Below are 576,716 nucleotides of genomic sequence, written 5' to 3'. Positions count from 1 at the left end.
CAGGACCTCCTGCTATTTCCTAAACTTGTTATCCCTTGCTCTATCCTGCAAAACTCATTCAGCAGCAACTGAGATGTGTCCCTTGCTCGAAAGCTTGTCTTTTTTAGATTTAAGGTATCTGCTGGTGACAACAGAGCCAGAGGGACTTGCTGGTGGGAGCAGGGACATGAGCTTCTGAAGCTCAGAGTCGTGTGTCATTAAAAGTACATTTACCACAATACTGATATTTTGCTAATCTTTTTTCACTCTGTCAGACAGGCTGATTTACAGATTTTGTTTCACATCTCTTTGACCCAAACAGGAGCCCCAGGCTGACACTGGTGCCAGCATGAGTAGCCCAGCAACACATCTCCTGGATGGGCACAGTGTCAGTGGCTTTGCCCAGCAGTCTCACAGGGGCTCAGCCTGTGAAAAATGAATCTGGGGCATCCAAATCATGCAGCAGCAGGTCATCTAATGGAAATGCAGTTTAGGCAGAGTGAAGTATTTGAGGTCAGTCCAGCAAGACAAAATTTACTTGGAAAACTGTGAATATTTCCTTTTACCATCTCCCAGTTTCCCAGGACTTCTTCAATTCTATGCCACATTATATTTTACAAGGGTTTGTGTGGTTTTTAGCCCAATTTGGACATGCTTGTTTTCTTTCTTGATTCAGGAAATGAAATGGGAGCAGAGCAGGACAGAAGAGATTTGCCTTTTCCTTTCCAGAATGTGGCCACAGCACTCCCTGACTCCTGCACTTTCAGTTCACAGTGATTTGTGCAAATCAACTTTATTCCTCCTGAAGAAAACCTTGGAAAAGCTAAAACGGTCTTCAGAGGAAGAAGCAGCTCCATACAGTGGTAACTTTTCAGTGAAACAGGAGCATAACACAGATGAATTTTAGCCACTTTTTTGTGCACATACTTTTATCCTGCAGAAAAGGCTGTAAAAATTTAGTCACAGCCTCACACATCACTGGTGTGGATCCATGTTCCACTTAAATTAGTGGGTGTTATCTGCACAAAACTGGACCCAGGCACCCAGCAATTCTCTTCTAACCAGGCTAAAAGTAAGAGAGCTTTTGCATGAAACTAGATACAAATGGATACCAGACAATAAATCACCGACACTATGGCAGGAGAAGAAAATGGGGATTGAAGTCAAGCTCCAGATTTATAAACTATGGAGGTAAAAGATCTAGCAGCTGTGCAGAAACAAATGGGTATAATTGACTGCTTTGTTCCATTTGCAGATAAACTTTGCAATTGCAGCTCCAGCTAAATAATAATGCAGGAATACTTAGCTGTAAGCACAAAGGGAACAATAAAACAGCAAAACATCAAAGTCAACGTGCACAATGGAAGATGGAAGTTGATGCACCAGGGCTTTGCCTCCTCCTTCATTTGGCAGTACTGTCAAAGTGGTATAATGATTTAGAAAATAATGAAGACATAACTAAAACTGTGTCAGAATAATCAGGAAGAGAAAAGCCATGGTTTTGTTACCAGTCTCTCTCACTACTAATTGCTGATTTGATAGCTTTGCATTTCTTCACAGGTAACACAGAGGAAGGGGAGGGGAAAATGTTTTATTCAGTGCTCAATAAATGCACTGCAGCTTCATCCTGACATGGCACTCAGGACAAAAGCACTCCACTGTGCCATCAAGAAACTGAACTTCTAGTCCTGACTCATCTAAAAAAACCAAGTGAGGTACCCCTTTTCCCAGTCAAATGACACGTTAGTTGCTGCCACTGTTGTCAAGTTTGAGTTATAATGATAGCATTACAGGTAGTACAGCCTGCAGTCAAACCAAACAGCATCAGAGAAGGAGGCTGCCAGAAAGGTGCAGTCCAGCCTGATCTGCCTAGTGAGCAGAATAATGGGTTTTTTGCAAAAGATATTTCCCAATGAGCAATGATCCCAGCAAACTGCCCTGAGAAACACCCAGCCCTTTCTGACCCATCTCCTTTTTATTCTAGGGATACAATAAATCAACCTTCACATCCGCAGCTGATAACAGTATTTTTCCTAGTCAAACTGAGACCATATCAGGCTTTTTCTGTCACACTCAGCCTGTAACAAGCCATACCCATTGTGCTATGTTTTGACACAGCCTCTTGTGGGAGATTTCCAGCCCTCTCGTGCTACAATCCAGTTTTGACCATATAGCTGAAAGTCATGAAAGCTGCAGTATAAAAACTAGCATGCTGCACAGAACATCAGCCTTCACAGGGCTTTATCTTTGCCCTAATAAAGTCAAGATTATGTCCCAATAGGATTATTGTCCTGCCATGCAATTATTGTTGTGAAGAGCTTCATTTAAAGGGAATCCATTTTAATTTTCATCTGCTTTCTTGCACTTGTTCTCTCAGCACTTTCAATTCTACCAGACTGTTTGAACGCCCATTAATAGGCCTCAATTTCTTTCCATTCTGACAGGCAATATGTTCACAGGATGTTTGTTTGCTGACAAACTGGAGCTTGCACCTGGGTTTCCATGCCCCTGGCAAACAGCTGCCCAAGTTCTGTCTCCTCCTTCACAAGCCTGTGGGTACATGGAACAGGCAGGGACCAGCCTCATGCCTCAGCATCACAACAAGCTGCAGCAGCAGCAGCACCTTGTCAGAGAATCTGTACCACCGAAGCTCATTAAGGGAAAACAAGCATGGAGTGCTGGGGAAGGATCTTGTCATTGTTAATAATGTCAGACCCATTTCTGGCTTGTCTTTTCATGTTAAAATTTTCAGAAGAACATGAAGTCACACTTGACAGGTCCTAGAGTACCTTTGATATCCTGATCAAAATCGGCACCTACCACTTCATTTCTGGAGTAAATGATCTTTGGAGCTCATAAGTACATCTCATATTAGCATATATAGCTTCTTTATATTTATCTGATACGTATGAACGTGTTTTGTTGTATATGGATACACAGCTACCTATTCCTCAGCCTATTTTGATATCCAAGGGGATTCTCAGGCAAATCCCCATGAGACTGGCCTCAAGGAATGTACTTTTCTACACTAGAGAGCCACAGCAGTTCCTCTGAACAGCTCATTGTTCTACCAAAGCATTAGGTGACTCCTGCTAGTCAATTACACAGACTGGCTATTTCCCCTTTTCCCCTTCTGACAGATAAATTAACCAACATATAAACGTGGCAGTTTTCCTTTAAATTCCTTGGCAGAACGCATCCACACATCACAGCAAGCTCTTAGATTTGGATACCTTTCTCTCATGAGGCTCAAACCACCTTCACTCTCAAAAATTAGGTCCCTAATAGGTACCAATGTGGTTATGGTCATGTACAATCCACTCCCAAACACAGCTCCCTTGCATTGTTTCCCCAGCTCATGTCCTGGGCAGCACAACTGGGGTCCCAAAAGAAGAAACAGTGTGCCTCTTACCTTTGAGATTTTGATCCCTGACTCGCCTGTGAACCGCATTAACTTTCTTGTGGTTTGAGATTTTACCTCTGGGGCCCTACAATCTCTGCCATATCGACTGAATGCAGCAGAGTGGTGCTCTAAAGCACGTGCCACACCACCTGCAAGCACTCGGCTGAAGGAACGGCTGGGAACGTGCCTGCACCAGCCTGCAGCATGTTTCTGACAGCACACATGAAATGAGCTCTTCAATGAAAAGACTGACACATGAGTGTTAGCATGTCTAGCAGGTGCCACTAGCCCCGGGTAGAACAGCCTTCTTCCCTCCCTAGGATGCCTGAACTCATCCTGACATGCCACTGTGCATCCTGCTGCACTCTATAAACACTCTTCAGCTACTGTGCAGAGTATAAAAGAGAAGTTTTGCTGTCAATCTCCTGTTATTTTTTTCTGCAGATGTAAGGAAAGGTTGATTTAACAAGCACACCCAGCAGTCTCAGAAGGTGCCAGCCCCACAGCCTGCAGCCCTCATTCCTCTACAGTTCAAGTGTTTAAATGTGCCTCTCCAGGCACCCCTACAGCACTCAGCTTTAGCAAGTGGGTCACAGTGGAAGGTGCTTGCTCACATACACACACACCCACAGAGAGAGAAATGCTGTAGCTACTGATTTTCTGGTGCTACAATGACCTGACTTAGTCCAAGTTTCATCAGGTTGCTCCAGGGCATGTATTTCCTCAACATTGTCACTGGAACTATTAAAACGCTGGGTGACGTTTTCCCTTGTTGCAGCGATTTGCCCACAGGGAACTCATCTGAAATCTCCAAGACCCCCAAACAGCACCAAGCTCACTAACTAGATATCATCCAAAACCTAAGGACTGCCTATGGTGTTCCTCCAGGGCTGGCAGCTCCGGCTGCTGCAGCCCCCCTCCCTCCTCCAGCCATCTCACCTCCATTGTTAACAGTCAGGAAACCCTTATTTCTGTCCAGAAGTCTCAAATACAGTGGAATTGTCTCCCCATCTAGCTTATATTACAAAACAAATTAGTGAAGTGTGTTAATCCTGTAATTATTATGGTAATAATGAGGCAGTTTAATGATCTTGCTAATTGTCTGTTCAGCCAGGCTGGATTGGAAAACATTCCTTACCCCCATCCACCCTTTTAGTTCTGCTCAAATCAGATGTTTCCCATAAGTGAAGAGGTGTCACTACGGGTATCACTACCCATCACCAAACTAATGTTTAAAAACTGCTGCAGGTCTGCCCAAAGGCCAAGTATATTGTAAGCAATGTCTACGTGGCCACAGTCAGTAGCTATTCCACTATATATTAATTCACACAAGATTGCCAGAGGAAGTAAGAAAAGAAATAAAACATCTCCACGAGTACTAAAATTTTGCTTATGGGTTCCACGTCAAAGGTCTTAAAATTATCAGCTGAAATAAGCTGCCTGAAAGCTGTATCTGCCTAATCAACTCCCTCTCCTATTCACTCCATTCTGCTGCAGAGCACCATCCTCAGTGTGTCAGCATGCAGTTAAAGACAGGGACTGCCCCAGAAACCACCTGCAATGCCCCAGGACTATTACAACTCATGTTCATCTTGGGAGTAAAACAGGAGCCCCTCTATGTCTGGTCAGAGAACCATTAAAATGATCTTAAAAAGTGAACATAATCAAGAATAGGTACACAAAGAAGTTATTGTTAGCTACTGCAAAGCACATATTTCCAGCACATCAGCTTCTCTGCAGGAGTTGTGATACATATGCTAATCCTGGAGTAAACTGAAAGTAATTTAAAGCCTAAAGCAGTAATTCACCCGATGTTTACCATAACACAGCTGTACAGTCAAGCTTTCCCTACTATTGTTTGTTCAAAAGCCCACACCACTTTATCTTTCCAGCATTCACAGCTATTAAAAAAGGTGAACTATCACAGGTTAAAAAAGTCAACTATAGGTGAACTATCAGAGGTAAAATTTATCAAGTAACTCAATGTAGAATTCCCAATTTGAGGGTAACCCAAGTAAACGATTGCATGAGAACTGAAAAAGAATTAAGAATGCCCACCACGAATCTACTGAGGCAGCTGGCTATCAGGCCTCTCTGAGGAGGGGGAACCCCTACCTCTTGGCCTGCTCTTCCAAAGCAAAGGTGACTTGTCTTCAAACCTGGTAATAATAGTGTTATGAGCAGCCATTCAGAGGTCAGATTTAAACCAAATCAGTGAAACTGCATTGGACATAAAATATAATGATTTGCAAGCAGTGGAGTACCCAGGTACAGTGTAGTTTACACTGCACAGGTAAACATCCCAACACACATAGGCTAAACTACTCACCACTGCATACAACTGACAAAAATCTGTAGTTATCTCTTATTGTAACCATATTATAACGCTTAGTACCTACCAGATAATGTTTCTAGAACATTTGACACGCTACAGAAATAATGAATAGTAATTAGAATTAATCATTGCAAGTTCCAGTGCAATTAAAGTGGTGTTTAGCATGCCAATTATTTATGGAGACAGAAGTGACACACTGGATCAGCCCAAAGATTTAGCTAACCCACTGTTCCACTTCCAGCAACTGTCAGCAGCAAATGCCTAGAAATATGTAAGCAGAACATGGCAGATACCAAGCAATGCCTTCCCTGAGTACTCCTCCAGCCTCTAACGACTCACAGCTCAGGAATTTCCTGAGCCAGATACAGTTTACAGACATAAGGCCAAGTGGATCCCCAGAGCAGGCCTTTGATGCTGCATAAGCTGTGATTCCTGTGGGAAGGTACCGCAGGGCTCGGCGCTGCACGAGGGATCACCTCAGCACGGGGTCCTGCACCTCTGAGCAGCTGTCACCCAGCAGCATCCACAAACTCTCATTTTGCTCTGCAGAACATCACTGCCTGCACCTGAAAGGGTAGACCCCAGAGGATATTTATTTGAGATACAATCCTTCTCTCAGCATCATTGCATGATTTCAAAAGAGCACGGGGCTGGAACACTCCATTAGGCAAGTGCTGAGCATGAACAGTTTGAGGGGAAAAAAAGGGCTCACAAGTGAGATGATTTTCACAATAGCCTGGTAATAAATATACCATACTCTAATGATTTTCCATAGCTTTAAAAAATACTATCACTGCAGCATTTGACTACGATTGCCTAAGGATGCAATCGGGAGAAGATTTGTAGATAAGCACAGGGTTTCATTAAACCGACCAACAGAGATTAAAAATAAATACAATACAAGCTTATTAGGACACAAGTTCTCTTCCCAGTTCTATCAGTTCTGTTAAACTGTATCACCTCTCCCCAGACATGTTCCTTCACTGAGCAGGGAATGGAGAGAGCACAGCAGGGAGCAGGTCAGGTAAGTGCCTCCTGGAAGGCCATTGCCCCCCCCCACTCCCGTTTCACAGCAGAGAGAGAAAGGATGGACTCCTGTGTTGAGCAAAACCCAGGACTGAAAGTGCATTTACCAGCAATGGGAAAAATATTCCCTTGACAAGAAGGCGAAGGGTCAAGTCATGGTGCAATCTGTTAAATGAGTCTATGTGTCTTACCATGTTCCAGGGGATAGAAGGGAAACGGTGAAGACAGTGGGTGGAATCATTGGCAAGATGAGAATTGAGCACAGGCACTCTGCAGGGAGATGGGTAAAAACAAACCCCAAGGGGATAAGGCTGAACTCATTTCTCTCACACCTACAACAGATATTTTTATTCTGTGCAGCACATCCCCTATGGCACAGACACAGCCATTCGTGGGGGGTCGAACCGCAGTGCACTCAAGTCAAAGAAAAGTTATTCAGTAACTTCAGTCAGGCTTTGGCTTCAAGTCCAAAAGCTCTTCCTGCTTAGCTGTGTAGTAGCCGCTTGCAAATCAGTTGTGGTACCTGTAGAAGGTAGCCTAGTGTGAAATTTAAAGTAAAATACATATTGATTTCCAGACATAAGTTACAGCAAGGAAACCACTGGAGATGATGGAGAGTCTTGTTTTGTTGTTTGGGGGTTTATTTGGTTTGGTTTTTTTAAACAAGTTTACAACAGCCAGCACTCCAGAACAAGCTGCCACACATCAAGTGGCAGACTCAGTATTACTTTCTAAACAAAACAGTTTCTCATTGTGCCTTAAAAATTATAAGCCCCTTGATTACAAACCCTCAGTCTCAGAAAACCTCAAATTAAGAGGTACCTTGCTGCCAGTCAGAGATGAGCAGTAGGTCAAATGTTATCAGTATCATGAGATCCTCATCAATATATTAGCACTGCAAATGAATTTGCATATCATAGATATTTGGGGCCAAATACAGCAGAATCTGCTACCCATTCCTGAGCTGCAACACGGCTCAAACTGTGCTTCTACCTATCATTTATTAGTCCCGCCTTCACTATGAGCAACTGACAGGAAGTTTGGGGTAAAAACTTTGCAAAGACGAATTTAAAGCATAACCAATATTTATTCTGAGATTGTTCCGCAGTCTCCTCAATCTGCTCCCTGGCTCTCTACAATAAATCACTTGGGTTCCCCATATACTGCACCACGTCAGATCTCAACAGCGCAGATCAGAATACACAGCTGTGTTTATGTGAAAGAGAAACTAATAAATGAAAAATTATGAGTGGAAATTGAATCTGCAAGATGAATGCTCAGCAATAGATTAACATATGCTGCACTTGCAAAAAAAAATAATACTTTAACTCCAGCTTATATTAAATATTGAAATAGCTGAGTTTTCCTCAGTGTTCTGCATGTCTTGATATATTGTAAGAGAGCATATTTCATTAGCTGCACATATCCATATCTCTCTAATAACTTTCAAACTCCTGGACTCCTGTCATTTGGACTTATATTTGAAGAGACACTTGAGACCTATAAAAGAAAGGAAAAAAACCTGAAAATCAACACTAAAAGCAATGTGCTTTCACTGCTTTTGTCAGTGGAAACTTTCCTTTGAGCTGTATAATTGAAAGGCAATGCAGTAGCACAAAATATTATATGATATGAGGAACATTTCAGTGACAGACTCACAGCCCACAAACCAAAACATAATGCATTGTTTATCACAGATAATTGCAGGCTTTCCATCCCGTTTTAATCCTTTTGTCACCTTTTAAACAAACTCCCTGTCCCAATTTTAGAGACAGGAAATAAGAAAAAACATTTGCATGCTCTTCGGGAGAATATTCATTATCCAGGGTAACAGAGAGAATAAACTGGATCTTCTGCAGAATATACTACCCTGCTCTTGGTAGCCACCCTTTGCAAGATAAGATACAAGCCAAGGAACCATCACAATCTGTTTTCTTTGTTTAACTTGTAGGAGGCTGCAACTAAGCTGTAAGCTTCTCTGTTTATATCCCTTTGCTGCAAATTCATTTGCTTCCTAATCTTAATATTTTCCAAATTAAAAAACAAGCCAAAGGCAAACCCTTTTGTGTGGATCAGGATGCTAGGAGGCAATTCAGTTGCAGATTTCACCTTCAGAACAGGGACTAATTTAACCAGACATATCTCCATTTTTAACCATTTTTTACAGCAGAAGGGGGCATTTTCCAGTGAGGTATTTTCCCTCCTGCCTGGACTGCTTTGAAAAGCAACCACAGTCTATGTAACACTTGAACTCCTGAAAAGTCCACAAGAAAGTCACAAACTTAATTCTGAAATCAATCTTAAAGCCTAATCCAGTCAAAGGAGGAAAAAATAACCAAAAAAAACCCTCTCAAAACAAACCAAACCCAACCAGAACAGTGGTCAAGAGCAAGAGAGAATTTTAGTAACCCAAAGGTGCAGCTAATTTCACGGACATCAGTGTTGATGACTATTCTTATTTGCATTTGTACCATATCAATGGGTATTCATAAAAATTACAAAGGAATGAGAATTTAGTATCCAAGTGTAGTACCAGGGACACAGGTAAATGAAGGTAGGTGAAGGGTAGTAGAGTGATACGAGGCAGCACTGTGAGCGTGGCCACATTAGTTGCCTGACGGTCACTGAGGAGGTTGCTGGATAAGGAGCTGTCAAAACAGACAACCAAGACCTCATTTTTGGCAAGCAGACAAGCGAGCAACCCCTTGGCAACATGAAGAGTAGTCAGGTCTTGCTAAGGCAGTAGTCATGGTGGGATCCCAAGGGGTGCTCAGTCCCAGTGGATCCCCTCCTCGCTCAAGGGGCTAGGCCAGCTGCCACCAACTTCTATCTGCTTCCTTTGCTCTTCAAGGACCCAGAAGGATTGCTTATTTTTCTTATTAGAATCACAGAATCATTTTGGTTGGAAAAGACCTTCAAGATCCTCAAGTCCAACCACTCACCTCACACAGTGAAGCCCACCAGTAAACCATGTTCTTCAGCACCTCAGCTACACAGCTTCTCGGTATCTCCAGGAGTAGATAATTCTCCAGACTGTGCCAGTGTCTAAGAACTCTCTCAGGGGAAAAGAAAAATCTTCCTAATGTCTAATCTAAACCTTCCGTGGTGCAACTTGAGGCCATTTTCTCTTGTCTTATCTCTCGTTACTTGGGAGACCAACCCCCATCTCACTACAATTTCCTTTCAGGTAGTTGCAGAGAGCGATCACATCTCCTCTCGGCCTCCTGTTCTCCAGACTACATTAGTAAACTGCCATTGCTGTAAAAGCTTGCTAGTTAAAGCCTTCCATCAGGATAAAAGCCAAAAGGTGTGGGTCTCTCATGACAGAATTCATCACAAACCCAATTTTTAATGCAGCCATCACAAGTGCATGGCCTGACACCAATTCTTGGACTGTTTATTATACAGTCATACGTAAGCTTTGTCTCCTGTGATATCTACCCAACAAGTATTATAGGCAATCCACAGAAATATGTAATTTCTCTCAAAAAGATGGGAATTGACACCTGAGATCTCACTCCTTATGCATGTATCCATATCCTGAGTATCTGCATGTGTGACTGATACAACAATCTCATGACTATATGGAGAAGCATACATACTGTGAAAAGTTCAGGTTTTCAAAACACAAACCTCATGTCTCTAGACACCTGTTATTTACCCTCAGAATTAATGAATAATTCCCAGAAATAAGAATAGACTTTCTTATTAGGTTGTTTTTAACATATCCCTCTGTTCTACACTGAGGCAAAGCAGATGACTGACTGTGCTAAGACTGCTGCTGTCCCAAATTCAGACACGGAGAAAGCCAGAAAGTACAGCAAAACCTAGATCCAATCTTAACTTGCCCAAGGTGTAGAGATATTTGAAGGACAGCTCAGAGAGGATAACAGACATTAAGTGTCTCAGTCATTGACTTGACACTAAGTAGGACAGCGCAAGGTCTAAAGAAGTAAATTGTAATGCAGTCTTGGTCTCCAAAGAAATAGTACATGTAGGAGGATAAAACTCAAACCCTTGTGCCTTGAAGGCATGAAACTCCTGCTGCTGAAATGAAGAAGGGACAGTCCTGGAGTTCTTAAAATACCTGATCCAGCAAATATTTCAAAAGGCAGAAAAGCACAGAAAACAGCAATGCAGAATCACAACACAGTTTGAAGTCACGGCTTTGTAAAATTCAATATTAATCATGTTAAGTTACAGCTTGCTACTAGAGACTATTGCTTTCAAGTTGTCTCTGTTGGTGTATTTATTAATTTGGGGGTTTTAAAACATTTTCTGCACAAAATAAGAGATTGATTTAGGCTTTTGGATTACACCCTGTCCTACTTTACTCGCTCTTTCCACTGAGCTGTACATAGGCTAAACTTGTGAGAACTCCAGACTGAAACTGTTCAAAACACCAACTATGCTTTTGGCTCCCAAGATCAATAATAACGCACAAACAAGGACTCTGAATTTGTAACTGAGACATTATGTACTTGTAACTTGCATCTTCCTGCCCAGAACCCTTAGGGAACAGCTCTGCCGCTGGTAACACCACCATACACAGCAGCCCTGTCATATCCCCTACTTAAGACTCACTCTCTGCATCAGAGACAGGTGAATATTGCCCTCTCACACCAACAATCTGAATCGATTGCAAACATTTCTACTTGCTCTAGCAGTATGAAGTTGGAACCCATGAGCGAGCAGAGCAATTCCCACTGCAGCTGGATAAACCTTCCCTTCTCAATCTGTTACAGTTGTAGCAAGATATATGTGGAGAAATAATGTTGATCAAGGTGGAATAATATTTAGAGCAGAATGTCAGCTTCAGCCACAAATAGATTCGCTTGTGGAAGCAGCTGCTTCATCCATTAGAATTTTCTAATAAACTGTTATGAAGACTGACACCTTGGAAGTAATTAAGTACTAGGTATTTTTAGGTAATTACTGCAGCAATAACAGAAGACGTGCTCATTTTCAGAATGAGGAATTATCTGTAGCTCCCGTTGCTGTGCTCCTTTTAATAATTCATAATAGTTTTGACACCAATGATTATTTTTGATTACTCCATCTTTCCAACTTTCCAAACAAACTAATCAGAGTAAGAGAAACTGTTTACAGTCTGGGGGAAATCCCATCAGTTTAACTTCAGCAGGTTTTTGTGGACTTCTTGGGGAAAGGAGTGCAAAGAAGGCAGGATAACGATGCAGTGATGAACAGCGAGAGTTTTTCAGCAGCATGGTCAGTTCATCAGTGTTGTTCACAGTCAGGATTTACAGCCACTGCCCTCCTCAGCCACTCTGGCAGAGCTGCTCATCAGGAAAGCTTAGACTCCTCTGCAAAGATGGGAATACTTGTGCTTGGGATTGACAGATACAGGTTCATTCCCACTTTGTCTTCGTTTGCTCCCATCACACAAAAGGCAGAAATACCTATCCTTTGCCCAACCCCATCAACATTTGGTTACAATAGGGACCAAAGGAGGCTGTAGCAGCTCCTCACTTATTTTAAACTGTTTCCATGTTTGTTTACAAAATACACCATCTGTGGTTCCACCATGATGTGTTAATGAAGCACAGCTCTTGGTTTTTTTTAAGGCACAGAAGTGATTTTGAATGCATCCATAGCCAGGAAGCTGAACCCAGTGGCTGCAGCTGCTCATGCGCTCCCGGGAAGCAGCACCGGAGCAGCAAGAGGAGAAAGCACATCCAACTGCCACCCTTCTGCTGGGGACAGCTCATCTCCACAGCTGACAGGAGCTTTCTGGAGAAGGTTGTGCTAAACACATCAACTACATCCAGCCTCTTTCACAATTAAGACATAATGAGGCCAAAGAGATTTTAAGTATCCATAGATTCCAGGTAATGGTTGGATTCAAACAGCTGGAATTGAGACACGCTCTCACAGATGGTTCTTGTGTTTGTTTTAACCAGCAGACTTTGGGATAAATGTTTCTTCAGAATCCCAAGGCTCTAATAAAGTTCCATTTCTCCTCAGCTCTATTTTTATTTGCATTGCTGCCTAAGGTACCTTGGCATCTACAAGACAAGACAGACAGACTTTTAAAGTGGATCAAAGCGTAGGATCAGGACACAAGTTGACTCTTCAGATAAACATACAAAGCCTGTAACTCAACTGTGCTTTGGAGAGAAATTTTACAATGTATTAAATCTCTGTTTGGTGCTCTCTGCCAGGGGGTACTCCAGGTAGAAATTCCAGATTTCTATCCTGCTTAAGCAAGCAGCAGAGGTAGTTACATTCCAGACAAATTCTCTCAGACCAGAGTCTTGCAAGCGCATCTCTGCGGGAGATAACCCAGACTACACTAACTGCAGTGGATTAACTTCGTGTTCCTCAAATGGTAATGCTGTTAAGAATAACAGTATTTAAAAATACAAAGCCAAATGACACTGTCTTGGCTACTGAAAGCCCATCAGTGCTGTGCAAAGATTATTCTTATTAAATAGTAATATCTCTGCTCAGAAATTACTTTCTTCGGGAGGAGCCAGAAAAGGAAGAGAGGGAGGAGGAAGAGAGATTGATTCAGAGGCTTTAATGTCTGCCTCTAAAGCCATTGTTCTGTGTGGTTTTACGTGATACAGTTGTGTCTCTAAAGAGATAAAGAACTGAACTGAGTGTCAGTAGTTTGCCTTCTGCTGAGGAAGGAGCACTACCACATATTTCAACAATCCTTACCCGTAAGGTGAAGCGGTACCATTTATCATGGGAGAAACGTAAATAATGATGCTTCATGATCAGATCAAAAATTAAATCAGCTCTGAAAAAGGAAAATATGAGAAGCTGCATGCAAAGTTCTATTCCACATTAACGAAACAAATCTACTAAAAACCAGGAAGGAAAAAAAGCAGCTTGAATTATGCCTGAAGAGGTTTTGGCCATATGTGGTGCAGTATTCAGAAATTTCTTATTAGGCTGCTATGGCAGTGTTCCATTTGTTAAATTATTTTATGTTAGTGAGAATGATTAGGTTTCTTGTGCAGTTATTGGGACCCGAAAGGCACCTTTATTTACCTCATTTATCATGTACAGCAGCATTCAGCTGAAATGTAGAGGTAAACAACTTTAAATAGTGATACTCTTGCTAGAACGCAGTCATCTTGACCACAGGAGCTTTGGAAAAATGCAGATTTAAACTGCTCACATTACTGTTTTATCTGCATTTCACTCAGAATTACTAACTTATCACCAAGCTCAGCAATAAAGAAACATGGAGGGAAGATATTAAATATTTATGCCTGCAGTACCTTACAAGTTTTCATCAAAATATTAATTGTAAAACAAAAGCACAACTGCTCCAGCTACGAGGAGTGGGAAAGGCAATACTTAAAGGCAACCTGACAGTGCCACGGCCAATTTAGTTTGGAGTGCTTAAAGAACTGTTAGCTCAAATTAAATTTGGGAAAGAACATGCTTTGAAAATATATATTGAAAATAATTGTCAGTCGCTCTGGAAACAGAATCCGCTAGAACTGTTAAATTGTTTGAGTGTTACAGGACAGCAATAGACTAGAGACATATCTCCCCACCCTGAGTCCCTGCTGTTACAGAACCACAGGATCACAGGATGGTGGGGTTTGGAAGGGACCTCTAGAGGTCATCCAGCCAATCCCCTGCTAAAGCAGGTTCCCGTCAATCGGGTCACACAGGAACACTTCTTGTTTGGAAAACTGCAGAGAAGGAGCCTCCACACCCTCCCTGGGCAGCCTGTGCCAGGGCTCCCTCACCTCAACACCAAAGAAGTTTCTCCTTATGTTCCAGTAGAACTTCTTGATTTCCAGCTTGTGCCCATTACCGTTTGTCCAGGCACCACAGAAAAAAGATTGGTCCCACCCTCTCGACACCTGCCCTTTAAGTCTTTATAAGTGTCGATGAGGTCCCCTCACAGCTTTCCCTTTTCCAGGCTGAACAGTTCCTTCTCCCACAGCCTTTCCTCATCAGAGAGATGCTCCAGTCCCCTGATGATCTTGGTAGCCTTACAAAGATGAATTATGCTGAATTACCGTCACAAGTTACCTCAAAATTCAACCTCAGTAATACCCACTTGGTGCAGACTACAATCCCAGAGCTAGGTATCCCACAAATGTTTGCACAAAATCCAGGTCAAAGTATCTGTCGTGGTCTCTGCTTGTGCCCCAGGCAGGATGAGGGGTATCCAGCACAGACTTACACTCAGTCTCTTGGTAGATGCTGCCAGAGGCTGCACTGAGGTCCACAGTGCCAACATGCCTGCAGAATTCAGCATAAGCACAGCCAGCAGCCCCTGCTGGTGGTCATAACCACCAATGAAGATGACAAGAACTCAACATCTCCTTGCACTTCATCTCTCTAACCATCACAGTTATCACCTACACCGCCCTCAGACAAATCTCCTCTCCTTCCTCTCCTGCTGTGATATCTGTGGGGCATCTCCTGTTTACTTCCCAAGTCAATTCTGGCTCCCATCCTTTCTTTTTTTCTGCACTTTTTGATGTCTTGGGCATGAACTAGAGAATTATTGGACAACTGCTCACTCCTGTGCTAGGACTGACTAAAAGCACACTTAGGATAAAGGGTCTGGGAAGGAGGAATGTTCTAACACCTCTTTTATAAATATCAGTTCTGAGGTTTACAATGTCTGTAATTTATGGTGTTATAGCTCACAGTGCTGATTCCTTCCCTTGTCAGTACCCTGCAATACTCCACCAGCATTACTGCATTTACCTTCAGTTTATCCAGTAGAGCAAAACAGTGCTGAAATCTGTTTTCTCAGACATCAACAAAGAACTTGACTCACCAGAGGTCACTGGCACAACCTGAGCAGCAAGTCTCTCATCCCCAAACCCTGACCCACACCCAGAGCAGCAACTCCCCCTTCACAGTGCCCACCTCAAAGCTCCAGGCTGTAATCACCTCCTCACTTTGGAAATAACAGATCATCACCCACACTTAGGGCTCTCTGGCAACTTCTGGGTCACCACACCTGAAATGAGGAGTGGATGTAGCTCTTAAATTGTGTATCATCTCCAGAAAGAGTGCTTCCTCATGTGTGCTCCAACAGCCTTCCATCGGTATGGTAAAAGGTGCTGGAGCTTCTGCCCAGCTGGCATTGCCATAGATCAGCCCTGTTATTCAGTCAAACAGTCATCACAGCCTCTTGTATATATGAGATACATCCAGCCAGCACTTTCCCCGAGGTATAAACATGACAGGGTCTGAAGAAAAACACCAGTGGAATCACAAATATTCCAGGAGATCTCTTTTTCCCGTGCTGCTGCAGCAAACCCAGTTAAAGGACATACAACAAGCCATTAGCAAAACATCACCCAGACTCTTTAAAATGTTAGCAACACTTGGCATTGAAAACAGATTTCTTGGTTGCTAATGAATAAATATTATAGAAAATGCTAAAAAAATTAAATAACCTCTAGCATCATACTAGCTTGAAAGAGAATATATTAAAACATGTTTGGGGCATGTATTAGTTTGTTCTGTTTATTAACTCTGAATGCTGGGTCATTCTTTGGAAATTATTATGTACAGACAGGCATCTGGTAACAATCCAGAGAAATCAAAAAGGCCACATATAAAGCCTATGTAGTTGGAGACATTTTTTTTAGCTACTGTTTTATAATGACTTGTGTGCCCAAGAGAAGCAGCAAAGACCAGGGTAGTGGGGAGAAAGCACAAGGAAACTTGAATGCAGCCTGGATGAACACCAACAGCTATTTAAAGGCTTTTTTCAGATTTGCTAAAAAGGACTTAAAAAATGCAAAGGCAGGAGAGAAAATGTCTGTCTCCCACTGTTCAGCTCCTGCCATGCTTAATAAAATGGAACTTTATGCGTTCTTTTTAAGTAAAAAAAAGTGCATCAAAAATAAATGAGGCCTTTCATGAAATTCCACTAATGGAAACAACCCACACAACTCCGTATCTGACCAGCTGCTCAGATCAGAAAGGGCAGCAGTAGACTGCCAGGCAATACACTCCATGTTATTCTCTTCTTTTGGCCCCTGACTTTTACAAACCTTTGGCAGCTGTAAAATCTTCAAACTTCACTCCAGTTTCTCACATAGAACAGCAAAGATCCAAAGGCTGTGAGTGAAATTTTGGAGTCATTGTCCATCAGCCAGCTTGTCTCTGCTCCAGCAAGATGCTGAAAGGGTAAGGAAGCAGGATTGGACTTGTAATAAGGAGATTTTCATAAACTACACCTTCCACTGAGAAAACAAGCAGCAATGGAAATCTAAAGTAAGGACTACCTAAAACAAGTGATCCATTGTCTACAATGGGGTCCTATTAAAAAAGATATGTAGGGGGAAGAAGCAATTTTCTTTCTAGGTACACTATTCCAGTACTTTAAAATTAGTTTTCTTTATGATCATTTTATAATCAGTCTCATTTAAGCATTCTGTACATCTTTCTGTTTACCCTGCACTAATAATTTTGATCTCCATTGCCCAATTTCACTGAAATAACACAAAGGGTTTGAACCCAAATGGCTGTGAAGAGACAGACTCTGCTAGCTTCATCAAGGGAATGAGGATTCTATGGACTTTGCCTCTCAGATACCAAAATATTTGTAGAAGAGAGAGATTAGAGATAAAGAAGCCTTCAAAATTCCATATACACAGGGGAATTTCAAACACAAAATACAAATTCACAGAAAACAAGGCTTCATGAATACTGCTGTTTACAGAAATCCTGGTAGTAGTAGTGAAAGCCCCATTTTAGACTCAGTTAAGAAATCCCCAAGCGCTTTGCTGGTTGAGTTTATCTTGGTCTGGTGCAGATCTCAACAAGCTATGCCACCAAAGAGACTTTGCCCAGCATAAAGACATTCAATTGGTGTGTTGGAACAGGTCAGCACACACAGGGGTGTACCTACACACACTGGCAAGTATCTTCTAGCCCAAGGCTTTGTAGCAGACTTGAAAGCAGGGAGCAGATGCAAATAGCAAATTAATTCACTGTGATTCTCTACAGCTTCACGTGCATACACAGATGTACTGACACATTAGCCCAACGTGGGCTGGGGACGATGGTTATAGCCAAGCTGGTACCCCTTTGTATCAGCCACAGCAGGGACTGCAGCTCTTCATCATGCTATTTTCTTAAAGGTGGTCTGTTCAATCAGAAAAGGTCTCTTACAGTGAGTCACAATTATTTTTTACAAGAAATAAAAGCTTAGTGCAATCTGAAAGAAATAAAGCTGGTCTTTGCTGAGAAAGCTTATTATAAAGGCAACCTGTGTGGGTGAAGAGGGGAGAAAGGGAGAGATGCCAGCTAAAATGGGCTGAAGAGAAAAATCAAAGAATAGTTGGGATAAATGAAGTGCAACCTCTACTTCACAAAGACTAAATTATTAATTACTCCTGAAGAAAGCCCTGTGTTTACCTCACAGATGTTCAAGGCCTTAACAACGGCCACCATCAGCACTGCATTGTAACAGCACAGCACACACTGAGCTGGAGCTCAGGCTTATTGCATTACAGTGGATTTTAAATACTGCTGCTCCTCAAAGGCAATGATATGGGGTCAAGAACATAATACCCGTTGCAGAGAAATCTAATTCCAAAGCTGGGAAAGTCTCTTCCCACCCCAAAATGGCTTTAGGTATTGAAATGAATCCCATATAACAGCCCAGCTTTGGTCAAAGCAGAAATTCTGACAGATTTATTACTACCTTATCAAGTGACTTTGTGGTTTCAAAAAATACATATATTCTTCTAAAATCCATTTATCCAGACAGAACTCAATAGTTGCATGAAGTATGCTCATTTAATTGAAATTTGCTCCTAGCATGTGACTCTGGGGTTCTCTCCATCTGCAGCACCCCACTGGCGCGTGCATCCTTTTATTCTTGCCACCTATCTTCCACATTCACAGGCCCACTTAAAATCATGTTCAGGCATTTCCCTTTATGCCTTTACATTCTCAGAAAATTGCTTTTTAACTTGGGTCAGCTTCAATTTTAACTTTATTTTCTAGGAAATGTTTTTAATCTGCAGCAGCCCAGCATTCATACACCTCATTTTACAGCGCTGCTCTTGAAGAAATGAAGGAAGTGGCTGAGGCCTCGGCACCCCAAAGCAGCCAGCTATGTTCATCACATCAGCTGTGAGGCTTCAGGGGAGGCAGAGCAAATAGTTTTCAGTTTCAGCTTAGGTCATCCGCAGCCCTCAACATGAGACAAAAATATTGCTGGTAATGCTGGATTGTAGGACGTGCTGTCCAGCACACACATGTCCATAGGCCCGTTGGACCAGTTACTATCTCAAAATGTTTTACTTACAGAAACTTACTGATTAATAAAGAAAGCTAAAAGCCCTTCCAAGAGCTAAAGATAGCCCTGGAGGAGAGTAGGCAGAAACTGTAACTCAGCTAAAAGCTTTCAGTTGCGCTATTACACATCTGAAATAACTTATTCAACTCAGGTCACCTCGAAACAAGCTGATGAGGTGCCAGAGGAGGCTTGAGTAAGCAGGGACTCCATGAGGCAGCTGTACCTGATCCCCTCTAGCTGCAGGTGAGGTGACATCAGGACTGTGGGAGCACTCACAGACAGTGCAGGAGGAAGAGAAAGGCCTGGCAGATGGGAAACCAGAAAGGAAAAGTTAAGAGGTCTGTACTGAAGTGTTGAGTTTGTTGCAAAATGCATTAGTATTTACAATACACTTCTTGGCAAGGGATATAGCAGGGCCATTACAAAGAATAATGCTTGATGTGGAGTAGCTGCCATTCCCACTCCTCTCAGCACAATACACCAGCAGATACTACATCCACCATTTAGCAGAATATATTTAACATGGCTTGCTCTGTGTTAGAGACAGAGAAGAAAGGAGTCTAGACGTGAGAACAGGAGAGCAGCTGTAGTTCCCAATCACTTACTCTAATACACTTCAAATAAACATTTCCTATCAGGATCAAACAGACAGTGCTCCTCTTTGTTTCAGATTCATAACAAGCAGATATTTATTGCACAGAAATAATGCAGAATAAGCAGAGATACTAAGAAACTACTGTTGCATATAAATGAAGGAAGACTCCAAACATAAAACAAAACTTCAACTAAAACTGCATTACAAAAGAAAACCCTGACAGCTGTACAAATGATTGAACATAACTGATTCAGTGATGTAGGCTACAGACTGAACTTCTAGAAGTTAACTAAGACGCTTTCTAAATTGTACTGGGTTTGGTTCCCATAATACATTATTAATGTAGAGTAGCTGATGCTTCATATTTCTTTTTGTCCACTTCCAACCACAGTGCCAAGTGCACTTATCTGAAGGACATTATTTTAATGAAGTCATTTATGTCCTTAAAAATTAATATGTCAGAGCAGTTAAAGTCTAGTGACTGTAACCAAACCAAATAACATATAATGGAGAAATGTAATGAGAAAAAAATACAGCCTGAAGTCAAGGTTAAGTAGTTAACCTCAGGAAAAAAAGTGAGGAGGAAAAGAAAAGCCAACAACAATTGTATGTCCCCTTGATGTGCCATAAAGGACACCATTGCATTGTCATCACCTCACTGTATACAGATGTGAATTGCAATTTTTAACTATCACTGTACTGCACACTGGAGGCACCATGAGTTTTATCTTCATTTGAGGAGATAAAAATGATGCTTTTGTGGTCTAGAAACACTTGACCTAAGAGAGGCCTCTTTAGTAGCACAGTATCAGAGCTTGTCATAGAGCCATCACTAAAACTGTCCCTTTTGTAGTAAAAAGTTCCACAGAAGCTCAATACAAAAAAGGATGAAATATTCACTCTTCCTGTTCTTTAAGCTAAATCATACAGGAACTGCTCTTTAATTCCATCAGCACATGAAAATATTTCATTCATCATTTGCATAAAGCCATAAGAGACTGTTACTGCAGCAGTTCCTTACACTAGAACAGCTACGAGCCTTTCAATAATTCAGCTTCTCCCACATTCAGGTAAAACTAAACCAGGTACATCTTTCCAGTCCTAAAATTACCAACACCACAAAGTACACCTGTTGATATGCTACTACTTAATGTGCTTTCTTGCCATGAAATTGTCTTCATTGAATGTCATCATTTGACTCGTTATTACCAGATTTAGTCCCGTGTGAAACGAAAGGAAGTGTTTACATCCAGAGCAGCGGTCCCTCCCTGGAAGCTCCAGCAGATGAATTCACTGCCTTCAGAGCTGTGCAAGGGGATTCCTAGTTAAACATGCAGGAAATCTAAAAACACAGAGAGAGATGGAAATCTGGTTCTCTGTTCAGGTTTCCTGATACCTAACATCCCCTACCCCACTCCCAACCAACTGACAGTATTCTTCTCTAGTGCAGAGAAAGACCATGGCCGCTGGAATCTCTGCATCTGTCATCAATCTAATACTACAGCAGTTCACTTAAGCTACTGTTCATAGAGGGCTGATTTTCTTGTTATTAGCTGCAAACGTTTCCAGACAAGAAAAGCATTGTCACACTTGCAGAATCCATCAGACATTTAAGTGCTCTTCTTTGCCCATGGAATTTACTGGTTTGATCAACTTCCTTCCCTTTCAAAGCAGCTTAACAGCCTCAGAGGTACATCTCCAAACTGAGTTAATGTAGGTCCAGAACATTCATCAGGTAAAGAAATGTAATTTAATTTGTGATTGCACAAATTCCTTCCTGGAAACCTAAGAAGCCTGAGTTTTCATTTCTTTCATGGCAGACATTTAATTATATGATAATTACTTACAGCTTGCAGCTCAGCTTCTACTTTTATGAAATATAAATTGCACTTCACTCAAAAGTGCAGGATGAGCATTTAAAAGGCTTCATTAAGTAGGTTTTAAGATTTTCCTGACGACTTTAAGCTGTGGAATGGAAAGCAGATGTACCTGTAAACTGAAACTTGCTTCACAGAAGAACAAAGCAGAATTGTAAAACCAGGATGGATGAGTTTTTACAAGGAAAAAAAAAAAACCACTTTTAACAAATACAGTTTTTTCAATAACAAACAAAACACTTCTGTCAGGCTGCATGATAAAAGGGACCAGGAGGGAAGAAGCCAGCTTTCAGGTACGAATAACAAGGCTTTTTACTCCAAATTTCCAGTATTTGGAAACCTAAGGTTGTGTCAGACCCACCACTGTCATTAAAGCAGATAGATCAAAAACTTCAACTCATTTGTAGCTTCCTAAAAGCTTAGAAAACAGGAATTACAAAAGCTGGAAGATGAAGACAAGAAAAATAACCTCACCTGAATTTATGTATTGAAATTCTGTGACTGTTTTGACCTCCCTTTTGATTTTAGAACACTCAGAGGTGATCACACTGGCATTTCTGCTCTGTCATATCTTCACAGTACTGCAAACTCAGACCTAGAAGGAAAGTATGAAGATACAAAATAACCAAAGGCAGAGGTCTTGGCTGCTACAAAACATTGTGCAGGTCTTACCCTCAGCTGGTGGCCACACCAATACCACACAGTGATGGCAGAAAAGTGTCATTTGCTGCAAATCCTGAAGGAAATCTTTATGCAGCCTTATGCTGCAAGGTTGTGGCTCTTTGCATCCCAGGCAGCAGTGGTGAGCTACGAAAGGTGGTAGGATGCAAGCTCTAGCTTTTGTACTTCCAAAACAATGTTTTTCTTGGTTTAGTTCAGCAGTGGAGTATGCCCAACCTGTTATCTACATGTCGATTCATGAAACATGAATATACAAAAGGAGATCATAAAACTAATATGTATGACCTCTCTAAATTCTAGGAATAACTTGTTCCTGGAGAAAAGAATGGACAGAACTGCACCAATCCTCTCTGAAACTTCATCAGGATGCTCTAGGAAAAGCAATCAAGGACGATCAATAAAATATGCCTGTCATTTCCAAAGAGTGAAGAAACAAAGATGATTTAAACCCCAGAAGTCTAAGTCATCTTTTGAAGGAAGGGCAATAAAATATTTGTTAGGAACAGAAGTTATAAGACTGTGTAAAAGTCACAAGCAAAGTCCTGCCTACCAACAGCTGAAATTTATTCTTCTGCAGTAACATGACCAAGACATGCCCTGCAGTCACACAGGCACACTGCAAGTCAGAACCTGTCCTGAACCTTCTCCCGGCTCTAGACAAGGACAACAGACTGAAAAGTCCCTTCTAGCAGCTTACAACAGTTTCTGCCAGCTAGAACAATACATCCCAAACAGACATAGACAGAGCTTCTTGTTTAAATGAGCCACATTCTGGATTAAATGTCACTAGGAGCTGTTAACGGCATTAGGCACAGGAATAGATATTTGCATAGGAATTATTATATGGTGCATCCCACTCCCTGTAATGATGATGGTCTCCTGGTGACTTTTTCAGGAGCTTTTAATTGATTTGTTTGGAAGCAGATCTAGATAGCACAATTGCTCAACTGAGGCACCAGACTGAAAACAAATTGTTGGCTGCAGCTGACTTGGAAGGTCTATAAACACCTACACTATTTTGTAGTAGCTAAGTATGTTTAGTCTTGACGTGTTAAACTTGGGATTCAATACACTGACAAAGCAGTTCTGTGCTTCTGTGTATTCCATATCTAAGAGTGAACAATTGCTTAAAATATGTTGTCCAGCATCTTACTCTCATCAGCAAACCAAAAGGTTGAGCTCCAGTGACAGCCTATTGCAGAGAAGTATGGCAAGCCAGTGGAGAAGTTAAATTCCCTCTGAAACAAAGGAACACAAAACTGGGGACTTGCCCAGACCATGATACACTTAAGAAAGCTAATCAGATCTAAAACCAGAAATTGAAAGGCCCAGGTAGACTGCATTAAGTCCTTGTATGAACATTCTCACTCAGAATTAAAGTACTCTGAATTCAACTGAGGTTTAGTAATTTCCAAGGGAAAACTAAGCTAACCAAAATTTTAGTCACTTCCATTCTGAAGAAACAAGTCTACTCAGAATTTGATCAGTTGGTTTAAAAGCTACTTTGGATTAATTTGCTTAAGGGCTCTCATGTAGAGCAGGCATTTGCAGACTGTGGTGTCTTTACAGACTGCATTACTGAGCACTCACATTACTCAAGAGTCACCTTTGTGCAGGAAGTGAATTCAGTTTACTCTGTTTTTCCTTCTACTGGAGATGATTAACCCCAAAGAGACACTTAAGGCTGACCATGGGCCAGCAGCCCCACAGACACTGATCTCTAGGTAGAGGCTGTGAACAGTGCTCCTCCCTCACTACTGTCTGGAGTCACCCACCATCCAGTGGAAAATACAAGAGCCTACACCCCACAGCAGGGTGTGCTTTGTCTGGAACAAGCAGAGAAGTTCATTTTTATTTTATATGGTTTACAAAAGGGCATAAAATACCACGCCATTTCATTCTGAACAGCTTCTTCCATTATCTACTGCAACACGTAGCACTTAGCTGCTAAATAACCGCAAAGGAAGGAAATTAAGAAGTATAGAGGAGAGAAAGGAGTTGCATTTCCAGCTGAGACGTGAAGTGAATCAAGAGACAGCAAAAGGCTGCTTTGTGCAGGATTGAACATATCTTCTGTACCCTTAATCACACCAACACAGTTTGCTGGGGTCAGGCTCTCATATACCCTCATATTGATCAGTAATGTCTCCAACTGTGGAAATCAGCTTAACGGTGAAACAAAAGCTAACTGCTGGGATGCAGCATATAAACATTTGAAGATATTTTGTGAGCACAAAAGCTGCACTGAAGGGTGGTGGCCCTGTGAGCCTGGAAGGGCCTTTCCCACACGGGGAAAAGGGCACTGAGAGCTACTGTAGGACCTGGCATACTTTCATCCGCACACATTGTCTTGAAGGGGGATGATGACTTGGAAGGAAATCTGTGCAGAGGTCCATGTCTGGAAAGTCCCTGTGTATGACAGCAAGGCTGAGCACTGGTGCCTGAGGAAGGACCCCACAGCCACCCCCAGGCTAGAGCTAAAGCCTAAGGGCACAAACACATTGCAGGCAAGCACCTCTCCAAAACCATATCTTACTCTTCTGGTGAAGCAAATGCCTCTACAAGTACTTTGTCTTCTAGATCATATCACCCTCCAGCCACTGTTGCATTCCCTCTCATGGCTTCCACAGCCACTTTTCTGAACTTGTCTCAAGCCCAAAGAGGGAAAAGGTGGGTCAAGGGACAAGCAGACATCACTTCCTTCTCTGTCCTGGCCACTCTGCACTTCTCCTTTTTCCATCGTAGCCCATGAATACATGACAAAACTGATCCTCCACCAGAAGGATCACTCAGTGAAATATTTTTGAAGACAGTCAGGAGGTAAGGAGAAGGTCACACAGCCCCATAAAAATAAAAGGTTTCTTTTGATTTCAGCTGCTGCAGTTCCATTAAATCTGATTGAACTTCTGCATCTGCAACAACTGCACAATTAAGACTGTAAGAGATAAAGCAGTCATTTAAATCTATAATTAAAACAAGACTTCTAAGGAGCAATCTTTTATTCTCCCCAATCTGTGCTTCTAACTTTTTATCAGTTCAAGGTACTTCTAAAGCCCCTTGCAAGACATAACGCCACACCGTTCCCAGGAAGTTAAGTGGCAGGGCCTCAGACATCTGCGATCAGGCAGGTGCACTTTGTGCTCCACTGAAGAATGTCCCATTTTTCATAGCTGGATACTGCTGGGGAACCTCATTAGAAACCAAATTACTACCTGCATCAGGTTTACACTAATGTATTGACATCTACAGCACTTGTTAAATGAACCATAAATCCAATACACTAAAGTAATTTTCAACTGAATCAAATCAGGTTTCAGTCAAAAGAATTACAATTGTTATATACTTAATGCTTGGCACTTTCCTGGTGTCTCCAGCTAGATCATTTCAGACACAGAGAGAAAATTTTAAAGCTATGAAACAGTGCAAGCTAAATTAGACACACTCCAAGCATACTAAACATGGTGCTAGGAGTTTAAGGATGATAATTGGCTCTAATTGACTAGTTGGTAAAGCTATCCAGGCATCCATGGGCATGCTCCTTACTAATCTGTTTTCAACATGTTATTTTCTTCTCCTTAGTTAATTAATACTTTCTTATTATAAACCACATTGTTTGCATTTCCCAGAATCTTTGCTTTTTAAATCATTAACTCTTTGTTCCCCTCAGAAGCAATGGTTTTATGGGAATATTGTCCCAGCTGTAATACAGAAGGAAAAAGCAGAGCAGCAGCACCGTGCACAGCCTTCCTCAGACCACTTCAGTGTCAACAGAAATCAAGATACCTTCCAGGCCTTGGGATGCAAATTCACACTTGGGTTTTGTCTCCTCCTCTCACAGTCAGGACTGGACTTCTCTTAGTACTGACTTAGAAAACCTTGATTCATGTCTAAGGACAATATTAACCCCTTGTTGCCTTTTCATTCGAGACAGATGGTTTCGCAGTAAAGCCAGCACTACAAAAACAGATGCCAGCAAAGAGGACAGAAATAGTTTCCCTCTGCCCTGCTACTTCAGCCTATCCCCACAGCCTGTTGAAACAAAGGCATCTGAAAGATCCAATTAAAATTCAATATGGCTATGAGTTTGAACTAGTAGATTTGTCCAGCTAGATTTTCCTCCAGCCTCATACAGACACGTTTCCTAAGTGGCCTTAGTTCTGCTTAATTTGCTTCCCAGAAATAGAAAACAGCAAAATGGAAATGAAAAAGGAAATATATATGAGCCAACTCCTCTATCAGCATAAATCCATCCTGGTACAAGTGAATTACACCAAGTTTTGCTGTCTGAGAAACCAACTCATGATCAAGAGTTTATAGAAATGGAATTCACTTACTAGTCCAGACTCTAAACAACCTTGTCTTGCCTATTGCTCTCTAAATCCCAGGCAGATTATCTGATCAGACCCATTCCTCCTCCCCTTTGCTTGGAGCAGTGCTGTCTCCATAATATTCTCCAGTAATAAAAAGGTGCCTCTTAGAATAAAAAGAATAAAAGGCCAGATTAGATTCATGCAGCCTGGAAGAGGAAGGGGAAAGAGTTTCAAACTAAGTAACAATGAAAGGCCAATATCAAGAAACTGAGGTTTCGATGCAGTTACAAAAGCTCAGAACAGAAGGTGGCTATAAGGGACTTTAAAAACTAGTAGCAGATCTGAAAATCAAAGCAAATCTTAAAATACCTTTTAAAGGAAACACATGAAATCCCTCACATTGTAACACGTCAGAAAGCTTGCTTCAGTGCAGAGCTCTCCAAATGTAACACAACAAAGAAGCTGTCCTGGAAGAGTCAGGATAGATTCCTTGTAGTGCAGTGCCTGTGCACAACCACAGTGCAAACCAGACAGAGCCAACACATCGAGCCACAAACAGTGCAGGAGGATCAAAATAACTTCCTCCTGGATGGAGAAGATGGAGGCTTCTGCCTGTTGAATTAGCTGCTATGCTTCAATTTATTATTTTTGATGACAGTCTTTTGTCTTCATCGAAACTAATGATGCCTAAATCAATGGTAATAGTAGATTTGGCATTGATTATCCCTGTAGATGCTCTCAACTTAAATTGTCCTTTTGCATATAGATAATTCCCTTGGCTATCTCCTGACAGAGTATCGATACCTGAGCATTTAACTGATTATTTATATGTACATATCATCACTGGCATTTGATATAAACTGCAGGAGTACAAACAGCTTCTCCCTCCTCCATTGCTCAGAGACATCAGAAGATGGGCTCCTTTAACAGTGAGCTACTGTCTAATATTTCACTCATGTACACATTCAAACTGTGCTGTGTTCCTAAAATCAGGTTCCTCTCAGTACAGACCCTGTACTAGGCAAGGTATCCAAGCATTTGTGCAGTCTTACCAATATAAGACTAAATCTACTGATGAAATAAAGCAATGTATCTACATTAACCTTACCAGAGTGCCAACAGTTCAAAAATCTGGAAACTGTCAGGCTCTTGGGCAAAGTAAAAATACTTCTGCAGTTTGGCAGCTGCCTCTAACTGCCCACCTCTCTAAGTCTTCCCTGACCTGAAATACACACTAGATTCTGAAAGAGAAGCACAGTCCATAGTGACTGGGATGCCAGATGGGTCCACCTGATGGCACGTCTACCAGAAACTTCAAAAACGTAAAAGGAGTGTGTGGCATTTGTGGGCATGACTGGTTATTGTCTGTTCCACCTCTAAGCTAGCAAAAAAAAGAAGTTGTCTATTGAAAGTGAAAGGCTTCTACATTCTCAGAGGGAATTACTGTTGGCCACCTTTTTGCTCATATATGTCAAGTAAGTCAAAAGCACCCGTGTGAATTTTCACAGATTAAAACAACCAGCAGATGCAAAAAAATATCATTTCTAACATTCACAACCCAGAATGTAAAAATAGCCTCAGATACTCCTAAATTTGAAAATTGTGTTTACTTCTGAGACAAATAGGATTAGTCTCAGTGACAGATTAATTTGCTTTTTGATACAGAAAAAGTACTCTGCAGGATGAACACAAACACTCTGAAGGCTCCAGAGGATTGCAGCAGTGCATTTCACCTCCAGGGCACCGGTTCAAATTCTGCCCGGGGGGTAGGGACTGAACATTTTTTAATGTCTAATGGCTGTTCAATGGCCCATGTGAAATGAGTTTTGTAGTTATGCCTTCACTCCAAGTAACACTTCTGAGTGTCTTAGCGGTGAGGCCAAGGACTGGCCAAGCCTCATGCTTCCTGAGAGTTTCCTTTCCATAAGGGAAAGTCTGCTCGAGCTGGCCATAATACAGTTGTTCAGAAAATAAACAGAGGATTTCATGGCATTAAGGCTTATCAGCTCACTACTTGCTACGAGAATTAAAGTTGTTCTAAGTGAACATTCAAGTCCACATTCATAACCCAACAGCACCTGTTAAACACCAAGGTCCGATTCAGTGGTGAATAGGTTATTCCCCTCAAAGTTTCTCCTTTTTTCCTACTTCCAGATATTTCAGTTTCACACAATCACAGAATCACTCTAAAGAAATATGTACAGTTCCAAAGCCTATGAGACTGCAGTTTTGGAGCATTTCCAGATGCACCAGACGAAATACATTGCACCTGCAAAGGTCAGCTGTGGGCAGATGGAAATAAGCAATAAGCCATTTTTCCTTTATGTAGTCTCACACCACCAATAACACTGCCCAGAGGCCTCATTCAGTACCTGACATGCATAATAAGTTATTTTTACTCCTGTGAGACAACAAACTTACTGTTTATTAAAGGCAGAAAGCTACTTGAGATTTTCCAAGTAGGAAAACTGATTTTAAGGCAAGAACTTGAAATGCTTTGTCTTACAGAGAAGATCACTGCTCTCCTGAAAGCTTCTTGCCCTAAACTTTGCCCATAACATGGGAGAGAGGAAAAGAAAGGCAACATTGCACTTTACCTGTAATGGATAAAGGAAGCAATAAATGAACTTACATTGTGTCCAGATCTTGCCATAATTCTACATAAAACAAACAGCAGATGGAGAAAAGGTTCTCTTCAGCTACCCACCCATAACAATTTATAGCACCTGATTTGGGGGCATTAACCTGTACACACAAAACGTGCCAGTTTGTATTATTCACTGTAAACATGTCATAAGCATGGAAATATGCTCTGCAAAGCTATTGAGGCTGGTACTGATATTGTAAACAGCCCATTAAATAGAAGCTGTAAATACTCCTAAGCACTGTAGATCTTGGTCAGTTAAAAAGCACTGGACAGGCTTTAAACCTGAAAAAAAAAATACCTGTCTCCATCTAAATCTCCTTCTTGCAATCCAACCTGGCTCTGTATTGCAAGAACTTGAGGGGAAAAACAAGCAGGTAACATCCACACGGGACAGAAATACACTAGCACTTCAATAACTCCTGTCTTCTAGAGCTAACACCAATAGTCAACATGAAAAACAGACTTCACTACAAGTCAAGAAAGAAGTGAAACACAGGCAGGGGATATCAATGAACATATAACCTTTTTCTGAACAAAAGTGTATCCAGGTCAGTTCAGGGAGTTGCAACACTAAAACAGAATGCTCCATTGGTGGTAACCGGTGATTTTGGACTGGAACACAGGACTGTGTGGGAGGCAGAAACAAGGACAAGCCAGCAAGACAGTGACAAAGGAGAAAGAAAGCCCAGCATACACAGAAATGTCATCAGAGAAGCCAGAGTAAGGACTCAGAAAGAGAGTTTGTTGGAGAGTTTCTGGGCTGCCAGGAGGCTCAAGGCAACACTACAAAACTCTGCATTCCTTGTCCCACCATCAATTTCCCACTTGAATGTATACAAACTCATAAAACCTCAATTTCTTTGGCTATCAAAAAGAGTAAAACCATTGCTCACGTCTCAGCAGTACTGTGCTCAGGATAGATGCAAAACAGAACTGCAAACCTGCTGTGAATGCGAACAGCAGAGCTGATTTCTTCTGCATGTATCCACAGTGCTAACAGGGTCACCTGAGTGCCAGCTGTGTGTTTCTAGGAGTTTCTGTTTCTGATGGGCCTCCAAACACTCAGAGCAGCCAGCCAAAGCCCCATAAAAAACTGACAGGACTCTTCAATGAGGTCATCTTTGTGCACCATATTACGCCAAGTGCTTCAGACCTACGTTCAGCTTTAAATGACTTCCCTTAAGGGCACATACACTCAAGCTCTTTTCCCTCTTTCCCTCTTTGTTAACTGCAAGTATTTTCCAGCCATAGAAAAGCCACATTGCCTTACAGTTTCTTTCTTTACAATAATTCTTTTACTTATCACAGAAGTAAAACCACCCATGCTGGGGATGTTCAGGGTGGGCTAAGCTTTGCGTGTAAGATTCTGCATCAGTGCAAAGCTGGCGCTCCCACAGGGGTCCTGGGACACTGATGCTGGTGCCAGACCAAAGCCAATTCAGCTTACCATTCCCAATGCACAGTAACAGGGACACTTCAGAATCTAATACTTTGTGTATTTATGCACTGCTCTTAGCTCCTGTGTAACTCATGCCAAGTTAGTTTACTCGGATTTTAGCTTGAGTACTAGGCTTAAGTTCCAGCTTACAAGAATGATATCAAGATGAGTAACGGACACAGCACTCTGCAATTTTAGCCTGTCTTGAGCACACCTTTGTTTTTGGGAGGTTGAGATGCATGGTACATCTGCTACATGTAGCTCAAATAATTTCTTCATTTTAAAGTTGCCCACCACAGGGTTATTTTTGCCAACAAGAAAGCACAAACATGTAATGCAGCTGTCCTTGTGTAACCCAGTCCACAGACCAGTACAGACACTGGGACAGGATGGGGACCTGCATCTTACCACTCAGAGGAAACACCTGAACTGATTTTTGTAGGGCTGAAATTCAGCCGTGCCTCATGATAATTTACACTCCTTTCAAGGACAGAAACCACATGCTGCTTTCTTTACCAAAGACCACAAAACCTCATTTACTCCCCTGATTGCATTAGCCAATATGAGACAAAGTAATTTTTAATAAAGTGTGCCATGGCAGAGAAAAATTGATACAATCATGGAGCCGGTATAATAGGATTTAATTCTGCTTCAGATGTGCTAGTTTTAATAAAAAAGGATTGAGCAAATCTAAAATAAATTACATTGAAAGGTCAGGCTTATTGCTTGTACAGTTATGTTAACTCTTCCACAGACATTTTTACAGACTGTATTTATGAGACCTTTTGATTTTCAGAAGAGGTATAAAATACATCAGCAATTTTCCCATTATTTGCAGCAGTGTTTCTCCTACAAGTGTCATTTCTCAGTGCTTCAATACAGATTTCTTTAACCAACATTTATAAAAAGTGATGAGTTATTTATGGGGTAGTTTTGTTAAATTAGTGAAACTGTAATTCCCCAGGGAAAGTTAAACCTAACTAGAAAAAAAAATTGTTAAGGGAATGATGATTCCCATTTGTGTGCCAGTGACACTCATGATTTCTTATTCATTAATCATTCCACCAGCATGTCATTTATTCAATAGGAAGCAAATCAATTGCTTATTTTTATATGTAGCTAAGGCCCTGATACCATGAAATATTCCAAACAGACGTGAATTGGAAAGAACTGTAAGCACTGAATCTTATTACAAGGCTTTTATTAATATTAGAGCAGTACCTAGAGACCATAGCCAAGATTGTAGCCCACTTCTCATAGCACTACCAAAACACAGATAAATGTCCATCCTAACCCTGAAGGAAATATGCAGCACAGACCTTAGCAGAGGAGATAAAGAGCAGAGAGTCTGCAAATGAAGGAGCTGGCTGGGGTCACAGAGGAGCGCCAGAAAGGCTGGATCCAGTGTCCTGGATCGCAGTCCTGCTGTGCTGCTGCTCTCCAGCTTTGCCTATGCACAAAGAACACAGAAATCCTGCAGGAACAACCAGGGACCTTGCAACAAGTTGCAATTCTACCTATTTTGGTCTTAAGAGTTTCTTGTCATTGCCATGGCTGTACAAGTCTATCACATGTGAACACAGATGTTCTCTGCTGTTTCTGTGTTTTGTACGTGAGACTCTCACAATTGGAAAAGAAACTACGAGTTCTACATCAATCTTGAGATAATACCTGGACACAACAAGCTCAATTCACTACGGCCATTACCAGAGAAATTCTGCTAAATTTGATCAACGGAACTACTGGAATGAACAGAAAATCCAGTCTACTGTTGGTATCTGTCTGTATCCACAGTCCCAGGTAACCTCGGTTTAAGTCCATAAGCAGTGAGCATAGGCAAAGTAGACTCTGTGTCATCCTATTCAATTTTACTTTGAAGTCTTGGATTCACTGTAGAGTTCTGCTCAACACTCTTCGGTCAATTAAGAGTAGCTTCAGTGGCAGGAGAGTGCACACAGCCCTTACTGGCAGCAGTAGGATAATGAAGACCTGCAACAGTGGCAGAGGACTTCCTCGGGGGTTCTTGGGTTTTGAGAATCTGTTTAATTCCAAAACATTGATTTTTATTTCATTCAGGTGAAATCAACAAGAAGTGATGGCCAGCCATTACCATTGAGGAGCAGAGGTGATACCCACTTAGTAGATCAGATGGACTTTAGGCCACTTGAATACCACCATACATAATTGTCTACAGAGTTTTGTATCTCAGAAAGTAACAATGCAGAAGATGCTATTTACTGATTCATTTTTTTTGCCACCTACAACTCAGCAGCACTGTACTCCTGCTTACAGTGAACTACTGCCCATCATCTCTGTTTTCTGCCCCTGCAACTAAGATTAAGCCTCAGACACTCCTTACTTTGTACACAACGCACACAAATGCCCATGGGCCTCTGTAAATGGTAAAACTGAAATGGTGGGCAACATACAGCAAAGCACCTGACACAGAACTACAAGAGTCAGTATAAAAATATTGAGCAACACACTAGGTAACATCTGACTCTAAAGAGTTCTTAGCAGACACACTTAGTACCCATATCAGAGAAGCAGAATCAACATTGCTCATTTTAAACACAAAGTGACTGTGGCAATTGGTCACTATAAACAAACCATTAGGGTTGGAGGTAGCTCTGGAGTAGGAAAAGAAGAAAAAATACCAGTGGAACAAATGCAGCAGTCAAATTGATGTCTGTGTCCTAACTCCTGCTACAGATTCCCCATAAAACCACTATTCCCATCTTTCCAGTTCAAATCGTATCCATTAGTTAAATGAAACCTTATCAGAAGAAAGCAAGCTCTGACATAGCATACAGGACCTCCTGGTGCTTTTAAATACCAGAAAAAAAATTATTATGCAACCACATTCTGGTTTTCAGTTGGTTTTGGCTGATTTCTTACTCAACCATCAAATCACTACTTGCAAGGATCCAAGGAAAGCAATGGCCACACCTGTTGGCACGAGACTCATTCCCTCCACCTGGTAACAGCCCCAGTTGATAGTAAGGGTACTCTCATACTTCTGATGGGCAATTTTCTGCTCTCCAACACCATCAGCAGAAAGGTACGTGCACTTCAGAGAAAGGTCAATAGCTAAGGTAAGACAGTCTCCAGCACTACTTGACTTTCCCAGTCTCACAGCTACAGCATTTCAAGGGAAACAGTCGTCTCCTTCAGCCAGTATCAGGTTGAGATATTGTCCATAAGATCAGGAAGAGTCTGAAATCAGCCCTGAACTACTGAATCAGCACAGCATGGTCATGGCTCTACCAGCATCTGTAATTAATTGAGCAAATTACCATAAAGGGCACAAAACCACAATTAAAAGGATTGTACACAAGATAACTTACCACTTTTCAACCAGTCCCACAGAAGACTGGATGGACTGGAGCTGTGATCAGACAGCAAACCCTTACACCCCAAGTTTCTAAACAAACCTCTAAAATGAAACACCTGTCAGTCAGCATTTTAAGAAAATCCTACCAGCATCTCAAGAAATATACAGACTAACATTATTCTTGTGTTTCTGATTGTGCTTCAGGTTCATTACAAAGTAACTTGCAGCTCAATAAACTTTGACATGTTTTCATGTTCTAAAAACAAAGACACAAACTTAATTATTCACTTTTTACCTCATACATCCCAAATCAATAATTGCACCTATTGATCGATGACATAAATTCAAAACATTCATTTACATTGAGTACTGTAACCTAATAAGAAGGCAACAACTGAATTTGTTGGAATCGATTTCTAGTTTGTTTCCAACAGAAAATCTTCAGGCCCATAGAATAATAAGATGCAGTGCAAGGAGCAGTTAATTATCAATGAGTATCACAATTTCTTTGTTATTTTAATATGAAAAGAAAATGTTGAGTCTCCAGAGCTGATGTTTAAGTGAAAGGAACTTCTGGAACCTCTTTCCCATGTGCTTCAAGCAGTTTGAATCATGGAAAGGTGAAATGCAGTTTGTGCTAGAACTTCTTCATAATGTACATAAGTAAAATTATGTCAGAGATCTATAACTGCAGAAGCTACAGTGTAATGCTGGAACATTTTGAAAAGGTTTATTGTTGGAGGTTTTTTGTGAAGTTTTGGGGTTTTGGCCTTGTAAGGTTTTTTTTAATTCCAGCAACATAATTTTAACAGTAAGTCATTGAAGAAAAATCCTGTGGCACAAACTGATGCTCCCTTTTGGGGTGCAGAGGCAACTGTCTTCAGTCAGCAACTGAATGCACATGCATATGGTCAGCACAGTTCCTGCAGGCTGGCTCTGAGCTGCTCTGAGTGCCACACGAGCTAATAACTTAGTTTAAACTTCAGTAGAGGCCTTTTAAGTCGCACATAGTGCAATTTTGGGCAGGGAGACATACTCAAATCACCTCCCATGTGGTAACTAGCCAGCCAGCCTGCCAGACACTTTGCAGATACATTTGGTAAGGACTGTCAAACCACAAGAAGACAGCTGGACTATAGCCCCATCAAAACAAAAATCTAAGCAATTGTGGAGAGCACCTCAGCTTTGCCACACCACCAGCCCCATCTACATGCAAAGGGAGTAATTCCATCCTCAGATTTCCTTCAGATCCACCACCAATACCTGAGGTCTGAAGAAGTAAAAGCATGAAAAGGAGATGCAGGAGAGGAGAAAAGCTGAACGCTGTCTTCACAAGATATACTCCATCCCAAGGCACACAAACAGCTCCAGCGCTGTTGGTGCCAGCCCCACTCACTCAGCACCAAGATACAGTGGCTTTACTTTAAAAAAATAGATTTAGCCATCAATCTCCAGTTAATGACACAGTTTTCCAGCTCCACTCCAGCCTGGCAGGGGCAATTTTTTCAAGATTCAACCTTTTCCCTCTGCATTTCAAATGTCAGAAGAGGAACCTGCTGCGAGAGCAGCGTTTGCACAGTAGCTGTGAACTGAGCCGAGACACTCAATCTGTTAATTTCCACAGGTTTCCAAGGAGTCTCCTCATGAAAATATCCATGATGTCAACTGACCCAGCAGGATTTGAAATAAGGCCTAGAAGCAAAGGCTTCCTCTCAACCAAGAGCCACGTTTTTATTAAACTCATCACATGCACCTCTGCAACCTCCTGCTCCTTATGGGGAGTTGATCACCCTTCTATCCAAATGCCAACCAATATTTAAAGCGGTTTACAGTAACAATTTGCAACTTCTTGTCTCTTCTCCATTTTCCAGCCTTGCAAGGAAGGGAAGACCAGACAAGCAACAGCCCCCTGTGTGCCAGGGTACAAGGTACTGAATGAAATTACTAACCCAAGTATTTGAAACCCTATGAGGCACTAAAGTTTCCAATGAACCACCTTGATCATATTCCAGGACCAGACACAAACATCACCTCAAGACAAAAGGGCAGTTGCTAACCTAGAGGGCTTCTCCTGCCATCCAGAGCAAAAATTAAGTTGGCACAAGCCACATCAGGTTGAGTTTTTATGAGAGCTGACTGAAAGAGAAGGGAAATGGTGAAGAACAGGCAGGGGAACACACACATGCTCATACTGACAGCCAGGCTAAAAGGTCCCTACAGTGTCAGGACTCTTGAAGTAGACATCTTTCTATATCTTTGCCCAAGTTACATCACATCCAGCTGAAACAGCCTTCTAAGTCAAGCACAAGCACCCAGAAAACAGTTGGAAATATCTAACTGCACAGTGACAACACCTAAATCAATCAATCAGTGTTCCAGTTTGATATTGCTGAAACAAAGCTAAACGTGTTGAGTTAGGACCCCAATTAGTTGACACTAAAGTACTCAACTTGGAGTGTTTATCTACAACAGATCTCTAATGAGTAGCTTTCCTTTCACAAGAGAACAAAAGCACTTCACTCACAGTATCTATTCTGATAACTTGACTAAATAAAAGTAAAGACTTCATGTCAGTCAAGAGCTGAAAATTAACTTCTATTTTTCTTTGCTGTTATCATGCCTACTACCATGGAACATGAGGTCACTTAATAAAGCATTAGTCAATGAAAATATTTCAGGCAGAAAAAAAGGGTAAAGTTGTAATCTAGTATTGATACAGATAAATAGTACAAGAAAATTTACGATATTTCTGACTTTATTATCAAGATGATAGTATCTGATAGCCAGTTCCCCAAGGTGAATGAAAAATTTGTAACAGCAAATTTCTTTAGAACCCTGAACTGTAATGAGTCACTACTTGAGCAAAATACTGTGTTATATTTATTTGTGAGGGCTGACCACTAACAGCATGGACATCTCCTTGGACTTTTGCAAGAGTTCCATGAAAATTCATAAATAACCATTGTGCCGCACAGTTTGCACCATCTTCACAAAATCTCAGCTACAATTTTATGAATCCTTAGAGTTACTTTAATAATTTCAAATAGTCAGTAGACAACACACTTTTTTTCCTTTCCCTAAGCCGAAATGACAAAGTAAAAGGCCAAAACCAAGAAAAGACCACAAAAATCCTCAAAACCTGTAGGAATAAAGACATGAGAATGGAGGGATCTATAAATTCAGAAGGCCATCTTAAGAAAATGTGAAAGCAACAGTTCTAAGGAAAAAGAAATAACAGAAGCCTTACTGGACTCTAAACCTTTACTGTGGTCTCCTGAGGAATATCCACCTACTAAGCTGGAGAAAGAAGACACATAATGAACACCATTTACCAAACCGTCAAATTTAAGATTTTGTGACCTTCAGCAGCACCCACCTAATTAAGAAATGAGAAGATAAATGAAGATGACTTCAGTCTGTTTTCTTATGGCAAGAACTGTCATGCAGAAATTAAAAGGTCTGTTCCCTGAAAAAGATGTTTATAGCCTGAGCTTCCCTAAACTACTGAATGCATACAGTGAAGAATCACCATGTGACAATACCAAACTCACCTGCAAATTCCAGTGCTAGTGAGTAGCTCAACAGACAGGATCACTGTTCCCATTAAAAGCCCTGATGTTTGAAAAAAACATCTCCTCCAGAAGAGTTGGCAGGTACTGCTTCCAAGAAAACCTGAAAACAGTAGGCTTCACTGCTGGTAGACCACCACAGAGAGTATATAAGAAGTAGAAACTAGCTATGGGGTCAGGCTCACCCTGGCAGGAAGCAAAGCTATCTGGAAAAACTATAGTTCTTGTAGTGAATCCAACAATTGTTTTGGCCTGCTACTGAGGACAAGGTAAGGTCATCTACATCTCTGTTCCCAGCTCCTTTTTATTGGTCTATGTGTCTGTCTCACCTGAAAAAGACTGAGGTCTATCAAATGTCACTGTTAAGGAAGTAGAATTGCTACAGCCAACACAAGGATAAACTGATCTTCTAGAACTCCTTACTGTATCTCCCATTCTCCTAGGGAGTCATCCTAGAAAAAAGTGGAAAACTGAGAATTCCTTTATAGAGCATGCACCTCTCCAATCAGAATATGTAGCATGTCTACTAGTATAGTAATCAGCAGCTGCAATGACAAAATTAATGGTCCTTACCACTCCACATCTCCTAGACTTAATCTCCAAAGTATTTTACTTTAGTAACACACCAGAGGTATGGAATAACAGAACAACAGTAATATACTTTAATACAAGATCAACATACAAAGTGTCACATCATATTAAGAGACAACACAAGCAAGGCTGGCATGGAAATACAAGCACTACTAGTACTTTATTTTAGATTACAGGAAATTAGAAAGTTTTAAAGCAGATGTGGAAGAGCCACACACACACCTCTTATATTGAGCTGCTGTAGGCTGAATTCTGAGAGGTACAAGAGCAATGAAAAGAAATCAACCTATTTTGAACAGTATCCAAGTGCAGGGGCCCAAGTTTACCGGAGTAGAATTACCAGAAGACTGCAGGTTTGTATTAATTTTTATTTTCATATAGGTACAACTTAAGAAATGAATCTCAAATTTTAAAAGCTCAGCAGTTATCTTTAAACAGCACAATGCAGACATACCTTTGAGGCAGCAAACTTTATTCCTATTAAGGCTCTTATGAAAGGATGGATATCATGCAAATATAATTAAAGAGTACATTTCAAAATATGAAAACCAAGTTCAACTTTAACTCTTTCAGAAAAAGAACATATCAAACATTGTAACTGTGACCCACCAAAGCATTTACATACATGCTTGAAGCTACAAGGACTAGGTAAGTTTAAATGAACTGTAACAACTGTAACACTGTCTTAACCAGATCAGAACTACAATCAGTGATCAAACCCTTCAAACGTCACAAGCACCAATATCTGCACCAATCATGTCATTTTACATTCACATAAACTGCTGCTTTTTCAACCTGTAAGGCCCACACGTTTTTTAGCTTTGGCATTAATTTGTCATCACTTAAAGTATGTCATCCCTCCACAGAACCCAGAAGAGGCAGGCACGGAATGTGCCTGTAGCACAGCAGTGCACAGCAGGAACTGCATAACAGAAGTTACTGTCATTGGGCATGTAGACAGGTTCTGGTTAATTTCCATATACTATACCCCTTGCTTATGATATCAAAAAGTGAAAACTGGATTATTTTTTTTGAACAACAACCAGCAGTAGCACCAAATCAAACAAGCAATGATAATCTATAACAAACAAAATCTTACATTATATTTTAGGATAGTGATGCTACTTGTCCAAACAGTATCTAAAGATGGTTTAATATTACCAGCAGGGAGAAAGCTTCATTCCTTCTCCATATTATTACAATACATTGAAATGAAATATAATGAAGATTGTCAGCTGTGTGACTTCTCCATTGTCATCACTAACATAACTCAAAAATAACCAGATGTATAATTTCAAAGCAGTGAATACGTGAAAAGAAAAAGAACACAACAGTTGTGACCTCTCCCAGGATGTTACGGGCACTGCATGAGATGTGAAAGGTGCTAGATGATTACTTTTTCTTTCTTCTAGCCTAATGTCAACACAATCAAGTTTTACTTGTCTACTCAAACAGAAACAATACATTATTTTCAAAATTCTCTCACATGTTTTTTTTGGCAACTATCAAATTGCCTAAAGGCCTAGACTTCTCAGAAGCTTTGTATTATATGACATTCAGTGCTTACGAATTTCTTACAAACAGTATTCCTCACCTAAGAAAATAGCAGTTAAAAGTAGGAAGATTCCTTTATTTCAGTCCATCTAATTTTGAGTCATAGCAGCATATCATTTATATCTTGCTAGGCATGTACTCTGTGTATATCTGCAACCAGAAGAAGGAAAAAGGTAAAGAAAGATCCATTTTAATCCTTCCCAGCAGCTGTTAACAATTTTCTTCAGTTATCACTGTGAGGATGTGATGGATGGGAAGACTCAATATTCTGAGGGCCTAGTATATGGCGTACAAGTGCTCTCAAGGACTGTTGTTCAACAGTACATTCAGTTTAACTAGGAACTACAGACTCTAAGAGAGAACAGATAGTTCCTGGGAGCCATCTATCATTCTTCAGAGAAGCTTCATGATCAAGAGGATAATATTTGGAAGAACAATTGCATGATCTTTTGCTATATAGCTAGTATATCATGTCATTGAAGGAGAAAAGTGAGCATTAACTCAAGTGGTAACTCAAACCAAGAAATCTGCATAAAAGAATAAGTTGAGATATTACCATTTTAAGACTTTCAATTTACTTTGCAACACAGAGAAACTGGATACACAAAAACATGCAAGTCAAACAAAGCTAATCTACAATAAACAAACCCAGAATACACTTATTTCAAGACTTAAAACATTTAAATATTCACTCAATGCTAAACACAAGCAATGGAATAAGGTCTAGACCTAGCCAATGTAATTCAGTAAAAATTTACTTGGCTCTTTCAGTCTTTATTTCCCTCCTCTTTTTTACTTGTTTTTGTAATTTCAGGCCAGAAACTTACTGAATGACACAGGAGCTGAAAAGCAAATGTAAATAAGGCATCTTCCTCTATTAATAGCAATACTCCAGGGACTTGTGATTATATATGTATGTAGATGCACAGTCTTCTTCTAGCCCATAATTACACAGGATGTCCTTCTCTCAAGGATAAAGCAGATGTCAACTAGTTCAATAACAAATGTTATTTGGAAAGACATACTCCTTTTCTGAGCAGACCTATCTCATCCAAGTTGCATACTCATTTAAAAGCGACAGAAAGTTGTGTCCCATCATTATCAGATTCAGCTCTCAACTCAGATGAATCTCAACAGATGAATACCTCTTTTTACAAGTCTTACAAACAAAAGACCAGAGAAATAATTAGCAACTTGGTGCCCAAACAAAAGCTCCATTCCAAAATATTAAATCAAACTGCTAATCTTTCAAAGTGCTCAACCAAGTCACCACATCAATTTTGCACCAAACCCTAAACACAGACTATCAAGAAAGGCTGGAAATCACTCATCAAGTTTACAGAGATTAATCCCAGAAACTTCAGACATTTCAATATATTTTCAATGATGTAAAAGAATATAGGCAGAACTCTGTCCTAAGATTCAAGAACTTCATAAAAAGTCCCAAATTTTACAAATACAGAAGAAGGTAGCCAATGCAAAGCACAAAATACAAAGAGCTTAAAGAGAGGTTTTTTTCATCTTAAAACATCTCAAACCACAGAAGGAAGCAAACTGCACTAGAAGAAATTTACAAGTAGTCTTCAAGGGAAGTACCATGTAAAGCACACTGCATTAATCTAGACTTGACATTATGAGGGCATGTCTCACTGTAGCAAGGTCCATACTAAACACCAGAGACAGAAGATTAAAGTCTCATCAGATGTCACAGTCACTGATCCAGGAAAGGCAGAGACTCCAAGGTGAGCAGAAGTATGAACCTGGTTAATAAAGGCCATTCTTGCAAAGTCAAAAAATCATACATCCAACACTTTCATCCCTTCATTAAAACAGAAATACTAAAAAGGAGCACTCCATAACATATCCCCTTTGCTTCTGACTGACGTGTTGCATCAAAGGCAAGAGCAGAAAATTAGCAGAGATAATTAGAGCAAAGATCTTTGAGCACAAGGCAGCATTTCTGAGCAGCATACCAACCGGAAGATAAATGCTTTTGTATGTTACTTAAAAACATAAGCTGTTGACTACTTCAGCTTATCAAGCATAGAAGGGCTTTCATCTAGAGGTCATTCTGAAAAACACCTCACCCTGCATTTAGGCATGTATGAAGCCCAGCAGAAACCAGTCATAGAGAAGAAAAAAAAAAAGAGATGTTATTATTTACTGGCTTTCCTTCTGAAGATTTTGGAGAAAAAATGTCCTTTCAATGGTGTCAGAAAACAAGGATGTCAGTCTAATTAGATTTTTTTTGTTCTGTCATGCTCCTGATTCTAAGTACTCCTCTGAAAAAAATCTGATCAATGATGAAGGCACAATTATACAACATTCATCTAAATGCAGCTACGCAAAAAAAGGGAGAGAGGGTAGGGAAAACAAAGGTGAAGTATATTTCTCTTCAAATAATTAAGTCACTTTATTTTCCAACAGCCATATAAATTTAAAATATGAAACAACAATAATACAGCTATAGAATCTAGGTTTTCTTTCAAAGCAGCAGCATATAAAACATATAAAAGCTAAAACCTCAGCACAAGCTTCAAAAAAACAAGGACTGAGTGAATTTTGCAGAAGACAAGAAACTCACAAAATACAGTACACAAAAATACTGGAATGCATAAGATAGAAAGCTACACATTTTAGGTAAAGAAAGACATTGTAAAGTATACAAAATTTGCAAAAATAAATGATGGGATTTGGGGGAGAGTACCATGAATACAAAGAAGTTGGCAATTAATACTTGTAGATGGAGGGAACAAATGGCAGTTTTCTATTCAGCATTCAGTTTTCAGGTTTACGACTTCACTTTCTTAGCATCCTTTTTTCCAGAGTTCTCAGTCGCCAAATCTGCTTTTCTCTTCTGTGACTGAAAAGGAATCATTTATAAACTCAATTAAATGGTGGCATTATACACAAAAAAAACCCCAACCCTATTTGACTATTTAAAAAGAAGCTAAGTGACATTGATATATTTATATTCCAATCTGGCTTTTTAGGATGGAACAGAAGGTCAAACAAAAATCCCAAGTTTAGACACTTAATTTTATTACCATTTTTATCTTCTTGAAACCTTTACGTGGTCTCAATGGTACAGGTACCAAACATATCATGAATTGGATAAAAAGATCAGGACCTTGACTTATATACGATTTTGTTCTAAAGATTATAGCTCTTCAAAACAAAAGCAGCAGTTTTCATCCTTTCTTCTTCCAGGAACTACTATACACGGCAGGAATAACAATCTGAGATTAAATTAAAGTAAAAATATAATGTAAATACTTAGGTAGAAAAAGGGCAGTGCTACATTTTCTTTAAAAGTGTGTTCCTCTGCTACCTAAACAAAGACTCTTGTTAAAAAAAAGTCCAATATACTAGGAATTGGGAACACCTGCACAAAATCTAGAAGAGCTGTGAACAGACAAATATGTCAGCTTCACCTCTCAACTCACGGTTTATACTAAACCAATCAGTGCCTACAGTTATCTTTTTCCTTTTCTAAGAAAATAAAATTGAATTTTGTCCCAGAAGTAAAGTAAGTGCTGTTAAACATACTGCTGTAACTTTTGCTCCTCTTTTCTTCTTTTCAGCTCTTTCTTTCTCCTCAATTTCCATATTTTCTTTTTCTATTAATGATATCAGAGTATTGCAGCGTCTCTGAAACTCCTGAAGAAACAGAAAACATCAAATTCTCTAAATACATTACAGAAATTCTCTCCTTTCCATAAACATGTTCACAATTCCTGAACTCCAAAATACTTACATTTTCAAAAAAAAACCCCAAAAAGTTCAATGTTCATGTACTAATAAGATTCACTAGTTATTGTCCATCTGTCTTTACCTTAGTGTAATCTTCTTTATAAACACAGAGAGATTTACTGAAATATTCAACTTCCTGACAAGGAGTTTTGAAAACTGTCTGTATCTTCCCAATCAACAACCAACCTAAAAGACTGATCTGATCTTTCATCTCATTGAAATGACACCAAATATAGCCTGCCATCACGGCACGCCAGTTTTTGGGAACAGAGATCTTCAAGGTATATCTTTAAAGCAGAGAGAAAAGGAATCAAACCTATCTTAAGCAACACTTTTCTGTGGCACACAGACTAGCTTTTCGCAATAAGCCATTGTAGAGCTCTGAACTGCCAAAAATCTATACAGTCTTCAATCGTGAGCTCACTGGTTTTAGTCAAACAGCACCCAAAAGGTAGCAGGTCCTAAATGCTTTTAGCTTTAAGACTCAGTTAAAGAGATTAAATGTCATAAGGTCATTTACACATTAATTTTCAATACGACTCTAAAAGTATCTGTGTTATAGTTGTTACATGTGGCTTGGTTACTAGAACTCGTCTGACTGGACAGTTTCTTGTATCCCATCTCAAAAAAAGATCTTTTCCAAACACATTATGGTACTCATTTTTACCATAATTGCTCAGTATGGTCTATGTACACTGAGAACAGTTATTTAATAGGCTTTTCTTTCCAACCCAAAGCAGGAAGTTTTCTTCTGAATAAAAGAAAGCCAGAAAAATGTCTCTTATCACTATTAAATTCAATGAAGCAATTTTTTAACCACAAACTATCTTAGAATTACCTAGTAGTATAAATCTTAACTTACAATTGGTCTATTTGCAATGACGTGAAGAGGTGACCTTTTTGCCCAGGAATTAGTCTCTATTTCCTCAGCATCTGTAACCTGTATATTGACTCAGTCATCACGTTACATGATGGAAAATGATGAAGCCTGCATGCTTTTGTGATCGTGAACATTCTGTTACAGTCAAGCATATGACTCAGCTGTGAGATGTTCATACCCTCAGGCTTAACCACATTCCTTAAGTCCTAGTATTTCCACAAATTCCTCTATGAAGGGTGCTTCATGGCCTTGAGTGGAAGCTATCTCATTCAGAATGGACACGGAGAATCCTGCTACCACATGAATCTTTTTTGTCACAAAAAAAGAAACCTTTCAGGACCTTTTTCTTTACAGTTCTCTACTGGAAACATTCCAGTTTCATGCAGGTACTTTTGAAGTACTGTAATGAGTAATTTCTACCGTATCTGTGTAAAAGTAGTCCCACATCCCCCAGTACAGTTTCAATCACAAATTACTGTGTCATACTTTGTGCCTTGGAAAGTGATTCACTCTGCAGGAGTTAAAATACTCTCCCATCTCACATCAACCAACAAAAAAACAGACGATAGTTTTAGATAAAAAGGCACCAAGTCTGAGAAAACTTGAGTGCAAGCCATCGCAACATACATTGCATCCCCAAACACATAACAAAAAGAGAGCTTCTGTCCCAAAAACCTACACTCTGTAGATGAATAGAGATGATAAAAAAAGACAGAAGTAGAAAGATGACGGTAAATATGTCGGAGGCACTTTACATCATTTAAATTTATGTACGCTGTACTCAGGAGCTGTAGGTAAAGACTGATGACAAGCTACTCCATAATAACAATCAGCCAGATCCTTTCTAGTATGAGAAACAGGTTTGTGTTAAATTCAAGACAAGCAATTAATCAGAAAGGACTAAAAAACAACATTGATCTATTTGCCTAAGGCACTAAGAAAAATCCTCCTCTTTCCTGCAGAAAAATGCCTGCATAAATACATACATTTATCAAAGTGTACGGGTTCGTGGTTAGGCTTTCCAAATGGACTACTAGCCCAGAACAACATGGACAGAGGATGGACTCAAAAGACAATTTTCTCTTGAGAATCATAGAAGCAGTTGACAGTAAGATGTGACATACAGACAGGTTTCTTCTACGGCTGCTATGAGAAAGAATCTGCATGATAAATCCTGAACTGAGCCCCTGAAATTTCAATACAGATCGATCTGTTACATTTTATGAGTAAAAAAATACACTTAGAGTTTAAAATGCCTTTCACCTTTAGAGATGAGATTTTATTCAGTGTGGCTTGATACTTTTCTCTTTAGGATGGAAAGAGATAAGATGTACTTTGCTCACCCCTTCATAGCTATAAAGACAGGTATTGCAATAAATAAGATGGGAGCACTGAACCATCACCTTCTGCATGACTGAAGGCAGAGATGCTGACTTGGGAGTGAAAGTAGCCCCGAGCTCTGTCAACAGGCCTGTATATTCCTGTATTTACAAAGGAGTCATTTGTCTTATACTGGGTTGGGTTTGCAGAAAGCAAAAAGAGAATATGCATAATTTATGACTTCACAAAACAGATATATGATTCACTACTGCCATGATATTTTGCATTCTTCCTGCAAGGACAGAAATAAAAGAATAGCTAAATATAAAAACTTAAACCTCTGTGTCCAGTTAAAAAAAATAATTACAATTTTAGGTACTCTGAATCTCTTTGAAAACTTACATTTTGGACAAACCATCTGGCTTTGGAATAAATAACTGAAGCATAAATATTTTCAGGACAAGAAATGGAAAGAAGAAGATGGAAGATAAATTACCTATTTATATGGAATTCAAGAGACATCTAGTGGTTAGTAAAACAAAAAGTTTTCTTGAAGAGCCAGAACTATGCTGCCCTTTCTATCTTGTTTCCTATCAGTTTCAATGTAATAGAGGGTAATCTTGAGATCACATGTGAATTTCAGTATTTTATCTACAGGGGTAAGTTACTATTTAGCCCTTTGTAAAGATTTGTATTTGTACTTGCTTCATTATCCTTGGTATCAATGTCTCTCCAGCATATTTCTTCATAAAAACTACCAAGCTTGTGCAAAATAGACACATAGAAATTCATACTTTCACAAATGTCAGGATATTTGAACACATACTATGTATCAGCAATTGGCAGTTATAAGCTCCTAAATCAGACATATCATGACAGTTTAAAATATTTAAGAAAATTAAATGTACATTAAAAGCAAAAGATCACTTTAGTTTGTATTTCTATATTATTATTTTTCAACTATGTAATAGCAAAAAAAAAATATGAATGGATTAAAACATGAGCAGATAGAATTTTAGGAGAAAACATAAGCCAAAAGATTTACTACATTCCCAGTGTCTCAATTTCAGCATTAGACACCACAGAACATATCTCTACCTTCTAGCAAATGCTTTCTATCCCCTTACACAGCACATAAAATTACACAGAACATAAGGACCTGCAAGAAGATTTAAAACTGAATATATAAGTCTTCCCCTGAATTTTAAAGTTCAGTATCTCTTCAAACAGACATTTTAGCAAGGAAAGCCTGCAATTCTTTTTATTAAGGGTTAACTGCTGCACTATCCAGAAATACTTTAACCACTGAAATATCAAGTAGAAATTATATTGCATAATTATAAGTAGCACTGGGAAAAGTAAATATTCCCACCTGTTCAAATACACACTTTAAATATTTTATGTTTTATTTATACTTAGTACGGTACCCTTAAGTTTGAAAGAACATTTTTATCAACAAATCCCAAGGGCATGAAATGAAGACAGTAAACAATAATGCACTGTGGTTCTACAATTGCTAAGACTAAGCCACTAAAACATCCAGATTTGTACAGAAAATGACATTTAAAGTTACATGACTGCAGCATAGTGCTTAGAAGACAATAAGGAGAATCTTTGACAGCTGTGCAAGGCACAGTGTGCTCCACTCTTTTGTATCAGCCATAACCAATCTGGTTTTGTATTTTAGCATGAGTCCTGTATTCTGACATAGGTACCTACATACTTTATTACTTGCTACCATCAAAGCTTCTGTTAGTGTTATCTCTTCCCACTTAATGACTAAATTAAACAAGAATGTCTCTGCTCCTCAGACAGACAGGAAAAATACAGCTGAAATTCAGAGTAATAGCCTAAACTTTATATCAAGCTTGTATTATATTCTGTAAGAACAAACAAAATCTTTACAAAAGTATAAATAAAAAAAGTAAGGATTTGCGTGGGATTCATTTCTTTATTCACAACTAAAACCTTCATTTTAAACCAATTGCTTCAATGTTTAATCCTTCCATAAATTACTAAATATCCTCATGCTTTCAGAAATAAAGTACCAGTACTTAAAAAGTTGGTTTTTTCCTCTCAGTTTATAATTCGGATGTTTTCAGTCCAATCATTCTGAAAAGCAGCCATTTTCAGAGACATTGTTTGGTAAAACTTTTAGTTTGCCATAAAAGTTACAAGGATATTTGTAAAGACAGTCTATCTCTGCATTAATGCCTTTGGGTAATGTGGGACTTCAGCTTGGCAGGTTTTCTGATCTGTTTGTTTCAGCTGTTTTGTGTTGTTTGCTATACTGTGGGAAAAGGTTATTTTATTAAAAACTAGAGATGAGAATAAACCCCAAAGTTACTCTTTCAACACTTGTTAACTGGACTACAATATTCTGGCACAAATCCAAGTATTACATGATGGTGCTTAAAAAAAGGAACACAATACTTCAGTTAATGACTCAGTTCACGTAACTGGTACCTACCATTGCAGTTCTAGATTTGATAAACCAGTCAAATCTGAACTGAGGAGCATTACGCACACACTGCCTCAGCTCCTCATACACATTCTCTTTGTCAAAGCCCATCTTGTGTAGCATGCATATCAAAAATCTGTCTTCCTCTTCTGTGTAGTTTTTGCCTTTGTTTGTTCCATATTGAATACGCAGCTGATGAAAAGGTGCTTTATACCTTGCAATCTGAATGCAAAACAAAAATAAAGACTATTAAACATACAGTTCTACATTAAGGATTTTTTAGTGTAGATTACTGATACATGGTATACTATACACACTATACAAAAAGATGGAACTCCCATTCCCAACTATTGCTTTTCTGAAGCAATTTGGAAGAAGTCAGCTGCAGAAAACAAAAAACCTGCAATGATTACTTTGGCATCGAGGGCTTTCTTGATACTGATCCTCCGCTGAATTCTTGCCTCTCCTCGTTCAATTTGAGCCATAATCCTCTCAATGTCCTGCAGTTCATTACAACGTTCCCAGAAAACAGCTAAAAACACAAAACACATTTTGTAAAATAAAATCTTTTCCTCTATTCTTACTAGTGTATTCATTGAGGCACTCCAGCAAAATAAGAAAAGCAGTTTGTGCTTCCATTAAATATTAAAAGATTTATCAATAGTCTCCCCCTTTTACTATGCCAGCCAAGAAATCAACTTGCACAGATCATTTATTCAACATTAGCTACAAGCAAAGTTTAGTAACAACTGTAATAAAGTTTACGCTAAACTTAGTTAATTTTAGTCATGTGAAACTGAAAACACAACCTTTAAGGTTAGCTTTTCATAACAATGGTGAAACAGGTTAGAGCTGCTAGTCTAGCAGTGAAACACTCGTATCAGTTTTCGCCAGCTATCTCTAAGGTCAGAGATTACTTAGTCTATTTATTACAAAAGCATTAGCTTTTTGTGTATTCTCCAGACACATCTTTTAGCCAATCCAAAATAAATTCACACTTTCAAGGTAACTCTTACAGAGATCTTCCTTTTTAAGCTATAAGAAGAACATTGCAAAGTCATTTAGTAACATTAAATCCAAGGATGAAAGAAGAATTCTGTACAAACTAAAAAGCATTGTGTAAACACAAAAGACAAAGATACAGTGTACCAGCTGAAAAAGCATATATACTCACATAATGTTACCACTATAAGGTGACTTCATGATTCCACAAGACCATGTTGCCAATGTTAATTAACTATGTCAAGTTCTAAATTAACTAAGTAGAGATAAAGGCAGCTGAAGGCATATTTATATGCTGCAAATTCAATATTTTTAATAGAATTAAGTCATCTGAAAAGGACCATCAGGCACCTCTAAAATAAAAAGTATTCTTACACAACCAAATTCTACCTGTTGTAATTTTAAAAGAACATGTATCAAAAATAATGGTGATACCATAGGCTTAAGGAATATATTATGAGAGATCACAAACCTGAATACTCAATGACCTCCTCAGGTGACTTTCCCTCCACCTCACGGGCAATATTGTCTATATCATCACGACCGTATTTCTCATTAGCTTTAATAAACTGGTTAAAATCTCTTTTATTCCAGTTTGTAAAACCCTGTAAGCAGCAACAGATCAAGAAGGTATTACTAGGTAGAAGGGAAACATTTTGCAAAATTTTGTCATATGTAAGTATCATCTGCCCTAGCTGGCAATGCCTCTGCAATGGCACATAATTACAGTGTTTAATGGTCTTTCAGGATTTCCATAAACTTGTATTAACCGGTTTATTACTGAATCATTAAAAGTCCAAAGAGTTATTTTGATGTATGTCACCACATCCACTCATAAGAGGTTTTTACTCTTCTTTCTTTTAAAAAGTTTATGTGGTATTTCTCCACAGAGACAAGCTCAATGACAGATTCCTGGAATTTTATTTAAGTCACTCTCAGGAAATAAAAGCAACAAATGTCTTGGGAGTACAGGACGCAGCAATGCAAGTATCCTTACAAGTTCTTAGAATAATGTAAGCATCTGAAACAAAAGCTCTGGCTTTGAACATGCACAAACTTTGACCAGACAAACAGTTGTATGAAAGCGTAAGTATGTCAAGAAACAATCTCTAGTCCAAAAAGATGCAATCAAATGGAAACTCTACAGCACTGTCACACAGAAAATTTGTTATGTACCAAGGAAATGAATTCAAAACTGAACAACAGTTAAGTGAGGTGCAATGCATGAAAACATCATCTAAGAATGAGACACTGCAATTGAAAGACAGGGAAAGCAGAAAACATCAAGAACAAACATACAGCAAAATCACACAACTGAACAGCAATTTGTAGTGCACCGAGTTTCTTTCATCAAAGAAACACATTTACAAGAACTCTGACAGTTCTCCAGCTGAATAATCTCACTCCACAATTAGACAGCATCTTTACAACAAGTCTAATATACACAGTACAAATATTTCTTTCTAATCATTACCAGCAGTAATGACATGCATATCAGCACCAGCTTAAATATTTCCTCTGCTACCAACAGGTGCAATTAATAGTTGAACTGTAACCTCAAGGTACACTATGTCCAATTCTCTCACATAAAGTCTTCTGCATCTAAAAATCCTGTTACTTTGAGACACACTTTCCTTCATAACTAGCTTTTAGTAAGCCTACTCAGAAGAATAGCCACTAACAGGGATTCAGTTCCAGTATTTAAGGTACATGCATAAACATCCAACTGGGACAAAATTAAGAGATGTAACATATTGTATACATCTGTGTAAATTCTGAGCATGTTGACAGAGGCTTCTCCTCTCTATTCAAACCTTTTGATGAAAAAGATGCAAGGCAGATGCATATATGAGAAGCCCACTGGTTGGATTTTCTGCCTGTATAGTAATGCACCTACTATACAAGCCCTTGCCTCAGAAATGTTGCTGGCATTCAAGGAAGTAATAAGTGATTGAGACAAACTTGTTCAAGGACGGGAAAAGTCCCTCAGTAAAATCAAGCAAAATTGTTATACATTGTGTGCTTTCTTCTTTCTATAACACCAGCACAGCTTCCCTGTGTGTATTTATCATTACTTATATTTGTATTCCATCCTAGTAAAAGATTCATAATTAAATACTTCAGATGGTTTTATTTTACCTGTGTTAGAAGCTTTTCCTTCTCTTCAGTTTCCTCAGTATTCAGAGGCATAGACTCATCTATTTTCTTTTGCTCCTCTTTTTGTACCTGAGCTGCATTTGGGAGGTCAGGATTCCTGGGGACCTAAAATCAGGGGGTTTAATAACATTGCTGCACTACTTTCACTTTTCTATCAACCTTGGTTTACAATTTATAAGCATGTGTTGGGTCTCATGAAACTGACACAGTCCACATCCACTAACCATTTGTTGTCACAGAACAAAACACACCCCAAACTCAAACAACAAAAAACCCAACAGCCCACACCTTGGCTTTCCAATAAAAATATTATTTTAAAATAAGTACCAGAATATTTTCATCAGTATCTACAAAACTGTTGCAAAATTTAAAATAGTATCCTCCAAGACAAAGTGATGTTCAAATGCTATCATTTCTCTGTTTGTTCTTTCTTTTCTCACAAGCTCTTAGTGTAAACTATAGCTTCACCTATAACCACAGCCTTATTCACTTTAAGAAACTTCAATGAAAAACAGTGTAGAATATGTGCAAATGGTAAAATACCTTTTATCCAACTATTAAATATTCCAGTACTGATCTGTACAATAATTCCCAAATGAGTTTTACCTAGATCCAAATCTTATTACTTGAACTCTTCCTCCCAAAAACAGGACTAAATTTTGTCAAACGTATAATTGTTATGCCCTGAACTCACCATTCCTACACATAGTGACTTCGGGATATTCCAAGAGGCAGAGCCTCATCTAACATAAGCTGTCACAGTTCACTGATTTCAGTGGCACTTTCCAGTAGTTCAGGATTTGCTCTCTTAGGTCCAAAGGTCTCTAGTGTTTTATAACAACAGTACAATACTAAGTTCTACCGGGTCTACTGTAAAGCTATGCACACTGACACAGTAAGGACCAGACAGACAACATTATGTAAACAAGGTCTAGAAATATTTTATCTGTCTGTCTCTACACTGATATCAACTTAATATTTGTGACCTTTAAACTGTATTGCAATTCCATACCCCACAACAGTAAACCAGTATCCAAGTAAAGGTTTTGTAGACCTTACATATTTCTGCAGCAAAAGACAAAGAAAGTTAGGAGCTGCTTTTAACATCTAAGAAATTTTCTTGGCTTTGGTGGCTTAAGTTAAGACTGACACATAAAGTTTGGTCTCTACCTGTTTAATACTTTCTGATATTGTTTATGGCTGCATATTTTCTTATGGAAAGTTACACTTTCCTTCAAAAGAGAACAAACTTAATCACTTCCACCACCAGTAAACAGTCATACTGTTTTTCAGATAGCAAGTATTCATGTTCAACCAACCCAGTCTGACAGATTTCATTAATAGGACTGAAACATCTCTCTTTTTACATGCATGTTGTCAACATGAACAATTCTCTCGTCCTTATTTGTTGATGCATTAATTGAACAATTTTTTTTCCCTAAACTAATTATACTTTCTCCAATTCTTATCTTAATTCTATCCTGCCATCTACATAAAGTTCTTTTTGCTTCAAACTAGACTCTACAATACCTTTTGTTTTTTCTTTAAAAATAAAAATTTTGCTTATACTAGTTCTACTCTTCTGCAACACCAGTTTCCTAACCATTGCTTTGCATGACAAGTTTATATTCTCCAGCACATTTTACATGTGATTTCTTCTTGCTGCAATCTGCCATGAAACACGAGGCTTTTAAAAGTTCCATGTCTGGAAGAAGGGGATCCATTTGGTTTACTCAGCCAATACTGGCACAAGTAATGACAATAACATCAAAACAGATGTCCAGTAATGTCAGCAGGGAAGGTGGAAATATGCAGCTAAAGCATAGTATGAAAAAAAAAGTCTTTTGCCTGGTTTTCTTTTTGTTTTAGTAACACAGACTTCTCCACACCTTTAAACATTTTATATCCCAACAAAATGCAAGGAAAATTGATGGGGTTTTTTTACGTTCATATCAACACAGTCAACTTCAATATTACCTTTAGTTACTTTCTGCACAAGATATAAAAAGGTATAATCAAAAAACCAAAAATCATACCCTGGAAGGTGATGTTATATTAGCCAAAAAATCATGTTCTCAATTTAAGCCACATATCACACTTTTTGTTTTGAGGAACAGAACTGTCTTTTTTTGCCTGCTCTATTTTATTGGTAGAAATCCACCACAGAACAAGGCTACATGGGTAAGAATTTTTTAATGAAGCAAGGACTTATAGATGACTTCTGTTCTACAGTGAAACAGAATCGGGAGATTTGAGGTTTTAAGCCATTTCCTTCACTATGAGAAGCACTTTGCGAAAAACAAAATCAGAATGCTATAGTGTTCAGCTGCCATCTCATTTACTTCATCTACCTGTTGTCAAGGTTGCAGTAAATCTGCAAAGAGGAATACAAATACATTTCACTAATTTGAAGAGGAAAAAAACAGCTTTACCTTATATCCTATAGTCTTACGATAATAGAGAATTTCTTTTTCCAGAAGTTCAAATAACCGTGGTGGGAAAAATTGGAAATCCTGAATATTTGGTTGTTTTGGAGGTCGTGGAGCCTTCAAAAATGCAGACATTAACATTATATAAGCTTGATTATCATGCAATTAAACTGCTATAATTCAGCAGCAGTTGCAACCTATCACTTTGTAAATTCATTCATTTTATTACCAGTATAGGTGAGAGCAGAGGATGCGTCGTGGGAGAGGAGGAGAGTAAAACAACAACAGAAAATGCCCTTCTTACCTTTGGGACTTTTGGTTCGCTGACACGTAGAGCTTCTCTGAAATAAGCATCAACGGCGTAATTAGCTTTACGTTCTCGTTTCGGAGGCTCTATCCATTCCATCATGCTCAGCTACACACAGAATTGAATAAAAAGATATTAAAATAACTATGCTTTCCTGAAGTCACAAAAATGATGATGATTGGGGCACTGCAAAATAGGACGGTATTTTTGTTGTGCTCAACAATTTGGATATTACAGAGCTCCAAAAAAAAATCTATAAATGATAGACAATTATAACACAAATTTAAACACAAAACAGCTAACAAGACAGTGCAGTAAACACAGACATTCTACTTCAGACACTTGATTACAGCTGTGATTCCTTCTATGACTCCATCTACTGAAACACAACAGAAGGACTGGGGACATGGGCTCTGTATTCTCTAATATCTTGTGACATAAATGAATTGCTTCTTCTCTAAATATCATATTGAATAACCTCTACAGAGGCTACCTTCTTGGCTAAAAAAATTAAACAACCTTTAGCAGCAAACTGATCTTTAATAAAGTAGTTGAATTCAAGTTAGCAAAGGATACTTTCAAGACCTGGCTTCTTATAACAAAAATATCAACAAAAAGAGAATCTCATGTGTATATATATACACATTCTACTCTATTCTCATCATTTTTTTTTTGTTTCCATATGTTTTGTCAAAACTGATCACAAATCTGGGCTAGAACGGCATTCTGTAGTTAAGTAAGTTCATAGATCTGATTCCACTCAAGAAATTCAGGATATCCTGACTACATGTTCCATACAAAAATGGAATGCAGAGCTAACATTGTGAGACTCTGAGTAATATCTCTGTTTGTATGATCCTTCTATAATTAGGCAAATAATTTTGCAAACAGTCCACATTAAGTCCAAGTACCACATATAAAATCATTATCTGGTCTGGTTTTTCCCCTTAGTTATGTCACAGTAAAATAATACTGACTGCAGCAGTATAGTAGGATGCCACATTGTATTTTTGCTGCTGAAAGGATAAAATTTGAGCAATATTATCAGATTTTTACCATCAAGAAAAACAATAGGGCTGAAAGCTAATTTCACAAAAATTCAGAATACCCATGGTTCTGCAGAGCTACGTGATTCTTTCAGTAGGTCCTTATTTGTCAAGAATAACCTTTGCATTGGCCTTTATACTTGCACCTCTATAGTCTTAAAGGTCTTAAGAAAAACTACCTTTTGTTTTTCTCTATAGTCTTCACCTTCAAAGTTGTATAAGCTCATCTCTGTGTCCATAGTGAAATTTCTTAAGGAGCTCTCCCCCATTTTCTGCAATCGTTCGTTCATTTCAGCTGTCTAAAAACACAGAAAGATGCTGTTAGCCTCACTCACATGATTTTATCTTTTCTGAAAAAAAACCACCAACTTTCATCATCATTAAAACATTCTCAATGTCTTTTTCTGTTTTAAACTTTAACTTACATTTTTTTTCTTGTAAGGACAGACATTTATAGTGCTCTTCAATTTTGAACTATCTGACTTCAAGACTCTCCATTAAACTAAACTTACTATGCCAGGATGCAGCTCCTACAACTGTAGGATCTAACTTTTAAGTTTAAATGAAATTTATGCCCAACTCTTTGGAGCTGAAGAGGTAGTTTATTTTTTGACAGAGCTACTTCTTCCCTAATAAAGTTCCATAAAGGTTTTGTGTCCATTAAAACTGGTGGCATAAAACTTACATCTTTCTAAAAGCTCACAAAATAAACAGTTCTTAAGATATGGTGCACACAGTCTCAACTTTGAAAATAATTATAACTCGCTAATTCTATTCCTTCCAAATTTTCATCCCTTTAAAATATTTACAGATAATAAATTAACAATTGGGCATAAAATTAGATTCAGAAATTAAATCTGATTATGTATTTTATGCATAGATAGTTCATGTCCAACACATTTGTAAATCCATATGAAGCTCTTCTCTAACCTTCTTTTCACCTCTTTCTAAAATAGTGGTTATGTCTTCTTCTGTCAGTTCACTGTCTTTGGAAGCAAAAACATGTGTGGCTCCATGACGGATCATCTGCAGCATTTCATCTTTTGCCAGTTTGTTAGACTGTTGGTCTATGAGCCTTCCTAAAATTACAAGAAATGTTGAAAGTTATAACCCAAGAATTCTAGTAGGATCATGTAAACAGTGGATTTTTTTAGTTCACTGGTAGAATAACAAAGTGAAAACAGAAGAATCATACAGAAAATATTACATTTCACTGGAGCTGAAAATAAACGGCAATCGGGACCTTCAGGGAAAATTTTAAAAACAACATTAGATCAAGCCATAACAAAGAACGTTTCACGTTCAGATAATCCAAATGTTATGTTTGAGATCTTATTCTTACAAAGTTAGCTGAATTTTAAAATCAAAATCTTATTGCAAGATGAAAAATAGCAAAGTATTCTATAACAGCCATTAAGAAACACCTAAGATTTTTCACATCCACTTCACTGCTTTCTACCCAAATCTCTGAATATTTTTCCTGAAGTTTTAATTTCTGTCACAACATTTCACTTACCCTATCTCATCTCTTCACAGACCATCAACATTTTGAATATCATCCTTTCCACAGCCCACTCTTTTAGAAATACAACCAACCTTCAAAACTCAGCTTAAGAACTTTAGTTTTTAACTAACTCTGCTTCCAAGGGCTTCTAAGCAAAGACTTAGAAAGCAGTTTTAATGCTCAGCAAACCCATCTGTGGCAAGAAGCTCATCTATGTAACTATTTTTATCTGTCATTGGAAATATCTTTTTTTCTTTTTTAGCATATTATAAAAACCAAGGAACATCTATTCAGCTGTGGTTCACTTCCATCAGAGTCTTAACATAGCCTATGTTAAGAAAAAAGTTCCATCTGAACAAGTGAATAACTTGAACTCAGAGTTCCTTAGTGTACTGCTATTATACACAAGGCCTGCTTTCTCTATACTGTACATGTGTACATGAGTACAGAGTGTATTTAACCCATACTTTAAGGGGCTGAACATTTTGTTGCAGACAAACATATATAGCAGTTGATACCTTGTTGTATAACTATAGAGTCCAGTCTCAGTTTTATTTCAGCTCTTTCTACAATCCTCTCTTCAACAGTATTATCAGTGATAAGTCGAAACACCCGTACTGGTTTCTTTTGACCAATACGATGCGCACGATCCTAACAAACATAAATCAATGAGTATTCAGCAATAAAAACTCACAAGTAATAGACAGTTAACTTGCAGACGCAGCAGACTGAAACTAGCATATATTTCTTGGTTCCTTGCTTATTTGAGAGTATATAAAAACAGGAAAACAGTGCTGTGATATTTACTTTTAGCTGGCTATTGCACCTTTTAAGTACAGATTGTTCTATAGGAATAAATGCATCTACCTCACTGGAAATGAAGATAACTGAAAATCTGTCTAGACAGCAACTGAGAAGTGGAGATACAACAGGACATACATGCACACATCTGCACTGCTTTCAAACTAATTCTCTCACTTCACATAGGTATTGAAACTTTGGCATATTAATTCCATGGGCAAAGTCCATGTAGCCACAGCTTCAATACCGTAGTAGTCTCAAACTAGCTACATTAAAGCATCAACATAACACAAGTACAATACACAGCAAATGAGGTTATATGACAAACATATTGTACTTGTTTGTACTGTAACTTGTGCTTATTTTCTCTGGAAAACACAAATAAATATTATTTTGTCCTCTTAAATTGAAGAAGTTAAAAAAATGGCATTTGAGCTGTCAGTACCAAGATTTTCTGACTGTCCTGCAAATGAGAGTCATTAAATCTTTTACTCCCCTGTATAATATTCATTTCTTCCTGAAAATTCTACTGAAGCTCACAAATCACACCTATCAGCTTACAGGAAGTCAGGCTACTACTGGAAGCCAGCATGCTTATCGAAAGGATGAGTTATTCACAGTAAGTATTTTATTTATCCAAGTCTATTAAAAAAAAAACACCAAAAAACTAAAAACTGCACAGAACAACTAATCCACCCTCCAATCATGCCAGAAGCATCATGTGATTTTTATTCCATGTGAAACAAATCATAAATTTGATTTTTTTTACATCCAGCACTCAGAAAAGATATTAGTATCTTTAACCCAAAGGTAACATTTTTTTCCCCTGGCAATACCAACAAACAATTATGCAGAAAAAGGCAGATTGCAAAAAGTTGCCCAAAAGGAACAAATATCAAGCTGCATGCTATTAATTTGGCAACAGTCCTCTTATTCATTTACTGTTGTCTTCTGGAAAGACAGAATTAAGAATCATTATATGGAAAAATAATACTGATGTAGTATCATGACAGAAGTAATCTTAATTATAAAAATCATTAAGACAGATATCTACAGAGAAAAATCTACAGTTTCCACAACAATCTTGTTCATGCCCTTTTTATTCAGTTCCTTAGTTTCTGGATATTAAATTCAAAAAGTGAAGAAAAACAACAATGATAACTTAAACAAATGTGTGTTAGGGAGTTAACTTACCATGGCTTGGAGATCTACTTGAGGGTTCCAATCTGAATCATAGAGAATAACCACATCGGCAGTTGCCAAATTAATTCCAAGACCTCCAGCTCTGGTACTCAGCATGAAAATGAATTTACTGCTGTTGGGAGCATTAAATGTGTCTATTGCTTCCTAAAAGAGAGAATTGTTATTCAGAGTTTCCAAGCTTCCAACAGGTTGATGGTTTTTCCATTAAATATTTTTTAATTTAACAGAATTTTCATACCAAAACCAATTTTCTATAGAACTAAGAAACGGAAGGTTTGCACAGGTGGAAAAATCCATTCTGAGTCCAGAAGCTATTACATTTTTCATTTAATTGAAAAAAATTCAAACCTCCTTTACTGTGAGACTTTGGTTAGGAAAAACATATCCTCCTAGCAGCCTTTTTTGCTTTTCTTGAAAGAATCATGTCACAAGTATATATCTATGCAAATCATAACTAAACAATCTAATATGTAAATCAGAGACATTTCTTGTTTATACACAACTTTCTTACCTCTCTCTCTTCATGTGGTGTCTGCCCATCAAGTCGGCAGTACTCATATCCACGCCACATGCAATAGTCTTCCAAAATATCCAGTAAGCGAGTCATCTGACTAAAAAGCAGAACTCTGGAACCTGACAGAACAACAAGGTTGTGTTGTTGGGTTTATATTTGCACATCTATCTTATCATAAAGCTTACTATAAAGCATGAGTAAGAATTCATGTGAAATACTCTGTATCATGCCTAACTTACTCAAATAAGTCTTCTGAGGTTACTCTTCTGGTATTTATTAAATTTCTCCTCAAGAGAGGTTATTTGATATACAGAACAAAGACACAGTTGAAGAAACAGAACACTTAAAACCATGGTAAGATAATTAGCTGACTACCCATGTGCACAGACAAACTAATCTTCTCATTAGAAATTTTCTTCAAGACAGCAGAAGTTCTGCTCTTCCTTTCCTTCTGCTTACCCATTATAAGCCTTCCTCATCATTCCTGTAAGATTTCCTTCCTTCCATGTGCTCAGCTCTACAGAAAAAATTCTAGAAAAACTTCACTGAAAACACTGAATGCATTTGCTGGAGGAAGGTCAAGAATACAACTAAGCAATTTTTGGAAGGTAGTTTTTCCCAGTACAAGCATTGAGGTTGCCACTGTTCATAAACAGTACTCACCTTGCTCTCTGAGTTTTGCCAGCAGTTTATCCAGAACTAACATTTTACCACTGTTAGTGATGAGATGCGTGTCAGTGGTGTAAGGAGGGCCCGGCTCAGCACCATCAAACAGATAAGGATGGTTACAGCACTTCCGCAGCTGCATCAGAATGTTCAGCAGCCGCATCTTATCCATTTTCCCAGCTGAATTCAGGATATCAATATCTTTCATCAGGATCCTTGTATACCTAAAGTTTTACAGCAATTTAAACAACACTCTGGTTTTATTTTACATTTAAAACATGAACAAAGCCCTGCAGTATCCCAATAACTTGTTTCTGAATGTGGAAGTTTGCTTTGTTTACCTAATAATGAGCTATATTATTATTAAACGTTGCAAAAACATCTAACAATAAAGAGTTACAAAACCATACCTAAAGAGGAAAGGCAGTTTGTCTGTGAGCAACAATAATCTGTCACTTACTGGGTCATCTCACACTTCCATTTTAGGGCTACAAAGTGGATTAAAGATAGTATTTATTTGACTGAAACAGCTACACCAGACCCAGCTCCTTTTCTTACATCTCTTCTCATTATGTATCTCCTCAAGGTTTTATTTCAGTTTCAGCCCAGACTTTTATCAATGCATGTATACTTGCAACAAAGTAAACTTAGTAGGTACATGTATATGAAACTTAGTAGGCACAGTTTTTTTCTAACAAAATTAAGGAAGAAAAGTTGTTCATGCTCTCTTATTCCCACTCCTTTTCCTTACCCTTCTTAAACTCTTTTATAACTTGTGCATCTTTAAAAAAAGTCCCCAAAACAGCTATAAATAAGTTTCTCCATCTATCATAACATGCAATGACAAGTGTTTTTTTCTGATAAAGAAACCTACTTTGATGACAATAACTCACCATTCTCTCTGCATTTTGCTGAGCCCAAGATAAATTTTTACTTCCTTCTTTGGAGGCAAACTCTTTTCTACTTCAGCTTTTATGCGACGTAATAAAAATGGCTTCAAAACCTACACAAATTAAGAGGTTTTGCATAGATCAATTACTAAAATGGATTGTTTCAAACACCAAACTGATTCAATTATCTGATATTTATTCATAAATAATCAGCACTTATTGCTGTCACGGTGATTCCTTGAAGAAAGGTTCTGCTCAAGTCTGCAAAATGAAGTTCTCCGCTAGTAGGCAAAGTTCACAAGTAAATATGTAACACTACATACAGATTGCCGTATTCATCCCAGTTATTATCCCAAGTAAGGGCCAAACCCATAAGCTTATAACATCTGTTTATTACCTTCCAACATAAGCTCTGTTTCATTTCCACTAGCAACATATAAAAAGCACACCAACATTTCAAAGTTAAGCAATGTACGTTCCTTCTGACTTGCTTTTTTACTGCATGATGAGAAATGTCTTTTATCTCACACACAGTCAAAGGTAAAGGTATGCCTTTATTCAGACTACTGTGACGTCTGCCAGTGTACTACTCACAATAAATGGTTTAAAAAACTTTTCACATTTTATGTATACAATTATTGTTTGAAGCAGACAAAAGTTTAAAAAAAGCCTATCTATAAGTTCCAACATTTTATTCATGAAAATTCTGTTGGGCATTTCTGAAAATCAATCCTTCACATTCATCTGCTCAACTTCAAGATAAATGAAAAAATAATCTGTTTTTCACATGGTGTATGCTAACGATGGCATGTGATTACAGCTTTAATTACTTACAGCATGAAGTCTTTCTACAAGTTTCTGATCACCAAGACAATTTTTAGTGTCGAACCATGAATCAAAATCCTGTGGTGAGAAACAACACAATTGGTACAAACACTTTTATCATCTGTAGTTTTAACAGACATGTATTCACTCTCACTTCAGAGTGTGGCATAAATCTTGAGACAAATGACTTCTATGACTGAAAGAAAGAAATCGGTCTGCAATTCTGTGCCAGCTCCCCAGGACTTTATAACATTTAAGTCAACTGAGCAACTCCACAAACAAAATACTATTTCTCTGCTTAATTTACAGGGGTTTTCCATTCTCATTACTGCAGTGTCCAAGTTCTTCCCCTTAGTGCTTGTGTAATGATGATGTAAAAAGGGAAAAGAAAAAGAAACCAGAATCCATAAGTAAATGAGATGGACAACAGAGCAAAAATAATGGAGTAAACAATACAAGTGCAAACAATGAACAATGAACAGCAGAAGTGGAGAAAGATGACTGAAATTTTACATGAAATAAGGGCTTACACCTATTTGGATGCTTCATTCTCTATTGCTTTCACAAATTTAGTTCCACTCTGCATAATTCTTGCACTTAAGTATTACATTTGCTATTTTTGGTCTGAGGTCTTATCTGCATCGACTTTATGCACTAACTAGGTAGAGAAAAAAAAGTAGTCTACAGTTAGGTAAGTCACACAGCTTCAATCAAATCCAGGTCCTCCACATGATATGTGTCTTACTAAGCTGGTCATCCTTCTCTTCTAGAGGTAGCAGCCTGGGAATCAAAATAACAAGACTGTACTTCCCAGCCTCAACTTACATCTGCAGAATTGAAGACATCGGGTAAGAGAAAATTGAGTAATGCCCACAGCTCATGGAGGTTATTCTGTAAAGGAGTTCCTGTAAGCAGCAATCGATTTGTTGTCTTGAACTCACGTACAATCTCTGACAACTAGAAATACAACAAACAGTTATCACCAGAAAGTGCATTTAAGCATAACAAATTTTCATCAGTTTCTGAAACCTGAAACAATGTCAATTAAATTCAAGATACTGAGCTACCTCTGAAATTCATATTTACCCCCAACAGCTTACAGCTCATACTTTTTTAAAATGTGCTAAAATCAGATGGAATCTTTAGTGCCAAACTGTCTTCAAACTATGAAGCAATTTTGAATTTACCTTTGACTTCTCATTCTTTATTCTGTGGGCTTCATCAATCACCAGGTATCTCCAGTTAAATTTTTTGAAGACTGATTTCTCTTTAATTACCATTTCATATGAGGTAACACAAACATCCCATTCACCAGGCATCATAACATCACGGATAAAAGCAGCCTAAAGCAGAACAGCTGAATTAATAAACACTTCAAAATATGAGCAATTTCTATGGAATTCAGTCAAACTTATCTCCAACCAACACTCCTGATGCACTAAGCTAGCACTCAAAAGAAGATTTTGAAATACCTTTTCAGTAATTGAAAGTTGCTCTATGAAAAGAATTCAATCCTTTGTACTTCAAGCAGACATGTCATCAGATAGAGTTAAGCAAAACACAGATTTTCTCCTATTCAAAATTAAATAGTTACTCTTCAATATAGTTTTTCTGTAATTTAGACACAGTACATACTACCAATAGGGGAAAAAACATCTAAACCAACTAGTCCAAGCATGCAGTCCACTCATGTAGCCCAATCCCATATTCTCTCTTTCCTAAAGATCTCCCTCCTCTGTCTCATCTCTATTTTGTAAGCAATGCTTATCTAGGCATAGAAATCATTTTACATTTAATCTTACGGAAAAGCCATACATGCAAGTCTCCAAGAACTTACTTAGTTTGGTACACACATCACCCCAGCTAGTAGAGCTGACAGAAATGTTGAGGTCCATAGCCCTGAAGAGCTACCTAACAAAGGAGTGTCCTGTACAATACCGTGCACTGGGTTACAATGCAAATGTAAAATCAGAGGTGCTTTAGCCACCCACCACAGAACAGAAAGATTAAGTAGAAAATGAGGAAAAGTTATGATAAAACAAACATAAAACTCTGAAAGCAAAGAAAGTACAAAGTGAAGGTGCATGCTTCCTTTCAACACAATTCTAATTACGTTTCACAGACCAGCAATAAACACACTGTGGTACAAATGTTATCAGACTTCAAATTACAACAATCTGCAAATGCAGTACAGTCAAATCCAAGGCTACAGCACTGGAAGGAACTGTCTAACTTACTGGCAGAATCAGTAGCTCCACTCACCAAATCACAGATTCATTTAGATGGGAAAAACCCTTTAAGATCATCGATCTTGTCCCTTTTGTTGTGAGGGGCCCAAAACTGAACACAGTATTCAAGATGCTGCCTCACCAATGGGGAAAAATTCCTTCCCTAGTCCTGCTGGCCACACTTGTTTCTGATACAAGCCAGGATGTTATTGACATTCTCGGCCACTTGGGCACACTGCTGGCTCATATTCAGCTGGTTCTCAACCAACACCACCAGGTCCTTTTCCACCAAGCCGTAGTACTACAGATAGCCATGCAGTCCATATGAGGAGCCACAGAATTGAAAGGAACATCCAGCTCGCTGGCCCCCTTCAAGTTAGAAACACATCCTATATCTGTTTTAAGGCCTTCACTATGAAAATTAAAAGCTCTACAACAGAATCCCAGCTACAAGGCAAGGCATGGACATAAGACACAAGAAAAGACTGGCAGAAGTCACCTAAAAAAGGTGGAAAAAAAACTTAACAAAGTGAAGGCAGTAAAGGAAAAAGAATCAACACTGCCACAATGTAAACACAGAAGAAAGAAAAAAATAGGTGCAAAAACCAAAGAGGAAGACAACAGAGAAAGTGGTAAGTCAGGCAGCTGTTATTTTGGCCACATTTTATTATTTCACTTATTGATTTGCTTTTTTTTATCTCGTAGTTACAAGTATAACATTTTGCATTTCAATGCCAATATAGCTAAAGATTACTAAAAAATTTTGCAATGAAAGAAGTAGCTTAGGCAGAATTCCACATACCCAAATGCTCTTTTTTGGCAAATAGCATATACATCTTTGAAATGCAGAGCACTTACTCTGGCATCTTTATCTCCAATAAGGCAAACAGCACGTAATGATGGAACCCAGCGCTTGAATTCGTTCATCCAGTTGTGCAAAGTTGATTTTGGAACCAGGACCATGTGTGGCCCAGGAATGTTTCGGTAATGCTTCAGATAGCCTAATAATGCTATGGTTTGCAGAGTCTTACCGAGACCCTGCATTGACAAAGAGAGGGGGGAAAGAAACCTGCTGAAATGCAATACCATGCAGAAAGTGTCAAACAATTTTCCTGCTACATAATTCTACCACTTAAGTTGTTTAAAGCAAATTGCACAGCAAATGTTCTCAATATGATTTCTTTCATTGCATTACAATTCCAGTTGTGAAAAATCTGTCATAGAATGACGTACACTACTGCACATACATTAAATACTACAGGCACTTTAATGTTGAATGTGATTCAGTGATTTCCATAAAAATTTGAAAAGATTACTGCTTACCATTTCATCTGCCAGAATGCCATTAACACCATTTTCATACAATGAGATCATCCAGTTCAAACCTCTAACCTGATAATCTCTTAGTGTTCCTCCTTTCACATCTGTAAATGTAAGATTTCTCTAAGTAGAAAAATACTAATTCTAAATAGAAAATTTTACTTGCTATTTCCTTATATCTAAGCAATCAGAAAGCCTTCAATACAATACTTACATGAAGGGGACTCCTCAAATCGAATACACACATTAGATGTCTTCCGACTCTCTGACAACAGCTCTTCATCTTCTTCTTGCTCTGTGCGCCTGTGACGATAACTGAAGAAAGAATCCAAGATGCATGCTTATATGAAACAATTTCAAAACACTGACTATACAATCAAGAGAAACAGTTATTGACCTATAATGGGTGTGTTCTAGTACCCTGATCAAAATCATAGTATCCTGTTAATAAGATATCCCTTATGGTTAATTCCAGCTTTAATTAAAAAGGCTGATATGAAGCTCTCTCCTGCAGAGCCATAACTATAATCTGACAACAAATATCATGAGCTCTCTAATGTCCTGTTGAATGAGCAACACAAAAATATAACACACATCTCAGTGGTGGCCTTAGAATCAATGACTTAATAACTATGGCATTACAAATAATCACATATTCAGCTAAAAAAACTCATTCAAAACTACGAAGTAATGGCATTTTGTAAATGTTCAACAAAAACTAGCTGCTTGTTGTGACAAGTCCCCTCAGAAACACCACATGCAGGCTATGCCTGCATTACTGATTAATATAGACTGGTAGAGTGAGATACTTCGTGCTGAGGATCCAACATCCACACTACATGCACGTTATCTTGTTTTAACTTGGTCTAGCTCCACTTTGGTCCTACTGATGTGTCCACTAGCTGCTGGAGCATGTCAGGTACATATCTGGAATGCATCTTCTAGTTCAGCATCATGCAAAAGAAATTCAATTAAAGCAGTCCTCAATACGGACCAAAGCACAGTAAATGGCAAGAATCAGGGAATTTACTTTAAAACTGATCCAAGGTCATACTAACAGCAATGGATCAGCACACATACACCAACCAGCTTTTAAAGAAATTATCATACACCATTAATAGGAAAAGTTCTGGACTTACTTAAAGCACAATCTCTACGATACTAAGTGGATAATGTTACCATGCATAATTTGTTTGAAAGAATAAGAAGTTGGAAATAAAACATACTCTCCAGCTGAAATCAGACTCTGTTTTTCATCTTTCTTCATCCGTGGACGACCCAGTTTAACTTTCAGTGGAGATGTTGGTGATTTTTGTGCTGCAGGCTGAATAAAATGTGCAAAAAGCTCTGTCTGCTTCAGGAGGAATTCAAATCTTTTTGCTCGGTCTGCTTTCTAGTTTGCGAAGTGGGGAAAGAAATAAAAGGAGAAAAATCAAACATTTGTTAAATTCATTAAAAATGTATTTTTATTCAAAAAATACAATTCAGATACACCTGAAAGCAATTTATATGCGAAAAGACTGACAAGACCATCTGCCTATGGTTAGCCACCTCAGAGGGTTACAAGCATCATGAAATAGGTCTTAAGCAGCTTCAGCTTATAGCTAAGCATGAATTGCTTCAAAGCACCAATGGTAGCACATGGTAGTTCAAATGATCCTTTGTGAATACCACAGTGATCTGGAAGATGCAGTAGGACTTGAAAGCCCCATCCCAGCAAATTAACCTCATTCAAAACTCAAAGATTAGTAAAATAACTCAAAAACAGTTTACTTGTATAGATTGCTTAAGTCTGCATGGCATACCAGTGACTGAAGAGATGCTTTAAATGACTGTCAATAAAAGATAAAGAAAAAACTAAGGTTCTGACTTACAGTAAGCAATGAAATCCTATCCCTTTTCAAGTTAGCAGCAAATCTTCCATCAGTTTCAAGGCTATCAGGATTTGATTCAAGATAACAATGTGAAAGCTCTGGTTTTAGAAGTATGACTAAAGCATTGGATGCATGAGCTCCATACTGTTTTCAAGGAAGCTTGCAAAGTTTGAAGTCAGATTTCAGATTTGAAACATTTCAGTTTTGCCTTATCAATGAGCTGCATGCACTTCACTATATAAACACAGCAAAACATGTCCTTCGCTATATTTAGAAGACATGTTTTATCATTTTTAAGAAAAACATAACATGCAAATGATGACTGTAATACTTTAATACTGTACTACTTAAAGCAATTTTCACATGATCTCATTTACAGATCTTGATGTAAGCTACAGAAGTGAAACTGTTGGTCTGTATCATAATCTTTCTAAGAAATATAAAAAAACAGAAAGCTTTTCTGCATATAACTTCTACATAAGAAAAAGCACTTTAACGGCAATAACACCAATCAAAGAAAAGGGCAATAAAACTGAACCTGATATGCAATACATGATCTTGCCACATGAGGGCAATGCACTTCTTTTAATAGTGCACCAACAGCAAACAAACATCTTTACAAGACTCTCCTGGAAAAAAAATACTATTATTTTTCCCTTTTGTTCATAATTGGGCCATTAGTGTAAATAACTCGAAAACCAAATAAATTTCAAATATCAAGTAAAACTTCTATGGAAAAAATAATCTGAAAGCAGGAGAGAAGATGTGGATGTTTATGCTCATAAGGATAACAACAAATCCATTCAGAGGATTTATATTAAACTAACAGTATCTGATGGTTTGGCAAGCTAATCATAACCGGTAAGGTCCAATATTTAACGCCACAATATACCTTTTTTAGCTTGAAAGATTATTGACTGGGTATAAGTAGCATGCCTTGACAAAAGCAAAGGTCTAGCTCACAACTGCACAACTGATGAAAGGTAGATTTTGACACTTACACCGTTTGACTCTTAGAACCACTAAACTAATATTCTAAAGGGGAAATACACAAATTCACCACATATTACTGTGAATCCAAGTTTCATTATTTACTCAAGTGTCTTGGTTTCATTGATAGTTAATTTTCTTCCTAGTAGCTGCTACAGGACTATGTTTCAGATTTACACTGAAAAGGAAGCTAATAACACAGGAACATTTTGACTATCACTGAGCAGGGCTTGCATGGCATGAAGGCCTTTTCTGCTTCTCACCCTGCCCTTCCAGCAAGCAGGCTGAGGATGCATAAGAGGACAGGAGGGAACATAGCCAGGACAACTGACCCAAACTAGCCACAGGACTATTCCATATCATAGGACATCATGGCCAGCATATAAACTGGGGGAGGTTGCCCAGAAGGGGCAGATCACTGCTGAGGCATTGGTCAGCAGGTGGTAAGCAACTGCATTATGCATCACTTGGGTTTTCTCCTTTGTGTTTTATTTTTCTCACTCTTTGTTGTATTTCTTGTCATTACTATTACTATCATATATCATGATTATTGTTATTATTATATTCTATTTTCATTTTAGTTAGTAAACTGTTCTTATGTCAATCCTGGAGTTTTACTTTTTTTCCCCTCGTTTCTACTCCCCATCCCACTGGGGAGGGTAGTGTGAGCGAGCAGCTGTGTAATGCTTAGTTGTTTGCTGGGGTTGAACCATGGTATCAACTCTTTCTCAACTAACAGGTTTATTTGAGCGACTTCTCTTTGGCTAAAAAGTATTTGTAAAAGTAGGTATCAATGGTGCTACTCCCTTGGCTTCTATAGTATCCAATCCTTTCAAACTGTGCTGTAACAATTAGGTATCCATTTAACGTTAAAACTTTTAAGAAACATGTAGCAAGATACAGATACCAGCTTCAGCCAAGAACTTACTGTATGTATCAGCCAAGAACAGGTCTTAAAGTATCTTCCTGGTTTCTGCTTCTTTGTAATACAGAAGTTATCCTGTTATCTCTCCAACACTCAAGCTCCCTTCCCCTTTTGTATTTTTATGGCCCATAAATTATGAGGTATGTCAACATTTAAAACCCTTCTGGTTTTATATTACAAGAAACTGACAGCTTCAGTATTTGTGTCATTTAAGAAGTAGCTTAAGGATGCCTCTGTCATGACTCAAAAGAGTCACCACATAAACTAGCAGACTCAAAACCAAAAGATGAGAGTTCTAAATACGAAATGGTATCTAACAGGAGGGTGTGGACAACTAAACATAAAGAAGGGGAAAAAAACCTCACAAGTAGACAAATCCATGGGGGTGAAAAAAACAAATAAAAAAAATCCACTGACAACTACCAAGTATGAAAAACAGCCTGCAACTCCAGAAATAATGCAGACAAAACCACTTGGGACAGTATTTACTAGAACTATCACTATTTGCTTCCTGTTTTCATATTCATCACTAAACACCTACTGTGAGAAACACCACAGTGGACAGACATTCACATGAAACCTGATTTGGTTTTAATTTTCTAACACATCCCAACTGCAGTAACTCCTTGTAACTGTGTTGATCTAGTTCAAGCAAACATACTTTATAAAAAGCTGCAGTATCATGCAGTCATGAAAATGCTTACCATCTTCTCTTCGTATTCTGGGTCAACTTCTTTTTCAGGTCTAGCTGCCTTTGGAGGAAGTTTCAGTTGAAATGGGGGATCATTTTTCTGGAATTCAAATTTAAAACACTTCATAAATCTGAGGGTTTTCATTTACTAAAGCAAAAAGATATTGAACTGAACAAACCTACACACTACATTATAAGTATGCTACTTTGTAAAAATAATTACTTCAGAATGAAGTGGCTGCATTAATTGTATTATTTCACCCAAAATAGAACCTAATACCTAAGATGAAACTAAAGAAATGTGACTAGAAAACACGTAAGTTGAAGATTTGTCTCATCCTCATGTTTATCTCTACAAACAGAATCCAAGCTGAACACATTGAAAGTACTGAAAGAAAATGAAGCTTAATCTTTCATGGAGATCTTGCTTTAAATGCATACATTTAATATCTTGAAAAGATACTTTAAAAAATTGAATGTGATTTCTAAATATAAAATTCCTAACTAAATTTCTGGCACTTGACAGAAAAATCCACTTAGGTTTTGTTTGTTTTCACTTCTAGATGAAAAGTCACCAGTTCATTTGAAAATACAGCTTTCACTACACTTAGATATCTATCTAGGAAGAGACACAAATTAACCAACCAAATCCACACATCAACTGCTGCACGGTATGCTCTTAGTTAACAAAGAACTACCTTATTTGCTATAAATCAAATAAATTAAAGAAATTGTAACAAAAATTACGACTTTTGTAGTTCATGAGATTCATTTCTGTGCTCAACTGGGAAGTTCCAAGCAAGCTTCCACAACTTCAGCTGTTACATTGCTATATATGAAAAAAAAAGCTGTCAAAACCCATGATATTGGCAAAATATCTTTTAAAAATAGAATCATGGAAGAAAAGTTTGGTGGATTTTTTTTCCTAATTCAGTCCTTGAAATATGTCTCTTTACATAACTCTTCCAAACAATTTTTTTAGATGAATTACTGTTTTTGAAAAGCACAGAAAAATCTGAAAGGAACTGCCAGAGCGCATGTCTGCATAAAATGTAACAGAGTCTTCATTTGAGAAGTGCTTTAAGTATCAGCTTATTATCAATACATTAAAATGAAATCATAATTAATCTAAACTATTCAAAGTCTAGTAGCAAAACCACACCAAAATGGTAAAAGTCTGTCAAGTAACAGTACACTTCAGTTTCAGAACTGTTACTGAGAGATACATATGCCAACCTTCAAGCACATCATGCAAATGGGAGGAGTGTTTTCTGAAGTCAGATATTACTTTTTCAAGTTTTGGCCCAAAGGCATAATTCTCTGCAAAGGTGAATAACACTAAGCATATTGTCAATAAGTTTTTTGACAATTCAATGATTTTACAAATGCAGGAGCTCAATTTTTCAAGGCCAAATGATTATGTTGCAAATAGGTAGCATTAGAAATGTTCTACTCATAGCTTCTTTCATCATATAAGCAATCAGCTCATCTCAAAAAGCAATGTTAGGACTGTTACACCAATGCACCAAAGAGCAGGTCATATATACCAGTACATTCACATCTCCATTATATTACTATATAACATACACTCTAGTAAGAGAAACTGACAGTGTTAATATTAGGCCAAATTCTTGTTATTAAAGTGACAACATACACCTTCCTAGAGGAAAACAAAATTGCCAGTAGGCTATTTCAGATGTCTCCCTCACTTTCCCTAGAAATAAATTACATAGGTATGGAAAAACATTTATGGTAAGTATGAAGTTTCTCCTGGGCACAGCAGAACAACTCAATATTATGATAATCTTTTTTCATTACAAGTTTTCCAAGTAAAATGTAATACAGTATGATCTTTTTAAGCCTTGAGGCAGATGGCTCTAATGCCAGTTCTGACCTTGTTCAGACTTCCCCAGAAGAAAACTTACAATGTCATTAAAATAAAATCTATTTGGAAAACAGTATTTTGTAAATAACATACTCCAACTTAAAGAAGCAAATGAACTGACATGTAAGTTACTGTTGGCATCACGCTACAAAATCACATCTGACACCTTACTTTCCAAGACAAAAGTTTCCCTGCCTGCCCCCTTGCCTCCTCCTCATTGCAGTGTTTCTGTTTAACATTGATGGCTATAAATTATTAGAAATAACAAACAGGAGACTGTCAAAAGATGATTAAAGAGACAATATATATGCATATCAACACCCTTTTTACTCACAGCTTACAAGGGAAAAAAGTATGCTGTAGTTTCCCTAAAATACTGATCTGCGCTGGTGGAGCTGGATGGGCAGCAGGGACAAATGTCATATCCAAACTTGCTTCTCCTTAATGTTCTGAGTCATAAAAACCTAGACCTTGTCAATTATTAATTTCTGGTATTCTCTCTTACTACCAACTGGATCACATACTTAGTACAACACACAACAACAAAGTATTTCATCAAATCTGTGAGATTTTTACCCTAGACAATTTACACAAGGCATTTTTTCACTGCTTAAAGCAGTGACAGAAAACAGGAGGATTGATCAGCAGAAGTCTCACTGCGAACAGTTAATTAACCAACAAAAGAAGTACTTTGTTTTAAAGTACTTAAAGTACTGGAAGCTAGCTGGTAACAATTTGTCTCTACCACTAAAAAAGTTTCTATTGAAGATTAAACCCCAGGTAAGTCCCCTAAAAACTTGTTTAATTTGAACACCTTACAAGAAGCTTGACCATGTAGCATTTTCGTAATATATAAGACTTCAAGTATTCCAGGGATGCAAAATACACCTCTTGAAATCTCCACTAACAGGGCTACTAACCAGGCTGAGAGATGTTTCTACCTAGTGAGTGGAACAGTTAGTCCTAAATTGGTAGGTCATGCAAACACCTAAATAAATGACTGGTAAGAAAAGCTTTAGTTGACTTTACTCCTGTAACCTGTGCTATCCAAAAGTTGAAACAGATGCATTAAGAACATTTAGAAGAATCCCTCCGTCTTGAACTCACATACATAAAGTAGAAACACACTCCAAATAGTCATTAAGACACTGTTTTAGTACTACTACGAGACTATTTACAGTGAAGTAAAACAGAGAGGGTAACAGAGCACAACAGGCTGTGCTACATGCCGTTATTATGCAGATTATGTAACTAACAGTAAAGCAATGTAAGCAGACCTGTTGTCCAAGGTGAAGTGCAATGAATACAATCTCAAACAGCATTTTTTTTTCTCTTCAAAAAAGAGTATGGCACAGTAGCATAATGTTGGTAATATTTAAAACTATCGACTGCTTTCAAATGATTTATCCAGGCAGGCATTCTTCAAAAATTTAGTGTGACATGCATAAAGTTTTGCAGATTAAGTTGTATCCAACATGGAACTAGCCCTTACACTCTTTTCCCTCAACAATCAGGTAATGTTCAAAATCACACTGTACTGTATCTTACATATTTGTATACATTAGTAATAAAATGAAGAATCAACAGTTCTTTTCAGGTAAAAAAAAAAGTGAATTTTCATCAACTGGAATTAAAATTCTGTTTGCATTAATATCAGCATTTCTCTGCTTCCTCCAATACCATAAGTATATGCCACATAGTCATGAGTCTTACTAAGTTTTTGTAATAGCCATTCTTCGAGCTAAATCTTGTTCATTTCCCAAGGATATCTGAACATGTCACTTTTTACATTCCTTGTGTCCTAGCCTGTAGTCTTTTTCTCAAAAAGCTAAAGAGAGGAGGCTGGCAGCCATACGTGCTCTTTGAAGGTGTTTATTCTGTAATATGGTTGCATTTTAGCCAGGCAGAGGGAAAGCTGAAGCCCTTTGAAGTGTGCGGGCTGGGACAGACCTGTTCAGCCGCCAACTCTCCAAGCCGCCACCGCGACACTCCCCCGAGGGCTCTCGCCCCGTGTGCACTGTCCTCATCCCGCTCCGAGACAGCGTCACCCGAGGACACGGGGAAGGAAAAGCACGGGGCGGGGGGCACTAAGAGAGGGGGCCCTGCAGCAGCGAACAAGCTGAGGGGCTGGCGGAGGGGCGGTAACGGGGCAGAGCCTGCTGCGTGGCACAGGAGCCCAGGCTGCATGGCCAGTACCGGCGTGCCCGGGCTGCATGGCCGGGAAGGAAGCACGGCAGGGTTGGCCGGACCGTCGGGACGGCGGCAGCTACCGCGGCGATGCTGAACGACAGAGCAGGGCGCCGGCCTGCACGGCGGGGCCCAGGGGGTGTGTCAGGGCGGGGGCCGGCCTGGAGGGCCGCCGCGCAGGCCAGGCCCGAGGCTCTAGCCCGGCTGGGCTCTCATAGACGCGCTACCAGCGGGCCGAGGGGCCGAGACGGCGAGGCCCGAGGGGCAGCTGCAGGAAGGGGCGGCGAGACCGGGCGCGCTCGTCCCCGGAGGCTCCACCGCCCGCACGGCAACCCCCGCCCGACCCCGGAGCGGTACCTCCTCCACGCCGGGCTCCTGCGCAGAGGCCGCCGCGGCGGAGGTGGAGGGCACCTCGCCATCCGCCCGGGCTGCGCCGCCGGGGCTGGTGTCCATTTTGAGCGCGGCGGCTGGCGGAGCCACCGGGGGGCAGCGGAGAGGGGGCAGGGGGCGGCCCCAGAGCCCCAAACAGCGCGCGGCCCCACCCCCCGGCCGGCCCGCCCTGCGCGGATCTCGCGATACTTCCCGCGCCGCGCGTTTCCCGCCCAGCGCTGGCGGGGTGTGTGGCGGGACGGGCCGCGCCGGCGACGGCCGTGCGACAGGGCCGGGGAAGAGAGCCAGGCCCTCGGTAACGGGGCCTCAGTGGAAGCTGTCGGGACCAGTTCCGCTGTTCCTCACGGGGTGCTGCACATCGGGCCACCTGTGGCCCACAGAGGTCCCACTGCCTCCCATTCTCTCGAGTAACTCCACAGCTCAAGAAGAGAAGGCAGTTGGGGCTGCTGCATATACAAGCGGTAGCTCAGGATGGGCCCGTGAGCTGCGTGATGATGTACTACGCTGTCTCAGGGCCTCCCAGGCATCTGCTGTATTTCGGAAACAATGCTGGCTTTGAGCAGGATGAACTGGTTCAGCCGTTACTGAGGTCCTCTCCACATCCCAAGTGCCACCTTTGTACTCTGCAGAGGGCAACCAGCCTGTGTCTCACGTGCCAGCACCAGGATGCGTTCTCCTTCCCAAGTCTTCCCAGGCAGCAGTCCCTGTGGCTCTGGCATAAGCTTGTAGGGCACACGATCTCTAGACCTGTTGTAGAAGGAGGCACGGATGCTGCCATGGAGAGCTGACAAAAGGATAAGGTGTGGCAGGAGCCAGACAAGACAACAAAACGGTATGGAGCTGAAAACTGTATACTTTTGAATTCATTTTCCTTGGTTCCAAACCTTGCTGCAAATAGCAAGTGTGTTTCCCTAAATGCCCTAGGCTATATTAGAGAGAGAATTGTCTCTTAACATCTGCAAGGATAAGAGGCACCAGTGAAACTCCCAAAGCAAGAATAGCTTATGGGAAAATCTATTTTTTTTCTTAAGCCATTTCAAATTCATCAGTGTTTGTGTATCTCATATTGAAAATTGCACTAATGAAGCCACTCAGTTTAGTTACCATCAATACAGACATTTCTGACTGTCCATGCAAGACATTCAGATTCTCGGTTGCTGAGCTATAACTTTGCTCATACTGCTAAAGGATTCCAAAACGACCCTTGAGATGAGCAACTTAAAAAATTGAGAGCTCCAAATCAGCCATTTTACCTGGTGATTACTTACAAAGGCAATATTGTGAACATTTTGTCCAGAGAAATAGATGAAACTCAAACCAAATAGTCAGAAATAAAAGCTTCTTCATTCCAGTTAAAAGCTCTGTATCTGTTATCAAGATCTTTATGCATAACTCAACAACTAAGCTGAGTAAATGGGTTGTATCTCTCATACACTGCATTTAGAAAGACCCCTGAGACCTTTTTTCCATCCATACACTGACTCCAATAAGGTGCCATTTTTTGAGGAGTAAGTATATGTCTGAACTGTTTCCATGGCTGCCTGATTACTCTGAACTTCAGTATGTAAATTATGGTTCAACATAGAAGATTTAAGCTCTAAACTCCCCTTTTTCATGCTGTGAAGCAGCTGCAAAACAGTAACGATGCTGTTCCAAATTATTTATCAGGCTATTGCCTTCCGTGTCTGTTGCGTAGTTTGCAACAGAGCAAGGCCCACAGCATCTGCAGTTGCCCTTCCACATGATTTATTTTTAAAAGCTTTGAGGAGTAGTTTTTCATAGCACAATTGAGAAGAGTGGCATGACTCGTTTTGAAAGAGTACTCCAAATAGCTTTTCCAAGCAGGGCTATCTAGAAGATGAAGTTTACCGTTAGCTATGTGAAAGGTCTCTAAGGTGGGAAAATTCCAGTCTATGACGTGTTTGTTCTTAACCTTTACAGAAAATAGCTCACTAACCATTTTTAATATTTGGTTTTCCTACTCCAGTTTCAAATGCTTGTAGCTTCTGTTTATGCAAAACACTCTCAAGTGTTTGTCACAGCTTGCTTTTTACTCGAAATTCACAGGAACATTACATGCTGTACAAATAATCAAGCTGCTGCTTTCATGAAAGATCCCCTTTGGATATTTTTTGCTTGTGTATTTAACATTTGCATTTGACACTTTGCATAGATATTCTTAGTTACTGCTCTTAGTCTATGTTATACATTCGTGTCGATCCACAGGCCTTTGTCTGAAAAAATCACTTAGTCATACAATGGCAATAATCTAATTAATGTGATAATCTAATTAATTATTTTAAAAAAGTAGTGATGTCTTTTTTTGTACTTCCTTTCTGGATTATTTTTTGTACTCGTATCATTTCTGTTTGCAAAATTCCACAGAATTTCTCCCATTATTTTTTTTAACATGACAGCCCCGAGGCAGGGGGCTAGTTGTCGTGTTAAGTTGTAGATTTAGCTATTAGCTCTTTGTATTATTCATTGTTTTACAGTCTGCCAGACACAATCACCAGGGCTGCATGTGTAGTCTCCTACACACTAAAGTTTCATCACAGCAATTAAGGCCTCCTCCATCTGACTTAGAAGATGCACTTGACATACTGTATGATGAGAAATTATATTTTCTTGTCAGACGCAAGAAGAGAAATTGTTTAGGCTCACTGTTACCCACTTTTATGTTTCAGACATTGCTGAAATATGTAAGCAGTTGGTGAGATACAGACCCAGAGGCATTTTCATTACTGCCCAAATAAGACCATAAGATTTTTTAAATGTTGGACTGTGGCTACTCAAGCTTTCCCAAACAGGAGACTAGTTGTAGTGGTTTTAATTTCTCTAGCACAGATGCATTGGGTTTCAGTAACTTTTTAAAATAAATGTTACTATTCTGTGGAATTACTTTGTAGGCCAAGTTCTTACAAAAGCCTCTTTTGTGTGAGTTTGTGTGGATGAAGAAAATGTTGCCAAAAAGCAGGGTAAAGTAAGGAATAGTACAAGCTGAGAGACAGTGAGTAAAAATCCCCCAAGAACTGATAAGCTTTAGAGACCAGTAGACTTGGTGAATTCACAAAAACAGATAAACACGGTACATCAAGAGTCTACCAGACCCATGCAAGGCCACCAGCACCCACAACCGTCAACGAGCTGTGTGACCCAGACCACAGCTAAAAGCAGTTGCTATGGCTGCTAAACGCAAGTGCATAATTAAGATTCAGTTCATATACGCACCTGCTGAAAAAGAGGAGCCTTTCAAAAACTTTCTGAGCTCCTTAGTAAGCAGGTGGCGTTGGCCTCGCAACTGTCTCACAGACCAAGTAACTTAGTTGCCACTAGGTGGCAACACCGACCTGTACTCGCCGGGGGTCGGCTGCAGGAGTCCGAACTTCAAAGTGATCCGGCAGCCTGTGAGCTGTTTCATGGGGATGCTGCTCATAAAACTGATTTGATGGAGGATTAAAAAAACAAATTAAACCATCTTTTACTTGCAGTTGCTTAATTGCTTCTAAAACAGTATCTTGTACATTCCGTACCTTCCTCCAGAATGGCAAAAGTGGTTTGTAAAGAAGGGCCTTGGTTTGGTAGTATACTCAGACTTTGGGATATGTTCACTCCCTTGTGCACATTCAGGCGTCTCTCCATTAAATGTCATAGTCTAAAATCCATGTGTACTCAGCTAGTCATTTCTAGCTTAAATGTATGAGTGATAAACCACCACTGTGTAAAACATGTTAGCTGTAAGCAATAAACAGCTTTATAGCTCAGAAACAAACAAGATCTGGGAGTAATAAAAGTGCTCTCTCTGAGGCATTTGCGAGTTGACTCACATAGCTGCCACCTTTACCTCTGTACCTACATTAGCCTAGCTCAAGTGTGAGCAACCATAGTGCACTATGCCTTACCCTGGCTGCATGCAGCCTTACAATCTTGCTTGAGTTGTTTATATCAAGTGTTATTATTGCTTATATTAAACATTTGTCTTGTCATCTTGGTTGTTAACTGGTTCAGAGTTTCACAGTTGCCTTGGTTAAAAGGACATTGGTGGCAGGGCTGAGGAACCAAGTGCTCAGAGCCCAGAAGTACCTTGGCCACCTTCCTTGCCCATGGGGGCCATGAACCCTTTTTAAACTCAGACCTGAGCCTTGAGTCTGAGCTAACTCCCAGGGTACAGCAAGGGGTACCAAGTACACTGACATGGCCAACATGGCAGAGGCTTCACCAGCTAGTGCCCAGCCCCACAACACCTGAGCAAGGAGAGCAAGTCTAGAAATGGGAGCCAGGTTCCACTGACAGTCTGGATCATCAGGTGAGTTTGTGGTAATAAAGCAGATCCAAGGTCAAGCCAATCCAGAACCACATATAGTGAAGGCAAGCAGGATCAGGCACAGTCTGGTGATCAGCAGGCAGGTTCAACACTAAGCCAAGCTGAAGATCAGTCCTTCTACAGCACAACTCAGGCAGACTGAAGGTTCAGATCTGAGCCCAGATGGGGCTCCTGGGCCTACAGTCAGTGAGTGTGAGTGAAGGCCCCAGGTGAGGCTGGCCAGGATTATTAAGGCTTGTTAGTGCAGTTGGGCCACTAGCAAAATCATATGTCACAACACAGCAGAAAAGAGGCAATATTTTCCTTCCCTGTATTTCAAGCATCATCCAGACAGTACTGCTCCCCAACAGCTCCCCCTACGCTTTTTCTGGCATTCATGCAGGCTCCTATGAATGTGCCAGAGATTTCCTTATATCTTTGTCTTGTTTCATGGTGTTTCTGCCTCGTATCTCTTCCAAAATGTAGTTTACAACCCAGCTAATCTAGCATCAGTGAAAAGAGTGGTCTCGCTGTCTTCTCCAAGTGGGATCTTGCTCTGGCCTGTGCAAGCAGTGCCATTCATCTTAACGTAAGGTGAGTCACATCACCAAGGCCAACCGGGCAGAAAACTGTTTCTCATCTTTTGTAATTTTGCTACTGGTTTAATGCTCTAAACAGACTTGCTATGTAGTCACAAAAATACCAGAATTGATGGAAGGAAAGCTGTGGAAGGAGTTCATACCCAGAGGCAGGAAGGAGAGTGAGGCCTCCCTTCTAGCAGCAGCTCTCTGCTGTGATGTTAGTAACCCAGACTAAGTTCACATCCTGGCACATAATCAAACTCCATCGACCACCATTATCACTATCTCTTAGTCAACTCACAAGGCAAAGACCTTCTTCCACACATCTCTTGCACAGTTTTCCTTATGGCCTGTGGTTTAATATGTGCCTCGTTTAAGTTGTCTTAACCATTTATCTCCTCCTTTATTTGGCCTGAGGTAAAGGAGAACACTGTACAGAGAAGCTGTTGTCCAGATCTCCTAGGAGGGACTTCTTTCAGTGAAGAAATTACTGTTGTTTCTATGAAGTCCTCTACCTGGCTGGAGTACTTTGTTTCTGCCAGCTTCTGTTTTATGTCTTCTGTTGCTGAGAATTCAGAAATGCTGCCTCTCTTTGCGCATCAGAGGTTATGTCCTTACAAATAACTTTGGTTATGTCCAGCAGCACATTTCAGTGCATTCTTGCATTTACCTCTGCAACCCTGTTTCATTCAGATCCTTATTTCATAGGTTGCCTTCCAAAGTTTATCCAGTTTAAGGTTCCAGCATTTTTGCTTCCTCATAAGATCTGGAGGTCTCCTCCTATAGAGCTTACAGCATAGAAACTACTTCTAAAATGAGATCTTGGTTTATGTCTCACTCATTTGTAACCCAGCTTTTACTGAAGGTGTCATTTCCAAGGATGTCCGTTGCTGCAGAGCTTTGTGGCAGCTGAGCACGTAAGAGCAGTCCAGCTCCTGCATGGCACAATTCATGGCTACAAACAACAAGTGATTACCTGATTCTGCCTCGGTTACAGGCACAAGCACAACCAAGCAATGTAGTATAGTGGACTTGACATTAAGTATGCTTATAGGATTGGGATTCTTTTTTTTCAGTGAAGGCTTTATATTCACTCAACATTCTTCTGTATTGAGTTTTCATTTTACCCAGCAGTCTCTGGAGTTGCCAATACCATTTGCAAATACAAGACCCTGTCCAGCACTGCAAAGTCTTAACAAAATAGCCAATCTATACTTTGTGTCTGGTTCAAAGAGCTGATTGCTGTACAAATACTTATAGTTTTTTCCCATCTTAGGTGAAATATTGCATTTTTCATTCCAGGTTTTAGCAACCAAAGCTTCACTGTGATACTGTAAAGGCTTCTGATATGGCTGTATTTCCCAACTGCACGATATTTCTGCTAAACCTTTTTCACTTGGTATACACTTGGGGTTTTTTGGCTGTATGTCATTTTTTCAGTGGGAGAGCCAGGAGCTCTCACAGTTTAGTACATTATGAAAGTGAGAAGACTGTTAGCTCTCCATGGATGCCATGAGCCAGGTTTATGTGATGACATTAGAATGTGTTAATTTGCTGAGCCACATCAGGAACTTATTGCAAAGATACCTTAGTCCTTTGCAACTTTGAAATTAAACAGTGAGTGGCTCCTTCTGCCCACACCATGCTTCTGTGTTCTTGACCCCTTGCACTGCTACTGGTGTTTCTGCGGGTGAGAAATGGGTTAGTTCAAGTTTCTAAAAAGCAAAAATGGAGCCCAACAAAGAGTTACTATTTTTTTCTCAGATCAGCTCATCAAAACAAGTCAACTACCCACACATCCAAGGGCCAGTGCCAATACAGCAGGGAATCAGACACATGGCAAGATGGAGGGTGGGATTGAAGCCACACTAATTTGTATCAGTTTAAGCTACCATAAACCAGACTTTAATAAACACTGTTAAAACTGTGTATTCTGTCATAAACTCCAGATTTTGCCCACCTACAAACAATGATGTCATGCAGATTTAACAATGATCAGAAATTCCTTTGCAGTCATACAATAATTCCTGATGCAATAAGATATGACTTTGCCAAAACCTGGAACGTTGTGTCAAGCAAGGCTCTGACCAGAAGAGATTACGTTTTTTATAGATATTTTAAAAGTTATTTTAGATGAAAGCAAAAGCTGTCCAGAGAGGTCTTTCCAACTGAAATAAATCTGAAGCATACTTTGCTGCTCACTGTAATGCCATTCTTTTCTCCCCTAACCTATACAGTGGTTTTGCAACATTGAAAACCTGTAAATAACCTGCCTGAAAGAGAGACAGAATCTTATAAAATTTTGAATATTTGTGAGTATCCAGCAAGCAGGCCAGTGCAGTATAGCCTTTAACTCTCTTTAATAATAGTTTAAATTCTTTCATCACAAGTTCTCTACCTAAAATAATCTCTTAAGCAAAAGCCTGTTTCTGTGGGTTTGATGTCACACCATTATCCCTAAGCTGATCACAGACTATTTGTAAATGTAACAGCTCTTGTTCAAAGGTTTTAAAGTGCACCAGGATTTCCTTTAAACACAGGAAATGCACAGAAGGATGCTGTGAAGTGCTGCCTCCATTAGCCTTGCAAACGTGGCAGATGCATTGCAAAAGCCAAAAGCCATCACTTCAGTTGCCACAGGCTTTGTCCTGCTGTGAAAATTCTTTTAATCCTGTCCTTTTTATCCATTTTGACTTGCCAACCTCTACTCTCTGTGGAACACTAGACTAAACCTGTTACATTTTCCAGAGTACTATCAATTTCTGCTGAAGGATGTTAAGCTAGAGTAGCTGGTTTTAATTTGTCCTTTCCCCTCAGTCCCCTATTTTTTTGCTATTCTGCTCCTCTGACTGCCTAGGCCTTCTTTCTTCCTCATCCTATAATGATTCTTCCTTTTTTGTAACAGTCTCAAACACACAGCTGCCATCAAAATAATTCTTCCTTTCCTGCATTTACGTTCTTCAGACAGGGCAACCTTTTACACAAGTAGTTCAGAAAACTGGTCTGTTTGCTGTAACACCCTCTACTCAATCATCATTAAATACAGTAGTGTTTCTTCTTCCTTCAGTTGCAGAGAAGGGGAAGATATCTTTTTCACTCACTGTTCTGCCATCTGCATGAAAATTTCTCACAAATCACAATGTAAGAGGTAGGGTGCCTGTAACTCAGTAACACATTTTTGGGCAACGTAGAGAACAGAGGCAGATGGTGTCCCATGTTAATTTTTCTCTGTTCATTTTCTCATCACTCCGGAGTATTCTCTGGTCTCAGTAAGAATATTTTAGGGAGGCCAAGACCCATTCTGCACTTCATGACAAGGCATCCACATTTGTGAATCTGCAAATAGCTAGGCAGAATTTTTTCACTTACCCATAAAACTACAGACTGCTTTTTCCAGCTGTTCCTGCAGACCTTTCTTTAAGCTTCTGAACTTCAGGCTGCTCTGGATAGTTTGGAGTAAGCTGGTTCCAGCAAATTCTCATTTTCAGGAGACTGAAATTTAATAATATACTGCCTTTGATCTGGAAGAGGCATGTCATAAGCTTGATGTCAAACAGGTTATTTTAGATTTCTGGCTGTTACAGATTTGACTATGTCACATCGCCAGAATCCATCAGCTGTGCACAGGTAAATTCCTCCAAATTATCACATAAAGTTAATCAGTAGATCCACTCACATGTGGGCTTAGTAATATTCAGCATTGTTATATATGGGGGAAAAAAAGGAAGTAGATTTTTCTTGGGTTCTAAAAATAATTAAGACATTTAGTAAATAAATTTTGGCTCTTTAAAAAAGCCACCTTCTCTACTTCTGTACCTCCTCCCTCAGAGCAAAGATTATTTGCTGACCCTGAGGGGCCGTTTGGTAAAACTACCCTACAAGGAAATCCTCAGAAAAGGGTTGATACTGATGTATATGTGGAGAGTAACAGCCACAGCTTGCCTGACTGCCTATGTAGTGATGGTAAGATTATCTACTACTCCACAAACAAAAGCCAAAAAGTAGCAAAAGTGCATTTTTTAAATGATTGCTTCTGTGTATGACAGAAAGAACACCATCTTCTGGCAAAATTGTCAGACGAGAGATTTGTACCAAAAGTACTTTGTACCAAAGTGGGTATCTGTTTGTTACCACCTCCAATTTAGAAAAAGGCAGTTGTATATTTGCAAATAAGCAGAATGCCAGCTCTTCCACCAGTTATTTTCCTGAATGGGAGACTTTCCTGTAAGATTCTGGACATCTGCTGCTGTTTCCCAGAGATTTGTGCCACAGGGCGTTGGTCTGTTTTCTGAAACAGATTGACAGAGATCTCCCTATGTGTCATGAAAGCTTTTGGTACAATTACATTCTGCCCTGTCCATAACAATAAAGGCCATACCCACATGCAGCATACACAGTTCTTATACTTCCTGGAGCAAAACCACAGCAACGTTCAACTGTCTGTTTTCTTTTTTTATTTTCACAATGGCCCCTGCTTTCAAAGCAGGTATCTGACCGTTGTGTCCTACAGGCATCAAGAGCCTGTAGGTGACCAAGCACACAGCCTGCTTCAGGCAGATTATATTCAATCAGCTAAACAGTGTAGTGCAGACAGGGTCAGCATCATTCTCTGCCAGTGGTCAGCCTTCAATTTTTGTAGTAAATTGTTTAAACAATGATGACAAATCATGTTGTTCTGTTGATCTGTGTGTATTCCTCTTTAGACCTGATTTGTGTGGTGAGGACAGGCTACTGAAAGGAAGAGGGGAGAAGGGGCTGAATTATCCCCTGTGACTTTGCTGAACTTGTCCTTGTGAATAGAAAGAGAGTGAAATATTTGTCTGCAGGGGGGAGCAGAGTGGTAACTGTCAGAAACAGCTGGAACATATATACTATGTCATGTCTTTTTGTGGTACTGAGCTTTTCTGCTTGCTGTGGGAATGCCGCAGAGGCATGTTAGCATTTTGCTGAGTAAGTGTGGTGCGAGCTCCATATGTAAACAGGGATCAGTCAGTAGATGAGAGGAAAGGGCTGTTCTCCCTGAGCTATGGCTGTCTCTTGCATGCACCTCAACCTTCACAACCCCTGCAAGATTTTGTAAACTAAGTGCAAACCTAGATTCTGGGAAAAATATATATGCTTCTGGGAATGTCAGTCTAGACGAGTCCAGTGTCTCTTCCTGATTTGTTACCTAAAAATTTGTGAATGAAATAAAACCTCCTGATTCTTCTCCTCCTCTCCATCCCAATTATTCCTTTTTCCACAGGGGAGCAAGGACTTTCACTGCTCTCAATATTAATAATAACACCACCAGTTGCTCTGCAATATAGTGTGCAAATAGAACACATCTTGAAATCAATTGCCTGTAGGATCATGAAGGAATTTCCCATCAAATGCAAGTAGTCAATTTATTCCCTTCTGTTTTATTAATAGTCAAGTGTTGTTTTGCTCTGAAACATCAAAAGCCTAAGTTAGGAAAAGAGTAGACCAGTACTTTCATGAAGAGCAGAGAATTCCTCTTAGGTATCTGACCAATGTGAATTGCACATTCATTCAGGGTCAGATTGATCCTGCTTAGCTCTGATCTTTGCTGGTGGGACATATGAGGTTAGTGTGTTGAGGACAAACAGTCTGGCATGATCCAAATAAAGACAGATTCTTGAAATTTGATGGAGACATGTCGGAACATAAGTGACCTGTACTTTTTCTGTGGAATGATTTTACCTCCTGGGGTTTCAATTTTATGTTTTACTTTCTCTGTAATCATGTCTACCGTTCATATCCATGAAGGTTTCTCATCTTATGACTTTATTCTAAGGAAGTGTCACAGCAAGAGAAAAATTCTCTCTTGTCAGGCTCTGAAGATTTGTGAAGGCTGGCTCTGATCTCATATAGAAAGAAAGAGAATTTTATGGAAATGATTTTGATTTAGGTTTTTTTCAGTGGTCAGTCACTTTTGAGAACATTCCCGTGGCAGTGCCTACAGCAGATTTGGAGACACAAAATCCACCATCTGATGTTATTGTTACCAAGCAAAACCTGCTCTCTTTCAAGGAAACTACGCCTTATGAATAAAATAGAAGCTTAAAAAGTGAGACAAGCCCAAGCAAATGTATGTACTTTTACACTTTCAAACCTTTTGGCGCTGCAATACTCCTAAGAAAATAATTTTTATTTTTAAACTTTTTTAATTGGGTTTTGCCAGCATATCTATTCAAAACATACTTGAAGTCCAAAACTAAATGCTAATGGATAAAAGCAAAAGCTGGAAGTAAAATACACCACCTGAAGCGTTTTGCAGAAATGTTCAGCCAAAACCAATTTTTCCTTGCTCTTCTTTCCCTTCACTTTCCATTCTGTTTCCAGCCTCAGCTCACTCTGTACAAATGTCTTCAACTGGGAGATTTTTAAAACAAAGACCCTATTATTCACCATCATGATGAATTATTTAAGTAAAGAATTTTATAATGTAGAAGTGGTTGAAAAAATTGTGTATGGAGCAGAACAAAAGTGAAATCCCATTTCTTCCATCGGGGCTAGATGCGGTTCCATTTTAAGCCTGCTATCCTCACGTATGTGAGTGACTTGTTATCAGCAGAGTGAAAATCATTAGGGTAAGAAAATAACTTTATTTGTTCTTTTAATGTTTGGAGCTCAAATACCAAGAAGGCACAGCAGCTTTCAAAACAAACATGTTAACCCCCACATGCTCTGCTTAATTATGATTTCTGGCTTCCTGCATTTCCCCTCAGGCTACTGGCACCATAAGTAAACTGGCATAGATTTTAATTATTCTGAATATGCTGAGCTGCAACGTGCAAGTAGTTCGGCAGGTGCTTCACAAGCAGCTGAGGCATTCCAGCAGTGAGGACAGGAGCCCTCTGACAGGAGAGAAACATCTCTAGCAGGGAACAGAATTGCTGTACCCCTCCCTGTCACCATGGCTACCACTCAGCAGGCATTTTTTTGGGCACAAGTGCCAATTTAAGCAACTGCTGATTTCTAGTTACAGCGCCTGCATCAGTCCCTTCGTTGGTCAGATATGAGTGTGTAGTAGGCCACAACATTTATCAGATGAGGAAACTAGTCCAGACCAGCTGGGAAATACTCTCTTTTTCTTTTTTTTTTTAATTTTGACTCATTCTTTTCCAAACAGTCGTTTTTCTGATTCAGTTCATCGTGTAGCCACACAGATACACAGTGCCTGTGCGATGGAGACGATGGCAGGAAGGCAGGGAAAAGTGGCTTAAGAGATGGGAGACTACTGGTGATTTAAGTAGCATCATCACTGAGCTCAAGCAAAGAGGGAGCTGGAGCTCTCTTTCAGGCTGTGGTTTGCTACTCAGTGTTTAGGTCCATTTGGCAGGCTTGGTTCCTCACCACCCTGTCTCATCCCCTTCCCACCTGCTGCCTTCTTGCAGGTGGTTATGCAGCTGCACAAGGAACGTAGCAGGGGAACCCACCTCTGAGGAATGATCCAGTAAATACTGGGTGTTGCTATGACACTGCATGGATAACACATGAAGTAGATCGCAATTTGTTTTATTTTGGCAGACTAATATTTTAAAGCCTCCAGGTTTGAGGCTATTGTATCTGTCAGTGACACAATCAAGTCACATGTGGAAGGAAAGTCACACAAGTGTGACTTTCCTTCCCTAAATGAGTCCCATGGCTGGATGCATCTCTCCTAGGAGAAGTGTTACAAAGCCTGTTCACAGACCTGCTATCAAACATGCAGTTGTTCAAATATCGATACGGATAAAGGATAAATGGAGCCGAGTGTAGGTGGTTGTGGAATGTATAGTTGGGAATTAAATAATATCACAAGGCTGCATAAAAGTCACTCTCAGACAAAAACCTATCTAGAGAAGTCAGAGCACATTTGAAAGAAGTTGCTTATCATTTATTCATGACAGTTTTCTTTTATGGTAAGATTCTTTTAAGACCAGCAATAATACGAAGCACTAGCAACAGGGGTGTTATGAGTTTATGCAGATTTATTTATATCCTTATGTAAACGTGCATAGGACTTATGTATTGTATGCCACTTATATTGTGTATTGTATTAAATACAATAAATACATATTGCCACAATATTTTTGCTCAGAATCTTGAAAATAAAACACAAACTTGGTTTCTAGTTTGTCAGATTCCAGCAGTGACACTGCAAGCCATTGCGAGTGTGCCTTGCCCAAGAGGTCCAGCACAGATGGGAGAAATTCTGTGAAAACATTAAACCCTTCCCCAGGCTTGAGAGTGCTGTCCACACCTTGCAGAGTCAGGCTCCGCTGCAGGGTCTGTGCCCGGGCAGAGGCGCGTGAGACTCCTCACAGACTACAGACTTGTAAAACCCAGCGAAGAATCACTGTGTCCGCTTTAAGTCAAACTTGTCAGCAACTTCTTAAAAATGAACACAACCTGCCCCGTCCTTAAAAAAACAGGAGTTTCAGATCCCAGCCAGAGGCACTGACTCCAAGGGTATCAGCAACGTTATGCAGTGGTGTTTTTGAAGTTGTGTCAGCGGAACGCCAACCTGTCTCCTTCCCTCTGCTTCTGAAAAGTTCTGTTTCTAAAAAACCTGCAGTGATGTGACCTTAAAAAAATCAAGTTTATTCGTAGTAGATTCATACAGAGGACCAAACGCAGCTGGAAAAGCTTTAAATCCCCAAACTAAAGAAGTTTGGAAGCAATGGCTCAGGCAAATGGTGGATGCGGGAGAGGAGATTTCAGGGCGGACAGAGCACGGCACCACGGACGCTCCCCCGGCGCTGCCTGCGCCTCCCTCGCCAGGCCAAAGCCCTTCTCCGGCCCCTGAGGGCAACCCCGTCTGGGGCTCGGCGCGGGCCGCCGCAGTCACCGCTCCTCCCGCAGCCCAGCCGCGGGGCTCGCTCGCTCAGCTCCCCGGGACCGCGGGCTGTCAGCGGCGCCGCGCACCCCCGCGCTGTCCGGGGCGCTGCGGCGGGGCCAGGCGCGGGGGCCGCGCGCTGGCGGCTGCGTGGCGGCTGCGTGACGGTGGCGGTGGCGGTGGGTGTCGCAGCCGCCGGCTGCGTGGCGGCGAGCCCCGGCCGCCCATCACGTGCTCGGTGTGTTGCATTGTGTTTGCGGCGGAGGGAGGGCTGGCTGTGTCAGTGATCAATGTCATGACTTCCTCCTCGGGCTGGAGCAGTATCAGAGCACAGCTGAAGGAAGCTGATTACTGCTGGTCTCAAATTGGCTGGGAACAATACACACACACACGCACACGCAGCCCGCACCCTGGCTCCCGCGTCGCCGCTCCGCGCCGGGGGGGAAGATGAGCTCAGGGGACGTTGTTTGCACTGGATGGCTCATTAAATCACCCCCCGAGAAGAAACTCAAGAGATACGTAAGTGCAGAGGCTCTGCTGATATTTTTCCTCGCTAAACGCATTTCGGCATGTGCTCGGGATCTTACTCTTCTTTTGAAATGTATCGCCTGATTCGGCCTCGCCTTAGACTAAAACAAAAAGATTTACAAGTCCCTGCGCTTATGGAGCATTTTAATTTTCACCGATATTCTCGTGCCCTTTAGAATTAACCTTACCCGGCTCGTAAGGTTATAATGCTTCATTTGTTATGCAACATATCTTAGGTTAAAAACCACATTTCGGTTTCAGTTAATGTTGCCGTAACTGACAGAATTGTTGTAACAGAATTTCAGATGTCACTTTTCCAGGGAAGGACACGAACCTTATGAACAAAACCAATACTTAAAATTCAGAGGCTCTGCTTTGTTAAGATGCTCTGTAATTTCTGTGACACTTGCTGAAGGCAACATCTGCAAGAGTTTTATTTAGCGGTTTAATATCCCAGCTGCAGTTAGCAGAAGAAAGCTTTACTTTGTGTTTGTGACAAAGAGCTGCTAGAAGATGCCATGCTGTAAAGTTCCTGGTAGCTGAAAGGTGCAGGGAACTGGTGAGAAGAAGTGAGCGCTGCATGCATGGAGAGCTGCAACTGCAGTATATGTAAAGGGGCCCCCTGTTTCATTCTCTATCTGCCTGCCTGGGTTTGGAAAGAAAAAAGTGTGTTGCAAACATAGGAAACTGTATCACTGCAGCGAGGAAACACGCCGAGTAGAAATAAATGACCCTTTAAAAAATTGCTTGGGACAGCATTAAAAACGTGAATCCATCGTGGGCCATTTTGTATGCTCATTTGTGATGGTTGTTCATCAGGCATGCTCTTAACTGTTGTTACACTTTTGGAGTCGATCATACTCGTTTGAGTCATCCACTTCTAACCTAACGTACCTCCAAGCAGTCCCTGAACGAGAAGGATGCCGTGTCCGTCACACTCCGAGCCATATGCGTAGCTTACACCCTTTGTCGTATTCACTTCTGTTTATCAGCGTTTTTTTCTGGAGTGCTGATGTTAGCTTTTTCTAGTAATTTGAGGAATAACTGCCTTGGAAGAATGTAGTAGGTATCGTTTGGCAGTGGCTTTTTTTCCTTGCACGAAAAACTAAGAGAAAAGATAATTTACTGATGTTAGAATTTACTTTTAACTTATTCTAAGCCAGACTTGCTTCTTTTAGATCACAATGTTGCATTGAAATGGCTGAATATTTGCTTTGTTCAGTTAGCATTTTCCAATTCTAAAATCATCACTATGATGTGTGTCAAGGGAGCTGCAAATGAAATACGGGTATCTAATTTTTGTTATATTTTGTAATAAGTGTACTAATAGCACTGTATAGCAGGCACTAGACAATGTAAGAGCCACTGATTCACTCAGCTGGTATCATTAGTAACTCTGTCAGTGAAGCTATTTTTGATGACTCAATATTCATAAAAGGGCAAAGTAGAGAAAACAGAATGTGATAAGGCTGGGATTTGAAAGCCCCCATTATACAGTCAAGATAATAGTCACAACAGGGGCTCTGATCATCTCACGAGACTACTTGCAGTCTGGTCTGCTCAGATTTTTCACTACAAAACCTACAGAAATTGGGTCTATGTTATTCTTCAAACACCAAGCACTAGATTAGCCAGATCTCTGCAGATTAGGCTTTGTTTTCTGTTTAGGAGGATAGACTACTTCTTTGTCCATAATAAAGCAGAAAGAAATCTGCTGCAAGTACAGCAAAGATTATTGTCCTTTCTCATCTGACTGGTTACACAGTGGGTGCTACAAACCAAATGGAAAATATCTCGTATCTCTTGTGAACTATGTTTTCCCCACTTTTTATATAGTTGCACCAACATGGTAGCTTGTGCATCTGGCACTGAGGTGGTAGATGGCTCAGGCTGAACCACAATGACTGCTTAAAAACAACACAAGCTTTAAAACAATGACTGATTAAACTGACTTCAGTAGGTGTCAAGTGTCAACCGCTTACAGGAGAATGGTGTTTGGCTCTGGTTCTCAGCTGACAACATACATAAATCCCTAAGCTTTACACCACCCTTTGTGTTCATCTGGCAAAACCCCCAGTCTGAGCTGAAGCTTCGAGGGAGCTTCAGACGCGAGCTTGGTCTACTGCACATGGGGACCTGTCTTGCACTGAGCAACTCGGTTGCTCTCATGGGGTTGTCTCCCAGTTTACATTTTCCTGAGTTCAGCCTCCAGCCTTTGGATCTCTTTGGGCCTAAGGATCTCTTGTTTTATACACAGAAAAATTCTTAACTCTTGATATAATATAATCACTAAGAAAATCAAAGTAATTTCAGTGGAATCTGTAATTAAGAGACCAGACAATGATGAATTCAGGTTGTGAGACTGGGAACTGCAGATAGTCCCACAGAAGCCACTTAGAATATTTACAGTGTTTATAAAATTCAACAAATACATCTTTGCAAGACTGGAGCCTAAAGACCAAAGTATACTTTCGGTTATTCTTGTTCTCTGATGAAAGCAATTAGGGGTTTTTATGCATAAACAAGTCAGAATTTGGCTCTAGGTAAGGAAAAACGTTATTTTCAATACTTCGAAAAGCAGGTGTTAAGAGTCTGTATTTTTCCTGTAATGTCTTACAAAGCTGATGCTCTTAGCAGCACTATTCTTAGAAGTGACTTATCATTCCCTAACAAAGGCTCCTCTCTTACATGTGCAGGAAACGAACATGAGATTAATTACCCAAGTGTAACTTTCTGTAAAAACAGAGCTTAATACTAAATGCAGGGGATTCATTAGAAAGCAGAGGGAGCTTCACTTCAGCAGGCAAATAGTCTAATAGTGGTTTAATAGCATGCACAATGCTTTTCCCTCTATCTGATACTTGAACCATGAATCCACCACGTCAGCCTCTCTAAAGAGACAGTTGTGCAAGGAGTCTCCTGGGAGAGCATTTGGGGTGTGTTGCAGTTCTTTGTCCCCTAAGTGTGACCTGAAAGCTGTGCTGCTCTCGTTTCCCCACTTGGTTTCAGGTTTTCTCACCAGTCAGAGCTGTGTGGCCTGAGGGGTGCTGGGGAACCCCTGAAGCTCTGGGGGAGCTGGTTATGGGATGGGGACGGGAGACGAAGAAGTTGCTGCCAAAAACTAGGAAGTGGTTGGTGGTGGTAAAGGTGAAGTCCATCATGCTCTAGACCAAAAATGCTAAATTTCAGGCACAGTTTGACACTCAGCCCCATGGGAGGAAAGCCTGGCCCCGCTGGAGATTTTTGGTATTGATATTAGTGTATTACAAGTACCAGCCTCTGGAGGAAATGAAATGTCTTGGGAGAAGCTGCTTCAGGTTTGATGAGTTTCTCAGTGTGTTATAGTAGTGCTGAATACATCCAGCCAAGGATTTGGATGAGGCATTCAGTGCCACAAGGGAGAAAAGTTTTAATTGTTAAAAAAAATGTAACAATTCCAAAGGCTTGCAGTGGTGTCATCTGCATGTCCCAATTCTGTAATGTCAGCCTTGAACAGCCAGCTTTTTGATACTTTTCATATGGAAATAGATCTGCTTGCTGACTGGTTGTGTTTGTTTTCTGTTTATTGGAAAGGAAGAGAATTGTTTCATGGCCCAGAAAACAAAGAAATTACTAGAGCCAGTTCAAAAAGTCACTATGAAGGGAAAAAGACATGAAAGAAGGCACAGAGAATGTCTAATGAAATGAGAGACTAGTGTCATTGGGGATATACGTCGTTCATGTACTGAGAAGAATGAGATGGGATTTTTAACAGGCTGCTTATTTCAACCTATCTTCAGGTCGCTGTCCTGTACTTTGTCGAACCTGTGAGGAGCAGCAGCCCACCGGCTTCCACACACCTGTATTTACTTCCTGTCAGTGTTAAGTTACATGATTTGCAATAGTAAGGGGCTATATAGTGATGTTTGCTTGTTGTGAGTCAGTGCAGCTCCATTGAAGTCAACGCTGCACAGCTGTACCCCAGCTGGACAGCTATTTTTAATCTTCAGTGCTATACAAATCAATGAGGGAAGACCACTTGCCCCAAAAAAGGCAAGTTTCCCGCTTAAGTGATTGGTTTCTTCAAACATTATTGAAAATCAAAATTCCCTGTCAGCATCTCTAGAGCAAGAACCCAAAATAGACCTCACCTCAGAAAATTTAGCTTTGTACTTCTTATCACACTTCTTGGAGTGTCTGGTCTAGGAAGACAAATAGAGGTGGAAATTAATGTAGTAGATGAAAAAGCCAGTAAAGCAGTGTCCATTCTTGCTGTCTTTGTGCAAGGAGCAGTAAGTGCACTCAGAAGGGCACAGCCAAAAAGAGTTGCAGACAAATATCTGTGACTGTTGAGAAGATCTGCCAGAACTTGACCACAGCACACCATTGCTAGGGTTTTACGAGATAAGGGAATCTAGACGACTTCTCCATTTTTAGCTGAAGTTCTGGTATTTATCAGGAGAACAAACAGGAAGTTACTGGCCACTGAGAAGAAAAAGTAAAGTAGAATTATGGAAGAGTTTTCTCAAGTAATAGGAACAAGAGTCCCACAGCACTGCTAGGGGTGGGTGGGATGCAGTTTTTGTCCATAAGCCTTTTTACTTCCAATGCTTCCTACAAGGCCTCACCTCTTTAGTTCTTTTCTCTCTGAATAGAGTTACAGCCACCTTTCATATGCTACTAGAATCAACATCCTGAACTTTCATTGCAATAACTGAGTTTATTTAACCAGTTTGTCCAGATTTTTGTGTCTCTACTTTATAGGCTGGGAAGGAATAGGAGTCCCATGTGACAGAGTAAGTTAACAGAGGCTTTTAGCTGGGTCAAGTTGTAAGTTTTGTACTTTGTTTTCCCCACTGCTACTTCATTTTAAAATCCAGTGTATATTCCATCTGATTTGGGTATTAAGGAAGAACTCAGTGTAGAAAAAATTCAAACTTTCATACAGAAGCTCCTGTGCTGCAAACTGTGTGTCCTCTTCTCTGTGAGATGCCAAGCAAATTGATCTCACTGGCAAAATAACAGCAGTAAATCTATTTTCGGGTGGAGTTTCCATCATCGGAGTTAACATTTGAAATTAGCAAAGCGCAAATCAAACCGTTTTCCGCCACTTGACCTTGTTTTGGTAGGTTAAGTGTGATGTTTATTCTAGACCATTTTCTTCCATTTTAACCATGTTTTGGTAGCTTAAATGCAATGTTTGATGAGATAGGCTGACTTCTAAGAAGAAAATAATTTCTAAAAAACACTGCTGTTCTTGGCAACCTGTGTATCAGAGTGTTAAGCAGAATAATTTCCCTTGGACTATTTATTTGGGTGGAGCCGTAATGGCCCTGAAGCCCCAGTTTAATCTTTGACTACATGTTTTCAGTGCACAGGAATGTCCAGCTATTGGTTTGTATTCAAAACAGAAACCATCACGTTATCAGGTCTTTGCACTCAAAAATAGAGACTTAAAAAAACCCCATGTTAGTTTGAAATAGAGAAAGAAATGTTAACTGGAGTGGTATTTAAACTTGTGATGCAATCAAATGTGTCTTAGAGGAAAAAGCATTACAAGTAGGATTTTGGTGAACTCTTTGTTGTAGCATGAAAACTGTAACATGGATAAATACATCACTTATAGCAATCATGCATTAAAATGCTGTGAATATGTATTATGCCAATTTGATAGGGATTCAGAGAAAGAGGTAAGTTTACTCCTATAATGTTACTCAGTAGATAAATGGTTATTTTATTTGCTTTTGTGTCCTCTTCATTTGAGTTGGAAATGAATTAGTAATGTCATAAGACAAGGAAAAAATGCCATCTTTGAAAGAAAATTTGCATGTCAAAACATTACACTCAGCCAGATAAAATAGATTTTCCTTTTTCTCATTTAATGTTGAATAAAATGCAATACTTAAACTTTTTTTCTGTTTTACAATAATATCCTTGACTTGTTTGTGTTGCATCAGAAAAAAACCAACCAAATAACAAATATATAGTCATGAAAAACTCATTTTTAAAACCTGCTGTAACTTGATATTTGTTAAACCAAAACTGATGTCTAGTCTTCGTGGCAGAAAAATGCTCCCTTTCAGAGGCTAACTCATTTGTAGCATTGTAATTGTTAGAATGAGACAACTGTTCATAGAGATTTTGTTATTCCCTTCCCCTCTATTGCCAGAAACCCCACCTGACCCCTGCAGTCAAAACTTCATTGTAGCTTTCCACAAAAGCCTTGAACAACGTATTTCAGTTATTCAATATCCTTTCCCATACAGCATTTTACAGAAAGGCAGTAAAATCTCATGATTAGTATGAATTTAAAAGGACTGGAATTAAGGTGTTGGTTTAAATGGTTTCATCTGAAAGTTTTTTACTCCTTTTTTTATAGTGCTTTTTAAAAGACAATCTATGAGTCCTGTTAGTGACAAATATTATTGATCCTGTGACTCCCAAGTCTCAGGAACTGAGGGTTATATATTCATATTTCTGTTGGAAAGAAAAATGGCCATAATGAGATCCTTTCTAAATCTGCAACTGTTGTAATCTCAGCAGAGTGCATAGTTTGTGAACACTCTGTTTTTACATACCAGACTTAGACTTGCAAACTGTTTGTAGAAGTTCAAGGATTTTACAGTTGTGAAGCCATTTTTTCAAGCTGACATGAGCTGGTCATGCCAAGGAGAAGGAAACAGTTCAGAGCAAGCATGAACTATGTTTTACTTGCAAACTTTACAAACTGCTGTAAAGCCACTAGGTTTTCAGAAGTATTGAGTTTATAAATGCTGGGAAAGCTGAACATGAATGCCTGCTGTATAGCTGTGCTTCCAAGATCTGCTGCCGATTCCACAGAAAAGCCACTGGCATTCAGAGGTGACTGTGTGCTGATCAAATCACTGTGAGATGAGAAAAAGCATCTGAAAAGATGCCAGCTGAGTTTACAGTAGCAATAAAGGAACAGTTTCCCAAGAAGTCATACGCTGCTTCATGAAGTGCTCGCTGCTATTCCAGCTACATCTGTATTGTTTACTAATATTTATGGTGGAAGCTTTGCAAGCTTAAGAAGTTTTATTCTTAATAAGCTCAACATTTTGAACCCATTGATTGAGTTCTCACTGAGGCCTTAGGTTTAAAAATAAGAAGCACTTAAGTAGCTCAGGGAATTGCTTTTTTGAGATACTTAGCTGCTTTGCTCTCACTGAAATAGGATTTGCAAAATGTTCTCACTGGATGCTCCTTTGGTTCCATGGCTGTTTTTACAGGACTTCACTGGCTAACTTTCTCTGTAAAACTGTGGGATTTGGACCATCAGCTGAAAATGGGGCTGTTACTCCACTTTGTCCTTTTGAAAATGTTCCTTTTTGACAGATAGCTCTGATCATCGTGTCACCATTGAGATATGGATTATAAAATGATGGTGAACTGTTTCTGAGAAGCAAGAGAAAAACACCAGCTAAATCCCATCATTATTTTATTATCCTCCCCAAACTCCCACTTTTGTCTGTGCTGCGCCTGAGAAATATTCAAGATGAAACATCATTAAGACAAATAAACAAAAAGATTAGGGGACAGTCTGATTGGCATAGGAAGGAGAGACTTCATGCCAGTGACACTGTTTTGGTTCTCCTGTGCATCCTTCTGCATTGGGTTTGCAAACATAACCTAATAATACTGGCTTGTAATGGGGAAAATATAAGCATTTATTGAAGTGTTACTAGACTGCAGTACTTTAACAATTTTCTTATGAAAAATATGTTCTTCTTTTTTTTTTCAAATTCACAACCAAAAGTACTGTTGCTATGTTACTGTAATGGTGTGTAGGCTGCTAAATAAATACAGGGAGTTTAGTCCCTGCCAGAAATAGAAAGCCAGGTCAGAGGTGACATTTGGGACATGTTGAGAAAAAAAGAGAATATATAATTATTTCTTTCCTTCCTATCATTCTCTTCAGTCTCATTAACCCCAGACTACTTAGAAGGAAATTGCAACAGAATTTCTGGACATGTGAGAGTACTAAAAATTGACGCCTCTGGAGTTCTTCTGAGTATTTTGGCTTTGTTTTTTCTTTTTGCAAGATCTAATTTTGCAAGGGTACCTGGTAAAACCATGGCACCTCACAAACTTGTGAATTGAATAGCTACTTGATGGTATCACAGGGCATGGGGAACTGGTGCAAATTCGTCCTGCAAAGGTGTGCTCAAATGGGGGAAATCTGACAGAGGGAATAAGCTTTGAGAAAATATGCTCCTGTGAAGCCAGAAACAGGAAATTTGAGTCCATTGTCCTTTTTGGGGTAGCCTGGCAGGTTACCAAGGACTAGATATACAAAAACAAACTTAGGCTCTTGTGCAAGTAGCCCTAGGTACCTGCTTGTTACCTTCAGCTATTTAAACATCTTTCTAAACCTGGCCTGTGAATGTGCATGGGTGCCCCATTTGTACAGCAGGGTCGTTTTTATCCCTCTTCTGCTCCCTGCATATGCTGCTCATGTACAGACCTTATCACACGAGCTCTCATTTAAGCTCCAGCAGCTGATTCAGTAAATAGTGGGAGAACTGCAAGCCACTAATGTGAAAACTAGAGCCCAGTCCTCCTTCTTCCATCTATGTCAGTCAGAGCAGAAGCAATCCTTGTGCTAGGACCTGCTTCATCAGGGGCATTGGACTAGATGATCTCTTGAGGTCCCTTCCAACCCCTATCATTCTGTGAGCCCGTGATTCTGTGAATAAACACTGCAGCTTTTTTACTTACAGATAGCAGCCTCTCACTTTATTTCCAAAATGTTATTGCAGATGCTGGCTGCCCCGGGTTGTGTTCTGCTGGCCACAAAGCCCCTCAACCCCCTCCCAGCCCCTCACAGACATTGCTGCGGGTGTGATGCTCCAGTTCTGCCTTGCCCTTGGCACTGCTGCTCTCACACTGCTCTTGCTTGAGTATCTTCAGCCCTGGGCCCATAGCAGAGCAGCTGTGTGCTGTCAGAGCTTCCTTCTAGCAGGAGGTAGGACACGGAAATGCAGAGCAAGCTTGCTCACGTGGGAGATAATTTCATGGATTTTTAATTAATCTGGAAGATCTTATCTTTAAATACATATGTTTACTTGTAAACAAATTATTAATGTGGCACAATACAAGGCATCTGATTCCTTTGTGGATTAGGGCAGAAGCCACCAGCCATAGCCTACACCAGTTCAGTGCATACAATCCCATTAGGGATTCCTTTGTGGTATTTTTGTAGTTCCACAAAACTGTTACTTTCCTACAAAGAAACAATGTAAACAGGCCCCCTACCAAAGAGACCTTTGGATTTGAGGTATGCCAGAAAATCCCATATTTAACATGAAATGTATAGAAGAGGATTAAATTAGAGAGTTCAGCAAGAGAGGATGATATTAAATACAGTTATTCTTGTTCCTAAATCACAAGGCATTTTAACTTTTATTTTGATTTGTTAACAGTCCTTGAATTAAGAGCTGGAATTTCAATGGCTAGGAGTATTTCCTAACACAATGGATATGAATAGCTGGTTTAATAAGAAGCTTTCCTAATTTTCAGCCACAAGCCAACCCCTAGTGCCTTAGACCTTGAGACATGTCTGCAGAATGTCTGAGGTTCTGTGTCAGAAAATGAATGAGGAGTTCAGGATCCATAAGGGTTGTTTATTTACTTACATTGGGAGTTTGCTGCTGCAATTGGAGATGTTTCTTGTTCTCTAGCACAACTGATATCCATCCTCAAACTGAAGGACAGGGATGTTGAAGGCTTTCTTATCCCTTCGGGAGTTCAAACCCTTCTTTGGGCTCTGTCAAATCCTTTACCCTTGCCAAAGACTGCATTTATCCTAGACCCTAAAGAGCAATTATTATGATTTATCTGTCTTTAGAGTCAATAAGATTTTACCAGGCATTTTCTACACAGAAATCACCAGCTAGGGGAAGTGCAATGTACAACCTGTCCTTTCCAGGGCTTTGTTGCCCATGCTCAGCAAATTGCCCAGTTTTAACCAGCAGCAGCAATGCTACATGGATGAATTATACCCTCTGCAGTTCTGTTATGTTATCCTCCTAAAGGACCCATTTGTCTTTCATTATATTTCCAGGTCCTTTGTGCTTCAAATTATCTTCTAAACTTTATAAGTAAATTTGGTTTGCTGGCTGGTAAATTAAAGTTGTTTACCCATTAGAGTATTCCAAGTGGGCTTCAATGACATTTGGCTGTGCTCTTTGTTGGGGTAAACAGCTCAATTGTTAAAACCAAATGAAATTATGTGGAGGCAGAAGACAGCAGACATGGCCAGGTTTTAGATAGGTTATAGTTAGCTAGGTGAGGATTAAGTACCTTTACCATGCTTCTTTAAATCCCTAAGGATTCTCCTCATCAAAGCACTTACCTTGTCATGTTCAGTGATGCTTTAGTGAAATTTGCTATTCAAGCATGGGCGACACAAGTTTGGGAGGTGAAGAGCCAGAGCGAACTTGCACGAAGCAGTAGCTGTGTTGTCCTTTCCAGAATACAGTGATGGAGAGGGACAGTCATAGAGATGCACTGCAATGATCTGTCTCAGGAACATTTCCAAGCAAATAATTTGCATGTAGTTTAGCAACCTGAGCTACATGAAGATTTCAGCAGCAGCAGCCGTGTTTCTCATGTACTCAAAACTTACTGTGCACCCACAGGCAGGTTTCAATTTGACTCATTCCTCAGGTTTACTGGATTTGGAAATGGAACTGGGATCTCTATATGAGAATATCATTGTAGATTTCAGTTCAGAGATGTTTTTCATTTAAGAAAACAACTGTTTTGTGGGCCACCCATGCATAGGAGTAAAAAGGAGCAGAGGAAAGCACTGAGCTATAAGGCCTTGTACTATTAATAGTCATAAGGCCTAGGATCATTTTTTTGCAGGCTAGCTGGTCACTTCTGGCTTGCATCTAGGGTTGCTGCAGTCTATGTACCTGCTCTGAGTGGAAACATGGTCATGCGGAATCATTTTAGATTTAGTTCATAGTGCCAGTTTAGGGCAAGGTCTTCATGCTTCCTTGCTGAGGCTGACATAAAAAGGCATATGACCTGACACAGCAATAGCAGCAAGTAAGTATGGTGATGTAGCACAACTGAGTCTATACCAACTGAGACTATATCAAAGCAGGAAACTTCTCACTTTCAAAATAAAATGCACCCATAATGGAAAGAAAGGCCAAGTAAACACTGGCTTTAATAAGCTGCTGCAATTGAGCAGGTGTTCAGTCAAAATGGAAGGTTAAATATAAAGCTTTCATTTGCATTTATCAGTTTGCACATATCTGCTTGGCATACCTCATTGTCCTTTCTTAAAAGATTTCAGATATATAGTACTTATGCTTATCAGAAAAAAAATATCCTCAAATAGAAATGGCACCTCATGTTCTCTAGCAATGCAAGAGTTTAAGGAGAAACCTGAGGCCAAAAAAATCTAAGCCATTGCAACCTTATTTATTTGGAACATTTAAATAATCTGGGCTGTTTTCCCTACATATTCCTTAGTCCTAAGAACAATAGCTTATGTCTTCATTAAATACTGAATATCAGAGTTGAGCTTCAGGGTTTTCTCTTTAGCTTTTGTATCAATTGGCTGGATGCAGATCAAGCATGGTCATCAGCAACAAGAGAATGGGAAGAGAAAGGCAGGCAGGAGGATTTTGCCATTATCACAGCTCTTTATAGCTCCAGTATAACTGGGAGAAGTGGTATGTGGTATGGGAACTGCAGCATTTGCCAGCTTATAATTGGAAACTGAAGACAATGAATGGATAAGAATACATTAAAATGCACAATTGCACATTATTTTGTGTAACGTCTTTTGCACAAAACTTTCCACTTAAAGAGATTACAGGCAGATAGAATTATGGTGAAAAATAAAAGCAGAGTTGCAGAGAAACTGATAACTTCTTAAAAAGAGTAAACTGTCACTGAAAAATCCCACTTTCTATTTGAGAGATAAAATCTATGCATGCTGCAGCCATTTTTGCTTTGCCTGGCAAAAGATTTGCATGACTCACAGCCAGCAGCATGTTGAGGACCTAGAAATGCAGAATACAAAAGCAGATGCTGGCTGCTGGCCGCTGGTTGGGGAATTCCCACACCATCTTTTTATGATAGTCCTATTTGATGGGGCAACACACAGAGTGCAAGGCAAGTGCACATGATGTTTCTCCCCTAGGTGAGGTAATTAATCTGAAGGGTGAGAGACAGTCTGAAGGCTGCTGAACACCTACTATCGTAGCAGTCAGTCCCAGCTGGTGAGGATGGGTGATGTAATGGATCAAGCAGGAGGAGAAAGTTTTCAAATGTAAGGGTGTCAAATTTGAAAGGCTGCATGTAGAAATGAAGAGTCGCAGTCCTAATTTGAGTACTCAGGCAGCTCAGCAGATGGCCCATCAGACGAGTTGCTATGCACCACGGTATGTGTGTGAACATGAGAGTAATGGTGAGGCTTCAGGCAGAAATAGAGCCCTGCCCCGCACATGGTACAAGGTTACATCAGCTGCCATGTTCCTTACCCCAGCTGGGCCCTCCATCTCCCATCAGGGTGCTTTGTTGGCTTGCACACCGAGCTTTCCACAACAGCATTTCATATTGCTGTTCTACATTACAGCAATTTCTTCCCCCATGCTTTGCCTTCTCCTCAAATATAGCAAGAGCTATCTCCAGAAGTGTGGGTTCTTGTCTGTCACACTAACAATGACCTTACAACACTAACTTCTCCTCCTGCCTTAGGCTGCAGCTGTCAGGGTGAGCTGGCATGTCTCTCAAGGTGGAAAACCTTTGCAGAACAGCCTCACTGGGATGTTTTGGGTTTATTTCCTACCATTACAGTTCCTCCAGCAGTGGAGTCCAGAGAGATTTCATGTGCATCCTGTGTGGCCTCCGCCTTCCTTAATAACTGCAGGGAATTTTAGGGAAAAACTTGAGAAAATCTCTAAAAATCTATTCTTTGCTTAAGAACTGACCAGTTTGCATCTGACTTTCTCTAGCAGATCTGTTTTGCTGCTTACTGTTCATGAGACTTTGGGGCTCCATTTGTAAATCACCTATGGATTTACAGCTAGATCCTGGAAAAAGCATCTCTATCACTAATAGCTTGGAGTAGCCATTGCCACCTCACAGTCACATTGTGCTGCCACTAAGCATAGTGGTGTTAGGAGCTTTGGTTTTTCCAGTGGTTTTTTTTCTTTTTAACAAATCTCTCTTAACCCAGAGCAAAATATTCACATGGGAAATTCCAATAATCTGTGTTTAAATTCAATTCTATATGTACAACAGCCAAATAAAACAAGAAAACCTTCATGTCTCTATTCACTGTTTGTAAAATAAAGCTCTCAGAAGTGTCTCCCAGCATAAGGACTATGAGTCAAAGTGGAAGGTTTTATGTTAGTAAAACTAAACATCATCATCTCTCTTATTGTAAAGAAGCAGAAGGATGTTAAAATCTATGTTATACTGGCTCATTTTTTTTCTACATAAATGGAATTTTTGGGCATCATACATGCTTACAGTAAAACAGTTAAATAGGAAACAGTGAAATCCACTATGATTTTTATGCAATCTTTTCTTTCATAACATACTTGTGCAATAGAGTAGTAAAAATGCAATAATCAAGCTATGTTTTTTTCATACTTGAACATTAGTGGGCATCTGGAAAATTGCATGCTACCTATATTCAGTGAATTGTCTGAGCAAGGAAGTCACCTCCAAGGAAACTAAATTAGTTGTATGTGTTTAGGCAAGTTAACTTTCGTCAGGAAGAAACATTAAAAGGACCAAAAAAATCTTGTTTGCCATCATTCCTCCTTGGAGATGGTGTCAGTTGGCACTGGGGTGCTAACACTGCCCACAGACTCAGCCTGCAGCCACCTTACTTGTTCAGGGACTGTCCTCACATGGGAATGGTGGCAACAGGCCTGACAGGTTTTTGGTAAAGACACTGAAAGAGCCTCCAGAGCAGCAAAGAGAAGTGCCCAAGTGTTGGAAAAAAGAGGAATCTTTTGTAGAGAGAGATCTTGTAGGAAAACACTGACCACTTTTGACAAGGGTTCTGCCGTTGCAGATACCCTTCTGCCTCTAGCACTTAGAATTGTAGCACAGCAACTTCTTTGAAAAACTTTGTCTGAAACAGCCAGTTATCACTCTGCTAGTGCAGGGTGTTGTCTCTTCTCTTCCCGGTAAAAATGCTGAGCCACAGCTGTGGATAGGTCTGTTCTTCAAACCTACAGACACTCTCATTAGTCAGCAAATAGCAGAGCCCCAGGGCAGGGAATCAGCAATGGGTAATGGGGAGCAGGGAACACTTTCAAGGCCTGTTGGTAATCCAGTTGTTAAAAAATAAGTGTTGACTTGATGAACATCTAATCAAAAACCTGTTATGTCAGAAGGGGGTCTCTTCTAATGCTCAGCTCCTAAGGTCAGTGGTGTAACATCTCAGCTAGGTGGAAAGAAGAGTTGAGCTGTCAAAACAGTCACCTAACTACACAAGGACTTGGCAGCTTTGACCCTCTATTCTTTTGAACTTACTATTATTCCTGGATTTGCACAGCTTTTTGGTGAAAAAGTCATTTATTACTAATTCAGTTCAGTGGAATAGGAAAAAGTCTAACGGTATACATGTAATGCATTTAGTGGTTTCAGTCCTTAGCTAATAATTGCTCTTTCCTGAATACAATGCTACTGGGAAAATTCTTAGTTCCACAGTGTCAAGCCAAGGACCAAACCAGAAGCAGAGCACCGTGGAAAGGATTCTTAGGTATCAAACATCTGTGGAAATGGTGCCTGGCCGTGGTTGGGGAACTTGCCTTCCATTTACACGGTCTCCTGTCTGCAAAAGCAATGCTGCTACTTTTTTCCTGCACAAAGACATGGTGCAGCCACTGAATGAGTCACAGGTCTGCACTTAGCTGTGTCTGACACACAAAACTCTGGAGCAGGAAAGTGGCAGCAGTCTTAAGAGTCTTATGCTCAGTGCAGACCAAGACTTGAAGGTCTCTTTAGAGGCCTTTAGCTTTGCTGCTTTTGACTATGTCTAGCCAGCTTCACCTCTTCTGCGTTCTTTCTGGTGGTTTTCATGGCTAACCCTCAGCATTCGTACAAGTGCTTCCCTGGCCTCCTTGGATGGCTGTGACGCATGCCAACCCACAAAAAACAAAGTAGCCACAGGCTTAGTGCATGACAATCAAACAGAAAGATCTCTCCTTGCTGTTTCTCTCCCTTCAACTGCAGCTTCTTGAATCACACGCTGCAAAATGGATTGTAGAGACGGGTCATTTCGGCTGTAAGGCTGTAGTGCTGGAGCTCTAGAGGAGCAGATCTTCTTCTCTCAGAATACAGAGCATGTGACATCTATCACATAATGCCATGACAAAATGATGTTATAAACTATAATGGAGAGGAGACTTGGGTTACAAGAGCATTCAAAAAGATGGACAAAGATGCCCTATGACATATTTAAAATACCAGCAGCCTAACCTTCTGCTGAAAGATGAATTCCTAGATGGGCTTAAAACTGTCTTCAGGGTTTTTTTTTTCAATAAATTGTTGTGTAAATTATATATATGATAATGTCATGACAGTAGCAGTGCAGTAATATTAGTAAGCACTGTAACTCTCAACTTTTTATGAAGTAATAAGAAAGTCACAGAAAAAAATATGAACATATGTGATGGGTTTAAAACAATGAATTTGAACAATCAGTAAGACCAGAAGCTCTGTAAGTGCCAAATTATTGTTGCAGAAGTATTCTTTTTATCTATGGGTCATGATTTCCAAGAAATGAGTGAAAAATGTAAACACTTCCAAGCATTTGTCCCTTTGGGCACAGGGTGTATTAAACAACAATAACAAAAAATACTTCATAGACAGAAAAGAATTGTTGGCCAGGGCATTTCGGGCAGAAGCCAATAATGCCTCACTTAGTGAACAAGCAAGAAGAAAAAACATGCAAATGGTTTTACTGCCTGATTCGTGGAAGTTCTCCATTCACCTGAGTTTTAAAATGAAGTCTCCTTAAAATTTAAAGAAACAAACTGGAAACCTTTTGCTGTAACAGCATTTAAAGCAGGAGATGGTTGTGGTAATTACTGGCAAGCAAATAGTAAATACTCTCAGAGGTGAAAACCACAGAGCTGGAAATCGTGCCTCTGCTAAGCTGGGTCAGATTCTGTGCTTGATTACACTGCATGAATAAATTATTGGAAGACACCTTTCAAGCTCTTTTTTTCAGAAATGAAGAAACAATCACAATGATTTTTCGGCAGAAATAGGCTGAAGAGTGTGGCATCATTAGTTGGCTGCATTACTGGTTTAGGGTTGCCCTTTTGAGCAATACAGGTAAAAAATGCCATTGATCCTTGGCTAGATCATAGGATTTGTAAGATTATGTAAGTTATTTAAGTATCTAAATCCATTTTGTTTCCTGTGTCAAATCTTTGATCTTGGTTTGATCCTACATCAGAAAGGTAACCGATGTATCAAAGGTAGGCTGAGAATCCATATTGATAGAGTGAATGAAAATCAGCAGCACCCAGTCTTTTTTTGATGCTAACATTAAATAATGGCACTAGGACTGTTTCATCTAAAATGAGAAACACATTGAATGCCATCATAATCAGTAAGGTTGTTTTTTCTTTAAAATATCCTGGAATTCAGCTGAGCAAATACTGTCACATTTGGGGCTGCTGGCTGGCAATAGTAATGCTTTGCATTTCACCTCAAGTCTTCATCAGTCCAACTTTTGCTCTGACTGCACACAAAAACAGTTATGTTGGTGCCACAGGAAGGATTAAAGTCAGAGCTAAATTCTTTTGAGTTGTACCTGGTGTAAACCAAGACCATCAGAAACCACAAATTTCAGGCAGTGTTGAGTGCAAAACCAGAAAGTGGCCAAGGCGTTTCTGTCTGTTGCAATCCTTGAAATTTCCCCAAGAAATCCAGTTTGCTGGGCAAGGAGTCATGGTGTAAAAATGTCCCTTGTCTTCTTTGGAAGCTTTTTCATTTTTCCTCCACATTTTGCAGTCAACCCATCAGCTCTCTGGAATGGCTAGTTTGAGGCATTACATGGTATCACTTATCTTTACCATGCACTGTATGGGTGGGTTTTGTATGTGTCTGATTATTCTTGTAACCTGCTGAAATCAAAAAAAGGAACTTTTCCCCTTGTTTCACTAAGGCCAGGATGCCATTCATCACCTTCCAGTGTTTTCTCCCTCTATGATCTCCCTATATGTCAGAGTCTTCAGGAACAGAAGTGGCATTTCCCTTGGCATACTCCTGGGATACAACTCCCTGATATTTTGCAATACCTTGTAACACAAACATCGAGACAGCACCACCAGGTGATTCTTCCTGAACCTTGTAAACTATTTTCTTAAAAACTCTTTTCTATGTAGGAAAGGCTTTTCTATCTGCAGGAGAATTTGATCAATCATTAAACTTTCTTGAATGTTCATGTGTATGTTTGTCTTTCACCATCTCTCTCTGCCCATCTTTCAAAAACCTAAAAACATCAGCACCATGCCAATGTCCTCTGAACAGCCTGCATCTGTGCCACAGCCACACTTACTCACTGGCTGAAAAACATCCATAAACTTAGATTTTTGAATCCACTTATTTCTGGCTGATTTAGCAATATGTGCTTTTGTAACACAAATCTTTGTCCTGACCAGGGGGTATTTTACCTCCCAAATGGCTTCACTTGAATCCAGCAGTTAGATTTAACATTTTAGTAACTGCATCAGCAGCACACAACCTGGCTGGGTTATTGCCTGCAGCATCCATGTTACTTTTTACACTGCATCCTAAGAAGTTGCATTTACAAACTGCTTCTCTGAAAAACATGGTAAGAAAGAATCATAAGCAAAGAAGAAGAGTAGGAGTAATTCTGCATTCAGATCTAAATTTGTGTCAAGTGTGGGATGAAGTTTAAAATAAGAAAAGATAATAGTTGGTGTTCTCTTGTTTCTTGCCACCTCTTTGAAAAGGCATTTTTGATCATACTCTTTACGTCTTAAAAAGGTAAATTCAAGTGGTGGACCTTCGCTAAAGTGTTTCATGAGTTAAAATTAACCTTGAAAGTTAGCAGAAGCTGTTACTTGCTCTGCCTACTTTATTTTTTCTTATCTGACAAGAAACGGGTAGCATGCAAATGTCTCTTTGTGGTTTAAACAAATAAGCCCTGAAGCCTAAAAAAGGAAAGCAGTTACTGCTTTCTGTGTACAACCACTACTTTCAGATATCTCTTTTGTATATGCCTGTGACTGTGGCTACATTTTTTACTCAAAAACATTCTGTGTTGTTGGGGTATTAGGAATCAGAGGAAGGGGTTTTACTAGTTTGGTTTTCTCCTTGAAGAGAACTCCTGCAGTATCCCGCTCCAGATAATCTGGACCTGGGGAATGGCACAAGGATGAACCTTGCCTTTACCTGCAGAATGTGAAAGATTTGTTATTCAAAACATCAATTAATCCACAGCAGAAAGCTGAAAAGGTTCCAAATACAGTGCCCATCCCCGAATGCCCCAGACAACATCTGTACTTTTAGCAAGGTCCTTTCTATCTGTTCTTCTCTGCACTTTAGCTGTGTGCAACAGCCAGATGAGGGCAACACCTTAAATGAAAATCTGTCTTCACCTGTTCAGGGTATCATGTGCAAGAATTACCTTAGCCTTCACAGGACAGAATTTCTCTCTTCTGTGCAACTCTTTCTTCAAGTCTGGAGACAGCACTTGGCATTGGTATGTTTTAATGAAAGCCAGAAGAAAACAATAATCTCATTGTATCTTTCCTTTTCCTCTTTAGTATATTAGGTTATTTTTGTCAACTTTGAGCTTTTGAACTTAATTTAGCTTAGATCATTTTCAATTAAGAGAAGGCACATGGCTAGTGAACTGTGAGCTCTCACCAATTTAGGTTTGCTACTCTTGCTAGACATTTTCTTGGTCCTTGCTCTGCTGGAAGATTTGATGCTTCCAGACTGGAATTTTTCTCTCACGGTTTATAAGTGAATTATAAAGGTCTTCCTCCACTGTATTCTGATCCATTTTATTTACTGATGGTACATACTTCATCACCCTCTAGTTTAGTGAAATTGTTTATGTAGAGAATAAATAAACACAACTGACAGATCAATGGCCATTTTCTTTGTTTAATATATATATATTATCCCCTATATTAAAAAATGTTAGGCATTCTTTGCACATTTTGCAGGTCTCCAGAGATCAGGTCAGGCATTTATATAATTAAGAGTTTCCTAAAGTTCAAACTGATTTGTTCTTCATTTGTGATTAATCTGGTTTCTCACAATAAACTTTAGCCTTTCGTTTATGTACTTGAAAAATGTTTGTTTACTGAGCTGCCTTTCTTTAAAATACTGCAAAAATCAAAATATAGGGTAAATTTTGACCTTTTTTAGAGAGGGAGAAGAGTTGAAGAAACCCAACGTGCTGAAGCAGCAACACAGTACAGTCCTGCATAAGCAAATGTATTTTGGTAAAAAATAAATGTAAAGTTTTTGAGACATGAGATAATGAATTTGACTGCATTTTGGCTTCTAGAAGAGCTTGCTTCTTCCAACTTGAAGTTTCTGATTACTGACACAGCTGACAGAGAACTGACTGCTGCTGCAGGCATAGGAAGACTGGAAGTGTAAGGGAGGCCTAGAGCTTGAAGGAAATCTTTCTTGTAACTTAAGAAAATAACAGTGAGAAACACTATAAAGAGCTCTCGAAACATTCGGATGATAAATACACAGAAGAAGAAAGATCACTTCACAACATTCATATAGTCCATTAGCCTCAAGTGGATTTACAAAGCCTGTCTGATGATCTTCTGGTTGAGGGCTGCCTGTAATTCAGGGGAGCTGTGCAGAACCCACCCCTCAGGAGCATCTCCTGTGGAAGGAGTGAGTGTCTGTCACCATCTGTGCTGAGCTTGGCTGACTGAGCATCTTCTAAGTAGCTGGGAAATGTTCTGTCTTGTTGTCCAGATTGAAATTCCTTTTTATAACTATAGGTAAAAAATAAGTGTGTGATTCAGAATCTGGCTTCAGATGACCCATGGGTTGAGCTGCTGTTGTTTGTTGTTGTAATTTCTATGGTTACACTGGAAGCACTCTGGGCATTTAGGTATTTTGACTGCCGAAAGCCAGAAATAACTAGTTGGAATAAAAGTGTTAATAGTCTAATGGCTGTGTGTGAGTCATAGCCACTGTGGCCTTTGAGACAAAAGAGAGATTACTCTGAGTACAGCAGTGGAGAAAACCCTTCCTCTGTGCAGCCTTGCACACTCATTGCAGGTCAAATTTAAACTTCCTTACTCAGAGCACAAACAGCTCTTCTATTTACACAGTCTGAGCTCCCATAGCCCAAGATCTCTGTATCAAAGAATCATTTAGGTTGGAAAAGACCTTTAAGATCATCGAGCCTAACCATTAACCAGCACTGCCACAGCCGCCACTAAACCATATCCCTCAGCACCTTAGCTACAGGGATTTTAAATACCTTCCAGGGATGGGGACTCAAGTACTTCCAAAGAAATGCTTAAGGGGTCATTGCAAGGCTTGCAGAAGCAAACTCTGCCTCAATCTTGCTGCTGAAACCCTATGAGACTTCTTCTCAAGCAGCTCCTGGACAGGGACAGGTTACTTGTACCTGCTAGTTTTGCATGGTCCACTTGCAAGTCAAAATTAGTGGGCATCCAATGTTGAACACCCCAGAAAATTTCCATGTACCTCTCATGATAACAATCATGTATGATGTTTACTTGCCTCTCTGTGATACATGGCTTTTGCATCAGAAGAGGAAGTGTCCTCTCAGTTTCATACTGTACACAATGTGTATATTTCAAATTTTTCAGAAAGAAAACCTTCACTGTCTTTGAAGTGAGAGGATGGTTAAATAGAAGCTTTTCACTTAGTTGGAATAGGATTCTCACTTCATCTTACCAGGCACTGCTCAGAGTTTGGGCAATGAAAAGCGACAGGGAGCACTTGGACTAAAGCCTAAAAAAATGTGGGCTCAATTCCTTAAGGTATGTTTAAATGAGGTCAAAGCCTGTTCCTGAGCTTGCTGCGAAGCCTGGGCTAAGTACCTTCTGGAATTGGGATCTGAACTTTGAGGGCAAATGATTTGTTTCTAAATGTTTTGGTGCTTTTTTATGGCATCCTGGAACAGAAGAGTTTCTGTCACATTGAATTTCAGAGGTTAAATACTGCATTTATCCTTTTGGACTTGAGAGATAGGGCATTTTCTATTCATGCTAACCATGCTGAAGTCTCAGGATCAAAGTGCTTAAGGGTGTTTATTTGTTTGCTCTTTGCTCAAACTGCTCTTATCTCACATCACTTTTTGTGGGATTCAGTTAGCAAAAACAGTGACTGTGAACTTCACGCTTCTGCTTAGAACTCCTGGCATGACCATTGCTCTGCAGACAGAGCAGATCGTGTTGAGTTTCATTGCCAAGTGTGAAGATGCAGTACCAGGGGCTGTGGCACTCTAGAGGTGCAGCTTCCTGCTCTGTGGGCAAGCCTGGAACTGAGTCAAACAACAAAAGCGAGTAATTGTTGAAGTATTAGAAGGTATGTATCTTCAGGAATGGGGCAGGGGGCTCTCAGCTCTGCAGACCATTTTTTGCAAAGATTTCCAGGAACTTCATGAGAATGCACATAGAAATTAGGGACAATCTAACCTTTACACTGACATGAAGTTTGCCTGTTACCCTGAGAGAGCATCTCAGTGCAGAAGGACCGCACAGTGCCATGGTGTGGGACGCCTGGCTGGGCTTGCATTGCAGGGCAGTGTGCCTATCTGGGGTTACGTCCCAAGAGCTCTGGACAGAGAAATAAACAAATCCTGGGATGCTTCATGATAAGGAATGAATCTGTGCAGAAAAAGAGATGAAGTCTGAAGCAAGCCTGAGCAACAGGCTCTCTCTTGTGGGGCTTTGTTTTTCTGACATAACAGCGAAAGAGCCAAAACCTACAGGGAGATGAGCTGCAGTGTTTTGCATTAGTTTTTTCAGTGTTGTTGATTTTAGGGATTTTTTTGTTGGTTTGGGTATGATAAGACTTCTCTCACACCTACACACTGCATTATGTTATGCCTAGATAGAGACACTCTCAGCTGGCCTACTTAACACTTGCTCACCACAGTGCAAACTATTACATATGCACCGTGACCTGGTCTTTTTAACGGTGATAACACACATATTTGTTCTTAAATAAAGTTCTAGATGTGTCTGCCTTGTGACTGCAGTCACCATCTCAGAGTCTGCTAATGGTGAGAGTTGAGGGGGAAACCCACGCATATGAGAAGCTCAAAAGAATCTGTTAACATGCATTACTCTCATGGTCCTTGTGAAGATGTATGGTGGCTTCTTAGGGTATAGCAAGCAAAATGATTGGGTGGAAGTGTTGGAATTAAGGTGTGGTGAGAAAGCTAATCATCCCTCAGATATCCTTTAAACTGTACGTGAATAGACAGCACCAGGCTGTGACAGTCCTGGTCCATCACTGTGGTTTTGATCTACATGACTGGGAGTAGAAAAAAAGCATTGCATGCAGCACCATTGATTACAGGCTACAAGTTTTTCTTAGTCTGGGAGAATTAATAGCTTTATATTTAATTCCAACTGCCCCCCTCATGATACTTCCCCAACCAGTCTAATCACTTTGAGGAAGTTTTCCTATAGAGAGCATTAGTTCATGTAGAGCTGTGATATCACTCAATTTTCTGATCATTTACAGGAGAAAATAGAAATCTTTGAATTAAATTGTAATTTCTTAACCTTATGTTTTGCACAGATACTTTTATTTCCTTGAATACACTTTCATTAGTTACTGTGTAATGATTTACCACTAAATGGAAGTTTTAGAATAAATGTGGAACTTATTTTTGCTATTAGGCATATTCACAAAATCACAGGCTCCATCGTTTTGTAAAAGACCTTTAAGATCATCAAGTCCAATCACTAACCTAACACTGTCCATATCCATCCAAATATCTAGGCACTTGTGTAGCTTAACAGTTACTCGTGTTCTTCATGTTACAGTTTTGATAGTAAAGAGGTACCATTATGGAAAGCTTTCTTCCCCCCAGCAGGGATTATGTTATGTGATTTGAAGCAAGCTGCATTTGAGTGGAACTGGAACTCAGTAAAAATGCACAAAAGCATTTACAAACTTTTTAAAATGTTTTAAAATTAATTAATTAGGTGAAATTACCTACAATTAAGATAGATGGGCTTTTCTGTGTTAAACTTTTCACCCTGTTTTGATTGCAGGGGTTTTTTTACTATTCAAATATAAAATCCCCGTTTCTTTGACACTACCTATTTAGAAAGCAGTAAGTGAAATACACGTAGGAGTCAGAACTTCAAGGCAATCTGATAAACTGCACAGTCCACAGTCCACAGATGTTACCCTTCCCATATTATACAATTATGTTATAAAGCACATACTCTGATACATATCAATAACATGCCTGAATTCCTTTCAAGCGGAAGGACCTGTGCATGGTGTCCAGGCATAGAAGCGTTAAGTACATTGAACCTGTGTGCTGGGGCTTATTTGCAACAGAAATGTGACTTGGCTTTGGGACAGGTCTGCTTTTCCTGGTCAGGAAGAGCCAAATCTTTCATTTCTTACCTGCTATGAAGCATGTTCATGATGAGAAATGGCACAAATACAACCACTAACTGCAGAAATGGAAGAGCTGTTGTCCCAATCCTGTCCAAGCAGTGCCAAGCAGGGAAGGCTGACGACAGCAGCAAATATCTGCAAAGAGCCAACCAGGAAGGGCATGGGCCTCATAGCTGGGCTGGCCTGGCTATGTCCAGGGGATCCTCAGCTGGCACTGCTTGGAGTTTGTTGGCCAAAAGAATACAAAACTGCCTTTTTCAACCAAGGATCCTGACAAGTTCAGTTGTTCAAAGGAACATCTTGTATAAAAGGCCAGGATCGTTCCTACTCCAAATTTTAAGGAAGACTCAGCAACCTGTTTGCAGGTGAGTCCTGCAGGAAAGTACTACCACACATGACTTGTACATAGTGATTTTGCCTACCTATGAGTACAATACAATACACAATTAAAAGCTTGCTTTGAAAAGCCTTTGTTTGAAGTATATGTTTCCTAAATTCTTTGGGAGCTCCCAACAGAACTGCTGAATGACTAGAGACCATCTAGGTTAGGTCCTACCTTGCCATTACCAGCAGTGGCACTGAGTATCAGGGGTATGTAAAAGGACAGTAACGACAGTTTGAGCAATGAACAGTTGTGTTAAAGCTTTATCTAGGGCTTAAGATGGAGAATGTCCTGGTTGTGCAGCTTGGCTCTCATTTACCTGGGAGTAACTGGAGCTTTTGCAACTGCCATTACAAATTCCAGTGCACTGGTTGGGATTGTAAACCCCTTGAATCAAAACCTGTCTTTTTTTGTTTTAATGTTGTCTAGTGCAACAGGGTGATGGATGAAGGACATCATGGAGTACTACAGTTTTCTCAGAGTGTAGGCATTAGTGTCTTTCATGGTGGCAAGAAAGTGATCCAGCGCTTTTCTCCAGGTATCCCCCTACCTCCGCCAGTGCCAGAGGCATCAGCCTAGCAAAGGTTATGAGGCTTCTCCTCCACTTCAGCCAAACAGTTGTGCTGAAAACATCTGACTTGGCAATGTCACTTATAAAGGCTGCTAAAAGTCAGTTAAAGAAGTAACAGAAAAAATGCAAGAGACTGTTAAAGATGCAGGGAAAGCAAAACAGCCCTCCCTCACCTCTGCCTCAGCATCTGCCCAGCGTCACTGACTGCGCTGGCTGTGGAGGTAGAAGAAATCTGGAGGAGGAGGGGGAAGCTTGCACAACTATTACTTGCTCTCATCATCCCTAAGGATCAATTTTCAGACCATTACCTACTTTCCCACACATGCAGACACACATAATTCACTGATCTGGAGAGGATTTATAAGTTAGCATCTGAGGAATAACTATCAATATACAGACACCATTTGCTTTAGGGGTTGTTAGTGGTTCTCCAGTAATGGCTAATGCCAAAACCCAGAAGCAGCCAGGCCCACTTGTCCTACTAGAGATAATGTACAGTGCTATCAGCTTATTTTTCTCTAAGGCACATGTGGAGTCTTTGGATCTTTTAAATCTTTCTTCAGCTTAGTCATAGAGCAGAGGCTTTCTCCGTTCCTAAGCCAGCCCGACAGACACAGCTATCTAGCAAGCCAGACTAGCCTTCTCCAGTACAATCACAGGAAGTTATTCCAAGCCTCAGACAAATCCCATTTCTATCTCTGGAAGAGTAAAAGGTCAAAAAACACCAGGCTGTAGCTCTGCCAGCAATAGCAGCCCTCACTGCTGCAGCACTGCAGCGGGGCTGAGCAGAGGGAAGTGTGAGCCCAGCCAGTGTGGCTCACCATGGCTCTACCCTCCTGGCAGGCCTAGTGGCCCCTGCCCACGTCACCAGGAGGAGTGGAGGTGTGTGGGGCTCCAGAAGGGCTTCATAGGCTGTGTCAGTCTTCAAGCAACCCCAGGAGAGTAAAGAAGGAAAGCATAACTGCCAGGTTACCAAAGCAGACTTTCTCTGGGAGTCAGCAGAGTCTTCTGATCCCGCCTACCATATTACTGTTGGCATCCAGCCACATCCCCATCCTCTCCCAGCAATAGGCAGCTTAATTAGCACAAGTCTTGATTAGCTTTTGCCCTCTGCTTGCAGTGTACTAGCAAAACAGGAGGTTTCTAGGGCTCTTTACAATTCTTTTGCAGCAGCAGCCAGGTGCTCCAGAGCCAGCTCTCTGAGCTTCCCTGGCCATCCCTGCCACACAGTGCTTTGGACATTTTGCTGTTGCAGTGACTGCTCCTGCAATCAAAGCAGTGATGTGAGGCACAGCCTTTCATCATTCCTCACTGATGTCAGTAATGGCCTCTTCCCTCCTGTTGCTTTGCTGGCTTTTCTGCTTGGCATTAGCAAAGAAGATACCTCATAACAATGCATACAATGGCCAGATGATTCAGAGTGTAATGGGGCTACTCCACCCATAGTAAGAACTTGGGTGTGATTTTGAGAAACCCTTGCCTGAGGAGCTGGGAAGATGCATCTCCCTCATCTTGGGGCAGTAGTTTGCTATCAGCTCTCTGTGGGTTGTAGTCATGTGAACTGGGGACAGAGTTGCTCCTTGCTGAGGTTCTTCCTGCTGTGCTGAAGAGCCCAGTCTTTTCTCTGCAGGATCCCCACAGTTTGGCTTTGATTTGTCCTTTTTCCTTCAGCTTTCCTGCTCCTCCCATTCCTGTCCTTCCAATCTTCTTGCCTGTTTGGAGCTCCCCTACTGTCCCTTTGTATCTCTCACTTTAACTCTTCCTTTGAAAATTGTTGTTATTTGCTCCTAGACTCCTGCTTTGCCCCTAGAACATAAACACCCTTGAAATGACCCCTGTTTAATCACAGCCCCCATCACTTTCCCACTACCTGCAAACTCCAACGAGCCTGTGATACTCACATGCTGTCACTCCTAAATTAACCAGGCAGGAGACTAAATGGCACAAACAAGGGGCAAAACATTATTTGCCAAAATAGTCGTGGTATTTGAGACCTGGTAAAACAAATGCTCTGAGCAGTGGGTTCTTTAACAGTGCAAAGGCACTGACTGTCAAGGGTCTGCACTCTTTGAAGCAAGCTGAGGGCAAATTGTTGGGCACAAACCCTCAGTTATTTAATCATTCTGCAGCTGAGGCATGGCTGGTGGGAGGAGGAACATTTGGCTTCAACTGGGAAGGGGGTGCTGTGCCCCCCTTCACAGGTGGGAGAGCCCTGAGGATTAACTTTGCTAGTACATTCAGCTGATCAGGAAATGGTTATATCTGTGGACAGTTCTGAGTTTTTATTTGTCCACTTTGTGGTTTGAGCAGATTTCAGTGTATAAGGCTGTCCTGTCATTTCTGCTGTTAGTTCCTTCGTGGATCTCTCCCATGGGATACGAAGCAATAAAGCACACTTAAAAACTGGAAAGGAGGTTATGTGATTTCAAAAATCAGCAGAGGAACTCCAAGCCAGCCTGAATTTCACTTCAGCTGCTGTTTTGCAGTTCAAGTTGACAGTGTCATGTTAGCAGTAGCATCAGCCATGTTTACATTCGCTTCCTTCAGAAGCATATGTAAGATCAGCAGACGATGCTGAGGACCGTACACTTTCAGTTTTGAAGATTTACGGAATTTGGGCTGGGTGAGGTATGGTTTTAAGACCAAGAGACAAACTCTTCCCATCAGAGGAAAGCAAAACACAAACTTCATGGTCATGAGGTCAAGAGAAGGCACTTCATCCCAGTGCAGCCTCGCCAGCTGCTGGGATGTGTTGTCCTAGGCAACCCTGCAGCCTCACCAGGGCTAGGGCCAGATATGTGTCAGGTGCCCCAGATGTGCTTCAGATGCTCCCCCCATTTCAGGACATGGGGGGAGCAGAGGTACAGATGTTTACACTGGGGTGGAAGACATGTAGGTGGTATTGCACAGAGCTAGTGGCACTGACCAGGTCTGAGGGGCTCCCCAAGGCACAGGGGGCTGTGAAGGCATGGTGACTCACAGGCACTCGGGTGAGGCAGGGTAACGGGGAGAAAAGAGGATAGCCAAGCAGCTGGTGGAGCTCTTCATATTCCTCACTTTCTTAGAGCCTTCACATAAGAGAAGGCGACTGGCTGGGGGTGTGACAGGCTCTGCCAGCCTCACACTTGCAGGACACAGCAGTCTGGATCTGAAGGATCCTTCATTTCTTTAGCTGCAGACCCCAGGAAGGTGCAGGGAGGCACCTCTGCCTGCAGCAGCATCCCATTTACCTCCAGGGAGCACCAATGCCATGTGTTTCTCCACCATCAGTTCATTCAGTGCCAGCAGGAGACTGGGTGGGACATCTCCACACAGCAGCGCAGCCTTGATGCCTTTCTGCCTTTCTCCTCCTCAGTCCTTGCCCTGTCACCCCCAGGGAGCCCTAGTGCCCCCACCCTGACTGGGGCATTCAGCTGGAGGCAGCTGAGCCAGCAGCACACACGCAGAAAGTGATGCATTCACAGACTGCATCCATGTCTTTACTGCTCCTTGGTGACCTCATTTTCTGGGTGTAGCTCAGAGTACAAAAGCCACAAAAAGAGAGGATAGGGAAGGGGGGTGGGGGGAGAAGAGAGAGAGAAGTTACAGAAAAGCAGAAATAAACGCTGCAGTTTTGAAAATGACTGTGGAAAAACCCAGCTGGCTCATTATCCTCACTTTTGTAACAGTAACATTGATCCTATTTCACCATCCCACAAGCAGATACTCTTCCAATAGTTTTACAGTTCAGAAAAGACTAAGATCTGGTTGAGCTGCACAGCACCACTGCCTTCAACCACATTTACCAGCTTACATTTACTAAGAATCTGGCTTTTGGTGTTTCATAGATTAGTGTTCTGACAGGTTGAAAAATGATAGAAAGGGAGCTATTACCCTTCTCCCACATTGCTCATCTTTAAGATATTGCTGAGCATATTAATTGCACGTTGTTCCCAATAGATGAAGCTGAACTTTCATTTCTGAAATCTGTTTTTGCTCCCAAACTGTTCCACTATTTGTGGAGTTTGGCAGAGAGTTTTACTCCTGTACTCACAAAAAATCTGCATCACAAAATACTGACAAGTGGCCGAATGTAACCCCAAAGAACAAGCACCTGCTCAGGAAAGCCAGCCCATCCTTTTGGAAGCCGTAGCTTCACAGAGGAACTGGCACATTTTGGCTATGCTCGAGGAGCATGCTTGCCAGGTCCCTCCAGCCTGGGCTGCTTTGGGGCAAACCCCACCAGTCGGGTTTGTCATGAAGTGTCATCAGAGAAGTGTCATCGTGCCAACAGTCACCTCACAGCAATGAATTGCTCTGGATATGAAACTCATGAATTTCTGCAGAAATTAGTAGGTTTTTTTCTTTCTTTCTCTCCAGTCCATTTGGGGAGACCGCATTGCCCTCCCTGGCACCCAGCAGCCCTCCCAGGATTTCATGCCTGTGGGACCTGGCCCTCTGTGGCACGGGGGGGGACCATGGCCAGCTGGCGAGGAGCAGCCCTGCTCTTCCCCTTCCCTTTCCCCATGGCTGGAGTGGAGAAGCAAAAACGTTCTCACCAACACAGGGTCGGGGTGGATAGTGGGGAGGCAGAGGCAGATGTGCAGCCAGGCTGGACAACACATGACATTGCACCCCATCATTTTAGTGCCACACTGATCTGGGGTTTTCTACACCATGGAGACAGCAGAACACTACCCAGGACTAGGTTAGGCATGCTCCTGAGCAACATCAGTCTGCTGTTCACAGGCCAGCAGGTAGGAAGCTGGTTTGGGGCATCCTGAACTTGCTGTCTGGGTTGTGCACTGCTGTGGCCACCTAAAACCCAAGATGTCCAGGCAAAGCTGGTGTTTGGCAAGTCCAGGGGATTTCCTAGGAAATTAATCGTGGTACACAGTTGTTTTTCATGCTGGTGTGATCAGAGTGCAAGCCTGTAAATATGACGGGGTACCAGAATTTGGAGCGTTAAGGAGAAAGTGTGCAATGTGCCAAATGTAATTGTTTTCCTCTTGCAGCCCGTTATATTCAGATGTTAAGGAAATGATTTAATATTTCTGAACATGTTGTGATTTCACCGTTTGGTTCAGCAAGGGAAGTTTGAGAAGTCATGCAAATTAAGAAAAACATTACTTTTTTTCTGTTAGTTCTTTATTTGCCATGCTGTGTTTTTTCTATAGCAATGCTACACAGGGCATGTCAGCCCAGGGCATTTAGATGTCTTCATGTTGAGACAAAAGTTGCAGCAGTAACAGGGGATTGAAAATGCTTAAACTGTAAGTGAGTCACAATCGTAGGGACCAGTCTCAGGAGGCGAGAAGAGAAAGGACTGAGGATGAGCGACACAGCTCAGGACTCAGGCAACAGTCCTGAACCTGTGCCAGAGGCCACTGGGTTTGCACCCTGGTGCTCATTCCCATCTCTGTTGGAGCTTTGTGCTCCACAGGCCAATGTGAAGTAGGCAGAGCATGAAACAATACACTGAGAAAAAAAGCACAGGTCTGCAGAATTTCACAGGCAGCACTGCCTTCCCACAGCAGAGTGGAGAAACGTGCAGTTATCATCTCCTAAGCATGGGAAGTTTACACGGTGAATGTTTGGATACTCGAGCTGACTTTAACCAGCTGACTTTGTGAAAGGCACCTAAAACGTGAAGGAAAGCGGAGCTCACAGGGTGTTATTTCTTCAGACCCTTGTCCCTGAAAACCCTGCTCTCTTGGATGAGACACAGGGCGCAAGAGCAACAACAAAAAATCTGACAACTCAGAGAGAACTCTTAAACAAAGGAAAACCTGGCACAGGGAGCCTTGTTTATATTTTCCCTAACATTTATATATTTTAAAGTAAAAAATGACAGGCAGTGGATGCTGTACATTATGAGCCATATGAGTGATGACCACTTTTCTGCAAACTAAGGAGAATGAAAAAAAATAAGTCTAAAACTGTTTAAAAAGCAGCTCAGCCTCCTCTGAAGTGCAAAGCTGAGATTCATTTGAGACAGGTTTTCAAGAAGAAAACCTAGCTCTGGAAGTGTAACACTGCCTAGCAGAATACTTAAGGGTAAAACAGTGCAATTTAGTTGATGAGAAGACAGCTGAAAACAGCAGAACTGCAATCAAAATAGACTTTTACATTCCTTAGCATAGCTGTTTTTCCAACATTGTACTTTGAAATGAGCACATGGGTGTAAAACCAGCTATTGAGTGCTTCCAGCCTCGTTCTGTGCTGCTGAGGTTCAGCTCAACCCCCTCTAGAGCTAGCATGGGCCACTCAATATACCCTGTCATACACATATACCAGTGATACGCATTCAGACTTACCCATATGCAATACAGAAACAGACTTCATCCAACACATTTCAGCATGTGTTTTGGTTTGTGTCTTACCCACACTCTTAGCGTACTCTTTAATGCAATTATGCTATTTACTAAACAGGTCTGACAAATCACTCTTAGTTTATAATCTGGTTTGTTTTCTGTAAATATCCAGTGAGGGAATCTGGCCGGCGGTGACTGGCTTTGGCTGAGCATCTGAATCACACAGCACTCTTTCCAGTTTGAGACTGGAGAGACCCAATTTCTTGAATCGTGTTTCTGTGACAAATACAGACCTTTCCAAATCCCAGCTTATTTCATCATAAATCATTAGTTTGCTGGTCGTATTCTGACAGCTCTCACAACATGCCACTCTCTGCTCCCGCAGGAGACCTGGCAGCCTGCCCGTGGCACCCAGCCTCGCAGGGTGCGTGCCTGATGAAGCCAACAGCACTGCTGGGAGCCAAAATCCCCCACTGGCCCTGCCCCAGGTCACTGTAACAGCCAGTGTTTGCACTGCCTGACCTGGCCAGGCATGCCCATGTTAACAGCTATGGGGACAGTCTTTCTTCCCTCAAAACAGGGTCTTTTACCAGGCCTGAAGCCACCAGCAGATATTTGTTCTCTGGCTGGAGAAAATTCTGTGTTGAGGGCAGCCTGTGTGTAACCCATAAAAAGCAGGCTAGACCCACAAAGGGAGAGTTCGTCTGATGTGGTTGATAGGGAGGCTTCCCATCAGTTCTGAGGCAGATTTGCTTTATTCAGATCATTCCTTCATATTGTGTTTCCATTTTTGGGAATCTGTGCTGTTCTCAGAGCTTCCTGTCAAGTGTTGGACCTGGCCCCTTCAGAGCAAGTGGGAGCTTTGCCATGTGCATCAGTAAAGTTTAAATGTCACCGCAAAGGCCGGGTGGTTCCCGTGGGACTGATTTCAAGTCAATACACAGATCCCAACAGAGATGTTCAGAGTCTGTATGCTTGGAGTATGCAGTGAGATCAGTGCCCCTCTCCACATGCCTAAATCCAGAGCTTATCTGGATACAAGGTAGTTGCTGTTACAATATTGAAGCTACTTCTGTTTTTCTTTCTGTCTTCATACACATGGCCAGAAAGGCTGGCTCTTATTTGGAACAAACACGACCTGCTCTCTAAGACAAGTCCTCCCACATATGTGCGCCTCCTCCCTGTTTTTCTGCTTGCCTCCTGCACACTTCCTTTCTCCAGACAATTTTAGGAGTGAAATGAAGTGCAAAGGTCAAAGCCTTTGCAACATGTAGCTGTGAATTCAATAAGGGTATAAAAAAAGAACAGTCCGGGTTTGGCCCAAAGTGGATGTGGAGGATATGTCTTTTTACTCCTGTGTGCACCAAGCTGGGAGATCAGCTGAGCTGCTGAGCAAAACCCTCATCACAGCTTCATTTCCCTACATTGAACCACATTGTTATGAACAGGCAAAAGTGTTACAGCGTAAACATTTGCGGCTTTTGTTCCTATCCTGCTGGCTACTCTGGTTTTCTTCATTAGGTCTGACAAGCGTGTTGTTGAAGAGTTTAGTTTGAAAGAAAAAGCAGTGTTGTGGTCCCCTACTAAAAGAGTCCCTTTGCCCAATTTCCTGTTTATGTTCCTTCTCTTTGAGCATCGCATCATGTGAGCACCGACAGTTATAGATAGGCTGCGTGACTGTTGCTGACCTCACACCACATGTTCAGTTAACAAGGTGAAACAGCAAATTCTGTTCTGTTTGTGTAAAGAATACTGAGAAAACTGCTCGTTCCAAGTAAAATAGAGGGACTCCCGATAGCTCGAGGCAGGGTGCAATCTCCCAGCAGTTAGAAAGAACTAGAAAAGGTCTTTAACTGCTTTGCACATCTGTATTTACATCATGCTTGCGAGTTACGAGACAAGGGATTAGCCCCAACTCTATCTATTTCTTTCCTTAGCAGAGCACGTTTGGAGTCCTTCCATAAAAGCTATTAGTTTAGCAAATTTGCTCAAAATTTGTCCAAACTTTAGTCCCTTAGGTATATACATTTTCCTATACTTGCTTCCAAAAATGACCGAAAACTCCTGTGACTGGTAGCTTCAGTTATCCAGCAGATGATTATGCCCAGCATTTCTGTTTCAGAATTGTTCCTTAAACAACCTGGCAGGAACCTCATTTTTATTAAGATCTCGAGGACCCATGTAGAGCTTTCTAAAAACCCTTTGGGATCATGCAAGACTTTTGGATTAAAGCCATTCTAAGAAATTGAAATTTACTTTTATTCAAGATTATATCTTACTACTATGTTGGTGTTAAAGAATTTCTCGTGAATGAGTCAGAGAGATCTTAAGGGTTTCCAGGCCATTTCACACAAGTAGTTTTCATGTAACAGTAGAAATCCCTATCATATGGTGGGAGGTTTCAGTGGCACTTTTCCCACTAATAGAAAATGAAATTACGTTGTTAAATCCAAGAAGACCCATGTTGATGTCTTAGTTTCTACTTTCTCCCTGTTTCAACGTAAATTCTGGGGGGAAAATAGCCCAATCCTGCATCCTGAGAAGTCAGAATTGTGTTTTCTAACTGACCAGAGGAGTAGCACTAAGCCAAACCAGCCTGTCCATCAACCCCTGCCACCTTAGAAAGATAAATAAGGATTTCAGGTGGAAAAGTTGCACTGTAGATTGGTTGAAGCTAAACACAGAGCTGTGAGTGCATCCCTGAGGATAAGCACCCTGATGACCAGGAACTCAGCATAACTTCAGAAGCAGGTGTAACCCTGTGACAGGTGAACAAATCACAACTTATGTGGCATGTAACGATCACGTACCAGATGTCGAGTGCTTTAGGATTTAAAGGTGAAAAAAAGCGCTCCACAAATTTAAGCAGTGTTCAGGATTATAATAATGTAATTTTAGATACTACAGATAAACATGTCGTGAGGGAATATGGAACTAAAACTCTTGGCTAACTGATGAGGCTGTAAACATCCTCATGTAAAAAGTCATGTCTGTAAGTCTTCACTGTCAGGGAGCTTAAATGCCTTCAAAAATGTGGCAGCAGTCATAAGGTGTTGTTTGGGGGCCAGCTTAAAGAAATTAATGTTTCACTTTTGCCTGCCCTCAGGAAGGAAAAAATGTGTCGGAGGAGAGGAGGGCTCTGGGTGGGAGGAGATCCTTCAATGCTTTTAATCATTTCAGTGCTGTCTTCTGCTGCTGGGACCTCTACTCTGAGCTGCAGCCTACTTTATATCCCCATTAAAAGTGAAAAAGACAGAATGAAACAGAAAGGAGAGTATGAGGATGTTGACAGTGTGAGTCAGTGTCCACCCCTGACTGCCCCAGCAGCTTGATACCCTTCACCCAGTGTCAGGGCTGCTCAGGCTGCAGCATGCAGGGGATCTAAGCGGCATGGGGGTCCTCCTGCACGCCCTGGGCAGAGGCAAAGCCAGCTGGCCAAAATCAACTTCCCTCTACCTAGTGCTTTTGCTCACCCATCACAGGACCATTTTGATGATGCTGGTGGCCCAGTGGAAGTGCTGGCAGCCCAGGTGGTAGGTGGCCAGCCCAGGCTGAGGCTGCACTAAGAGCGTTGCGGCTGCCTGGGCTCTGTCCCACCTGGAGGCTTCCCAAGCTTCCTTGGACCTCACACCACAGCTGGCTCCCTTTTCCTCAGCTTGATTTTTCACTGGTTCTCCAGATCCCTTTGGGCACTGCTTGATAATGATGCCGAGTCACAAAAAAATGTCAGTTGTTTCCTGAAAGTGTGTGAGACTGTCTTTACCATCTTGTTAGGCGCGATGAAACACAGCCAAGTGCAGTGGGGGAGTACTTCATTTATTTATTAATACCAACTGTGTCTCTTTACTGGCACCCTGCAGATGCTGTCAAGATTTCTGGCCGGCCCTGGTCCCTTGGTGCTCCTGACAAACACCACTCGGCCACAGGCCTCTCCCTGGGAGGTGCAGCTCTCTAGGGCACAGCTCGGTTTCTGCCCTGTGGTGGCAGTTAGCTGTAATTTCATAATGACTGATCCTTTTGCTTTCTATAAATGAGCTCAAAGGGGCCTGCACATATTCACAGGGCAGCTGTTAACAAGAAAAGCTTCAAGCTTTCAGCACTACTGCTGTCAAAATAGGAGGAAGAAGAGAGAAGTCATGCCCCGGGATGACAATGGGGAGGGTAGCTAATTCACTTCATGCCTGTGACAGGATTTCACTGTAAAATGAATCCACTGAAATAGGATTGCCATCCTGACATCCCTGTGGTGTTTTTGCTATGGATCTGACAGGGAAGGCTGTATTGGCCACGGGACACTGGGAAGCAGTGAGCTCTGTGAAGTGTTGGTGGGGACAGTCCAGCCCTGCCTGCAGTGCATGCCTCAGGGCAGAGCAGGCAGGCAGCCCTGTGAAGCCATTTGACACAATGCAGGACCCCTAGGTGACATGGAGCCACAGCTTCTCTCTGGTGTGGTAGTTTGTTACAGCCAAGATCAAAATTAGGGAATTCTTCCCCTTAGGAAGATCTTGTGGGATGAAATGCCCTGTCAACATTGTCCCCTGCAAAGCTCAGGGACCCATCCCAGGATCATGACAGCAGCACCAGCCTCTCTCTTCTGTGGGAAAGCCCCTTGAGACTCACCTTTGAGAGCCACGGGGAAAGCAAGGAGAGGATGGCAGCACTGCACTACTTCAGCCAGCAGCATCTTGTCAAGGAATTCCTACTTGCATGGGGAGCAAGAGGATGCTCTGTCACCTCGACAGCATCCTTGGAGGAAAGGTCTAATCAAGACATTTGTGAGTAGCATAGTTCTCATTTCTTTACTGCTCGTACAACATGAGGGGGACGTGAGTGAAATGGTATTTCTCCATCCAAGCATCTGCCTCCTTCTTCCCTTCCCAAAATGCAGTGGTGGTATCATTAACTTTACTTTCAGAATTCATTTTCTTATCTTCCATAAGTTTTTTAAGAATTTAGAACTCCCAAGTTTTTGGGTCACTATGACTTTGACCCTTCAAACCCAAATGAACCCATTAGCTTTACAAGGAATCTGCGTGTTTATTAAATAGCAGTGACTCATTCTGCTGCAGATGTTTGTATATGTAAAGCACCATAAATATTATGGATTAGGATGTAGACCAGGCAATGGGAATGTGTGTAGGTTAGCAAGAAACATACAGCTCTGGGAGTTTTACTCTCTTGGTTTTTTTAGCGTGTCTCATTTTTCCTTCACAAACCACAGGTTTCTTGTTGTGAGAAACAGAAACAAAGGAAACCTCTCTGCTTCTATAGGACGTCATCTCAGATGCTTTATTACAAAGCTTTCTTTGCACTTACAGTGCAGGAAATTTTTCAGTTAGTGTTTTTAGTCAATTAATATACCTGTACCACCTTGAAAGGAAGAAGGTATTTCCCCATCAACTATGCACCCATTGCATCTCCCCCAAGGAAGACTGACTCTTGAAACAAGGTTTATTTAGAGTCATAATGAAACTACCACAATCAGAAAGACAAGTGACTCGACAAATGACTCACGATTTAGCAGATGGAAATACAGTGTTGGGCTGTAGTCTGCCCTGAACTCAGTGTACGATGGTCCCTCGCACAGGGTGAGCCAGACAATTTGTGCTAGTCTGGGTTCAGAGTTGTTTTTTATGGGAAATTTGTTGGCTCAGAGCTTTTTCCCACCATAGCTGGGCCCTTCTCTTGGGAAAACAGAGCTGTAGTGGGCATAAACAGGCACAAGGCAGAGACAATCGATGCCTTTTCAGCACCATGGGAGTGCACCTCGGCTTCCAGGCACCCAATCAAAGAGAGAACTACTGCAGAAAATTTCTCCTTCTGTTCTCTGGGTGAAATGGAATTACATCTCTGTGGAGGCAGAGGAAGGCCCTAAGGGAGGAGTATTCTTCTCTGAAGTCAAGTATTTATTGATTTTTCTTTCTGAGCCATGAACCATGAGTTTCTCACTGCTGAAAATGTTTGTGAGATCTGAGTAGAAAATAAGGGAAACAAGAGTGCAAGGGAGACAAAATCCAAGAGTAGCATTAAACCAGAAGGTGATGGGCAAGGAGCTCAGCTGCTCCCAAAGTGCTGCACAGGGACACACTAGAAGGGACAAGCAGGCAGCCTCATTAGGGAGTGATTTACTATGCAGAGCTGATGGGAGCTGCTGACCAACAGCCACAACTGAAATAGCAAAACCATCACTCCAGCTGGGGGCCAGGCTGGGTGGTTTAAGAGGTCTTCTTCATCTCAAGTTTCTGTGAGTGAGTTAATTAAGAGCAATGCAAGCTACTGAGAAAAAGGCATGAGCCTTTCTGCAAGGGTCTCAGTCTGAGGAACATGAGCTGCTCAGGCCTGGCCCACTGGCACTCTTGAAAGAGTGGCACAAAGAGCTCCCAACAAATGTCCTTTGCTCTTTGAACACAAGGGTGCTTGCTGGGAGCTGGTCCCCAGTGCACAAGTCCCTGCAGGGACTGTACTCTGCAGTCCCAACACCTCCCGCTCTTTGCAGGCAGGGGAAACTCTCTTAATTTTTATGGTCTTAATGTGCTTAAACATCATTTGCTTATAAGCCTGTCTACATATGAATTTTAACTTCCTCTTTTAAGTCATTTATAGGAAATGCTATAAAGTTCCACCTAAGTTTTGTGGGGTTTTTCCCTCACAAATATATGTTTCAAAATTGTGGGTTTTTTTTAAAAGACAGCTTTGCAAACCTGTGTCCCAAGTGCTGGCACTCCTGTGTGACTGTTCCCTGCAGCTCTGCTAGCCCCAAGGGTGCCTTGTGCCTCAAGGCAGGAGAACTGCAGCAAGTAGCAGGAGGAGCGCTGTGCTCCTAGCCCTCAGCCATCTTTGGGAGGGAAGCCAGGCCAGAACCTTTCTTGGTGCCATTTGCTGCTTTCTCTTTGCAAGGGAGTTTGTGGAATGAGAGCAACCCTAACTGTCCAAACCTTTCACAGTCGTCCCCATCACTGAGCTCTCAAACTCTTCTTTCAGCATCAGACCTCCCCATAGCAGGCCTGAGGATGAGCACATGTCCTTTACCCAGAAGCATGGCTGCAAGGCCACCAGGCAGGCGAGGAGTCAGTCCACTGTCTGTTCTTCCTCTTGCCATCCTCTTTATTACCTTCTGTGAAACAAAGATTATCCTCCTGGGGGAGTCACGAGCATGAATTTAGCTGGTAAAGAATTTCAAGTTTGTTGGCTATTCTATGTTTTGTCACACTTCAGACCAATTTACCTCATTTAGCTTGTATGTGCTCTAATTAATTATTTAGCTCTCTAATACTGGGTATTTTATACATACAAGAACATGGTCCTTAGACAGAAGGTAAGTGATAAAGGTCCTTGGTAAACCTTTCCCAGGCAGCGCTCAGCTCTCATTCCGACCTTGTTTACCAGCCCACTGTTCTTTCAGCACATAATAGGCTTGCTCGTGGCCTGTTTTATCTGACATTGCCACGGTGCAGCAAGCATTTGCATGTAGTAGCAGCCCTGTTTAAACCCCACACCACTTACTCAGCAGAAGCTCAGACATCAGATTGTGGAAGTAGTGATCGCTTTCTTAGGAACCACACTGAAATGGAAAGAGACTATTCCTCTTCCCTTCAGAAGAGGCTCTGGAATTCCCAAAGTGAAAAATTCAGGAGCAAGACAAAAACACTGATAGCCTGTGTTTCACAAAGCAATGTACTGGCATCCTACCAACACTGCTGCAAATTCTTTCTTCCTTTTGGCACCAAATTATTCCACTTATGAAGGGCAGATGAAAATTGTTCTCAATTTATGTTGGCTCTTGTCTTATGTTAGTTGTGCTTTTCTGATAAAGCCTTCTCTCTAATGCCAACAAAGCTTTGGGGGACACGTAAACGTATCATCATTCCTTCATCAAGAAGGAACTCATTTGAGGAGGACCCCAAATAAATGCAATATTTATTCCAGGTGCATAGATCAGTTGCACAGAATAAGTGAGGCGCTTAGGCTGAATCTCAGGGATCAGTTCCTACTTAAGCATGTAAGTTACTTCAGCTCAACTATGGGAGATCAATCTTTCACCCTTAAACTGATCCAAATGCTCTTGTAAATTTGGCAGTGTGCACAGCTCCAGACTAAATGTTGTAAGATTTTATTGGCCCTGAACAGCTGACATGAATCCCTCCTTGCCGTAGCCCTGCTGCTCTGGCCCTGCTGCCTGCTTGGGTGCCACCAAAAACTTGTCATATTGCACACTCAGCACTGCAGGATAAGAAAAAATGTTTTGGAGTACACCACTCTGTGAGTAAAGGCACACACCAGTGAGTTTCAGGATGGAAAGGAGCGATGGGGGGGACACGGTGATGGGACTGGATATGTCAAATGAGAGATGACGTCCAAAAGATGGTCCTTCAGCCCCATCCACACAGCTAACTATGTCAGCAGCCAATGCTGTCTTCCTCCTAGAGAGCAGAGGGTAAAAAAAAAGAGCCCAGAGAGGCAAGGTGCAGGTGCACTGTATGTGTGTAGATGCAGTTTGATGGTGCAACAAAGCTGAAGTTAAGAGAATCCAAGGAAGAGCTAGTTTCTTCCCTTCCCACTCTCCTGCCCCCTTCCTGGTGCTGGCCTACCTGTGCTTAGGCAAGGCCGGGTGCTGGGGCCCTGGGCTGGCAGCATTCTCCATTTCCCAGTGTGGGATGAGGTGGTTTTTGCTGGTGTTGCCCCCTGGGAGGCTCCCCTTGGCAGTAGGCAAGGAGGAGCCCAGGCAAACTCCCCATCAGCCAGGCTGTGCCATCCCCCTGTTCTGTGCCACTCAGCTGTGGCACCTGCACTGATATCAAGGGAGTTGAGTGCTTCAGTGTCTTTGAAGAGCTGAGCCTGTAAGTGCTGATTCACTCACAGTGCTGACTCAGGCTGTGCATACTTAAGAGCTGCCATCCCTCTTCCTCCCCTCCAGGTCCCACAGCAGGTCAGTGGCACAGGCAGGGTATTTGCCCTGGTCCCCTCAGCTCACAGCAAGATATCACCATCAGTTTCAGAGCACATTAATATTTGGGGCAATCAATGGCAGCAGCCAAGGGCTGTTAGCTTACCTGAGCTTGCAGTATCACCAAATAGTGATAGCATACTCCATCTCTCTCCACTCCTCACCTTCCTGCATGTTTCCTACAGCTCATGTGTTACCCCCACAAGAAGAAACCTCTTTGCTTTTAGCCAGACAGGGCCTGGCTGGCTGCACCAGCCCAGCTGTGAGCTTGGGGAAGGCGCTGAGGGTGGCTGTGTGGGACATGGAGAGGGGAGGCCCACCCTTCCCAAGGACACTGCAGATTTGGGTAGCTACCTGGCATTAATTCCCTTCAGCTCTGTTTCCATGGCTGCCCAGCTATGATAGCCATTGCTCTCCTCTCCCATTGTAAACCACACTGACAGGACACGTCTCCATCTCCAGTCTCGTGGCATCAGCCAGATGATAAGCCTGATCAAAGTGTGTATCTGCAGGGAAACAGGTTATCAAGCACCTTCTTGACAAGTAAAAAGCCAGACACTGCAGAGCCAGAGCCATTCACAGCTCACTGAAGACAGCCTTTGCCTCTGAGATGAGGAACCGGGAGCTTTTCTGCAAAACACAGCTGCAGTTGTTTTCTCTTGCTAAAACTACAGATCCCTTTAGACTCATGAAAATTAAAATGTTAAGAAAATGAGGATAGGTATTGTTTAAGGGTGGTGGACCAGCCATGGGCAGGTAGCCCTGAGCTGGCCTCAGCCTTGGGGATGAGCTCCTACCTCCCTACAGCTGCATGGATACCAGCTAGACAGAATGTCCTGAGCTGCTCCCCTCTCCAGCTTGCTCTTAAGCAGATTATTTCCATCCAATTTCCAGGTGTATTTAAGCTGCAGGGCTGGGAGCCTTGGGAGAGGAGTGGTGTTGCAGTCTTATGTGAAGGAAGAGCTAATAGCACCCTCTCTGCCTTGGTAGCCTCCTTCTCTGAGAGGCAGAAGAGCAGGTCCCATTAGGCTTACACTTCCTGAAGCATGTATTTTGTTATTTAGGGATGAGTATGTGTTGGGGGATGTGACTTTTCTGACTTGGAGTATGTGTTGTGTGTTCGTTAAGCTTGTGTAGCGCTTGGATTGCACATAGGAGATGTAGGCTCTGGGAATAGCCACGTGAGATACCTGCTTGTCTGCATTAAGCTTGCTAGTCAGGAAAGTGTTTGTCCATTATCTTTTTCCCCCTTTGTTTCTGTTGCATTTGAGAGGGATGTGTGTTCTTTCCCCCCCCCCCCCCCCCCCCCCCGGCTCCCACAGAATTATTCTTGTCTGAGATCTCAGTGATCTGTTACCTCTAGCTACTTTCAACAGAGACCAAATCACTTTCAAACCACAACAGGTCACAATGGCAGCACTTAATTTTCTTTGTGCAATGCACTTTGCACCTTATTTCTGCTTCCTGTTTATTCCTGATGTGCCCACCTCCCCCGCCCTGAAAACCGCTCCTGTACACACACTGCTCTGTGCTTGTTCAGCCTTGCAAGAGCTCCCTCTATATTTCAGTTTCTGGTCCCTGGGTATTGGTTTTGAAGAATCTTTTGCTTTCAAAACGATATTAAGGCACTGCTAGGCTGAGCAAGCTTATGTCTAGATAAAGTTTTGGGTGAATATCAGCAGACTGTGAAAAGCTTGCTGCACTGCAAGAAAGTCTCTTTTGAGTAGAAGAACTATGTTTTTTGTTGACAAATGATTGTTGCTGGTTTTTTGATGCTCACTTTAACTATCAACATTCCCATGGGAACTCAGCATAATCTCTAGTGCCTTTATTGATCCTAAACTGTGCCAGTAAGGACTCTTGCATCTTGGTGAAAACATCCTGAACTCAGTTATTTTGCCTTAAGGCCAAAGGTTTGCCTTCTTTAAACTAACAGATAGAGCCACTCTTTGCAAAATGACCGTGATTTTTAGCTGGATCAAAAGCTATCACCCTTGTTTCCATCAGTGAGACAAGTCATTTTGCAAAAGAGCACTTGAATGAGATTCAGGTAGCGAGGTTGTAGTGATTGTTCAGATGTTTCTTTAATAAGCTTTCACGAAGGCAGTTAAAAGCGCCCGTGGATGTGCAGGTATTGCAGGTACCTGGGCAGGGCATGAGCCCCTGCACCTTTCTCGGGCTGCCATCAGAGCTGGGGCAGCTGCAGCTTCAGCTTCAGCTGCTGTCTGACAGCTGCCCTGACCTTTACTGGTTGGGGCATGACTTTATCCAACACAATTTTTATGGAGTTTGGTAAGGGAGAAGCTCCCAATGTCTCATTTTGGCTTTTCTCTGTGGAACAGAGCTCAGGGTGGATTTCTGCTGGCCCTTGAAGAGTGTTGGTGACAGCTGTGATCAACACAGAGGCGCTTATACTGTTGATGAACAAAAACAGCTGCTAGGAAAAGGGGAAAATATGTTATTTTGTTCCTAGAAACTTGAATATAGCTTTATAAAGTGATGCTGCATCTTAGCCTTTCCAGGACTTCATTTAAGCCTGTGTGGGACCCATACCTTCAGTCACCAGAGTCTAAAAGACATCAGTGCTTACCAGTTTGGTTTGGGTTGACAGGCACCAAAGCAGTGGCTGTGTAAGCAGACATCCTTTCTGTAAGGTTTGGAAGTTTCCTGGTTTTTAGCACTACAACTCCCCGAAGGTTTGTTCTGGGCTTTCAGAAGTACCTGGCAACTCATTAACAGCTTTTTGTTAGCACTGAAAACCACGGGAGGGAAGCTGCACTGGCCTTGTCTTTGCTAGGCAAAATGTACCTGTTGTTAAGCATTAGCTCACATACAGCAACACAGGGTGCAGTCCTAGGTGTCTTCCTTTCACAAAGAAAAATGTGTTATAACTTCTATAAATGAGGTGGTAAAGTATCAGATCAGTTTGGTTACACTGTGCTGCTAGGCTGAGGGTGAGAGAAGGGGAGAAGTCTCGTTCCTCTTGACTTCCAAAGGGAGAACCCTCAGCTTTATTTCCTATCAAAATGCAAGTGGGTAGCAAGCACTTTAAATCAAAGTCTCAGCTTGGCCATTTTATCAAAACAGCTCTGAAACCTAAAGGAAATGATGCATGTGTGGGCTGATTGCTGTGTGATGTGGTTGGCACTGAAAGGGCCGTGTTCTTGCCATCTGCAGGCATGGCGGAAGCGCTGGTTCGTGCTGCGCAGAGGCCGCATGAGCGGGAACCCCGATGTGCTGGAGTACTACAGGAACAACCACTCCAAAAAGCCCATTCGGATCATCGACCTCAACGAGTGCCAAGTGCTGAAGCACTCGGGGCCCAACTTCATCAAGAAGGAATTTCAGAACAACTTTGTCTTCATTGTGAGAACCACCTATCGCACCTTCTACCTGGTAGCCAAAACTGAGAGGGAGATGCAGATCTGGGTGCATAATATCACCCAGGTCTGTAACTTTGGACATCTGGAAAATGGCACAGGTAGGATCACGCTCATCGTGGTGGTTGGGAGGATGACCATTGTCTGGCCTCCTCCACCACAGCACCTGAGGGAAGTACAGGCCGTGCTGGTGGGTTAGACTGGGTGGTGATGTGAGACTTTGTCTCCTATAGCTCCACACAGCACTGAGGTGCTGCCAAGCTCTGATGGAAAATTATCAGGAATCTCACTAGTGATGTGGAGAAACCAATGCTGGCCTCTTGGTCTCGCTTTGATGAAGCAACTCCTGCTAGAATAAACAGCAGGTCCTTAATAAGAAAAGGTAGTGTTTATGTGAAAAGCTGACTGTTATCTTCAGGGGCCGTTTATTTCATTACATATCCCATATTTATTTAGTTTGGTTTAATGTAAGACACCTGTTCTTGGGAAGTATCCTGCAAAACTCGTAGTTTTTCAGGCTTTGCTGGGTGAGGAATGTGCATGGAGTTGGGTATATAAGCATATGCATAAATCAATGACAAAAATACTGAGCTGTCTTAGTCTATTAATGAAAAGAAAAATAAAGAAAAGGCAGAGGGCAGGAGAGTGTTAATAGTGTGTGTCTAGACATAAGAGATGGTCCTGCCAGTGAAGCATAAAGTCAGCCTGTTTTGCCAGGACCTACACCTGTACATACTCAGTAGGGTAAACCTTTTGGAAAGCTTCCAAGAATTAACCACTCCGAGATAGATGCATCCAGTAATTAAAGTCAGGACCTGTATCATCATTAACTTACCTTTCAAACGAGACAATCGGGCTCAAATAACTGCAATCTGTCTTTCCCTTGACATTTCCAAGGGGCAGATACAGCAGCAATTTGAGAGCTTCATAGGAAATGAGTCAGAGTGAAGTCCTTCACCGTGATAAAAGGTAGTGCAGGAGCAGAAGAGAGTGGTGATGGGTGGGAGGACTCGATCCCAAGGGCAGTAATATGTTTTGAGAGTATCACAGTGTGGCTAGACAGATTATCCTGCCACTGTCCTTGTGCTGCTGCATTCAGGCTGCTATTGGTGTCTGCAACTGCTGCGTAGCTGTACCATTACCTTGTAAGTTGAAAGGAAATGAAAGGCCATGGTGAGATGCTTTACTTTAATCTATCATGATTCCTCACCTTCTTTTCTCTTCAGTAATGTATTCTGAGGGATTACAACTGAAATGGGAGTGGAAGGAGCCCTGCATTGGTCCTGTTACAAATCTGATGTCTGCTCTCTTCCCATTTACTAAAGAGATCAAAATGTGCTGACATAGTTTTATGTAGCAATACAATCTGCCCATGAATGCAACCTGCAAACTAGAGCTGGTAGCTTTGAGGGACTGAAGTTAATAGCCTTTTGTAGCTTGGATGTAATTAGGGATATGCAGCAACCCCGTTTTTACTGGTCTGCCCTCGTTGACACTGCGGTGTTGATCTTGGGTTGTTACTTCTGGTGCAGCACTATGTTAGTTACAACTTTACCAGTTACTCTGAAATGAAGAGGAGTCTTTCCATGCAACACAGAGAAAAAGAGAAATCATTTTTGTCTGTCAGGTGTGTATGCAGACTTCTGCTGGCACTGTGGTGAGGGTGTGCAGGGGAGGTGTGATCTGGGGCAGAGAGCTAAGGCAGTGGCTGTCCCCAGGATAGATGCATTTGTTCGGAAAAAAATGTTCTATAATGCTGGTACAGCACAGCATTGCTTCTAACAGTTACACATGGCAGTACTCAGTATTATGCAGTGGTATTCTCTCCCAGCAAAGACTACTAGTGTAGACACTGATGGAGAAGTGGCAGCTCTTGCTGCAGCATCTGGGGAAGCTGACATCCCAGCTTTCCACTCCAGTCGAGTTGGATGTTATCCCCCAAGAGGTTCAACAGTGCAGACCATTTGCCTTGGTTCAGGATGAAGTCTAGCACCTGAACTTACAGTCCTCATCACAGGCTGTGTAAGCTAAGCTGCCAGACATGCACTTATCCTGTCTCTAATGGTAAATAGCTCATAAGATCTTCTACTCATCCTGCAGTTCATGCCAGTGAGGTCAGGTCTGAGGTGTATTCAGGTCAGGCTGCTGGGCAGGTTCTGATCTAAATCTGCACAGGTTGCACATCACATTTCAAACAGTTGCTAATTGTGTCAGCTTTTTGGAAGCACCTAAATCCCCCAAGAGCCTGTAGGTTTAAACAAATTACCCTTAAAAATTAACATAAGAAGAGAAAAGCTCTATTAAATGCCTTGTGCTTTTTAACTATGTAAAAAAGAAATACTCTCTGAAATGAATTGTCAAAAGAAAGACACATCAGTTGCAGGATATTTTAATAAGCTGCTCTGTGTATTAAAATGCATCTCAAAGCCAATCTTATATTGGGAAATCAATCACTCTTAATCCTTGCATCTGAAAATTTGCTGTGACTTTGAGGCCAAAACCAAACCTGCTGCTTTCTCTGCTTGATTCACAGAAGGTGCAGCCACAGGTTTATGCAGTGACTCAGCTGTAAACACCATCCCATTGTTCCCAGTTAGTCTCTTCCAGTAGCAAAGGAGCTGGATGAACAGCCAAGTCCCGAGTCATCAGAGGCCTCCACTCCGACATGTGAGCAGCCAGATGCAGACCTAAGTTAGCAAAACCACGGCTGGCCCTGTGAGGACAGCTTTGTAGTCAACAAGAGAGGAGATGGCTGAGAGACAGAGGCGAAATGGGAGCTCCAGGCAGATGTCAGGAAGCACCTGGGAGGGCGGCTGTCGGGAAGGACTTGCCAGCAGCAATCATCACACTGCAGCACTCGGCTGCCACGAGAAACTCTGCTACTGGCTGTGCTGAAAATGACAGTGGAGCTGGCACCTTCAGAGGAGTCAGCTGGAGGAGAGAGGAAGAGGCCCTCCCTCTCTATTTTCTTACCATTTTGGTCTAAAATCTTGCTTCCACCTCTGGTGAAGGCTCCCAACACAGTAGTTGTTTCACAACCCCACGGGACCCGTAGCCATGCAAGGCATTGAGAGGATGCTTGGGCCAAGTGGCTGAGCAGGGGAGGGGATGAAATGCAGTGGCTATGGGACACCATGGGTACACTTTATCCCATATGCAAGCTGAAACCTTGATTAGTTAACACAATGCAATATAGCAGCTTTTGGTTGGAGAAACAGCTGTGAAAGTTGTTTAGCCTTTTCCGTTAGGAAACCTTAAAGACTGTAGCTGTGTGTTGAATGCTCCCCCAGGCCATGCCTTGGCAGGCAGCTCTTCAGCCCAAGAGGGACCTTTTGTCTTGTGTGCCCTCTCTGCTTCTTCCACAGACTCCAGGTATTTTTCCACATCCCATGTTAATGCCCTTGCTCCTTCTGGATGTGGCCCTTACCTGAAGGTCCCTGCTGATCTCTATCACTCCCCTGTTGCTCTATTCTAGCACACAGCACACAGGGCCTGATGTCCCTGGGAGGACTCCTCACTGGTGCCCTCCCTGCATGATGTATGGACCAGGAAGTTGGCAGGGTCACCCTAAGTAACGGGGTACCCTTGGGTCCCTCTTGGCAGCTGGCAGTTGGATTAGAGCACTTCTGCTCCTCCACCCCTCCCTCACCTCTGGTTGCTGGACCTTATCCCTTTCTGCCTATTCCTCTAATAGTTTCTTTGTCTCCTTAAACATCTCTTTTCTTTTTTTCCTTTTGACAATGTGCACAGACCCCTTTCCCCTCCCATGGCATGGAAATGGTTTGATTCCTCATGCCCTTGCTGCAGTCATACTCCCACAGCCAGGGCAGCTTGCTGGGACCATTGCACTGAGGGGCTATCTGGAGGGACTTTGCTATCCTTACATAGACACTTTCTCTGGAGTGTCTTCACTTAATTTTCCCTCTGTGTTCCCTTAGAAAGCCAGGCAGGCAGCATCCTGGCAGGCTTGCTCATGGCAAGCCGTGCTGGGACAGGCTTGCTCCCTCCACGCTCCTTTCTCAGTGGGAAGAACTCCCTTCTCCACCTCATGGACTCAAGACTGCTCTTTGAATGTCAGGCTCTGGCTCCTGGCCAGGAGGGGTAGGTGGCATTTCTGCCTCCTTGGTATGGCCATGCAGCCTGTGGGGGAAGGTCGCTGTGAGCAGGATCCCCCTGTTTCACGTGTCCTTGCGCTGCTGTTGCACCGTAACAATTTTTGGAGAGTTGGCTGTAGCAGGAGGGAGAAGCTCTCTGTTTCTCCAGCCAATGGCCCTACATCAATGGGGAAAGTCACAGCAGAGGAAGCTCCACATCCTCTGTGGTGAATTTCCCCACTGATGCAGGGCAGAGATTTTTTGGGTTAGTACCATCAAAACAGTTATTTTGACAGCCGAAGCCTCCTGCTGCCTCTCTGGCAAAGGGGAGGGCAGGCACAAACCTATTCTCTGCCACCTCACTGTTGCAAGTGGCCATGCATAATTTATTCTACCCAGCTGCTGTCACAGTACGACTTTAATGCACACTGATTCAGTTACCAGCAGAGCTGGCAGGGACAGGGACAGTCTGTTAAGAGCTGGCTGCAGGTCCCTGAGCCCCTGAAAGGTTAGAAAAGGGCAAGTCTGCACTGTCCCCATCCCTCCCTGCTGCTCACAAGTATTGCCATGTGGTCTGCAGCTCACAGCCTTTCCTGATGGGATAATCCATGACTAAACCTTGTGAGTACCAGATGGAGTTCAGGCCTGTTCGTTCTCTGTGATAATAATCTAGAATGTCATTAATTTCTTTCTTATGTGTTGTGGCAGTTTTTAGGGGTTTTGATGTTGTCATTTTGTGGAGGTTTTTTAAATATGTGGTCAGATGGTGACATGAACATGCTTTTCTGAGATCCCTAGGGAGTCAGCCTGATGCATATTTGATCATCCTCAGCATGCAAGACAGCTCTCTGAGTCCAGGATTTGAAAACAAGAGTTACCATCTGAGCCAGTACAATGAACAAGAGAAAAGTTATTTTTCAGATGGGAAGGCTGCAGCCCTCAACTCAGCTTCTCAAATGTGAAACCCTGTGAAAAACATTCCTTCCAGATGCTCACTGCTGAAATCCTGTTGGTGTAAGCACCTGCTTAAAATTAAGCAAATGCTGAAATTACAGTATGTGCTTTGCTGGCCTGGGGTCCACCACTGCACCAGACCTCCAAAGCTACCAGGAGGATGCAGCAGTGAGTCAACACTGGTAGATAGGAAGGAAAGAGGCAGCTCCCTCCCCTCACTTTAAAGGGATGAGTTCTGGGGTTGTGCAGGGAGTGGAGATCAGCTATTTTACTCTTCTTCTGACTGACATCAGGAAGATGACGGCGTGAAGCGCACTGTGGCTGGTATGGAAGCCTGAGTCACTAGAGGGTTTCGTTTGTGTTTAGTGATATTGCTGTCTAACCACTCAAGTCTCAGCAGCCCTCTCCATCCCTCCTGACCTGCTTGCACCTCCCAGGGTTGAGAAGTGACTAGAACAACCCAGTGTAGTGCCAAGGCTTGTTGCTGTGTTTTGTTGAGGACTAGGTAGAACCTGTTGGAGGATCTCAGTCAAAATGCCTCAAAAGCTGGGCCAGAGGCTGTGCTTAGTCTTATCTCTGTGTAGCTCAGCCACCACTCCTTCATCCCTCCCACCCAGCATCTTCAGCTATCCATCAGTGACAGAGAGTGGGAGAGCAACAGAACCAGCCCTCTCTGCTGCCTGGCGATGCTCAGGCTGGTATGAGTATGAGTAGCTCAGCCATTTGCTGTGGGTGAAGGGTGGCTTTGACAGTGAGAGGTGAAGCCAAAGCTGGTCCAGGGAAGGTGGCACTGAGTACAAGCTCCCCTATGCCTTGTGGCCTCCAGAAAATTAGTGGCCCTTTTCTCAGCAGAGCCAAAGAGCCTCCATCTGGGCAGTAACAGCTACACCACAGCTCCTGTGGCTTTCATCTCCAGCCTAGTGAGGCATAAGGCGTTTGCAGACAAGTTCAGAGGTGCAACAAATACAAATACTCCATAAGCCCCAGAGCTCAGGTTTATCCACTGAAAGTGAGAGGAAACCAATCCCTTTCCTTGTCACCATTAATTTGGAGTATTGGAGATTAATAATTAATTATTTGCATTAGGTCATAAAAAATACTTGATAAAACAGACTGTGCCTCAGCACTTTCCTCAGCAGTCTCCAGTACTGTCTGCAGGAGAGCAAAGGGGTCTGCAGCTCCTGCAGCCCCTCAATTTGGCATCTGGCTTGCCCAGCTTGGGCAGGAGCAGCAGCTGCAAAATCAGGTTCTTTTTTACCCAAAATCAAGTTTTTTGCCTTGACCCATTGCTGCTTTGGTGTAAAAACATCCCTGGTGCAAAAGCAATATGGCAACGGCCAGGAGAGGCAGCGGGACAGGGTGAGCGAGAGCTGCCCCTCAGCCCTCATCCCTCCCCCTCGCAGGGTCAGTGGAGAGCCTGTCACACACGACCTCGTCCCCGCAGCCGTCGCCAGCCGCCTCCAGCCATGCGTCCCGCATCGCCGACCCCGCCTTCCCCGTGGACCACGCCGCTGCCGACGCCTCTGCTGCGGAGGAGACCCCCAGCGAGTCGGGCTCCGTCTTCCTCCCCGACTACCTCTTCCTCTCCAACTGCGAGTCAGGCAAGCTCAGCCACAACAGGTACGTCTGGGTTCCGCCTCAAGACACCCTCTGCCTGCCCACCGATGCCCTGGGAGACTGGGGCAAACTGCTCCTTGAGCCCTGCCACTCAGGCTCCTGAGCACCACAGAGGACCGTCACCCTGGTCCAACCTACTGGGGGTTCTTGATAGAGCAGATTAACAGTCAAGCCTCATGTGTTGATCCTGTCCCTTTCCAGGGTGGGTGGCTTGGGGACCCTGCAGACACCTTTTCTGCATGCTACTGCCCAAAGTGCTTCACAAAGTGCCCTATCCCAGCTCACAGCCATAGGGAAGGGCACGTTTTGCCCAAATCTGTGGGGTTGTTGCTGTGTACTCACTCAGCTGCAACCAAGAGAAAAGGCCAAGTGCAGATGCTGACCTCTGTCTCTGTGCAGGTGTGACAGCTGGTCAAATTCAGACAGATCTCTGGAGCAAACCTCGTCGGACGATGTTTTTGTCGACTCCTTGCAGTCCCAGCCCTCGTTGTATCTTGTACAGCCATCCAGCACTGGCACTGTGCACCAGGATGGGGCCACGTTGGCAAATCCAAGCACTGTGTCCAGGAACACAGACATTAGTGGGCCACCCAGTGACTTTTCCTCCTCTTCCCCGCTGCTGGGGACACCGCTGACACCAACGTTTCAGATGGACAAGAGCCAGAACGTGCTGCCCTTTGGTGTAACCCAGCTGGATATCCTGTCCAACACCCCCCCGCCACGGCCGCCCAAGCCTACACACTTCTCAGACAGGAGAGGGGACGAGGTGGGCACTGGAGCCCTCCAGAACGGGCACGTGGGGAGCACCTGCCGGGCTCAGGTTGCTTTGGTGCCTAGGAGGATCTCCTTGTCCAGCTTAGACAACGTGAGGAACTGGAAAGGTGAGTGCATTTCTGCACGTGAGGGATGGAGCTGTGAAGAGTGAGTGCCTACCTCCAGCTGCATCTCCCTGTCCTCCCTCCTGCAGAGTCATACACCACCCAAAGCAACCCAAAATGATTGGTTTTGTTTCACATTAGGGAGCAAGATTCAGACCTGTCCTTCATATACAGCTCCTGCTCTGTAAAAGCCCCTCAATGTGTACACATGGGCAGTTATTTGGTTGTGATCTCTTCAGGGTGTCTCATGACACTGAGAGGGTTGTCAGACACCGTCCCAGGCTACCCAGGAAGGTGGTGGAGTCCCCATCCCCAGAGGTATTGCAAAGCCTTGGTGCTGAGGGCCATGGGTTAGTGGTGGGCTTGGCAGTGTGAGGTGAGGGGTTGGACTTGATAACCTTAGAAGTCTTTTCCAGCTGCAATGATTCTGTTCTGTGACTTGCTTGTTTTCCTTGCCTCCTCTCTATCCAAAACAAGAAAGCATCAGAAAAGCAAAAATAAAAAGGCAGCCACTGAACGAAGCAACACAAAACTCTGTATTTATACAGTTCAAAATGTGGTCTTGGACTTGAGAAATGCTTTTGTAGCTGTGCTGCCTCCCTACATCCAGTCCTTTCCATAACAGCAGTGTGTCCTTTCGCAGCTTAAAGAACGGGAAGACAGAGAGACACTGGGAAGGGGATGTAGTCCTGGTTGAACCAGGGACTCTGTCTGTCCTTGAGCAAATCCCACACTGTCCTTTTCACTTCAGTCAGGGCAGCGTAAAAAACCTGCTGCAGAGCAAGGCTCTGCTGCAACACAAGTTCTGTTCTGAGCTGAAGGGACTTTTCCACTTGTTCTTGAAACACCATCGTGGCAAAGGAAAATAAGTCAAAACCCCAGAACATCACAGTGTCAAAATCCAGCACACACAATATGATAAAAGAGGGAGGCAGCTGAAATACCTGTCTGGAAATCATCAAGTATTTTGCAGTGATGTGTCATTTTTTCATAAGGAAGAAAATGTATGGGTGTTCAGGACAAGTGTCCTTTAGACTTCTGTAGTTTGAATGACCAACTGGTATTTGGGGCTGTTAGATCTTGTTCTTAAGGCTCAAAAGCTAAAGCAAGGAGAGCTCTGTCTAGCCTGTTTATCAGTGTACAAACAATTCTTGGAAGGTCTCTGGAGAAACACCCATCAGTGGAATTGGTATTCTTAATTATCAGTTCCATTTGGTTGCTCCCTGAAAGGTGCAGCTCTTGACTCTGCATACATGCTGCTCTAAACAGTTAATGTTCCTTCAACTCGATTCACACCAAACTGTTTTTAAGAGGATTAAGTGGCCAAGTGTCATGTTCTGCTGCCATGCTGCAAGGTTATCTCTGCCTGACAGGGGGCAGCAATGAATTAATAAGTGCTGCTATTTTTTCTTACCCTAAGTGCAGCTGAAACTATTTGAAAGGTTAAACTCTGAATTAAAGTGTGTTTAACAAGAAAGATCCAAAAAAGAAACACAGAGAAAGCAGCTATTCCTCACCAGCTCCCAGAGTGAGCCTACTTGAGTTATTTACTTCAATTTTTTTGCCCTTGGCAACCTGTAAAAGCTGAGCAGATGTAATTAACCCAGGGCAACAGCAGCGTATGCTGGTTACAGTGCCACAAAAGGGACAAGCCATACACATGTAGGGCACCTGTACCCTGGCACGTGGCAGGGAATTGTGCCTGAATTTCTCCCAAGATAATAAAAAAATGGAGCCATCCCAGGACAGGGACTGTGTCTGTCTGAATATATATCCATACTAACGATATTGCTTTGTTCTTGTTTAGCACTTTTGCCTTTTATGCTGATATCACCACAAAGGCCCCCAGTTGCAGTGCAGTATTGACATCTCCACCGTAACAGCACAGAGTGGATTAAGATGGTTGGAGGGTTTTAAGGCATTCCCCCAGAAAAGCTATTTTCTGCACAGAAAACTGTTTTCCAGAAAAAGATGGTAGTTGTAAACATCTCCCACTGCTGATCTTCTGTGAATTGGGTTGCACTGAATATGCTGGATTTCAGGGTGTTTGTCCTTTGCTTCAAAAATAAAATTGACCTACACCAAGACAAAGGCCAGCCAGCACAAAGGGACACTGTGACTGCTGACCCTTTCTCTGGCTGTTTGTTCCCCATCAGCTTGAGCCACTTGCATCACGTCAGCATTTCAAGGTGACAGAGAGAATTTCTCTCTTGCCATTAAGCTCTCCCAAGCATCCTCTGTACAATAACGTGTGCATCTCTGGTACCTTACATACGAGACTCCTAAATAACTTCCCAAACCACAATGGATTACTATCCCCTACAGTCCCTTTTCACATAATTTCCCCAGTTTGACAGATGTGAAAACACAGTGGGACTAGAGCAGGAGGTGTGTTTAAGTTTTCATTTGCTTGCTTGCTCTGCACACGGGTCTTTCTTCCCAACTGCTTGTGTTACAAGAAGCATAAGTTGCAGTTGGATTATACATGAACGTATTCCTTGATTTCATCATACTCAATATGGATGTAATCACTCTTGAAATGCTACGGAGTTGGTTCTGGTCTTAAGTGTCACTGGATTTCCTCATCTAGGGTAAATACTAGGAGTTATGGAATCTTTGTAAAGCTGTATGCTCTACTCCCAAATCATCTCCATAAGGTTGCACTGCCTTATCACATTTGTAATCACTTGCTTTGCCTTGCAGCAGACATGGAAGGCAGTTCCTTAAGAAGTCGGGATAAGAGGCTTAGCTTGAATTTGGTAAGTACGCTGCTTGCATAAGTTTAAACACTGGCAGATGATAAACTTCAGCGAGTGAATCATTTCACATCCTGATATTCAATCGTTCTCACAGCAGAAGAATAAAAATGGAAGAATCACTTGGTTTTGGGCAACTTCCAAGCAGCTTATTCGTGGCCACAGGAAGCCTTTTTAAGAGAGAAAGGATGGGAAGGCCACATCACTGTTTTTAAAGCAGTTGAAGCCAGGCCTGTTGTGACCAGTAGCCTCAACAATTAAACTGTTGACCAAGAGCATCTGAGCAATCTGCTTCTCTCTTGAAAAAGAGTCTAAAAAAGCCTATTGTTTCATGATCCTGAAGGGTGTCTCCTTTTTGGGACCTAGGAAAATCTCTGCTCTCAAAGTGCCCGTGATTCAGAGCTCTGTCAGTCCAAAGCTTCCTGATCAGCTTTTGACAGACATAGTCGTAAGTAGCACCATCATACATCACATAAGCAGTCTGCTGCTGGATCCTTTGTTGCCTCTATGTAAGCTCTGGTGCTGGTTGACTTACATTTCCCTCCCCTTTGATAGTTTACAAGGTTTGTAATCAATCCCTCTCACCACTCAGCCAGCATTAACCTGCATGGAATGAGTTCCTAGTGTTTATTCTCAGCTACCAGAAGCAACTTGTAGGTCTGTGGGTTTGCTCTCTCAGCTTCCACACTCACAAAAATCTAGTTCATCAGATGTTCTGCTTTCAGGTGTTGTTTTTGCATGAAGGAGCCTTCTTCATTTTATAGGTCAGAACTACTGCTGGGAGAGGCAAGTGCATTCTCACATAACCTACTTAAGTCACCAATAAGTTTGGTCCTAGTTTCCAGCAGTGACTTGCAAAGTTCAGCAGTGGTCCTCTCCAAAGATGGAGTGTGCATCTATATCTGAACTCATACATTTGTCTCATGTCTTTGCAGCTTGTGATGCTCAGAAAGGTCACGTCAGGACTTCTACTGGCCTAGGCCTCAGCTCAGACCTGTTGCCAACTCACAGTATCTCCTGGCTTGCTCATTTATTAACCTGTTTCTCTTTCTTTGCCTCTGAAGCCCTGTCGGTTCTCCCCACTCTACTCGACCACCTCAGACAGCACAGAGGACAGCTACGTGCCCATGCGCCCCAGCACCTCTCCCTCTGCACCTGGCTCTGACTGTTCACCTGATGGCTACATCCCCATGAGCCCTGGCTCAGCCACCTTCACCTTCCCTGTCGTCAGCACTGAAAAACTCACCAGCCCCTTACCTGAGCTGCCCTCGGACCTGGAACCGCCTCCGGTGAACCGAGACCTCAAGCCTCGTAGGAAATGTAAGCCCAGACCTAAAGGGCAATTAGCAGCCGAGAGGTCCTGGCACCAGGGACAGGGGTGACCTCCTTTGCTAATGTCCTTGGCACATTTTAAAGTGCTTGATTGAATGGCTGCATAAGTGGCTTACAGTGCTGTAACATAGGATGCATCTGCAGGGTGGTCTGTGGGCAGAGAAAGAGTGTCCAGCCTGCTTTTGCAGTTGAAGGCTAGGTGGCTGCATTAGAGTGGTGCATGGCTTCAGATCCACTCTGCCTGCAGATGACCAAGTGGACATAGCCTTGGAGAGACAGCAGAATAAACCCTGCAGCTCTGAAACACATCTACTGCTGTCTCACCAGCTCCCTGACCTTCCAGGAACCAGACATCCAAACACTTGATGTGTGGGCTGTTGGTTAAACCTCTGTTGGGTAGGTGCAGCTGTCTTGGTTTAATTAAGAATTTCCTGCAGATGCTTTTGCTGATGGTCATTTGCCACTCCTGCTTTTCATGGCATCTCCAAAACCTGGGTTGCACTTTCAGAGGATACACGAGGGAGGCAAAATTCAGCTCTGAAGCGGAGAGATTACCTAAACCTAGACAATGCTAAGGCACTTTGGGCTGCAGAGCCACGGGGCTACTCAGAAATTGGTTCAGGAAATGCTGTGTGAAATGGAGACAGAAATTTAGACCATTGCCAGGAAGTAAGTCAAGCTCAGGACCTGACTTTAGAGGGTTTTGAAAATGGAGTGGAAAATACATATTGACTGGTGAGAGGAATGATCTTGATCTCCAAGTGTAGGACCTTTTGGTTTAGAAAGAGCCCAAAACAGGTTTCGGGCTGTAGGCTGAACTGGCCTCTCGAAGGCAGCCTATGCAGAGTGGATTTGAGGCAAGCACACAGATCTGGTGGGGCATTTGCTCTTCTTATGCCTGTTCTATTTATTCTGTTGTTTTAGAGTAAATGAGGGACTTTACTTTCTAGCTCTGACTGAGGTGGTCATTCATTACTGATTTCTGTCCTGGTTATAGCAGCTGTGTTCCATGAAATACTCTGTTACTTCCTTGCTGTTAATATAAACCTGTTTTTTCCTAAACAGTCTGTACATTTCATTAGCTCTGCTCTTGGAAATGTAGTTCCTTTTGTATCTACTTGCAGCACGGCCACCTCCTCTGGACCTGAGGAACCTCTCCACAATCCGGGAGCATGCTGCCGTGACCAGAATGTGGACTGTGCCTTAGTAAGTCAACAAGAAACCTCCCATTCCAATCTTTTAAGCATTAACGTTGTGGAATGGAGTTAAAAATAACTTATCACATCCCACAAGAAACACTTTCCTGGCAAAGTCCACAAACAAAAATTCCCCAGGACTCCTTCCAGCATCCCCCAGGCTTTCTCTGTCTCTCAAAGGCAAGGCTCCCTTTCATGACGGGCAGCTCCAGTGTGTTCAGCACCATGCAGTGATGCTCAGCCTGTTTTGAAGGCTTCTCTTGAAAAGTTGAGCTGGTCTGCACTCTGCTGGGGTGCTGTGATGGCCAAAAGCTTCACATGCTTTTTTTTTTAATCAAAGTGATAGAGCTATTTTTTGTTCCTAGAAATTAATATAGCAAAAGAGAACCAGGTAGGATAAAAATCTGCCTGACTTGTAGCCTGAGCATAGCTTTCTGTACTGCCACACAGCAATTCAGACTGGGTCTCTTCATGTGACCTTTTGTCACTGGAAGCCAGTTGTGAGGTAAAACAAATGCTTTTGGTCCCAAAGCCCAGGTAGTATTGAACAGATGACACTGGTGGGATTCAAGGGCAGTGAAAGACTCATCTTCTTTGGGGAAGTCATGAGCAGGGCAGGACAGCAGCCTTCTGGCTGGGAGCATCTTGACATTATGAGGAAGGCTGCCAGGAGAGCCAGCTGTGCTGAAGTGTGCATGCAAAAGCCAGGGATGCCCACCAACCTTTAGGCACTCAGAAAATGCGGGGGCTTTGCTAGCATGAGTGCCAGACAGGGCATTTCTACTCTCCTGCCTCAGGTAGTCATTTGGAAGGTAAAAGGGACAGGAGATGGGCAGTTTCTCTTTGCAGACCACTCTCTCAGCAGTACAACCCAAAGCCAGTTAAGCCCTTTGGCACTACTTGACAAACACTGCCTGTGAGGGAAACCCAGTAGCCTGCCTCCCAAGCCTCCCTGCCAGAACACTGTGGTTAATTAGTGCTGACACAGTGCAGAGTCCTAAAGGATAATGAGCTGGGAGGGAGTTTGCATGTTTTACATTAACAAAGCTAAAATAAAAAGAAGTATGCCCAGAACTTATTAATAAAGCACAAGGAATGACACTGTTCATGCTGCACAAAGTGGCTGTCTGACTTCCTAATATCTAACCCTGTTGTGCCTGCAGTAATTCACTCATCATCTACCTTTGACAGTTAGGTTAGTGTATAAGGGCTGTGCAGCTGTCTCCACAGCACAGAGAGCATGTGTACACACTATGTTCAAAGGCAGACAAGTTCCCCTGCATGCACCTCCAGTTGCTGATGAATTCACATCAGCCTCAAAACACGAGTACCTGCACAACAAAGCGACTGCCGTGTCGGCACATCTTACCCAGATGAATGATATCCACCCCTGTGCTCCTTAGTGGAGAATTGCTCCAATGTTTTACACTTTCTGTCATACCAGAGGTGGCAAACTTTCATAATCCCAGTAAAGGAAAGCAACAAACCTGCTCCTAGCAATATAGCACACTTTCTCCAGAAGTAAGGAGTGGTTTTGGACATCCTCTCCATAAAGGCTGCAGCGTTAGTGTGACTTTATTCACCATATGGACTGTGTCAGGCTTTGGCTTCGTTTCAGAGCATCTGTAAGATGCTTCCTTAACCTCTCCTGTGTTTTTCTTCATAGCAATCGAATGAGCTTTATCTCACCAGAAAGAGACGGTATTAATTCAGCAAGAATATTTGCCAATTCAGTTTCCGGAGAAGAGGAAGAAAGTTACATTCATATGGTAATCTTCATTTTCACACAGCCATCCTTTGCTTTATTCTGCTCTGTCACATTGATGGAGAACGCAGAAGTTTGTTTTCTAAGAAAAAAAATGTTGAGGAGATTTGTCCTTTGCCTTCTGGTTTTTTGAAAAAATGATGAAACGTTTTTGAAGCAAAGACACTGGCACCGATTTACAGAGAGATAAGGGAAGCCCTTCTTCTGCTCTGCAGAACTCAGCTGTTCACCCACGAATGTTGCTGAGCAGTTCCAAGAGATCACAGGGATCAGCCATATTTACATGAGAACTCATTAAGGCAAAAGGAAAATGAAATCTTTTCACCTTTGAGAAGTGTGCCCGGCACAATCTCCTAGGAAATGACAGAAAGCCGTTAGTGCGCTTCCTAAAGGAACACACCAAATATTGTGCAGAAACAGAACTCCCATTAAAGTCTCTTATTGCTTCTGCTTTGGCTGGTGCCACTAACCCCACTTCCCATCCCATGAAAGAAGAACATCTGGCTTTGTGGCTTCCTTTTTCTGCATTTACTTTTTAGCCATATCTTGCAAAAGACCAGAATCTCAGTTTCCTTTGATTTTTTTAGATGGAAATGGATCTCAAATCCCTTGAGCTGAGCCAATGTCTACAGATTTGTCTCCATAGCCAAAGCCCAATGGCAATGGCTACGTAAATGTATTGCAAAACTGACAACAACCTCCATAAACCACAGTCTCAAATTTTAACCCACACTTCAACTAGATCAAAACCTGCTCAGGAGGACAGTTCCAGCTGTAACTCTCCCCCTCACCCCACATTTGATTTATCTAGTCAAAGAAAACCTTCTATACCTTTGTGGTCATCTAGGAACTGAGAATTCATTTTCAGTTGCTAGGTTTGAACAGAACTCTCACCATTTCTTCAAATTCGTAGAATGATGGTGGCTCAGAGGGCACTCCTGCAATTCTGAGCTCTCCAAGGGCTTGGGCTGAGTAGCTGAGGAGCTTGGACACAAGTCTTTCCTGATGACACTGAATGAAAATCAGACTGGTTTGCTTGTTTTGCCCTAATTACCAGGAGGGAAATTCTCTCTCAGTGTAATTGTGCCACAGTTAATCAGTATTATTTTGAGATTAATCACCAAATGCACCCTGGGCGTAGAAAATGATGTGGATGCTGACCCTCCTCACTCACCTTCTAGCAGAGGAGTCTCCCACGTCACAGCTGTAGTCCTGCTTCCTTTTAGGATCCTGTTTTAAGAGCATTAAAAGTTTCTCTTCTTTCTCGACAGGAGCACAGACAGGCAACATCTCCATACAGTGGTGCTTTCCCATGGACAAGAAAATCTAACCTTGATTACTTAGCATTGGATTTTAATTCTGCTTCCCCATCCCCTGTACAGAAGGTACGAGTCACCTGAAAACCCCCCAGTCTTTGTGTCACACTCTGCCAGGTGCCCTAAGTATCTGATGAAGCCAGTCGTGTTTCCAGCTGACTCTATTTGTGGCAGACTCGAGATTAACATAATAGAAGCACTATTAGGGTGATGAGAGGATGTCCTTCCTGTGACTCACAGGGATGCCATTAACAGGAGCTCGGTAGAGGGCACTTGACTGCACCGGGATGTGCAGCCGACAGGGCTTGTGGGCAAGTTTGTTGGTGCTTGCAGGACCTCTGCATGCGCTTTCGTTTTCATCAAGTCTCCACAACCCCTTTCCTGCTAGTTTTCCCCCCCAAATCTCTTTTCAGTAACAGATTTACAGCCCGTGATAAATTCACAGGGTAAAACCCTACTGTCTCTTGTAACACAGCAAAAATGTGCATCTTGATCCTTGCATCATCAAAAGCATTTCCATTTCCTTAACAATGCTTGGAAAATACATTCCTTGTTCCAAAGAACTTCTAACCCACCCAGGGGGTACTTAGCTACCACTGCAAAGCAATGAACTCCTGTCAATTTGGACTATTTTATGTCCTCCTTATCATTTTCCCCACCATCTAATGCTCCTGGATGCAAATGACTCAAGACTCCTAAGCTTTCTTATTTAACCCCCTCCTGTGGTTCAAATGCAATTAGGTTATCCCTGCAGCAGGATGAGAAGAGGATGATTATCTGCATGGAAATAGCCAGAACAGCACGTTTCCCTCCTAGCTGTGCAGGGGCTGAGTGACAGGGTGACAGATGGATAATTACAGCTAAGGCAGGCTGTAAAGCAATGCTTTTGTCAGCTGATGTCACTGTGAGCTTCAAGGTGAAGTGAAGCAATCAAGGAACCAGGGAAAGGGAAAACAGAAAATCAGACTAATTTTCACCAGCATCCCTTTTCAACCCTTAAATTAATACATTGGGGTTTTTTCCTCTCTCTCCCACAGAAACCTTTTCTCTCCGAGGAGCAGAGAGTGGACTATGTCCAAGTAGATGAACAGAAGACTCAAGCTTTACAGAACACTAAGCAGGAATGGACAGATGAGAGGCAATCAAAAGTCTAAAGGAGGAAGATTTGGGATCTGGAGGATGAATTTTTTTGCACTGGAACCACGATGTTAATGAAGCAGCTATCACAGTGGAGTTCAAAGGCAGAGAGGCGTAAGACGCAGGGGAATGGCGTTTTTCACGGCAACCTTTGATTTCAGCTGGAAATAGTGTGTTGAATGAGTGAGTGGTTCACTGATGATAAAGAAACGCATTACCCTTTTTACTGCCCTTACCAGTAAGCTACATGGTACCATTTCCTCGCATGATCCTGGGACGAATCATATACTAAACATTAACAAATCCACTACATGTTGCATTAATCTAGTTAGTCCTGCCTTCTCCTTCTGTTGCATAATTCCTAGTGGCTAAAGCTATTTTCTGATGTTCCTACAAACCCTGCAGGTGCTCCGAGTGCTGCTGCTGTGGCAGTGGGCATCTGACGGGTATTGGTGACTAATCAACTAAGGGCTAAAATACTGAAACAATAAAGAGAACTTGTTGAACATATAGTGCTTCAGCAAAGAGAATTTTGGAAAGCATCCTTTTTTCCCCCGGGGTTTAGAAGGTCTGACTCTGAGCTGATGCTGTCAGATGCTCAAACCAGGACTACGTACCGCTGGGACTGGAACGTGTGGTCTTTGACCCTTTGGACGAAGGTCGTCGTATTAAGCTTCTTCTTTCCGTTGTGGCTTATACTTGTTGCCTTTCTGTCTGATTCCTACTGATGTTTTCTCCCCTATCCTGAGGAGTGTCTTCAGCACAGCACAGCTGCTCCTCTAGCAGGAGACTGCAGGCACACAGCTCTTGGCTGGCCAAAAAAATAGAAAGGGAAGCTGTGAGCCTGTTTCTGCAAGTCTTGGGAGAGCTGGCAAAGGATCAAGAATGCTTTCATCTGAACTGCAGAAGAAATGCCATTGGAATTGCTGGTAGCAGTCGTCAAACTGATTGTTTAACTAGACCCCACCCCCAAAAAAAAGAGAATTAGGAAGTGCAGTGTGCTCCGAGGGAGGCTCCTGGGCCTGCCAAAATCCAACAACAATGTGCTCGGCAGCATGAGGACCTTGGAGCTCAGGAAGCTGATCTGCCTTGGGACTTGTTACAGGCACTATCTCAGGATCACATATGTGTATAGTTTATAATGTGTTTAACTTTAAAAGCTTGGCTGCAATCTTTATTTTAAGGTGGCACACAGCCACTTGAACCATGGAAGTTACGGAGTACTGCTGAGTGACCCACTCTGGATTTGGTCTTGCAGGCTTTGCTCGTGCACGTGAGTCCCACTGGCCGTGAGAAGCCTGACCCTGCCAGCAAGGCCATGCAACTAGTCCCCTTAGGAGAGATCTCCTCTTTGGCAGTGCCACGTCACCGGCCTCCCTTCACGTGCCTGTTGCCACGTTGTATTACTGTAACCTGACATCCCAAAAATGCTGGTTTACCAAAAGGAGGCCGTGGAAATGTCATTGCAGAAACCACTGGCATTTCAGGGCTCTTACTCAGCACCCTCCATTCCATGCCCCGTTTCAGCTTCGGCCCCTGGGCACTCTGGAAGGCCGAGAGCCACGGACGAGTCGCACGTCCTGCTGGGAGAGGCAGCACAGCTACATGAAACACCTTTTTTTTCTCCTACCTCAAGAGAGCACAAGTGCTTGCAAGCCTCGCTGCTTCTTTAGAGCAAATATAAATCTGGGGATCCATGGTGACCAGGCTCTTAGTAGCTGACCCTAGTGAGGTTCACTAGCACCTTTATTGGGGCAAAGTGGGCACCCACGCCTGTGGGCATAAAGTGTCCAGAGCTAGAGCTGCTTGGAAACCCGGGGTTTGTACTGCAGCTGGCTGACCAGCTGTTTGCTCCTACTCTGCTCCCCCTCCCCAAACTGAAATGAAAGTTAACTTTCGTACAAGTTTGGAAAATGACTCAGACTTTTCTGTATCAATTTTGTCTGTTTGTCGTGAAATTCGTTTGTTGAAACCCAGTTGTTTGGTCTTAAAACTGTCTTATGAAAACTGGTTTAGGAGAGCTCTGAGCAACCGTGCCCTGGGTGTGGTATTGCTACAGGGGAAGTGGGTTTGGGGAGAGGCAGTGGAGATCTGAGGTGGTAGAGAGGGGTAGGCAGGGAAGGGCCACAGAGATGCTTGCCTTTCTGTGCACAAGAGTTGCCTTTCTTTCAAGATGTGCAAATAACACATGTCACTGGAAGCTTTTGGTATCTGCTGCAGTGCTGGAAGAGTTAACAGGCCATCTGAGACCTGTGTTGCAGCAGCAGTACTGAAAACATCCACAAAGGGCAGGTAAAATTCGGCAGTACTGCAGCTCCCAAATTGCAGCGAGAGGGCACAGCAGGCGCGGGTGGCGATTGCAGCAGCATACAAACCCGCTCGTGCTCAGCTGGAGTGGCTCTTCTCCTGCTGTCAGAAGGTCTGAAGTGGAAAAACACACAAGTTATTGGAGACAAGTGACTTGCTTGTTATTCTACTTTGTTGTAAAAAATATACTTTGGCAAACCTGTCTCACGGATCATTCAGAAGTCTAGAAAAGAAAGAAGTCCTTTGGTAACTCGGTGGGGACTGTCCTTAGAGGAGAATGGGCCTTTTTCAGCTCCTGTGTGTCCCCAACCTGCCCCCAGCACTCCCTTATCTCCATCAAACGATGTTCCTTGGCTTCTAACTTTCACTTTTTAACTGAAGGCTAATTTTGAGGGTTTATTTAGACTTTTCATCTAAGGTCTGTTTTTACCTGCTGCTCCAGGGTCCATGGCTTGCTTTTGTGGCATTCTTGTGTAAGCACACACACAGAACAGGAGCCACTGAAAAATACAAACAAACAAAAAAAAGGGGGTTTTAAAGCAGAGCAATCCTCCCCCAAGGCTTTGTATGTATTTGTTTTAGTCGAATTCCCTAATCCTCCAAAGAAAGTAAAGAGGAGGAGGATTTGGCTGTGAAGGGAGCCCCAGCAGCCTCTGCTGTAGTGCAGGACTGATGTACCCAACTGTGGCCCAGGGCCAGCACCCATGGGACCTGCTGGTGGGAAAGGAGGGACATCAATTAAGACTGTTCTTAAACACTGAGCCCTTGGCCAAAGAGGGAAGAAAATGTGTGTAAACACCTTGAAAACTAAGTCAGCTCTTGACAGCATCATGTCCGAAAATGGAGCCCAGACAGGAGCCGTGGGGCAGCACTAGCTGTGGGGTCAGCCAGGAACACTCCCGTAGTGTGTTCTTTTTGCTGTGGGTCTGGTCTGTTGTTATTTGTACATATTTCTTTAAAAAGTATCACGAAAGCTGATGCAGAAAGAGACTCTGCACCTAAAAGAGCATGGGTTGGGCAGTGGCCCCTCCAGAAACTCTTGTCTCCCGGGGGAACCAGCATTGCACAGCTTGGCATTTGTGCCTTCTTCAGCAGCTCTGGAGCTTCTCATTCAAACTGGAGAGGAGTGCTATCTGGGCACAACAGGATAGTGCTGAGTTTGCCATGTCACTCTGTGGAGCTGCCAGGCAAAGCTCAGAGGCAGGACAATATGGAAACAAACAAGCTCGATGGTTCGAGTTGGGTAGTTGGTGTTGGGGCCATCAGCTGCGTCCACCCCAGGGGCGAGACGGAGTGTCGGCACCGTGGCGCGGGACGGAGGGAGTAGCTCAGAGGGGAGATGAGGCTCTTATTGACACTGCCTGTGGCCACTGAATACAAAACCAGCCTGTGTCCAACATCTGCTTGAAATAAATCCAAAAGAGTCATAAAGAAAGCAATTTGATCAGAACGTCTTTCCTGGAGCGAGCAGCGTGTCAGTCCTTACTGGCAGTTACAGGCATTCCCGAGGGCTTTGTTCAGTTTGAGTGTAGGTTGGCCTTATTCTGCACTCTTTCCTTGCAGGAGCCAAGCCCCGTTTGCTTTTTGATCTAAATTGTGTTTTCCGTTTATAACTCCTTTATTACAGGAGGCAGCATTAAATTCCTTGCTGGCAGATAGGAACACTTTACCTGAGAAATAACAGCCATTTAACTGGGGCCAGATGTTTGCAACCAGCTCACTCCCCACAACGCACTTTTCCACGGATGATGCCATCCATGTAGATTTCGGAGCTGCATTCACTCAAAATGATTCAGTGGTTTAGTCATTCAAAGACCATCAGATGCTGTGATGAGAATGAAGTGCAGGGCAATGCCTTTCCTTTGTTCCCCCCACCCCCCTGTTCTGCAAAACTTGCTCAGGTTTATTCTAACAACAAAAAAAGCCACCAAAACAGCAGACTTTTGCCATGTCAAAGCCAGAGTAGTTTTTGTTCAAATTAAAACCAACTTTTGTCTTGTGCAGATGAAGCATTATACATTTGTTTTGTATTTGTAAATCTGTGGGGAAGCATTAAACAGTCATCTCTGTTACGAAGGAGTAAGTCATTGGTAGAGGGAAGGGGCTCACCTTCCCCATGTTTCATTGTAATGTTTGTTGTATATATTTGCACATTAAACTGTGTATCTTTTTTTTCTAATAAATTAATATAAAATGTAGCTGTGACCTTTGGTGATGTTGATACTCCAAGGTGCTGGTGAGGAAGGCTTCCTCATTTAATGCTTTTTCTGCTTCTTGTGTCTCTTTTTAGGCAGGGACTTGTTTGTCTGAGCTGCTTGGGTGCAAATGCAAACAAATTTGCAAGCAGATTTCATACACCTGTGTATCAGGAGGATTATTTGCAGGTGACTCGTGAAACAAAGAGTGATGAGGTTGTGTGGTGGGCTGATGCCTGCATCCTCCTGGCATCATCTTCCTCCTCAGGTCCTGCCATGGTCACAGCCAAGGGATGGGAAGAGGCTGCACTTACTAACCAAAGACATAGAGCACAGAAACAGATTTGTTTAGCATCTGCTCTGGGCTTGGCTACAGTGACTCGTTATTGTTATTCAGCCTCATCCTTTAATTGCTCCATGCTGAGGAGTGTGGTCGCTGTTAGTGGCGTTTCCAGATGCAGTGAGCTGGGGCCACGGATCCTATCGGCACACGCAGCCCAGGGTTGGGAAGGACCCACTGCTAAGGAGTGAGGAAGTTTGGGAAATAGTTGATTTATTGCTTCAGGCAGGTGTCCTTTCTGGATCTGCATGCTTTGTAATCCTGGCTGCATCCCCACTGCGCTGAATTGAAGGACTTGTAGCGCTGAAAGAGCCGTGCATGGAAATTTGGCTGCAGGACTGAAGTGCAGACACGTGTCATTTAGATAAGCCTTCGCCTGGGGGCTCCGTACGAGGGAACAGCATGACATTTGTGTTCAGTCTTACAGGGAGGGCAGGTCAGATAAGTAAAAGGTCAGATAGAGTTTGAGAGCCTGTTCCCAGGCTGCTTCCGTGTCCTCTCTCCAGCAGAGATGGGAACAGCCATTTGGGCAGGGAGTACTCCCTAGAAACGTGACCTTTCTCTCCAGCACCAGCTCCCAGCCCCTTGGAGGGAAGGAAGCTGTGCCAAAACCACCATCACAGAGGGTCCCAGCACCCAGAGACAGTGTGGCCCACTGGAGCCAGCACCCTCGGAGCTTGAGGTTGAGTAACTGGGCTCTGCGAGTAGACGCTGCTGAAATGGAGCAGTATGAGGCTGCACAGAACTCAGGGTGCTCTCTGGCTTCTCACACCTCTGTGCAAAGTGCTGTGGCAATTAGACAGTAATAATTAGGTGTAAAACCTGACAGCTAGAAGTCTGACTGTTTAAACACTTGGTAGAGGTCAACTCCTCTAATCACATCAGCAGCTTCAAACTACATAAAACACTTCCCAGAAGAGCAGCCACCCAGTTACCAAACCCAGGGCATCATCACAGGGTGTGAAACACAAACCTCTCCAAGAAGGCAGCAATTCCCTATTGCCCCAGTGCCTTCTGCCTCTCTAACTTTTGGTTAAGAGTGCAATTGCTTTGGTCTTTTTTACCCTGAGATGCTCAATGGATCACCACCTTCCAGATGGGCATTCCCATGTAACTGTATCCGTGCTGGGGACTGCATCGATGCAATGATACAGGCCTTGGGCCACATTTCTCCCCAGTAGATCTCCAAGAGCTTTGGTGAAGAGACCTTTCTTCCTATGTGCTTTGAGGGACTGAGATTTCCTTCATGCCAGTGGCAGCCACAGAGCCAACACCTGGGGCTGCAATATCTTAGTCCTGCCCTTTCATCAGCAACCAATGCTGGCTGCACGCTGTGTTTTGATAGGTCTTAAGAGCTGCATTTCACTATCAAACAACATCTAAAACGCCTCTTCCAGTTGTTTGGGGCAGAGAGTTCACTGCAGGTTATACATATTTATAGGAGCACATGGAGTGTCAGCAGCAGCATGTCCAGCACTGCAGCTCAACGGACAGGGCTAGCTGAAGCTCAGCCCCTTCCCACCCAGGGAGCTGATCCCGGATCCTGTTGTCATGCAGGAGCAGGCAGGGAGAGACCCAACCTTTCATTCATGGTCCTGTTTTGTTCTGCTTTGATACTTGATTTTCCTTTCACATCCAACTTTAGGTAAGCTCATTGTTATACAGCCCCAAGTGCTCTGCACTGACAGCTCAGGGATCTCAGGGTTGGCAAATCCATCACTCCGAAAGAGCCTGAAAAGCTCTTGCTCTGCTGGTGGGCTCTCACCAAGGGCTTTAGAGCTCAACATAGCTGGGGGGTGGGGGAAGTGTCCTTGCATATGTCTGTGGTAGTTGTTGTTGCAGTTTGGTTTGCTTCTTCATTCAAAAAATGTTCAGTGCTTTGTCTGGGAGCTACTTGGAAATGCCTCTGGCTGTGCTGTTATCTGGAGACATTTGGGTTTGCTCCTGCTGCTGTCATTTCTTTAGCTTCCTTCCCCACATGGGCAGCACAGGGCAATGAGGACAATTACTCTGTATTCTTCCCCAGAAGATAAAAAACACAAGTCCCTCAAAGGAAAGCAGCAGTTCTGCTGCCCACCCCAGGGGGACACCGCTCTGCAAACACCTTGGCTTTCTCTGGGAAGGCACTGTGTAGAGTTCTGGGGTGAAGGAAAAGGCAAACCATCAAACAAAGGCAGTGCTGGCAGGTGGCTGCCAGTGCTGGATGAGATGCCAGAAGGCAAATATAGCTTTTGCCTTTAGGTTTCCAGATCAAAGTCCAGGATGAGCTTTCAGTGCAAACTTTTGTACAGCCTGAGAGAGAGGATTCCTCTACAGAGAGAGGGTTGAGCAATAAAGGGATTCGTAGAATCTCAGAGATCTCAGTAAATCCTTGGTCTCTGTTTTGTATTAACAGCTCTTTTGGGAAGCAGCCAGGCTTGTCAGGCAAAGGGAGCCAAGTTTCAAACAGGAGTCCAAGTGGGGTTTGGGTGCCTCTACTCCTGGGACATCCAGCTGAGAAGCCTTCCAAAATCTGGGGGCTCAGAGACACTTCAAGACTGAACTGCCTTAGGATGTGCCTGACCAGTGGCTGTGTTATCCTGCCATGGCTGTATCCTTGGTGGGCAGCTCTGGGGGGACTGCAAGGACAGACCCTCTCCATCCTCATTCTACTGCTGCTTCTCCTGTGGAGCAGCCTCATCGCCCACCAAACCCCCCAGGGCTGCACACAGGCCTCTTGGAGCCCCAATAATCCAGAGTGGCAGAGACTGAGAGATTTGCCCTTGGCCATGGGAGCAGCCCTTCATCATTCACATCTTGGGATGTGTTCTTTCAGGCTATGAACTATTTATTTCGAAGCACTGAGCAAGCCTGATGTGCTGATGCTGTCAGATGAAGCTCCCCAAAGTGGGTAAGGGCTTCCCAACAGAAAACGCATCTAATCTTTGGTGCCTATTTTATCCACGAACGAGGCAGTCAGCAGGGTGGTAGGCAGGCTGTTTACAGTTCAAAAATAAGAGATGTCATTCTTAAAGTGGTGAGTTGTTTTGTTTAAATCAGAAATGAAAGATTCATCATTTCTTTGGTTTGACTTCCTCCTGAGTTAGTCAGAAATCATCAGGAAATGCCACTGAAGGAAATCCGTCCTGTTCTGCCTGATCAGCACAAGGAACATGTGGGATGAGGAAGGAGGATGGGGAAGGAGGGGGGCTCTGACTCTTCCCAGGCAGAGACGAGTGATGCAGCAGAGACAACTGAAGAGCAAACTTATATGAGATATAAAGTAAAAATGACAAGGAGACAAAATAAAGATGGATTTCCACAATCAGCACATCCAGAATCTGACTTTTGCACAGAAGGAACATTTGGAATAACTCCAGCAATGTCAGCAATATTTGTTTGCCATGTTTATACAGAGCACAAAAGCATCTTCTACTATCCATACACCTCTTCAGCTCTGACTGTGAAATGATCCACAAGGCTCATCAAATGGCTTTATTTCCATTGCAGACTTGCCTGTTTCCCTGCGCTCCTCTCACCACAGTGGTGGCCACACCACTGGTCCCTCCACAACCTCTAGCTGGGCTGGCTCATGAAGTGCTTTAATGTGGTTACTTACCTCCAGCCTCTCTGGATCAAGTTGAGAGAAAGGAAAGCTTTGGTGTAATTCCATCAGGTGTGGCACCCTATACACTTGTGGCTGTAAAAATGGAGACATCTAAGCAAAAGCACCATTTTTTTCCCCCATGGGCATTATAATCCTCCTAATGAGCTCTTGCTAGATCTGCTGACTGCAGCTATTCATTGGAAAAGTAGAGGGAGGAGCCAGAATGGCTGGTCTGTATGGAGAGGAGGTGAGAAACAGAGATCTGCAGGAGTTTGAATCACAGAATCCCAGAATGGTTGGGGTTAGAAGTGACCTCTAGAGCTCATCCAGCCCAGTCCCCTGCTCAAGCAGGTGCCCCTCAATCAAGGGCCACAGGAACACATGCAGGTGGGTTTGGAAACCTCCAGAGAAGGAGACTCCACACTGTCCCTGGGCAGCCTGTGCCAGGGCCCCCTCACCTCAGCACCAAAGGAGTTTTTCCTTGTTTTTAAATAGAACATTTTAATTCCAGCTTATGCCCATTATCCCTTGTCCTGTCACTGGACACTGCAGAAAAAACTGTCACCCCATCCTCTGAACACCCACCCTTTAGGTACTTATAAGGGTTGATGAGGTCCCACCTCAAATCTTCCTTTCTCCAGACTAAACAGCCCCAGGTCCTGCAGCCTTTCCTCACATGGAAAACGCTCCAGTCCCCTGATCATCTTGGTGGCCCTGTGCTGGGCTCTCTACAGAAGTTCTCCATCTCTCTTGAGCTGAGGAGCTCAGAACTGGACACAGGACTCCAGATGCGGCCTCCCCAGGGCAGAGTAGGTGGAGAGGAGGATCTCCCTTGACTTACTGCCCACGCTCTTCTTAATACAGCTCACTCTTTGGAGTGACAAGAGGAGCTGTACCCACGAAGTTTATTCCAGTCTTCTAGATGAGATGCTGCATAGAAAAGGTGAGGCAGGCGAATAACCCCAAGACTCATTTTGACATGCTAGTACAAAAACTCTTGATCTATTCTAGAAAGAGCTGTTCTTATTCAGAAGAGAATACTGGTACTGTGCTATTCTGGAGCAGTGAGTAACACCAGAGTAAGGCAGTGACACTTCCTTATTGCATCGTTATCTGCCTGCATCACTCTTTATCCCACTCAGCTGAGCCTCCCCAGTGCAGATAGATGCAGTCAGGCTCACTCAGGGCCTCCTCAGGGTCCCAGAGAGTAGAGCCCTGCCCATGCTGGCAGCTCCCCAAGCTCCTGCAAGACAGCTAAGAAAAATAACCTCACAGGCAGAGAAGCAGGTGTGTCCCAGCACTGCAAATAGCACATCCACACAGTCTGTGAGCAGACAGAGGAAATGCCTCCAAATTGTGTTTGTTTGGGTTATTTGTCCTACAGATGCCTTTGATGCTGCTTCTCAGGTCCCAGGAGCTCCAGGGCATAAGGAAATCCCAGAGGCCCTTCTGTGGGGAACGCCTGGGTAGACCCAGCCGTAGGGTGGCACAGAGCCTGGCCTGGGGGATGGCTTCATGGCCCCGCAGTATGGGGGCATTGGCTTTGTTTGGCAAATACATAAGCTGTCACTTTAGCTTGAAAGCCCTGTGTGAGCTCCTTTTGCTTCATGGATCAAGAGAGGAACAGAGCCAGCTGCATGTGCCTTCTCCCTTTCTAAGCACTGAGAGTGTCAGACTCAGACCTGGGGCAGGAAAAGCTGCAGCCTCAGAGGGAGCGAAGAAAAAAATCCCCCTTAGCCAGAAAGTCTTGCCTACAAATACTGTACCTTTGGCAATATCTCCCATGCCATTCTGAACACTCAGAAAAGACTTAAAAATTGGACTTCCCTGGTAACTCTGACACTTGCAGCGAGGCCAAGAGGAGTCCTCTGCCTGGAAAACACTGACGCAAAGGCTTCCCAGCACCGCAGAGCAGCGGTCAGCCTGAGAGGGGATCAGTAACTCCAACCCAGGGTTGAGCAACCTGTTTATCAAACCACAATCTGGCTGCTTCCCAGGGCGGTGCTCACTTCCCCTCCACCACAGCCACTGCAGTACAAAGGACCAAGGGCAGGGCAGGCGGGGAGAAACGCAGCCAGGAATGCTGCTGGGCACAGGGTGAGACTTGCTGGGTAAAAGTAAGCCCAACCCTGCTCTGCCCAATACCTACCTGCGGCTTCCCCGGGGAAATTACAGCCCAGGAGCCTCCAGAACTTTGAATTAATTTCGTAGGAGGTTGGCAGAAGGTTCAGGACACACACAAGGTGCCCAAAGGTGTCTGCAGCTGCGCGGGTGGGAGCTCAGGGGAATACAGCTTCCAGTGCCAAAACATTACCTTTTGGTTTGGCTTGGAAAGCATGCAAATAGCTGTCCTTCAAAAGGTCTGGAGCCTCTCCTGTGCTGTTCACACCGTGCATGGTCCCACAGCCATCATCCCAAGCGGGATGGGGTAGAAAGGGAAACCATTCTGGTGAAAGAAGCCACTGAAGATGCTCAGTGTGAGCACATGGCCCCCGTTAAGATCTTCACTTGTCATGAGATTTACTTTGATTGCTTGTTTTTTTGATAGCCAACCTCAGGAAATATCACAAGGTAACCCAGGAGGGAGAGCCAGGGCCAAGATCTGGGGAATGCAGGTAACCTTGACATGAATTCCTGCTGCTGCTGAGGCAGGGAAGAGGAACGACTGCCGCTGCCTCCGTAACGGCCGACCTTCCGTCCTGACTTGTGAAACCTTTCAAGGGGAAGTGGTCGATCCCCAGCTGTCTTTTGGAGCTATTTTCATGGAAGTCTCCAAATAGATGTTATGCCTCAGTGCTGAAGAGGGCAGTTTTCAGGAAAATAAACATAGTGCTGTTGCCACAGACCACATTTTGTGGAGGACAGTACCGAAAGTTCAGCTGTATCCCTCTGCTTGCTTTCGCACATGCCCATGGCAGAGAGATGAGCTCAGCAGTAACTTGTGCTGCAGAACACGAAGCAGAGGGGACATCCAGGACTTAGACCCTCACGTAAAAGCAATTCACCTGGATTTCTTCTTGTAAAAGGATGTTGTTACTCAACTAGTTGGTAATGCTGAATTGACTGAAGAAGCCACTGTCTGCAGTTGCCCTTTCCCAACCCCTGCAGTGACCACTGCTGAAGTCCATGAGGTCCACGAGATCCAGCCCACTTCTGCCACCACCACCGTGTCCAGAGATGGGTAATGAAGATGATGAAGGGTTTGGAGCACAAGTCTGATGGGGAGTGGCTGAGGACCCTGGGGGTGTTCACTTGGAGAAGAGGAGGCTGAAGGGAGACAGGAGGCTGTAGTGAGGTGGGAGTCAGTCTCTTCCCCCCAGTGACAAGTGATGAGAGGTCCTGCTCTGGCAGGGGGGTTGGACTAGATGATCTTTCAAGGTCCCATCCAACCCTTAAGGTTCTGTGGTTCTGTGACAAGAGGAAATGGCTCAAGTTACACCAGGGGAGGTTTAGATTGTAGTTTTTCCCTGAGAGGGTTGTCACACTGGCACAGGCTGCCCAGGGAGGAGGTGGAATCCCCAACCCTGAAGATATTTAAAAGCCATGGAGCTGAGGTGCTGAGGGCCATGGATTAGTGGTGAGCTTGGCAGTGTGAGATGAGTGGTTGAACTTAATGATCTTAAAGGTCTTTTCCAACCAAAACAATACTGTGATTCTATGAAATAACCCAACTCTTGGATTTAACAAAGTAATCCAGGATTTCTGATGTGGCTTGTTCTTCTGTAACACCAAGTTAGATATGTAGTCAAGAGCTTGAGAAGGTTGGCAAGCAGGACTCACCTCCCCAGGACACTGCCCTGTGCCTCATACTGCCAGACACCTTCCCCACGTGCTTATTCTTCACTTTACAGCCTCCCAACCCCAAGGGGCTGCCAGTGCAATAGTATGTACCTGAAATAAAAAGCAAACACACCTGTGTCTGTGTAAAAACTATATCTGCCTGGTATCTGTTCCCCTGTGTCTGTGCACAGCAAAACCTAAGCGACTGTGTCCACACCAGCAGCTCCTGTGCTGACAGAGAGAGCAGAGTGGGGAAGAGGACAGGAAAGACCCTTTATGTAGACCCATATCACTGTCTTCTCTGGAAGATTAAGGTGAGCTATAGGTTACAGAAGTCGACAGTCACCTGTGATGATTTTGCTTCTGTTTCCCAATCAGCTCAGTGGGTGACAGTGGCCAGACTTTCACTCATACCCACTCACATGCTGCCTCTGGGACTTACTGCATTGCTTGTCATTGGTTTTGGTTTGCCAGAAGTGGGTACAAACATACTAGTCGCTGCTGTGCTGGGACGGGGGTGGGGACAGTGCAGGTGCTGCTGCCCAAGCATTCAGGCATGCAGCAGGACAGAGGTGTGAGCACTGGGTGAGCTGGAAACACAGGGCGACCTTGGTACAAATATCACCCCTTCAGGGCCTGGGCTTCTTGTCTTGGGGAGATAACAGGGCCAGCAGTATCTGGCTCTGCCCAGACACAGGGCTGCTCTGCACTTGTGTTGGCAACCTGCCAACATCCCGTGGCTTCACGGTGAAGGGGCTTTGAGCCACAGTGCAGCCATCAGCCCTGGGACCCTTCCTTCTGTAGCGAGGTCAGTTGGTGAAACCAGCTGTTTTACTGCTGTTTTGTACAGCCCTTGTGTCCTCTGGGATGCTGATGGCTCGTGTAAAAAGGTAAGAGCCCAGAAAGGACTGTGGCACTCTCTGCTTGGCAGACTTTGTAAAGATACCGTGCATAGCTCTGTCATCCACATGATGGGCACCACAGCCTTTCCCGTCCCTCCTGAGCTGAGGGGAGCTGATTTTCAGCTTCTTTTTCCTCTAAGGTCACACTCTGTGTGTCCTCCCCCCAGTAATTCCTGAACCCTCTGCCCACCTTACTCTCAAAGGAGTGAATGTCTGGAAAACATTAAGGTCTTGCAAATTTTGTGAGAACAGGTAGTCAGGCTGAGAAGAGAGGCACCAGAATGAATTAAACCCTGGGAAAAACCTTCATGGGAGTCTGCCTTATTAGACACCAGAAAATCCACCCTTTAGTCAAAGTTTCTCTCTCATGTGGATTCTCTGGTATTTAATGAAGTGTGAATTCCCATTAAGGCTTTTCCTGTGGTTAGGACATTCACAATGTGTGGCTTCTCTAATGTCTTATAAGCAACAGAGTTATGCTGCAGCCTTGGAGGACTCTGTCAGTCCCCAGGCACAAACACAGAGTTATTTTCTAGGTTATTTACTAGTTCTCTGGCACATGGGGCTGCTTGTCAGATACAGCATTTTCCCATAAAAACAGGTGAAAGGACAAGAGGGAAAGGTAGGGACCCACCCCGTCCTGCAGCACACAAGCCTAGGTAAAGGGTATGTGCTGGTTTGCCTTTCTCTTCTGTTTCACTGGCACACTCATGGAATTTTATGTGTTTTGAGATGGCAGGTTTTCCTTTATTGACTTCTGCAGCTTTCTTCCTCTTTTTTCATGTTTAGCCAAATGTCTCATGTTTATTGCCATTTTTTGTTCCCCTTCATTTATTTGGTACAAAACTAATGCTCACTGGGCTGTAATTTCCAGGACTGCTTTAAGCTGATTTTAATACAAGATTGGTTTTCATTGGCAGTGTTATATGCTTTTGGAAGCTGTGCTGCTGGCTCCTTCCTCTGTTGCCATGGCACAGCCCAATCAGTTCCTCGGCCCCAAATCCTTCTTCCCAAAACCAAGTATGCTCCTTGGCAGGGATGGAAACACTGTGGATCCTCTTTGGTCCCCAATTTGTATCATTTTATTAGGCTGATGATTTTAGCTTTCTTGCTTCTCCAGGTTTATTGAGTCTGTAGTTAGAATGGTGAGTGTTACAGCAGGCAACAGCTCTTCTGGTCCTGATCAAGGTCTTCCAAGCTTCAAATCTTTCCTCTTAAGTACTGACAGTAAGCAAACAGGCACCTTAAATACTGATATCACTAGTCAAACTAAAAATGTCCCTGACTTAAACAAGGACTAATCTTCCAAGACTAAACTTCACATCCTGAATTTGCTCTGGCTCATCTCAGTCAGCTCTGACCTTTCAGAGCCTATGAGCCCTTACTAAATTAATAACATCACAGACTAAACTGGAACGGGTTCAGATAATGATGTTACACTGATTACATTATAGCATGGGTTTATTCTGCTTTATCTCCAAAAAAATCTTGACTTGCAACATGAGAGAAGAAGTGAAAGAAACAAGACTTTTGTTAACCTTGGTCAAGTGCTCAGCAGTAAGAATCAGAACAGCTCCTTCACCAAACAGAAACACTTGTCCAGGGAAGTATTTTGAAGATATTACAGAAGTCTTCTGCCACATGCCATTGTGGAGAGCAGCACGCCTGCAGGGACCGCTGCGAGTCGGAGGGCAGGAATGGGCTCGCAGAGGGAGCTGGGGAGGTCCTGCCTTTCTGCCTCCCAGAACCTTTGCAACTATGCTATAAATCCAGATTGGTTTGTCCTTCCCCTTTTTTCTTTTCCTCTTTCTTTTCTCCCTCCTTTAGACAGAGTCAGCAATTTAAAACTGAAATTCCACCAGCAGTTTGAGAGGTGGAAGATGTCTGAGAGGCCCAAAGCTCCCAGCACCAGGCACCAGCTCTAACCTACCCACGGTCAGAGCTGGATGGGGGGAAGGGGCAGGGGAAGAGGGACTGACATACATGTGGCAGGAGATGAGAAAGCTGATGTGTGGCTTTTACTAGTCATACACTGTTGGACACAACCGTCATGTCTATGGGGCACTTGGAAAAGGGGCTTAAAGGTCTCAGAGGTTGTGTATGATTTTGTGCATCTTGTGGGGTTCAAAACCAGCTCTGAAACAAACATGATGGCAGCTCAGGGTAAGAGTTAGTATTGAAACTCCTTCTGGTTTTTGTTTTTCAGCCGATGAGCATGTCTCATTTTTCTCCCAGAGACCTCCACATCCAGAAACCAGTTTCAGCCACATCTCACAGCAGTAACGGTCCTCAGAGCTTTACTGCAGTGCCTTACTGTGCTTTGGCAAAACTCATGGAAAACAAAGAGCCAAGCAGAAGGGACTACCAGTGCCCATGCAGACAGAAAAGCTGGGATAGAGATTCATCTTTTGCTGGTGACTGTGCAAAACACTTCAGTGTTCTCAGTGGTGTGAGAAGCAGTTTCACTTGCGGCTCACCCTTCTGTGGAGATGCCTTACTGTCCACCGGGAAAAAGCCAACGATTACAGTTCATTCTCTCAGGTTTGAACTGGGATTGAACAAGGCTGATTAAACTTGGAGTTGCATGATTTTTAGATCACAATCATGGTATTAAAAAAAACCCCCAAGCTAGTGATTTTCATCTCACTTCTATGCAGCAGAAGACCAGCCACTGCTAAGGTAGCTTTGCCACATTTTGGATTCAATGCTGTCGAGCAGATGGTATTTATTGACAAACCTGCTGCTAAACTGTTTGCATTCCCAGGGCTGTAGGTGCAGCCAGTCCGAAGCACATTCACTACTCATTGCTAAAATACTCACTTCCCTGGAAAACCATCTGTGTCATTCAGTCATGGCAGAAGCCCAGAAACATCCCATTCCCTCCGCCACAGCCACCGCCTCCTTGGCACTATTTATACACATCCATGCCTGGACTGTATTTCCTCTCTCCTTAACCGCCCTAGAGTAAACACAGGGCAGCAAGATGGATGAGGCATAAATTGTACATCTCATCTCCAGTTGTTCACCCTTACAAATACAAACCATAGCCTGTAAATGCAGGAGAGCAGTTGAGAGCAAGAGTTGCTAATGGAGCAACCTCAACTCCGGTGTGCAATGATAGAATCACAGAATCACAAACTGGAATCATAGAATCACAGAATTGTTTTGGTTGGAAAAGAACTTTAAGACCATCAAGACCAACCCCTCCCCTCACCCTGCCAAGCTCACCACTAAGCCATGTCCCTCAGCTCTTCAGCTACACAGTTGTGGAACATCTCCTGCCTCCAGCATTGCAATAACTCCACCACCTCTCTGGGCAGCCTGTGTCAGCATCTAACAACCTTCTCAGGGATCTCCAATCTAAACCCCCACTGGTGTGACATGAAGCTCTTTCCTCTTGTTCTGTCAGCCTCCACCTCACTACAACCTCCTGTCAGGTAGTTGTGGACACAGATAATGTCTCCCCTGTCTTCTCCAGACTAAACCCTGCCAGTTCCCTCACCCACCCCTCATGGGACTTGTGCTCCAGGCCCTCCCCCAGCTCGGTTGCTCCTCTCTAGACACACTCCAGCACCTCAGTGTCTTTCTTGTAGTGAGGGGCCCAAAACTGAACACAGTATTTGAGGTGCAGCCACACCAGCGCTGAGTTCATAACGTACTGCTTTCGTGCCAAAGAGATGAAGGAGAGAGAGATGGGCAAAGAGTATTACAAAGAGGTACCACTGTGGTGTGAAGACAAGAGCTGCAGCTGCCTCATGTAAGAAGCGCTGTTGTTCTGTCTGTAGTCTGCCAGAACCACAGAGGCAGTGGCCAGTGGCTTGGATGGCTCCTGCAGAAACATGCAGAACCTCGACTTGCTCAGCCACGCTGTGAGGGTGAGGTGAGGGAGAAACCTCAGCCCTAAAGACATCAACACTTCCTCGTCTCCTTGAGACCAACGGCGTGTTTGGTACTGGGACTGAGGTGGGTGAGGTATCTTTCCATCACTCGCTGGGAGCTGTTTACATATCTTTCAATTACGTTTCTATGCAACAATTTGCGTAGCTAATTGTGCATCTTTTATGGTGTCATGGCACAACCCTCCATAAATACATCTTTAATTTAGGATGATGAATGCACCTCGCCACTCCACCCGAGAAGCTAGTAGCTTCGACTTCTTTGTCCTTATCTGATTCAAAAGATGAAGAATTTCACCCAGACACGTTCTCTTACTAACAAAATAAAGCTCTGCATTGCATCAGAAATGTAGCTGTGTCTCCTAAGTGGCAGAGATGATGGCCTAGACTGGCTTGTCATGGATTACTTCCTCTACTGACAAGAATTCCTTCTCCTTCACTAACAGATTCATAAGACATCAGATGTCCTATTAGTCTCATATCTGCAGAAGTCTTGAAAAATGTGGATGATACCAGATGGATAATGGATGTGAACACAGAGGTTGCCCAGAGAGGCTGGGGAGTCTCCTTCCTTGGAGATCTCCAGTGCTGTTCTGCTTTGAGGTCCAGCTGTACCACATCACCTCTGGGATTCCTTCCCACGATATACTTTCCTGTGCTTCTATGACCATGGCAAATGGATCTGTGGTACATTTTATGATGTAGAATAATTCTTTTGAGTATCCTAGCTCAGTGCAATTTATTGTCTGGAATAGGAGTTACAAAAGCACTCTAATTAATGAATTAAACCAAAGGAAGGCACATCTATATGGTACTCCACTGATATGGCCTGAACAACAATCAAAAACTGACTTGCATTTCCTACTCCTTGGCTTTCAGTCTTTACAGACTGTGCTCAGTTTGTTGTGTTAGCCTGGGCAGGTGTTGGGGCTGAAGGGTGTGACTTACAGCCATCCATCCTGTGCACAGGCTGAAACATGGTGCAAGTCACTGCCCTGACTGAAGAGGGACATTCAAACTCATCTGTGGCCCTGACTGGCACGTTGAGTAAAGACAGAGCCATACCAATGGGAAACACTCAGCTCAGGTACTTACATGAGAAATTCAGGTTTTGTGAAGCAGAACAAAATAAGGGAGTCCCTGCTGAGGGTGGAGGTAGCACAGAATAGCTGCTGTGCTTCAACTCACACCCTCACTTAGTGCAAAATATCTTCCCTGTTTAGACAAGCCCTAAGAGATGTAGACATTTATAATGTGCATTTAATCTTTCCATCTCCTCTTTTCTTACTGTTTTGATGTTTCCTCAGGCTTTGAGGATTCAAGATAATTTTTTTTTCTCAGAAACTACAAGTCTTGAGGCAAAAATAAGGCAGCTAGAAATTACCTGCTGCCAGCTGGACTCAAGAGTTTGTACCTTTATCCAGTACAAGACATTTTCTATCTTTTAATAGCAGTAACTATGTTTTACTGCATATGCATTTTACTGCCTTTGAACTTATAGAAATCCTTCACTGACAACACTCCTCACCCCAGATCACAGGAACACTATTATTTGTTCAGATTTGGAGCCCTGCAATGAACATACCAAGGCAAGAGGTATATACCCACCAAGATGGAAACAACCACTGGTTGGCTAGAAACGTGTCTTGAAAATCATGCCACTGCCTGAAACACCATCATTTGCCTTGAAAGGCAAATCTGTGGCAACATGGTGAGACAATAAGACTCATTTCTGAAATAACCTTGTAAATTCCTGGGCTAAGAAACACAGCATTGAATGTATCACATCCCCTGTCACCCACAAGCCTCTGGAAAGACTGGGAGATAAAGCAGACTGTCAAAGACTATGTTGACAGCATTGGACAATGGAGCATGGAAGCACTGGGAGAGCAGTTTAGCAGAAGCCACTTGGCTGGTTAACAAGAGAGGATCTGCTAACTGTCCTTGTCCTGCCCAAATAAAACCCTCACATCTTGTGGGAGGAGATAAGGTCCCCTGTAGTGCACACAGGGAAGTGGCTGGGGAGGGTGGTGCGAGTTCCTTGTCTCGTGGATAAACCCATTTGTGGAACTGTCTTTGCTCAAGGACCTGGGTGTATTTAGTGTGTAATGTGGAAGGATGAGGAGACTCGGTGTGTGCCTCAAGGAGATTTAACCTCAAGGGGAAAATAATCTGTGATATGAGTTGTGTGTTGTAGGAAGTGATGTAGCAGGAACGACCTCAACCAACAGAGAGTGAGTTTGCAAGGAAGCAGACAGTACAAGGATGACACACACCAAGTCAGTGTGGGTGGCCAACAATTGAACATGATGCTTCTCCTGCCCTGAGCACTCATCTTGACAGATGAGGCCCAAGTCACAGCCTGGTCTCATGAACGTTTGGAGGAGTGGAGGAAACTCATGGAATGGGAGAATATTATCTATCTGTTAAAGGACAGGGGATAGTAGCCAATGAGAGTGCATAAATCTGTATGTTGGGTATAAAGATGGCTTAAGTATGGAATAAGCTCTAAATGTTGGTAAGAAGACATGCTCATTCCCTGTGGTCACCTAGTTGCCTGTAAGGAATGTGTAGAAGCTCTTCATAAATGTTCTCTGTGTTGTACAAATCTTACGAAAATAGAGGCATTTTTAATGTATTTGTGAAAGATACAGCACTGTGGATGCAAATGCTTCCTGCTTTATTGCTTTCATACTTGTGATGCAATCACAGACAGTTGGGTGTTTGGCAGTCTAGCACACATACTTATGGAGCATCTCACTTTGGAGATAATGTCAGGAATAAGGCTTTAAACAGTACCTTAAAATATGAGTTGACTGCCAGAAGCTGATAGACTTTTTGTTTATAACACTTGCATTAAACTGCCTCCTTATTACTCTACTTTTTGTAGTTTTACTGCAAAGTTGTAACCTAAAATAACTGGTACTGTGTTCATGGATCTTCTATGTATATGAGTGTTCACACTTAGATTAGTGTGCTATAAATGCAGAAGTTAAAAAAATACTCTTTCATGAAATGGCATGGGAAAACTGAGTGTTCTGAATGAGTAGTGGTCATGCTGCATTTCTTTCCTCACTGTATCAGGTGAGATGGAGTTAATTTTCCCCATGGCAGCCCTCACAGTGCAGAGCTTTATACTAGTAGCTAGAAAGGTGTTGATAACACACTGGTTTTAGGGCCACTGCTGAGCAGCAAGGCTGTCTCTCCAACATTCCATCCTCACCAGTACACTGGAGAGGACATAGCCAGGACACCTGACCCAACCTGGCCATGCCAAATGACATTTGCTCAGCAATAAAAGCTAAGGGAAAGGAGGAGGAGGGGAGGAGAGCTTGTTATTACAACATTTGTCTTCCGGAGCAACCACTACACCCAGGAACTGACTGGACATTGCCTGCTGAGGGAAGTAGAGAATAAATCTTTTGTTTGCCTTTGCTTCCTCACAAGGCCTTTGCTTTTGCTTTGTTAATCTGCCTTTATCTTAAACCACAAGTTCTGCTCCATCTTATTTTCTCCCCCTCCCTCCCCGTTCTGCTGAAGAGGGGAGCAGTAGAGCAGCTTGTTGGGCATCTGGAAATCAGCCAAGGTCAACCCACTACAAAACCTTGTTTGTATTTTTAGCCCTGTAATAAGCTGGTACAAAGACAGTCAGGCTAGGAGGACCAGAGGGAGTTGCAAAGCCCATCATTCTAGGCTGTTTGTTTAACCCAGCTTGCACGGTACCATTAACATGTGATTGATGGTGGTTTGAAATGCTTTCCTGGTAACAGTCCAGCTGCAGTGGGCCACTGTCCCTATCAGAGAAACCACTGTCACACCTGGCAAAAGCTGTGCCCTCCCTCCTGTTTGCTCTCTGGAAAATGGCAAACAAGTGAACACACACACACCAGGCAGACATGGCCACTTGCTGCAGTTTGACAGGTTTTCAGCCTGCCCCAATGCAAATTGTTCCCCCTCCAGAGGACTTTCTCATGAAGCTCTTCAGCTGTCTCTCAGAGGAGGAGGCACCTAACCCAGTCTCTGGGCACAGCCCAGGAAGGGGTCACTCATAAGCAGAGCACGCAGTAGGCTCAGTGCTGGGATAGGTTTTGGTTGGGGTGGTTAGTTTCCTTCACAGTGGCTGGTACAGGGCAGGGGTTTGGATTTGTGTTGAAAACCGTGCTGGTGACACAGGGGTGTTTTGGTTACTGCTGAGTAGTTCTTGTGCAGAACCAAGGCCTTTTCTGCCCAGTGAGGAGACTGGGAGTGCACAAGGAGCTGAGAGGACACACCACTGGGATATTCCAGATTATATGGCATCATGTATGGCAAATGAAGCTGAGGAAGAAGGAAGGGAGGGACATTTGGAGTGATGGTATTTGTCTTCCCTAGTCACTTTTACCTGTGACGGAGCCCTGCTGTCCTGGGGATGGCTGAGCATCTGCCTGCCCACGGGAAGTGGGGAATGAATCCCATGCTTTGCTTTGCTTGTGCATGCAGCTTTTGCCTCACCTATTAAACTGTGTTTCAACCCATGATTTTTCTCACTTTTACCCTTCTGATTCTGTCCCACATCCCACCAGGGAAGGAGAGCTGCATGATACTTAGTTGCTGTCTGAGGTTTAATCAAAACAGGCCTTTTTGGTGCCCAGCGTGAGGCTTGAAGGGTTTGAGATAATGAGTGCTTTGATTGGCACGTGCTAGATTGAATTTACAGCTGTTATTCCTCATTAGCTATTAATTGACAGGCTCCTGCACTTGCCATGGGCCTTGCCTGCTTCACTGTATATTAGAGTCTAGTGCTAGTGTTTAGTTTTAGCTCTTGCTGCTTGCTGTGCTGTTGTACTGCTTATCACCTCACTCTGCTGTGCCTGGGAACACTGATAACAGCCATAGTGATGTGCCTGGGCTGGCAGATGGCCGGGGCATCGCTGCTGCTTCTGTGCTGCTTTACTGGACAGGCTGGAACTCCAGCGTGAACTCGAGGCGAAAGGACATTGACCTATGGATGAGTCCACACAGAAGCAGGACACTCCAAAGCATCTGAGGCCATGGATAAGGCCACTCCAGAGCAGGTACATCTCAGAGCCCCTTTGCCTGTGGTTATGTCTGTGTTGCAGCAGGTAATACCACTGAAGGGATTGTGGCCCAAGGATAAGTCCACACTGGAGAAGGTACATCTCGAAGCTGTGCATGAAGTCATGCTGGTTAAACCCGATGGTCTGGTCCAAAGGCACTAGGGGAGGAGACTGTAATGGAAAATCCTTTCAGGAAGCTGTAAACCATGATTTGTGTTGTATATTATAGGATTTACTATAACAGGAACCACCTGAAACAATGGCAGACAAACCTTACAAGCAGTGCAAGTGCAGCAGTGACCTAATCTGAACTGCCTTCAGTGCCCAGTAACTCCACACAGCACACCACCTCTCCTGACCTGAATGACCACCACAGCAGATGGCACGGGGCTGTGTTTTGGATTTGAGCTGGAAATAGTGCTGATAACACAGGGATGTCTCAGTTACTGCTGATCAGGGTTTACACAGAGTCAAAGGCTTTTCTGCTCCTCACCTCATCAGGGAGGAGGCTGGGAGAGCCCGAGAATTTGAGAGGGGACACCACTGAGCCAGTTGAGTCCAAGGATATCCCAGATCACAGGACACCACGCTCAACAATAAAACTGGGGTAAGGAGGGTATCTTTGGAGTGATGGCATTTGACCCTTAGGCGTGCTGAAGCCCTGCTTTCCTGGGGACGGCTGAACACCTGCCCATCGGTGGGAAGTGGGGAAGGCATTCCTTGTTTCACTTCGCATGCAGCTTTTGGTTTACTTGTTAAACCGTCTTTATCTTAACCCACGAGTTTTCTCACTTGTACCCTTGATTCTCACCCCGTCCCATGGTGGGGAGCAAGTGGGGCTGAACTGCTACCTGGAGTTAAGCCGGGACAGTCAGGAAGGGATGCTGGGCTCACTCTTTTTTACGGATGTTAGTTCTGCAAGAGAAGAATTTTCCTCAGGAGCTTTTATTCTTTCTCCACAGCCCGCAAGAGCACGAGTTGCCCTGTGATGCGCTGTCATGTGAGGCCTTCCGTACCTGCAGATGCCAGGTGCCACTGAACTCACCCCGTCAAAATCTGACCGTTACATCACCTCCCCCACCACGCTGAGGGTGCACAGACACCCTGGTGCTCCGGCTGTACTCCAGGTACCACGGGAAACACCACGACCACCGGCCACTTTTTACTTAGTCTTATAAATCCGTCCAGAGAACAAAGAGCCGATGGAGGAGGAGGAGGGAGGAGAGCCCCGCGCTGCCGGCGGGTGGCCGCCGAGGGCCGGGACCAGCTCCGGAGCCGCCGCCGCCGGTGAGCGCGGAGCCGCGGGGCGGCCCGGCCCGGCCTGTGACGGAGCGGGCGGCGGCCGGGCGGGGCGGGGGCGCGCGCGGCGCGGGGCGGGCGCGGCGCGGGGGGCGGGCGGTCACCTGACGCCGCCGCCGCCGCCATTTTGTCTGGGAGTGTAAATGTGAAAGGGAAAGCCGGCGCGCGGCCCGCGGACGGAGGCGAGCGGCGGGGCCGGGGACGCGAGGGCTCGCCGCCGCAGCAAGGAGCGGCGGGAACAGCCTCCGTTCGCCGCCGCCGCGGCGGAAAAAGGGACTCGCCGGTCGCTTTCGCCGGCGAAGCATCGGAAGGGGGCCGTCGGCGCCCTTCCTCCGGGGAAGGCTGCGCTCGCCCCTCTCCTCCCTCCCCCGGCCGCGGCGCCGCCGCTCGCCCCGGCCTTGCCGCCCGCCGCGGCGGGTCCGCGGGGGGAAGCGCCGCCAGGGCCGCGCCGACGATGTCGGGGCAGTCGATCACGGACCGCATCACGGCGGCGCAGCACAGCGTCACCGGCTCGGCCGTCGCCAAAGCCGTCTGCAAGGCGACGACCCACGAGGTGATGGGCCCCAAGAAGAAGCACCTGGACTGTGAGTAGGAGCCAGCGGTGGCCGCCCGGAGCCTGCGCCGGCGGCGGGGGGTGGCTGGGGCCGGACCGCGGCTCGCCCGCCCGGAGCTGCGGGGCAGACGGAGTGGCCCCTCTGCCCCCGGGGCCGTGTGTGTGTGTGTCTTATACAGCTGGGTGAACCTGACCGGTTTGCTCTTTAAAACTTAGTTTACACGTGGAAGGAGCGAGCTTTGTACCGCCCTGTCGCGCCCAGGGAGCAAAAATACTCCAACCTTGTGAACTCTTCCCGATGAAAGCCTCTTAGTTTCTGTGCTCTGGATACAGCAGTGCTTATTAATCAGTCACCTGGGGAAGAGGTGGGTTAAGTCGTGTGAGTTTACTCTTGAGAGCGAGAAGTTAGGTTTTTATCCGTCTGTGCGTCTGGTGGAAGGCAGGCGTTTAAATCATTTCCCGAAATGCCACAGCTTTCTGTTTTACAGCTGTAAAAAGACTTGAAGCGAGGTAAAGGGAAGGGCGAAGGTGGAGCGGTACCTCTCTCCAGAATGAGAGTACTTTACCGTCGATACATTTAAGCTTAATATGTTAAAACTCCTTTCTGTATGTCAAAAGATGCTGAAAACTACCCGTGATAGCTGCAAAAGTATCAGTGGTGTTGCTTTTGCGTCAGGTTTTTTGTAACTGGATAGCAGTTGAAGTTACTGTTTGACTGCTCAGAAGTGCAGAGAGCTTCAAACCATGTACATTGGGCAGTATATCCGTTTGCTGTCTGTTTAAGGTGAAGTAAGTGTGTGTGTTCCTCTTGGGGAGAGAAAGAAAACAAAGCTTTATGCTGGTTTCTCCAAAGGGAGCAGGCTAGTGGTTCTACAGAACTCGTTCAAGTTTTTGGACCTGAAGTCTTTTCCAACCAAAATGATTCTAAGTTGCTGGTACTAAGGAGAGTCTGCTCATCAGGCTCTGAGAAGTGCTGGGTTAAGCTGTTTGGGGATAATTTGGCTGTCTGATGCTGTGGCACTCATCTGTTGATACAGGCTTGTGTGAGAGTCTTTGCTGTGGATCAGCTAGTTAAAAAGAAGCAAATATATATCTATATATAATTTGTTATTAATCTGAATGAGTGGTATCCATCTGCAGTGGTGAATACTGCAACTGCTCTGTTGAAACTGAAAGCTTTGAGTCAGAGTGTCAATTTCTTTTTTTAAAGATACCTTTTTGAAGTTACCTTTATTTTGAGTTGTGTTCCGAGTGCAGTAGAACAACTTAATGAGGTAACCCTTAAGTCTAGAAACAGCAGCATAACAGGAAGCCAGAAAGCGATGATAGTTTGCTCAATAGTTTGAAGGCTGCTAAAGCTTAAGAGATGTAGTGTGTTGTCTAATGTCACCTAGAATAAGTTACTCTCACCAAATAAGAAAGTAGGAACCTGGAAAAATTTATGGTACTTTTGAGAGCAGCATAAATTGAGGTTGCCTTTTGACTAAAAAATTCCTTTGAATATTTTTTTGATACAGACCTGTTTGTAGCTGTCAGTCTCCCGAAGGTCCCCTTCTGTGCCAAATGAGTGCTGTGTCTCGATGAAATTCACTTTCTCAGACTTTGGTCTAAGACAAACAAAAAGCTTGTTCTGAGTTGATATCTGAAATAGAGGAACACATCAATGGGGTGAGGAAAAGGTGATGTGAAGTATAGTACCACAAATATCTCTGTAAGGGGTTAAAAAATCCCAGTAAACATTCTCCAGTCATCACTGAATGTACCCAGGCACTGTTTTTCTAACATCTGCAAACCTTGGTGTGGCACTTCTTATTTTTTTTTCTTATACACAAAACCTACTTGTGTCAAATGAAAGCAGATAAGATAGTAGTGTAAGTGCTGTGATCTTTGGAAGAATCACACAATGTATTTTCAAAGATCCAGTGCAAGTACATTACAAATTAACTAAATTATGAAGGAAAATATAGCTTGGACTTAATGCAAAGCGCTGCTAGTTGCACTTTGGTTGCTACATGTGTGTGTCATTCAAAATGCTACACCATCTGGTATTACTTGTAATTGCTGCTCAAGAAAAAGCTTCACCGAGAACATGTTTTTTGAGAGCTGCTGCAGTTGTATTGGGGATTGTGCAGGAGTATCAGTATGTGCACTCTATTTAGAATAATTATTAAGATGCTCTTATTGCCAGGTTTCCTCTAGGGGGAAAAAAAAATCCTGTAATATTACAACATGGGTATTTACGGGAAGATGCTGCACACAGAGTGTGTTGAAGAGTCTTGGCTTCTGTCTGGCTACTAATTGCTGAGTAGTATAGTCATGTTTTTCTTGAGCAAAAAAGAACGCACACAAAACCCCAAACCCTCATCAATGTCAATGGGAATACTAGGGATTTTTTTTTCCTTTTAAAGTAGGTCACATTGTCCCAAAGAAGTCAGCTGATCTATTTCTGTAGTATTTAGTAATATTTTAGGATCATATAAAATGTTATGCAGGGCCTGATCTTTTTTTTAGTGGAGCACCTGAAGGTCTTGTCTCTTCATCCTCAGTGTGAGTTCTCTGTTTTCTCCTCAGCCTCCTGAGTTTGGGTTACAGTAGAGTGAGGCTAGATGCTGCTTTTGGTAACATGTCATGCTAACTGTTGAAAAGTCATAATCAAAAAATAATGAAGGTGTGATCGAGTTGGTAACTGGCAGAGTGACCAAAAAATTCCAACTCATATTTAACTTGTATACAGCCCTCTTAAGAAGCAGAGGAGGAGAAAGGAGTTGTTGCTACTCATCAAACCTTAAACTCCCTGTACATATACAAGCTTTGGAAATCCTGCACAAAATGATAATTCCAGTCCTGTAAAATTGTATTATGTAACAGAATTAGCTCTTAAGCCTTTTGCTTTAGGAGAAAGTCCAAGTTTCTCCAAAGTCATTGCAAGCTTTTTAAGTTTCACTAATAATGTCACTTTATGACTGTCACAGTTTTGGGTTGGTTTTATATCTGCCAGCCCTTACTTTTGGAAGCTGGAGTTGATGGCTCATGGGTGGATGCTTATGCAGTGGGTTTCTTGCAGAGATATGTTTTGATACAATGTAAAGGAACCCTCTTGAGCTCTTCCACAGGCGGTGAGGTTGGAGCTCGTTAGTAAGGTGTGAAGCTTTTCAATGCAGTTGTCCAGGACATTTTTTATAACCTGTAAATGTAGTTTTAATTTAGAAATTACTTAAAGCTTTTGAAAAAAACCGTTATGGACTTTCATGTATCCTGGTTGAATGGGAGAGTGGGACAGAAGAGCTGAATTGCTTTGCTGCTTGTAAAGTAACTCTGAGTTCAGATTTAAGTATGTTATAAATGAACCTTAAGGGTGGCTATCAAACACACACTCTAAGAGCACGTAGGCATAAAGGTACTTGTGTCATTCAGGCACTGTTTTCATTCATCTTCCATCAAGAATTGTTTCATTCCTTAGGCTGCACTGGGGAGAGTTTGCTGATGTGACTCTTCTTTTTGATGTTTTTCTGATCCATAGTTGACAGTGCAACTTCCCAAACAGAAATGTGGGGTCTTGTTTCAAGATTGCTGGGGTTAAGGGAAGTGGCCTTAATTTAAGTCTGCCTTAGAGCATGTTCAGTCTTGTGATAAAATGGAAGAAATACAGGAAAATTAAACCATTATGGTGGTCTTTAACTTCCATTTTCACAATTCTCCTGAGAGGCATTCCTGGATCAAGAATTACGACTTTTTTGTTATTTGAAAGTTGAAAAGTATGTCGGTTTCTTTCAGTGTCTGGCTGAGAATTTTCCAAAGGCCTGATATATGTGATTTTTAATATCTGGATTTATGCATGCTGTTCTCTGAAGAGCTGTATGATTTTTATAGACAATGTGCCAGTATTTCAGATGAGCTGTGGGAGAGAATTCCTCAGTACTCTTCTAGGCAGTAAGGTTTCCAGAGCCCTTCCAGACTGCTCAAAAACCCAAATGGTTCTCTTTTGGTTTAAAGCTGTTTGATTTGTTTTTTTTAATGTTAATATGTTTCTAAATTCAATCCTAGAAATAGCACCATAGTTTCACTTGCTGTTTAAATGGTTCCTATGGGTAACTGTCAAAATGCTTTGAGTTGTAAAGTGGCTATATAAGTAGCATGATAAGAAAATGAGCATCGCTTGCGCTACGCATTTCATTCCACTTTTTGCTGCCAACAGCCATGTTAGAGTTGCCCAGCTGTCAGTCTCAGGTGCATGTGTTCCTGTACCCTCCCAGAGGTATGGGGTTGATAGCCTTTTCCTCCTTTGCTGCCAGCTGTGACAGAGCCATACAGTTGTTCCTGTATAGCTATTCCTACTGCAGACTTGGAAGAACTGTATTAGAGAAATGACACTTGCATTTTATATGTATCTCAATTGCTAGAGTTCAAATGTGATGCTAGTTTTCTTGTTACTAACTGTAAAATATCTTTTGATTACCCAAAGTAGCCTTATTAATCTTTTTAATCTTACATTTTTGCAATACACTCTGAGGAAAGTCCAGTTTTGACCTACAAAACACACTGACGTTTTTTCAACCATTCATCCTTAGTACAGTGTTTTAGAGACTTTTAGTTTGCCTTTGTGTTCTTGGGTATTGACACCTGCAGATTATCTGTTTGCACGTTCAAGGAGATTTTGAAGCCAAAGATCCCATTTGTGCTAAGTGCTGTTAATAAAAATTGTCTTCAGGAGAGCCCCAGTACATGTCTGAAGGGCATGAGACTTGTGTCTCACTCGAGTCCTCTAACCTTAAGCACAGCTTGAATTAAACTGAGTAGCCCTACATATGTGAAATAATTTCCTTTTGTTTGCCTTTTAAAATGCTCGGACTCACATCTTACAGAAGCAGGTAGTACATGCTGGAAAACCTTACTATCACTTTTACAGAGAACAACACTTTTCAGTCACATGGAACCATGCTTGTAGAATAAAACAGCAACATAGAAGTTTCTCAGATGCTCCAGAGGTCTAACTTCCACTCTGTTAGTGTAACTTGACAGGAGACTCCTTTTAGTTTTGTGTAGCAAAGCAGAAGCCAGTTACTGCCTTCTGAAGGTAGACATCTGGATGGCTTTTTGAGTGATGGCAAACCTTCAATGGAATAATAAGCCACAGCTTCTTTTTATGGCTTAAGGAGAGGCGATACACCGTTTGACATAGTTGCCAACAGAAGGATATCTATCACATCGTGCCTGAGAAGCACTATAAGATCATCTTTGGTATCAGTCTTAGATATGTGCAAGGGATATCCCAGGTGTTCAGCATTGTTAGGGCCTACTGGAATGTCTGCTGGTAGATCTTAGCATGAAGGAAGGTGACAAGATTGAAATCTGTGGGTGCTGGCAAAATGAATGAAATTAGCTTAGCTTAATTTGACTTGAGAGCAGAGAGTATTTTAGTTTTAACCTGGATTTTCCTACCCAATTTCATCTCTTATTAGATAGATATTCTTAATATTGGCAGTCTTCAGTGAAAAATTTGACTCGCTTAAATGGTCGTGTGAAGGAAAAGGACTTTGTGCAGAAATAATATTTTCCATAGGCCATGTGGTCTTTGATCTCAGCAGATCTGTGGAATTTCTTTAAATGTTGCTGATATTGCTCTATATAGAGTTTGTTGGGATTTTATTGATTATTTTTTTGTTTGGCTGCTTTTTTACAAACTGAGGATAAGACTTGTAACAGTTCTGTAGTGTTTCTGTGCTGGTTACAGAGGCTTCAGTTACGTGGAAAACACTGAGCAAGATCTATTGTCTTTATAATACTGAGAAACCAATTGGATTTCAGAAGACTTTTTTGCCTTAATGAGTTCTGAGATAATTACAAATGTCATAACAATGTTCTTATTCAGCAGTTGGAGTTGTTAAATTAGAATTCAAGTTTTCTCTAGGTGTAAATTCTGGAATTGGGACTTGGTTCATTGTATGGGGCAATAAATATCTGTGGACTGTTTGGACCTCTAGAAATTGTAATGTACTCAATTTGACAGAGCACCTGATGATGGTAGAGCCATGAGTGGTGAGCAGCATCTATCAAATGACTTTTCAATATTTACAAATGTGAAGATTCTAAAAAAAAGTTTAAATACTACTGGACAGTAAGGTTTTCGTGTATAGTTTGCTTAAAACTTATTTTCAGGGCTCTTCCTGTGCAGTTATTTCAGCACTTTTTTTGTTTTACGTGTAAGGATGAAAGTTTCCACCCCAACTTGCATGTTTTGTCCCTATTTGGAGACCTTTGACGTCAGAATGAAATTAGTAACTTATTAGAATTTGCATTTTATAGCTTTCTACCTCACAAGATACTATCTAAAACTCTTTACTCTGTTGAAATTACTCTGGTTATTAAATTATTCTAATCAGTAATCCTTAATCAAAGGACTTTATGTTCTTAATAATCAGATCTTTAATTAAGATACACCTGTAAAATATTCCATGCACTAGAACAGATAAATTCTAAGTGCAATATTTCTATCAAGTACTTTGTCCTAAACTATCAATGTGCGATCTCTAAGTTCATGTTCAGACTTCTCATGATAATGTAGTTTGTCCTTTACATACTGCTAATAAGGCAAATAAGTTGGTGCCAGTGCCTGGCTATTGGGCTGCTGCTCAGCATCCCGAGCACCTGCCCTTCTTCAAGTGCTTACACAGGCAACCCACACAAACAGCAGCGCTGCGCTGCAGCCAACAGCCTGCTCGCAGGCTTGGCTTAAAGGAGAGGCCACAAAGGAAGCTTTTCAAACTAGACATTTGTTTTATTGGCCTTGCCCACTTCTTAAGGTGTACTTTGATTATTCCTGAGCCAAATTCAACTTGGTGAGAGAGTAAGTGTCTAAGTTGCATGTCCAGAGGGCTTTAGCATAGTCCTGTGTTCTGCTGTCTTCTCAGCAAGTATCTTTGCTGGTATTTTCAGGCAGACTCTTTTCCCGTGGGTCTATTGGAGCCTGTTCTGGTTTTGTACCAACACACAGGCAGAGACTTGAAGCTCTCTGACCTCGCAAGTTAATGTTCTACTGTTGAGTTTATAATTGGACACACAGAGGCTTTTTTGTACAAAACCCTGAGACCTGCGGTGATCTGCTGTGAGATACTCAGTAGGCTGGTGGTGAGGTTATTGTAGCTAAGTGGAAAGGTGGGTAGGTGCAAATTGTTTCTCTTAATTTTTGTAGAGAGGAGGCTTATTACAGCTGTGTAGTGTCTTGTTTGGTATTGTGTGTCAGTACTTAGGCTTAGGTCAGAGTTAGAGTACTTACTGTTGTTTTCTTGAGGCATGAGTGTCTCAGCTTTTCCTTGCTTTTTGAAAGATCATCGTTTTTTTGAGTGGCACTGAGCATCCAGAAGGTCTGTGCTGGCTTTCAGACAATAATTTGGGCATAGAGTTTCTCCTGGAGCAAATTATTTATTGATGAGCTATTGGGACTCCCTAAAATCCTTGAAATGACTTTGAAGTTATACTTGTCTTTCAGTGAATTTGAGCAAGGAATGTGAACTATCTCAATTATTTTTTTTTTTAAACAAAGAACCAAAGTTAATGCTTCCAGTTTGAATTTTCAATGTAAAACCACAAAATAACATGATCATCCTCTCAGAGCATATAACTCATTGTAATGCTTTGATTTTTTTTTCTTTACTTTAGATCTCATACAGTGCACAAATGAAATGAATGTGAATATTCCACAGTTGGCAGACACACTCTTTGAGAGGACTGCAAACAGTAGCTGGGTTGTAGTGTTCAAAGCTCTAATTACAACACACCACCTCATGATGTACGGAAACGAGGTAAGACATGATGAGTTCTCTTAAAGCCTCCTTGATGGTTTTAAAAAATGGTCTTAATCTGTGAAGCATTAGATATGTTCTTCAAAGGTCTTTGTTTTTCTTCCACTGATGGCTGTAAAGTACTTCAGACAAGTAAATATTCCTTAATTATTTCAGTACCAAAAAAAAAATACCAGTGTTTGCAATTAGCTGCCTTTACCTGAGTTGAGCTGTGAGGGAATGAATGACCTTTCTGGAATGAAAACCTGAAAAACTTCTGATGAGCTTTACTTCATTAGGGTAGTGCTTATCACTAAGAGCACAGTAAAGGTCTTGTTAGTGCTCCATAAATGTGCAGCCAACCTATTAACAGATAAAAGCACTTACAGAAGAGGGGAGGAATATGGTGGCTAGAGTATTTGATCTTGCAAATCATCATCTCATGGGCTAAGTCCTCATGTGTTGTTGCCATTGACATTCTTCCGAAACAGGTTTCTATTGTATTTCGTTCACTAAGTTATTTCATCACTATTTATGAAAAGCTTCCCAGGGAATACCATGGCATTAGAAATGCAGCCTCTCTTATACAGTCCTTCCATTAAAACTAAACTTTGTCAGGTGACATTTTAGTCCTGAACTCGTGTGTAGTCATTCTCCTAATAAATGACTGTTGACTACTGTTGAATATTGCAATGATTATTCTTAAAGGTACTGCTTCCAGACATTAAACTGCTCTGAAAATTTAGTGCTGTCTCTCTCTCCAAAGCTCTGTAAACTTAATTGAAATGGGCTATAAAACAGTGTGCTCTTTGTGAACACTTCTGCAAATTATGTATGTACTTAAACTGTAGTTTCAACAGCTAATAGGGTGAAATTAGAGGTTAACACGAAGTAAAATTCACTGCTTGGAATTCACTACTTATTCCAACTATAAAGCTGAACCCAGTGCTGTCAGTTTGTATATTTTAGTCTCTCTTCTTCCAATACAGTTCATATCAACACACTGAAACTTAAAAAACAAGGAAACAACTGAACCACAGGAAAAAAAATCCAAACGTGGAGTTGTGGGCTACCAGTCAGTACCTGTTTGCCTATACAGTGTTCTGTGGAGTTGGGGTTTTTATGTCTGTACCAAGACCGCTTCTCAACTTTGAATGGATACATTTGAGACTTGAGAGAATTCCTTGAATCTGCTGAGTTAACATGTCTGGAACGCTAGTTCTGTAATTTCAGGTGGAATGCAAGTGTACTTCTCACTCTTCTAAAACATTAAGAGGCCTTTTTCTTAAACAGAGAAAAAAACATTGGACTTCTGTTATAAGTAAAAGTAAATATTGCACAAGGTCAAAATGCTGTCTGAGTGATTACAATCTTGCAACTTCTTGTTCAATGTGATTACCTATTTCTTGTGAAGAAGTTTTGAGTTAAACAGGTTAGAATTCCTGTTACCTGTGCATTGTGCAATGCAAGACCCCTGACATCTGGAGAGTGAGAGTTAGCCTTGGCCCTTTTAAAATGAGATTCAGAACAGTAGCTGATTTTAAAATGTGTATAGACACTTTTTGAATATCACTGTTCTGTTCCTGATTGTGTTCCATCTGTTTCTTCTATATCTCTTTGAATTCAGTACTAAGATGTACAAAGACCAGATAAACCGACTGGAAAACAGAATAAGAAGTTAAAACAGTGCCAGAACTATTGGTAGGCAAGCTGCATGTTGTAGGGTTGTGTGAATTCTGTAGCTGTAGGGTGAGAACACATGGAGTTACTGATGAGGTGGTACGTGACAATTTGGGGGATCATTTGGACCCCATGGAAGGTAAAAGCTTTCAGTTTTAATAGTACTTGTGAGAAGAAATTTCTTGTTGCTGTGCCTAAGCCCTTGTTACAGCTCTCAAAGTACAGGGAACCTGACTGAAAAACTACTATTTTTGAGGAGTGTGGTAGTCTAAACCTGGCAGCCAGGTGGATTTACACCATGAGGGGTGAGGGAACAAGCCCTGTGTGCTGTGGTAGCAGAGAGATTCAGATCTAAGGTGTAACACGTCTCTTAAGCTGTACTCATCATAATCCCCTTCTATGGACTAAAATGCATACAAAGAAGAGAGAAAGTCCAGAAATGCCTGTTGTAGGAGATCTTGCTATCTGGATGTATTTCTCTCTTGTGTGTTTGTGGAGCCAGCTATTATTTGTCAAAAGTTAAATAATGTTTAGTCAGATCATTGCATTATAATATATATATTCTACATATATATGTACATTAAAAAGTAATTATAACCCCAGTGCTGCTGCTCACAGCAGTTCCAGGGGTATTATTCTTGCTAATTACTCTTAAACTTTGTAACTAAGCCTGTCTCCCACTTCTAAGGCAGCAGGAGAGCTGTGCAGACTTCAGGAGCTTGCATAATGTGTTTTCCAGCTCATCTGTTCTAAACTATGAATTTAACCTAAGCAGGTTCCTCTAGGATTGTTGGTTTTTATTCACAGACAGTGGTGCCTTTCTATTGAAACTAAATTTAACTTTGACCAAATTGAGTTTTGGGTTTCGGAGCCTTTTGCTAATCAGTAGTTTCAAGTTTTCCATAAATTTTTCACTTTTATCTGATTTCTATTGTTACTAGAGATTAGTAGAAATGATCACAAGGTAAGTAGAGTTCTCTTGTAATATGCTAAGTATTTTGGCTCTCATAACAATGATATTCTCAACTTTTTCTTCACCAACAGCGCTTTATCCAGTATCTTGCATCCCGAAACACTTTGTTCAATTTAAATAACTACCTGGACAAAAGTGCCATGCAGGGTAAGGGTATTTTACTGAAAAAAATAGCTCTGCTGCTTTTCTTTTCCCATGTGATAGTGCCTATGTCAATGCACTCTAGGAGACAAATGACATGTAAATGAAAGACTGTGGTGGTTTATATTGCATGAGGAACCAAGGAATGTCCAGCCAAGAATGTAGACACAAGGAAAGTGGGATTCTGAGTTACCTAGCAGAGTGCTAGAAATGTGTGTGTACTGTGTGTATCCTGTGCTTACACAGCTGGAAACTTTACAAGCAAACTCTTAATGTTGACTGGAATAAACCTGATGACTGTTAGCACAGTGATATGTTTTTAATATTGCATTTTAGTGTCTGAGGAGTAAATGCTTACTGTTAAGGTGCATGAAACTGTAACTAGAATGTGCTGTATAAATAGTGAGAACTCCTTTAAGCCTCTGAAGTCATTTAACTACTTGCCAATGGTTGAAAACACTTTTGGGTCTTTATGTGGTTTTTGAGGCATTGCAGATAAGTTACCAAAGTCTTCAGCATTTTAATACAAATATATTTTTAATCTCACTTCAAGAACATGTTAGTAAGAACTGCTTGGTTCTTGCCTAATATTTTAACATGTTCAGGTGTTTATTCTCATAATTGCAATGAATGTTTTTCCTAATTTTGGCAAGTTGGGAAGAAACTTGAACATCACATGTCAAGGTGAAAAATAGTGAAACTCAAGTCTCTCTGAAGCGCCTATGAAAGGCTTTTTTATGCAAGTTGATGTAAAATGGGCTAGTAGGAAGAATGTTCTTGAAAAGAACCTACAAGAAACTGCATCAGTTCAAAATGTCTAACTTGCAAATGCTTAATTTTTAGGCTATGATATGTCTACCTTCATTAGGCGATACAGCAGATACTTGAATGAAAAAGCACTTTCGTATAGACTCGTAGCAGTTGACTTCACCAAAATGAAAAGAGGGTAAGACTGCTACTGCTTCTTTTGTTTGGTCTTTCATAGTGAGGAGGGCAATGTTCTTGGGCTTGTCATAGCTTAGTGTCCCTTTTGATGCCTTGGAGCAAAACAGTAGTGTTGAAAGTGCAAAAAATGCTGAATTCTCTTGGTGACTTGTAAACGTGTGTCTTGTATCGTGTAGGATAGATGGAGTGATGAGAACCATGAATGCTGAAAAGCTGCTGAAAACTCTTCCAATCATACAGAACCAGCTCGATGCACTCCTTGATTTTGATGTAAGTAATTTAAGCTCAGTGTTAGGTACAAGCCTCTCATTTTGAAGTGAGTTTCGTTACTTTATTAAATACTAATTTACTTTCTCGTTGCTTTCTACACAGGCAAATCCAAATGAACTAACAAATGGTGTTATAAATGCTGCCTTTATGCTCCTCTTTAAAGATTCCATTAGACTTTTTGCAGCATACAATGAGGGGATTATTAATCTTTTAGGTATGTGAGATTTTTTTTTTTAGCTTTTGAACTTCTGTGAAACATATTGAGAGAACTGAACAATGCAGACAATTTGTGTGAAGTTTCCTAATAAGTTGTTTCTGCTTCATTACCTTTACATTAAGCCTGTCTTATTTTCAGTGACAACTAGCATAGGCTTAAACATAGGCTTCTACCTTGAAGAATACATCTGAATCAGAAACTGAGATGAGAGTGTGACTGGTGAGACTGAAAGATACCATAAATGTGCAGTGGATAACCTTTGGCAGTTGGACTGTAAAAGTCTTAGCGAGGTACCTGGTATTCTGAGTATTTAGTGTAGTCACAGTATGACTGACTGCTTGTTTCCATACTTTCTCTATAGCTTGACTGTTCATTAACTGATACCACTGGTACCTGTTTCTACATGAGCCTAATAGATGATCTTTAGGGTTTTTTGCTTGAAGAGCCATGAGCTCTTAGCAGAACCATATAATGACAATTCAAGCAAATTTTTGAATTAGGACATCTGATTAGTTCTGCTAATCCATTCATTTTCACTCAACTAAATATCTATAAGTATATATTGGCAAAACCATAAAAAGGGAAGGATGTGGTTGATACTCCTTTAGGTAGGTCAGTTCAGTAAATGTACCACTGCAGTAGCCGTTCTGGAGCCTTCTGGATATTGGACTCATTTACAGACTTCAAAACATATTGATACAAAGTCTAAGAAAGTAAATACATTCCAGAAATATTTTTAAATTATAAAATAATTGATTTCATTGCCAGCTAATAAGCTGACTTCTTGCAATTGTTCCCCATGATACCTAATTTCACAATTGGAATGATTCACATCCATGCTTAATAAAACTTTGCCTTATATTCTAACGTACTTAAATACAAAAATCCATATTTTTCTGTTGACTAATTTGCTACAAAAGGTGCCAGATAGTCATGTAAACTTTAAAGTCTGAATAGATTTGAGTTACTCCTGTCCATTCTCTCCCTGAAGCTCGTCTTTAACTTTTGTAATACTGTGTCAGCTTTTTGCTGGGAAGGCTGTTATCTTACAAGAGTTTTATTTGCATCCTCAGAAAGATATTTTGATATGAAGAAGAATCAGTGCAAAGAAGGCTTGGATACATACAAAAAATTTCTAGCCAGAATGACCAAACTGTCAGAATTCCTCAAGGTAGCAGAGGTAAATAAACTACATCTATGGAAAGGGTATAATTTAACTGTATGTACTGGTACCGTAGTCTGTATTCTTAAAAATAACTTCACAGACATTAATGTTTGCTCAACTTTGCTGTACAAGAAAGTGTTCTCCAGCTTAGTTGTTCTAAAGATTTTACGTGCTCATTAACATGAAATTATATTCTTGGGTATCACTTTTATTAGCCAAACATAGTAAACTTTCTGAAATGATGTTATAAATTTCATGAGTGGTCCATAATATATGAGCTGAATCTTACAGTGTGCATACAATGCTTGCCTTCACTGTAACTGTTAAAAATGGAGATGTGGTTCCAGTAAGCAATGTGGGTTTTTAATGCTCCCTTTAAGCTTTTCTGCATTTAAAAGTGAGGCTGGATGAAAGGTTGGGGTTGCTTTGAGATGCAGTTGAATGCATGTGTGTTTTCTAAGGTGTGTTCCTTGTGAAACTCCCACCATTTCAGAAGGTTGTGAATATCCCTTGTTAAAATGTTTGTTTCTGTGTAACATTGACATAACTGTGGTTTATTTCCAGTCCCACTGCATGAAGTAATGTACTTTTTGTTTTTTCTTTTGTGAACTCAGCAAGTTGGAATTGATCAGGGTGACATCCCAGATCTTACTCAGGTCAGTGTACATTTCATATTGATTAACCCAATTATTTTGTTCTTTGTGTTTTAAACAGTTTATGTGTATTATAGGAATCCTTCACCTCTGGACTGTATTATCTTCTGTGTCTTTATATATGGGAAATGCATATGGATTAAATGTACTCACTGCTCCCACTTTGAAGCTCTTAGATTTTTTTTTTCATTGTTTAAAGCAGCAAAACCACAGAATGTGTTTCAAAACCTCCTGTTTTTTATCACAGAGGATTCACTGGCATGTAAGCCACAAACATTTTTCCATGAGGAAAACCTATTTTCACTGTAGCTTAATGTCTTCCAACACACTTGGAAGATTACAGGTAGCTAGTTCAATCAAGAACTTTTTTCTTTCCCCTGAGATCTGAATGGATCTCATGTTCCTATATCAGCAGTTCACTCTGGCATCCATATTACTTAGTAGCATGAGGGGCATGTGCAATAAGGGTTATGCTCTGGAAAATTGAATTTAAAAGGTGGAAGGCAGGGGAACACCTAGTGAGAATAAATTCAGGAGCAGAAAGGAGATGAGATTGTTTGATCAGATGAACAGGAGACACTGATTGTGCTCTTCTGTGGACTAAGTTATTCTTTCCAAGTTCCTCCAGTTGATAGGGACGTTGTATTTCTAACCTGGGACCAACCCAACAGGACAGAGGTGTTTCATGTTATTTCTGTAGCACAGAGTAACTGATGGGTAGAATAAATGGCAGTCTGTCAGGAAACTCGTGCAGTAATTGGGTGCCTTAGAGGTCTAGAGTACTGAGGCTGTTTGTGTGGAGTCAGTGTTAAACAGTTAAAATCTAGTGTGTGAACTTTGAACAGTCTCATCTAGTCCAACACTACCTTCATGAAACGAAATTCCATGGGTTAATCACGAAAACTAAATCCACTGTGAAGATTTGAATCAATTTTGTGACTTTTAAATATGGAAATCAAACCTAAACCATGAACTTCTGTTGTCAGTGTTGTTCATGACTACCTACAGGGTGATTTCCATCTGAAATATTCATGTTTCAAAGGATAAATCTCAATACTTGCTCCTAGCAATTAATATTAACCCCTTTAAGAATTTTTAAGCCTTTGTGGTAGTAAAGAAATATGACTGTAACCAGGAGAATAAGAGCAGGTAATGAATGCAAACACTGATTTGATGTTTTCTATTGATGTTTGTTTTTAGCATCTTACTCTCTCTTTTGAGTAGTCCTGCAGTATTTGTCTGGTCTATATTATGCTAATCAAATTATACTCAACTCTGAAGTTATACTTCACTAGGCTTGTGTGAACTTGTCCAGTTAATTGGGTCATTATAAAGCTCTTCAAAGGAGGGGGTTTTTATATACTGAGAATACAGGATTTAATTTAACTTTGCTGCTTTTACATCTGAAACTTTCAGAGAGCAGAGCCCTTGATATCTACAATTCTCATAACATTTTTTTTTAACAGCTCAGCTGTTTTGTTGCAAGTGCTTTTAGACATGTGAAAGACAACTCTCTGAACTGTGGTGGTAGATGTCAGTGTCCTGTATATTTTGGCAATTGCAATACCATTGTTAAGCATTCCACTTCCACAGTTAACCTCATGGCATTGAGTAAGAGTTAGATAATTGTATATCCATTTAGTGCCACATGAAAAGAATTTGCTACAATTTCTTCATACTAGGCTTTCACAAAAACTTATTTTTCAATATGCTTGTCTCTGAAATAAGTTCTGACAGGATCATGTCTTTTTTTTCTATTCTAGTCTAGGATATCTTCCCCCCCACCCCACAATACTTTGTGTACATTCTGGAGTATATTCTGTTCCAGGACATGCATATTTCAGCATTTCTTTAGATGTTCCTGACAACAATGGTTCTATCTCTTCAGAAGTTTATTATTACTGCTGCTTTGTAACTGTTTTTCTTCCTTGTTTCTAATCTTCACACTGCTGGCATTTTTGCCAGATCCTGTAGAGAGATCTTTCCTTTACAGGTGCCCTGTTTCACAATGATGTTGCTTACTTAGTGTTTATAGCTGTCACTGTGTTTCACAAATGCAACTGGCTCATTTTCCTCTGCATGGATGTTAGCCTATCTGATGTCTTTGGGTGAGGAGAAGTAGCAGAGTCATAAAATAGTGTTTTTGGAAATCCACCAAAACCCAACTTTATTTGAAATGATGTTGCTAGTTTCTGATGTTTTAGGCTATCAGAGGCTTGGGAGTAATTGGGTTAGTTTATTGTGCAGTCATGTGTTGAATAGCTACTGAGTCTGCAGGAGTATTGTTGAGATCAAATTGGATTTGATTGGCTTGTTATCAAACCTAATGTCCTGCTGAAGTCAAGTGTTTCTAATGCAAGCTTTTAACTATAAATATTTGAATGGAAAGGGTTTGACTTTTAGTGGCTACTGGGGAAAAGGGATCAGAGATGCAAGTTTAAGGGATACCGCTTAATCAGCTGCGATTATTGGGTTAATCTTAACGCAGCAAATACTGTTGCCAAAACAAGAATGCAGCTTGCATAGGCAGCTACTCTGGGGGAATCCTTGTTGTACCATTGTGGTGCTGCTCCTTTTGAGGAACTGCAACTGCGTAGATAGAATCCAGGTGTGCAGGATGGCAGCACAACCCAAAGGCACAGTTACTGGTGTGTGAGTTTTTGTTTGGTTATAGTGGATGAGGAAGCTAATCTGTGTAATAAACAGTGATGTGTGTCTAGAAGCAATGTTTTATAAATACTTCAACTTTAGGCACCCAGCAGCTTGCTTGAAGCACTGGAACAGCATTTGGCTTCTGTGGAGGGAAAGAAAACAAAAGAAGTCTCTGCTGCCAGCAGGTGAGCACCTAATGAATTACATCAAGGCCTACACTTAGGATTCGTCATCTTCATACTAAGGGCTTTTCAGTTATTTGTTGTTTTGAATTTTATTCATCTTCCTAGAAGTACAAATGAAGCATCTTCTGAGTAGTAGTAGCTTAGTTGCATTTGAACTCTAGATATGTCTACCTGTGTCTCTAACAGACTATACTGTAATAAACCACTGAGATAAATTGTGTGTGTGTGTATATATATATTATTAGCTTATTTGAAGTCCATTGCCTTTTAAGACTTTTAAGGTGTTTTGAGGCTCTTCTTACCCAAGATAGGATGATATTTATCTTCATTGGCAATTACCTTTTAGATGTCGAGTTTATCTTAATCTGCTTACAGAACTTCTTCAGTCCCTTCTCAGATCAGCCAAAGTAGCTTAAATACTTTGTGCTGACAGGAATTGTGTTGTTCTTTGTCAAGTACAGGATCAATATGTGTGAACAGTACTTGACTGGAGAGAATGATCCCTTTTGACACAAGCATTCTCCCACAGAAACTTGGTAACTACTGATCAGTGTGTCAGTGTGAGCAGCATTCCTCAGTTGCTGTCTTACTCCTCAGATATTTTGTTTTTGCAAGGATCTGAAGATTCATTCCCACAGTATTCTGCTAAAAAGTATGCTCTGTAGGGAATGACTTCTAGGCTTTGTTTACTTATACATATTATACATATTTAATATGTACAATTTTTTCTGTGCCTCTGCCACTAGAAGGGAATAGAATTTCAGTCTAGTCTATTTGACCTTAAAGAAAATAAACCCCAATAGCTGTGTTCTGCACTTTCCAGTTTCTACTCACTGAAACTTGAGGGACTAATCCTGTGTACTGATACTGCTTTTTCACCCAACTCCTTCATTATTGGTGTGTCTGCTTTTCTGTACCAGACAGTAAAAGAAGAAAAGACTGCAGTGGAAGGGGAATGACACATAATTAAGGCACTTGCTGATTATACTCTAAGCAATGTATACCTGACTCTTTTTCTTAATACCTTTTTTTAAAATTCTTACTGATTTTAGAGCTAGTGCCCTCTCCAGTGCTGTTTCCACACTTGCCAATACAGGAATGTCATTTAGCAGAATGGATGAGAAAGAAAAGCAGCAGGCATTGGAGGAGGAACAAGCTAGACTGCAGGCACTAAAGGTACTGTATTTCTTTAAAAGTTTCTATTGCTTTTTAAAACTGGATACAGATGAAAACCAAGATTGGCTTAAAGTAGTGCATGGTGGGGGAGCTCTCACCTTTAGAGGCTAAGGCATGATACTGTAGGATGCAGGTGTGGTGGCTGACTGTGTGGTGATCTTTTTCTACCAGAAGTATGATTTGAATAGCAGACAACTGGTGTAAATAATTTATAGTCTTCCTTACGAGACATTGTTATTTAACTCAAGGTTTCTCAAAACGAGTATGCCACAATTCTAGGTTACATCTCAGTAGCTGAACGTGTACAGCATTGTTGGTTTTGGACTGGTTATTGGGAGAAGGGAATTGTTTTTCCCTGTGATGTATGGAATGTGGTTTTAGTGTGATTCTTCAGTCATGTTGCTCATATTGAAACTATACACTAGAGTTCTGCCCCTGTTTACTCTTCTATAATTTAGCTTGAAAAACTATTTGAAATTGCACAGACTTGAGTATAATTGACTGACTTTGACTAATAAAACATTTGAAAGAAAATCAGCATGTTCTCTCTTGGTTCCTTAATGTGCTTTCCTTTGCTCACTGGTACGTGTTGAGTAGTCCTCTTAGGAACATCCCTCTCGAGGCTTGAATCCTGGTCCTTCAGGTCATTTTAACCCATTTATCACACTTCCTGAGAACATGCATGGATGCTTCCCTTGCTAAAGTCTAAATCTGTAGTTCTATCATGTCACAGGCATGTGAAAGTGGAGCAGTTGGGGAATTTTTCTTGTGTTGACTTAACATCTATAGGCACACCTAAATGATGAATCAGGCCTGCTCATGTCATCTGGAGGCCACACCGTATGAGAGCCTTAGAACTATTTGTGGTGTGAAAACAAACTTTGATTGCTTTCAATCAAATGCCACACAGAGTTGAGCTTCATCTCTGGAGTCACAGAGGTCTCTTAAAGATTTTCTTCTTTCCTGTCTTGGTGTAAAGCATGTTTTTCAAATCTATGTGAAGCAGTTTTGTTGCTATTAGACTACAGTTGCAGTCTGCCTTGCTGCTTGTTGCTGAAAGCCTTCACTTCAGTCTTAGCCAGTGGTGTGATGATGTTTGGCTTTTCGGTTGAGGTTTTGTTGTTTGTTTTTCAGGAGGTGCATCAGATGTCTCACCTCTTCACAGTCCCATTCCTAGTATAATAGGACTTGTAGCAGCTGTAACTGAATAATTAAATTAGTTTATATGAATTTTCATGTGGAGGGTGAGGAAGCTTGTGAATTCACTCAGCGTTTTTCTTGAGGAATGTAAGCAGTTTAAAACAAACACCTGTGCTTTGATCTGTGCTGTATAAGTGCAGTGGGCATGTCTAGAAGTGACAAGGGATGTAAATGCAAAATTATCATAAACTAGATTTTTGTTTTCCTAGTTTAAGATCGGCACCACATGGATATTATGAGGATGCACATGGTCAGTCTGACTTCAGAATATCTGAATTGAACTAAGAAGAGATCCCAACAGTAGAGAGGGATGGCTTTTGCTGAACAAAGGCCCATTGACTTTTTGTCTCTGGGTGACTCTACAATATGTAGCTTGAAGTGTTTTACTTTTAGGCAGTTTAGAGTTTAAAAGAATTGCTGTTCAAACCTCAAGTCCCACCTCAATTTTTTGTACATTTTTTGTTAAACACTCCTATCTCTAACACCAATCATCTTTGTTTTCAGAACTTCACAGAAGAATAACTTTTATTTATTAATAATATAATTTAAATGGTGTTAATAAATGAATACAATTAAAATACAAAGTGCATGTCTCATCTTTCAGGAGCAGCGATTGAGAGAGATTTATGTAGTACCAAATTCCACCTCCACATCAGCATCGCCAAGCACCTTATCAGGAAAAAGTGTGAATACCACTGTAGCTGTTGACCTCTTTGCAGTACCAGCACCCACCACAAACAGGTGAGACCCTTGACTTTCTGAAGCAAGCAGAAATTACTGCATTGGTCTGTAGTTCCACAATCAACCACCAAGCAGTGGTGCTTGTTACTTCTTCAGTACCTTTAGGAATAACCTTTTGTTTGTGCTTTCCTGGTGTATTCAGAGGAATTTGGGTATTAGTCAATCAGAAGTTCTTAATTACTAGTTTTGTTTTGTACTACTAGTATCAGTGGGCTATTGGTGAAAAGGAGAAAGTGAGATTGGTATGAGTGTTTGTATGACACAAGAATACAATGCTTATTACTTATCTTCATATTTCTCTCCTTATTCAGCATGCCCAACCTTTCTAGTGATCTTTTTGATCTTCAGCCTGCATTTGTTCCAACTGTGCAGAGTACTCCAGCTATATCAACATCAAGCAGTGCTTGGGGAGGTGAGCTGATAAGATGATTTGACTGTCTAAATGATGAATGAATTCTTAGAATACAGGGATAAAATACAGATTCATACTTAATTGAATCTACATCTTAAACCTTTATTACTTTACCTCCATACATTTGTGGACGCTTGACAGAAAGTAATCGGAAAGCTCTGGCAAAGTGTTACGGAAAAGTTAGGGGTTCTTTTAACACTTAGCAGTAATGTCAATGTGCAGTAGATGGAATGAAGGAGCCAAGTGGGCAGGTAGAAGAAATGGAACTAAAAATCAAAGTTAAAAAATGCTGGGAAGTATAAACTGAGCAGATGTAACTGAAGTGCTGGACTAGTATTGCCGTGCCGTTAAGTGATATTTCATATATTTTTCGTTTAGGAGATGTTGGTAACTTCAGAGTTCTTACAGCAAAGCTGTGTTCTCAGAATCTTAGGCACAGCATTCTCTATACCCTCATTCATCCTTCCAAAGAGTTACCATGGTAAATGTCAAAGAAATGTCTTAAATAGCAAAATAAGGCATTGTTAACACCATTGTAAGTGTTGGTATTTTAATAGGTGGAAGTGAAATCCTCACGTGTTATTTAAAAGGTAGATTCTTGAAGCCAAAAATGTAGTATCTAACTTTTTTGATTGATAAACGTTCTGTCATTTTCCTCCTCCCACCCAATAGCAATACTAGAATTATTTTCCCTAAATAGAGAGAGCTGTTAGGAATTTTGTCTGAGAATTTGTATCTTTAATGGGCTGATCACTAAGTGGAATATTTGCAGTCTGATTTTTGTCTAGAGATTCTCATGTTCTGTCATTTCAGTCTGTTTTTTCTTTTCCATTATTTGTATTCTGTATTCTTTCCTTCACTTCTGCATCTGAAAGGTCCTTTCTCGTCCTCAAATGGTTGTGTTGGTTCACCTCATCTGGACATCTTTGACATGAAGCCAGTTGAAGAAGCTGTAAAATCTGCCACCCCTTTCATCAATTCTACTTTTTCTTCCAAACAAACGGTGGAACTGTTTAGTGGTAAAAAACAAACAAAACCCATGTTAATTTCTTTGCAACTGGAGATAATAATGCTAATAAACTGGGCCCTGTCATCTTTTTTTGTGGTTTGGACCAATCTTCACTTTCTATTAACAAGTGAAAATGGTGCATTAATTCCACATATAGTAAATGATACATTTCCTTAAAGTTTGCAGTTGAAATAATTTCGTTCAGCTTGCCTAACAGACATCTTAAAACTTGCAATGTTAGTCCATTTTTGCTGATTTCCTGCAAACTGCAGCTTCCTTTCTCTTTTGTAATGGGGAATGCAGGAATTACTTAAGACTTTCAAGTTTGTAAATAAAAATAAATCCTTTTTTTATGACTAAAGATTCTTAGTTTTTAACTGCAGACTTAATTTTTGGGTCTTTTCTTTCTTTTTATCTTTTAAACTGATCTTACTTTCTTCTCTCTTTTTACAAAGATGACTTTAGTGGTCATAAACCTACATATGCTTCTGTGTATCATCCTCTGACTGTTGATGGTAATTTGATTTCTTTTTTTTAACTTTCCACTTTCATTTTTCTGAGTGGTGTTACTCCATGGGTTTATTTGACTTAATCTAAATTCTTTTTTTCAGGTTTTCCTCTTCATTCAGCTCCTCCAAGTACCACCTCTTCAACAATTAATGTGGACTTTGATGCTGTTTTTGGAGGAAAATCTACAGCACCGGAGTACAGGACCACAAGTGGTAAAAACTACCTTATGACTAATTTATATCCTACAGGCATCAGCTGCTTAACAATTTAGCATGATTGCTACTGCAGTTCAAAACTTAATAACTTAATACATTTGCAAGCTGATTATAGGGCTGAAAAGATAATAAGCAATCAGTTCAGTTGTAGTTATTTACTTTAAAAACAGCTCTGCCTAATCTCATGTGCTGTGTAATAACAGTCTCCTCTCTTTTTTGGGGAATGAACTTTGAACGTGGTCCACTGGATATCTCTTTAACGGGTAAGCTTACGTTGATCTGTTTTCAGTGTTTGTCTGCAGTGTTTTTTCTTGGTACACAATGAGTTCCCTCCAACTTCAAGATGTGTTGTACTTGGGAAAATGCACAACTAGTTGTGTATGTAATGCTTGAAGAGCTGAGTTAAGGTCTCTCTAGCTGCTATTTTGCTATATATTCAAAATCCTTAGGTACATATAGTAAAGGGCTTCATACGTGTGTTCAGGATATGAGCAGTACACTGGAAGTTCCTGCTATGTTGTTTTACAAGAACACTTCAACTATCTTTAACAACATTATTTTCATCTTTAGTTTTAGAGGAGATTCATCTTAATTTAAAAACACCATTATTTACTACTGAAGTAAAATTAAAGGTTCTACTGGATTGGTAGCTACACTACAGTATCCCACAGAACCCCAAGAATTTAAACTGTGCTTCTATCTAAGCCTTAAACATTTCCAGCCTGTTGAACCTCCACATAGAAATACTCAAACTGCTCAGTGTTCTGTAAAGAAAATACCTTCCTGGCTTATGGATGTCTCTTACTAAATGCAATTGTAACTGTTTTGTTAAGTCACTTTTATGTTCTTTGTTTAGTGTTTAACTTTCCAGATGATGTATTGCAACCCACAGTACCACCACCAAGTCAAACAGCCGCTGTACCTGGCCAGCAAAGTGGAAAAATTTTGGCAAATGACCTTGATTCTTCACTTGCTAATCTGGTGGGAAGTAAGTGTGAAGCTTTTAAATTTATTTTCCCATTTGTTACTGAAAACAAGCTGGTTTTCTTTCCTCCTCAAATTAAACATACTTAAGGATTTTGTCTTTCTCTTCCCCTAGATCTTGGCTTTGGAGGAACTCCATCCAAAAAGTAAGTGCAAATATGTACTTACAATTTTCTCAAGTGACTATTTGATAGTCTCTGGCACAGTTTACCAGCACTAACATGGCAAGAGACTCAACTCTTGAAAGCAGTCTGGTACCAAGAACAGCACTGAACCTTAACTTACAGAGGAATTCACTTAGCTTTGCAGTTGCTGTATTATTTTAAGTATTTTTAGGAAGCACCATAAAAGATCTTGTTACATAAAACTTCAGCTAATTATTTTACTGTACAGTGCAATAATGATAGTTTACTTTTAGCACAAAACAGAATCCCCTGAGTTCATACTTAGTGAAACCCCTAGATTTCAGCTGTGTACATGTATTATGGCACATTTTTGTTTTCTGTTGTGTTATTGTTGATCTAGATGTTGAGTCTCTGTGAAAACTAATACCCCAGTTTCATTTTTAGATCAGATATGCAGTGGACCCAGCCTACAGAGAAAAAACTTACTGGTGGAACAAACTGGCAAGCAAAAACAAGCACATCGACCACATGGAACCCTACTCCCTTACCCACTATTCCACATATGGTAATTTCTGTACTGCTGGTATCAAGCCTCATTCTAGCAAATGCTACTTCCTTGCTTGAGTTAACTTAATAACAAAGGCTGTTTGGGACAAGACTGGAGGCAGGGATAATGCTTGTAGAATCACTTCTCAGGCTGATTGAGGTAGAGATTTTAGTTTGCTTTATTTCCCCTCACTGTCAAACTTGTCCATTAAAGAATTAAATCACCAGTCCTGCACAAACATTTTCTTAATAGAAACAATGTGCACGTTGGAGAGAATCACACACACACACACACACGAATCCTAAAGATGTGATCCAAGGGCAAAACTGCATTTCCTTCCAGCTTTTGCTCCTTTTTCAGTTTTATCACATGGAACACTGCTGCAACCCCTGCAAGGCACTCTAATGATCAGAGCAAGCAGCACTTATGAAGTTGCTAATGAGCATTGTCAAATTTTTAATACCATACAAAATACAAAGTGGATGTTCTGTAGTTATTTAAATGAAACATTTTAATATCCTGGAGGGATTTTTGTAGGGAACTGACTTGTCCTGTGTTTTTAAAGCCATTTTTCAAGTACCTTCTATTGATACATATTCATACAGATACAAACCACTTGTGAAATGTAGCTACCTTAGAGTGAAGTGGAATGTTCGTCTCAGTTATATGTACAGCTAGGGTCTAATTACCACACTTGCCATAAATTTTTTGACTGCTCTTTGACTTTTATTGTGCAATAAGAATACTTTTACCTGTCGTGACAATTTTCCTCAGCTTACATGAGAACATTCATTCAGAAGTGTCAGAGTAAGGTAGAAGTTTAAATTCGGCATTGGACTCAAATTGAGATGGGAGGATGACTCAATTGTACAGCACTCTTGTGTGAGAATTTTCAGACCATAATGTCTTTTTATCTCTTCTTGGTGCTCTAGAACATGTTACTTTAGCAATGCTGATGCATTTTTATCTTTGAAAGATAGAGGGCACCTTAGCACATGTTGATCAGTGTGGATTTGAGTTGTGTGGTTTTATTTCGTGTGGTCATGTTTAATACTTTCCGGTCGAAGCATTTGAGTCCTTTGTGCCAGATATCTGCTCGCTCATCTGCTTGGCAATGAAAAGAACTTGCTCAGCTATGGGCATCTTTAAAATCAATGCCCCAGTATGGCAAAGGTTTAGCTTGGTCTGTGGCATTCGGAGTACTGATTCTCCAGTTCATGTATAGACACTGTTTCGTAGTGAAGTATTTTAACTAGCACTCCATTTAAAATGTAATTAGCACTATTTAACAATGCATAGCAATATGAAATGTGTGTGTCACTGTGCCTATGAATATCACCTGAAGATGCTCTTCATTTTTCTTTTCTCATGTTGCAGACATCAGAGATCAGTTGTGAGCAACATTCACTTGATAAAACATCTATTGTTATTTGTTTCTTAAGCTGAATGGTTTCTGGTTTCCATGGGTTTTTCTGTGCCCTTCTCACACATAATGGGAGGAAGAAGGAATATTGCATGCCCTGCCCTCTGGAAGGATCTCTCACAAATGTTTATGCAAGCAGTATGCTCAGTCTGGTTAGATTAGTAAAATATCTGGTTTTGTTGTACATCTTACTAGTGACAGCTTTCTAGATAGGGAGCATATGCAAGTTAAGAGGCTTAGCTACTCATGTCACTGTCCTCAAGCCTTTTTTTCCCCCTTATGCTTTAATTGTTTTAATTGGTTAAGTGTAGTTACAGTTATGGTACTGGACTTGAATCCATCCCTTGGTTAGAATTTCCAGTTAGAATACCTCTTAAATAATTTTCTGTCCTTACTCCTTTTGCTGTGCCAGAATGGAGTACACTATCCTGGATATGTAAGTCAATTTCTTGTAAATACATTGGTTATTTTAAGTATTGAATACAAGCTCCATTTTTCATAGTTTTATATATTACTGACATGTATGAGCTTATCTAAAATACAGTAATGTTTTCTTGTTTGAAGGTACCTGCTCCTATCACATACCCATTGCCCACACCTCAAGTGCCTGTATATGGAATGGTAAGAAATGTGATGGGTTTTTTTCTTGTATTCCTGAAAAACCTAGTTGTTTCCTCCCAGTGGGTTTCATGACAGGTGCTGTTATGTTGTAATCGTCCTGCACCTTACCTATACCATTTCATAAGGTCAGTAGTGTGTGAAATCTGATTGCTTTTTCACACTCTGCTTTGGAGGAGTTGAGTCTAAATTTTATACAGCAAATTGTTTTTAAAAGCTTTGACTTCATGTGTATGTGTCTCTTTGCTTATGTTCTGCTATACTTATAAGTGAAAAGATGTATCTTGTAGAATTATTTTGAATCTTATATACCTGGTTTGTGGGTTTATTGTTCTAACAGGTACCTCCTCAGATTGGAGCTGCTCCTTTGATGGCACCCCAGTCAATGATGTATACGCAGCCTGGTCTAAGGCCAACGAATCCTTTTGCACCTGTTTCTGAAACTCAGGTGAAACGTTTTATCTTGAGACTACATTGAAACCTTAGTCTTGGTAAAAGTAACAAATGGTGCAAGAAGGGCTATTAATGCATTTCTGCATTTGAAAGTGAGGGAGTTCCTCATTTAAGGGCAGAAACTTTTGCTGAAGAAGCAGCAAATCCAAATGGTGAGTGTGCAACTGTAGGAAGCCAAGGAGAGAAGTTAAAACCAAAGATCTCATGGCTAACTTGTGACTGTATCAACATTAAGAAAATGTGAGTGGTGAAGATGTGTGGAACTTGGAGTTCTATGACATTAGCTGGGTATTTGATTTACTGACTAGAGCAGTGGTGAAAGGTTTCTCGAAGGATCAGGTAGTAGGCCAGTTAAAAGGACATGGGCAAGAGACATACAAGTTGGAGAAACTGTGTACTCCTGTCATCCAGATATGCTGGCCTTCGTGTTCTTTGCCAATTCTTCCTTTAAGTGCCAAAACCTATAGTTTTAACTTGCAAGAAATAATGTGAATGTATAGATTCATCGTTATAAAACACTGAGAAACCATGAGGCATGTGAGTGGCATTAACATGTAACCTCTGCTTCACAGATACAGTTCATGTAGAGCCGCCAAAGCAGCAAGATGTGAGAGCAACCAAATACTGGTAAAGAAAAAAGACTGAATTTTAATCTTTCCATGATATGTTCCTGAACAGGGCAACTGTTTCCTCCCTGTATAATACAATATTATTTTGAATTGCAATGCTTTAGAGATTCTTGTTTATAACAGTCACTGCAGTGTGAAATCATGTTTGTTCACTGACTTTTAAACTGCTCGGCAGTAAATTGTATCTTATTGAGGTTGACTCAGAAGGAGCAAGCTGGATTATCATGGTCAAAGCTGAGAAGAGGAGTTACATGATTGCTCTGGAACCTTATTCATCAGTGGATTACCTTGGGAACTTAACTGAGGATGTCAAAGCTATTTATTTTCTCCATGAATTCTGTGGCTGTTGTAACGAGGACACAACACAAATGAAGTTGAGCAATAAAATTTTTTTATGTGCTCTGATAAATTCTGATAGAGCAATGCTTGCATTATCATAAGGCCAATTTGTGTGAGATCAGACAGCTTTTTCACATTACAGTAGCTTATAGTAATTTGCAGACTTTATAATGTGAGTTTGAAATGCTGTGAATCAAGAAGATATATACATATTGCATATATTAGAGAGTAAAAAAATCATAAGTTGCTCCATTGGTATGTCAGTGTTATGTGGCTACTTGGAAGAGCCAGGCTCTGTGGGCTGAAAGTCTGGTGGAATAGGGGAGACAAGTGTGTTACAGAACTGCATGTGCAGCCTCCGAGAGTGGAGAGCAGCCCCTCGAGTATCTTCTCTGCAGATGGCATCTTTCATGGCTCAGGGAGCCAGTCAACGTGGGTGTTTCCAGGGGCAGCAGTTGGAAAACCTTGTTGCCAACTGCAAAAGATACAAGAGAACCAATTTTTTCTTTAAAAAAAAGTCTATTAAGTCAGAAGAAGTAAACCTTGCAGCAGTGCTGACACTTGTGAGGAGGCGACTATATGGGAACTATCCAGCTGTACAGAATAGCTTGTGCTGCTTTTCTGAAATAAGACCCGAGTTGTAAACCATATCAAAGTAATTATTTTTAAATCTGTAAATACATGAAACCTTTTAGATAATCTGTTCTTTAATGCTGCAGTAACCTTTTTCTTCTGTAGCAATTTCAAGGTATGTTAAGAAATCCAGATTCTTTTTGAGAGAAGTATCTTTTAAATCAACTAATTTATGAAGTGTGCTATTCATGGTGGGTCAGATGTGTACGGACTTCTGGCGTGTCTTTTGTATTTCACAGTCTTCTTTCAAAACTGAAATTGGCTAGGAAAATGCCTTACCTTGTATTTTTCAATGTCTGATAAAAAGTGATAGCATTAAAAAAATAAATGGAACTGGGAGCAACCTTTCTCCCAGAAGCTTTGTGGCAGAATGCAATGAAAGGCTCTCCTGTACAATGACTTCCAGTGAGCAATGTTAAAGCTGAGTTTTCAAGAAAAAGAATAGTTTTCTACTGTTACAATAAACAGACCTCCAGAGCAGTGTGGGGTTTTTAAAATCTTTTTGGGGAGTCTTATCATTGCATAAAAATCTCTGACTCTCCCTAGAAATGCCAACAGACCTGAGATTCTTGTCGAACTGTCCTGTAGCGATCTTCTAAAAGACAGCGCTTTCCTCACAGTGGGAACAAGCCTTCTCTTTTTCTAAATGCTTAGTTCAATCCAAAGAGTGCAAAACTAGTATTTCTTAACTCCGTGGAAGTTATTTTTGCCAAGTGAAACAACTCAAAAGAAACAAGATAGAAACCCACCCCCCACCCTTGGAAGCTGTAACCACTGACTTCTGGGAAAAGTAACCTTGCACAAATTTCAAACTCAAGAGTTTCTGAAAATGTATTGAATTTCAAAGAATTGGGACCAGAACATAGCAATCTAATGTTCACATTTGAATTACGAAGGGCTTCAAGCTTTAATCCACCTTTATGGTGTTGAACAATTGTACATTTTTAAGCCAATGAGTTCTTCAGTGCCTGTAGTTACCCTCCACGTGATGAGGGAATAGATGCCATTTAGAATGAGTCATTGTGTTGAGGGGACTCTAAGAGATAGTGAATGCTATTGATTAATTCAGCAGTGAAAAGTCTTGAGTTCAAACTCGGACCAGTACATGCAGGAATAAATGTCTGGGCATTAATGGCAGAGCTGAGAGCGCTAAAATCGGGCAGTTTCTCGCACTGTGTAAGCTGTTGGGTCTCTTATACCGAGTTGGACAAGTAATAACCCATATTTTAATCAAATATGCAAATAAATGCCTGGCCAACAGTGTATAGTTGTTATAACTTCATTGCAGAGCATTCTGAATACCTGGAATGCAGTTCACTCAGAAATGGAATCAGATTAGTAGTTTGCACTAGTTCTGATTTGCTCTGGATTTTTTTAAGGGTCCTTTGATCTGCTTTCTTGTAGCAAAGCTGTCTGATACCCAATGTATTTAGTATTTAAAAAAGGAGAAACAGCCACAAAGTACATCCTAAAAGCTTTATAAGCTACCACCTTTTTAGTCTCGTTCAGAATGTTTGATACAGCAAGACACAGCTTTCAGATTTATCCCTGTGAGGAAAAGATTGTGTTACTTCTCCGCACAGAAGCGCACAGGACTGCTCTTTGCCAATGTCTTCCTTGTGCACATACCAGAACACGTGAAACAGCAGAGTGCTGTGTTGTAAACAACATACTTCATACATTGGAAGTCAAGGGTTTTATGGCTCGGGACTTGTTCTCCAAAAAAAACACTTTGAAGACAAAGGTTGTTCCTGAGGGTGATTTTAACCACCCTCCAGAGGGGTGAATATTAGTTGTGATGAGTTAAACACTGAAGAGATGTGTATATAAATGTGACTTTCTCTTTTATTTCCTTCCACCTCCTTTGATCAGAATCCTGTTCTGAATATTTCAGAAAGCAGATATCTAAGGTATCACTCCATGTTTGTCTGAACAAGGAGGAGGGCTTGAAGTACCCTGTGTGCTTTGCGTTGTTGTACTTTAGTGGGTCATTCAAGCCTAACTGTCAGGCCTTCATGCTGCTACAGGGAGGCTGTTTCATGGGAGAGACTGTAAGATAACCTCGGGGGGGAATTTGGAAATGAGGATTATGTTAGACCTGTTGGACTTGAAAGTGAACCTCTTTTTAAATAACTGGGGGTTTCTAATGCTCTCTTGGTAGAGTTTGATTTTTGCCTCCAAGAAGTTATTGAGTTTTTTTTAAGACTTTGGACACGTGTGCTAAGAGAAATCTCAGTTCTGGTCACGTGGTGGTGAAACACTTGTAGGGAAAAACAACACATGGACGTTTGTGTTTGAAAAAAACCAAACCCACACCAAAAAAAAACCCCCAACAACAAAACTCCTTCTAACTAGGTGATTGAATACAGGGTGTATCCCCAGCTGGGTTTTTTGATGTGTGGCAGGGAGGGAGAGGAGGGCTGGTGTTACAGTTAGAATAGTCTGCACTGTGGATCGGTGCTGAATTTGTACATAAAAAGAAAAACTTTGTTTTGAGTAGTTTGTATTGTAAGGACAACATCTAAAGGCACTGTGTATCAGTCATTTACTTCCATTTAAAAGATTATATTTTTGAGCAATGGAAACTGTACATGTTATCATTTATACATTACTGATAGCTAGGAACATAGAGAGCCTGTTGCTATTACTCTGAAGACGTATCTGATGTGTCACTGATATAGACATCACTACTTCATGTGGATTCTCACGAGCGTTTATTTAAGGAGATTGTAGTAACTGGTACAGTTACAACAGGAATTGTAACATCTGATCTTTGAGTAGGTCTCAAATATGTATCCTTGTGATTAAGTTTAATCCTTTACCAAATGTTTGGCTGGAATTTTGTCTTGGAGCGATGACAAAGTAAGTGCTGGAACAGATTTCCCTCACCCCAACCCACACTTTATTTATTTAATAGGTCTCGGTTTTGTATGTTTTTCCCCATAACAGGTTTGTGCCTTTTATTGGATATTTATTTGAAAGGAGCTCCTATGATTTAGGTGGTTCAGGCTTTTTTCAGATGTATTCTTGTACAGCTGTTCCTTTACATGAGTTCCTTCATTTTATAAGAATACAGAATGTGTGGATAATATCCTAGCCACAAACTGGAAACAAATTTTGAGAGGCTATGTTCTATGAATAACTTTTTTAGAAGAAGCCTAAGCACAAGACTGGCTGTGTTGTTGATACTGAAGCTGTGGAACTTCACGATTTATTGATACACGAACTGTTTGTTTTTTAAAACTGCTCATACCCAATTATTTGATGAAACAAATTTTGGAAAAAAAATAAACTTTGGCACATGCAGTGTCTGTGTGTTTGTGATCGTTCTTGAGTCCTCAGGCTTAAGGCAGCAGCTAGATTAGAGTGCTTGGTGAGCTTGTTACTCGTTCTGCGTTTACATACCACATGTTTGGATTATCAGTGCAGCTTATCTGCTTCGATTATTGACAAGTTCTCCGTCCATCCTCCTGTCCGTGGCTTTGATTGTGGGGGCAAGGGAGGGGATGGCAAAGCTATGTGTATCATACGGTGGCAGGACCAGGCTGTCTGCTGAGCTGTCTCGCTGCTGTCAGACCGCAACATTTGGCTGCCTCGTGGTTTTTGTGCTTCGGGAGGCGAAGTTTAAATGTTGCTTTCTCAGCTGTTACACTGCCTCAAGGTCAGAAACTGGCAGTGTGACACAGTGGAATGTCTCTGGCTTGTGGCAGCCCAGGAGCCTTCTGGCGGCCCCGGGCTGTTTGGGAAGGTGTTTTGGTTTTGCCTTTAGCTTAGCTGAAGTTAGATAGGCCTTGAGCAGGCAGCAGTGCCGCCGCGGGGTTACGAGCCTGGCCAGAGCTGCCGGTTGTTCTGTTTCCCCAGCAGAAGGCTGGAACGGCAGCGTAAGAGCCGCGCTGCCGTCGGGCCGAGCCGTAGCGGTGGGTGTCAGGGCGGAGCTTGGTCCTGCTCAGGGACACGGCGCCGCCGCGGGGGGGCGCTGCGGCCCGGCCGCGCCTCGCGCCGCCTGACGTGCTGCCGGCGTGCTGACGTCAGGCCGCGGCGTCCCGGCGCCCGCCGCGCGCGCAGCCTCGGTTCCCAAGATGGCGGCGGCCAGCGGCAGCGAGGCGGGGCGCGGCGCGGCGGCGGCGGGCGAGAAGCGCGGCCCCCTCGGCATCCCCGAGGCCGTCTTCGTGGTGAGAGGCTGCCCCGGGCGCCGGCGGGAGGTCGCGGGAGGGGAAAAGGGGCCGCGCTCCGTCTGGCGGGCCCGTGCACCGTTGAGGCGGCGCGGCCGCGGCCTGGCGCGCGGGCGGCGCCTGGGGAAAGCGGGCGGCGGGAAGGGCGGCGGGGCTGCCGCGGCCGGCCCTCCCCTGCCCTGCCCTCCCCTCCCCTCCCTTCCCCTGCCCTCCCCTCCCCGCGGCTCCGCGCTGCTGACCCGGACCCATCCCTCCCGGCCTCGGCGCTGCCCCGGGCCGCCCCCGCCCGCCGCCGCGGGTTTGTCCCGCTGGCCCGGCCCGAGCCGCTCCACCCGCTCCCGAGCGTTTCGCTGCCTTCCGAGCCGGGCAGGGTCTTGTGCCCCGAGGGGACAGGGTCTGGCGCCCCGAGGGGACAGGGGGTGCCTTAGCCCTTAGGGCTTCCATGGGGTGAGGCGCTTTGCTTGGTTTCTCTTTTAGCGTTGTTAAGTATCGATGTATTTCATAGCAAACTCAACCCCGTGTTCTAAGCATTATCGTGTTATTTCGCTGGCCAACTCGCACGCATGTCACAAGGGAACCCTCCTGCCACACACCTGAGTTCCTTACGGTGCTTCCTCCTGCGCAGCATTGTCTCTCCTGTTCTGTCCCAGGTCATGCCTTACAACCCTCCTGGCACCTTCCCTGCGTCTTCCTCTCATCATCAAGTTCTTGCCTGTGGAGCAGAATCGCTCCTCAGAAGTCACTGCAGTGGCCAGCAAGATTTCCTGACTAATGGAAAACCAACAAATGTGTCTCTTTGGGCAAACAGCCTGAACTTGTGTAGCTGACTTCCAAAACTGCTTTACCAACCCTCTACTAATTCTGTTGATAGGTCAAAAAGGATTCTTCCACTTACACGGGGTTACATTGTATTCTCTGTTGTTCACTTTCTGCTACAAGCTAGCTCTTGGTGCATTGCTGCCTTATTCTGTCTGATGAGTGAGCATTGACAGACTGGCTGTACCTGGCTGCCTGGGTGTCACCCTGGAACACCAGCTGCCTGCTGTCTTTCCCAGAGCTGTTGGGACTGATGAGGTGTGACTGTACCCACTGAGAGAAATGCGGTGCCCTTGCATTGTGGTGTTTGTAGGCGCAGTGCCTGTTACTCATGTGTCTCCCTAGGACGTGGCCCTGGGCAGACAGGTGCAGTACACAGCTTTCACTGCATCCAGACCGTGCCTTAAGCTTCTTTAACAGTTGTTGGGATCTGGCAAATTTTCCTGTGCTGAGGAGCCACTGCTAGTGGCTGGCTTCACTCCTTTAGGGTAGACACGAGCAAAAGGAAAGGCCACAACTTCAGCTACCCTACGAGACCTGGATCATTGTGACAGAGGAGAGCTTGGCTCTGTCCTGTGGAGGCATCCTCTGCCCTGGAGGCAGCAGGGAGCAGCGGATAACCACCCACAGCAACCACTCTGAGGGCACCTCTGCCACCCTCATGTCCCTGCTGGTAGCTGTCCATGCAGTTCTTGTTCAGTTCCACCTTGTTCCCTTTTGATACTTCCGTCTGAAGTCTCTCCTGTGCTGCATCTGGGAGAGTCCTGGGGGCTGTGGCTTAGCTCTGTGTTTCTGTTCAACTCTTTATAAGCTTCTTTCTGGATATAGAGCCCGCTGAAGTTTGCCAGTTCTCAGTTTTGAGAGATGCTCTAATCAAATAGTGATCTCTGCAGAAGAGATCCTCGGTGCTGACCTTGGAGTATTTGGGTGTAGGTGTTAGGACAGACATTCTTTTATTCAAATAACCATATCCTAAGAAGCTTTTAATGGTATTCTGCTCCACAAAGTGAAAATACTTGTGTCTTGAGGTGGTTTATTACAGGTGTTCGTCTTCAGAAAACAGGTTTCTGTTTCAAAAGCACCGTGTGCTGTTGTGGCAGCAAAGACTCACTGATCACTTGCTGGACATCCCCCCCACCATATGCCCTGGGGTGATCTTACAGGAGTCTTGTCTTCAAGCGTGCCTTCTTTCAGTGTCTTGAGTGAAAAGAGGCTCTTCAAACAGTTTGTAGTGCCTTTCCCTAGGCATTGAGGAGTGGATTCTCGTGCCTCTCCAGATTTCCAGGGCCATTAAGCACTAGCTCAAGTCTTTACAGGAATTTAAGGACTACTCCAAATAGAACTTTCAACTCTGTTTTCTTTTCAGCTGTTGTCCAGATGTTGCCAAATGAAATTTCATCTTCCCTCTGCCCTCCTCAGCATAGGTGGGAGTAAGAGGCCAGGGGATGCAAATCTGGAAAGATGTCTCTGTGTCTGCCCACAGGTGAAGGGTCTTTGCAGAAGGAGAGTGAGTTTCTGCAGCTCTTTGTTTGAGTCATCACTCAAAAGACAAACACAAGGCCCATGGGAATGTGCTGTCCTCCTCTTGTTTCAGGGCTTTTACAGCGTGTTCCTATGGCTTGGCTCGAGGTTTGCAAGGGCTCTACATTACCTTTACAGTGCACAACACTGGCATTGTGCTGGTGAATTTCCTTCCAAAACAGACAGAAATGAGTTTGGGCAGCTCCTTGCAGAGCCTGTAAGGTAATTCTGCAGACAAGGTCCTGCAGGACACACCACAGAGCACGGATCTGAGAGAATTGACACTTGGCTCTGCTGCAAAGCTGTTCTGTCAAGCTCAAAGGAGAGACCATATCCCAGCCTTGCAGCTGGGTAACAAGGGCCAACAGCCCAGCCAATAGGGCTTGGAAGTTGCAGTTTGAAAAGCTGGGTGGTAAATCTGAGCCCACCTTGGGCTGGGGCATCAGGTAGAGGGAGGAGATCACCAGTGCACCAGAGCATCTTTGTTTCAGGAGGATTTGGGATCTGTCTTGTCTGTCTGACATTGGCTAAGGCTGAGGTTGGTGCTGGGCTGAGTTGTTGCCCACCCTCTCTTTATTTTTGTCTTGGGTGATGTTCCTAAGCTGGAAAAAAATCTAATCCTTGGGGGTTGTTTGGTTAAAGTTTCTCCTCCAGCTTCCTCGGGAGGTGGGAGTGCTTCTGGTGCCAGCGAGGTAGCTGAAGGCGTTACTGTGGAATGCAGTCTCTTGAGTTCTGTTGTACCGCCTGGATCTTCCTGCCTTCTGAAGTCTCTTGTGAAGTTCATATGTCTACTGCAGATGTCCTTAATGATAAGGAAGGAGGGCAGCTTCTTATCAGGTTCAGGAATTTCATAGTACATTTCTTTAGCCAAGAGAACTTGAAACATAATGAGGGGAAGCTGCTCCCTGACTGATGGTACTTTAAGTAATGTACTAAAGTCTTTTTCTGAGGTGAAACTACTGGAATGGAAAAGGAGAAGCTGAAGAGGCCTACAGAAGGCTTCCATCAGGTTTTACAGAGCTATGTAGGCAAACAAGGACAGGATGACCACTTTGGGGAATGTTGTCATCCTGACTTGTCCATGTGAGTGTTGGGGGGGGGTCAGAGCCGTGGGGCTGATCCTGGCCTTCAACGAGGCCGATGGCCGGCCCCCAGGGCGTCTGAAGGAGACACTGGCAGCACTCAGCATCCTTCCCTGCTCAGGCCTGTCTTCAGCTGCTTTCCCAGTCCATGGTAGGACTGGCTGGAACTGTCCTCTGGAGGTTTCGTGGCTTCCTGCTGACTATAGCAGGAGCATTTGAAGACAAACTCTTCCCTGCCATAAAGGCTGCCTGAGACACTTTTCACCCCTTCACCTGCCATAGCACACTTCATCAGACCGAGATTCTTTTTGTCATCAGTCTCATCCTAAACTGTTCATAATCTGATTAGCTGCAGAGAAGTGTTATCCCCACTTTACAGACAGGAAACCAAAATTGAGCCATGGCCTGAGGATTCCCATCCTGTTGGGTGTCGTTTGGCATTGGCCAGGACTGAAAGCACCACGAACAAGGTCCTAGCAAATACAGTTATGAAGTGACCTGTGCACCTTTGCTGTAGTTCTCTGCCAAAAATAAAGGAGGGAGGGGGAAGTGAAGAAGGTGACACAAAGGAAACAAATTGATTTTGTACTTCAGGAAAAAAAAGAGAAGTTTGTTTCTGTATAAAGCCCCCTCCAGACTTAGCTGCAGTAAGCTGAGCATGACTGTCTGGGATTTCTGTACCACTCTTCTAACATTGAGGGTTTCTCTCTCCCTTTAAAGGAAGATGTAGATTCTTTTATGAAACAGCCTGGAAATGAGACAGCAGATGTAGTTCTTAAGAAGTTGGATGAGCAGTATCAGAAGTATAAGTTTTTGGAACTTAATCTTGCTCAAAAGAAAAGGAGGTAAGTCCCTGTTTTGGCAGAACTGGGAAATGTTTAGCACAGTTCTGTTTTGTAAAACAATAAGTCTAGCTTTTGGAATATCCCAGGAAGTAAAAAGTTGCTGTTAGGAGAGCCAACATTTGCAGTACTTTCAGGAAAGCTCAGGTGGGTTTTCTTCTTTCCCCTTCCTGAGAATGACGTGCAAAAGAATTTACAGTATTGCTGAAGTGGTCCTTAGCCCTTGAGGCCAGAAAGTACTGCTGGAGTCTCTGAATTCTGTCAGCCTAATGTAAATAAGGAGATGGTCTTGTCCAATTACTGTGTCAAGCCTGTAACTTCTGGGTTGGTAATCTCATCTTTTTGCAGTAGCTTCAGTCTTGATCTGAAGCCAATCAAGAAGCAAATGTTTAAATGCTAAGAGCAAAGCTTCAGGTAATGTTTTCTGACAAATATCCCTGCTGATTGCCCCCAGAAGCTGCTCTGGCAGGTTGTTGGGGAGGGCAGTGGGATCCCCACCTCTGCTGAGCTGCTGCAGGGTAGAGAACTTTCCTTTAATAGTCACAAGTCTTACCTAAGTCTAAACTGTTTGTTAGAATCCTTTGTGGACCTCAGAAGACTAACACACTTGGGTTTTATCTGTATTTCTGCTGAGGTTTCCCTCTTCTCCGTGGAGATCAGGAATATGCAGAACTGCAGCATTTTAGCATGGGAGGCTGGGGGGAGAATGGGAGTGTGTGTGTTCCAGTGTGAAGGCTGCTCTGCTGCTGAGAACCCCTGAGCCTCAGGGCAGGAAGAGGCAGGTGATGCTGTCCCAGAGGTGCCTTTAAATCTGCATTTGTAAGCCTGGAAATCTATTAAGAGTTTTGACTTTGAAAATAGAGGTTGGGTTGTGTAATGAACACTTGTTTAGGAAACCTTGTGTCTCTGTAAAATAATCAATTATGACTGTTGTTAATTCACAGGCTAAAAAGTCAGATTCCTGAAATTAAACAGACATTAGAAATTTTAAAACACATGCAGAAGAAAAAGGTAAACTATTTTGCATATCTACTGAGTATGAGAAAAGCTAACCACCTTTCCACCCTGACAGAGCACATTGCAAGAAATGTTTTGGAGAGCACACTTAATATGCCTTTATAAATAACAGACTTGTTTGTAAAGGTATGTAGCATTTTTTGAAAGCTAGTTAAAGTTCCTGTTTGTAATGCAAACTTCACTTTGAATAGTGCAGAGATTGCAGCTGAGCTCTGACTTCATCTCCACATTTCTGTGCTTTTAAATGTGTCTTTTATCCTTGTATGCTTTATCCCTGGAGCTTGAACTTCTAGTATTGAAGTAAAATTACACAGAGTTCCACTGAAGTTAGTAGCATATCAGTGACAGACAGCAGACTCGTGTGCTTGTGTGCTCTGTACTGTAACTTTTGTGTCTTTGACATAAGTTTCCAGTGAAAATAGCAACTTTAAGTTTTATCATTTGTCTTAAGGATTCCACAAATCCCATGGAAACCAGATTTTTATTGGCAGATAATCTCTACTGCAAAGCTTCAGTTCCTCCTACAGATAAAGTTTGTTTGTGGTTGGGGGTAAGTAAAATGGAACTTTCTCTGAAACTATGTGATTTATAAAAGGCTCTTAAAAGATGGTGTTTGGTGCTGCCTCATCTGTGTTTCTGGTGACTGTGGGCATAGTTCTGCTCCTGTGGGCATAGGGAGCTGTGCCCTCTCAGCAGGACAAGCCCAACAAGACAGTCTCAATGCCTTACTGAAGGTTTCATGTTTGATTTTATTTGGTGCCTGACAGTGAGACTTCAGAGAATTGCAATTTTACTGGATTATTCTTCCCACAAAGCACATTGATGAATGTTTTCCTTGTCCCTTCTGTCATTTTGTGGTTCAAATTGTCATCCAGCATCTCCTGGCCTGGGAATGTACCCAGCAAAGTTGCTTAGGTTGGCAAATAGCTTCCCATTTGACAAGTAGCTTCCCATCTTCTCTCGGTGCCTTGCTTTCCCTTTTCATGCACGTTTTTAGGGAAGGGTGGGGTTTCTGTTAGCCACAGGTAGCTGCTAGCATTCAGAGTGGAATTTGTGCTCAAGACTGGTGGGATCAGAGCTCAAAACACGTATTTCTAAGATATCAGCAGTATCAGGTTGGGATATTTAGTATTCAGAAGCTTCCTTTACATGTGGAGACAACCTGCTAATGTTTACTTTGAGGCTTCTAAATCCAGGGTGTTCCCACATCCCTTCTGTTTGCTGCCAACCAAAGCCACTTGGTTAGGACGTTGTTGGCATGTGCAGCATCCAGACTGATGGGGCAGCTCTCCCCAGCCTCTCCCACTCTGTCAACAAGAAGAAAAGATTTGTCTGATAGCCATTGCTTTTGGGAGGCTGCGTCAGAATTCATAAACGTTGACTGGCATGGAGCATCCCAGGTTTATTTTGTACCAGGAAGTGGACAAAGTTCATCCTATTGATGGCTTGTACAGAGAAGCCATAAAAGAAATGGCCCAAGTGATTTGTTATGTTTAGGTGTTCTTGGCCTTCTGCCTTTTCCCCCCTTGTTCCTTCCCATCAGCACTGGAGAAACGATGCCTTCCAGTTATTTAGAAAGAGTTGATCTCGCTCTTACAGCCCTGCAGGGTTCCCTGGTGAGCAGCCTGGCTCTGCTCAGTGCACACTTCTGGAGAGGCACAGAGCTTCACTGGTGCATCTTCACTCAGTACTGCTTTGTGTCTAGCCATGTGGCAGCTTCTTCCTGAAAGAAAGATCTGCAGATTAACCTCTCCACAGGGAATGGGGCAGGACTTTTATCCACACTGTATCCTTGACTACCCCTAACACTTCTTGTTAGTGAGCAGTGCCATTAGGCTGTTTGCCAGGGTTCCACATGCAGATCTAAGGTTCATCTTGACACAACAAAAATTGTTTGCAGAATTGTGTGGCATTCCCAAGGTGCTGCTGAGATCCGAGAAGCCTCTCGCTTTCCTGATCTGCTGGAGATCCCAAATACCTGTCAGGCTGAATGCAGTCCCCAGGGACAGAGATCCCCTGTTGCTTTGCTGTAGGATGAGAACTTCTGAGGTCGCCAGAGGGATCTATTACCCAGTTACTGACAGTGGGGGAGGCCTCGAGGGGATTCTGGCATTGGTAGCCCTGAGGCTTGTTGCCATGGCCTGTCAGGACAACCTCCTGTTCATAAGTTGTAAACAGCCTGAAATCAGCTTGTGGTTGCTTATTCCTGACAGACAATGCAAGAGTAAATGCTTTTATCAACCTTTTTTTTTCTAGGCCAATGTCATGCTTGAATATGATATTGATGAAGCTCAGGCTCTGTTAGAGAAGAATTTGTCAACAGCCACAAGAAACCTTGATCTTCTAGAGGAAGACTTGGATTTCCTTAGAGATCAGTTCACCACTACAGAAGTCAGTATCCTTTTTATTTGCGAGGGGAGGAGGCTTGTGTGAAAGCAAACATACAGGTGATGACATACAGTGTCCTGACATGGTGTTATGTTGTACTGGCTGCCCTTCAAATTCTGTAGCACTCCAGGAACTGAAACCTTTTGTAGCAGAGAAGTGGGGCGTTGTGTTCCCAGTGCAGAGCTGAGGGTTGGTGTGTTTGAGATTGTATCTGGGGTTGGGTCCCCGTGACACCCACGGCGGTGGCTGCAAACCCTGCCTGGGAGTGGGCTGGAAGCGTGGGCTGGTGGGTTGCTGGCCAGGTGGCCATCTCAGAGCAAAGCCACTCGTCCTTCCTCTCTAGAGCATCTGAATAGTTGTTGGGGCCCTTGCTGACTGTACCAAGTTCAGCTGCCATTGCAGTGTTCTCCCCTCTTGTCATGGTGAGGGCAGCTGTCGACTGAGGCCTTAGAGTTAGTAAATGAAGGCACAACTAGCTGTTTTTCCAAGTTGCTCCTTAGGCTTTCTTAGTGTTGCAGGAAATGGGCAAATAGAGCCCATCTGAGTGGGTTGACTGGGACTGGAAAAGAGCAGCTGTCAGTAAAACTGAAAGTGTGTGTCTCTGTAGTATCTTTTTTGGAGGTTTTTTTTGAGCAAGTGGTGTAAATGCTGCAGTTACCACCAGTCAGTAGCAGTCCTGTGTGTTAAGGCTCTGCTCCAAGTCAGCTCTTTCACTAAGTGGTTTCTATATTGACTCTTCTAAGGGAAGTGGGACTGACTGTGGAACCTGCTTTTACCCTTCTTTCTGTCCTTCTTTGCATTTTCTGAACACATGAGCTATTTCAGTGTGAGGTGAGGGAGCCCTGGCACAGGCTGCCCAGAGGGGTTGTGGAGGCTCCTTCCCTGGAGGTCTTCAAGATCCACCTGGACACGTTCCTATGCGACCTGATCTAGGTGAGCCTGCTTCTGCAGGGGGGTTGGACTGGATGATCTCTGAAGGCCCCTTCCAACCCCTACCAGTCTATGATTCTATGATTCCTTAATCCCACACTCTCAGATATGGCTAGAGTTTATAATTGGGATGTAAAGAGAAGAAACAAGCAAGACCCCTCCAAAAACAAAGCATAGTTTTGCCAATGTGGTTCCAATTTCCAAATATTTTTTATTTAAACACCCCTCCCAAAGTTCATTCTTAAGGGACTGAGTTACTTTAAGCATTTCAGTCAATGGTAAAAGATAGAAAAACTAATGGCGAGCACCATTTTATTTATTTGTAAACTCCAAATTGGGTTTCATGCATGCTTCATGAAATGAATTCTTGGAAAAGGCACCACCCAGTCCAGCAAAGGACGTAGGATTTGATCAGACCCTCCTGTCACAAACAAATTTCCACCTGAGAGCTTGTCTGAGAAGTCGAGGGGCGTGTATGAAATGGAGTCTGCCTGTCCACAGGTTAAGGTCTTGCAGGGGTTTACCTCTTTTTTTATACAGCTGATCAAGTTAAAGTGGACCTGAGCTGGGAAGACACACAGCTGTCAGTCTAGGAAACTGCAAAAATACAGCCAAGGCTTGCATTGTGTTTCAGTCAGTTCAGCTGGCAGCATCAGGCCCCACATGGCCCAGGGTGTCCACTGGGGATAAACGTGGTGGCTTCCTTCCTGCCTCTTCCTGAGCTCTCAGCACTTTGCTACAGCAGCTTGTGACTTGTCCTCAGAGAAGAGCAGGGGCTGAGGAAACAGACCGCAGCTGACCTCACCCCGTTCCCTTCCATACACTTGCACTCGTTGCTGACTTGAAGGAGAACACCAAAACTCTCGAGAGCCCATAGATGAGAAACGTGCCCCTCTTCACCGTCCCAGACTGCCATCCCCCCATTACCAGCTCCCATGTCTTAACCCACCCAGGCTCCTGGGTGGTGGAACCTGGCCTGGGGTAAGGACGGGTTACCGAAGCCCCTCCGGCCTCGGCGGGTGGAACGGGGCTTTTCTGGTTCTTACCAAGCCTTGCAAGATTGTTGCCTTTTTACCTCTGCAGTTTCTTTCTAAAATGAAATGCTCAGTGGTGATGTCAGTGGCTAATCTTCACGTTCTGTGACTGAGAATACAGGTTTCGCTGCAAAACGTCAACTGTTCAGTCCATGTAAGAAACGAGATACCTGTAAATTTTTTGTACTTTTATTTCATGATATTAAAATAGTAAAACTAAACACTTGTGGCAAACACCTGATTTGTGCATCTTTCTTTGTGGGAGAGAGTCCAGGCTCTGATGCGTGGGCTCAAATAGCATTTCCCTCCTTTAGTTGGGAGTGAGGGGGAGAAAAAGTGAAGCAGCAGCTGAGAACAGTGGCTGGAGTGGAAGGAGGAGCTGAGGCAGCACAGGGCAAGGTGGAAATGCAGGTGGGGGGGTGGGTACAAGCAGCATGGGCAGGGCAGAAAGCAGGTACATCCTTACCCAGGCACAGGGACAGACCTTTCCCAGGGCACGCTCCCCTTACCCTCAGGAGCAGCAGCACTGCTGGAAGGCAGAAGCATGTTTCCCCAGCTGCTCCCCTGTGGTGCCCCAGCAGCCCTGGCCCCCGGGCACTGGGCCCGGCCGGACCGTGATGTGCTGCAGAGTGCGACCACCCTGAGCCCGAGGGGTGCCAGGGGCAGAGCTGGAGCTGCTCCCTGGGTTGAGGTGCCTGGCATGGGGGCAAGGGGAGATGGCTGTGGCCATCAGAACTCTTGGTTCGGCTGGGAGTTTTTTGGTAAGTAAATAAAAGCCAGAAACAAACCTGCAAGACAAGAACTCCAGGTTCCTGTGACTGCTCCCGGTCCGCTCGTGGGCTGGCCTTTGCTGGGAGGTCTGCTGCTCAGGAGCCAGAATAGCAGAAGTCTGTTATTCTGTTCTGTTATTCACCTGATCGAGGGGAACCTGCTTTAGGACTGCATGAACTCTGGTGCTCCCTTCCAATCCCCACCCTGCTATGGTTCTGAGGAAGAGCAGAAGCTGGTGCAGCTCTGGTGACACTAAGCCCTGCTGGCCCCTGGGCCAAGGGGGCACTCGGGCTGGTCTTGGCTACTACTGCAGAGAGCAGGGCTTCTGTTTTGTTTTAGAATGGCATTTCTAAAGTTGTTTCTCCTCAGCAAGGCAGCTGCCTGCTACTGAAGATCCAAGCAGGTGGCCTTCAGAGATCAGCCCAGGGTGCTGCTGCAGCCAGCCCGTGTGAGGCTGCCTGTGGAAGGGGCAGAGGCAGCAGCCAACTCACTGCTGAAGAACAGGGAAAGGGAAAGAAAGAGAGAGAGGAAAAAAGAAAAGAAACCACCCACGTTTCTTTACAAGTTTTGAATTTCACATTATCACATAGTAACCAGTTTGCTAAATACAAGCATAGTTGCAGTCACATACAGACAGCTACGAACAGCATCATCGTCACATCTCGTTACAGAGCATAACAGAAAGCGAGGAAAGTGGATAGTAGGCTTTTATTCTGGAGGTTCTGAGCAATTGCAATCTAACATGCAGATTGTTTTTAACATGTGGCCAAGACCACTCAAAGTTAGCTGCTGTTTCTTTTTCCTTTTGTCCCAGAGTAAAAGAGCTCCAGCCCTTTGTCCTGTGAAAGGCATCACCACCTGATTTCTCTGAGTCCCTCTTGCACTAGAACTCAAAGCATTAAAACCGGTTGTTAGAAAAGAATTCTCAGCGTGTCCTGTAAGCTCTTCATCTTACAAAAAAACATTCCAAATTTTGTACAGATGAATCTACATTTCCTACATTTTAACAAGCTTTCTAGAAAATGCAAGGAGTTAGAAAAAGAGAATGACTTATCTATCATTGAATATGAGCATTTATTACCTCTAAGCGGTTCGGACGCCGTACATTTCCTTCTGTACTGTTCCTCTTTACAGTAACGGTGCTCGTATTTTTAAACTGAAGATTTACTCTGAAGGCCTGAATGCACTTACTGGTTTAGGCTTTCTTGGAATCTCTCTCTCTGGGAGCAGGGAAGGGGAATGTCCAAAACCCATTAAATAAAATACTGGTTGGCTCGTGAAAAAGTGTTCCGGGCCGGCCAGTTCCTGCACAGAGAACGACAGAACGTTACTATTGCTAAAACACCCTCTGATCCAACGTCTTGCTGCCTGTTGGTGCAGCCAGGCAGCCCACAACCCTCCTGGCCACCAGCTGGACCTTAAAAGGCCAAAGTGGGTGCTGAGTGGCCTTTCCAGGCAGAGCAGGAAGGACCTGCCCGGCCACACAGTGAAACACAACTGCCAGTCCTGCCCTGAGCAGCCCCAGGCTCTCCCTGGCGCCTGCTCAGCACCAATCTGACCCACTCTCCTACACAGTTTGTAAAAGGAATTGTTAATCTTTCTTTTTGTAAAAAACACAACTGAAGCTGCTTGGGATTCCCCACACAGGCCTTGAGACACCGCTGCTCCCCTGCAGCGCCCAGGAACCCAAACTGCTCCTCCAACACTGAAAACGCCAACGTCATTCACCTCCAGGGCTTTGGTGGCTGGGTTGGGGTTGGTTGGTTTTCTTTTTTTACAGCTTTAACAGACCTGTCCTTGTGCTGCAAACCCTGGGAACAAGTTCTAAGGCAGAAATAGTCTGAACTCGACAGCAATCGAGGACCCACACTGTCATGGATGGGGTACCTCAGCAAGCTACTCTACTTAAGAGGCCTAAAATCAAGCACTAGAGGCTTCCTGTGGCTTTTACGTACTCCCTCCCTCCTGCCCATGAGCAGCTTGGTATGCAAAGCCTGCAAACTGGAGTTTAAAAAGTCACTGCAGTTCTGCTTGTTTGCTTTTAACAAAGCTGCACTCCCCTCGTTTGCTCCAAGAGCGCAGCCACCCTGCGGCACTTCGACAGCTGCAGCTGAAACTCGGCAGAAACAAAGCCTCTGAGTGGTGACTGGCACTCCCAAAAACCCACCTACAGCTCCTGGAACACGACCACCAGCCCATCACCACCAACCTGAGATACCCTCTTTTGTCAAATTAAAACATGGAGGCAGAGAACGTTTACTCTTGAGCTCGCCTGGTGGCTTTGCTTTCCACCTGCTCAGATCCTTCTGCCGTGTGCTCCTCCTTCCCAGCGCTAGTCCTCTTCTTCCACAGACACCAAGAAAGAAAATGACACTTTAACAGCAGAAAGTACTGATGGAAGCTGTTGCTCTCCATGCTATTTCCCTTCTTTAAAAGCAAATCTCACCTTTGACAATGGCTGATGCACCTGAGTTAAGCTTTCAAGTCTTTTATTTCACCGTGTTTCTTCCCACCCCCCAGCCCCTTTCCATTCCTCCTCGTGACCTGACTGGTAAGACACCCAAAAGGTCAGCACAGTGCTGGTGGCAAGACAGAAATGGTGTGTCCCATCTGGCTGCAACACTTCAGCCTTCAGATGTAACCCATGAGGACACGATTCTCTCTTTATGCTCTTGATGACTTAGTTCCAGTGGAAAGCCCTGAGCTCAGGGTACTTTCAAGGCAGTAAATGCATAAAAATGCATCAAGTAACTACTACTGGAGCAGGAGTAGAATCCCAGTTCAGCACAGCAAGAAAAGCACTATTGGGGTGGGGGGAAATAACTTAAATCTTAATTACCAATCCAGTCACTACTGCTTTCCTCTTTAAATCCCACAGAATATTCTTTGCTATGGAACTAGGTTCAAGAACACAAGAAAGAAGATTCAGAAGAGTGCAGACCACGTCAGTAAACTCTTCCAGTGGAGTTGGCCTGATGAGGAAACCGTATCTGTGCTGCCTTTACACCTTCCTGGTAGTAAACAGCCGACACAAAGATGTCCTCTTTCCTTCTCCCTGTCTGCCCAGTTGTCACACTACAGCCACACCGTGGCTTCAGTACCCAGTACAGAGCTATGGATTTACTTACAGAGAACAGGTACAGTACCCTGGCACGTGCCAGCCCATCCAGCTCTCTCTGCACTCTCTCCTGGCTCCTGCAGCCCCTCATTTGGGCTTCCTGTCTCCTTACAACATCGACATGCACCCTCACTCACTCTCCCTTAGATCTGTAAGCCCCAGTTCAGAAAGGTTATTTGGAACAGAACATTTCTCTCCAGGGTGTGTTCTGGTGTCCAAAACAACGTGGGAGGCTGTTCACGACAGGAGTGTTGCTCTCCCTTCTGTCACACCGAGTTCACTTAGTAAAGGACGTCTGTTAGTAGAGTTCATTGCCACTTGCCTCACTAGGAGAGCTCAGCACAAGCATCGCCTATCTGATTTCACCACTTCTTCTGAAGAGTGCACTACGTTTGGGACAAACCCACTCTTTACCCCTTCCCATCCCTCCTGGATTGAGATTTCCCCCCTTTTAACAAGCTCGTAAATATCTCGAGTCAGATCAGTGAAGGCCTTCTCCACGTTAATGGCGTCCCGAGCCGAGGTCTCAATGTACTTCATACCATAAGCAGCTGCCAGTTTCTCAGCCTCGTGCCTGGTGACCTGCCGTTGCGTGTCGAGGTCACACTTGTGCCCTACCAAAACAAAGACGATCTGGTAGGGCTGGACGTGCACCTTGGTCTCCTCCAGCCACTCATGGACGTTCTGGAAGGATCTGCGGTTTGTAATGTCAAAGAGGAGGAGTCCACCAACTGAGTTCCTGTAGTAGGCTCTGGTGATGGACCTGGAAACAGAAGAGCCACAACGCAAGTGTAAGGTACGGCTGTGTGGGAAGGCTGGCCAGGCAGAGCGAGTTTCACATGGGGTTTTATGTCTTTGGGTTTTTTCTTGAGCCAAATGTAGCCCTTTTTAACACGGATTTCCATCTAAGAACACAGCATCACCATTCCCCTGCCCACCCTGCAGGGCAAAGGCGGCCATTCAGGCCACGTTATCCCAGGTACAGCCTGCCATCCAAAAGGGCACCTCATCTTGGCTTCAGGATGTCACCCCTGGGTAGCTGCCTCACTGATTTATTACAGCTCTGTCCAAAACCTCCACCACCATTTTCAGTCTCTGTTTTCTGTCCTGGACCTCTGTAAGCCCTTTGCTGTTAGAGTGCCATCCCCTGCCATGTGCCTTCTCAGTACCTCGTCTAACCCATCAGTTTAGAAGCACTGTAACTAATTAAAGGATTCATTTGAAACCGACACCCGCTCTCTGACAGAAGGAGGAGGCCACAGATTTGGGGTTGTAGCTCCCCTCCATATGCCCAGGCCCTTAGCACAGGGACATCCACTGAGCCCTATGCTCTGCCCACTGTGCCTCTGGTCAAATTGATGTTACAGAGCAGCCAGTCCCACCCCAGTTACAGCAACACGACCAAACAGCTTCCCAGAGGCATTTGCATGACTAGTGTCTTGCTCCTACCAAACTCTGACAGCATTAAACCAACAAGAGCCCTGACCCTTGGGCTGAGAACCAGAGCACATCCTCCCCAGCTCCTCTGAGCAAGGGCAGACTCCAAGGCAGCCAGAAATCAGGTAACACAGGGTGACTGTGATGCTGAGCAGAGCGAGAGCTCAGTGACTACTGCATGTGGGAAAAGCAGGCAGCTGTGTAACAGTGGTGTTTCTGCAAAGTCACTGAGTCCTTCTACATCCAGAGGCAACGATTGATCTTCGTCCCTGGAGGAACTCACACTCAGGCCTGAACTCTCCTTGCTGGGAAATGTAATGCTGCATTTTTACCTTGGGACAAGTCCTTTCTTGGCCAGGCAAGGCTGTTGTCAGGGGTTGTGTGGTCCTGCAGTTGTCTGTATCTAGTGAAAATGCCCCAAGAAAGGACCAGCTGGAGTTTTGAAGGATTGCTTTATCAATAGACATGCAGGGATGGGTGAAAATCCACTGCCAAAACTGAAGGCAGAAGGAGGGGGGAAAGATAGTTGGCTGCATTTGGATATTTCTCTTCTCCCAATTATCTGGCTGAGGGACAACAGGAGTTCTGCACATTTGGCACTGAGGGAATTAGAACTGCCTTTTGCTCTCCAGCCAGCTGCAAACAGATACTGGCGCTCTGAATTCACCCCCACGCTGTCACAGGCATTTCTGCTTCTCCCCTGTGTCCCCTGCCACCAGCCCTGGCCCCTCCTGCCAACACCAACAACGCCTCAGGTACTTCTGAAAGACGTGATGGGATCTAAGCTGAAGGCTGCTTTGAGCTAGAACTAGGTGAAGGTCTCAGTGCCTTTTCTTAAGGCCCTTCCCACAGACTGGAAGCAAACTGTCCTGCCTTCACGCTGCATGTCGCTGCCCTATTCCTGCTCCCACCTCCCCTCCTCCCGCCATGCTCACACAGAGCAGGATGGGGATTTGCACAAGCTTCAACATAAAGGCAGGGCCTCTGTCTGGGAGCTCTGCCCTGCTCTGTACCCAGGGTGGGTACTCTCCCCTGGGCTGCATGCCTGTTCCTCCGAGTCTTTCCCTCGCAGCTGAGGGAGGGCTGCTGACGAAGGGAACTGCTCTTCCCTCAGTGCTGGTACCCAGCCCCAGGCAGTGAGGGCTGCACCTGCTTTTGCTTTTCTTAGTGTTATACAACAGCACATTTCAGACCAGGAAATCGCAGCGTCTGAGGCACTAAAGATGGGCAAAACCCACTGGATCCAAGAAGAATCAGGCTCTGCTCTTCTACAGCGCCAAAGAGCCTCAGTGCTGGCCCGGGCAACACATCTTGGGGCCTGATTTGGCAAAACAGAAAGGCACGAGTTTAACTGTAATTTAAGCCTTGACTGCACAGGAAATTGCTTCTAATTTATAGAGAGTTAAAGAGCTCACAACGGGGGTCAGGAAGAGCAGAAATGCAGCACAGCTGCAGACCACAGAACGCCAACAAGGTGTCTTCAAAATAACTACAGCGGTTTCTTCCTCATTGGGCAGCTGTTAAACTATGCAAAGCAGACTGGAAACGCTCAAAGACAGACCTGGGTGAAAAAGCAGAGCTCATTCTCACAGATTTCCTTCTTAAGAAATCCCCAGTGCTATGACAAAAAAGTTTAAGGGTTCAGGAGAGCACCTGCACCATCCTGCTTCTTGCCTGGTGCCCACAACTCTGAGAGGCTTCAGCTTACTGCAGAAATAAACAGAAACCAGAATTTTTGCCTGATTTTTTTTGGTATCTCAAAGTGAACCATGAAGGCACCTGGGTTTGCTCACCTCCCCCTGGCTCCTCACATCAGCAGTGCAAAGGCACTCCAGAGTGGCACCATGTGTGGGGGTTGATGTCAGTCGCTGTTCCAGCCCCTTACACTCTTCCTGCCTTTGCATGCAGCCTGCCCTTGCACTGAAGGTCAAGCAGCCCAAGCACCAGGCTGGGTCAAGCACCAGCACCGAGGCCAAGCAGCCTCCAGGCCCCTGAACTTCCCAACGTGCAAAAGAAAGGCAACTGAAGCCATCCAACAGCGTCCGCTCTTCACAGCAAAGGGAGAAGCAGGAGATGGCACTCGGGCGTGTTTTGCACAGACCTCGGCCCAAGAGCCAAAGCTGGAAGCTGATGCAACTGCAAGCTAAAGCACATCCTCTGTCAGCAGAATAAAGCACCAGGTCCTCACCCTGAGAGGCTGCACATCCTGGGCCAGCTGACAGCACCACGGATGTGAGGGAAGGTGGTGAGAGGGGTGGAGGTAGGGGAGGCTTCACCTCTCAAAAACAACCAAAACATCCCTCAGCAAGCACGGAGGAAGAAGCTGCTGTACAGAGATGTAAAGCACAGAAAGTGCTGTCAGAGGGAGCGGGATGAAAGAGCAGCCGAGGGTTAGAAATGCATGGAAAAGAGGCAAAACAAGAGGCAGGGGGCAGCGGGTCCCCTCACAGCCTTCCACACCAGCCCTGGCTGAGCAGCACGCAGCCCCTGACATCACCAGCCCCCTGTTTTGCTGGGGCCCAGCCATCACTGCTGCTCTTGCCACAGCTCTGGGCCAAACTCTTGGCACGGTCCCACGCGCCACCTTGATTTCTCTTCGTCGACTCTTGGTTACTGGCACTTAAGCTCTCGGGGACCAGTCTCCACAAAGCCCTTGCCATGCCGGCGCAGCCCCAGCCCGGGGTTTATCCCGGCTTTCCCCAGCCCTACGCACAGCTGAGCTCCGCTGCCGCCGCAGAGAACCAAACCCCGCGTTCCACCGCGTCCAGCGAGCCCGAACGCCCGCTCAGCTGCGAAACAGCCGGGTCACCGCCGCCGTGCGCCCGCGGAGCCCCTGACGAGCGGCGCGGCCAGCGCTAACCCTCCCCGCAGCTCAGCCCCTGACGCGCGGCGCGGCCAGCGCTAACCCTCCCCGCAGCTCGGCCCCGCACACGCCGCGGGCGCACAGCGGCGCCGGGGAGCAGGGCCGCGGTCAATAACAGCGGGGCAGGAAGAGCCGCGTCTTTGTCCGCCCGGCGCCGCAGCTCCCGGCCCGCCCGCCCCCGCCGCGGCGCTCACCGGAACCGCTCCTGCCCGGCCGTGTCCCAGATCTGCAGCTTGATCCTCTTCCCCGGCTCGATCTCCACCAGCCTGGAGAAGAAATCCACGCCCACCGTGGGGTCGGAGATGTGGGCGAAGCGGCCCTCGGTGAAGCGGCGGATGAGGCAGGACTTGCCCACGGTGGAGTCGCCGATGACGATCAGGCGGAACTGGTAGAGCCAGATGGCCTCCATGCCGCCGCCGCTCCGCCTCAGCGCCCGCCCGCCGCCGCGCCGCCCATGCCCGGCCCGCGGGCCCCGGGGGCGGCCGCCGCCGCCGCTCCGCCCGCCCGCAGGGGGCGCGCCGCTAGGCCGGGCCGGCGGGGGCGCCCCGGGCCCGGCGCCGCGCTCCCGGGCCGCTGCCCCGCGCGCCCCGCCGCCCCGTCACCGCCGCCGCATCCCGCCGGGCCCCGCAGCGCGCCGCCGGGCCGATGCGCCGACCGCGGAGCCGGGCGGAGCGCCGGGCTCGCCTCTGCCGACGCGGCGGCCCCGAGCTCGCGGCCCCGACGCGGAGGCTCCGGCAGAGGGGGGCGTCGCGCCCCCGCCGCCTCCCCCCGCTGCCGCGGAGCCCGCCCTGCCCGCGGCGGCCCTTCCCTGCGGCCCCGCCGGAGCCGGGATGCGGGATGGAGGCGCGGCCGTGATGCAATGGCGGCCGCGCTCTACCGCACTGCCGGGAGGAGCCGCCACCCCCGAAACGCCGCCGCTGCGGGAGCCGGGCGGGGGCGGGGCGGGGCGGGGCGGCGGGGGCGGCCGGCGGGAGCCGGGGCAGCCAGGGGAGCGGGGGGCACACGGGGCGGAGCGGGACGGGAGCAGAGGGCAGCCCTGGGGCTGAGGGGGATGCCAGGGCTGAGGGAGGCCAGGGTGTCCGTGAGACGTTAAGCCGAGGGGAGCTGTGCCATGCCCAGGGCCGCGGGGGAGCAGATCAGATCCCAAAGCCGAGGGGTGCGGGCCAAGGCTGACCTTTTCCAGCTTGTTCCCCTGGCGAGGGAGGTCCCGCTGAGCACACACGACCTTTCCCGTGGCTCGTTTCTGGAGAGATTCAGGCTCTTCACCCCAGTGTCGGTGGCTTCATTCTCATTGCCATCTAACAGGAGGAGCCCGAACACTCCCAGCGCTTTTGGAAGGGCTCCATACCACTGCTCTGGGCACTGGGTCACTGGTTTATGCCTGTTACAAGCCTAAGTTACAGGCTTATGCCTATAATTGAAGTTACAGGCATTAAATACCCAGCAAATTCAATACCAAACCCAGTTTCCATCACTGCTCAAGTGCGTTCTTGCAGGGCGAAGCAGCGTTAGGAACCTGCGTGCCAGCCAATGTCACACAGCGCAGACACAGGCAGCTCGGGCTGTGTGTGTCCGTTTGGAGTGGGCTGTCCCAAACGGGTGCACTGCCATCGGACTCGCTTGGCTCCCTGGGCTATGGCTGAGCCCCAGCACCTGCTTGTTCAGCATTTGCCAGAGCAGGGTTTTGATCTCTGGAAGGGAAAATGAGCATGTCCATTATTAAAAACAGCGACTAAAGTGTGTGTATTGTCAAACATTAAAAAGAGGGCTACTGATGATTGCTCTTAGAATTTAGGAAAGCAGTGGTGTTTTTTTTAAAGATGTTTTCATGAAGAGCTCCTGCCTGAGCACTGTTGAAATAAACACACTCACAGTGGTTAATACATTCATTAAATCCTCAAAAAACCCAGACATTTTAGCAGGATGAGCTAGTTAGCCAGCTTGCAAATTGGACTAGGACATTAGACCATTGCAAGTCTCGAGGAATAAATGGCAAGGAATTTTCCCCCAATATGCTTTGAAATACAATATATTTATTTAAGAACCACAGCCCCGAGTGATCCTATTTCCACACACCTCAGGATGGGAAAGCAAAACTTGGTGAAGCAATCTGCACGAGAAAAGGGTGCAACAGAAAAACATGAAAGCCGTAAATCCGCATTAGCAGCACATCACGCAGTGACCCGCTGCCAGCGATGCTTTGTGGGGATCTGCTGCGCTTTGCCGTGTGAGTTCTGAGTGTTCAATGCCCATTAGTTCAAGGGTGCCACAAACTCTGGTTTCTTTTCATTGTTGTCCCCATGCACGTGGTCTCCCCGTTGCCTTTCTGCCACTGATGGGACTGCACGAGGTGCTCAGTGACCAGACCCGCAGCAGCAGCTCCAGGAGGGAGCTCAGAGATGGGTGTTTCATGGCAGCACCCTCGCTTGCAGGGCTGTGAGGGGTCAGCCGGTGCCCAGCAAACGCTGTTGTAGCGAGAGGAATTCCTGGAGCGTGGGGGATGCATTTCCCTCAGCAGGTAACCCTGCAGATCCCGTGGTGCAGGTGTTCTTGTCGCTGAACACGGATGAACGCCCGCTGCGTGACGAGGCAGCCACCATATTCATTAGCAGCAAATGAGATCCTGGGAGAGCCTTTGTTCTGGTGCTGGTTTAGAAAAACGGACCAATCTGATGTCTGAGACACAGAGAGTAACCTAGATTTGCTGCCAAAGCAGGTTTGCTGGCTGGGGATAGAGGGCAGCAGGTGCTGGTGTAGAGCTGAGAAGACAGCAGTGCCGGGAGCCACCTCTGCGGGCCGTTGCCAGCCACAGAGCAGGGGCACCCTTCAGCGCTCCCACCCCTGGGCCGTTCCAGAGGAGCCTCTCTCCTGGCAGCTGCTCACACTGGGGAGAAGGGCCTGGAACAACCTTGGCAGGGCTGACCCCACGCTGACACAGGGGCTGAGCTCCTGCGTCTGCAAGCAGCGCTCATGGGCCGCCTCAGTCTCCCAGCAGCGGCTGGTGGGGCCGAGGGGAACGGCACTGGTGAGGAGCCACACGTCTGGCACTGGAGTGGGGAGTTCATACTTAGGAAAGGCAGGAAACCTGGGTCAAAGGCATGAGGGCTGGAGAACAGCTCCTTTGCTACCCTGTGCTGCCTGTATCCATCCCACAGTGATACTAACTTACTCTTAGATGGTGAAGCCCTGAGCACATACTGAGGAGGGGCTATTGCAAGCCCAGTTCCAGCTGGAGGTTTCCAAACCCACCTGGACACGTTCCTGTGCCCCTTGATGGAGGGGAACCCGCATTCGCAGTGGGGCTGGCTAGAGGTCCCTTCCGACCCCTAACCATTCTGTTTCTGTGATCCCAATGCAGGCTGGTGGGTGGTGAGTGCTGTGTGTGCTCCAAATGGCAGGAACTGCTGCCATACAACCCTGTGTTAAGAGCCCAGCACCAGCCCCAGGGCCAGGGCAGGATGGGTTCCGAGCAGTAGCTCCCCTGGGGCAGGAGCTCTGTGCCCAGAGGCCACAGGGAAGGTACTGAGCCACGGTCAGGAGTGGGCAGGAGTCAGACACGGGCTGGGCCGTAGCACTGGGATTCACAGAGGTCTTTCCCTCTAAATGTTTTGCCAGTCAGTTGTAGTTTAATTTCTCTCCAAAACCAGTCACTGCCCTTTGTAGCCTGTAGCTGGCAGCTGGAGGCTGAAGCCATCTCCAAGCCCGTGGCAGCACTACAGGGAAGGGAGAGCATCAGCACTGCACGCACCATGCAATTTTAATGCCCTTTCAGTTTCCAAGGATACAAAACCCAATCAATCAGCCACAAGCCCTCGCTGCGGGGCTGGCTGCACAGGGGCCGCCCGAGACGGCCAAGGAAGCTGCACTGATGGCAACGTCTGTGATCCTATGAACACACTGGTGACACAGAGCCCCTGAACTCACAAGCTGATGTCCCAAGCTGAAGCTCCCCTCTCAGCCTTCCCTTCTCCAGGTTAAACAGCCCCAGGGCTCGCAGCCTTTCCTCAGTCAGAGAGATGCTCCAGTCTCCTGATCACCTCGGTAGCTGCAGAGCCAGCCAGGATTCATGCCCAGGGGAGAATGGGCTAGAGACACAAATGCAGAGAAATAGCAGTGCTTCAGGGCAATTTTTAGCATCTACTTTGCAACCTGAATGGACAGGGAATACTAAACTCTCATACAAGGGGATGCACACAGGTGAGTGTGGGCAGAGAAGATGCTGTCCCTGCATCCCTGCAAGTGGCAGGGCCACCCTGGGGCCAGCCAGCACCCCCGTGGCATAGCCCCCAGCCCCAAGGGCTGGCACTTGCCAGCAAACCAGCTGGGCTTTTGAAGAGATGTAAAACGTTTGTACCACGTTTCCCTGTGACCATAAATTAAACATCAGCTCATTACCATGAGATGGCTTACTCCAGATGCAGCTCCTGGTATCTTATTTCAGATTATGATCACATTAAAATGGTCATGCATTGGCCAGTCAAAAAAGGGGGGCTCCCATCAAGAGATCATTCTATCTGCCTGCCTGAATCCCAGAACAGATCCTCCGCTGGGAATATGATGTCTTCATAGCTGTTCAAGCCTTCCCAGGAAGAGAAGAGGATCTGCTTTGGGCAAATAGAAGCCACTACAATCAGGGTAACTTAGTAATGGTGAGGAGGAGAGAGAGGAGGACAGGCATTGTGATTTTTCTTGCTACAGAATGGGTATCTGAGCTACTTACGTTGCCAGAAAACAGCTCCCCAGCTTCCCCTCTGAGTCCAGAGCTCAGGCTGCTTGCTTACACGTAGCTCAAGAGCTACTTAAGATTGTTAACAACTAGCAGGATGGCATTATGGGCTGTTAGATGCATGAAATCTGATTTCTGTTCCTACTGGTAGCATCTCAAGTTGAGTGGCAGCACAGGCAGGTCTGCACAGCGAGAAACAGCAAAATAGACTCACATTGCTCTGTTCAAAACACGTGCCTTTTCACCAGCAGCTGCAGTGGCTGCTGAGGGCTAATTGAGGGGGTCTCTGAGGTGCTGCAGGGGGTAGGACTATGGTTCTGTGCTGTTGCACATTTCCATTTTGTAAAATAGAGGATGTCAAGTCATTTACTAAACCTTTGACTGCAGTCCTGAGAAAACGGACCTGCAGAAAGGCCTTCAGTACTCAGGACTCCTTCCTTCCCTCCTCAACCCATCTAGCAAAGCAAAGCTGGCTTAGCTACTTTGAGTCTACAATGGAGGTTGGATTGCTGCAGCTCAGAGAAAAGTCCAGCCATAATGATTCCATAGCATTTTAAAAAGCAAATACCTGCCTGCATAAGTGAGCACCTATGTCACAGGTCGCTTGCAGGGAAACGGCTGTCCCACCATCAGCCCCACTCCAGCAGGAATGCTAACAGGAGCAATCTGGTGTGACCAGCAAACCTGGCAAGCTCTGCCCCTGCTCCTGTTGGTGTTTTCCTGCTTCTCCTAGGATGCTGCTGCCTGCAGACATCTTCACCCAACTTTGTTCACATTTTACTGTCTGATACGAGGCATTTCAGCTGAGTGAATGGGAAATTAATGCAAAACCAAAAGGGGCTTGGTGTAAGGCTGCTGACAGGGCCTCTGGAGGAGCCATTTCCAGCTCTTCACCATTGCCATCCCTCTCAGAGGAAACACATCTCATACAAGCCATTTATAGCAATTTCTCTATGGGCTTCCCAGAGGTCAACACTCAACTTTTGTGCTACTGTGAGCTGACTCGGCACCCTCCAATCAACCAGTCAATCTGTCCAGAAGGGTGGGAGAAGTTGGCAAACACCCCAGAAGTGGGAAAGGCCACCCTGGAGTTCCTTGCCCTTGCTCAAACCACATTGCTACAAATCAGCCATTTCCTGCTGCCAACAAGCCAGGAGCAAAACACGCTCAGAGTCCTCTTGCAGCCCCCACACACTTCACCCTGACCCTCACTGACAGCCAGCAGCGCGTGGAGCCTCTCAAAAAGTGCTCCAGCCACACATACCTCAGTGCCTTTGCAAACATGTATTTGCACAGGACTTTCCAGGCAGCTTCTCAAGGTCTTCCAGGAACCTCTGCAAGAGCACACAGGACATCTCCGCTGGGACATGCCTTTTAACAGTAATAGCAGATGACCAGGACACCTGAGGGCTGGAAAGCAAGCAAGTGGAAAAGAAGGATGAATCCATGAAAGAGACTAAAGTACAAACCAGACAATTAAAGCAACTAGCCAAACCTGGTGCTGAATACACTCACTCTGAGTTACCAGGAACTGAGTTGTGCTTCTTTATTCAGTTTTTGATACATTTGATACAGTTTTTACTTAATAAAGATGGAAAAATGCAGCATTTCTTATTTCAGTAGACCACATTATTACATGGATTTATTCAGCCAGAGTAATTTTCTCCCCAAATCTCCACAGCACTTCATTTTGTTTTTCTTGTCTTGGTGAAGCATAAAGCTGAGCAAATATTTAGTAGTGGATAATTAATTCAACCACTCCTTTTCCATCTCCTCTGAGACACCCATTCGCTGGATGTTGTTCAGGATTCAACAGTCCTTTTCTACTTTAGTTGGCTTCTAAACTGTTTTCAGAAGTTTCTGGTACCTGTACTATGAGCAGTTCTGGATGGACACAGGCTACAGTTTGTATTTGCCTAATGGGGCAGAAATACTTTCCAGACTTTTGCTTGGAAGATTCCTGAGGAAAAGTGACATAAATAAGACAAAAGCTCAAAGGAAGCACATTCACTCACTCTCAGGTGCAAAACACTCATGGAAAGCAGTTGCCCAGCACTACTGAGAGACTGAGCTTTGTATTTTATGTTAAGAGGACAGTGCCTAAGGGTGCTGGCCTGTAACTCCCCATTTCCCAGCCCTGCTCAGTCCCTGGGGTCACTCCTGTACCCAGCAAGAGCTCAGTGACCACAGTTGGCTCCCACTGCAAATGACATAAAGCACACTTACCATGATCATGAGGTCTCACCTTCTTATGGAACTCTGCTTAACCCATTCCACAGTGAATGACTAAAGACAGCCAAAAACACCTCCCACCTGCTTTTTCCTTTTACCAGTTACAACTCCACCCACGTCATCCCTGAGGCCCTGTTACCTGTAGCATTCACAGACATCAAATATCAACATCATGAGCAACACAAACAGGCCATTAACCAGATACTCACAGGCTCCTCCACTCCACGGATCAAGTGCCTTAAGCCTTCTTGATTCTTTCTGCTCAGGAAGCGAAACAGATAGGGCTCAACAAACTTCCCAACCTCAGACACAGCTGTGTCACACATGTGTGTGTGGTTTGGCAGGGTAAGCTTTGATAAACCATTCAATGCCAAAGAAAGCTTCTTACCTTAATCAGGGCTTAATTGAAATAAACAAGCCAGCAAAAGATTAGCAAAAGTCCTCAATGGGATCTGAATGCAAAAGCAGCCTGTTTGCAAAGCCACTGCTCTGGGGTGAAACTGGCCCACTGACCCCCTTTTCCTCCTCTTATTGGCACCATCAGTGAAAAAAGATGTTACAACCACTTCCAACCCCATTGATGCCAACTGCAGCTTTGGCAACATCATCACAACTGCTTGTGCTAATACTGCATGTGAGGAGGAGGAGGAGGAAGAAGGGGAGGGGTGACTGTTTCTGTGATGGAGATGAGTCAGCTGAACCCTCCAAGGAGAGACCCAGCCCTACCCAAGCACAAGAGAAGTGCTCAGGGTGAGAGCAGCAGTCCTCAGGGGAACTTCACTGCAACAAGCCACCACTCTGGTGAGCAGGAGGCTCGTTATAGGTATGTGTAAATATTCACATGGTCAGCACATAAACAGGTAAAGGTAATAATTAAAAAAGCCTCTCATCTTAGGCCTAATATTGTTATTTTATCCCACAAAGGTAATAAATGACCAAACCTTCCTGAACAAAGCATGACAGGCTGGAGTGCATACAAAATAGCTTTGGGCTGACACACTATATACATCAGGTTCTTCATTAGATGGTTGTTATTTAATTCTCTTGCTGTACAGACTCTCTCTTAGTGCTTTCCCTGCTATGGCTGGTATATTTTCAGGTATTCTCTTTTTACAAGTGCAAAATTCTCTATTTTTTTCCCCCATGAAAGCTGTTGATCATCTCCCAAATGTCCTGATTTCATGGAAAACTCTTGTTCTTTTAGGCACACCTTTTTCCATTCATTTATTTACAACCATCTTTGCCAGATGAAAGTTGACGCCAAGCTTGAGTTAAATAAGATCAATACATGACAGAAGAATATCAGAATATTCACAGAGTCCAAATCTAGGGTAGAATAGCTACTAAAAATATTCCTCCATGACATTTGACTTGCCCTTGGGCAAAACCAGGTCATTTTGACATGACGAAATTTTACACCTCTTCCACTTGCTTTTTCGTTACTTGGACCATGCTGAACATAGGTACAAGGAGACCAGCTGATGCCTAAAGAAAAACATTCTATTTAATCACAACATGTGCATCCAAAAGAGAAATCACAAAGCTGCGTCTCAAATTGCATTCACGATGCCTCTCTGTCAGGGTGCCAGATGCAAAGTTCTTGCAAGCTCCTGGCAAAAAGGAGAGTCCAGGCACCGACAGCTTGGTGACAGGCATTGGCTGAAAGATGCAGGAGACCACCCCAGCCCCTGGTTGCAGAATCCCACAGGCTGCAGGACCATCACTTCTCTCTTTCATATTAAAGCAGAAAGAAACTAATACATTGAATCCCTGGCTGTTATCCTCCTCACATTGCTTCATTTTCTTCTTCAAATAGTCCTCTCCTCCTTTAGATTCACCTTGGGTCTCCGTTTTCCTCACGTTAGAGACGTGTTATCACCAGTGACAAATGCAACGCTCTCATTCTCAGGCTGTGCTGCTGGTGACTTGGAGCGATTCTACATCAAGTACAAAGTGTACCACTTGCAGGGGAATATCAATAATGCCATGCTGCTGCTTTAGTAGAACTACAGCTCTGCACAGGAAACAGTACAAAAATAAAACTCTCTGGATCTCCTTTTCCTTCTGCCAGTGTTCCCAGGGCTTCACACAATTCAAAGACATTGAATATAGATGATTAAATGAAAAGGCAAATGAAGTCTCTTCTTGGTCAAAATAAAGTACAGCATCAGTTTGGCATCTTCCATGTCCCCTGTCAGGGGATTAGCACTTAACATCTCCAAAGTGCTGTCCATCAACTGCCTCATTAACATGACACTTGCCAGCCCCTGTCACCTCTTGCAGGAGGTTTCCCAGTTCTAATGGCCACACTCAGCCTTTCTGTGGCACCACTGCTGGGTTATTTCAGTTTTTTCCTCCCTGCCAGTGAGCGCAGGGGCAGCCAGCCCTCAATCCATTCATTGGCAGCTGACATCATCTCCTGCCAAAAGGCCACCTCCTCTTGTGTGGAGTCCATCCAGTCCACAGAGATGCCATAGCTCAAACCTGAAAAGAATGGGAAAACGTTGGGAACTACACACAGAACTTCTGCTCCATGCAAAACCACTCAACGGGCTGGGACTGCTGCAGGCAGTGTTGTAACATAAAGGTGCTGACTTCCCCTCAAATGGCACCCTAAACACCTCCAGTTCTTCTGCTAATGCCCTCCATTTCACACCAGAGCTCAGAGTGAAGTCAGTGGAAAAACCACAAAATGCAAGAACCCTCAACATAACTGCCAAGGAAAAGAATATTGGGCTCAAGTGCTTTCTGCATCTCTTGGAATGGTGAAGAAGGTCAAAAAGGCTACATTTATATAGGAAACAAACTTATGATAGCAGAAAAGTGTGTACATTAACTACCAGCCAATTATTCAACCAAATTTTTACATGCCAAGTATTTGTCAGTGAGATAAAGGTCTAAATTCAGACCACCATTTATCTTGAGCTTGGCATTTTTACATCTTGCTTATGTGCTTATTCTTGTCCCTTCTCACTGGATAGTTCACAGCCCTCCTGGTGCCGTGGTAGAGACTGAAAATAGAGAACACACAAGCAAATCCAATAACCATGAGTGCACCTGCAAGGCAGATCTTCCAGTTGCTATGAGCCTTTTCCCAATACCCTCAAGGAACCTCTATTGCAGTGTTCCCAAATCTTCTGTTTGCCTTTCATCTCTCAGAGAGTCCTCCTGCTTAACAATAACCAGAGATATCCCACTTACAAAAATACAAATGTGTTGTCTGTCAAAGCCCACGTATGGGGTACTGCTGACAGCTAGGACAGGATGTTTAGAGGGACAAACCTCAATGCTGGGCAATGGGAGATGGTCCCATCTGCTCTTAACAACTGTGGCTTAAAAATAATAGAATGTTCTTAACTTCATGGATGTGTAAACCCACTGAGGTAAAACGCTTCCAGCTAAGGACAGGTCTAAGTGCTTCTCTGATCTGGAACCTCATGCCATCAATTCCTGAACAGTGACTGTCTCTCAGTGCAGCAAAGAGCACATCTGATGAGGTCTTTCAGCACTACATTGCCTAAATAAAACCAAACCAGAACCCCAACATCTTACTCTACACTCTGACAACTTCATTCTCCAATTAGTGGTTTAACTCCAGCTGAGGCACTACCAGATCCACCAGTGCAGCTCGCCCTGGTGTTTCAACACTAGGTATTCCTGCTACCAAGGCATTCCAAGGAGGAGGTGATGTGGACTGTCACCAGGTGGTGCTGTCCCACATGGCATTCCAATTCATCTCTCAGCACTCCCCTGGGAAGAGCAGCAGAACAATGACTTGTAACTCAGTCTGTCTTCCTGCAACGGTGAGAAAACTCGATGATGGACCCAAGGAGACCTCAGAGTTTTGCCAGACCTCAGAGCTGAAGTCGACAGAAAATGTGGGATCAGAGAGTTGCTGTCACAGTACCAGGGCCTCCCCCTTCCCAGACACAGTGCAAGTACCAAGACTCACCAGTTATTGAAACACTCCATCCCTCGTTTCTCCCCAACAGCAAAATGTTCTGTGGCTTCCCATTATATCTTGTAGCTCAGCAATACCACAACAGTATTCATTTCATGTCAAGGAAACCACTTACCTGTTCCAAGGCCCAGCCTGATTCCTCCCAGGAAATGGTTGGTAAGCTTCTCATGATCCCACACAGTCAGCTCAACACAAGCATCCTTTAGATCCTCCGTATGAAAGCCATCATATACAATAGTGTGATTGAAAACAGGATTTGTGTCTCTTTTTATGACTCGGGTCTTTTGGTAACTCTTCTTGCTGGTGTCTGGAAGCACATAGCTTTGAGGGAGAAAAAATACAGCATGTGGTATTGAGTATCACCTGACATTTGGATCATTCCTACAAAGTTCCTCAGTTTTAAATAAGCCTTGATTCTGAAGAAAGGAGGAATTGGGTCCTAACACAAGAGATCTCTGTAGATTTAATGGGAAATATTAATAATTCCTGGATGAAACTTGGGGGTTTTTTTTGCCAACAAAATCCATTTTAAAAGTAAACTTTGTCAGAAAGGAGGGTAATTGCTTACTTCGTGCTTTCATAGAATCAGGGAATGGTGGGGTTGGAAGGGACCTTTAGAGATCATCCAGTCCAACCCCCCTGCAGAAGCAGGCTCACCTAGATCAGGTCACACAGGAACGTGTCCAGGCGGGTCTTGAAGACCTCCAAGGAAGGAGCCTCCACAGCCCCTCTGGGCAGCCTGTGCCAGGGCTCCCTCACCTCACAGTGAAATAGCTTTTTCTTAAATGGAACTTTTTGTGTTCCAGCTTCATCCCATCACCCCTTGTCCTGTTACTAGATACCATAGAAAAAAGGGCTGCTGTAAACTGCAAATTTCCATTAAAAGATGGACACTACTTTGACACATTCCTGTTCAAAATGGCCAGTTGTGCTTCTTGAGCAGTACATTTCTGCAGGAAAAATCTGTAAAGGTTTAAAGTACATAAAAAACATAGTCATCACTTCAAAGGGCTGACAAAAGACCTCAAAATCCCCTTACAAGGTTTTTCATTTTGGAATTGAATTGAATTCTGGAATATTTGCAGCACCTTCTCCCACACAACAGGCAGAGCTGATGTTGCAGGCTGCAGAAAGCACGCACATACTCAATTCTGGAGAAGATCCAAGCAGGATCCATCCATCTTTATGCCAGTTCTGGCGAGTCCCTAACAGATTCCCAACCTTTGCATGCAAGTGTCAAGGCACAACTTCAGGTGAACACACTGGGCTGAGGTGCAAGGCTCACATATTCCTCTCACTCAGGTGTTATTGAGCCAAATCACTGACTCACACAGACAGGGATTGACCAAGAGCTTTACCACAGCACAGAGTTTCCTAATTTGGTCACAAGGGATTAATGAGAGCAATTCTTTCTTACAGAGTCCACTGCAGCACAAAGACTTTACAATGTGGAGGCACAGTTAGGTGAGCCTGAGAAAAGAGGAGCAAAGATACAGGTGTGTGGAGGCACAGAGCCTGAATCAAAGCCAATGCCACACTCATACACTTACCATTTCACAAAGGAGTCAACGCCAGAAGGACGCAACTGCAGCAGGTCCTTGACATCTTTGACCCAAATGTGAACTTCACCAGATGGAGGATTCTTGGGGCCTGCCATTTAGAAGAGAAAAACTGTCAGGCCAGTCCTTACAATAGCTAGCAAAATGTCAGGCTTCCTCTCCAGGGACCTGAGGGAGCAGCAACGTGACTTCTCAGTGTACTTGCTCTCTCGTGAGCTCTGCATCCCTCTGCCTGGTGCCGCAGCACTACTGCCAGCCCCTTATGGCAGCTGCAGAGGCTCCTGATACATCATACTGGTGCTGCTTTGAAACAGGAAAGCAGAAGGAACTGCTGGGCAAACCAATCTTGTGCCTGCCTCACAGTAAGAGGGGCTGTGTGTGTGGCTACCACGTCACAGCACCCTACTGTGCCCACAGACTGAGGCTGTTGAGCCCTCCCTCTCTCCCCAATGCTTTCCCAATAAATCCAGATGTGAAAATCAGATGTAGGCTGCAGGCAATGCTATCAAGCACTGCTGGTTGTGCCTCTGTGCTGACCTCTTCAGATGTTGCTCTAATGAGATTACTCTTGAATCAGTCCTTCAACAGATGAGGCATTGCAAGTCAAGTGTCCACACAGGGGCAACATTTCTTAGTGCATAAAAGACATTTTACCTAAGCTTCCTGGAGGGACATACTTAATAGACAAATTCATCACTCCTCGATGGTCCACACCATTAACAGCAGAAAGGCTCTGAAACAGAAAGTTATGATTGACTAAACAAGGGATTGCATAGACATAGCAAGGCCTTTGAGTTCAATGGAGGGGCACAGATGTGCATGGCTGGGGCAGCCCCTTCTCGGGGCAGCTCCTTTCTTTGGGGCCTTGTTCTCAAACTGAGTCCCTCAGAACCAAAAGCCTGAGGATTCAGAGCAAGGCTGGCCTTCCAGGCCTGTCCAGCTGGACAGAATTAAGCATCTTAGTTCTGAAAGACAAATAACCTTCATTTTCTGAAAAGGGAGCTCAAACCAGACCTCTGAACCCAGAGGCATGAAGGAAGCTGCAGAGGCTTTACAAAAAGTGGCACCTGAATACTTACCTCTGGAAAGCATCATCAGCTGCATCACCAAGGACCCTGCTGTCTGTTTTTAAGGGAAGGACTTCTGCCACCCCTAAAGGCTTCAGGGTGGGCTAGGATGAGGGACTGCAGCTGAGACACACTTACCCGGGGCTTCAGCGGGTACCAGTTGAGTTTCCTGTTGCTCCAGTCCCAGCTGGCCAAGTCAACTTCAATCTCTCCTAAGAAACTGTTACGTCCCAGTGGATCATTGTGCCAAACAGAGAGATTCAGTTTTTGGATGAGCAATACCATTTTCTCTATTTTATACTAGAGGAAGAAAAGAGAAGCCAGGTTGTTCAAATTTATTTTCTGTTTCTTTCACAAGCAGAAAGAAACTACTCAAGAGCTTCAACAAGCTCTGAGACACTGAAATCCACCCCACATGGGCACTAATGGGCTGGCTTCCCTCTGAACGTCCCTTTTTCTGTCCCACAGCAATACTACTACCCTGACAAAGCTTTTCTGCTGAGCACAAGGAAACCCAGTACAATCACAGGGCAAACTCAATATTATTTCAAGAGTTATTAACACAGGCCCAGGCACTGTTAAATAATCCTCTAGGCTGTGATAAGTAAGATCACATTACAATGACCTTTCTTGCTGCACGCTAGGGAATGGAAGAAGAACACTTCTTGCTCTGGCTAAGGGCAGTACAGGCTGTAGCTCCACATCTCATCCAAAGATCTGTGCAGTTTGGACACAGAAACCTTGGGTGGCACACAGATGGGTGCAGAGAAACCTTTAACATCTCTACCTTCCCAAACTCAAGGGGAGAGCAGTGCAGCACTGGCAGGAGGCACACAAAGAAGCCTGGCTAAGAAGGTGAGATCATTCCAGCCCTGGCCTGGGTTGGGAGACTGCTACAACACGGGTTTTCAGAGCACAAATTGGTTCTTACCCGTAACACCTCGTTGTAAATAGGATTCACTGTCCTCTTCTTCACTGAAGTTTTCCTCTTACCCATTCTAGCTTTATCTGGGAGCAGGTAAGTTTTAACATATCTAGAAAACAAGCCAAACTCCAGCTGGATATTGTTCTGCATCACCAAGCTGTAATAAGCAGGCAGCACTGGTGAACAGCACCATGGAAACAAAAGGCCCAGAGCTGACTCTTTGAAAGCAAAACTAATTAAGAGACTTGGTAGGATACTAACTTGGCTTGCATGTGAAATTGTAAATCTCACTGGAGATGGGTGGGTGCCACCAACATTAAGAACAGGCACCTGTCCAGGCAATATAGGAAGCCAGCAGGGCCATGTACCCATTTTCTGCCATACCCATAACTACAGCATCCCTGTGCAGTCAAAACCAGGGTGAAGTTAAAGAGGAAGAAAAAGGTGGAAGGTCTTTGAGTCTCTCTCGAAGTGCTCAAATCCAAGCTCCTGTTGATCATCTTTCAAACCTGCGATCCCTAACCTTTGTAAAACTTCCACTGGGCTTCAACAGCCCTTCTTTATAGACCTGGATTTCATACAGATATACGTGTGCATCACCAGAGTTATTACCAAAGTGTATTCACCATGGGCAGAGGAAAGTTTGTATGGATGCAGAGAGAACACAGTCCAGTGATAACAGGAACTGTCTCTGTAGTGGTCAAAGCTTTCTCAATCTGTTTAAATTTAAGCCTGGCAACATATTTACTGATGCCAATGGCTCCAGAACCATTTGCTAAGAAGGTCCCAGCAGTAAGTATGCACCATAGTCAGAGGAAGAAACATTTTAAAGAGAGAACATAAGAAAACCCCTCCAGAAAACAACATCCAGCACTGTAGAAGCCAGAAGGCACCAAAGTGTCACTTACGGGTCAGATCTGCCCTTCTTCTCATCCACAACAGCCAAGTCTTTGCACTGGGACACATGAACCTGGAACTCTCGGTTCTTCTCATCATAGTCTAGAGCAAACTCCACAGTACCTTGCGCATCCACACTCCCAAAATCCCCACTGTAGACGCTGAGCACACTGCCACTCACCTGCCAGGTGGAAGAGCAAGCTCAGTGACACTGAAATAGACACCCTCTTGGCTTGGTTTCTGGATAAAGGTGATAGTCTGAAAAGTGCATTCCCAGAGGAATCATCTGCAGTTTCTGTCCTTGTGTAGTGTTGTGTCCCTGACACAGAAACAGCCCAAACCTGCAGCTGTGCTCAACCAACCAAAGGCTGGGGAACCCAAAAAAGAGTCTCACAAGGATGTGCTCTCCCAGACCAGGACTTACAAGCACTCTTCTCCTGAATGCTCAAGAAAAGCATGTTTTTCACCCCCAAATCCCAAAACTTTAGGAAACAGCATCAAATATTACTGGGGTGAAGTGGCACACAAGTCTCTTCCCTGTGCTTACAGGACAAACAGCTGCTAACCTGACCCAGTCTCATTGAGACAGACATTGAAAGAACTTGAACTACCAGTATACAAACTTACTGTTTCAGGTATAATCACCTAATTGCTCACTCATCTTTAAAATATCAGACTAGAAATGGTGGAAAAACTATTTTGTTGGTTGCTCACAGTGTGCATGGAGCTGTACAAAACAAATAGATGTAAGCCTTGCCCTGAAGAGCCACTGTCCCACCAGAGGCAGCCCACGTGCAGCTACTTGCCACAATGGCCCATGATGTTTCTAGAGGTATATATCAGGAGCTAGTCACTTCTTTCCCAGAAGAAAGTGAACTTGCACATGTGTTTTCAGCTTCTTTTTTCAAGGCTCTGTCTTTTACTGGTAGAAAATGATGAAGCAGAAACAAAACAGAGCTCCCAAAAGATGGGAGAATTTTCTATTGCACCAATCACTCACGATTCCTGATGGGATAATGTCAAAGTTAATGCTCTTTAGGAAAGAAATCATTAACCCTCTTGGCACTTTCCTGTGGTACAGTCATGAACATTTATCAAAAAACTTTCCTACTGGTTAACTCAATTCTTCTCTGTCTCCTCCTACTTCCTTTGGTCGAGAACTTCATCCTATTATAACCTACATGAACCTGCTACACATCCCTTCTCAGTCCTTGGAGCTGCATTTACCATCCCACCAGGACCCTCACCCCTGAATGAGCCTTCCAGAACAGCTGTGTGACTTGGAGATGAAAGGCTTATTTATAGCTCCCAGACTCACAGAAGCACTCAGGTGCCTCAAACTTCAGCAGCTTTTAAACATATGTATCTCCATTCACAACCTCTCCCTACCAGCTTTGCTTCATACATACTCTTTCAACCTCACATACGCACCTTAGAGATACCCATAACGGCAATAAAACAAATTCAAGCACTTTTAAGCAGCTCCCTACAAAACACCATCTCTAAGGGATGTTTTAAAAATGCTCAGCTAAGCACACTCAGCTCTTTTCAGCTTTCCTTAGAGCTGGAGCTCTAAAACAACACTTTTGCTGTCCAGCTCTCGGATTTGCTGAGCAGGTAGAGGATGAGCTTGCAGAGGACACCCCTCTGCAGTCCCAGCTCTTCCACAGCTGGACCACAAACATATCACTCCATAGCTGTGTGCTTCATTTCCCCACCTACAAAAAGGCTCTTTCCCCCTCTCCCTCTCTGCAGGCTGCACCTGCACTTCAGTTGCTTCAGACCCACGATGACTCAGTGGGTCTCCAATTCGAGACGGTGCCTGGAGACCCTGCTTTAATGCAAGTAAGTAATTAACCAACACTGTTCTTTCAATAACACACCACACAGAGACCAACAGGATACCCCACAGGCTACATCATCAGTATCAGCCTAACAGCAGCATCCCTGCACCCGCCTGAGAAGCCCTCCCCAGCGAGACAGACGCACTGGGTACCCACCGAGGAGACAGATGCCATGTCGGATGAGTGGCTGCCAACGCTCGGGCTCTTTTTGTGCTTGTTACACTGGAAGCTGATCTCTGAAGCTGTGTCTGATTCGGTCTGCTCAGAAAATAACAAGCAACCTTTTAAGCTCTGCCCTATGAGCACTTTGCAACACTACAGAGAAAAGCCAATAGCTCAGCAGAGTCCCATTAAGCAGCGATCAGGTCGGAGAGAGGGGGAGAGCGCAGGGAGTCTCCCCAGAGGCATTCCCTCCGACCGGCAGCCAACGTCATCATTAACTGCCTCCAAACAGAGCTGCATGCAACTGCCTGGGCTCTTGGGAAAAGTGGGGTTTGAGACAAAGACTAAAACTCCTCCAGGATAGAAGGGTTGGGCAGGATTAGTGGGGGCTTTTCTCATTTATTGCTGACATGACCAAGGCATGCTGTGGTGCTCGAGTACTGTTGGTCTGGGAGAAACGCTCACGAAGCCGACTGCCATCCAGGGGATGCTGTGAACATTAGTCCAGCTATTTCTGGCATCTAGCCTACCTCAGACAACAGGAGAGGAGAGGATCTGCTCAGCTCTTTGACTCTTTCGGGCTCAAGAAACTGCTGGGGTATCAAGTGAGGTTTATTGTATGCTGTAGGTACAAACAGAAAAGGCATCGAGATGTCTTGTCACAGTCGGGAAAATAGAAGACAGTCACATTTTTGTTTAAAGGCACAAGGAAGGAGGAAAAGCTTGTGGGGGGCAACTGAGTACCACTTACTTGCCCCATCTCTGTCATCTACCACTGCAGTTGACCGTCCCTCCCTCAGACAAAACTTGCTAGCTAACGTCTTAAAGTGTAGGAGTGTGCAACCTCCCTCCAGTGGCCAATTCCATTCTCTTAACTAGCCCAAGGATGTGAATCTAGTTTGCACCACTTTCTTTGTGTAGATGTAGTTTAGACTAAAACCATGCTGATCTGCCTCCTTGTCAAAGATGCCAAACAGGCTCATGTTTTCATCTCACAGCACATTGCCCTGTACAAGAGCTGTAAAATATTGATACCTACAATTTCACCATTGCATATACCTCTGAAATACTCTGCTAGAGGAAGACAATAGCCAGGTATCTAAAAGAAAACAGTCAGAAAGCTTCATATCGACTTAGAAAGATGGTTACTGGACTGCTTAAGTGTTTAATTAAAACCTATTTGTTGTATCTTTATCTTTTCTCCATAAGAAGAACTTGTTTTCAGAAGACACATGTGCATAAACATGCATGCACACGGACACACTTGTTTAGTGTGCTAGTCATGCCAATACATTCTTCAGTGCTCAAAATGCCCCAGGGCTTCTTCAGCATTTCCCTTTTGTCTGAGTTACCATTCATTTGATGTACACTTTTTTATTTCCAACCAAGAGCAAAGCCACGGAATCCGTCCCTCTTCACAGACCACTTGTTACACTGCAAACAAGCAAGTGTTACTCTGTAGAGGAGGGTTTCCAAGGATGAAGTTTGTGATTCTAAATAAGGCCTAACAAAGGGAGGATAAAATCTTGGTAATCTGTGCAAAAACTACCTGACTGAACAGCAACACATGTAGGACCTGGAGCCTTGGGCCATAATGCCAGGTGACATGCTGCTCCACCAAACACAGGGCAAGCACTTGGCATGAGGCTACCCGACAGGGTGGGCAGAGTCCCAGGGTGATGCAGCATGCCCTGCCCACAGTCTGCCTTTGACACAGCTCCAAAGGGGACTCTCCTCCTGCCTGTAACCAAGGGTTGAGTTTAAATGAGTTCCACCACTTCCTCTAAGCAACTTTACCCTTCCTCAGGCATTGCCTTCCCAGCCTTCTCACTTCAGTCCTGGCAGCCTTAGCCTTATTACTTTTAGGCAAGCTCTGAGCTGTCTCTTGGGCTTGCCAGTTTTCACCCTTTGGGGACTATTACTGGCTTTCTTGGCCTTCTTGGTGGTATAGAGAGGTTTCTCACACAGAGGCTCCTTCAGGTTTGCTGCTGCTTTTTGGCTGCCTTCTCCTGTGTGATGGGAGTGTGTGGTCTGACTTGCACACTGGACCCGAGGACTAGCACTGTGATTAGCCCCCTGCACAGGCTGCCACGCAGCTCGCACAGTACTCAGGGAGGGGAACAGGAGAGATGGGTAGGAGCTTCTTGCCAAACCTTTGAAGCCCTTGTGTCCTTTGCTGAAGACACTACGTAACATGCCATCAATCTAGCTGCAGGTTCCTGGCTCTGCATTCAATTTTAGGCACTACAAGCTCTTTAATTTAATGATGAAACAGTATGTCATTTTCCTTGCCTGCTACAGGCACAGAAGCACCAGAGATGCAGAGCTCAAGCACAATGTATTACCTTCAGTGCATGTAAAACAAAAAGGAGAAAGGAAGACGTTACTCACTCTCTGTGGTTGTGTAAATGTTCACCATGCTCTTTGCAAGATTAATGCTATTTGCTCGGGCCAGTGCCTGAGCAGCAGCAGAACGATCCCCATCTTCCTCTGGAATACACGAAAAGCCAAACCAACACGGTCAATAAACAAACACAAGCAGGCAGTGTGTCAACAAGCACCTCCGTGTGTGTGTGTGTGTGTGTGTGTGTCTCCTGGTTTGTCCACTCTTCTCTGAGCACATTGCAGTCATATTACACAGGGCTCAGTGTGCTTTACTGTCTCTCCCTCAGAAAAACTCTTCACACTGTGATGGGAAATGTAAACACTGGATTAACTCAGTCCCTAGAACACACCAGCACTTGCAAAGAGCTTCCACTGAAACACAGCCATCTGCTAATACCATCCTGAAATGAATACAATAATAAGGCAAAACCCCAGAAACATAAGAATGATCTGGTATGTAAAGGAAATGTTTGCATTTATCTGAACTGCAACCCAGGACTGTCACAGAAGTGTTACATGAGGGAAGAAATAAGCCAAGAAATGACAGAGTTAAAAATGAAAATCAGGTGAGTCTATGGAAAATCCTCTTGAACAGGTCTTACCCAGCTGCATGAGCACAGGACATTTGGAAAATGGTGATAAGAAGCTCTCTCCTCCTAGGTCTTTGCTTGGCAGAGAGCACTGCTGTGGGCAATCAGAGCCCATTTGGAAAACGCATTGTAACAGTAACTTTTGTTCACAGTAGCAGCCGCATCAAACCCAGAGGAAGAGGGGGACAAAGTGGTGATGCTACTGACACCATCCTGGTTGAGAACACGCTGTCAGAACCCAGAAAGATCAGACTCCTTGTTCAGTCCACTCTAGTTGCAGTTTAATATCCAAATTCACTTGTGTATCCCCAAAACACCCCAAATGTCATTTAAGCACTGACAGCCAGTGGCTACATTGAGGTAGCCTAACAGCCAATATATTTATTAAACATTCTGCTTCACATTTTATTTCCTCTATTTATGTCAGACTTATCTCTATCACCACAAAGGATTCCTCCAGCCCCACACATGAAGAAAGCACAGTCTTCCCAGAGAGTGAAATAAAGCAAGCTCCTGTCACCTGCTGTAGGTAGTGCTAAAGAAATGGAGGGCTGTCCCGAGCTGAGGTGTTTGCAGGTGAGGCAGGAGGGCTGGTGGTGGGGGGAGAGGCCGGGGAACACAGCACTGCCCCCCTCACGCTCGCACCGCGCTACACAAGGTGTGTTTCCAGAGCTGTCTGCTAAACACGTTCCACACATGCTAACTCTGCATGAATTGCAACACAACATACATGGACAACTGAAGAGAATGTGCAAAATGCAGAAGGCTAAGGAAGCAAACAGGCTTAGGGATCGCTCTCTATCAGGATTTCACAGGGTGCAGTTACAGCCCTCGGTACCTGAGTGAGCAGCCGAGTCCATTCCATGAAGGGCTTCCCTCCCTTTGGCTGGTTCTCCGGGTGCTGGTTTGTCTGAAGACTCACAAATCTTTTCCTCTGGTAGCTCTCCATTTATTTCCATGTTGTCACGAGTGCCCAGATCAGACCTTTCCTCTTTCTCATCACCGTTTTCACCATCTGTAAGCACAGGCTCGATCAGTATCTGCACCCTGCTCGACGGGGAATTCACTGCCTGCGCGGGCTCTTCTGCCACCACAAACTCCTCCGTAGGCGTCTCTGGCTCCACTGTGCTGCCAGACACTCCTCTGGTAGGCGACTCCATTTTGGCAGAAGGTGCTCGCACGGGCAATCTGGATTTCTTGGAGCAGTGCTGCGTTGTTTTCTCTTCCTCCGGCCCTGGCACCCTCCCATTGCTTTCACTCAGAGAGTTGCTCCTGGTAACCAGGCCGCCTTTGCTCTTAGCATACGTGGCTCTAGGAACGATGGAAAGCGAGCCCTTCCTTGCAGGTGCCACATAGCTTGGCTCCTCCTCACTAGAAGACAAGGTTATCGTCCTCTTGTAGGGGGCTCTTGTTTTAGTGAAGACACCAGGTTTTCCTTCACTGCTCTGGCCTTGCCCAGACTGCACCGAGAGCGAGCGGCACACCCTGAAGTGCCTCCCATCTGCCTCCCCCCGGCTGGAGTCCTCTGGCTCCTTTGCCACAGCCCCAGAGTCTGCTCCCTTCTCCCAGAAGTTCTTCAAGTTCTTGAAGTGTTCGCGGTCAAGGCCGATATCCTCCTCTTTGTTGCTCATTGGTGAGATTGTATAGTTTGTGCCTTGCTTCATGGCCTGGCTGCTCTCCCCCTCTGAGGCCAGTGGTTTGGGGCTTGCCAGCAGACTTCTGTTTGTGAGGCTGTTCTCTGCTGGCCCCACGTGATTCCCAGACTGTTCCAATCTAGGGAAAAGCCTGCTTGGTTTCCTCTTAACTGGTATCTTGCTGGGAGCAGAAGTGTCTTCAGGTGGAGTTTTTGGCCCCGTGGTGGTGCCAGTGGCTTCTCCTTCAGCTGCACTGCTGGGCTGAGGCACAGCATCCTCCGAAAGCTTGGTGGACAATGGAGATACTCCATGGCCTACAACAACAACAAATGCTTACAGCCTGTGCCACCACATCATATAACCTTTCCCTGGAAGGTCTGGGCTGCAGCTTCTCAAAAGGAAGCTGGGAGAGGTCCAGAAACCACCAATATGTTCCTAATTCTCCCTCATTTTGAGACTCTAGCAAGCCCCGTTCCATCTGAAGAAAGCCCTGAAAGCCCCAGCCCTTCTGCCTGCAACAGGTCATGGAAAGATCCACTGAGCTCTAAATTGTTGCTATGAGTTTGGGATTCATTTGCAGCTTTACTTTCAGCTTGACAGCTTTCCTGCTGGCTATTTGCTATGCACCAAAAATACGCCACACATTCAAGGCAGGAAAGAGAAGGTAATTCGGATGTGTGGGTTAAGGAGTTCTGAGCCAAGCACTCAATTTAAAATGTACTGAGAGGCAGGAGAAGTTTTAGTCATTGCAATTTCTTTTTTTCTTGCTCCCTGCTGCCTTGGACATAATTCATATGAACGTTGGCAGCCTGTTCTTATGTGCCAAGGTAAGAAATACTCTCTGTTATTCATCTGTACACACACAAAAAAGCATCTTGGGCCTTGGTGTTTGCTGTTGAGTCACAAAACCACCAATGGTCCACTGAACAAAAACCTTACCTTTTCTAGACAAATGCAAGCTGTTTGTTGCAGCCACAAATGGACTTGTTCCAGTGTCACTCTCTGAGGAAGAGACATCGTGTATACTGGATCTCTGCATGGAAAACAAACCCTATCAGCGTATATAAACTGGCAAGATTGAAAAAAAAGGTCTTTTATTAGAGCACAGACAGCAGGGCATGCAGCCTGTGGAGCCCCTGCCAGGAGGGCAAGGAGCAGGGGGATAAAGTGCACAGGCTGTGCCTGTACTACCTGGTGTGATGCAGACCACATGACAGGAAGCCTCGGCTTCGGTTTTGGTAAGATTTTGTGCTCCTCTGGGGTATCAAGAGCAGTTGTGCTGGATCTGTGGGACAGGAGATCAATGGTAATGATGTGCCTGGTAGGGTGGTCAGGCAGCCTTCAACATCATCTCAGTTCTGCTCAGCCACTTTGCCATTTTTTATCTACTGACACAGTCCGACATAAGGCTGTCCAGAGCTCGTGCCTTCATTTATTTTCTCCATCACTGCTTGGAAGGACTAAGGAACATGTTAAATGACCTGCACTTGGAGGAAGGACTGCAGTTAGTACACAACTTGCTCAATAAAAACAACGGTGTCAACTTCTAGGTTTATTCAGACCTCTCCCTTCTGCAGTGAAAACCACAGGAAGCAGCTGTGCCAGAAGAGCCTGTGCAGGAGGGAGATGCATTTCCATGCTATGGCACAGCAAGGAACAGACCACACCTCCCAGCTCAGGCCAAAGCCACAACCAGATTTATGGAGGATTTGGAAATTACAAAAACGATTTTGACACCACCAGTTAGGGCAAAACCATAGTGCAGGATATAAATCTTCATGCTTTGAATAGAAGTTAATTACAAACTGCCTGGAAAATAAATGGAAGAAACACACATCACAGGCAGTTTACTTGTTAACCATCTTTGGGAGTGTCAAGTGGTGGCTGCTCTCCAGATGGAAAGCAGCAGGCAGGGTGGTGAGATTTCATATGGCAATAATTTGTGCTTATGGTTGCGTAAGAAAAACAAAGCAAGCTTTTTAATCAACCCCCAAAAACCATTAGGACCATTGGATCCTTCATTAAACAACACCTGAAGATCGGCTGCAAGAGGTTTGGAAGTGTTGTCAGGGCTTATATTCAATATTTAACTGGAGCAACTGCCACCTGTGAGAATGGAGTCTCATTGTGCTGACAGAAAAATGCAAATGAGATGGGAGCAACAAGAAATGAACCTGTCAATATTTTAATGGCTTCTCCATAGTCCACAAATATATTGAGTGAGGTCACTGATTTGCTTGTTGGAGTGCTTTTAGTGGGTGTTTCTGCTCACTCAGCACAACGTGAACTCTCACCAAGCCTTGATGGAGACTGCTGAGCACTGGACACTGGCTGGCACCAGTAGGAAATGAGCAGTTTCCTCAGGCAGCTCATTTTGTTAGTGTTGCTCCATGGCAAAAATTAAACAAACAGAACCATAATCACTTTGAAAAAACTAACCAGAAAATCCTGGCATTAGAGACAGCTTCCATTTTCCTGAGCCCTTATCAAATCAGGCAGGAAAAGGCCTGCCTGGGATAAGCACATTAGTGCTTCGTTATTAGGGGAGGATTGATATTCTGACAATTCCTGGAAAAAGCACTTTTTAAATATCCCTATATAACCTATTACTTAATACAGCCTTGCAAACTCAGTTAAAGACCACAATTTAATGAGCAGCATCAATTCCCATTAGAAGCAAGAGCAGCAGCAGTTACCTCTCCTCTGCCGCAGCAGCAGCAGCGGGCTCAGGGAAGGCAGGACTCGGGGCAGCTTTGCTTTCCAGACCCCTTTGGATGTGCTCGTTGGCCTCATCTGTAATATAACAGAGGCAACTGAGAAAGGACACTGAATTAAACTTGCAATGGTCGGTGTGTTTTGTTTGGGGAAGGAAGAGTGAGTCCCACCAGCACAGACCCTGGGGATTGAGGAGGAGATGGCTGACGGGCTTTCCCCACACATAGGGCAGCGTTGCCACATTCTCCATTCAGCAAAGGCATCTCCAGACCCCATGGATCCCAGGGACTGAGGGGAGCTGCCCAACTATGCCAGGCACTGTCATATCACTGGGAGCCGTCCCAGGACTCTGCCTTGGCTGTCAATAAACCTAATCCATTCCAGGATTGAAATCTGGCCATTTCCCGTTTTGACTCAAAGTCATCTGATCTTAGCAAACAAAGGAGGAGGCCAGTAGAGTCAATGAGGAGATCCCTGTTATTTTCACTGGCACAAGGCTTGGCTGTGTCTTCTAAGGTCTGAAAGACCTTCAAGAAAAAAAACCCCAATAGAAGACAGTAACCTTTACAGCAGCCTGGCCGGGTGTAAGGTTGCATTAGATATTTTGCTGGCAAACAGGCTTTCTTGCTACTGCAATTCCAAAAGGATTAAACTCTCCAGCAGTGATGAAACACTAAGCTTAGTCTGGTCAGCAAGATCTGCACATGCTTATCCATGGGTCTGTTTTAAAGAGTAAATCTACTTGTTACAAAAAGGCCCCATCTCTTTAGCATGTATTTCATCACACAATATAACAGAATGACAGGCTCAAAGGATTCAGGTGTGACGTTAAATTATACAGCCTCACTTGTTATCTGGTTAGAAAACTGCACTAATCTCAAGAACAGACCAGTCCTGTGGATATCCATGTCCCTGCAGACCAGGGCTGGGACGTGAATGTCCCACCAATGCTGCCCGTGTGGTGCCACTCAACACAACAGCCGGCTGGGACCAGCACCAACACAGCCCGCTGGGAACAGGGGTGTCTGAAGATGAAGATGGAGCATTCTTCCTGAGGGAGGGAGGTGGCAGTAGGTAGCTGCTCTGGAACTAGAGGAACCAAACACAGAGTTTGCTGTGGCTGGCATGATTGAAAAGGCCTTGACACCCAAAGACTGTATTAACTTCTCACCTCACTTCCAAAAGCACTGTGTCATATTTGCTTTTCACTGACACTTCCCCCCCAGGCAGAGCTTCCCACTCCAGCTGGCAGAGGCAGGGGCAGGAATTTGCTTCCTCCCATCCAAATCACCACCCTTCCAAATGGCTCGAGCTATATCTGGCTTCTAGAACCCCAAACAAATGGGTTATTAGTACATGATAATCCATCAAGACAAACAAATGCCTTTGCTAACTTTAGGATGAGACAGAGTAAGAAGCAAATTTCAGCAGAATTAGTAGTGGCCTGACCAGTTTAACTTGTCCATTCATATGTTTATATACATGTGTATACAGCCACGCCTGCTCTAACACTGTAGCTGCTATACCACTCTCAAACAAAGACACTCAGTGCCTGGGGAAGAGCACAGATACCTGTGCCATCAAGGCTGACTGGCCTCCACGATTCTTTACCTCTCATCCCTTGCACACAAGGAGAAATTATCACCAAATCCATCCATCTGTGCTGCTCTTTAAAATGTAGTTTAAATACAGGGTATAGATTTGTATTCCTGCTGATGACTAGTGTTTTCTATTATAATCAATACCAACTGTGAATACCCTTAGGGATCCACACAGGCCTCCTTTCTGAAGGTTAAACCCCTCCTCCAGAAAAGGTCACTGGGCATTTTCCTGTGCAGGCACAAATTTGCACCGCTCCTCAGCCCATTTGGCATGCAAAGGGCATGCCAGCAATTATCTCAGCAGCGCTTTTCTGTGCAGAGTTTCACTCCCTAAGACAGTAATCAAAGACTTAAGTCAGGATTAACAGCCCTGGAGGCATGAACATGTTACACTGATTTGGCTAAATGATCACACACCCCTACATCACCTTAAAAGCCAGCAGAAGGTGAATGACTCTGATCTTTCCAGAAGAAAAAAGGGTGGCAAGATGGCAACCAAAGGCCTTTATCTCATCTGCTGCAGATTGAATGTGAGCTGCACAGCCAAACTATTTGAGAAGAGGCCTCATCTTTGTTCCCCAAACAGGCCAAGCACTGCTCTCACCGATGCAATACTCCTGCTGACAAGTCAGTGAGAGAAGTGCTTGCCCTCACATGTCAAGGGAGACAATCTACACAGCAATCACTGCAGGAACTGAGCATGCAATAGGCAACAGCAAAGTGAAAATGCTACTTGCAGAATCTTCAGCCTCAACCAGTGCTGTAAAATGGCAGTGGGAAAAGTAAGAGGCAGCAATGGAGGCACATGTCATATCTCACAGGTTCTATCTGTGCTTTACCAAGATAAATAAGTTACATTACTACTATATTAATGAAGACATTGTTTCAGATGATAACCTGAGACCACACCTCATATGTGAACAACAGGAGTAAAAGTTAAATCCAAATCCAAATTTTGCTTTCCTGAAATGGGCTGCAAGCTGAGGATGCTGATGCCTCTGGCAAGACCAAAGGCAGATGACTGCAAGCCACTGTTGGGCTGCAGATGGCAAAGCACTTGTCTGACCTGGGCCCTTGCAAAGGGAATGCTGAGGCATCTGTCTCTTCATCTAGAGAGTGCAAGCACTAACACACATCCTCAAAGAGCAGAACATGCTCTGCAGAAATGGCCAGGCAACTCCATCGAGCTGGCAAAGGTTTTATATGCTTTAGCATTCTGTAGGGATGATAAAATAGTAAATTTAATGACATCATGAATCCTTAATACCAAGGATAAAAGCAACTTCACGTGAAATATGATGGGCCAGTTCTGCCTCAGAGTCTCCAATGAATCCATGCTGTTATGAGAGCTGTCAGGGTTAAGTAAAAAGCAAAAAGAAAATGAAGCTCTCAGTCAAGTCCCCAGTCAGCATTTAGCTTTGAGGATGTGTCTAAGTAATGTGGAGCTAAGAGGGGCACACTAAACCCTGGTAATTAACATTCCAGAAAGATCTTGCCCAACAAGGCCTACAAAATAAAGGGGTTGCTGCTTCCACAGCAGGAATGGGTAGCTGGGCCCAGAAACGGGGCTGAACTGTTGGAGGGGTCACTTGGGGTTTGGACAGGTGGAAGACAACCCTTTATCTAACAGCAGCCTTTCCTGCAAAAGAACAGAAGGTTATAGGGTACTTAGAAGCTGTAGTAGACTTTGCTTTGAGCTCTGTCAGGACCATGGCTTCCCCAGAGCAGCAGCAGCCAGTAACTCACCTCCTGTGTCTGAGTACCTGTGATTATTACCCATCCTGACAAATCCTGTCCCACTATTTCCCTGCAGTCAGCTTGCTTGTCTTCATGTTTGGGACTGGAGCAGAATCATCTCCAGTTCTGCTTTGAAGTGCCAGCCCCACGATGGGTACATTTGGACTCAAAGCACAGTCCAGGTTATTTCACACGAGGCTGATCTCTTCTCCTCTGTGCTCTAAGCTGACAAATCTGGTTTGATGTTTTATACACCACCATGAGAGTTCACCTGTGTGTCAAACAACATGCAATCCACATCTGCTTCAAATAAGCACATGGTCCCAGCTGTACCCTTGACTGGCACAGCAGCCTGGGGACCATTCCGAATTGGCCCCAAAGCCCTTTTTTCCTTGAAAACTACACAGTGCCTTGAAATGATTCTCACAGAAAAGCTAGGCATGGACCCACTCAAGTGAGCAAATAATTGCTTGGAGAAGGGAGAAGCAGCCCCTCCCTGGGCAGACTGATCTCATTACCACCAGGACCTGTGAGAGCAGCCCCTGTCTGGTTTCATCAGACCACTCTAGGAATTTGGGAGGTGTATTTGACCCACACATATCAGTCTATGCCAGAAATTGCTCTGTGTCATCCCCTTCCCTTTTTGCTTCTTGTATGACAACTCACACATAATCATTCCATGATTCTAAAGAAGTGATACCAGTGCCCTTTGACAAACAGACACTTTGGAAGGAAGAAGCTGAAGTGGGAAAAAGGCATTTACTGCATGTAGCCTGTGAACAGCTCTTGCCTTGGTCCTCTGCCCACACTGTAATTTTTCCTTTGGGCCCTGATTTTGATAATCAGGTATTTTTTTTCTGAAGGCTTAGTTGAGAATGCACTTATCACAACACAAAGGCTGGTCCCCAAGAGGCTCCCATTGCCTGCAGAACCCCACACTTGACCATTTTTTTCTGGACCATCGATTTGTTTTTTAAGATGCACACCAATATACTTACTTTCTAGTTTGCCCTTTTTCCTTCTAATTGATGCCCAAAGCAGATCTGGCCCCTCTAAGTCTTCCTGAAACCGTTTTGCCTTCACTTCTGAAAACCATTCACCTGTCACAAACTTCTTCTTCTTTTCATCCTTGATGGAGCCTTGTATCCGCCTGAAAGTCAATGACAACGTTACACACCAGGAACTTCTCCATGATTATGACTGAGATACTTTTGGAACGGCTGTCCATACAGTTCACTGTCCATACAGTTCACCTGTCTGATGCTATGAAAGACCCAGAGGTTATTCTCTGTAATCACAAGAGCCAAACCAGCATTAAAACAAGAGCTGTCTTACTCTGTACCTGAAATCAGAACAGCACCTCATAAACAAAGGCCTTCATCTCTTCCAAATCCAAATCAGAGTCACCTTGGCAAGGAGATTTATCCATTTGCTTTGCAGCTCTGAGGGTTTGGGAAGGAATGGGGCTGTTTGCAGGTCTTGCCCTTCTCCATTTTATTTGTCTATTAATCTCTAAAACCTTTTGGGTCAAATCTGATGCAAACCACGGAAATAAATCACGTTGTTTAGGGGAGCAACCTGAACCTGTCCCTGCAGCATTCTCCCCTGGACACTGCTTCTCTCCCTGCTCCTCCCACCATGCCAATTTTGACTCTCAGTTAGTTCTCCTTCCTGAGCACAGCTTCTCCTACTGTAACTGGCTCAGGCACACCCAGGGCTGGTTTTTGGCACCTAAACCCACCAGTGCTGTGTTTGCTAGCCTGTACTTTTAACCCTCCTCCAGTTATTTTGGTTTTATGCCACAGCTTGCTGAATTAGCAGCCTTTCAGCTGGCACTGCCTCCCACAGCTCACCACGATTCAGAGTCCCTGTGAGACCTGAAGGGCAAAAGGAAACTCCCTCCTCACTCCAGTTCTCAGCAGGAAGGGGGGGCAAAACCCCAGGTGCTGGACCGGAGGAGATATAGGAACACATTTTAACCTTGTTGACAGTGTAATATCATTGACTTCATTTTGCAGGTTGTGCTGGAGCCAAATGTGTCCATAAAGGCATCAAAGCTCTTACTACAATAGCAAAGGGCAGTAGGCACCACCTGGGTCAAGATGGAACTCGCTTTGCTTCCAAATGAAAGCCTTCAGTGCAGCAGCTTCCCAAGAGAAGTGGAACAAGCCCAAAATAACCCAAACCCTCCTTTTCCCAAACCTCCACTGCAAAGCACAAATTTTAGTGCATTCCAGAGAAAGGAAAAAAAAAGAAAAGGAGGCAAACGAGAGAAAGCCTTTTTGAAGCTGTGTTTCAATGCAGAGATGTCAGAGCAGGCAGACACATGCAGCTCAAGCCCGAGCTGCCTGCGTGCCACCACCTAGCTCTCACCCCTGAGCAGAGGCCCAGGCACGTAGGCTGCCCAGAGCCTGCTGCAGAGCCACCCACTCCCCCTTCAAGCCTTGAGCATTCCTCCTATGTGGGGCTTACTCTTTTTTTTGGCTCAGCAGCAAATCAAAGACTCATATCTTTAACAGGGTTAAACTGGCACAGTGCCATTCACACTGCTGGAACTACTTGTTTCTTGCCTTGGAGAGTTTGGTGCCAGCTTCCTGAGCCTGGTGCATGCTGCCAACCCAGATGGTCTAATGGCTGGCATTTAAAAAGGGACAGCAGCAACAAGCAATCTCCACAACCAGACCTAAGCTCCAGGATGGCTGGGGGCAAGTGAGCTGAACTGAGAGAGATTCCTGGCTCTCACATGGCTCCCCACAAACCTTTGGCAAATCCTCTTCATACACAATCATCTCAGAGAGCACTAGAGGGACACAAAGCAGAAATGGGATGTAAAGTCTCATTTTTAAATACCCAACAGGTTTTCCGAGGAAAACAAGGTAGCAGCTTGTCTGCTCAGACCTCTGATGCTGGGAAATCAGCATCTTTCTCCCCAGAGCAGGAAAGGGATGATTTCCCTTGCCATCTCTGAGGGCTGCTAATTAACTCCAAAGGAGAGTCCAGCCTTGCAATCCTGCAGAGAGAGCAGGATGACTGAGAAAGCAGGAGGCAGGAGCAGTGAAAAGATCTGTGAGGCTCTGAGCAAGAAGGAACAGCACTGTTGCCCCCTGCATCTCTCCTTGTTGCACACACATATACAGACACATATACACACACACACACTCCTATCTTAAAGTAACCCCCCCCCGAGGAAGCTCATGTCCTACTGTTATTGCACACCCCCTCACCTGATGCGATCCCCATCCTTCTTCTTCAGCTCTGCATCTCTCTGCAGAACCTTCATCAGCTTCTCATACTCTTCCTCGGTCAGGAAGCTCAAGTCCAACATCTTCCCTGCAATGCTTTCCTGTTCCTCAGACAGCTGAAGCGATGGCACGACAGGAACGGCTCCAGCCCCGACTGCCACAGGCAGCCCCTGTGCAGCCCGCCCCGTGTGCTGAGCGGGAGGCAACCGGAGAAGAACTTCACAGCACCATGGCTTGGGTAGAAGTTGCCTTAGCACCTGGACTTGCACTTCCAGGCTCCTGGCTGGCACGTTTCTCCACACTGCATGCCTTCCCCTGCCAGGAAAACTCTCTCAGCAAAACGATGCTCCTTCGCTTTGCTTCAAGGCACAGCCACAGGGACTTGGAAGCCAACGCCAATCAAACAGACACGGCACAGCAAGGAGAGAGCTTGCCCCCGCCTCGAAAAGCTCATCTCCCCACAGCAAGCTCAGCACCTCTGGCATGTGCTCCCTTCAGCACGGCAGTGTGCCTCCACCGACTTCAGGCATCCCTGCAAAGAAATAACACCGAGATGCCTTTTGTGATAAGCTCGACATATGGCAACCGAATGTGTACATTGGGGGTTTGTATTTGTTCTTCAGCACAAGTTCCAAAACAAGCTGCCCTGCTTTCCTCCCCCTCCTACAGCTCCTCACACAGTACCAACCTAACCAAGACAGTGTTTTGTTTTAGCAGCTTTCCTACTAACAGGTAAACAGCTGACTCAGCATGCTACAAGCAAAACAAGCAGCTCAATTACCAAACTGCTTGCTTGCTTTCCACCTCCATTCTTCCTTTCCTTACTTCTTTCTGCCCTGAAGGAGACCCAGGATAAACAGATAACCTTTGTAAAGCAATCAGAAAATGACAGAACAGCAACCTGCAAGTGTTATTGCTGCATGTTGTGCTAGAAAACACCACAGGCTGCTCGTTTGCTAATTTGTGTGCACTTTGCTTTATGCTGCACTGATATTTGCTATTCAAACACCACGGCTGCAGATCACTTTGTTTCAAGAGGCACCAAAAATGGCCAGAGGCTACAGGGCGTGGAGGAAGAGTAAATCATGTGTTGTTTTGCTACTTTATTCCTTTCCCTCTCTCCTGGCCAACTTGAGGGCAGTGAGGCAGACCTCTGAGGGAGCAGAAGTTCTGCTCCAGTCCGGGTAGGCAGTTTCTACCTCACCAGATGGGATTTTTCCACTCTTTCCAAGCCCATCAGGTGACTGTGGGTTTCATCATACTTGTGTTTTTCTCCCAAAGCCACAGCCTTGGGAGTCAGGTTATTAAAAATTAATAAATCCCAGCTTTCAAGGCAAAAATGATCTGAAGGTCATCAGACCCATCCCCTAACCTCACAGCCTGCATCACCCCTGCTCTGTCTAATCTGCCCCTTTGAAGGTGGCAACCACAGCCCTCCTGGGACACATACTTCAGTGCTTCACTGGCAGCAAGCAGCTTCTTCCTATTGCCCAGCCCAGGTTTCCCTGATTGATGTCAGCCTGTCCTGTGTGCCATGGGGATGCTCCATTTGCAGCCATCCTAACAGGGTTTTACACTTCAGCCTCCACAGTAACCTTTAGGTTCCTCAGAGCTGGGCTCTGCATCATTTTTGTCACTGTTCTTTGAACTGTCTCCACATGGTGCGCCTCTTACTTCAACTGGCACAAGTATTCCAGCTGAACTTTGCTCATTTGACACTCTTTCCCAGATTTACATGGCTTTATGGATGATACATTCCTAAATGTTTTTCATAATGGTGTAATGACACGGTAGAAGAAGGAACAGGCATCTGACCTCAGTGCTTACAAAGAAATACCACAGAATACCACATTAAAAGGCTTGTAAAAGGAATGGATATTGTCATAAAAATGCTGTTATTTATTTGAGAGAAAGAATTTGGAGGGAAGGAAACTTCACATTTCTTTGAGGCAAGTATGGCTGTGCTTGTCACACCACAATTAAAGCCTTTATCATCTGAGAAAATGTCAATAACCACTCCAAATAGTTAAAACTGAGAGAGTAATAAAAAGCCCTGATGAATGTCTACTGTTAAACCTACATTTCATCCAGCTTGGCACGGCTCTTCCATGCTTGGTTCCAATCAGCTACTCTCTGGCTCCTGGGCACAATCCTACTTCTCCAAAGACATTTACAGAAATTTCTGGGACAGATTTGATTTTCAAAGAAGTATCTAGGGGACACAGTTTTCACAGTGTTTGCTTCCCTAGAACTTTATTTTTAACAAACCCATGACGTGTGGGCTGAAAGGACTTCACAAATATTTTCAGCAGAGACTCATATTTATTCATCAGCATGGCAGTCAATTAGAAAAACTTAGTTGTAAATAGCCTTTTTCATTTTTTTCCCCTGAGAATGTTTTCTCTTACTGGAATAGTTACATTAGAAGGGAAAGGTTAGCAGAAACCAAACAGCCAACTCCTTCTTTTGTTTAAGATAGTTAAAAATCAAACCACTGAAGGCACTGGCTGTGGGAAAGGGAGCTGGTCCAGAACATTGTTCCACCTGGAAGTTCTGCTGGCAGCCTCAGGAGCTGCCAAGCTGGTGGTCCAGGCCCACAGGAGTGCAGAAGGGTAAGAAATGACCCTGGATGGGCCACAGGGCTGTCCCTGCTGTGACCTGGGCTTTTGCAGCCTAATGGGCTGCAGAGGCTTGAAAAAAGAACTCCACCATGAACCACTCAGGTACATGGTGATAAAGCAGAGCATATAATTTGTTTACTTGTGTCTGCAAGTGCCATAGATTAAGGATAAGGATCAAGTGACATGTCACAGGCAGGCATACTGCTTTGTACCTAACCACCTCCCGCCTCCTTCTGCAGCACCTCGCAGCTTTGATCTGCTTTGTTGGACTGCACATAATCCTCTCCCCTCTCAAAGCCTTGTTAATAAACAGCTGGGAGAGCAGGGGGATGATACAGTACAAACACCTAAACAGATTGATCTGTAAGAAAGCAGGACCCTAGGAGTCTCACACAGACTGGGTCACTTTCCGTGTGTCCTGCCCAGCCCTCGCCTCATCACCTCTGCAAACAGCAGGGAAGGGAAAGGCAAAAGCCTTGCAGATTTGTAGGGCAATGATGGGCATCATCAGGCAGCACTGGGGCAAGTTTTACCCTCAGCTGTGACCTCTTAAGTTCAAGCACCTTTATTAGGCTGATGATGTAAATTGGTTTTGCAGAAACTGTGATAAGCAAAAAGAAAACTGCACTCCTCTCCTGTCAGTGGGAGACTCTTCCTAGCTCACCATTGCTCTCTGGCAAGAGGAACAAAGCAGTCGCCAAAGAGTGAACTGTTTGTGTCTGGATTAGCAGCATCTGCTTACAGACAAACACTGTACACAACAAACTCAGCTGCTCTCAGGCACTGCACCACCACAATGGACAGCCCAGTGCAGGGGGACAGCCCAGTGCAGGGGGACAGCCCAGTGCAGGGGGACAGCCCTGCTTGGTCCCACTGCTTGTCACAACAAAGCAGATGAGCTAAATGGATCGTCATGGCTACAGTAAAGACCATAAATCTGAGCAGAGGAGCACAGGGGATGTCCAAAGGACTTTTTTCCTGCTAACTGCTTTTCTGGGGAAGAGAATATCTCAAAGAGATTGACTACACCAGTCAGCTGTGTTGACAAATGCTGGGTGTGGAGACAAGCAGCCCCATGGTAAGTCTTGCTTCTAACTGTCTGCACCTCTTAGTGTGATAGCTTTTGATTTCCCAGGGCTGCCTCCCCAAGAAGAAATGACTGCCTCAGTCACTGGAGATCCCTGGCAGTACACTACACTGCTGTGCAGCCTGTCAGACCCAGAGCCCAAGCACAGGTGCAGAACTGAAGCCTGTTCCATCAAAACAGCACACTGGGATGTGTGCATCTTGTCTCCCAACACATTTGCAGTGTCCAGTTTAAAAAGACAGGAAAGGCCATACACAACTAGACTGAAGGGCCTGGAACACAGCAGTTCATCTTCAACAAGGGCTAATGGCATATGGCTAGAGAGAGTACAGTGAGCCAACCTGCATTCCCCCTGTGAGAAACAAAACAGCCTTTCTCACGAAAGACTCGGGTCAGACTGCAGTGAAGCACTTTTATTAAGTGTTCTTGCAAGAGGGTGTCCTAGCTAGCAGGCACACCTGACAGGTACAACATTTGCCTTTTTATTCCCTGTCCTGGCCCAAGGTCCCTCCCTTGTTTCTCCATTGATCAGGTACTCCAAGATTTACAACTTCTCCAGGCACCTAAAAATCCTCCCCCGAGGATGTCTGGTTTTTGTATCCTATAGTAGATTTCCCCCACCCAGTCCTAAGATTTAAACTCTAATTAACACTCAAACAAACAGATGTTAGTTGCTACACAGAAACAGATAACAGTCCCAGGGCCAATTCACTGATTTACACTACCCAGAAAGGGACAAAGTCAGTTTGCTGATTAATACCATATAGAAACAGATGACAGAAAAAAACCCAATTATTTGTCTTCATTTCTCTTCTAATTCTGCAAAAACAACATGAGCATTTCTCACACCCCCTTCCTGCAAGGTGCAGCACAGGGACTCCCCACAGGACCAATGTCTCTGCATTTCACAGATTTTCCTAATTACTTTCTGAACTCACATTAATTTTAAGCATTTGCAATGCAAAGCCCCACAGTCCCACAGCCTCACTATGCTTTGAATGCAAAAGCACCTGCCCTTGTCTTGTTTTGACCTGCCACTTGCTTGCTTCATTTGATATCCTCAAGCATGTTATCAGGAAATCCAGTGAGGATTGCTCTGCATTCCCCTACTCCACTTGCTCACTTTGCTGTGTCACAGCCATTTTTTCTCTTCCAGAGGAAGGAAGTTTGGTTTGTTTATTCCAAGATCATACTCAGGGAGCTTTGATCATTCCTCACACCCTTCTCTGCCCCACATCTAGTTTACTACAGAACTCCAGAGCAGTTTAGGTGCAAAAAGGCTTTTTCCAATGAGATGGGTTTTGCAGTGCCAGGAGAGATGGTAAAAGCTGTGCTGGCTCCAGGGAGACAGGCAATACCACGGGGCACTGCCAGTCCTCCAGGGAGAGGATCGCCCTGACCACCTGCAGAAAGGCTAAGAGGGATACTACTAGAAGAAATACACTCCCCCTCTGTCAGCTGCTTGGACTGTGCACCACCAGAGTATTGCCACTTGGGGAGAAGAGCAGTTGGACATGGTTTGGAGCTGACAGACAGAGAAGGGCCAGATGCTGAGCAGAGATGCAGGGAGGCTCCCATTCATGCCAGCTGAGACGTGGAAATTTGTGACCTGGCCAAAACGGCCCCTCTTCCCCTTCAGCAAAGCACCAAGCAGCAGAATGACACACATTCCCCTAGCACCAACCCAGTATCCTAAAAGTGAAGAGGCAAATAAGCACCAACCTTTCTCAGCAGAGCTCCTGCTGCAGGGAGCGTAGGTGGGTCGGGGTGCAGGGAGGGAAGGCGCGTTGCCAGGGAAGCCTGCAGCCTGGACAATGCTCATTTCCTCGTTCCTCAGTGCTCTGCAGCATGTCTCCACACGTGTGACCAAAACCAACTGAATTACCTGTGCTGATGGTCCTGCCTCCTCTCACCACTGGCCACAAAGGCCCTGGGCACACAGCTGAACCCGCAAGGAAAAGCTCGAGAAGGTGTAGTTCTGCAGAGCTTTCCAAAATAAATAGTTTGACTAACCCCATGTAGAGGTTCACAGCAGTTAAAAGCTATTTATGAGAGAAGGTATATTACAGACCTCTCCCCTGAATTAATAACATTCCCTCCAAGTTTTTTTCTTCTGGTTCTAGTGCAGAAAGGTGCTGTTCAGGGAGTTGTTTGGGTTTTTTTAAGTAACTCTCTTTCAAATAGTTTTATCAGGTGAAATTTAAAAGCTTACTCAGCAGGCACGAAACATAGCCCTTCTTGGAAAGGCAGATGTTGGACCTGCCACCTTTGTGCTGTGTTTTCATTTTATTTCTGGGAGGTTTAACTCAGCTCCAGCTCAAAACAGAACTATGTTAATGCTCTTCATAACTAACCTGAACACAAATGGCTGAGGTGGGTGGTACCACCTCAGTGCTCTTGCTGGCATCTGCCTAAAGAGAGGAATTATCTCTAGACCATCTGCAGGGCACTCCAGCCTCAGCTCTGATCTCTCAGCGTGCTCCTTTCCTACTCCATGCTGCACATCTTCCTCTGTGCTGGGATGTGCACGGATTAGTAACATTCAGCACAGGCCAAGCAGATGTCATGGGCTGGACACTGCGTTGCATGCAAAGAGAGTAAATTTAAGAACTTTAATCTGCCAATTTGATAGTCTGGACCCACAAATGACAACGGTATTTAACATCCCAATTTCAGAACCTATGTCGGTGTAGGACCATCCAGACACATCTCCCCCTTTGAGACCTGGAGCTGCACATAGGTCCATGTAATGAAGATATGGAAACATCCCTACCCAAAACATGACAAAACCCAGAACAGATAAATACTGATTCCACAAGGTTATTCACAGCCAGATGAAAATAGCAGCAAGTCGGACAGGCTGCTTGCCTCTGTCCATAGCTCTTTATCACATATCCTGTCACAATCTAAGGAAATAACCTCCTTTTGCTTTACAATGTGTGGATGCTTCCCAATACCTTCATTAGTCAAGCCAGCTCTTGTAGGGCAGGTCAAAACCGAGAGTAGCATTGTTGAGAATGATGGATGTAGTCCTGGCACCCACAGCCACGCTGCAGTTCCCAATACCTGTGTAGTTAACAGCACCAATAAGCCTTAGCACCAAAACTTCCATACCTGTACAGAATCCTCTCACTGGCTCATGCTGGAGGGTCCAGCCCCGTTCTTTCTCCCATCTGATTTCTTCTGCTGTCAGTACTATAAAACATGCAGTGGTATTGCCATTATATAGGCAAAACCTGGACAGACAATAGAAGGCTCAGAGGCATAAATGTTTGATTTATGTCCTTTACTAGCAGAGAAGAAACAAAAAGCAAACTATAGAGTGGTCTTTCTCTTGGGGAGGCATAGGCTGAAAACCAGCATAAAACCTCCTGTCCAGGGTCTGAGCTGTGGCTTCCTGCCCCAAGTCTGGTGTTGCTTAGACCTGTGGCAGCTCAGCTGATATAAGTGCTCCCTTTTACACATGAACAAGCCCTCAAGGTGCAGTAATACACATAGGAGCAGTATTGCACAAGCCTACAAACATTGCTCATAAAGCATCAGCGAGTGCAGTCAGCGTGCAACCCTCACACCGAAATGCAGATGCTCCTGAGGCACCTGAGGGCTGTCCTGCTGAAAAGCCATAGGGTTGAACAGAAGACACCCTGAGCCAGGTATATTGTGCCTGTGGCTGCAATCACACCACTAATCCTCTTTCTCCCTCTACTGTGCTCAAATGTGTCCTCTAAATGGGATGAAATAATATATAACATAGCTGCCTTTTGGCCACTCATTGAGAAGCAAAGCTCCACAGCAGCTCTTCCAAGGGGCACCATTTGCCCTTGATTTGCAACATGCTACTTGCAGCTCTGAATGGTCTAGTCCTTCCCAGACCAAGAGCAGCTGTGAGCTATGAGAACAGAGAATATACTTCATACAATTGTCTTCAGAAAAGCTATTGCACTAAGAATGCTGTGGCTGCACTGTCTGCAATGACACTTTGTCTGACTTGTTCCAGTGAAAGAGAGAAAAGAGGTCTACTGTTCCTATGCAAAAAAATAAGCAACTAAGTCATAAATGGCCTTCAGATGAGAGACAGCTGATAAGATAAAGAACTACTTCACAGTGAGCAACTGTGGTCTCCCAGAGCAGCCCATGTATAAACACATCTGTTACCATCACACAGGGAATGTCAAGGCCAAATTCTAGCAACGCCAGGCTGCTTGGTCTCACCCATCTCTAAATGCTACAAGTACTCAAGCTCAACTAATCACAGCCCTTACACAGATTCTCTCTGTTCAGTGAGAGCTGTACATCAAAGAATGTGCTGTTCCCACCTCAGATCCCTCTGAGCCTAGTGATGGCTTTTCACTCGGACCTGCATCCCAGAACAAAAACTACTGCTCAGTTCATTGTGAGCACAGCCTTGGGTGGTTTCTCTCAGTTTCCATCATTGTCTCACATTACACTTTCCAATAATGTCCAGCACAATAATGTTTTATTAAAATCTTTTTCCTCTTCCTCGCCCTGGGCAGCTTTAGCAAAGGACACCCATTAATCAGGAATGGCCCTGGGATGCTCCTACGCAGGAATTCAGCACAGCAATAAGGTCTCCAGCCCAGCCCCAGTGAGAGGAGCCAGTAGAAGATATTTTAGAACAATACAATGCTAAGCCAGAAAACTGGGTAAACTCCCCCATTCAGCTCTTGTGGGGAATGTGTACCTGAGGAAATGCTCGACTGACCACATCAGAAGCAAGTGAAATCAGCTTGTTTACACTCAGCCTCAGAAAACCCTCTGCTTCTGGAGGAGGTAGGAGGCCTACAACATTACAAAAAGTTCTGTTACAGCTTCAGTTTCCTTTTGTAAAGAAATGATGCATAAGCATTTTTCTCTCATGCACTTCTACCCAACACAAGGTTAAGTCAGCAATTATCTCCACTGAACCCTGCCCATCTCCTTCTAACAAAGAACTGCACAGGTGGAATTTGCATTACATACAATTTACTTCCTATTATCCATTTTTAATTAAATGAACCATCCTGCAGTTACCACCTAGGGTAAACAAAAGGCTGAGCTTCTCAATCCTAACCATTACTTCCTAGAGCCAGCATCACCAAAAAAAAAACCCCATCAGAGAAGTGTGAGTCAGACTCCTTAAGGTCGACAAGGCCTTTCACTGGTAATAAACTGATAATCCAGTTTAAATATTTGAGTCTGTTTATTTCATAGGTGGGGACTATTTGCAGATCTTGCAGGATGTAGCTCATTGTAATTCTGCAGATTGCCAGAACACAAATAAACAAGCATAGCCCCCGGGACACAAAGAAGTCCTCTAATATGCCATTGAACAAGGACGGCACTGTCCCTGCTGCAAGAGGAGATGCCAGTATTTCAGAGACCTTGCTGTGTCTTGCTTCATTTCTGCTGCACTGACATGCCCATCAGAGAAATATCCTTGTAGCTAGGCTTCCCTCATCTTTAAAGAATCCAGTTGTCCTGCTAGCAGTGTTTTTTAGATGCTGTGTGGTATGAGAGTTACTGCTGAAAGCATCTTCTCAGCTGTTATACTTGAGAAGGCAATAACATAAACATATGGTAGGTGAAAGTGAGAAATTAGCATCTTAAAGTCAGGCTACTGCAGGTGAAGATTATATATTTAGATTGATCATCTCCCTGTCTCCATTTGTTACTCACTCATCCTCAGAACCTGGATATTTTCAATATGAAAAGGGACATGGAAGATAAGCTTTGGCTGAGTTCAAACAAAAGAGACTACAAGACTGGGAGAAGAAAAAACCAACCACTCGTGGGAACATGTGGCTTTTATTTTTGACCCTGAAAAACATTTGCTGACCTCAACTTTGCTTCCTTCCAAACATAATTTCTCCATGTTTGCCTCCAGTGGTGACATGTCATAAATTGCTTTTCTGACCCTGCTCGTTATGCCCCAGCAATATTGAGCTTACAACACCTGCCTGGTCACCTGTCCCTGGTCAGGAGCCCTCGGGACCAGAAGGCATGTTACTGAATGAAAAAAAAATAACAATCCCCAGACTGGCTGGTTTTGTAACACTGTGGAAGCAAAGAAGTCAAAGTTACATGGGGCCCAATCCCTTTGTACTCCTTTGTCTGATGGCACGAGGCAGAGCACAGCACTAAAACCCATGGGAAACTAGTGCTGTTTGTTTAGGAAACTTTGCATACTGAGGGATCCTTCCTTCTGCTCAACAATTATTTTAAGCCTCAGCCACGCCTGGATGATTCTGAAATAAAAATGGAATGAAAGTAACTGCAGAACAGCGGGGTACATCTCCTCATTGCCTAAGATGAGGTGTGTTTGGAAGGTATAATTCCCTCCAGTATCTGGGCAACAGAAAGTTTTGGAAACAACCTAAGAAATAGTTTCCTGATCTGGAATTTCTAGTTTGTGATGCCAAAACATAGAGGGGCTACATCCAGGGTCTGGGGTCAGCCCCCTCATTATGAAAGGGAAGAAAAATGAAGCTCGAGTCTGTGCCTGATTGGAGACTCTTATCTCCTTCCCTTCTGATTTCCAAACACATGCTGTGCCTCGTTTGAGTACAGAAATGCACTGTGGTACCATTTCAAACAAAGCTTTCTTATTTTGTCACCCTCAGACACAGCCAAAGGAAACTCCAAGGAAAGTAATCTCTTTAGTAAGGCTGTAACTTCACCTTCTACCACAGATCTCATTCCACGAGAAACCAGATTCATACATGGGAATATTTTGAATCAACTGGCCCTTTTTCTTCCAGGAACAACACAACTTTCCAACACAAGTACAGACTTAGTCATGGATATGCTCTAGGGGCTGGATGACTTGAGTAGGACAGAAGTGATCTCTGATAGTACTTGGTATCTACAATAAGAAATACAAGCACCTGCTTCCACTGTCTGTCCCCTGCAGTCCTCAGACGTAGGTGAGAGATCTGGTATTTAAGCCTTCTCAGTGAAGGGTGATGTACAGCACCCACAGATGTGAGACAGAGATGGGCAGCCTGAAGTTAAAGTAAATGAATTACTTCAACAAATCAGATGCCACACTAATTTCATCACAAAGGCACAGTTCTCATACCAGGTTTTCTCTACAGAAGAAAGTTACAGTAGGTTAATTAGCATCAGAGCTGGCTATAAACAAACAGATGTACTTAAACTAGCACAAATCCGCACATGGACCTATATAAAGTGTAGGTAACCTCAAGCAATGAATCCAAACACAGACTGAACTATTTTAATTAAATCATTAAAAGTCAGTTTCAGATGATCATCTGGTACCATTTTCTTGCACAGACAAGGTGTTTCTCCCATCTGTGCAGCTCCATGAATACTCAGCAATCTTCCAGTGAGGTGTGAAAGACAGACTTTTTTGGATTAGAATAACAAGATCACCTGCACTATTGAATAATGTAGTTTTATTTCTAGGTGGTCAAGCTGAATAAGATTTGGAGCTTTTACATGAGCAGTGACAACTGTAAATCTGCCCAAACATAACCATACGATGACACTGATGTGTGGAATGCAGATTACACTGCAGGAGGTTAAGATATCTGTCCAGGGACACTCCTGGCTACTGACTGCTCTGCTTTGCAGTGCCACGTTCAACCTAACAAGCTGCATGCATACCACATCCTCCATCAGTGAGTTCCACTGAACTGCTGTCCCCATCCTGTCTGGTTTCTTTCCTCCAAGATGAATTGTACCACTAGGTTTAACTTGCCAAAAGGTAACTTGATTTCGATTCATGAGTCACTAGTAGGCGCTTATTTCTCAATGCTGCCTGTTGACACTCCCCTCACCCTGGACAGCTACATGCTCCTTTCAACTTTATTGCAAACATTTATTCCTGTTCTTTCTCCCTCCCACGTCTCTGAAGCGTAGATAACAATATTGATTGCAATGCAATCAAAGCGAGCCCGTTGGACAATGAACACTTGGCCCACGTTGTGCCATACCATGGCAAGGGCTGCCTCTTTCCCAGTGGTGGAGGCACATGAAAGGGATGTGATCCATGCAAGGGCTGCCTCTTTCCCAGTGGTGGAGGCACATGAAAGGGATGTGATCCATGCAAGGGCTGCCTCTTTCCCAGTGGTGGAGGCACATGAAAGGGACATGATCCAGGAGTTCAGGAGGAAAAAAAGCAAGTTTGTGCTTCAGTTATGGAATTGTGCAGGAGAGCAAAAACTTGGGTCCTCAGAAGGAGTCTGTCTGATATTCCACCAAAGGTGGAACAGGGGAGGGGCAGTGAGGAGGGGAGGGTAAAAGGAGCTGAGTTCAGCCCTCATAACCAATTGATCCTTGCCTGCTGACATCCTCACAGAAATCTGACACATCTGCAGCATCCTGACCATCCCCTGGGGGCAGAGATGCAGGGGGGCACAGCATGGTCTATAACAGCACTAGGGAGGATCAGCTCTGCTGCAAACTATTTTATTAAAAGAAAATACTCACTACCAAAGAAACCCAAGAGAGACTTAATAACTGGAAAAGAAGTGACCACAGGTTACCAGAGCTTATACAACAGCATCGATCACATTGGAGAGCTGGCTGCAAAGGGAATAGAAATTAATAAATACTGCTCTTGTTGCTATGACAACTACTGAAAACAATGAAACATGAATAAGGAAGTAAATAAAACCAGAATGGCAGGGGGGTAGGGAAATACAGACAAAACACCTGGAGAAAGCACAGGCAAGTGACGCTTCACATTCCAGGTTTTCACAGTTAACTTCAGATATAAAGGTGAGAAACAGTAACAAAAAATATGTTATAAAGCATCAGAAGTGCCCCAGTTCTGTAGGATCTGCCTCTTTTTTCAGACGTTTTTCACGTCAGATCTTTTCTACAACACAGCTGCACCCTTGGTACCTCCCTTCTGAAAACCAGCCGTCGCTCACAGGCCCCAAAACCACCCCACGACTCGCTGCCAAAAGCCTTGACAACACAATTCACCAATACAAGACAAAATACACGTTTATTTAGGCAACACCGGGCTCAGGAGCATCCCTATGAGAGGCAGGGCACGGCCAGGCTGCTGTGGCACAGGGCCACGTGGAGCTGGTCCCCAAGGGCAGCGGCAGGCGCATCTCCTCATTGCCTAAGATGAGGTGTATTTGGAAGGCATCATTCCCTCCAGCACCTGCGAAATGGGGAGTTTTGGAAACAACCTTCTAAGAAACAACCTCCTCATCCGCAATCTGGAGTTTGTGCTGCCAGATACAGAAGGGCTCCGTGCAGCGTGTGGAGCCAGCCGCCTCATTACGAGGGCTCGCTTTCCTAGAGCGTTGCCCACGAACAGCTCCCGCAACGCTCCGGGACGCGGCTGGCCGCGGCCGCCGCTCGCTTTGCCACCGGCCTCGCAGCAACAGGGAGAGAGGGGAGCGGTACCGCGGCCGGGACAGAACCGCCTGCCGCCGCTCTCCCCGCGGCCCGCCGCCGGACGCTGCCGGCTCGCCCCGTCCCGCGGCTCTCGCCCCCCACCGGCGCCGCTCAGCCCGGCCAGCCCAGACCCGGCTGGAGGACTACGCTCCCGCCCCCCGCAGACACCGGCCGGGCGCCGTGAGCAGCGCTTCCCCGGCAGCCCTTACCTGCCCTCGGCGGCGCGGGGCGGGCGGCGGCGCGGCGGGGGCGGTGACGGGGGCGGGGCCTAACACGGGGCGGTGACGGGGGCGGGGCCTAGCGCGGGGGCGGGGCCTGGAACCGGGGGCGGTGGCAGGGGCGGGGCCTGGCGCGGGGGCGGTGTCGGGGGCGGTGCCTGGCGCGAGGGCGGGGCCTGGATCCAGGGGCGGGGCCTGACTCGGGGGCGGGGACAGGGGCGGGGCCTGCTGCGGGGGCGGTTACGGGGGCGGGGCCTGGGTCCGAGGGCGGGGCCTGGATCCCGGGGCGGGGCCTGACTCGGGGGCGGTGACAGGGGCGGGGCCTGGCGCGAGGGCAGGGCCCGGATCCGGGGGCGGGGCCTGACGCGGGGGGCGGTGACAGGGGCGGGGCCTGACGCGGGGGGCGGTGACAGGGGCGGGGCCTAGCGCGGGGCGGTGACAGGGGCGGGGCCTGGAGCGGGGGCGGGGCCTGGGTCCGAGGGCGGGGCCTGGATCCCGGGGCGGGGCCTGACTCGGGGCGGTGACAGGGGCGGGGCCTGGAGCGGGGGCGGGGCCTGGAGCCGGGGGCGGGGCCTGGCGATGGGGGCGTGGTCTGACGCCTGACGCAGCTCCGCGGAAAACCCGGCGCGGAGTAGCGGGCGGCGAGAGCGGGAGCCGGGATCGCGCGGGTTGCAGGGGGCTGGGGACACGTGGGGCGGGCGGCAGTTTGTGTTTGGGAGGAAGGTTGGGGTTGGGGATCCTTTCAACTTGCCCAAATATCGGTTTTTCAAACTATTTTAGCTTGTCAGTGGTCCCAGGACAGGACCCAGCTCAGAAAGGCAAGGTGTTCGGAGAGGCGTAAGGAGTTAGGAGGAGCATAAAGTGTTATGAGAGATGTAAGATGTCAGAGCAGCTGTAGGCAGCAGCACGGCCTGCCTTAGCCCCAGCTCTCTGCCCTAGGTAGCCCTATGGCACAGAGGAGCCCCGCAGCTGGACCAGCAAGGCAGCACCTCAGGAGCCACCAGCCTGCTCATAGCTCCTGCTCATGGCTCCCAGATGTAGACTTGTCTGCTTTGGAAACAAAACCCATCTGTCTCCTCTTGGTCCATGCCCAAGGAGTAAAAGAGTTGGATGCTGGGAGCCAAGAGGTATTCTTGGGGCAGATAAAGACCACCGCAAACCTCTGTTCCAACCCGCGACAGCTAAAATTAAGCTTTGATTTGAAGCTGTTTCCCCGGGAATTCCAGTTTATTTGGATTACAACATCCTTGCTATGTACCTCTTCAACATAGTCTAGATAAGTGATGTTACACTCCATCCCCTTAGTGCCTCACCAGTCTCCGTCCGCTCACATCAAGGCACAGCCATCATGAGGAGAAATACAAGGTACAGTAACAGATCAGACAGCAAGGAAAAATCAAGAGGCTCTACAAGACCTGGGTAGTACCCCTAACTTGCTAGTTTGGGCTATGGTAGTCTACAATGTGGCACATTAGGGAAAAAAACCAGTGCAGCCCTCAAAGGATTTAGCACCCAGATGAGAAAAGGGCATTGAGGGCAACACAGGGTTATTTGCAGTACATGCTGTCCTGAGCTGCTGCAGATATGGCAACTCCCACAGCTTTTGTCTTCTACAGCAGATAAGGCTAAAAGCAAGACTAGTCACACTTTCACACGTGCACTCAGTTTCTGCTGTCTGCCTGCTACACACAGACTCTTTTACATGGCTGTCTCTATTTTTAAACCAGGAATATGAAGAATGCAGAGTGAAGCACCTTGCCCCAAAGTTCAATTTGTCCCCAGCAGCACCATTGACCTCTCCATGAGTTCCAGCCCTGAGATGAAACCCATTGGTCTGCCCAATGATCCTGGGAGATCCTCAAGTCGCCATACAATGAGGTTTAAGCTTTTTTTTTTTTTTGAAAAGGGTAACATTAAGAATTCAGGAGATGGGAGTATTTGCAATTATCTCAATTAGCTAAGTTTAGTGTTAGCTCTGTATTTCCTCCAGGTCAGGTAAACTGAGAACTGAGGAAACAGACAGTTCTGCAAATGACATTCAGCTCCCTGGCTTACTGTGTTCAGCAGGGAGAAGAGGAGACTTGAGGCTTTTTAAGCCCTCAGTAGGTTTTAAAGCAGCCTTGGGCTTGCCTGAAGACAACAGTGCCTCTGCAATAACCCTTAGGCGCTGCTGCTCAGGCAGGGATCTGTCTCTGGGGGCACTGCCTTCCCTTGTGCCATGGCTGAAGCGACAAAGGTCTGTTCACTCGTATTCCAGTAAGGGAAAAGTGTCCCTCAAAACCTACACAACCCCTCAGACTACTCTTTAGATCAGGTGCACCTTTGAGTCAGATGAACAGCCCTTTTCTTACCTCACCTCCACTGGGCCCTCTGGAAGTACAGCCATAACACACTGTTCTCAGTCATTTTCTTTCTATGTTTTTTCTTAACTCAGATCCCATTAAGCCTAGAGTGTTTTCAGTATTTTTAGCTGTGACTTTCAAAAGGCTGCCAAAAGATAGCTGAAGAGTACGTAGCAGTGTGATTAATGCTCTTGGTGTTACTTCATGATTCATCTCAGTGTTACAGGAACCTGAACGTGGAAGCATGACACAGTCACCAGCAGCTGTTTGGCTGTGGGTTTTCATTCAGATTTTTGCGACCCCAATGGGTCTCTGTAACTTTCCTCCACAGCTATAACTGCAGTGCTCCGATTTCTGTGAGCACCAAGGGAAGAATGCGCTGCTTGTAGATGCCTTTTGCTTCCCACTGTCTTGTCACAAAGATATTATATGGAGAACAAACAGTTTTGTTTACTGGATGTTAAATTTTAAGTTTACAACATGCCAGAATAAAGAAACAGATTAAAAAAATCCAGAGTCCATCAGTGCAAATGCTCCAGCAGCAAGCCATAAACAGAAACGTGGACTCAAAAGGAGAAATAAAACCCCCCAAAACAATAAAGCTGTGTATGAGCAGGATCCTACTCACACCTGCAGGAACAGTGAATCTAGGACTGAACAGGTACACAATAGCAATGTGTCTCTTCAGACACATTGCTTGCAAGTCTGCTGTATTTCTGTCTTGGTTAGAGAAGGAAAGTCATGTAACTGCCAAAATGCAGCAAGTAAAAATCAGTGCAGGTCAACTGAAGCTACATGGAGCTCGTCCAGTGTAAACCAGCTAAGAGCCTGGCTGTATTTTATTTGGCACTGTGGACCTCAATTTTAACTGACTAAAAGCTGAACTGTTTTAATTGAAAACTGAAGCTCTGTGTCCTTTCCACTGCAAGGTATAAATCTGTACTGGTTGGCAGTGAGAAGTATGAAAGGTTTTTGATACTATCTTGTTCAGCACTGCGTGCATTGTAAGAGATTATATATATCTTTTTAATAACAGTCTTAAAAGAGAAATTGGCTCATGTTTCAGAGAACTTTTGAAGAGGCTTACAAATCATGTGGCTCATGGGAAAGATGTTACTAATTGCTTACAGCAAAGCCAACAATTTCCATAGGGCTACATTCATCCCAGCTACCAGTGACAGAGTGGGATGGCCAAGTGCAGGCAGCCACCCATGGCTTGAGTGATCCAAGGGGCTTGAGTCTGTCCCCAATTACTGGGGCAAGGTCCAGACTCATACCAGTGAGAAGAGCTGGTTGCTAGAGGTGAGTTTTGTGTGTAGAAATGGAGGAATATCCATAGAGATGAATCACCCCATCCTACAATAGGTGAGGAAGAGTGTGGGCCTCCTGCCTGAGGAGTCTCTTCTTTCACTGACTTTGTGAGGAACTGAGGTGACATGGCCAAGCAGCCCCACTTCAAAATGTTGAGAGCAGTGCTACAACAGAGGGAAACCATCACAGAAGAGGAACACACTATGCAGCTGATTCTACCACCACTGTCACTCCAGGTTTGCTGGGCTGAACTCAGGATTCAGACAAGATATTTAGTGCCTGTAGCAAAAAGCATCCTGAGAAGTCTCTTCTCTGGCTTCCAAGCTGTGCAGCAATTCATTTTACAGCAGAAGACAACTTGAAGCAGAAGGTAACTTCTGAAAGAGAGGCAATTAGCAAAGGTTTACTGTTTTCAGACAGAAATACGCTGTTGATGGTTAAGTGATAGTGCTTGACATCCCTTCTGCACACTGTCCCATCCCTGCCCTCTGGATGCCCTGCATGCTCCCTTCACATCAGCAGGAAGCCATCAGAAATCCTTGTTTGCTGCTAACTGGCTTTCATAATGCACTTTGCTGTAAGAGGAAATAATACAGTCTCTCCTGTTGGGAACACATCCTGGCATGCCTTTCAAAACAAGCAAACAATAAATCTTCTTTTTACAGAGGTTTCTTTGAAATATCAGTGATTTTGCTGCCCTCTCGCAGTCCCAGTCACATTTAAAAGTGAATTTCTCTTTGGTTCTGACAGGGTGACCTAAGTGAAGGCTGCACTCATTTTGAACTGAAAGGCTGCATTTTTCCAGTGGATTTTAAGGACAATAAGTAGACATCTCTCTTGAGAGAAGTCCCACTGAACTGCCAGACATCAGTGCAAGAACTCCTACTCAAAACAAACAGGTTTCAAAACTGCTTATAACCAGAATTTCAAAGGACAAAGTGCATTTGGTATTTAGTGCCTTGGTAAGCAGCCTGAGCAGAAAAGAGAATTCTTCAGAGAAAGGAACACTAGTTTGAACATTATTTCTCATTACAAAAAATTAGGAGAACATTTTGTCCTGTTGCCTTACAGCAGAGCAGGTATCTGTTCCTTTCCTCCCTTGTTCCCTTCACCAAACCAAGCAAGGCTGAAAGGCTCCCCTGTACGTATTCCTGTCTCAATGATGAGGTTTTAAGCTACTAATGTACACAAAGCTTTTGTGTTGCTGTAAAAGATAGCAAAATAGGTTGTTTGCTTAACATCCATGGAATAAACCAGGACTCTGACAGAATGTTATACCTGGAGGAAGTGTTGCTTTTGCTGTATTGCCTTCAGGGACTACTGCACAAAATGAGTTTGGTTACAGGAATGAATGAGATCACAAAAATAGCATTTTCTAAGGAAATGGGAAGGATTTGCTGCATGTTCTTTGGAACTGCAAATTAAGCTGCTACAATGAGGGATAACACATTTATGGTATATAAAAAAAATGTCACATGGATTTGTGTTCAATCACAATTAATGAAGTTAATTTTCATGGTCAAGAGCCAGTGATGAACTCCTACACCATTTATGTTTATTCCTTTGTTGAGTCCATGCTCTAAAAAAGAAAACATTTGCAAAAATGAATGGCATTTGAACTGCAAGGGAGATTGTAGTATTCAAATAAATTTCTTTCTAGAAATCATCTACTCATTGTAAATGTTGTTGTGAATGCAGAAAAACTGGCAGGAGGCATTGTCCTGTTTGGCTGTGAAGTCCTAACAGAAAGAAGCTGAAAATAAAAATCTTTTCTAAAGCCATATGCTGCCATATGCTGCCATAACCATGGGAGCTGTGTGTTTCACTAGAGCCACTCCACAGAGTAAAAAAACAGGAACAGGGTCATAAAAATAATGACAATATGTTTAAATACTTGTTAAAACAGAAGAATTATGTACATAGTTGTTTTGCTTTCTCGGTTTTGTTCCTTTAGAGTATATTTGGAACTATTTAAAGATTTTTTGCATGCAACCAAAAGGATAGAAACAGCCTTTCCTTAAAGAAAGAGTAAATATAAACTGACTTTTGCTGTCATTACCCGCTGCCCCACGCAGAGGTCAGGATTATGGGGAAACCTTTAGTTATTACATGGTTGGTGATAAATTTAACAATCCTGGTGCACCTTAGGCCACTGTCTCCCCTATGCAACACATTACCATGATGAAACAGAGACTAAATAGCAGCTTCCCACAGTACATGAGCTCAGTGGTGGCCTCCTCCCCTCAGCCCTCAGCCCTCAGCCCTGCTTCCCCAACCACACATGTGCCGACTCCAGTGCCGCAGCAGCCCCACTGACGCCACAGGACTGAAATCAGGGCTGCAAAGGAACGTTTGCAAGGTCAGGGTCTTGCTGTCCCAGGAAGGCACTTTAATTCCATGTAATTACTGTTAGCAGTGTGCAAACACTCTAATCCACCTGATACAGGTCAGTTGTCAGCTGGGGCGTGACCTGACTCCCAAAATCCCAGTGAACCGAAACCAACTTTGTGTAGAGATGCAAAGGTAGTGACTGCAGTGGATGCTGAATGGAACAGGCCCAGGTGGATACACGACATTAACCTGAACGACAATAACCAGAATGAAAAGCTAACACTAATTCAAAGTGTACAGGCCTGTACAATCCTGTGGCTTTTTGCTTTCTCCCTGTGAGAGCCTGGGAATTACAGGGTACTTTACAAATCACAATGTCGCCACAAGCTGAGTGCTCTGAGGCAGCCCTGGTGAGGACAAGCCTGGCTGGGTGAGCAGAGGGACCTGCTCAAGGAGCCTGGATGGAGGTCCCCAGGTGCCTATGGGTGCGGGGTCTTGCAAGGTGGCACACATGGTGCCTGGGGCTCTGCAGCGTCTACCAGCCTGGGCTGGGGGAAGCCAGATATGATGTGAGAGCCAAGATGTAGCCGGGCAGGACACAGGCTGGAGGCAGCGGGAGTCAAGCATGCTTCCTGCCCAAGTGAGCTCTGCTGCAGGGCCAGGGCTGGCACAGAGCGTGCCACAGCTCCTGGCCATGGATCAGTGGCTTCTCCACACACAGGACATGTTTGCACAGCTGCAAAACCCCACTGCTGCGAGTGAAGGCATGACAGGGATGTCACAGTGCCAGGCTGGACTGCCCCACTGCTTCTATCAGCTCGTTTGAAGCCAATTGCTGTGTACAACTGGATTAGACAGTTGTTCTTCAAAGGTTACACCCTGCATGCTATTCAGATGCATGTGTTTTTCAGATGAAGCCATCAGAAGAATTTCTCTCCCAGCTGCTCCCACAATGTACAGGCTGCTAACAGTTTCATTTTCCATTACTTCCCTCCAGTTGCAAACTCACTGCCTCCTTGATCACCAAAGGATGACCAGTACTTCCAAAGGTGACCTGCTTGTACACAGTGTGCAACAAAGCTGCCGGGCTATAGGATCTGAGTCCTCATCAGTTGATGAACAACTTTAGTTGCCTGCCATAAGCAAATCAAAGGCATGACAAAAAAGTGCTCAGGCTTATCTCAGCCAGTCTTCTGCACTGTTTTTTATTCAGGATAGCAGCTCAAAAACTTCACATCACGACACCATTTCACTGTCATAATCACTCTAATTAAAATAATTAAGACAACTCTAATGAGATGATTAACAACACAAGATAGGAAGCATCGTATTATTATCCCTGAGAATTAAAACCAACTAAACAAGTAACCTCCCAGTATGAAGCTCCTGGGGATTAAAAGGAAAAGTCTCATCAAAACCAGGCACTAAGCAAGCAGTCTCTCTTGGCTCACTTCACATCAGCTTGTTGAGGCTCACCTCAATGTGCTGCACCATTCTCAATGGACTGCCCGGGGTGTCCTGAGGAAAGCATCCCATCACATCCCACCTCGAGGGGCTGGTGGTGGAGCAGCAGAGGAGAGGTGGCTGCTGGCAGTCAGGCTCAAGCTGCCACCAGGGACCCCACAGCACCCACACAAGGAGCAGGGCAACTGAGGAGAACAAGCTATATAACCATAAATTAATAATTAATGGCATATACAACTACTGTTCTGCCTCTCCAAAAAAAGAGGCCATGCAGTCTCACTGCAGTTTGGCTCCTTCAGAGGGCAGCCGAGATGTGGAGCCTGAAACAGCTTCTCCCAGATACTTCGGTTCCCTCCAGGAGCCAGTTATGAGAAGTGAAATGCAAGACATTAGCATCTAGGAAAAGCTTGGGCTGGCAAAGCAATGCTGAGACACCAGGGCTGCTTTAGGCTCTTTCCTAAAAGGGAGCATGGCAAAAGCAAAGAGATTTTTAGCAATTCCTCCCTACTCTGAGTAGGGAGCAGCTGAGGTGAGTGCTGAGACCTCTCTGTCCAAGCATTTCCTCGAAGAGCTGAGAATGAAAAACTAATTTTAAAAACAAAGAACGAGATTGCCTTGTATTCATTTGACAACATGAACTGGGACGTTTGAAAAGGACCAAACACTAAGGTTGTTTTAATGTCTATCCACCTAAACCCTCCATTTCATAGAATCACAGAATCTTAATGGCTGGAAGGGACCTTGAAAGTTCATCCAGTCCAACCCCCCTGCCAGAGCAGGACCTCAGAAGCAGGTGGAAAGTATAGAGTTCAGCCCAATTGCATTCATTTTATGCCAGGTTTTAGTTTGGCACAGTAATCTTAAAATCACATTATCATACCTCTTGAGGCAAGCAGGCACCATATAAATTATACAGTTACACACTCTTAAGCTGAAAGCATTTTTCGTTTTAGAAAAGTACCACCAATGTTGCCAAACTCAAGGAACAAAATCACTTGACAGTTTCAGAAATTGTTAACCTATGAAAATGTAAACCATGATTAGAAAAAAGACCTTTCCCTCTGAACAGAGCGACAGACAGTTTGCAGAGATTCTCACTGTGACTTTTCCCTTTTTGTTGTGGTTTTTTTTTGCTTTAAGTAACTTTAATTCTGAAACTACATGAAAAAGAACAAGGGGGGCGGGGAAAGAAGGCACAACAGTGAGAGTTAATCACACACAGTGAAAAGGTTCTGCAGGCAATGCAAATCCAAGAACAGCAATTGTACAAAGACAGAACCATTTCACTGTGGTTTATCACGCAGCAGAGAGCTTGCTTTGGTTTTGACACCCAAGCCACAGCGAATAAATGGATTCCTTGATGGTGGCACTCTTTGTTAGAAAGTCATTCTTTAGCCTGCATCAGCCAGAGCACTCGTGCTACAGAGCTCACTCACCAAATGATGGGTAAAACTTACCACCACATCACTCTGCTAAACCAGCACTGTGCCTCTGCAACAAAACTCTTTCCAGCACTCCCCTTGTTCTAGTCCAGCCCAACCCAGGCAGCCCAGTCCTGGGTCAGGGGATGCTACCCCAGCATCCTCAGGATGTCTAGAGCTACATCATGAGCAGCTGCCTCTCTGTTGGGGTTTTATTGTGCTTTTCTCAGGGCAGGAGGCAGGGAAGACAGGGAGAGTGTTACCATCAACCCAGAAGGCATGAGTGAGATCCACAAATTTATCCAGGTGCTTACATTTGCATCGATTTCACATGGGAGCTGTATGACTAAATAAACACTGCTGTGGGTACAGGTGTTACAGTTCTATTGTGGTGTGTTACACACAAACAAATCCCTTTGGCTGCAGCAGGCACCAGCTTCCAACAGCCAATACAGGAAAAGAAAACCTCATACATCTTCTGTGCCTGTCAAAAAGGCCAGATCAGACCACAGAGGTCCAGCATTTTACATGCTCTTAGCAAAACCCCACTGAACTAACTGCCAGTCAATTTTTGAGCCATCTAAAATGTCCAAGCTACCCCAACTGCAATAGTCCAGAGGTGTGGAAACTGTCAGAATAAGGTTTCAGGCCATTGTGAGCAGCGAGTGGGTGCCAAAGCCCATTTTCTCCCACATCCTGCTCCTGACAGGTGTGATTTTCCTCACAGCAGCACAAATTGTGGGCAGACTGGTACAAGGAGTCACCCACTTGGAACAAGGTTTGGATGTCTGCCAGGGGACTGCACTTTTGTGGCTGGGTAGTATTTATCCTCTGCAGCCTTTACAGGGACACAATTCTCTTGGATTCCACAGTTATCACCTGGGATGGGCACAATTCCTTGGCTTTCCTCAGGCAACCTTTCTCTCTGCATCATTAAACCCCAGCCAACTGGAAGCCTGTTTATTTGTTTCCATTTCCAACTGTTTCAGTTACAGCTCCATGCTGGTTTCCTTTTCTTTTGTTCCCTCCTGAAGAGGAACAGTTGTCTGCACAGGGGAAATCCTGTGTCTGCCAATCTGCTCTTTTCCTTTGATGAAAAGACAGGTTTGATTTGGGTTTGTGTCTGGCTTGGTTACCTGCTTGTACACAGTGGATTCAAAAACACACTGAAAGTTTTCATCCTGCTGCTCCTCCTTGGTTGGGAAGAGGACAAAGATGGAAGGGTATGTTGCATTTGATATTGTTGTGAAAGCTTTCAGGCTGTATTTCAACAGTGGGCTCTTTACAAGTGTTCCTCCACAGACAGCTGAGGACAGCAAGTGATGGTGTGAAGGCAGCCTTCTCTGAAGAGCAATTTTACAGCATCCTCTGCCATAAGCACAATGAACCATTGTGTGCAGTATCAGCAAAGCCATCACAGTGATAGAGGCAGCCTGTCTGCACCCAACGAGCAGGCAGTGGAAAGTGCTTATATCCACCCAAAACTGCAGGAGACAGACAGACAGACTGACTCTCCCCAGCTAGGACAAAGCCAGAACACTGCAATCCACACTTTGGTAAAAATGGGGCTCAATGTTTGAATGGCTATTTTATTTCAGTAACTTTAAGGGAAAAACTGAATACTTCAGGCACTCATGAACACCCCAAACTGGACCCTGAGCTACTGACTTCAGCACAGACTCACCTATCATATCAGACCTGTGCCTTGACAGATCACTTGACAAATAGGAGCCCCATAGAGCAAGGGAGATCTAGCTGGAATTCAGCATAATGCAATACACACTACTTATAATAAGGCAAAGTTCCTCTCTGGGGATAATGTTACTAAATGGCAAGTAGGATAGAAAGGAGGGGGCTGCTAAAACCACAACACCGACCCAACAGCTTTTATGCCATCCTCAGGACACAAACCTGCAAAGGCAGCACAGCCAGATGGACGTGTGAGCCCATGCTGTGCCATGCCAAGCAAACCCACCTCAGACACTGGCTAGCAAAGAACTGTGTGAAGGAAGTCAGAACACCCACTAAATCAGCCCAAAGCACTGGGGTCTGGCCACGCAGCCCTCTAATCACCCAGCAATCAGTGACCTGTGTATCTCATTTCAGTGCTTTTGTGTGTGTGTTTCCCCTCAGAAAGAGCAAAGCTTGTTGGATAAAGAGTTTGCTCTAGGGGACCCTGCATTTTGAATGGTTAAAAGGAAAAAAATGGTACTTCTTTCTAAAGTGAGAAAAGGAGAAAGCATAAAAAAGCCCAGCCCAGCACCCTCATAAGGAAATGGCATTGCTCTTTTTGCTAATACACTGTGCCCATTCTGGGAACTGGAAGCAGAGGATTAGGTGTATTTCTGATCAAGTTATTTTGAGGTGAGAAGCCAGGGTACTCTCCTCAAAAAAGTTTATGTTATTGGTACCTTTACAGACTTTCACTCTCTATGTGCTTGAAAATAACAGTGGGTTTATGCACTAACATTTAAGCAGAAGAAGCTTGTAACTATGTTTTAGACAACAAATGAGGCTGTGCAATAAACAACCAAATTGTAAAGTGCATTTGAAACTCAACCTAATGATGGATTTAGAGGCTTAAAGCAGCTCTTTTACTGTACTTGTTGGAATTTTAAATTACTCTTCTCTTTATTCCCAGCAATCAGATGTGACACTGAACTAGAGAGCTTTATAAATCACTTTGTGTGCCTTTGAACAATCACATATTTAGCACAGCCCAGATGACAATGGGGTTGAAGTGCTGCTGAGCTTTGTTAAGTTAAACATTGCATTCTATATGAAGTTTTTGCATTGGGATTCAGCCCTCAAATCTCACAGCAGTGCTTGACTGGGCCATGCTGCCTTGCTCTGGGTGTGCCTCTGGGCTTCATTTTTTTAATGACTGACACTTCTATTTATAAAGTGAATACAAAGGAGTTGCTTGGCAGGGAACATTTCTGAATATGTTTCAGTGTACACAGATTTGAGTCACAAAGTCTGTTAACATACAGTTCCTGGTACTGGCCCCTTCCATTTTATCTTGAGATAATAGTCTTTGCTCCACCCGTGGCAAAGTGACTGCTGCCTTTGCTCTGTGCTGCTCTCACCTCTTAGCCAAGGGCCAGTGGTGCAAGAGAGAGCTTCATCATCATCCCACTGCAACTTAAACCTTAACCATCATCCAACCAAACAAGATTTTGCTTTCTGTGTTCTTTTGCTAAGGTGACACTTGAACAAGCAGTGCTGCTCTCTAGTAGCAACGAGCTAGAAGTAAAACCAGCAGCTGACAGGTACCATCTGTTACCTTCACGGGAGAATAATCCTGGATGTCTTGGAGGATTAGCCTTAGGGTATATGCTTCTGATTTGACAATGTGAAATAAGCCCCAAGCTGTTAATAGTCAAAAGGCAATGCTACTGGCATTCAGTATCCTCTGTAAAACAGAATTGATGGCTGTGAGATGCACCTGCTCTGTAACAGTGAAGTCATCCCAGCCCTACATCCCAGGCTCAAATGGGTACAAATCAGTGCAGTTGTTGGCTCCTGTTCCCTGGTCAAACTGAGCATTTCACCCTCCAGGAATGTTGTTCTGTCATCTTCCAGAGACTCCACTGACAAAAAGCAAACATAACAGGGAGAAAATGTATATTAGCTGAGTGTGCCTCAAGTGTCAGAGAAAGGCCTTTGGTTTTGATAAATGAGATTAGAGGACACACTGATATGGTGGTAAAGACACGGGATCATGCAGGTGTGTGGTGACCTGCAGCACGGAGTGGCAACGTTTTTGGCATCTTCCTGAAAACTGCTGTCTTTTGCAAAGGATCAGTGCTCTGTGACCTGCTCAGTCAGACTCCTGGGTATTATGGAGCTTCCACAGACAGTCACTGAGATGGGTCTATAGATTGTGCTCACGTTCAGATTGTTTGTGCTCATCCAGAACTAAATGACTGGAAAACAGCAGCAGCTCCCATTTTCATCTGACCTGGGGAACGCCAGCGACAACTTCCCACGTGCACATGGGTTCCCTCCATACTTCTGTAGTGAAGGTGAATCTAAATGCTTTTCACTTTTTGGCAGAAATGTGAATTTGAATTTCAGTCCTTCAAAGTACATCTTCCCTTTTGGACTCTGCATCCTTGGATGAGACACTGAACTGTTCCAAGTCTTGTCCGCCCCAGCGCTTGAAGGCAAGTGCTGCCCACCCTGTGGGAATGCTGTCCAAAGTGAAGGCAGTCAGAACTGGGGAAAAGACATCTTTTACAAATCTTTTGGACATGGCTTCTATAAGAATATAATCAACCCTGACATCTGCCCAGAGATTACTCAGGCATTTGCCATACACAGAAATATCTGGCAGAATAACATTCACCTAAGTCTGTAACCCTGATCCCAATAGCAACCAACACAACCAGCAACTCTCTCAATAAAGAGAGCAAAGCTGGCTCCTGCAAAAGGCTCAGTACCTTCAGTTCCTAATGAGCTTCAGGACAAGAGGAAACAGCTGCAAGTTGCACCAGGGGAATGTTCAAATTGGAGACCTGGAAGAAGTTTTTCCCCGAGAGGGTTGTCAGTCCCTGTCCCAGGCTGCCCAGTGAGGTGGAGGAGTCCCCAGTCCTGGAGATATTGCAAAGCTGTGGAGCTGAGGTGCTGAGGGCCATGGGTTAGGGGTGGACTTGGCAGCGTGAGGGGAGTGGTTGGACTAAAGGTCTTTTCCAACCAAAACAATTCTATGATTCTATGCTTTGGATCCTTAGGGAAAGCCTTTTGCATCTAATAAGGACAAAGTAATCTGCTACAAGTTACTGTGATTCATTCTTCAAGTCCTAACCTTCAGCTACTGGTTTTTTTCATGATATAAATCAGGTATTAACATTTAACTAAAAATTAATATGTTCACCTTGTCATTTTTTATTAGTAGTATCCAGCCTCATGGATTTAAACTAGATGAAACAGATTTTATTGTCAGTTTAGAAGCTAATTTTAGTTTATCTTTGTTTTGGTGTGTTATTTTATGGATGAGTTCAATATGAACGTTTCAAGGCAATCATCAGTCCCATCAGTTCTGTATTAAACTGTGTGAGAAATATGCTTTAAAATGAAAATGTACTAATAACCTATTCTTTCCACATGCCCAATTTAAAAATGAAAGGTTAGAATTAACAGGAAATAAAGATTCCTTATTCATACTAGGTCTGACTCCAACACTGGTCATCAGGTTGACTGTTAAACAGCTCCACAAATGCTTTTCTTGTACTCAGTGGAAGTAGCCTATGTAGGCAAATACTGCTGGGCTCTGGTAAAGGTGGGAGAATCTGGGGTTCTCTGATTCAAAGCTTTATTGTTAACAAAATCATTGGTTGCTCAAACCCCATGAAATGGTTTCAACTGAACAGTCACACCAGAGTCAGAGAAAGGCACACATGTGATAAAGGAGAATGAAAAGCTTATTGACGTGTCGAAACACAGCTGATAAGGAAACAAAACCCACTTAAAAAAAACCTAGTTGAGTTTTAGTCAAGTCAGAAGCAGCATCTGGTTTCTTCTCTCTCCCAACGTCAAGAAGATGTTTGCAATGATGCTGAAGATATTTCCAGTTCTAGCCATCCTTACAGGTAAGAATAACAAACCGATCGAAATAGCCCTGGAATAAAGGAACCTGTTGGAATGAGAGAGCAGGTGAACCTGTCAAACCAGGAGAACAGTCAAGATTTCTTTCAGGCTGTCATTCTGGAAATCAGCAAGCTGACCACGGCTTGGTAAGAGGTTTTGGTGGGTTTTTTTGCTCAAAACCTGAATTTTAGCTTTGGTAAATTAATGCTTTGCTCTAAAGCCAGGAAAAGGCAAAGAGCTCTCAGTGTGTCACATGGAGCGTGTCTCATGTAGTGTGTTAGGGTCTTTCAAGGCTTTTGAGGCCGGGTTTTCTCACATTTGGCTTTGTCTCCCCTTGATAACAGCCCTGGGAAATGCTGCTTTGGTCCCACCCCCACCAAAAAATGTTTGGGAATGCTTAACTTTAAGCATGGAAATATGTTTTGGATTTCTCTCAAGTTAAGTGAGGATGTGATACTTCTGGAATCTAGGAATTATATGGTGTATTAGAGATTATATTATCCATGTTTCAAGGACATTTCATTGTGCTAAGTTTCCTTTTTGATATGTACAGGAGCAGACATTTTAAGTTTAATGCTCCATGGAGATGAACAGCCTCTGTATCCACTAAAGGAAACAGAAGTTAGTTTCCACATTTTCTTTTCAAGATGGAATTATCTGCTTGGGATGCAAGAGAAATACTTTTAATAGCTGCTCTTGGTATTTCAGTGTTCTCTCTCATTCACACACACACATAAAGTGCACAGATTTTTTTTGCCTTGGAAATGAAAACTAATTCAGTGTTAGTACCAACACTTCCCAAACCAGTGTGCTCTAATTTCGAAGTTGTGGATTTAAGACTAGTAGTGTGTCCATATCACTGGGCACCACTGACTGGGGGTTTCTGCGGTGGCCAGGAAAAGATCAGCAGACTTGGGTTTGTTTAATGGGCATTAAAAACTGCATGGGACATTGGGGAATGTGGCTGATTCCCAATTAACTGCAAGGACTTTGTTGTGTAATACTGATGAGTAAAAGACACAGATCAATCATTTTTAACAAGTGAAGGACTTGTTCATATCAGCTTATTTTTCACTGAGTTACTTCTTACTCATGTGCTTTTTTCCATTTAAACCAAAAGGCCTGTATGTATGAAATGGGATTATGAGATTGAAACTGTAAACAGTGAGCCAACTGCACAGCAAAACTCCCATTAACTTCTGTGGTGAGGAACAGGCTCTGTGAGTCCAGTTTGCTCCATTTGCAGTCAAAAGCTCCATCTTACAATTAGTGACAGCTTTAATTCAACAGCCCCTCTGGCCACTGCGAGTTTGATAAGTTCTGGCTTTATACTTTTGCTAAATTGAAGCCTCTTTCAACTAAATGTATTTTTTCAGGATGCACAGCTTTGTGAAAATTCAAATGCTTTGTGGAGATGTTTTTGTTAAAATGAATTCCTTCTGGAAAAGCACAGAGCTGCCAGGCCCTGTGGCACTCCTGACTCCAACACTGGGCAAGGAGAGAGCAAATACGTGGAGCAGGCAACTGGAAAATGGATGTTTTCAGTAGAGTGATGTTGTGTTGAAAGATCACAGTTTTAATCCTGCAAAGAGCAGAAAATAAATACATGTAAATCTGGAAGGTGGCAAGAAGCTGTCATCCTCTGGCCAGTTCTTAAAGCTGAGAACTGTGGACTGAGACATCTAAAATAATGTTACATGGCTTTTACATTAGATCTTGGTAAGAATTAAGCTGCTGTGAGCAAGACTTGCAGCCAGCACTGAGATCTCCTCTTTCCTTGAGGCAGGCTTGACATATTTAGGTCAGTCCCCAGCCATTCCCATGAGACTGTCTGCAAATACAATGTAAATCTTGCTGTAGATTGAACCTGCTACTTCTCATCCTAGCCACCACCAACATAGAAAGCAGATTATTCTCCTCTTCCTTGCAGTGAGCTTGTACTATTGAAGCCATGAAACAAGGCAAATAGACCCCAAAGAGTTCAGACTCCAGGTTCAGATAGGTTTGCAATTGCAGCAATTAATGAATTTGCACTATTTACATGGCTAATAATGTTTTAAAAAGGTTACATTTCCTTTTTAAACAATGTTTTCTCTCATAGGGATGATAATTTGAGCAAAATACACTTTTGGTGGAACTGAAGGTCCAGCTTAAAATCTCGAAAGCAGCACATGAACATAAGATGCAGATACTCCACTGAGGAGAGTATTTTGTATGTTCTGCCCCTATCATTCATGTGTGCTATAAGTCCACATGAAAATCATCATTATTATAAGGTGAATTTCTCACCTCACCTCTTTTGCATAGAAAACTGCAAAAGACTAAGTTTTCTATCACATTCCAGAGAAACATATTCTCCTCCAGAGTCTTTAGATTTGAAACTGGACTCTGCTCTGACAAAGCCCTGAAATTCAGACTCCTTTTTCTGGCAGCTCTAGCTTAGTTGCTGTGTGTCACCACTGCCAGCAACTTATATGGAGGACAGAAACAGATATGATGGTGCTCAATTCCCTTCATTCATATGGCTGGTAGCCAAGACTGATGGAAACATTATGGCAAAGGGCTCATCAGTTACGTTTGCTCCCTTTCTGCTTTGAGCACAACAGGAAGGGTTGACCAAGTAATCACAGAATTCTTCATAAGCCACACAGAAAAGCAGCTCCAAAAAGCTTAGTTTGAGGTTTCCAATATAAAAGCATTGAAAAAGAACAGCTTCTGTGTGTAATCCTTAAGAAACCTAACCAAAAGCAAAGTAATTAGCAAAAGAAAAGCAGATAAAAGCTTCTGGGCTCCAGCTAGAGGAAACCAACAGTTCCACCGAGTCCCAATCAGGACTAAGCATGTAAGAACAGACAATGCTGTGGGAGATGGTGATCCATGGTAGAAGAGAGCAGACATCTAAAGGAATTACTGCAAAAAAAGAGGGCAAGAAGAGTGTCAAAGAAGGCCAGAGACAGCTGTGATTGAGAGCACAAGGTGCAGGCGAGCACCGTGAGTGCAGGAGAAAGGTTTGGTTTAGCCACAGGCTCTTAGTGAGAAGACAAGTCTCTGCAAGTGTGGACAAGGACACTTTTAGGACCTTTGCTTTCTCAGACTATCATTTGTCATAAAGGCACAGGTATTCTGGAGGATTTATTCATTTGTTAGCTTCTACCCACACCCAGCTTGTTATCATTGAAATTCCCACACAGAGCCCAAGGGAAACTGTACTGGGAAGAACTGGACATGTCCTAGGGGTTTCTCCACTGACGCAGGGGGCACAGCCGTCCTGCACAGCTCCCAGGGGCAGCCCTGGCTGATCTCTGCTCTCCTCACCACTCCTATTGCCCACAGGCCACGTCAGCAGTGTTGTGGTGACCGTCCCTGAGAAGATAGTGAATGTCACGGTGGGTGGAAACGCGACCCTCCTCTGTACATACACAACCTCTGGATCCCTGGGCAACTTCTTTATCCAGTGGAGCTTTTACAGTGCCAAAGAGAGCCAACTGCATACCGTAAGAGATTTACTTCTGATGTTTGAAATACCCTTAAGTCCTTAAAGAATCTTGTTGTGTTTGATAGTGTTATCCTCACTACAGACCAGGGAGGCAGAAAATGTTGCTGTTCCCACTCTAAGGACAAAGGAGTGAGGTGCAATGAAACTTAGGCACAGATACACATTATCTAGGCTCCTAGTTCCTGCTGGTGTGCCTGAATTCCTTTAGAAGTTTATGAGAAGGTATAAAACGGATTCAGGTGCTTAAATGATTTGCTCCAAGTCACAAAGGAAGTGCAAAGCAGAGCAAAGACCAGGTGTCCAAAAACCACACAACCGCTGCAGCCCCTGGACCAGCTCCCTTTTCTCCCCTCTGGCAGATATTTCCTGCCATTGTGAAGGCTGCTTTCCGGGTGAGACGCCCTTGCCTATGACAATGTGTCCCCCATTTAAGGGTCAAAGGAGAGCTCCTTGCCTCAGCTGCTATTAGGTGGCTGGGTAAGAGGAGTGGTGCACAACAATAGGCTCTCTGTGCCCAGTGAGCAGAGACTATTTTGGCAGGACTCTAGAAATTTGTCACAGCAGGAAACCTGCCACAGCAAACTTGCATTGGTATTTCACAGCATCCCACGGGTGTCTTTGTGGCTGCAGAACAATGACAGATAAAAGTTAAATGCTCCCTGCCCTTCCTGAGACCCTGAGAGGCAGCAGAGCCAAACAGGATCTCCCCCAGGGGTATAAGGAGACCAGGGGGGAGGTTGAAGCATCAGCACGGGGGCAACATGGGGTCTGTGAAGGACACCAAGTACCAGACAGCTATGTGCTGTAACCGCTGCCTGAGCCTCTTCTGTGGCTGTAAAGAACTTGCAGAGCAGCCTGATCTGCCTGGAAGGAGTCAGGGATGGGATGTGTAGCTTCCTATACATACTCATAACACTGCCCAGTCCTCAAGAACTGTCCATTAACCTTACTTTTTTTGGTGGGGAAACGAGTCCCCGAATCTCACTCCCAGCATAACACGCAGGGTATGACTTCCCATCAGTCCTGACAGGTGCTGAGCAATCAGCAACACCTTCTGTGCTGATTAGAAGTGTTACCGCACCCTTGAAGATGCCTGTGATGGTTTTTTCCAGGCCCTAGTGTCAGCCTTGTGCCTGTTAGACAATTACTCTCTTTTCTTTCCCATTGTTTTTATCCTGTTGCTAACACTTCTTTTTTCTCTAAAAGTTCAGTCCTCCTGCCTGGTGTTATACCTGAGAGTTCATGTAAAGAGACTGGACATGGAAGAGTGTCCCAGCCCATACTGATGATATTCTTGTCACGTTCACCAGTTACTATGATGTTAGGGGGTTTGGAACTGCTGATAGTTATACTCTCAGTTTGGCTTATCAACCACAGCAGAATCAGACTGTAACTTTCAGAATGCACAGCATGTAACACATTTGGCATCGAATGGCAATAGCCAGCATGTAAGAAACAGCAATGTGAACATAAGACTGAATTGCTCACCCTCCTGCAGTATATCACAGCCTCAGATAAAGGCTGCCAGTGCTAACTACAAACACTGGGCCCAGCCCAAATTCTGACCTTAGCTGGGTGCCAGACTGACATCTGCACACCTTGCCTGACTAACTGTATGAATAGCTGTTACTCATCATTTGCTTTTTTCTACTCAAAACTACTTTATTAAATTAAGAATTATTGATGAAAGGGTGGTAGTTGCAGGTTTCTTAAGTAATTTGTATATAGTGCAATATTATACCATTTTGATCCAGTAGGTTACATCATAAATTAGAATCACATGTTGTACAGCATCGAGAGAGGATTGAGCTGATCTCCAGATTTGGTTAGAGGCTCTTGGTTTTACTTGTGTCAACTTTTCCATATGTCAGGGCAACAAATAAAGTGCATTTTCTGCTCACAACCAGGAGAAATGAGCAGACTGTAGTTGCAAGTATTTTAGAGGGGGAATCAGACAGTTTCAAGAGATTCAGGAGCACAAGACCATTTGTAAACTGTAAAATACCCCTCAAGGATTATAATTATACATTACTGTGGGTGGCTCAGAATATGCTCAATGAGAGCTAACTGATGTGAGGCTACTAAATGTCAGAGAAACCTCTGGATCAGTCCCTTCAGCACTCACTGCTGCTGCAGGCAGTGGGAGAGCTGTGACCTGAAGGACTGTGAGAAACACGACTGGGGAAAACTGCGTCTCATTTTCTCCCTGTCTGAAACTCATTTCATGGTAAATTCTCTTTCACACAGCAACATGCATGTATTTGTAATGGATGGTTTGCATTTCCATTAAGCTAAGTTGGTTCAATCTGGAAAGGGCACCGGTTAGTGACTAATGCTGCTCTCCTTGAGGTAAAATCTCCTCGGCTCACAGGCTTGGTGAGGCCTGAGGATGCCCTTGGCTCCTGGGAGCCCGCTGACGTTCCCACAGGGTGCATGTGTGTGAAGAGCTGCAGGACTGGGCAAGACTCCTTGTAAAATGCTTTCAGCAACTCATTCAGTCCTGTATTACCTGACCCTGTATGCTTTTACCACAACATGGCAGTTCTTTACCATTTTGAGCTATCCACAGCAAAGTTAATCGTGTTAAAGCAAACACTGGAAAGAAAAGACTGTGACTGCTGTGGAAAATAGGGTTTAAGAAATTACACAACACAGCTGATCGTGAAATTGGATTTTCAGCCTCCCTCTGAACCCCCAGCAACGTGCGGTTGCTATTTCTATTTCAGGCTGGTGACTTCTGAGTTTCAGGAAGGACTGAGTGCCTGAAAGCATGTGTGGCTTTCTCCTACAAGTTTAAACAAAAATAATCTCTCCTTCTACAAATCTGGCTTTGTCCTGGTTGCTTGGCACGTAGCTAAAATTAAGCTTCACATTTTGTTCCAAGTAGGAAATATATGCATGGCAATGGAGGAGACTGCCAGCTTTGGCTTTCATTCTTTAATCTGAATAATACTAAAAGTCCAGTCAAAGATATATTTCATGTACTGGTAAAATGATAAAACCAACTGAACTCAACAGGCTGGCACCAGACCTTACTGAAAACCAGAACAGCAGCTTGTGTTTTAACTGGGGTAAAAGTATTACTATTCTATAAGACATTTAGATTCATATAAAATGTCAGTAACAAACAAACAAACGAGCAAGCAAACACTTCCTTCTAAACAGGCTTACAAGCTGGGTTTGTTTTTTGTTTTTTAAAGGCAGAAAACACATTTTCTTACTCCACCTGATACAATTTCAAATACTCCTGGTATCTTGGTAAATGTTAACTGCCTTGATGAGCCTGTAATTCACAGGGCTGCTATACTGGCAATAATAACACTATGCAGGAAAGATGTTCTCCACAACAACTACAGGGGAAAAAAATCTTGATTCTAATAAATTGTGTTTATTTACATGCTAAGGAATATAGTCCTTTCTAGAACATATGAGGTTCCAAAAAAACCCATAAGGAAAAACTTCTTCACTGTTGAGGTGAGGGAGCGCTGGGTGAGGGCTGTCCAGATGGGCTGTGGAGTCTCCTTCTCTGGGGACATTCAACACCCACCTGGATGAGTTCCTGTGTGACCTACTCTAGGTGGACTAGATGATCTTTCCCTTCCAACCCTTAAGATTCTGTGATTCTCTCTACAGTGGCAGCAAATAATAGAGCAAGCTGTAGAATGTTAGAATTAAGGCAAATTGATGCCTTTAAGATGCCTTTGGCTTGAAGCATTAATGAATGTGAGCTTTAACTCTTGAGATTTTAGGACTTACATATAATAAGCACAGAGGACATTGGTACCCTTCTTAAGAAGAGTGTCAGTATTTTCTACTGAGACATTATAGATTTCAGTGTTTTTGAGATGCACAGGCTCAGGTACAGTCTTGTCTGGAGTGAAATCAGTAAGATCAGGATCAGAACTAGTGCCACTGCTAATTTAACACCCCAGAGTATTCAGCAACAGATTGTACCTCACCTCAAGGTGAGGCAGTGCTGCTCATTAGTCCACAGACCTGATGCAGATCTGCCTCCCAGCACTGGCTTTGTGAAGCTTTTGCAGTTTGCTCTGGTGCTCTCACATCCTTCTCTGCATTGCCCACCTTACATGGGGCTGGCGCAGGTGCTCAACACTTAAAAGTCAAGGCAGTTACACCCCAGAGGATAAAATACCACAAACAGGCTCTTCACAGGCAGTGTGATGAAAAAGGGGCAGCAAACAGCTGAATGGCAGGTGTTTGCAGTGCTGTTTTGTAGATAGTGCAGCTATCTATAGTGTGCAAATATAGACCTTTTTCCTAATTGGAGCCTAACTCTGCTCTTCTCCTGAGAAGCTTCTCCAGTGGAAGTCATTTACCTGATTCAGACTAAATAATGTTAAGGGCACCTCATGGAAAATAGGATGCCATGCATATTTTTGGCCTTTTCCTCTTGCCATTTACCCCTTAGCAACACATGTTTTCAATGATGAATTTACTTTGTCATAGAATCATAGAGTGGTAGGGGTTGGATGGGACCTCTAGAGATCATCTAGTCCAATCCCTTTGCTAAAGCAGGTTCCTCTTGACCAGGTCACACAGGAAAGGTCCAGGTGGGTTTTTAAATAACTCTCAACCAAGGAGCTTGAGAACTTTCCAATACTGAACTCTTTTACATATAGACAAACTGAGGCAAACACTACTTACTCAGCTCACCCAGGGTAACAGGGTGCATCACAGCCTGGCCTGATTCATAAGGTAAAAGTCTCAGCTCCTGCTAAATCTACATCTGTGCTTCATTTCATACTCTGAGTCACTTGGCTGACCTTGGTGTAAAGCACCTAAGTAAATGTAAGATTGAAGTCTGCTGTTGACTCTGCACAGGCGAGGCTACAGCCTTGCAAAGCTAAAAATGACTCCTGAATCTAACCAAGGCCACACCTTGAGCCTCCAGTCCAGGCCACCCACAGTTGGAGTGAGTGAAATTATCAGAGATGCTGTGTGGCTACTCAACATACACCCAGGGCAGAATTCTTAACTGAAATTTTAAATTCACTAAGTGAGTAAAGATCAAGAATGACTGTTACACTGAACCACTGATAGGCTTGAAATATTAGCAAACAATGCCTTTGACACTGCTTTGGTAAAAGTACTGATGGGCAACTGAGAGGCAAAGAGTGTTAGCAGCATGTAACAGCAAGAATAGCTTCCATTTATTTTATATATTGGCCTGCCAGAGCACTGGTTTTTTCTCCTATATGTACTACTGAGAAAGAATCACTGAGTGGACAGGGACAAGGAACATACAAACACATACAAACATATAGAAGAGGAAGACAGCACTGGTCCCTTATGAGCAAAACCTTCACGAGAGTGACCAGGCTTGTGTCTTGTAGTTCAGGAACAGGCAACAGAGTGGTAGAGCCCAAGGAAGGAAAGAGATGCAAGAAGAGTAATCCGAGCACAACTGTGTCTGCTCCTTTCACCCTGTAACCCCAAATTCAGATTAGCAGTGGCCCCAAGGCCAGCACAAATCTGCTTCCCCCACAACACAAGGCACAGAGCATTGGGCTACCATGGGACAGCCAGGACCAGACAGCCCTGTAAGTGTGGGGTTCCCATAAAAAGTAATGAAAGAACAAATCCCTCCCTGTGTAGTATGAGTAGTTCCTGAGACACCATCACGTGCTTTCAGCCACAGAGAGCCAAGATCATGTAGTGCACAGGCTGTCAGTGCTGCAAGGGAGCAGAACAGTTCCTTCCAGCCTGTGAGCAGGGATGAGCCTCCTGAAGCAGCACAGGAAAACATCCTGGAAAGGGCCTCTCTGGTACAGAAGTATTTCTTTTTGCCTAGAGGTGTTTTTTTAAATCAAGTTTTATCTAGCACTTAGATGATTGAGCAGACACTTAAAAGGAATAGCTTCATGGAAAGCAGAGGCAACACCTCCAGTGCAGAGGCCTGGATACATTGCGGTCATGTCATTGCAGTCAGAGTGCCTCCTTGCATGTCACTGGGATTGCTGTGGACTGCCTGTGGTTACCTCTGGCACTGGGGTGACAGTCTGCAGAGAGAAATGAAACCCATACACTGAAGCAGACAATAGTGAGAACACAAAGGAAAGTGGAGACAAATAGAAAATGGTCAGTTTGCAACTGGTGTGTTTGGAGCAAACATTGGACTTCTATCTTAGTTTGCCTATTTTGGGTAAAACTTAGAAATAAGATTGATTGCATCTCACTGTTGACAAAAACTTGAGATATCGTCTGCAAAAGGTGCTGAACACGAGGCACCCAGCTCTTGTGAACAGCAGGTGGTACTGATGGGGACCTGTGAAGAGAACAGGTTCTTGGATTTTGGGGGAACATTTAAAGTCTCATTTAACTCTCAGATCAGCACATTTTTACTCAAATACAGCACTCCCCGTGTCACGGTATTCTGAGTATGGATGAAAAGTCAGTCAGTCATTGTCAAAAGATGGTGTATGTGACAGATGCACGGGGAAGATGTAGCTGGAGACACAAGGTAAGAAAAAAACCCCCACAATATTAAGAGAAAAAAGAGCTAAATAGCTTCTACTGTGTTTATGCTGTTGTGAGACTTGTAATCATGTTCTAGACTGAAATCTTAAAACCAGCCCTTGACTGAGACAAGCTGAATCAGATGCATCATTCAGCATTTTTGACTCCTCTTTTTTTAATAGCATTTTCCTCTATATTTATTTTGGATGTAGCTGTTGTGGTTTTTTTCCCCACAGCTATTCTGGGTGGCTGAACTAGCATCTTCAGGAATATTCTACCCAAAGGGTTTCTGGAGGGCATGTCCACACACCAGGAGCTGGGCTGAATGAGAGCGAGTGTGGATGGCCCAAAGCTGGGGCTGCATCATTCACATAGAAAAAAAAAAGAAGAATTCTGAATCTTCTTTCTAGGACAAAACAACATTTTGAGATGAGATGGATGCAGAGTGACACTAAGCTACCTGCTGAACTGGCTGCCTCTCAGCTGTCAGCTCAACGTCCCAGCCATAATCCATTCCAAAGTCTCTTTGTAGTGAGATTCCTGTCTCACCATGAAGTACAGGCTACAACCCAATGTACACTGGGGTCTGATAATAATAATAACTGCTGAAGGACAGTTACACCAAATGCACTGGGAAAACATGATTGTGCTTGATGCACTATAGAAATGATTCACTAATAGTTCAGCCACAAGAATGATACTGCGAGGACATGAAAGAGCTGCTCCTCAGAAAGCATTTTGTACCAGTTAAAGCTGCTGAATGATTAATCCTCTAAAGGCTTCTGACTCCATCCCTTTCTTCTTCTTCCAATGTGCATTGTGACAAGCTGCTTCTAGTCCTTATTGCCATCCCCAGTTACCCACACAAACATCCCAGCCATGCAGGACATCACATCCCTGCCACAGTCTGGCACATCAGAGTTTTGAGGAAAACGTGTGAAAAGAAGCTGTGGATGAAGAAAGGCATTTGAGGCCAGACTCAGTCACATGGCACATGCCAAAGAAATGGATGCATGTGTGAGCATTTGCTTTCTTATCTAGTCCAGCTCAGAACGGGAGCCTTGGGCTTTAATTAACACTTTGAGTGTGAGGCATGTGTTCTCTAATTAGATGGTAAGATGCCTAAGGGAGTGATGAACTTTTTTCCTCCTTGTTGTTATTCTATGAATTTTGCCTGTACTCAGAATTCTAAAGGAGTTCATGATCTCAAACCAGCAAAGTTGTTAATGTCCTCCCTCACGTTTACTGGTGAGAAAGAGACTTTAACAGCTCTTTTTTCTAGTAGCTTGTACAAATGTCAAACAGAAAATTACAAAACAATCCACTGATGGGGCCCTCTGAAGGCTCCAAAGGCAAAGACTGTGAATCGGATGCTGAATGCATCAGCCCAGAGAAATGTCACTGAACAAGATGCTATGGGTTTGCATTTGCTGGGGCTGGAGGGAAAGTGAGAAGGGGCTGGGAGAGGGAAGATGGGCACTGGAAAGGAAATGTGGGACATTTTGTAACACATCTTTCAAAGACATCTCAGCTTACAATTTTGATATCCAGATGTAGTAGGCATGTATGTGCTGCAATGTGATGCAATGACACAAGGAGATGTAGGGTGAGAGGAATATGAGAGGAATATACTAGCCCAAATCCTTAGTTGCAGCAGGAACTGTGACTGTGGAAATGCAGTGTAACTCTACCAATGCCTCAGAAAGCTGGGGATGGCTGCTGGCATTAGCAGCTTTAGCCACAGCCTGACCCACAGGTTAAATAACCAACTGAACCACAATCCTTTTCTAATGCCAAAGAGAGGTTTTCTGGGCAGCTTCGCTGTTTTGCAGAACCTGGTGTTTCAGATCCTGGAGTTAATAGGGACAACATTTGTAGGAGTGATAATCTCCACTCTTTTTTTTCAGTTGGTTGATTAGTCATCCCAGGCAGCTGCTCCCATGAAATGTGAAAAGGCATCATTATATAAAGATTTGCATGAGCCAACTAGCTGGTAAGGAGAAGCAGCAACCATTGCTATATCCTCAATATAGCTTTTACTCTGGTAAATCACCAGCTTCATTAGAGCTGCCCATGATTTGCTTAAGGAGATTGAAAAATCCTCTTTCTCAAGAGCAACGTGGCAGATTTCTTTTGTTATGTTTTTATATTCAAGATGTTGTGCTTTAAACATATTTATCACATCAACTTAAAAAGGCTTCCAGGAAAAGTCTACCATTGACTAAATTTACAGTTTTCCCACACAGATATTTTAGGGCCATTTTGGGTAAAATGGAAAGAAATGTCAATGAGATGTGTGTCTGTGGGAGGGAACATGAGCTCTCAGTTGCCCCAAAATAAAAACCCTTCTATATCTTCAACAGAAGACAAGTATTTTACTTTAGAAATGGAACAGAAACATGTTTGCAAAGACTTCAATTTCAGCTTTTTGAAGGCACAAGCATCAGCTTTTCAAGGACACTTTGAAGAAGGGTTTCAAATACCCATGTTGAGTGTATTGTTTAAAATGGGCTCTGAATTCACAGCCAATTAGCTGAACTGTTCCTCAAATGAAATTTCCTGTGTACACAATCCAATCACACCTCTGGGAGGAGATATACACTCAGTAATTAATCACAATATTACTCAATCTTTTTTAGTGTTTACCACCTTCCTTCAGGCAATAAAATCCAGAGCTAGTGAGATAAGCATCAGGCAGGAGAACAGGTAGGAGCCTGCAGAGGAACTGAATGCATTTCCTTCACTGCCTTTATGTTCACAACTGGAAAAGAACAACTGAGAAAGATTCTATTTCAGTCCATGCACAGAACACATGAGTAGAATTTACCCCCTTTTATTTCCAGTGCTGAGGCCTTTTAAGCAGGATATAATAGGCCTGCTTCTTTTCTTATGCTGCTGCAAGTCATGCATTGCTTCATTTAAGTCATTGTACAGCATTATTACATGTTAGTGAGAAGAGCTGCTGGAAGCTTTTTCCCTGCACCACTCAAATAGATAAAACTGATAGAGAGGAGATGCAAATCCCGCCCATCACCACCTAGATCTATATAGGAACCTCAGTGTAAGAGGAGCCTGAAGTCAGAAGTCACAGTTCTTGTAAGCAGTGCATAACACTGTCCTTTCTCATACTCAAAAAAAATGCAGAATGAGACAAGTTGTGGCCAGGGTGGCTTTGTAATTACAGTAGATCTAGTTTTTGATGAGGGATTTACTTAAACCAAACTCCCTACTTTGAACCCTCTCCTTCCTCGGGGAACTCGAGGGTGTGCATCCAGTCTCCAGCTTTGCAATAGAGGTCTGTTTCTAGACATTTTTAAAGCCCAAAATAATCTTTTAAACTGATGGTATTGTGTGCAAACAGTGGGAAGTGGAGAGTCTATCCAGCTGTTCAACAGGCTTCCTAACCTGCTTTGGCCCTGTAATGCTGGGCCCCAGGCCTCCCCACTGCAACACGATGGTACTCGGAGCCCTGCATCAATGGTACCTGGTGTTTGCAGGGAAAGATAAAGTCTGGCTGGAAAGTAGGCAAAACTGCACTTGAAATGGGGCCAAGCTGCAGTACCAGAGCTGCTGGTGCTGTGCAGTCTGGGTCTGACCTTCATTTCAAAGCCTTATCGTTGCATAAACCAGCTGTGCTCTGGCAGTTTTGGGGTGTAGCTTGCCTTAAGCTAATAAAGGCTCTCAGATAACGTTGCTTAAAGACTTCAGTCAACACGGTATCAGTGTGGATAAACAGAACTAAGAATAAATATTCTTAATTCAAAATGTGGTCAGTTGATCTGCAAAAAACAAATCACACTCCTTGCCTGGGGATCTGCAGAGTCCCTGCTGGCACAGAACCTTGACCAAGAGGAAATTTTGATACTAGTCAAGTGTGAATGGCATTTCATAGGAGTCTGTAAACCTTTTTCCTACAAGCATTTTCGAGCTCCTCCCATTAAAAACCAAGCTGCTAGTCCAGCCTCAATAAACAGATATGTTGCTAATTCTGGAACACTGTCAGTAGGAATGATATTAAATCAATATATTTGGGTCCCAACCTGTAATTCCATATGGTTACCTCTCACCAGTTTAAAAACATGACAGAGTACTGCTCACTTTGCCAAGACAAAGGAGTTTGTGCATGTAGACATTGGGCAACATACTACCTATCCCAAAATCTATCACTTTTACACAACACTATCATTAACATCTGAGAAAAATAATTAATGCTCCATAGCTTTCTTCTTTGAGGTCTTTGTTCTTTCAGATCTTGGTTGCACAGCAGAGCTCGACTGGACAGAGCATCCACACTCCTTCAGAACTATTATATTTACCTCGGAGCAGATGAGATACTGCAGCTCCTAAACAGGCTCAAGAGCCAAAGTCTCATACTACCAACCAGGCTTCACATTCAACATGGTTCTACCTCTCCTTTCAGTCAATAGACTTAAGCTTTGGGCTTATAAACTTATGAGGCCAGTTCTACTCCCCCACTGCTGCTGAGTACAATTAGTGCTACCGAAAACTTAGTGAAATCAGTCAACGTTAAGTAGCAAATTTTCATTTGGGAGGCAATGTTGCATTCCTTAGAGACATTTATCCTTACCATGGCTATAATTCTGCAAAACTGTTTACTAAAAGGGGAACTTCTTGATCCCAAATAGGTGTCCCTCCAAGCACTGAGGCCGTAGGTATTATTGACTTCCACCTATGGTATAAACTCAAAAACCTAAGATAGTCCATGACACTTGTCTCTGACCCTGATGACACAAGAACAGCACAGTTGCTCTAACTGCATGTGTGATGATTCTGCTGGTGTTCTTGTACTGCATTTTTATTGCTTCCAAACTTACTGCCAACAGATCAGGCATGTTGTTTGCTTAGACCTATGTCTTGTGGATTCATTTCAGTTCCCTGTTTGCTAGCTTCTGTATTTGGAAAGCTCTGCAGCCATCCATTTTTTGCAATGCAAAGTCCATTCTTATGACAATCTGCTACTGAGCCACTTAATTATATCACAAATTATCAGTGCTTCAATTAGTACCACTATTTATTGTGCACAACTTAGCATTTTTTCACAGCATTGTCATATGATGGTCAATGGTCTCACCTTTGTTTTTATAAATGCATCAGTCTGTGACTCCAGTATCTACAAAGAACTAGCTACTGTCCATTCACCTAATTTAAAAATCCCATTTCTGAAAAGCTTGTCTTTTAAGAACCACTAGAAACGTATACTCAAATGTACCACGTTTTCATCTTTGCTTTTTTGGGAGTGGGGGCAAGAAAGGGGTGACACAGCTTGGTTTAATCAGAAAGCAACTCTATTCCAATTATCAGCACCAAGCATAGCAGTATAAGGTCTCTTGTTACTCAACTAACAATTGATTCTTTATCACAGATCTATTACTACTCAGGAGGCCAGTCTTACTCGTATGGAGAGTTTAAGGACAGGATCACAGCTGCAACAGGTCTAGGGAATGCATCAATAACAATCTCCAACATGCAGCCCTCCGACACCGGTTCCTACACCTGTGAAGTTTTCAGCCCCCAGGGTGATGCTGGACAGAGTCAGAAATCTGTGATTGTCAATGTGCTGGGTAAGCACCTTCCCTCTCCCTTGCTGCACTGTAGTTTTCTTCCCTTAAGAAACACCAGACTCACGGCTCAAAACACGTAGGACCAGAGGGAACGACACAAGTGTGAGAAACAAAGCCCAAGATGCAGAGAGAGGGCTTCACTGGTGCACTGCGGGATGTTCTTGCCGAGAGCTCGGGAGCAGGCAGAGCCTCGGGTGCCCTCTAGCTTCCAGCCAAAGCAGGTCTGAGACCACCCCGCACCTACCCTTCCTTCACCTAGTCAAAGCTCATTTCCCCATGAGCACCCTTCAGGTTCACTTTGTGCTCTCGAAACGTGGCCTAATGTAAGCAGGCGAGTGAGCAGCTGGAATGACCCAACTTCAAGACATGTTTTCAAGCTGGAAAGCAAAGTGGAACAGCCTTGATTAAAACAAAAAGCCCTTTTAGCAGGAAGCCACACTTCTCTCTGAATTTATTGCTTATTTTTTAGGATGAGCCAGCCCCAGCAAGGATCAAATCTTTACTACTTTTACCTAATGCTGATCATGGTGAGTTGCATAAATTTAGGGAGAGGCAGCAGTACAGCCCAAGGGTTCTGGCTCAGCCCCTTTCCCAGGAACACTAGAAACTTCGCATGTGGTGGATGGAAGTAGTGCAAAGTCTGATCTGGAGGGAGGAAAGCAAGAGTTGAGCCACAAACAGGCAGGACAGAAAGGATGAGTGACAAACCACACTCATTCCAACATCATTTGCCTATCTACCAGGGGTAAGATATCAAAGTACTACTGTTAATTCTCATCTAAAATTCCCCAAACAAACTGTAAATCTTGGAGCAGGTGAGTAACAGATTGTACTTTTCACATGAAAACCAAGAAAGGTCGTTTATTTAGGCCCATCAAGTTGGGCTGTGTTAATTGCTGGTCTGGTTCCAGGGACAGTGCTCCACAAAAACACAACAGCTTATCTATAGGTAATGAAAAATAATAGGTGTAAGAGAAGACAGAATCTTCCCCTGTCTGCCAAGTGAGGAAATGCTGTCAAAACAGACGTATTTTTTTAACAGAACTATGGTTAATTTATTTCCTCCATGACTGCAATACATTGAAGAATCAGACCTTGATCCTCCCTGTGCAGAAAAGCTCTGTCCCTAAAGAAAACTATCCTGCTGCGTGGCAGAACGGTGTGTGACAAACAGAGATTGGCCCACTATAATCAAAGTAATGGAAGAAAAGGTAATGAAAATGTATCCTGGGCCACATACATGTGTTTAACGTTACTCAAATCATCAAGGGAGAGCCTTTGGTCACATCCACACACAAGAAATGAATGAGACAGATGGGGTTCGATTCTTTACTTCTAGCAGCACAGCACCAGAACTGGAGGTGGATGCTTGCAGCCCCAGGTATGTACTCATGATGTGTCTCCTCTCCTCATTTTTATTTTACAGTCAAACCATCAAAACCTTTCTGCAAAATAGAAGGAACACCTGAAAAAGGCCACCTGATCTACCTCTTATGCAGATGTGAAGAAGGACTGCCTCACCCTACCTACCACTGGTACAAAGTAGATGAGAATACTCTCAAGCCCGTGACAGAACAACTTAGTACGTAACTCCAGGACTACCACACAGTGTGCAAGATCTGGGATTCCACAGCCCAACCATTCCAAACACTCTGTGCCACACAGGGAAGTTAAAACTTCTCCTCTTCTGATGGTCAATGTCTCCACATTGTGTTTTTACTTACCAAATCCACTGGCAGCCGTCCCAAACACAGGATGGTTTCCTATTTTTTCCAATGAAAACTGTGTGACATGGTCAAGTCTTGGCTGTGCCATTACTTTAAATGGTTAAAATGAGAGGAATGTTTATGCTTTTACATTTCCCTCAAAACGCTGAGTCAGCCTGAACTCACAACAAGTCAGTGTGTCATTCAGGTGCCCCCGTCCCAAAGTTCTTCAGTACCCGTTACATTTTCATTTGTGAAGTTACACTGGCATCAGTATCAATGGGGGTAAAGCACCAGACAGACTGAGGTGCAGAGTAGGGGCCTACTTCTCACATTCTCATCCACTCCTGCAGAATCCACCACAGTCATTTGCCAGGAAGGTAAATGTTTTTACTTAAAGAGTATAAAACCCCCCAAATGAATAATCAGAGAATCCTGTTTATAATCTCATAATAGCTCTCAGTATTAGCAACAGCAGAAAATTGTTTGCCTCTACAGTATACAAAGGGTAAGCTACACCTGCTCTCTGTCTGTTGCAGACCCAGACACTGGCATTCTTTACATTGGCAATCTCACCACCTTTGAGACTGGCTATTACCAGTGTGTGGCCAGCAACAGCCTGGGCAACAGCACCTGCGAGCTCGACCTGACTGCAAAGCGTAAGTAATGGCAGCAGCCACACATCTGATGGATGTCATGCACAGTCTGCAGGAAAATGCTGTCACAGCTTTAAAGAATTGTTTGGTTTTGTTTTTCTCAAGTACAGAATGGGCTTTGGAGAGCTCTGGAGTTTTCATCCAGGCATGCCCAGAATTTGCACTGACCTAGACGGCCGATATAACGCCTCCAGCTTCATTTCCCACTGAGAGCAGGAGCTGCACCTGGCTCTAACTACAGAGCCTTTCCTGAGAACTGACAGACATAGAGCTTAGAGCAATTTCTTACAGACAAGAGTCCCACTGAGGTGTCCTCAGCCAGAATTTACAGCCACCATTGAAATGTGGTAGTGCAAAGACTGGGGCACCACAGATATGTTCAGTAGCTACAAATACTGCAGTCATGGAAAAACCCCTTATCCTGACTGCCCTCAAGGAGTGATCAACCACATCTGCATCCAGATTTTTCATGTAGTCAGTAACATTTAACAAGAGCAAGTATATATTGTACAACCAGCCAGAAGAGATGTGCCTGAAACTGTCACTCTGTCACATGGTCTATAAAATGAGAACTGCAGGTCACAGCTAGAAGCAGTGGAAATAGAAGGTTTGGGGGCTCACAAATGATCTGAGCATACATATTACACCTCAGGTGAAAGACAGAGATAAAGGCAACATGATTGTCAGAATTTGTTTGCAAGGACTGAAGAGCACAGGCTTTCAACTATTGCCAGTGTTAACAGCCTGAAGTGTCCCTCAGCCAGGCACAAACACAGGGTTTGTTTGGGCAGTGAGCTAACCAAAAAGAAAGGAGGCAGCAGAGGTCTCAGCTCACACCAAGGAGTGTATCTTGCTACCCCTCCTCAGACACTGCTTGCCAGCACCTAATTTCCTGCTCTGCTTTCTGGGCCCAGCATTTAAACATACTAAAATCCATTTTAATGTAACATTTATCAAACCAGTGATACAGATCAGTCTTACTGTCTACAAGCACAGTTCTCTTTCCGAGACAATCTTTGACCTCCTTCCTGGAAATACAGCTGTCAGTCAGTATCTTAGCTCTTTGAATCCCATGCCTTTTCCTGCTAAAGGCTCCTCCACTACATTTCCAGGGGCTTTTGCTATAATAACACCTTTTAAAAAAGCCAAGTAATGTTTCCTGTCTTTTAACCTTTCCAGATTCAGAAAGTGGTATTGTTGCTGGGGCATTAATTGGAGCAATTCTGGCTGCTGCTATCATTTGCATTATCGTCTGGGTCTTAACCAAGAAGGCAAAGAAGAAGAAGAAGTCATCGAGTAACGAGATGCAGTAAGAGTTTGTGTTTGCTTCAGTTTAAGACAATTACTTCTGTAAAGCACTGCTGATAATCCAGAACTAAAGTAAAATGTAATTAAACATTTTTGAAGGGTAAATAATACAGGTTGTGAGAAGACCTCCAGAGTGGAATATTTGCTTTTGTGTGGCTTTCAAGCTGCTGCTCAACAGAAGTTGGCATTCCCCTCTTCCCTATGTTTACAGGCAGCTACCACTTAGCAGGATCTAAAATAGTGAAGTAAATGCTTTTTTAGACAACACAAACTTAAAGTGGTAAGTTGGTAAAACAGGTTTTAATGTTTAAAAGTGAATGGTGACTGTAATGGAAGGTGGAGGTAGTGAAAAAAGGAATAGCAGCTAAGGCTTGCCTCAGTAAAGTTACCAGGACTGTGTTTAAACCCAGTAACATACAGAAGGCTCAGTTCAAGCACTGCTTGAAATGACAGAGGACCTCTAAGGCATCTCAAATGGCAGGAGACACAGAGATTAGGCAACAGAATGGAGCCCAGAATGACCATTTCAATCTTGCTCTGGAAATGCCTTTTCCCTCTGTGCTTTGGTTGCTCGTTTTCCCCTTAAATCGCAAGATCCTCAGAACTGGGATAATCTCATACAGTACACAGGCTGTATTTAGTCCCATGATGATAAATGTTAAATGAATACATGCAGCTGAGGCCAGAAAAAGATAATATTATGTCACCTGGACACTTGCTGTAGCATGGATCTAAGGCTTCCTGATACAGAACTCTGCTAATCCACACCAGTGGCTGGTCGCTCGTGCACCTGGTATCTGCTTTGAACTGATGTACCACTAACATCTGTCATTGTGCTTGGATCCTAGTAAATCTAACTACATTAATCCACTAGCATCTGGTATTTCTTACCTCTGAACAGGATTAAATATTGAGGGATGGTTTATTATTGAGAAGATAAATGGAATTCATACCCCTTACTAAAAATGATTTCAGCCTCTCTCTTTCTAATGCACTTGAATAGAACTCTAGATCTGCATGGAATTTCCCAGAAAGCTCACACCAAGCAGCATGTTTTGCTACTCCATCGCTGTTTGCCACCACCCAGCTTCCTATTCTGCTTTCCTGGCCCAACACTTAAACATCCTAAAATCTCTTTTATTCTAACAAGATCACTTAAAACAGTGATGTGGATCAGTCTTAATACCCAACTGTCACTCTTTCTGTCTTAGCAGCAGTGATGCTGTAACCTTTTCAGGTGCTTTTGGAACAGAGTTGTAATAATAAGGGGGTTACTGTCCAGGCAACGCAACTACAAAGACTCATTCTTTTGAAAGACTCTGGTGTAGATGGGATTTCATCACACGAAATCACAATCCTCATCCTGTCTTCCTGCAGAGAAATGGCTCAGAAACAATCCAATGCAGAGTATGTTCAGGTACCTAATGAAGAAAGCATTCCCGCCGCTGCAGTCCCACCAAGCAATGCAACAAACGAATACCCTCATGCTGATGAAACAGCAGCCTCTGGAACACCTGAAAATGAAGAGATGCAAGAAGCAGAAAAAGAAGAAATAGCCTAGAGTGTTAATGCAGATTTCCTGGTCAGCTTTGGACCCCCAAAAATGATTGTCATTGAATTAACACAGCAGCATGACTAAAACTTAAATGGGCATTTGTATTGTGAACCACTGGAGATTGAAAAGGGTCTGTTACGTGCGCACTTTGGGATTTGGCCTTTCAAGTTAAGCAAATTGCATTGACTTTTTTTCTAGTTATAATTATACACAAATATCATTAAAAAAATACTACAATCCCCATTTATCCAACCTACTTTGCAAAACTGACCAGGAAGTAGGCTAAAGCCTTTGACTCTACCCAACTATCAGTACTGCCGTGTGTGTCCACGCAGTTCTGAACCACATTGTTCTCCTCCACATTGTTGTTCACCCTTGAGTTTCCTGTGAACTAAGAACAATCATGAAGCCAACACATTGCAGGGCTTAAAGGATCTTATTTTGCACCTTTCATCAATACCATCAGAGTGCAGATGAAATCTTGTGGGTCTGAATTCCACTTGAAGGTGAAAAAAAGAGATCCTGAAAACTTCCACCCTGGTGCTGCCTGACACAGAATATGTTTTGACAACAGTGACCACTTTGGCTTTAAAGTTCCCAAGGTACCAGCGCTCCAGAGTTGTGTGTTTCAGCAGTTCTGGTTTTCAGTTTAATGGAATGATTATTCAGGTACTCAGTTCACACAGCAATTGACTGGTTTCCAGACAACAGGAGCTGGAAATCTAAATCCCTTGCAAGACTTGTTACAGTAATAGGTCCACAGAGTATCAGATTCCTGGTGACATGCAGATACAGCTGCCTTCAAAACTTAGAAGTGAGTACTGCCTACTGAATACATGCTAACTTAGGCTGCTTCCTCTGCCTGAGATGATTTAAATCTATTTCTAGGCAACTGCCCTACCCACTAAGCAATAAACTCAGGCTACTTTTCTGCTGGTCTCTTTAGCCCAGAGTAATTTTGACTATTTTCTATAGCTGAAAGCATCAAGAGGAAAAGAGAGTAGTGCATCCACACCAATAGCCAACAGCTCCTCTTGGAAGGAGGAAAGGGAATTGTCACATACACTGTGATTCACAAGACACCTCTTCTCTCTGGGCCTCATTTCTAAGGTTAAGCAAACTCAGTACTTCAAAGGGCAAAGATACCTACTGTCAGAAGAGCTCAAGAACCACAGAGCTCAGCTGAATACAGACACACAGCCTCAGCAGATCTCTTCTGAATGACATGAGGCAGATAGTCACTGACACAAAGAGACACTGGTTTCAGTCTCATGTACTGTAGAAAAATATATCTGGCTCAGGGATCTGGAACTTTTTGGCACTGAAGTCTTTTATAGAGGATCTAATGTCTATAAATCCTTTGGTGACTGTTCCTAGCCTGCAAACATTGGTTATATGTAACAGTTATGCATGAGGTGGTAATTAAGATTCAGTTTGGATCATTAAGCATAACTGTACTTATTGTCCTTTCTACTCAGTTTTCTAGCTTCCAATATTTGTCTTTGATACGTGTGACCTAGTGTTTAGCTTCATTACAAAGTAAAAGAGCATTTACAGCGTTCTTATAATGTTGCTTTAGCTAAAAAATTGCTTGTGCCTTACTGTGAGGGTCAAACATTTCCTGATACTGTCATACTCTACCAGTTCATTGTCACACTCCTCTCCCTAGAATATTCAGGGTAACCCTTCAGTCACGACCTGTAAGAAAGTCTCTTCTTAATCAGACATCTCTTATTGTTTGTCAGTTTTGTAACACAAAATCCACAAACTCACATCCTTTAATCTAGGGTTTCTAAAATGACTGAGAATTTCTGATGTTCACTCCTGAAGTTTGGCAAGCACACAGAACTACAGTATTAAGCGTTCTCAGTAACATCAAGAGTAAGCAGTACCTACTCCAGCTTGGGTGCCACTTCTTACCAAAGGTGTTTCCTGATGAGATAATTCAAATCAATTACTGGTTCAAGGGAGCCCACAACTAGGGTGACAGTGGCATTAATTTGAAACAATTTCTCCTCTGACATTCCCAGCCATTCTTTCACTCTTGCCCTTCATGGGAAAATGTAAACAACTCTCCTCACAACACTGCTGTGGTTGTATTAGTTCTTCTAAAGTTCTCTCCTACACATATGTCTTAGCTACATTTATCTTACTACAACAGCTTTCCAACTTTCATATCTCTGCAACAGCATTATCTCAATTGACAGGGGAGAATATATTACATGGTCACTGTAATAATTTATAGTCTTTCCTTAATCTCACCTCCACCAATTTCTTTGGATGTACTCCTTGCATTACTTGCTACAGTGTGACAGGAGTTTGTTCTGGGGAAGTTGTAATTACCTTTTATAGCTAACACAGTCTTCCTAGAACACCAGAGGTCTTGTATTTGCTAAAAAAGCAGGAATTGCTCAAGTTATGTTAATGTTTTTCACATGAAAAGAACAAATGAATACAAGTTCCAGACTCATACTTTTAACTGCCAGTGTGTGACACGTAATATTTCTTCCAAGAAGCAAAAATAAGATGCAAAGCAGATTGCTGGGGGTGAGGAGGAAAGTAAGAAAAATAACATTTATTTGCAGTTTCTTAACATATTGAGATGTTTCTGTAAACCTTCTGGCAGATGTTTGTTCTCCTTGTGAAGTTTCTCTCATGTAAAACAGTTCATTAAAAAGGATAGGGCACTGTTCCTGGCTTTCCACTGACGCTCTTGGCAAAGCACAAGCCAAACGAGATATTGATCCACAGGGTACAGCTCAAAAACCCTGCAGAGCTATGCAGATGCAGAAACATCTTTCAGAACTTGCCTCAGATGTTCTGACAGTCTTTGCTGCATGGCCCATTTACTTTCTCCTGAGGGAGCAGGGAGCATTAACATGGAAACCAGATATTAAGCCAACATTCAAGCCACCATCTCCTAGGGAAGTGGATTTACAGAGCTACAGCAGGGTTTTCTGCTATGTCCAGCACCAAGGATGAACACAGAATTCTAACTTCAGCTTTTCTCAAGTTTTCAGCAGTGCCTGAACAATATGCAAGAAACATTTACTCTGTCACTCTGTCAGGTTCCTCCTTCCAGCAAGGTCTGCATGGTCAGTGCTTACTGTACAGGCGAGTTCTCCCTCCTGCTCTCAGCAAGATTTAACCTGCATTTTGCTTTCTAGGATAGACTTAAAGTGCTCGGTGAAGATATTTGCTTGGTTTTAAGTTTCTGTCTTGCTTATCAAAATAAATTGCATTACCTTAATCCCTACAAGTCAAACTGAAGACACTGTCATCTTCCATTTCAACCTTTCCTTGCAGCTGAAGAAGAAACACGTTCTGTTTCCACACTGTGTAACGGATGGCAGAGTTTCATGACTTGTTGTTCACATCCCAAGTGTAGAAGCTATTTAGAAAACATTGGGTTTGTTATATACAAGTTTAATAAAGTTTTATAACACCAAAGACTGCTGTTTAGGAAAGTTCTTTATTTCACAGAATTTCATCAGCATCATTACTTCAGAAGGGGGAAACCTCTCTCACCAGTGTCAAAAGTGACCTTGCCAACATCAGAACAAAAGACCACTTTTCAGACTCAGTCTCATTAGCTTTGCTTCCAATACCTTAATACCAGGATTTGCTATGAGTAAACAACAGATCAAACCACAGCCTTCTGTTTTAAAATACAATGGTAAGCTGTGAACGCCAGTGCTACAGGAGTCAAACAGAACAGGAAAAGAAATCCACAAGGAGCAAGAGGAAATAAGACCCCAAGTGCATCCAAGAGAAGCATCCAGAGCCATCCATTACTTAACAGTGTATTTGCAGAGGCAACCCTGAAACTGAACCTGCATCCTGCAAGCAGTCCAGTGCACTTCACCACATACATGTGTTCCAAGATAACAATAGGTAACAACAGAAAAGCTTTTAACACTCACAGCTCACATGAACAGATTAACAAGAGTAAAAAAGGACACAATTATCCAAGAAACTGAGCAAACAGCATTCTACAAAGGGAGAGGTGTAGTTTAGAATAATTTGAAGGAAAAGAACTAATACCCACAAAAAACAAACAACTCCCCTCCAAAAAAAACCAAAGGAACAAAAGAAAAGGCTAGAATAAGCTTCCAAAATAAAACTGACTTTAAATGGTTACAGTATTTTTGGTCCTGTTGTTTGATGGAAAGAATCCTAAACTAGGTTCTGAAATAGCAGGAATGACCACATTTATACAGATCATCCTGTCAACTGAAAGAAAACTGCATGATACTGAAAAGTACTTTAAACCTGGTGATCTATTTAGCTAACAGGAAGTACAAACAGTTCCTTTTGGCACTGTACTCAAAGGAAAGCTAGAGCTGCACAGTTTATTACCACGCTGATGCCCACACAAGATATCCTGGTGGAACTATCAAAGTAAGAAGTTTGCAGTCTTAAATACAAGTGCGACAGGAGAGAGCCTCAAGCCAGAAGTCCCCACTACCCTTCCACCATTCGCTTCAGTATGGTTCCCAGGCCACCTTTGGCCACTTTCAGGGGAGTCAGTTCTTCTTTATTCTCAATATGAATACTTGCACCATGAGACACCAGCAGCTTTGCCTCCTCCACTCGCTCTTCATCACAGGCTAAATGGCTGTAATAAGAACAAGAAACCCACAGCCCCTATTAAACAGGCCAAGCTTATAAAGAGCAGTAATTATACCTTGTTAAAACGACAGCCTGAAGGCCCAGGGGGAGATACATCCTGGAACAACAAAACCACACACAACCAACTGCCTACACAGCTTCCACAGGCTGCTGTCCAGTCACTCTGTTGTCGTGAGCAACTCGAGAATACTCTTTCTGCTACTGGCCTCACTACATAAAGACACTTCTTCAGATTGGGGTCTGGCTTTGCAGACTCCAAAGGTGAGGAGCACAACATCCACAGTGAAACTGGAAAGTAGGAATCTCTACTTGAATCAAAACTGATAAACTAAATCATATGATGCTTAAAAATAGCCAAAGTAAAGAGTATCTTGAAAATGTGTGTGTGTGTTCCAGGACGACACTGGGGTTTATGAATAGCTAAAACATAGTGCTTGATCTTACAGCAAAATCTGGACTCCACTGTAGATAAGGCAGTTTTGCCACCAACTTCTGAGCAGCTATGGTTTTGCCCTTATAAACTCAAGCTGATCTCTCAGGTAATATCAAACATTAGACTGATTGCACTTAAATTGCAACTTATTTTCCTTAGAGAGGTGAAGGAAATTTAAAAGTACTGTTCCCAAATGAGTTCTTGCTTAGCAGGGCAGCGTGGGCCAGGCCAGCCTCCAAGGCCAGTCTCCTCTGGCTTTGACGCCATTTGCTCACCTTGTGCCCTCTAGTGGCAACCGAAGGTACTACAACTTGTTACAAAAGGTTCTATGCTGTTCAGTAGCGGTAGTAACACAATCTGCACGCACGGATATACTTAGGCTGAACACTAAGTATGATTTTCTCGAGTGCTTTTTAACTGGGAATCAAGGGAGTATTTTGAGGCAACAAGAAATTAAAAGAAACTGAAGGAATGGTGTTTCATCTCATTGATGTTATGCTATATTAAGCAAAAGAAAAATGTAAAATGACTTACAGAGGAGTGTTTCCTTCAGAGTCCTGTATATTAACAGATGCCTTGTGCTGCAGAAGGATCCGTACCATTTTTAGGTTTCCTTTGGCTGCTGCTCTGTGTAGTGGAGTGGATTCAAAATGATCTGTTGCATTTGGATCAGCTCCATTCTCTAAAAGCATGATTGCAATCTGAATGTGTAGGAAGAGAAACGAGAGAGGGAGGAGAAGGAAAAGCTCACATAACTAAATACTTCTTCCAAGGGCAACACTGCCTCCAGTAGCACAGGCAAACATACCTCCTGCTTATTTTTGGAGGCTGCATAATGCAGAGGCGTGCAGCCGTTCTGATTGACAGCATTTACATGAGCACCTTTGGCAATGAGGGCTTTCACAATTTCATCACGGCCTGCCGAGGAGGCAATGTGTAAGGGAGTCCAGCCAGCCTAGACATGCAAGAAAAAACCCACGTTAGTCAAACCAGGAGTTTCAGGCAAAAAACAAAACCCCATGGCAAAGTATAAACACAGACCCAGACTTGATCACTCATTAGTCATACGGCATACACTCTTATAACTGCAGAGCTAATCTTGACTGGTTATCACGAGAGACAAGTGTCACATCCTTTCACATGCTTTCATTCAGTACCTAACAAAAGCTGCCAGTTAAAAGACAGAAATCCCTTCTGCTACGCATATGCACCTCACCCCTGTGGAATTAACAGTAGCGTTTTCTTAAGAACAAGTAAGATGGGCAGAAAAGGGTGTTCAAAAGTTTCTGCAATCTCTTCTGTATCTCATCCTCTAATTAAACCGATGGAGTCACATTTCCTTCTTTAAGGACGATCTTTAGAATGCTTCAAAATGGATGAAATGACTTCAGCCCTTCCTCTAGAACACTACCAGAGCATCTCCTTTCCAACTGCAACATCACTGAGCCTGTCACCTGCTCTGTAACGGCTTCCTCAACAATGAGGAATCTTTAGGGCATCTCATGACTTGGCACTACATTATTTAAGACGATGACACCGAGATAAATGTAACATGAGAACTCTCCATAACAACTCGAAATCCTCTGTTTTTGCAACTTGGTTCATAACAAGAGTTCTCTTCAAACCATGAGCAAGACTCATCAAGTCTCATTACCCCCTCTGCCACATAAACAGTGAAATGCTTCAGCCTGTCATTCTAGGGCACGCACAGCAGTCCGTGCTTTTCACAGCCTCCTTCAGCAGCGCCAGACTGCTGCTAAAGGCTCTTCCGCGGCTGAACCGTGACAGCAAAGGCTCCGCGGGACACCGCGCAACCCGATTCCCCACAGCACTCCCTCAGCCTCCCGCGGGCAGCCCCGAGGGGTCCCGGCAGGGCCGCCACACTCACATCGTCCTTATCGTTCACAGGCACGCCGAGGCCAAGGAGGAGCTCTGCGACGTCCGTGTGTCCCGCCGAGCAGGCCCAGTGCAGCGCGGTCCGGCTGTCCTGCGGGAGGGAAGCAGCGACGGGCGGTGAGGGCGCGGAGCGGGGGCTGACAGGAGCCGCCCCGCGGGAAGCGTCCCCTCGGGCCGCTCGGCCTCGGCCCGGCGGGCAGGAAGGGCCGCGGCCGGCTGACCTGGTCGGCCTTTGTGGCCAAGGCCCTGTCGCGCAGCAGCTGCGTCCGCAGCTCGTCCAGGCGCCCGGCGTAGGCCAAGTTGCAGACCCCCACGTCGGACACCGCGGCCTCCATGCCGACCACCCTCTCGCCACCTCCCCGTGCCGCCAGCGGCGTGCGAGCCGCCCAATCGGAGGCGCGCCAGGGGCCGGCCCAGCCAATCGCACCCGCCGGCCCGCTCCTCTCGCCCCTCGGGGCGCGGGGGCTGCTGGGATTCGTAGTCCGTCGTGCGGGCGGCGGCGCGCTGTGGGCGGGCGGCGGGGCTACAACTCCCAGGAAGCCCCGCGCCGCGGCCGTGTTGTGCCTCCGTGTCGGGGCGAGGAGGATGGTGACAGCGGGAGGATGGAGTCGGGTGAGGGGCAGCGGCGGAGCGAGGCCGCGGAGGGCGAGCGGGGCGATGCTGGCGGCGCAGGGCCGAGGACGCGGCGGCGGGCCGGCAGCGGGGCCGCGCCGCGGCGGGTGGTGGCCGCGGGCTGGGGGTCGAGGCGGGGCGCAGGGGAGGTCGCTGCTGTCCGCCGGGAGGGGCTCTCGGGCCGGGAGGGACGGGGCTCCGCGGCCGCTCCCGGTGGCGGGGGGCAGAGGGGCGGCCTGGGGCCGGTGTGAGCCCCGGGCGGCGGGAGAGGCCGCTGCGGCTCTGCGCGGCGGCTGGGCAGGGCAGGGATGGGATGGGAAGGAGACCCCAGGGGCTGTCTCCCGGGCCATCTGAGAGCGCATGTGGCAGCGGGTGAGCGACAGGGACGCGGCCGCCGAGGGGGAGACGCAGTTCCCTCCGGCGCGGTTTCGAGGAGTGAGAGTGGTCAGCCCCAAAGCCTGGGGATTTACCCTGTGAGTGTAACGAGGGGTGAGAAGGCAAAGCACAGTGTAAGAGGTTCTTTTGCTCCGTAGACGCTGTTGAGAAAGTTTACCACGCTCCTCGGCAGCTGCAGAGAAGGTGCATCCGCAGCGCCTTTGGTGGCGCTGGCCTGGGGTCGCTCCTGGTTGCTATAAGGGATATTTTTATGCGAAATGTTTGTGTGTGTGTGTGTGCACATACCCAGTGATAATTCATTCTTTTTACTGGATATATGCACTTACTTGAGGAGCAAAATACGAGTCTGTTTACTTTCGCTTTCAACCCAGGATATTTTTCAGCAGGGTATTCCTCACACCCATTAGCTAAAAGAAATGATTTTACGTTGCTTTTACACTTGAAGGCCTGTTTCTTTCTTCCCAAAAGCCCTGCTGTAATGATCTAAAAAAAATGATTGAACTGCCTTCTTGCAGTATTAATCATCACTTGTTATTTTACACTGAATAGATCTAGTGTTGGATAATAAGACTGTTTTGTTTTAAGTGTTTCAAATCTCCAGTTAGGAAAGTAAAGCCCAGTCTTGCTAACACTTCTCACATGCTTCCCATTAAGCACAAGGCTGTAATTGCTCTGAGTAGCAGTTATTTGTACATTTAAGATGGAGCATGGGCACATATGCTGTGATGCCTAAATTGGGCTTTTTTTCCTTTCCTCGTTTCCTGACTGAAATCTTCCTCTCGCCACAGTCATTCTGAACTTTGCTGCTGGCTTTGGTCAGACTGTTTCTCATCAAGGTGTCAGCCATGTTATTCTCTTAGCACTTGCTGAGGATTAAAACAGAAACCAGCTAAGACATTGGGTATTTCAGTGACAGAACAGCTTGTTAAAGGAGAAGACTGAATGCAGCGGGCAGCACCGGTCAGCAGACCCAAAGACAAGCCGCAGCTCGTTCAGGCTGAGCTCAAAGTTGTGCATAAGAGAATAAAGGGACAAAGGAGTTTGAATTGTGTATGTTCCTGTTCAGTTTTATCTAGGTATGAAAACCAGATCACTATTTTGTCTGACTACTTAGAAGAATTTCCAGAAACTGATGAGCCTGTGTGGATTCTTGGGAGGCAACACCACCTAAACACAGGTATCGTTCCAGTGAAAACGATCTGTAGAGCGTTCCCTGATTCACAGGCAGCTGCAGCTCCTGCTTCCCTTATATTCTCTAAGTGTCTCGAGAGAAGTTTCTTTTTCTCCATCAAGAAGAATCTGACCATAAGCAGCAGCGTGTGCCCTACAGTGAATCCAGAAGTTTACCATAATTTGCCAAGAGATTGTAGTTGTAGCAAAGGCTAGTCGGGTATGAGGCTGGTGCTTGACACTTCAGTAGCAAACATTCTAAGTGACAGGCAAGGGTGGCACATACAGCCACTGATGGGCTGAAGGATCCTTTGAAGAGGCCAGTCAGTCTGAGCCACAGCTCGGAGAAAATGCCACAAATAAGGTACTTAAGCATTCTTCAGAGCCTTTGGGAGATTCTGTAGGTGCATGTGTCGAGGTGGGAGAAAAGATGAATGTTATTTATCACTTTTTCTTAAAATGACTTTGAGTGGTTTGAGATAATGCACAATCCCATCTTGGTTTGCTTGTAGAAATTTTCACTTTTGCTAACTTGCTTTACCAGTTCTCTCCTGAGGACTGGTTCTCCAGAGTTGTTTCGTTCAAGCTGAGCATAGTAATTCCAAACACCTTGTAAGACTTCATTGGCTAATAATTATTTCATCCTTAAGAAGTAAAGTTTAATTAGCAGCCTGTGAAAGCTCCCTGTGTTTAAACAGCTACAAGTGTTTTAAGTGTTAAGGGTCTGCTATGTAGAATCTGTCAGGAGCCTTCCATGCAATCTGTGTATGGATTATACAGGGAAAAATAGATCTTTTTCAGTTGTAAAAGCCTATTTTAATATCTTTTTTTCCTTTTGAAAATATTCCAGATAAATCTAAGTTATTGTTGGATATAAGTGCTCGTCTCTGGTTTACATATAGAAGGAAGTTTTCGCCTATTGGTGAGTATGCAGCAGATCAGCTGCCTTGTTATAAGGGATTAGTGATGATATCATGGGCTGAAAAAGGTTTTTTACAGCATTAAAACATTTTGAGCATTAATAAAATATTTAAGGAGTGTTTGCTTGTACCTGCATTTAGTCAGGTCTCCATGTCTGTAGAGCAAGCAGTAAAGTTAGACCTGCAGTATGGAAAGAAAAGGTCTCGCTCAGTGCCCTTTATCCACAGGACAGTTGTTAGAGATTTTAGCTCTGAAGTTCATTTTCTCTGTGGTGCTGCATTCAGAGTCACAGGGCAGTTTAGGATGAAAAACGCCCTTAAGATCAGCGCTGCCATGGCCACCACTAACCCATGTACCTCAGTGCCACAGCTACATGGCTTTGGAATCCCTCCAGGGACGGGGACTCCACCACTGCCTGAGGCAGCTTGTGCCAGGGCTTTGACAGCCCTTTTGGGGAAGAAAATGTTCCTAATCCCCAATCTAAACCTCCCCTGGCACAACTTGTGGTTCTTTCCTCTTGTTCTGTCACTTGTTACTTGGGAGAAGAGACTGACCTTGCCATAACCACCCTTCAGGGAGTTGCAGAGAGCGAGAAGGTCTGCCTCCTTTTCTCCAGGCTGAGCACCCCCAGTTCCCTCAGCCACTCCTCGTCAGACTTGTGCTCCAGACCCTTCCCCAGCAACTGACTGTAATGGGCTTTTTTAAAAGGGGGCACGGGTCCGTCGTCTGATGCTGGCTGGGGCTGTATGCTGCGCTGTGGGCAGATGATGCTGGCACAAGCACTGATCTGCAGACACTTAGGAAGAGGTGAGTGCTGTTGCTGAGTGAATTTCTGTTTGGAGACTGTTTAGTTTTCGTTGTAGTTTTCCATGAAAGCACAAAACCTAAGTTTACTAATGAAACTTTCTTTGATGCCTTGATAGAAGTTACTGGTGAATTATTCTTGTCTGACACTGCAAAATCAGCCTTAGGCAAAGAAATAGAAGGAGAACAAATAGGGAATCCTATTGTCATTATTTTAGAAATATTTTTGAGGAATACCTGGGTTGAGGCCAAAGGAAAACCTGCAGCCATGGGTCTGAGTCCTTACCTCTCTCTTCATTGCTTACATGGCCACCAAACGCTGGCACGTGGTGACCGCGTGAGCAGTGCCATAGCGATAGGCAGCACACAAAGCTCTTCATGGGCACTCACTCTTCACCAGCCTCAGGTCCAAACCCCACAGCAGAACCCAGGAGTACAGCTCTTAAGGCTGTACCAGCACGCCTCATGTCTTACAGCCCAGGATGGTGGGTAAGTGCCACAGCTCTGGTGTGTAGCTGCCCCACCAGTGACATTATAGTTAAGCCCGTCATTACATCTTGTGCTGCTGTGCTTTCCAGGGCAGCACTCTTTGTGCAGTTATTTGCTTTAATAATGGAATCCACAGAAGGATTTATCCACTTTTATAACTGAAAGAGCAGACCAAAAAACTAATTACTACAAATGTACTTGTAGTGTGCAGCCACTTCACAGTGTCAGCCCTATGGGTGTGCTTCCCTGTCGGTAAACGGGAGTAACTCCCTTAAGGTAGACACAAGAGCATATGTTGCAAAGGTGTGGCCAGCACCACGTTTGGGCTTTGTTTTATGGATCTTACATCATTATCTTACAAATCTGAACAAGATGGAAACAGAGTGCATCGTTTTAAACCTTCTTGGCAGCTGGCATACAGCGCTAGGTATCGCTTCCCAGCAGCAATCCCTCAGAATGTCATTGCAGTTGACATTTTTATTCTGTATTCCCAATGTAGCCAGTGATAACAAAGGACAGCTTCATACTAAATGACAAGCTGTGAGTTCTGGCAACTCTAAACAAAATGTAAATATTAGAGATGAGTTGTCCATTAGTCTCTTAAGGTCTCACTGTGTGGCCTTCTACCGTCCAGAACTTTGATCGAGATGATTGGTTTACTTTGTTTTTCCTGTAAGACTGGCAATGGCAGAAACACAAAGAGCAACCAGAGGAGTATCACAGAATCTTACGGTGTTTTCTAGACAGAAAGGATTGCTGTTATTCCATCCACCAAATGGGTAAGAACACATATCAACTTTCTTTTTCCCCTCACTGAAATCCTACTGTGTGGAAATGTTCTAATTTGAAATATGCTTGCTCAATGTTTTTTAAAGGTTGTTATGAAGACAATGTATATGTTTGTGTGTAAATAAAGATGCATGCAAATGAGTATGAAGTATAATTATTTAGAAATGTTCTCCACTAAGACTAAAGTAAATCTGTATACTACAGTCTAGCTCTTGACAAAGTAGCCTTGGGTACCAGAGTCAGTAGTATTCAAACAGACAGTCACAAGGCTCCATTGCTGTAATTTGTAATAAAGGGCAGTAATAGTCGAAATTCTTACCACAGTTTGGAAACTGTTTGTAAAGGAACTCACAGCCATTAAGATCTGAAAAGAGTGTAAATTGAGAAAATGGCCGTTGCAAAATCCAGTTTGCAATTGCTCTAGTGTATGACATAATATTTGTAGGTCATGCTATTTGACATATCATAGTGTGATCAGACTCTCTGTATGTTTTCCCTGATAAAAACAGCACAGATGGGTGTTGGCGAAGGGAAATCGATTGGAGAATGGTTTGGACCAAATACAGTTGCTCAAGTACTGAAGTAAGTCAAATCACATGGTCTTATGCAGCATGTACTCCCCTGGGGCAGCTGAGCTCAGCAACCAGGAAAAGGCCCAAGACATGGATTTAAAGGCTGATCTCCCCCTCTCAGAGTCAGGAGGGTATGTGCCACATGGCTGTGTGGACTGTGATGCTTGAGCCTGGTGGGCAGGTGCTAACCTGGAAATGGGGAAGTTCTAAATTTCAACATACTGAGGGCTTGGGGAAGACCTGCAAGACAGGCTGTCTTGCTATGCCATCTCCATGCCCTCACCAATGGAGATATCTCCAATCACTGGAGATATGTGGTCCTCCTTGCCACAGAGCGGCACAGCTTTGACAGGTCCAGCATGCCACCGTGCAGGTGAGAGTGAAGCTACCCAGGCCACTGAGGTAACCCAACTGCAATTCCTCCCTGAGCTGCTGTATAAAACCTGGGCAGTTCCTCCTAGTCTAGAAGCCACACCTTCTGGGAGTTGACTTTGCTCTGTTTCTGAGGGATGGGTGGAGGTGCCACATCTCAAGTGGAAGCCAGACTGCAGGTTGTGAGGACTCAGCAGCAGCTCTTTGCAGCCCTGGGGGAGAGAGAGAGAGAGGGGAGCTAAAGCATGCTCTGGCCTCCAGCTCCTTTCACTGGCAAATTCTTTGTGTCAGGGTGCTCACATACAAGTTTTTCTGGCTTAATTTAGACAGCTGACGCTGCCTGTGCAGCTTGAGAGTGTAGTTCCCCAGTTTCAGATTTCACATAGGTGGACAGAAAGCTGTGTGCTGTAATGGCTCCCTCCTAACTGCTGAGTGCCAAAAGTCTTTAGCTGTTTAACACCCTGAGTCTGCTGTCCACACATGCACAGAAATAGTTCCACTGAATTTAGTGGAACTTCTTAAGCAAAAAGTAAGTGCAAAACTGGCACAGGAATGTTCTGCCCTAGATAGTGGCAGGCACATGGGCAGGAGGTTGTTAAGTGCAACAAAATGTACTAAACCTTTAATTAGTTATCCTTTTATTGTGTGGAGACTTAAAAAAGCCAACAAGTAAGTTTTTCCAAAGAAACGATTGTTTTGTGTTAAGTTCTGGTGTGAATGAGAAGCTGCTGGGGTGCTCCTAATCAGTTCGTGTTCATGACTGTGTTTTCCAGGAAGCTGGCTTTATTTGATGAGTGGAATTCATTAGCTGTTTATGTGTCTATGGACAATACAGTGGTCATTGAAGACATCAGTAAGTGAAATATTAGTTCTCTGGGTACAGCATGTGATTTGACTTCACTTTTCCTGAATGTATCCTAATATGAGCAAGGTATTTTGGGGCCATCCTTACTTCTTCCCAGGGTAAGAGAAGGAATAAAGGAGAGGCAGAAAGGGTATCCAAACCTAAAGCTGGCACAGGACAAAGTAGCCTTTTTGGTGGCCACCTTAACTTACATACTGTGCAGTCTGAGAGAAGATGGGAGTTTGGTCTGTGCTATCTGAACTCCTACCCCAGAAATTAAGTTGCAGTATGTAGAACTGGAGAGTTTGCCTGAGAGACCTGCTTTTGTCAGGCAAAAGAGAAACCAGGGGCAGATCCTAGAGAAACACGTGGCCAGGCTTAATTCTCAGTTGTAAGGAGGGTATTGGGGCATGGCCTAGTTCTGATTTAGTCCCCACTTCTGCTTAATTTATGTTCACATCACTGGAAGTGAGGAGTTCCCTGCAGAGCTTCTACTGCCACCATCTCTGCCATTCCCTTTCCCTGACATCTTATGGTAAAGTTTGATAGTATTCATCATGCCAGTAGTAAACGTAACTTCCATCTTCGATTTTCATCCCTCCCTCATTTGCCTCGTGTCTCACTGACGTGCCAGCACACGGTCTGTTATAGTTACCTCTACTAAATAGTTCTGATTTCCACACCCTGGAAACAAACTGTCTTAAAACAGGAGTTCTTTAAGGATGTCTGGCAATGCAGCTTAATTCAGCACGGAGAGGCAGGTCCGTGCTGCATCCTTTGTGCATCCAGTGATTTCTGTCTTTATTCCCACAGAGAAAATGTGCTGGTGCCCTGCCCCGAGCAGCAGCGCGGCCCACGGCAGTGCCCCCCTGCACAGGAGCGCTCTGGGCTGCGCCAGGAGCGCAGCAGGGTCCTGCCCAGGCTGGAAGCCCCTCCTGCTCATTATACCTCTGCGCTTAGGGATAAACCACATCAACCCAGTCTATATCGATGCATTTAAAGTAAGAGTGGGGCTTTTTATTCAGTGAATTGTTTGTTACTGTGAAATAAGTTCAGGTATCTGTTATGTCAATAAACAAATCGGCCTCAACTTCCCTTTTTTTCCCCTTTGAACTCCTAGGAATGCTTTAAGATGCCACAGTCTTTGGGAGCATTAGGAGGGAAACCAAATAATGCCTATTATTTCATAGGATTTTTAGGTAAGGAAAAAAAAAAAGCTTTTTCTAAATGTGCAGATGGTCTAAACAGAAAAGGGGGGTTTTGGAAGAGGAAACACATGATTTAAGCACGAGAATAGAGAAGACAACATGAAGCACCTCAAATAGTTGAACAGTATGATATCCTTACAGGAACAGAAGAGTAGCAGCAAAGGTTGATGTAAAAATACTGATGAGCAGTAACAGTGCACTAAGAAGAGTTGATAGCATTGGACAAGTGACAAATGTCACCACTGCTAAGATTCTTTCCCCTAATCATGAATACTTCCTGAGGAAGGGTGTCATGGTTTATTCTTTTACTTCCCTGTTTTATTGAATTATTTTCTCCTATTTCAAGCTTTTCCTGATAGCAGTGTCTCTTTCACTTCCTTCCATGACTTCATTAATTAAAGCACTAGCTAATACCAGAACCAGTCTTTCACTTTTCACCCCAGTTTGATCCATAATTTTATGGATTTTTTTTCTTCTTCCTTTTGTAAAAACTGAACTGTTGGAGTCAGACTTGCTCCAATGTCTGAACAAACTCCTGAAGGGTTACAGAGGACATTTGTAGTCCCCTGTACCTTTTGGTCTGTGGAATGTTTGGGATTAAAATGGCTGAGATTAAAAAAAACCCCGTACTGGACGTGTCTGTGACAAGGTAAAACAAACCAAGCAACCAATCTGCAGTAACAGCTCACAGCAGAAAATGACACTAAATCCCCTGTGGGAAACTCTTGTATCCAACTTTCCCATTCTCCTACAGACTCCCTAGCTAGAAAGTCTAGATACGTCCCTGATGTACAAATGTGGATGGAATGGGTGCTTATTAAAGTCTCTGGCTTGTTATCAACATACAGATTTTACCCCCACAGGCAATGAGCTGATCTATTTGGACCCTCACACCACTCAAAGTTTCGTAGATTCGGAAGAAAATGGCACAGTTGATGACCAGAGCTTCCACTGCCAGCAGGCCCCACACAGAATGAAGATCATGAATTTGGACCCTTCAGTAGCTTTAGTAGGTGTTCAGAAATAATAGATGTGTGTACTTTATTTCAAAGCAATACCTCTGGGTACTGATATGAGCAGTAATTCATTTCCTTGAGCAGAAGCAAGATCACGGGGCAGTCTTCTACCATCCAACACGTGGCAGTTAATATATAAACTGCATAAGAGATGTTAATCATGGGCCAAGCAGGGAAGTGACTGTATCCTGAGAAGCCAATGTATTTTCTTTACTGAGCAGGATTTAGCTTTGGCAAGAAGTATTTTGAAGGTCAAAGCGAGGATCTGAATTGTGTTTCCCTATTTCATTCTCTCACTACCACCTACGCGTGGTCGCTCTGAACGAACCTTTAACTGGAATCACTCAGAAGTCACCCAGTCTGTGCTACAAGAATACTGTGGTGGTTGAACTTAAATCCAAGCCTCTGCCAGTGTCCTTGAGTTGGGTTATGGGTGATTGTTGCACAAGACACACATTTCTAGTGCTTTAAACGGTGCCTAAAGATCCCACAGCATCCTCTGCTCATGGACATACTGTTAGTATCTAATAGTACTGCTGTATGTCTTTTTTCCTCAGGGCTTCTTTTGCAAAGAAGAATGTGATTTTGATAACTGGTGTAGTCTTGTACAAAAGGTAATAATACTGTCTTGATCTGCCCTGTATGAAATTGTGTCTACTTTTTTTCTTACTGTAAAGAAGAAGAAATTGTCATTGCACATGTCCCTCACATCTGTCTCTGCGTGGGACTTAAATGAGCCATAGAGAATGTAGCAGGGTGAGCCAGTAGCATTGAGCTGCTGCCACCTGGAAAACCAGTATAAATGTAGACCCCTAAAGTTTTTCTTTCTTTAGCACTACTGTGTTACTGGCTGAAACTTAGGCGTTTGCTGAGAAATAAATGGTAAAAGTTAAGTTTTAAACACCACATGTAGCAGTTTGTTTATTTGCTTCCTGATCCTTTTTTGTATTATGACGTGTTCTAATTATGGCTGTTAGTCCCTGACACCACAAAAGTGCTGAATCCCTCCAGCTCCTGCTCAGCTGCAGGTCACTCAAAAGGTGATTCCTGCTACAGGGAGAAGACTTCAGGACAGTCTGCATGCTGTTGGTATGCTGAGCCACAGGAGTATGAATGTGAAGCAACACCAACCTCTAAAGGCATTTATTAAAGAAACAAAGGCTAGAGAAAGCAGTTTGTGAATAACATATACAGCACATGATGTAGCTTACCTGAACAAAGAGGAGTGGAATTTGGCTTCAGTAACAACTTGTTTCTCCTTATCAAAACCTGTCTTTCAAAGTCTGTTAGGTATTTTGGAGCTGATAGGTCTGTCTTTTGTTCCTGTTGATCAATAGAAAACTTGAAGCCTTTACTTTTCAATAAACAGATGTAATAAAAACTGTGCTTAGGTAAGCAAATGTCTTTTGTGTTTGAAGGTGCTCTTGAGGCATCTTTTAAAATGAAACATTCTGTCCTCAGGAGATTCTAAAGCAACAGAGTCTACGGATGTTTGAGCTGGTGCAGAAGCATCCACCACACTGGCCTCCTTTCATACCTCCAACGAAGCCAGAGGTGACAACCACAGGCGCAGGTACCGGCTGCAAGCGCTGTTGCTCAGAGTAACAGCCCCAAGAGGAGTAACTGTGCTGTCCTCCGTGTCCAGCAACCACCTGGTCATTAAATGCCTGATCCTTACAGAATGTCAGTAGTTACCCAAACAGGCCAGGTACACTTGTCAGCATAGACAGACATTAGGGGTTGTTTTAATCTTACAAACTATTTTGAAGGACACGTTCCAGAAGAGTGGTTTGGTTTCCTGTTTTAAGTAAACAAAACCGGGGATGCCTTTAGATTCTAAATGGTTTCTTTTCTTTTTTTTTCCCCCCAGAACTCATTGAATCTACTGACAAGCTCTTTGAAATGGAAGAAGAATTTGAAATCCTGAGTGTATGAAGGAAACTCTGGTGACCTGAGTGTTGAACATATTGCTAATGTTATTGCATTGACTTAAACAGCCATGTTAGCCCCAAAGTGCCTGAAATTACAGATAACAGAGCACAAAAAGCCAGTAGCATCCGAATCTCCAACAATGACAGTTCCTTCTGTCAAAGAGCTTCCCCAGATGAAAGGGCGGTGAAGGATCCTGTAAGAAGACCCTTAAAGGGAGAGTGTCTTTCCTGAAGACAAATGGACCTTTGAGATTAAGGCAAAAATACGTACATCGATGGGCTGTGTGTTTGGAGAAAGGGATAAGAAGAAACGGATATTTCTTGCTCTCATATAATGCAATAGTTTAGTTCTTAGGGCAAAACAGTCTTCAGTTAAGGAGGATGTTTACTTCTGTTCCCTCCTGTGGGCTGCATCGTAGAAAAAATACATTGTCTTGTTTAAAAGATCGACTGGATCAGAAGAAAATTGTTTCCTTGTTAAATATTTTAACATGTATTTGAGCAACCACACTTTATTACAAAGATGTTTCTGTAAAAGGAACTATGTCTAATGTCTACATTTTGCAATAGCCTTCCTGTTCCTGGGAAACCTCAAGAGGAGCAGGAGACTCAAATAGCTGATACAGATCACAACCACTGTTATAGTTATGAGATATTTCACCTTGACCTTAAAATTGAAATCATTAGAGCAAAGGCTGACTTTTCTTTCAGAGCTAAAATGAGTCAAAGGTCGTTTAACTGTACCTTATTTATTTTAAAAAAGATTTACACACGTTTCTCTGTTACAGCACTTTATCTGTGCATCTAATAAATTTCTTAAGCTTTTCATAGGTTGTATGCTGCTATATTTTGTTAATTTGTGTGAACTAAATAAATATAAATATAAACCAGGTTCTCTTAAAAGTTAATATATAGCCATACACACATTTCTTAATTGTTGTTTTTTGACTTACTGCCTTTTGAAATCTCTTGGTAGAAGTGCCTTCATTCCAGAGCTTTATCTGAACAGCCCACGTGGTTTTCTTTCTGAGGCACAGTATCTCTCTAGCAGCCATAAGAAAACCAGCTGGGAGTGATGAAAGGCCAATCTTTTAAGCCATTCTGCAGCTCCTTTTTACAATCAGCCACTGCCTGTTCTGGTTGTTTTGTTGTGGCAGTGTAGCAGACACAAGTCGCACTGATTCATCTTCACCAATAAATGACAATGTAGAGAAACACTGGATGCTGTCTGCTCTCGCTTGCACTTCTTGATCACACTTCTAGTCTGAGAGAACAAGTCTTCTGAGGGCCCTGGAGGTGTTAAGTCTAGAGACAAGGAATCTGATGGGAGACATGATCACTCTCTGCAACTCCCTGACAGGAGGCTGTAGTGAGGTGGGGGTCGGTGTCTTCTCCCAAATAACTGAGTGACAGGATAAGAGGAAACAGCCTCAAGCTCCACCAGGGGAGGTTTAGATTGGAGAGCAGGAGGGATTTCTTCATTGAGAGGGCTGTTGGACACTGGCCCAGGCTGCCCAGTGAGGTGGAGGAGTCCCCATCCCTGGAGATCCTGCAAAGCCGTGTAGCTGAGGTGCTGAGGGCCACGGGTTAGGGGTGGGCTTGGCAGGGTGAGGGGAGGGGTTGAACTGTGAGCTTAAAGGTCTTTTCCAACAGAAACAATTCTGTGATCAGGGCCAGTGTGATTTCCAAGAAAATATTTGACCAGATCAGATTTCATCTCATTTACCTTCAGTGTTTATTAACCACTGTTTGGAAACTATACATTTAGAAATATACCATTTTCTTCCCCTCTCCATGGATTAGCTGCATGGTTTTTTAAAAACAAAGCACTAAAGTCATACATGAACTTACTGTTCACATAACACCACTTATAGCCCTCTCCTCCTCACAGACACGAGAGTGAAGCCCTTGCTCTGAAACTCTCAGGCTGGAGCAGTGACTGATAAAAAAAAGAGGCATCCAAGTTAAAAAATGAGAATGAATGGGTGGAGTACAGCACACTTTTTCCTCATGTCACTTTTAGCTTTCATGTAAACACTCTTCAGAGAGGAGGTCTTGGCCCTGCAGAGCTCTTGGAGAGGTGCTCGTGGTGGGGGTAAGCAGACGTGTGACAAGGGGGCTGGTGATGGGGATCCCCCATTGCCTGACAGCAGGGGCCAGTGTGGGGAAAGGTCCTGGTGATGTGGGGGAAGTTTGGGCATGGGTGGCAGTGGAGTGAGGCTACTGCAACAACACTTCCCTAAAGACAGTGGTGCTCAAAATGCATAAGGCTTGGATCCTGGGAAGAAATAATCGTATGCACGTGTTTCCATGTTCAAAAATAAACACAAGTCCCTGCAGACACAATACCCAATCGACACCTCTTTTTATAGCACCATTGGAGACCTCTGGCTGAAAAGTTTACTGCAGTTTGCCAGTTACTGACACAAGTTTTCAAAAAGCAGTGAGTTTCACTGCCTGCACACAGCATTTCAAAGCTGCGTTTGCAGAAGCCGAGCTGTAAATACTACGGGATCTGTCTGTGCTGGCACAGCCAAGAAGTAGATGGGATATTCTGCACAAAAGGATTGCCACTCAGGAGCATTAAAATGCCTTAAAGCTATTTGCAAAGTAGATCCAGAACAGCTGCAAGTCTCTCACAATAAGTTAAATGAAAGACTAAATAGTTTTTCACAAATTCTCTGCTCATTTCCAGTGTGGTTCTGCTCTGGAACGTGCAGAGCTCTCTGACTCCAATCGAGTAGGACAATATTATATTATGCATGTGAATAATCATTACAGGTAAAAATGTTATCTGCTTAAGAGTGGTCTTAAGTACTTTGCTGGACAGAGCCTGGTAAAGAAATAACACTTTCAAATCTCAGTCTTGCATTAATAGTAATTTTCTTCACAATTTTGTCTTAAAGATTTTTAAGCCAAGGTGATGTTGTATTTGCAAGGCACTTCTTTCACATATGCTGGAATGCCAATATATATGGATATCATCTGCGTCACTCAAGAGAGGTTGGCAATAACTTTAGCCCAACTAAATTAATCCATTATATATATTAGCATACCTTTTTCATGGCTTTCCCTCCATATATCCAAGGATAATACAATGACTGACACTTCTCTTTAATTGTGCCCTGAAGGAAAGTGTGACTAGTTAACACTGTATGCACTAGAAATACAATCTTTTAGACTACCAGAAATAAAGCCCAGAGGAAGAGGCGTATAACACATCATGCCTGTAGAAGTAAGCAATGGACATCCCATACTGCTTACTTCTGCTTCTGCCTAAGTTTGTGTGCTACCTAGTAAAGCCTCTACTTTTCAAATACACACAGCTTGAATAACTGTAAAACAAGTGTATCAAGGCTACCTCAGAAAGGAAACGTATGGTAATAGCAGTGAAATGTCTCTGGTGGTTACACATCACTTGACTGCAAGAAGATGAGCCTGAAAGACCGTGAAGTAGACATTTTATATCTGGAATATATCTCAATGGAATATATCTCAACGGAAAGGTAAAAGAAACACTAGAGGTGGTTTGGGTTTATCTTCACATTACAAATTGCATTTTTCACTGGGGTAGCTCTTTAAAGTCAACCATGGGTGAGAGTCTGGACTAGCACTGGTTACCTGTCACTGCAGGAATGAACGTCCAATCTGATGAGCAAAGCAAAACAAATCAATCTTTGAATCTTCCTAAGGAAGCCAGTTACCAAGCAGTAATGCTTAGTGTTTCTAAGCCACCTACAATACACTGATAAATTCTAGCTAGGTCTGTATTTCATAGGAGAATGCATCTTCGTTCCCTCACACCAGACCAAATACTGTTTGCACAGAGGCTGATGAGGCATAGCTTTGGCAAAGTCTCTCTCTGGGTGATGAGCAGCACTTGGCCTGGACAGAGCAGTGTCCTAATGGGAGACATTGGCTGCTATTTGGTCTGAGTAAGGAACCTGCAGAGACTTTCTGAGGTAGCCATAAACGAAGGGGAAAAAAAATCCCATTGAAGTAAAAGCATAGCACCATGTTCCATAAAAAAAGAGGTTTCAGAGCACTGGTCTTTCCCTCCCCTGTGCGTGGTCACTCTCCTGGACTTGAGAATCAATTTCTGCAGAAGTCTGTCTTATTCACCCATCAACCACATCCAAACCAGGTTTACGAACTTATCCTTCTTCACATCAGTGAGGTCTAGTCTTAGGTAACAAAGACTGTTGGTGTCACTACAAGTTCTTCATGCACACCTGGCAGCGGCTGACCCTTGTTCGGAGCTGCCCTGCTTTCAGCGTTTCGGAGGGAGGAGCACTGACAAACTGCTGCGACTGCTCCACTGTCGTCAGCCAGAAGCTGTATTTGTTTGCAAAGTAATGGCAGGTTCCCCGAGCCCCGTTGCACTCAATGAAGGGAGTGGCACGGAAATCCTCCAGGCAGGAACCGGGTGAGACGAGGGACTGGCCTCCGCCTTCTGCACCGGCCGCAGTGTGCTGAAATGGAGAACCGGAGGTTAACAGGGGAGTCCTCCAGTGACACCACTAGAAGGAGTAAAACAGGCAAGCAAAATTATCCCCTGGATATATGTATGTTTTTTGAGTCAGGGCTAGAGGTGAAGAAGCAAAGGAATGTACTTGAGCTGAATATACAGGCCTGGTATCACAGAAAATCATCCTTTCCACTTGCAAGCTGGGAAAATTTTGAAACAATCTCACACTCATGAGGTGCTGAGGGACACAGTTTATTGGTGGGTTTGGCAGTGTGAGGTCAGTGGTTGGACTGAATGACCTTAAAGAACTTTTGCAACCAAACAGTTCTATGACTCCATGAGCTTCTAGGAGAGTGTAATGGAAAATGTTCTACTTCTTGCACTGAGAGAGGGTTAAGGCAATGCTGTCTTAGCTTAATTACTGCTTCTACGTTTTAAAGGTTTGAAGAAGAAGGAGTATCTGTGGCAATACAGAACTACTGCATCACTGTTAGTACTGAGCTTGAGCAGTACAGGCCAGTGAAACACTCAGTCAGCAGCAGGCAAGCTGATAGAAGAAGAAATGCACAAGGGCAAGAAGCTACAGGGCTCTAGTTTCCTGTAAGCAACTCACAGAATACAGTCTCAGTCCTCTGATCAAAGAGAAGGCAATCTAGAAATGTTTAAAGCCGCCTCAGCAGTTGTGTCCTTACCATAAGGAAGGAGTATCCTATCCATAGGCTGCGCCAACCAAGGGGACACTGTGGGATGGTGATGTCCTGGCTGTGCACAGCCACGGCCTGGGAAGGCGCCTCACACACGGAGCAGCGGCTGATGTACTGCGGGATCTGAAGGCTGTCCACTGGCATCATGGGGATGGGAGCAGTGGTGGACAGCCAGTAGGACTTGTCGTTGCGGCTGGCATAGTAGCACACCTCATTGATGTTGCAGTAGATGAAAGGCATGGTGCTGAAACGAGGCAAGCACGAGCCGGCGAAGCCTGGAAGCATGGGAGATATGGTCATACTGAGCACCCGCCCCACGCTCCAATGCACACACAGTGGGTACAAGTGGCAGAGGATGGCACAAGGGACACTGCTCCCAGGACAGAATCTGCCCAAGCAGACTCCCACCACCTCAGCCACAACCGCTGAAGATTGCTCATTCCAAATGGGATTTGGGCTTTTATGCCTGAGAGAATTCCATCAACTCACCAAGGTCCTGGTTGTGTGACTTTTCCTGCCCCTCCACATACAATAAGCTGTAGCCGTCCCAGAGCTTATTCATTCCTATGGGACAGGGTGGGATCTGGTCTGACTGACTGTGCTTCACCAAAGTGTACCCAACGCCCACGCTGCGACCAGGCATTCCCGGCAAACCAAGAGCGCCTGGCTTTCCAGCAACCCCTGGAAGACAGAAAAGGAGTCACTGATTCACAGTGCACACATCAGCTGGCTCTAGACCAGATTGTGGATATGTGTATATTGTGTAGATGTCAGCCTTGCACAATGAGGAGCCCGAGTCTTAATGGCTGTTATATGCATAACTAGATTTATCAGCTCCAAAAGCCATTATTTCACAGTAGCATCCGTTTCCTACCTCATTTAATTTTCCTTATTTGCCCAACAACTCTGGAGCCAATGTGTTAGCACATAGTTCACTGTACAATAATTCTGAGGATCTCAAAGTGCCAACCTTACCCTAAACAATTAATTTTGCTGCAGTGTTCCTCATGATGATTTTCCTTTGACACGGAAAGGCCAGAAGTTGTACAGCAAGGGAATCCAAACCTTCTCTCTCTGACTGTGCCTTTTCTCTACTATCAAAACCCTAAGAGTGAAATAACTGCGAATACCATTTCACTCTTAGATTTTCAAGATGACACCCACATTCACACTTCTGAACAAAAGCTGTTCAGAATTGTACCTAGGGGAACACCATCAGTGACAGACAACAATGACATGTGACATAATCTTCCTTACTGAAGATTAAGTTTACTTCATTGCAGATGCAAGACACAAGACCATGTACATATCTTGGTCTTCCTAAGGTAACCAGGTGTTGTGGAGGGCCTCTCCAGAAGGCGTAAGCAAAGTACTCATCAGAACTCTACTGATGGCTTCTTTCTGATCTGCGCTCCTCAAATCATAAAATTACCTTCAAATCCTTGTGGTCCTGGGGCACCTGAAGGTCCTGGATCCCCAGCTATGCCAGGTGGTCCAGGTAAACCATCACGCCCTTTCAAACCAGATCTTCCTGGCAAACCTTTGGCACCTGAAAATAACATACAATTATGACTGTAATTATTTCCTCATATTAATGCCTTCACCCCTGCAGTCATATTCCAGGACAGAAGTACACTGTCAGCAGCCCTGCTGAGAGCTTGCTCTTCAACAGCTGTGGTTACAAACAACTAACTCCATATGGGGATTCTGCACAATTTCTGTTAAAGGATCAAGAGGTGCAGCTGAACGTTAGACAAGGCTGAAAATGCAGCACTGGGATCTGAGATATGCTACAGATTTTAGTTTGAAGCCACATTGAACCTAAGACTCAGGTTTGAGTTTGATGGCTGTGGGTCTTGAAAGATTCCTGCCACCGTGAAAACAAGAATCCTCTGGTATAATGATGCAGCTGTTGTATGCTGAAGAAAGTTGAGCTACCTTGCTGAAATTTTGCTTGAGACTTAAGTCACTTCTTTAGCCTGATTTCAGCCCTTTTTCAAACCAGAAAAATTGATGTTCAGCCTTCATACTACGCAAAACTAGAGCCACTGACATGAACTGGTGCAGGACTCACCAAAGCTGCTTTGGCAAACAGTATAAATTGATGAGCAAAAGCAGACATACAGAAGGGAAAAGCCTGAGAAAGTTAGAAAGACATGATTCACCATAAACTAACACCATGATAAGAAACCTCAGCTCACTGGAATTCAAACCACTTGTTAGTAAAGGCCTTGATACCAAGATTTGGGGTCCCAGCAGTAATATCCTCAGAGGCCCTCATTTTGTGGCCAAAATTACCCAACAAATTAGTCGGGTTCTGGGGATAGATTGGCAGTTGCACACTCAAAACCACAATGGCACAGGCTGAAGTTCCCAGCACCTCTGCAGTTACAATGTTTCATCAACAATTCAAATAATTCTCAGTGGTGAATCATGAGCACTACACCTCCTAGTGCCAAAGATGGTTATCAGATCAGCTACATCACAGGCTGCTGCAACTAATTCTGGAAACCAAATTGAAGGCCACTTGTGCATGAATAGAATGTATCCAACACATTCTAATAATAACAAAGCATCATATTTGTATGCATCTTGCTGGAATTATTTCCTTCAGCAGAAAAAGCTGTAGAGCCTTCCTATTGCATTTGAGAAAGCAGTGGTGTTCTTCCAGAAGGCCAGCATTGCATTGCAGTGAGCTGAGTGTACTTGTTACCTGGTTTTCCAGCTGGGCCCTGGAATCCAAGCTCTCCATCGAAGCCGGGGACACCATCGATTCCTGGCAGGCCCGGTAAGCCCGCAGGGGCTGTGATTTCTTCTGGCTGTGGGGTTATACCTGGAGCCCCTTGTTGCCCAGGGAGACCTGCACATGGTGCACATGACAGTGTAAGCACCCCCCAAAAAACCTCACAGGCTTGATGCTAATACTGACACAAAGGAGAAGTTCTGTTAAATTAAGAGTGCCTTAGTACGTCAGCACTGGGAATCTTTGTAAGAAGTGGTATGTCAAGCTCTTTCTAATTTATTTCAATATCTTAAAAAGTAAGAGTCACCCAAATAAGCCCATTAAGGGAGCTCTGGCATCTCCCCCAGCCCAAACCATGTGCCATGAAGTACAGCTTTTCAAAGCACTCACCTCGACGGCCCATTTCACCTTTCAGCCCGGGGTACCCAGGATCCCCCGGAGGCCCATCTTTACCTGGCATGCCCATAAGGCCAGGCTCACCTCTCACACCTGCAAAGACACACAGCTAAAGTCCTCAGGGGCTAAGTGTAGGGTCCTGTTCTGACTCACAGCTGGGGCACTGAGAAACACACTGATGGCAGCAATGGGAACAGCATTTTAGCTCTGAGATGAAGGGGACCCTGACCCTTAAGGAACTCTGTGCCCATTGGAGTCCAGAATGGCTGCAGGGACTTGAGATGAGAATTTCCACTGCTACACAATTCCAGTTTATTGAAAGCCTTTGTCCCCTTCCTTGGACAATACAGGGGAAGTGTTTGGGGAATACATGTCTTTTCTATTTGGAATGTCTCTATGCACAGTACAGAGGGTAGGAGATCTGACAGCCTTCAAAACCAGCATGTAGTTCTTCACCTGGCAATGGCTCTCCATCCTTTCCTGGCTTTTGAGCAGTGTAGTTTCTTTGAAACCTTGCTATGGGAGTTCTTATTTGCAACTCCCTTCTAGTCTCCTTTAAAAGAGACCAAAAAGAGCAACCTGCTTCCTGTCTTAGCCCAGAACAAGATCTCTTAACTCCTACAACCCTCTTAGCCTCTGTGGAGATGTAAATCCACCACACTATGCCTCTGAACATACATGACAGGTGGGATGAAACAGCATCTCCAGATTTTGCTTAGACAGCATATGCAAGTGGGTAACTGTAGTTGACAAGCACAGCACCATTGCACATGGACACCACCTACTCAGAAAAGAAAACAAAGGAAAGAGAAAAAAAATCACTAGGAACACAGTAAAGAGCACCTGGATGTGGCTTCACTTTGCTGCTTTTGAAGTCAGTAGGTAAAACCTGCATCGGCCAAAAGGGAAGACTCAGACAACAGACTCAGCTGTGCTTACATCTGAATGAGGATTCATTTCACACTAACCACGTGACAGTCATTCATCCTGTTGAGATGACAGCTGCCTAACCACACCAAGACCCTCTCAAGGTGAGATTACCTTTGAATCCAGATGCTCCAGGGAGTCCAATTGGACCAGTGGGTCCCACGTCACCCTTAATGCCTCGCAAGCCAAGAACACCAGGGAAACCTGGATTGCCTGTGTCACCTTGGTCAGAAGCTGGGCCAGGGGGCCCTTGTGGTCCTGGAGGACCTGGAAGACCTAGAGACAATAGGAGTAATTAGCACAATCTGCTTCTAGAGCAATGCAAATGCTGGGCTACCCTCAGCATGTCTCTCTAGAGCACTGCCATTGTTTGCATGTCTGTATTTTCAGGGCTATTTTCCTCCTGAAGGATGAGAACCAGACACCACCCACTTGGGTCTTATAAACTTCTAAATCCTTTTAAACACAGTAATTTAGCTTCAAATCCTGAGCCTAAGCACACTTGGTAGCTAGCCTGGTGATTCAGACACTCCCCAGCAGAATGGGAGCAGTGGCTTCAAATCCTTGGCTGAGGAAAGGCTCAGTCTCTGACAAGGCTGTGAGGTATTGAATGGGAATCAATGTCGTGACAAAGCTTTCACATTGTATGTGCTGTAAACCCAATGCCAAGGGCCTCTAAGCAGTAATGAAGTTTTGCTGCCTCCCAGCTCCCACAGGATACTTCTTTACATGGGGTCCATGCTTACAGCTGTGGAAACCACACTGCAAAATGGAGTTGCTGTCCAGAATTTAGATACACTTCACTGGACTGAAATACCTACCTTAGGGCCTGGGTCTGTGTTAGTACCACAAAAGGTGGAATGAACATGGTCTTGAGAGTGTTAACAACAGCCTAAAACCAATCAGGATCAATCACATGAGGACAAAACAGATCTCCTCACTCTCAGTCCTTGCTCTAAACCCCAGATAATGAAAGTGACACCACTCATCCAAGTCACTTCCCATCAGCGCTCTTCAAAGGAAGCACGTAAAAAGAAACAAATCTCCTTGGCTAGTCCTCTCCCCTTAAGAGGCCTCTCTTCATACCTGAACTCCCATCAGTTCCTGGATGGCCAGCATCCCCAGGTCTCCCACGTATATCAGAAGGAAGAGAAGCTCCAGGTGTTCCTGGCAAGCCAGGCAGTCCCACAGGACCAGGAGGACCTAGGATAAGAAACCCAAAGTGAGAGAGTACTCAAAACTCTTCAGTGATCTTCACAAACGTGGACAGAAGTAGTAGCTGAGAAATGTTTATACTGAGAAGAACAAAGAGACATTTCTCTACATGAGGGGGAAAATTACACTTTCTGTTCAGGACACTGTAAGAACTGTGTAACCAACTGTTTCTCAACTATATAGCCAGGCCATTTACCTGTCAGACTGCCAACCGGCCCTGTGGCTTCAGGAGTTCTGCTGACCACACAACCCATTCACCTGAGCTGCAATACATCGTGCTGGGCTTCCAGAACAGAATATTTACCCACGTCTCCTGATGAGCCTTTTGGCCCAGGGAATCCTGGAGCTCCTCTACTCAAGCCTGGAGAACCTTCTTCACCCTTTGGACCTGGGAGACCTGCAGGGCCATTCAGTCCAGCTTCACTCAGACCTAATTAAACAGGGTTAACAAAGATAAGAGAGCCTATTCAAATTGCCCAATAGCAGTTATTAGACAAACTGAGCTGTAATAAAAATTTGGCCATTTACTAATCTCTCTCCTAGTTTCAGTAGAGAAACAGGAAGAGATTTGGTGGCTCATGTGCTACTCTGGTTGGGCAGAGTGAATTTAAACAATCTGCAAGACACTGTGAGAGAAGTGTATGACTTTTCTGGTCTTCCCACAAGCTCTTGCACAAGGCTGTGAACGTAGCAGTCCTGTGACAGGATTTGCCTGCCAGCCTCAGCCTGTAAAGAGGATACAACACAAACTCAAGCTTCTAGTCTTTAAATGATCTAGAGGGCTTCATGCTCCAACATGGAGAGAGCAGACTGCACAGGATGCTGAAGAAGACATCTGAGGCACCAGTGGTGCAGGTCAGAGGCTCTCATGAAGAGCTGCAGTGAGATGTTCAGCGTGTTATTCTGGGAAATAACAAGCAGCCCTCTCAGGAAAATTGTGGAGGATTTATATGCTGTAAATCATTACCTGCCAATAAAGAATGTTTGAAATATGGGTATCTTTTGAGCTGTACACATGAAGACTGTCCATTTTCATGTATAAAATGTCTGACATTTTTTAAGTGCTATGACCTCTCCTTTACCTGGTGTTCCAGGAGATCCTTTTGTGCCTGGCAAGCCATTCAGACCATTTAAACCTGGAAATCCATGAAACCCTGAAGAGACATTTGGAACACATAAGTGAGCAAATAAGCAAATAATCTAGTTAGGTGTATGAGATGTCTCAGAGAGACAACAACATGTATGAGAAACCTGACGCACAGGTGGACACAGTATCTAAAGTCTTCCTTAGCACAGTCCCCCCTTCATAGAAACTCTTCTCACTGCTCTCACTAGTTTTACTCTCAGTGAACACCCATCAGTGATCCAGAACAAGTGAGAGCCTCTCCCTTTCCAGCCACTCCTCTGCTCATTTCTAGCAGCTGGTTCCTGCACTAACATTGCCAAGAAACAAGCTGATTTCCCACGCATAGCTGGCCCACACATTAGAGTGCTGTCTGCCTGCTGGGATATACTTGGCTGAAACAATGGCTTTCTGAACCAATTTCTTCCCCCATGTGCAGACTCCAGATATACCTTTAGGTCCTGCTGTTCCACGAGCTCCGGGGAATCCGACAGGTCCTGGCTGCCCCGGAGGTCCCGGTGGCCCAGGGACTCCTCTGAGCCCAGCATTTCCAGGGATTCCTCAAAAACAAACACAAAAATTCCTGCACTACACATCCAGGCTGGAACAGCTCACAGCTCCATCTTACAGCATCTGTTCCTGCACTGAACTGATAAGAGAGGTGAATAAATTACTACTTAGATAAAGCAAAACCAGATCCAAACCTCTCCTCACTGCCACTGCTGGCAAGTTCACATACTGAATAACTAATTAAGCTGTTTTACAAATAAAGTATTCCTACAACAACTTTCACTGTTCTCCCATATTTAATCTTGATAGTAATTTGAGAATCTACCTGCTAGTTACACCACTATCCAAAGAGACTTGCAGCCATCCTTCTGGGTAGGTTTGGCTCTAGAGAAGGAATGGACAGAAGTGGTGCAATGGAAGATTTTAGAGCAGCCGTGTCCATAAGCAGCTGCAAAGAAGCTGCTACTGCTTGTGTCTGAGATCTTCCCTAATTGTTAAAGGAATTCCTTTAGGTTACAATTGTGCAGGATGAACCACATGGCTGACTCACAGAATTGGTCACATCAGGATAAAGTGGCACCTTAAAGTACTGTCAAAGGGAACTTGACTTTCTGTTAACGTTCTTGCTGAAGCCTCAGCTGAGACAGACCAAGGAGGGCCAAGGACACAACAAGATGAGGTAGTTCCAGTCACAGCATGAACTGCAGAATTTAGATGCCTAGTCCAGTACCTGCTGGTCCTTCTTGGCCAAGATCTCCTGGTCCACCTTTGGGTCCATTTATCCCAGTGTTTCCTGGGTAGCCTGGTTCACCCTTAAGTCCTTCTCTCCCTCTCTCCCCTGAAAGGATAAAAGCACACAGCACACTAGAGCACAAGTGAAACTGCAGGAAGGTGTCAAGAGAAACACATGCACTTGTGTCAAGGCCCTGGACTGGATTCCCTGAATGCCAAATACCAGTGCAAGTTCACAAGTTCCTCCCCAAGAAGTGAAATGGAACCCAGCATTACAATTGGTCTATTCTCAGACAAGCTCATTATCACCCAGATTTGTGGCCCACCTGGATTCCAGACTCCTCAGATCTTACTTCCAGGAGAGTAAGATATTTAAATGCATACATTACAAAAATACCCAGATTGGGCAACACTATCTGGTTTACCACTAGAATTTTGCAATCTTAAGGGATGCTTTACCTGGGAACCCTGGGTCCCCTGGCTCTCCTTTTGCTCCAGCAAGGCCAGGAACACCAATGGACTCTCCCTGGTCACCTGGAAAAGAAAGAGAAAGTGGGGATGCCATTCCATAACTGACTGTGGGAAGCAGTTTTCAAAGCTCCTTAATAGCCTTGTTTACGAAAATAAATCTTGTCTATACTTCAAATCCTTGGAGCAAACAAAGGAAATGGTAAGTGAAGTACCTGAGTTTGAAAATACATATAAACAGCAATGGATGCAAATCCATTTATGCAAAAGCATGACAAGACAAACATTTCTGGGTAATTCTACAATATCCTGCACTTCATACTTTTGACACAAGGAGATAAGAGAGAACGTGTTTCACACTGCTGTGGCCAGCCTTTCAAAGGACCATAAAATCCTCATCTGAATGAAGCTCCTTACAAGGTGACGTGTGCTTTGGAGCCAGTCACTGGAGAGCAAATGGACACTTCTAGAACATTACTCATTCATTTTAGGCATGAATATTAGGACTATGTGTACTGAAAGACCATGTCCACTACGAAAAACTTCTTACCTTTTGGACCAGGGACACCAATAGGTCCTGGGAATCCAAGTGTTCCTGGGATACCATCTGAACCCTGGAAAAAAGCCACCCAAAATTAGTCTTAGCTTTTTATTCCTGCTGTTCTAAGTTTGGTTCACGTGGGATTACAGACTGCAAAGATGTAGGAAGAAATACTATCCAAAGTGGCTTTCGACAGTATGAGGCAAACAAAACCAATGTGGACATTTTGTAGGAAATATCCTGATAGCTTCTGCTGCTTTGCTACAGAAGAGCCAATTAGAACACAGGATTTTCCTAAGAGCATTTGGAGAAGATGAAGATACTTAAGAAGGTATTTACCCTCTCTCCCGGCATCCCTGGAAATCCTACGATACCATGTGCACCCTTCTGTCCTGGTAGCCCAGGCTGTCCAGGTGGGCCATGGAAGCCTGGGTCACCATGAAGACCTTTCTCTTTGCTTGCTGACCCAATGGGACCAGGGAGACCAGGCTGTCCACGGCTTCCTGGGATTCCTTTATCACCTGGGTTACACAAAAGAGCGTAGTTTCATAATCCATTCAGCTCAGTTGGGCCAGCTGATCTGTTAGCTGAAGCTCCCCATAATGAGGAGGAAGGGCATTAGCTCTGCAGAACAGAGCTTCAAAGGAAAATTGTTTTCTTAAAATTTGTAATTGCCATATGCAGAACTTGCCAGAATGTGAATGACAGAACAGAAAACATTAATACTGAAGGTGCTGTCAAAAGAAGAGGCTGTGCTTCACTGAGAATAAGCAACAGTTACTAAAGAACTGATACTGGCGACTAATCAGAATGTTGTGTGATACCTCTAGGTCCAGGGAATCCTCCAAGTCCAGCTAATCCAGGATCTCCTTTGTCTCCTTTGAATTGCAGTGCCTGTTCTGGAGGCCCAAGAACAGGAAGACCAGGCGGACCTACATCACCTCTGTCCCCTGAAGAAATAAGCAGTCAGGAAATCTTGCAAAATAATTTTAACAGAACAAGGGTGTAACACTAGAAACTGGCAGACAAAACCAGACCTTCCATGTTTCGTGATGTAAATTCACCACTAAGTGCTCTCTGCACCTTTGACAATCAGGCCAATGGATTTCATAAGGAACATTTCACATTATTTAGAAGAAAAGATTATATGTGCAGACATCTCGGAAGGGCCTCAGCAAAAGCTTGTCAGCTGTTTCTCACCTTTTTGACCTTGGAGTCCCACAGCTCCAGGGCTCCCTTTTCCTCCAGCTGTGCCCAGAGTTCCTTTAAACCCATCCAGGCCAGGGACACCAGGCAGGCCTGGCATGCCGGGGAAACCAAGCAGGCCAGAGGATCCTTTCTCACCTGTACAGAGAATTTGAGGAATAGAAAGGGAAAATTAGTCTCTTGTAGTACACCACATGCTCACCTAACTGGTAAAGACAGCATGGCCAGCCACCAAATCTGAGTAGGAAATGTGAAGCACTGCACCATAACTTCTCTGAGTTATGAGTCTTCACTCGTGAGACTTTCAACCAGTACTTTTCAGTTCACTGTTGAGAGCCTGGATCTGCTTCCACTGGGGAGCAAAACCCAAGCAATTTCTAAGAGAGCAACATGCAGTTTCATAGATCTACTGTGCTCTGCCTAAAGTAACACAGAATCTCCAAGTAACTAACCATTGTATTGGTGTTTAATGACCATACAGAGGAGAAATTTTTGCTTCCTGTTTTGTTTGTGTTTCATTCTCTCCCACAAATTTCATTCACTGTTTTTCTTCAATTTTGTTGTCTTTTTATCTTGACTTACACATTCCCTTGTCCAGAGGGGCCCGAGTCCTTTAAGATGGATCTCCTCACGACTATGATTTGCTAAGTAAATCCATAATTCATAACCCAGCAACAAAACAAATGCATTCCAACACTAGTTGGGAATTCATTCTCTTCTGACAAGTTGAGTCTAAAATCAGTATTATTGAAGTTATTTTTGGGGGTCACAGTTAGACTATTCCCACAGTCAAATACAAACCTTTTGGCCCAGAAAAACCTGGACGTCCATCCTGACCAAAAGGCCCAGGTGGCCCTAAGAATCCTCTTTCCCCGGGAGATCCTGGAGCACCATCAAGACCTGGGAAGCCTTTCATACCAGCAGGGCCTTGTGGACCTACGTCGCCAGTCAAGCCTTTGACTCCAGGAAGTCCTGAATCAATACAGAAAAGAACTCAATAGATTATCTCCCTCGAAACCCAGAACAATTTGTGGACATCTTCCCAAACTCATTAAACACAGCATTGTTTTTAATGACAAATGGACCTTATGGCACATGCAGCCTACTAGAAGGCATAAAGCTTAGAATTGCAGAAGCATTAGTCATCTAATAATAAAATACCTATGAAGAGGGTTACTGCCTACGTCACTACACAACTGGCAAGAGTGAAACCCCTTATGATGTATCCATTTTTGTCTCCTTTACCAGACTCTAAACTGTAGTGCACCAGTCTTACCTTTATCATAAGGCAGCCAAACTAGATGAGGAGCATCATTAATGGCAGCTTCTGCTACCTACCCAATCCTCTGGGTGAAGCAGAGATCAATTGGTGAGGTTGGTTTTGACAAGTTTCTTTTCCATCTCGGTAGTTAGAGTGTACTGCTCAAGAGCAAATTGCTCACTAAGGGAACAAACTTCTGATTGTGCTGTCACAAAACCAACACCATATGCACTGTTTTGCCTCTAAATATTTCAAAACTCTTTCCAGCTGAAGCTTTGTAATGGTTCAGAATTTTACATAAAGGCTCAAACCATTGAAAACAGAATGCTCAGATCCAAAGGGAGGAAGAGAAGAAAAAATCCAGTGGCTTCTGAAAAATGGCATTTGCAGCAGTAGCACCCAGTATTTGAGCTTTGTTATAGTCAGGGCTTAAAACTTTTAAGCTACAATCCAGTCTTTTTTAAAGCAGAAGATGAAATGGCTGCTTTATTTAAGAAGACAAAGAAACTTAGACTCTGTAAAGGATTTCCTTATATGCTTCAGGCTTGGTTACTGTCCGAGCATTCTCACTACAATGGTTCTTTGCCTTCTGGTTTGATTAGCAATAATAAGGGGTATCACCTACAGTCAATGCAATTCTTGTAGCATTAAAAGCTAGGTTGTTAGTCCATGAGCTTTTATGCTACACTGCATTTTCTCACCTTGACAGCCTATGTGAAGAACCCATAACCAAACAGTGTGACATCAGAAATGGAGAGGTGATGATAAATGGAATAGAAACATGGTGAAGGAAAAAACAGACAAAATATGTAAACAGAAAGAACAAGGGTACAAAAGAAATTAATGATTCAGAGAGGCAAAGGTGGCAAAAAACTTCATCATTTGGAGTTTATCATCCTAGTGATGGGGGGGGGAGGTTAAAAACAGTTGAGGGAGAGCCATACATGGCATACAGTCCAAAACTGCAAAACAATAGAGAGGCAAAAGGAATAAAGTACAAAGAATTTTAAAACTCTATGATTTTAATCTCAAATGATGTTACTGCATTCATCTGTTGTCACTGTGCTTCAGCACTGTCATTCTGCATGGCAGAACAGTCAAGTTATGTCACAGAACATTATCTACTAATTCCCAGGTCCCTCTTTGCTTGGTTCTTGTCTTGCACATATTGTTATCATGAAACACTTCAGTCAATGCAGATTGTAGACACACTGCTGTACTCAAGTGATGGGTTTTTTCCCCTTAAAGTGGAGGGACACAAAATTCTGCCCCAGTGAAAAGAAAGACAGAGAAGTCAAGTGCTTGTTCTGAGAAAGCCAATGGTTTTCCAGTCTACTGAAGTCACATTTCAAGCAACCTCATACACTGGAAAAAAACTAATTGTCATGAAAACAGGAAATGAAGATGAGTCGATGATACAGCCAGCACCCAAGAGCAGAGACATTACAAATATCAAGACAGTTAATATGCTTTCTCCCATCTTTCTGCTGTACTTCTTACAGCCTTGGGGTAACATTTCCAGGCAGGAGCCATCCAGCAGTCAGGGGCAAAAGGCTCAAATTCTGCACTCGATTACCCCTAACCAGAGGTAGGGGCTCTCTCTTAGCAAATGCCAAACCTCTCCCACACTTCCTCAACCTTGCAGTGTTCCCCTTAGCTAATTCTCTTCATTTGAAGACATTACATACCTGGTGCTCCTGTGAGGCCAACTGACCCCAAGGGTCCTGGTCTTCCCTTAATGCCAAAAGGACCTCCAGGACCAGGAGGTCCCCGCAGCCCAGGGACACCCGAATATCCCGGGTCACCCTGCTCGCCTTTAACACCCAGCAGGCCCGGTCGTCCGTCCGACCCTGGGAACAGAGAGGTGGGACTTTTAATAAAAGCCTTTGAGTTGCATTAAATTTTAAAGAGAAAACCAGAAAATTGCCACCTGTGAGACTTAGAGGACTGCTAACACAGTATAAAGAGGTTGGAAAGAAGAAAGATTTTTGGAAGAGAAAGAGTTTGATATTCCCAGATACAAGCAGTATCAGTATCAGTGCTCACCTTTCGGTCCTGGAAATCCAAGATCACCTGTAAGCCCTTTATCACCTGGGAGTCCAGGTCGGCCACGCTCTCCAAGAGCTCCACTCTCAGCACCAAATACATCTCCAGGAGCTCCTTTCATTCCAGCTAAGCCTGAAGCACCCATTTTCCCAGGCAAACCATCTGTCCCATCCAGTCCTGGAAGTCCTTGTGACCCTTGCTCTCCCCGAGGCCCAGGGAAGCCTTAAATAGAAAAACAGTGATTGTCACTCAACAGAAGTACAGAATACCTGTTTCCAATAGCATCTCTAACAAAATCCACATTTTAAACATTTCTATACAAGAAAAAATTCTTTGGAAAGTTGCAGAATGTTTCAGTACTGAATTCAAAACAATAATTGGTGACCAAAAGTGATGAAACTGTTTAAAACAGTTAAAATGAGTATTGGCAAAATTAGTATTTTTCTTTAAGAAAGAATCTGGGAGCTGCAGCCAGTCACAGCTTTATGAGCTTGGTTTCACTAGATGGCAGATTAGGCAAAAAAGACAAAAAAACCATGAGGAAGATGGTTGTTTCAAGCTACAGAAAGGTAGTCTCTTACCTCCACTATCAACCACAAAAGCTGCAAAGATTTTATATTCATCATCCCTTTCTTACTTTGTTGTCTGTGTCAGACTGCTTCTGGCACTGTGGGGCAGAAGATACTGGCAGTCTTGGTACAAGGAGGACTGGAAAGTGCCCTCTCTTTACCAAGCAGACACTAAACTGCACTGATGTGGGGATATGTCACACTGCTCAGAGTAATATAATGAAATCAGTGACCCTATGAAGAGGACATCCCCCTTTAATGTAGTGAAAAGATAAGAGATTTCTTCAGCCACATCCAGAGAAGTAACACAGCAACCAAGTCTTAGGAAACTTCCCTCATCACCTCTGCTTCTTGCTTTTTATTCACACAACCATCTGAAATTTCCACAGCTAAAATGGGTCCAAACACTGTGTACAGAGTGCCTTTACCAGACTACCACGTGGCTTAAACCAAGTTTTACACTGAGCTTGTACTTAACCTAAATTGTAACAAAGCACACAACAATGGTCTCTGGAGAAGCAAATTGTGTCGCTTTTCTTCTTTTCTTCCAGCAGTAGTATGATATTACAGGCAGGTAACAAGTATCTTGAAGATTTCTTTTGCACTCCTCCAAGCTGCAAACATTTGCTTGCAGAGACTGCACAATGGAGCTCTCAATGGAGCATTATGACTGTACCGAGCAGAAAAGGGGTCTAGAAGGACAGACAACTCTTTTGATAATATGTTGTATACATTAATCAGACAAAAAGAACTCCAGTGACTTCTCTCTTACCAGGTTCCCCTTGCAAGCCTATTATCCCTGGAGACCCTGGCTGTCCTTTTGACCCATGCAATCCAGGTTGGCCTGGGATGCCAGGAAAGCCTTTGCTGCCTTTGGGACCTGAGGGCAAAAATATGTTAATAAATAATATTAATGAATGAATGGTGGAAGACAAAAACACAGCACTAGGAAACAGGACTAGATCTTTTCTGCAAAGCCAGTGCTGAAAATACTTGCTGGATACACAACTTAAGCTAAGTAAAGTCTCAAAGCTATGGCTGTTTCTTCAGCTACATAAACACATTAAGAGAGGGTTTGTGTTCAGAGGCTATTTGAAAGGGAAAAGCCATTATGATCCTCCATGGGATTTAAGCCTAGTGTCTTTGGGAAAAAAAAGAACATTGTTCTGCTGTTAATTCTCTGGAATAACTATCACTTGGAGATGAATTAGCAGGAATTATCACCCTTGAGGAACAAGTGCTTCTTGGTAATCAGTTAGTGCATTACACTCAGCTTGTCTCCCTACCTGGCAATCCTGGGAAGCCAGGAGTCCCTGAGGGTCCATATGCTCCAGGAACTATGCAGGGCAAGGTGATACCTAAACCAAAGAAACACTGAGGTTACACACAGGCCCTTTCAGAAGAGGAATGGTCAGAAGTGGAGCATTTAGTATCCAAATGTTTTCTACAGGACATCATTAGCAGTTGGAGTGAACTCACCTACATAAACAGCACTGACATCTCAAATCTGTGTTGTTAAAGAAAAGGCATTCAGAGCCTGGCCATTGTCTACACTCATCTCTACTACTGACTTACTGTATGACCAGTAAATGGTTGCAACCACTTCTGTGGACTGCCTGTAGCATGATATTCATGGCTTCCACTCAGCAACTGTTGCTCCCTAAGGTAGGGGCTCTGCAACAGGTATTGCAAAGGCTGTCTGTGACTCAGAGAGCTGAAGGTCCAGGCTGAGAGATTTCAAAGTCAGTGGGAGCTGACAGGTGTTCCCAACTTGTAAAAACTGAGGAAGTTTCTAAGCTGTACATAAACAGTATGCTACAGTTTGAAATTCTAAGAGAAATGTGCACATATAGGATAAAATGCATATCTAGGGAACACTGGCAGGTGTTTAAAAGAACCTATTGCTCAAGAGTTTAGGCCAGAGGGATGCATGGATGGAGGGTGGAATAGAAAGCATTTTTTTTACTTCAGCCTTACTCTCCATCTGCTTCTTCTACAGTCTGTCACACTAAGAAATAATCACATGGCTTAAAAGTTTATTAGCAGCAAATAAGGCTCAGCAATAGCAAAGCTCTTTGACTGAATTCCATACCTCAAAATAAAAGACTCTGTTTGCACTATCAATCCCTCTTCAGCAGAATGAAATTGATGTGGCATTATCAGAGTTGCTAAGCACATCAGACTCACCTGAAAAATCTCAAAGACTTCCAACATTTTCTACTTCGATGTGACAGAACCAAAGGTCAGTTCTCAAGTCACTATTTTTATCTTGATGTAAGACGTCCACTGATAGCAAAAATGACTACAGTCATGACAACATATCTATACAGAGCTGCAGTAACCCTTCCATTCTTACACAAAGCCAGAGTGCTCTATTTTCCTCTGTGATAGCAATTCATTTTCATAGCCACCACTATCTTTAAGGATAGAGGTTCAAAACTAAAATAGCCATGATCCAATTTATGCTTTGAATGGATATGAGCACCAAAGACCATGATTGTAAGATCTAACTCACACACTGCTGCCTGCACTTGGGTACACTTTGACAGGGCATTCTTTTGATAAAGTAAAAGTAAAGACACAAAAACTCCAGTTCTGGTCTTCTGCAACCTTATGTAAGCCTGATGCTGAATGGTTCATCACAGGAAACATTGGGGTCAATCATCTCTGAGACATTTTCTTCCTCAGACACAGTACAATAAAGAATGACATTTTTCAAAAAGCAAACATATGAGGCAGCAACCAATATGAAAAGGAAAGCTTAATTAATACTGTTGCATTCACATTCCATGAATTTAAGGACTGTCTTACCAGAGCTTTCAAAAAAACCCTCTCTAAGGTAGTATATTCTCTATTTTACACTATTTGCCAGCAGTAGAATACTTGAGAAATGAATATTTCATGTGAGGATAAATGAAAAGCAAATAGCACCTTTTCCTTGTGTGGTTTGCAAAATGATGTAAGCAAAGTTTACTGTAAAAATTATATAAGCAAAACTTAAGTGTCCCCAGCTACTTCACCCCCTACATTATCTGAGTTTACACAATAATATCCCAGTATCGAGAAAATGAAACAATTCTGAAACTGTCATGTCAGGCATAAAAGCAAAATATAGGTAATTCCAACATATTTGAGTAATCTGATAGTGCCAGGTAACATCAGTCTAGCTTTTTATAAAAGACTGTGCTACACTTTTTCAAACCAAGCCTTTTCACCCTGCTTTACTGCACATGGCAGGAACTGGAGCAAAATTCCTCACTGGTGTCTTTGACATGGTAACTCCAGCAATTCACAATCTCTTTTTCAATGTGTTTCCTCATTTTCATGACAAGGCCTTTCAGTCTGGGCAGTATAAGAAATTATTATTTCCTCTACCCACATACATTTCTTTAATATAGATGAAGATTAGTACATCAAAGGGTCCTTAATGTATGCAAAATGTTTCCTAGTATGGAGGGAATGATGCATTCACAGGTTTTCTTACACATTTCTACAGAGGTGCAAACTGAATCAGCTAATGAATTATTCTCACTTTCCCACATATTTTGACTATAGATACTCTTCTACAAAGGACCATTCATTGTTAGCAAAGCTTTGATGTGGCATACATAATAAGCTGGCTTCTGATGTGCTCTGCAGAATATCTAGAGTTCACATCATGCACAGAGCATTTTACTTTTGCTTATCTTACAATCCAATTTTAATTTAGTGAGTTTTGTGAGAGACAATTTACCAAAGAAAGATGTAAGCATTCATAGCTATGAATTAGTAAAGCTTTTAGCTTTTAGCATGTGACTTGAATTGGAAAAAAAGCTTGTGTAGACTGTTTCAGGGAGACATTAATGCTAGTTGTCTCCTCACCCCGTAACAACAACCCAGCATGACACTGATGTGAGGTAACACGGTGTCCAGCACGTCTGTGTAACCTTCCCACTGCTGTTCTGGCTAAGCGTCTCTCCTCTCCCTGGGTTTAAGATTCCTCTGCCAGCTCCTCATACTGCAGAGGTATTATCAACAAGGTTTTTGAACTCAGAACATCAGTTTATCAGTCTAGAGACCTATGTAACACTATTATGCCTGCAAATATATTATTGACTCTGCATTATCAATACTGCCAGAATGACACACCTGGAAGCCCAAGTATACACAGAGTGGAAAATACACTGAAAATCAACAACAGCAAAGAAAAAATACTGCTTACCTTAAATTATATTTAAATTGCTGATGTTAAATCAAGACACTGAGATTAGTTCTCTGCAGTCAATTTGTTACAAAAGTATTTTCTGTAAACGTTTAGACTTTCCATATAACTCACTTAGAAAATGAACATAAAACATCATACACAAAACATTATAAAACCTATGATTACAGACTTTATCAGTTGTTTTTAAGGCATGCTTTAGGTAAATACAGGGACAGAACAACAGAGCCAAACTCTAGTATCTCAGGAAGCGGACAGTCCAGAGCTGGTTGCACCAGTTATAATTGAACTGCCTACCTGACTGACCTGGCAATGTTTCATTCTGCAGCACCTGTTCAGATATCCAACGTACCAACAGTAGGCTGTGTTTTAAAAACCTCATTTTATCAGTCATCCTAACTACCTTTGGTGTAAAATAGTTCTCCAGCAATAGACAGTGAGTGGCCTCCTACAACACTGTTAGTATTGGAGTACTATTTGTGTATTTGTTGTTTGTTATGTGTCATTCTGAGCATGACAAATTGAGAAAGCTGAGGTCTGATGAACCCTCAATTAATTTAAAGAGCAATTTTTAATCTAATGCAATCTTCTGGCCTGGCTACAAACACAGCAGTAAGTTGAGTGCTATTTCACTTGCAGTAGCTTTGCACTTTTTCAAAATAAGAGGAGCCCCAGCAACACCTACCTGGAGGGCCTGGAAGACCTGCTTGTCCTGGAAACCCATCCATTCCTGGGTCACCTGGAGGCCCACGAACTCCGCTGGGACCAGGATATCCAACGCCAGGAGAACCAGTTTCTCCACGATGGCCCTTGGAGCCAGGTAATCCTGGGAGTCCCTTTTCACCTGGGAAACCCAGTCCACCATCACCCTGTGCACAGCAAAGACAATTACAGCTGAAAATCAAAGAGATGTAGAAAGAATATACACCACTATCAGTTTACCAAAGGCATAAGAGTTTGGCTGGCTGTGTGCAAGGTTCAGATGGGCCTGGGAAGGTACATGGAAACCACTGTAAATTATCCAGCACTACTTCAAAATGCAGGAAAACTCAGTGACTAGTCAACATATGTTGTAGTTGCCAAAATGTAAACGTTACACCTTCTGAAAGATGTTTGCCTTCTTTTTAATTAAAAAGGTTCTGGTGTGATTTTTTCTATTCCAAGGTTTGGCTCATAATCTACAGTGTTTTTAATCTTTTAGGACACAACAAAGAACAGCATTAGGGTCTACTCCACTACTGCAAGTTTATCTTTTGACTGGGTAGCCACAGTCATAATGAGGTCCAATTATTAATGCTGATCAAAACAAACTTGTGCTAAGGGACTCTGAGTTTATTATGCATTTAGAGACTTATCACAGGGCAAATCAGGAATTCTGAAGCATTTCTGCTAAATTAGTCTAAACTTACTGGAGGGCCTGGGGGTCCTGGCAAGCCTGGAAGTCCATCTCTGCCAGGAGTTCCTGGGATGCCTGAAGGTCCTCTGGGTGCTGTTGCACCACGGTCACCACGAGCACCTCTGCCTGTTGCATAGGACGGAGCCCCTTTTTCTCCCTTCAGGCCTGGAAGGCCTTGTTGACCAGCCAAAGCCTACAGACCAAAAGATGAAAAAACAGGAATACAAAGATGCAGAGAAAAGGCTTTGCTTCTTAAAAATGTCACACAATGACAGGTCACAATGCCGGGGGCTAAAAAGATCCTCCGAAGGGTTTCCTACTGTGTACATCATACCAAAACAAAGAAAAGAGGCTTGATTAATTCCAAATGTTTCAATCAAACCACTACAGCTTTACAGTGGCAAGTCAAACCCTGGTATATAGCACTATAGCAACAGTAATCTTGGATAGCATATGGAAACATTACATCACTCACAGTATAATAGGGTCTAAGTATTGAATTTTCTTCCCTATTACTTGGTGTGTGGCATTTACTGATATTGATAAAGATATCCTGAAGACAAAAGACTGTTATCTTCACGGATTACGATTTTCAAAACTAAATACTACCAATGAGCAATGCTCAGCATTGGAAGATCTTGCTTGTTATGGCTGCTGTTTCATAAAAAACATAGCTCTCAATTCTCACTAATGCATTCAGCATTCAGCAGTTGAGGAGACTGCACGTATGGCACGTGGTTTTTTACAGCTCTGAGCAATGATGTGGAAAGATCTTGCCATCTGATTTTTCAGGTCTCCTCTCTGTGCAGAGGTAATCTGCTTGCCCAGACAGTCCTCATTTAGGAAGATCCCTGGGTCTAATCCATGTATGCCTATGGCCAAGAAGCCATAGGGATGAGTAACTGTTACTTTTCTTCTCTTGACTGCTGAATGTCTCAGAATTTAAGAACCATTTCTCTTCCCATTTTGTTCAGGTGCCAATTTCTCTTTCAGTTTCTCTTCACAGAAGCAGTTTGTGGTAGCTGCTTTTTTAAAAAAAATCCAAACAACTAGAAAAACAAATGAAAACAAGGTGTTCTGCTTTCACTGCAGTCAACACTAGCATTTGCACATGGGCATCTTTTCTCCTTTATTGCATGACAACCAACATAAATAACTCTTCCTGCCTTACCGGAGGGCCTCGCAGTCCTGGTGCACCCACAGTGCCTGGGTCTCCACCAATGCCCTTAATCCCAGGCACACCAGGGCTTCCCGATGGACCTGGTGGACCTGAGATGCCTTTTACACCAGCTCTTGTAATTCCTCCATCACAAGCACAATCACCTGCCTCTCCTGGAAAATACAGTCAACACTCCACACTCAGTTTCGTTTGGGTTTCAGCTGCAAAAGCTCCAAAAGCAGTATTTGACTCAATTAGGGCAAAACCGTTCTCATATGATTTGGTTTTGTGCCTAGTCTGCTCAGATGGTGTGACTGTCAAGCAAGTGAAGCCCAGGTTTTGTCCAGGTTAATTTCTATGTAATACCCATCACCAAATTACCAAGTGCAGCATGAACCTCAGCACCAAAGGTTTAGACTCTCCTGAACAGACCGTTTTAGGAGAATTTTAGGACAGAAGTCTTGTGGGGTTTTTTAAAGAGATGTTATACCAGAAAAAGCAAATCCATGCTCTCACTCACAGTAGGTTACAATGACCCTCAGCTGGATATCTTTGCATTTCACTGAATCATAACTGGCTGTGGATCCAAGCAATCACAAAGCACAGTGATGTCTGCATCATCGTGATTTTTGCCACTGCTTCTGTAACACACTAAGACCTCATCACTTTTAGCACAGAGGGGAATCAAGTTAAGTTTCTGTGTCATTTCCAGCCTATACTGCAAGAAACAGTGAACAAAATTTTATTTCTAAGTCTCATTATAACTTATTTAAAGTAACTTAGATAATTTTCTGGGTATGAGATGTTTGTCTGTTTATTTGCCTGGGCAGAGTAGGAAACTGAATTTTGCTGGCAGTGCTGGGCACAACTTTCTCTAAACTGTAAAGTCTGATGGCTCCTTTAATCCATCTCAGCCTGCTTTTGCCATAAAATGTGATTTGTCACAAAGACACTTCTACCTCATCCCTTCAGATATTAATCACATGTAAATATCTCTCTGAGGCCCAACGACTGCTAAAAGGCTCCCCTAAAACAAGAGTCAATTACCTTTGTACCCCTTTGGACCCAAAGTTCCTGGTAGCCCTCTTTGTCCAGGCTCCCCTGGGGCCCCAGTCCTTCCATCTAGGATTGTGTCTGGAGAAAATGAAGGGGCTATATGCAGAAAGAAGACAAGTAAAAGCCATGAGAAAACAAGATTTCCAGCTCATTAATTACTTAAAATGTCAGTTACCCAACTGTCAGAAATGGCACTGGATCAAACTGCAACTATGGGAGTTACACAAGGAGATGGAGCTTGTTTGGAATAACAGATTGCAGTCCTCTGCATTATGTTTGCTTCTAGCTTCTCATACAGAAAAGCAAAAGCTCTCACAATGTGGATGCAGCAGCTTCATTCCTCTACTGCTCTACCACTGCACTTCTTCAAAGACTTAACAGCTTGATGATGAACTAACCACACTGTGGATAGGCTGTATAAAGAAGGGCAAATTATTTAGCTCATGGCAGATGTGCCTTTACTGCTCTGGAAGTAACTGAGACTTGTATGGATATAAGTCGAAGGAACAAGTCAATGTACTGGTGATTGTGACGACTGGCTATTGTCTCTTTTGCTGGCACAGAAGCTATTACATATGAGCAGCATCTCCTCTGCTGCTGGCATGGTAGAGTCATCCCCAGGGCTACTGCAGAGCTCCACAGCTTCTCATTAAGTTGCTGCAGTTCAGGAAAGTAACTAGATGTCAAAAAGTTTAAGGGGACCTTCCCTGTCCCTCACTTTGTAATTGAAGGATTATTTTCTACATCTCTTTATATGCTGAATAGAACGAAACATGAGCTGAACGAAACATGAGCTGACAGAAACAGCAGTGGAAAGTGATCTAACAACCTAAACCTACTGTGTCTGAAAGCCCTTCCCCTCAGTGACAACAGTAAGATGGAGTGCTGACAGCACCCGTCTGATGTTCCATGGAAACAAACTGCAGCTATCAGCTAAAAACAGCTACAGGAGCTTTACAGACTCTGCAGAAAAATAAACTGGACCTGACTAGCAAATAATTATTGATAAGAGAGCATTTATTTCCTCTTCACAGAAAATCATTTGATGCTCATTGGCTCCATCATCAGTGTGCCCTGTTTTGAAAGATTGGCTCTCAAAAATCAAACAGGCTGTTTGAACTCAGTTTATGGCAAAATAGTTTCACAAGTTTGTGTAAAATCAAACCTTCTCATGCAGTAATTTCTGAGGAAAAGAAAACAATGCATAATGAATCATCCATACAAATGAACCAGTGAAAACAAACCCAGATTTCCTTGATTCTGAAAACTGTCTCTTCAGGCACCCTATCTGCCTCCTGGTACCCAAAATACCTATTCACAAGACTAGACATTTACCACAGGTGTTCATAAGGTCATGGTCCATTCTTTATCTAAGCCAGCAGGAGACTAGCCTAGAAATTCAAAGTCCCTTATGTCATAAATTGTGTCAACACAACCTGGTGCTTCAGTCTCTCAGGCTACTGCTATAACATTAACTAGCTGTGTGCTGTATTTTCTTACTTCAGAGTGGTGGCTGATGATATATAAGTTAAAGCTTGTGAGTTACAATCACAATGAGGTGTCAAGTGAACATTAAAGATTTACAGTTGAATAATCTTCACTGGCCAAGAAGTACATATAAAAATGATTAGATGTCTAGTTTCACTCTGAATCCAATATACAAATAGATGTTAAAAAGATACATACGTGGTGAACCAGGCAGTCCTGGTGCTCCTGGCAGACCTGGTAAACCACCTCTGCCGGGGGTGCCTGGTAATCCAATTGTTGCTCTTCCTGGTTCTCCCACTTCACCTTTCACACCTGGAATACCTGGAGACCCTCCAGGGCCCATTCCATCTAGACAACAATGACACGATGAGTAGCTCTCTGGCAGTAAACACATTCTAGTAGTTTTCATGTTATGAAAATTGATTGTGCCCTGAACTGCATTCATGGTAGTGCAGAGCAACTTATAATTGCATACAAAGGAAAACTTAGTAATTGGATGCACCAGCTGGCTCCCATTCACACACTCCTTTCGTCATCCAAAAAAACTTCACCAGGCTGCATTTAAATCCCAGTGATTGGTTAGACAATTAGCCATATAAGATGGGTTTATTAGCCAATAAACTGATTTCCTTTGAGTGAGATACTTTCTTTTCTAGTAGTTCCTAGTCTCTGGATTATTGCAGGCTGGGACTTCACAGATCACATCCAAGAAACTTTCAAGTGACATCTTTGATGTGACAAAAGGGTTCTATCTCCAGTGTGTTTATCTAGCCAATCTACTAGCTCTAATTGTAAATATGAAAAGTTATTTAAAAATAACTTTCAAAACCATTTTTTATTATTTAAAATGTAGGAAAGCTTTTGCCAGTTCACTCATTTGAAATGGAAACCAACCAACAAACCTCCAGTGTACACTGCTACACCAAATATTCACACTTGAAGGCTTACTTGGGCTTTAATCATGGTGAGATTAATTCTGCTCCAATCCAAGTCAACATACTTGGTTTCCCTGTGTGTCATCCCTGCCTTCTACGTCTTGTATTAGCAGTTTTCAAATCAGCTAGCTGAAGGAGCTGGGAGAGGCTTGCTCCAATACCTTCACCATCTCTAGGCCACTACCTAGAGTCTTCTTAGCAACAAACACAGAAAACAGCCTGCTAAAGGCACTGTGAGCCACTGCTTACCTCTCTCCAGGCCAGGAAAGCCTGGAGCTCCTGGAAGGCCTGGTAAACCACTGATCCCTTCATCTCCTGGAGGACCAGGTATTCCTGGCTGCCCAGGGTCACCTGTGGCACCTATTAGACAAATACAGAAAAACAAGGAGGAAAATCTCATGAGAATTTCTGCTGAAAAACTCGGTCAACCATCCTGGTGGCCACTGATCTCACTGACAGCAAAGGCTGCAAAGCCATTAGCAGTAAGCCTGGGAAAAATTCCTCCTGACCTGTTAGAGGTTGTTTCAAAGTTGACTGCAAGTGAAGGAGAAAGAACAGGAGAGATCATACAATTTATCCCCTTACCTTTATAACTTCAGAGACTGCTCCCCATCCAGGCCTCATTCTGTTGTGGTATTAATTAAGCTCATGTTCTCAACAATACCTTATCCCATTGAAGGAGAATAGCAGAATGATATTCAGAGAACTGAGTACACTGAAGACAGATAGCCAGGTAGACACACAGCACTTCCCCATGCTCACACACAGTCAGCCTCCCAGGGACTAAATTTCATTCTGCCTTGAAACATATCCTTCTCCTATGTGGGGATGAAAGGTTTATTGTAAAGTCTAACATTATAAACATGGAACTAAATGTATTTGTACACTAACAGTACAGAAGTTAAAGTAAAAATAACAAGTGATGGGTTAGATCCAACAGACAACATGGAAAAGTGGTAAAATATAGTTAGAAGCAAAGTTGGATGAGAAAAAGTGCTCTAGATGAGTTCTAAAACAAAATGGAAATGTGTACCTGAAATGACTACACCTTCCCTGTCAATAACAATAGGAGGGCCTGGGGGACCGATGTCACCTAATTCACCCTGTAGAAGAAAAAAGATTCATGCCACGTTGAGATGGGTAATCAAGGGGAAGATTGCTTGTCAGGAAACAGACTAGTGTGGTAGCAATGTCCATGGTTCTTCTGCTATTCACAATCAACTGCTGTCCTGACATATCTGCTTCCTGTCTGATGAAACCGATGGCTGCTTCAGATGGTGTTTGCTACTATCCAGCTGTCTTCTGGAGGGATTCTGTTACCTCAATAGGAAGCATGGACATGTACATACCATGTGTACTTGAGACCAGTTATCCTATCAGCATATTCACCAGTATCAGGTAGATCATATTTGTTCACCTCATGGTAAAAGCAAGAGAGCTGCTATGAATATTCCCATTTTTAAAAAGCATTCATCACTGCAACTATTTGTTGCCTTGTAATCCTGAATTTCAATAACAGGAGCTTCCAGGAAAATGGATTCCTCCATAAAACTACTCAGGTAGAACAAGCAAGTCCTGACAAACTGTAGTATCATTACTTCTTCTCACTCTAACACAGTATCATATCCCTTTGAAACAGCCACCCTACTCCATGTAAGAAGCTGTACTACTACTTCTTCCATATGCTCTGCACAAAAAAGCCCTTCAGTATCTGCATTTCACATGTCAGCCAACAATATACCAATCTAGGTGACAGGTGTTTTTCACAGCCAACTACTATCCAACCGTCTTCCACCTAGTTTCCAGATACCTGACTGCCAAATTTGTCAGATACCTGGAAAATGTCTACCACGTGTTGCCTATCTCCAGAATGAGAAATTGAGCACTTGTAGATCTGTGATCTGAGACTTTAGATAGCCTTGGCAGCTACCTTGATGTCCATTTGTTTCCATCTGATCCTGCCACATTTGTCCAGTAAATATGGCATTAGTGCAAGGATAAAGGAGACCTAAGAGACTACACCTACAACTGCAAGTCATGAAGTTACATGAATTAACTTTGTAGAGGTATTAAAATATCCCAGTGTTCACAGTTCTGTAACCCTTTGTTTTGCTCCTTAACAATAAAGTAAACAAGGAACTGAAACATACTGAATATTTATTCATGCAAATATCTTTAAAAAAGCAATGCTTTAGTGTTTTGATGTGAGGAGTTTACCTTCATGCCTTCGACTCCATCAAGCCCTGGATAGCCTGGAACACCTGGATGACCCTGTAAAGTCACACAGGAGAACACTGTTACACAGTCAGACAATAAGATAGTCACAGTATTTATTATCTGAGACATCTGTGGTGCCTGAACTTAAATCACAAATCCAATTAATCATCCTACTGAATATCTGTAGAAGAAACAAAAATAAAACTGTTGGCATCAATTTCTCAGCATTCACAAAATGCTCCTTTAGGCCTCCTTCTGCCATAAAGATGGTAAGAACGTGTGAGCAGGCATGTGGGTGCTCAGACCAGGACACCTTGGAGTTCTCACAGAACCACAGAAATGCTTGTGAAGTGAGAAGTCCAGAACATTATCTTTCTTCCTCATCCCCCACACTTTCCCTTCCACTCTGTTCTCCCACCAATAAATTACTGGCACGAAAACATTTAAAGTCACACTGGGAGATCCAGCATTCTGTTTCCTGGTAGCATTCTCAGGGACAGCAAAATTCCTCTTCTGGGTATGTGCCTACACAAAACTGATTTACTCTTCTCAACCTGGCCCAGTATGGATTACAAATCCCACTGCCACTGCAGACAATATGGCATATTCCGAGAAGTCTGGAGCAGGGAACCATAGCTTTAAGCCTTGGCTGTGATTCTGAAGCCTTGGACAGCTGTCAGCCTGAATCTAGTTCACACATAGTATTGTTGAGAAATTTATCACAAAGAGCTTGTTATTAACAATATAATTTTAATATATAGATAGGAATGAAATGATGTCAGATACCATCACTTTCAGTGTCTCTTGAAAACAACATACACAGCAAACAAAATATACAAAAACATCTCCTCCTCTGGAGGTTTCCAAAGCCTGTCTGGCTGCGTTCCTGTGCAACCTCACCTAGCTCGACCTGTTTTGGCAGGGGGGTTGGACTAGATGGTCCCTTCCAACCCCTACCATTCTGTGATTCTGTGAAAAAAGTGATTGAATTCCAGGCTGCAAAATGAAAATTGTATTTCTGAAAGTTGCTTTCTAGAACAACTTCCATTGCTGCATCTGCAAATGGAAGTGCTTTAACACATTTTCACACACTTGATCACCTGGCCATTTCCACTCTCAAAAGGTGAAAAAGGGGAGAGCTCATTGTTCCAGGAAAGGATGCACAATTTCCTATCTGTGGAGGTGGTCTTCTGAATATGCTGGCATAATTCAAGAGGCAACTAAAGGGAACTAGAGTCTTATATGGACTTTCAGTTAGCTCTTGCTAGTCTAGTAAGGCAGGTGCATTCATCGATCAGAGAACTTGGAGGCACTAGATAAGGAAGTCAGTAGATCTTAAGCAGTTTGATGGCATCTGTAATTGTAAATGCAGTAAAAAATAAAGGAAATTCCACCTTCCTCCCTGGAATCCCATCAGATCCATCCAGTCCCAAAAGACCCTAGAAGAGAAAAAAAACCACATTAACTTTCAGACACTTCATCTTAATCTTGTCTTATTGTATCAGACTCCAAATATCTCAGCATCAAAGAAGAAAAAGGTAAAAACTTTGGAAAAGGAGACAATTTATTGTGCATATGCAGAGCAGAATGCCTTGGTCTTCCTTGTATAGAAGCACGTCTCTGCAGCAACACTGCAGTGGTCTGAAGAATCTATGGCTGGTGTGTGACTGAGCATGCTATTCACTCCCACATTCATTGACTAGTTAGACCAACTTCTGTTGCCAGCTTGCCCATTTCTTCCCAAAATGTCTATCCATGTTTTCTCATGGCTGGTTCTGGCACTGGTTAAAAGCCCCCTGAAAGGCCTCATTATTATCTTCATTTGGAGCTCATGCCAGCTTTGTTTTCTGTGAAGCTTTCAAAAAACCTGGAAAAACACAGGCCCTGCAGTATCCAGGATTGCTTTGTCTGTATCTTTCATCTCACTTTTATTGGTTCTGTTGTCATATGGCGTTGGCTATTACAAGACTTAGTCCTGTGTCTGAGGCTCCTACATGCTTTGGGAATGTTTCTGTTGATGAAAGGCCCATTTCATGTATTTGAGAACAGGCAATGCAGGACTTTGTAAAGTTACCTACCCTGCCACCTGGTAAGCCAGGAACACCTTTTTCTCCTTTCTCTCCAACACCTCCAAAGCCCTGAGGAAAAACGTCAACATTAAATCTGTGATCTGCTTGGAATTGAACAGCACAGCCCTAAGACAAAATAAGCACAAACCCATCTATTCACATACACAGTACAACAGAGGGACAAAGAGAACTGACTGTCTCTGCTGAGACTTTTTTGCCCCAGAAATATCAATCAGGCTTGGCACTATGTACATTATCTTTGTTTCCCGTGACTTCCATTTATTTAAACCATGGCACATCTCTCAGTAGCAAATGCAAGTAACCCCATGATAGTGCTATACAGTACTGCTACTCTATATTGCATTCTAAGTTTAGACATTATTTCCAATATCATTTATTAACTGCTCTCAGAGTACCCCTTTTCATTTCTAAAGCCTAACAATGACACAAAAGTAGCATTTTCACGCTCAGCATTTGGAAATGTTTGGTGGTTTTCCCAGTCAGCAAGAAGTATCAAACCCAGAGACAAACACCAGGATTTAATTTCAGCAAGAGTTACATTAGTTAAGCAATTTTCAGGCTTCAATCTTGAAATATCTTATGGTTGTGGTTAAGTTCACACATATGTTCAGCCCCACCAGCTCCAATGGGCCTCTTGTGATGCATAAAGCTAAACATGCACATAACGGAACACGTCCAGAAAGGCTAATAACAAACTGTACTTCATGCAGATTTTTCTTGCTAAAAACATCTACTAAGAACATCTGTATGTTGAAGAAATTGGCAAACAATTTATGTTTTTAGTCAGAAGTTCCACAAAATATTTATCTTCTAAACCTACCGAAATGATCTGTGTTTACAAAAGGTTATAAGCTGGGAAATAGCTCTCTGGAATCCAGGGATAAATGACTGGTTTTGATACATACAGAGAAGACGCTACACATTCCACAGTTTATGAGCACTAATGTTAAACAGCCCATTTTACAACTGGATTGATACAGACAGATCTGCACGTGCTTTATAACATTAAAGTAAAATAACAAAAAATATGTTTAGACATATTTAAAGGGGAAAAAAAAAGAATTTGAAAAAAAACTATGTCTAGCCCTGTGTGGGACATCAAGAAACACTGCCATCAAGTGTTCATGTACAGGGCATGTCTACTGCAGCTCCTACCTACTGAAATGATGCCTGCTTTGTGAAGTCCACGGTACAACACTATTATCTTTGTATCTCCTGGACCAAAACATATCTGATTACAGTTGCAGGCTTCAAAAAAGTCTTGTGGACAGTTTAATGAGATTTTTTAAGTACTCTGATGCCTAGAAGATCCTGTAAAAACCTAATGAACTATTCACAGGGTGTTAAACCATGTGACTCATACTAGGCATATGCTAAATCTCTCTGTCCTTACCGGCACGCCAGGCAATCCTTTGTCCCCAGGCAGTCCTTGAGGGCCTGGCTCACCCTGACAAGGGAAGAGGTAAGCACAATAAATCACGATGCCCATGAAATCAGGACTTTCCCAAAACACTCATCATGCTGCTGACTCCTACACTAAGGCCTTGTAATTTCTTTGTCAGCAAGCATGCTTGATTTGTGGTATCATGTAAGAGATGTAGCACCTCTCAGCACAGTGTCACTGCATGCAACGGATCATCTGTGATCACTTGCCATGGCTTCAAAGGCCACTCCTTGGCAACTGCTGTCCTCCACCGCTAGAATTCAAACTGGAAGGACTTCACATGATCAGTTAGGGAACTGGAACATGCACAGCTTCCACGGAAAGTGATGAGATAGCACAATGTCTTCATAATCCTTCTTAGAAATTCAAGAGTGAGCCAAAAGGAATGGCTTTTGTTTGAATCTCACCTCGCATGAATGTGACTGCCAAATAAGACAGCACCCCTCATGCAGAGGCTTAGGCAAGCTTAGACTGGGCTGTCAAACCAGGCTACATAGGTCCCAGATTAATTCAGTATGCCTAAACTTCATGCATGTAAGAGAAACTTTAACTCAAGACCCATACAAATTTTGAGCTCAATATGTATCTCAGGACATATAACTCCAGGATAACAAAGGAGAGCAATCTGGTTATGTCAGAGCAGTGTGCATTATAGCCAAAAAAGAGATGCAGCTATATTTTTTTTATTAAATCAATTCAGGTGTTTTGCTCCACTTGATACAATTTCACAGGTCCAAGAGAAATAAACCAGTTTATTTATTTTTAAGATGAATGGTAAGAATCTTTAAATAGTTTTCAAATTTCTCCTTCTGACAGGTAAGGATTCTCCAGTGGTCCACAATGCTCTCAGCCAAGAATATTTTTATTCAATAGCCATCTGGCAGATAACACAAATACAGAAAATGATTTTGCCTCACTGTCCAGTAAAATTTCATTCAGCCTTGAATGATGGAGTATGGGGAGGGTTTGTAAACTGAATTTACAGACCTTTTCTCCTTGTTTCCCTTTTGGAAAGCCCATGAATTCCAGTATTCCAGTGGATGGGGGGGGACCTGGAGGGCCAGGCAGCCCTACATCACCCTGTTGTGAATCAGAAAAGAGCCATTCTAATTATATCCCATGCACAGGAAACCATTCCAAGAAAACTTTGGGGAGAACACAAAAGAAAATAAGACAAGAAACAAGTAGAAATGTAGAATGATGATAACTACTTTAACAGTAGCAGAATCAAATCCTACATTGAGAACTTTGTGAAGCCCAGTGTAAATTCTCACACAGACTGCAGCACACTCATTTAGGATAATGAGGCTATAAATTGCAAATCAGTTGACCCAAAGAACATTATGAAAGTCAAAATAATGAAGTCCATAGAATAATTCAACACAAGAGGTGAGAGTCCAAAGGAACTCAAAGATGGAGATTCAAAAGTTGTCAGAGGACCTCATGTCTCAATAATAATGAAAGCACTCCACTGAACTGAGATTTTTCTCCTTCTCCCTTTTCATGTAGAAATAACTCCTATCCTTTTTTAGTGTACCAATAGACAAGGAACCAGCAAGATTCTTTCATATTTGGACTGTGGCTCAGTCCAAGAAAAGGAAAGAAAAAGGAAGAGACGAAAATGCTAGAATATAGTCACTTTCTAGAAGATGAAGCTATGATAGAACACTAGAATATTATTACATGCTCTTTCCATTACAGAACAAGTTTTTCTTACCTTTTCTCCTTTCTCTCCTTGAAAACCTAATCCCATGTTACCCTAGTAGAGAAAAAAACAACCGCAGCATCACTGTCAGCTCGGACCACAGCACTGATAAAGAAGCCAATAATCAGGTGCATAAAGAAGACAGGAAGGGTAGCTTAGTACTTACTTTTGGACCCGGTGGCCCAGGAGGCCCCACTGGACCCTAAAGATGAAAAAGATTAAGATTTTATTTCCTTTGACCTAATGAGGATGCATACAATTGGAGCAATGCCAGGATCTGTACTGAATTTTCACCTCTTGCTCCCAAAGAAAAAGTAAATGATACACATAATTCTCAAGTCTTCAGATCTGTAATAGACATCGTAGTCCTTTCGTGCTGTGCTTGATGAAAAGCAAACTTCAATTTAAAAGCCACAAACATAGAGTTTGTTTTCACCTCAGCCCAAGGGAAACTATCTTGTCATGTCTTGAAAAAGCAACTCTTCAGTGTATTTAATGATGACAAAGGCTCTGAACATGCAGAGGTCAGCATATTCCCTCTAGTCCTGAGATGAGGAAGTGCTCAGAATAGTGTAATATTTGTAGACAGCACTCTAATGCTTTACTGGAGCCCTCATGCATGATTGTTGCTCTGAACATTGCTCTAGAGAGAAGCCTTCCATCTTGTGATTAGACTAAACCACCTAAGTTTAAGTATTCCATGCCTGAAGTCAGTTGTTCTCAGACCTTTTAGATACACACACACTTTTGCTCATTGTCATGACAAAAATACAGCCAAGGAGAGAAAACTATTGACATCTTGAATTGTTCTGTTAATAAGTGCAACAGTTGAGGTCTCTTACCTGCAAACCTGGCAATCCTATAGGGCCTGCAGAACCTATTGGACCTGGAAAACCTTTTGGGCCCTGAAGAACAGCACAGGACAAATAAAGAATGTGTAGCATCCCATTAAAGATAGAATGAGTCTCAGGACACATTAAGTAATGTCTCCTAATTAAGGATGATAATATAAATACTATAACAATCCATTTCATATTATTAGATGTATTCTGAAAATCAAAGTCACAGAGTTTAATGGTAGAGGGCAGTCTGGTTTCAAAATGGAAAATCAGAAAAGATAACAGCAACTTGTGACTTCCTCTACCATAGCGTGGGTCCACTTGTACCATCACAAAGCTAGATTGCTCATGTCACTGGTATCACACCTGTGAATACATTGCTCACTAACGGTTATCAAGTGTCCTTGAGAGCAATACAGGAAAAATTACCTACTTAATATTCTTTAAAACCATGATTTCCCTAATTAAATAACTTACAGAAATTCCATCCAATCCAGGAAGACCATTTTCTCCCTAAAAATTAAAAATGTAAGAGTAAAAATTACACTACATTATTGCAACAAACTATAAGGAACATGAAGTTTTGCATAAACAGAAATATTTGCTGTTAGTTAATATTAGATCAAGTGCAAATAGGAAACTATTTTGACACCTGTGCTTCCATATTTAAACTGGATAACAGAGAGATTCCAAAACTCCAGAGAAATTCCAACTGTTTTATTTATGGGTAACAAGAGAAACTAACGTGACATGAAAAAAAATGGTGTTATCTGTAAAAACACACTACAAACCCACTACAAAATACATTAAAGCATATCATAATTACATTAAATTATCTGTATTTCCCATCAATACTGGAGTAAATAAAGATCTATTTAACTTTTCTCAATGTATGAGTGTATATAACATAGGTAGAATTTTAGAAGAATTCTTAATTTTGACCAACAAAATCAGTATGAGGAGCCTGATGTGACACAATACATTTCTGACTATTTTCAATGTTTAATGAAGCATGAGGGTGCTAAATATGGCTGAATTCAGTACCACAAGAAGTACTGAATACTCTGTAGATTTATTCTAAATTTAATACTTCTGGCAAAAATCAAGATCATGGCAAGATGATGAGTATTTGTTTCTAGGCACAAAGAACCAAATCTTTTACGTGACCATATTCAAGAACCCATTTATTGGTCTGAACAATAAACTGACATTGATTCTCCATAATTCGTATTTTCTGTACAGAAAACCAAATTACAGATTTGATATAGAGTTTTCAGGGTGAGCTCCTTAATAAATAAAATCCTGACTTCATAGCAGCAGAAGATGGAATACTATGAGTGGGATAGTCATGTATTTAAACCAAGAATATGACCAATTACTTACTAGTACCTCTCAGTACAAAAACCACCAGGAGGCAGCTGAGATCCCACAGTAGAAATCTTAACATGCACTTGGGAGTTTACTGAGCTGTTATTTCAACAGACCTGGCAGATTCAAAGATGTCAGCTACAGGAAAGCTGAGACTCTCTTTTGCTACATCTGCTCTACAAACACATACGTTACCTCATGTAAGTTAGAATAAACTTATAAGAAATTCCTTACACCCATGGTTTGACACCATAAATGAATGGTGCTAGCTCACCAGAAACAAGTGAAGGACCAGCAACTACACTGAACAGTAACAGGATGAGCAATGTCCCTGCTTCCCAGTATGGGATGCAAAGACCAAGCAATTCCAAGTTTGAGAGTATTCTGTGTTACTAATGAAGTTACTATGAGGCCCTTTGCACAGCCCTGCGTTCAGACACACCCAGCATACCTATGTCTAACATCATGAGCAATCTAACCTGCAGCATCAACTCTGCAATCTGTGGGATATCTAAGTTTTCTTAATACTGCATTTTCTCCTATGTGATGACAACTCTTACCTTCATTCCTTTGAGACTGCCTTGAGCAAACACAGGTTCTCCTTTAAGGCCTTTTGGGCCAGGACGACCCTGATTTGGAAAAACAAAAAAAAAGAAAAATAAATTTCTGGAAAATCACTGATTTAGTTTTGAAAGAAGTTATATTCAGCACAATGGAGAAGGCAAACTCCTGTCTCCAGTAAACTGCAAAAGTACCACTGCAGCTTTGTCAGGAAGCTGTGGAATTATGAGAATTTTAGACTTTTGTGGCTTTAGAAAAACAAGGTTCTGCAAAACACTTTCTCTGGTATTTTCCTGTTAATATTAGATTTAATATTAGACTTAGGGTTACTGGGTTATTAGGGTTCTTCTAAGTGCTTGGGAGTTACTTTGCCAAGAATGGCATAAAACCAAGTTCTGGCGTAGTGATTGTAAAACACCACACTCGAGTCGGGACATACAGGCAGCCCTGGTAGGCCAGGAAACCCATCTGCTCCAGAAACACCAGGAGTCCCAATGGTACCATTGCAGCCATCGAGGCCAGGCAGACCTCTAGGTCCAGATTGCCCAGGATGACCCTGTGTAAAAAGGGAAAAAAGAGAAAGGATGCATTATTTCATTAGTAACAATGTCCCAGAATACTGATATCTTCCGAATGGCAACGTAAAACAAAGAAACACACAACTCCCACTCAAGTTCAGTGTATGGCAGATTGCAACAGAACTAGCTGCCTCGGCCAGCATTGCTTATCCTCCCCAAAGTTTGAATCCTAGAACATTGGCTGTATTCATTTAATTACTTTTTTCTCCAAGGGATAATTTTCTGAAGTACATAATTTGTGCATGAGTAGGTCCCAAAAGGGCAATACTCATCCCCCAGCAGTCTGAAATATATGGCATATAACACTGTGAAACAGCACACAGGGGTGCACCTGACACTAGGAATGGAAGTCACTCCTGTGAAAACAAGTGCAGAGGCATGCTCAACAATACTGAGCATTTATAAGTCCAATCTTCTTAAAGTTTCTGTGACTTCTCTTCCTCTCCAGCGTGGGTTCTTTCCTTTAATAGTTCAACAGATGTTGCAGCTCCAGCACTAGGCCATTTGAGAAAACATCTTGTTATATGAAACATAAAACCTTAGGCAAGGCAACTGTGAGAAAGACTTAATTAAGCTAACAGTATGTAAAAGAAAGTATTTGTAATAGTCAATTATTTATCAAGCAGACTAATTGTACCTAATTTTGATTTCACATCCCCTTTGCCCTCTCTATTAATTTGCTCTATTAATTTAACTGGAGTTTATTCAGCATGGTACTGGTGCAAAGGAAATCAAAGTTCCTTTTTACTTTGGTGTCATGAGTATGTGTAGGCAAAACACAGGAAGGCAGAACTGTCAGTCACATTACCCAAGTTTCAAACATCTCCATATTCTATCCTCCTTTTCATAGAAATGAGTTCTGTGGCACTCAAAGACAGTGTTTGGTGGCAGGAAGAAAAATGAAACTCACAGAGATAGTATCAGTAACTGACAGTTCTCTCCATCCCCTCTGTACACCCTGATCTTGACTCATCCCAAAAGTACTTGTGTTTGATCCCAAAGATTTGTCCTTCAGATATGGCATTAAACAAGCTATGACTCACACCAAGAAAGTAAAAAAATAAACATGGATAAAATAGAGACAAAACAGAACATTTAACAGGCCCTTCATGCCTGACACTTAAAATGAAACATATTTGTGTTGCTAAAGGTCTTCCCAGTCCAAGCCAATAGCATATCCTCGCACCAAACTCTATGAGAACTTTGCTGTAATGTAAAGTCTTTTATCTAAGGATCTTAAAATGCCTTGCAAAAATGTGGCAATGCTATAATCTTCATTTTCTGGATGAGAAGCTGGGGGCACACAATAGCAGAGTGACTTTCCCAAGGAATCAGAGCAATTTAGGCCATAATTACTTAAGTACTCAAGCTGATCACTGGCACGTTCCACGGCACACTCCTGCTTGCTCACACCTACCTCTTCCCTGTGCTGCCATAAGCACAGGCAGAACAGGCGAGTTGAAGCAGTAAACTAACACAGCAGAGAAATAATTGTTCTGTTTCTTAATGGGGTAATTTTTTAGTCAGATGAGTTCCTTGGTCCAGCTCACTTGGCAACTGCCTTGACATTTGTGCCAACAAAATGGAGAGAAGGAGAGAGCCCAGAATTGCTCTCTGTCAGTCAATAAGGTGCAAATTGAATGTGTGTAAAGTGTGTCTTCACTAAAGGAACAAGGCAGCTCAGCCAGACAAGTATAAATCTGAGATTAAACAAGGCCTGAGGACATGGAATGAAGTCATGCCAAAGCATTAACACCAGGCACCACTGTGTACTTAGTACCCGTTGCCCTGATGATTCAAGTTTGTTTGTAAAAACACTCACACGTGGTGTGCAAGCAGGAACCTGTTAGGCCTTGGTGAAGCAACAGGAGAAGACTGAAGCACCAATCTATTGCCACTTGTGTTGGTCTCTTAGAAATGATTTCATTCATTTCCCAAAGCTGCAATAAACCAGAGGCAATTCACTCGCCTCCAGCCACATCGCAGGATGTCATAGCCAAGTGCAGCAAGTCTCTAATGGCAGAGGCTGTGACTACAGAGTACTTGATGTTTGGTACCAGGTCTTTTTCTTTGTTTATAGCACGAATAAAACCAGAAGCTGTGTGGGACAAGTGTACATGTATCTGGTTACAACATAAGGTAACCAGCTGCAGGGTGTAGTGAAGCTGAACAGCCAACATCTGCCCTTCAGCACGGGACAACCACAGAGTTAAGCTGCTAAGCCTTTAGTGCTGGCCAAGAGCCAGCCTATGGCAGGCAGCTGACTGGTAGCCCCATGTCTTGGGAAACACTTTGGGTGAGATCTCTCAACTCTTGGACCAACACAGTCTGTCAGCAGCCCAAAGGATTTTGGTATCCTCTTAATATGAGAAGAGTTCACAAAGAGAGGACATAAAATATGCTGACCATAGTGATTTCTTATGCATATATAAATTTGTGGCCCTGTCACTTAATCCCATAGCACCCAAGTCTGTGGTTCTGAGCCAAAGCATGACACAGTCACACACACAAGCATACAGGCTATTGCTGTAGGAAAAAAAAAAACAGGATTTTATAATTTCTAGGTAATCTGTTATCAGAGTTCACAAGGTTTTGATTTCAAAACTTTACCTGAGGTAGTCAATAGCCACAAATGACTTCCTTGAGAGTCATAAAGTTCTGTCATAAATGAATCTTTTTTTCCCAGGGATTTAAAAAACTGATTAAGAGCTGTTTGACCTGAAAAATGGTGGCTAATAGCTTCACTGTTCTCACCTCCTCCAATTCCTCTTTTGACAGATGTGCCAACTGAACACAAGCACCTGTATTGTCTAAGGCAGATGATTTTCACAGGTTTTACTTATGCAGGGCAGGGTGACTAGTTTACAGACCTGAGTTCACACATAAGCTAGAGAGATCGCTTGTGCTCTCTGTTCTCACAAAAGGAGACATTCCCTGTGAGACAGATAAGGAAACTTGAACTGTTCATATGGGCCCTTGCTTTATCTGATTCTTGCTCATACACTAACACCATGATCCCAAGGGGCCTCTTTTCCAAATCAAACAGCACAAAGGCAATCTCAACAGGAGAGCTCAACACATATTTGAAAACAGGGAAAAAAATACAATTAAGGGTGAACACAAAGCTAATTGAATAGGCAGTTTCATGGATTGCCACAGCAAAATGGCCTTTTTACAGCTATCACCAACTGCTTGTAGTTCCTCTAAAACGGTCACAAAATAGAGAACTTTGCCTCTCCACGTAGCTCTAGCTTTTATGGGCTCACTTCTCATAGAAATACTTCCTTTTAGAACTCCTTGGACAGTTCATGTTCCAGTCTTTGCCAGAGATGTCCTTGAATTTTGTCCTATAGGAAAAAAAAATCAACTTCCCCAGTAGGGCCAAGGATTTGTGGGTTTCTTCTACACTGTGACACGAAAGGCCAGCGATGAACAGATGGAGCTGCTGTATTTACTATGTTAAAGGGATTAGTCAGGCCAGCTGCAACAACATCATTTACTTACCACCAGCATTCCCCAAGGGAACTCTGTGGAACACCACCTCCCTTAAGGTCAATAGTGGGATTCCCCTCTGAATCACAGCCCTGCAGTCCTCTGGCCATGACTAAAATTTACCTGCACACACTAACAGAACTGCATACTGCAAAGACTCTCTCTATACTTAGATGTGAATTCTTGCACAGAGAGCGCAATATATTTTTACTTCTCTTTTAGATGTACCGGCATACACATTCTTTCTCCCCCTTTGCTCTGCATTTCACACATCCATATCATATGCATATGTTTCTATACATTGCACAACAAACCGAGGCGACTCCCTTTCCTGAAATGCCACTAGCAAAAGTATAAATATTTTCTCAAGCAGTAGTGGTTGCTATTTTCACCTTAGAATGGAAGTATTTATCTCAATGGCTAGAATGTAAACAGTATTAACTAGTTTCCCTTCCCCTTTTTTCCAACCTGCCACAATGGTGAACACTTTGCTGCTTACAAACAGCAAAATCTGCCTCTTTCCCATTTGCCCACCTGAAGAATACTACAAAGCAGACACAGCAGATCTGTGTATGCTTGCGGGTTTGAATCCTGCCCTCTGTCTCCCCTGCTCTCTCTCCTTGGAATGCTGTTGCTGCCAACTACCTGGCATGACTGTTGCTGTATCTCTGCCTCCCCTCATTGTTGGGAATCCCCTTTCTACAGAGCCTTATCTGAAAAAATACCCTGAGAACAGCACGTTCCCACAGTGTGTTCAATTAAATTAAGTATTATGGGAACAGCTTGTTCTCTTCAGAGCTAGAGAGCTGGCTGGTGGGAAAAGAAAAAACAGCAGCAAGGGAGTAGAGCAGGAGAGAAAACAGGCAAGGATGAGCAAAGGGGAAGAGAAGAACAAGGGCCAGGAAGGAACTGCAATCAAGCAAGCTCCCTTTACAGGGCCAATCGTGCATTTTCAGCCAATCTATCAAAACAATTCAGTTTTTGATAGGAAGTAAGGAAACACAGCTCAACTGTTGGATCTCTTGGCCAGCTGAGGAAGTAGGGAAGATGATAAAGAGTATGAGTGTAGTCCGAAGGCACAAGAATAAAGAAGATGGGAAACATTATCAAGAAAAGAAAGAATTCCAGAAGGGAAAAGCAGGATGAGCTAAACAACGTAGAGAGAGTAAGGAAGTTTGAGGCAACTTCTAAAGTGGGCCCAGCTAAAACTCCCCTGAGGTGAATTGTCTAAGACATCTTTGCAAAAATCACTGGGGAAATTCAGAGCAAAGGAAAGCTAGTCATAACATTCTGGACACATATTTTTTTGCATGGTGAAGGAAACAACGGTCATTAGTATGGTAAAGTTCTAAAGAATGAAAGATACAAGCAAAAAAACCCCCTCTGATGCTCAGGGAAAATGATTACCTATGTTTACCACCTGGAAAACACAGCAATTATCTTTCCTGTCTTATGTTTCTGAAAGGCTCAGAGCTGAACTAGAACTAGCACCTAGTGAAGAAGCAAGGATTCTCTGGAGGGTCTCAGATCTGATCACTATTTTCATTTACGTCCTAGCAAAAGAAGGTTGAAGGAGACCTGGGAACAGTTAACACGTACAAGGTTACTACAAAGTAAAAGGGAACAATCTGCTCTCTGTGTCCATGAGTAGATGAGAATTAGGAGGTTTAAACTGCAGAAAGAAGACTGAGGTTAGGCACTAGCAAAGCCTTTCTAATGGAGAAACAAAGTTTTAAGAATTGATTAGGAAACAAATACTAAAACAGGCCTGAAGCACAGCTGATCATGTCTGTTCGACTAACTGAAGTCCCTTTCAATTTGGTAAGTCTATGATTTTATGATATGGTATTTTCTAGACATGGTGCTTAGAAAACATGGTGCTGAAAGAAAGCTTATCAATGATGCAGTGGATCCCCATGTAGCTCTGGCTCACTTCCTGATACATATCAACTTCTTATCTTCACATAACAGGATCCAAACACCTCTTACAAAACAGCATGGGATCGCCACATAAACTAACAAACACTGTCATTTACCAGAGAGAAGCAAGCACCTGCAAAATACACCATGCATGTGCTAGGACAGTCTCATTGTGCTTACGTACTTTTGGTTGTAACATTTTGATGATTTATATTTACATGTGCAAACTTACTGGGATCCCATTGATGCCTTGAAATCCTGGAACTCCCATTGGGCCCTGCAGAAAAAAAGAGTTATATTTCACTTAAACAATCTGTATATTTCACTTACCTGTGAAATACTTTTCACTCCAGCATTTTCAGTCTTGGACTTCAGCTTTCAAAACTAAAGGAGCAAACTATCTCATGCAGATGCTCTCTGACCGCAGGGGTCAGTGAAGAGAGGAACTGAGCATCTGAGCTTGACTGGATGCCAAATGAGTGTTTCAGGAATGTTTTAATCAGGCAATTTAAAGTAAAAATATAATCTCTTGCTGCACATCTGGGGAAAATGAGATGTCAGGAAAATAAACAATCCAGTTTAAGCTTAACTCTCAGTGTCACGCTTGACCTTTCAGGAGTTCCTAAAGGACTTATGGGTTTTTCTGTCTACACTTGGGCAGCAGCACCCAGAGACATACAGACCACTGTATTAACTGCAACTGCAGACCACCCCTGGCTGAGCTGCAAGTAATTACCATTTTGTTGGTTCAACTGCTCTGCTCTGGATAGTAGCAAACACAGATTGTGGGAGCAGAATATCCAGCCTACACTGGTCTTGCTTTGGAAAGGTAAAGATTATTGCTTCCCCAAGAGATAAAGAGATGGAATCTTATGGCACATTGTTATGGCACATGTATCCATCTTAACAGATGGAAATAGCAGTTCTGGAGTACATACAGGATTTTTTCAGTGGAAGGAGATTGATTCCAATCATTAAAGGCCAGTTCCTATCCTGGGTTTCTGTGTCTTCCAAAATACAGGTTTAATGATTTCAGTGTTATCTGCTAGAATCATGAAAACACCATCACTCATACTGGCACAGGATCCTCTAAAGATACTCGTGAAAAGCTGTTGTGTTCTCACCCCAGGCAGATAGTCCAAGATTATCTTTATTCATTCAAAAATCTCTACAAAACTATAGATCTATTGTAGAGACAGAAAAGTCCCTGAGGAGCCTACCTTGTCACCTTTTTGTCCAGCTGGTCCAGGAGGGCCCACTGCTCCTTTCTCACCTTTTGCTCCTGGCAAACCTTCTGGGCCAGTAAATCCAGGTGCACCTATTGGTCCTTGAAGCCCAATTGGTCCTGGTCGACCCTAACATACAGTTAAAAAAGAAGTCAATATACCATGTTCACAAGCTCTTTTGCAATTACTCTGGCCAACTCAATATTTAATGCAATTTTATATCTCTCGGAGTACCTGGGATATCCTAAAGTTTTTCCAGTACATCCTGAGATAAGGAGCTTTCAGAGGTTATTTCAGGCAAGTCATGGGTAACAGGAAGAAATATTCTCTTTTTCCTGGAAGATTTATTATATATATTATATTTATATTACAGTAGGAAGGGACAGGGGAAGACAACAGTGTTTTGAGATCAAACTGGTTGCTGCTTCTTGAGTTTCACCTACTTCCAAGCTGCCGAGGGCAAAAAGACTTTGCTCATGCTTTAGACCAAGCACAACAAAAAGAAAATACAAGACCCAAGAAGTGCATGAGTCACACGCAGCCCAAAAGCACACTTTAGGGTGTTGAAACGACTATAATGGTTGACCCAGGAATGGGACTGATTCCACCGTGCTCTATTTACCTTGTAGTCGGGGTGCAAATTTTGATTTCTCGAGCACAAAAAGAAGGGTGCAATGACTGAGCATTGCCCGAAGATGGCAGCCTATGCTACAACTGCGGAGACTTAGACGGGAGCGATGAACTTCAATTAATAGTCTGGTGCTTGTTCCTAAAACAAGCCAATGTTCAGAAAGTTTTGCATCTAGGTGCTCTGATTTTTTATTAGCCTCAGAAGCTGCTTCTGGCAGTGGAACGCTTAGTACAGAGTTTTGTGTGAACATTTTCATATTTTTCATGTGTTTCATTTTGAGATCATCTGAAAGACATCAGCAGTTTCAGGTCCCAAAGTATCAGTAGAAAATGGCAGTTTAGGGCTATGTTTTCTCCTGGCAAGAAAGTCAGTGGATTACATGAAATTATTCATGCAAAGAAATCAAGCCTTATGTTGAAAATACAGAATGGAGGAGGAAGTTAAAAAATCACATAAATCCCCCTCCTTTCAACTTTCCTCTACATGTGTGTCCATGGTACTGTGTTTCCCTTCCATTTCCCTAACTCTTTAAAAGAGCAGAAGGAATGTAGCTCCCTGCTGCAAGTGTTTTAGTAATCTCAGCTGGAGACATACAAAGTCCTGACTACATAGTTTGGCAGGTAAAAGACTTTACAGTTAATTTAAAAATGAATGTTTACATGCTAATCATCCAGCAAAGTAAAACAGATTGTAACTGAATAAGAAAATATCTTTTTCCAGGATCATTTTTAGCACTTGTTTAGGCTAAAACATGCTTTTCCACTACTGGAGCAGTTTTCTTTTAAAGTTCAGCAATTTGCCTCTGTCACTCTTTCTGATGCCATTATTTCATCCTGGCCTTTTAACTGAGGTCAAGTGCATGTTTTATATTTCATACCTTTTCTGTCTAGACACTGTCCATACTGTGCACTTCCAGAGGCACAGACTCCCATCTGAAAAGGCTGTTCTGTTGATTATGTTTAGCTTTCTTCACTCTCGGCTAATTATCAATGGAATTCTTTATATTTGGAAGCATATGATCATAAACATTAATCCCCAAATCTTCAGTAGTCCTTGGCAACCGTACACAACAAAGAACTCGCTACAAAAATCACATGCTTTGCTCTCATTTTCAGTGGCAGCTTTAACTTTTTAATTTCCTATAGTCATAAGCTATTAAGAATATTTTAGGTAACATCTAACTTATCAGGCATGAGTTGTGCACTGTTTACCTCAAAATAACACAGCATCAGGCAGATATACTCTAAAAATGGGCATATTACTGTTATAGCCAGCCACCACCCACAAAAGCAACAGCATCCAAAAGTTCACCAAGGTTTCTAAAGAAAACACACTGTGAATTCCGCACTTGTTTGAATTGCTAACACTTCTGTATTCAATTAGCTTGATTGCCTGGTTAATGACAGTGTTTCACACTGACTGGAACTGATAGGATTTAATATTTTAGGAAGCTTTTGTTTTGCTCTGCTGCAGGTCACTTTGAAAAATTTATCTAGACAGTAAAAGCCAGTAACCACATATTTTACTCTTGTTCTGTTTTACAGCTGACAGAAGAATTATACATGCTTCTCCATAATTTCAGGGCCAATAGGTAAAAAGCTCTCTTTTGCCTTAGTGCCCTCTGAGAAAGTTTTTAACAGCACTTTAAGATTTTGTCCAGTGCCTTAGAGTGTCACTACATCATAGACACATGAAGTGCCTCTAATCTCTCTGATAATGTGATTACACCATGATAATCAGGCTCTCAAGAATTTCTACTGTTTCTTTTGAAGTCTGTGTGGATGGAAATCATGTTTTCTATGCTGAAACAAAAGACCTGCCTCCATTGCTAAAAAAACCCATTTTTTTGTCCCTCAGTAGCACTCCCATGAACTGTCCCAAGATAAAAGCATTATAGAGAGCAGGCATGGTGGTGTGCAGGAGCAATTCCAGGACAAAAGCACAATGAAGACTCAGGTTTTACCACAAGCTAAACTTACAGGGTTCAGCCCCAGGTGGAACTACTCTTTGACCTTTGAATGAGTTTACCTTGTGGTGAAAAGTTAAGTGCCTAGGCTTTATTGTGCTTTGGCAACAGGACTGCTCTTACTTATCCAAAGGATAAAAAGAATAAAACATCTCTTAGCAGTGAGGACAAGCTCCAATACAAAATGTGGATTACATCAAACACAAACTACAGTGAATACACAAAGCTCCCTATTCTGAATCTTTATTGTTCAATATATATAGTCTAGTAGCCTGTAGAAAAGCCACTAATAATTAACACAAAAGGTGTAATTTTGGTTCCTGGCTGCAAATCAAATATTTGCAAAAAGAAAAAAAAATACTGAATGCTAGTAACACCAAAACAAGGACAAAGTCTATGAAATTACTGTGACTTGTGAGAGTTTTCTCAAATGCCCACTAGAATGTCATACATTTGAAAACCATGACTTACATTCTCAAATGTATTTCGGCACCAGCCACACGTCACAGGCAGCATTAAATGAGACACCTGTGTCTCTATAATGAACATGATGCTAGTAACAAGTGGCATTATTTCGTGGCATACCATGGCGTGTCCACAGATAGTATCAGGATTTTTACCAAGTTTGTGCACGAGTCATATGCACTTCTGTCACACACTTAGTCATTGCAAACCATGAAACTTACTGAGATGTCTCAGATATTTAGGTTTCTATTCTCCATCTGCGGTAATCAAGAGGAAAAACTGGATGGGACAGGAACCTCCCATTGTTTCTGAATCACCACACTGCAGAATGGCCTGAAAATGTAATCTGATGGCTGTGTCTTTCAAGACAGAGAAAGCTCTGCAACATGTGCCTTCTTCCCTCCACTCTTCCCAGGGCGTCATGAGGATAGGCCAGTATGGTGGGTAATGATAGGGACTCTATACTGGTACACAATCATAGAATGGTAGGGCTGGAAGGGACCTCCAGAAATCATCCAGTCCAACCCCCGTGCAGACGCAGGCTCACCTAGATCAGGTCGCATAGGAACATGTCCAGGTGGGTCTTGAAGACCTCCAATCAAACACATCACAGCTTCTCTGTTGTCCCTACCCCTTTTGCCAACTCTAATATCCCACATAAATTTTCGCCCACTGAAGCAGAGCTGCTACACATAGCACTGCAAATTCCAAACATTCCTTTTTTTCCCATTGCCTGTGTGAGCTTGGAGAATTAAGTGCAAATCTATTTGATTTGTCGCTGTGCAAAGGAGCACGTGTGGCAGTGGTATGGAACCCCTAGACATGCTCCTTATTTCAGGGACAAATAATGATACAAGCGCTTACTTATCTGGGGGGCAGCTCTGCTAGTCTCACGCATTATCAAATACTACCTCAGTGATTCATCATCAAAAAGGGATATTGGAACTCACAAATGAGGTAAGTTTAGCAGGACTAGTAACTAAGCAGAATACTACTGATCAGGTAGGGCAGAACTGATCCCTGCTTTAGTAGTAAACTTGTAAGCTGTTGTATTTCAAGCAACAATGTATTACTATCATTTTTCTAAACGACATTAAGGCCCAGTGTATGAAAAGAGCAACTCAATTTAAAGATGTTCACATTTTCTCAAAATAACATGTAGTTCCTTGAGAATTCAGCTACCACATTTTTAAAAAGGGTCTTATTCATGCTCTCTTCATCCATTATTTCCTCCGTAAACAATGTTTTATTGACATCAAAAAAATTGCAAGTGACAGAGATTTATATAAGCAAATGCTTTGTAGGCTGAAGCATCTTATACTTGGTTGATTACACTGAGGCAAATCAGAGACAACCATAAATCATTATGTCCTTAAAGCAGTACGTTCTCATGTATTGCTCACACTAAGCAAAACATAGCCCAAAACTTTCAAGGAAGATCCACATACCAATTCTGGTGTTGTACAGGACAGCTTGCACAAGCTACTGATCCTTTGAGATGCTCTGTCACACAAGCAAATAGCATCACCCATTTAAATCACAGCCATTCTCTCTGACCAAGGATGTCATGTTACAAAAGCAACTTGTCGTTGCAAGGCAGCGGTGTCCCTTAGTGAGCAGCATGATCTTGGGCTAACCACTTCTACTTTCTACCTCCATTTCTTCCATCCTCCTCTTCAGTTTGCCCTGCCTTTGCTGCAAAATTCTGGCAGCAGTGGTTATCTCTTGCTGGATAGACAGCGCCCAGCACAAGAGAGTCCTGGTCTCAACCGGGGCCCCATAGTTCTACTGTAATAATAATAATTACTGATGAAAAACCCTTCACTATTTCCCTAAATTACAGGTCAGGTATCCAGTGCCCTGCTCACATTCCAGAGTAAGTAATTATTTTTCCTACTGAAAAATGCTTTGTACTTTTAAATAAAACTATTCTTTAGTTTTTCTTCTAAATACTTAGAGAAAGTCTCACTCAAAATGGCTTCTTTATTTCTGTCATAAAATTTACTATTCTTCTACACAGTTTTTTAAGCACACAGCATGAGCTGAATACTCGAAAGTGTAAATATGCACAGAAATCATGGACTGAAAAAAACATTCTGGGCAACAACTCTCCTTTATTCAGCACCTTCCAAAAAATCTCACCTGTTTTTATCCTTTGTTCTCTGCTTTTTTAAGGAAGAATATCAGGGTAATAGGGTTTTTTAATGGTATTTTTAAGAAAAGACACAAATTAATCTTGTACCATGTGAAATTCATTAATATCATAATTCACTGTAGAAGTTTTCTGTTTATGTGAAGCAGCACTTGGCATGCTCACACTGCAGACTGTCAAAGTTGCTCTGGTCATCTCGGGAGCAATCTTTTAATGTAGTAATGAGCAACTGCAAGGCTGTTTCTCATAATAATTTCCAATTTTAGTTCATGAAAATATATTAATTTTCAAAAAATACTTCTGCTGTTTCCACTAAACCTGACTAGACATGACTGCAAGCAGAAAATCTAGGTGATAAAAATGTGTGGGTACACATATAACTCATTTATGGGTTTATACTCTATTTGAAAACTACTTAAAAAGAACATTAATGACATTTGAGTCCATAAACCATTTGCTTCCTGGTTCCTGTACTTCAGTAACATAAATAAATAAACCTTCAATTGCAAATTTATTTATTATCTATATAGTCTATATAAATCTAGAATTATATAAATATAGAACTGCACATAAACCCAGGGCTTTTCTTAAAATCTTTATTTTTAAACTGGATATTTAAATCATATTTAAATCTCTGACAAGTTAGTTAGTTCTTTAGAATGCTCAATTTCCAGTTAAAAACTTCCATGGAACATCCTGATCCAATCAATTCCACATATTTGCTATTTCCATTTATAGCTCATCAAGAGACCACATACTGTTGTCTTTTTCCCCACCACAGACAATGCCAGGAGTGACTCAGTGTTAAATCTGAGTAATTATTTCATTTAATACTTCATAACCTTTAAAAATCCTACTTTAAAAAAAAGAAGAGAATCAAAATGGATGTCTTACATTGCTTCTTTGCTTTGATGTGCTGAAACATCCAAGTTGGATAAGAAAGGAAGAGCATGTGGAAGGGCTCCAGGCCACAGAGAACACAGATAACATGAAAGTAAGTGAAAGTCATTTGTGGGTTGTAACATCTGTGTGAGCTGCCTTGAGTAGGTGACAGCTTTCCTGCACTGTGCTCCAGAGAGAAGGGGATCCATATGTACCACTGAGCCTCACACAGAATGATGGGCACTACAGAAATATAAAAATATTATCCATGGATATTTTTCAAAAGAAAGAACAAGCAGCAGGATTTACGAAGCAAAGCAATGACTTACGTTGTGTTTCAATTGAATGAATAGCTGTTGTAAGAAAATGATGAGTTAAAGCTTATTCTTAAGGAGCTATGCTATATGTCTGAATGACATTTATTTCCCCTCTTCACAATCACCACTCAGAATTACACCTTTATTCCACCAGAAACTATGTGAAACAGTTATCACGAGTGGCAGAGACTAGATACTGGTGAACTGTGTCTCGGAGTATCACTGCAGCAGAGGTGATCACCCCTGAATCTGCTGCTTACCCACTGTTTGTTTAAGCTAATTGGCCATGAGGCTCAGGTGAAACAGTCATCTGAGAAGAACTTTTCATTACTTGCCACAGCAAAAAAGATGTTTTTGCTAGCTTGGCTGACACTTTGAAGGGCAATGCCAAGTTCATACACAAATGGAGAGCCATTCATGCAGATAGCACACCAGACCAGTACCTGGCACTATTCTGAAACCACACTCAAGTGTAAGCCTGACTTAGAGGCAACTGATGAAATGAGGCACAGAGTCAACAGTAGGCAGGAATTGCTCCCACACCTCATGTAACTCTGGCATTACAGTACACTCATCAACATTCAAAACAAATGGCACCTATTGGAAGGTTGGATTACATGATTATGAAATCTTAGCACAAATGTTGCAGCAAGTGAGGTCTAACAGACTTCAATTTACTTACAAACTAAGCACTTTGATTTTTTTAAACAAAAGACTACAGTACAGCCAAAAGTTTGAATGGTTTATGAGATTTTATAGTCTTTTGCAACCTCAGTTCATCTTCTCCCCCTCAAGTCTTTGGTGCCTAATCTCTAAAAAATGTTTTAGAAAGTTTTTACAGTTCCCCAACCTGTTCACATTGGACAGCAGCTGTCATAACATTTTCCTGCCCTTAACGGAGGGAAGGGCTCTTCTGAATTTTGTGTATGTCTCCTGACAGCAGCACAAGTCCTGAGCTGAATTTTCATACAAAAGAATTAGTTATTTCAGAAGAAAACATGGGGCTTCTCTAGGACTTCTTTCCACTTTCCTGATGGCTGTACAGGAAAGTAGACAAGGTAGCATATGCTAAGCATTTTTTTCCCCCAGAATGCACATAAGACATCTCTGGCAAGAGCATGGCAGTAGAAAATTATCAAATGACAGATCCTCGTCTGTCAGTTCCCAGAGCAGGAGGCAGACTGAATGAAAAGTGAGGCTCATAGCCCCTGATTCTGATGGATTTGGTTGCAGGGCTTTTCTCTAACCAGGCCTCCAGATGCCACTGGATCTATTGATAAATATTTTTTGCCTTTTACAGGCCAATAAAGCCTTTTACAGTGGTACAGAAAAACATCTCTATCACCATTGCTCTAGCAAAGCATCAGCTAATTGGTTATAATTAGTTTTCATGTTTACTGAAAATTAAAAGAAAAATTAAAATTGCTCAATTCTTGAGTATCCCATAGTGATATGTAAAGGAAGGCAGCTCACCATCACTGCCAGCCTCACTTGGCTCTCTTCTTCAGCCTTCCTGTCCTTACTTCTGGCAGTACTTTTATTGCCCTCAGAAATACGTTGTAGTCAGCATTTACATTTCTTGATTAAAGTTGCCTCTTACTCAATAAGTTATTTGTTTCAAACAGACAATCAAATGAGATCACTTGGTTGTTTCTCACATTTTAATTATTTCTATCTGTTGCTTTTCACATTGCAAACAATATGGATGAACTTCAGAGAGACACTAGAGCTTGTTAACTGAGCTTGTACAATTTCCAGCACCTTGCTACAGGCCTTTCAGTGTGTACTGTGTGTATCTATACACATATATACAATATACATATGTGTACGTATATTGTCTCTGGAACAAATTTGCTAGGGTCAAGCATACTATTTTTCACAATTTAAAGGGGTTTTACCTAACTTATTACCAAGGAAGACATCACACTACTTATAGATATTAGATAAGTTCCTTGGGGAAAACTGATATCAAATCCTAGTGCCCTCATGGGCAGTCACACCAGCGCTGCTACCCATGAAATTGCAGCTTCTTACTCTCCTTAAGATACACCTTGTAACACACAACTTTTTCAGGCATCTGCCATCAGTTCATGAAGAAAGATGAACACACAGTGTTGTGTTATTTTCCTTTCCACTATACCTAGCACCCTACAGAACAAATCAAAAAATCCCAGTGTTTCTAAAGAACTGTTGAAGTGAGCAGCTACAATGAACTTTTTGCTACCTCCCTCTCTGGCTGGCATTTCCAAGCTGCCTTCTTCACGGGCTCCAGTGACAGAAGCGTCATTGTTGCAAAAAAATGTTGTCAGGAGAAAATTAGCTGTATTAAGTAGTGTACTGAACAAGTGAAATCTTGCCAGTGTCAGGCTTGTTAAGACTATTAAAGGGACATTGTATCTAGAAAGGCAGAGAGGGTTCAGCCACATGCTGAAGCCGAACAGACTCCAAACCTCCCCAGGGTCTGCTGCGTCCAGATCTGTTAATTTGCTCTGGGCTCCTCTCCAGTTCGTTCTTTCTCTCTCAACAAACCCAATTTTTAATTTCTAATTCCCGTTACAAACAAAAGGCTGTGAAAAGTTTCCTCAGAGACAGAACAGGGATGTGGGCAAGCAGTAGATCTACAAGAAAGAGACTGTTCCTACCAGAGGTTTTCCAGTACAACTATTACTTCCCAGATAGGATGGTTTGGTCTGCCCTGTTGTACTGTGGGGCAGAGACACCTAATTTCATGTATCCTACAAACGCACTGGCTATGAGAGTTCAGGCTGTCCATTGAGAAAAAAGCAGCTCAACTCTTTAAGAAGCAAAGTAGTGGGAGGAACTGCACATTTCATTTGGAAACTCGCACTTCACAAACAGAATTCTCTGTCCATCAGCCTCTACAGCACTCATCAAGAGCTGAGGGATTCTGAAAATGGAAGACCGAGACAGGAAAGAAGGAAATAGGGAATTGAGGCTCACAATTTCTAATAACACACTATAACTACATTTGACTGCTTTTCTCTTTCTGCCTGGGAACTGGAAATCAAGCACTCCCCTCAATAACACAGGGAGAAATAAGAAGATAACTTGGAGATAAGGAACAGACCTAGAAGCCTGAGACAGAAAAGGAGTTACGGAAGTGCCTCCTGCTCTGTGGATGATACAGAGCTTTCCACTTCCCTCATGCTGTGGGAACAGAGAGCATCCTCTTGCACCAGAGCTTCCCCAGACATGACATTCAACCAGTAAAGAAAGGAACAAGAACAAAGAAATCAGTAATGAAAAACAAAAAAGTCTTGAGGTTTCCATGCATGGAAACAGTTACAGAGCTCTAGTAACCATTTAATCTACATGATGCATTCTTGGCCTTTCTAAAGGGCTTATGCTATAGACAAAAATTAGTTCACAGAACTTTCAGAGAAATTTAACTCACTGGAGCTCTTTATTGCAGCTCCAGCAGGCAAGCTATTCTCAGCTTCTATCAGCAGCTAAACTGAGTGCTCAGTCTATTTACATCCTGGCAGCTATCCTGGGGAACTCTTTTCTACAAGATGCATCTAAGACCAGTAACTTAGGAGCACTTCTATAGGAACAATCACACAGAAGTACACAGAGATGTACAAGAACAGTTGTGAAAACGTTGGTTAATGACTTCTAGAAAAGATTTATTGCCTCATGTGCTTCTAGAGAGAAACCACCCACTAATCAAAAAGTGTTTTATGCTCACCAGCTGTATTCTCTGCTGTACACTGGAGTGGATATGCAAGATCCAGCCCTATTTTTTTTTCCTAGCAGTGTTGCCTCTCTTGGGGCAATTTTACACCCAGAACTGAAGTGTGCAGCCTGGGCTAGGCTCATCCATTCCAAGATTGCTGCAATGTCAAATCAAACTGAATTTTAATTAAATAGCTTAGAGGGGTTTGGTCATTCAAAGAAAATCCATACAATAAATTATCTGTTTAGTTTGCATAGATTCAAAATCATCCAAAATGTCTTCTAACAAGCAAAATGCTTCAATCTGAGTGGGATACTTGCATAGCTCAGAAAAACCTAGTTCATCACAGCTACAGCAAACTGTCTTGTTTTGATTCCAAAGACTGTGTTAGTTTCCACTTGATTTGATACTTTTACTTCAAATGTGGCTATCAATGAATTGTATTGGTGAACTGATAACAGCAAATGGCATTGTACTACAGTTTATCTGCACAGATTGTAGTTAAAGAATAGCTGGACGTAATCTGAGCAAAAAAGTTATAATGTAGCATACGACATCTCAAGAGAGAAGGATTATTTATTTTCCATGGTAATTAGAGCAACAGCTTCTCTCAAAGGATCATTCCTGAGGACCATTTTAATGGAAATATCATAATAATATATTAATTTGTTAATTAGCAGCTGTAGCTCTACCGAGGCTGCTAGTTTTCACACTTCTTATGGAAGTTTCCTGTTTGCTGTATTCCAGCTAAAGCAGAAAAACTTATCTTGGTTTAAATGGTGCAAAATTATCAACTAAGAGAATAATCTCCATATTTAACAGCTTGCTTTTGAATCTTCATAAAAGTTGCTCAATCTTTTATTACCCTTCATCAGCAGATATTCTAGCTAGTAATGTAGCTGTATTAGAGTGATATTAGTTTGTCTTATTGTATTTTATAATAATTTTTATATTGAAGTGAGTTGATTTCTTAATACTTAATACTACCTAAAATAGCACAGATTTATTTTAATACTTGGAATAAACTGGAGCTGCCTCACGATCACAGTCCCTGGTCCTCATGGGGAACTTCAACCACCCTGATATTAGCTGGGATAGCCACACAGCCAAGCACACGCAGTCCAGGAGGTTCCTACAGACTGTTGATGCCAACTTCCTGTCACAGATGATCAAGGAACCAACAAGCAGGGGTGTGCTGCTGGACCTGGTGCTGACGAATAGAGAGGGCCTGGCTGGGGATGTGAGGTTGGAGGCAACCTCGGCTGCAGTGACCATGAGATGGTACAGTTCACGATCCTGTGTGGATCTTGATTCCCTTCTAGAATTAAATGTAGCCAGGGATGTTAAGGATGGCAATGAGGCATTTTTCAAGTACATCAGCAGCAGAAGGATGGTGAGGGGGAATGTGGCCCCGCTGCTAAGTGCTGAGGGTGCCCTGGTGTCTGAGGATGCAGAGAAGGCCGAAGTACTGAATGGCTTCTTTGCTTCAGTCTTTACGGCCAAGGCTGACCCTCGGGAAGCCTTGTCTGGCAAGGATAAGAGGATGGCCAGGACAGCAGAGGACTTGCCTTGGGTGGAAGAGGAAGACGTTAAAGACTTGTTGGCCAAGCTTAAGGCTCATAAGCCAATGGGTCCTGACGGGATGCATCCTAGAGTACTGAGAGAGCTGGCTGATGGGATTGCTAAGCCTCTCTCTATCATTTTTGAACAATCATGGAGGACAGGAGAGGTGCCTGAGGGACTGGAGAAAGGCCAACGTCACTCCAGTCTTCAAAAAGGGCAGGAAGGACGACCCAGGAAACTACAGGCCAGTCAGCCTCACCTCCATCCCTGGAAAAGTGATGGAACAACTAATCCTGAATGTTATCACTGAATATATGAAGGATAAGATGGTTATCAGGGGGAGTTAACATAGCTTCACCAAGGGGAAATCCTGTTTGACCAACCTGATACCCTTCCAACCCCTACCATTCTATGTTTCTAAACCATAGCTGTGGCTTTTCACATGTTAATTAATATGACAGTTAAATAAAACATGACTTTTTAATGTTTGTTATCGTATTCTTGGCTTCTGCAGAGTGTAAAGTGACTCACTAGAATATGAACAGTAGAGATCTGGATTACAATCACAACACTGGTATCCTAATAGATTCATAGAATCATAGAATGGTAGGGGTTGAAAGGGACCTTTAGAGATCATCTAGTCCAACCCCCCTGCAGAAGCAGGGTCACCTAGATCAGGTTGCATAGCAAATTTAAATGCCTGTACCCAATCAGGAGTTTCTCACAATTTGTCTCAAGTTCCTGAGAGAACAAGCCTGTAAGATGCTGAGATAGCTGAATTTAAAATTGAACCCTTCTTCTAACTTACTTTGCAGTCCAAGTCATAGCCTAACTTACTCTGGACCGTGATCTTCAGACTTCTTTTTTGGCTCACTTTTATCATACTGGAACATCCACTTTTCTATTGAATTTCACTGTTACACAGAAAATGCGTATCCTGAAATTGCCACAAGTAGAGCAATGTTTCAGAAAAACAATCTTGTTTTTTTTTCCTTTGCTCTTTCTGATTCTCCTGTCAAATTTCCAGTGTTTGTACTATTACAACCAAATTTTAGTACTTAGTACCGAGTAAATCTGAAACCAAACCTGAAACTGGCATCTGATCAATGCAGCATGGAGCTACCTCTAAGCCCTATTACCATACAGTGTATTACATTATTCATCTAGTGAATAAAGTAGCCTTTTTTAGAAAAGAAAAGGAAAAAAAACCCCGAACCACAAAAAACCACAGATACATTTTAAAAAATATCCATTTTAGTCACCAGACCATGTTCACATGCTAAACATTCTGTTTATAACAGAAAAACACAGCAAAAGTTCTCATTATCCACTAAGGTCATTTAGCCCCAAAGGATGCTTCTAGTTAGAAGGCAGGCCGTGAAAGTAGGCCATTCACAGATTTGTCCAGTAAGGGGTCAGTGGTGAACAATAGATTCTCTGCAAGCAGTTTCCCCTACATTTTGCCTCCCATAGCCTTCCCAGCATGTTCCTGGCACTTGAGAAAGGTCTGAGCAGCTTTTCTTGCACAGGGCTCTGCTAAAAACAAAATTATCTGTTGGAACAGATAATATTAGTCAAGATTTAAAACTCAGATGAGAACCATTTGCTCATTCAAGATAGCAGACTTAGAACAAAAACTCTTCCCGGAGACCTGTTACACAGCAGAGCTGAGGGGAATTTTGCAAACATATAAACAACTCACTTTAAAGGGAAAAAATTTGGCCTGTGAATTCTCATCTACACATTGCTTAGAAATATATAGACCAAAGCAGAAGGAGTGGAGGGTAGTAGAGGCCTGCAAATCTACAAACATAACATTTGACAAGATTCCAGTTATCTCTAGAGGCTTAAGCAGAGCAGGTCCAGGCAGAAATTTACTGCAGTGACTGATAACACGAAGCACCAGTTGGTCAGTGGCTAGTTTACTTGGCAGTACAGAGAATAAGCTGCAATCAGTAAAAATAACTGCAAACTCTATTCAGGATGAGAAAAAAAACAGAGGATTTTTCATTTCTCCTACTAAGTGTTGTATATTGATCACGATAAGGACGGAAATGAACTCTTCACCTACTTGCATTCCCACTGGCTAAGGTATATAGAATAAATGATTAATTCCAATGTTGCTTGTCATCACATAAATTGTATGTTTAAGTCCTTGGACATTTACTACGTGGCTGTATTAACACTCCAAAAAGCTTCATTCATTTGTTGGTATAAACTACACTTCCAGTCTGCTTAATCTTTGACAGACAGGTCTCATTGTCCCCAAAATCCCCTGCTACACAATACAACAAAGGCTTAAATGACTCTGTAGGCCTGCCCTGCTACCCACACTGCTCTGCGCTTCCTGCCCATATATCCCCGGAATTCATGACCATGCAGATTACTAAATTACACACTAGGCCAGGGATTAAGCATGGCTCTTTGTATGGGAGCATCTGAGGTCTGGAAGAAGATTTTACCTGTCACGGTCTGTGCTCATTGGGCCTTGATGAGAGGCAGAAGGAAGCGGTGCTGCAGAAGATCACAAACACTGGTGTGTGATAATCAGCGATCTGTATATGATGACAGGATAACCTGACTGGTGCTGTCCTGCACACAGGTCTAGGGAGCTTTAGACAGACAATAACCAGCCCACTATTTCAAAAGCAGCTCAGCAGCTTCTTCCCTCTTAAAATAAAAAAAATATTCCCTGTTCTGACAGACCACAAGCTAGATAAGAGTCTTCACTGTAACCAAGCAGAACTGAAATGTGTAAGGGTTAGGAATGTATCCTGCAGTTAAGCAAACATACCAACAAGCCAAAGGGAAGGGTATGGTAACTCATCAGTTGTTTTAAGTTAGCTGCTAATCAAAGTTGGAATTGCTTCTGATTGTTTCCAGTATGCTTAAGAATTAAAAAAAACCCCACAAACCAAGAAAAAAGGGCTTGAAATATCAGCATAAATTTAAACACCTCGAGGACATTGAATATTTTTTATCCATATGTACATGCAAAAGTCACATTGCTTCTCACTTGAAAAATCAGAAGTGTTTAGAGTCCATAATCTAGGCAGGACAGAGTGGTCTTTACAACTGGAAGTTGTAACTTAAAGATGTCTGGCATCTCCAAGCTGTGGCTCAGTCTCTTTAGAAGTTCAGTAGTTTGAAAGTTACTGTAGTCAGTACACTATAATGATGGAAATCAGCAGAAGTCTGTAGAAAGAGACAGCTCATTTAACAAAGTAGTTTAAAAAAAAAAAAAAGGAAAAAGGTAGTAAATGTTACCACCTTGTCTACTTTTCTTCTTTTTGCATGCATATTCTTCATTTCAAATAGCAAATACTGACATTTTCCAGAGTTTATCAGTTTTGTTGATGGTGGTCTGAAAGATAATATTGCGTTCCTTGTATTTTGCACTCACTTGAAGCTCAGTGAATGACAGGAAGTATCTAAGGCCTGAGAGGTACCAAGTCCACAGCCTACTCATGTTTATGGGTTTGTTGCAGACAGCAAACTCTGCTAACAAAACATACCTAATGGGGACTAGTACACCCCAATACAGTGATGCTTTGGTTCAGCATCCTCCAATTACATCAAAGAGCAGGGTTACTACAAGCCAACATGATGACAAGTCATTTCAGAGGAACCCAGACTGCCTCAGATCTGCAAATAGCCTCCTAGCAGCTCATAAAAAAATTGCAACCCCCTAGAAAACCTGGGAGGACAAGCACTGGAAATGGATTTGGTCTGCACAGACTCAGCAGGACTCTTTGGAAGTTGCTGCCAGTGCTCCTTTTGCAGCCAGAGCAGCCACTGTTGAGCTATACAAACTACTCTAAGCCCTTTCCCTAGAGCCATCAGCTAGGGAACAATCATCAGACTGCTGTTTGAGAAAAATAAGCAAAGCATACTTTAAATGAATAGAGAAAAAAGAATCGTCTATTGATCACTGCTACAAACTGGCTTTGTATTTCCCTTGTTCATGAAGTGATTCCAATTTCAGTTAAACCACAGCTATCTACAGCAATGTTTGTCCCCAGGATATTTTTTTTAAAGCCTCACACCATGCTGTATTTTCACAGTGTGCAATAAGCTGTGCCCTCAGCCACACACATACACACCAGCTTCCTTCAGACACTAGATTACATTGCTCATAATCCACACAGGTACTTCTAATGGCCTATCTTTTAGCTTGCAAGGACAGCAAACAGTGAGTATGAGTTAATGCATTCTCTATATCTATATCTCTGAAGAAACATTCACTTCTATGGAGTTTTAGATCATATGGAGACTCCAGTCTTCTCACTAATATCAATACAAATAATGATTTCAGTGAAGTACAACACTGATGTCAGAAGAATCAGACCCAGTATGCATCACTCTTTCACTGTCATTGCTCTTGCCAACACAGCTGATCTTTGCTTATCTGAATCAGCATCAGCAGAAATGTTGTCTTAAATCTGCCACTGGCAAGCATCTGCAGAACAAAGCCTGAGAGGAATCGTGTCACTGAGGAAGGCTAATGCATCAAGGCTTAAAAGCATAATAAAGGAAAAAGAATTTAGGAATCTAGGTGGACCTGCTTAGGCAGGAGGGTTGGACTAGATGATCATTAAAGGTCCCTTCCAAAACCTACCGTTCTGTGATTCTATGAATTTGAAAAATAAAAGAAAGAAGATAATGATAAGAAATACCAAGCTCTTAAACATCAACTGGAATAACAGCTATTTTATCCTAGGGAAGTAAAATTTAACCATCCAGGAACTTTGCTGACAAATAGATTTTAAAAAAAAAGAAGGAAAAATACATTTTCCATGTCTACATGTTACTGGGTGCAAGAGTAAGTAGAAAGAAATCTGGGACTACTTCTAGTCTTCAGATCATGATGTACCAGTATTGAATCAGTATTACTAAGTTTGATAGCAGGCTCTTTTCTGTCACTGCATCACTCTAGTGTTAACAGTTCATACTGTATTTGTTAAAAAAACAGCTAATCATTAACACCAATCAGCAGCTTCAAAGGCTTTTTTCAGTTATCTCCAAGTCCAGCAACCTTGCAAGAAAACAAGAGAGACAAGATTCCCACCTGTATTTAGCACTTAACATACCCATGCTGAGAGGGGTAATACTATTTTGAAGATATCTTGCACCACTGACTGTAAGGCTATCTCAGTGATGTGATCTACATACATTCAGCCATCCAATAAGGGGGAAATTAGTGATCTATCTTTCTTTAAATTAAACAAAAGAATGCTAAAACTTGATTCATGCTCTGATGACTAGAAAGAGCTTCTTGTTGTGTTTTTATGGCTCCTTAATTCTGTTGAGAGCCTGCATGCTCTGAGATCACGTTTACCTGGTCATTTATGGACAGTTATATGCTGTCTCACTCTCCATCAAGCCTAGAGTCAGCTCCAGGGTAGAGGTCACTTAAACTTAGGTGCCTGGCTGGATTAGACTGTACCAACATTTTCTTAGGTATCTTTTCTGGCTGATGGACCTAGAGCATCTAACCCTTCAACATCGTTTGTGTATATACTAAGAATCGTTTCACTTTAGACTGTAGATCCATTACGTGGATGTTTAAACATCCCTATTACATCTGCAGTGAACGCTAAGTCCAAATGCCCCGCAGTTGGAAGCAGATGGATGAAAATCCAGATTGGCCCTTGTGTCCAGCTACAGCTTGGGACCGGTCCATGGTTTTGTCCCAGCTGTGTACTTCTCTCCAAAAATCGTAAGTTTAATGCTTAGAAGAAAAGTTCTTTGTTGCAGGGCTTTTTTTGTTGTTTATATAAAGTACAACTGACCCTGATCTGTAACTGAGGCCCCAGGCTCTGGCCTACCATAAATATTGAAAACAATAATGAGACCAAAGAAACTAGAGTCTTTGCAAAAAAGCTTCTTTTAAAATGTGAACCATTTGGACAGTGTCTTCCAATTCTGCTGGAAAGAGTATTTTACTTCCCACGTTAATATAGCGGTTCCAGGACAAATATATTTCTAATTTACTGGAATAATTTGATTCTTCTGCAGAGATAGCGTAAGAAATCTCTGTCGTAGTATGCAAGTTCAATGCAAGGAAAAAGTAATCAAGTGATAAGCAAGTAAAAAGCAATTGATGTAAACAAATCTTTTCCACAGTTAAATTTTATGGTTGGGTTTCAACAGAAAAGTATTAGGAAATGATGATATTTTTACACTGATGTATTGAAAGTATAGTATCTCAAACAGTGCTTTGCATGGCAAGAAGCATAGAAATTAAACAACTCAGACAATTTGTAAATATACTTTTTGTTTAGACTGCAATGCAAATTTTATACAGCACATACCACTTTCAAATCCCACCCAAACAAATACAGGGACAAAGCAGATTTGAAGAGTAGGTACCTGGAGCTGTAAGTTTTGTTTGCTTCCAAAACTTGTGCAAAATATTTGGAAATTAATTTAAACATAGGAAGCATTAGCTCAGAAAGACTCACCAGAAAAAAAAGCCAAAGCACGTTATTAGTCACAATTACACTACATTAGTTCTTCATCTTGCAAGAATAAGGCTTCTTTGGTCTCAGAATATGGTGGTTAGAACATTAACTCCTTAAAGCTAAAGTCAGACCAAATGCTATATGTTTAGCAAAAAGGTGTAAACCCTACTAGTTCTGACAAGCAAGTGGTGCTTCCTCTGGTTTTGGAAACCCTCCAAAGTTTGTAACTTGAATAGCTAGTTGTGCTTAGAAAGAATTAGAGTAGGGAGTTTCTGATATGCAGTGGCATTTAGGAGCAAGCAAAGGGCACTAGATCTCAGAAACATGTGTAAATTTGTTCAGAGGCCATTTATATGCAAAGCTGCTTAAGACCCCAGGCCACTGCACTCAAGAGAAACAGTTAACATTCCTTTATGTTCACATCTCATGGTGAAGTGAGCAGATATTTGCTGGAGGTGAGTGCTGATCAGACAAGCTCTTGCTAGATTTGCAAAAGGACTGGACAGCAGCAGTGCTTCCAGTGTTGTACAGACGATTAAAGAGCACACAAAAAACCCCACCGGCAATGGCTTAAAACTAGTGCTTCCTAGTCTAAGATAATGTACAACCTCGCAAGGCTACACATAGATAACTAGCTTTCATTTTTAATAGCTATAGCTTTTCTTCTACAAATCAGTTATGCTTTTCACTCACACTTTTGGAGCTTCGTGAACATTAAGTTTTTTGCCAGTTTCCTCAGTGATACAAGTGTTAAACATACCGACAATCAGTGTTTCAACACCACGAAACGAGATTGTCATCTGCAAAATAAATTCAGGCTTTCTTTCTGCTTTCTGCCTAGTCAATTAAACTGTTCTCACACTAGTGTCTGCTTCTAGATACCAGATTACATATGCTGAAAGATGGAAAAGAAGGCTCGATCTACAGTCTCTCTTAAGAAAATGATACTTTACATAGCCAGCACACCTGTAACGCTATGGTCCAGGACCCCACTCATTTACTTGTTTTACATAAATCTAGAGTAGCATTACTGAAGTCGGCCAAGTGACTTAATGATAGCAACTGGTTTCCACTATTGAAAGAACAGGCCTCCAACAAAGCTAAACCAGGGGAAACTCTCTAATATTTTTGATGCTTCTCTATCTGAGAAGTGTAAGAATGCAGTAGAATCGGAATGAAAACAAGATCTGGCATTCATTAGCATTTTGATAACCATAGTTTTAGAAAAGTACTTCTAGACCGGATTCTTCTCCATTTAAAACCTCCTGTCATACACTTGGTAATTCAGTGAGCTCTTACTCTTTAATTTGGAAAGTTGAAGCAAACTTTCCTTAAGACCTTACTAAAACCCAGGTGTTCTGGATCTTCCCAATACAACTCCACTAAGAGGTGCAAAGTAAACAGTCTAGTCCATATATAAATATTTAATAAGATGCGTGCATCTGGATAAAAAAATGGAGCTGAGTTAGTGTTCCCCATTTATAACATAAACAGATTAGTTGCATGACACAGTGTTAGTACAAACTTCCCTTCACTGTAAACATTTGCTGATGTATTTCACCAATAACATAATGTATAGGAACAAAAGGAAGATTTGCTCTGAAGAGCATATGTGGATAAGGTCCAATTTTGTAGCCCTCACCTGACAAGACCTTTTCCTGAAGGCTCTTGAGAAGTTTCCTGTGCAACATACTCTTTTCTACTGGAAAAGGGGAAAATTACCTGAGTTTAAAAAATCAGACACCAAGAGAAGATGCTGTTGTGCCTCATGTATTCCCATACAAAACAGATGCTACCACACTCACAATATTCTGCTTGCTGAAGGACTCCCTCACCAGCCACTTCAAACAAGGACCTGCAAATCAGATTTCTTAAAACTAATTATATCAAATATGTTCACAAACTGTGTGAAGAAAAGTTTGTTCCAAAGACCATATCCTGCAATGTTTCTGTGTCTTCAGCGAGGCTGTCAGTTCTATTACTGGATTTGCAACTAATATTGATGCAAGCAATGGTAGGAAAAGCAGGCCATTTTATCTTCCTTCTCCCCTGGTCTCTCTTTGTATTTATGTTGCAAGTTTGAATGTCTCCTCACAGTTCTTGTTTTTTACAATGCTGAGCATTCACATACCTAGAGACTTTCACATCAGTACCCAAGTCTGAGTGCACTATACCTTAGCAGCAGTGTTGGAAAGTTTCCCCTGTGCAACCTGGTTGTATTCAGCTGTTGGTGTTGACTCAATGCCATTCAGTTGAATGACCAGTTCCTCTTTTTGCACAAGTGATGACCACAGAGTCTATTGTCTTCAGTGCCATAGGGAAGGAAATAAAAAGGATCCAGGGTAACAGCACACACTGAATTGGCTGGGACAATCAACTGGGAGATCCCTTCAGAATACACAAGTGATGAATCCTACCCCACTCCCCAGAGGTGACTGGTACAAGGCGCACTTCCTGGTCACTCCTGCATCAGAAGAAATGAAATAACTACACCTCTCACAACAGGTTAGCAGAAGACCACTGATATTTAGAGATCCAAATCCCATTATTATTAAGAAAAAGGAATTCAATTCATTCAATTTCAGAACACTTCTTAGAAGGTTCTAAAAAATCTCAGCCTCAAGTCACAACAAGCATTTGCTAAAGACAATTCAGATGGTACCAAGAGCAGTCAATAACTTTGAGGTATTAAAAATGTACTGTTTCCTCCTAGAAGAAACTTCTCATTCTCATGTTATTTTCCTTCAGGAAGAGACCACAGAAAGGCAGGTGGCAATACATTTCCAATCTCTTTTATTAAATCTATTAATCTCCTATAAAATCAGAACATTTTTGTGGGGCCTTGTGACAGGATAAAAAGGCAGTAATTCTGTCTGAGCTTTTTCACATGCAAATTTTCATGTCAGAAACAGTAATATAGTAAAACCACATTGGCCACAGGGCTCCTGAACTAATCAAATACTGAAGAGAAGCAGCTTCTTTACAGGAGATATCTCGATTGCTGATCTGTTGAAGGAATGGAAAACCAGCTACAAATCCCATTAAAGCATAAACGTCTCATAACTCTCCTGTTCACAGTTTACTTTACATCTATTCTTAGACCAACATTTCCACACATAAGCATGTGAGAAATTATTTAAACTCTTTGTTGAAGTGAATCAACTTAAATTTAATACCCCAGGGATTATTTTAAGAAATAACAAGTAGGACAGGGAGAAAGTAAATTATTTGCACTGACATGCATCTTGAACAGGGCTAGTCAGTCTCCTGGGGATAGCCATTTGTCACTTAAAAAGCCAATGTGTGCCCATGAGTCAATTTAGTTTGTAAAGTCAGGACAGAAGCATAAATTATACAATTATCAGCAACTGCAGCTCCTTGTTTATTAACAGAATTTCTAGCCTCAAACAGGATGAGGCTCTTCTCTGAGCTAACTCCATCCATGTATTCTGCCATCTTGAGTGGCAAACATATAACACAAATCAACACTGTACTTTGAGTGTAGATGTGATTTGAAGCCCACTCTCAGCTGGCATCCAAGCAGGCAGATGCACATGCCTGCCTATCTGTAGTCTACAGACTTTTGGTAAGTTTGGGTACACATCAAAGAAAAATGCCACGCTCACTCCCATGCAACCTGGAAGGGACAGGGCCAAGTTTCTTGCTTAAACCACAAAACTTAACTCTCCTTGCAGTTACATAGCCTAACTGGAGCGGGAAATAGAAGCAGTTGCAGGTCCTCTCTAATAGAAATGGCTTGCGGAAAACGAACACTAATGGGACTCATGGGTAACCTGTATTCATGGTGACCTTACCATAGGTGTGCTAAGTCACACTGCTGCCTTGGGTAGTCTCTGACCTATGTTCCCGAAGACAATCGAGACAGCCCCAGGATAAACAGCTGAGATTGGCAATAAATGGAAATGGAAACAGTCACAGCAACATGAAATGCCTTTTACAAGGTAACTTTTTCCCAATGGTCTAAGAATTCTATGGCCAAAGTCTAAAGCACTGAAAGCAACCCCTATTAACATAGCTGGCTACCAAGATAATAATTGGAGCTGTCCTATTAACAATGCAGAAATAGTTTTCAGTGTCTTCACAATCATCAAATACAGAACTATGATACTTGTTTGTGCTCACATACTTAGCAGGCAGAAGCCACTTGCACCATATACACTTTCCAATATATAACAAAAAAGCAATTAAAAAATTCCTACAAACAGGATTTTAGACTTCAAGTCAAATATTTTTAAACTATTAGGTTTTACTCATTAGTAATCCCAAAGTACAAAGAGGAAATGCAAACCAAATGCTGACCTTGTTAGTAAAGCATAAGTGAAAAAAGATTAATTATGTATATGCCAGATGGCTCTTGTCAGAGGTAAGTTAGTATACCTTAAGAATCTTTATTTTTATTTGTCACAGTTATTTGGTTTTATGTCCAGTTAAAACAGAGGACATTTAATTAAGTGCAGGATTATTTAACAAGGATAGGTTTTTTTAAATGAAACATACTCCCACTTTGATTTCCCTTGTGCCAAGAGATGCACAAGGGAAAAAAAAAAAACTTACTGTAAAAGTATAAGATGGGAGAAAAAAAAATAAAGACTGTGTAAACTGCATTTTTCTCTGCAGGCCTTTAAACATTGAAACATCAGTGAACCAGAACAACAAACACCACAATCGCTCAGAAGTCATTAAGACATTTTACAAAATAACAATAGAAATCCCAAACCCATTTTGCAAGGGCAAGGGAACCACTTTTAAATGCTTCTCCTGATGTGGCTTCTCCTGATGTGGCATCGCAAGTCACAGCCTGGGAACATAGCAGGATTATGCTGCTCAAAGAGGAGGTCTGAAAGCGATCATATATCTGGAGGTTTCAAAGAAGCCTATTGCACAAGATGGACCATTCAAGCTTCACCACCCTCGAGGGACACATAGCTTGCTTCTTTTCTGCAGGGTAAATTACACTGTGATACACTAAGAAAGGGGAAAAAAACCCCAATGTTCCTTCCTTTTCCCTGCCCATTGCTGTTTGTCCATCTGCTGAAAAGAAAATCTTCACCTCTTTGAAGTGATGAAAAGTTCAACATCAGAAACTCGTATGTGTGTGTTTTCAGTGCAGAGCTGTTCCTGAAACCTCCTCTGAAGGTAATGTGCAGCACTGGAACTCATGAAACTATGATGGACACTGCTCTGAAACGCCACAGCTACCTGTCATGGTCACAATTATCATTCGTAAAATAAATTCAGTCTTAAGTTTTGCAAAGGAGAAGGAGTCTGGATTTACAGAAATGCATATAGCTACACTAAATGTAGCATTCACACAGCTTCTTTTAAACAAGCATGAAGAAAAACTTATTGGGAGGCATTTCTCTTGAAACTGCTCCCCTTACGCAAAAATCCCCATAAAATAGCCCACATAAATGGTTGTCTGAGCAGTCATTCTTAGAAGTCTAAAGGCAATCTGCTTTAAAGGTTTGAAAATTAAAACTCTGGTTCCTTACAGCTGATGGGAAATCCCTCAATACCCCCCGTGGAACACAGCTTTCCTCTTCAGCATTCACAGCAGATACTGTCTTGTCAAACGAAATAAAACTAAAGATATCTAAAATGTGGTACACCTGACATGTACTCATGCAAGAAAAAGTAATACAGAACCCAGCTGCTACATTAATGCCGTGAAGGAAACCCTGACTGCATTTTGTCACCCAATGCACAAAATAAAGCCACTGGAAGCAGAACTATTATTCACCCAAATGTTCTCAGGAGTTAGCACACATTCCAGCTGATAAAAAAAGAAGGGAATGGTTAGAATAGATTAGTTCAGGTTTTAGTCCTGATGTTAGAAAAACAAGTGAAGTTTAATTACTTCACTGCTCTGGAAAAAGTCTGGAGATAACACTTATGTCATTTATTGTTTCAAGAGAAAACATTAAATCTCAGGAAAATTTCCTTTAATGTCCCAGGAACACTGATCCAAGCCCACAAGGAACCACTGGGTGTCCTGTTGCTGGTTTTGTAATGCTTTTGGATTTACAGCTCAAGTGCAGCTGGAGTTATACAGGGAATGACCACCTGCTGCCTTGATTTTTCATGCAGACTTTATTTATTTATTTTGAATTTGCCGAGAGACAGGCTGGGCTATATTTCCACTGTTAGGGATATTCCAAAGGTTAAAATCCTCCAAAAACATTTTGTACTCTTAGGACAACATGTGCTAATTAAAATGAGACAGAACAATCTCTTCTGCTATCTTCTATTTTGCATGTCTGGAAGTTTAGCAAGAAAATATATTCCAGAAGAATTAATTAACTACTTCCAGAGTTACGGAGTGTTAACTGTTTTTGTGGTTTATTCCAAAAGATCTTAAGTAACCTACCTCCCTAACAGTACAATTCAGTAAGTACAAAATTTCTTAACTAAAACTTGAGAAAACATGTATCTGAAGTAATTCTCACAGGGTACCAACTGTGTCCTATGGTATATGTGTAACTGCCTTGCACTGCAGGACTTCCCCCAGCTCAGCTGGGATCCTCAGTCATTAGTCATCACAATAAAAGGAATGCCACAACAACATCATGTAGATATTCAGAATAGCCAACATGGTGGGTAAGTATTAAGAGAAAACAAGCTTCACAAAAAAGAACATTGTTTAAACATTTACTGGAAAATACCCATTATCTATATTTCTCATTTAAGAATATCCTGATTTACATTCCAGATGTTCACAAAGTGTGATTTGCAACAAGCAGTCCTCAATGTACTTGTGCAGCTACATTAAACAGCGTATCCAATGAAAACACTACTGACAAGCATGCGCTGTGATTCACAGGAAAGGCTGAGGGTAAGCATTACTGCACCACTCCAAATAATCAGGAGCTACTATGCTGTACATATCCCAGGAAGTATCTGTCAGAGTATATAAGCTACAACTTCTGCACTTTTGAGAGTGATGTCACTGTTCATCAATCCAAGAGAGCCACCACTGCAGTTAGGGTTTCAAGCTAATTCAAATAATAAACTCATTATCAACAAACAAAACCCCAAACAGGCCAATCCTCTGTTGAAGAGGATTATTTATGAATCTTGCAACTGTAGAGGAATAGGACACCTAAATCCAAGATACTTCTTTAGCTCTATGACCTACATTCATTATGTCCAACGCATGGGTTTAGTCTAAAAATACGCTATACAGGGAGTGCCTTGCAGAGCATGGCTTCTGTGTGTGAACTCTGAGAGCTTGCTTGTAGATTTTACACCAACATCTACTCTCTAAGCATAGCAGTTTGCAGCACATATAGTTTTGGCAAGAATATCCTGGCTGATGCATTTGGTGGGTTGTTGGGTTTTTGTTTTTCACATTTGGAAATTTTGGTTGTACTTCTGGAACTTGAAATGGAAATACCCAGACACACAAGCAGGCAGAGGTTGCTGGTCAGGCAATAGAGATGTGAGCAGAACAAATTTGGTGTTGAAGTGGGTTTGCTACTGTGCTAATACATACATCAGCTTCAGGAGCAGGTGGACAGGACACAACTTAACTAAACAGCAAAACAAGTTCTGCTATATTGTTCCAGCAGAATGTGAGGATATGAACACAAATCTAATATATCTGTCTTATAACAGTTTTATCAAACTTGAAAGACAAAATTAAGTGCAGAATTGCATCACCCTTCATACTGACAAGAGGTACTACAAAATTCTTCAATAACTGCACACTGAGAATTTAGCACACACTGTGTCATTTTATTAGAGGACTTTCTTTGATCATTTTAAAAAAAGTACAAAAACCTTAAAAAGAAATCACTGGTTTCTCTGAATTAGTCTTTCAAAACTGTGCATCATTTGTGCTGTATTTATTATGAATTAAAACCATACATTTAAAAATTACATTGAGTTTTGGTTTATTATTATTACTTTTGGCATCACTCTGCTTTAAAAATAAATTTTAGAAAATCTTTCAAAATCATCCATTATTGATAGCAACATTTGTATATGAACTACTTTTCAGACTACTAAAATGCTGCTTTTTCTAAAACAAATAACTGGATGAGATACCTGTTACGACTGACGAATGTCCTTTCTTGTTGCAGTACACACCCTTCCTCCAAGTTTTCTATGTTGGTAATTCCACAGTAGGTCAAAGAGTACGAAATGTATCACCCATAAAATCGTGAGATAGCTGTAAAAATATGCTTTTTCTATCTAATGGATTTATTACTTATTTTGAGCAACAATTAAAATGTCCATAATCAACAGCCTAAAAGGAGATTACCAAACATCTCAGTTTTTTCTCCTGTTTTTGCAGGATCAGGTTGAGGGGAAAGCCAATACTCTTCTTTCTTTATCTCCAGAATCTTACAGGTGATTCTAAGAAATGCAAACTAATTTTGAAATAAACTTTTTTGCGCCAATAATGCACACATGGCATTGTGATTCAGATCCGCTTTTCTTCTTGAACCTTTTCTTCCTGTTTTATCTTTTCCAAACTCAGAGAACACTTGTTTATTTCCATTAAAGACACAGAGGTAGTATATAGCAGAGCCAAAAAGAAGCATTAATCTCCAGTTACTCCACAGAAACTGGTTCTGCTATGTTTTTGCTATAGATGGACATGTCCTTTTCTATTTTGAGATAAGTTTACCATGGAAAGTTGAGAAATGTCTGGATGGTCTCTTCTGAAATCTATAATTTCCAATCAGGAGAAGCTACAATTTACACCAAAAACACTGCACATTTTCTCCAGAAAAGGGGGATTGACAGGTAGCCTGGAGAACCCACACACTTGGCTTTACTTCCACCTAATTGGCACTACAGCCTTTTACCACTACAAACACAGTTTTGCCTGGTTAACCGTCTTCATTGTGCGCTTTTTCTGGCTGCAGGCTCCATGACTGGCGTACTTCCTGCCTATCTGTTGCCTAATTAAGTTTGCTTTGTAGTAATCCCTGCTGTCGGCTGTTTTCCTGGCTCATGAATTGGCTCCTAACCTGACTGTCAGCCAAATCTCCTAGAAATGGGCCTTGCTCATAGATTGGTTCTGTGATCCTTGTGTTTCCAAGAGGCTGACTTACTCAAGAGATCACACTGAAAATCTCTGTCATGTCTTTCACTTACTGCCAACGGAAACTCTTTTAAAAAGACTCTTCTTTCTCCAGAGGGCAACTCTTCTGATTTTAAGAAGCTTAAAAACATAATAGTACCAAGAATATTTTGAAACAATCACACCTAATTAGAAGATGGGCAAGTTTTGGGATGAGGTGAGTGGAGAGAGGTACAAAGAAAGAAAGGTATTAAATAGAACTTAACCTGGAGAAAAAGGCTCCTAAGACACAGTCTAGGTGGTGTATCCCATACGGAATGTGATGAAAGAACGTTCCAAGAATTCACGTCAACATTTGCTTTTCCTGTCCTGGGCAGGACACAGGGAATTTATCTTTCTACAGGAATTCTTAGTTGTCTTCTGACTGCAAGGTGAAGTGGCTGACAGAAAAAGATGTTAAGAACATTAACAACTCTTCACCTACCGTGAATAAGCAAACGAACAAGAGAAACGGAAGGGTTGATGTTAATTCTGTTCTAAGGAGTTATATGGCAAGTAAAACACCATGGATTCATCAAACACGCCATTCTATAGCCAAGAAAGACTTCACAATTTGTATATAGAAAGAATTTGGATAGGGGGATGTTTTTACTTTCCAGTATTTAGGAAGCAGAGGGGGTTATGAAGAAACTGTTGCTGAATTCCCTGTTTTTTTCCATATGGATCAAATCTGTAGCACAACTTGTAATTTTTTGGTTTTTAGAAGGTGCCACAGACACGGAGCTAGAACAGAAGGCCAGTTGTAGCAAGGCTCCAAAGGGGAAAGAAGAAGGCTAGTTTGGTCCCATCTTCCCATCTGTCTACATACATAAAATGAAGTTGGTGGGAGTGATGGTATCAGCTTCAAGGGTAACGGTATCTACCCGGATTGTCAATATTAGCTGTGCAGCCGTGTAAGCAAGAAATCATAAAGTATCTATTCCCAGGGTAACAAGTCTGCACCCTCAGCTCACAATGCCAGCATCAGAACAGAGAGAATCATGCTTTACTGTGTCTTCAAATGAGGAGGATGTATCACAGCACATGGCAGAGGAATCTGGTTTTGCCACCAGCTGACTATATGACTTCCAGCAGTCAGCTTAAATTCATATCAGTAACATCACTTTTGAGAAGTTCAATTTGAGAAAACAAAAAACCTTTTTCAGGCTAGAAAAGTGACATGGAAAAGACATACATTTGGTAGAGTGAGACTACATAACATCTTCTAAAGCTAAGACAACTCACAGCATTTCAAGATTCAGCAAGCAGCTTTTTAAACGCTCCATTTGCTCCCAAAATACTGGATAGACTTTTAAGTCCTGGGTTACAATTCACATGAAGCACAATTACTTGAACAGTGACAGTTACCTCTTTGCTGGGCTTTTCCAAGCCATCTGGAAGTGCTCTATGGAGTGCAGTTTGAGGACCCATGTTCTGGTTGATTTCTAAAGTAAACACAAGTCCCCACTGCAACTACAAAACAGGCTGCCCTTGCAGGCAGATTTAGAAACAGTTTCAGGTCATAGAGTCACCTCAGTCACCATCCCAGCGAAACAGCAGTGCTACAGCTCCTGCTTAGTTTCCAAAGCTATGGAAATCTTCTTGGAGGGATGTGTTTCCTAGAATATATTAAGCCTCATTTAGTGCAGACATCTTTTTCATCCAAACTGCAAAACAAATCACAGAAAGATGATTTGCTACCAGGGACTCCTTGGTTTGCCTGTGTAAATACAGTTGTTCACTGCTGAATTCTACTCTGTCAGTAAGATAAAACAGGTGACTGTCCTCTCAAGAACTCTTCACAAATGTACTTGAGAGTATGTGAGATGATGTAAAACTGTACATATGAACAGGTTTGGTCTTGATATCCATTGCATAAGGGATACATTCAAATGCAGCGAGATCTCTTTTATTTATGTTGGTTTAGTTAGTATATGGTGTGGTTCTCATCAGAGGGTTAGGTTCAGTGTATTTAGGTTGGATCAGGAAGACACGTACAATAATTGCTTAACTCCACATTTGGCAAAGTTCGTTTTATAAGTTAAAAGAAAAAAAAAATCTTGGCAGTTGTTAAAAAAGCAGCTGGCACATAAGTTGTTTGACTTAACTATTACCTCATTTTCTCTCAAAATATTGCCAAAACTTAATGACAGTGAACAGATGGTCAACGTTTTCAGTGTTATAGACAATCCTCTTCTCAATTGAAATGATGGCATTTTATTTGTTTAACCAGAAGGGGATTTGAACAAGAATTAGACATCATTTACATATATTCCATGACCAGTATTTACTAAGGGTGAAAATACTGCAATATTGTCAAAACTGAAACACATCAAAATGATTTAAAACAAAGTATAGCTCTCATATTCACATTTGGAGGAGAAAGATCTGGTTCCTGGCAGATTACTAGTGCTGAGAAGGCTTGGTAGACAGCAGCCTGTCAGCCTTCCTAAGTTGCTGTGCACCTTCAGTTACACTGCAGTTAGTCCAACTTAGAGTTCGACCTAAGATATCATACAATCACCTGGTATATAAAGAAGGATGAATAAAGGAGAGGAATTGGAGAGGCTGATGAAGTCTTTTACATGAGGTAGACATATGCAAAAGTACAAGATCTTTCATCTTCAGATATGACTAAAAGATAGTAAAAAGACACAGAGATGAAACACAAAAGCAGGTCAGAAACCATTTACAAGCAACACTTCCAGACATCAGTCAGAAAGGAGAGTACAGATTTTTCTGCTGCAGCCAGAAGAAAGTGACTTGAATCGTTGATGTGTAGACAGAGTTAAAGCTATTGTAGAGAATATCAGAAATTGGTTATAACTTGGACAGTAAGACAAATCAAGAGTGACAACTAAGGTAGCTGATTGAAAAGATGCTAATGTTGGCAACAGCAAAGGGAACAGGAGGAAAAGGAAGACTTAGTTAAAAAACAGGACACTGGCTCTGGCAATGCAGAATTCAGTAAACATTAATAAAAAATACAAGTTGTAATTATTGTCATGTCATAACAAAGAAGAGTCAAACAATCTTCAACTAATTATCACAAGAGAGGTACTTTGTACAGCCAGTATTAAGTTGGGGGGATTATTTCCAGACAAAAGTTAATCTAAGATCTCTTGCCAATGCGACATTAGTTTATGCTAGATAACAATTAGATTAAATCACCCAATGTTCTGACCTCTGGTTATGCTATTCAGTGCATGGATGCTGGGGTTCTGTCTATGTTTTCTAGCTTGTTTGATCTGCAGTAATTCTATCAGAAACTCTTTGATTGCCCACAGATAATTTACACTACACTTGCTATCATATTAACTTCAGAGAAAACCTGTGCAATCTCATGTATCTCTGGGTGCACTAGCCTTTAATTCAGATAGCGACTGCACTCTTGAGCACAATCTCTCAGTCTTACTCAATCCTTCTTACTGTGGGAGGATAACAGGATTTTTTCAGTGAGGCTAGGTCAGGAGTTGGGCTCCATGGCATACCTGATGCACTCCAGTGGTCCTTTCAGTTCATGAGACCACACTGAATTTAGTGTAAAGTGTCCATCACATCCTCAGAATCAACTGACTCATTCTACAGATATGCTCCTTTCCAACTACACCAGTTGCTAGAAATAGCCTCCATGCATATTTTTCCTGAGACAAGAAAGAGGTTCGACAACATCATTAATAGTTTTCTAATTGATCATATCATCCTGTTTTAAGAGGACCTAAAGAACACATGATGCATAAGAAATATACACATAATTTGACATGATCCTGTAACACAGGAAAAAAAAAAGAAATATCATGGCTAACATCAAGTTCTTCCCATTTAGAGCAATTCTAAGCTGTAAAAGCTGTCTGAGACACAGTTCCTGCCAAGTAATTTGTGAAGCTTTGGAAACGATGTCAAAGTGGTTTTTTCCTTAAAATTCTTTTTTTGGTGGAGGTGAGGAGAGGACTTAGAGTGAAAAAAATGAAATACTGGTATCAGCTGAAGAGCTCCAGCACATGTTAAAAACCTTAAAACAAGCCCTAATATTGTTATAAATTCCAAGATAAGTGAACAGGCATCAGGAGAAGATACACATGCAACAAGGACTGTGTCTGCTAGTTTATCTTTGTGAGTGTTTGAAAGTAGATGACAGTATATGAAAACAAAAAAGCCAGCACTATCGCAAACAAATGCAAAATGAGCTGCAAAGAAGAAAAGATGCAGGCATCTACTATTTAGTGCTTCTTTAAACTCTGCAAATAGGGGAAACGCTCTCCTGGTTACCACTGACTTGCCATGTGTTTCTTAGCAAGATAGTCATCAATACAGCAGGAAATTTTCAGAGGGCACAATCCCTGCCCATAAACTGTGCATCAGTGAGAAAGGGGAGTGAAAAACTTTTAAATATAGTAATTTCTTCTGACGGTCTCCAAAACGTTCTAGCTGTAAATCACTCCCGTTGGAACTATGCACATTTGAAACCCAGTCCTTCACTAGATAGAGACTAGCGTCACAATTTACATTCACTTCCTCATATTATAATTTAATACAATTGCTCTTCCCACCTTCCCTCTCATGCTTCATAGTTTAAAGGGGTTTTTTTTCCATCTAGCACTTGTTGGTCTGAAAGAGGACTGTATGTAAGTTTGTGCTCAAGCTGTCTCCCTTCCCAAAAAGACTGCAGTCATGAGGGTACATTTGGGTATCTACACTATCACATTTCCTTTGAAAATCACCTTACACTAGTTTGATAGCTGATATCTTAGCTGGCCAGAAGAACTGGAGGGACACAGAGATTTAGAAGTCCCACACACTCACCTATAGACTCCAGCTGTAGGTAGGGGCTCTCATAATCTCTTACGATATTACCTGGTGTTTTCTTTGCACAACATTATGTTAGACTTCATATTTAAGTCAGTATAAATTCTAAATGCAGTTAGGGGAACATAGCCATATGCAAAATTCACAGGTTTATAATTGGATGAAATCAGTTTGGTGGGCTTCTCCTGCTATTATATTTACTCTTAAACTGTCACATCACATGCAAACTTCACTAACTTCTTGTATGTTTGAGTAATAAGAGTCACAAACTCAGTTTAATCTTTCATTTGACCTCTGAGAAAACCTCCTGAAAAGGTCCCAGCTGCGGCCTTTCATTGAAGGTACACTTCTCCACTAAGAACTGGACTTCTGCAGAAATCAGTGGATTGTTACCCATGAATCCTTACAGGAACTCATAAAAAGATAAAGCTGCAATGTGGCCCAGCAGTTTTGCCACTGAATTACACAGAGCCCAGGTTTTCACTATCATTAGATGCAAGGATGAATTCTGAATCAATGGCTAAGATGAAGGATGCTTACACAACAGTTTTCTTCTTGTGCAGGCTTCACAGTAAATGGGATCATATTAAACTGCACCAAACAACCAAAAATGGGTACCAGCTAGCATCATGGCTTTTTGGAGATAATGCCAGCCATTGGGACAACTATCAGAAATAAAATATTGCTCTTGTAGGAAATGTGCCTTACCACTCTCCTAGAAGAATTCTTTAAGTGGCTGCTAGACTAACACCATACCACTTTTCCTTCTAAAAAGATGCACAACCTATTTTGTAAAGAGCTGACTTGCTTTACAGAGATTAGTCTTCTACCAAGCAATGTCTTAAAGTTATAGTTGTTTGGGTTTTTTTAATATCTTGCACATGCACTAACACTCTATAGCAAAAACAAGAACATGGGGATATGGAGGTTCTACATGCCTACATCCCATTTCTAGAAATATCTTCTACTGGTCAGGCAGTAGGTCTTAAGTACTTCTGACATTTTATTATCTAAGTAATTTTTTTTTAAGTATCTAGTCAGAAATAAGCTAATCACAGCTTGATCTGATCAGGAGTGCACCCAGGGAGGAGGACATTTAAGGACACTGCCAACATTATTTTTATTGAGCCATCAGCTTACTGTCATTTTCCTTGTGCTTTTTAGCTATTTCTTTCTTTTAAAAAGAAAGCTTAGCTTTATTCTGACCTGGTTAATAGTGCAAAATTGACAGAAGAAATATTTTTTTAAACAAAGTATGGACTCAAGGCATTGGCAAATCTCCCACTTGCCTGTTTTGAACTTAAAGGTTTTGCAGCAATGGAGGAGAAGCTAGGCAGGAAGCCAAGGAATTAGCTTCAGGCTGTACAGTCTCCTCCAAGAAACAAGCTGTGTTGTAGGATATATAATCACACCATCCCCTTTCCCAGTTCAGCCAGTCACCTCCTTATCCTTTGGCATGGCAGGATTCCAGTAGCTGCCTGCAGATGTCCAAGAAGGTGTCATCAGGACTCAGTATGGTTTGATGGAAATAGTGTTGTAAAAGGGAAAGATTACCACTTCTATCAGACAGTTTACCCCATGGACAGGTCTTGGTAGGATAGAACACATGTTTGAAGGACTGAAAATGCCTACCAATAGAGGTCACGTAAGAAACCAGCTAAAAGCCAAATGAGTTCTCAGGTCAGCAATGAAAACAGCCTAAAATCTTTGTGACATCTTAACAAAAGAGATGCCAAGAGCTCAAACTGCAAGGTCAACACTGTTGCGGCCAGTTCAAACAATCAAGCTGAACCTCGGGAATGTAAAGAGACAGAAGAATGATGCTCATTGCTATCTAAAGGTCAAAGCATTTACAGGATATTGTGTTCCAGAACCAAACTAGGTCTGTCCCTTACTGTATCAAATCACAAAAGGTGTTGAGCAATTGCCTTCAGCTCATATTCTAGGTTATGTTGAGAACCTCCTTGCAAAGTTCTTCTACTTCTTTGTTTAGACATGCTTTCATGCTGCCATGGGATGACTTGAAAGATTTTTTTTTATACTTGCAGAGCAAACACATCATCAGTTACCAATTAAGACTTCATGCTGAAGTCTGCCTGCAATTAGGGAAACATTTAAGCCCATGCTGACAATCATTTCTAAATAGCAACATTTTTCTAAAGTTCAGTCCTAGAAAGTGATGCCTCGAATTTCCTCATACCGGGTCACTGAAATACACAGGAAAAACAATCAGGATTGCTAGCATATAAATGACCTAATTTCTTCTGTTTTCCCTCAGAGGAAATATGATTTCAGCAAAAAGAATGGCTTTATTAAACAAGACAACTAGTATTATTTCACTTCTCCTTAAGCCCTTTCAAGTTAATTCCTCAAGTACTTACGATACAGCTCTTTCCTCTTGTCATCCCTTTAAGCAAAATCTCAATGAGGTTAAGACTCATTTTGGTATATGCTAAAATACTTTAGATCCTTTAAGAGAAAATACTAAGTAGAAGGTGTCTGGACAAAAAAATTAACACTGTAATTGAATACAGGATCAAGTCAGCAGCTCTGCATTACTCTAAGACAGGAAAAAACCAGCTGCATTAACATGAAAGTTACAGTCTGTTCATACAATTAAAAGAAATTAAAGATTTTTGCAGAAAGCTTGCTTAAACATTTGGTTGCTTCAAATGAAGACTTCAGAGAGAGACTTTTGCTAAACAAAAGACTTTCTCAAAGGCAAATACTTAAGTTCACTCAGACTTATTATTCCTTCACAAACAAATACCAAAGTCAAAAACACTTCCCAGAAACAAACAGAAGCTATTACAGTAAGGGCTGGACAAAATCTGCACTGGGAGCTTACACTACTTTGATTTTTTTCAATTGTTCTAATCTACTTAAAAAACATCCAACTTTTTTGAACTAAATCTCAGACCACATAAAGAAATGAGATTTCATTGAAGACTCATGGCAAAATTAGCAATTTGTAAACCTTTAGAACAGCTTTTGAAATCTTGAAATGCAGCTGGTCTTCAACATTTCTCTTGTTTCATGAGGTTATTAGAGATAATTATATATATTAACTTGAGGTTTATTTATTTATTTATGTCTCAAAAGATTGGTAAGAGATACAAGGACTAGTTGTATTAGTGAAAACAAACTTACCCGTGCACCCTTCTCTGGAAAACATTTACATCCAGCACTGCAGTCACGGCCCCCACATGGCCCACTGTACGACTTCTTTCCACCCTATTAAAAAAGAAAGAAGAGAATTGAATTTTATAACCATTTTTTAAGTTAGAAAGATCTTTAGCTGAAATATTTTATTTCAGCACTTTTCACCTAAGTTACATTTGTCCTGTGAATTTTCTGGGAAATAAGTGACAAAATACATAGTTACATTTTAACTGCTCCATAATTTGGTCATTTTTAGAACCACCAAATAAACAAGTAAGTTCTTTTTCTTAATTTAATAAATCAAACCCTTTTCTTCCCAAGTTGAGTCTGTTTGCCCATGACACTAATTGCTGAGCCATCTCCCTGTCCTTGTCTTGACTCACAAATCTCTTCTTATATTTCTCTCTCCCCTGTCCAGTTTAGGAGGGGGAGTGATATTATGACTTTGTGGGCACCTGGCACCCAGCCAGGGCTAATCCACCCCACACAGACACTGCTGAGACATCTTCATAATACTTATCAGAAGCGACCTCAGGATCTCGTTCTAAGAAGACTTAAGAGTCCAGTGAACCAAGATACTGCTTTTGTCATATTTATATGCATATTTTGCAGTGGAAATTTAGTCTCACTGCTAGCCAACATATACCCCTAGTCCTGACACTTTCCCTTATATTTACACTCTAAGCAGATAGCTCTATGTCTCCAGGGAATCAGATTATGCCTTCCCAGATACTCAACCTTAAACTCTTCAAAGAGTTCAACTTCCAACTAATTTTTTCTCCAGATCATTTGTTCTTTCAACAGCCATTTGCACGAGCCTTTGGATCCTATGCTTTTAACTTTGCTTGCCTCCTTAGAGAAAGTAATGGCAAAGAAATTTATTTCATTGCAGGCCTGGATTCCTCAATGGTCACTCCCTTGCAACGGCTGCTGCCTCAGAGCGCTGAAGCTCATCTTGTTAGAAATCCCTCATCTCTGGTGGCAATCAGGTTCTTCCCAGTGACAGAGGACTGGACAAAAAGCAGTGATTCTTTCCATCCCTGCTGCTCATGCCACTCCCCGCAGTGCTGTGGTTGGCAAATATGGTTCTAGTCAAAATCTTTCTGAAGTCAAAAGAAATCTTTCCACAGAATTTATTGGAAGCTGGATCAAATTCTCACTGAAGTTTATTAAAAATTGAAAAGATGTCCATATTTTGTGTAAAGTTGTGTTCACAATGTATTTCTAGGTTCCTTTTCACAGCATGAGAGTTGTTTTGCTCACTTGTGAATGAAAGCATTTAGAAAGGAAACAAACCAAAGCCAGTTGGCTCCAAACCAAGTGTTACATGTCCTAAGTATTTCATTTAGGGGAAGTAGCTGACATCAGACACTCCAAGGCTACTTAAATAGCAAAAAGCCATATGCATATATTTATGAATACAAGTCTAAAGGCTGCTATAAGGTTCTAGAACCACAGTGTCTCTTCTGAAAAGGTTTAATACATTTTTCCATTCACAAGTATAAACACATAGGTCATCTGAACATTTATAGATAGTAATCTAAACATGTAAGCATGGGCCCTTCATACTTGCTCTGTGTATATATTCAGGGAAGAGATTTTTCCAGCTGCCCTGAGATCTATTTCAGATTGATGAATAAGGCTTCTCAGAAACAATAAGAATTAGAGAAATGAGGATAATACTTAAAGAAGTAAGCAACATCAGTACAGCAGAAACGAATAAACTATTTTAATTTCATTGGGTAGAAGCAGATCAAAGTTTTTGAAACAGAAAACATAAAAATGAAACAGCTCTGTTACAAAGATACATTCTCTGAGATTTAAATAGCCATGATATAAGCTCACTAACATATATTCGGAGTAACTTGAGGCTTCCGTAAGAATCACTAACATTTCAGTGTAGGAAAAAACACTTCATTTCAGAAGTATTGATATGAGTGAAAAAAGACATTCAAAAACAAGAGTCAGTATAAGAACAATTTTCATATGCTACTTCTGCATTTATGCACAATTGATTTACTCAGATGGGAGTGCCATTCAAATCTTTCCATTGACTTCAGCTTGTTCTGGATTGGAGCCAAAGACAGTAAAGAAACCTAACAGCTCTGATGCCATAAGAGGTGTCCCAGCCTTAGGTTCATTCCAGCTCCTTTAGAGCAACACACGGCACCACAGAATAGCTGCAAAATATCTCAAAGGCCTTACCTGCAAATCCAAAGAAAACTGTACCTGAGGCAGAGGTAAACTAACTAATGTAGGACTTCAGTGGGACATTTCTAGGAAGAATAGCTAAGATGGATGCACTGAGGTCCAATTTTACCTCAAAAGTTCTGCTCTCTGTCAAAGGATCATCTGCAGAAGGCTTGTAATCTATTGGCCAAAGACAATGATTTCAGTCTGCAAGGAGGGAGAATCCACAAGCAGCAGCTGAATGTGATGAGGGCAAGTTTTGGAAAAGGAAAGCAAAAAGGTTCAAGAGATCATCTTTAGCATAAGAAAGTTCAGGTTACAGTGGTAGTAACGGGAAAATAAACTGGAAACTTTCAGAAAAGACTGGATTCTAAGGAATGCCAGCATGCAAAATCCAAGATTTAAAGTACAACAGAAAACGAGCATGCTCGTAAAAAAAAAACAGACAAAAAGTCGATGATGAGAAAACGTTGGTGATAGAAAGTGAAAGAATCTCAGACTTGCATAAGGAGAGATGGCAGGGATGACATTTTTTTCCCCAAGACTTATTTTCAGTGACTTCCCATCTCCAGTTAAGAACTGCTCCAGTCCAGAGCAAAATCCTAACAAGAAACTTCATAATCAAAAGCTGGAAATGAAGCATAATGAAAATTGCCAAAATCTTCAAATAAAATAACCTTCATACAGTTCAGGATCTGCTGATGACTAATGAGGAAATCCCATTTACAGCACCAGACATTCAGACACCCTTGTAAAATTCAACAGAAAAAAGATAGTGAAATGTAATATCTCTGTTTACTTCATGAGCTCTGTGATGCTGTTGTGTTAACCTTACTCTTCTTTACCCTTCATGACTTTTAGGAATTACATTTGTTTTAACATTTTCTTTGTCTATTATTCTTTTAGTTGTGTACTACAGAATTTAGAGCCTAGTTCTGAAAACATCCACATATTCAATTCATCCCTCTGAAATCAGCAGATTCTACTATGCTATGCACTTGCTAATATACAATTGCCTTACTGACATGAAAGAACTTTTTCAAGGCTAAAATCCTTGAAATAAAATGATAAACGAGGAACCACAGCAATCTCTGCACTCAGAAATGGCACTGTGACTCACCAAGGACAGCATAACATGATGCAGCAAATAGATTCAGTAATTCTTCCTAACACAAGGTGTCATGGAGCAAAAATAAACTGTCAGTCTTGCCAGTCAGATTGTATGAAAACAGTTGCTGAGGTTTATTTGGCAGTGAAATATTTAACAGGTGAGAATAAAATTAATCATGTCAGCAAAACATCAGAAAAAATTAAAACACAAATATATTCTTCCCCTGAATATCAAGTACTTGAACTCATTTCAACTTTTTTCTTACTGATGTTCCCCAAACTTTGACGTGTCCTGTCTGCTCAGAGTTTTTATAATAGCATTAAGAGCTAGGTCAAGTCTAGGAACTAATAGGAATTTTACTTGTTTTTAAACTGGGAGTTGGGTAAACCAACGGGAAGCAGCATAGGGAGAGAAAGTCTTGAGAAAGTACCAAACAGAAGGATGATACAAGCCTCTAAGCAGACCGTCTCACCTGACATATCCCAAGAAAATAATCTTTTTCAGCCTATATCATCATACTCCCTCGTAACTATAAATCCATCCAAGAGAAAAAGTGACGGCAGAGATAATAATGAAATGGTACAGGCATGAGTAGAGTTTTAGCTAGAATATAGTACATAGTTTTTGTCACTTACTTTGAAGGAAGATGAACTCTGCACAGACACAGAGCTTGAAAATCCCTCCGATGTTAAATGTGTGACTTGAAACCCATCATGCTACAGAGCATGATTTATTGGGGCCAGCAAAATGAAGACTTGGAGGTGATACAACGACTATCTATACATTCATCAGAAAGGTAAATGCCAGAGAAGTGAACAAACTTTATTTAAACAATATTTTGGATACAATCCTGTTGCTTGGGAACATTTTACACCTATGACTGTCAGTATCTGAGAAGGTTTGTCAACAGGAAGATCTCTTTGTGGTAAGTTTGTAAACCAGTGCTACGTGTGACTGTTAGAGACAGAACACTGGGTATCTTATGCTAACTAGTTAGAGGAAAGGATAATGTTGGCACAAGAGCAAGTATGTATAAACTTCCATAAATACATGTAGGAGAAAATAAGTTTTTAAGTAGAGGACAACATCCTTACAGCTACAGAGGCAAGAGACTTCAGTGGAGATGGATATGACATGGCAGCCTATATGACATGACAGAATGAGACAGGACTCAGCAACTGCTGTTTTTCCTCTGTTGCTAAAGCACTCCAATGTCTGAAGCACAACCTTCCCATCCAATCCTGTTCCTGGCATTAGGATTGAAAATGTCTAGAAGGCAAAGCAGTGAAACTTGACTGCTCAAAAAGACTCTGACCCCATGAAATAAAAAAAAGGTGGAAACCGTCTCCAAGGTCTCTCTACACCTGCAAATTTCTCCTGTGATCTGTTACATTAAAATCAAGTGCAAAATTCTGACAAGACTGCAAAAGCATTTGTCATTAACACAAAGTGCAAAAAACACATCCAAAAGTAACAACCTTTAGAGTTTAAGTACTAACTGATAAACTCCACGTAAAGCCAGTCTTTCTCTCATCCCAAGTACCACTACCCTACTATCTTCAAAGATTTTATTCACTCTGCGAAAGTTTCACCATCTTTAGGATCCTGCCAGAGATTCTCCTTCTTCTAAAGCAATAACTGCATAGCCAGATCCTAGACCACTTCTAACCTTTAATAACATAACAATATAAATTTGCATAAAAGCTTTGATTATTTTTGTTTCTTCTGCTTGTTGACATTTACAATGTATTTCTTAACAGATTAGATTTATCCAGGCATAAAGAATGAGGCTGTAGGCACTACCCACATACAGCTATGAAATGGAAATCCTGGCAGGCATGTGTGCCTCTGTTAGAGGCTATGCTCTCGTTAGGAGTGCTTGAAATGCCCAGGAAAGAGACCATTTCCCTTCTTCCTGGTAAGCATAAGGAAATTCTCTGCATTAACTTCACCACATGCCAGTGCATAGGCAGTAGAGGGATAGCCAAGAGATCCATTGTCATGCAAATGTGGCAGTGTTAACAACAGGGAACAGCAGAATTATTGCACTCTAATGTAGAGCAAAGAGCAGAGAATGCAGTGTCATCTCTGTGTGTATAGGGGGAAGCACATTCAGTTAGTTGTTTTAATTTAAAGTGCCATTAGTTGTGTTTATACATCCCAAAATAAGTCCATTTGTGTGGAAAAAGACAACATGAAACTTACAAAAAAGTTAATTTTAAGAGCACATTTGCATATTGTTGCAGCACATAACAGAAAAACATGAAGGATATTGGCAAAGAATCTTCTTTACTTTCTATCAAAGCTGTGTATATGATGGAGAAAAAAAAATCACCCTAGTTCTGTAGCCACACAGAGCTATAAGATATATAACCTAAAAATCAGAGATAATTCTGTAATTTACACTATTTAACACAACTATTTACCAAGTTTGTAACTGCTTAACAGCTTTATAAGCCTCACACAGCCCTCTACCACAACTCTGGCTAAATCCAACATACATTGCCAACTAATGCATATATTTACTATACTAAAGTTGCTGAACAGATCAGTATTTAGGATACTAAAACTCACATTACCAGAAACATGGATATTTTAAAAAGTATTGATGATGTAGTTGTAGGAGGTGGGCCTTATGATCAATACGTGTTGTTCAGTGTATGTATATGACGTATAACACTATGAACGAACTCAAGCTTCTATAAACATCACAAGCAAATCAACTAAAAGTCCATCTAAGAAAATCATAACTTGCAACAGACAATGTGCACTCTTTCATAAAACAACCTGCTTTTAGACTTCACACTTTATCCATAAATCTTCCTGTGATGCATAGCCACAAAACTTTAAAGGTATGCATACAGCTTGGAAACAGATTTTCAAGAACAGCTGCATTCATTCATTGACTGAAAGAACAACACGATCACAGCTACCCTCCTACTTCTGACAGTACCTTGCAAAAACCTCTGTAACAAAGGAAGTGTGTTTTTTTTCCTCTGAACACATTCATTTTTTTTTCTCTGAACAGCTGAAGTTTCCAGTTTTGCAGCCAGTTTTCAAGTCCAGTTATAGATAATCATCCTCTCTTATTAACATGAATCTTTTAGAGCCATCTTTAAAACTGTCTCATCTTTTCTAACTGGTTGCCAAAATGGGAGCACAAGTTTCAACAACTACAAAGCATTTGCAAGAAATACAATGTTTCACTTCAAAAAGAAACCCCAGACAATTATAATCCTGCAGAAGACTCTTGTGCAAATTCACTATGAAAAGAACGATTCCCCTGCCAAACATAATCTGGACAATTTTCTTCTTTAAAGGGGAAGGAAATATTTAATAACTATATATAATATGTATTTATATATAATATAAATACTAAATATAAATAGATAATTTTTTACTGTATGTTTATTTTGTAGAGGCTTGTTTTCCAATAATGACTGATTTTTCTACACTCAGCATCAACACAGTTCTGCTGCATGAGAAGTCACTCATAAAAGACATTTTTTCTAAATGGTACAAAGTCAAGTCTTTGTTTTGAATACAAAAGCTTTTAATTCAACTGCAACATAAATCCTGGAAATAATGACTTGAGTAACTTCATCCACTTCAACTAAAATGCTTATCCAGAGGCTTATATAACTGAGTGAAATACAGCTCCTTATAATTTGATTACCTTTCTACATTTTTGTGTTCATTGCAGCTATGACTGGGATAGAGGACAAGCATCAGCCCTGAAAGTAACTCGGTTCCATCTCGTAATCAATTCTAACAAATAAAAACACTAGAAAAGGAAACTTTTCACCAGAAGTCAAAGGATAATATGGATCAGCACAACACATTCCAAAAGGTGAACTGGAATGTGTACACTGTGATTCATCCTCTAACTTTGTAGAGAACATAGACCACCAACTTTGAAAATGCAGCAGCAATTAATTATTTGCATCTTATTTTCAAATGTGTTGTTCCTTAAAGCCATCTGTTAAAAAATGTTTTTTGAACTGAAAGTTCCAGAGCTAACAATTGAATGGTAAAACCCAGAGAAAATGTTCATAGACACTGTGTGTGCTTTTAGTGATGCACTTGGCAAAAATGCTCACGGATTAAGACTGATCTTCCACTCCAAAGCTAGCTACTAATCTCTCTCCACATCTTTTGGATTTGAGTCAAGAGATAAAAAATAAATCTCTGTTGTAACTGCTTAGTCTGATGGAGTTACACTAGGGGTCAATATAGTCTTATGTGTGGAAGAGAGGTGGTATAAGGATGGTTGATCTGTCTTCTGGGGAGACAGTGGCAAGTGGGACAAGCACACAGAAATGCATATCTACGGACTTGAACATAGCCTCTTAACACAGGTGGCTTTTAAGCCATTCTGCACTCAGGCAATTTGGCCTGCAGGTTCAGCTGACTCAAATAGTATCACAACACTAAAACAGAGATGGAAGTTGTAAAATGGGAGCAACAGCCAGTTAACTATTACTGCATTTGAATAAACACCACACACATTGATTCTGCTCAGGTTTCTTTTCTTTACTATTCTGTTCATGTCCTTGAAGGTATTGTCAAAGAAGCACAACTTGTGCAACCATCCATTTCTGAAGATATCACCAATCCAAAATACCAAATAGCCAAATACCTTGATAAAACTAAAATCAACTTAGGCACATGTTGGCTTTCCTTGGTGAAGCCTCAGAAATGGCCTTAAACACAGAGAAATAAGACCTGAGCATAGAGCAATCCTGAAAAAAAAAAAAAGAAAGAAAGACTATGCATTACCTCTCACCTTGCACGAAAGACGAAAGCCTCTATTTGCCTCAGCTCCCATGAAGGTTGCCAACTGCCTGCTCTTCTGTGTCAGATATGACTCCAAATATGATAGGAAAAAAAAATCCAATGTGCATTATTCCTTCTTCAGGAATAAGCAACTCGAGAAAGATGAAAATGAAGCAGTGTTACTCCAAAACACAGGGAAAGAAGAGTATGAAACTCATTCTTTTATCTGACACTTTTATTTTAAACAAATATGCCACGTAGTTTTTAGCTGAAAGGTGGCACACGTTTTGTGTTATTAGCCCAAAGAACAAAATAAGCTATTTGGAGTATTCCAGATCACTTCTCTGTTGGCATTAGCAAAAGGTTGCCCTCAGCACTGAATACTCAAGTACACACATTTACATACGCACTGAAAATACCTCAACCACAACTTTTCTCCACTGCAAAGTGACATAAATAATCCTGATTTTGCCATAGCCATTTTTATATCACTAGTATTTCCAGAATACATACACAGAAAACCTCTTGTATCCTTCCCCACGACATCATACATGATAAAAATGCATAGGACTACTGCATCAACCACATTATTTTGATAAATAATTCTTACTATACAAAAAAAAAATCCATATTTGGGAGAGTGAACACAAACACTCCTGTTAGTAACTGCAAAAGGGACTCTAAATCTGCACTAGTGTCACACACCTTGCACTCAAATTCCTTGTCATAGTAGCAATAGATGATGATTAAATTCAAAGAGGACTACAGTTTTGAAAATAAGTATTGGATTTACTTTAAAACAAAATTGTTCCTGCAGCAAGAAATCATTGCTGCTGGAAGGCTGTCATAAATAACATAAATTATATGCAGATGGGTTGGGTATTTCCATTTTTACATAAACAATTAGCTTTGCCTGTATCCCAAAGTAATGATTATGCTGTGGTATTTGTCTGCTCAGGCTACTAATATACCTATCCCAGCTTAAATTTCTAAAATAGGATGGCACATGTCAGCTGCAGACAGGGTGGAATCAACTAAGAACCACTCCCACATGCAGAAATGGTTTAGTTAGCAAAGTATTATCGCCCACAGGCATATAGTTTACTCAGCTTTTCCAGTTCACTTACAATATCTAAATCAAGGTCAGTCATTCTTCTTTCAGGGATAGTACAAACAACTCAGCCAACTCATTTTCTCTCACTTCACCTTTCATCCTATTTTTTAAATAGAAGCTCTATATCACAAGTTGCAGAAGGACCAAAACATCCAAACAGTTGAAAGTCTATATAATTGTAGTCTAACTAAATAAAAAGGTAGGCAGTCATCTCCTGGAACTGTCAGAAGACTACCTGTTACATATCAACATTATTAACTCTTTGATCTCTATCCCTATAGCTTCACCAGTTTTATTTCTTTTCCCATTTAGGGATTTAATCTGTATTCACTCTGTACTCTGTGATCCTGCAAATATGTGCTGGCTTGTACCCAGATACCTCCTCACTAATACCTCTGCAGGTTTTGTCACTGGAAGTAAGAATAGACTAAACTCATTGCAAATAGCACAGTGAGGCATCCCATTTACATTTACTAGTAAAGTTCTAGTAAAAACTTGCTACATCAGCTCTGGAAAGTACCAAGCACACTGTGTGTTCTTGGTTAAAAAAAATCCCAAAAGAAATTAGGGAAGCACTTTGTGCTCCACCCATAAAATACTTCAAAGAGTAGTATAATTGAGAATTGCACTTCTTTGAGGGGAAAAAAGATGCCTGCTACTCTTACATTTGTTTTGGACACTGCACAATGGGTCCTCGTTGTTAACTCACCTTTGGGCACCAAAGTGGTAAGCATTGTTAAGATAAATGGGTTTTTCTAAGTAAACATCTCTGGAGCTGTTCCTCTATGCTATTTCTAGTATACTATTTCTATTTTCAGAGAGTGGACTTAACAAGTCAGAACATGTTTTTCTCCCAGGAAAACACAACTGCTGACTCTTGGTGGCTAACTACTATGCAATCTTGATTGGTCATTTACCCTTTATCAGAAACATAAGATGCCATCAGTTCAACTGTACCATCTATAAACATACTGCACTAGTAGAAATGTCACTGAAAAATTGCTTCCTTTACATTAAAATGAAAACTTACGAATGATGCATACAGTACCTCCTTAAATTGTGTATATTCCCGCATGCACATTAAATCAAGCAAACAAAAATAATAAAAGAGTAAAATCAGACGTGTTCTTCTGTAGACTACAACTCTGCAAAAGAAAAGTTTCATAAAAGGCCCATCCAAGCAGCAAATTCAGTCTAAATGCCCTTTGAAATCCAAAGGCTTCTTATTGAGTCCCCTAACAGAGAATAAATCAATTGGTAGTTAAGACCTTTTTTTCAATATTATAAAAGTACCAGAAATATAAAGAGTAAACAACAAGTAGAAAATCAGGGAAAGTATGTTAAAAAAACAAGACTATGTATCTGAGATATATCATCTTGCAAGCAGTCTTACATAACTAAACCTGGACTTATTAAAGTAATTCCTTTTTCTAGCTGCAGCTGTAGACTACAGTAAAGTGACTTCGATGAGTCCTATCATATTGATGGTAATAGCCAGACATTTCTAAACACAGTTTATCTATAATCACATTTCTCTCAAAATCCTCTACAAACAGAGTGGTGGTCCTGCACAGCATTTTTCAAACAAGCCATCTCTAAGAGGAGACAGGGAGGGCAAATATTTTATCTACTGGAAATACATTTAAGACATTTTTTTCATTCCACATGGAATAAGAGTTAGGAAAAAAATACTGAAAAATTAGTCTTTTTAGAACAAAATCAATGTTTTTAATATTAGAAAAATAATCCTGGTCACACTTTTCATGCTCTTCAACAAGCCTCAGGGGCCTGTGTGAAACCATGACCTGGAGGCCTATGCTCCTGAGCAGCTAGGAAGACAAAAAAGCAGACAGAGGCCAGATAGGCTTTCTGTAGGGAAAAAGTCCTTCCCAGCTGCCATCTACATCAACAGATTCCTTGTGGTCTTTCTAGTTTTACCTGAGTAACATTCCGGGTGAAAAGGATCTTTTTCAAACCCATAGGGCAAATAAAACAGCTGTCCATCAGTCAGAAGTGAGCAAAAACAAACGTCATCCCAAAATGTAGATTCAAATGGCAAAGTTGAAGGAGTGCAAGGAAGAGACACAAAAGCTCCAGAACAGGCAGTGAAGAGTAACTTGAGGTTGCAGGACAAAAGGCTGAGAATTCAAGACTTTCAAATAACAGAAACAAAATCATTTCAAATTCTACTTATTCAGTGGAAACAGAGCTATGGTCAAGTCTACTTCCTCTATATCCCAGCAGAGTACTTCTGGGTTGTTTTGAGAGAGTCAATTCTGCCTCTTCAGATATCTTTTATACGACAGCTCTATGGGGACCTCATGGGACCTGATCCTGGTCCCCAGAAATTCAAAGACAGCAAGCCACATTTGCAGATTCAGAATAATTGCTGAATGAAATCATGCTTTTCTATATTTCTTTCTGCTCTGTAGAGTAGCAATGGCATAGTCCCCAGAAGAGGTTCTCACATCCTATCTTTTAGCCTGGTTCCATGTGTATGCAGAATGAACATATCACCACAGTCCACAATTTAAGATGATCACTCCAGACTTTGAGGATTACGCTGTATTTAATGAACCCAAGATGTTAAATCAACCAGCAATTTTCTTACTGCAGAATATCTCCACATTCATCATACTTATATATAGCATGTAATGTGCAGAATGGATGTTGTATTTAGTATTACAATTGCTAGTTCAGATTGCCCTCCTCATTTCACTAGGGCCTTGGCTTCACAAGACGACAAACAAACTATCCTTTCATGGTAAAACAACCCTTCTGGTAATTCAACCAGTCAAGCCCTTCCCTGCAGGGCAGAATTGATTTGCTTAAGGATTCCTCTCCTGTTTCCCCAGCAAGTAGATTACTATGAGGTTAAGCCAGATGTAAATTAGACTGCAACTTAAGAAACCAAAAAAGGACGTGTTCCACATATTGGAGAAGACAACAGCTATCATGCTAACCCATCTTTCTAGTGACATTGATAAAAGAGAAGTGAGGAAGGGAGAAAATGTGAGCTGAGGTAATCAACTATAAACGTCAAAGGAAATTTAAGTAGTTCAATTGCGTACCCATATATTTAATTTACTGTTTGGCTTATTTAATTTCAAGTAACACTTCTAAGCAGAGCAGATGTCTATTCATCAACTGTAGATATTGCAAACTTCTGCCAAGACAAAATGTACAATCTCTGTTATGGATAATCTTACCTGTCTGGAACAGGAAAAGACAAAAAGCCTTTATAACATTTATCTAGATTAAACAGATCAGAGGAGGTATAGCTTGATGCAGTATTTTGACAGGATGAGAGTATGTTTGCTGAGGAATAGGTACTGATTAAATCAGAGAATGTGTGCCACAAATGTTTCTACTAAGGAAACCAAAAAAGGACAAAACACAGAACTGGCAGAATAAATGTATCATTTTATTTAGAAGTATCCTATTTTTTAGTGTGTATTTAGGTTACTAAGACGACTACTAGCTTTAGAACGATACATTACAAAGCAAACACAAACATCATGGTTAGTTAGTGCTGGATAAGGGAAGGAAAAACTGAGACAAAAGGAAACTATTTTTAGCAACAGCTAAGATATTAACATTTGTCTTTTGAGACATCACTATCAAAACTCTACAAATAAAAAAACGCGCAAAGGATTCATTTCATCTTGTAATTTTTTTTCCCTCTATAGATGTAAACCATATTTTTAGAATTTTTGATTCCCGTATTATTTTATATATGCAGGGGTAGGAGTGGAAAACAATGCTTTTGTCTTCAGATTGTCACTCAGACAAGAAAAAGCATAGGGTAAGCATATACAACATCAACATTCAGATGTCTCGTTTGTCACAGATGCTGATACGAAATTAGAAGAAATATTTTTTTCTGTCTTTACTAAACCATGCAGAGGAAAATCTGTCATCAGAAAAGATTAAAACTATCATCAAAATTAGATTGTGGAGTCTGCTGCAATTTAGAAACTAAATGCCTACTTAATATAATCTCCAGAACTCTTTTTTGCCAAAGGCATAGATCATTATCAATAGGTGTGTGCCCTTGAAAGCAACTGGTTGAAATGGTGACTCTTAAAATCCTTAACCCTCTAATCCCCACATACCTAGTGGATACAGTACTATCTAACTGAAGACATACTGCCTGGATTTCTCATACGGATGGATGACAAAAAAGGTCTTGGGAAATAAAACCAGCTAAAATGAAGATTCAGTCAATTAAAAATAATGGGTATGGCTAAACAATTATTTCATTCTGGAGGTCCAAGCAAGTAAGTATATTTACAGAAGTTCCAAACCCTACCATTCTATGATTCTATGATGATCATGTAAGAACACATTTATTCTTTTTAAGGCCTCACCATGCCCTGTCTTCCCTGAAACCCACTGGAGTGGATAATGGACAGGTGTCACCTGAACAGGGAAAAGCAATACAGTGGTGATAAAAGTCACAAAATTTCACTGAAACCAACATCTTATGACCTGCTTCTATAAATCTTCTTCCTCAAGCCATCTCTCAGAACTGACTGCACTATTGTGGAGGATTATTGCATTATCCTCATGCATGGAGGACTTAGAGGGTAACGATTTTCATTGAAGTTGTTGCTACCATATTCAAAACAAGTTCTGCTTAGAATGGACACAATTGTGGTGTACTATCTTACAGAATCAGTACCACCAAAACAGTCATCTTAAGCCCTCAAAATGTCATAAATTATTCTTGATTGCGTTTATTTGTTCTTAGCTGTTAAGCATAGGATGATAATGGATGATGAAACAACTGATGTTCTTAAAATCACAACTTGAATATTTCCTACTGGTATCACTCAGAGAAATGCCAGGTAGAGAAAAGAAATACTCTTATTGACACAAAGAATGATGAGTGGAATCACAGGTATCATTTTGGGGCCAACCAAAGATTATTTGAGCCCTAGCTCAAAGCTGGTCAAGCCAGATCAACCTGGCCTTAGCCAGAATGAACTTTTCAGCTCAAGAATCAGATACACATTTTCAAATGTGACAAAATCAGGAGGATTTCTGCAAGTATCTTGTACCATCTCCCAGTTTAATTCCTATTTGAATAACAACATATCTTTTAGCAAATAATCCAACCTTCATTTGAATATCTAAACAGGACTAGATGCAAAGTGGCTTGATTTTATCAAACTGTTTGTAATTTTCCATACTAAAAATCAGTACTGATAAAAATATGGAACTGTATGCATAGGTTTTATTAAACAAGTTAGCATTAGCATGCTTTTAACTGTGTGGGCTACGAATTACCATTAAAAGTACCTCTTCCTTTTTGATGTAGGTAACTCCATAGTACTGCTGTGGATTCTAAATTCCAAGCTTTAACAGAATTTTACTTGCTTTGTTTGTATTTAAGCCTACCAGCACATAAATTCAATGTCAGCCTTTCTGTACTACACAGAATAGAAACTGGGAGTTGACAGCATTTCTGGTTATCTGCCCTCCCTCTTTTGACCTAGGCTTATCCCAGGACTTTATTTTTACTCTTTATATTCCTTCATCTGGTTAATCAAACAGGTCCTTCATTGGCCTTTAGTCCAACCAAGGCCACTCACAATCACCTGTGTTAATTTGCTGAAAAAGCTTCTGAGATTACAAGCAAGTATCATTCAGGAAGGAAAACATGCTGGTTCCATGGCAACATGAAAGTCAATGAGCCCACCTTGAAACCTGGAAACAATGGTCCCTTTCATGACAGAGAGCAGAGAGGAGGGCCTGTGTCTTATTGAGATGTTGGGTTCTTTCAGATTATGTGCCAGTGAGTTTTTTTTTCTTTTTAAGGAGAAAAGGCACACTGTAAATTTGCCTTGCACAATTGCACAAGTTCATTTGATTTGGAGCCTATTACCAAGAAACTGTTGAATTCTGTCCCCTCTGGACCTTGCCTCAAAATGCAGCAGCATAAAGCACAACAAAAGCCACCCTTCTTGTAGCCCTGCCACTTCATTCGGGGTATGCACACTTGCAACATAAGACACCTAGAAATTCTTATCCCACAACCACTAGGAAAAAGGGATGGCCTCGAGGATAATAAGCTATCCTAAAGAAGAGAAATCTTGTGGAAAAACTCATTAAATTAGCATGAAAAATGAAATTCTGTCCATCTAAACTGACAGAAAACTTATAGACCTGCACTGATTTTCCCAAAGCTAGCTCTGCCATCACAACCGGCTTAGTAATACTTACATGCACTGCAATTTGGGAGAATATTTCAAGACTATGGCTGGTCACAGCAACTGCCTTTTGTTTTTTATTTTAGGTTTATATTACTGCTTTCTAAATTCTCTTTATCTCCTTTGGGAAATCCAGTCTAGGATTGACATAAGCATTTGTAACAGCATGCCATTTAACCAGCTCAGAAGTACGTAAAAAAGTACAACACTGTTGTCCACACTGAACCATTCATGGATGCTTTTTAACTTTCATTTCTCCTACTTGTACATGGGAGATTTAGTGGAGGGGGATGCTGTACTCAGCCACCCTGAGAGGAAGGGATCTCAGTCATGCTGCTCAGAATGGGAAGCCTTGGTGCTGGCATGTAGTACAGGCAGATGAATTAGTATTTCTGGAAGAAGACCCCATGACTGCCTTGCCAGTCCCTGACTGTTGCCTCACTTAGGCAGTTCACTGACTGGGGGGCCCAAGAAGCATCCACAGCACTAAAGTCAATGGGGACAGATGTTCCACAATGTGGTAAAATTGCTCCTTTACCTCCTCCTGACTTGCCTCCTTGCATGTCTGCTCAACCACTTCCTTCTGCTCTGTTCTTAAGCTTCTTGGATGCCCTGGTGACAGTGGAGCAGAGCTGCTGGGTGACAGCTAAAGAACCATACTGCAAAAATATGGCAAATTTTGTGTTGCACAGTCCTTAGCATAGATAAGCCTTTTTTGGTTTGTTCTGTTAAGTCTAGCACCAGCCACTAGAAGCCCACAGGCTGTGCGTCAGATTCCTCCTCCCAACCAGGCGAAAGGCTGCCTCACTCCCATTGCACAGCCCTTCAAAAGGGTTAAAATAGGAAGCAACACCAAGAGCTGAGATCTGGACAATATATATAGTGAAATTTAAGTTTTTTATTCCCTGGAACTTCTGAAAAGGCAGGAACTGCCCACTAAGAATGATTCTCCTTGCCACAGTTATTTAGGTAACCTCAGATTAAATCCTAGAAGATGATTTTACTCATCAGCTCTCAACAGGCGTGACTTCCAGAGCTGCAACATTACAGCTGTCATGTACCTACAGATGGACCTGCCCATTAACTTGCAGGTTATAATTACAGACTACAAGTACCTCACCCACATTTTTAGCAGACCAGGTGTGTTCTGCCAGTGAACACATTTTAGTTAAACTCCCCAGCTGGATTTCTTCCTTAGCTCCTTTTTTTTATTTCAGCTATGAATGGATGGAGAGACAGTAAACACATACAAGGTAACAACATCTCCTTCCTGGGTTTGCAGTACACAAATAGCCAAGAAACTTACACAAGTTTTAGCAAATATTGTCTACTATAATGATAATAATTCAAATACCCCAAACAACCAGTCACAAGTACTGATTCAGGTTTTTGAGGATGTCAAAGTTATTCCAAATTAGTTTCAGAAAAAAAGCTATGTTTTGAGAGCCCTGGTTTTCACTTGCTATGATTATTCTCTGCATACAGGAAAAATAGCAGGAAAAGCTGCAAATCTTTAATCTAGTGAGGAAAATGAATAGAGGTAGAATTAAAAACCTACAAGATACATAAAAATCATTGCAGTGGAGAAAGCCAGTACATAAGTGAGAATGCTTTCTACTGAATGCATCATTTCTGCACTTTATATAGCTGCTATTACTACTGCATGCAGAAACTGATAGTACAGATCAGAGACATTAGGTGTATCAGCCAGGCTATTTCAGTACAACTAAAATATGCATAATTCTAGGTAAAAAACAGTACTATTCAATTATGTTCAAGCTAATGTTAGTGACCCAAAATACAAAAAGAAAGAGCAGATCATTTTCTTCCAAAGGACCAATCATCTGAGCTCACAACACAATGAAACAAAGAAATTTTTCCAAAGAGTTAAGTGAATAAGAAAATTCTTAAAAGTATATCTACACAACTTCCTTTTGCTTAAAAGCCCCACACAAGAAAAAAAAAATCAAAAGTCTTTCACAACAGATTTTATGCACTGTCACATATCCATAATTACCTGCACACACAAATACATTTCTTTCTCAGATTAACAGTCATCCACAGTAGCAAAGGAGAGCAACTGTCTAGCCCAGTAACCTTCCGGTTGTTCCCTTGAATCAATGGCTTGAAGGTGCAACAATTATTTATGGAGACCTTTCCCCTTCAAAAGTTCCCATAAAATGTTTATAAAATTCAGAGGCATGCACCACAAATAAAAGAGACCTAACTCTGCAGCGGAACACAGTAATTACAAAGAATTTTTTTGAGCAGGTACTATGGAGAAAAAAGAAACCCCAAATCCAAAACCAACTCTAGCTGAAACAAATAATTTTAAACAGCAGAAAAATGTAACTTGGAAAACTATGTTTTTTTCCAGCATCCACAATCAAGTATCCTTGCTCCAGTGAGCAGTCACATTTTTTACTGCCATTGACAAAGGACATGAGTAAGACCCTTCCTAGCTGCCATGCTTCTAAAGGCATCCAGTGCTCCTCTATCTTCTGGCCCATATGCATCTCAACCAACAGTCACACTAAATCTCCAGGCCCAGTTCTGAGGACATTTAAAATGCATTATGCTCTAGAGTTGGTGTATCAAGCAACAGTGAAAAAGAGCTGTACCGTTCTTCAGTCCCTAAAAGCATCCTGCTTGCAGCGGCCTCCACAACATACCTTTTGAGTATTTCTGCCACAGTATCACCTATAGGACAAAGGCATACAGTGCTACCTGGTTTCAATGGCACTAGACATAAAAAGCACGTTTGTTTGAGAGGCCCTCATTATTTGTACAGTACTCTGAGGTTAAAGTTTCTGCTTCTTACTCATTTGCTTTAGGAAAACTAATACAGTCTTTGTTGAAATCATCATGTATTTGTCTTGACATGAAGTGACTGGAAAGTTGGTATCATTAAAAAAAATCATGAATGTACCTTGAACTATTCCTTCCACCTTTCCCACCCAAACCACATCAATATGTATTGCTGCAATTCTTCCTTCCTCTGTTTGAAATTTAAGCAATGAGGCCACTGAAAAAAGTCTGAAAGGATGGAATGCTTTTTAGTAGATTACTTAGAACAGTGTTTAAACAGCTACAAAACTTTCCTTGAAGAAAACAACATGGACATTTAGGCTTGTCTCAGCCTGGCACAACTAGAAACTAGTATTATATTTGCCCTTAAACATAAGAGACAAAACAAAACACATTTGCTGCAACAACATTAAGAGTATCTTCACTATCATAATCCTAACAGACTCGGTCCCTTCATTCTGTTCAGTCAAAAAAAGTTTGAGTAAGATTTTGGTACCTGAATCTGAGGGTTTCACTTGGTAACTTTTACTTCTGCAACTATCCTTAGTTTCACGTTCACTCCAGAGGACTGTAGGCTGTTTCCTCAAGCTTCACTTCCATTCTCATAGATTCCTCTCCCCTCATTTGTTGCTCCCCATTCCCACATCTTCAGAGCTAGCAACCACACGAGTCTGCTAGTAGCAGCAGATCAGATTATCAGCAGGGACTACTTTTCTGTAAGAACAATAAACTGATCCAACTCACCCTGTAATCAATTGATCCAATAGAGGCAGGAAACCATAATCAGGACACAGGGCAGCCCACACTTAGATTAAGATGTGGATACAAGGTTTGAATTTAAGTATTAAATTGTATTTAGTTCCCTCATTCTGATGGGCTCAGCTCTTGGCAGGATTACTCTTTTTCTTTGCTGGGTGCACTGGTACGAAGGGCAAAGAACCTGACCTTACTGACGATTTGCAAGATTTGTGAATCCTGCATTCAGTGAAGTCAATGGAAACTTCTGGCTGAGGCAGAGGCAAGACTGCGCTTGCTATCAAAATGTCCTTCTCAGGCAAGTCCAAATGTTATTTTATCCAGTGACTGAGTATAGGCTGTGTCTTGGGCAAGTATTTTACTGTGTGCATGACCCTAAAACTAAAATTTAGATAAAGCACCTTGTACATACATACATACAAATACACACATTAAAAATTACACACACGTATATAAAAAAAATCCTCCTGTCAAGAAAATCTGTACAGCCCACATTCTAAAATTATGCATAGGGAGCAGCTATGAACAATATTTAAATGTCTTTTTGTGGGTATCTTCATGTTTACCAGCAGCAAGAGAGGACCTATGGATTTTAAAGATAGACCTTTGCAAACATATTGCATTATATGAAAGAAGTTCTTTACACACTCAGTTCCTTGTTTCCTTTTTCTCTCTCACTACTGATCACGGAACAAAATTGATTTCTATCTCATGTACTTCTTACACTGCTGTTCCCTAGCACTTAGGATTGCCTCCAAGTCATCTCCTGCCCAAGCACTGAAAAGGTTCAGGGCTACTCAATTCTCAAGATTAAGTATTTTTAATCCTATTTAGGATTACGTTCTTCCCATAGTATGAAAGATTTTACATTTCGTTTCAATCCATACCAAAAACTACCAAACAAGAAAAAAGTAGGTCGACTTGTCACACAGGATGACTGGACAAACATGCCAAGGGAGGATTTGTGCTGCCAGCCTTCCAGTGTGCTAGCAAAGGATCACCAGCAACATGTTATGCATGGGAGCAGTCATTGCAAGTTCAATCTAGTGGTCTCACAAGACTGAACTGTGGTGTGCAGGAACCAATAGATTGCTTACACTGCTCTTTCCTACACAGATTTTTGACATAAAAACTACATATGGTGGAGAAGTATTTTTCCTAGCAATGCATTAGCTACTAGACCATCAAAATCACCATAATAAGACAGTAAATAATTACGTTGAGACTGATAAACTTCCTTCTCTCAGCTGTTGGAAATTAAGCCAAGACTAAACACTTTTGTGCAGCATTAGTAAACTTTCACCATTTGAATAGCTTTCCTGTTATTGTCAAACTTATAAGCAAATAACCCTTCTGACTGAGCATATGGCAGGAGTACAGCAGCCCAGAAAAGCAGCAGTATGGGAGAGGAACTCGACATGTCAGTACGGTTTTGTAGAGGCCTCTCCCAAAGCAAGGAACAGCCAGTCCTTGCAATGAAAGTTCCAAAAATGTCATTTTAAGAACAGACTGCCCTGGCCTATAGTCCTGCTTAATGCCTTCTTTTTAAAAGCAGATGTTTTAAAGGTCATTTTAGGTCCTGTTATAAACTAAATCACAGTGTTTGCTCATTTCATAACCACATTTACAAAGCCAACATTTCAGTCCCTGCTTGTCCATCCAGTATATTTATATATGGTTGCAGTCTGTAAGACTTATTCTTGCTGGATAGTGAACATTTAAACAAACTGGACATAAATAAGTTAATAGGACCTGACAAGTGCACCCATGAGTGCTGAGGGAGCTGGATGATGTTGCATGGCTACTTTTTATTATCTCTGAAAAGTTAAGGTGATCAGGAGAGGTTCCTGAGGTCTGGAAGAAAGCAAGTGTCACTTTTATCTTCAGAAAAGGAAAGAAGGAGGATCTGAGACAGTCTGCCTCATCTCAGTCCCTAGGAATTTAGTGGAGTAAATCCTTCTAGAAAGCAATTCCAAACATATGAAGGACAAGAACATAATCAGCAGCAGACAACACAGATTTGTGAAGGATAGATCACATTTAATCATCTCAATAGCCTTCTACTGTGAGATGACAGGCTTGATGGTTGAAGGGAGAGGCGTGGATGTTGTTTATCTTGAATTCACTGTGGTCTTCAACACTGTCTGCCATAACATCCTCAGAGAGAAACTGATGAAACAGAAGCTAGACAAGCAGCTAGCAAGATGCATTGAAAACTGTCTCAACTATCAGGTTTAAATGGCACTTCAAAAAAAATTGAGTGAAATTTCTCTACTTATGTACATGAGAATATGTGAATGAAGTAATCATTATAAAAGAAGCTCAATATCATGAGGACAGGGCCCTCTGTTTCAATGGTTACAATTTTAAGAGGACCTAATCCAATCCAGTTCCAGTTTGCTCCACAGTACATGACAGTCAAGTCTATATGTCTTTCCTTCTGAGTTAGACTAGAAATTTCAGTTCCTTGTCATTTGAAAGCTAGCAAATAATTTGTTTCACTTAACAAGGAAGCAATGGACTAACAAAGCCAGCAAAAGTGACTGGCTTAAAAGTGGACAGTGGGATGAAGGAAGAATAGTTCCTAATTCAGATTTTATATCACTTTAAAAGTGACAAACTACCACTTAACTCAGAAAGCAAAAGTAGTTCAGCAATGAAGCTCCCATCCCAAATTTCTTGGGAGATTCCACTAGTTTAAGAAAAAACATAATTTATCTTCAATATAGTTGAACAGCATTAAAGTAATCTCAAAGACACCAAACATCATCTTAATCACACTTCTGCAAAAGCTCCAGACCAGAAGTGAGTACACTCTCCTAACACATTACTGGAGCATCATCAGAAATACATCTTTCTCTTCACTGTTTTTCAATTATGTCCTGTGGGGCTTTATGTTGTAGAAGATAAACTTTACCACTGTTCAATTCCTTGGGCTGCACTAAAAATTCTTCTCAACCTACTGAACTCTACTGCTCAATAATAGTCTAGGTAAGTAATTTACCTAGCTAGATCTCTTCCTCTCCTCTGTAAATATCTTTTCTAATGGTTGGTTTTAGGATGCCGGCAGAAATACAACTGCAGAAATCAGAGACTGTCACTGTGGAGATCAACTTGCAGATGGAACATAAGACTCAAGAACAACTTATACATCAGTGTCAGCACCGTTAGATGTTCTAAACCTCTTTTCCCGGCAAAATGTTTCTCCATACATAGCATCGGTTGGTATCTAGAACCTAAAGTATGTTGGAAATACTACATACTTCATCAATGTTAGCTAACAGCTTTTGACCATCTGTATCACTATTCCCATTGACAGCTGGAGAGTGCAGAGGGAAGTTAGAAAAATGACTTCAGGTCACAAAGTGTTTCCACAACCAAAACGGACTTTTTTTCATTCCAGTTTGGCACTTTCATTATAACTCAAGGACATTTCCTTTACAGTAGACCGTCTTCAAAGACTCTCTTAATGTCAGGAATGAGAAACAAACAAGTGTTTTCAGAAAACAGGAACTGATGAGATGCAAACAATGACAGTACACATCTGGAAGGCTATTATCTAAAGACACTATAGTAAAATAATTTACGTTCAGTCATAGAATAAGGTTATTCACTTTCCACTGACCCACATTTTGCTTAGGTCAATTCCTCCTTGATTTGTAAGTCTATCTCTTTTTTCCTTAAACAAATATATGGTATCACTGCTAAAGCAAAGTAAACAGAATTCTGTCAGGGATGTCTGTTCAGATTGCTTTTTGTTTCTCCAGTGAGGAATTTGAACAGCATGTTTAAAGAAGACAGTTCAAGGATAGTTTTACAAACACTGACATTTCAAACAGTGAAGACACTCCAGGGCCTCTTAAATCATGAAATCTGCCCATTTAACCTAATAGCTGGACTACGGGAAGAACTGGACAGTCTGAGACTTCTACTTGGCTTGAATGTAGCAGAAGAAATCCAATAGTCAAAGAACGAGGCATAAGAACACAAGCAGATGCTCAGACTTTTGGATCTTTAAGGTATCCTTGATTATAGATTGCATGATTGCATACCAGCAGATGAAACGTAATGATTGTTGATCTTTTTAACATAAAAACCAACCCAACCTTTGGATCTTTTAAAGAAAAAGAAAGAGCTGAAGAGTCTTAATGACTGAAAACTTCCACACTCTATAAATGTGATACGTTCTCCTCAATATACAGGTCACTTTTGTACATTACATTTTCAAAAACTCGAGAAGTCAGGAAAGGTGAGGGAGAGAGAAAATACACTTCACTTGATTTCCTTATTTTCTCTCTGAGAAATATATACATCTGCACAAAGACTTGAATCCAAATTCACAACTGATGCAAGCAGAGCCTTTGAAGGCAACACACCAAGAATGTATCTCTTTTCTGCTACTTCAGCCTCATGTTTGTTTTGACTTATTTGACACTGACATGCAGAGCATAGAATACAAAAAATTAGACTATTCTTGCATGCCTTGGCATTGCAAATTGTAGTGCTGATATTGTCCAACACATAGCAGAAAAGAGTGGTCTCCATGGTTTTTTTGTAAAGGATCACAGTTCTACTTATTACAAAACACATTATGGGTCACAAAGTAAATGGGTCACAAAGTAATGGCTCATTTAATCCTATCCAAGGCCAAACAATCACTCAGTACCTCAAAGACTGACCTCTTTTTTCATCTAAGCGATACCCTGAGCTATACCTGGCCCCTTTAAATTTAGTAACTACAAGAAGAGACAAATTTATCTCTGAACAGATCTAAATAACATAGCAAATGTATAAGCCTAGCATTAGTGTAGGTCAGCAAAACCCCAAAATAGACAGAGGTAGTCACCTCACAGTTTGGACACTGTAAACTATCTTTCCCTGCTTTTGTGCTTTATAAAAACGATTAGAATGGTATGTACAAAAGGAGTAAGAGCCAGAATACAAAGAACATTTGACTTTTCACGTATACTGTGCAGTAGATAGATGCATTAACTTGGAACAAAGGAAAAGTTCTGTTTGAATACTCCTGTCATGTAAATTTAGCTCGAAGTATTCTGAACATTCAGCAGTAACAAAACACATCCTTGAAGGAAGTGAGCCTCCTTACATCAGAATGTTCCAGCATTGCTGGGAATCAGAATGTTTTTCACCTTTAGAACACCAATTTTTTAGGCTCGAGCTGCTTTACAAACAATGCATGCAATTTCCATGTCAACATCTCACAATTAAAAACATTTCCATTAGGCAAACAGATCTCAGGTTTTGAAGATTTCAGTTACCACTGACCAAAGACTTCTGCTGGATATAAAGAATTACAAAGAAGAATCAATCTTAGATTTTTCACACAACCAACTTCTATGAAGCTTTTACAGTACAAGCTAGACATTCACCATTCCACATCCAAGATCATATCCAATAGCTGTTTTGCTGATATTCTTTATGGAAGATGCAGAGACTGATTGGACATGGAAATAGGATCACCACTTCATATCTAACAATGGCCTACAGGCCACATCTTCACTGTGCTCTGATTAAAAGTTTTAGGAATATATCAGGTAGAAAGGACCTACAATCTCAAGATTTTCCATTAATAAAATGTTTAAATAAATACTCATTTCTCATGGGGTTTAAACCAGAATTTTGAATATAGGAAACATTTCTTTCATTATTCTGTACTACCCTGATTGTCAACCTACAGCTCATGTGTCCTAAGCTGTGTTCATAAGGCCTAACTGAATTGTATAACTATCAGTTTCAATCACTTTGACTTCACAAGTACTTTTTAAGCACTGCTGCTCTCATTTTCATGTCAAAGTAGAGACACAAGAGCTGTGTGAACAAATGTATTTTGACAGCAGCAGTACTGTCTTCTTGATGGAGTTACTGTAAATGGAAGTGTTCAAATCACCCTCTGCTTTTAGTAATTTAATTACAAAAACAAGAGAGGCACCCAACTGCACCTGGATTTAAAAAAAAAATGTACAGGACTCAAAAGAGCTCAATATTGGCAAAAATATTTTGATGCTAATGTTTTGGTAACATACAATTTTAAGGTGGTGACTCAAAATAGTGAGTGGTCAAAGACAAAATTCTTACTTCCTCCTGGAAGATTCAAGGTCAGTTACTGTATTAATAGACAATTGTGACGGCTGAAAATGTGAACCAGCAACTTGGGAGCTCAGTAAGGGAACTACAGTCACTGTTCAGTCTCCTTTTGAACACTAGCTAGTGTACAAAATTACAGGGCCTGCAAGACTTAGATTTTTGGCCACACAACACACAGGAAGGAAAATTCAGAAGAAAATATTTATTTTCTTTATAATCAAGTGTAGTCAGCTAGTCTTAGCCAGAAGAACATTTCTTAATAAATATAACATGATAACATTATATAAAGTGTCTGAAACATATCTAGTTATGTATTTTAAATGAATCTAGACAGCTAAAGAAATGCAGAAAGGTAAAACAACACCACTATGGTTCTCTTTCTGACAAATGAGTGTTTTAAAGAAGTTGTACAAGTCTTATAGTTCACAAATGAGATTGGTTTTATCCTTTTGCTAGTATGTATTATTGTACAATCACTATCAAACCTAACAGGCAAGAGAAATTAATATATTTAGTAATACCAAAGCATTAAAATATCCTTATTAAAAGTCTGGACAAGTATTTTACAGCTTATTTTTCATCAAGTTCCTGTCACAAAACAGAAATCGAAGAAGGAATATTATTGTTCCTATATTTTGCTTACAAGACCAACAAATACACATAGATTTGCAAATTATCCCATGATATGCTTCTTTTCTTGTACATAGTATGAATAGCATATAGAAGTATAATTACATTCTTAATTGTTTTGGGGGAAAAAAAGGAAAAAAGTGTAGAAGAGAAGGTTCATGGGAAGAAGAGAACTAGTTGTGAAAGGTCATCCCCTTAAATCCTCCTTGAAATTATAAGGATCAAGCTGGTTTCTAATTGCTTGTGATCAAAAGCTAGTTCTGAATTCATCACTGAGCACAAATGCTCATTTTAAAGACTGAACATTAAATTATTCCTGAGGGATAGATTAAATATTTTATATTTATTTTAAAGAAATGTGTTTAGATGCATTTTGTCTTTGTTATGACAATAATCACCATAACCCTTGCCTTGACATGAAGGAATGTGTATATCTCACAGGAAAGCTGCAACCTTTTGCACCTAACCCCATCAAAATGTCCCAACCTCAGCACAATGATGTTGTCATAAGAAGTTTCACCAGAAATGTGAGTGATATAACAGGCAGCAGTGGGAATTAGCAGGAAGCATTTCTATCTCAGCTTATCCTGAGCTATCAGGGGTTTTGATGACTTAGCCTTTCTTTCAGACAAGATAAAAACCAGAGGTCTTGGCATCTGGTGGCCATTAGGAAAGCACAGAGACTGGAGTTATTAGACATCACATCCTGGTCATATTCCAGGATAAAAAATTATATTAAACCTTCTTAAAATTCCTTACTATTTCAGAGAGAATCATATATTCTTCTAGCCATTCAAAGGTGCTGTGCAGTGTTTACTGGCATGCAGCAAGACAAAAGACTAACGCCACAGGAATCTAATACATCACTCCAAATGACATGACACTTGTGTCATCTCTTTTATTTATTATCTGAAAATGGCTATATTGAGGTTTGCTACCTGCATTAGCTATCCTAAACTCTTATTCCCCATTGATGGAATGTGGACAGGCTGCACACCCTGCAATGAGACATATAGAAATAGTTCATGTGAATTAAATTCTTCAGAGTTGCCCGAGTACTATGGCAAGGAAAGAAGCAAACAAGCTGTACTGTGTACCATCCTTGCCAATCCAAAACCCAATTCACAAGTATTTTGCATAGCATGTAGGATCTTTGTGCCAGAGATAAGCACTTACATTCCCTAAGTCAAACAGTCATCTGATCTTGATGCTCCAAATTACCCTTTTTACCATGCTGCTTTAGCCATAAAAGGTCTCCAGTTGTTAATGGTCATTCTCTGAGTCACACCTCAGTTACACGGATAAATTAGCTCAAAACTAGATTGGCTAAACGTCCTCTCCTCCTTTAACTTTCTCCCAGAGAGTCAAAAATACCCAAACCCAGTGAGATACTGAATTAACTAATCTGGATATGATGCCAAATTTACCCTGAAAACTCGTTCCACCTGCTGTTACTATCCTTTGAGATTTCCAAGAGGTCAAAACTAAGCAATAGCTGTATATAAATATACACCCACACACATTTTTACTTGAGTCAAATATAATAGCTTTGGATACTCTAATGTGCATCTTACCCAAGGATTACAACCCTGATTAATTTCTCTATTTGTAAGAGGCATATGTATTGTTCCTAGTGGGAACACTGAGATGTTTTCTGGCTTAACTGGGTTTCCTGTACTTTTTTGGCTGTATGGGGCAGTTTTTTACTGATTATATGAAATAATTTCATGTTTTCTGGAAGAGTAATGCTTCCATTTTTTTTGCAAGGAAGAGAAGAGAATGATCCCTTTGGATCATTGACCATTGATTCAAAAGATTTATGATCTGAGCTATCACATCAACCATCAGCTTAACAATAAAATACTGTTGCTGAAAGGTTCCTTTTTTATGGTCTCTGTTTACACACCAGCAGCTTAAGGCACAGCTGTGCTCTGAGCTCACCATCCTGCTGCTGCATTGTTGAGAGACTGAGACAAAAGAACAGTTTTTGAGAAATGACAACTGTTCCCAAGACTTTCCTCAGCTAGCTAATTACCAACACCTTCCTACCACAATAAATGATTTTAAATTAAAATCAGGCTTGAACCTCCACATCTCTACCCAGGAAAAACAGTTAGCTCAGGCATTGTCTATGCTTTAAAGGGCAAAGGAGCTGCCATCATTAAGCAGAATCAGTATCAGAGAAAACTACATGCTCACAGTTTCTTAAACAGCAGCAGTGCAATTCTGCAGTTGGTGTGATGAGACTGCCCCTTGCTGAGCAATCTTTTCCTGTGATTTCTTTAGGTTTTGCATGTATCTGGCAGACTGTAAATCTTTTGAAGTAGGAATTGTATTTCAATTCTGACTTTTCATGCACAAGAGTACAGTAGAGTCAGATCTAGTGACCTGAGTTCACAGGTGCAAGCATTACAGGAATAGTAATAAAAATGTGAGAAAGCTCACAACTTCACAAAATGACCTTTCAGAAAAAAAATACTCCTTTATCTGTGCATGGAGATACTTAAATCTCACAGATTTTTAACAAAGTTGATATAAATACTATCTGAAGAGTATTGTTGAAATGTAAAAATCTAAATACAGTTGCATGCTCTGGCCTTTTGATAAGTGATACATTCCCTTAAACATAGAAAAAATTCATAGCTATCTGTACTCCCACATTCATCACACAGACTAACTTCTGCTCTGATGGGTACAAGATCTCCAATTCCAGTGAAATAAAACCAGACCAATGAACTTATCCAAACATTAACTTCCTAACCCACCTACCCCCAGAGGCAAACAGCAACTTCAAACTGAAGAGCAAGAGTTGTACATTGTACACACCCTGACACCCTGCAGACTCCTTTGTGGTACAGAATACATTAATAAGGGCAAAAGGTTATTTTCCAGCAAAGTTTGTAAATTAAATTCTATAGAAAACCAAACAAAAGGTTACATGATTGTTCACTTATCTATGAGCACTGAACTCAAAAGAAAATATTTCATTTTAGACTTTGCAAAGTTGCCCTCAGTGGCAGCTTATACACCACGGGTACTCAGCAAACAAGGATAAATTAATTAATATCAAATTTCAGTCAAATATAGTGACCTGAGAATGGCTTCAAATTATTTTTTTGTCACACGGATTTAGGTTTAAAGACCTTTGCTAACAAACAGTACAGAAAGAATAACTGAAAATAAGAACAAATTTTATTTGATTACATTTAAAGCACATTGGCTTGCAAAGTAGTGCAAATGGAACAGTATGGAATAAGAAGTCACCTAATTTATTTAGCTAGATAAGTTACCTTAAGGTATACCTTGTCTAACTGACTTCAAATTCAACCAGGTACAGAAATATTCCCTGCCTCACATTGAACAAAACATCTTGCATTTGCTGTGTTGAAGGTGTAGTTTGCACCAAATTATACATTAAACTACAAAAAGGGACATAACAGACACTTTCTGAGGAACTATCAATAAAAGCTGCCTTCCTTGCTCCCTTATACAGACCCACACTAGCATGCAGGGCATAGGCACAGCCTCCTGCCAGATAACGGCAACAGCAAACAGGATTTCTGGCACCTGCACTGCAGGCTTCTCTGCAGGAGTGTTTCGCTCCATTGAACAGCTTTTCTCCTCCCACAAACTCCAGCTCATCCAAAGACACAGAAATTGAAAAAAAAAAAAAAATAGAGAGAGCACAATCAATTAACGTCTTTAAAGGCCAAATTTTGTTCTGAACATTTAATTGTGTCCAATGGGCATCAAAACATGATCTAACCACCACAGCACATCCTGCAGACGAGAAAATTAAGATTTTTTTTTTTCCGCTTTTCAATCCAGCCCTATCTAAACAGGCCTCCATCCAGCTTGTTCGAGATCCTGACTCCAACAACGTCAAGTGCCAATTGTTTCATAGAAAGGTGCAGGAAACCCCACAGCTGACAGGTCTGAGATAGCCCAGTCTCCGGGAAACCTGATTCCCTCAACACTGCTGAATTCAGACAGACAGATGTTGTGTTGCGTAACAGGCCTCCACAGGCAAGCACCTTACCTAAAAGCTATGTAAGAAAACCTGACACTTTTAGGATTTTGGTGTCTCCTGGTTTCCTCAATTTTTGTCGAAGACTTAAGGACAGGAAACGATTATTTTAAATAAGAGTGGATATTCTCATCTTCACATGATTCCAACATCTCTAAGATGTAAAAAAATTAATAAATGTTATTTAAAAATCCCTGAAAATTCTCTAGGGCTGCTAAAGATTGATATGATTTTTTTAAGATGAAAAATAGCATGTGCTATTGCTAAAACAATAGCATGCTAAGGCTAGCAGAATTAAGACTTGTGAAATCCTTAGTGCTATTAAGCTCAGACTTCTTGTAAGATAAAAAAAATGTAATCAGCTGGATCCCTAGGCAATATGCTATGGTACTTATGTTTTTATTTACATTATGCCGTTATAATTCAAATAAAACAAAGTAACATCACCTTTGTTGTGTTGCATCACACAGATGTTTTTGTTTGGTACAGTCTAGGCTTTTAAGTAATCCTGATTTCTAACCAGTCCCATGGGATCTCAGTGGAACTGATGTAAAGAGAAGTACAAGAATTAGGTAAATTCTCTAGTTTTGAGAAATTAAAACTCAAATTCAAAGTTACATTCAAATCAACTTTTACATTTTGTTATTATTATGATTTTCTGTTTGTATATATTAGAAGAGCTGGTAGATCACTCAAGAAAATAAAGCAAGCAAAATGCTTGTATCACCCTAGGAAGCGAGGAAAACACTAATAAGCACACATACAGTTCCCTAAAAATATTACCTGTCAGAAAGTAAACCTTTCTCTCTGAAAGCAACTCTCTCTAGTACAATGACTGGAAAGAAAAATTACCATCAGCATATGCACAACTATTTTACAGGTAGCTACAGACATGATATGAAGCATTTCAGAAAGCTACATGAAGTCATTCACCAAACCGTGTTGACAATAAAATCTAGTTTTCCTTCTGCCACAACCAGTTCCTCGTTTTTTATCTGCAAAGTACTAGCTTCCTGCCCTAACCATAAAGTATCTGATAGAAGTCAATATCCTGCTACAGTTACTTGATATCAGACGGGAATTAATGACTTCAGTCTTATCACAAGCAGAGGCTGCAGTGAATATAAACTGAGCAAGTACAGTCAGTTTCACAAATGTGCCAAGTAATTGAATGAATTGCAGTGGTTTAATCTTACAGAGATAAACTCGTTGCAAAAAAAAATTGAATTACTTTCCCATAGTAGTTTAATGATGAATTTATTTAATGGAATCATTTCAGTTCTCTTCTGAAACTTTTTCAAAATCGAAGTTTATACTAGTGTTACTTTGATACAGTTGTGAGCTAACATCTTAAAAAACCAGGCATGAGATGCTGCTGACATTCAATACATGAGGCAAATAGGGATTTAGTGCCATACAATAAACATCATTCCAAAAGAAGCTGAGTAGAATCTGTTCAATGAGGCCCCAAATGACATACTATGTAAGGTGGAGGCTAAATTCTCTCTGACCTCAGTCAAACACAACAGCATTGACTACATCTGACAGCAGTGAGCATTTTTTGTCTCTACCTTTCTTCTTTATTATCACATACACAACTTTTAATAGTCTTACAGTACACTTTTACTGCCTAGCTATAAAAGGAGAATGAAAAAAGCATCAATATCCATTACTTGAAAAAGAAAACTCGTAACATTCTTCATAAAGATTAATCTTGCTGTCTCTTCATTTTTTAAAACAAAAACATGCAGATAAAGAAGTATTGTAAATCTGAGATCTGCAAGCTGCCAGGTTGCAGAAAGGCCCCTCTAAACAAGTATGTCATGGAGCTAGCCTGTACCTGTGTCTCACTGCACATTCCTTTGATAAAGGAATTTAGGCCTGAAACCTGGTACCCTTCTGCCCTCCTCTGAGTGAGCTCACAATAGTGGAATGAAGAGGAGGGAAATTACTTTCACACTGGAATTTCTTTAATGGAAATAATAAGCATACATCTTGATGAAATGGATGCTGTAAATATTTTGCCTGGTTATTCTTACACACATAGAAGACTTGTTATTATAGACAGAAAACATTGAACTACCTCAGAAAAATTGATTTCTAGTAAATTCAATATCATATAATCCAAACAAAATATGTAGCCAATATCACTGCACAAATGGCTGGGCTGGCAGTCTTCCATGCAGTCAAAACCGTAAAACAGTCATTCCAGGTCTGAACAGTAGCCTGATAAAAAACATTACAAAAACCCAACCAACCAAATAAAACACCTGAAAGTTTCTTTTCAGTTTGCTTCACAAACTGAGATGTAAGACAGAAAGGGAAATGGATCTGAAGAGCTACAGCCAGTTGAGAACGCTTCTGTTAATGTTGCTGTTCTGACCCAGACTCCAGTTTGTACAGTTTAGGAAGAGCCATCTTTGCAAAGACTGAGGGAATTTTCTGCATCTTACTTGAGGTTTGGGAGGCTCTCAGCTCCCAGAGATTCTGCTGAGGGCTCCCAACATTCCACAGGGTCCAGGGCCAATCCATTCACGTGTAAATTGTACCACTAAGATATTAGGTCAAACCACAGTTTGGAACTCACACTAATTATCTAGTCGGTTTTTGGTTTAATTCTAACAAGATTATAGATTCACAGAGATTAAGGTTGTTAAAAGTACCACAGAGCAAACCATATAATCACTACCTTGAAGAAGCCATCTAAAGTATTCAGTTTATGGTGACTGAATCACTTAACTTTAAAATCTCTGTGGAGTTAAAGGATTTTTCCTGTATCTATTTGTGGTAAAAACAGGCTAAGGATCTGACATTTTACTTTGGAGACTAGAGTACGTTGTGCCTTTGTTACAAGAGTGGTTTGAAAGCTTCTTTCGTTCACCACTCTATTAACATCTTTTCTCTACGTTTTTCATAAGCTTACAGCTTACACTTTTTCAAGTCACAGCAAAATGCCAAGTACCATCTGTAGGAGGAGATTTCACAGGCAGTTTTTAGTTTAAGTCAAAACTCCCCTACTAGGTTAAAAATGTACTGCTACTCCTCCTATAACGATTAAAAGAAGAAAGAGCTGTTTAAAACTGTGTTTCAGATAAAAACAGATAAGAAACTTTTGCTAAATAGCAAGTAATGCATTTGTGTAACACCTACTTGTAAGTAAAAAGCACAGGCATGTCAAAAGCATGACGGAAGTAAAGCATCTTGCTTTTGGCACCCAGGGCTTCTTGCAGATGACCTCAGTCAGGCCCGCAACGCTGAGACTCACCACACTTAAACCCTTTCAGGTAATAAAGAGGCAGCATGTTCCACGCAAAATGCATTACACTGTGCAATGCAATACAGGATCTGCTAACCTCACCTTCTACACACACTCCACAAGTGCTGCAACTATGTAGAAGATATTTACAAAGACACAGTAATTTTACAGATACCACTGCAACTTTTCAACCCCTTCACATACACTTTGATGATAGTTTAAAATCTCATGAAGAGGGCTGAGGCTGTAAGCCTACAGGCTCCTTTTATGGAAAAGTCTGAAGACTATTATAAATTCTTAATTTTCCAAGCCTGCTTTTTGCCAAATATTTTTGCCCCTCAAAGCTAGTCTTCCAGTGCAGTTACACCTGCTGTGCGGATAGTTTTAATCATCTAAGTACAATACAATGATTCACCTTCCTATTGTTTTGATGAGTTTCCACTATAGCAGTAGTAGTAATTCCAAACTGCTTTCAAAATATATACTAATGTATATTCTGCAGAGCAAGTAATATCTTCACAGTGCCCCACAGCAAGAGTTTGTCTGATACAAAGAGAACTATTACAATTTTTAAATGGCCTTGTCTCACTTTAGGCATGTCAAGCAATTATTCATTGTGTTAATAAATCTATTTAACTTTGTTACAGTAATGAGATGCATTTATGTAAGCATTTCTGGAAAACTGACTTGTCACCTTATGAATTCTAAGCAGACTTTAAGTATTAAGAGTAATAGATTGACCAGTCCTTTTATAATTGTATCATTTTCTAAGGAAATACTTTTCAATTTAAGATTTATTTTAGAGATAGATATTATTTAATATTCATAGAGAGACTTGTGAGGCAAAGAATATCTTCAATGACTCAAACAAAAGAATATGGAATGTAAGGAGTTGATTTGAAAACTCTCTGATGCTGTAAACAAGCAAAGTCCATGTAGTAATAAAAAAAAAGCTGGGAAAGGACAAAGCAAAGCTGGGAAAGGACAAAGAACTGACTTGTGTCTATTAAGAGCTTTAAAATGATGCCACTAGGAAAAAAGAATAAAAAAGTAGGAAGATTATTGTCAGTTTCACTGACATTTAATTTATGGCTATTTTAAGCAGCAGAGGAGCATTTATAAGTCCATCCCTTGCTTAACTGCACTTCTGTTTTACTCTCTTCTGCTTTTTAGATGAAAATATCCACTCCTAACAGTCCTAGAAATTAATTTATGCAACTGGCCTTCAGTATGCTCTATACATTTTATCCTAATCTCTAGGAAGTGGCAGGTCTTGATCTGTCAGCAGAAAAAATGCTCAAGAAACAGTTAATGTTGCTGTTGCTACCTTGTTTCCCACCTCTTTCTCCTTCAATGGAAAAGTGACAAAATTTGCAACATATGCAAAATTGAAGAAAAAGGAAATATTGCTGTAACATCTTACAGAAATCTTGATGCATTGCATTTTCTAGATAGTTCCTGATTGGTCCAGGTAAAACACTTAGGTTTAGATTTACCTGCATTACACATCACACTGAGGTCTTGGCAAACACTTGTGTCAAGGATGGAATCATTTTTCATATTAGTAATGTAAAAAGCAATGAACATTAGGTGCAACCCTCTTAAAGAGATTTGTGTAACAGAGATTCCTATGTAACAGGCATTGACACGTCCTCCCTGCTCAAAGTGAAGCATTAGAAAAAGCACCATAAAGATTAACCGCCAGGAGTCATATTGACAGCCTCCCTGGACTAAGGCACAGAGGAGAACTGGGAAGGTACATGAGCTTACAAGCACGTTGAGGCAAGGGCTGGAGGCTGTACAAAGTACAGTAGGTTCCAGCCCAACAGGAGAACATAGACCAGGGAGTGAATAAGGCAAACTCAGAATATGGTAGCTACTGCCATCTCAGTGAATTGAAGTAAATTGCCCCCTTTTGGTTCACAGTGTTGATTTTCTCAGTAATAAAGTAACTGAGTAGAGACAACACAAATTGGATGGTGCTGGTTTAGTGCCCCACTGAGGTTGACACAACCAAAGCTAATCAAAATCATGTAGGAACAAGAATGGAAGCTAGCACAGACCCTAAGGATCTCTACAGCTTTGTATCCATGTGCTAGATACAAAGAATCAGAAGGCCAGCAAAGTCACCTCTGACCAGCAAAATCTGCCAAAAAAGTCAGAGAAGCAGCAGATGTGTGAAACGGTTCCTTTGACCTTGTATTAATTCCACCTCTTTGCATTTCCTTAGACCTGAGTGGAGCCATTCTGAAAAGAAAAGATGACTTTGAACACAACACCACCTTTTGAAAGTATCCAGCTACTGGAGACCACAGCCATGCCACTTCCATATAAATCACACTGCCACAAGCGGAAGTTTTATGGGAAAATCCAAGGCAGGCTAAACTGCAGGAAATCTGTGCAGGAATATTCATCTCAAAATGAAAATTCTCCCTCCATGTCTTGGGCAAGGGCTAAAAAATTAACACCGCTATGAACCGTCTGCTTCCTATATTTTTTAAAGAAGTAATTATCATTATTATTCTACAGAACCAGGGAATAATTCTCCTTGCTTTGCTATAGACTTATTACTAGTCAAACTCGACCTTTGCAGAATGATCATTCCCAATCCATTACATGTATCTTCACCAGAAAAGTGTCTCTAAACTCATGCATTCTTATAGATTAGAAGCTGTCTTTTCTTGTTAACAAATCTTGGGATTTACAATATTAGGTTTGCATTTTATGTTATTTCTTGAATTCTGCAAGTGCCTTCCCTACTCAAGTAACTTTACTACATATACTACACCTTTCCCAATAAAGCTCACTGCTACGTAAAGATATAGCTGTAAAAGCCAAAGTACAGGACTGCATACTTAAAAATACTAATAAATACTAAAATAGTACAGAAAAAGAAAAATAAATAAAAATAGCTCTTAATATATAATATTTGCAGAAACTGAATTGGAAAGTGGAATGATGGGAGCTGCAACTCTGATTTAAAATAGCCATAATTAAACAGCTACTTTTTCCATTCTGCCAGGGTTCTGGGACAAAATTTCTTTTTGGTATAAGGCCACTGAAAACAATGAGCTTGGTTCAATTAAGCTGGTCCAGTACACATAAAACAAAAAGATATTGTGAAACATTTGTATCATAGATCTATATGTAAAAAAACCAAAACACTATACAGAAAAGCAGTGATACAGTAAGAAAAGAGAAATAAGATCACTTGGGCTAGCTTGTCATAGTTTAGCAGAGCTTCAGATACTCAAAATAGAGAAGACTGCCCAGAACTGGTTTTGGCACAGCTTTTATTTGCCTTACTTGGATACTGCAGATGTTCTGTTGAACAAGATCCTGAGCACTAGAAAAAATAGTATCTCTAGTTAATCTGCACATTTATTAACAAAAAAACAACCCCAAAAAAAACAACCTCAAGGAGATCTGGAAGAGTTGCAGTAATACATGATGTCCAGACTCATAAAATAAAAGCTAACTGAACTCTGAAACCACAGCCACTGCAAGAGAATATGTCTGCCAGTAAGTCCTTACAGTGAGTCCTAAGAATAGTACCTTAAGATATTACATCAAGACTAGAACACATTCCAGGTGCACTCAACGGTCTGAACAGTGTCAGAAAGGAGATAAATGAGGAGTTACCACCTCACTTGTATGTCAGGGATGCTCTCAAGTGAGCACTGAATGACTGTAAGGATTATGATGCAGCTCAGCTGAGAGCTCTGTGAAGAGATGAGAATCTCAAATTTCATTGCCAGAAGCTGTGTCTAGACTTTGTGACCACATTCATCTCATGCTCCACCTCATGTTTATGAGGAGATATCCCTCAAATACCAGCAAAATTGATTATCCTTTCTAACAACTATCCTATCTAACAAACTGTATTTTTGCTCTGTAGCCATGTGTAACAGCAAGTTTTCAACATTTGGCTCAAGACAACGCAGATTGCATTACTAGATTAACTTTGTACAGCCATTCAAAATAGATCAGCATTTACATTCATGAAAAATAAGTACAATCTGAGAAATTTATTTTGATACACTTTAAAATCCTACTCTTACAGGGTGAGGGATGACTACATCTTGTAATTGAGACCTCCAAGTCAAAGCTACCTTTGATACAACTTTTTTCTAGACGCTGGCCTGACATGCTAGTCATTGACTAGTAGTCCTGATCACAGTAACATTCCTGAAGAATGTTCAGCAACTTGGAATATTTTAGGATGTTATTGTTACAACAGATGTTATGGAAATGGGATTATTTAAAAGAAAGAGATGAACAGTTTTAAATCACATCATCTTCAGTAGCAAGTGTTTTAAAAGTTGACTGTCTCTGTGAATAGTTTTCTAGGTGTTATTATTCATTCTTAACCTACAGTTTTTACCTCATTTCATTAACATTGTACTTCATTATGCTCAGTCACTTCAAATTATACAGCGACTACAAGAAATATTTCAGAGATCCTTCTTTTCCTAAAAAAGCTCTGCTTACTGCAAACCCACTTAAATCACGAGTATTTTCTCTTAACAGCTTACTGCATGCTGGAAGGTGTTAGGGTGTAGTTTTAATTTGGCGACACCAGAAAGTTATTTACCTGCTACTGTATCTGAAGTTGACAAAAACATAGCTGTATATCTTTCCTGTTGAGCATGTTTGACAGCATTTTTAACAATAATAATTAAATGCTGTCAAACTGCTTAGACATATTAAGCACTAACACAAAGTACTTTAAGGACCTATTTTTTATTTGTTTTCATACTTTTAGATCTATTACACAATGATAAAAATGTTACTTGTCTTCTAAACCTGAAGAAAACTTCTTAAGGAAGACTTAAAAATGATATGTAGACATTCTTCTCAGTCATGTCAATAGTTAGATTGACAAAGTCCCTTTATGTGCAATGAAACATGTCCAGGAACTAATGGAATTCTGACTGCTTGGGAGATGTGCGTTCCAACAGGTGCAAAACAAGATTGAAGCAAGCAATCACAAATCTGCCACCTTTATCTGCGTTAATCAGGAACAATTTCACAGACATATTGCATTAATTTATAAAACTTACTGCAAAATGTGACATATTTGTTAAAAAACCGTGAAAATACTTCCTTTATAAAAGTAATTTCCAAATGGATTCCACTGCAGCAAGAACACTTGAAAGAACAGCTCTTGGTTTTGTTGAAGAAAATTGCCTAATCTTTTAATCTTTGAGATTAGAGCTTGTAACTACCACCTGATCAGGATGATGAAATATTGCTAGTGCAATTTATTACAAAAAATGCAAAGGAGAATAAAGCCTTTCGTATTTATCAAAAATATGAAACCCTCTGCTGTTAAAGCCTTTCCAAAAGATTTCTTCCAAGTCACACAGGAAGCTTCTAAACCCTTAAACCTTTAATCAAAAGAGTAGCAAAAGCAGTAGAAAAACATTAGCTGACAAATCAAGAACTCATATTTTAACTGTTGTTGCTAGAAGTCTGATATAAGTTAAATTACTAAAATAATAAAATGTAGGTATTTATATTAATACAATTTAAACAATTAAAATAAATATGCTTCAAATATATCATACTACTTCCATTAACTTATTATTGCATATGTACTGAAAAAACCCAGGCACAAAGATTATTGTAAAATCTTGATTTACATCACAATATAACAATGAGATTGCATTATACTACAGATTGTACATCACTTGGACACTTAATGTAGGCTACAGATTTTTCAAAGAACTCTTTCACTCATTAGAGATGAGTGGGCTAAAAATGTCAACATTCCAGTTGCAGAAAACCTATTACAATACTCCCAAAAGAGGAAAAAGTATGAACATTTTAAAAGATTGTGATCCCTTACTAATCCATTTAAATACTAAACAGGAACAGCAACAGAAAATTTGTGTTTATGTCATAAAATTGTCAGATTGATAGATCATAAAGTCACTGCTTCTGTATGTCAACCTGGAATTTAAAACACGTTTACTAACCTGAAGTCATGAACATTAATACAACACTTAACAGCTTAATCCTTTAATTTCTCACATCACTTATTCAGTTATGAGGCACTCTGGATTGGATCCCTTACAAGCAAGAATCTAAAGGGTCAGCTTTTAACAGAATAGTTTAAGAGGCCAAAAAAAAGAATGAAAGGCACTCAGTTGCAAAGAGAGATACTGATCATCCTTTCAGACACAGAAAGCTGTTACACTGAATACAGATGGTCTTTCACCTCAGCGTACTTTGCAAAAACTAGTCGAAGTCGAGCAGACGAAAGGCACAAAGGAACGTTGGCGCAGAGGTGTACGACAATTTAAACAACAAAAAATCTTTCTGAAGGGGGTGGGGAGGTGTGTGTTTGCTGGCCGAAGGATGCCCGAGCCCCGACAGGTTTGACTAGGCACATCCACCTCAAGTGAGGCACAGGGGCGGCTGGGACCTGCACACTTACCCCGCTCGCCAGCTCCGCGCCCAGGCAGAGAAGCACCAACACCAACGCCCTGCAAAGAGGCAAACGGACACGAGTCACCCGCGGGGTCGGCGTGCACGGAGGGGAGGGGGCGGCCGAGCACTCACCCTGCGCGCCCCCCGGCCGGCGGGGCAGGGGCGCAGCCGCGGCCCATTACTTCAGGCAGCCTGTCGCGAAAGCGGAGAGGACGCAGCCTGGGTACGCGCCGCTGCTCCCTCGCGGGCGCCGAGGAAGAGGAGGGCCCACCGCCGTCACTCAGGGCAGGCAGGCCCCCCGCGCGGCCGCGGACCGGGCACGGCGAGGGCCGCCGCTCACCTCCGCGGCGCTACCGCTTCACCCTGAAGGGGTAAGGGCGCCTCGCCGTAAGGGAGCGACCAGGCTGGCCTCGCCGATGCTGCCCCTTCGGGTCGGTCACCGCTCGCTTCCCCCTCAGAGCACCCGCCGCCTTCCACTCCCCGCGCCGGTGCGCGCCGTGCCAGAGCGTGCCTGGGCAGAAAGTTTGCGCGGTCTTCGCCGAGGCGTCGCACCTGAGCGGAGCCGGGCGGGGCGGGACAGAACCGAGCGAGCCGCGACGAGTACCCCTCAACCCCGCCGCCCGCCCCTCCTGAGGTGCGACCCGGCACTGCCAACAACTCTCCCCCCCACGCCCTCGCACGCCGAGGTGCTTCCGCTGGAGAAAATAGTCCAGGGACCAGGGGCTGCCCGCCCGGTGGAGGTGCGGGGCGGGGAGAGGCAGGCGCCCGCCCTGCGAGCCGACAAAACCCGGGCGCCCAGAGGGGAGGGTGGCGGCAGGGAAATTGTAACCCTTCAGAGCAGGGCGGCGGCGCGCCCTGCCCCGCAAGCCACACACGCGCACCCTCCGCCGCCGGCCACTCGCCCGCCCGCGGTGCGGATGAATACCGTTGGGCAAGTAGTCCCGGGAGGACTTGAGCCGGGAGAAGGGGGCGACTGCGGCAGAGCGGCGGGCGTTGGTGCTGGGGTGGTCGGCAGCGGTCGTCTGGAGGGAGCTGAGTTACCCCGCTGAGTTATGCCCGTGCCGCAGGGCTAGCCCTGGAGCTCCTGAGAGACCAGGATGGAGCCGCGGTGGCGGAGCCGCAGCCTGGCTGCCGGCTGTCTGGTGCTGCTGCTGGGGTGCTGGGGGCCGGAGGAGGCGGTGGCGGCGGTGAGTGTGGGGCGCCCTCCTTGTCCTACTCAGGCGCTGCCCGGGGTCGCCGTCCTGGCCGGACGCGGCAGCAGTGCAGAGCGTGGTGGGGAACTTTAGATCCCCTTCCAAAGTGGGGTGGCTAAGGGTGGGCTCTTTGGTGGCCCTCGACGGTTGTGGGGCTGAGGGGGCCGGAGCGGGCCGCAGCCCCTGACAGGAGCCCGGCGGCGCCCTCCGCAGCGGGGCGGGCGGGGGTCGGCAGCGCGAAGCCGGGCCGCGCGCGGGAGGGTCTTGCGCCGGGCTGCCCTCAGGTGCCGGGGCCTCTGGTGCGGCTCCTCTCCGGCCAGCGGCTGTCCCAAGCGAAGGCTCGGCGCTGCCGGCGTCGGACCGGCTTTTCCCGGTTCCTGTGTGCATGCCTGGGTTCGCCGGCGGCTACGGAGGAGGCAGAAGGGAGTGTAAGTGTGAGATGGGGGAAGCCCAAGCGACCTTGGTGTGTGCTCTGAACTCGCTGTCCTTCCAGCACAAAGGAGGGAATAATTTTCCCCTGCTCGTCCCATACATCCCTCTCCCTCCGGACCCTCATAAAGAGGACTCTGAGCTCTTGCTAGTGAGCTTCCACCTGCACTGTAAGTCACACCTGGAGTTGGACACGTGGGCTTGGTTTGTGGGAGGACTGTGTCTCAGTCTATGACTTGCTTTTGCTCAGGATTGTATCTGAAAACTGAAGTTGAGGTGCTACTGGAGATGGCAGATGCATGCAGTGTTGCAGAGAGTGTACAGTAGGTGGCCTGGAGAATTTTGTTTTCTCTCTGGGAGAGAGATGTTATCCCGGCTTTTGTGGAGTGGCTGGGCCTTGAAACCAAGAGGAGGGAGAGGTGATCCCTAGTTTCCCATTTCAAGGTAATTTGACTAAGACCTTTAGCTGTTAACAAGTGGTAGCAGTCACTAAAATGCTCATACTTTGATAGGGTTAACTTCTAATTTTTACCATCCCTTCTGGCTGTGAAGAGAAGGGGAAATGAACCCAGATTTCTATTGTTTAGTATTACTCACTAGTTGAAAAACTATAATATGTTACAGTAATAGTTGTAGGATACCTTTCTGCTACTCCCCTCCACACTTCCCAATTTTGTAGTTAGAGCTGAAAGTCTTGTTTGTCTTGAACTTTCCTTTACAGTGAAACTTTGTAGACCTTTCATCTGCCCTTCCACAAAGCAAAGGCCAGCCATAATAAGCTCCCTTCCTCTTCTACTTATCCTTCTTACTGTGCTCAGGTGTGTGCCCAAGTGTAAGTGATGCTACCACTGCTTACTGCTGCAGAGAACTACTTTTGTCAACATTATTTCTAACACAAGTTCTACTGTTCTTTTTAAGTACCACCTCATCCCAGGCTACCTCACATAACTTATGCCCTTAAAGAAGGATCTGGTCAGTCCCACCTACAGGACTTGGCTATTTTAATAGGTGGGGATTGAAACTGGGGAGGTTTGTGTGCGTAAATGTGGCCATCTTCTTTCTTCAGGACAGCACCCAGCAGAGTCTTGTGTGTGTGATCATCAGGAATATGTGGGGTCTGGGAAGGGAACTGAGCTGGGCTGACTCTCCATGCAGCTGTGAAGGAAGGAGAAAAGACAATGATTCATGGTTCTTAACACCATCTTGTGCTACAACTTTTTTTTAGGTTGAGTCTCCCTGGAGATTTATTACCTCACAGTGGGATAAGATTAACTGAAGACTCAAGGGCTAGTGGGGGTGGAGGAAATGGAGAGACACCTCTGTTACAACCTATATAAGTCACCCTAACTTTTTTTCGTTAGAGTCTAATGTCTTCTCAGTATTTTACTCTTCTGATATCCTTGTATCTTTTGTGATGGTAACACTAAATGTTGCTGATCTTTGTTAATGAGGATCAGCATTTTATTTTTCTCATTGTCAGGAAGAGTTGAAGTATACTTGGTACACAGTGTCTCTTCTATAAATTTTGTTTTAGGATCTTGTGTCAGAATCATAGAAACATTTCAGTTAGAGAAGACCTTTAAGATCAAGTCCAACCCTTCCCTTTCCCTCATTAGGGTAAATCTGCTGAGGTGAGTTCAAGTTATTCTCATGTCCTTCTTCAAACAATGTCTATAGCTGTTATTTAGCCTCATAATACACATTTTGACTGTAAAAGTCATACTTTCTTTGCTCTAGTTTGTTCAAATAGTGTATATGGATAAGTGATCAGTTACAAGGTGATAGTATATAGCTGTCCAATGTGGACATCACAGAGACACCCCACTGACTTACCAAATTTAAGAAAAAAAAAGCCAAAACACCATACTCAATGAAGGATTAATTTCATTGAGTAGATTTTATTGCTAATTTTCCACAGCCGGTTATCTACACCTGGTAAGCAGTATATGGATTATGCAACACACTCTTGTGTGGACTCAGATGTAGAATGAAGTGTATAACTACTCACAGTCTGAGTAGCTGGGAATCTGAGAACAGGCTTACTTTAGAGTGAGAGAATGAATGAGGTGGGAGATGGTGTTATCAGTTCATGAAGTAACTTCAAGTTACACTGTACAAAAAGGTATTTATTTGTTGTATGCTTTCATCAGAGAGTATGAGTGCTTGTATGTTAAGGGACAATATTGTGTAAGTGCCTTGGTGGTTTTAATATAAATCTGCCTAAGTCAATTAGCTCTTCCTATGCTGATTTTTTTTTCCTCTATAGTAGGTTTACACTTTCACTGTTACAGAAAAGTGATTGTTCATCTATTTAATGAAAGAATATAGATGGGCTAGATTCTTGAATTTTGCTGAACTATGAAACTCACTTGAAGTTAGGGACTGTCTATTGGCTTACACTGGAAAAAAAAAAATCCCTTTTAGTTAAGGACTAGATTTTTCTAAATAGGCTTTGTAAGCCCAGATGTTACTAAAAAGGAAATAACTTCTGCAATATCTTTTTTAGTTTGCCTTCAATTTGGCTGAAGGTGTAGGGATGGACACAGTTGCTCAGGTAAGGTATCTTACCACCCTGCCTTACCAATCAGTTATGTTTAGGAAAGTCATATATTATTCCTTAAAGTCCTCTAAGTGAAGTTGAGATTTTTTTTTTCTTTCAAAGGTTACTATGTATATAAGGATATGCTACCATATCATTAACTGCAGTGTACTTGATTAATATGGTTAATTAGCAAATGGTGGTCATTGATGTTTCTCTTGTTTGTCCTAAGTATTATAGTAGTGGTGGTTGTTACTATTTCTCATTTCATAACTGGCCTTAACTCTTTCTAGTTATGAAAGCTAGGTCTGTAGAAGTGGAAAGAAATGGGTACTGGCTTTTAGGATTCAAGAAGTATTTAATCCTGAAATTCTGTGGATGTGTCTTGATCAATCATGCACAAGACTGTTTCATAATGTCAAGGCTTGAGCCCTTCTACTTGCAGCTTGCCATTTGACTTTTCATGACCTTTAGTTCTAGACGTGTAGTTAAAAGTTGTATCTTGGGATGTGTTCTGGAACATACTAAAATACAGGCAAACCAAAGAAATTCTGAATGCAACCTAATGTAAGAGCAGCTGGAGCTTTTGCAGCTATGCATTTGAAATCATTAGGAATGTCTTTCAGTTTCAACATATAGGAATAGACTGATAGTTCTGTGGAAACTCCTTTAATTTTCCTGGTTATGAATGCTTACTGAAAGCAATTATCTAAGTTACCCTTTTTTAAAGTAGAAAGGTAAATTTTCCTAGGACAAAGTGTTATTTAATGGCAAATGTAAGTTTTAGTGATTTATTTTTTTTCCTACTATGAAAGAGTACTAATGCTCACTGTAATGCAGTTAGTTGCTAATGGTTTTACTACAACATGTGGAAACTTTTCCATATTACAAAACAACTGTAAGAACATCCCAACAAATTTAATATGCATATTTTCCATCTGGGACAAAGTGCAGTGAGGTATCTGTTCCACACATAGTGATGTGCTTTTTTTTACCTTTCATTCACTTAGATTACAATGCTTCCTTCTCTAGTTGCATTGATTGTGTAAACTCTCCACTGATATTACCACATATGAGATACCTAGATAATACTCACTTAAACATTCTAGGAACAGTATTATGCAAGCATACTGAATGGAAAGCAGCCTCTGCTAGTGATGATAACACCAGACAAATTGCTTTGAATGAAGACACTTTTTGCTTATCTGTTTCATAAGGCTGTATGGACTCAGTAATATTTAAAGCCACTGGAGTGCTTTTAAGTCTTTCTATATGCAGTATTTGGTTATCTGATGTGGGCTCCAGACCATGCTGTGAATCATCTCAAAAGTATCGAGAATAAAATGTGTTCAAAAGGTATAGTGCTGGTAACGGTTTTAAGAATCTTTAAACAGCATCATTTACCTTCCTGAAAAAGGTTAGCAATATCAATAAAAAATACTACTGGTTACAGTGCAGCTTCTGAAAAGGAAAATGTACTGAACATCCTGGTCATGTAATTGCTAAGTATGTGGTATGTGGAGGAAAAGCTTCAGTGTAATGTGAAATTAACAGAGTAAACACAGCTGAGCTGAAGAGGAAAGGGTCCCCTTATAAAAAATATTTCTAATCCTTATTTTGAAAAACTACTTTGCAACTGCTTGAAGTCTATCTTGCAGAGCTTTAGTCTTTCTTGGAGAATATGTAGTGAGAAAATGCAAGAAGCAAAAACTAGGGGATGTAATCTTAATTTTAGGAGATGTTGGGCAAATAGATAATTGCAAAGCTATATGGCAAATTAAACATTAAATCTTAAACTTATTAATACTTTAGTCACCCTCTTTAAAAAGCACAATAATTAAACTGTAATGTATTAATAGACATATCTTTAGTCTAATTGGAAAAAGACTTTGATATTATGTGGTTATCACTTGTGTGAAACTCTGCATCTCCTGCTGTGATTTGAGTGGAAGGCTGAACTAAGCCTCCTGAGGCCCCTTCCAGCCTGGATTATCCTGTAAGTCTAAAATTACAGTCATACTCCTAGGTGTACTTTCTAAGACAACTTCCATATCCCGTAGTCAAAAAGTCATCAGAATTGTGTAGTTAAATTGAATTCATACTTACTGTAATGCTATCTTTTGAGTTACGACTGATCAAGAAGCTATCTTCTAAGCTATCAGCACAGAATCATTCAGAGTTTTACTTCTGTATTCTTTTGTGGAGGGTGCCTTATGCATTGTCTGTTTGTATGTGGATTATTCTGTTATAATGTAACAAAATAAAAATAAATTGTAGTGACAGTATTGACAATGAGGCATTCTCCACCTGAAGTGTGTTTTAGAGGTCAAAAAAACCCCAACTCTAAAGCTGTGGAGTTTGGGTGACTTCAAGGTGATAGCATTCGAGGCTCTTAGTTATTGCAGCTCTGTTTTTGGATTTCTCTCTTTGTCTCTCATCCTTCAGTTTGGAAGTGAAGGAAAATAGTTTAGTCTCATCTGTATTTTGTTTCTTTTATCTAATCTCTACAGAGAATTAAAATGTCAGAGTTGAGTTTCGATCTTTCTCTGGGTACTGTAAAAGGCATTTATGTGCAGTGCACTTAAACTAGAACCAAAAGTAAAATAGCTATTATTTTAAAAACTATTATTTTAATTCAGGCATATAGCTAGACCTGTGAAACTGTCTTACTGTAATCTAATATGGCCCTACTGTATGCTAGATAAGCTTTGCTGCTGCAGCGCTGCTGAAACCCTCCTCTTAACTTTCCCCAAAATAAGCACAGCTCTATTCACTTTTCTGTCTGAAAACAGGCTCTCGAGTCTCTTTGCCAGTGTCTATATCTGTCAGGACTTTCTGCTGAAATATATTAAATGTGTTGGAAAGTGTGTTTATTATTCTAGGACTGACTTGAGTTGCTATTGAAGTGAATCTTAGTTTTAAACCACACCATTAATTTAGAGAAAGATATTTATACTGTACTGCCTCTTAGAGAATTTGGATGCTTTTAGAAACCAGATTTATACAACCCCTAGCTGTAGCTGAAGTGTATGTATGTGGTAGGCACCCCTTCTCTAGAAGGAACAGTGAGTATGGAGAAAATCCTTGATTTGCGTCTAAAACGCTTCACTGGTATAGAACTTTCTTCTCTTTCCATCTCTTTCCTGTAATAGTTATCCGTTACCACATTGTGTTGTATTTCTGCTAGCAAAGATCACCTTATTGGCTTTGGTAGAAGACTGATCTGTTTGGACCTCTTTCATGAGTTGAAGGGAAGATGATGCTGATTTTCTTCACAGACTCACTTGAGAGCTGTGGCAAGCAGTCAGCAGAGTTATATTCAGGTGGCTCCCTTTAAGAGCTTGAGCCTTTTAGAGAGGTTAATGAGAAAAGTAAAACTTGATAAACTACTCTTGAGTAAACCACTCATCAGCACAGAGTGGTTTAGGTACTACTGTTTTCTTTACTGTTTGCCCGGTAGTTGTATTCCTGTCCTTTCCTTATTTTTTTTTAAGCAAGCTAGGAAAATTAAGGGATGATTTTGATGATATGTGCTGGACGAGCTGATATTTCTCTAGTACTCTGAAAAATGTCAAACAGTGCAGTCAGAATAGTTAATTTTATTACTTCTGGTTCCTACCATCTCAAAATCCTGCATTCTGGGAGAAAATATACCAACCATTAGTTATGAATTACATAAAGCTGCCAAGCTGAAGCAAACATTAATTCAACACTTGAATTTGATTATTTTTTGGCTTCACCTTGTTAACAATGAAGGCCAGTATTTCTTCATTGAGAGAACTACATTGAGAACTCGCAAGGAAGAGACTGTAGTATCTACTATAGTAGTCTGTGTCTAAGTACAACAGTGATTCTTCAGAAGCAAATGTTTCTTTTTGTATATTGAAGTCCTGCAGGTGTCTTGACAAAGAAAATGACCACCCTGGGCAATAAACTGCAGACTTTCTACACCTTGAGTTAAAGGAGCAATTACAAAAACCCACAATTAAATGACTTAAAGCAATGAAAACTAATGTGACCTGCAGGCAAGGCTAGACGGGGTTTCAACTTTCAGAGAACTTGCTTTCCTGACTAGAAATGCCACTACAAAACAATGTTTGAATGGAGGAGCTTATGAACTCTGTTTTTAAAACCTTTTAAAAATAATCTTCTTTATGAGGAAGTGATTTTTGTTGAGTCAATTTACTTTGAACCAACCCACTATACAGAATGACAACACAAGCCATTGTTTCTTAAAGGCAAAGTGACTTCTAACCATCATTCAGTCCATATGAATTGACTTAATTCAGAATAAGTATCTTCTTTGATTAGTTTAAGACCACTTTATGTAGAACCTCAAATGTCAAAGGCATTTGGAAGGAGGCTTTTTCAGTGGATTGAAAAATGAGAATTTGTATTTGCTCCTCATATCTCTCTTCATCCAGTCACTGTCTGCTCAGACATGAGGAAAAAACCTTGAAGTTTCTGCAAAACCATTCTTTTTTTTTTCCTAATAAATTCTTAATTCATTAGATATTTAAAACAACAAAGAGAAAAATCTAGAGAGGATGAGAAGTTTCAAGGTTCAAGTATTTTTTTTGTTCTGATAGTATTTACTTGACTGTTTCTTAATGGGGGAAGTGGTGCCATGAAAATATCTAGAAGCCCATGCCCAGAGTCTGCCCAGGCAAACAGTGAAAAGATGGATACAGATGTTTAGGTTTGTGTGAGTGGTGCTTTTTCATTTGTAACTGAAAGGAAAAAGGATATGTAGTGTCATTTAGTTTCTGATCCACAATGCTTATGGATACTTCTTAGCAATTGAATTGGTGACCCTTCTACACACATGTACATGTACATAAGACTTTTGAAAGCATCTTTTCTGTTCTAAAAGCTTTCAAACTCGTAAAGCAATAGAAGTAACAAAGTGTTAAAACACCTATGTCTAAAGTATGGTTTTTTGTATCCTAAGTGAACCTGGAGAATTCCTTAACTTTGTGTTTGAATGACAAAATACACGTTGACAGGTCTATTCATGTTCAGAAAATGTATATTTTTAGAACATCGGCATACTACATGTAAGAATGAGAGTAATCAAACACATTTCTTTAAAGAACCTGAAATTGTTAATATACTACAGAAGTGATTGTGGAGGAACAGCAAAGCCAGTCACTGCAGTGATAGAAATAGTGTTACTTAATTTTTTTCTTTATAAACAGCTATACTAAGTAAGTATGTTTAACATGCAGAAAATAATCACTAGGAATGTGTTGTCCTAAACTTCACTGTAGATTTTTCAGTCACTTTTTTTTTTTCCTCAATAGCAGAAAGGAGTATGTTGTTGACTTTGGTGCAATTACCAGTTGCTAAAAGGGTCTAGAGGACAAATACAGAAGGTGAATGTTTGAAGTGTAAAGATGAATTTACGAACGCTAATCATTACAAACTGATAATGAAGTCAGGAAAAAATAGTCATGCAAAATTTTGCTGCACTTGAGCAACAGTTTTCATTTTTCATCATAAATGTGCTGCCTAAAAAGTTTCGGTTACTTGGCTCAAAATACTGTCATTCTGTCTCCTTGAAGAAAACTCCTGTCCAAACCAGTCTGTGTATTCAAAATGCTGTAGTCTTTGGAACAATATCTCTACCTTTTTGGTGCTGTGCTTCACACTGAGCACTTCATTTCATGTTCCATACTGTGACAACAGATAGGATCAAATTTTTGACATACTTGATAAATGAGCTACAGTTGTACCTTGGTAGTTCTTTCACTATTGGTTCTGTATTCCATTCAGCTTGGTAGAGCTGGAGACTTCATTGTCTTAAGCTGGATGGGAGAGAGTAAGCATAGAAAATCATACTGAGTTTGTGTGGCAAGATTCTAGTAGCAGGGAGACTGCACAGCTGGCTTCTGTGAGAAGCTGCCTAGCAGCTTTCCCCTTGATAGGGCCAATTCCTAGGCAGCTCTGAGACTCACCACTGCTGATCGACACTGCCAGTTGACAGTGGTAGTAGTCCCTCTGAGGTAATATATTGAAGAAGGGGAAAAATTCTGCTGTGCAACAGCAGTTGGGAGAGCAACAACTCTGCAGCCACTAAGGTCAGCAAAGAAGGAGGGGAAGGCAGTGTTCCGTGCATTGGAGCAGGGATTCTCCTGCAGCCCATGAGGAAAGTCATGGTGAGGCAAGGCTTACCCCTGCAGTCGTGGAGACCATAGTGGAGCAGATCACTACCTGCAGCCTCTGGAGGACCCCACACCAAAGCAAGTGGATGTACCTGACTGTGACTCTGTGGCCCGCACTGACAGGACCTGTGACCTCTGGAGACTGAGGAGCCTATACTGGAGCAGTTCATGAAGAACGCGGCCCATGAGAATGACCCGTGTTGGAGGAGTTTGGAGGCCTGTTTCCTGGTGGAGTGGAGCAGGGGAATAATGTGATGAGTTCTTCCCGGGGAGGAAGGAGCAGTGGGAATAATGTGTGATGAACTGATTAAAACCCCTATTCCCTGTGAAGATGAGCCTGGGAAGAAGTGAGGGAAAGGTGTTTTAAGACTTTAGTCTTATTTCTCATAACCCTACTCTGATTTGTAACAAATAAAATTAATTTTCCTGAGTCAAGTCTGGTTTGCCTGTGACAGTAACTGCTGAGTGACCTCCCTGTCCTTATATTGACCTATGAGCTTTTTGTTACCTGTTCTTTCCCCTGTTCAGCTGAGGAGGGAGTATGAGTGGCCACTTGGCAGGCACCTGGCAGCCAGCCAAAGTTGACCCACCAGAAAAAAAATTGTTGTATTTAACACTGAATATTTTTACTTTAATGTATAGAAGAAAAAGTGCTGAAATTCTGAGTTTATTATAGAATCATAGAAAAACTTAAGGCTGGAAGTATAATCCTACTGCTCTGGAGGCTAGACTAGGTGACCTCTTGCTCAAAACAGAGCTGTCTTTTAAATTCTCTATTTGTTCTTCTAATAGTTACAGACTAAAATGGCATTGCAACAGTATTTTCTATTTCCAACCTTGCTTGCTCTAGGAATACCATTAAAACTTTTTGGAAATGCCTCATATTGAGTGCTGTAATTAACCAACTGGTTACTGCAGCATGCAAAACATCTATCACAAACTTAGAGCAGGTTATTTTCTTGGCATGTGTTCAGCCCCAAATAGCACATGTGGGAGTTGGTATACTCCCTAGAACAGGCTGCCCAAGGGAAGAGTTTCCCTTAGAGAAAGTGACTTTCTCTTTTGGAATGTGTACAAATGCCAGGGGCTGTTTCTTAAGCTTGCCAAGCTTTAACCTGAACTGCGTCTCAAATTTTAATAATACTTGAGGGCCATTTCCTATGAATGGATCTCCTCACTTCAATCTCCTGTGCTAGGGTATGGAAGCATGTGTGGAACCATGTGTGCACTCTCCTTGGCTACTCCGACTTTTTTAAACTGGAAGTGTTTTAGTACAGTGTTGCAGGGAAGACAGCTTACTACCATCCTCAGACCTGCTCAAAGAATCACCTTAAGATATTTGAGGTTAGAAATTGTTTGCCTGCTACTGAGTAAACTCCAGAGAATGACTGTGAATAAAATAAATTGCTGAAGAAAGCAATAACTAAATTTGTGTATGTCAAAGCAAGAAGAAGCTTAATGATACTGCTGAAGACTTCTTCCTTTCCCAAAAAATAATGCTCAAATAATACTCAAATATTTACACAGCATCCATTGAAACTGATACTTTCAAGTTTTAAGTGCGTGGAATCCCTCTAACTCTTTTGATAAAGAAATATTTGAGTTATATATTTTGATTAGTGCTTTATTAAAGACAATCTGGTACTCTTTAATATATTCTTGTTCTACTGCAATGTTGCTGTTGTTGAACATCTCAGGAGGAATATTCCATTGTGGCTATTTCTTAAAATATCTTGGTTTATGATCTGAGACAAAATACAGAAGAAATTATTATAAAGACTTGGACATCAGTTTCTGTTTAAAGAAAAAAAAAAGTGAAGTGCATTTCCTTTCCCTCTGCACACTCTTTCCCTAGTTCTGTTCAGATTTATTTTGCTTTTCCCACTACTGATAAAATGTTAATACTTAAAACTTTTTCTTTTTTCAATGCTTTTCTGTAAAGATCTTACCTATGGTCCTTCCAGCTAGTTCTTTGGTATGGATTCAGAACTTTTTTTTTAACATAGCAAGTATCTGATAAGTGTGACTTAATTCCCAAGGCATGTTTTCTGTTCAGTGACAATTGGTGCAAATCAAAGGTAATGATGCTCAGGATAACATAATGTAAAGTCTCTAGACATAATTTCTCATGTGTAAGGGAACTAAATGTATTTCTTCTAATCACGTTTGAGTACCTAGTTCTAAGAACTCTGTGTGTTAGAATCATCTATTGCCTGCAGCTATTTTTTCCAGCATTTTAAGGGTAATAAAATACATTCAGATCCCTTTTTATTTTACCACTATGAAGTACTCTGTGGGAAATCGGTATTGTGATCCTCCATATCACTATAAGGTCACTTTGTCATGATAAGATGCACCTTGCTATGAAGCACCTCACTTGGTGACAGGTCCTCTAAGCAGACCCTGAGCTGTTGCTCGCACTTAGCCCTTGTTACTAGCCTCACACTCATTGGCTATGCTTTCTCTGCTGAAGGTAAGCATGTGAAATCCTGAACCAAGCATCTTTAAACCAGTTTTTGTCAGCTGTAAGGATTTCTAAATTCACCAGGCCAAAACAGAAGAAAAGGGCCTCTCAAATCATCAGGTCCCGATGCTCATTTCTTTTGGAAGTGCCTCTGACTTTAGGCAATTTTTAGGACAATTGCTTTGTGTTCATTGCTTTGTTATATACTTTGGCCCTCTTTGTTGTCAGTTGCTTTTTCAACTTTGATTAACTGAGGACAGAGAGTAGCTTTTTATTAGTATCCAGCAATACAGGTAAAGTGCTACACATAGTGCTGTCTGCAGGTATTAAATGCTTACAGCGTATACTGATGCCACAGGCATAAACAAATGATAAAACAGCTTTAACTAGAGGAACCTTGGAGCTATGATACTTGGTCTAAGAACTGAAGGAGAAGGGAGTTGATAATTGCCTCCACCACAAAAAATCCCCCAGACACCCACAAAGCCTGACTTAGGTCTTGTTCTGGCAGTTAAAAGGGTGTGTACCCTTCAGATAACATCTCAATGCAATATCACTGTGCACAGCCTCTATTCTTTTTAGCATGTATACTTGCCTAATCTTTGGCATTAATTTATTGCTTTCAGTAGCTTCAAAATACACCGCATCAGGGTTGGATTAAACTGAAATGCAATTCTATTCTGCGTCTCCTTTTTTAGAGGAAGAAGTGGATTTCTATTCTTGTGTGGTCTGCTTCATGAACTTGACACATGAAGGTGTAGTTGTCAGGGACAAATGACTGACATCCATTAACAGGAATTGAAGCTTCTTCTGTTAAACGTTAATAGGGATGAAGGTGAGGAGCATGACATTTTCTGGGACTTAGTCTGGAGAATGTATCTTTATTCCATGTCCTTCACCAGGAAAGGATTAAAAACAGACTACCGTAATGTCTGGTGTTAAGCCTATGTAATACTTGGCTTGCAAGCATATCTGAGGCTTACAAGCCTAGCTGACAGTTAGGTCTAGGTTGGTGTTACATTTGGACATGGTTATAGAAAGTGGCAACATCTAACACCTGTCACTTGGGAAAGGTCTTAAATGACTAGTAAATCTTAACCTGTAATGAGTACCATATGGCAGTTCTTATTTGCAGCTGGAAAAAATCAGGAAGCCTCAAGAGGCTAGTGATTAGAGAGTTGTGTATAAAATTCAAGTAAAACTGAAACTTCCTGAAAAGCAAAGTGGTTTACTGTATACTGACACTGACTGAATGTCAGGTACTTAAAGCTTGTGTCTCCATGCTAGTGTTAGTTGCAGAAACATGTAACTGGACAGGCAGTGGTGGAGGCATACTTAAACTTTTAATTATTTTAATTTGCTGTGTACTTGTTTAAGGAGTTTGCTTATGGTCTGTGGAAAAGCTGGAGTGTGGCTTGCATTCTGAGTTCAACCTTTAGGATGGAAATTGTAGACTGCATACAGAAGGGATTTAAAACTTACTTGCTCATTCTCAGAGCTTCCCAGTAACCAGTTACTTTTTCAGAGTGTTTCTCTATGAATGATGACTACTTAGAGGCTCATGCAGGTGCTGCACTGTCTGGTGAAGAGGGGAATGTGGGGTTTGGCATCTGTCAGTTCATGAACTTGGAGATGAAGTGGGCTGAGAAAACCACCTGGTAGTAGTTTATGCTTCACTTTTAGTACTCTTTTCTTGCAGTATTTACCAGGAGGTATACTTGCTAAATCTAAACATAGATGCTTTTTATGATGCTGCCTCTTGGATGATGGCATAAAGACAGTACTTAACCTCAGTAGCAAAATTTCCTTTAATAGCAAACTCAGCATGATGTGGAGCTGTTTGGAAACTTGTGTTTGATAGGACAGGAGTAGAAGTACTTAGCTTCTTAGGTCTCTTCAACTTTAAGCTTTGAAATGCATGGGAGATGGGCCGTGGAGCTTGATGTGATTATTTTGCTTTCTGTGTCCCTCACAATAAAATATACTATACTGAAGCCTGTCATTTGTCTTGTAAGACTAACAGACCACAGAAGTGTTAGTTTTCAGAAGTGATGAGAACTTTTTCCTTGTATACAGTTGAGTTCAAAGCTGGCAGCACTCATTAAAGCATAGTGGCAGCAATCATTTTTTAAGATGGAAGGCTTTGTAGAAATTGAGTTACTGTGAGTTGAGAGTTACTCTGTTTCTTGTACTGCCTACTTAAAGTTTCTTCAAGTCCTGAAGAATTCTCAGTCTTTCCCCACTTAAAGCTAGGTATGGAGAAAGGGAGCAAGATCTGGGATTACAGGGAAGTTCACCAAATGACCAGCTGAGCTCTTGTACTTTCTGTCCTCCTTTCTGGTTCAGGAGAGAAATTCTGTCAGGCTGCAATACCTCCTGTTCTGGGGGCATATCTTCTGTGTGTATTTGCTTGTTGTTTTCACTTTAGTTATTAAAAAAAAGTGGTGGGAACCCCTAACTTCTGGGAGGTTAAAAACTGTTTCTGTGTAAGCTTCTTCCTGATGACTTGCAGCATCTCTGCAAGATGAGTCCTTCAGGGTTTTTTTATATTTCTAAAAACTCTGGTCAGCAGTTCAGACATTTGAATAGCTGTCCCTTCTTACCTGCCTTGTTTGCAAATTGAGTCTTCTGTGCAGCAGTAGTAGCTGCTGAATGGCAGATCATTGTATCTGCCAAAATCTATTGGTGAGTACTTCTGTAGATCTTGTCTCTGAACCTTTGACTTTCCAGGGAAGGAGAGAGAAATTGTTCCTCCTGTTTCTCTTGGGCTTGAAGGATGAAGTCTTCATAGTCAAGTAGTTGCATTTTGAGGGTGAATGAAAGTTAAATGAGCTCATGAGTGTTAACTCAGTAGAGGAGCCTGTTGTCTGTGGTTACACTATGTCAACTGATCTAAGGAAAGATCTGTTGCTGTAAATAGTAAGCTTCGGTATAAGCTTAAATATAAGCTTCGGTAAAAGATAACCTTTAGAGAATTGTGTGTCAAAAAACCCTATAATCAGTTCCATTTAAAGCAGTAAAATTCCTTATTTTGGTACAAAGTGTAGGTAGAAAAATTCTCTTCAGAAAAGAGCTCACCTCCATTTCTTGTGGCACAATATATTTAACAAACACATTGTTGCTTAAAGTTTTGAATATTCCAAAAGCAGTTATGCCACAGTTCTACTGATTCGATTTCTGATTTTTTTTTCAATGTAGCCCTTTAATTTCAACCTAATCATAGTAACTGTATTCTAAGGGAAAATTTGTTTATCCATTGATTTTCTTTATAGCCAGAACATTCATTTGGGGTATGGAAACTAGATTTGGTACGTTTTTTACAGCTATATCTCATGTTATTACTGTAATACAAGCTTTTCAGATGTCTAAATAGTAAACAACTTATGCTACCTCTTATGAGGAAAAAGAAGGGTTATTCATCCATCAGATGTCTCAGAATCTGTTTTTAACCTGCCTCTGTTGTGTTCTCATTCACAGTGGCCAGAACTGTGGCTACTATAGCTAAGAACTTCCTCTGCAAGTCTGTGCAGACTTCAAAGAAATACAGTGCCTCAAGGTGTAACAGGTTAAATTACATGTCAGAATTTCCCTTAGTTTACTTGCCCCTGCTCCCCCACCCCCCCAAAAAAGTCAAGAACTTCTGCAAACATGTTTCGACTCCGACATTTTAGACCGTGAAACTTATTCTCTCGGTATGTATAGCTAGGTAAACTGAGGGAAATGATTATTTAAAGGGGTATGTAATGATCTTTTAATTCAGATTCTGGTTTGGAAATGTTACTACTCATAAACACAATACTTCAATGAGAAAAGAATGGCCATTTGGATTATAGGGTGCTGGTGACTTTGCTGCAATAGTTGATTTGACAGATATTTGAGTAAAAAACTGTTGTCTGCATACTTGTACCCTTATTAAGCTTAAAGAGCATGTATGTGAAATCATAATTAGAACTCACAATAGTAGCTTTAACTCTGCTTGTCAAATCCCCACAAAATCTTTTGTTTCTTCACTATGTTCATGTCCAGGCAAGTGAAAGGAAACTCAGTGTGCTGAAGATAAATGGTGAAATCTTTGACCTGGACAAGTAGTAAATCCTTAGCTAGATAACTGTGCAGGTATTTTGTTACACAGATCTTGGCAAGCTAATAAATATGAGTAAGTTCTTCAGGACCACCACCAAAATGAAGCTTTATCTTTGTTTGCTTGGAACTAAAAAGCTGAATTTATTTTCCTTTATAAATAGAGGTACGAATAAATGAATTTGAGACTTATGCTTGGTTACAGCATTAAGAGTACTACAGTCTTCCTCCTAGGGTGAAGATATTTGTAACTGATTATTTTCTGTTTCTTGAATTTGCTGATATTGATCAGAGTGAGTTTCTTAACAACAGAATCAGTCTTTATATAGAAAGAATTATCCAATATTTATGCTCTCATTTTCTCTAATGTTAAACATTCTGATGTTCCTGACTGGTAAGCTGTCATATTTTAGAGAGTGATATTAGTAGCATATAGGCAACTACTGTAGTGGCCAGAGCAACTCTAGTGTGTAGAATTTGTCTACTGTGTTTAAGCTTTGTCCTAAGAACAGGTCTTCCACAATTGTCCAACAAGTAGTTGCACCATCTACTGTGAAAATTCCCTTCTACCAACCTTAAGTCATGAACAAATACAAATGAAATTGTGATTCAACTTGAGAATTGTCAATTTCCATTTCATAAGGTTTCATGAGCTACAAAACTCTTAAACTGCTGCTCATCAGAGCTCAACTGAGAAGTTGTCTGTATTTGAGAATCTAGATATTCTAGGAGCTCCAGGAAATAAGTTTATTTTAACAGATGTAGTCTAGAGACAGACCTGGCAAATTGTGAAATCCTGTTTCATTGTTTTCTAGACTAGAAGAGTTCTAGAACATATATTTTTAGCCTAATTACATTTCCACTGTTTAGTTTCTCTGAATTGTTTGTATGTAATGGTAAACCAGTTCTGAAGCACAACTCAATTTACCATCTAGATCTTTTAGTTAGTTAATGTAATGTATAGTTGTGTGCAACTTTGATACTGATAGACCAAGATCTAAAGTCAGATTTACCTACCTGAAGTCATTAACCAGTCCTCTCTAACTTTTATTAACTTGCTCTCAGAAATCAATAAAAGGTTCTCTTTTCACTTCACAGTTTTAGGAAGCTGCAAGTTGGTGTTCTGTCCAGGAAAAACATTCACCTACCTGGTGGTTTTCAGAAATATTTTGTCCAATACTGTCCTGAATTGCAGCTGGGAGATGAGTGGAACGTGTGGAAGTTGCCTTGTAACAGACCTCTCTATGCCTCATGGGAATATGCCCAATACATAATGCAGGCTTCTAGCCAAAACAAATTTTGAGGACAACTTAGACTTACTCATTTCACTGAGCTGACTGTAACAAACCTGTGGCCAAGATTAAGAAGTGACTTTGATTTCAGATATGTACTCTTCAAAACGAAACAAACAAACAAGAAAAGGCCCATTTGATTGATGGCATAAAGCAGTTTTTCTCAGTCCATGTAAGACACAAAAGACTGAGCTTGTTCTGGAAGAGTTATCCTTTGACCAGTAAACCAATACTATCCCTCCTTTTATATACTAATGAAAAGAACTTGCTTTCTGCACACAGATTCAATGGGTTAGAAGCTGTCAGGAAAATCCAATGAAAGGATTAGCTAAACTCAAATAGATTAATTAAAGCCCTTGATTGTGCCTTGCTATACAAAAGTCACAGCAAAGGAAATTGCAATGATAGAGAGTTCATCTTTACGGGTACATGGTGAGGAGTGAGGGGAAGCAATAAGAATACAGTAAGATGTAAATCTGAACAGTTTCAGTCTTATTCTTAAAAGCTGCCTTGATTCCTTACCTGTATTCATGTAGTTGAAAATGGCAAGATTTTAGTAGACATGGAAGTGGTAACCAGATCCTTATGATCAAGCCACAAATCACTGTTACATCCAATATTTTTTTTATCATCATCCCTGTTGCCTAAGGCAATTTGTCCTACTGACCAGACCTAGGGATTGAACTGCTACTGAAGGCTTCTGGCTGCCTGAAACAAGGCAGATGACCTGTAAGATAAGTGTAACTCAGAGTTACAACTGAGGCTTGGAGTCATTTAATTTTCCAGGTCTGAAAACCCAGTGAGTCACCTGGCTTTCAGAACTAGTGATTAAGTTGTTTCTAAGGGCAAAATACTGATCATAACAATTTAAATCTTGATCTTAATGTAGATTTTTCTATGCAAGAAATGTTATAGTCACATCTGCTTTCTTTGATTGAGGTGTGGATAACATTGCTCATGTGCAGAGAAATTCAAGTGTTGCTATGCATAGTATGGAGCTTGGATTTTCTTTGCATTAGTATGAGATACAAAATTAAATCTATGAAATGATAAATCTGTAGTTGGTGGCTGTTGAGTGACTTTTAAACTTGTACTAGCTTGTTATGCAATTTCTCCTGTAGCACAATTTTTGTGCCTGCTTTCCCAAGGGAAAATGGCCTTGAGATTATCGAAAAGTCTAAACAAAAGAAAGTTTTCACTTAGAATAGGTCATTAAGTGCTTTTTTTTTTCCTGTGACGTTTTACTATATTTTGGTTTTTATGACATACTGTAATGACCCATAAGTGATGTGAATTAATCTTGATATAGTGTGAATTCTGTGGGCTTTTTCTCTTCAAACTGTTCTGTTAAAACCTTAACTTGGATACCAAGTTGGTTTAAGTAAGAAACACAATCTGCCAAATACAGCTTTCATACTGGGAGATAAGTGACTCTGCTGAGGGCATACATCTTGATAAGCTTGTGGGTGAATAGATCTTCCCAGGATTTGAGCCAAAAATTAAAACCATTCGATTACAGTGGGTATTTCAAGAGACTTACTTTAGCTTCTCTACACTGCTGTCTGGGAAAGACCATGTTCCCTTCCTGCAGGAAGTGATGCATCTGGATGTCCAAAAATACCAGTCAAAAAACATTTAGTGAGTACATCTGACTCTTCAAGACAGGCCGATTGTATGTATTAAGAGGCTGCTCAAAGTGTAAGGTATCTGGTTTAAAAATATAAATAACTTTGAATGACAACCACAGATTTAAAAAAACCCAAAACTATATTGATTAAATCAAAGCACTAATTTTCTTTAAACTACTTATAGTATAAGGGAAAGAAACACTTTCTTTGGAAATTTTATAAAGGAAGATTTGAACTCAGAAGCTTTTTTGGTTTTTAGTGCCACAGAATTGAGAAGGATACCCGTTATCATTCAGCATCCTATCCACTGGTATTTATTGTCAGTGAATGTGAGGAAGGTGCTCCTTTGTCAGTTCTTTGAAAATCAAGAAAAGTCAGTCCCTGATTCTAAACAAGCTAACTTAAAGGTCATTTCTCTCTGTTTTGCTTCATTTTGAGACAACAAGAGATGAAAGGCGGGGTGTATGAGGAAGTGCTTGACTTGAGAGAAAAGGCTTCAAGGAAGAGTATGAATCTTATGTCTGTCATATTACTACTTGGAAGGGCATAGCAAAGATGAAGCCTGGGTCCTCTCATCCTGCATAGGATAAGAGTCAATGTGTACAAGTTGCAACATAAGGAATTCTCATGAGAAGTGGAGGGGGAAGGGAGAAGCTTCTCCAGGAAGGCAGGCAAGTGCCAGATCAAGGGCCTAGACAGGCTGTGAGGCTACTTCACTGCTGTAGTTATTCAGCATGCAACTGGACAAAAGGCTGTGCAACCTGTTCTAAGTGTCACTGCTTTGAGTGGTTCCTTCCATACCAAATTATTCCATGATTCTATTTCCTTTATTAATTGATCCTACTGTCAGGATCACTGTTGAAAATATGTTAGCAGTAACAATGGAGTTTTGTGCAGTCTTACTGTGGAAATGCAGTAGCAAAGAGTAGAGATTCTGAGTTTCAATGTTTAAAAGCTCCCATTTACAAAATAGTGTGCATCTAACTTCTTGTGTGAAGGGTCAATATAATCTCTTAACTATCTTTTTCCCCTCCAGCTTCCTTTTCTCTCTGTTTACCTGAACAGTACTCTTGTACCTGAAAACTCAGGAAACTTCTATTGGAAACATTCCCTGGAAGCTGTGAGGAGAAGACTAAATGAGTCTCTTCCTTGACTTGAATAAATCCTTGTGCAGTGTAGGATCTTCAGCATGCTTTCCAGGTGTTTGTTACTTCAGCCTGTGTGTTTCACCACTGCACAGCTTCTTTTCCTCACCCTGCCTCTTGAAGACATCAAAGGTTTTCATGTAGCTCTCACTATGCTGTCTTTGTAATAAGAAAGCAGCAACCGCTGCATGGCAAGCTGGGTAACTTGCTGTTTCTTTTAGCCTTGTATGGTGAAGCAAGAGAATAGTGTGTGTAACTAAGGTTAATCCATTTTAAATGAAGCTTTGTTAACAAGATTAATCCTAAAGTTGGTTCAGAAGGAACTTGCTTTTTTAAAATCCACTTTTTAAAGTGAAAAGGTTCTGATATGAAATTTACAAGATACCTTGGATTGAGGGGTGACATCAGAGGGGCATTTAGACAAACACCCTCTGAGGCCTGGTTAATCAGGGCTTGGATCGGTCTGGCCTTTGAAAACCTGAACTGACTAGTAAAGTTCAATTTTGCTTTAGGAAATGGCTCAAACCCCATTAACTAAGATTTTTGAGTTTTGCTATACATAAAATCAAGAAACTGATTACAAAAGCCAAATAGAACGCTTGGAGAGGTGCCCTAGTCATGTCGTGTAGCACCACTGCTGTACTTAAGAGCTCTTCCTTTTACTACAAGATGCTTTAGTTGATCCTGAATTTGTGTAGCTCCAGGTGAATTAAGCTGCTTCTGTGTTTTCAGTCTGATGCTTGGTAGTGTGTTTAGGCTAAGAGCCAGGACATTCCTAATGCCAGGTAGGTGATGGGTCATGTCTCTAAATGCTTCTGTAATAATGAAGACTAGAATTCGAGTGTGGGTGCACTTCAGATCTGACATACTGAGTGGTTTCCTGCTTGATTGAGACTTTGCACGTAGTGTTCTCTGTATCTTATGGGCAGGCAATCCCAAATGCTCACCTTTTTTCAGACTTTTGAAGTATGTGCCGGTTTTTAATACAATGCCACACCTGTTCTCACAATAAGTTATGCCACCTGAAATACTTTAGGGTTTGTCTTCTACATGGTTTTTACACTGGTCATGACTTTTAACTATAAAGAGGTTTAAAGTTGATGACCATATGTATTATGTAAAGACCTAACAAAAGAATTCATTTATTCTAGAAATCTCACTTCTCTCAACATGGAGCTCTAATGAGTATCCCATATTGGGATGGGAGTGAAAGAATATAAGTTGAGCAAATATAGTATGGAAAGCTAACTAACTTGGATCTTCTTTATGAATCAAGCTTCCATATCTCCCTCCTCTGACCCCTTAATATCTATCTGTCACTGCTCTTATGTTAGAGACTGCTGTAGCTGACTTGTCATGCTTTGTAATGGTGTATGAATTCAGCTAGATAAAATCTAGGTGTTTTTAAAAACCTTTTTTCAATAACTGAGCTGCAGAGGGAAGAATTAATTGTGTAGTAAGTATTTTTCCAATTGTATCACAAATAGGCTCATAAATGTGAGGCTTAGTTAAAATCCTGTGCAAAACCTGACATCTACTGGTGGGCACCATAGCTGCACTCCTCTTGATGTGAAGACTTGAGCTTAAGAGCCTGTTTATTGAATTTCTGGCACCTTTGGCTATAGGTTTTGCATTGTGCCTTGCTTGAAACGAAGTTTAACCACAAATGTAAGTCTAAAATTTCCAGATATAATACACATTTTAGACTGCGTTTTGTAATAGTATTAAAGAGTTTATATAGTTTTATGCTGATTAAAAAAATATTTCTTTCTTATGTCTTTAAAGGCTTGCCATGGATGTACATCCTTATCCAAATGTGACTGCAGTGGAGTGAAAGGTGAAAAGGTAAATATATTCTTTTTTTTTTGTAGCTGACAGTTCAACACACAAACCTCTGAGCTTCAGATAATGAAAGCTTTAGATATGCCAGCTTTAGATAACAAAAGCCTATAGATTATGGCTTTTATTTCTAGCTTATGTCGTATTTTCTTTGACTGTAATGCAGACATGCACCAAAGAGCATAGCTGTTGTAATCACTTCGTGTATTGAGTCAGACCAGCCGGTTCATCTGATGGGGTACAGGATTTCATATTACTTTCACTTTTTCATATTGTTGGAATGATGACACAAATTTCTCCAGCTCTGTGGGAGTGAAAAACAAAAAAGACACAAATTGTTGTAAAACAGAAGGAATTCCTATTTACTGCCAAGACCTGCCTACACTAGTCAGTTACTGTGAATAAGCTTAAGGTGTGGATTGTACAATAATGGCTATGTTAGTAATGCTGCAATGGGAACTGAAAACCACGGTGAATATGGATTACTTTTCCATTTTTCTTGCATTTCCTGCTCATAAGTGGTTGACACTAATGTGCTCAGATCTTGCACTGTTATAACTTGTATACTTTGTAACTTGTACAGCTGTATACTAGGATGGTTTCTGTTGCTGTGTAGATGCATGTCTGTACTGTGGAAGTGACACAGTTCAGATACAGTTTTCTCAATGTAACTGCCACCCAAGTAAGCAGCTAGTAAATGACCAAACATGTATTCTTGGATGAAGCAGAATAAAAACCATCCCCAACTCGAAACAATGATCCCGTGCAGTTCGTTTAGTGCAATGGGCACCTTTGGGCTGCCCAGACTGTCCTAAGGCCAAAGATGCCTGTTGATATCTTGGAGCTTTCCTGCTTGCATGCAGCTTTGATTTCCAGTCTCACAGCTTGAGCTTAATATATCTGTGCAGTACTTAATATTTTTTTCACCACTATTCTGTATTATTTTACATTTTTTCCTTCGAGGAAGCAGCAGGCTGCCTAGTACTTGCCTGAACTGAGCCTTTTCTCAAGTGTGGGATCCTATTTGTAAGTAAATTGTTGTTAAATAGTTCCTATGGAACTGCCCTTATCACAGGGAATGAGATACATCCATTGCAAATGGCAGAGACTGCCTGAAATGCTTCCACTTTTAATCTTCTAAGCAGTTTGTTTGAGATACAATGGAGTCTTCTTAAAGATGTGGACTGATAATGAAGGCTTTGATAAATTTTTGTTATCAAACAACTTACCCTATCTTAGCAAGGTTCTAGAAGGCCTTCAGTGCTCTAGATTGATTTCTGACACATTTCAAAGGTGATTTTTGACGTTATGTAAACAAGTGTAGCCTCAAATGAACTAAAGTAATGCAAAACAATCAATCACTGCATTGGCACTGTAATATGCTGAGACAGAATTACCATTGGCTGAGACCTAAACAAGGCAGATATTCAAAATTCAGATTAATTCTTGGTGCCATGCCTGTCATCCAGATAGCTCCAGACAGATGAGGTCATTCCTTGGCTTTTACTTGCTTTTAGATCATCAAGTTTGTTCCCAATTTACATACCCACTGAAGAACAATATTCCTTTGGTAGTAAGCTTTCTGATTTAGATTTAGTTAGCCGAAACATGAACCCAATTGATGTTTTCCTACAGGATGTTCAAATGCATGTGGCCAAACAAATGTATCCTAACACTAGTCACTAGGACTAATTCAGGTTTAATTTGAGGGCACATTGCATTCCCAATACAATTGTAGCAGGTACAGCTTTGGAGAACCTTTCTGTAGTTCTAAGCTGGCCTTTTTCTGGACTAGTCACAACTATTTTGTGAATTCAGAATTCAGTGAGCAAATGGTTATTTTCAGGCTAACGTGGATAAGGAAAACCTAGAAATAAATCTTATAGCTTTCTACGTAAAAAACAGGTAATTTTCTCACTGTGATTCAGCTTTTTTTTTATACCATTGTTACATGTGCAGATATCATGACCTACTGAATACATTCCAGTCCTTCAGTATCATTTAATAAACTGAGATTCTCACCTTTCTGGTAAAGAGCATCTTGGGACTATTTGTTTGCAGTTAGGGAGCTTTCTGTCCAAATCTAGTTTTAAGTAGCCACCCATAGTTAACTGTCTTCAGACACTTTCTGATGTTCACTGTATTCCTAGCAAGTGCAGGAAGCAAGTACACGCCTCTGTTGCCAAATATTACAGCCAGGCTCTTGCATGTATTTGGATATTGAAAAGGGGCTGTCAAACAACTGATTTCCTGGGTAATTCTTACTCCTTTTCTAAAAAGGTTGGGATTTTTTTTCCACAGGTACACCACATATGTGTAAAAAAAAACAAACCAAAACAAAAATCATTTTCTATCTCTAATGTGCGTCACATAAATATTTAGGTTTCATGAAGAAATCCATGAAACATAGATTACTTGTGCATGCTTTAGGATTGCATTTATTCCCTATTTCTTAAGTACTTATAACCTATTATTAGATAGCTATGCAAAAGTTTTCTGTATCCATGTTTAGTTGGCTGTATCTTGCTGCAGCTTCAAGAATAATTTTAGGGTGTTTCCCAACTATTTTTTTTCCTATCCCCCAAGCAACAGTCATGTTGAAGCTTATAAGCTGACAGTTTTGCCACATCTGTGTAGCTGATTGAGCGCAATTGCTTTGCCAGCTACTCTGGATTTATCACTAAATTAGATCAGAATGTGACTCCTTGCCTATTCCCCAAGGAAATAATGATTTATGGCTGAGATGTCCTTATTTTGCTATGGAAACAATCCTCTACTTTCAGGACTGTAAGATGAAATCTGAGTTGCCTCAAACCTTTTCTAGTAATGTTTCTCTTAACAACTTCTAATTGCAAACAGAAAGTATCCAAATTTCCTCAGTTCTTCCTGTGCAAACAAAACTGGCTAGTGACTGTCAGGTTTTTCATCCATAAGAAAATATATTGCACACTACCCAGAGAGTTCAATCTCATCATATCCCCCAAGACATAATGTCCTTTTTTTCATGTTGAATTTTTGTGGAAGACTTTCAAGACGTCTTCTCAGTTTCAGTATGTTCTTACAAGGCAGCAGGTAGTTTTTCCTGGCAAATTTGTAGCATCTGAATCTTGGTATATGTAAGGTGTGCAACAGGAAAAGTCTGGAGACATAAGAATGTCTGAAAACTGTTCTCACTTACAGAATGCTTGTATATGCTATTGAAGTAGGAGACAATAAAGATATCCTCCCCACATTATTTGTGTTCCAGGGAGCTGGATCAGCTTGATTTCTCCCCCTACAAAATTTGCCTGCATTTCTTTCTCCAACCAATTGTTTGATCAAAAATGGTGATTATAGTGCAGCTATCTCCTCTGTAATTAGTTTTATACAGTTCCCTTGGGAAGTGTCTGGTGTAATCCCTCAGCTGTCCCCATGCATAGTTCTTCAAATCTTCTGTTCACTCTTGGGAGTAATTTGCTGGTAAACTCCACAGGAGTTGTCCTGGCAACAGTTTCCTCAAGCAAGGCTCTCATTGTTGCTGCTGACTTTCAAAGAGGGCTTGGAAAATACTTGCTTCATTGTTTCAATAGTGCAGTTTACTAGCATCATCTGTTGCCTCCTGTATTTTTCTTGCCTAGTGGTTTGATTTCATCTGTTTCACTTTAAAGGCCTTGGCTTCCCAGGTCTGTGCCTGCTTAGAGTGGAGCCTCAGAATAGCTACACTTTTGAGAACAGTTCTTCAACCTTAGATGACACTTATACGGCCAATTTACGGCTAAAAGTCTGTTCTTGTAACCACTTGTAGATGTTCCTTTCTCAAAGAAAACCATGAAGAAGTGTGACCAAGTTGAGATTGGTAGGCATTGTGTAGCTTGGCTAGTACCTGATACATCTGACATGCCACTTGTACACAGGTGTGTTTCCTTAGTGTGCAAACACAGCTCTTGCCAGAGCTTACTCCAAAGTCTAGCTCTGTCTACTGTTTTTCTTATCTGGCACTCCCAAATTCCTCATTCCCTCTCCTTCAGGGACACACTAACCCACTCATATCCTGCCCTGAGATAGTAAAACTCCTCCACAGTCTTGCTTTTCAAATAAGGTAGCACACCAGCTGTACAAGCTCCATGTGAAGGGACAGCTTGGCACTTTGTATGCAAAAAAGACAGTCTGAACTTTGGCTGTCAAACTTAAGCTAATCTTAGTTTATGATGCAGTTTCAGTGTTTCCACAGGGGAGAAAATATATCTATCCTGTATAAAAGAGAAGTAAAAGAGGAGTATGGTTTCCTATTAATTAAAATGTAAACAACTTAGACCAGTTAATGACACAGCATTTAATTGCTCATCCAAAAGGTTTTCCTCACGTGTTTCCAGAAAAACAATATAACAAGTACTAGAAAAGAAGGCAGAAAGGGAATCCCTGTTACTTTCTCTGAAAATTTTTGTGAGATCTTGTATCTTGTAAATGCTTTGAATGCAACTTCTAAGTGGAATACAGAGCACCTACCTAAGCAGTACAGTGGGAAAAGTAGGATTTAAAAATGAGACTTAACACTACTGTGATGCTGAATACCTGCTCAGCATACAGCTGTCTATGGAGAATAAAGGAGAGATGAGTAAAGCCTTAATATTGCCATTTGCATATTGTGCTTAAAGCTGCAGTTAGATGCTTCTGTCTGCTTACAATCCTGTCTTCAGTTCTCTGCTGATGTCTTTTTGAAGATGCGAGATGGCTGATTTGATTCTTCCACCTGACTGAAGAGAGTTAGGCAGGACCTCCCAAGCTCCTGGAGAGTGCCATAGCTGGTAGACTGCCAGATATTAGATGAGGGAGCTACTACTCCTGTTCTTGCTGAAACAGTGCAAGAAAATAGAAATTCAGGATGAGTTAGTTTAAAGAGAATGTGTAAAAGCTGCACAAACCTAACCTAGCAATTAAGGTGCTAGTCAGGATGGAATATTTCTTTGGCAGTTCCTGTAGTTGTTGTGAAAAAGTAATTGAGGTAAATAAACAGGTTGTTTTGGAGGTAGGAATGAAACCAAACCTATCTGTAGAGCAATAAGGAATAATGTTGAAAAATTGCCTGTTTAATAAGCAGTTGTGTATACTGGTTTATGTAAGAAATAGCTGTTTGCACAGTTAAAAGGTGTACCATAATATTTATGTACACAAAAAGGTGTATTCTGATGTTTCCTAACTTTTCTGTACCAACTGAAACCTTATTGTTTACTGGTTTTGGTGAATTTGTGACATACAAGGAGTAAAAGTAAATATTGTGTGAATCTGTAGCTGTACATATTCTGAAACTATAGGTAAGTGATGATAACTAACTCTTAACAACAATATTGTTACAGTATTGATGTCTGTGATGGTTAATATTGCATAAATATTTAGTAAAATATGGTTGCTGCTTCACAGCTTATTTTAGCAGAAGGTGATGGATAAAAGAATTAATAAACCTTTTTTCATTGCTCTCTTATATCTGTCTCACTTGGTTTTGATTGTAAACATTTTGGCCTGGAACCCTGTTTATGTTCTTTATTTGTACAGTGCTTACCCTACAGTGCATGACCAGGATCATAGCTGCTTTTATATTCTAAATTATCTTGTAACTGTAAAATAACAGTCAGAATATAGCAGCAACCTACACCCTTTTGAGAGTTTTTATAGGAAATGCAGCAGAGATGAGTTCTCATGAGAGATAAACTAATAAAGCTGTTTTTATAGGAAGCAGGGAGAGTTCTATGTATTTAAGCAGCACACAAGAAACAGATGGTTGCAGTATTTTAGTAAATATGTGACTAAATACTGGATTAATATTCTATGAAACCTGTTTAAGTGGTGCAATTAAAGGCAATGTGTGTGTGTTAAGAAACTTCTGTGGCTAAGCAGGTGAGATATTTAATCAGTATTTGTTTGTCTGTATGATGATTTCCTATGGAAAACAGAAAGAGAATGTAATTTCTGAGTTTTTCTATCATAACTTGTGTTTTTGACATGTTACACCTCTACCACCACCTCTTCTTTTTTTTAGGGTGAAAGGGGGTTCCCTGGCTTGGAAGGACAGCCAGGTTTGCCTGGATTTCCAGGACCAGAAGGACCACCCGGTCCAAGAGGCTCGAAGGTAAATCCCAATTCACTTGAATAGCATGAAAATGCTAGGTAGTGTTAGTTTGCTTGTAGGGCTGATGCTCAGTCATTCCAGAACTCCTGATAATCCTTGGGTGAATAGCCAAAATCTTCAGATGCTAGGGTATGACATAGGGTTCTTGTTTGGTTGGTTTGAGTAGTCAACCAGAGGAAAATAATTGCTCCAGATTTCCCGTTCTTCACCTCCACCTGCGTTTGCCAACACTTCATGCACACTTGGATCCTTTCAGTGGGTACTGCAGCTCAAGATCAAAGAACAGGTTTGGTAAGGTACTGGTACCTACTTTGATGAGCCTTTGTGATAGTGCACTCCATGGCATAGATTAGTGATCTGGGTGGTGTGTGTCTGCAGCTGCCCAGAGGCATCCCACCACATAGGTAAGCTGTTGTTTGCCCCTGGGGACATTCCTGGTCTGGCTTGGGGTGGGCAATGCAAATGAAGGCCTCATTGAACTATGCACAGACAACTGAGGAATGCTCCTTTCTTTCCCTGGAGGTTTTCAGTTTATTATGATCAACACAAGTTTATCCAGAGTCTACCATTTATTTTGTAAATGCTCACAGTATAAACTAACAACCACATCAAAAAGAAGCAGAGAAAAATGTATGTAGGTGATAAGAAAAAAATGACACTGTACAAAAAATAAAAGATACATTGGATATGACAAAAGTGAGTGAAACAACAGAGAAGTCTTGGAGTAAAAACTTTGATTATATTTTTATTCTAGAAATACTTTTCAAGATTTTCACAGACAGTTCTGGGTTACTGTAATACAGAACAGTAGTGGTACAGTATCATTCATGTTTGATGATGTACATCTTGTCTTGTCCACAAGAGGCCTCTGTAGGACATTGGATGACAGGCATCTGCCTGAAGGCAGAAAGATTGCTTGAAAGCAATCTTGAATAGCTGTGATTTTTTTTTTAAGAACATTTCCTCTAAGTCATGGTTTATCAGCTGTAACAATTACTTTTTGATTTGAAGTCCAACCCCCAAAATAAAATAATCTTGAACCCTTTTATTCAAGAAATGACAACTGATACAACCTTTAATCTACTCACTATGAGTATATACAAGAAATTTTATCATGCTTACATTTTACTTTGATAGAAAGACAGACTGAAAACATGAGTGTGGGGTGATTTTTTGTTTGTTTGTTGATTTTTTGTTTAGGGTGATGATGGACTTCCAGGGCCTATTGGACCTAAAGGAATCAGAGTAAGTATTGGTACAGTTTTCAGGTGATATATAGGAATCATGGACAAAGACTGCCAGGCATAGAGTGGGACCTCAGAGAAATGGTGATCTATGGAGGGCGAGGTTTAACTTAAACCCAAAGAGTAACTTATGTACCATCTAGAGAAGATTGTATTACTTTTTACATTCAAGATAAGATTGCATAAGTAATGCAATCTTACATATTACTTATTTTAATAAACTCATTAGGGAGAGTAGCCCCAATACTTATTTGATCTGTTTTCCTGTACAGGACCTAAACAAGTGCCAGTAACTTTGCTTCAGTTTATTCTGAAGTAAACAACAGTATATGTAGGGTCGATATGGGAGAGGTTGATTTGTCTGGAAATCCTGTAGGTTTTGTACCTTTGCTTTTTCTTTTTGTCAGACCCCTCAGCTGGTGACAATTGATGCATCTTTGACTTCATTGGGACACATCCATTTTCCACACCATGAGTGTTCATTAATTTTCTATATATATCTACATACTATTGCTTTAGTTGTTCTGCATTGTCTTCTTCATTGTCTTTTTTGTGGATATTTCCCTGGAATAAGGGTAAGAACCTTGATGCCTGTCCAGAATATCATTTGTTTTTTACAGATGATTCAGATGTTTCTGTTTTTCTTCACTTGCACAAATAGGTTGCGTTTAGTAAAATCTTGGTAAATCCTTTTGCACATCCATTTGTACCATACTGTGTAAAACATATGTGATTTATTTTTTTCTAGGGACCACCAGGACTTCCAGGGTTTCCAGGAACACCAGGACTTCCTGTGAGTAGGAATGGGCTGTATAGATACAAATCTGTTCCCTTTTGTCTTTCAAACCCAGAACAGCATCCTATAAGCTAACTCGATTTACCTCTTTTCCACTTTAAAGGGATTACCAGGACAAGATGGGCCACCAGGACCTCAGGGTATCCCAGGATGCAATGGAACAAAGGTGGAATCCCTTTAAAATTCTTAACAGTGCAGAAAAAATATGATAAAGAGCTCTTATTCTTCTGGTTGTAGCAAATAGATTTAGTTTATTATGTGCCTGAAGTACTTGCCGTTAACTGAGTTGTAGAGAGAATTACAAAATAATTCAGACTTAGGCACACATCTGAGAGAAGCCTTCAAGCACAAGTTTTGCCAGAAATTACCAGCACCAAGATACAACATTAATACTCTGCAGCCAATGTAGTTAAAATCTTTGTTTTAATCCTTAATTTTATAGCTAACAGCTGAGAGAAGTGTCTAATAATTTGATTATATACTCAATCTCATCTTTGTAGTGACTCTTACTACCGAGGAAAACTCATAACCTAACTGAATCTTTTTAATTATTAAATTTTAATAAAATTGCATTGAAAATACTGATTCAAAATCCTTGTTTGAAGGAGTCACTTTCATTCTAACATGTTACTTGGCTTCACATTGAGATCTTTCCACAAGAAAAATTAATTTCTATGGCACCATGTGTATTTTCCATCTCATAGTATAGCACTTTGCCTGGACCTACGTGCCAGTTTCTGAATGTGGCAAGTTCTAATTCATTCAGTTGTGTAATTTAATAAAGTGTTTCTCCTATCGCTTCTTGCAATGCAGTGTGCTACTCTGGAGTCCTAGGCTAGTAATGAAACTGGCTTTCTAGTCAAAATGTGCTTGTTTGGTTTTGCTACATTTTGGTTTTGGCTAATCGTTTTCTTCATCCCTAAGGGAGAGCGTGGATTCCCAGGCAGTCCAGGTTTTCCTGGTTTACAAGGGCCTCCTGTAAGTAAAAGATTTCTGGATCAGCTACCTGTAATCCACTGAGAGAATTCTACTTAGATCTTTGAAAGATCAGATAAATATCAGCCTCTTTTTGCAGTTGTTCTTTTAATAAATAAGAATATATCATTTTTTAATGGTTAATCAGAATATTTTACATGTGCAATAAAAGCAAGCTTTGCTGCATGCTGTGCTAAAGCTAATAAAAAGTCCTTTGAATTCTCACATGCTGAGATGCTTTGCCAGCTGCAGAAAAATACAAATCTATGCAGATGTGTCAGAGAAGCTCTTTTCTCATCTGGTACATCTAAAGAGTCTTACTTATGATTAATGAGACAGGAAAAAAAAAGAGACATTGTAAAGTGTTTTCACTATAAAACACAAGGATGTACAGCAAAGTGAATGTCAGAACCAAAGTACAAACAGAAAGAAATGTAGTAGACAGGATGGATAATAGGAGGTCATTAAGAAACAAACTGCTAGGAAATGGAAATGGAGTCCCTTTACTGCTCAATGCTCCCTGTGGAAGTACTTCTCTAATTTGGCCATTTGATTCTGAAGATCATAATTTTTCTTTGTTGTCTCAAAACGTACATGTGGTTAGTAATTTGCAAGTAACATACCAGTGATTTGTTTCTATTGACCTTTCTTTTTTTCTTTTTTTTTCCTTTAAAACAAAGGGACCCCCTGGTCTGCCGGGGATGAAGGTAAGCGCTCCGGCCTGGTGCTAACCAGCCATGGGTGTGCAGTGTCATCTGGCCTAAGTAACCTCCATGCTTCTGTGCAAGACCATGTGCATCCACTGGAATCTGGAGTGACATTCTGCAGAAAGCTTAGTGTTTCTGGTACACTGCAATGAAACTAACTGGAAATTCTGCAGTAGCTTGACCCAGTTTGGGTCAGTACTTCCAGAAGTAGCAAACCTTTTTCTGAAGCTGGTTTCCTTGGGAGTGTGAGGGTTAGCAAAATGCCTATGAATACTCAAATGTACCAATAGTCTACCTGTGCATGCTCAAGAACACTACTAGTGACTAAGCAATAGTAACTTTAAATACCCAGTGAAGAGAATAGTGCAACATCTTATGTTCCTTTTGGAAACATGCTTTCTACTTTGTAGATTGTTATGAAGATGACTTTTTCTCTTAATGCAAATAGTCTGGTGTCATCATCTGATTTTGGACCACAAAGTCTCCTTTTATTTTTAAGGGTTTTCTATTTTTTATTATGTCCTTGACACGGGCCAAAGCATCAATTTTGGATCAAATCAGTTTGAAAGGAAACTTAAACTCCTGAGAAGGCAGCGTAATGCTAGTACTGGGACATTGTGATTACTAAGCTGAATTGTTTTTCTCAGCTCCTTCAATTATTTTAAAGATATTAAAAGACAAGCTGATCAGAATGTACACTTTCAAAACAAAGATCTTCCCTGAAAACAGTAGGAAACTGTGCTTCAATATGTAACATAAAGTATGACTATTCTAACAGCATAGTCAGCATTAATCTCAGGAGGTGAGACACTGGAAAAAGCTGAATAAGCCTTTTTTCCCCATGTGTCTTATCCACTGCTTTTACATGGAGCTAGAATGTGTCTTTCTTTTGAGAAGCATCGTTAATTCAATCTCCTAATCTTTTGAAATGTAAATCAATGTTGATATATTTGTACATATAAAAAGAGCTTTTAATAGTTAGTATTTTAGCCATCTAAAGACTCCTCATCTCTCCTAAAGGGAGCTATTCTTGGAGAATATAGTACTTACATTGCAGTACTGTTAGAATGTAGCATAACTCTCAGTCCCTCAGAGTTAAGAGCCACTATGTGTCCTTTGGAGTCAGAATGGTGATAAAGAAATGTAAAATGTGCAATTGATTAAAGTTTTCTTATTTTCTTCTAGGGTGAAGCTGGTGAAATAATTACATCCTTGCTGCCAGGCCAGAAGGGCGACCCAGGATTTCCAGGTCTTCCAGGGATACCTGTAAGTTCCATTAAGTATTATTAGGTTGTTGTTCTACCAAGAAGATCACAGAATCATGGAATGGTAGGGGTTGGAAGGGACCTTTAGAGATCATCCAGTCCAACCCCCCTGCAGAAGCAGGCTCACCTAGATCAGGTCGCATAGAAACATGTCCAGGTGGGTCTTGAAGACCTCCAAGGAAGGAGACTCCACAACCCCTCTGGGCAGCCTGTGCCAGGGCTCCCTCACCTGAACAGTGAAATAGTTTTTTCTGATGTTTAAGCGGAACATTTTGTGTTCCAGCTTCACCCCATCACCCCTTGTCCTGTTACTATCTACTATAGAAAAAAAGGATGTCTCAACCTCCTGACACCCACCCTTTAGATATTTATAAATGTTAATAAGATCTCTCCTCAATCTCCTCTTCTCCAGACTAAACAGCCCCAGTTCCCACAGCCTTTCCTCATATGAAAGATGTTCCAGTCCCCTGATCATCTTGGTGTCCATGCACTGGACTCTCTCCAGCAGTTCCCTGTCCCTCTTGACCTGAGGAGCCCAGAACTGGACACAGTACTCCAGATGAGGCCTCAGCAGGGCAGAGTAGAGGGGGAGAAGAACCTCCCTTGACCTGCTGGTCACACTCTTCTTAATGCATCCCAGGATGTCATTGGCCTTCTTGGCCACGAGGGCACATTGCTGGCTCTTGTTTAGCTTATTATCAATCAGGACTCCCAGGTCTCTCTGCAGAGCTGCTCCTCAGCAGTTCGACCTCCAGCCTGTCCTGGTGCATGGGATTGTTCCTTCCCAGATGCAGGACTCTGCACTTGTCCTTGTTAAACCTCATGAGGTTCCTCTCTGCCCAACTCTCAAGGTGGTTGAGATCCCACTGAATGGCAGCACAGCCTCTGGGGAATCAGCCAGTAACATGATAACAAATAACATGAAAAGTAACATGAAGTAACAGGTAACGTGAAAAGTATTTGCATTACAGCACAACTGGACACTTGGTGCTGGGAGATCTGTATGTTTACATGGAGAAGCAGAGCTCACGTTTAATATACCTCTAGTTTATGGCTTATAAGTGCTTCCATATTTCTCTGATTAGTGTGACCCACAGAGGCAAGAAAAGTCCCTTGGTCTGGAAAGTGTTATCCAACAAACAGCAGTACTCAGAGTTGCTTACGAGATTCTCTGTTTCCCCTGCCTGTTGCCATTTCTGAGACATTCTCTGTATCAGTTCTGGAGTTCCTTTCCTTTTTTCACCCTGACATAAAGCAAATAACATCTGCCTTTCTGGGCTGTAGCCACTGTTTTGGAGGGTGGTAAGAGAGGATAGTGTCTCAGCTGTTCTCTTCATGTTACACCTCCTAAACAGCATTGCTCTTCTCCCAGCAGTCTTCTGTGAAAACAGCTAGTGACTCCAGGCCTAAGCTTCCCCACTGAGCCATTCATTGCTTTAGCAGAAGAACAAGGGGGACAGAAAATGAGTCTTATCAGCCTGGACTGGACAGAAGCCAGAGACTTCAATTTCCTGGTACAGAGAGGCAAGCCCCAGGCTATTTAGACCAGACTGAGCCTGTTAGCATTTCTGTTCCTCTGATCTCTGCTTCCCTATTGTCTCTTTCTGGCTGGGAGGAATCACAAATACAAAGTGTTTTGTTGTTCTCTCTCAGTGCATGAAGAGAAAGAAAGGCAAAAGTAGTTAAAAACAAACAAAACCCCATTCCCTTATCCAAGCCAAAGAGGTGCACTGATGTTGAGAGCAGAACACTCCTAACACTGTATACACTGCTTTAGGCTTTTCCATAAGGACAGATTGATAGCTTAGTGATCAGCTACTTTGATTTAAGGTGTGTGGGGTGCAGACTGTTGGGGTTTTGACCTTGAAGGTCTCACTGTTTGGGGATTTTTCATAAAAAGGTGCCTCTCTCATAGCCTCCTCCACTTTCTCAACAGGGCCCACCTGGCTCCATGGGAATACCAGGTCCAGTTGGGCCTCCAGGACCCCCAGGTTTGACTGTACGTTTCTTTAACCTGTTTCCCATAAAGTGTTAAATGAGGCAGTTATTTCTTTTTCATGTTCTCAGAGGCAAGTCAATAAATAGCAGAGATTTTGGTGGTCAAAACTTGGTATGAGGAGAAGAGCAACTGTGTGTTCAGTTCACCCTGGAGCTGCTATTGTGCACATTTAAATGGGGTACATTTGAATCAGCCTGTTTCCAAACTTCTTTTTACTTTAAATCAGGCTGAATCTTTGGACAGGCTCCTTATCTGTGTGAAACCTGAGGGACAATACTGAGTTTATTTAGGCTTTGATTATTCATTCCTTAATGTTTAATCACTGTTAATTTTGTCACTCACTTAAAGGAAGAACTAGTTTCTTATATATTTTGAAGTTGAAGAAACAGCTCGTAGAGGAAGGGGAGGTGTCTTGTCAACGTGGGTATAATTCACAAGAGTCAAAGTAGCAGCATTGTTCTTTTGGGACTTTTTCCCACAGGGAGGCATGTAAAGTGCTTGGAAGTGACCTTTTCCTTGTTTCTTTTTTTCACAGGGACCTCCTGGTCCACCGGGGCTGCCAGGACCTAAGGTATTTTCTTTCCCTCATTCATGGTGATGTGATGGTGGACTTCGGTTTTCTTTCTGTTCATTTGTGACTTCTAAGGCCTGATGAGTTATGCTTTTTGCAGGGTAATATGGGTTTGAATTTCCAAGGACCCAAAGGTGAAAAAGTGAGTAGGTGATCATGATGATATTTTTGCTTATTACTTTCAAAATACTTATGCATGGTTTTTTACTTGCATTGCTTGTAAAAAAACTGCCATCTTCTTGCACATCAGGGTGAACAAGGTCTTCAAGGACCTCCAGGGCCACCAGGACAAATTGGAGAACAGAAGAGACCCAATGACATTGAGTTTCAGAAAGGAGATCAGGTGAGTGAAAAATTATATCTACCTGCAATGAGCATGCAGTCCAGTTGCAGCCTCTATTGGTTTGGCTCATACAGACTCACATCCTACTTACTGAAAAGGTTCTATTTTTTTTCTCAAAGTACTGAATACTTTGGGCCTGAGTACTCCTTTAGTAGAAGCCATGCTACATTAGCTCAGTTACTTCCCTTAATAAAATGACTGTTCTTAAGAAACCCTCTTAAAGGATGTTCATAGTAACAGTAAAAGCAGTTGAAATATTCTCATTCCTTGCAACACCCAGACTGTGATTTTCAAAGCTGTCTGGGGGTTCACATTCCCATTAATTGACCACCAATGTCATCCACTGTGAAGAAGTCTTTCAAAAACTTTAACTCAATTTCTTCTTTTTTTTTTTTTCTTTTCCCCCCTCCTGTTGTTTTGAGGTTATTTTGTCATTAATGATGCCTCAAGTTTGTTTTTTCTTGTGGTCTTTTTTTGTGAAATACACACAGATCTCTGATTTGTACCTCAAACTATGATCTCTGAATGAAAGATAAGTGTATAGATGGGCTTGTGAAAGTCTAAGAGGCCTCTAGGAAAATAACAGAAACTCTACATAGCAACCTTTTTTGCATTCCAGAGCCTGTAACTTTTCTTCAGGTGAATGGTGAAGAGATTTAAGAACTTGTACAAAGGGTGTAACAAGACAAAACAGAAATCCAACTTTTTAACACAGTGATCCTGTGACACTTTTCTGACGAGCACGCCATTGATCCTGAGGCCTTGCAACTTCAGCAATTACCAGTAATCTCATGACTGTTGCTCCTATAATTTCAGCAGGATCTGGCATTTGTTCTTTCTTTCCTTCCTTTTTTTGTCTTCCTTCTTTTTATTGTTGTGTAGCAGCTGCAGGCCACCAAACCAGCTGCTGCGGTGCACACAGGAGGCAGTTGTGTTTTAGTGGAGTGAATCATCTAAATAAACAGGATGAATAGTTAAAAGAGTTTATGAATTCACTTGAAGTTCCACACAAAGAAAGAATAAATATGATTCTTTACTGTTCATAGTACTTGAAGATCTAAATGACAGCAAAAACAGTTCTCTTTTTTTTTTTAAGTCAACTGAGCTACTAGGGAGTGATGAAAGCTTTAATCCTTTTTCTTTGCCCACACTTGACAGGGTATTCCAGGTGATCCAGGCCCACCAGGACTTCCTGGGCCACAAGGCCCTCCTGTGAGTAGTGCTCTTTTAGTTCTTTTTCGTTGCATCTGTATCAGAACAGTAAATTCATTCTATTCTGGCTTGTGGGCTCAGTTTAAGATGACGTTTGTGTGTCCAGGGTCCTCCCGGTGGAGTAAAAGGTGAAAAAGGTGAGCAAGGAGAACCAGGCAAAAGAGTAAGTAATCTGTTTAACCAGACATTTATCTTTCCAATCAGTGTTATCTTTGAGAGTTAAGCAAGTGTTGAATCCAGGTGGGGCCATCAGCCTCTGGGTAAGAGCATTTTTTTTCTTTCCTGTAACCTGGCAAACTGGTAGATGACACATCTGGTTCATGAAGTGCTTCTAGCTATGGATTTCTCCATGCTTTCTGATAGCATGATTTACATGTAGATCTTAGTTTGGAGGCAGGAGAAAATAATTTGAATGATCTTGTCTGGTCGTGTATGGAAACCCTCCTGAAAGTTGTTGGACTACAGTTTACTCTGTTATTTTAGAGAGGGTCTTCGTTCAGCTTGCTATGTATTGGGTTGCCAAGCAGCATAAGACTGGTATATATTTAAGCTGGTCCATGTAAGCTCATTCTTAGTGAGTTTACTTGTGAGGTGAGTCACAAAGCCAAGTCTCTGAATATTGCATTATGACCAAAAATCTATTTGTCACCTTCCAAGAGACTACTTGAGTTTATGTACTATCTGTGGAGGGGACGAGTCAGGATAGCTGCATCTAGGGATAGCAGGAGTCACTTTCTTCCTGTCTAGGCTCAAATCCACCTTAGAATTTAAATTTACTTTGATATCACAGGTAAGAAAAGCTGAGGGAGATTAGAAAGAAGTGCTAAGAAATAAGATGCAAATAACATGGTCTGGACCAGCAAAGAAAAGACCAGCTGCTACCAACTGAAGGCATTCTGTATTTTTACTTTCACACTACTGAAACCATAGTTTCATCAACATAATGGGCCTCTTTGAAACCCAAGACACAAGTCTTGCTCAGGTTAATTGGACAATAAGCAAACATTGATTAGAAATGTGTTGGTAATAGTTTTTCTATTTTCCATAGGAAATAAATGCGATAGAAACAAATCTTTGATATTCTAGATAAAATCCTTCTTAGACACTGGATTTATAGGAGGACTTTGGTTTGTGTTCTTTAAGGAATGTTACAAACAAGGCACATTTGCAGAGCCAAAATTCACGTTATATTTTTGAGAGGGTTTTTTATTCTCTCTGCAAAAGTAAATGAGAACCACGTAAACCTGCAGATATCTAAATGAATAAAAGTCTTGAGGGGGTATTGCAAATGCCTTTTGACAAAAGCTTGTTCCCCAATGTTTTTGTTTGGTTTTGTTACTCTGAATTTAGGCATTTTGCATACTGAAAGTGCAGTTTTGCTATTAAGTTACTCTAAAGCTGCCTTTTAGGGGTGCACATTATTCTGTATGGCTTAGACCCATTTCAGATATAGTTATAAAAATGTCATTGTCTGTAATCAAACAGGTAGTTCTCTAAATTCTCAGGAAATCTTAAATCCTCAAATTCATATACTAGTAATAAAGAATTCATTAATCACATTATGCTGTAATACCTACCAGGTCTTATTATCAACCTCTCAGTGATTGAGAGTTGACCTTGGCACTGTAGTGTAACTTCTTCCCCTCTTCTAGTCACGTTCAAGCAGGTGTCCCCCATTCGTGCTGCTTCTGTAATGCTACAATAGAGGTCTATTTGTCTTGCCCAGTGGATGGTCTGGAATAAAGGGGAGCTTACACTGCTGTTATTGCAGCAATGACAAGTCTGTTCAGCAAAAATATATGGTTTTTCAAAGTAATTTCTTTGAGCAGAATTGCACTTTATATTTTTGTTGATATTGTTCTTCAGATAATTACATTTGGTTTAAAGGAGAGTTAAAATTCAAACTCAGAAATGTTTGCATTGAATTTCTCCAGTCACATTATACTAATTTCCTAATTAAATATAGTGTTCCAGTGTTTAGATAGTTAGGATCTATTTCCTGTATAAAGGACTTCTCTAATGTTAAAGAGAATTACTAAACACAATAAATAGTCAACTGCTCAAACATAGCAATATTTAACTGGAGATCATTTTGTGCTGTATGCACACAACACTTCTTTGAGACTTCATGTTTTTGTGCTCTGGTTTCCAAAATGAAAACATCAGTTTAGATAACTCCATTGATTATACTTTGCTGATGTCTTTGATGCATTTGTCACAAAGACTGCATTCTAGAGAAAGTTTGGTTTACTGAAAAGTGGAAAATAAGTAACATAATTTCCATAATAATTCTTCAGCACTGAAGCATTTTATTTCAATGCGTGTTTATGTCTTTGAAGGGAAAGCCTGGCAAAGATGGAGAACCTGGTCAGCCTGGTAGGGATGTGAGTAATTTGTACATTTCTAACCTAAGCAGAATCCTTATAAAGTTTTTTTTTTCTCATATGGAGAAGATATGAATGTGATTATCGTTCTTTTCTTGAAGGGTTTACCTGGTGGACCTGGAATAAATGGTGCTCCAGGAAGAGAGGGTGAAAAGGTATGCTAGGATTTTTGTTATTCTTGCTATAGTAGCTTGAAAATCTGCCACCACCGAGTTCAGTTATGGCTCAGTAGTAATTACAGTGTTGAAGAATATTTGCAATAACTTTGTGTACAAATATGCAGTATAAAAAATGCTCTTAATTTCATTGATAGGGTGAAAAAGGTGCCATGGGTCCCCCTGGTCCGCCTGGAATTGTAAGTCACTGATCCTTTCTCTTTTTTTCTGCATTTGGTTGACAGTGTTGTTTCATCATAGTTCTTGGGTAACTATCTCATCTCCAAGTCTAACTATAACAAAACCAGTAACATTTCCCATATTGTCTAATAGAAACACTTGTTTCCTTCTCCCAGGATAGATTCTGTGCTCTAGGATTTGGTAGGCTAATACAAGACTAGGCTGTAACCTTAGACCGACAGAAATGGAGTCAGCTTAACTGAAGCCTGTTCTAACTATGTGGGCTTGGCAGTAAAGGTGCTTCCTACTGGAGAGTGCTCTTTACTGGAATTTTACCTGATAATTCAGTGGAGTATGAAAAGCATCCTGTCATTGCTATAAGGTTTGAAGTATGTTGAACATTTCCTCCCTCACGTTTCTTCACCATTCTAGAGACTTTTCTTGGCAAGTTGTTTCACGTGATTGCGAAACTTTCACAGGTCATTTCAAGACCAGGCATTGATGCAACAGTGGGACCAAAAGGTAGCAAAGGATTGCCAGGACTTCCAGGAGCCAAAGGGGAGCGTGGATTCTCTGGCAGGCCAGGACCACCTGGCTTGCCAGGTTCTCCAGGTAGGAGCTCAAGCGTCAAAAGAAGTTGTGTGCTCAAGTGTCTGAATGAATATGTAGCTTCAAAATCTTTTCACACTCCTTTTGAGAGACCGACTGAGTGGGAAGTGATGGCAAAACTATGTGAAGCTACCTTTGAGCTTGAGGGGTGGTCTTTAGCTTACGAGGATAGTATGAGGAATTCTGAACATTTATTGCCCTTGTTGTGGTGAAGAGAGGATGCTAATCAAGGTTGTCAAACAGATGCTAACTTAATGGTCTTAAGGGTAATTCATCTCCTATCACTTACCTATAACATGCATTATCCATTGCATTGCACAGAGAAAGTATTGTGTACCAGAAGTCCAGGACCTGGCCATGAAACCTAGTCTACTGTACATGAGCCCACTACTAAGGGAGTCTACAGTGGGAGTGAGAGTGACACCTGTATTTGCTTTGTACATGCACAGAGAAGCACTTTGATTTTAGTGTTACACCTTGTAAATGTTCTTTTTTTCCATCAGTGCTTCCTTTCATTATTCCTGTGGGGTTTTTTCCTTCATAAACTTCATTGTTGAGTCTCAGATTGATTTTTCATAGCAAAATTTCTGAAAATGCAAAATGTGCATCTGTCAAATTCTGTACATCAAGATGTAGTGTGATTCCATTGAAAATGTTATGGATGTATTTACATGGAGAGACACAACTTACCTTGTGGCATAGCATGTCATTGTCACTCTTGAAAAAATGTGATTCAAACTTTTACGCTTTCAAGAAACTAAGTTCTTCCCGTCTTAGGGATCACTACTGTTGGACCCCCTGGCCCACCTGGCTTACCTGGTGAGAGAGGACAGAAGGGAGATCCAGGTTTGCCTGGTGTTTCTATTCCTGGGCAACCAGGACTTGATGGACCACAAGGACCTCCAGGACCACCAGGTCCCCCAGGGCCACCTGCACCATCTATTCCTCCTGGTAAGTGATGGTGACATAAACAGCAAGTAGAAGAGGCTGAACATGTCAAAACAAGTGACTATTCCTTACTAAGAGCTGTGATACCAGGAGAGTTAAAGGAGTAATTTTGCAAATAATTCCAGTTTTCAATTCATTAACAGCACGTAGACCACACAAGATTAACTTGGGAGTGGATGCTTTGGATCAAGAGCCTTGACTTCTTGTTGATTTAAGGGAAGCAGGAAACAGGAGATGGAATGTGAGAACTGGAAAGCTGTAGTGGAGAGGGGTTAACATGGTTCAGGGAGAAGCTGATGACATTGGCAGCTTTCATCCACTTACTCTGATATTTCATACAAATGCTTCTATGATATCAGGGTAAATAGCAGGATGTAGTGTAGAGATGAAAGTGTATAGGCTGTGGGGAGTAGTGGGAGACAGTTATGAAGGAGAACTGATGATTGTTGTATATTATTGTCGATTGTTTCCTTTTGAGTTACATTGGTGGGTTTTCCTCTGTCTGAATTGCCAGAATGTTTAGTCTGTGATTGTGGGGATATGTTAGAATAGCCACACAAATCCTAGGAATTCCATTTTTGCATTGAATTAATGTATTCGGTGCTGCCGTCGGTCTAATGGAAATTGAACATTCGACCTCTCTCAATTCTCCTTAGGTGAAGGGTTATGTGAGCAGGGGCCACCAGGTCCTCCAGGAATTCCAGGACAGCAAGGCTTTACAGGAGAGCGAGGCCAAAAAGGTACAGTGTCATGGATATCTTGATTTTTCTCTTTGTGTTAAAGCTTGTTAAACAATGTAAAACATACATTGAGTAAGGATAAAGTGTCCCCTCCCAGTAGGGTTGAGTACAGATATTTTTTGTTTCTAAGAAAGCTTTTTCATTTGAATATAGGATAGTCTCTCATCTAGTGTTGAAGTGCAGGAATCTGAAAGTTATGAGGGCTCAGTCAGTGCTAGGGCCTAGCATGGGTCATGACTGAAGGAAAACTGCAGGTTTATGTGTACCTCCCAGATAGACAGAAGCTTCAGTACTTTGTAACAGCAATTGGCAACTTATGTGAAAGAGTTTTATACTTCAAGGATAAATCTGACTTTTTTTATGGAAAGCAACATTGAAATTATAAATTCAGGATTCCTAATTTGAGTTGGACAGTCTACAATTAGTTTGTTTGTTTGGTAAGCAAAAGAAAGACATCTTTAATGTGTGTCCTTGTTTCCAAAAAGACAACCTTGCAATGAGGATGCTGATATGGGTAAGTGAGAATCTTTTCCTAGCTCAACCGTGGACATCCTTAGATAACTTTGAGCATCTCACTTAATGTTGCACTGCTTTCAAACAGAAGTCTTTTTTTACTCATGGAGACTGTAAGGATTAATTAATGAACCTAAATGAAGTTCTTAAATACTACATTGACAAATTGCAGAAAATTATGTATGTGAAGGAAATTCCCAAGCTTCTTGAAACCTTTTTCTCTTTCTTTCTTTTTTTTAAATGCAATTAGTTGAGCCTATTGTCAAATCAATGAACATTCCCAGTCCAGTTAAAGTTGGGAATTTTGATACATGTGTTTTAGAGTTGTAGTTTTGAAATGTCAAGTGCTTACTTTAGAAGAGGACTCTTTCTGAGAAAAAAAATTCTACAGTTTTTTTTCTTTTACTGTTGAAAACATTTGTTTATTTTAATGTATTTTGCACTATCATAAGTAAATTGTAATCATGCCTGATATTGGTTGGCTGTTGTGCTGAATTCTTTTAAAGTTTCCTAAAATCTGATGCTCAAGTGTGCTTTTTCAATGCAAATCTTTTTAGGTGATCAAGGAGACACATGCTTCAATTGCATAGGAACTGGAGTAACTGGGCCTCCTGGGGAGAGGGGACCACCAGGACCTCCAGGTAGTCCAGGTAAGGCTGTAGTCTTCACTGTTTTGTTTAATGTGTTCCATAAAATCACTTCATTAGTGTATAATGCTAATGATGTATCTGTGTATTGTGTACAAATTCAGATGCACAGTTGTCAGCTCCTGTATATAATTGTTTTATGTCCTATTTTGCACAGTATGGGAGTGTTGGGAAGAAACAGTGTGGAAATGTGTAAAACGATCATTCATCTTTAACATCTTCATTAAAAATCTAGTCCTAAACAAAATTCTCTGATCAAAGACAGACATGAAACCATTCTGCATATTAAAGGTTTATGGTCTGCTGTAGATTTAACTGGGAGAGAAATTAGCTTCTACTTCTTGCTGTTCCTGAAGTGATAGAGGAGCTGGAGCTTTTTTGAAGCGTGATAATTTTTGACACTACTGATATAATTTAGAGTGGCAAATTTAGTTTGACTCACATAAAATCAAGCTCTTCAAAAAACCTGAACTAAACCTTGCCTGATTTTAAAACAATCATCTATTATCTTGTGCTAACAGCATGTTTTATAACTTCTACAGTTTTATGGTTTTCTTTTATATTTTTCTCCACTACTCAGGTTCTCCTGGTTTTCCTGGACCAAAAGGTGAAAAGGGGCTTCCTGGATTAACTGGCCTTGTAGGGCCACCAGTAAGTGGTGGTGTTATGTTCTTGTGGGAAATTAATGTCTCATTTTTCTTGTATGTGTGGTAGATCTGTACACAGTAGATCTAAATTCTTGTCTAATACTTCTCTTTTTTTGTTCTTAAGTAGCTTGAATGCATAATTCTTATGTTGTGCCAAAGTCAAGGAGAAAGTGGAAGTTAAATTGAATGCTTTCTCTGCTTTTTTTTTTCCCCCTCCCCTTTCAGGGATTCCCAGGATCTCCAGGTGCTCCTGGGAGACCTGGTCCTAAAGGAGACCCAGGGGATGTCCTGACTTCTCCAAGAATGAAAGGTGATAAAGGAGACCCTGGCTTCCCAGGACCTCCAGGCCTTCCTGGCATAGATGGCACTCCTGGACGAGATGGACTACCAGGTCTACCTGGCCCTAAGGGGGAACCTGTGAGTTCCATTTTATGCTGTCTTTGACTGAACATGTTTTGGGAAGTCCTGGATGCACTTGACCTAGTACAGATAAGAGGACTGGCAAATGCATTTTTTCTGAATGTGACTACTGCAGTTGTTCTCTTCAGTAGGTCCCAATCTAGTGATGGTATGCAGAAGTGCCCCTTGAATTTTTCAATGCCTCTAAAAATAAGCTGAGATTTCCTCTCTTGGGTAGTGTCAGATGGTCTCTTCTGCCATTGTCTACTTTTTGACTACATAGTGTGAAGAATAAAGCAGCCAATTAAATCTTCTCTACCATGTTAGTCAGATGTTAGGTAGCTAATGGCCTTGAGAACTAGAAGGAAAACTGCTAAAGAGGAAGCAATAAAACACTTCTTTGGTAGTAAATGCATATTCTCCTTTCCCATCCTGCTCTTCTTTGTTTCAGGGCAGTGTTGCATTCAAAGGAGAAATGGGTATTCCAGGCGATCCAGGAATACCAGGTCTCCCTGGAGACAAAGGACTTCCTGGACCTCCTGGTTTTGGTCCACAAGGTTCACCTGGTGAAAAGGGCATCCAAGGTGTATCAGGCCGTCCAGGGCCTCCTGGAGTTCCTGGTGAGTTTGTCCTTTTGCTCTGAGTAGTTCTCAGAATGTAGTTCTACTTTTAAGCTTTTCTTAAAGGTCTTGTAAGACCTGGTATTTATCAACTCCCAGGTTGAAGGTCATCACAGAATCTCAAAGAGGGCAGAATTTGTGCTGTTACTACAGGCACATGACTCACCCTCTGCTCTGACCTCTAGGGAAGCTTCTCCTTCTCAACTGACTGTAGTGAAAATGCTTTGTAACAACCATCTGGCTTATGCTCACTAATACTGCAACTACAACAGCTTTTGAAAACGAGAGCTTGCTTTGAACAAGTTTGCTTTTGTTACTTTCTTGTCAACTGCACAGATCTTCATCATGTTGTGCTAGTATCAGCTATCGAAAATACTATTCCCATGATGGTATCTCAGAGGAAGTGAGAAAAAAAGAACATTTCAAGAAAGCTGTCTTAATATTAAACAATGCTTCTAAGCCTGTAAGTGCTGTATGAGGCTCTGGAGTGGATAGCCCATTGGTTAAAATGTTGCTGGTGTTTAAGTTCTTTGTAAGCTTGGAATGTGGCTAGTATCTTTTTCTCCTCAAAGAAAAACAGAAGTTATACATATGTCTTCTTTTTGGTTTTAGGTCCAAAAGGTGACCCTGGCCAGACTATTACAGAACCAGGAGTTCCTGGCCCCCCTGGTCCTCCAGGGAGAAATGGTGACCCAGGTCTTCCAGGTAAAGCAGCAACTAGATATCCAGGGAATACCAAGAGCTTTTTACTCTGATTGTTGATAACTATGTTGATTTTCTTCTTTTTACAGGAGATCCTGGTCAGCCAGGTCAGCGTGGTTTACCAGGCATCCCAGGTGGAAAGGGAGAGCCAGGTATTCCTGGCATTGGACTTCCAGGTCCACCAGGCCCAAAAGGTATGTGTACAGTCATATTACTATATTTTACTGGCTGGAAGAGGAGACGTGGAGGGTTGTGTTTCTACACTTTTTCTTAGTGAGTTGATTTCTGTCTCTAGAAACCTTAAAAAATGTCTTGAATTTATACATCTTCATAATAGCTTCAGAAGTATCAGGAAAAAAATCTGCTGAGCTCTTTTTCCTCTGTTCACTGTACTGCTCCTTCACAGTAGCTTTACCTTTTTCAGTAAAGTGAGGACACAAAAGGAAGTGGGTAAAACTTTTGGAAATGATGAATGTTTGAGCTTGAATCAATAAAAGATCTCCAAATGCTGCCTCGGGCCACTAATGTTTCTAATATGAACTGTTAGTCATTTTTGTCAGAGCACAGAGTGTGAGGAGTGCCCTCCTCTGAGATCCTCTGTGCAAAAATTCTCTCAGCCAAATGGGTGTGCCTCAAGTTATCCTTGAGCTAGAGTGGAACCTCTTTTCAGAGATCACTTTTCATGAGCACTTAGCATTTCTGGAAGAGTTGTTCTACCGCTATTTTGGTGTCCTCTCCTCCTCTGGCTTAACCTCCATATTGTGTGTAGGTTTCCCAGGGACTCCAGGCCCCCCAGGAGCTCCAGGAACTCCAGGTCGCCCTGGTCTGGATGGACCTCCAGGACCACCTGGTTTCCCAGGACAGAAGGTCTGTGTTTCCTTGGTTAAATAACTTTCTTAGAGGTTCATCGGTGGGTAGAATTTTGTCTTGTCTGCTTTTGATGACAGGGAAGTTACATTCTCCACTTGAGGATTGAGTGGGGGTAGGAAAAAAGGAGCTGAAATCTAAGGTGGTGGAAATATTTTCCTTGCTACTTATAACACTTTTAGGAGAGGCTGAACTTAGAAAACTCCATTCTATAAACTTTGTTTGTTACAGGGGGATCGTGGATTTGGAGTTCCAGGACCACCTGGACCCCCAGGACCACCAGGCACAAAAGGAGTTCAAGGACCTAAAGGTGATCCTGGCTTCCCAGGAAACCCTGGTCTCCCAGGACGGACAGGTTTTGATGGAACTCCAGGGCCCAAAGGTACGGATAACCCTTCCCTTTTCTGTTCCCTATTGAACTTTAAATAAAACAGTGCTAACATTAGAGTAATTACTTCAGGGTCTGTTTTCCAAATCAGATACTCCTGTGTAAGTGCAAAGTTGTGTTCTCAAAAGACATAAGCAGTACTGCAGGGCAGGTCTAGAAGGTCCAGGTTCCAAAGACAAATCGTGTTAATGTGGGGGTAAAACTTTTTCAAGAGAATAATGGTCGTTCAGATGCATTTTGCTTTAACACAGAGAGGGTTTGCAGTTCACCAATTCCTGCTGTTAATCATTGCCTGTATTGAGCTGCAGAGCTTGCCTGGTTTACTGGAGAGCATCTATTGGGTTTAATGTGGATTATGGTACAAAAATGTGTCTCTGTGTAGCCTAGAAATGTAAACTGCATACATTCCACACAGAGTGAGGAAAAATCTCTGGATTTCAGAAATAGCCTCTGAAGTGTGGTTTTTTCCTATGTCAGATCTGTATTTGTTTGCATGCAGGAATGAGATTTCAAGTACAACGTGCAGGCACTCTGCTTCTGAAAGCAAGGTTCTCTGAACTGAGGTCACTGTTTAACTAACCAAGAGGCTTCTTCTAGGTGACCCTGGACCAAGTGGCCCACCAGGACTCCCAGGCCCACCAGGCATCCCTGGCATTGGTGGTCAAGGTCCACCTGGATCTCCAGGACCTCCAGGTCCTGTTGGCCCCCCAGGTAAAACTCACGTGAATGATACCCTTAGGTTATTTCTGGCATACACCAAGCAGGTACATGGGAAGTTCCCACTGAACACCTAGGGAAGGAAAGACAGAGACTTACAGTGGGCAAGACATCATGGTTTTTACTCAAAAGTGGAATTACATTCAGCCCTGCTACTTGCACAGCTTAAAGAGGTTTCAAGGCTGTAAAACCCCACTTTGGAGAAGACTTGAAACCTCAGCAGAGATTCTAGAAAGTGTTGAGAAGTGTAGTGACAAAATCTCTGTAAGGGAGTTTATCACAATACTCCTCGGGATGAGACAAAAGGAACCATGTCAGTGCAGAGGTCGTGGGGATACAGGAGAGAAGGAAAGCTTCAGCTGCCTGTATTTAGCTGTCATTACATTGCTTTCTAGTAGCAAGATGGTTCTTATATTCCAAAGCAGTTTTCCAGCTCCCCAAACTGTATTCAGAATTCACTGTATGAGGGATATTTTTAATAACTTTTTTACATTGTTATCTAGACAATTAATTTCTGGTTACCACAAAAAGCAGCCAAACTCCATCCCCTGGACAGTGCTATTTGTCCTCCCTCTGCTTAGGCAGTGAGTGCAAAATCAAGGGATTAAGTCAGATTCTCCCTGATGTGGCTAGGCACCATTGTTTCTTTTTCTTGAATGGAAGCTGAAGCACAATTTAACTCGGTTAATGTGAAAAGAAGGAAAGCACAAATATTCCAAACTAGCTGATACATTATTTTGTCGATGAGAATATGTTCTTCAAGTAGTGATGTGATACTGTAAACAGAAGTCTGTCAGTAAAGAGGTGTTGCACACTAGTCATAAGTACACCTGGAAAAGAGCTTTAGAATTCCACTTACAGAAACCTCTGAGTTCTGGGGTACCCAATTCCCTCACACACACTTTTTTCTCTGCAAATCCAACAAGTTCTGTGGGTCCTGACACGTTTGAAGTAGATTGACAAAGGAGAATCTAAGTACGGTGATAATTAGCAATATGTCTCTGAAGAGAGTTTGGTTGTCTTTTGTCTGAAATGACTGATGAAGATAGGAACTTGTTCCATCTCTCTGCACAAAGGGTACATGTGCATGCCTGTGCATCATCCTGTTCACTAAGTTTGTTTAGGGAAATTCCTTTTCCCCTTCATTTCGGTGAAGGGGCTTGCTGTGCACCCACTGCTGTTGCAAATGTATGGCAGTCACCACAGTGAGAACATTCTGTATGGATTTCAATATGCCTGCTGCTGAAACACTTCAAAACCCATTTAGTTCTTGCCATGCCTGTGTGAGTTTACACTGCATGTTTGTGAGCTACACTTGAGTATGTTGTATGGGATTGGCATTGGCTGCAATGCATGCTGAAAAATTCCTGGCCAACTGTAAAACCATGAGCCACAGGTTGGTTGATGATATTGGGGTGTTTATGAACTATGAGCAGAGATTCAGCAAAGGGCTTAACTCAGAAGTAGGCAAGCACTTCACTACCCATGGAGACTGAGTTCTAGTCACATGCATACGGTGTGGGTCGTGTTTACTTTTCCCAGTGGGGAAAGGAATGTGTGGCCCCTGCACTGGCAAGCCTGCAATGTGTTCAGTATTAAGAGCAAGGGACAGAAGGGATCTGGACAATGTACATGGAAGTTCCATGAGCCAGCTGGTGGGTCCTCTGCCAGGCTTTCTGTGCCTACTTACACCATCCTGAACCTCTGGTTGCACTTGGGGCCAAACTGAAACAGAAGGTACACATGTGTGTTTGTGCTGGGAGGGTGGCATGGGTTTGAATGTTTCATCCAACGCATGTTCTTTTGCCTTCCCGTAACATCTCTTCTGGTGTTAGAATCATAGAATGGTAGGGGTTGGAAGGGACCTTAGCCAGAACTGGACTTCATGTGATCATGGATTTATTCTGTGAAACACCAATTTCAACAAATGCACGACTTACTAGAGTTGGTGGATTTGTAATGCTTCTATTTTCACTCTTCACGTCTATGCTGACTAATCATTATGTCTACTAACAGCATGGTGGCTCTGAAACCTAGTGCATGGTTGAAGGTCCCACTTGAGAAGTTCTTGTCATTTCCCTTGGCCCTGCTTTTTCTCTGGTTTGTGCAGAACACCTTACATTCCAATCTCCCACCCCATGTTTGTTTTACTAGGCTGGTTTGAAATCTGTTCATTTATGCAACATTGGGGTAGTTTCTGGGGCTTTGTTTTCCAGGTAATTTGTGGAATTCTTGAAAGGACTTCCCTGTTGAGAATGTCCTTTCTCTGCATCACCTTTTCTTCAAATAGTTTGCAGTAATTCATTCTTTTTTTGAACATGTATCATATTACCCTAGAATTTATTGTGCTGTTTCTAATGTTCTAACTATACTACACTTAATTTTTGAAAACCAGAAATTCAATTAATTTCTATTTGAAAAAGTATCTTTACCATTCTGGATATGGAGTTTGTACTATTAATGGATTATATATTATTTTATCTTCTTTTTTCTTGTCCACTTGCTGATAGAGACCCCTTAAACACAGAGCATGTGCAGTATCCATCCTCTGGTAATGAAGGGTTTTTCTGCACAGTAAGCAGTTTCAGGCACATGGTACCATAGCTTAAGGTAGTGATAAGCTGCTGCCAAAAGGGATCATGCTTATCATTAAATAAATGGAAGTCTACATCCTCTGCTGTCAAGAAAACTTGATCAGCCTTTTTAGTGTGCAAAGAACACATCGTGACATCACTCCTAAACTTGGTCCTGCAGCCCAGAGCAGGGGCCATCACTTCAGAGTTACAGAGTAATCAACACTTGGAGTTATTAGTGAGATTTTGGTGGGGTGCTGTTATAATCTCAGTAGGTAATGCTAGAGCATGCAACATGCAATATACTATCTCTGTAAGTGCAACAATGTATATTTGCATGGTAGAGCTAGAAGAATGGGGGAAAAATCATTTGGAGGGTTTTTCTGTGTTACAAAGAAGCATCTTTTGAAAATCCCTTTTGAAGGAATTTACCAGAGTGTGATGCAGATGAACAAGAAGCTGATTGTTAGGCTGTTCTGGTGTTCTGAAGATATCCAAGCCAGTATCTGGCAATGACAGTTTTGTGTATGGAACAGTTCAGAAAAAGCTTTTTCCTCAGCTGGAAGGAGAATACTCAACAAGGAGAGAGGGGGGAAATATTTGAAGAAGATACCATCAGTGTTTGAAATTTTGCACTGAGTTTCTTGTTTCTGCATACACTTTGAAAAAGACCTCCAAGTTTCTTTGCAGTCTGATTTCTCTCAACTGTGTTAGCGTTGTATTCTTTGTACTTAGATCTGTTTTCGATAACTTCAGGGTAGATTTTTTTCTTTGTTCTAATCTGTATGTGCTTTATTTTGTTTCCTAACTTAACGACTATTACAACTCCTTACTGCTACCTGTCTCAACTTCCTGATGAGCTCTAACTCGTTGGCTTTTGAACCTCAGGTTCCCCAGGTACTGTGGTTTCTTTACCAAAGCCTTTTCTTAACTCCAGGTTTAATAATCCTTTTTTATCAGCTACGTTTCCAGACTGAGCATTTCACTGATACGGTGCGCTGGAGGGAAACAAGCTGTCAGCTTGCCTCTGCAGTGCCTCAAGCTCAGTATCATTACCATTAAACAATCTTAAGCATAGTTTGACAATTCCATGTTTTCATTCAGGGAAATGCAATGCAATGCAAAATTTTGCTATCTTCAAAAATATTCAGCTGATGTTATTCTTAGAATGTAGTAAAATGAAACCATTAATACACTTGTAAGGATCTCAATACTTAACTATAAAATACAGATCAGCTCAATTGTGGCTTTGTGATTTTTTTTAGTGAGGCTTGAAGGGTGGTTGTTTGCCAATTGAGATTTTTTTTTTGTTAATTGCATTTGCTACAACTTGGTAAAATTGCAGTAGTGCCTCTCTTCAGGAGAACACCTGGAAGCCATTAAAAATCAATGGCTTTAGAAGAATTGCAGGGTTTTCAACAATGCTAGAAATGGACTGCAGATAAAATTTAGCTGTTTCTACAGTTCTACACCCAGAGACACACAGATCTTAGTCTTGCCTTACTTCTTGCTAAAACATTTTATCTTCACAACATTGTCTAGGGTTGCAGGGAATTCCAGGGGAGAAAGGAGATCCAGGTCCTCCAGGCTTCGATGTTCCTGGGCCTCCAGGTGACCGAGGAGCCCCAGGATATCCAGGACCCCCTGGTCTCCCAGGGCCTCAGGGTTCACCTGGACCACCTGGCCGTGATGGAATACCTGGATTTCCAGGTAAGTTCACTATTTTTACTGGTGAGCAAAGACCAAACTGTAGTTGCAAGTGGATGTTCTTTATGTTGGGGCATGCTGGAACAGAAAATCTCAAAAGTGAGCTTTGAGAATCTCTATCTTGTGATAGAGGGGTTCTAAAAAGTAACATAAATGTTCTAAAAGTGACATATATCTTGTTGTTGTTTTGGCTTTCAATAAATTCAAGTTTGCTTTCAGACAGGTCTTTATGTTTCAAACCAGGGGACTAAACTTATTGGAGGTATAATTATACTTTCTACTATAAAGAAGGATGCACTGCAAATGTTCTTTCCAGGGCTTAACTGTGGAACATTGGAACAACTTTCAAGTGTCATTGTATTGGATTTTAGATCCAGACAAAAACTGAGTGCTTGCAATTCCCTTAACAGGCTTCATATGTACTGGTTAATAAATACCATAAAGATGCAGGGAAGTAAACATGAGATACTGACTGGTTTTGAGTTTTTGTTCAGAATGACAATGGTGACTCAATGCGTTTAGGTGCCAAAGGTGAGATGGGCGTCATGGGAGCTCCTGGTCCTCCCGGGCCTCCAGGAACTCCTGGAAGAAATGGCCTGCCTGGCTTAAAAGGTAATGTTTGTTTTATCTGCTTCTGAAGATAATGCAGAATGCTGTATGGAAAGGTTATCTTCTTTTGGGTTAAACTTCTTTTTTAGGTTATCTTCTTTTGATAGTGTTGATATTGAGAATTGCTTTGCAGTTTTAAGCCATAGCATTCAGTCACTCTCTTTAAAAACTGATCTAATTAAATGTTAGCTATTTTTAAAACATTATCTTTAGATTGATGGCATTGAAGTAGGGCAGTATTTCTGAAGTGAGTTTTAAGCTTTAAGCAGCAGAAAGAAGACAATCAGTAGCTTTGGGTTATGGAGTTATCCAGAATCAGCTCTGTGAGTATCACAGAGAAACTATTCTGACTACATTTTCCCAATCCCCTTGATGGAGATGAATTTTGAAAGTGTTTGGTAGAAGAAAAATCCACTCATCACCCCAGAACAAGAAGGCTGTGAATCCAAAGCTGCCATAGCTGTTGCAACTCCGCTGTGCTAGTGGGACGGTGTGATGAGGCTCTGGGAGCTCTCTAATCATACAGACAGGCACTTGCTCTGAGCTGGGCTGGCCAGAGCTCACAAACTGCAGCAAACAGACATCCCCATGCAGCCTCCTCATTCGGCTTTGCTCCAGGGCTTAAGATGCTGTGGAGAACCTTGCATATACCAACCGATCATTCAATGAATTCCAACTGCACTCATGAATAAATCATGGAGGCCCTATGTAAGAAAAAGCATTACAAATGCATTAGCCTGCCTGAAGGATTGTGTGTTTTTTCCCCTTTTGTTGTCTGTGCCTACTGTAGGTAATAATGGATTGCCTGGTCCACCAGGACCTCCTGGACCAGTAGGACAAAAAGGTATCAAAGGTGAAGCAGGTCTGCCAGGTCCACCTGGAACAATTGATCCAAAACAGCTAGGAGCAAAAGGAGAAAAAGGCGAGCCAGGTGTTCCAGGTACAGAACTTTGCATGTGGGTCTGGGGAGGTGGTTTGGCTTCTACAGACAACAGTGACCTGTAACTGAATCCATTGCAGTTCATTCTTTCTTACAGAAAAAAAATACATCTCAGAATATAGAGATAGCTTAAGGTTCTCTTACTTTAGGCTTTTTTTCTAAGTGGTTCTATAGTTACTCTCTATGGGTGGTTTGCCCCATCCTTGCTCCCTAACTGTTCCTGTTACTTGGCATATGGCCATATTGTAATAGCACTAAGGTGCTTTCAGAAGGGTTATGATCAGGCTTCTAGGTGTTAAGCATGATGAGAGTTGTCGTGGCCACTGTGCTGGCTGCATTCCTGCTGTCTTCAAGGCCTTTGGGCCTTTGCTTTGTGGGATGGAATTGCACAAGGCATCTGCTCATGCATCATCTCCAGATTCTCCCTTTGAGTATCTATAAGCTTACCCTCCCTGATGTCACCTCTCTGTGTGTTTCCACTTGGGAAACTGGCAGTGGGGAAGGTTCACTCAAGTCTGTTTTCTCTCTCACTTGCTGGTTTCCCCCTCCTCCCACACCAAGGGTCTTGATGTCTGCTTTGAACTCTAAGTCTTGAGTAAAAATATTCTACTCTAGAGATAACCAGAAAGTCTTTCTTTAATGTTGGCCCAGCCATTATTATGCTAATTTTTCTATTGTATGAATTTCTGTGAAGCCCAAGTGTGATCTTAAGATATTTTCCTTTTTACCCTTTTTTTCAGGAGTAGTTTTAAACTTTCCAGAAGCAATATTTTGTTTTGTGTGATACTTCTCTGCTAAACTATGGGGAATTGTATTTACTGAAGAAACATCTTTATATGTTTTTTTTATTCATCTGTATCCACATCTGATCTCTTAAAGTAAAATAAAACATGCAGTAGTAGTAATAAAATATATATTTTTTCTTTTGAGGTGTTCCTGGCTTATCAGGACAGAAAGGTTATCAAGGTCTCCCAGGTGACCCAGGCCCACCAGGACTTAGTGGCCCACCAGGTGTGCCAGGATTGCCAGGTAAGCAGCCTCAGATGGACAGTTTTGATGTGTAAAACTCTGCATGTGTTTTTATCACATGAGATTGGGGTGTTTATCCAGGTATCTGTAAGCAGACCCTAGGGATTTACACTTCAAGCTGCAGCACAGTTTTGGAACATTTAAAATCATTATCCAAACAGTGTGCTTTGAGCTCTTTCCTTCCAACAGGCCTTAAAAGCAGTTTTAATCTGATCCCATTGAAGATTAGGGTAGCTTTGAGGATGGCTGTAAAAGTGCTTGCTTATTGAGCAAGCAACATGACTGCAGGATCTGCTGACAGGATTTGACTCTTTCATATGTTTATTCCTTACATTGTGAGTCATTATACTTTGCAAATGGCCAGATGAGTTTATTGCAAAGGCTGTCTTGATGTCACATCTTTGCTTTAAAGAGTCGCAAGGATGAAGAAAACAATTTCTGTTCTGCACTGCTTCTTCCTTACAGCTGTAACAGTTTATCTGAAATCTTGAATCTTTGTTGACTATGTGTGTAATGTAGGTGCTGCTCTAAATATCTTTTGGGCTCAGGGATTTCTTTTTTTAACCATCCAAGAGTCAAACTAGCTTTTAGTCACATTTAATTCCATTTTAGAAGCCACTGAATACCTATAGGAAGGTGAGAAAGAGATATTGTGTTCTTTCAGCAGAACAACTTTTAGAGGCCAAGTCTCACCAGTACTAAATTGTTTCAGATGGCTACTAAATCATGCACTGAGATGTGACCCATTTCATTAGACTAATCTTCAAAACAAAGAAGTTGCCCTGATCAAATCTTGACTGGGAACAAACTGAAGGTGTTTATTATTTCACTAAAATGGGTGATTTAGGAGCAGTGATGAGGCCTAAAGCAACTTGAAATCCATTGCCTTTATAATTAGATGGCAAGCATATTCATATAAGAATATCAGAAACTTTTAATTATTACCATTAATTAATTACACCCACAACTTTCCTAGGCATCAAAGGAGACATAGGGCTTCCTGGGCAGCCAGGACCAACAGGGCCTCCGGGTCTAAAAGGTGCCATGGGAGAGATGGGCCTTCCAGGTTAGTTTCTCTGCTTTATTTTGCTTTTTTTTTTGACCAGTCCTTCGCTTTTATATAGCACAAAGATGGATCTGCTTTGTGTGCAGTATCTAATAATGTATTTTAATGGCAATGCAGATGAGGAGTAGAGAAAGCCTAACATATATATTTGTTGTAGTAGAACATAAGAAATTGGAAATACCTGTCAACTCAGAAACTGCAAATAGCATATTGTAAATGCATATTATTTTAAAGTGCTTATGGATGCAGAAGCAGAATTATCTGTATTTTATAACTTTCATGCTTTTGTGGTTTCTCAGATTCCACTCTGTGAAAGTTTATAAAAAAAGATGATTCTGTAAACCCACCTGTCAGAAAGATCTTGGGCACAAACAAAAGGGGGAGGAGAAAGTGAATCCCATTATTTAGAAAGATTGATGAAACCGATATTTCACTTTCTGAAGATTCTAATGTTAAATTTTACCTAGATACTACAATGAGATCTTTGTATTTGTGTAAATTAAGAATAAAAAACCAAACCTTTGAAAGATCATGTAAAAAGCCATGGAAGGTTTTTAGCTAATTATTTCAGTTTGGTTTTCAAAACTTAAACACATTAGGTGTTCAAAGTCAACTGGTTATCCTTTCTAGTTCAGTTATTGTCGTTTAAGTGACTTCTCTAAACTACTGCTGAAGTTTTATTTATGTTTATAAAACTGTTGGAAAGGTCCCCCAGGTATTAAAGGCAGCCAAGGAATAGCAGGACGTCCAGGGCAGCCTGGGCCTGCAGGATTTCCTGGATTGAAGGGGGAGAAAGGTGACCCTGGTCTTTCAGGCATCGGTATTCCTGGGCTCCCTGGACCAAAGGTACATTAACAAAACCCTTCAGTAGAAAATTCCATGAGGAAAGCAGATTCTGTGCTGATTTTTTTTAAAAACCTCTATAAATGTATAAATATTATGTGTAACTGTGTCTGTAAATATGTTGGTACCAAGCAGGGTTGACTGTAGGTTGTTCTTCTCGTGTGGGAGCAAAAATTTCTAATTCTAAAGGTGAAAATGTTTATATGTAATTGAATCTGGTTAAAAAAGCAGATTGTTTACCAGACCTTTTGTGTTGGCTTTTGTTGGTGGCCTGGTGTGCACTGCAGCACCTGCTGACATTTTGGTAGTTGGTAGGGATTTATTCAGTTAATATCATCGTTCTCATGTCTCATTATGTAGTCAATTCTGAAAAAATAAGACAATAGGTATTTTAAGATAAATCACTAAGGAGCTGATATATCATGATTACTGTTGCTGAACGCTTTTAAGTCTACATAAAACATTGCACTAATATTTACCTATATCATCCTTTGTCATGCACAAAAAAGTAACAAAGACATACAGAATATCTTGCAGCATTCACTGATGCCTTACAACTGATGTGAGCAGCAGTTCATTCAGCAAAGACATTTAATGGTTAAAGCTTCTCAGATTTCTTTCTAACTTCTGCATGATCATGGGGTAAAAACCTCTGTCTCTTCTAAAAGAAGAAAGAATGCTTTTCTCCTTTACTGTAGGCCAGTTCTGAGTAAAAGCCACAGTACTCTATGCAAATTGTAGGGGAAAACTGTTGGAATCTTTACAATTGCTATTTCCTATTCATTTTCTGTGTGAAATGCTTACTGTTAACTGGGTATAAGAAGTGTTCACAATATCATGATAACCTTTTTATGATAAGACTGGGAACACACAAGAAGGGCTTACCCATCTCATAAAGACTGGGTTCTTGTTTCTGCTTAATGTTTTCTAGGGTGATCTTGGTTTGCCTGGATACCCAGGTAGTCCAGGCAGTAAAGGTACAGCTGGAAATCCTGGTTTGCCAGGATTTCCAGGCAGTCCAGGTGCAAAAGGAGAACCAGGCCTTCCTGGATTCCCAGGTAATTCTGAGGAGGATTTTTTCTTCTCTCATGCTTATATTGGTACAGACATCTAAATGTGGTGGGTAATTTGTGCAGAGCTGCAGCTTCTTTCACAGTTTCTAGCAATCTGCTGCTTCCAAGCTTTGTGCTGTTGGAATTGTCACTGCAAGAGTAAGTGTGTGAATGCATCATTTAAAAGTGCCTTCTGGAATTATTCATCTGCTCTGAGGGGATGTAGCAGCTGTGTTAGCTAATGTTTTCCACTCCCCACAGCAGTCAGACACTCATCTCCTCGGACCCACAAAATACCTGTGTTTGGCTCTGTATTTTTGCTTCACCAGTTGATTAAAAAGTGTCATCAGGAAAACTAGGTTTTTAAAAATAGCATTTATTGTCTAAATATATATTCTAAAGAGAAATCTCCCTCTGAAGCACAGTGAAATTAGCTTTTGCACTCTAACTAGAAACCGTTTATGGGTGTGTTAGTTCATCTCAATTTAAAGAAACAAGGTTTTCACCTCTGCTGTGTTTGCAGCAATAAAGACTGTTCTAGCAGCATACTTGAGCTGCTTGAATGTAGGAAGTTAGGGAATTTCTAATAGTGTAGTCATGGCAGCAGCAAGCTTAGTAGAGAACAAAACCTGGCCATGAACCTTACAGCTTTAACCTCAGCTTCATGTGATGCCTGGAAGACTGAGAACAGTCAAAACAGTGTATTGAGACACTACCTTAATTAGGCTCAGATGCTGGTCAGAACTGCAACAATTGATTGTTTTTCCTACATCCCACTCTGATTCTAACCAAGACTCTTTTTATTAAGATGCTTTCTCATGAAAGGAAAAGTGGATTGAGAAAGGACTATCCAACCACAGCTCATAAAGCTTTCACTTTGTTGTCAAGCAGAAACACTTGTCTCTAAAATGGTGATTTCCTAGCAGACTGAGAGACCCACTGTGCCCTTAGCCATGAGAATGCAACAATTAAGAAGACAGTCTTGAAAGCAGCAGTAAGGACAGTTGTGCTAGCATGCTTCGTTTCTGTATGTTACTTGCTCTATAATTCATCTCCTTGATCAGGTATAAATCTGCAAAATGAGCATAAATACAGTGTCTTGATACAATTAGCTCATGTGTGACTCAGGGCATCTCAGATTATAGCATTTCAAGATCTGTTGAAAAGCCAGTTTTGTGCTTAATTTGATTGAAATCCCCATACTTCACAGGAACACCAGGAATTCCAGGACCAAAAGGTGTGGAGGGGCCTCCAGGTAATCCTGGCCTGCCTGGACCACCTGGGCCAGTAGGTAAGCGTGAACAGTGCAGAAAGGGTCATCTGCTTCTCTGAAAAACATAACACATGAAGCCATTTCCTTTCTTCTTACATTTTGGACATCATGAAAATTCATCCATATGTACACAGCTGCTCAAATACATTGCACACTGAAATGAAACAGAAAAGAAAGAAGATTTAACTTTTCCTTGACATCTTATGTCTGCTGTCAAAGCCATCTTGTTAGTTACTGAAACAAGAAGTTAACTGTTTGAGTATTTACCAGCTTTATTGATGGCAAGTACTCCAGTGGTCCAAGCTACTTCTGTATTTTAAAGGGAAGCGTTGTATTATCTTCAGCAAACACAAACTGCTTAAAAGGTCACAGGCCTAAAAGCCTTTTCTGAATTGTCAGGTGGAGGAGAGAGAGAGAGAGAAAGGTTGTATTGTTAAGATTATACCCTTGTGAGTTTGTTTTCATATTGTTACACCTTCAGATTCAGATGGTGGGTGGAGCCCAGGGAGGCTGGTTTATTTATTGCAGATTAGGGATTACTGTGCTAATGTTCTGTCCCCCTTCTAGGTGATATTGGTCGTCCTGGCCCTCCTGGTCCTTCAGGGGAGAAGGGACAGCCTGGTCGAGATGGTATCCCTGGACCAGCTGGGCAGAAGGGTGAACCAGGTTAGGTATCCTTCCTCTTTTCTCCTCTTCAGTCTGCACTGTGATGTCCTACTTTCCCTCTTCTAATTTCCCTATAACTGCCCATATACCTTCAAAGCTGCTTCTGCAGTTTCCAGCTGTTGAATGGTTCACAACAGGTGCTGTTAAGCTGCCAATGAAGCATAGGACAAGAATTCAATCAGCACTTAGATTTGAATTAAGTGACTTCAACACAGCCCCTACTGCTGTCATTCTTGGTAGCCATATTATATACAGTGTAATATCTGCCTTAAAGACAGAACCCCAACCAAAAATCCAACCGCATCGACTCCAAAATGCAAAAGAGCATCTTGTGAATGGATGGTGATACTTTGGAAAGTTACAGATACATTTTGTATCAAAACCTCTAGCTTTGATGTAGACTGGTGAGTGAATGGGGATCCTGGTAGTCTCAAGGTACCAGAAATCTAGACAAACTGCAGTTTCATCATTCTCAGCATCACGTTCCTATTCCCAGTGACTTGAAAGCTAAATGTGCATTATTAACTCAATCTGTTTCTTTATAGGTCTACCAGGTTTTGGGCGCCCAGGACCTCCAGGACTCCCAGGATTATCAGGTAAAGTTTCTCTGTGGTTCTTTGTTAAAAAAAAGAAAGGAATGTGAAATACATCTATACACCAAAAAAAAGGGCAAGTTGTATGATCTGCAACGAGTGCCACAACAACAACTAAAACAATGCACTTTTGTTTTCTTCTCAGCAGACAATTTTCAGTTAACCCCAGTAATAAAGATGCTCATTACCAACTACTGAGTTCTGTAAATTAGCAGTTATGCAGACAGGATAAATCCTGGTAGGATAATAGCCTGCTGCATTGTGTGGAACTTTGCTGATTTGTCTCAGTGAATAAAGCAGTCACACAACAGAAGACAAATGAAGCTGCTTGGAAAGTACACCTGCTTGCTGTATTTTCAAAAGCAACTTTCCAACCTCAGTCCTTTGACTTTCCAGTGGTGTTAAAGCTCCTGAATACCTCAACCTTATTGAAAATTGTGCAAGGAAGTCTTAATTACCAGTAGTGTCTCAAAAGAACAATGAAGTCTTCATATTGACAGATTTCTTCACAGAAAGGATTGCTTTTATAGGTTTGCAAACTCAGAGGATGTGTATGGGTTACTGAGCATCACTGAGTAGTACAGTGAGACTTGGTAAGACCTTGTAACATGTCAGGAGCTACAAAATTTCTCCTGCAAAAAATTATTAGGCCTAACTCTTTTCTGGATGAGACCCATTTTATGCTATCTCACGGCACAAATGAGGTGAGTTGTTGCCAGACTTGCACCTCATGTGAAATAAATGTCCCTGCAAATTGACATTTGGACTTTTTTGCATGTCAGTTTGTAACAGTGTTCGTTTAACATGGCTGTTTGGTTTTACAGGGCAAAAAGGAGAACTGGGCTTACCTGGCCCACCAGGGCCTCCAGGACTTCCAGGTCTGAAGGGAGAACCAGGTTTCCAAGGATTCCCTGGTTTACAGGGACCACCAGGTCCACCAGGATCACCAGGACCACCTCTAGAAGGTCCTAAAGGTAGCCCTGGTCCACCAGGTGTTCCAGGAAGACCAGGTAAGTGTGATCCACACCTATCAACATCTGCCACTACTTTCTGATTTTGCTGGTAGGTCATCAGCCTTTGAACTGACTCAATTTATTTGCATGGCTAAGGTCAAGCCTCATGGCATACGCCTTAACATTTGTGGGCAAAAGTAACAGCATCTAAAAATGAAACAAACAGCCTCAGATTCTGTTAATTTCTGATACCTGGCAGCAAAAATCTGATGCGTTCATAACCGGGCGATTCTCCGCATGCTGTCACAGTAATCACCTAGCGAGCACGATACCAGCCTCTGAGCTCCTGTACCTTTGCAGTCCTGTCACCTGATCAGCAAACGTCACCACGCATAAAAAATCCCAAAGTAACAAACCCCATCATTTTAAGAGTCATGAAACTCAAATTCACGCTTAGCACCTCAGCATGATCAGATTGGATAGCTGCCTCTTCGCCTCCGCGTCACATAACATAAGGCGCTGCTCCATTGTCGTGTGGCTCCCACGGACTCCATGCACCATAGTGCTGTGTTCATCTTCCTATTTCATGTTTGCATTTTGTTCCTGCACCAACTAATTCTGGGAATGAAAAAAAACACTTTACTGAGTTAACATTGCTGAGCAACTCCCTGGTGTCTGTTAGAATCTTGTCTCGTAGAACGTTTATTCACATTTAGATGCAGCTCTGGAAAAATCTAAGGAACCTGTCCCAGCTCTGGCTCAAGCTTCTTGCAGCATCTTGAGTCTAGAAGTACTTTGACACCAGTAAGACTCATCTCTCTTCACATGCTTGATATTCTCCTTGAAGGAGACTACTTTCAAACCAAGTTATTGGTTGATTACAGGGATTTTTTGTTTGCATATGAAAGGAGAAGTAATATTTTTGGTAATTGCCCTCAAACTCTGAGCTCAGATTTTTCTGTTACTCAAAGATTTGTTTGGGGAAAGTTAGTTTTGAGTTTGTAGATTTGTGAAAGAGCTGCTCCAGATACATTGTTCATTTTTGGGCATCAAGGGAGAGTTTAGTTCTACCGTACGTAACCTGGAAAGATTTTAGGAGTCGCTTTTTGCTGACGATTGGTCCTGATACTGGAGGAGGCAATCCCACTGAAAAAGGTTTTCAGAATAGTATTGGATCAAAATATTTTCACTAGAACTGGAATTGATTGAGGAATTCTCAGTGGCAGAGTGAGCCGTTGTCTTGTACAGAGCAGGTGTTTCCTAACTGGTCATTTAAAAGATGAGTCAGTATAAACAGCATTTGGTTTTCGTTTAGTGCACCTTGAGTGCTGGTTGTCAGTACAGTGACATTTTCTTTTAGGCCTAGTAAAAATAAATGAATCCTTTTGTATCCTAAACCTGCTTTTTATGTGACTGATATGGAACAACCCAATGGGTTAATAATTCACAGCTAGTCACAACTTCTTCTGGGAAGGAGTGCATGCCATCTTCCTTTCTCCTGGAGGAACTTACTCTCCCTGCTGTGCCCCAGGGGCTATAACCAGTCACTGGAGCATCTGTGCATCAAGTTGGTAGTCCTCATTTGCTTTCCATTTTATGTGTGGCCTTGTCTCCTTCTGCTTAGTTGCTCACTGGCAGGTAGGAGTACAGGACGAGTAATCCCAGCTCTGCTGGCTGTGGTTAGAGTTGCAGCTGGGGCACGTAGGAAGAGGAGTGAAGGGAGAAGAAATGGTGGGTTGCTGGACTTGGCCTTTGTAATTTAAATATGCCCAAATAAAGGTCTAAGATATCATAGATGTCGAGGTCTTCCAAAGGTAATTTTTGTGTATGTAGAGTGATGAGCAATTAAAATTTGCCCGTGAGATTCTGTGAAGCTGATTGGTGGGTGCATCAGAGTACAGCCTTTCATTTTTAAAAGGTGTTTGTACAGAGGATAGCTCCAAACTCAAAGAAAAAGAAACCAGCTAAGCAGCTCCTAATGTATAAACAACCTACCAACTGAGATTCTGTACTGTAGCATTGGTGTTTCTGTTGAAGCTTCTCATCCTGCTCTGACTTCTCTGTATAAATCCAGTCCTTACTGCCTAATCAGCTGGGGAGGCAGAGGAATGGTGGGACTCGTTTTGTGCCAGTTTGAGCGGTGGCAGAGGGGAAACGACCAGCAAGGTTCTGCTCAGCCATGTTCTCTCCCTCTTTCTCTGTGTCTCTTTCTCTTATTTCCAATTTTGTTGCATGCAGTGTATAAAATGAAGCATTTGTATAGCTCAGTTATGCGTGAACTAATGTGGATAAACCAAACTATTATTGCAGTTCTGGTACAATCAGCACTCCAGCCTTTTGTTTCAAATGATAACACAGTCAATTGTTGGAACGCTGATTTGGTAACATTTCAGCATAAGGCAGTTAGTCATAAAAGCAGCTGTGTGGCTGTCAAATTACCCCCTTCTGGGGACAGAAATAAACCCAGAAGCTGGATGCATATACTGGTTGTTGTTGACTTCTGGGTGTATTCTAAGATTAGTGAAAAGTGACAAAGTCAAACATGATGTAAAGCTCTGACTTCAGCTGAGTTGCCCCTAAAAACTAATGTCAATAGATGGGGTTGGGATGGATTTATGAATTGATTATAAAATTAAGCCAATTTCCAGGGCAACAAAACATTATTACTCCACATGTCTATCTTCATTGCTGTGAGTAATAATAGTTTGGTGGTTTGCATACTTTATGTCAAGGAATATTGAGCTAAATCTAAAGTGAAAGGTTTAGTTGAATATGTTAGTGTGTTGATATTTCTAATAATTTTGATGTTTTTCCCCTTGTTCTAATGCTGACCTTGGTGAACTCTGACCCCCTACTCCCAGGTCCCTCAGGTTAGCCCCTTAACTCCAAAATAATAACTTTGCATGCAAACGAATGTGTATACTTTAGTAGTGCCTAAATGTAGATATGCTGAGTCATTTTTCAGACATACCTTTTAATTTGTGGTAGGGGGAAAAAAAACCACCCACCTCAGAGTTGGCCTTTGGGCTTTTCCTCCTTCTTCCTGTAAGACTGGCACCAGAAAGATGTGACATTGCTCTCCCCGTGGAGGCAGATCATGTGGGTCTCCATTTGCAAGGCTTTCATGAAGTATCTCCAGCTGTGAAACTTGCTCTCCTCAGTGTAGTTGGAAACAATACATATCTAGTTTTTCATATTTTTTTTAAAGCATGTTGTGCTGTCCTCCCAGGTCTTTGCTGTGTGATTCTGTTTTGCAGTTTGGGCAAGGAACAGGATTCATTTTTGTAACACCTGTTACTGTTCATTTTGGACACTCTCAAGTGACTTAAATAAATTAAAAGCTTCTTTTATACCAACAGTGTCTGTAGGGAAATTTATAGAGTAGCAGTGAGGCTTTACATTCCCAACTTAGAGCATTGTAACTTTCAGTGCACAGAAACCCTTATTTCCATTTTTTGCTTCACCAGCACATTTCGAGGAACTGAGGAAAGCTCTTCCCTTATCATGTCTGTAATGAGAGTGAAGCTTACAGCCCTCCCCTCCCCAGTGTTAGGGCAACGGAACAGGATTGCTAAAAACAAACTCATTTTCATGAGCTTATTCTCATTTTAGCCAATCAGCATGTAGCACAAGCCAGCTCCTGGGAAGATTTTGAACATCTGTGTCTAGATGGAAAATGACTCGGTGCATCTATTTAATGATGTCTTTAGGTTTTGCTATGATGACTTCTAGGAAGCAACAAACTGTCATGAAAATTCAATACAGGAAGACATTTTAGTTTTTAGTGTGCTGAATTAAGCCCTGTGAAGTAGCCAACGTGGTGGCTCCCGAAGTTTGAATCCTGGCTTTATGCAGTCACATGAAAAAAGTCTGTGCAGCTTTGCCTTTTAATTAACCTGTGGTCACACATGCAGTTACCACACTTCAACAGAGAGCTGCCATCATGGGTAGCTGGGAGAAACTTATCAATTGCTTCATGGTTTGTTCATACCCTATGACTGTGCACAGCCAGAATTCAATAAACAAGTTTAGGAGAGGTTTATAAATCACAGCAAAACTTCCCTAACAGTGACACGTAGCTCATAAGTACTTAACGGTAACAATGAAATGCCCGTGTCATTAGTTTTAACAACTGTGTTACTGTTGAAAATAATGTACCAACTATGTAAGGAATAGTGCACTGAGGGAAACCTAACGTGTACTTCTTGTGGTTTTTAGCTGCCAGTTGCATGGTGATATGTTGATATGTTTAAATCATTTCACTGACATGAAAGATACATGTGGCAGAGGACCAAAAATCCCTATTAATCAAGCATGGTAGGGACAAGCAGCTTACCTTCTGAAAGGACATTTACCTGGTTTGTCTCAGGCACATGCCATTTTCCATAACAACCTTGAACAGAAAAAATAAGGCCAACAGTAAAGACAACAAATGCGACATTTGTAAGTGCTGCTGTATTTTTGCTTAGAGCATTTGCAGCCTTTTTGATCCATTTAAATCTTACTTACCATTTTGAAGAGGGTTCAAGCCTACTATTCTGTCCCAGAACTGTACTCACAGATAGCTGAGGGTTCCTAACTGGGTGAGTCCTTCTGCTAATCATGCTTTCCCCCTGCCCAAAGCACAATTTTGATTGAATGAGTTGTCATTCACAGTTTACCTGCGTATTTGCCAGGCTCCAGGTCCTGTGATGTGTTGCATTTTGTCAGTGAAATGGTTACGTGGTCCAGACCCCTTTGTGAGTAGGACTAACCTGTCACAGGTCTCAGCTGCAATGTTTAAGCAATAACACATTCTTTAGTAAAGCTTTAAGTTTGCTGTTACATGAAGTGTCAAATTAGTCTTAGTAGAGCCTAGTCACCAGAATAACTTGTATCTGAAAATACATATCATTTTGTATTCATGTATGGTTTTATGCATGCATGTGGATTATACTGTAAATACAAAATATGCTGGTGAAATGGGTTGTTGTGTAGTGTATATGCTGTCATCTGTACTATTTCTAACTAGTAATCTTGTTTTGTACTGTGTGATGTCTGACCCTTCTAACATCGATCATTGGGCTTTGGTGAACTCTGATCCTTCCAGGTCTTCCAGGTTAGACTCTTAACTTGGTCCATTTATTTTACTGCGTTGCACTTGATGTAAGAGAAATGGATGTTTTCCTGTAATTCTCTGATTATGTTTTTAAGGACTGTGGTTACTCTGCAGAACATGTGTTTGATTAGCATGCCTCAGGTGGTAACCTGTTATTATTTTGCATGTGTACCGAACTAGACCAGGAGAACAGAGCAAAATGAACACACAAAAAATCCTTGCATGATGGGATGTTTTCTGTAGCTGAAACTGCTACAGGATATGTGTGAAATCTGGTACAAAATTGCTGTTGATTTAAAAAGAAAAAATGTGAATGGAGTTGTATACTCAGATTTGAGTGCAGAAAACCAGCTCATCAAATGTATCCACTGAATATAGATTGTGAGGATGTCAGAGGAGATGTTGAATTATTCAAGGTTGCAGAAGAACTCAAAATCCAGCACACTGATAAATGTCACTCGATTTGTTGTACTACAGAGGACAATGTCATAGCACTGGCCTGCAAACAGATACTTTTGTTAATCCAGTCACGAGATCTAACTTGTAAAGCGTTGCTGCCCTTGCCTATGGTTTATTTTGCCACGAGTTAGTATTGGTTAATTGAATTTAGGTAGTGGCATAAAGGTAGGGGTCTCATCCTTTAGCTCTCCTAACACCTAAGCTGGTTTTAAATCCACTGCTTTACTTTGGATTAAATGTGGCTGTAGCAAAGGAAAAATAGCTAAAGATCAGCCCAGTTCTTGTACTGGATTTACAGAGCATAATTCTACTAAGGACAGACAAATTGGTTGGAGAGTTATTCAACGTAAAGAAGTTTCTGCAACTCGGGTGATTATTTAGGCAAGGCAGAGTGAGGGGCTTCCTGCTGCCCAGCAGTCAGTACACAGTGTATACCGAGCTCCTCAACAGGTCTGTCAAATTCTAACAGCAAAAAAGCAGCAGTATCTGCTGTTGTTGAGGCTGCCTCTCAAAACAAATTCAGTCTGTTAAGACAGCGTTTAAAAGATGGTGAATGTAATGCAGGTCAGCAGAGGGGATATTTGTACCATCTCATTTTGGGTTTCTTGGCTCCTACTGAAGGCACTGGTAAGCTTCTAATGCAGGTGAGTTGTGCTGCCTCTCTTCATCAGTTGGATAGGGAGCCTTGGTTCCTGATTTGGGTAGTGCAAATAGTCCCTCTCTTTGTTTTCCTTCTAGTTTATCCTGAATTCAGCCTCAGAATAGAGCTGGGAAGTCAAGCCAGCTTGGCTTTTATTTTTATGATGAAGGCACAAACTCGGAGAGGATGTTTGATCTGTACTGATAGCTCTGCATTTGTTCTGCAATGTTAAGGTCCACCAGGCCCAGAAGGTCCTCGAGGGCCACCAGGCAGTGGAGGACTTAAAGGGGAAAAAGGGAACCCAGGTCAACCTGGCCCACCTGGCCTGACTGGTCAAAAGGGAGACCAAGGACCACCTGGACGCCAGGTAGGCCAAGAAAGGGAATTTTCCCTCCAGTTCATTTCTAAATATAATAAAAATTAAATATATTTGGGTGGAACATGCAGTTTATCACAGTAAAATAAAAGCCAAAATGTGGTAGCTAACACCTGTGTTGTAGCAAGTAAGAGGATCTTTTTACCTCAGTTATCACCCAGTGTCTGGGAAAGATGTCTCCACTGTATTCCTCTGGGGGCTGGAGCTGTCAGCACACACACTTTGACAGGGTTCCCTGGCAGTACCCAGTGCAGTGAGCAGAATGCATGGCCTCAGCCCTTCAGAGCACTAGTTCACAGACCCAAAGTGTGCTTATTTGTCCCCCAGCCACATTTCCTCTCTGTTATTTGAAACTGCTGAGGAGATGAGTGAATAACATGAAGCTGTTGTGTGCAGGGGGATCCCGGCCGCCCAGGTCTGAATGGAATGAAAGGCGACCCCGGGGTTCCCGGCGTTCCAGGATTCCCAGGTATTTGACGAGCGAAAACCTCTAGGCACAGTAACAGCCCCTCAGGGAGCAGAGAGGCCTGATGTGGGCCATTCCTGCAGCAGATTTTGTAAGACAGCATGTTCTTTCACTGTGTAACTGTGTGAACTTGATGTTTCAGGTATGAAGGGCCCCACTGGACCTGCAGGACCTGCTGGCCTCACAGGCAGTCAAGGACTGCCAGGTCCACCAGGTAGGGACTCCTGGGTACTTATTGCCACTTTTGCTCACTGACAGTAGAATTGGTTGCATAGAAGTAGGACTGAAACAGTCTCAGCGAGCAATGGAAGTTTAAACACAATTCCAGGTCATACTTTTTAGCCCTGCAAGTAATCCTGTGATATTTTATACTGTATCCAGTTTACATGGACTAAGCCCTGTGACGCTTGTCCTTTGAAAGGGGAAGGTGTCACTAAGAACACTTTTTTGCCTTATCTATACACTTAATCTTTGCATTGATAGAGCTCTTCACTTCTGAGTGATATAGGGGTAACAGAACCTGTTTCTAATACTCTCTTCCACCTTGATTTATCTAATACTAAGCTGCTTTCTCTCAGGTCCACCAGGTTTACCAGGTACCATTGGACGAAGCATTGTCATCAAAGGTGACCCTGGTCCCCCGGGTCCTCCAGGACAGCCTGGGTCAAAAGGGCCACCTGGACTGCCAGGGCCACAGGGATTGCCAGGTATGACCCTAGGGTGGCTGTGAAGGATATGTACAGCTGGTGGATAGCCGACCAAGATGTGTAGCTGAGTGCAGGTTGCAATGAGGGTTGCTGCACACAGGCTGCAGAGACAAGTTACTGAATTCAGCATGAGGTCATAGGCAAACGTAAGGTTCTGTTAGGGTCTGATGGATCATGAAGCAACAATAGATGGGTGCCAGCAATTTAGGTAGTGAGATGAAAAGCTTTTATTTCAGTTCTGCATTTATCTACTCTAGGTGCAATTGGTCTCCCTGGTGACCCGGGGCGAGATGGACTGCCTGGTTTTGATGGTCCAGCAGGACGTAAAGGGGAGAGAGGCCTTCCAGGCCAACCAGGTATGGTGTTTATCCTATGAAGACTCAGTGGAAAAAGATATGCTCTCTTTTATGAGTGCAGGCAAATACAGGGAAGGGAGATCTTTGCCTCGTGGGAATAACAATTAAATCCCAATTTTAGGTGTTCTTAATGCAAAAATATTACAAGCAGCTGAACATACTTTGGTTTGGAGTGGTCTTGGAACCAACCCATTGCTGGTCATTGCTGAATAACATTGTAGAGTGCTTTATCTCAAGCTTAATGACATCCTGTTTGCAGCAAAGATGATGCACAGGAGATAATAGTAAGAAACAGAAGAGAGGCATTAGTAAAATCATTTAAATTTTGCATGTAAATCGTGAATGGAGAAAAGCAGACCAGAAAGGAAAGAATGTCACCACAGGCAGAGATCAGACTGCCATGCAGCTATTGCTTAGACTTACTGAATCATGATTTGAGAAAAGAAATCAGTCTGGGCACTGGGACAGTTTTCTAAAGAAGATGATCCATATTAAGTAGCTAAATATTGCAACTTGTGAGAGAAAGTATTAGAATTTGAACAGTGAAAACAGTACAAAAATCCACAATGCCCTTTTTGTTTTCCCCTTTTCTCTGAGTAGCTATGAAATCTGTTAGCATTGTTGTAGTGAAAAAAGCATGAACAGTAATAGCTGTGGAATAAAATAGTCTAAATATTTGTATGGTTGCTGATATTTTTGCTGTTCAAGAACAAGTGTCTTTTCTGATACCTTTCTCGGTCCTATGACTTATTCTTGCTCTCATTCAAGGTTGTTCTAGCCTGCTCCCACTTTTTCTAACACACTCAAAAACTGACTGCAGCTTTTCTATGCACTTTGATGGGCTTTGGCTCAGGTGTTACTGTAGCATGCCCTAGACTGACACTTGCTTCTGTTTCAGGCTCTACGATTTATTTTGTGATCTTAAGCAAGAGGTTTCAACATTATCTTACTAAGCTGCACACACAGACGTGATTTGGACTCCTTCCAGTGGCTGTCATGTCCACTACAGTTGTTACCTTGGTGCCTCATAGCTCTGAACATTAACTTCACAAAACACCTCCAACACAGGGAAGCTGCACTGTTATTTTATAGCCAGCTATGACAGCCTCAGTGACTGAACCAGGCTTACATGAAAAAATAGCTTGAGGAAGACAGCGTTAGCAGATAGCTGGTCCCCCAGCTCACAAGCACTTTAATCAAGACCACGCTACCTTTCAGAGCTTCGTTAAAAGAGCAAGAAATGTTAATAAACACTGTGTTGTGCTTCTCTTGTGTGAACAGGTTCACGGGGAATACAGGGACCTCCCGGTCCCGATGGCTTACAAGGTCCCCCCGGGCCTCCCGGAACAGCTTCAGTCGCTCACGGGTTCCTTATAACTCGGCACAGCCAGACCAGGGATACACCACTATGTCCACAGGGAACAGCAAGAATATACGATGGATTCTCTCTTCTATACGTGCAAGGAAATGAGAGAGCACACGGCCAGGATTTGGGTGAGAGATTCTGTATGCTTTGTCATTGAGGGGAATGAAGTTAGAGCTGCTCCTTCAAATGCTCCGGTTCTCTGAAGAGATGACTGTCGTAGAGATGTTTAGATGAGGATGGGGATTGCATACCAAGATCTACTACCTCCAAGCATTGCACATTATAATTCAGGATCAAGAAATGTACACCAAAACTGAGAGGTTAAGTTTTTCCCACATGTGACAGTTTGACAGCACAGGCTGTGCACTCCCAGGTGAAGAACAACACACAGTTGCTGTTCTCGGAGAATCGCTACAAAAAGCAACAGGTGGAAATGTTGCTGTTGACAATTTGTGTCTCACTCTGCAGGTACTGCTGGGAGCTGCCTTAGACGTTTCAGCACCATGCCCTTCATGTTCTGCAACATCAACAACGTGTGCAATTTTGCATCAAGGAATGACTATTCCTACTGGCTCTCGACTCCAGAGCCGATGCCCATGAGCATGGAGCCTCTGACTGGGCAAAGCATCCAGCCCTTCATCAGCCGGTGAGACACAGAGGGCTCACAGCTCTCTCTTGTCATATCTGGAGAAACAGCTGATCTTTATCCATGTGTTTCCAACGTGCAGGTTGGGTATTAGGAGGTGGATCTGACATGTTTTCCTGTGAGAAATGCTAGAAAAATAGCTTGCTTTAAAGTATTTGTTGTCTTAAAAGGTCAGTCTATGTGGAGCTGTGATAATTAAGAGGCTGAAAGGCTGTAAGAGCTCATCTCAACTGAGGAAGCTACATAGTCAGCAGTGTGAGATGGACAGGGACAGGGAGGCAACATGAGAGCCATCAGTTCTAGAATTAAGGCAATCACTTGGAGAGATTTGGAGCTTCCAGTTTTTGTTTCAGGAACTGCTTCAGCATTTTACCCAATGGAAATACAGGCAGATTTGGCATTCCAAAATCTTACCGCAGTTACAGAATACGTGAGAAGCAGAAGCCTACATTAAAGGACAGTCTCTCACAGGCTAGTTTTTCCTCCCTTTCTCTGTGAAAGAACTCTTAATAAAACACACTCCTACTATGTTTCAATCTTATGTGTTTCTCTGCTGCCTCCCATGTGCAGCTGCGTTGTGTGTGAAGCTCCTGCTATGGTGATCGCTGTCCACAGTCAGACCATTCAGATTCCTTCGTGTCCTCCAGGCTGGGACTCCCTTTGGATTGGTTACTCTTTCATGATGGTAAGAACTGCCTCCTTCTCCAGAGCCAGCTACTACCCACTTGTGCCCTCCCTTGTTAAAAACTACAATTGTTGTCACCCCAAAGCCTTCACCTTCAATTACTGACCTTGGTAGCCAAGATTGACAGCGATTTTCCAGCACACAGAGCCCAGTGTAACTGATATTTATGGAGGTGTCCAACACCACATTATCTCTGCCAAAAGTGAACAGTGGCTCTTTCAGTAGTTGGAATGCTGTGCTGTTGAATTTTTAGCTCCTCCTGTAAGACTCATGTTTGTGTGTGTGTTTCCCCCACCCCTACACCAGCACACCAGCGCTGGAGCAGAGGGCTCTGGACAGGCCTTGGCGTCGCCGGGATCCTGTTTGGAAGAATTCCGCTCGGCTCCCTTCATTGAATGCCACGGCCGTGGCACTTGTAATTACTATGCCAATTCATACAGTTTCTGGCTGGCAACTGTAGAGGTGTCAGAAATGTTCAGGTAAGAAAACCTGTTCCTTGTATATTACTTCATTCCAGAATGCAAGCTTTGGAAACTGAATTTATTCCAAAGATCAAAAGAGATTTGTTTACAGGGGTACAGGGAAATAAGTGAGCTTGTTTTCCCCTTCACAACCAGTTTTTCAAGTGTTTCCTTGGTAAGCCTTTAATATTATGTAAAAACTTGTTAGGGCACGTTCTGTTTTGCAAGGAGTCAGATTCTTTTTATGTCAATTCTTACTCACATTTAGTAGTACTTTCTCTGAAGGTAGCCCTGCTGTAGTTGCTGTATTTAGAGCCTAACAGATCCATTTTCTTGAGATGGGCCTATTTTTTCCCAGGCCTTTCTGTAGACCCAAATACTTGACGAAGTAGTTCACAGACACACAAGGAGCAGGTATGAAGGGCAACACCAACTCCACTTCAGCCTGTTAGGGCAGATGTTCATAGAACTTGTTTTTAAAAGTCCCATGTGAAGGGGGTTTCATATCCTCCATGGCAAGCATTTTGTCCAGTACTTTCCAGAGAATTAGGATGACATTTTGGCTGCCAGAAAGCCAATGGACATTCTTGTCCTCAACTTCCCTGCAGTCAGCATTTCAGCTGAACTCTCTCAGCTCCTCAAACTTTTTCCCTTTCAACTTGAGTATCAGGAAAAAAATTATTTTGGAAGATCATCTCCTTTCATAGAATAAATTGCTGCTGCCTCGTTTGCTTACTGACAAAAACCTCAGAAACGTTCCCACTGCCCCCAAACTCGAAACATGTAGCTGTGTGGTAGTGGGCTGGCCCTCTGTTACATAGCAGCATGGCCCTTAAATTGGTTTCACGTAACACTCACAACCATGATGCTTAATGTGCATTAAACAGCCATCACTGTAAGGTTTTAGGGTGGGTGATCACTGGTAATTCACTAGTGAAAACTACCTACTACTAAGTACTGTGCACCTTTGAGTTTTAGATCTCTACTTTCTCCCTCCCAGAAACATTATTACTCTCCCACCTTCTCACCCTTTCAGAATAGAAATAATTTGGTAAAGCCATCAGTTAAATACCAATCTCATTGTAGCAGTGTTTCTTACAACTGTTCAAGTACCTTTCAACTGAGAAACCCAAAGGCTACAAAGACCCACAAGAAATACTGCCTCACATGCACAAAATTCACCTTCCCCTGGGTTTGGTGCCTGTGCTGCCTCACGTGCCAGACTGCAGCAGGCGATGGGCACACCCTGTGTGTGCTGAGGCACCACACACAAACTGCTGACACACGTGTTGAGGGCACACGGAGAGATGGCTCATGAGGAATCTCTCCAATACAGGGCTGATTCCCTGCTTACTACTGAAGTGTTGTCTTAAACTGTGAGTGAAGTACAAGTTTAAAGGAACAGTTCTGTAAACAACCTAAAACATCAACCTAAGCTTCCCTTTGTGTCTAACCTCACCTTACCTTTGTGTCTGCCACCCAGTAAACCTCAGTCAGAGACACTGAAAGCCGGAGACTTGAGGACGCGCATTAGCCGGTGTCAAGTTTGCATGAAAAAGACGTAACGTCTTGGAGAACTTTTGTAAAACAGTTGAAAATTCCCAAGATGCACTGTCTCCCAGCTGCAACAATGGTGCTACTGTGCAGAAAGAAAAGAAGAAAAAAACCCAACACAAAACAAACAAATCCAAACTGTTTTAACCACGCCAGTTCGAGTGTACCTCACTTGTGTGCCAAACTAAGGGCTGTTCGGTACGTAGCTGACAACAGAACTGAGATGAAAGAATTGACCTCTTGGGAACAGAAAAGGACACTTGAAGTTCACAAAGGGTCAGAAGAAGAAATTGTTCATTTCTCTCCCTGTACCAAAATGGCACCTTTTTGCTCAACCAAGAGAATACAGAAAACCACGACGCACTGAGTATGTTGAAAATAACCAGACTGCAGTTTTGAAAACCCTTTTCCATGGTGCTACTAACCCTCCCGTGTCCCAGGGTTTTAATATGAGATTTTAAGCTTATTTCTCCTTGTAAGTAATGAAATGTGTATATTGTGTAAACACCTTTTTAGTTGAAACTTTCAGTCTTTTAGAAACAAACCAGACTGATATAAAAATGCTTATGTCTAAAATGAAAAGATACAGCAGTATTTTATTATGAAACTTGTGGTGCAGAGAGAATTTACCCCTCTTGTGCCACTCCTTCTTTTAATCTGCAGTTGCCACCCTGATATATTTGGGAAATGCACAATTATTCTGAAGTCATTTTAATGGGGTTTTAAATGTTGTACACCATCCTATTGGTGGTTTTATCCGTGCTTAGAAATCTCAATCCGCTTAAAAAGGGGGTTTTTTTGTATCTTATTAAAATACGTGAAGTTATTAGCCATATTCTATATCCTCCTCTTCTGAATAAAAGTCACTTTCACATTTTAGTAATCAGTTTGGTTTAACAAAACCTGTTCCTTGTGAATACCCAGTTACCAAAGCATTTAAGATGACGCCTCTATGAAACCTCTCCTCTGAAGCACTGTCATGCATTTTATCCAAAGTTGTGTACACACTAAGAACCCTTCTGAATAAAATGAAGCATAAGCTGATGGAAGCTTTCCTATTTACATAGTAATCTTTTAATCTTATGTGAATTTATACACAAGCACTATGTATTTACAGTACACAGCAACTCTTGTGCATGTATAGTTCACATAAGGCCTCGAGAGATGGTGCATGCAGTCCTCCAGGTGTCATTTTGTAAGAGTCCTCCTGTGTGTGTCTTGGAGTGTCATCACTTGTGCAATAGCTGAAAAGTGACCACTTGTACGTGTGACTGTTCAGCTTCCACGGTCAGTGCTGGTTCATTTGCCCTGATGTATAAACAGAAGTCCCTGACAGGCTGTTTGTCAAGGGAAGATACTTTAATACTTTTGTTGTATATTGCCACCTCAGCTATCAATACAACTTAACTTGTGAATTAACATACTGCTTTATACAGGTGAAGTGTATTTCTTTATTGATTACTGTTAAGTAATTTATCTGCTAATGGCTCTTCATTCTTACCTTTCAGTTATCACTGTAAACACGGAGCATCACAAATCTTGGTTTTATGTACCGTTGTCAAAAGACATAGGACTGGTGACTGACCAACCAGGTGGCAGTGATTTATACAGTGAGATTGGTGCTGATTTCAAACACTTTCAACTAAGTATGAAGTTCTTTTAGAGTAAGGTGCCAAATATTAATAGCTTTGTCTGTTTCAGTTAGCTGCAGTTGTGGATGTTGGTAGAGAGTGGGGAATTCAGCAATGTACATCCTTCAGCTCATTTTATTTTGATGCATATAGAAATCAACTGAACCTGCTGCTACCTCCAAGTCAATAACTTGTTACCAAAGCTGAAGTAAAATAGTCTCACCTTCTAAACACAAGCCCTTATCTTACTGCTGGCTCCTCAGAAGCCTAAAGTGAACACAGCAGCTTGTCCCTAGCCCCCAAGAAGCAGAAGAACACATGCTAAGGTCAAGGAGTTCCCAAAGGAAAGAGCTTTCCCAGCCTTTCTGAACACCAGCCCGTCTTGCACCACAATTTTAGAGTTCATGTGTGGGGGCCTGAGAAAGGGCAGAACCTCTTTGTTCATGACCAGTGTTTCTTTCTAAGACTTGGGCATCCCTCTCAGCATGTAAAAGAAAGCCCCCCACATTGCAAAGACAGGAGACACCAATCCAAGGTAGACAGCATCCAGCCCAGCTGGTCTTGTGGCAGCTTTAGGTCCCAAACCTTTGAGATGACCACAGAAAATGAAAATATGTCAAGCAGCTACACTTCTGACAGATCCATTCTCTGTTCTGTTCCTGCAGCTCTCACCCTGACCTGGAGAACTGTCCTGAACCTTAATCAGGCTGAGATTTCCAAATGAGCTAATTTGTATTAAAAGTGGTCTAGAGAGGAAGGCGCATCTTTTAACTGAGACCTGCAGCAGAGATTCGAGAGGTGCTGGTTTAATTCCCACCACCCAGTCAGTGCCTTAGAGCAGGTAACTCACTTGACCTGTGTTGGACGGGAGTTTCTGGTCTATAAAAGCAAGCGTGGCTGTTGTTCTCACCTACTTCTTGACTGCTTAGACTGTAAGCTCTTTGGGGCAGAGACATGGAAGGGGCTCAAGTGCTGGCTGGGGCCTCTAGGTGCTATCCATCAGTATGTGAACATTAAACTACAGGTAAAAGCTTGTGTTTGCAGATCTGTTATTAAAAAAACCCAAGTAAAACCTTGTTTTGAACACTGGAGCCTTCAAAGTAGCCTCCCACCCTGCCTGAACAGGGGGCTCAGACCCCACTGCAGCTACACTTACAGCTCCTTTTCCCCCCCAAAATCTGATTGTTTTTTTAACTAAATCTTTTCTTAACACATCGTGGCCAGGTGGTCGATTTTGGTTAATCTGGAGTGGGAACCTGGAAGGTAACTCGGTGGTGCTGCAAGCTGTCTGGGGACAAGTTGCACACTTTAACCACTCGAGGGCACCATGTGGCTTTGCAAGAAAGCTGGAACGGAAACGGCGAGTTCCCCCAGTGCTTCCATGCAGCAATGACTTTAAAACAGCTTACTAGAAGGGGGAGGGTGTTGCCTTTCTTTGCTCACTGCCCCATTCTTGAAAGCTTGCTGCAGGTTCTGTACTGTCCATTGCAACCGGGCCTTCAGCTTTCTGAAGGAATCCCAGCTTGCAAATCCTAGAACCAGCAGCCTTATCCAAACCCTGGGTTTACACTGTGCCAGTTGTACAGTTCTGATAAAGACATGATGTTCAGTTTCTTCCTTCGCTCTGCTAAGTCTTACTGTAGTCCTTGGCTAGAAAGAAGAAGCTTCCTTCAACCTCAGATCCATGGGTAAGGTGAGATTTGAGCTTTGGAAACAGTTGTGCAGTCAAAGCACAACCTGTGAAGCACAGCAGAGCAGCACAGCTGTGTTCCACACAATAACTCCATTGCTATGTGTAAACTTTGTGCTTTAGGAGCTCTTAAGCATGTGGCATTTTGTGCACTGTTGCAAGGGTCAGACCTCTGCAGGGAGGGCTTATCCCATCCCAGGCTGGAGGAAGTACCTTGTGTAAAAAGTAGTTTCAGAATTTGGAGGAGGGGTGTATTGATTTGGTAGCAACAAATGCTCGTGTTCTAATCTGCAATTTCTATATACTTTGATACCTTGCTTAAGTATTTGCTGCCTGAAGTGCCATCCTGGGGATACCACTGAGGGAAGGTCCTCTTGCCTGCCTTAGGATGACACTGATATGAGCACCATTATGTGTTTTCAGCAGGCCCTTCCTTGAAAAGTTATGCTTCAGACTGTGCCCCAGCGTGGCCACTTGCACTAGAAGCACGAGCTGAGAACTGCACCAGAGACCAGAATGATTTCATCTTCCCAGGGTGTTTTATTGACAACAAGCAGGACACTCGTGCCAAGGGAAGGTGAGAGCAGTACTTAGTGTGAGGAGCAGTAACAGTGTTCTGCATTTAAAATGTAGTGTAAGGATCTAGAACTATGAGCTTTTGAAAGAAAGATGATTAACTCACCCTGGCTGTGGCAGAGAGGTGACGATTGAGTGAGTGGTTAGTAAAGCAAAGGGCTCCCTTTAGCAAAGGTGGAGCAGAGAGCGTGGCTGAGGCTACTGCACCAACAAGCAGCTTTTGCACCCACTGAGCTCCATTTCCTGGCCATCAGTCTCCCATAACCATAATGCTGCTTTACACAGTTTTAAATTCACTCAGAAAACCAAAGCAACTGAGCTTTGTGCGTTTCTTTAACAGGAGGTGGGGGAAGTTTTTACCTCCCAGCTCTACACAGCAAGCTTGCCACTCCTGCTACCCCCCCCAAGGCATGTTGCTTCACAACCATTCATGGAAACATGAGGGGAGAAACATCTTGGTATTTGAGGGAACATTACAATTTACAGCCAGGAGGGGATGCATGAATGAAAAAAATGCAAGACAAGTTGTATTGTTACCTGGTTACCTCTGAAAAGGTGATTCTTCCCTGCGATGAACCTCTTGTTCCTGGTTCTTTGATTATTCCCAGTGCTTGTTGCTCAGTGAGACACAAGATCCATTGGAATTGGTCATTGTACTCCAAAACAAAGACTTTTACTGTGTATTCTAGTGGCTGTGTTGAAATTCAGACAGGAAACCTAACTTGCCTTCTGCTTTTAGTTGAGGGCTTTCACTGTGCTTCAGGAGCAACAGAGTTCTGTCAATGATTCACTCAAAGGGGGTTGAACAATCAGTGCAAGCCTACATCCCCTACCCTCCCCACACCCCCCTTCCAAAAAACACCCCACCACCCCAGGCAGTTAGCCCATTTCACAGCCAATGACACACTCAGAGGTCTCTTAAAGCCCTTACTGTGAGGCTGCTGCAACAGCCCCGACACTGTTTGGATAATTGTCACTGTTTGTTTACTGCTGGTAAGGCTGTTTCAGCCACACAGGAGAAGAGTAGTTTCCTTTTTCTTCCCAACAGAGGCTCCGGGCTGTAAAATGAGGCCCTGAGGAAGGGGGCTGGTTTATCTGAGGAAAGCCCTATTCTTACAGCAAACTTGACTGCTACACGAGTTGCTTCAGTGTGCTGTTCTGAGCAGAATTACATCAGGTACTTTTAAAGGAAAAAAAGTCAAATGCAAGAAACGTCACATTAAGTTCTCACATTTATGGAGACCATGTAAGCTCACATCTACAGCTAAAAACTCTTCCTAGACAGAACTGCTGCCATACCCTTCCTGGCAAGGAAGGAATGTGAAGAGGCACTACATTCTGTAGGCATTTTCCAACTGAAGTTCAGTTCTTTCAGCGAGTGGGGACATGGCGTGGAACTGTGAGATTTCTATATGGGTTTTGGTTTTATAGACTGAGACATTACCAAAGGATTACTCCAAAACTTGCAACAGCAAGCGGTACTTGTCCCCTTCTGCCCCAAGAGCAGGAACCTGTTTGATAGTATATGCTGCTAAAAATTCCTTCCAGGACTAGTTTTGATCACGCAGCTTCCATACTCAGTCATGGACAAGGATAGGGACAAAAAATTGCCACAGTCTTCTGCATTTAAAGCAGAAAAAGAGAGTATCAGGCACTGGTATTTTTTTCCCCCCTCACTCAGCAGCTCAGTTGCTTACCAGCAGTATGAATCTACAACAAAGAAAACATCTGGGTGTTTTGCTGTGTGTTACCTCCTTTTGCACTAAGTGGCAGAGAAAATTGTACAGAGTGGGACTCACTCCCCTGAAATACGCTAAAAGCTCCTCCAGATCCTCAGGGACACGGGGTGACAAAACCACTTGAAGATGAAAGCAGCCACAGCAGGAAGAAATGCACTTCTGGCAGAAAGCAAACCCAGAAGTTTGTTTAAAAATAAAACTCAGACACAGAGCTACATGAACACGTATTTACTGCAAGTAGCTCTAGGGAAAGCCAAGTCAGATAAATATAAACACTATACAGAGCTTCAAGCCAGTCTCCCAAATCCGCAAACGCGATGTGTTTTACAAAGAAAACAACAGAACAATATTTACAATGGAAGACAAAGCCAGATCAATCAGCTCAACTTTAAAACAGATCTGTGAAGCAGAAATAGCAAATATAATGAACAGTTTCAACCATATATGTTTTAGTTTGTACAGACAAGAACTGTCCAATATCAAATTAAATTTACAGGACAAACATTGTTCTATCATTGGTATTTTTGTACTATACAGCAGCATAAACGGGTAGCTGGAAGGTAGTATATATAGTGATATGTTTTACATCATCTGAAAATGTTCTTCCAGCACAATACTGAATAAATTAGTTGCTGTAAACTAAGAGATTCAAAAAGATTGCATATTTATTATGCCGTACCTATTAGTATTTGTACCACTACACTTGAGGTTACCCATTCACTTCTTTATTCAGCATTTATTAAATCAGTGCTGTATATTGTACAATGGCAGCCTCCGGGATCTAATATGAAATCAGTATGTAACAAATTTCTTTAAAACCACCTTTTCCCTTCCCATCGAGTGTTTAGAAAGCTCTTAGTCCCAATTCTCATTTCTTAGAAAAGATGTAAAGCTCTATAAAAAGCTGTCTGCTATTGCATGAGCCATCCACGAGCCCAAACAGAAGCTGCATGGCGAGACAGTATCGTGGTCTGTAAGAGTGGTCGTACTTTTCATTAGTGGGTGTTTAGCAGCAAGAAGGAACTGTACCAACTGTCTCTTCCAGATTCAAAACCAGGGTCTGTGCTTTTAAATGCTGTAGCAACAGTTTCTCCTGTCACTGGACACGGCGTAAACTGATTGGTACCGTGTTGTCACAAACAAAGGATCTTGGTGCTTTAGTGACGTGTACGTTCTAATACTACCCCAAACTAGATTTGGGTACACGTCACCAGACGGCCTGAGGTGGCTCCTTTGTTATACAGACTGTACCGGCGAGTTGGAGGGTGGAGGTGAGGCGGCCCGGCCAAAGCGTTGTACAATATACGCTGGAGAGGATTTACCAGCTGTGTGGTGCAGTACAGCATGAGGATTTGTGTACCACTTTGAAACACCTTCCCAAGCGTCAGTGCCTTTTAGCCTGCGTCGCATGTACCAACGACCAGAGTCATGCTCCTGAAGTTCACCACAGTGTTACAAACCTAAACTCACCTCAACCAAAAAAACAATTCAGTACAAGAGTGAAGCACTTCAATTGTGGAAAAATCAGGGCTTGCTTTAAAAATGCCAAATAGTCATTGTTCACATTTCTGTGAAGTGGGATAAAGACAATCGATGAGCCAACATTTTACTTTTTTTCCCCATTATGCCATGAAGAAAGAACAAAAATAGTCCCAAATTAAAACCAGGACTTTGGTTGCAAGTAAGATCAATCAGGGTGGTTTCCCTTTAAAAAGCTACAGCTGACAAGTAGAATGCAGGAGTCACAAACGCTGGGTACGACTCTGCACTTCTCTGAACCATGAACAAAAACCTCATTTCACACCAGTCGTATTTATAAACAAGGATCTGGAGGGTAAGAACAAAAACAATCTACAAGACAACCAGCCCATTAATCCTACTTTGTACATACCAACATTCTGAGCAAAAGAAGTTCAGTTTAAGCTCTGACAGACATTTGATTTAAAGTACTCTAGCCTATGATCAAGAAATACCTCTTGTACCATAAAAGCAAAACCTTTAAAAAAACAACAAAACAAAAAAGAAGGAAAAGGCAGAAGAGGTCTCTCCTCCCTCCTCAGAGCCGTCCTGCCACGGGCTCACCCCTCCAGCTCATGTGCACCTCTCCCTCCTTCTGCCCAGCCACCTGAAAAAAAACCCCTCAACTGCCAAAATATTTCTAAACAACACATGTTTTAAGCTAACCACTTGTTATTGTGCCAGAAAAGCAAACCCCACGTTAAACAAACAATCAGGAACCAGCTTTGACTGCTCAGAATATAAATTAAAGTTAATGGGAGAGGCAGGAGGAGGAAAGGGGCACACAGGGATCTCCTACTAAGCATTCACACTGCCTCCCGAATAGATATGACATGAAAGACCAAATTCCACCACCAAAGCACAGCTATGAAAAACAATCTCAATTCAAATTAATTCAACTGTAGAGAGCTGATGTTTATGAAAACAAAAAATCAATTAAAAGGATGTGTGTGTCCATGTCTGTGCTGGTGGAAATGAAAGTAGCCGGCTGGAGCTGAGCTTTGCTTCCAAAAGCACCACACAGTTTCTGGAGTTACCAGCAGAAGTCTTCTCTTCCAACAATGGTTTCCATGGCAATGCAGTCAGTCTGGAAAGCAAGAGGGGGAAAGTCAGTGACATTTTAAATGCAAGTTATATTGGGAAAAAAAAAGTGTTTTCTAGTGAAAATCCCTGGTCCTACCCACTGCAGGAGCGACAGCTGCTGAAGGCAGAGCATGAGCCTCTCACAGAGGGAGGAGGCACCACCCAATGACACCATCCTCAGAAACGGGGCGAGCGGAGAGCAGCTCTGCTCACCCCACTGCAATTACGGCTGTGACAAACGCTCCCATCCACGGCAGGTACACAACTGCAATATAAACCCTCCCTGCAGCTCCAGCTCCGAACAAGCAGTGGCAAGTCACGACAGCCACGTGCCCTGCCCTCAACTTTTCAGGAAAAAAGCCTAATTTAGTTAGAAGAAGAAACATTTCCCAGTACAGTTTTCCCTTTGCAAGAACGCCTCACTGAAGGACGCCACACAGTACAGCAGCACAGGGCTACGGCAGCCACCGGCCAGCACAAACCAGCGCTGACTGCAAACAGCAACGTACAAAGTGCTCACTAAAATAAGGGGGGAAACGACACAGTCAGGTGACAAAGCAGAAATGGAAACGAGAGAGGATGGCTGCAAAGCAGAAGGGCAGCTCTGCCATCAACCATGCACACTGCCGAGAGAGAGACTGGAAAGGTTCCCGACATGGGACAGCGATGATGGGGACGGGAGCACCTTCTGGGGGGTTGTGGGCACTAACTGAGGAACATACAAACGGTCACTTTGCAGCTCACTACAAACCCCCTCCCAACAGAGCCAGTGTGAGCACTGATTTTCAGTCTGGAGGAGAACTATCAGGCAAGTCATTGGGGTTATGCTGTCCCCCAGTCCTGACGCTGTCCTCACCAAGACAGAGGGCCCATCAGGTGGCTTTGGGTGCCTCTGCAAGCTCCAAGGTACATCTGCAGGATCTGTTTCCCAGTGTTACAGGGCAGAAGGAAACAGCAGGCTGCTCTTGCTAAGAAATAACAGCTAGCACAAGACATCCAGTCTTCCAAAAACATCTGACGTAGAAAGGTTGTCTGCCCTTCCCCCTCAAAGCCACACAAGACAAGCTCTCTGGCTTCTGTGGGACAGCTCTCACACTGAGCCCTGCAATGTGGGGAAGGCTTCATTAGAGAGCCCAGCCATGGCAGCACGGCCCTCTGCAATGAAAGGAGGGGGTCTGGAGCTTAATTCTGCCTGTGTCCTTCTGCAGGGTCATAACCAAATCAGTTAAATCTCATTGCTAAACCAAGCACAGTGCTTCAGTGCCTCTAAAGAATATGCTGAAGAAAATGGAACCACCTAAAGCAGCAGCAAGCATTATGTATAATAATGCAAACCTGTATGTTTACTTACATAACCAATCATAAAGTATGCACAACACAAACTCCACCCTAAGTTAAAGAAGGTCTGATTTCCGTCCAGCTAAAAATACTGTCCCTTCAAAAGAAAAAGAACAAAGCTCAGCTGAGCTGCAGCGAGCAGCCCTGCCCTGCCCTGCCCCTGCAGCTGGGACAGCCCCAGCAACCACCAAACTGCTCCAGACACACAGAAGCCAAGGCCATGGCAGGGCTGGAAGCAGAAGGACAGAAGGACAGAGTGGTCCTTGACTTCAGGGGAAGCTCCCTGTTACCCCTACACAACCCACACCCAGGTCCAGGGTGCTGCGCTTCGATTTCCAAACACACAGGGATTTCAAACGTACACTCGCTCGCTTTTCCACAGTTCAAGGAGAGCCAGCCAAAATACACCCTCAAGTCAAGAGTCTCCATTTGTATTATTTCAGACATCATAAGATCACTACAAAAAGCTATTGCTTGTTGCACACAGTGCATGATGTGGTTAGCGATGGCTTTGTTTTCACAAAAGCCAAGCAAAGCGATTATGTTTGAAATAGTTTTCCCCTTTAGAAAAATATTTTGTTGCAGGACCAAAGCATGAAAATATGCAGCTCCCAGTGAATCACACCTCAGCCATGCCAGTCAAACCGTGCCACAGTTAAACCTTAAACTTACATTCAGTAAAAACTACCACTTACCAGCATCCCCCCATCCTCTCCTTGCTGCAGACCTCTAAGCTCACATAAAAGGAACTTCAAAAACTGTCTCTGCTTTTGTCAGGACTTTTCCTCCACGCCTTACACAAAAGGCACACCTGAAAGCTGTTTGACAAGTTATTCTAATCTCTCCAAGTACATCCCCAAAACATTTTGAAGAGCAAAGGCCCAGTTGTTTGAACCAGACAATCCCACGTGCGAGAACTCAGCATTTATATCTAAAACTTTCTGAAAACTTTCATGAACTCATGCCAAATTACATTTAAGATCTGGAAAGAGGAAGGGGAAGAGCTTAAGAGGAACAAAAACCTGCTGAACTCCTAAGTTTGTTTCTTTGGCCAAGACTGGCACAACTCTGAAGGCAGCACAAGAATCAATCCAAACACAAGCTCACCCTCACTCTGATGAGGTAACTCATCAGAGCCCAAACCAAATTCTTACAGATCAATCTGTCAGATGCCAGAGGAAAGCATCTTCAACAAAGCTTCACTACAGCTTCCAAATCCCCTGGACACTCTGGCTCACATGGAGAGTTTTATACCAGCATAAAGGTAACGTCGGGACCTCCCTGCAGCCTCCCCCCTGCCCCAAACTGTGCCTGTTAAACAAGATCTCACTGATTTGTCCCCCCATGTCCACAAAAATAGAAACTATACTTCAGCATGTTTCGTCTTCATTTTTAAGCTAAAACAAGACTGTGGGAACTATAAATTAACTATAGGGAGTTTCACATAACTATTACCTACAAGCTGATAACAGTCTCATAAAGCCTTGAGTCTTTCAGCCACAGAGTTGCTGGTTGTCACCACTTCTCTAATCCTCTTGTTAAAGCTGAAATTTTCAATCTTGCAGTTGGAGCAGTACAGCTGGCTGATGCCCTGAGTTATCAACTCTTTTTTGGGATAAAAGCACCAAGCATTTATATAGAGATACAAATTGATATCTAGATACGCACGTATGTGAACACATACGTCAGTACCAGATAGAAAAGGCACAAGCCAGCTTGACCACCAAAAAAAAACATCCTTCCGAAATCTGAGATGAGATTTGGAAGATATCTTGGAAGGTCCAAGAAGATCCCTCCCACAAAGCATCCACAGCCACTAGCATCCATAAGGGTGGCACAGGGGAGTCTGTTCCTCACTGTAGCAGCCAGGACAGCCCACAGGGCACCCACCCAAGGGGTGAGCAGGGTCTCCAGCAGAGCCAGGGACAGTTCCTGCAGTCCCACTACTCACAACCCCTGAGGCTGATTTCTGAACCACAAAGCTGCAGGAGCTCCAGCTGCCGTAGGCTCCCCCACCACAACCTCCACTACTCACAACCCCTGAGGCTGATTTCTGAACCACAAAGCTGCAGGAGCTCCAGCTGCCGTAGGCTCCCCCACCACAACCTCCCAGAAGATCGGCCTGAGCCCCCCCAGCATCGAGCAGGCCCCTGGCTGGCAAAAGAGTGCTGGCTTTGCTGACCCAGAGGCACCTGCACCCGCTGGGACACAGTGCCACATGTGCACATGCACCACAAGCAAAGTTAGTAGTCAAAGAGCTGTAAAATGGGTTTAATGTGAGAACAAGTTCTGTTGTGTTGCCGAAACACAGAGATAATTTGTGGATTTCCACCTCTGCAGCTCCCTGCCAGAAAGAGCCTTAGGACGTGATATGGGTCTGTTCAGTGGGGCTGCAAGAGAGTTCACACACCACACTTCTCTCTCACCTGACCTTCCTCCATCTTTTGACAAGTGAAAGTCATAAGGTGCAGAGGTGCTTGGGAGCATGAAGGGCTCAAAGAAAACAACGCAGCTTCTGTGAAGCTGGATGATCTCGTTTCAGTCTTCATAATGTAAGAGTCCCCAGCCAAATTTTTTCTGTGCTAATGGTACAAATATGAGAATTGCTGACCAACAATAAAAACCAGATCAGCATTTCATTACAGATACCATATGAGTGTATTTGATTCAACAGTGATCGAACAGTAAAGAAAGCCATAATGAGATATGCATGAAATGACTCTTCTGAAAGGAAAACAAATCAGGAGATGCAAACTTGCTGGGAAGAGAGGAATAATGCACACAAAGTGGCCCTTCAGTCTCCTGCAGTTCTCACAACATAAATGCCACCAAATAATAACTCAGTGGCCAGATTAGACATGACAGGTTTGAAGAGAACTCTCACTCGCAGTGTAAACACGCTGCTGCTCTTCCTGGACTGTCACAGGCTCTTCCGAGAAAATCTGCTCAGTCAACCAAATAACTGATGATTACAACAAAACAAGCAGCAAAAACATGAACTCAAAAACCCCTCTACACTTCTGAAGCAGCCTGAAAAGGCACTGTTCTGAGGAGTTTTCATAGCACCCTACACTGGGCTTTTCTGTTTATCCAACTTCAGCTCCATTAGCAGATTCTATCCAAAAGCTTCAGCCTCCACTCAAAATCAAGCTCACAAATGTATTCACAGGTGACCTCTCAAAATACATAAGCAAAGTTTCAAAAATTACACCATGGGATCAGGTTATAAAGCTGCACACAGCTGCCCAAAGCTTTCTGAGAAACTATCAGACAGAAAGGATCTCAAGGGCAGAAGAGAAACTAATAGAGCAAATATTTAAAATAGGATGGCACTGTGTCATTGCTCAAAGATGTGTTGTTTAAAATTAAGGAACACACTGAGAATGTGCTCTAGGAGTTTTCTGTGCAAAAGTAATTTCTGACTTTATAAAAATTAAGGGCAGAGGACTGGATTAGCTTTAATTCATTAGATTGCAAACCCAGTGTGTTCCATTTGAAAATGTATCAGATGAGAATATATCCAATTTACACTTCATTTCCTGCAGCTGAATTATTAAGGTCATACAAGTCAGGCCACTTTAAAACACTCCAAAAGGTTTTATGAACACAGCAAACAGCCTAATTCTCTCAAAGAAATCCACCCTAAATAATATTGGTTCGTACAGGAAAGGCTTTTGCTGACATAATTCTGCAACTGATTCCTGAAAGAATAAAAGCTTTGCTTACAGAAGATATTAATTTAAGATAATTAAATGATTAAAATCTCCATGTCAAAGACTAAGACAGCTTAATGCCTTCTGGAGAACACTACTGAAGTTCTCCATTTCCTGAACTTCAGGTTAAGGGGAAATCGGAATTAATCTGACTTAAGCAGATCAAAAGCAGCTGAAGGGCCCTGGACCTTCCCGTGCACACAGCCACACAATGTTCCTGTTGTTGGGGAAAGCACCAGATCCTATCCCTGCCTCAGGACACGGCACAGCCGGCCAGCAGCATTTATTCACACCACTGGGACGGGGCAGGAGGACTGCCATGTATTTACATATCCAGCCTCCATGTGGCATGCAGGTGAGGGGAGGGAAGCAATTTGCCCAAATACATTCTCCACTAATTACACTCTCCCCCTGCAAAAAAACTTAGCAAATACACAGTAGCTATCCTGTGTCATTGTCCTGTTTCTTCAAGTTCTTATTTTAATGGCATAGCTTGAGACCTCGCTAGAGGCCAGCGGTGTCATTTGAGACAAGCAGAATTCCTTCTTCATTTGCACACCAGACACCAAGCCTAAAATACAAACCAGCAACCCTGGCCCACTGGCTGTGGCCATAGCACAGGCAGTTACTGTACCCGGAGAACCCAAACGAGGTCCCGACACAGACCAACACCCCATTTTGGAAAACAAGTTCAACTCCAAGCTTCCCATTAAGCACAGATTCTCTTTACTTTCTTCATTCGACAACAAATCCATGATGCTCACCTTGAGCTGATGAATATACTTTGTACCTATAACTTCACTGACTTTCCACAAGCAAAAAAAGAGCAAGATTTGTTTTTAAAAAGCCTCTTACAATCACCCACTTCTTGTTGGATAAACACACCGACTGCAACAACACATCCCAGGAAATTAAGATTCCTCCTCAAGCTGTATTTCTAAAGTTTAGAAAGCAAATACATTCTTACAAATAATCTTCATCCACAATCGTTCATTCAAAAAGTGATCCTGCTGCTGCTCGTGCTGAGTGATTCCATGAGGTAACACACCTCTCCCGTGCTTGAAGATACTTTTTATTCACTTTGCAGAAATCCTTATCATTTGCAAGTGCAGCTTCTTTTTCTCTGTTAATACTGTTGTTTCTAGGAAAGCCCAGTGGACACTCCCCAGTTTCATCTCTTACTGATACTATTCCTAGAATCAGGAAACTTGCATGCAGTTGTGGCAGGGGCCTAACATCAACTCAATTGCACAGGACAGCTTGACTAGAAGTGGTTGGGTTTTTTAGGGTTTGGGAGGGGTTTTTAAACAAAGTTTTCTGTTACCATATACCAAGACAGTACTAAAAGTTGACTTCTCTCCACTTAAAAACACATAGAAGTTAAAAACGTCACATTGCGGAACAATGAAGACAGTTGTGCTTTTCCCAAAGCATTCTCACAGCGAGTGTGTGAGATGCTCTGACCAACCTCCTAAACTGCAGAAAACACGGGTACATTTCAGCAACATTCTAAAAATCTCATGTTGCTTCTGCCAATACCACCTGCTACAGCTCACTCTGCTCCCATGATGACGGTTGGGAGCCCTAAAGTGCCAAGAAGAAAGAATATATTTCCTGCCTGTGCTCTTAGCTGGGTGTTAAGGACTGTTGGGAAACGAACAGGAAAGAAAACCACCACATGAATACTGCACAGCAGTTCTGGTGCCCTCAGTCAAAAAGGACTTGAGTCACTGGAAGAGTTTCAGATCAGCGCACAACTACTTAGAAAGGTGTGACCACAGGTCCCCTCTGCATGTGGTGACTGACAGTGCACGACAAAGGAGGATACAGCATCTACAGAGTCCTAAATGGCGTGGAGAGAAAAGATAAGGTTTGTTATCTCTTCCAGTACACAAGCTGGGGGCTGCCAAATACAACTGGCTGGAAGCAGGGTCCCAAGAAGCAAGGTCTGTGCACCAGCGCAGCGCAGCCTGCTGTGGGAGTTCACACAGGATCAAAGAGAGACTGGCAAAGTGCTTGGATTAACAATCCATAAAGGATTATAAAACAGACAAACTACATCAGCCTCAGGAAATCCCCCAAGCTGAAAAAGAAAAACCAACCCACAATTTAAAAAATGAGGGGCTGGGTATGTTTGTGGGGAAGTATCTTCCTCTGCTGGGTGGTGTCTGCTTGCAGCCACAGGTCTTGTGTTCATAAGAATAGTTTGGCTCGCTTGAACCAAACTGAAAGAAAGGCCAGTGTCACTCATGACTAACAAAGCAGCTCCCCACCCTTCAAATCACCTTTCCTCGCATTCTCTTCCTACAGAAAGTTCTTCCTTTCTACATAAGATTTCACTTGTTCTAAGTCATCTCTTTGCTCTTCCCAACCATGTTTCATTATTTGAAAACATTCAGCACCACCTTCGTCTTTCACCTCTCCTGCCATAAATGACTATCAAAGGCAGAAAGTTACTATGCAGGCACATACCCACAGAGTTACACCCTCCTCAGCCAGACCTTTCGCCCATGCATGCTTGCACACACATAAAAATAAAGCCTTTGCTACCAGCCACTGTCTGCTGTCACACACAGCAGTAGCACACATCCACTTTTACATTTTCCAAGGATCACATTATTGAGTGGGCATTAACATCAGGATACCCAAAGCCCCAGCTTATTATGCAGGGGAGGAAGGAGAAAGGTTCAGACTGCAGTGTACGCGTGAAGCAAGGTCTTCTCAAATCACAGGACACGCATGAGAGCCAAGGATAGGGCCTTCAGCTTCCAGGAGCAGCTCAGGAGCTCACAAGGACAGCGCTAAACTCTGTCTACACACAGACAAGGTTTAATCAACAGCGTGCAACTCTTGTTTAGTGCTTACCTTGTGGAACATGTCAACGTTAGTATTTCAGTCACACTCTCACCAGTACATCAAACCTCACTGCTGCCACCACTTCCAGACTCACTTGCAACCACTACAGAGTCTGTTCAACCTGATCTGCCAACACAGAAATAAACCTACTTTCTCCTACCAAAGCTGTCCCTGAGCACTCAGCTCCCACGGGCTGCTCTCCGTGACAGCGGCCACTAGCCAGAACTCCCTGGCTAGGGCTGGACTCCAACCGCTCTGACATGATGCTTACAAATCCCAAAGGTGACTATCTCCTAAGCCACACTACTGCCTCCTCCCCAACACTAGAAGATTGCTGAAATCCAGAGATGCCACCGGAAAGCCCCTGCAAAACCATGAAGGAATTGGTTGTAATATCAAGACAAGTTTGTCACCCCGTCTGCTTCTGCAGCAGTCTCACAGAGGATGCAGGTCCATGTGATGTTCACCTAGGGATGCTGCACAGGGTGATCTTGTGCTCCCCTTTGCATTCCTGCACCCCTGCTTGCAGTCTCAGGCCCATGGCTGCAGGAAGCTTACAGAAAGGACAAACTGCAAACTAAGAGAAAGGCAAAGAAAAAGAAAAAAAAAGAAAGGAAAAAAAGAGAGAAAAAATAATCACATTTCACATCTGAAAGGGAGAAGTAAACACTGGGACATGCTCCTAACTCCGAGATACATGTTGGCCCACATTCCTCTCACCAAGATTAATATCCTGGCCAATGTTCTGACATTTACCTCATCCTTTTCAAGTCATTTACACCATTACAACCGCTGTATTTATAGCTCACTACCTTCCCTGCTCCCCGCTGCGTGCATACCCTTCCAAGCGCCTCTACCCGCTTCCTCTCTTGCAGCCTTTTATCTCTCCATGAGACTGACTCTTATCTTCACTCTGCCAATGGCAGCAGCCTTGATCTTTATCTTACTCTCCACCCCAGCACATTAAGTTTCATCCATCTCTTCAGTTTCATCTTTTAAATGGTAAGCTCCTTAGGACAGGGACCAACACATTTACATTTGTGGCACACACCAGGAGCCCTCCCTCCTGCCCACCCTACCTGGGCAGGTTCTGCAGCGAGCAGAGATCACGTCTGGAGCTACAAGCCTTCATTAACACTCCCTGCTGTAATATCACCTGAATGACCTCAAGATCAAATTCAACTCATTTCTAACTTATTTCCTCTTCATCACAATCTGCAATTAAAAACATCTTCTAAAAACAAACAAAAACCCACTTGCCTCACCTCAAAAAACCACCACAGAGTTAAATATAGATGGCAAATACCTTGCAAAGTGTCTCACTTTAAAGCAAAAAAACAACAAAACAAACATTCTGGAAGTCTGTACTCAACTACTGAAACAAAACTTCCAAATCTTTCTAATAGAATAACTTAACATATATAAAATACATACTGCAATTAACCCATATTGGTTTAGACTTACAGAACTTAAACATCTTCCTTCATCTGTACTGATCAAAATTTTACCTACATCTGCTCTGTGCCTTCAGCCAACCCAGCTGCAAACAGGCTCTGGCTACCCAAACCAGGAAAGCAAAGGTGCCCTGACTCGAGGACCCTCTGTTCTGTACCCTTTCTTTGCTGGTTTGTCTTGGCCTTTTTAGCTCAATTGTCTATAAGGTGGCACACAAGTCACAGAAATGCCAATACTTTCATATAAGAAAAAAGGTATCATGTAGCTCACATTAATACTTTCTTTGGTCTACTATGCAACAAGTTCTAATTTATCTAACAGTGCATGTGCTTCACTGTCACAAAGAACTGTCCAAACTCCTGGTAGCCTAACAGATCTGTGTGAAAAGAAGCACTAGTTCCCAAAAAAAATAATTCAGGCTCAGGCTATTCAGCATCAAAAATAGTTCTACTGCAAATTCAGCTGTTCAGCAAGAGTCACGAACAATAAAGCAAGCTGGCTTGGCACGAGCAAGGGAACAGAATCGCACTAGTCCCTGTGCAAAGAGCGGATCATTCATTAGTGCTTCAAGTTTAGAAGCAAATTTTACCAAGTTTCTTGCACACCTTTTCCTGAAAATCATGGGAAATGATACTAAAAGAAAAAAAGAGTTTGCTATCCTGAACCATTCCACAAAAACCCTGTTGTACTAGAAGTGAAGCCCTTCTTCGAGTAGATAGCGTATTTATGAGCTTTCCATGCTCTAGCAAAAAGGAGACATTATTCTTACCTATTTTATGTCCTAAATAATAACTGGTTTTGTTATTTATGTAAGTTATATGCATTATATGTAAGTTATTTACATAAGTATATGCACGTGTTCTACAGTGTTCAAGCACTACTCACCTTTTAAGACTTAGGTTTTCAGTTTTCTTGAGTCACATTAAATTGTATCATCACCTTGGAATTAGAGCCAAGTCTTAACTATATTAATTTCAGTATAAGCCATCTCTTTCAAAAACTTTCTTCTCAGAAGATTACAAAAGACCAGACCTCACATTTAACTCCTCAAATCACTGCCACACAACACAGAGCCACGTAGCTAAACTAACAGAAAAAAATCTATCTCGAATCATATAGCTAAATTAACAGAAAGCAATGTTTTGAAAGAAGTGACCTTTGCCACTCAAGATACAGCTCATGACAACCAGGACAGAAAACTCTTGTCTACTACACTGCTGCTCTGGTATAATGCTACACCTGAAGCAAATTCTCCACAAATCCAAACACTTCTATGCTCAAGATCATTTTGGTAAGATACTCAGCAACGAGTCACGCTGATTTACCTTTGTCTTTCTGCTACCGCCAAGTATGCCCCAAATCACTATTGATCAGTTCTAAACTAAATCATAACCATCCCTCAGCTGAGGAACCTTTACAGAGATGCAGGGCTTGATTAAAACTAGAACATGTTTTTTTCCTTTTTCCTTAGTCAGTGCTTGAACCTGTAAGACAACAATGCCACTTGATCACTGGATGGTTGTTAAACGTGAACAAACGGCAAATTTGCAGGGTGGGCCTTAGGACAGCTCTCCAGCAAAGTCATTACAAACCATTTAAGGATGAGTCATAAGAAAATGCTACATTTTTAGGACAAAACAGCAGTAATAATACCTCCCTCCCCAGGCTCCAGAAAGCTTGACTCTCACCTGCCTTTCAGTTTTTCCTTTGAGCTGAAGAATGCCACATTTAATCACAACACTACTTAAAATAAAACTGTGGATTTTGTTTCCTGCCAAACTTGTTAGTGCAATCAACATACTGAAGGCCATTCAACAGGTTTTTGGGAGCACCATAGATCCACAGACAGAGCACAAAAACACATGCTGAGGTACAACATGGTACTATGAGCTCTTTTTAGTGCCATCCAAAACGTCATGGGATAAACCATCCCTTCAGCACTCAATAAGAAGAAAACTTGATTAAAGATCCTTTCATAAATGAAAGAGCATATACAGATGAAAAAAAACCCAAAAAAACCCCAACAAGCTCCACCTAACTGCTAACATGCCACTGGATATGCCAAAATTCCCAAAGAACAATCCAGTGATCAACCACCCCAGCAGCCCTGGGTGAGAATGCAGCCACTGGAAAGGCCGCGTAAAGCCTGCACACCTTCTGCTCCTCTAACCTGCAGACATCAGGCAGAAGGGGAAAGGGGGAAGCTCTGGAGGGAAGACTCAAAAGGTAATAATGCATTCAAGATTTCACAAGAAGAGTTTAAGAAAAAAGGCAGTTTGAATCAGTATTGGATTCCTTCCAGCCCCTCCATGTCCTGAAGCGGTGCTTTGACCCCTGAGACAGCTACAAGCCGTTTTGGAAGTTTCCAACTTCCAAACATGACACATGTCACTGCCAGCTGCAACTATGGATTTGAGAGTCTGAGGAGCCGACTTCCAAAAGCATTACAGCGCTGACTCCAAGGAAGTATTCTCTCACAGAGGCAGGGAAACGTTCTTGTCTTGGATATTCTCACCCAAGCACAAGCAAAGTCAACTGATTCTTGGTCAAATATGTCATAATTAGCTAACTCCCACACTGCACAGCAAAAATCTGTTCTGCCTTCAGCCGCTCATACGCTGCTTGAGAAAGTTACCCTGGGTATTTTTAAGCATAGCTGTAAGTCACTTAAGAACTGTTAAAGTGGCAGCTGTTACAGTAAGATTGAAACGGTTTGGGGGAAGATGTCTTTTTTCTTTAAGAAAAATTATCCCAGCGTTACTTCAAAGCTGTAGGACACACAGCAGCCTTTGCATGGGCTTCAGCAGGCTGCTTAAAGTTATTTTTAAATGGGCCAGTGCCTTAAGTTTCTGCCAATACAAAAGAGCCTCAGTCTGAAACAAACTTAAAAACCACTAGCCTGAAACCCAAAAGGGGCAGTTATTTGCCTGGTATCCTGTAAACTGTAATTTACTATATTAATAATAGCTGAATGTCTCCAAGTGTATATTGTTCATTATATTCTTCAAGACTTTGCATCTGAAAGATGCAAGTTACCATAAAGGATCTGGACAACTTGGAATCCAAGTTTTGCTTTACAGCTGTACTTGTTTTCCTTCCTCTCAGCTCCCCAAAACATGCACCACAACTCTCACTCAGCACAGGAGGAGATTAAAAAGGTGAGGAACATTTAAATTATAATCCTGCACTTTAGAGAACTCCTGAAATAATGTTTTAGCAGAGCATTAGAATGTCAGGTAGAGATAAGATTAAACAGTGGGTGTTAAATAGGTGGGTTGGTATTAAGCTGAACGTGACATTTACTCTGAAGAGTCAGTTTTGGTTTTGGAGTCCAGGGTATCTTTGCAGGTTTAAGATTTGTAATTCAGACTGAAGAAACCTGTATTATGCAGGACCCATTATGCAGTTTATTACCACCTCATTCTCATTATCCTCCTCCATTTCTACAAGGTCCAACAACAAGGTACACATTAGCTAAGCCTTGTTTGAAGTAGCTTTAGTGTTCTGTACTCCTAGCACAAAACTTCATGACTCAGATTCATGTAATCAACACTGCAAACCGCTTGCTTCAATATTGTGTAACAATTGCGTGATGAAACTGATTTGCTAATGACCTCCTTAAACTTCAAGCACTAAAAATCAGAACCTTATATTCCTTTTATCATCATCATTAGCAACATAAATCCAATTTTGACTAAACTCAAAAGTTTAATAACAAGTCAGGCCTATTTGCCATTTCAAGTCAGTGCCCTCCCCCTCCTCCATCCACAGCATGAATGGAGAAGGGGGAAAAAAAAAAGTTTGATTCACATCAGTGAACCTGAACCAGCCCTAGTTTGGGAATTACAATGAGGGGGCAGCGATGCATTGGAAATCACGCTGCCACCCTCAGCAGTTATGAGGCTGCAGTGGAGTCAGAGGACACAATATTCCATTTAAGCAAACAAAAACAAAACAATAAAGCAAACAATCCAAAGTGGAGAAGTGTTTTTGCTTCCAGAAAAACTGCAGTTTAGGGAGAAGAGAGAAAGTTCTCTCCCTGATAGAATTTAACACATATGGGATAGCTCCTCTCTGGGAAACAAAGGGTAAATGCATCTACAAAATATTTTCCTTAAGAATGGATTTAACCACAGAACATTTTTCAGGCAAAGAGACTGAAAGAGTGGGATGTGGAAGGAAAGAAAAGACAGCTCTCAGTTCTGCTAAAAGTCTCCAAAAGTATTAAAAATATCCATTACACACAGGCACACTACACCTCTTCAGATACAAGAGGTTTAAGAGTGAAGCTTCATTTTCACTCTTCAAAATGGAATATGAAAATGGTTTTCTGTGTTGCAGAAAAACTTTAAAAATATTAAAATAAAAGCCTTATTTCAGCAGAAACTGACAAGCTGTTTAAAGAATACAGACTTCTAAAATTATGCTCGCTAGAGCTCAGAGACTGGATTTAGTAAGTGAAAGAAAACTGGTACCTTTATAATCAAGGACTTTAAGTCATTACTAAGCAACAGATATACACCACCAATTTAAAACACTGTATTTGGGTTTGGTAAGCTGCTTTTAGCCTGGACTGTTTCAGAATCTGTTCACCCCTCCACGAGCCACCTCAAACAATGTTCACAGCCTCCTGCCCTCCTCCTGCACACCAGGAAAACTTATTTAGGATTAGGGTTTTATAATTCTGTTTTCCCTCTTAGGACCAGAAACCACCAACCTAAATTCTTACTACTCTTATGCTTAATTTCCTGCCAAAGCCTATGTTTTTATGTACAGTTTCTTTTGCTTCATTGTAACACTTTTAATTTCTACGAAACTTCAATTCACAGCTGTACTCATGCCTCCTGCTCCTCTGCAACTGGTTACAGACAACAGAAAGACCCCAAGCATGGGCTGCAGATATTTTGCTGTGGCAGTAGTAAGCAAAGTGTTTAACATAAATGCAGTTTCCAAGTACATTATCTCTTGAAAAAATACTTTTAAATGTAACATTTACAGTACAGCTGAAAGGTAAGAATCTCTGGGGTTTTTTCCTCTCCATTTTCTAAGAAATTTTACTTTCTAGCACGGATTTTAGTCATATTAGGGAAATAAGATCAAGAAGGAATTCTGTTGTCTTTGGGGGTGCTTTTTTCGATAACAACAAACCTACTAACAGAAGTCAGCTACAGCAATCAGTGTGCCTTTGACTTAGCAGGCAAATCTTTGAAGTGCTGAAAGACTAACTTTGGAAGAAAGCTCTTCTTGGACTGGCAACTTTCAACATCTTCTAAATTTGATTCCAACCAACAAAACAAAGCAGAGGAAAAAAAACCACTGAGGCAAACCACACATTTCTGAGCAGCCCCAAGCAGTGCTGCCAGACTTCGACTGGCATGCGAGCTGAGTCAGGCTTATACCTTCCACTATTAAAGGCTACACAGCTTTAAGCTCCTGCAGTACCTTCTCCCTTTAGACACTCAAGTTTTAAACTGAAACTGGAAAAAAAACCAAAACAAACACAACTATGATTTCAGTGTTTAAGATTGCAATTAAAAATACAAAAGCCAGCAGCACCCTGCCCCTGTACTGCTCCTCTGTTGACAGAGAAGTAGATAAGTATCAATGTCCAACAGTGATTAAATATTTCCTCTTAGTACTCATCAATTATTGACTACACATACATTTGCAAAGAGAGGAAAACATCACTTTCAACACAGCTTGCTGTCCGGGAGTGTGAATTACTGTAAGGGGTTCAGGGGGTCACTAGCACCAAAATAAAGATTATACTTCCAAAATGACAGTGCAACGCAGCGCTTGCACAAGCACTGCTCTTCAGCGGACACGCAGAACACCACTAGCAGCTAATTACTACCCTTGCTCCCACCATCAGAGCTTATCATACAAACTGGAGCATCCCTCCTCTTCCCCATATTCTTCCCCCTCAACATCCTTAATTTTGACGCACACCTCAAACTGCAGTACCTTAAGCTGAGTCAAACCACTGATCACTTGAAAGCTAGGAGCCATCTCTCTGAAGTTTCAGGCCTGGAAGACACCCCTAGGAGGCTGTTCCTCCTCTGTGCCAGGCATTCCTCACCTGCCACGCAAACGGCAGATCCCTCTGCACAGCAGGGGAGGATTGGGGCTCAGCCAAGCCCTTGGACACTACTGCTAAGTGGTGAAGGTGGAGGGCATGGGCTGCGAGAGCCCCCCACCAGGAGATGGCTCCTCTGGAGGACAGAAAGCTACCTTGGAGAGCAGAGCTCAGAAAGAGCACACCAAACCTTCAGGGGAAAAAAAAACCCTAACAGTTCTGTTTACATAAGAGCCAACTAAAGAAGTGTGGGCAGATTTGCACATAAAAAACCCTAAAACACGCATGTCACCTACATTTATTGAAAGAACCAGATCTAAGCCCCAAATTCTGACATCTAGACCCAATTCAGGAATTTTCAGCTCCCCCTGTATCTGTGACACAAATTACCAAATATCAAGGTCACAGAAAGCAATCTCTAGTTGTAGGAAAGGACAAAGAGGAAAAGAGCTACTATAACCTCAGGACAGGAATTCTCAACACATAATCTGATTAATGTTTATACTAGAAAAAAAATATTTTATCAAAAGCCCAGGCAGATGGCAGTTTGATAACACCTCTAACTGCCTAGAAAAGCCACATAAATCCTTCAGGCCATGGACCAGGTCCCCTTTCCCTGCTGTTCAGTGGTTAGCATGCTGCCCTATGACGAGACTGGTCGTGCAAGAATAACACAGAAGAGTCTAAAAAACATTTACCCCACTCCAAAGACCACAGTTTAGTATTAAGTAGAGAAGCCAATCCCTACCAGTTAAGCAAGCATGAAAGGGAAGTGCTTTTAAAGTTACAAACCTTTCCTCGGCGCGTTACACTTGAGCCCATCGGATCTGCTGAAATCTATGCTTACGTACGCTCCACTGTCCAAACCTGAAGTACCGTTCTGGAGATGGCAACCTGGCACTGTGGTATTTGCCTCACAGCTTATGGGATCATCCCGTAAATTCAGAGCGATGTAGTTTAAGCCATTCTGAAACCCGGTTGAGGTATCTCTGGACATCTTGCTTTCCTGACCATCAGAAATGTTTTCATCCGGTTTCAACCAAACATTGTCGAATGAGGCAGAGCTGTGTCTTTTGCTACTATCAGTAAAGAAAGAGGAGGAGGTGGTCACAGTCCCAGCGGAAGAGAAGGTTTCAGAACTGTGCCTCCTCCTGCCTTGAGGATCGGCTCGAATCACTTTCGGTCCCATAGGAGGTTCGGAGTTAGGAACGGAGAAGCTACTGCTACCAGTATATTGATCAACAATGCAGAGTCTGTTCACTATGGAAGAAGGGCTGTCCATCTTCACGCCAGCATCCGACTCGGCAGCGAACGGCGGCGGCGGTGTCGCCGCCATGTTGAAGGTCATCTCCGTGTAGTCATCAGTCCTGCTCCCGGGGGCGCTGACGCAGGCGGTGCCAAAGGCGAGCCTGGCATAGTCGGGATTCGGTTGGTTTTGAGGAATGCCAGAACTTGCATAAATTGAAATATCTGTCAGGGAGTTGGACAGCTCCTTCGTGGCTTTCGGCGACTGCACATCCAAGTCAACGCTCATGTAGTCAGAAAGTGGGGACTGTCTGTGGTCGCTACTGGAGCCCAGAGACGACGGCGACCCCTCTGCAGACAAGGAGTATGGTGTATTACTCGCCTTCTCGTTAAAATCAATGTTGATGTATTCCCCGGGACTCGCTGGCTCAAGTGGAACCGTACGGTCGTACATTCTGGGGATGGTATTGCTCCCTCTTGTACCGAGGGGCAGCCTCGTGGGCCTAGGAGCCCTGTTCTGCACAAGTCCTTCGTCCGAGCCTTTCACCACCGGCAGCTTGGAGATGCCATTAGCCAGAGCCTCACTGTTGACTCCTTTTACATTTTCTGGTCCATATAAGAGCTTTCCAGGTGAAGACATTGGAACATACTCACTGTGGTCATCGTTCTGTCCTGATAGCGTCTTAAAGCTTCGGGGCAACGAAAAATATGAACTAAAACCTTTGGAAACAGAATTGGCATGAATATAATTTGAATCACTGGGGGGCTTTGGAGCCGAACTACCAGGTGACATATCCATATACTCATTGTTCACCATCTTCTCGTTACTTCCTTTAGAAACAAATCCAGTTAAAGGACTGCGCACGGGTGAAGAGCTGGCCTTTGGAAACATCATCATATATCCTCTCGAGTCGACCTGAGACGGTGACCACGAATTGTTAATCTGTTTTGGAACAGACATACTTTTAGGAGTCATTGGCAAATAATCGCTGTTGCTGGATAAAGAAGATGCAACTCCTGGCATCATTGGCATGTATCCATCATCTCGAGCTTTACTTCTACTTTGGTTACATATGGAGTCAAGGTTAGTGTCATTGTACTCCGACTCATGGTTATCTTTCAATTTTGGTGTCTCAGAGTAAAGGAATCGTCCATGGTTTCCTGCATTATCTTCATCTAGCAAAGCAGTAGTTTGCGTTGTCTTCTGCTGCACTGCTACAGAATTCGGTTTTGTTAGAGAGTAAGTTCTTTTCCTGAAACACTTCTCAGCCTCCATATAATCCTCTCTTACGCCCTCATCTGTCTGTTGCTTACTCATGGACATGTACTCACTCAAACAGTTCTCCTCTCTGATAGGCGGTGTGTTCCCCAGGGAATCTGGTGTATTGCTTCTGACCCGAAAGTACCTGAAATCTCCAGGGCTGGAACCATATTCATCAGAAGAGATAAATCCCCCATCGCTTGGGGAACCACAAACAGATGAGCTGGAAGGCCTGGTCAACATGTCTGAAGCAGACCCGTGGCCACTACTGGAAGAAACGCTGATGGGGCTTGTAGTGGAGGGAAAATGAGAAACAGGCAGTGAAGCAGACCTGGTGTGATAAGATGAGCTGAAAGCAGCTCTGACGTACCTCCCACTCCCTTCTTGCCGGCCCAAATTCATCCTCGCGGTATTCAGGTGGATCAGACTCCCCGTCACTGACCTAAAAGGCCTAGTCATGGTTCCTTCTCCTTCGCTGGATGTTCTGAAGCGATAGGAGTTGCTGCTTTTGGTGGTCGGAGGAGTCCCTCCAGCAACACTCTCTGTTCTGGATCTTCTCTGCAAGCCTGTCTGGCTGGGGGGCAGGTTGCCCAAGTGCCTCCTGGTGGTGATGAAGGAGATGGGATTGGTACCGCTGCCACCACCAGAAGACTGGCTCTTGCTCCGGGGCCGGAACTCTGCAAAGGCCTTTAGAGCTTTCATGGTCTCTAGAAAAGTCTCGTGCATATTCTGGGCAACCACCGAATCATCCACTTGCATCCAGAGCTCTCCGGGCCCAATAGAGGCCGATCTGCCCACCTCAATGAAGAAGAAGTTCTCCGAGTGCCCGCAGCGGCGAATGTTCATCAGCTGCAAGTGGACGGAGGGAACTTCGGAGTTCAGCTTGACAAGGTGGATGGCCTTGCTGGAGAGGCACAACCTATACACTCCAGTGAGATTTTTGGTTTGTCCCAACCCTTTGGGCTTAACGTTGACCTGCCACACCTCCTTGAAGACAGTGCCAGGCCTCAGAGTGGCCCCATAGTGCTCGTCATCCTCATCCACCTGCTGATCAGCATGGTCTTCCTGCTCCAGGAAGCCCCTCTTGGTCTGGCTCATGAGTTCACTGATCGCCTGGTACCAAGCCTCTTGCTCCGCCTCATTCTCTGCCAGCATGGCAAAGTACTCGTCCTTGGTGTACAGGGCTATGATGTGCTTGTGCTTGGCATCTGCTCGCCGGCTGACGGTGAAGCACTGGTAAAGGGGGATGACCCGCTTGGGCGGGGGGCAGCAGAGAGCGGCTGCCCCGCCGCCCCCTGCCGCCCGCACGCTGCTCTTGAACTTCTTCTCGCTGTCATAGTACTCTAGCCGGGCGGGGGCCAGGTGGCTCTCGGTCCGCAGGACGAAGTAGCGCTTGTGCCCGTGCTTTTGCTTCCGCAGGTATCCGCACTTCCGCACGTCCTCGCCGGCCGCGGGCAGGGGGGGGCCGCGGCACGCCGGGGGGGGCTGCCCGCCGCGGCCCGGCGCGGGGACTGCGCGGCCCGCGGCGGCCTCCGGCGCCGGGCCGAGCGAGGCGCTGGGCGAGCGCCGCAGCAGCAGCAGCAGGTGGTGGGGCTGAGGGGACGGGCAGCGGCCGCCGTCGCCCGCCGCCGGCTCCCCCTCGCCCGCCGCCGCGCCGGGGACGCCGGGCTCCTGCTGAGACGCGGCTCCACCTCCCGTGTGGCGGGCGCCCGGCTCCTCCTCGCCGCCCCCGGCCGCCGCGCCGCCGCCGCCGCCCGGGCCATTCATCCCACTCGCCATCTTAGGGGCCAGGCAGAGGTCCGGAGCGCCGGGGAAGGACTACGGAGCGGGCAGCGGGAATCCGCCGTCAGCGGCGAAAAGCCCCGCGCGGCGGGCCGTGCATGGGGAGCGGGCGGTGCCGGTGCCTGCGCGCCCTCCCGCCGCCCGCGCCGCGGCCGGCTACTCGCCCTCACGCAGACTGCCTCGGCGGCGCCACGGCGAAAACATCACGTGACGCCGCGGAGGGCGGGGGCGCGCGCCGGGAGCGGGGCGGGGGCGGGGCCCCGCGCGGCGGGAGGAGCCGCGGGCGCCGAGGCGCGCGGGGCCTGCGCGGGGGGCAGCGGCGGAGCCGGCCGGGCAAGCTGCGGCGGCGGCACAGCCAATAGAGAGCGGCGGCCCGTCCCCAGCGGCCCAATCGGCGCGCGGGGCCGGCGGGGGAGGCGGGGCAGGCGCGGCTCCGGCGGCCGGGCGGCGGCGGCGGGCCAATGGCGAGCGGCGGGGCGTCTCCTGCGCCGGAGGGGCGGGGGCGTTATCCAATCCGCGCCTCACACACCCCGCCAGGGGCGGCGGGGGCGGGGCGTCGCGGAGACGGGCAGCTCCCGTGACCAATCGGCGGCAGAGCGCCGACGTTCCCCTCGCCCGGCCCTTGTTCGGAGGCGCCGGCGGCGGCCGCGATTGGCCGCGGGCGGCTCGGCCGGGGCGCGCGGGCGCTGCTGGGGCGGGAGCGCGAGCGGGCGCGCGCCGCGGAGGAAGTAAACAAGCCGTCAGCGCGCGGGCGACCGTTAGGGCCGGGTGCAAAAGCGGCCGTTGCCGGGGCGCGGGGGCGGGAAGCGCGGCCCTGCTCCTGCGGCCTCGCCTGCCCCTGCCTGCCCCCCGCAGCCCGTGCGGCAGTGGAGGGAGGGCTGCTGGAGTGGCTCACGGTGGTGGGCTGTGGCCGTGCGGTGCTGCTCAGCCCGGGTCTGGGCGTCATTAGCAGCTCGCGTTGCTCTGTCACCGCTGTGCTGTACAGGCGGGCCACCGCCGCAATCCCCCAATTTTAGGTCAAAATATGAGTGAGGAGCAAGATGTGTTTTGCGGTCTGGTTGTGTGCCCTGACATTATGTCTCCATCCAGGTTAGCTGTTGTATTGCTGAAATACAAGGCTAGGCATTACCAGGTGTGCAGATGTTCCCCTGGTTAAGAGCACTGGAGGGTATGGAAGCATCTCTAGCCCTTTGCTTCTGTCACAGTCTTCATCTCTTTAATTCTTTCCTTTCCAGCCCACCAAATCTTCCAGCAGAGACATCTCATTTGCATAAAAGTGCAGATGTTCTGTGACCCTATTTCAACCTTCCGTAGCCAAGAGCAGGAGCAGCTTTCCTCCCTCCTTGTGTGGCAGTAGTTACCCAGCAGAGGAGCTCCAGGTGTTCCCCAATAAAGGAAGTCCCTGGTACCTTCTCGTTTTCAATCCAAGTGCCCCTGCTCAAGGTATATTGAATTTGAGTTGTGAATTTGTGTGTGTCAGTCACAGACATGTAAAAATAATCTTTTTGCTTTTTCAGAATGCAGCAGCACAAATTGTTTCCCTAGCCAGTAATTTTGACCATACATCTCTTTACTAGCTGTCCCTTCTCTGTCTTTACAACAGTATGTATTTGATTTGCTTTCAAGGTCATTCTTTGTCTACCTTATCCGTGATTCATTTCTTAAATGACAACTCTTACCAATCCCTGACACCAATTTCCACCACCCACTTGTTAAATTTTTTGATGAACAGCTCTATGTTTTCTTTCATTCTGCCTCTCAGATATTTTTTGGAGTCTCCAGTAACTCAATTTGGAAGCTAAACGCTAAACTCAATTTGGAAGCAAGTACGCTAAACCTCGTACTTGCCATATTGATTGTTAATATCTCAGTATTTCTTTGTAATTCTCCATTCTCGTCTGTTCACTGCCTGCCCATCAAGTGCTTAAACCACAATCTTTTCTTGTTTAGTATTTTTACAGCATCTAACACACTATGTTCTTGTCCGTGATTATAGCTCCTGAACATTATGGCAATACAGCGAATACGCTGTAACTACAGAAGTGCAATTACTTCCAAAAGCAAGCATTGCAAACACTAGGACACTGAGATTAAATTTCATTTCTAAAGACATTCAGGAATGTTAGTATGAAAGTATACAACTAAAGACCCTGGTAACGTTGATTCTGCCATGCCATGCTATCATGCAATAGCTATACAATTGTACTGCATCGTATTCTTGAGAGCACCTGCTAGAATTAAACTGGGGTTTTGACAATGTATTCATTCTATTCTTTATTCTTTTCTAGCTGCTTCGTCAGTTGGGTGGAGCTGAGATTGCTTGTGCATCTCCATATATTGTTTAGATTCTTTCTATACTTTTATATGAACATGTAAAGTGGTTTTAAAATTTTAAATATATTAAAGCCTCGAAACTCTACAGTAAGGTGACCTGTGTTTATTGCATGCTTGTTCCAGCTAGTTGCTGGAATACATGTGGGAGGAAGAAAGGAAACAATCTGAAAGAAAGGGCTTGGGGTTTCTATTTTGTTTATGGGTCTTTTTAGTCATCAACCTCTGGGCTTGCTTGACAGTAACTATGAATAAGCTGTCTCTGTACATAAGAAGAAATGTATCGGTGTTTTCTGGTCTCTTTAAAAGCTTTTTGCTATTACATTGCATTTGCAATGTTTTTGCTGAGGAGTTGAGAAAGCAACATATGCGTAATTCAGTCATGCTGAATTTTGGGGTGGTGGATGTGCATGATCAGACCCAATGAAAATGCAAATTGTTCATATTTTTCTATGTGACTATTAGGAAATACTTCCCCAAACTGCAAACACATCTTTAATTTGCATGCACTTTCTCAACCTTCATTAGTAGGAAGAATAACTAATTTGTTTATCTCTCATCACGCAAATGCTGTTTAGAGTCTTTGATGCAGTTATTGAATCCAAGTTACCTATTTTCTGTAATAACTCTGTTTTATTTTTGTAGCTCATATAAAATATGTAAGAATACCTGTTAGTGTATGATATCTTTCAATCACTGAAACAATTGTCTAGCTATGGGATAGGATCTAATTTTACTGCCTTTTATGTCACATTATTATAACATTCACAAACTTTGTGAGTTTCTGTCTTGCTGTTTCGCTGGTCCAGCACACAGACACAGTTCACTCTAAAGCCAGTGCCACACTGTTACAGTCACTTTTTTATTCTCCAGTTTTACTTACAGCAACCAGCACAGCCCAAGTATGAAATGCAACGTAACTGTGGTTGCAATGTCTTCAAGCAACTGTAAAGGGAAATCAAGATCCCTTTTTCGTGTCTCTTGATCTTCACCAGACTTGAAGAACCTGTAGTTCTTAGAGCTGGAGGTATGTTTGCTTTCTGTTTCATTTATTTATTCTTTCTCTACCCTACCAAATGTCTGCATGAGGCTGGCACTGCAACAGGCTAGAAAACAGAAACTATTTCTTTCCGTACAGTTTCCACTACTTCATGATGTGAAGCAGTGAAGTGATTGGCAGAGGGAGAGCCAAAGGGAAGACCTCTTGAGCCAAAGGGAGGGCCATGTATGTCATCTATCTGCAGAGGTATTGAAGGACAAGTAATGGATTCCTGTAGGTGTCTGTGAAATGCCACAAAGGGCAATATTATTAATTCAGTTAAGATACATGAAGGAGATAGTTTTGGACACAGTGTCACGTTAGTGCTCATTTCTACTAATTTCACCAGGCTGTATTTTGCTCATCCTCAGTTGCATCTACAGGAGTGATTGTCCAATGAAATATACAAAAGAAATATGTTTTGTTGAATAGTACAACTCAAGCCTGGCTCAGTCTTATGCACGACATGTTCATGAAAAGGAAAGGAACTCCACATTGCCTCTCTGTAGAAATTTAGAAAACTGTTATTCCAGAAGTATTTAGCAACCAAAGGATGAGGAGTGAAAGGCCAGCTTCATAGTTTTTTATTTAGTGTGTTACACTGTTTCACTGTTTACATTTCTAACATTTTAACTTTGTTTGCAAAGTCAATGATAACTTTTCATAATGTATATTTATGGCCCAAACTCTTCCCTTAGAAGCCTCATTTTATCTTTACATCTTCAAAGCAACCTGCTGACATTAACTTCTTGGCAGTTCTGTTCTCAGTATGGACATCCTGTGATTTTTACAAGAGGCAAAGTTAGCTCACAAAAATCAAAAAGAACAGCAGCTTTAAATGACTTTGTTAGAGCTAGGTTATTAGCTGTAACATCTGTATGTCAATGAAATGAGACAGTGAAATGATTGTGACGTTTCTTAACCAAGATCTGTCCAAGGCACATATCAGGAATCCTAAGCTGTCGTTTCAGTTTGTGGCAGGTTTGTCTCACATGCTTGGGCAAATCTTGCAGCCTATCTCATTCTTCAATTCATTGTTCATTACATGGAAATGAAAAATCCCCCCTTTCACAAAAGAGAGCTTTTTGGAGATAAAATCTGTTAATGATCGAGAATCTCAGGTATTACACTACCACTGTAAATAAACAAACCCAAGGCTCCCTTTATCCATAAAAATGTGTACAGTCCATCAACAGTCCCCTAAACATGCGTTTTCCAGGTATAAACTGAACAAACTCTTGTTTTTCTCATCCAAGCCTTCCTTCCTGTGTTGAAATAAGATACTGAAACCTTTCACAGCATTTATGACGATGCTTATTTATGAAAATGTATAGATTTGAATTTAAGATTTTTAGGCTCAAAGATTAAAGGCAGAGCTATTAAGGAGTTGCCCAGTTTAATTTAGAGGGAGCTGCAGATGCTCAGCACCTCTCTGATAATGAAGATCTGGTTGTTTACTTGTTCCATTATACTCCTTTCACCATCTAGCTAATCCTATCACATAATTGTCTACAGAAAATACTCAGACACTTGGTTTCTTTACTGTTTTGTGTCATTGGGGATAGTGTCACCATGCAGTGAAAAGAACCACAGAATGCCGTTTTTCAAAGACATACCCTCAAGTTTGCAAAACCCTTTCTCACTGGATCAGGGATGAATAGTAAGATTATTCTGCCTGCTTGTTTTCATGTTTCTGGAGAGTCATTATTTGAGTTAGATAGTGCTGATAGCTTTGGGATTATGTGAAATATTATGCAATTGCTTTAGCAAAAGAAACAGAAAAAGTGCCCTTTTGCCTTACACAGGTTTTGGCTGTAGATCCAGGACAGTGAGATATGGAAACTACTAAAGCAACCAGACTTTTGTTCATTAATTTTCACAGATGTCATTGGAGAATAGCAGGGTAGAACAGAAATTAAAGATACCTGTGTGCATAGCTGGAAATAAAAAGTGGTGCATTTAGTGTCAGTTTTCAAGTATTAACAGTAATGAGCAGACAGGACTGTCTTCATAAAAGAAAGGCAATTTTCCCCAAATTGAGTGCAAATGAATATTTCTGTTACCTTCTTTGCGAGTACATTGTGTCTACCAAAAAGGTGTTATCTAGTGATTAGCCAGCATGTCTTTAATTCTTTGATTTATAAAAAATGCTAGCAGAGGTTAAATGCCCTCTAGACATTTTTCACAAGAGAAGTTGCAGTTTTATGCTGGATGATGCAGCTTCTGCAATGATTATCTCTGTCCTTGCTTGTGAAAATGCCTTAAGGATATTCAAAGTAAAGGGGGAAAATGGGTTTTTTGCCTTTCAGTTTCATTTTTTCACTTGGGAAGTTGCAAGTAAATTTGTCTCTTCCTTTCCTGATGGAGGTTGCTTTAGCAGGAAAGGCAGCAAAGAGAAGGTTGCAAACCACATTTGTGTGTTCAATATATTTGCTTTTTCTGATGAGAACTTCAGTCATACAGTATCTGAATAGCAGTGGAGGTCACATTGTTTTTAATCTGAATTTCTCAGCAATATCTTTCTCAGGGAATCAGGGCCCACGTGCTTGTCTTAACCACAGCCACACTTAATGAACTGACTGTCATTAGCAGATTGCCACCTGGCTGCTCCGATGCTGGGATAACAGGGCCAACAGTCAGGAACCGGAAGGTATGGAAGTCCAACAGCTGGGATCACTTGCTAGAAACCAGGGAACTGAGAAAGGAATTGGAAAAGAGGTAGTAATTTGCAGTCTTGGGACATGGCTCCTCAAGTGTGAGGGCAAGATACCCATTCAAGGAAGATCTTGTCAACTACCCAGGAAAGTGGACAACCATGGACAATGGCATCCAATACCTGAGAGAATTAGCAGTGCCAGAAGTCATCTACAGTGATCCAGACAATGACAAAGTCTCCAAAGATCCAGCAGACGTCCTGTGCACATGGGCCTTGTGGAGGAAGGTGATTCAAACTGCCCTTATTCTCCACCAAGTTCTATCCATGGCAAAGTCAAAATAATAGCGTTCATCATAGTCTAGGCGTGGTCAGCAAGGTTTTGGTAGCAAGGCGGCTAGAGGGGTGGCATCTGTGAGAAGCTGCTAGAAGCTTCCCCCGTGTCTTCCAGAGCTTCTGCCAGCCAGCTCCAAGATGGACCTACCACTAAAAGGCCAAGCCAATTAGCAACAGTGGTAGACCTTCTGTGATATTTTAGAAGGGGTAAATAAAACCTGCACAGCAGCCATTGCAGCTGGGAGAGAGGAGTGAGAATATGTGACAAAAACGGCTCTATAGCCACCAAGGTCAGGGAAGAAGGAGGGTGAAGAGGTGCTCCAGGAACTAGAGGAGAGCTGTGACCTTTGGTGAGGGCCGTGGGGAGGCCCTGCCCCTGCAGCCATGTAGGTTAATGTTGGAGCAGATATTTACCTGCAGCCCAGGGAGGATCTCACACCAGAGCAGGTGGATGCCCAAAGGAGGCTGTGGCCCCTTGGGAAGCCAGCACTGGTGTAGGCTCTGCACAGGACCTGGAGAGAGGATCAGGCTTTCTGTTAGGACTTGTGACCCCATGGGACCTACACTGGAGCAGTCTGTTCCTGAAGAACTGCAGCCAGTGGGAAGGACTCATTCTGAAGAAGTTCATGGAGGATTCTCTCCCATTGGAGGGAACCTATGCTGGAGCAGGGGTAGAGAATGAGGAGAAAGAAGCAGCAGAAATAATGTGGGATCAACTGACCACAACTCCCATTCCCCATTGATTGGTACTAAATGCAATTAATTTCTCCCAGTCAACTCCATTATACCCATGATAGTAATTGCTGAGTGATCTCTCCCCTTCCTTATATCATGAGGCTTTAATTACATTTTCTTTCTCCTGTTCAGCTGAGGAGGGAGAGTCTTGGTAGGCACCTGGCATCAAGCCAAGGTCAACTCACCACATTATGTAAGAAATATTTGAAGAATATAAATGATCTTCACAATCTATCCGTTCCTTGACAGAGGGCAACCCCTCTGCCTCTTCTTCCTCACCTGTCCCTTCTGAATAGCCTGTAGTCATCAATAGCTGCACTCTAGTCATAGGATCCATCCTTCCAAGTTTTAGTAATGGCAACCAGCTTACAGCTTTCTAGCAGCACAGTGGCTTCCAGCCCGTCCTGTTTGCTGCCCATGCTGCACGCACAGGTATGGAGGCACTTCATCTGGACTGTCAGCTGTGTCACCTCAGAGGAACACACCTTAATTCCTTTGAGGTGTTTCACTGGTGTTCCCTTTTGCTCCAATTACCTCAGGAGCCCCAGTCTTATTTCTGTAAGACTTCAAGTGTGCTGCAACACAATCAGAGCAACAGGCTGAGGGCCCTCACTACTACTCTGACCCTCTAACCTTGGCATGCCATCCCACAGCTTGTCACAGGCAAGCCTGATATTATCCCCCTCCTCCTTTAAGTCTAGTTTAAAACTGTCAATAAGCCCTGCTAGCTCGTGACCAAAGGCTGTATTTCCCCCTTTGAGGAAGGAAGGACAGATAAAAACATAACATGTGCTTCAGACTCCCGTAACCAACCATCCCACGGTCCTGAAGTCTCTTTTGATTGCCCTTGAATTACATGTTGTATCTTCACTGCCACCCACATGGAAGAGTACTAATGGCCTATAGTCCAAGGGCTCTACCAGGCTAGGAAGTTTCCTAGTGATGTTCATAACTGGGGTCCCAAAGAGGCAGCAGGCTTCCTTGAGCGAGAGAGTCTGTGTGGCATATTGGACCCTCTGTTCCCCTCAGGAGTCACCTGTAACTAAAACCTGGCTTTTTTTCTGATCTTGGCAACACCTCTGGTATAGATAGACTTGTCATCCATATGATCCTTCCACAACCAGGGCCTCATAGCTGTTGTAGAGGCACCTGGGAAGGTGATGTGGGCTGAGGAGGTTCACCCCGAGTGTGGACTTGCTTCCCTCCATTCATTCCTCTCCTTTAAGCTTCTGCCTGGCATGGGGGGAATACATGATCCCTTTGACTTTTTTTACTTTTTTTTCTGGTGCCCGTTTGTATTTCTGCCTCAGAGTGGGCAGAGCATGGTTCCACCAGTCCATATCGCTCCTAGATGCTCCCTACCCTTCCTACTTGCTCTGGCAGTTCTGCCATCAGGCAGAGTATCTGCGTGGTCACACCTCACATTGCAGCTCTTACCAGCGTCACCCGTTACTAGAGAAAGGCTCTGGCACACGCTGCCGCCTGAGGCCTGGCCGGCCGCGTGTTTTGCGGTGGCTCTGCCTCAGTTGCCACATGCGTTCTGCTGAGTGTGGAGGACGTGGCTGTCTGCCGGGTGGGTGCCATCGCAAGGCGCTGGGAGGGTGGCGGCCACCAGCCGAATGCGCCTCCCTCAGCGCCCTTCCCGCGCCAGCCGCCGCCTGCTGGGCCGCGGGGGCGGCGGTTGCTGTGGCAACGCCCAAACCGCGTCGGCGCGTCTCGCGAGATGTGGCCGCTGCGTGTGAGGGGAGTGGGCGCGCGGCGGCGGGGCCGCACCGCCGCGGGGGTGAGGTGAGCGGCGGCTCCAATACACACAGAGAGATCGTCTGTGTATATGGGATGCGTTATTATCTTAAACGTGTGGTAGGACAATACAAGCATTTTAGAAAGAACGTACTCAGTAGTCCAGTTTACTTTTTAAAGTCGTTAGCAGTGGAGGGTTGCTTGTTTTGCTAGTATGAAATACATTAGCCTTGTTTAATGGTTGTGAGGTGAAGTAATGCTCAGCTGAAAATACCGTGTGTTGGTGCCCCTGGCAAAGTCCGTGCTTTTGAACTCCTCGACCTATTTCAAAATGTGAGGTGGAATCTTTGCTTGTAGTTCCAACTGTGGGACAAAACATAGCTTTACCAGTTGAGAAGGAGCTCAGAAAGAAGTTATGACTCAGAAACAGTCCGCTGAATCATATTTCCCCTGAGCTGTAGCATTGCACAAGCAGGGAGTGTGCCATCAGCCCTTTGCCAGATGAAGCATATTCGCTCTCACATGTCCAGTCAGCTCTTTGCTGACACAGAAGGGAGCAAAACAATGACTGTGTTTACTTCCGACCCAATTTCCCCCAACTTCTCCACTTGCTCATGGAAGAAAAGGTTTGCTCATTAATATAGCACCCTTAGTATTGCTTTCAGGAAGTATGACATGACACAGTAGAAGATAGGAATGCCTTACAAATTCCATACAGGACCATCATATACCTGGTGTATTAAGTATGCTTTAGTGCTCATTTGTGGGTAGGTGGGACACTACCTGTCAGGTCTGAAACTAATGCTTGTTGCTTGGGCACTCACTTTTCATCCCATAGGAAACAAATGTGTTGCAATGAGAGAATGTATCAGCAGCACCTATGTTGCTTTTAAAGTACCATTTTGTTTGATTCCAGGCAGATTTAGCAAGACCATTAATCACCACGGAAAATACAAGTAAAGAAATCTGAGTTCTTGGTAATTATTGTCAAAAAATGAGGTGCACTCACATGGAAACCAACAAAAATAAATATTTCCTGTATGTTAAATATAAGAATTTAGGAATGGTGTAAGCAAGTAATCAGCTGATCAGCTAATTAAACTTTCCAATGACTTAACAGATTCATTCATCAGATTTTGCAGATTAACAGTGATTTACTTGAAAATAATTGAGATTATTCATTTGTTAGTACTAGATCAGCTAGCAATTCTAAGGTCTTAATGGTTAAAGAGGTTAATGATTCTGGTAACCTACTAGGAATCAAGTATTTAGAATTGCTAATTTGATAGCAACAGTAATTCTACGTGAAGCCTGACCTGAACGGTATTTCTTTCTTTTTTTCCTCATTTATGAAGGAGGAAAATCTAAAGTAGATAGGATAGCATATGTTGAAGTTGGTCATTTCAATGTTAGACATTAAATTTTAAGGAAATATTTACCTGAACCGCGTATTTAAAGGATATATTATGTACTTGTCAATACAGGAGGAAATGCGTGAGGAAATATCAATTTGTTTAGTTCAGCCTATAGGACTGCTTGGGTAAGTAGCTGCTCACCAACACAAATATAGATTGTGCAATCTAATTTTAAGTATATAACTTGAAATTCCATTCTGTATGATCCTTACACCTACGTTTGTTCTTCAGAAAGAGCTTTCACAGATTCACAAGTAGTTTTCACAACAAGCAAACATTTTTGCATAAGAAAATCATTTATATAATAAAGCCAGGAAAAATTATGTTGTGATAAATTGAAACAACAGGTGATTGTGACTGAGTTTTTGATCTGTCTCCTGATATTCAATTGTTCTGTTATTCATGTTAATCTTTAAGCTTTAATTTCCATCACTTTACAAACAAATGAAGAATAGACTGAGTAATAAGTTATCATAATTATAAAAACAATATGCCTGTGTTTTTTAGAACCTAACAGTCATTCTGAAGGATATACTCATGATGTGATGGTAAAATTGGTAAACCTGATCTAGGCTGTCCCTATGACAGGCATACCATGTGGCCAATGAGCCAGAGTAAGTCTGCTTCCATGGTATAATTCAGTTATATGGAGTTCTGAGAAGAGGTGTTATCTATGGTGCCTTTTTAGATAATTGTGACCTCATTTATATGATTTGTTTTATATTGTACTTATTTTTAACATGTCAGTAAAGATTAATTGAATACTTGTTGATACTGATGCATCTTGGATGGTAATTTTCCCCTATGCCCATGACCTGATGTGAGTGAGAGTAGGAGAAAGGAGCTGATTATACCAGTGCAAAATCAATCACAGTGCCTTTAGGGCTTCCCTTACTACTGTGCTTTCAGTAATAGAATATTGTGTTACTTACAATATACAGCATAATGACCTTTACCCCAATATGAAGAATAAATAATAATACAGAGGCATTGGGTCTCTAAGTTGTATTTCATGCTAGATTTGAACAGGCTTACCTCTCTTTTTTTCATAAAGGCATTTAACATATTTTGAAATGCTTTTTCATTTTTTAAACTAAAATTTCTCAAAAATTTTCATCCTAAAACCCCTGAAGTTAAAATGTGCGAGGTATGCATTGATACCACTCCATTTCACAGTGTTCCTCATCTCCAGGCAGTTTATAAAGGAACAGTGTTCAGAAGATTTCAAAATCTTGCCTACATTCTGCTGTTGCTCCTTAAATCAGATCCTGCAGTGCTCATGTTTCAAATCTCAATTGTTTTTACATCTTACAAAGTGAATTTGGCATTGGATGATAATCTCTCCAACATAAAAACGCTGTATGATGTAAAAAAACTGTATTTCACTCTGTGTTAAGCATAAGTTATGTCCCAACTAAGTGTATAGAATTCATGTTTTTGTTTGTCATTTAGATGGGTACTTACAGAAGAAAATCAAGGGTATACATGTAAATGACTTAAAGAATTTTAAAGAATGAACAAGTGGAACTGATGATACCCCAGACTTATTTTTATTTACATATTTAAATTACTGTTGCTAGTTTGATAATAATAGTTGTTAAATAAGTCAGCATATAATCAGGGGGCAAGAAGTTATGCAAAGTTGTATTTGGTGTGATTCCTTCATACAGTGATTATACACTTGAGGGGTGTTGTTCATAATACTTTCCTTAGAAAAGAAATTAAATAAAAATAGCCACAGTATTTATTTTGAAAGTAATTTAATGACATTAATATTTTAGTTTGAATCAAGACATGAATGTTGGTTGTATTTTAATGGGTTATAATTAGAAGGCATGCTGAAGTCTTTGGAATGGCTGGTAAAAAAGCAGTAAGGAGGCCCATTATGAAAAGGTAAGTAACATACTGTTAGGAGAAGGGAGCAAATACAGGCCTCCTCCAGTCATCTCCAGATGCATGGGAGCAAATACACGACCTCATCATGTCATCTTCTTTCTCTGAAGTTCATTACTTTTAGGCTTCAGGTTATTTCTGTATGCTTCTCTATAGGCATATGTAAAAGTGTTAATACAGCTGTGTGATTCAGAGAAATCTGACAGTTTCTTCTAGGATGTCTCTTTTTTCTCCAAAAAGCATCAGGGTGATATTGTTGGCTAGAGAGACAATTTGGCTTAGTGTATTCTCCTATTGAGTTTATATTCTGTGGATGTAAAAATATTTCTACGATAGAAATACACACCATTTTCATGCTCTCTTTTGCAAATACACTGTGTCTGAACATAGGATGTAAATGGTGTGAATTGTATTTAGATTATAAGCAATGTACAGACTGAAGAATATACCATGACAACTCCAGTTAGAAAATTAATACTAGAGATTCACACCCATACATTCATAGACAGATATATGCACACACTACAGATATATGTGTATCCAGTAAAAGAAAAGAGACAGCTTAGACAATCAATAAAAAACAGTTTTGTACAAGTGAATCACTTGTTTAGAATCATAGTAAACTTAGAATCACTGTGTACAGTTAAGTAAAGCAGCTGACCTAATTGTGTAAACCTTGTTCTCAGTTTTGTTGAAATTAACAACAGGAGAAGTATTTCCAATGACCAAAAGGACAAAAAGTAAACCTTTTGGTGTTTTAATCCCTGAAATAGTTAATGAATTAAGAGCACAACTCAACCGATTGTTTAATATACTCAGAGTTTATATTAAACTGGGGCAGCCAGGGGAAAAAAAGTATAAATCAACACTCACACTGTTGTTTCTTTCATTCTAAAACCCAGTTCTTATTTGAGGCTATTAGAGAAGGTAGGCCTAGTCAATTATTTGCTCAGATACACAGAGACTGCTTTTCTTTCAGAAATATGCACTAAAGTTACCTGCACTATTGGAAGATGAACCCAGGTACTCTATGTGCAACAATTGGAAGCTGACTCAGAGCAGCTCAGTGCAAAAAAACAAAGTGACTAATCTCTTTGTAAAACTGAGGCTTTGCAACTTTGCTCTGAGTCATCGTGACAACTCAAAGCGCCTAGACTTAGTACAGAAATAAACAGATTTAAACAGAGCACTCAGTTTTGAAACCAATATTACTTCTGCTCCTTCTGTCAGAATGACCTTGGTAACACTATTTGACATCAAAGTGTTGCTGATATGCAGGGTAGTTTAAAATCTCTAGAATACTGTCAAAGTGGAATCTGAGAAGTTAAAGGAAAATGTGGAAAGACAGTATAAAAGAAGAAAGAATGAATGATTTTCTTACCCATTAAGAAGGCCACACATAAAGTGGGAGCAATTATTTGTCTAGTAGCAAGATTGGAACTGAAAGAATGAAACTATAGTTGGTGGCATTAGGATGTGTAGCAGAGAGGTGAGGGAGATTAATAATTTACCTGTTCTTCACATATTCTAGCCACTGTTATTTAGTCCTTCACATTCTGAGATCAAATAGATAACTAAACTAAACAGTAACATTAATTCTACTTTATTCAGCAAATCTCTCTCTTTGTATTAAAAATGTATGGTTGTCTATGCTGCTATCCAAAGGGTAACTATTAGTACAAGTTCATCCAGAATCTCTTCTGAAATGGATGAGTGGATTCTTCTGCCACCTCCAAGTTATAGGAGCATATCTGTCTTTCAGCGGTTCTAGTGTTAGTGCAACTTTGGAGAAGCAGACCTGAAGTTAATGACCTGCAAATTAAATATGGAAATAATGAGCTACTCCTGATTTGCTCTTGTGTAAGGAAGAATAGCATTTGGCCCTATATGTTTATTTCAAGATCATAAAATAGATTATAACCATTTTGAAATCTTTACTAGAATGGGTCTGGGCATGTCTGTGCAGAGAGACCCAAATTTTAAGCCTGTAGTCCAAGATAGCCAGCCACGACTTAGCCCTGACTCAGAAGCATTAATTCTGTGCTGTCACAGAGCTGAAAAAACAAAGCCATACAGCTATTTTAGCAATCGTGTGCCCAAACTAAGAAGTCCAGCTGTTCAACAAGGCTGGTTAGGCTTTTTGTCCAAAGTTGGTTTACCTCAGCATAACATCCAAGCAGCATGAGTTTGGGTCTGCCAGCCTGTCTGTTTGGTAGTGCCCAACATCCACATGCAAAGCATCTTCACTAGGAAACAAGTATTCCAGAACAGAAAAGAAACTTCATATTGAACTTATAAATTATGGGCATCTAAATTAATAGATTTAGTCATTAGATAGTCAGTGGTAGCATTGAGTATATTATGGGGCTTAAAGTAATAATTTGGTTTGTGACACACATACTACTACATCTCTGTAATTAATATATATATATTTAGATATTGAAAGAGATTTTTATAGGAATGGTATCTCATTTTGAATCATAGAATCATAGAATGGTAGGGGTTGGAAGGGACCTGTAGAGATCATCCAGTCCAACCCCCCTGCAGAAGCAGGTTCACCTAGATCAGGTCGCATAGGAACGTGTCCAGGCGAGTCTTGAAGACCTCCAAGGAAGGAGCCTCCACAACCCCTCTGGGCAGCCTGTGCCAGGGCTCCCTCACCTCACACTGAAATAGTTTTTTCTTATGTATAAGTGGAACTTTTTGTGTTCCAGCTTCATCCCATCACCCCTTGTCCTGTTACTATCTACTATAGAAAAAAGGGATGTCCCAACCTCCTGACACCCAACCTTTAGATGTTTATAAATGTTAATAAGATCTCCCCTCAATCTCCTCTTCTCCAGACTGAACAGGCCCAGTTCCCACAGCCTTTCCTCGTATGAAAGATGTTCCAGTCCCCTGATCATCTTGGGGGCCCTGCGCTGGACTCTCTCCAGCACTTCCCCGTCCCTCTGTCCCTCTGTCCCATTTTGAGCTTGATTTCAAAAAGGTGGCAATTGTTGCAATAGTGAAAAAAGTAAAGAAGTCTAAGAAAACTCAAGAAATGACCAGTGTTAAATGTCTTGTTCTTTGAGTCACAAAGTTAGCAAGAGGTAACATGTTAATCACTTTAACATTAAGAAAGCTAATAAGTATGTTAGCTTAAATGCTTTTATGCTTGAGGTAGGATCATGTAATATCTCAGAAACTAAGCCAAGTTGGTCCTCGTCTGTACTTGAACAAGAGTTTAAGAAAAATTCATTCCATTACGAGAAATGTCAGTAGTTGAAAAGATTTCATCATTAGAGCTGAGTCAGTGCTAAAGTCATGCCTGCTATGGTGTTAAGGAAACGTTCTCCTGTTAGAATTGGATCCCCAATTCATTCAGGGGTTGGGCTTCAGTTTGGATCCATGGTCTGTGGCATTACATTTGGGAAAGCTTTTTGTCTTGAATTTACATCAATAGCCTCATGACAACAATAGAAAACATGTGTGAAGTTTGACAGCGGGATAGAGTACTCGAGTAATGCAAATATACTTCAGTTATTATCATGAATTGGTCAATACCTTTTGTCTTCAGAATAAGTCAGTAGGAGGATATGGTTATCATTACAGTTTCTCTGTCTTAGTTGTTGCTCCCAAAGTTTCTTGTAAAAAAATGAGGAGGAAAATTGATGAAAGGAAAAAAAAAGTAAACAGTCACATATAAATTCAAATAACCCCCCCAGAAATAACACTTCAAATGAACTGAAAATTGGGAATTCCAGAAAACTGAGATGGGAAGATAAAGATAAAAGAACATGGTGTATCAGTGGCAGGACTAAAGAATATTTTATCACATTTGAACAGAATCATCCAAAAATTGTTTGAAGTCTGTTAGTACATTAGTTAAAAATAAGACAGCCATTTCCATGGAGAGTATAGACATTGCACTTTGGAAACTGCATTCTTTCTGAAATAAAATTCACACCAAGTCTGAGAATTAAATGTAACATAAAATTCACCTTTGTTGATACAGGGTTTCACAACCACATTTTAGCCCAGAAGTCATTCTTGGGTTTATTAGATTGAACTCAATTTTCTTTGTTTTTCCAAAGTGTCTTTGAAATCTAGAGGATTTAGTTTCTCTCAGTAGTTAGCTCTGTCATTGATGTAGCCGTCAATCTAATCTTTCAAGCAAAAACAGGCAGGAACAAATTTAGGACATAAATATCTTCAAGCAACATTGAGATTGCTGAAGATAAAAGGGAAAGTGAATTTCTGAAACTTTGGAAAATAAAAATTCCGTGGGCATTCTCAGCGTCAAATATTTTCCTTTATTCCTGTTTATTTTGCTCCTGTTGAGTAAGTCAAAACCCCTTTGCCTTCATCCGTAAAACTCCTATTTCTATTAAGCTGGGAAACATATCCTCCACTGCTTCATCCCAGTTCTCTATCTGGAGCTATCATTCCCTTCATAGTGAATTGAGGCAGATTCCTGAGAGAAGAGTTCATTGATATTTCTTCAAAATAATACTGTTTACATCCTCTACACAGTGTTTGCTGCATTATCTGCTGCATTTCCTGTTGATGTGAGTAACTCAAATGACTATGCATGGAATATAGTGTATAATTAACCATTTCTGGGGCAGTTATGTTTTTACTCCTTTGTAGCTATTAGTGGGAGAATGAAAACATTTTTTCAGTCATTGCCAGAGCAAATGCCGCATAATTGGATTTAAGACACATTCTGCCATCCCAGTGTTTCTAGGTCTAAAAAACACTTACTCTGAGGAAATCCACCTTTTATACAAATCTCAGAATGTCTGTGATCTGACAAAGCCACTACCTCTGCAAATTAACCACCTAGTCATGAACCACTGTTACATGTCTTAATAGAAAAGCCAAATTCATTTGAAGTGAATAAAGGATGTTAGAGCCTGCCTGTACAAGCAGAAGCAAGTAAAAGTGCCAAATATTTAATACATTTCTCTAAATTTTAAAACATCTAATAGAGCTATTCTTCTGGCTTGCTAGAAAGGACAAGAATTTGACCCTTTAACAGGATCTTTAATGAGAGAGGCTCCTCTTGTGTACGTTACCTGACCAAAAGCTGGTATAGTGTGCTGCCGAGTCAACACAACCGTTTCAACTTGTTTTTCAAATATTTGCAGGGAGTTCAGAGATGATTAGCTGACAACCAAGAAGGAGACTCTAGACATTTGTTGTTTAAGAGAATCCTAAGCTTTTGACTCACAGAAGAACAAGGTTTTATAAAAGTAACAGAGAGGCACTGAGTTCATGAGTCTACCTGGTTGGGCTGGAATGCAGCTGACTATAGTTCCAAAACAACAGTAGTGCACTGCAGAAGTTGACTGCTTTCTGTGACTTCGTAAAGTATTTCAGAATTTGCAAGAGCCATGGAATCTATAAACACAAATTCTTTAAAAACCCCATCATCTGTGGTTATCTATTTTATGATCTCTCATCTAAATGTTAACCAGGGTTAGTAATGTTTCATTTGCAAGATCAAATGTGATTTAGTGCTTCTAGTCTGTGTGGGCAGACTACAGAAGAAAAAAAGATCCTGATAATACTAGATTGGCTATAGATTGGCTATTTTGCTTCCAGTGGGTTTGTTTGTATTGGTGTGTGCAGGATGGAATATCCATTTGCAAAGTAGGATAGTTATACATTCCAGAAGGAGAATGTGTCTATGGCTAGAATATTTAAAGAGAGTGTTTTAGTGAAGTTACTACACATCTGGGTGAATAATACTTGTACCTACAATGTGCTGCAATACTCCATAGGGCAAGCCACGATTCATTCTCTTCTAATACACCTTTTCTTAAAGAGGATGATTCATATCAATACTTCTCTAGAGGAAAGAACTGTATTTTTATTTATTACAGAAACCAAACTGCAAGACCCAATGGAGGATCTTTTCAGTTTCTCTTGAGACAGAATTCTGTAGGAGTTTTTGTTTTGCTGAATAGAATACACAAATGAAAGCTGACAAAAAAGTAAGTGTATGCTTGATTTAGATTCTTCGCTGACAGAAATGCCATTTGCTTTTTGTCAGTAAAGACATACTAGTGAAGCAAGGATAACATTCATTGAGGCTTGTGACAATGAAAAAAAAACCAGACCATCTTACAAGTGCAGGCTGAGATTTAAGGAACAGAAGCACTAAGAACCTTTTGTTTGTCTGTTACTGTCCTACCACAGCTCAGTGCCACACTGCTAGCTGCTACAAGACAAAAATGCAGTATACTCCAGGGGCTAGATGAGGCAGAGGCTCTGTGATTCACTTTTATACTATAAATAATGGTTTGTGGCAAAAACATACCTTGTATTCATGTGTCTAGATTTGAACACCACCAGGTCCATAATCTCAGTTCATAGTGTACTCCTTTTATGTTATGTTCATCTTGCAGGCTTTTGGAAAGATGTGATGCTGTTTTCAGTTATCTTTCCCAAATTGAGAGTAATATTTGTTTTGAGCTTTTACTGATGATTCTGCCCAGTAAGCAAATCCTTCCTCTACAAATAATAAATGGTTGTTAACACACAAAAAAGCATAAGATCACTCTAGAAATGGATAAGCAAAGCTTATTTTGAAGTGCTGTTTTGCTGAATATGTACTTTGACTCCTCTTTATGCTCTCAACTTTTCCCTGTACAATTCTCTACATGTAGTCATGATGTGATATTAACTTTGGAAAGATCAAAGTGTTTTAGGAAAGGAATCAGGAGCAGAGAACTGAAAGTGCATAATTAGAAGAAAAGAAGCCACTGTGATATCTAGTAAAAAAAAAAAAAGCCAAAAGTTATTTGTCAAGCAAGGCTAGCCTTGGGTTTCACAGACTTGATGGCCAGAGCATTCTCTGTTGGTATAGTGGCAGAGATTGAGCAAGACCTTCTACTTGGTAAGTTTTGGAGTTGCAAGACACAAGCAAACAGTTTAAATTCTATAGCAGGGATTTGGAGATAAGATGTCAGAATGTTTAGGCTATTCCGTGACACAAACAAGATTGGGAATGTGGGGGCAGGAGCTGATCAGCAGGAACACTAATATTTTGGGCCACAAGCTAACAGTAAATAGCTTTAGCTGTAACACTGAGCTGCGCCTTAGCTGGTACACATCACAGCTTGGCTTTTCTTATAAAAGCAGTTGGTAGTCTCAGTGGAGAAGCCTAATACAGGCTGGATTTAAAGCCTTGGTCTGACTTCGTGCCTACAGAAATATTTCCTCTGAAAGACCTTAGAGTATATTAGAAAGGTGACAGCTAACAAGGTTGTTACGCTTGCCATGCCCAATCTGTGAGTAAACAGAGGGTCTCAAGGGTCTTTACAGAGTGCTATGCAGTGCAGAGATAGCTCAGGTCTGAGAGCACTGTAGCTACATTAAGAAAGCAGTCAGCTCAGACTTACCAGGTCAACAGCCTCTGCAAAATAGCTATGCAGCTACTTTGCCCAACATTGTGCTACATAAGCATGTATTCCCTGTAACCTCCAGTTTAAGTATAGCAAGGGTAGTTATTTCTGCAGTACCTTACTGTGGGCAAATCTTTGGCTTCAGATATCTTAAATATATTAAATATTAATATATTCTTATTAGATTAAAAAAAACAGGATAACTCCACATGATAACATGAAAAACTACCCAGCATTCATGAGTTACTATTATAATGGATTATTTGAGTCATATTAAACAAGGATAGAGTTCTGTTTGGTAAATTGCCTAGCTGAATTCCCTGACACCCCAACTCCTGAACTAACCCTGTAAGACAGATTTGAGTGTTTCCGTGATGTATTTCAGCATGCAGTCAGAGGTAACCAATCCTTTTGATACCACTCTTTGATACCGTGTAGTTTTAGTAACTACATGCCTTGTAACTGAGCAAAATAGGATAATAAAACATAGAAAATATTATTGTTATAAAATCTTAATTTACACCTGATCATATGAAGCTGCTTCTAAGATTTCTTTTGTTGAATTCTCTTACCCTGCATGACTTCCTGCACTCTGTTTTCAGTAGCTAAAACTGCTTTTTGTGAATGAATACTTTGGAAGTTCTCTAACAGCTACATAACATTCAAGTGCAATATATCGACTTATGCAAGATCCTAGGTGCTAACTGATGTGCAATAGTTATGGATAGATAGCGTGTCTTGGAAATCTGTCATTGTGACATGCAACAGAAAGTATGATTCATGTTTCCCTCTCGGGATACTAATCCTGTGTTTAAAACTGTACCAGGCTGCTTAAAGAGTGGAGTAAATTCATAAATATGATATATTCAGGAAAACTTAATTTTTGTCATAAATCTATGGGAATCTTTAAAGAAGTCTTCAAAGTGTCAATCTGCTTGAGGGTAGGGAAGTTTTATGGAGATCTATACAGGCTGGATCTCTGGGCCAAGATCAATTCCATGAGTTTCACTAAGGCCAAGTGCCAGGTCCTGCACTTGGGCCACAACAACTCCCAGCAGTGCTACAGGCTTGGGGAGGTGTGGCTGGAAAGCTGCCAGGCAGAGAGGGACCTCGAAGTGTTGATTGACAGCAGCTGAACATGAGCCAGCAGTGTTCCCAGGTGGCCAAGAAGGCCAGTGGCATCCTGGGCTGTATCAGGAACAGTGTTGTCTGCAGGAAGAAGGAGGTGTTCATTCCCTTGTACTCGGCTTTGGTGAGGCCACACCTTGAATGCTGTGTCCAGTTCTGGTCTCCTCTCTACAAGAAGGACACTGAGGTGCTGGAGAGGATCCAGAGGTGGGCTACCAAGCTAGTAAAGGATTTGGAGCCCGTCTCCTATGAGGAATGGCTGAGGGATCTGAGGCTGTTTAGCCTGGTGAAAAGAAGGCTCAGGGGAGACTTTATCACTCTGTGCTGCTACCTGAAAGGAAGTTGTAGTGAGCTGGGAGTTAGTGTATTCTCCCAAGTAGCAAGCAGTAGAACAAGAGGAAACGGCCTCAAGTTGTGGCAGGGGAGGTTCAGACTGGGTAAGAGGAGGAATTTCTTTACTGAAAGGCTTGTCAGGCATTGGAATGGGCTGCCCAGGAAGGTGGTAGAGTCACTATCCCTGGGGGGATTTCAGAGAAGGGGGGATATTGCACTGAGGGAAATGGTCTAGTGGTTGATAGGACTGGGACAAAGCCTGGACTCCATGATCTTAAAGGTCGCTTCCAGCTGAAATGATTCTATTAATTCTATGATTCTCTAATTTATTCTCATGGTAAGAACGCAGCACACTTTTGGGAGAGAAATCGAGATGGCTGTAAGCCTGCTAGAGCTAAATCAATAGTCTCTGTGGATTTTGACATATCCTCTTCTGAAGCATATCAGTAGTAACACTGATGGATTACTTTCCAAATCATTTAACAATTTTCATCTTCCATTTTATAGTTTTGTGATTGCATTTGCTAACATTGAAGTCTAGATAATCTTTTCAGGTCATTGAGTTACTTGTGTGCCATTCATACTTATTATTCAGACTTCAAGTGTTGGTTTTGCCCATGTGATCTGAAAGCAACATTGAAATTAATCTGATCTGAAAAGAAGCATTTTTCCAACATTTGCTCAAGTATCTTCAAGTGCATTGCTAAGGCAAATGGTTAAGATTAGGCCTTTCCTTACAAGAACTTATAAGTACAAGAACTTATAAGACAATCCATGCAGTACTAATTTACAGCAAAAAAATACTACTTTACATTTATTGACATTTTTACAGGAAAAGAAAATCCTTAATAGGTACCAAATATTACCAAAAGTGTTTTCACTGATATGAAAGCTGAGAGAAACACCTGAAGTGGATGTTGTTAGATACTTGTGTGTTCCTTCCAGTACCACAGGTAGAGTTAAGTTATCCTTGGCAGCAGGGCAGTGCAGCATTTGGAATTCAACATTATCACCCTAAAACTAGATGTGTGCTCATTAAAAATTATTCCGATTCATAACTTTGTGGCCATTCTTTTCAGACCCCAGCCAGCTAGTCTGTGTGGTAGCATGTCTGTGTTTGGGAGAAGTGAAGTTGTGTGGGAGAGGAGGGAGTTTTCTGATTTCCCTTTTACTTCAGCATTGTAAACAAAGCTTGGTTCTGCATACTAATTTCAGCAGGCAGCCAATGTCAACACTGACATTTTCAATCTCTTTCTTTTATGTCACATTAGTGGAAAGTGACCTGTTGTGTTTGTGGAAGCTCTGGAATCCCGCAAGAGAAGGATCACTCAGCACCATGGCAGTCTGCCAAGTACAACTTGTTCTGAAACACGGTGGTGCTGAGAAGTTGCATTACCAACTGAAACGCAACATCAGCTTAGCAGGAGATAGGTTAGACTGTTGATTAGCTGAGTTGTTATGACCAGCTTACCCACCAGGATACATTGCACTCTGCTGCCTGACTCTTCCTTTCTCTTCTCCTTCCTACTCATATGTTCTCTCATACTTTTCTTGGAGGTGGCCACTCCGGGGCTCAAAGTTACACCCTGTTCTAGCATTGTGCTGTGTTCAGCATCTGTTGCGTACAGTGGGAACGGAGGGTCTTCATTTACGAGGAATAGTTTCTTAAACTGCTAAATTGTTCTGAAGTCACATGTCTTGTTCCAGTGAGAATGAGTGCTGAAAGTGTAGAAGATTTAAGTTTTAATTTTATTTTTGATATCTTATTTCTTTGGCTTGTTTTATGAAGGCAGAAGTCCTAATATCATCTCATACTCTAATAAGAATATGATAGTAAATCCATCTGATCAGTCAAGAATAATAAGAGTTTAGCCAGTAGTAAAGGAAAGTAGCTTAACTAAGTGGTTTGCAAGTGGAAAAGACATATGTGCTAAAAATACAAATGGGTTTATATTGTTCCAAGGATTCCTGATTAACAAGAGCAAACAGAGAACAGACTAGGATTTTCATCAGGAGGTCTCAATTTGAATACTAGTTGGAAAGAGGTACTTCAACCCACAAAAATTAAGTGCTTACTTACAGGAAGATGATACAAAACAAATTGTCAGACAAATGAGAGTCTTCTGGTCTTTGTCCAAAGCTCTTATCATCTAAAACTTCTCATGGGCTTACTTTTATCTTCAGTCCTCAAATCTGTGACTATACTCTGTAGAAACAAATGTACTATTATATGAAGAACACAGACTTTTATCAGGGGGTAGGTGGTGAATCTCTTGCACCTAGAACTGCTACATGGGAACCACAGAAAATGGTGGCAGCATGGAAAAGTGTAAACTCTTCCTATATGACTGCAATGGGAGTCTGAGCTATGTAGAGCTTGGCAATCTTCACTGGCAGAAGGATGGAGCTTACCCTGCTTTCCCCTATGTTTGCTGGGAAGAGTTTGTGATTTACAAAATGCATTGAGGGACCCTCATCATGTTCTGGTATCTGGTGCTGCATGAGCAGGGCTCCCTTGAGCTGAGCACACAGGAGGGAAGGGGTCAGCCATAGCAGCGGGAAGCAGTGAAGAGTGAGTATTGATATGATGTATCCATGGAAAATAAATGAGTAACTAGGATAAATTGGGTAAGATAAGCAGATGGCTAAAAAATCTGGAATTGGACAAAGCTATATTAAAAGTCAATGTAAAATAAAAGTACTGAACATGTGGAGTAGACTTTCAGGGGAAATAAAATGAGTATTTGTGTAATATGCAAATAAATGGAGTTTATGCACATTTAAGTGTAGCATAACCTTCAGGGCACAGACAAAAGAGAAGAAAGGCCTAATCTGAAAGGAATGAGGCAAAGTTGGTATGCCATTTTAAGGAAGAACCAATAGCCTCAGAATTGTTTGAAGCATTTTTTACAGATTTTGGTTGAATGTCTGACTTTATGGAAATGCACATGAGTTAGTAAGCTAACCATTATGTAGTACTGTTTGTTCACATTAGTGGCAAATACTAGATCGTGAGCTATATGTTTCAGTTTAAAAAATACCTTTGCATTCTTCAATTACTTTCTTAAATGAAGCAGTAAAAATGAAAAAAATAAGCTGGTAATCTTTAAGCAATATTAGCATATTTTTCACACCACAGTTGCATACAGTCTCAGTGTCATTGCAATATCATATAAATATGGTTCATTCCCTACTGCTTTTTGAGCATGATCATGGCTTGTTGATCTGAGGAATATTATCAATGATAGAAAGAATAGAAAATAAAAATTAAAGATTATCAGAATTGTTGCATCCTGATCTGAGTCCTAAATATCTGCTTGTATCTGCACATTACTTTATAAAGGTAGGTAATTTGCAGTATTGGAAACTTCAGAAAATACTAAAGAAGAAAGATGGTAAGGGACATTTTTAAAAAGAGCTAAGGATCAGAGCAACTATGGCTGTCGAAGGATTACAAAATTCTTGTTTAAATTCAAGGACATCAAGTGCAGTAAGGAAACAAACATAATGAATGCTGAAACAGTAAAAATGTTCCACTTTATTATTTTTGACCTATTGTGCAGTTTTAATAGGTTACATAGAGTCTGCAGAACCTGCATCAGTAGAGACCATTTTGTAAGGCATGTGGTAACAGGTGGAACTTTGATTTTTCAGGAGACCTGTGGCTAGATGTTCTCAACCAAAGACATTGTATTCATCTGAGATAATAAAGCTCTATTTATTCTGTAGCTTTAAAACATTGAAACCATGAATTCTTTAGTTTCATTTAGTTTTATTTGGCAGTGTAATGGATTTAGTTCACTATTTGTAACCTTCTTAAATCATTGGAAAGAGAATTTCTGTCAGTCTTCCATCAAGTGTAACGCACCCCACTTTGGGCTGTTGAGGCAATGTCTGTATAGCTCAGACACACGTACTCAGGATCTTGTGCATGGAATCAGACCAGCCGAGGGGTTTCTGGAAAACAAAGTTTGAGCAAAATGAGCATTTCATCAGGTCAGATTCTGCAGCCACACCCAGCAGGGAACTTCCCTTGAAGTCATACATTTTTATGAGATTTCTTGCCCTACTTTTGCAGACTCCAGAGACGTAGAGAAGATCCAAACTTGCATGTGTTTGGATGAACTAAACCATTTAATTTCTTAAGGACAGAAGCTAGAGAAACAGGTTATCTCTAAATTATAGGAAGTTTAGGTCTAAATTCAGATGCTTATATAACATTGAGTTAAATTGTGTGTGGATAAAAAATTGCCTGTGATAGTGTCCTTAAAGACAAATTCCCTCTTCATCTTCATGTTCAATTTTGATTGCTCTTGGAGAGTCAAAAAGACACATTGTTAGTAAACTCGAAGGGAAGTCTCCAGAAACACCCAGATTTGTCGAGTCCTCTAGTATGTCCTTGCAGACTTTGATGGTGGGGATCAGCAATGCTTCTGCTGACTGCATCACATATTCCACAGAGCAGCCTGTGTTATCACCACCGTGCCAAAACCCCTTGCGTTGCACTGTGTACGGTCTGGCAGTTCCTGAGGTTGACATTTGGAAACAATGTTGATCTAATCCAAGAGTCTATCCAAAGCCCGTAGAAATCATTATAGTTTGGGTTAAGCTTGAAACCATTTTGTGTTTTAGTTTCCAACCTGTAAAATGGGAAAAATACCACCTTTCTTCCAGATTTCCTTCTATCCTTTTTAGATTGTATGTTTTCTTGGGCAGATATATATGTCAAATATTCTGTAGTATATTAAGTGTGCAGTACCTATGAAGATGTGAATTCCAAGCTCAATTAGGTCTAGACTCTATGGTAATAAAAAATCATTTTACTAGTAGTAAGCTGGAATGTATTTACAAGGTTTGTGTCTGTTCAGTCGATTACCAAGTTTCAGCTCAAACTTTGAGAGTGGTCATAGCCATACTATACGATTACTACATCCACTGTGATATGCATATCAGCAGTCTTCATTGCAGTTATCTGTACTGGCTTTATTTTTTTAACTGTCTCTTTGATCTTTCTTCAAGCTCACAGTTCTGTGTCCGTTTCTGGTTTTATACCCAAGAGCAAAAGCTAAACAGGAGGAATATGATTAAAGATTTAGCGTAAACCTGTTAAGTACAGTGTCATTGAAAGCAGAAAGCACTTCCCATGAATCAGAACATTTATGCCATTAGAATGGATAAAAGTACAATAGAATTCACAGATTTATTTAACATTTTTAAAAGAAATAAACCCTCAGTTCTCTGTAGAGATAATGCCATAGGAACTAAAAAAGAGGCATTTTGTCTTGCTAATCACAGATGTTACTATCCAAATTCTTGTATCTGATCTACTTGATACAAAACTGTATGACAATTATTAAATTCTAAAAGCTTTGTTTAAATAACAATAGGGTCATCTTGCAAGCTGATACCCTCCACCTTACAGATGGAAAAGACAGAAATTGGAAGTGTAGAAACACAGCTCTTACTCACTAAATACACTTTCAAAAAGCATTAAATATATGAAACCCCATCAGAAGCAAGTTTCTCCACCTTCCTGACACTGGGGTCTATCATAGCATTACTGCAGTTTCACTGGGAACCACCTCTGCTGAAGTCTGGACCTGTGAAGTGTGTTATGCTGACTTCATGCTGATACTCATTCACTGAATCCAAATCTTTCCACCTTGCTGATGTAATGACGTTCAATTCATTGTGGGCACCCTGTTACAGTGGAGGCAGCACTCTTCTTGTATATGTACAACTTCATAACTGGGCTTTCTTATGTTCTAAAATAGTAATTAAACTAAGTTGAATTTCTGATCAACCCTTCAAAACTCAGCCTCCAGCTACCTGTAGTTGCTCTTAATTCAAAATAGTGTAATCTAAATGCAGACATCCCTCTCACTGTTTTGTTTCTGCAATACTTCACCAGTATGCCATATGAAGGATTATAATACTTACCTTTTTTCAGCCTAGGCCTAATTTGGGAAGCTTAACACTTCACAGTCTTCTTTGTATGTCAGGTTTTTATTAGAGGTAAAAGCCCAAATAAAGTGTTAAAGATGAAACTTTGAGTGATTAAAAAACCACCTTCATGTGGAAAGGACTGTAAATAAAGTGAGAGCATAAATGAACTTACTCTCATTCCAGTCCTTCGGCTGCAAGGGGCCTCGAGCACACCACAGGCTTTTTCACTTTCAGAGGTCCTCTGCATAATACAAATTAAAACCAGGGCATGCCTTTTCTTAGAACCTCTGCCAGGCATTTTATTTTCATAGCTGTCAACCTTAAAATCATGCTTTCCTCTTACTGGTGTTTTGATGGAGGTGAAAGAAAAGAGTGTGCAAGTGAACTCTGATTACATGAATGAAAAGTGTTAGTCATTTGGACTGTTTCCTTGCTGTCCTGCAGGTTCCTGGCTGACCCTTTTGTATGGAGGTGGGGGTGGGGACATCAGTCTAGACAGAAGAGGCCAACAACTAGTTGTCCACTCAGGTTTCAGATTATAAATGAATAGTGTTCAATTTCTCACAGATGTTTGGCAGCCACCGTGCTTTCACTCTAATCACAAGCAGGATTTCTTCTGCCAGAAGAATGCAGTGACCAGTAGACATATATAGACTCACAAAATAATGATTCCATCTGCTGTGGTGTAGATTTATCAACTACAAAACGATAAATTTCTAAAAGAAGATCACTAGAATTACAGTCTTACTAAGTATATTAAATGATTCAGATCTGGCACATCTTTTAAAGTTTGCAGGGTGCAATGTTTATTTCATGTCAAATTATATTTGTTAGTAGATTTCATGCAGTGATTAATTTAATCTTTTAAATCTAAACTCAGACTCTATAAAGGCTCTTCAAGGATTATGGAAAACAGTGTTAAAAACTAAATGTATTCTCTGCCTAAAAATAAAGGCACGTTTTTGTTTTCCCTATGCCACCTAATTTTAAAAAAGGGTAATCTAAAAACTGAGACATTAAATATAAACCTGTCTGCTGACCTAAGTTTCTGGGAATACAACTGAAAATACACATTTGGAATGGCAAATGCTTAAAGAATTATTCAGACAACGGACTGAGAATCATTGTGCTGAATATGTGAACATTTTCTTGCATAATTATCAATTATGCAAGTCAAGGAAAATCACAGTCTCTACAGGTTTCCAAACTGCATACAGACAGAAATTGTTAAATAAGCAATTTCTAATGTGTACAGTGGTTCCATTTCCCAACTTTTATGTTTATGCTACTCGGACTGGGAAATGTGGCTGGAAAGGCAATAAGTCCAGTTCATTTGGAGCTGTGTGGACCTTCTGTAGCTTTCAGCTCTAAGCAGGACTTCCAGAAATGAAGAGGATGGTCCCAGTATACAACGTTGAGTTTTGTAAAAGAACCGGATTATCAAGAAGCTTCTAGCAAAGATAGGCAAATTACACAAGGGTGTCTAGGAGCCCATTTACCATTTTAGATGCTAGTTGAGATAAGGCATATAAGAAGTTATATTAAAAATAAAAAGAGGAATGAGGTTATATTCTGAGGCGAGAAAAGCTCAGTTTCAGAGAATCTAGTGAACTTGCTTTTGTGCTAAGTTTCTTAAGTTTCATAACTTTTATCGGGGCTGATCCCATTCACATACAGTACAGCACAATGTCAAAATTCTGGCTGACATCATAAAAGCAGAGGCAATCGAACGGTTTTGATTTAACATTTGATTAAATGAATATGGCAGAATATAGACGTTATGGAGTGTTATACAGCTAACTTTCTAAATCTTTGTTTTGGAAAGTGTATATATTTGCATTTAGCCAAATGCTATCTGCATTCTCTTTCTGCCACAGCTATTACTCCTATGAAGACTGTCTCTGATGCCTAACAGCAATGTCCTTCAGAAAACAGGTGGGTTTTGATACTATGTGGAACTGGAAGGAGCAGAGAATGCTACAGCATCTTGGTCAGAAGTGCTGACTATTGGCATTGTGCATACTTTTAGAATGGATGTCAAAATAACACCCTGTGAAGTGACAACTTTGTAATGCAGAGGAGCAAAATGAAACCAACTACTGTCTTTTAATGCTCTAAGGTCAAGGGTCAGTTGCAAACATAAGGTTCATTCATCTTCTATTATCTGTATGTTTATTATCTGTTACATTTAAGTTGCCAAGTATAAAAGCAAAGGCAAAGAACCTCCTAGGTTAAGTTTTACTGTAAAGTCTAAATAACAAAAAATACACAGCTTCAGCAATGGGAGTTTGGAGTTTGATTCTTTCTATAAAGGATGTTTTTCCAGATTTAATACAAAATTACAAACTATCTATAAGTATCAGATGATAAGAATTACAGTAATCATTATAGACATAAATTGGGGGGTTTTTTTCAGTTTCTAAAATTTCCAAAGAAAAACTCTGATTCTCTTGAAAATTTAATAGTTTTCTTAGACAAGCAACCTTCTTATAGAATATTTTTCTGCTTCTGTGAAACCTGTGTTTTTTTAGTCTGTGCAACAATCTTTTCTGCAAAGGTCCAATTTTTGATGATGTCCACAAGAGAAGGAAATGTTTTTTTCTATACTCCTCTGGTATTATTCTTTAGTGGGGCATTTTGGCAAAATCTATCTCATTTTGAAGTTACAAATTGCTTCCTTTGTAGTAAAAATTTCATTAGATTATTTTCATTGCTTCTTACTGAACTTTCTACACTCTGAAAAATTAAGGCAGATAGGTCAACAGAGCTTTCTTAAGGCCATTGATTGATCCAGGCAGGATTGGAAATATGAAATTCCTGGCTGTAGCTACTGTACTCAGACCACTAGACCACATATTTTTATATCACAAAAAGTTAAAACCAATTATTTAGCAGAATTTGTTGCTGTGTTGCTTTTCTTACCCTGCTTGCATTGAATCTTTTTTGTTGTGCTAAAGATAAAATATTCAGATATTAGAGTTAAAACTCAGCTTTTAATGACTATGAAAGCTCAAATCTTTTGAAGAGTGATACTTTAATGTCCCCAATATTCAGATTATTGCCAGATCAGTCAGCATTTCAACATGGGATGATATTGTTTTCTTCTGGCAGTAAGTAGCCCACATTATGACTTCACCTCTTAAATTTCCTGAAGAGGTTGGTTTTCACTCGAAATGCAGTTTTTCCAAGCTGTATTCAACTTAACTGCATCATAGTTTAGGAATTTAATTTGTTCCATATTCTTGCAGCTGCCACTCTCAGCAGTTGAATGGATGGCACTATTTGTTTGAAGCTTGGAAGTGTAGAATTTGTTTGCTTAGGCTTTTATAACATTTAAAAAACCCAAATCATGAATCCCCTTGTCTGTAAGTGCTGCATGAGTGCACACATATCCGTGTATGTAAATAAGTACAACTATATGTGTGCATTTTTTCTTTGAAAGTAATATTTTTTAATATATTGTATTTATATTATTCTGCAGGTAATTTTTTTACCCCATTACATGAAAATAATTTCTTATGTAATATGATACAGATATAGGCAGCCTATAATAGTTTTCTGGGCAAGAAATATGTCACAAGTTTTCTGAGACAATCATAGATATGCCCAGAGCTTTGCAGTATCTCAGTGTTTGTTGGAGCAGGGATGGTAAGAAACCACAGAAGATATAATGGTAATTCTAGCACAGCCTCAGAAGGAAAGCATCCAAAGTGCTCTGCCTACACTGCACTTTGATCCAAATGTAGCCAAGAAAGAATTCAAGGATGAATGGAGGTAGACTTGAAGGAAAGCAAAATATCTGGGGGGAGGAAGAGTGGAGCAGAGGGCTGAAAAATGGTATGGACAAGGAAGCTGGAGACTGGAGCCCAAAGTGTAAGAGAACTTAGAGGAGAAAAGGGGAAAAGTACCAACAGGAATGTAGGAGGAGCTGGACAGGGACCTTGAGGTTAGTTCATCCTTAGGAAGGGACATAGTAAGCTACACAAAGTAGCTGCCAAGTTGGGCACAGGTCTCAGGGTGAGTGTCCAGCACCAACTAAAAACTTCACTGATGCTGCTGCAACTGAAACTCAGATATCCAAAAGAGAAAGGCAGTGAAGAAGCCTCCTTGTATCACTCTTGTGTTCCAGGCTAATGGACTATGAGACAGTAATGGACTGTGTCATGCCCACGTGAAGAGACATCATTTCTCAGTGAAGTACATCCATTTTTAGAGCGGAAACATGCTATTCATATTGCATTAAGTGCTGCAGAAGGTGCTTTTGGCAAAGTAGTGAGAATGCTACATTAAACTGAGGCTAAATGTATTAGAAGACTGTCTCACAAATTAAATATGGCTCAAACTAACACAAAAAGAAAGGATATGGGAACTTTATTTATATTAACTGATGGAGGTCATCTTTTATTTAAATTACGATATAGCAGTTCAGGACCGATTCTTTCATTTAGGTCCAGGAGGATGTGATACTGTTTATCTTGTGAAAACAGCTGCTCCCTTTGTGCTTGTGTTCAGGAAATAGATAACTTTAATAATTCTCGCCTCTTAACATTTGTATACAAAAGCTGTATCAAGCTCCCTGTGGTTGCTGCACTCACTCACATGTTGAGCTGAAGTCCAATATGGGATGCAAGAGCACATATGATAAACACTGAAGATTCTGTTAAGTCCAAAATTCTTACCACTATGGTGATGAAGTAAGAAGGGAAAGAACTTTCCCATTAAGCCACGAAAGTGCAGACCCACTTTTGGCTGCAGACCTAGAAATTCTCCTTCATAGGAAAGGGACAGTGCAGGATTAAATGAGGTCATGCTTTCATCTCCCTCACACCCACTTCATTCTGGTGTGCAAAGAACTGATATGGATAGAGCTCTGTATCAAAAGTGTGTCATGGGGAAGAGGAGGGAAGAGTGGAATAATAACACAGAGGCAGGAGGATAGTTTAGGACCCTTGCCACCTCCCTCATGAAGGGAGTTCACAGAAGTTCACAGTCAGGCAGGCTTCTGAGAAGAGATTTGCTTCGTGGTACTCTTGCAATTGTCCTTACAGCAGTAGATTATTGGAGACGCAGTGTCTGAGAATTTGAGTAGCTCAAATGCAAACCTGTCTCTTAGTCTTCCTATTGCTTACGTTAATCTTCCAGCAACATTTTATGAATGAAGTGATTTGCCTCCCACTTGTTGCTTCTGCACAGGACAGGAAAGCAAATGTATTACTTTTCAAGATGGAATGGCAGAAGTCCAAACACATCTAACTGAGGAAGGAAGCAATCTTATCAGGCTTTCTGGCCCATTGATAAAACCATAGAAGGAAATCATTCAGCTTTAAATGAGGAAAAGGAAGTCTTAGATAAAGTTTAGAAGTTGCCTTGGGAGTTTTTGTATCACATCAATGAAAAAGTCACATACAATTACCCAAGAATTTCAGTCTGTATGAATTGCTTCATTTATGATATCATAGAAACACAGAATCACAGAGTGGTAGGGGTTAGAAGGGACTTACAGAGGTCATGTAGTCCAACCCCCTGCCAAAGCAGGTCCACCTGGATCAAAGCAGAACTATTTAGAGTTTTTGACAGGCTTCTCTACAGTGGATCCATTGACATTTTTTTCTGGCCTATCTACTTGTTCATACACCTTTTATCTAAGCTCTTCTTTATGGAAAAACAACACAGCAGACATCCTGAAACATTGGTTTTTTCTCCATTCATGTTGTAGAAGCTAATTTCTAGTCACTGTTATACATATACTATTTTGGTACCCTGGCTTTATTTTTAATTAAAAAAATCTAATTATTTATTTTCCAAGCAATTAATAAACATGGTTACTCTTTATTTTGTACCTGAGATGGTATCTGTACTGGCAGTGTGTCATGCCATATAAAAGTACTAGTTCAAGGTAGCTCTAGCTCATGAATCTCTGCACAGTGTACCTTGTTTTACGACATAGATATATTCTGTGCCTCATGTTTTTTCTAGCAAAGTAATCTGTCATATTGTGATTGCTGTGATAATGGAAAACAAACATAATCCAAATTTAATTAGTTGGGTTTAGCACTATTGGGATTGTTACAGTAGCTCAAAGAAGTTGGGGAAAAAGGAACTCTTGACGTTGTTTCATTAGGTCTATAGTCTGCAATAATTTGAGATAACGAAGTATACATTCAG

At 42.2% G+C, this 576,716-nt stretch overlaps 11 protein-coding genes and 1 long non-coding RNA gene across 32 annotated transcripts; 6 read left to right on the top strand and 6 right to left on the bottom strand.

The window, feature by feature from the left end:
* Nucleotides 1-38,104: 38,104 nt before the first annotated feature.
* SMARCA1 (SWI/SNF related, matrix associated, actin dependent regulator of chromatin, subfamily a, member 1) lies at nucleotides 38,105-74,021 on the bottom strand. Of its 4 annotated transcripts, none has more exons than XM_062006307.1 (24): nucleotides 73,826-74,021; nucleotides 69,410-69,496; nucleotides 66,143-66,309; nucleotides 65,131-65,231; nucleotides 64,920-65,020; nucleotides 64,455-64,634; nucleotides 62,556-62,711; nucleotides 62,194-62,325; nucleotides 61,378-61,446; nucleotides 60,547-60,656; nucleotides 59,651-59,877; nucleotides 58,985-59,106; nucleotides 58,465-58,617; nucleotides 56,988-57,120; nucleotides 55,896-56,044; nucleotides 55,145-55,264; nucleotides 53,917-54,027; nucleotides 53,616-53,729; nucleotides 51,166-51,288; nucleotides 49,499-49,631; nucleotides 48,438-48,556; nucleotides 48,034-48,246; nucleotides 43,160-43,270; nucleotides 38,105-42,473 (listed from the first exon to the last, which is right to left on the bottom strand). In XM_062006307.1, exons 1-24 carry the CDS (start codon nucleotides 73,919-73,921, stop codon nucleotides 42,402-42,404), a joined length of 3,099 nt encoding a protein of 1,032 aa, XP_061862291.1. In that variant the 5' UTR covers nucleotides 73,922-74,021; the 3' UTR covers nucleotides 38,105-42,401. The 4 variants fall into 4 exon arrangements, with proteins under 4 accessions (XP_061862291.1, XP_010198263.2, XP_061862292.1 ...); XM_010199961.2 differs by lacking the exon at nucleotides 73,826-74,021 and adding an exon at nucleotides 73,232-73,797; XM_062006308.1 differs by lacking the exon at nucleotides 73,826-74,021 and adding an exon at nucleotides 71,616-71,709.
* A 13,849-nt stretch (nucleotides 74,022-87,870) lies between these two features.
* GAB3 (GRB2 associated binding protein 3) lies at nucleotides 87,871-152,839 on the top strand. Of its 2 annotated transcripts, none has more exons than XM_062006335.1 (10): nucleotides 87,871-88,085; nucleotides 131,087-131,390; nucleotides 137,741-137,957; nucleotides 138,354-138,835; nucleotides 141,539-141,591; nucleotides 142,653-142,908; nucleotides 144,045-144,126; nucleotides 145,783-145,885; nucleotides 147,153-147,266; nucleotides 148,235-152,839. In XM_062006335.1, exons 1-10 carry the CDS (start codon nucleotides 88,014-88,016, stop codon nucleotides 148,349-148,351), a joined length of 1,800 nt encoding a protein of 599 aa, XP_061862319.1. In that variant the 5' UTR covers nucleotides 87,871-88,013; the 3' UTR covers nucleotides 148,352-152,839. The 2 variants fall into 2 exon arrangements, with proteins under 2 accessions (XP_061862319.1, XP_061862318.1); XM_062006334.1 differs by having other exon boundaries at nucleotides 141,536-141,591.
* An 18,971-nt stretch (nucleotides 152,840-171,810) lies between these two features.
* Nucleotides 171,811-213,958, top strand: VBP1 (VHL binding protein 1). Of its 6 annotated transcripts, XM_062007065.1 has the most exons (25): nucleotides 171,811-172,280; nucleotides 179,906-180,048; nucleotides 182,752-182,827; nucleotides 183,665-183,767; nucleotides 183,943-184,036; nucleotides 184,139-184,250; nucleotides 185,327-185,433; nucleotides 186,033-186,074; nucleotides 188,823-188,908; nucleotides 189,961-190,084; nucleotides 191,889-192,025; nucleotides 192,337-192,437; nucleotides 193,313-193,456; nucleotides 193,902-193,961; nucleotides 194,058-194,168; nucleotides 195,043-195,159; nucleotides 195,271-195,301; nucleotides 195,725-195,845; nucleotides 197,815-197,871; nucleotides 198,209-198,316; nucleotides 208,234-208,358; nucleotides 209,300-209,366; nucleotides 209,824-209,922; nucleotides 211,629-211,767; nucleotides 212,797-213,958. In XM_062007065.1, exons 1-25 carry the CDS (start codon nucleotides 172,151-172,153, stop codon nucleotides 212,865-212,867), a joined length of 2,505 nt encoding a protein of 834 aa, XP_061863049.1. In that variant the 5' UTR covers nucleotides 171,811-172,150; the 3' UTR covers nucleotides 212,868-213,958. The 6 variants fall into 6 exon arrangements, with proteins under 6 accessions (XP_061863049.1, XP_061863044.1, XP_061863045.1 ...); XM_062007060.1 differs by lacking the exons at nucleotides 208,234-208,358; nucleotides 209,300-209,366; nucleotides 209,824-209,922; nucleotides 211,629-211,767; nucleotides 212,797-213,958 and adding an exon at nucleotides 198,894-203,228 and having other exon boundaries at nucleotides 171,812-172,280; XM_062007061.1 differs by lacking the exons at nucleotides 193,902-193,961; nucleotides 208,234-208,358; nucleotides 209,300-209,366; ... (1 more) ...; nucleotides 211,629-211,767; nucleotides 212,797-213,958 and adding an exon at nucleotides 198,894-203,228 and having other exon boundaries at nucleotides 171,812-172,280.
* On the bottom strand, nucleotides 213,900-222,366 carry RAB39B (RAB39B, member RAS oncogene family). 5 transcript variants are annotated; one of them, XR_009819699.1, is made up of 4 exons: nucleotides 222,108-222,366; nucleotides 218,156-218,376; nucleotides 215,577-215,800; nucleotides 213,900-214,988 (listed from the first exon to the last, which is right to left on the bottom strand). XR_009819699.1 is itself a non-coding variant. In XM_062007067.1 (3 exons), the coding sequence occupies exons 1-3, from the start codon at nucleotides 222,320-222,322 to the stop codon at nucleotides 215,691-215,693; spliced, it is 546 nt and encodes a 181-aa protein (XP_061863051.1). In that variant the 5' UTR covers nucleotides 222,323-222,366; the 3' UTR covers nucleotides 213,900-215,690. The 5 variants fall into 5 exon arrangements, 2 of the variants coding, with proteins under 2 accessions (XP_061863051.1, XP_061863050.1); XR_009819700.1 differs by having other exon boundaries at nucleotides 213,900-214,637; XR_009819701.1 differs by having other exon boundaries at nucleotides 213,900-214,586.
* Nucleotides 222,367-229,566: 7,200 nt separating this feature from the next.
* Nucleotides 229,567-305,090, bottom strand: LOC104563402 (synaptotagmin-like protein 4). Of its 5 annotated transcripts, XM_062006272.1 has the most exons (19): nucleotides 304,981-304,997; nucleotides 304,079-304,127; nucleotides 301,602-301,694; nucleotides 253,173-253,722; nucleotides 250,947-251,098; nucleotides 246,592-246,688; nucleotides 245,087-245,180; nucleotides 244,835-244,928; nucleotides 243,100-244,209; nucleotides 241,678-241,776; nucleotides 239,817-239,908; nucleotides 239,281-239,382; nucleotides 237,292-237,461; nucleotides 236,390-236,492; nucleotides 235,597-235,758; nucleotides 235,046-235,124; nucleotides 234,383-234,482; nucleotides 232,948-233,153; nucleotides 229,567-231,355 (listed from the first exon to the last, which is right to left on the bottom strand). In XM_062006272.1, the coding sequence occupies exons 4-19, from the start codon at nucleotides 253,271-253,273 to the stop codon at nucleotides 231,210-231,212; spliced, it is 2,907 nt and encodes a 968-aa protein (XP_061862256.1). In that variant the 5' UTR covers nucleotides 253,274-253,722; nucleotides 301,602-301,694; nucleotides 304,079-304,127; nucleotides 304,981-304,997; the 3' UTR covers nucleotides 229,567-231,209. The 5 variants fall into 5 exon arrangements, with proteins under 5 accessions (XP_061862256.1, XP_061862255.1, XP_061862257.1 ...); XM_062006271.1 differs by lacking the exon at nucleotides 304,079-304,127 and having other exon boundaries at nucleotides 304,981-305,090; XM_062006273.1 differs by lacking the exon at nucleotides 304,981-304,997 and having other exon boundaries at nucleotides 253,173-253,505; nucleotides 253,667-253,722; nucleotides 301,602-304,083.
* On the top strand, nucleotides 280,909-301,741 carry VSIG1 (V-set and immunoglobulin domain containing 1). The gene is made up of 8 exons (XM_062006276.1): nucleotides 280,909-280,957; nucleotides 284,289-284,449; nucleotides 290,825-290,932; nucleotides 296,312-296,510; nucleotides 297,937-298,092; nucleotides 298,756-298,875; nucleotides 300,052-300,181; nucleotides 301,558-301,741. Exons 1-8 carry the CDS (start codon nucleotides 280,909-280,911, stop codon nucleotides 301,739-301,741), a joined length of 1,107 nt encoding a protein of 368 aa, XP_061862260.1.
* On the bottom strand, nucleotides 304,296-309,157 carry PSMD10 (proteasome 26S subunit, non-ATPase 10). Of its 2 annotated transcripts, none has more exons than XM_062006278.1 (5): nucleotides 308,918-309,157; nucleotides 308,689-308,787; nucleotides 307,609-307,755; nucleotides 307,335-307,501; nucleotides 304,296-305,126 (listed from the first exon to the last, which is right to left on the bottom strand). In XM_062006278.1, the coding sequence occupies exons 1-5, from the start codon at nucleotides 309,029-309,031 to the stop codon at nucleotides 305,093-305,095; spliced, it is 561 nt and encodes a 186-aa protein (XP_061862262.1). In that variant the 5' UTR covers nucleotides 309,032-309,157; the 3' UTR covers nucleotides 304,296-305,092. The 2 variants fall into 2 exon arrangements, with proteins under 2 accessions (XP_061862262.1, XP_061862261.1); XM_062006277.1 differs by lacking the exon at nucleotides 304,296-305,126 and adding an exon at nucleotides 305,189-306,353.
* Nucleotides 309,158-309,194: 37 nt separating this feature from the next.
* On the top strand, nucleotides 309,195-320,645 carry ATG4A (autophagy related 4A cysteine peptidase). 3 transcript variants are annotated; one of them, XM_062006660.1, is made up of 13 exons: nucleotides 309,195-309,308; nucleotides 310,771-310,881; nucleotides 311,725-311,796; nucleotides 312,504-312,602; nucleotides 313,766-313,867; nucleotides 314,387-314,459; nucleotides 315,595-315,674; nucleotides 316,479-316,666; nucleotides 316,786-316,864; nucleotides 317,737-317,882; nucleotides 318,447-318,503; nucleotides 319,351-319,462; nucleotides 319,760-320,645. In XM_062006660.1, exons 1-13 carry the CDS (start codon nucleotides 309,299-309,301, stop codon nucleotides 319,822-319,824), a joined length of 1,194 nt encoding a protein of 397 aa, XP_061862644.1. In that variant the 5' UTR covers nucleotides 309,195-309,298; the 3' UTR covers nucleotides 319,825-320,645. The 3 variants fall into 3 exon arrangements, with proteins under 3 accessions (XP_061862644.1, XP_061862645.1, XP_061862646.1); XM_062006661.1 differs by lacking the exons at nucleotides 319,351-319,462; nucleotides 319,760-320,645 and adding an exon at nucleotides 318,946-319,327; XM_062006662.1 differs by lacking the exons at nucleotides 318,447-318,503; nucleotides 319,351-319,462.
* Nucleotides 320,646-321,603: 958 nt separating this feature from the next.
* Nucleotides 321,604-441,202, bottom strand: COL4A6 (collagen type IV alpha 6 chain). The gene is made up of 46 exons (XM_062006404.1): nucleotides 441,156-441,202; nucleotides 441,031-441,079; nucleotides 401,589-401,672; nucleotides 366,399-366,533; nucleotides 365,411-365,455; nucleotides 359,628-359,744; nucleotides 359,188-359,256; nucleotides 357,737-357,772; nucleotides 357,263-357,325; nucleotides 356,587-356,622; nucleotides 356,433-356,474; nucleotides 355,703-355,795; nucleotides 354,665-354,718; nucleotides 353,260-353,319; nucleotides 352,576-352,620; nucleotides 351,182-351,235; nucleotides 349,998-350,067; nucleotides 349,214-349,324; nucleotides 348,228-348,377; nucleotides 346,533-346,637; nucleotides 345,498-345,658; nucleotides 344,340-344,519; nucleotides 343,616-343,799; nucleotides 340,016-340,087; nucleotides 339,502-339,609; nucleotides 338,161-338,382; nucleotides 337,803-337,964; nucleotides 336,816-336,824; nucleotides 335,655-335,825; nucleotides 334,848-334,991; nucleotides 334,472-334,597; nucleotides 333,987-334,168; nucleotides 333,657-333,720; nucleotides 333,098-333,172; nucleotides 332,637-332,744; nucleotides 331,849-331,956; nucleotides 331,356-331,427; nucleotides 330,578-330,703; nucleotides 330,145-330,261; nucleotides 329,173-329,334; nucleotides 328,126-328,224; nucleotides 327,706-327,852; nucleotides 326,425-326,541; nucleotides 325,482-325,673; nucleotides 324,981-325,267; nucleotides 321,604-324,292 (listed from the first exon to the last, which is right to left on the bottom strand). The coding sequence occupies exons 1-46, from the start codon at nucleotides 441,200-441,202 to the stop codon at nucleotides 324,032-324,034; spliced, it is 5,121 nt and encodes a 1,706-aa protein (XP_061862388.1). The 3' UTR covers nucleotides 321,604-324,031.
* Nucleotides 441,203-442,031: 829 nt separating this feature from the next.
* Nucleotides 442,032-516,846, top strand: COL4A5 (collagen type IV alpha 5 chain). The gene is made up of 51 exons (XM_062006293.1): nucleotides 442,032-442,210; nucleotides 463,743-463,802; nucleotides 469,810-469,899; nucleotides 471,100-471,144; nucleotides 471,892-471,936; nucleotides 472,043-472,105; nucleotides 472,864-472,917; nucleotides 473,595-473,621; nucleotides 474,807-474,887; nucleotides 476,823-476,885; nucleotides 477,421-477,456; nucleotides 477,557-477,598; nucleotides 477,707-477,799; nucleotides 478,958-479,011; nucleotides 479,118-479,174; nucleotides 481,351-481,395; nucleotides 481,497-481,550; nucleotides 481,709-481,750; nucleotides 482,210-482,342; nucleotides 483,117-483,290; nucleotides 483,944-484,027; nucleotides 485,098-485,190; nucleotides 485,768-485,838; nucleotides 486,060-486,251; nucleotides 486,685-486,853; nucleotides 487,466-487,558; nucleotides 487,645-487,749; nucleotides 488,325-488,422; nucleotides 488,654-488,804; nucleotides 489,408-489,521; nucleotides 493,643-493,810; nucleotides 494,330-494,419; nucleotides 495,207-495,356; nucleotides 496,287-496,385; nucleotides 497,362-497,451; nucleotides 498,158-498,297; nucleotides 499,226-499,352; nucleotides 500,557-500,637; nucleotides 501,187-501,285; nucleotides 501,831-501,881; nucleotides 502,703-502,888; nucleotides 509,262-509,395; nucleotides 509,801-509,873; nucleotides 510,013-510,084; nucleotides 510,449-510,577; nucleotides 510,835-510,933; nucleotides 512,215-512,427; nucleotides 512,768-512,945; nucleotides 513,516-513,630; nucleotides 513,937-514,109; nucleotides 515,575-516,846. The coding sequence occupies exons 1-51, from the start codon at nucleotides 442,121-442,123 to the stop codon at nucleotides 515,654-515,656; spliced, it is 5,067 nt and encodes a 1,688-aa protein (XP_061862277.1). The 5' UTR covers nucleotides 442,032-442,120; the 3' UTR covers nucleotides 515,657-516,846.
* A 4,648-nt stretch (nucleotides 516,847-521,494) lies between these two features.
* On the bottom strand, nucleotides 521,495-543,784 carry IRS4 (insulin receptor substrate 4). The gene is made up of 2 exons (XM_010196952.2): nucleotides 540,113-543,784; nucleotides 521,495-523,886 (listed from the first exon to the last, which is right to left on the bottom strand). The coding sequence occupies exons 1-2, from the start codon at nucleotides 543,603-543,605 to the stop codon at nucleotides 523,882-523,884; spliced, it is 3,498 nt and encodes a 1,165-aa protein (XP_010195254.2). The 5' UTR covers nucleotides 543,606-543,784; the 3' UTR covers nucleotides 521,495-523,881.
* Nucleotides 543,785-544,314: 530 nt separating this feature from the next.
* On the top strand, nucleotides 544,315-546,027 carry LOC133626629 (uncharacterized). Its single transcript, XR_009819690.1, has 3 exons — nucleotides 544,315-544,740; nucleotides 544,844-545,051; nucleotides 545,897-546,027. It is a non-coding gene; the product is annotated as an uncharacterized LOC133626629 (long non-coding RNA).
* The last annotated feature ends 30,689 nt before the right edge of the window (nucleotides 546,028-576,716 follow it).

Source organism: Colius striatus, chromosome 13, assembly GCF_028858725.1.
Source record: "Colius striatus isolate bColStr4 chromosome 13, bColStr4.1.hap1, whole genome shotgun sequence".
Classification (NCBI taxonomy): domain Eukaryota; kingdom Metazoa; phylum Chordata; class Aves; order Coliiformes; family Coliidae; genus Colius; species Colius striatus.
This window is presented reverse-complemented; position numbering and strand designations above follow the sequence as displayed.

Coding starts and splice junctions, on each gene's coding strand:
- SMARCA1 (XM_010199961.2), bottom strand. CDS start 73,468: ATGCAGCCTGGGCTCCTGTGCCACGCAGCAGGCTCTGCCCCGTTACCG. Junction 65,232..66,142: donor AGTCTGATTTCAGCTGGAGA/GTATGTTTTATT, acceptor TTCTTTCTTCAG/TTATCGTCACAGGCGCACAG. Junction 54,028..55,144: donor ACTATAGAGAAAAACAAAAG/GTAGTTTTTCTT, acceptor TTCTGTGTGTAG/CTGAGCATGATGGAATGGAT.
- GAB3 (XM_062006334.1), top strand. CDS start 88,014: ATGAGCTCAGGGGACGTTGTTTGCACTGGATGGCTCATTAAATCACCC. Junction 131,391..137,740: donor ACATCTGGAAAATGGCACAG/GTAGGATCACGC, acceptor TCCCCCTCGCAG/GGTCAGTGGAGAGCCTGTCA. Junction 141,592..142,652: donor AGAGGCTTAGCTTGAATTTG/GTAAGTACGCTG, acceptor TTGCCTCTGAAG/CCCTGTCGGTTCTCCCCACT.
- VBP1 (XM_062007065.1), top strand. CDS start 172,151: ATGTCGGGGCAGTCGATCACGGACCGCATCACGGCGGCGCAGCACAGC. Junction 184,037..184,138: donor ATGCACTCCTTGATTTTGAT/GTAAGTAATTTA, acceptor CTTTCTACACAG/GCAAATCCAAATGAACTAAC. Junction 190,085..191,888: donor CTAGACTGCAGGCACTAAAG/GTACTGTATTTC, acceptor CTCATCTTTCAG/GAGCAGCGATTGAGAGAGAT.
- RAB39B (XM_062007066.1), bottom strand. CDS start 222,322: ATGGAGGCCATCTGGCTCTACCAGTTCCGCCTGATCGTCATCGGCGAC. Junction 218,377..222,107: donor GCCGGGCAGGAGCGGTTCCG/GTGAGCGCCGCG, acceptor TTCTGTTTCCAG/GTCCATCACCAGAGCCTACT.
- LOC104563402 (XM_062006271.1), bottom strand. CDS start 253,273: ATGTTGGACTTGAGCTTCCTGACCGAGGAAGAGTATGAGAAGCTGATG. Junction 251,099..253,172: donor AAGGATGGGGATCGCATCAG/GTGAGGGGGTGT, acceptor ATTGACTTTCAG/GCGGATACAAGGCTCCATCA. Junction 245,181..246,591: donor GCTGCTGCGGCAGAGGAGAG/GTAACTGCTGCT, acceptor CCTGTCCCACAG/ATCCAGCACAACTGCTCTTG.
- VSIG1 (XM_062006276.1), top strand. CDS start 280,909: ATGTTTGCAATGATGCTGAAGATATTTCCAGTTCTAGCCATCCTTACA. Junction 280,958..284,288: donor AGTTCTAGCCATCCTTACAG/GTAAGAATAACA, acceptor TATTGCCCACAG/GCCACGTCAGCAGTGTTGTG. Junction 296,511..297,936: donor TGTGATTGTCAATGTGCTGG/GTAAGCACCTTC, acceptor TTTATTTTACAG/TCAAACCATCAAAACCTTTC.
- PSMD10 (XM_062006277.1), bottom strand. CDS start 309,031: ATGGAGGCCGCGGTGTCCGACGTGGGGGTCTGCAACTTGGCCTACGCC. Junction 307,502..307,608: donor CCTCCAAAAATAAGCAGGAG/GTATGTTTGCCT, acceptor CTACACATTCAG/ATTGCAATCATGCTTTTAGA. Junction 306,354..307,334: donor TCTGAAGGAAACACTCCTCT/GTAAGTCATTTT, acceptor TTCTTATTACAG/CCATTTAGCCTGTGATGAAG.
- ATG4A (XM_062006660.1), top strand. Junction 312,603..313,765: donor CTGCAGACACTTAGGAAGAG/GTGAGTGCTGTT, acceptor TTTTCCTGTAAG/ACTGGCAATGGCAGAAACAC. Junction 313,868..314,386: donor TTATTCCATCCACCAAATGG/GTAAGAACACAT, acceptor TGATAAAAACAG/CACAGATGGGTGTTGGCGAA.
- COL4A6 (XM_062006404.1), bottom strand. CDS start 441,202: ATGGGCCGCGGCTGCGCCCCTGCCCCGCCGGCCGGGGGGCGCGCAGG. Junction 349,325..349,997: donor GGAAGGTGTAGTCATTTCAG/GTACACATTTCC, acceptor TTTGTCTAATAG/GTGCCACAGGTGACCCTGGG. Junction 329,335..330,144: donor AGGAACTGATGGGAGTTCAG/GTATGAAGAGAG, acceptor TATTGTCTCTAG/GTCTTCCAGGTCCTCCAGGA.
- COL4A5 (XM_062006293.1), top strand. CDS start 442,121: ATGGAGCCGCGGTGGCGGAGCCGCAGCCTGGCTGCCGGCTGTCTGGTG. Junction 471,145..471,891: donor TTGGACCTAAAGGAATCAGA/GTAAGTATTGGT, acceptor ATTTTTTTCTAG/GGACCACCAGGACTTCCAGG. Junction 496,386..497,361: donor AGGTGTGCCAGGATTGCCAG/GTAAGCAGCCTC, acceptor CAACTTTCCTAG/GCATCAAAGGAGACATAGGG.
- IRS4 (XM_010196952.2), bottom strand. CDS start 543,605: ATGGCGAGTGGGATGAATGGCCCGGGCGGCGGCGGCGGCGCGGCGGCC.